We start from the raw sequence: 534,252 nt of genomic DNA, 5'->3' as shown, positions 1-534,252 counted from the left end.
TGAACACCTCATAAATCTCCCTTTGGGAAGCCGGGGCAGCCCCGCTCTCACTCCGGGAAGAAAGCAGGGATTGTTCAGCGCCGGGCTCGGGCTGTGCCAAAATGCAAGCGCTGTGCTGGGGAGCGGCTGGTGCGATGGCAGGGTGGCTCAGGCTGGGAGAAGACCCCTGGTTTCCCCCCCTTCAGACTCTGGGGAACAGTACTTCCAATTTTTATGTTATTTTCAAAAGAAATGATGTGCTGTGTAACAGGCAAATGGAAACGCACAGGTCAAGTCTGCCTCGACCACTCTTCCTACCCATGCAGGTAGTTGAGATGGGTTAAGGAATGTGCCCAAGGACATGTGGGGTCTCAGTGGTGGAGATAAACCCTGAGCCACTACGTCTCAGGCTGGAAGCCTTGTGCTTTAACCAGACCACCCCGCTTTGCCCCTCAGACCAGCTTCGTGCAGCTTTTCTCAGTTTAACCTCACCCAAACATCCTTGACTTCAATACAAAGCCGTGGGCACCTTTCACCACCGACAGCCCGGCTTTGCAGATCTATAAAACATCTGGCCCAGCCAGGAGAGACCCCGTCCTAAATGTCACCGCCCCGGGAAGACGCTTCCTCTCCCTCCACATGGCTCCCGCAAAGGTCGGGGAGCCAGAAGGAAATTTATGGCCTTCCCCTCCTAAAGGACTTCTCCAGATGGGTCTCCAGTGCCGGGATTTTTTTTCCAGGTGAAGGAAGAAAGGAGGAGAAAGGAGCAGAGCAAGGGCACAACTGTAGGTCACATTTTTCTGCTCCCAACAAACCCATCGGAGCGGAGGGGCTGCTCCTCCAGCCCCCGGGGCACCTCCCCGAGGCCACCCGGCACCCGCAGCGGTGCTCGGAGGCCACCAGTGACACAAGTGCAGCTGCCCCACGTCCGGAGCTACGCCCCGACGGGCGAAATTGATGGGGCTGCGGGAAGTCCACCAGGCCGCACGCTGGCCCCGCAGATTGATGGCCCCGGCGACGAGCCGCGCACAATGGCCAAGTTCAGGCTGCGGCGGCCGGGAGCTGAAAGGCGATGGCCATAAATAAGCTGGGGGAAAAGAGGGGAGGCAGAAGGCTGGCAGGGAGGGATAAATAAATGCGCACCCCGTGGTGGGGGGGTGCAGGGAGAGGTGGTGCTGCTGAGGGGGGGACTGGTTTGGGGTGATGCTTCTGGTTCAGAAACACTGAGCTCTTCCCCCACAGTCTTTCACCCAGTTATGAAGGGGCCGCGTCACGCATCCTCCCCCCAAATATGCCAGGGGTCAGTACGGGGGATATTAGGGTTATAATTACACCATTACCGGCACCGTCTGACGCTTCCCCCAAAGACCTTTAAATCCCAGCAGGTTTCTCCACCACCAGCCAACCCTCACCACCTTCCTCAGCCAAAAACACTGACCTTGGGCTGTCTCTCCTCTTCCAGCCATCGGCCACTGATCAACAGGGGACACAGGGGGGAGCAGAGCGCACGGAACTGGACATTTCCCACATTGTCCCCATCTGCTTCCTTCACGCCGCTCACTCTTCCCCACGTTAAATAAGCCCTTTGCATTTTGTTGTGGTCTCCTCTCCCTTTCTCTCCCCTCCACTGTTTTGTCAAGAAAAAAACCTTACCCAAAGAGCTGCCGTGATTTACGGTGCCGTTAACAAATGTCAGAGCTTGGGAGCCGTGTCGGAGCCGCTTGCTGGCAGCCTGCCTGGACAAACATACTAAAAGTCAACCCCGGCATGGATACTTGAGGAATTAGCGTCCGTACAAAGATGCATTAAATACAGGGAGAAAGACGGGGATTTTTTTCTTTATTTATTTTTTTTATTTCTTAAACAAGGGAGGCTTGAAAGGCTCCTCGGGGCTGTTTAACATATGTCACATCGCCCTGCACCTGCCCCGCGGCCCCTCGCTGCCTGTCCTTGTCACTGTGTCCCAAACGAGGACGAGCTGGGTTTTAGGGGGATCCCACAGCTCGGTGCCGAGCCTCTTCTTCACACACGGCTCTGCTACCATTATTTTTGATGTCCCTAGTGCTGTTTTGCCTGCACTTTGTGTGCATTTTCGTGGTTAATCCCTCCTGCAGCAGCTCCTTCTCCGTGGATCTGCCTGGCCGCTCCGTGCCAGGAGAGGCGCGCTCAGCCTCGTCAAGTGTAGCCAGGCGATGTTCTCCATCCCGTGCCAGATTTCCTACAAACCAGGAGCAGAATATAGAAAAATATCATGTCCTAAAATATATAGAAAAAAATAAGTAGCCCCTGGGGTTCTTGGTAGAACAAAACATTTTTTTCCCAAGCAAGCCTATTCCCGTACACGCACGGCTGCACTCCGAGGCTCTGGAAAGGCTGTTATGGGAACTGATGGGCTGTAAATCTCCTGCATTAAAGGGAATGTCCTAACCCACGGTAATTTAGCAACTCGATGTGCTGCCCCAGCAGGCAGCGTTACCTTATTTCACCTCCACGTCCCATCTCCAAAGCACAGCTCCTTGCCCACCTGACAAGCCCCGGCGGCATTGTGGATGGAGGAAGAGCTACTGGAAACCTCCCATGGCTGTTCAGTGGTGCATAAATTGGGGGTGCTTATGAGGGGCTGCCCATCAGCCTGGTCCCTTACCCAAGTGGCTCTCCCAGTATGAAGAGCACCCAGCTGGGAGGAGGAAGGGAAAAAGCAGCATTCTTTTCATGCCACAATAGCCAACAGGCAGGAACAGCTTCAAGGGCTGAGCTTTAGTCTCAGAAAATGGTAAAGGGGAGCAGAAAGAAGAGCCCCTTGGCACAGCCAGCACCCCACCCATAGAGCAAGAAGTCACTTTCCTCACCAAATTCAGGCCATTTCCCACCTTAAATAGAGCCTCTGGTGTGGGGAGGCCACAGGTGAGGCTGCTCAGCACCATTAAGGGTAGTCTCCCTGTACTAACCAGGTTGCTGCAGCAGGATCAGGCCCATAAATGAAATTAATGTGATGGAAACACAACATACATGGGCACGAGTGCCAGATCCCCCTACAGGTCCCTCCTAGGCCCCTAGAACACCAAAGCCTGGCCCTTTCCTCACCAGTGCTGCTGCTCCTGGCATGCTTTGCGTAGCTGAGCCTGCAGCAGGTATGCGGAAATTCCCCGTTTTTTCCATTTGGGATCGCCCTGCTATGAATGCCCCCCCTTTTTCTGCGCTTCAGCCTCCGCGGCACATCATAACCCGGGTTTTTATTAGCCTCTGGCCACTGCAATTCCGGGAAGCTCTAAAAAGCCACTTTGATTCCCAGAGCCTGTTTTTTCTTTGGGAATTAAAATACCTGTCATGGTCACAAAGGCGGCAGTGGAGCTACAGAAAAAGAGGGGGGGGATTAAAGTATTTAGGGGGAATGGCTGGAAGGCGCAGGACCTCCTTGGGCACATGGGGATGAGGCTCAGCAGGGCACAGGTGGCCTCTGGACATGGTGAATGGCCCCATATGGGGGTGACATGGTGGGGATCCATCGGCAGGGCCATGTAAAGCCATATATAAAGAGTTTTGAGTGTTAGGAGGGAGTGCCAATGTCTATTTTAACAGAAATGTGATGCCAATGCTGTGCGCTGTTGGCCCAGGCACCTGACCTGTAGGGACAGCACCTCTCCACGCTGTGTAAGGCCAGCTAGTGCGGGCAGCTCGGCTCTCCGGTGGTGGGAACACATCCCACAGCACTCCGGTCCCCTTCCCCGCAACCGTGGGGACCTTGGGGCCAGGAAACGTCTATATCGGGCCGCTCCCTGGCGGCACGGCGGGCTGCTTCCTGCGCCGCCGGGGCTTCCTCTCCTCCCTCCTCCTGCCCGCTCCCCTTCCAGAGCACCAGGCAGCCACTGGCGGTGACTCACGGGCCCGTTTTTAGCCCGGTGGCAGCCCCGTCTTCCTGCCGCCAGCCGGGAAGCACAGCCCCCCTTGCAGCCACCCCCTTCTCCGGGCTCTTCGTGAAGGGAAAGAAAAGCGAGGGCCTGGCAAGCGAAAAGAAGTGCGGCCAAAACACATGAGCAGGACGGCTTTGTGTGCCAGTGCCCAGGTGCACAAATCCTTAGTGCCATTGGGGGACGTGAAAAATAGGAACAGGGGAGGTGGGGGAAAGGGTGATGCGCAGGGTGCCGTTGGTCTCGTGGATGCACGGAGCCCATCGTGAGCAAGGGATTCGGCCAAGTGGAGAGGGAAAAGGGAAAAAAATTAAAAAGCGAGGCCACACCTTTCCTCAGCTCCATTCCCAGGCACTACAAACCTCCTGGGGCAAGAGCTGTGGGCCTGCAGCTCCCACCAGGCACAGCCGGGGAGCTCCCCTGTGGCAGGCTGCAGCACCATGTGTCGCTCTGTCCATCTGTCCATCTGTCCGTCAGCACTGCATCGGGGCGCTTCCACCTGCCCTTCACCGAGGGTCAGGATTTCTCGTGCGAGCACGGGCAGAGAAAGGCAACGCTGCCCTTAGTGTATCACAAATTCGGGCAGGCAACAGGAAAAATCTTCCGCAGCCTGGGAGGCACCCAGTCAGGATGGAAACAATACTGGCCGCTGTACGCTCAGAGCCCAAACGCTTTTTTTGTGAAAAGTAAAAAGAATGGATGTTTACTCACAGGAAAGCTAAGAACGGAAAAAGTTATCAACTCCATTGTTTGCCGCAAATAATTTTACCTTACCCAGTCATATGGTGAGCTTTTAAAATAAAACAAACCCCAAACCGCTGCTTTTTGTCATTTAATATCACTCGCAGCCCGGCGGGTGCGGGGGCAGCACCACCTCCTGGCCGAGCCCCCCGAGCTGCTCGCGGCTTCTGCGGGAGGACCATGGCCCCACGAGAACCCCCTGGTGCAAAGGACGAGGAGGTGGCACGGGCACGGAGCATCCCATGGCATTTTCATCGTGGGCTGACAAGGGGAGGGAAATGCAATTAGGGGACAAAGGGGGTCACTTGGTGGCCGTGCAATCAAGCATGGGGAGAGGGCAAGAGAATGGGAGCAGGAGATGAGTGGTTTGACTCAAATCCCCCAAAATTTCTCAGAAGCCTGGATTGTTTTTTTTCCAGCAACAGGTGCCTTTTCCTATTTTTATCACATTTATCCCTGGGCTCTGCTGCCTAAAGCAGTTGGTTGACGGCAGGAGCGCTGCACACCCATCAGCGCACGCATGGCTCCCCTCTTGCACATTTGGGCATCAGAAGATGCAGCAGGGGGGGCGCACAAATAGCAGCTGGGTTTGGAAGGAGAGGTGACAAATGGCAGCGCCGCGCTCCCTCGGGAATTATTAACAGCGGGGGAGGCTGAAACCTTGGCTTTGCCCTAGCAGACGGGTCCGGCCGGGAGCGGGGCCCCCAGCGGTGCGCCCTGGCAGGTTTACGAGCACCGTGTCAGGGATAAATCATTGCCAGAGCCACAAGGTCAGGGGACCCCCGGGGCTGGGGGAGGTCTCCTTGCCGTGATGTCCTTGAGCTCCCCGAGCCCACGTTGCTCGCTGCTCATGCACACGAGGGGTTAATGTAACCCACGGTCAGACACACATTGTCGCTCCCAACCAAAGGGACAATGGGGTGGACCCAAAACGCAAGGACCCCTTATGTTGTCCCCCATGTCCTCTCCTTCCTTGCAGACCCTCTGGTGGCTCCAGCAGCAGCTCCAGGTGGCCGCCGCGCCGCGGTGAGTGTTGACCCAGCGCTATCTCGGCTCCCACCTTATCAGGGAAAGGGCCAGCTTCGGCACCGAGCACCTGCCCCATTAATCTTCCCCTGCCCCACGGGCGCAAGGTCTGGTCGGAGGAAAGGACCCATCTGGGGATGGAGAGGCAGGGATGGGGATGAGCTGGTGGCTTCCATGGGTTGGTGCCCAGCATTTCCCAAAGGCTGGTAAGCAAGTGGGACCTGCTCTGGGGTTAGCCAACGTGGCGCAGCCCGGTTCCGGATGCAAATATGCATTGATTTGCCCTTTTCGTCTGCCGTACGAAACCTCCAGTGCCGGCCCCCGCCCGCCCTCCCCGTCGTGTGCAGCCCCTGGCCCAGACGGCGTTTCCCCCTCGCGCAAACTTGTGATCTCCTTTCAGCCACTGCTTTGTGTATGGGCTTTAAAAGGGGGCACTGCGGCTTTAAAGAGATTCCCAGACTTGCCTTTGTGACCGGAGGAGAGGGTGGGGTGGTGGCGGAGGTGGGGACCCAGAAGAATGAAATAAAGAGGAGTACAACAAAAAGAAGTTAAAAGTGTGAGTGACAAGTTTGCGGCAACAGGCTCCAGCCCCTGTGGGGTCGTTTGCGCGGAGAATGGAAACAAATGAACAAATGAGCTGGATTTTCATGCTTGGTGGACGGTGAATGAATAAGCATCTTTTAAAACCCTATCAGGAACTCTTTGGATTGTCATTATAGCTGTGAGGGGCTGGGGGGGGAAGGCAGACTTTTGAGCGCTGGCCATGTGAAAGAATCCCGATTCTTCGCCTTTTCTTCCCCGGCGAGCGCGGCTACGCCAAAACGTGCAGGCGGTGCGGGAGCTGGGAGGAGAGGATCTGCGCAGGAGCATCCCAGCCCCAGGAGCATCCCAGCCCCAGGAGCATCCCAGCCCCAGGAGCATCCCAGCCCCAGGAGCATCCTGGCCTCAGGAGCATCCCAGCCCCGGGAGTGAGCCAGCCAGGCACGGACGGAGCCGGAGGACAGGGGCAGCGTGCGTAAAACCGCCCCCAGAGCACGGAGAGGAGCCTGAGGTCAAAAGTGCTGCCCCGGGGGGGGGGGGGGGGGGTGGAATTCCCCAAGTTTTCTCCCTTCTTGGAGGCGAGGGATGCTATTTGGGAACTGCATGGTCAAAAATCCTCTTGTCCAAGCAGGAGACCTAAACCCAAGGAAACATCGGCTTGTAGCCATGGGGGTCTCCTCCGGCTGCAAAACTAAAAAGGCAAGCACATCTGGCAGCGCGTGGGCCATGTTTCTCCCCAAGCATGTGAGGGCACAAGCCCTGTGGCCACCTGTTTCTGCCAGATCAAAAAGCCCGGAGGCCGCTCATTGCGGCAGCCCTGGCCATAAAGGCAGGGCGCTGGCGCTGGGACAGCCCCGCCAAGAGAAATGAGACCATCATGCACTAAACACAGAGAAAAGATAAATGGAAAAGGAGTCTTTCAGTCTTCATTATCAAGTTTCCATGGGTTTGCCAAAACCATAGCAACCAGTTCAAGCAACGATTAACCTAATAATGTGGAGGCAAAGGGAAAAAAAAAGCATTCAAGCCCCTAAAGAAGTCACTAGTTCTCCAGAGGTAGTAAATCCGACACCCCCCCCCCCCTCCCCGGACATGCAGCCCTGCCGCCAGAAGAGCAGCGGCATCCTGAGCCTCCAGCCAAAAGGCTCTGCAAGGCAGGAAAATCCTAGAATCATTAAGGTTGGAAAAGACCTTCAGGATCATCTGGTCCAACCATCACCCTACCACCAATGTCACCCACTGAACCATGTCCCTAACCCGCGGAAGTGCCTGTTGTCTGGAGGTGCGGAGGTACCTGGAGTCACCTCTTAGGGCTTTGGCAATACCTGCTGCTCGTGGGGCTTTTAGGGCCCTGTCTCCTGACCATATAGCCCCTGAGCTTCCTTTGGGAATTTCTCCCCAAATGTCACTTTTGCAGACAGAAGGGCTGCCCAGTTACCACCTGCAGTCCCGGGACACACGCAGGTGAGACGAAGCGATGTAGGACCACCAAGGAGAGGCACCGACAGCAGAAAACACTACATTATTTCATCCCCCAAACCATCACCTTTTTTCAGGGGATTTTGGGGACGATTTCCACTTTTCCCCTCGCTGTGACCACACACGCAGCCTCTCTCCGCCGCCAACAATACGCAATTGAGCCGGCGAGCGGGGCGGGGGGCAGGAATCCCACCACCTCCCCACGCCGCCTGCTCCCGACCCCCGGGCACATCCCCGCGGGCCGTGGCGGGGCTGCCGCCCACGCGTGGGGTTCCGATCGCCCCCGGCCCCACGGGGCCCGGCCCCTCCTCGGCCGCCTTCAGCACCAGGGAGAGCGCCCGGCCCGCCGGGACAGCGCCCGCCCCGCGCAGCCCCCGCGCAGAGCAGAGCCCCCAATCCCCCCAATCCCCCCCATCCGCACCCCCGCACCCGGGTCCCCGCACCCTCTGCGGTCCCCACCCCACCCCCCCCGTCTCGGAGCTTTTTGATTTTTTTTTCCTTTTTTTTTTTTTTTTTTTTTTTAAGGGGGGGACGCGCGCCGTTGTCTCTCGTACCCAAATTTCTTTTGTCCTACAAATTGCCTCAATTGCGGCTCTTCGCTGCCGGCGAACGGGCTCGGCTGCGGACAATTAGCATCACAACGGGCTCGCGGCCTCGCGGCCCGCTTTGTCTCCCCGGGAGGGGAGGGGGCCCGGCCGTAAATCTGCAGCTACAAATTGAGACCCCGGGAGCCCCCCGTCCCCGTCCCCTGGGGGCTGCGCGGGTGGGGTTTCTCTCCCCACCTCCTGCGTTTCTAACCGCTCCGGCCTCCCCCCGCTCGGGGAGGCTGCTGTCGGGCCGGGCCAGCCCCGAAATGACCCCAGGGCGCTGAAAATCCAGCGGCGAGGGGGTCCCACGGCCCCGCGGGGAAAGGCGCACAGGGGACGGCGCAAGATGCGCAGGTGGGTAGCGGGGGGCGCACGGCCGCAGGGCCCCCCTGAGCCGCCCCTGCCCCCGGTCCCCCAGCCCCCGGCTCCGCGCAAGCCCCCGCAGAGCCCAGCGCAGCCTCCGCTGCGGGCTGCGCGCGATTTTGAAAGCGCTCCTCGGGAAAACAAAACGAAAAACAAGCAAACAAACCCCAAATCGCCGCGTTGCCCAGGTCTGACCGCGACACACTTTATTCCCCTCTCCTTCCGAATGAAAAAGAAGGTGCCCGCGGCCCCCCCTCCCCGGTACAAACAGCCGGACCACCGCTGCCAAAAATACTCTTATATACAAAATATATATTTGTTACGAACTACAATCAATAAATACCGATAGCGACAAATTAATATAATTTACCGTTTCCGAATACAAAACCGTGATTTGGGGCCGCCTGCCCACCGCTCCCGGGCCGGGCCGGGGGGCGCAGGGCTCCCGTGGGTCCCCCCCCGGCGCCCAGCGCGGAAAGTGCGCGGGGAGCCCCCTCCGGCCGCGATTTGGGGCCGGGGGAGGGCAGGAGCGGGGGAAAGCAGCCGCGGGGGGCTCAGAGGAAGGCGGGGAAGGCGGCGGGGGGCGCGGGGGCGGCGGGGCAGGGCGAGCCCCAGGGCCCGGGGGAGGCGGCGGGGGGCGGCGGCGGGGGGGGCTCGGGCAGGCTCTGCTCGGCCAGGCGCAGGCTCTGCGTGAGCGCCCAGATGTAGTTGTGCGCGAAGCGGAGCGTCTCGATCTTGGTGAGCTTGGCGTCGTCGGGGAAGGTGGGCAGGACGCTGCGGAGCGCGTCCAGGGCGGAGTTGAGGTGGTGCATGCGGTTCCTCTCCCGGTCGTTGGCTTTCATCCGCCGGCTGCGCTTCTGCTTGCCCAGCAGCCCCTCGCTGCGCGCCTTCCCGCGGCCCCTCCGCGCCTTCCCCTTCCTGCGCGCAGGGGACGCGCCCCGGCTGCCCGCACCCGCGGGGCCGCCGGCGGCCGGGGAGGAGGCGGCGGGGGCGGCGGCGGGGGGGCCGCCGAAATAGGGCTGCCCTTCGCCCGGGGGGCACTGGCTCTGCGGGGCCATCCTGCAAAGCCAAGCCCCGCGTTAAGGCCGGGGGGAGCCGGCCCCGCGGCCCCCTTTGCGCGGCCCCGGCGGCGGCTTTACCTGCGCGCCCCGGGGGGAGGCTGCGGGGAAGGAGAGGGGCTGCGGTTCCCGTTCTCCCCTGCCGAGCCGAGCCGAGCCGTGCCGTCGAGCGCGGGCAGGACAGGTTGCGCGGCCGGCACACGACTGCCGTTAGGCCCCTATATATAGGGCCGGCAGACAATGGGGATTTCCCGGCCGGGCAGCGTGTGCGCCCCCCCCGCCCGCACCCACCCCTTGGCACGCTTTTATCTTATCAGCCCGCCGGGAGCGTGCCGGGCCCGGCACCGCCCGCCGCCCCGAGCCGGGCCACGAGAGAGCCCCCGACAGCTCCAGGGCGATCCCGGCCCCTCGCCCCCTCTCCTCCTCTCCTCGCCCCCGCAGCTCCGGGGCCGGCCCCGCGCCCCCCGCTGCCCTCCGGGCTCCGAGCGGCAGGGGGGAGGACTGGGGGGGCCTCTCTCCCGCCCCCCCCGCGCTGTCCCCTCGCTCCCACCGGGGAAACGGGGGCCGCGTCCCGACGGGGAAGGGTCCCCCCTCGCTGCCCCCGGCAGCCGGCGCCCCTCCAGCCCTGCGCTCGGGCAGGGCCGGGCGGCCCCACCGCTGGGGCTCGGTGCGCAAAACGTGCCCGGGATTTTTGCGCACCGGCGGCGGCGGGCGGCGGGGACCGGCCCGTGCCCGGCTCCCGTTGCCCCGGCGCTGGGCGGGGGGGCGCGGACGGCGGGGCCGGGGCCCCCCTGCGGAGCCCGGAGCCCCCGCTGGGGGCGGGCAGGGCCGGCGGGGGGGCGCAGCCCCGGCGGGGACGGAGCCCCCTGCTCCCTCCCCAAAGCAGCGCGGCGGCGCCCGCCGGGGGAACGGCGCCGCCGGGAGCGGCCGGGCCGGGCCGAGGAGGGGCTGAGGCGGCTCCCCCGGGCCGGGCCCTGCTCCCCGAGCCCCGGTGCTCGCCCCCCGACCCCCGGTCCCCGTTCCCCGGCCCCCGGCCCAGCGGTGCGCGGTGCCTCTCCGGGAGCGCGGCGCGGCGGCTCCGCTCCCCCCCGGGCGGCGGCGGCGGGCGGGGGAGCGGGGCCGGGGGGCGAAGGGGGGCGAAGGGGGGGGGAGACGACGGCGGCCCGGGCGCCCCTTCTCGAGGGGCGGCGAGGAGGGCAGGGGAGGATGAATAGGAAGGGCCCGGCAGGTTTTTTTGTGCCTGTGCAATTGGATGACAAAAAAATCTGGCGAGCGAGTTTCCAAGCCTCAGACTGCCCACTTCAAACGTCCTTCAAACAAAAGCTGGAGAGGGAAAGAAAGCCCCACCTGGTACCACTGTTTGCTAAAATAATAATAAATAGATTTCGTTTAATAAATAATTACAAGAGATTGTAAAGTGGAGTGCTTTGGGAAGCATTAATCATGGGGCTGGGGGCAGACATCACCTGCTGGCAAACAAGACAACTTTATTGTTAAATCACCTTCCCACTGCCACTTTCCGATAACTCCCTCCTGTTGCCACAATGCCCGGCCGGGTATGTTTACTCATAGTTAGCATAACAAGCACAATATTACCACAAACGTGATAAAAATCTCCGGGGGCACCGCGTCGGGCTCCTGCTCACACCTGTCTGAGCCGCTGCGGCGCGGGGCTGGCACCAAACGGCCCTTCCCGGAGGGGCCCTTCTGGCGTTTACATTGGCCTATTTTATGCTCCTTTATAACAGGTTTACTGCAAGCCCTATCTCCCGGCCCTATTTGTCTTATTTTATTGAAAACATATGGCGACCAGTGGAGCCCCGGCACATCCCTCGCCTGCCAGGCGTTGGAGACGTTTTGCAGAGCCGCGGCCCGGCCGCAGCCCGCCCGCCCGACGGCCTCGGGTCGATCGGCGGAGGAACGGGGCTGGGGGGGCGGCCCGGACCCCCACACCCCCTCGCCCCCTTCCCCGGCCCTCATGGGCACGGCCAGGACCGCTCCGCGCCCCGCAGCCCCGGCCGCGCACTGCCCCGGGGCGCGCCCGCTGCTCCCCTTTCCCTCCTCCTCCTCCTCCTCTTCCTCCTCTTGTCCCGGGGCCGCGGCCCTGCCCGGAGCCCCCGGTGCTCACGGAGCCCCCCAGGGACCCGCAGCCCCTCGCTGCGGCTCCCGGCAGACGCTGGGCAGCCCCCGCGCCCTGGTGCGAGCGCGCTGCCGGCACCCGAGGAGCGCAGATGCCGGGCGCAAGGTGCGCCAGGTGCCCCACTTTGTGAGCGCCGGGGACAAACGAGATTTCTCCCTTCTTCCCCCCCGCGGCCGGCTCCCACGGGGGGAGAGAAAAAGGGGCAAAAAGGAGGAAAAAAAAAAGCAGGAGGAGGGCAGGGAAAACGGCGCCGGGAGCGCGTCCCCGCCGCCCGACGGGGCGCACGGCTGGGGAGAGCGGGGCCCCCCCGGAGCTCAGCCGGGGCCGGGGCAGCAACGAGCCCGCAGCCCCGGAGCCCTGCACGGGCAGAGCTGCAAAGGGAGCTCGGAAAACCCGCAGGCACCGCTCTGACCCTGCCCGAGGAGGAGAAGAGCTGTGAGGGCACGGGGAGAGGAGCGCCGAGGGCTCCGTCTTCGCGTGGCCCTATAACGCAGCCTGCGGGGGCAGGCGGCTTCTGGTGCCCTGCTTTTGGCCAGAACAGAAGTGCAAGCGTTCGTAAACCTGTATTATCTCCGGCTAGGAGGTGGGAAAGGAAAAGAAGTGCCAGGGAAAGGACAGGGAGGGAGCAGACACCAAGCACAAGGCGGTAGGAGAAGGACTGGGGTGGGCGATGCCGACAGGTGCCTGTGCCGCCCCGTTACACAAAGGCATTCGCCCAGGGTTCACCTCCAGTCCCACCTCCCCGGGTGTGCTCCCCTCTGCTTCGTGCTGGGCTGCTGGCCCCGTGCTGCTTCACCACCAGTAAGGGGGCTGCTGCTTCCCCAGCTCCGCGGGGACGGGTCACGCAGCCAGAATGTCTCCCTCGGGTTTTCCAGGCATGCCCAAGCCTCACAACCAGCCCATGACCAGGGTGCTCGGGCTGGCATCGCCCTGAGCAGCACTCCTGTCCCAGGGGGCAAACCCCAGCTTCTGGCACACTGGTGCACAAGGGGGCTGCAAGGGTGCAGGCTGGGACGCTCGTCAACTCTTTGTCCTGCCAGCTGCTCATCAAACACAGGGACAGGGCCCACCTGCTGCCCAAAATGACCCCAGATGAGCTTTCCTCTCCAAGTTGGAGGCTCTGCTGGTCAAACTGGAAGCATTGCAGAAGAAAGCAGAGAAACCAATGCCAAGTGCCAGCCCTGTCTCTCCTCACCCTGCTGCTCAGGACAAAGCCTCTCCTCGCCTCCATCCCAGGTCCAGCAGAACACAAGGCAAGGCCCAGAGAAAAGGGGACGGTTTCTGCCCCAGGCTGTGACGTGTGATGGATCCAGTGAGGACACCGGCAGCTGTAACAGTCCTTGGCAATGCAGTTGTAGCAAGCCAGGATCAAACCTCACACCAAAAAGCCAGGACAGCGAAAGGCCGCGATTTCACAGCAGATAACAGCAGGGAAAGCTCACAACATTCCCTCGCCTGGCTGCACCTGGGTGACATTAGCAATTTGTGTGGCCAGGAGACCCCCCAGCCACGGGGCTCATTGCTGGCCGTGCCTGGCAGCTGGGCTCGGACCAGAGCCAGCCTCAGAGCAGGGGCTGCAGCCCGTGGGATGGGGTCAGGACAGGACTGTGGGCTGCAGAGACCAAGGACGTGGTCCTGCTCCAGTCTTCAGCCCTGGCACGTGGCATTCTCCAACCCACCGATGGCCTTGGGGACCTGGGGGCTGCCTTCCCCCCATGCGCACACGCCTCGGCATCCCAGCAGCATCTTCAGCTGCTGCTTTGACAGCAAAGACATAGGGGAGGTTCTTCTGGGCTGGGTGAAGCTTCCTCGGTTTTATCAGCACCTTTCCAGGAGCAGTTCCCCATTCCCCCCAGGGGACAGAGGTGGGCTCAGGTACCACGGGGCACCCACAGGTGGTGCTCACGGCCACGAGGAGCAGCTCCCAGCCATCACCAGCTTTTGAGGGTCCTAGGATCCAACCCCCCCCCGTGCTCGGTGCAAGGATCCCCTCCCTCCCCCAGCTCTTTCCATCAATCCCCACCATGTTCCCAACATCACTTAAGTTTCTGAAGCAATTTCTTTTTTCTCTTTTTTTTTTGTCCTTTTCTTTCTTTTTTTTTTTAAGCAAACCATCTACCATATGTTCTCCCCTGAAAGGGGTAATTGTTAACAGATCATTAAAACACCGTGGCGAGTGCTCTGAGATTCCTTCCCTCGGTCTTACGCATTATCCCGTCTCTGTCACCCTTTCAATGCGGCTTTGAGGGCTCTGCTTTTCTAACTTCCTTCTCGGGGGAAGAAAAAAAAATAAATGAAAGAGCCACTAAAGTGACCCTCTTCACAGCTCTCCTCCTTTCTTTTCAATGTCTTTTTCGACACCCAACAATAATCGGGGCCGGCGTGCCACTGCCGCGGGGCTGGGGGCTGCAGGGCCGCATCCTGCCCCGTTCGGGGGGCGCCGGGGTTGAAAGGCAGCGCGAGGCACAGCACCACCAGCCTCACCTGTCCCTTCTGGGAAATGGGTCTGCTCGCACCCTGTTTTCATTACGTGGATCAAAAGCTGCCTCCCGTCCATCCCCGTCCCTTTCTCCCCTTGAGTTTGTGGAGCTGGCCCCAGGAGGGCTGCGAGCAGCATCAGCACAGGCAGGTGTGGTCAGTGCCACATTTAGGCTGCTGTTTTACTGCCAGAATGAGCCAGCAAAGCCACGTCCAGCCCTGAAGATGGAGCAAGGCAGGGGACAGAAAGTCATCTTCTGCAGGGGCAGGCTTTGCCGCGGGTCGCACACACCTCACCTGTTACTCCCGATCAGCAAATGACAAGTGGTCGGGGAAGGAGAGGGGACTCTTTCAAGGCAGGACAGGGAAGGGGCAGGACACCGAGTTTCCTGCAGGGATCCAACAGCTGCATTTGCAGGTGGCTCTCAGCCCCGTTACGAGGCACAACTTCAGCCCTTCCAGCTGCAAAGACAGACTTGAGCACAGGACCAGGGGCAGCGTTTTCATCCCGAGTGTGAGAACAGACCGGGGCTGAGCCAGCTGAGGGGCCAGGTTTAATTTTAACAAGTCTGACACCTGCTGACAGCACCGGTGAGGCAGGTGCCCCCTTCCCTCCACGCACAGCCCCCTCCCCAGAAGGGTGCGAGCGTAAATGATGCAGACAAAACCGAAGCAGCCCTGTGTGCCCCCAGCGCAGTCCGGTGAGCTGAGGTACACGGCATGGCAGAACCTGAGATGACAGCGAGGAGCTGGGGGGAAATAGAAATATAGATATTATTTCTTGTGCCATGACAAACCCACACCGCTAGAGGGGGAGCAGCCGGCTTCCTCCTCCCAGCCAGAGCTGCACTAATTGCGTATTTCATCGTGTAACATCACAAAAGCAGCGGTGCTGGTGTTGTGCAGGGCTGTGTCCAGTTGTAACAGCAGCGAGGAGCATGGCCCAGGGCAGGCTGGGGGTCGTCTGCGAGGAGGGGGTCTGCAGGCAGGGAGCGAGTGGGACCAGCCTTCTTCACCCTTTGTAAGCCCGTGGCCTCAGAGAGCCCGGATGGTCTTGATGAGCGGGGTCACTGCAGTTTTCGTGCACAGCCACATGCAGGATGAGACTAGGACAAGCGTGGGCATCTTCAAAAAGAGGATGCTGGCAACCAGGTCAAAAAGTCCCATGCACCTAGTCCACGATTGCCTGGTAAACCCTGCTCTCAAGTACTGTGACAGTGAACGCGGGATGGTCCAAAATTCAGTATGACCCACCAATTTCCATGTCAAAGGAGAGCAGCTCCCTAGCATCCCCCAGTATTGTCCCCATGCCATTTAAATGCCCCAAAATTTAACCCCACAGTTCTGTCACTTCCCACTCTCTTTGTCCTTCAAACATCCACAGCACTTAAAAGACACGAGTAAAATAATAATAATTGTTTTGTCATTCCTTTCTTCCAAATTCAGCAGAGCGCTCCTGTCATCCCAGCCCCGGGTGTTGCTCCCTTCTTGATGTAGACCAGGGCACAGCTCTGCTTCTCCCCATTCCTCAGCTCTTGCTGCTTCCAGACCCCGTGTTCCCAGCCCACTTCCCACAGCAGGCAAATTTGGGCTTCTGCACAGCCCATTCACCCCTTCCTCCCTTCCACCGGCAGCCAGCTTCATCCTTCCACCCTTCACCCTCCTTTTCTTTTCCCTCTTTCTTGCTTTATCCATAAATCCACCCTTAAAAACAGCCTTGCTTCTCACCTTGCCAAGCTGTGTTACGCAGGACAGAGAGCAGAAAAATGTAGCTGCCAAAGGCATGGAGCAGCCAAATCCCCAACCAAACACTAGAGTGTGCTGTGTAGGAAATAACCTCACTGCGCTGCTGGACATGGGGAGCTCCCTCTAACAACCATCAGCTACCGTCATAAACAGCAAAGACTCGTGTTAGTCTTTTTTTGGCACCTGGAAAAGCACAAACCCCCTCAGAAATCCTTGGTGAAGGAAGGAGTCTCTGGTTTCTAAGCTGGAGACAAAAAAAGAAACAGAAAACGTGATGAGGATATTAAGAAAAGCAGAAGACAAGCAGCAAGGAAGGAGTGACACGAGATATTTCTTCTTAGTGGACTATCATAAAAGGATAGATTTACCAAAGCAGGATATAAACCAAAAATGATTTATTCTCATCCTGTTTTTTTGGTTTTAGTTTATGTGAAGGATTCCACCAGTTTGTGCTATGTTTCTCCTGCAGGTCTGGCTGGAAACCCTGCAGAGAAATGCTCAGGGCAAAGCAACAAGAGCAGACCCCAGCGCCCTCGGTGTCGCTGCACGAGGAAGGTAAGGCACAGAACAGAGGTTCAGTGACTTGGTCCGAAGATGTGGGCAGGTCTGCAGCTGAGCCAGGATCCCAGCTCGAGGTATTCCTCCCTCGAGACTCAGTGCCCAACAGACAGGCTCTACTCTGGTAAGAATGTAAAAGTAATTTTAAACAACATCTTTGTGTTTTGTTTTTTTTTTTAAAAAAACTTATATTTTTTATTTTGATATGAAGAATCAAATTCAGAAACATTTCAACACATACAACTTCAAAAAAAAAATCACCTAGTTAAATTACTAATGAAGAAAAATACAGTACATACAAGACTCAAACATCTCATAAATTTATACCAAACCAGATAGCAATAAATTGCATTAAAAGTACATCAAGAATTACCTGATTAATTCCACATTGGCGTTTGCCCCATTATTAAAAGGCACAAAAGACCGAGCAATGAAAGTGTTCAGCGTCACATCCATAATTGTCAGTAAACTGAAATTAGCATAAAAAATTATTCAAGGTGTTTAATATCCACCATTCAGATCAGTAAGAAATCTGTCTTCTGCCTTGCAACAAGTAAGAAAATAAAGTTTGATAGGGCTAACATTTAAATACAACACACCGAGGTACAAAAGCTCTCGATAGAAATCTAGCTTCCGATTTTCCCAGCATGAAGTCGCCCTGACCATGTATCACTCAGCAGTCATTCAGAAAGATTGAATCGCCAACAAGACCGCCTTCGAGCAGGAGCTGTAACAGGGAGCATCGTTCTCACCCTCCAGGACACCAAAATCACTACCCACCGTGGTCACAGTGGGATGGGGCATCACAGAAGGTCGGCGTCTCGAGGGCTCGCAGACAACCGGAGTGCGCTGCCGAGGGGCCTCGCGATAGCTCAGTGCGCACGGAGGGGCAGTAGAAATATTAAGACCACGGGGTAGGGAGAATTCGGACTCTGTTTTTGGTACTACAGTTTCAAAAATACCAAAAAGGAGTTAGAGTTGATTAATTACACCCAGTGTCTGTAATGGCTACAAAGCCAGCACAACCCAGCAGAGGTCAGTCGGCTTCTTCCTCGCTGCACACCGGGCTCCCGCAGTCAGCCGGGGTAGCACATGCAGCAGCCCGAGGCAGCAGACTCGGGTTGGGAACTCTGCCACGTTTCTTCAAAGAGATTTTCGCTCAGCTTATGTTCGCTGATGATGTCTTCCACTCGAGTTATGTAAAGCAAAGACAGCAACACCCCGAGGAACTGCAAAACAAAGGGGCATCTCTGAGCAGGGGATCGCATGCCGCTTGTCTGGGCTTCTACTGCACGACTTTTACAAATCACGCAGACGTACATCAAGTTTATTGGTACACACATGGTGTAAATACTGACAGAACCTCATGTTGATATTCTTCTCATAGGGATTTTGTGTATAGGGGAAAAAAATGAATCATGTTTGTGAATAGCTGATATAGCGAAATATTTACCAGCCCTGTGCCTCGGAGCACTACAAAGTCCCAGAGGACACAGATAGGGTGAGGACTTCAAAACTAACCCCAGCAACCCCCCCGCAAGCTGCAGTGGATCACAGTAATGCTGCTAAATTACTGGATGCCATCTCAGCTTATCAGTTATGCTAAATTTAAATAAAAATTAAAATCAAATGTAGGAAACGGGATTTCACAGACCATGGTGACAAATCAGGCACTCCCGTTACTGGGTAACGCACCGGGCTCTCCTTACCTGGGGTAACAATATGCCGAGCAGAATGCCAGCCATGATGCTGTAGTTGTCTAAAAACCAGATGAGCACTGCGTTTGTGCACCCTCGGACGTATATGATGTGCTGAACACTCAGGCGCTGCAAAGTAACAGAGCAGACACTGAACCAGCAGTTGGCACAGGAGCAAGACACAGTAACACATGGCGCTTCAGAGTTCAGTCACACTGGGTCTGACTCCTCCATGCCTCTTTAAACCTCCTGAGTTTGGTGGAGGCCTCACCAGTGATCCTTTAGGCTGTTCCCTAGCTGTTCCACACCTGACCAAGTTATTAAAAACAAAAAAAGCCATCTTCTTTTGATACTACTTCCCCAAAAGAAATGCATCTGACTCTAATTTTAGACCACATGGAAAGGACAGAAGTCTCCCTTTAGCTTTTAATTCTACTTCTGAGTTGAAAGTACAGCAGTGGAAAAATATAAATTGCAGACAGAGTGCTTTGCAATAGCCTACAGGAAGGTTAGGAACAAGACGATTTAAGATCGAGCCCCGCAGGCTGCCCTGCACTGTGGCCCCAACCCACTCGAGCCTGCAAAGAGCCCTAAGCAGATGAATTGGGTAAAGTTAAGCACATGCTTAAGTGCTTTGTGCACTAGGGGCAGGCTGGAGCGTTTAGGTTTTGGAGGCATAAGTCAATGAATCCAAAGGAAGGCAGGTCGTGCGTGAGGATAACCAAGCGGTAAGCCAAACTACGACCCACCAGGCCGGCACTGCGGGGCACCAGCTCTGCCAAGCTGGGAGTGGGGAGCTGTGGCAGATCACATTACTGACTTCTGCACTTAATCACTCCATAATTAGCCCAACTGAGCCAGGAACCGCTACACTAGAGCCTCTGGGGTAATTTCCGATGGGGAAAACCAAAGAAGGGGGCCACATCCAGACCCAAGGGACGAGCAGCCTGGCTGCCAGCACAGCCCGGGCAGTCCCTTTCCTCTTCCAGGAATAAGTTGTTTCCAAGTATTTTATATCCCAGGAACGGGTACTTATTTGTAGGTCTTTAATCCTAAATCGGCTGCAAGGAAACCAATTTTAGTCATGCCACTGCTGAAAAGCACTGAAGTATCTGTATTTGCTGTACAATTACTGTAAGTGAGTGTGTGAGGTGGGTTGGAAAGAAACATGTCATGCACATCAAACAAGAAATCATGGAAGGTGCAAAGAAGGGAAGACACCACAAATCAAACAAGATATTTTTATATATACCAAAGCTATTCCAGGTAAAATCAGTTCAGCAGCTGCTTTAACTTTTTGGTAAATTCAAGGGTGCAGAAGACAATTTTGTAAGTGACAAAAATGAATCCAGAAAAGCACAAAAAGCACCTTTACCGTCCCGTGGGGGATACGGGTTACTTTACCTCTTTGTCAATTGTTTTGTATCCGCACATGGTGTTGACAATGTCTGTCTGAAAAGAAAGCAACCAATATAAGTACAGCAAAGCAAAAACCCGAAGGTCCCAACCATCCCGGGCTGTGCTGCAGCTCTGAGGCCATCCCGCGAGGTGAGCGTGGTGGGACCGGTGATAATCTGTGCCAAAATCAGCCAGGGGGAAAAGGAAGAAAATGCTCCCTGGGGGAGAACCAAGAGTTTCTCCCAGTGCCCCCAGGGTCAGACTTGGAGCCCTACATGGTTTTGAAGAAATCAGTATTGCTGGCATCTCACGAGGTGTCTGAACCCTATCCATCCAGCAAGAAGTGTGGTGTCAGAAACCAAAGCTAGCTAGGACAGACCTGCAAGCTATCGCTGTTTCCACAGAACGAAGAGCCAGTTTTAATTGTAGGGCTTTAATAACTTCAGACACCATATTAAGAAAGACAGGGATTAAGGCCATCATTCCGTCACGATGACAAGTTTAAACTTGGAAATGCCCTGGACCCAAATAACGTCTGATACTACAAACATTCTGTGAACATTTTACGAGACCAAAGTCTGAATGTTTGCATTCATCGCAGATTACCAAACCATTTTCTGTAGCCTTTTAATATTTTACTTGGGTCCCGAAGCCTAAACAGCCTGCCAAGGCTAAAAGGAAAATACTGTCCTGGACTTGCAAATCAACTAATTTAAAGCCCACTGGCATCAAACAAAGCCAAAAATGAGAATAAGTAAATGAGAATAAGGCAAAGCCAACTCTACTTTACGGCAGTACTCCCCCACAAAATTAAGACAAGATGTAGACATGTTTTGTGTGGGGTTTTTTTGTTGTTTTTTTTTTTTTTTTAAGAACCCAAAAAACCAGGCTTTCCCTTGAACACACAACTGGCAGGCAAACAAGGGTCAGGGCACACCTCAAGAAAACCCCTGCCTATGTCCCAGGTGTGTCCCGAAGGCACGGCGAGGAGCCATTCGTGAATTCCACGGGCCAGCTGTGGAAGCCAAGGTCGGCAGTACCGGGGGCATCGCCGTATTGCAGTGTTTGCTGCCAGAGACTTCCCATTCTCACAACACTTGAGCCTAACATAAACACGCAGGCCATTAGCAAAATATTTGACAACAAAGAACTTCATTGCATCACTGAATTTTAAACATGAGGCTTGCTAGCGAGACATCGTGGCCCAAGAATCTGTGCGCAATGGAGATGAATGCACTAGAAGCAGAAGTTTGTATGCTTCTGGAGACTCATTTTTATCTCAGCTATACTTGTGTAAGTCTTTATTAAAGACTTTGATTTGATAATAAATCCTTCAGATTGCCCCCAAGCATAAGTGTGATCAGAGCCTGGCTCGTCTTGCACAAGGCTTTTAAAAAGGATCAGAATCCAACCCTCCTACATTAACAGGAGTTTTCCATGACTATGAAGCAAATGAGTAATTACAAACCATATCTGTAGTTTTCCAGGACAGAAACCAGACTGTATTTGGAAGTGTTTGTCAAACATATAAGATTTATGCATCATCTTTTCTTTTTTTCTTTTTTTTTTTTTTTTAAGGCAGCTGGCCATACAGCCGTGGTGTTAATGTCACCCTGCCCAATACACACCCGTGCTGCTTACATCTCTCTGACCATGGCACGGCACACCAATGGCTCCGCGGTCCTGCTTCCAGGTGCAGCAAATCTACAAGCCCTAGCACATCGCAGTGTCTTGCTGAAGTCTACCCTTAAACAAGAAATTTCTATGTGGTTTGGGGACTTCTCCGTGCCTCTCAATTAACTTCACTGAGCTTAACAGTTTGCAGACAACTCCCAGCTACTCACTCTGTTACAAAATCCATCGATGTACATAAAATAAGGAACACAAACATACCACAGATGGGACCTAATAATTCCAAAGGTAACTTCAATGCTGCAGCAAGAGCCACGGCTTGTTACGGCACTTACCCTCATGGTACTGCTGCATTTCTACACACATGAATTAACAAAGCGTTTTAAACAAGGCTTCATTTGAGAGATGTGAGATTCAGAAAAGCAAGCCCTGTAGCTGAATCACCACTAAAAAGACAGATTGCTCTTTACTGGTCATCTCTGTCTTCCTTTACCATCAACTGAGGGCAAAATCCTGAGCTCTCCTGCCAGCTCCATGCAGTTGTGGATCAGTGTGTATTATTTTCAGATACACCATTTCTCAAACACCTGAGGCTTAAAACATAACTGTTTAGCTTTGGTTTCTGAGAATAAATCAAAGCTCAGCGCATATTTAAACAGACTCCTTCTGACCCACAAGAACGTGTAAGCTTATGTGATAAACACCTTCATGCTATACACATTTCTCAGCAATACCCAGCCAGATTACTGAGATCACTATTGCATTTTTCTTTCTTTTTTTTTAATTAAACACCCATGCTTGACAATGAAAAGACTGCGCCTAATAGGCAGCGGTGGGCTATCTATCACTAGCTCTCCGTCAAAACGGGTACAGGAGACAAGCTGCCAGGTGTTCCACGTGAAAAGGAGACATGGATTTGCTTCTCCGAGACGTGCCGACGCCAGCAGAGGGCACATTCGGGTGACACCTCTCCTCGCTGCCAACTGCTGGCCCCCAGGGAGATGGAAACTCCAGCCTAATCCCTGCTTGTGCTGCCCTGCCAGCTATTTTACATAGCCCTGGTCCAGCCAAACCACCAGGTCAGAGGATGCTGCCCCCAGGCTCACCTTGTTTCTGACACAGCACGTGTAAGGCACTCCACAGGCCAGTGGTCCTGGTGCCCCACAGCTGTGGTACACGTTTTTTGACCAGTCTCTGTAGTCCTCCCCACCGCAACACTTAAACTGGAGAAACGACACAAAAGACAAAGGAAAAGAGTCAGATCTTAACAGCAGCTCGTCTAATAACTGGAGGGAAAAAAAAAAAAAAGAAATAAGACAGTTTTAAGAGCACCAAGGAACACGGCAGCTACCTAGCAATTCTGTTTTTTCATGAGAAAGGCATACGTAGACGTATAGACATTCTATCATTCTATCATTCTATCATTAATGAAGTGTGGTTATATATGCAAATAAAATATGTAAGAAAGGAAAAATATATTTCTGATCAGATGAAGCAACAAACCTTTAAACCTCCTGAATGTTTTCAGAATCAGCCAAGCTACACGGATTGGTGAAAAGTAAAAAAGGAGTCTGATTCCAAGGAGAAAAGTTGTTTAATAATGTATCTTGTATAAAATCATATCCAAAAGAATGCTTTCATGTTCAGGACAAACAAAAAGGGCAGAAAGAGACCAAATTGGTATCTAAAATTTGTGAGAGTGGCTTGGCCAAGGCCAGCGTAACTCAGCATGGGCAATCAATTCAAGTGCATCTCCAAGTGCTGACCACTACTTTACACCAACCATGAGTGCAGGGAGGGTGCAAGATGCCGGAGGCTCTTGTTCCTAAACAGCACAAATATTGCTCCTGCACCAAAGAAACACAAGTGAAAAGAATTCAGGACATACGTAGCATTCCTCTGTCACTCATCAAGCTATTACACAAGGTGTCAGAGGAAAGCACCTGGTGCTAAGTTCCACCTCCAACCTTTTCCAGGTTGAAAAACTTTCTTTTCAGGTCTGGACATCATTGAAAAATGTTTTTACATTCACTTCAGTTCATCTACAGCTGTAATGCAGTCCTTCAAATTTTTAAGGATTTTGACATTTCTAAATGTCTCTAAAAGACAACAGTGTTGATATAAGGCATTAAAAAAAAATCACCAAAATATTTCAGGTATAATTTAGTTAGTAGAACTGAGAGCTGGCAAAAAAATACCGTAAGTTTACACCAGCTTAATAGAAATGTTCCCTTCCTTTAAAACATTATGTAAACAGCAGCAGTTTATTTAAGCACTAACATTTATATTCGCTGCATATATATAAAATTTTGGGCAGTGCATGGAAACTTTAAAGCATTATGAAGTATTATGACAAAATTTCCTCGGGATGATTTGTTTTTGACAGACTTTCTGTGCTAACTCTGTTTTTTGAAGCAGGCTGCCATCTCCATAACGATGTCATAAAACATACCATTTACTATGTTAAATTTTTGTATTTTTTTTTTATTTGGCGTGGTCACTGGCATCACATGGGCTCTGTAAGCACATTTCTGAACATTTTCTGCTTCTTCTATAGCCTCCAAACTGTAGGTCAGAACTCTTCAGTAAGCCAATAAACATTTCAACACAGCAGTGTGAAAAAAAAAGGCTATGAGTCAACTGCAAGTGCCATTAAGTAATGCTCAGCTGTGCCCAGCACAACTTCTGATTTTTAATTACAGGTATATATGCTTCCATGGGTATTTCTTTTGAATAACCACCTTATTAAAGAGCTTCCTATGTGCCTTTGAGTGAAAATACAATTGACCAGGTTAGAACAGCTTAACTGCCACCCAATTTCTTCTTATCCAGCGCTTCCCGTTAACTAGATGTTGTTGAATGTCTTAGACCAGTCATCAGAAGCACTAAAAACAAGAACTTCAGTGGAATTTAAGCTGAGTTTGTCCAAATCTGGCCATGGGGCCCATATAAGCTTAAACATTTGCAGCATCTGGCCTCGATCATCAGTCACACCTAGCAAGACGAGAGCTGTGCTTTGCCCTCCCTTCTTGCAGTGATTTAGGGAGCTTTGGATGCCAGCTGGGATGATGGAGGAGCCCTGCCCACAGCCACGCCGTAACAGATGACACACAAGACCTTGTCAATATGAATTTGATTACAACATCACTGGAAAAACTTAACGCTGTCGCTGAGGACCCAGCACATCTTGGCACTGCTTGGAACTGGGTTAGTCCCAGGAAAAAAAAAAAAAAACAAGCAAACCTGTTTCTGAACTGAATCCATGATGTTCTTGAAGTCCAAATCATCGTAGTAATTCTCAATTCCTCTTCTAATATTATCGTTCAAAAATTTGATTGTCTAGAAGGCAAAAGTAAAACAAGATTCATCAGTTAGAAATGCTGAAGATTAAGGAACAGGTTTAAGTCCCAAGTTCACCTGACAAGCAGAAAAGGACAGCCTTTTTATTTTTATTTAAATTTTAAAATAAGGTTATCACCTCTGCAATTACAACTAACAAGGTATTTTGCAGGACTGTCCTAACTATCAAAGAATGAACAACAGCAAACATCAGCTACTTATGTGCCACCTTTAATTACCATCCCATTTAGACTCGACATCTTAGGATACGCTTTGTCCTCCCATCAGGCTCAGGAGGAGCAGTGAACAGCCAGCTCAGCTTAAATAAATTATACATCTGCATCACAGCACTGCAACTACTGCTTTAGTTGTAAGGGGCAGAAACATCGACATTACACAATAGTTTTTAGTCCAAATCACAGCTGAAATAAACAAGGGTACCAAATGTACATGAAGAAAAAAGGACAAGCAGGGCCCTATGAAACCCATTTGTAACACATTCAAACAGTGCTTGTGCAGTGTGGCAGACGGGCAAGCTGCACACAAGCACACAAATACCAACAATGTTTCCTTGTAAATACAAGCCACTGAAAGATATTTCTTAGAATAAGCATGACTCAAAGAAAAGAAATAGACTGTCACAGATCTGAGAAGGAAATAGAGAAAGAAATGGAAAAAGACAATGGGACATGTAAAACAATCAGTATTTAAATGGAGGCTCTTAGTGTAAGCATTTATTAAATACTTCCTTCTCCTCCCCATCCTAACCCCAATTTGTCCATTAACCTCATAAACCAAACAAAAAACCCTATCCCCTGCTCATAGCTGCCCTGCTCAGACAGCCAATAATCACGTCAGGAAACCGCTTAACGCGCAGAAAACCAACAATACTCTGTCTGTGTGTGGAAGTCAATAGCTATTCTCCCTCACCCTCTCAGAAATACCACAGTTGGTATTTACTTAATTTTCTGACAACCAAATTCTCTGTGTCCCGTGATGCCCCCTCCTACACTGTTGAGGCTGATCTGCTCCGTTCAGATGAGCCGGGTGCTCCCACCACTACTCACAAGAACTCCTTGTGCCAGGCCAAGGTGAGCACATTGACGCTTTAAAACCCTTCTAACAGAAAAATAGTCTGCTGCTTTCCATTAGAAAAATAAAGGTTTTTATATATATATGGTTATAGTAAGCTTGTAAGCGGTGTGGTCTCCTACAGAAATGAGTTATGTTGCTCATGGACGTGGGCAGGGAAGAGGTGTCCCTTATGCAAGGTAAAACATTTTGGCCAGTAAAAAATAACTTAGTCTCCAAATCCAGCTGGAAACTCCCTGAAAGAGCAATCTGAGACACAGAAGGAAAACTAGAAGAAAGCATGCTGTAATACATTAAAAGCTGGAAAGTCGTTTTGCCTGTAGTTAGTTAACAGATTAAGTTAACAGATTTTCTCCAAATTCTTTAATCTGGAACTAATTTCCAGAACTGATGACCAGTTCCACCCTTCCCTAACCTGACAGGCCCTGAGAAGCCCGTACTTGCCTTCGGGCTCCCATCAGCTAGTGCTCAGGTGACAAATGTAGCTTGTATGTGCTCGGTAGCAAAGCCAGAACTTCACGGAGTGCCAACACTGGCAAGTAAAGTCTCTGTTCATGCTGCTCACCTGGTTTCTGAAGATCAATGCCACAACTCCACCCGTCAGCTCAATCAGCAAACAGAGACCAAGGATGTACATGAACTGCGGGAAAACAACAGCAAGTGAGATCTTAAGCAGAACAAATCACAATTACTCTTTCAATTACTCTCCTTAAAGTCTATAGCATTCAATCGCCAGCATACCTGGCTTTCTGAAAACAAGATGTCTTTAAAGAAAGATAGAATTTGTTGCTGTTCTTATAAAAATTGCTTATGTCACAAGAAAGACTTTTTTCTTCACTTGAGTGATTCTGTATTTTTTTCCCAACTGGCAAACGTTATTTTACTGCTCTGAATGCAATCCAAACCAATAGATGCATTTATCATGCCAAGACACTTCTCCCTGTAAGAGCAGCCTGGTTCATAGCGAAGTATATACCTGAACTGCTACAAAATACACAGAACATTAGGTTTTGACACTTCCAACAAAGATAGCACCTAGCTGTTTTCAGTTTTTGAGTAAAGCAGTGTTTTAAGATAATCCAAACCATTTTATATTAATTTGCCAGTATTAAATCAAAGCCAAATTCTGGCCTTGGTACATTTCAGTGTATCGTTCCAGAAGTGAAGCCAGCAACTTGACTGCAGAGCCTGCAACGTGAACACTTGCTGTGCTCCATGGTAAGAAAAATGGTGTCAGCTAGCTATTTATTTACTTGTGTCCTCTGAAGCCAGGACAGTGTGTAAAACCACATACATACTCCCATATACATTGGCACACAGCCACAACATAGGTATCTGTGGCTACTTATCAAAGCACATCCAACACTTGAATATGAAAAAATACCAAGAAATCCATAGCAACACCATCAAATAACTGAAACGTGCCAGTACTTGAAATGTTTTTCCCATCCAGAGGATTCTCTAGGTATAAAAGATCTGTTATGTGAATTTAGGTCCACTTCCTAACAGCAAAATTCACCAGGAAAGAAGTTTTACGACCTCTGATCTGAAAATAATCTTCAACACTCTTACAGCCTGGTTACTCTCAGGAGGATGAGGTTATTCCCATTCAGTATAATTTAGATGGACACGCAGCAATACCACCGGTGCCCCTGCTGTTCTGCTCACTAACGAGCTCTTTAACGAAGCTGGGTGACTTCTGCTGCAGTCCTCCCTGTTGCAAAACCCTGGGCAGCTGCAGGACTTGTCTGCAGTGCTCGCTCCATCCCAGCGTGCTGTTTTAATGCCTGGCCCATCGATACCTGGAATTGGTGTCATGAATTTACTGGACAGATGGATATCTTGTTGTTTTTTTTCTGCTAAATATGGAATCAGAATGAGAAACAGACATCAGGGACCTCGTTTGTTTAAGTGCCCTACCAGACTTTCCACCACAACACGAACAGAAAATGCTCTCTGCATCAGATGGGGAAACAAAACCAGGCTGAGAATTGAGGAAATCGCTCCCAGCTCAGGACAGACTCTCAGCCATTTCTCTTTCCCGTTGGGGATGACAGCACAACGCCCCTCAGCCAGGTTCCAGCATAATTCCAGAATTCACAATTACCTCTTGCTTTGGCCTAGGTAGCATACCACGAATTTAGCATTTCTTCAGAAATTCACTCTCTCAAGGCACTGGAGATCAGAGCTGTGTCCGTTTCACTTCTCCCTCGGGACAGACCCCTGTCTGAGCCCAAGGGAGGTCCTGTGGTGCCACACAGTTCCCTAACAAGTCCCATTTCTCTGCCTTCCCCCCCTTCACACCCCAGCCGAGGGCAGCCAGACCTCAGCCATCTGATCCACATCGGCCCTGCGGCTTCTCTCTCTGGTGGCTTCCTCTGGGTCGAAAGGAGAAGCTTTTGGAAGAACCACCAGCGACCACAACTAACCTCTGCGCTTTGAGCCTTCCCCGTCCGCCCACCGTACAGGCTCACAGCTTCATGGCTTTAAGGAACTCCCTGCGTTCACAGAGGGAAGTTGCAGTCAGACTCCATGGGCTTTTTGGCTGAGTGGCAGCGCTAATTCCTCCCAGACACAATTCCTCCGCAGCAGGACACGTACTTATGGCATCACCAGACCAGAAACAGAGCGGGTGCCATGGTGCCAGGCTAACGTCAAAGGCTATGTCAACAGGTGAGTTTGCACAACATCCACGGGGACCGATAATAACTCACACTCCTGCTTGTTTTCCATAAAGCCCTTGACAGTCCCAAACCTGCTTTACTCAGAGGCAGGCTCTGACCCCATTGTATCACTGGCCAGATGACACGCTGCTTCTCCCTGATTCAGTTTGCAGCATTTTCAGACGGGGTGCTACCAGTAGCAAACTCCTGGAACAAGCTAGCAACATCCTAGACCTGCTTTTAAACACCAAACAGCTTTTCATATTTTTATCTCACTTTCTGTATGTCTAACAGCAGCTTTCTTATAAGAGCAGGCTTGCTACTTCCATCCAAAGCAGCTGATTACAGACAATCTGGGTTTTACCACCAAAAGGACTACAAAGATATTTTTATAGCACTGTTGCAAGACATCTCAGTGCTGGGATGCCCTCCTCTTCCTCTCATCAGCCCCCATCAGCCTTGCAGACCTCTTGGTCTCCCTCCCCAGCTGCCGCAAGCCTGCAGTCCCCTTCTGTGCACAGACAGCACCCCCTGACAGCTCTGGCTCCATGGTTTAGGTGATGTTTAATCTCTTAATCCTTCCTCTGCCGTTTACTATTTTACCTCCAGCACTCGTCCTGGTTCCCCTACGCAGACACCTCCTGCCTTGACTTCACTCCACTTTCAACAAAGTCACAACTGGATATATTTTAAAGACAGCAAATTAATCATCAAGAGGAATCAAAGCCCACCTATGAAATAAAACATGCCCTAGGAGCACGCTGTCACAAAGCTATGATTCCCCAATCTTCCGAACTTTTGTCTGCTTTGGATGCTATTATTCATCGGTGTCTCAAAGTGGTGATGGGGGACCCATGCAGTAGTGAAAACTGCTTCCTACACGAGATTCTTTGGATCACAAGACATCTACGGACAACAGCCAGGGGACCAAACAAAATTAGAATATTTTTCCGTGCAGCATAGATAGGGTTACAGGTTTAAATTCATGTGGCACTAAAAGGAAAAGCAATAAGCTCTTAATATTATTAAGAAAAACAAACAAAAAAGCACCACTTACCGCTTGAAGAAGGCATAAATTGTCTCTTAAAGAAGCCACTACACCCACTAAAGATACAAAGAACATTATAACGCCCAGAAGTATTAAAATAATTGCTGGGGCTAGAAAGGCACTTTCCAGAGTTTTGTACTTCTGTCTTTCAACTTCTGCATAAATCCCAACTGCAAGGACAAGGGCTCCGATCACCTGGAAGAGAAAAAAAGCAGAATACAGATGTTAAGCTTTTTCCCAATAAACATAGATATGACATTTTACGAGTACACATGAACTTCTGACTACTCACTTCAGAATTAATTATAACCTGTGAAACACTTAAATCAGAAGTTTGAATAATAATAAATAAAAAAAAAACCTCAAAGTCTAAAGCAGAAAAAAGCTGGGTTAGCAGAACCTGGGATTTGTTCATTTCCAAAAAAAAATGTATTTAATAACATATTAACGTTCTGGAATTCAAGCAGTTACGTATGCTTCAATGCGTTTAAAATGCAATTTATTACTCATCTGACATCACATCTATTACTCACACTACCAAATGCCATGGCATTAGTTCTCCTCCTTTGCGTGTCTTTCTTCCCCTGCCTGTGTATGCAGATAGATACACATGCCCCTAAAATGTCATAATTCCTAGCCAGTCTGCAACCAACAGCTCGTAAGTCCCTTTTTTTGCTACCCAGCCCAGCTCCTGGTGTATTTAGGGTCACTAAACACGGCCAGGTGTATCCTGCATCCCCACTCCTCCTGCCATCACGGGAAATGGGCCCAAATAAAGGGAAAAACGGCATGTTTGGGATGAGGTCACCTTCCTGAGCAACTACCGGACAGAGCTGGCAAGCGAAGCAAGAAGCCATGCATTGCGTGTAACAAGTTAAAGGTATTTCAATAAAATAATTATGGCTAAGTCAAAATCATTTGGTATTAATCCCACAGCATGCTGCAAGTTGATTTAAATGATGCTGAATTTGGGGAAAAAAAAAACCAAAAACAAGTCCACAGTACTCAATCCACACTGCAGTGGAAAAACTTCAACTCAAAGAGTCAGGCAAATCCTTGGGGATATCCCACAAAGCCCCGAGCATCAAATCCATCATTTTGGCAATCAGATAAATAACAGTCACCTCTTCTGCCCTGACTTCGCCGCAAGCTCCATGAGCCTGCTCCCCGCACGCAGACAGTCGGTAGTTACACAAGGCTTTTCGATACGACGCAGAAAATCCCAGCCCCAGCTCTAGGCAGACACACAAGTTGCTCAGCTGCAAGATCATGAGCCCAACAGTTGAAATATTTTTTCTTGATTAAGTGTTTTTAAAGAATAAACCCAAAGGGCACTATGTGAGGAATGCCACCAAATTGTCATTTAAAAAAAATCTCAAAAGGGTTTTCACCTATAAAAATAGGTGTATGGGAGTAGTTAAAAAGCAACTTAAAATTTGACACAGCTAAATTCAAAGCAACTCCTCCTCTGACAAATTTAGAAGCTGTAAGATCACGGATGACAGAAGGGAAAACACAGCGGACAAACAGCAGGTACACACATTTACCCTTTATAGGATTTGACCTTTTCTGCTGTAAAACTTAATCGGGTATTACATTACTACACGGTCACTTTGCAGTGTTAGCTAGTATCTTTAAAAAATTGGAACGACTGAGTAATAAATTACAAAATATTATTCAAGCAGAAAACAATATAAACAACTTATCTTGAAATCTTTAAATGTAGAAATATCAGTTGAGGAAGAGTCTCAGAAGCATACAAAAATAATTACAGAATTTAAAACTTGCCAAGTCCCTTTGCTTCACACCGAAACACCACGTTGGTAGTGCTCTGCTGCGATGCAGGCACCCAACAGCAACGCACGGAGAAATTGAAATTAATTCAACTCCGCAGACCTTTGGGACAACAGAAAACTCCGCTAAACCCAGAGACCGACGCAGGTGTTTGATTAAAACTCTAATATTACTACTATTTTTTTTTTAAATGAAAGTAAAACCCCAATACCCTTATGTCCAGACCACCTTTACCTGCTAGGCAAGCAGCAGGGAACACAACGTACAGACAAGCCCACAAACAAACACTACGGCCTCACCAACAAGCCAACCACCTGCAGTCATTACTTCTAAACCTCAAACCAAAAGCAATGGGCACGGAATAACAGGCACAAAAACTGGACGGAAATTATCTGACTTTCAGAAGTGGGTTGTTCCAAGGCTGGCGCTTTCTATGGAAATACCTATTTCTTAGCTGTAGTTTTCTAATCAAAATACTCCGACTAAAGATGATCTATAAGGATTCAGATGTCTGTGAGTAGGAATACAAGACGCATTCACACTTCAAGAGCTTTATACCGAGCCAGAGATGTTTATGTACGTATATCTTCACTCCTGCCATCTGCTTTTGCCCAGACACCCTCCAAGACCACCTCTAGCACATTAAGTGTGCAAAAACTTCAGTCCCGCCTGTTGTTTTCTGCAACCAGCTTGGCAACAAAAAAAAAAAATCCACCCCAAATTCCCCATTTCCTTCTCTCAGTCCCGTTTGCTGCTGTCCTAAGGCTCGAGGCGGACAATGTCACATCCTAGAAAAATCACAGGATTAAAGGTATCTCACGAGCCACGAGGGCTAACGGGCTTCCTTCCCATCACTCCTCTGCTCCCCGCCAAGCTCTGCAGGGCTGCTCGGCGTGTAGACGTCGACGCTTCACCAGGAGAGAAACCCAAAAACTCGGTGTAATACAGCTGCCTCAAGCGATTCTGAAATAAGTTCTGCAAAACGTGACCTGCAGAGAGCAGGAAGGCTTCAAGCTGCATTCATCAGCATCGCTGTTAACCTCTGGGTAAAAGCACCAGCTGACGAGTACAAGACTCAGCTAAAAACTATTACTGGGGGAAAAAAACACATAATTACACAATTAAAATCCTCATTCCTTGCATAAGATTTATGCTTTTATAATGTTGTGGCTTTTAAAGTATTAAATAAAAATCTTTTCACCCTTTACCACACCACTGTGCTAACTCGGTGGGAATTTCACCCCACCGGCGCCGCCTCACCAGGAGTGCTCTCCCTTCCCGTGACCAGAGGTGGAAACACAACTTCTACGTCGGTGGCCACAAACACACCGCCTGTTTACATCCTGCATCCTTCCCAACAGCCCTGAATCCAGCAGCTCAGGCTGCGTCCGCAGGAAAAATCGACTGGCCTTGACTCACGGCCAGCGAGCATCCAGCCCCCTGCAAATACCAGGGGCTTTCCCAGGCACGGAAGTTGCTTTCCCAAGAGGAAAGAAAAGCATTTATTTCCTAGCTGCCGGTTTTAACCCCATCTTTACAGCATTAACTCACCTGCCCCCCCAGCAAGAGCACCCTCTGTTTAAAAGGCTGAATGCTGCTGGCAAAAATTGGGTTCCTGCCCCGTGCCGGGAGAGCACAGGGGTAACACCCAGGTTGTCAACAGGCTCCAGGTGACACAGGCAGGCACCCAGGTGACAATGGCAGGCAGGGCAGCGACGGGCCCGTACCGAAATCAGCCATCCAACATTGTCACACTGACCTGCTTCGGACCCGTGATTTTAGGGAACGCCAGCAGCCACCATGCCGGGGAAACGGAAGCATTCGATTGCAAACGGGGACCTGGACATAGAAAATCCGGAGCAAACGACCGCGAGCAGTAAATGAAATCCTCCTCGCGCTGCTTGAAAGGGGCTTTGTTCCAGGCAGCCGCTCGGCAAAACGTGACAGCGGTGTCCTTTTTGTGCTAGCAGAGGGATTTTTGCATCCCGCCAGCAGCAGCCCCGGGGCCGAAGGGCGGGACGGAGCAGGCAGCGCGCACCTTCCTTCGTGGGGAGCCTGCAAAGCCGGGTTTGAAACCAGCACAGCAAATCTGCCTTCCTTCCCCCAAAATCGCACCCACACAATAACTGAGTAATGCAGGAAGCCTCCGGAGTCGAAAATAAGGGGGTTCCTTTTGTTTGCTTGTTTGTTACGAGAGACAAAAACACCAGAAGGCATCCAGGATCCCCCAGGAGCCTGAGCTACGCCCGAAGCACCTGGCTTTTGGATTTTCATTCATTCCTCAGCTCGCAGCCTTAAAGAGGCACCCGGTGAATCCGAAACCACCCTCCCACGTCTTTAATCTACAAGGCGGAGACAAAAAGAAACCTGCCTGAGCGTCTGGTGCACCGACACAGCCCGGAGCCCCAAAAAGCCCCTTTAAGAGAAAACGCACGGGCTTCACCTGACAACCTGCACGAGCTTCGCAGCATCGTTCCCCCAAAGCTCGGGGGAGGAATCGCCCCTTTACGCTGCCGGCTGAGGGCAGAGGCTTTACTCCTCCATCTCACACAGGGAAGTAGCAGCAACACGCCTGACACCGGTACCCCGGTACCCCCGGCTCACCCAGAAGGCGGTGGAGTAGGCGATGAGGGTGAACTTGAGGCAGAGGTAGGACAGCCGCTGGCAGTAGCGCGCTTGCTCCGCGTCCCCCGTCGCCATCCTCGCAGCACCTGTCGCTGCCGCCCTTCCCTTCCCGTCTCCTCTTTTCCCTTCCCTTCCCTTCCCAGCCTGGCAGGGAGCGGCCCCGCTGCCGCTTCCGCCCCCGGGGACGCGGGGAGCGTGGGCGTGGGACGAGCTGCGTGAACCTCCGAGGGCAAAGGAGAAAATAAAAGCGTCGCGAGCACAAGGAGGCGTCCCCAGAGCGCTCGCCGGCTGGTTTTCCTCTGGTTTTCCCCCCCCCGGCAGGGGCCTTCAGACAGCGCGGACAAAAACACGGCCGTGGGGACGTCCAGCGATGCCTCCGGACTGCTGCTGTCAGCGTTCGCGCTCCGTTTGCCACCGCCGGGGCTTTGGGGAGCCGCCAGGGCTGCGTGTGCTGCGGGGCCAGGCTTGCTTGGGGGCAGTGAAAACACAACCGATTGTTGTTAACGTCTTGAAAAAACAACATCAGCCGCCCCTCATCACTGGCTGACAAGCAGGGGATGCAGAAAAGCTGCCGCGGCGATCCTGTGGTTAGGTGTGCCCCAGGTAAGGAGCAGCAGAACCTATACCTTTCACTACCTGTGACTGCTCATGCACAGACAACACCCACAAACCCCACAGTTGTCAGGGGTATCGCTCATGGTCATGGTCCATCCACGTCCTGCTGACCCGAGGGGGTCAGCGCTGGCGATCAGGCAGTGGCGGTGAAGCACACGAGTCCCTCGCATGCACGGGACTGAGCAGCCCCTTCCCGTCCCACAAAGGGCTGCTTTCCTCGGGAGAAATGCCTCATTCAGCAGCAGCAGACAACTGCCCCAGTCAGTTGGTGTGTCCTGGCAAACGGCATCGAAAAATCGGTGCCTGGTGTCACAGCAGATGAACTGCGGCCACTTTTGTCCTGAAGTTATTTAGTAAGAAGATAGCGTACATAAAGCTGGGTAAGTGGCCAGGCACACATCATTTTCTTAGGTACATACAATAAATCAGCAGTTGTTAAAAAATAAACTTATTTTTAAAGCCTAAAAAACCTTCCTGGGGGTCATTCTGTTATGAGAAGTGCCATTGCTTTTGCATGCAGTGCTGAACTTTTTCCCTTTAGGAAACAAATAATCCAGCCCAGGTCCCCGCCAGCAGCAAAATAGCTCGGCACCTGTTTAGTTTCTGTCAATAACACATAATACAATACTTTTGAGTATTTATCTTCTAAAATATCAACAACTTCAACCTTCGCACAAATTTGCAAATGTCCCTGACACCTACCAACTGCATGCAGTCAGGAAATCTCATCACATGTAGTGTCACTTTGTAAATCATTGACCATCCATCCCTTGTATCTTGTGGGTATCATACCCCCCCGAATATATCCCTGCCACTTACACAATTCCCTTGTTTAACTCAGTCAATAGCTGTAGTTTGACTTTCCTGCCACCTTACCTTGCCTGTCGTGCTCCAGTTTCTGCAAATAAAGTTTCAGAGCACGAGGGGCTGGATGGGGAAGCCGTTTGAAAGGAACATCCATTGTCCTGTTGTTTTCACTCCGTGCTGAGCCAATATGTCAAAGCAGGTTTCTGTTATGAAAGTGTATGAAAATAGCAGAATAATCCTCTTTTGTCTAAATCCCAGGCTTTGTCTAAACAACAAAATGACAAGATTTCTGGACACAACACAGTTTGGCAGTAAGTGGAGGTTCAAGTGAGATGTTCCAAATTGCCTGCAGTGCTGGGGGTCCTCCTTGCCTGCAGGTTCCCCCCCAGCCCGACGAAGCTGAGAGCTGCAGTTTTCCAGGTAAGACCCCGGCATCGCTGACAGCACGGAGGCAGGCTGAGTGTTACAACACCTGCTCCCGAGGCCTGCTCTGGTGGCCCTTTTTTTATCTCACAGTAAGAGCCAGAGTATCTTCCACATCTCCTCCCTCTCCTTCAAGGCCACCGAGTCATTGCAAGCACACACAAGGCACGGTAGGTCCCGCAGGTCTTCAAAAAGCAATGGTCTGCAGAGAGCTTGACCCAGGACATTGGAGATCTGCAGGAAAGGTAAGTGAACCACAGCGAGCCCTGTGCCAGGGAGTGGCAGGAGCGCCCTGAGCATTTCAGGGCTACCAGCAGCCTTTCTGCTGCTTTCTTCCAGCTCACGTCTGGCTGCTACAGCTGCTGTCCAGCTCCATCCTGCCCCACGCCTGTGGTCCTCATGTCCTGGTCTCAGAGCTGTTCGCTGGACAAAAGTCCTTCCTCCCAAAGCTGAGTCCAACGTGCAATATGGTTAAAGCCTCTACCACCTCTTATTTTGTATTATTTTTCCACCAGACCAAATGTACCTTATTCACCCTTCACTGACCTTCCAGACCCACATCTTTTGTTTGCATCTCTCGCCCTTTGCCTGGACCTGGCACCAGTGACTCAGCACAGCAATGTTTGGCCTCCAGCTATCTTGCCCATGGTAAAAACAACAATAAAGCCAGCCAAACCCAAAAGCATGCCTTCAGATAGTCCCTTTCCCTGGTGTATCTCCAAAAACCATTACAGAAGCAGATTTTGCTTGTAGTCACAGGCAAGCATGACTTTCCTGAAGAATTTGGACTCTGCCTTTGTAAAAATTGCTGCAGTGTGTAAGTCAAGAGGCCAACAGACCACGCTTCATAACTGGCCAGGCTCCAGGACAATAACCTCATCGATGCACGACCAGCAACCAAATAAAAGGTGTGGGTGTGTAGAAGTGAAAGCAAGTCCCCAGTAACTTGTATGATGAAATGTTGACCCAAGGGTGGCTGCTCTCAAACGAACACCCAAGTAACAGATCAGATATACAGAGTTCAAAAAAAGGCTGGGGTGACTCCGAGGAAGTGCAGGCACCCTGAGCACCTTCAAATTCATGGTCAGCCCACGGGGATTTTGGTTTCACCTTCAAAACATCAGTAATTTTTTGGTTGAATGCTTGCTAATATTGTGCTTCCTGTAACAAAGGCTGATGAATTACTTTAGCTACCCTCTCAGCTAAACACATGGAGGCTTTTGCTCATATTCTCTGTGAAATTTGAACAGATTTGAGTGAGCTGAAGTAAAAAAAAAATGTGAACACAATTAGCTACTGAATTCATATTGCAAAACAGATGAAAAGCCTTCCTGCACTGTACACAGAAAGTGAAAGGCTCATAAGCTGTTGAACGAGGTATCAGGGGAAGGGCCTGGGACAGGCCATGCTCAGGAAGTGACATTTTTGTACATTTTTGCAGTTTCTGGGTAAGGGAACGAGTTGAATCCTGAAAGCAGGTTTTAATACCTGAAATGCTTTTAGCTTCTAGCAGAGCACGCACGAGCCAGTGCCAAGTACTCTTTAAAATCTCAGCCTCGATGTGTTGCATCTGTTTACGCAGCTTGCTCCAAAGCTGCCAGCGAGCAGGAGAGCTGTGCTCTGAGCAGAGGTGGGGCTGGGGGCTCCCCTTCCAGGTGCACCAGATGTGGGCTTCTCACATACATTTTTCTGCACCACACGTTGGGAAAAGGGGTGCAGGGATCCCAGGGGGAATTGAGCCTTGGTTCCCGCACCCCTTGCTCAGCCCCTCAGCATCACAGGGCTGGGAGCTGAGGTCCCTTTGTGCTAGACAGCAGCTGAAGGTGGGTTTCTGGAGCTCCAGATGAGATCCGGGGTGCCAGCTTCCCCCTGAAGCCTTATTACAAGTCACTGCTCAGGTTTACTGTAACAAATGCCTCTCTCCAGGCAATATTCACCGGCGATGCTTCAGGCACCCACAGGACAAGCTGCTCTGATTGACATAAATCAAATCATAACAAATCTACTAAACAGGGCTGGTTGAGTCACATTATATTGGATATTGGAAGGTCCCCATTAAATGAAATGTATCAAAAGCGCTGATAAGCCACAAACACTTGCAGAGAGCAAGAGCCCTTTGCTCAAATCATGCCGAATGTACTCTGTTTCTTTTTTGCTCCAAGAACACCCATGAAGTCAGGAAGGGTCCTGGAAACCCATGGACAGCAGGACCGGTAAGCCCAGCGAAGCAGCTACCTTTGCATTTAAGCCTACAAACGCTGATACAGCAGCATGTCCATTTCAGAGATGACTTCCAAATAAACAGAGGGAGGAAACGAGTTTTAAGCACCACTTTGCTGCGTTTCATTCGATGTCAAATTGGTTGTTTAGCTTTTGCCTGCAAGAGACTCCACCTCCTTTCAAAGTGCCCTTAAACCCCACAGCAAGTCCATCCCAGAACAGCTCCTGCCTCGGTGCCACTGCAGAGGAGTCGGATACCTGACGCCGTGGAAAACCACTGCGTCAAAAAGGGATTTCCATTGGATCGAAGTTACTTATGGCTTGATACTTCTATTATATTTTCTTGGCCCTAAAAATAAGGTAAAGGAAGAGACTGCCTGTCACTGACCTGGAAAACACCCCCCTTTCTTTTTTTTTTTTGGTGTTTTTTAAAGGAAAAAGGACCTCAAGTGGGAAGAGTTAATCTCTTGGGTTTGTTCTTCAGGCACAGGTTAAATGCCAGGCAAGTTGGAGGCCCTTGCTATCAATCACTTCCTCCTGGAACTGCATCGCCTCACTTGGAAAACAGGAGGAGAGGACATGAGACATGGCATCCCAGTGCCTTTTTAACAGCACTTAAGTCATACGCATGGGGATTCATAACACCAGCACTTACCGCAGGAAAATGAGCAGACACCAGCTGATTTTATTTTCTGCATAGCTGAAGAAAAACCATGAGCACATTTCCCGTTTCAAACACGAGCAACATTTTGCAGGCTGACTCCCTCGAGGACGGCGACAACCAGACGGCAGTAACCCAGTTTACCCAGCCAGGCTGGCAAATCGCTCTGTGGGCTATCACCTACTCCTTCATTGTTATCACCTCCATCGTTGGCAACATCACCGTCATCTGGATCATCCTTGCGCACAGGAGGATGAGGACTGCCACCAATTACTTTATCGTTAATTTGGCTCTTTCGGATTTGCTGATGTCCGCTTTCAACACCATCTTCAATTTTATTTATGCCAGTCACAACGTCTGGTATTTTGGCAAGGAATTCTGCAGGTTTCAGAACTGGTTCCCCATCACCGCAATGTTTGTGAGCATTTACTCCATGACAGCCGTGGCCGCCGAGAGGTAAGAGGCGATTGGGGAAGATAAAGATCTGAGAAGTCTGCTGTAAGCTAGAAAACGTTATTGCAATACTTTTTGCAATTGGCCCCCACTTACCGTGGCAGGTGCCTTATCAGCAAAGTGGGAAGAGTGCTAGACAAATAGGCTATGGGGTTACACACTATTAATGGGAAGAAAGTTAGGCTCTCCTGTCTTATCTCCAGCCTGAGCCATTCCTGAGTCTGTAACAAGTGGTTGAAATTTTATTGTTCCCACGTTCCTGGTCCTAAAATGTTTCCCCATCACCATGCGAGTCCAGTGCAGTGGTAAACCACCAGAAATACTGGGAAGTGGATCAGACATGGCAGTCGGTTTCACCAGTTCACAAGAGTGACCAGTTCCAAGAGGGAGGAAAGTAATTACAGAGACTTTGGCTTCTGAGGTAATCTGGTATTTTCGTAATACCCTCTCACATCCACCAAGTCTCTTTTACTTGAGCTTAAATTTGGGCACTCCGAATGTGCTTCCACCTCACTGCTGAGTAGCACGACGCTGTTTTTCTTTTTACTAGAAAGCGGTCAAAAGTCCATGGGAATTTCCTGCCTTACAGGCCATGACGTGTGAAAGAAATAAGGGAGATTATGCTCCCTTTGAGACTCTCTGCCTGCCTTCCTTCCTTCCATTTCTTCCTCTGTTTGCCCAACTCTGGGAAGGAACATCTGTGTCTTTTCCATCCTATGCCCCTACTGCAACCCCATAGCAAAGGTCTTCCCCCAGTCAGCCAGAAATCAAGCCCTCGCGTTGGCTTTGCAGTTTCCTTCAGCTTTCTTCTGCTTCTTATCAAGCGTGAGTATCTGCACAGGGCTCTTCCAGCTCCCCCAGGAAGGGAGCCAACATCCCTCTGGAGCCATCTGCAAACCTTGCTCCGTGAGTCATCGGGGTCACTTCTGCAACTCCCGCCCCTGCAGGCTGCTTGGTTCACCCTGGCACACCCAGCCAAGGAAGCAAGCGATAGACAAATCAAACGAGATAAACAAACCTAGCTGGCGTAAGAAAGCTTTGCCCTGCACCGCCCACTGAAACTTGCACCCGAAGAAGGGACATGGCCGCGCAGCTTCCAAAGAGCAGAGCAGTGGCTCCTGTAGGCACTGTGAGGATCGCTAGCAAGCCCGGGGAGATGAGCGATGTGCTGATCACCCCACAGTTGTCCAGATGAAAGCAGATCTCTCTTTAGAGGCGACAGCAGCTCAGTTTGAGACTCAAATACTCTTACGCTGTTCCTGGCTTTCAATCAAGGGTTGTTGATAACAGCTGTTTTATACGTGCGGTTTGCCAAAGAATATTAAAAAAAAAAATCCTTTTCAGCCTGTCCCCATGTCTCCCATTTCCCATTTTCCTTGGGGACACTTGGCAAAAGTTTCTATAAAGCCAAAATCTCTTTAGTTGCATGACAAGGATCAGAAAGAAAACTTGGCATCTCCCTGCGAACCATATTTAGCTATTCTTGCTTAACCTTAAAATAGATCCTGACACTGTCTCCTGGAAACTTGCAGCTTCCATTTATTGTTATGAGAACTTGTGTCCTCTTCGGCTCAGTTGTTTAAGTTTAATAAAACGTCTTTTGAACCTGTTTATTGTAAGTCAGGAGGACAAGAGGTGATCGATCTATTAGGCATCTTTGTCTGCTGTAGACAAGGCTCTGTCACAACCGCTCATCATCACGTTTAGGACTACTCTGCTTCCTCATTTGGGGCTGCTGCGTGCTGGAGCAGCTGTTTCCACTGCGCGCAGCACTCCAGGCAGAGAGGTATTATCAGCTCAAGTTTCACACTGCAGATAACAAAATCTCCTAGGCCCTCTTTGGAAGGTTTGCAAGAGCGGTAGGAGCTCAGCGTATTTCGTCCATGCGGGACAAGGACCAGAGAAAGGGTGCCAGCATCTTGGGGTGTCACTTGGAGGGGGCACAAAGCAGGGGACAAAGGCAGCTCTTTTGCACAGCAAGAAGAGTGAGGAGACTTCAGCAGATCTCACCAGTGGCAGCATTTATACCTGGGGCTTGCTGGTCACCGAGAGCTGCAGTGCATGGGTTTGGGCACTTCCCTGGGCAAATATTCGGGAGAACATTTGCCACTTGATTCCTCCCTGAGCAGGTTTGAGCACTGTATAATGAGGATGAGCTAAGGAAAGCGAGGTGACATGAACATTTCATAGCTAAATAAGGCTCTGCTGCTGTGCAGCTCTGGCTTACTTACTGTGCTGCCTGTCCGTGCAGTCACCCTCTGTCCTGCAGCAATGCCTGAGCAGAGCTCTCTCCAAACAGCTTGGCCAGGAGACAGCACAGAATTTGCCACATTTTCGCTGTAAAAACCAGGAGGCAATTGGCATTTTCCACTCTATTTTGCCTTTGTAAACAACCATGACAAGGAGAAGGGAAAGCATGACAAGAAATGCATAATTGATTAAGGACTTGTTATGATACCCTGCGTTTCTACAGAGGGAACATAAAACCAGACAGCGCCCTGGGCTTGCAAGTAATCTAATAGTCAGATGTGCCATGAGGGCTCTGAGCAGGTGCAGGAAGAAAGGGTCAGCCTTTCCCTTAAATCACAAGCACAAGTGCTCCAGCATTTACAGGCAGAGGTGGATGGCACAGGAGTTTTCCACTGCTAAAAATCAGGGGGAAAAATTCCATAGAAAAGGATACTCAAGACTTCAATCTGCTGTTGTCATAACATGGGGTGTAAAACAAGATTGAGATAATTAGCAGGACCGGCACGTTTAGGTCATTTTCTTGAGGAAGGAAGAAGGGCATGGTGTTAAACAGTGCATATCTCCAAACTAACACAGAGTTCACAGCACCAAATTTCAGACCAAATGTACAAAGCATTTTAAAAAGTAATTAAAAAAAAAAGAAATTATCGAAGTAAGGGAAATACTTGCAAAGGACTATATGCACACAGTATAAATGATTGCTTCCTCCTTGCACCAGAAGTATCCATCCAGATGAGATCAATCTATCCTACCTTAAGACTTGAAATTATTCTCTTCAGAAGGGGTTTAGCTCCTTGAACCTGACAGAATAGCTCTACAAATAAATCCCACCATATCAGCTGGTGAGTTTTTACACTTGCTGTATTTGTTGTACAGTTTGCCAATGGAACCGTAAAAGCATTACCCATTTTTCTTGCAGGTATGTGGCTATAATCCATCCCTTCAAGCCCAGGCTTTCTGCTGGAAACACCAGAGTCATCATAGGAATAATTTGGCTGGTGGCATTTGGGCTTGCCTTCCCGCAGTGCTTCTACGCTGAGATCTTGACAGACAACGGAACGACGAAGTGCATCGTCGTCTGGCCAGATGACGTCGGATCGAAGCACCAGCTCACGTAAGAGAAACAAGAAAACTCACGATTCCTGCAAAAGTTAACTATGAAATTAATGTCGTGACCGAACTGTTGGCTACAGACATTACTGGGAGAGAGGGTAGAGGGAGGGGGAGGTTTTTAGGGGAACCACACAGCTGGGGAATATGGGTTTGGGGCAGCCCATCTAAGCTCAGTTTAATGCAGCTGTGGAAAAAGCTACCACATTGTCATGCTCAGGGCGAAGAAGGGTGATACTCCATCCTCCCCTGCTTTGAAAACTGGCCATAAGATCTAGAAAGCCTAGATACAGGGCTTGGTGGATTTAAGAGAAACCAGAGCATAAAGTCTTTAAACAAGCAATAAATCCTGGTTTTAAAGATTTTAGATTCTCCCCCTCCATCAGGCAAAAGGGAGCTGGGTATTTTTAATGCTGAGAAGCCACATAGTTAGCTAAAAATCATGCTGCTGTCTGTGAAAAAAAAAAAAAGAAAAAAAAAAGAGAGGAGCTTGTTTCAAATATCTTAAGGTTTTATAGATCTACTTATCTAGACACACATCTGCACTCCCGAGAGCTCCTAGCCCTCATAGCAATTTCCTCCTGCTTTAAAGCAAGATTGTTCAGAGAGATGAAACAAGCTATACCCTGCATTTAGGGGATCTGCTGTGATTAATCATTATTCAAAGTACATGATACACAGAGCAGCTTGAGAAATCTATCAGGCAAACATTTACACAAAGCAGTAATGGAAGAACGGAGGAAAAGGAACAAATTGATTAACAAAATAGAAACAATTCTTCAAACCAAAACCAAGTGCTAATCTCCCCACATCCATTCTTCGCTGTGAATGCCTTTCCCCAGCTACATGCGCCATGGATGCTTTTCCCTTCAGCACCTCTGGCAGACAGCTGGGCGCCTCCTACGGTTAGTTATTACCCAACTAACTGGTTTTCACACTAATAAGTGCCAAGTTCCAGGAACTCCATGTAAACTTGGCTGATCCATGGCACATTCAGCCCCTGGTTGTCAGTTTTTCCCAGTCCCAAAAAACAGCAAAGAGTAAAAGCAGGTTCACATCCCAGCCCTGCTGGGTCACATACCTCCGAGGGCTCCTTGGTGGTACCTCCGTCCTACGTGCTTGGGAACAAAGTACACCAGGTTCCCATCAACTGAGAAGGAGGGGTAGTAGGAAATCACCTTAAAACCAAGAAACCTTTTGGTAAAGGCTCTGTTCTCACCTGAAAGTGAAAACAATATACTGTGTCTGCATTTGGGGATGAAGCACGCCTATCTTCTTTTATGAGGCAAGCTGGAAAATGCTACATAACCCCTCACCTGCAAAGGTGCATGCTATTTCCTTCAGATGAAAAGCATTAGGTTTATTTCTCCCACAGCCATTCTTTGGGAAGGACTGAAGCAAAGCTTTGGCAGATTACCAATGAAATCGCTGCCTGTTATCTCTGTGGGCCCAGAAAAGTTGGTCCTGAACATGGCAAATAACGGGGCAGGTTCTTTCTGGGATCCTCAGCTGAAGAGCAGCAGCTCCTGAGCACAATAAATCTCGCACATTGACTAGCTCACCCCCCGAACAGCCTCAGACTTGCAGGTTTCAGTAGCTTTCCTAGCAAGGAGGTTGGAAGCAGTGATCTCCAGAAATCATCGTGACTGATGGCTCTGTCGGGATGAACGCCTGCAATACGGAGCACGGAGAAAAAGCCCCATGCAGCCACTCTCGTGACAATCCAAATCCTGAGGAAAAGAAGTATTAAGAGAGGTGGAAAGCAGGCTGACAACAAACACTCCACATCTCACAAACAGAGTATTTTTCTATACTTATTTACTTTATTAAGTGCCTTTTCCAGGGCATTGGCTAGCAATGAAATGCAGCCCCCCCCACATGACAGGGTAGACTTCCCACTTCCAGCACAGCTTTACACTGCTATTTCCTGACTCTGAACCATCACCGCTCCCCTTTCAGTGTCTGTCGGTGGGCTTTAATGTTGCAGAAAGGCTGGGTCCCATGTGGAGAGCCCCAGTGCTGATTCCTACAGTGCTCTGCAATACAGCCGACCCCGGTTGCTAATGCGATGAGTATCTACACAGTGTTGTCCTACTGAGAAAAAACACACGCACCCAGCCTTTTGTGGTCACTGCCAGCAGTGTGTGCCAGAGCCCTCCTGCCTAATCCCAGTTTTTCACACTGTTTATGTAAATGGGACAGCTGCTGTAATGGAATGAGCAGGTTGTTCCCTTCCCATAAATGGTGGTTGCTTAAAAAAATCAAACCCAAGCACAGAGGAACCAGCAGAAGCTCATGGGGTAACAGAGCTCAAGCTCACATAAAGCCAAGGGAGATGGCAGCACTTTCGTCTGGAGCAGAAACCAAGTACCCTGTTGGTGACAAAAGATTTAATTGTGCATGTGCTCACAAATAAAACCAGCCGGCAATAGAAACACAATAATGGCTGTCACTCACTGTGCACGTGCTATAAACTGGCAATGCTCCTTCCTCCCTACCTGCCCTGCTGAGTTCGTGCACTCTGCTAGCAGCCAGCTACATTTGGAAGTCCCGGATCGTTGCTGAATTAAGATTTTGGCACCATTGCATTTGTCAAGTAGTTTTTTGGAATATTCCTTTTGCAAATGTGATTGAAAGGTTCACATTTTTACAGCCACAAGCCTTAGAAGTCTCTTTCCTGAGTGCAGCGGGATAGCAAAGTTCAGGTGGCCGTGGACTGTAACCCTCTGACAAAAGATAAATAGCATTACTCTGTCTTGAAAGAGCAGTGAATCCAGTCCGAGGACTAATCATCACAACGTGGGAGAGATGAGATGAGCTTTTGCTGTTTACAAAAGCCCCTCTAATGATGTTTGTAGGCAAAATTTCTGCTGCTTTACGCTTTGGGGTTGAAGTTAATGGGAGCCATTTTCTGATAGACCCCTTCAAAGGATATACTGACGATGCAAATGTGCCTGTTTTTCTTTTTCAGATACCACATTGCAGTGATCGTGTTGATTTACTTACTGCCTTTAATGGTGATGTTTGTTGCATACAGCATCATAGGAATTACTCTGTGGAGCAGCGCAGTTCCAGGCAACCACATTAATAGAGTCCGCTACGAACATCAAGTCAATGCCAAGAAAAAGGTCAGAGGTGAAACTTAAAAATAATTACCCTAAACGCACCAGCCCTTCTGCCCCCAGCTCCAATAAAGAGCTTGCATTTCATGCAAAATCTTGTGGGATTGGGCATGAAAGGTTGACAAATTATTTTGGCCTGGGAGTAAAGGGGGTAAAGCCAACAAGCATGAAAAAATGGTGATTTACATGCACCAGCCATGCTCCGAGGAGGAAAGGCTCACGTCAGCGGGCCAGGCTGCCCACTTTTAGAGAGTAAAGCAGTACCCAGTGAATCCACATGCCACAGTGATAAACTCTGGACAGGGTGGAGAGGCTTCAGGGTAACAGCAGTTCTCCCATTTCCCTACCAAATCTCCCTGATGGAGCTGCAAACGGTTCCTCTGCAGGAAGCGCACGGCAAAACATTTGTTCTCACTCCCCTCCCTGTTCCCCATTTCCATCACCAGGAGTTCGTTTGCTCAAGCAGCCCAGCTCTACATACCACACACAGCACTTCAGGAGGGCAAAACACACCCAAAACAACAGTGGCATTTTCCATTTCCCCAGCAAGCCCAGACAACTCTACAGAGGCCCAGGGATAACACACTGTGTGTTTCTTCCAGTTTGTGAAGACCATGGTGGTAGTTGTGATCATTTTTGCCGTCTGCTGGCTGCCCTATCACATATACTTCATCCTGGGGAGCTTCAAGGAAGACATCTACCAGCAGAAGTACATTCAGCAGGTGTACCTGGCGATCTTTCTGCTTGCCATGAGTTCAACGATGTACAACCCCATCATATACTGTTGTCTTAACCAGAGGTGAGTAGTGTGCACGCAGAAAATCTCAGTCTGTAAAGGCAGAAACCTCTGGAGGTCAAAGCCACTGTGATTTTCAGCTATGCTCAACAGGCAGAGAAGTGAATTTATATGCTACTAACAACAAAACCTTAAGATTTTCTGCCTCCAAATAAAAAGCAGACAGCAGGCGTGTGATCAGCACGTGGCCACGAGCGAACGGCTGCACGAGCACAACCCTGCCATGCCAAGAGATGTCCCTCTTGCTCTGCACTGAGAACGGGCTGTTCTCCGGACACTGGTGAAGCAAGCCCAGCCTCAGGCTCCCCAGAGCCATTTCCTGCTTCCATTTCAATAGAAACCTTTTATCTCCATGCTCATTCAGAGGTAGAATTACACACTTGCTCTTTCTCTGTGCAGTTAAAGAGATCTTGCCATTTAATTTCTTTTCTTATGCTTACAGGTTTCGTTCAGGCTTCAAGCTAGCATTCCGGTGGTGTCCGTGTATAAAAGCAACTGAGAAAGACAAGCTTAAACTTACATCCCCATCCCTTTATCAGTCGACCCGCAGGAAGTCAAGGAAATCAAGTTTCAACACAGAAACTCACTTCAATGAGGAAGAGAAGACATCATTTACCCCCACCCAGCAAACTCTTTGATTTCTTCTTCTAGTTTTGACTATTGAAATCACAGAACGGTTTGGGTCAGAAGGGACCTTAAAGATCATCTAACTCCAACCCCCTGCCATGGGCAGGGACACCTCCCAGCAGCCCAGGTTGCTCAAAGCCCCATCCAGCCTGGCCTTGAACACTTCCAGGGATGGGACATATTCTAAGACATCATTTAAAGGCAGCAGGTTTGTAGATGTCCTGAGACAGGTCTGTTTCCTAGGGGACTTTTACAGGTGCCATCAGCATCAAAAGCACTCTGACAATAAAACAAGACTTATATCCATGTAGGTCTGAACATCACTCAGCTCTGGATACAAGTTCAGCCCTCCTTTAAACCCATGCTGCAATACAGAAAAGACAAGTTTTGCCCATCAAGTCAAAACAGAAGCAAAACAGACCTCAGGCAGCATTCTACTAATCAGTATTTCCTATTTCCTATTTCCTTCCTGACAGCGAGCTCCTGTTCTCTGTTCCACAAGACACTTCCATCTGGAGAAGAGCTGATGGAACAGAAAGGCTGGGGCTCATCTGGCCCAGTCTGGGCGGACCCTTGGGGTGTGTGGGCAGCTAATTCCTGTGGCTCAGCAGCCTTGAGGTGGATGAGGCTGTGGAGCTGAGCTCCTTTACAACAAAGGCACCCATGCGGAAAAGCCTGCCCTGAATCTTTCCTGAATTCTGGGATTTTCAGGCCTGTGATTTCACCTGCACCATCTCTCATCATTTAGAAGTGAGAAACAGCTCCCTGAAGAGTCATCTTTTCATGGATTTCTATAAGCTTGTACCAACACGATTTATTTTTCCTGTTGAAGTGTGCTCGAACGATTCCTCCACCTGCACATAGATAACTGTGGTACCTCATCCGGGGAGCGAGGCTCTCTGAAGAGCCTTAAGCAGGCTTGGTCACAGGGGCTGCAAGCTCCCGTCACTGGGGAAGGTGCTCAAAAATAGCTGCTGAGCGTAGCTCGTTAACTCCCTAGCTGAGCAGTCATGTTTGCAGCACTACTGCTTGCTTACAGGAGCAGAGGGCCACCCGGGTGTGACACACTGGGGTGGTGCACAGCTGGTGACATCTCAGAGCTCTGCACTTCCGAAGCTGCCTGTACCCCAACCCCAGCAACCCCACCACAGACCCTTCGTGGACCCTTTGTGGTCCCCACCACAGACCCTTCGTTCCCCTTTCCAGACTTACCCCATCTTGTCGTCACTGTTCTTCTCTTCTCAGATACTTAAATAAAGGCTGAAATATGTCATCTTCGAAGCCTGAGACATTATGTGCAGACATGCAGAACAGGACAAGCTGAAATACAAGCCCAATACTTAATGCAATGCAGTATTTAATACTGGTGTGATAAGTAGCACCTTGCAATCACCTTCACCTTTTGTGACAGGTTGGCACATAACATCACAGAGACATACCTTGGCATACAGGAGGCTCCTACAATGTCAACAAGTCCCAGTTATTCCAAATATTCCCCTGTGCTCTGGGAGAACAAAAGCTACAAAGCGTTGCCAGGCTTGACTTCTGCAGTAAATTCAGAACAAAGATTTGTTGCTTAAACAGAAAAAGTGCTCAGGGAAATGATTTTCCCAAGTCTATTTCAGTATAGAAACCAGCAGATACATCTTCCTTCTCCACTTAATCTCCACCACCTTGCTGGCTGCTGTGGGGAACAATTATGTTACACAGAGGCCCAGCAGACTTATCTCACTAATGGGACATGGCAGACGGCACAGGGCTGTGTGCCTTTCTAAAAAATGTTCATAATTTTAAATTGTTCCAGCAGGCAGCTTCTAGCCTCGATGTTATCTGCCCAGCCCTCCTGGCCTATCTGGCCAGCCTGCTCCTCCTGAGAGCGCACCGTAAGGGTGCGGCCAGGGCAGAGGGAGAACAATAACGAACAGGCACTGACAGCCAGCCACCACCAAGTCATCTTCTACAGGGATTCAAAACACTTTGGGAGAGGTGCTTGGTGAGGCACACACCTCTGGGACTCGTGCTTCAAGGAACTGAAGAACACCTGCACAACAAGTTCACTATTTTACATACATAAGCTGTACCTCTCCCACGTGCAGCTGAGGTGACAGTAAGGCATTAAAGCCCTTCTCCAGCAGCTTTCTAATGCAGATCTTTTGGGACCAAACAGGTTTGTCTTGAGCATTCCATCTTCCATCACACCGTAACAGCCAGTTGGATCCCATCTCAGATGCCCAAGTGTCACGGAGGTGCTGACACTGTTTCCCCCGTGCAGCCCCTGACAAGCACCGACGTTTCCTGCTCATGGCATCTCTCTCATTCTGGTGCAGAAAGCAGAGGATGATTTCTCCTGTCTGCAAGCGAAGCTCCACGTCTCCTGAAGGACTCACACTGTGGATCCTGAGAAGTCTGTCTGCTAGAAATAACAACAGTTAAGGAAGTAGGGATGCCCCAAGCCCTCATTGGAAAGAAGAGGCCATGCCATGGCCAACTACATTATTTCCTGTGATATACGAGGTAACAGGAACACCGTGCTCCAGAGTAAACACGTACAATTCTTCATATAAATATAGACTTGATTAAATGCCACGCAGCAGTATAAAGTGTCCAGGTCAGTGATAAATCCCCCCACTGTACAGTTACTCGTGGTCTAAGTACCAGGGAGTCCCTGCAGACTGTAAGGAAAACCATTTGAAGAATCTCATTGTTATAGCAAAGGAACAAACAAAAAGCACAGAGCAGGGTTCAGAAGTTCAGAAACACTTTATTTTGCCTTCTGCTATTATTTTTTTTTAAGAAAACAAAACAAAACAAAGGCTGCTTGTTTTAAACCTATTCAAAAGGCTTCTGAGAGAACCCCCAGAGGAATAAGGAGCAGATGACATTACAACAGTGGTGTGCAAATGGCCTTTTCCCCAGGAAATGTAAGATTTGTGTGTCAATATCGAAGTAATTTCTACAGCTTAACAATTAAGAAGACTATGATTTTATTCACCAAGCCTAAAAGCTTTAAGTAAGACATCTCAGTCATTGCTTGGCTAACACTGAAGACATTTCTCCGGACAATTATAGCTCGTGATTCACTTGCAAGTTTCCTAGGGGTAAGAAGAAGTTTGGAAATGGAAGTCCCACCAGGTCCAGCTGTTTCTCCTCGAGTACATCACCTACGGTCCACAGTAGGAACAGTCATGCTGTTAGAAGCACAAACTCACTGTTTGTTATGAGCTGGATCCAATAAACAACACCACCTCTGCCAGCATCTCCTCACTTCACAGTCACCCCATGACCAAGTTTAACTTGCACTTCACATTCATCCTCTGTCCTGCACCGAGCCTAGCCCACAGATCATAGAACGATTAAGATGCTGAAGAGCTCCAAACTCAGGTCTCCCATACGGCTCACACCACCCCTACGGCAGGCATAAGATTTGCAAAACTTCAGCAACTAAAACGCAATGCATCCCCTGCACCCGTAAACCTTCTCAGCTTCTTCTGCCTCCTATTTGGGGTCAGAGCTGCAGATCAAGGCTGTCAGACTACTCAAGCTGTAACATAAAATGGGTTAGGGGAGAATCACAACTGTAGTGTATGCAGGAAGGGCCTTTATACACAACTCCAACATAGGATGTGCAGACCAGCAGTGCAGGAGCACCTGATGCCGTGCTTCTGCAAGCACCAGCCCTTCGTGCACGTGGCGCTTACAGGCGCTGCTGTGCGTCAGGCTCCTGCAGGAGCACAGCACTCGCAACGTAGCCATCAGAGTATCTGGCAAAGCCTAACATAATCACATTTGCTTTGGTGCAGTGGGCTGAAGTCTCCCTGCACTGCGGTTTCCCCTGCACAACAGGGATGAGACACACGCAGACAAACTACACACACCCTAAGGTTTGGGCGTTGTGAGCTCTGTGCCTCTGCTGAGCCACATTAGGAAAGGCAAGGTATGGTGTCAAACAAAACCCACCCTGTTTGAATCTGACCCCGAACGCCCGGGAATAAAAACACACACACAAAACCCAGGCACCACTGGGATTAAGTTACAGCTCTCCCTGCACAATAGCTCTTCCCAAAGCACTAAGCCAGCAGCCGACAGAATCTCTTCCAGAAAGAACCACTAAACACCAGTTAACGCACATCAAAAAAAGTTTAATATTTTCACAAATATCACGTAACACTAGTATCGGAGCTACTAGTGTACAAAGTAAAAAGACTCTCTACCTTTGCAAAACCAGTTAGGCATGCAATTTTTCAGGTAGACACACACTTAAAGCTGCGATGACTGCTTGCGACTCACATGTTACTTTACAACATTCACTCACAGTGCACCATAATGCATATTGAAATGTTATCAATAGGTAGGGCAATCCAAATCTTAGGGGGTGGAAAGAGGACAGAGAAGAGTAGCCTGCAAATTTCCATCTACTTTCTGCAGGAGAAGAGAGCAGGGAAAACCATGCAGAAATCTCAAATTCATTTTTGGTAGGAGAGCGGGAATTAAATACTGCTGTGGGGTCTCCCTCTTTGCAGAAAGCGGCGTGACTTGCAAATGTTAGTTACCTTTTGCCTTCCTAACTGGTTCTCGATTTAAGTAATGCAACTGCTATGCAAGTATAATAATGGCATCAGCTCGACAGAGGGCAGAATACACCAAGTGTATATGATACGAACCCTGTTGCTGCTTTAGTTCATGGAATAAGCTGGGTCCAATTTTGTCTGTGTGGTTTGTTTAGTTTACGCACCCAGGTCCTCAACATCGAGACCAAACTCAAACCCTCACATCCCCTTCTGGTCATTAACTCTAGCTGAGTGTTTGTGTTTCGAGTGGCTGCTTAACAGTATTAAAGATTAAAGCTTTGCGTGGAAGCAAATACCCATTTAAGGCAAGAGACAGAGGTGTACACATCCAGGTGACACTGTTTGGCTGCAGATCCTGTAGAAGGGCAGCTGCAGTGCCCTGATCTAAACTCATAACAAGAGAAAAAAATATTTTTTATACAACCCCTTAAACAGATGAATACAGCACAGACTGCCTAGGGACCATAAATCTACCCATTTCCCAGGTCTGGAGATTTGGATTACCCCAATCGCCAACCACTGTGTTTTACTCGTTAGGGATTTCTTGCCCAAATGTTACAGGTTTTGCTCGGTAACACAACACTATTCACAAAAGCAATGGGAAATACCAGTGGAACCAGATCCGTGGGACAAGGGCGTTTACTTTAATTTTACCATGACAAAACAGGCATCGAGGAAGCAAGTAAGTCACATTGTCAAGTCCCACTACAGAGTCATGTGCGTGCACAGTGCCGACACACCGCGATTTTTCCACGATTGCTTTAAACGAAACAACAGCAGGTAGATATGCAGGAGGGAACCGTTGCTTCCCTTTCACTAAAAGCTTCAACACCCAGGTTTGGTGGTCAGCGTGCTGGCAGTGCACGTAACAGGGATGCTGCAAAGGTCACACTTGGTACGATGCAACAGCAGCTCTCAACGCACATCAACTGGGGGCAATTTCATCTCAGACAACAACTGATTTTTGACATCTGCAGAAATTATAGACTGATTTTTTCCATGACCTACAGATGGGGAAGGTACCAACAAGGTGAATAAGAAACATGCAGATTGGGGTCCATAAACAGGAGATATTATTAACAGCACACATTCTATCTTGTATCCTATACTTTTTTATGTCATTAGTTGTATTTTTTTTCCCAATAAAGCAGTGAGTTCTGTTTTATTTATTTATTTACCAGTTCAGACTACGCAGTCGCTGCTTTATGAGAAAGTGCTCACAAGACAGAATCAGGGCCGGAATTGTGGAGTTCAGTTCTGCTCGGCATCACGAAGCCTGCATCCCACCGCCGTGATGAGCGCTGCCCCTTTCCCACTGCCGTCTTCCGAAAGCAGGAAGGTCACATCGCACTTGGGTGCCAGGTCTTTGACTGTTTGGTGCATAATCCTCGAAAAGCTGTGAAGGGAAACAATGGCAGTGGGCAAGGGAGGTCTTGCAGCACCTACAGAGCATAGCACCGCCACGGGCCTTTGCAGCGCTCCCCCTTTCACAGCAGAGAGAAATAAAACGCTGGAAACTATGGTGGGTGTGAAGACTGGGAGCAGGGGCAAAGCACTTTCACCCCAGCCCTTTGCTCTCTCTCCATGCGGGGTTAGATGGATCTCTTCTCCCACAGCAAAGTGCAAAAGACGAGATGGTGCATTGGTCATCTTCCTACCTGCCTCCTTCTGTATACACTGGAGACAGGCACTAGTCCTCCCCTCCCTGTGTTGCTAGCTGTTGTAGACTCCTGCCCTCACCTGCCCCTGCTTTGCAGCAGCCCACCTCCTCTGCCTGATGGACAGAAATGTCTGCCCAAGAGGCACCAGGCAAAGAGGCACCAGGCATTCGAGCACTGCTCTGTCACTGCCTTTGCATAGCCAAGAGATCATTTGCCTTCCTGTGTGGCTTCCAACTTGCCCAGCAAGCTGTGTTGCCTTTAGTTTGGCACAGCCCCCTGAATCCTTCATGATCCTCTGATTACCTTTTAGAAAGCCCAACCAGCCCTGATTAAGATCTCTTTTCCCTGGCTCTTATTCTAGCAAGTAAGAGAAATCGGTTTGGAAAGGGACATGCAGCAACACGTTACAGGTCACAGGCAAACAAACACAGAGAAAGGTGAACACTCACTGTGGGTGTAGCTTGTACAGCGTCCCGTCCACACCAACCGTAATCTCCAGGTGCTCTAATCCCCTGTTCTCCCGAATTTTATCTACAACTGCAGCCATGCCAGCCCCGCACAACTGAGCCGCTCGCTTCGACACTGCTCCACACACGGTCTTGACAATGATACTGTCATCACAGGTGCTGTTGAGCCCCAGCTGCTGGAGTATGGTTCGCACCTGAAGCAAAGCTAACCTGTCGCTGCAGGAGCAGAAGAACACAGCGTTTAATTAAAGGCCCTCCTCAGTCGAGCCACCAGCACAACCCCCTCCACATCAAGAGCTGCACCCACACACCCAGGCCACGCAGCCGTCCTTGCTGCTGGTACAAGAGACCAGAGAACGCAAATGCACCCACCCCGACATCATGCTGATGCCAAATTCGGGCAGAGCAGGAGAGGGGCACAGGCAAGCCAGAGGGGCTCTGAGCACAGCTCTGCGTTGCTTCCCCTTCTCTTTTCATACCAAGTGCATTTCAGGAAAGTATTTTTAATGACCGACTTTATTGTGTCCCCCCCCCATAAAGACTCGACAGATTTTAAGATAGCGTCTGAGCAATAAAGACACAAAAATATCCACTAAAGAAGCATACATTCAGCTAGCTCTCATTCAGTTCAACAGTTATAGCTAGGCACACACAACAGGCACAGGAAAACAGCCTGATTTCCAGTGCTTTAAAGAGCCCTTCTGCACAGGTACAGGCTCTCAATGAAACCAAAATCATCTCTGGAGCACTGAGCCATCCTCTCCAGCCATCAGTCCCCTCCAGCAGCATCACCAGATGAGCATTACCACAATATTTCACTCTGAACAGCCTCCCGTGCTCTCTTACCTCTCGATCTGTGAAAGGAACTTGGTTTCAAAGATATGCCTGGTCTTCAACGTCTCTGAAATCTGGCCTCTAAACAGGAACCCCCGCTTGGTGAAGTCGATCAAAATATTGCGGACTATTTCCCCCAGGTACATCCCACTGATCATTTTCTCGTACCTGCAATGGAAGACAGCAGCACAGCTCAGAGGACACAGCTCATACTTGCAAAAGTGGCACTGCAGATGCATATCAACTAGACGTCCTGCCTGCACATGCTGGGGACATGAAATATGCAAAGTGATTTATACAGAATGGCCATTTATTACAAGAATTGGGCAAGAAAAAGCAGTGGAAAACCTTGCGAGTCTGTCTACAAATACCTCACGTACTCCTCACTACCATTTCCCACTAGGTAGGCAGGTGCTGACAATGGCTGCTATTTCTGCCAAAGAGGAGAAATGAAAACCTGTTGCCCGGTTGAAAGTAAGTTTGCTGTGCATCCCTCAGCAACAGCCCTGAGCAGAACCCAGTCTCCACTGCCCAGCGTTTGGGGAGTCCTCTCAAACCCTGGCTGAGGCCTTGAACAGAAAAAGCTCAATGGCCCCATGCAGGAAAATTACAGGAAAAGCACAAGGTACAGGCACTGGGAGTGCAGAGTTTTTAAGGGAGTCCTGTGCTGCAAAGCACCCTGTGGAAATTAAAAATAAATAAATGAATGTGAAGAGGTATGTTCAGCACATTCCCAGGATCACTGACCTGTAAACACGCGAGCCAGGGGCTCGGGGTTGGTTTGTGCTTTTTGGTTAATTCCGGCACCTGGTTCCCAGCAGGGAAATAACAGCCCAAAAGCCACAGGGAGGAACCAGAGTGTTTTGAACCCCTCATGACCTCACTTTGCACACAGAACCCGAGTTTTCTGCTGGCAGGCTTGCCCCAGGCTAGAGAGAGGGATATTTTCCACCTGCAGATCCCTTCCTGGCACGCACCAAGGGGTGCTCAGTGCTGGCACGGGGCAGCCCCATACTGAGAACAGGAGTCTGCTTCACCCCCCTTCCCCTCCAGCACCATTCTGGTTTGAAAGGGGCATTCTGTGGTCCGTGACCAAGCTGTGCCCTCAGCAACGAGAGCTGAACACTTTCTCATTTACTGAAAAGTTCATTCAGCTACGCATCCTTTATTTCACCTCCTGGAGCTCTGAGCAGGGTTTCTGCCCTGGACTGAGCTGAGCCCAGCACACCAGCCACCTGGAAGCAAGCCATGCAGTCCATTTAATACCATGAGCTCTCTCAGGCTTGTACCCAGCAAGCGCCTTCCCTCTCGAGTGCCTAACTTCTTCTGGAATAAATTATTCCCCTTGGCAGTTTCCCCTTCTGCCTTTAGCTGCTTACTCCATGCCAACCCTACCGCTGCATCAGGCTTGCTCAGCGTCCGCCTCTCTGCATCTGTTCGTGCCCTAAACCCTAAAGAGCTTCCCAAGGGAGCTGCCAACCTGCCTGCATCCCCCAGGCTTCCAGGCAGATTTGCTGGAGTCACACAACTTTCTTAATAGCTTCACTGCCCTCGTGTCAAAGCAGAGAAATTATGAAAAATTGCAGTCTGGGCATGCAGCAGCCTCAGCCCAGGAGCGTTGTGCTGGGTCCATCTCCTTGTCAGCTCTTTCTTCATGGGGGCAGGGAAGCACTTGCTCACACAAGAGCTGGGTTCCCGAAATGGGATAATGGGATCCATCCTCCAGGGCCGAGAAAGGCAGGTCCTCTAATGTGGCATGTCATCCAGAATATTGCCTGATGTAAGAGCTGGCTGCAACTGCTTTACAGTGACCAGCTCTGAGCTCCAACCATGCCTGCAGGTCTAGGCTGAAGATTTCAAGAGGCAGAGCCTTTGAACAAAGAGAACTCAGCTAAAAGAGATTAAACTGAGACCAAGAGCGTAGGAATGACAAGCCATCTTAAACCTTTAAGTACAACATGGGATGAGAAAAAGGATATTTTACTAATTTAAATCCTCCTGAAGTTCTCATCAAAAACCCTGTTGCAAACAAGCTCTGGACAGATGTTCAGTGGCCACAACAGCTCTGCCTACCCAAAAGACTGGCAGAGGAATTTGGCTGTAGCTAAATGAACGGCTGCAAAACGGCCAGACAACGATAAAGACATTCATTGCTCATACAGAAGAGAAAGCAGAAAGAGAAGATCATGGATGTTTGTCCTTCGGGAAACTAGAAAAAAAGAAGCAACCAGAGGCACAGAGGAGGGAAATCCCACAGGACAGAAGGGCTGCATTCGTTTTCCACTCTTAATCTCTCCCTTCTGAGAAGGGGAGAATTCCAGTTCTCTCAAAAACATTTGAGGCAGCCTGGCTTATTCTTAGCACAGCATTTATCTCACAGTACCTTTGCTTTCCAGCATTTAGTGAAAAGTCATCAACCGCTTTGTCATATATTGTCCTGATATCGTCCAGGCATCCATTATCCCCGAACGCTCCCCACTCCATGTTCACACACATCCGTCCTTGCTCACCATCCACCATCTCTATGTTTCTCATCTCTTCCATGTAACAGGCATTGCTGCCAGTTCCTGAAAAGAGAAAACAGTGAAATTTCTGTGGTTTTTGTACTTTTTTTTTTTTGAACAAAACAACACTGGCGCAAGAACAACAGTCCTGACAAAACCTTCTGGTGGATCTTGAAGGTGCTTTTTCTGAATGATGAAGTCAATTCCAAAAGTCACAAAGGAAAAAAAACAAAAATATACTTTGATAATCCTAAACTAAGGGAGAATATTAGTGCATTATAGGGAAGCTGTGGCACACTGCCCAGCACGGCTCAGAGCAGCAGAGGCTCATCCAGGCTGGCTGGGCTGAGGGTCCCATGTTACAGGGGGACCAGCAGCATGGCATTTTCAGCACACTGACCTCCAAGTGTTTTTGAACCCAAAACCACAGCAAGCAGCCAGATGAAATCTGAAGTTTCTGTAGTTAGGAGTCACCTTCCACAAAGCCCACAGACCTTCTAAGTTCAGAGGAAAAACTGTTGAAGTGAGAACCTCAGGAAGATTTGAGGCATCAGGCAAAGAAAAACCCGGGGATTTTGCTGGCTAATGGCAGGGCATTTTTTAGTTCTTGTTTGTTTTTTTATGATGCACAAAATTCAGTTTTTTCTATTGTTTCTCAGGGAGGCAGGTAACTTCCACATTAAGATGATGCCATATTTGACTCTGCTAAAAGGGAACCCTAAGGATTGTGGTAATTACCAAGTGCTCCATGGGCACTAAGTCTTAGGAAACAGAGCTTTGTTAGCAAAGAGAGGCAGATTTGCTATTACCTGGGGCACAAGACTTCGTGAAGATGCCTAGGAAACTATCACATGAGTCCTGAATCACAGGTTCTGCACAAATTATACTGGCAAGCGTGTTTTACTTTGTGATCACTAGGTGATATATCGATACAATCTGAGCAAAAGTCGGTCCTCCCACAGTTCTCCCCTGCTGCAGCCAAGCTGAGATTCAGCACAGGGTCTTGGGGAAAAGCCTGGGCTGGCAGACAGAGACCAAGACTTGCAGGAGCAAGGTGGACCAGACCCAGTGTGAACTGTCAGCACTGCCCAGCCTCCAAGTCTCACGGTCCAGAATGAGCTAAAGGCTTCCTGACTATGTGAATGGCCATTAAATACAGCCTGTTAGGCTGACAGACTTTTAGGTATCTCCTGTTGCCAGCAGGGACCCAGCCTCATCTGTGGCAGTTTCCAAAGCATGCAGCAGGGGAGACTCAAAGCATCAGTTCTCCCAGGAGGAGAAGCGGTGCCAAGCAGACAAGACAGCACGATGTGAACTCACCCCTGCAAGAATATTATTCCCTGACAAGCAGCAGCAGGAAAGTTCAACCAGCTCCTTGCACTGCAGAGCAGGACAGCTTGGGAGACCAAGCCATCAGAGCGGCCAAGGCAGTCTCAGCGGGGGAGAGGGAGTTGTTAGAGCCCTGGGGCTTTTGCTCTCCTTATCCCAGATGTACCCAGGCCACCGAATGAGGCAGGGCTGCAGCAGACAGTCAGAGGATGCTATCAGCATCCCAAGGACATGCTGCCCTTCCGGCAGGGAACTCTCACCGAAAGCATGTCAACAAGGGAGCTCACAGACACGGCTCCCTACCCACACTGTGCTGTGCTGACTCATCCTGGACGTTTTCCAACTGTCTGAAGGAGAAATTGGTGGCGTTTCATTTTCCTACAAGTCACTTTGCAACTGAAAATGTTATTTAAGCTCACAGAAGCCTTGTCCCCTTCCTTCTCTTTCTCACCTGGCAAAGCCCAGCAAACTCCTTTCTCTGGAGAGCTCTGAGAATTCACAGCACCCATGCTACAGGGACTGTCAAATCCCAGGCGTAGGTTTTGCAAAGGCATCAGCAGTCACCTGTGGAATTATTTCAGGTGCTTCACTGCTGGGAAGGAAGCTGTTAGCTGCTGCACTTTGTCTATCAGAGCTTTCCATTGCATGCTATTCAAAAATTGTGGCTGTGCATTACAAGTTTATTCTGAGAGACTGCATGCTCAAGGCAAACTGTGGGCCACCTGAACACCCAGGCAGGGAAGCGCTTATGGGTTAAACTAACAAATACTCCAGGAGCTGATAAAACTACCTGACCTCAAGTTTGCTCAATTCCCAAGCAGCACAGCATCTTCGCAGTTAAAACAGGCAGGATTTGTTCAGCATTACAGCCTGTAGACATCTCAAATGATCAAGCACAGAACCAAGCTGCCTGTTGAATTTTGCTCAACTCCTTCACACGGCTTGTTTCTGAAGGTATAGCTGTTAATCTCAAAATCTTCCACTTCTGGACACCCTAGCTCTATTTTTAGGTAAGAACGGGGACGGCTCCATGAGAATACAGACAGGTGTCTGCATGCTGCTTAATTTAAAAAAAAAAAAAGTGCCAAATGAAAAGCATTTCTAACACATACCCACAATGAGTCCAATTTCACAGTTTGGGTCTTCATAAGCACAAGTCATCATCGTGCCCACCGTATCATTCACCACAGCCACCACATCCAAGTCAAACTCCTTTGGAAGAGAAAAATAAAACGGTGAGAACTCTGGGTTTGGAGCCACCCCTAACACCAAAGGGGACACAAAAGGAACACAACAAAGGGTCACTGTCAAAACACACCAAGAACAAACAACTGGAAGTACTGGCCCAGGTTTACCTGTGCAGAAATGAGAAGTTAACGTACCAGCAGGTAGCTAAGGCTCCCTGCATGCTTTACCTACTACAGACTATGGCAGCAGCAGAAGGTATATTCCTGTCTGTTCTCGTTGGCTTAGGCGTACTTAAGAATAGATCTTTCATATAAGCACACAGTAGAGATCTACTGCCATTCTGTATTAGAGCAGTGCAGTAGCAAATACAGCAACATTTACTGATAAAATTCTGTTAAACTTAAGCTCTCCTCAGGCTGTTTTTCTTCCTTTCCTAGAAAGTTTCAATTAAGCTGCTTAAGACTTTTTCAAGAACAAGAGCTGGGGGTGAGGAGGGAACTGTCATTTAGGGTGCACTGAGAAGCCTTCTTACAATCACTACATTGGAAATTCCTGCTTTCTCCATGCTCTAATGCAGTGACAATTGCCACAGGGTTTGAAAAGTGCTTGGAAAGGTCTGCCAAATTTAGCAAATTCAGAAGCCTCTGGGGAAAAAAAAAAAAAAAAAAAAAAAAGGAGTGAAGAAAAAATCTCCAGCATGGCTCATTTTGAGTAGCAATTTCAGTTTGGTGGCTGAACTCTCCCATTTCTGCTGCATACCCTCTAGACCATCCTAATACTGGGTTGTGACTGGGCTACGTGCCAGCACCAGAGCCAGTACAGCCACAAGCCATCAGGGACTGCTGTATCTGGACCTGCTGCAAGACAAACACCTTCTGTGCAGGGCAGGAGGCCCAGCCCGTTTCCTCGAGGCACACTAACCCCACAAGAGGGAGCCAGCCTGACCCATGAGGCCTGTAAACTCTGCAGGGGAGAAAGAAGAGGAAGGAGGAAAAATAATAATAATCACCTCTCTTCTTTTAATTCCTTCTCTAAGCAAATACACCACATCTTCTCCCTCACAGTCTGTAGCCTTGAAGCCTTTTGTCCAGTTGAGGAGGATACCCTAAAAAGAAAGCAAATAGGTTATCACTTTTCTCGATGCACTACAAAATGCCCCAAATCCTATAATCCTCTAAGGAAGCATCACTGAGTAACTTTATCTAATAACTTCCTTGCATCTACACTTGAAATTTAAAATGCTTTAGTGTGTAGTTATACAGAAGACTTTATAAAAAGAAATCTCTATATATATATCTCTGGAATTTGCATCTAAAACTAATCATGCTTAGTCTCCAGATTTCCAAGACAGAAACACTTGCTAATGAGTGAACCATTCTGCATCGTGCCCAAAGACAGAAAATAAAAACAAATAAAAAAAAAAAAAAGGCAAAACTTCAGATACTGTAGTTCAAGACTGGGAAACTTTTTTTTTTTTTTGAAAATGCAGCTCACTAAAAAGCCAGATCACCAGGAGACAGCACTACTGCCTAAACTGTAGCAATGCAACAAACTCAAAAATAAGAAGTGTGAAAGAAAAGATATCTATCTAGAAAGAAAGTGCTAAGTAGACCAGATATTATTAACAGCTGCACAGATGGAATTGGTGAAGATGCATGGCAGTGAAGGAGTTAAACAGGAGAGCCAAGAAAACAAGGATACGCTGACAGGGACATGTTATAGGCTCCGGCAGTTCCTGGTTCATCCACTCCATCCAGCAAAACCAGATCAGCCTGGGACCAGGCGCTGGCAGCAGGGAAGGACAGACCCAGCTTGTGCTTATCACTCACAAAACCAGGGCAGTATCACAGTCCAGCAGGTTTACATGATTGGAAAAAAACATGTTACATTAAAAAGGGCCTATCACCACCACGGAAACTGTAAATGCTCTCATCTGTCACAGCCGCGGACCAACCAGTATTTGCACTGCTACCTTTAAAGGAGCTGTTTATATTACAAGCTGTACTGGTCAGGGTCAGAGCATGAACCCTCCCCTCACACGACCTTCCTGTAAGTGTCGGGTAGGTGATATGAAGGCAGAGAAATACAACCTAGCATAAGCACAAAAGCAGATTTAAAAAATACTAATGAACTTACAGCATCTAGACTGGTCTGCTTGCAAGGGAAGGAAAACGTGAAGCCGAGAGGAAGCCGTGCACCTTTTATTCCCATATAATCCAGGAAGTCAGAAATGCAGGTAACGATGTGATCAAACAGCTTTAAAGAGAAAAGTCATGCGTTTGAAGTTGTACATTACACTGCTCTTAAAAAAGTATTTAAAAAGCAGCAGTGCTGCAGAAGAGAAGCACAGATACTCACCTCTTCTCCCGTTCCCTGCATCACCTCTATAGGAATTGCATAGATCTTGTTGTGCATTTCAACTGTTCTCCTTTTACCACTGCGAATTTTCACCAGCAAAACTCTGAAGTTTGTCCCTCCAAGATCAAGTGCCAGAAAGTCACCGTTCTCTGTAAAAGAATACGTGTATTTAAAGAATCTATGAGGTGAAGATATTAGGTGCTGCTCTAATTATTCCAGACTTTTTTGTTTGTTTGTTTGTTTGCTTTTGTGTTGTTGTTGCTGTTTTGGGTTGGGTTTTTTTTGTTTGTTTAAATCAGTGAGAGAAAGAGGACCCAACAGAACTGCTCTTTGTTTTCACTGCGAGAAAGTATCAGAGTTAGCTGGCCACACTGAAACACAAAGAACTGCCCAGGTTGTGTGGGCTGGGTTCAGGTGGGTTTGGGTCGTTAGCCTAGCTGTGGTCTTCTTCCCCTGGGCCACAGCTTGCTTGCACCCAGAGGCAATGAAATAGGGCTGGAGTGTCTGCCCGGCCCAGAGCTGGGATTTTCTCCTTAGCACAGCTCAGGAGTCTCCCCTTCCTTTACACCAGATCAGCTCTGTACCTGTCCCATCTGGCGTACTGCGGACAAAGGTGGGCAGCATTTTCACTTTGGCAGTCTCGTGACTCTTCTTCTTCAGGCCTGCTTCCATCTCCATCCTCATCCTCTTCTTCACCTGCAGCAGCTGCTCGTGGGTGAGCTTGAACTCAGCCAGCGTCTCGTCGATGAGCCGGTGCTGCTCCGACAGCCGGTACGCCACCGCCGTCACCATCGCCGCCCCCTTCCCGCTGCCGCTCTCCGACAGCAGGAACCGCACGTCCGAGTCAGGCACCAGGCGCCGGGTGGTTTTGTGCAAGCGCCGAGCGTACCTGCAGGGAGAGGCTGCACGTCCACTGTCTGCGTTGCCTCCCCCACGGCCCCCCAAAACCTCACTGACTGACTGCAAGGGGAGCAAGGAGCCTCGCCAGCCTGAGCTATCTATGGCCTCCCAAGCATTAAACTGCCAGGGAAGATCAGCTCTTCCTTACAGCCTCTTTTCCCATAAATTTCTAAGAAAAGTCAGCAAAAAACAGGGCAGAGCACTCAGAGTCTCATCCCCTGAATCTGACCCTAGATGGAAGAAACCCCCTGGCTCTGGCACTGCTCCGATCCCCTCTGAGGGTCCTCAGCCGTCCTTTAGATGGCGTGGGGAAACGGTTCAGAAATAAAAATTGCGCACGTATGTTATCTTAACACACCCCAGACCTGACCATCTAGAACAGTTAGTCAAAATAGTATTCCTGGAAACGGTTTTTGCTTCCCAAATGCTATGTTTTTCCTTAATTAATGAAAATGTTTTTTGTTGATTTTTTTTTTAACAAAATAGTGGCAAACTGAAAATTAAATGCTATGTGGTTTTGTTCTTTCATAGATTTCCCCATAAACAACACTCAGTCCTCCCTGCCAGCCCCAATACCAAGGCAGAATCATAGAAAGGTTTGGGTTGGAAGGGACCTTAAAGACCATCTAATTCCAACCCCCTGCCATGTGCAGGGACCCTTCCCAGCAGCCCAGGCTGCCCAAAGCCCCATCCAGCCTGGCCTTGAACACTGCCTTCTCTACTCCAGGCTGAACAACCCCAACTCCCTCAGCCTGTATTCACAGGAGAGGTGCTCCGGCACTCTGAGCATCTTTGTGGCCTCCTCAGGACTCATTCTAATACTTCTGCGTCCTTCTTGTGCTGGGAGCCCCAGAGCTGAACGCAGATATGTCCTGTACGCTGTGCTGCTGTTTCCCTTCTACACCTAGAGATAAATCCTACAGCTGAGACTGAAAAGTCATTACTACCAGCTATTATTTACTAAATAAAATTAAAATTAAATAAAGCAACTGCTCCCAAACATCTGCAGGTCCCATCAAAGCCAAATCCATGTACACAGATTTATATTTTGTACCAAGAAAGTCTCCTTCCAAGAGGAGACCCTCTGAAAGAACGTGTACTCAGAGACCACCATAGTTTTCACTGGTATCCAATTACTTCAGGGTTTGGGTTGTTTTGTTGTGTTTTTTTTCTGATGTGTGTGTGTGCGCTAACGGCAGGAGCCGGGGGACTCACTGTGGATGCATCTTGTAGAGGGAGCCATCGACCCCCACGGTGGTGCGGAGGCGGCCGACCCCCTTGTTGTCCCGCAGCTGGTTGAGGATGGCGCCCAGCGTGGAGGCCACCAGGTTGGCCGAGCGGAAGGACACGATGGTGCAGACGTGCTGGACCGCCACGCAGTCCTCGTGGGACGGCTCCACCCCCAGGCGGGTTAAGATTTCTTTGGCTTTGTTCAAACCTTCTTTGCTCCTACAAAGAGAGGGCGGTAAAGGAACTCCTTAAAGGGGGGGGAGCTATAAAATGCAGGATTGAGACACATCCAAGCACGAATGCCCCTACATGGGGTTTGAGAAAGGGGTTAGAAAGAAAATTTCTTAGAGATATGGACTGAGAGGCTTTATGAGGTTTAAAACAAAATGCTCTAAATATTCATTCATTCACAGATAGAAATAGCTGTCCATTAAAGCCTGGTGCAAATGTGCCACCGCCAAAATATACCATTTCAGCTACCGTAGCAGCCACACTCTGGCTGGGATTCCTCCATCTGTACTCAGCATCCTGCCTTCTTCACATTCCTTTCCCACTGGGCAACAGGTTTATCATGTCACCAGAAACCTATCAAACAATAATCACATACACTTCTCTCTCCAACAGTTTCAGTTGTGTTAGATGGTAAGATCAAATCTCATACCAAGAGAGGTTCCTGTACCCCAAAAGCACAGGCACAAAGCTTGGGACTGGCCCTGTCCTGCTGTACTGGGGCATCTCCCAGGAGCAGATCCCATGACAGCTCCTTCAGCACACCGCAAGGAAGTCAGCAGTGACTCCTCCAAGCATTTTTACAGACCTGGAAGAATTAAATGCTTTTTAATCACACTGATGCATTAGACTTCAAACAGCCTCTCCTCTCCAGAGCAGGAAGCACCAGCCCCACAATTCAGCACAGACCCGAGCGTGCAGCTAATCCCACTCCCAGGTCTCAGTAAATTAAGCTCAGTGTGAAAAACAAAACCCTGAGCAAGGGTTGCCAAAGTGATTTCATCCTAACGGCCCTCTTTTCAGGCTTTTACAGCCTCCCTGACTTTCTGCCTCTTGCACTCAGTTTTCCCACGTTAGCACCCAGGCTGAGAGCAAAGTTTCTGGCAAAACTTACTCACATACCGCTCAGTAATTTCCAAGACAAAAACGGAAGGTGTTTATCTTGCCATCACTAACTGCACTCCCACACATCTTTTTTTTTTAAGGATTCTTGCATCTTGCCAGCATCAGCCAGAAATTTGAAGTGGCACAGGAACATGCTCCCTAGCTGTAACCAAAGTGCTCTTTGGGGAATGAGGTGGAATTTCAGGTCAACTTTTGCTCTCAATAACTGAATTCTGAAATTGGAAAGCTGGCCCAATCCCCACAGCACGAACTACCCCAGTGATGTGAATTTTAAAACCGCAGGGGGCAGAGCCAGTAAGTGCCGACCGAAAGGGTGATGACACCGTAAGGAACCAACTGGCACATAGCTCAGAGGTCACCACGCAGCGCCCAGCACTGCCTACGAGACTGAATGCTCTGCCTTGTCACACTTGTTTTCTTTCTGCCCAGCAATCCCGTGGATACAGCAAGGAGCAACACAAGTATTTGGTAGGAGGCACTAAGCCAATTCACTCCCACGTTTAGCTGCAGGCTAGCAACTTTTAGGTTTTTGCAAGCAGGGTGAGTGGCAGCACAGTGCGTAGCTTGTGGCTGCAGGGACTGGTAGTGTCTCCCAAAGCAGAGGGAAGGAGAAACCTACCACCTCCCAGCTCACAGTAGCTGGTGGCTTGGAGAAGAGGATGCTGGCTGCCTTCTGGGGATCCCCACATGCTGGATGCACACCCCACGGGTTGGAGCCAGCTACCTCCAATGCAGCACATTCCTCCACAAAGCAAAAAAATAGTGCTGGAAAATTAACAGGCAGAGTCATTTGGAACCCAGGGAGGAGGGGAGAGAGGTACTCACTTTTCTATGGCAGAAACATGCTTTGTCTCAAACTTCCCTTTGGTGAGAAGCTCAGGGGTGATTCTCCCTTCAAAGAGCAGCCCCTCCTTGGCCATCTTCACCAGGATGAGCCTCACCAGCTCCCCCATGTACAGCCCGCTGACCATCTTCTCAAACCTGCAGGAGAGGGCAGCAGCAGTCACCCAAGGGGTCAGGCAGCACCAAGAGACAGAGCCCAGCTTTATGCCTGCCCCAGCACAGGTTAAGTCAAGCTTTCTTGAATTCATAGCTTTCTGCTGAATTCATAACATAAGTGGAGAAGAGAATGGTACACAAAAGCAGCAAGAGTTAATTTTAATTGCCTGGCTCCAGCAAGGGCTACGTTGATAAGCTGTGAACTTAAAGCTGATAGAGTAAAAATCAGTAGCCCTAACTGGGACTGTGGCAACCTTTCCTCTGAAAAAGGCTGCTAAGGGAGAAATTTTGAAGCAACGAGCAAACCATTTGTGGCCTAAAGACTCCAGTCCAAGCTGGGCTGCCTGGTCACCAGGCATGGTGCCTGCACAGGGAACAAGCACTCTCCTCCCAGCAGATGGCAAACTGCAGGCAAAATGAGATTCTGCCTGGACCACGCCACCATCCCCTAGCATCAGTGAGAGCAAATATTTCTCCTGAATCATACCACATGTCAGCAAAAGCCAGAGAGCTCATAAATAACCGCCTCACTCACAGCTGCTTCCCAGGATTTAGGGATCCACGGTCAATCTCTCTGTCGAACTCGGTCCTGATGTCTTCTAGCGAACCATCATCTCCAAAGGCCCCCCACTCCGTGTTAATGCACATCCTGCCCTCATCCCCTTCCACCAGGTCTATGTGCCGCATCTCCTCCATGTAACAGGCGTTGGTGCCAGTGCCTTTAGGGAAAGGACATGAAAGTGCTAAGCAAACAGGCCAGGCAAAGGGAAAAAAGCCACATGCACGCTGCTGCAGCAGTGTGTGTTACCAATGATCAAGCCAACTTCACAACGCTGGTCATCAAAGCCACAGGTCATCATCGTCCCGACGGTGTCATTCACAACAGCCATGATGTCTGCATCGTAGTCCTGGTGGGGGAACAAAACGTTACTTGTACCACATGGCTGCTCTGCAAAACACTGCTGGTGTTTATCACCGCTTTGCTTATACCCACTAATTTCCCAGAACAGGAAACGAATCATTTGTCTGAATACCACAGCTCAACTTTTAAATATCACCTGCTCCATCTGACAGTTCTCTATCCCATAAAGCCAGGGCAGGGAGAGCAGACTTAAGGCACCAGGAAAACCAACAAACGGTTGCAGCGTGACTTCTAGAGGGCAAAGACCTGCTCTCACATACCACCCTTAAGTGGGAAAGAGAAGGGGAATGCATGAAGGAGGGAGGAACTATGTAGTTAGAAGATCATGGAGTAATTTCATGTCATTTTTTGGAGATGAATATAGAAAATAGTCCCGAGATAACAAATTTCTCACAGAATTCACTTAAAGCATTCTGGTTTATTTCAAATTAAGACTTTAATAACAAGTGCATAAGCAAATAATGCAATTAAATAAGCTATCCAAGTGACAAGCAGCCATTCCTTTCTAGAGTCTTCAGTGTTACTCTCCCTGGTACTAAGTCTGATCACAGTCACTGACTACAGTAAAGCTACTTGGTGACAGTAAAACTCAGGCTTACGTAAAAATCCACAGCTACCCAAATTGTGCCGATATTGCTCAGTTTCCAACAAATTTAGATGCTGAGTAATCAACATATCACCTGGTTGGAAGAATCATACTAGCCCAAATTCTTCCCATCTCACGCTCAGTGCCTTCTTATTTGCCTAAATCAGCAACCTGGTCACCTTCATCCTCCATAAAATCAGCAGAGAGAAACTGCAGGGAGCAGCACAGCTCAGTGAGCCTGCAATCCCCCTTCTCTTCTCTCTGCTCCTCTCCTGCTCGCGAGTGAGCCAGCTACACAGCTCAGCTGAGCTCCTGGGGAGAGCCCAGACCACCAGAGGCAGTTTCTCAGGAATGGAAGGTGTAGGTATCACTGAAAAGCTGTGGCACTGACGGGCAGCACTTTCTCAGTGTTTGGAGGGTGATAAAATTGCTGTAGTTGCAAGCACCAAAGCAGAACGTAGTTTTGTGCTACAAGGAAAATCACAGCTTCCCCACAGCAACCCCGCAATCACTCCATTTCCCCAGCAAAGAGCAAAACACCCCATCTTCACGCAAGAAAGCAGATCTGCACCATCACTCACATCCCATGCCCAAGCTGGCGATGTAAATGGTGCTCTCTGGCAAAGAACCACAAGTTTGCTATGACAGAGTTTAAAAAAAATAAATAATGTACAATTTACCCCACGTTTCTTGATGGCCTTGTTAAGCAGCTTCACAACATCTGCTCCCTCCACTCCACTTGCTTTGAAGCGCTTTGTCCAGGTTATCAGAACACCCTGATAAAAAAAGAGAGCAATACTCAATACATTGCCACTATAAGACATTTTTTTTTTTTATTTAAAAATAAGATTTTGTACTCAACATCATCTTCAGGTCTCTTTTCTTGTGTGACCTACCAAAACAAATCTGAAGTGACCGAGTCCTTTATTCTCATTACAGTTACCATGTTTTTCTTTGCTCTTCCTTGCTAGCAAAAAACTTTGTTTATATTTTGTATCTTCAGCCCACTCTTATGCCTTCCACTCCCTGACAGCTTTTCTTGGAAAACCATTTAATCCTGTTGGGCCACAGAAATTAGCTCCATTCATAAAAAGCTGAGTGTGCAGGACTGTCTAAAGGAAAGGGACGTGATTTTTGTACGGCCAGGACTTGCCTGCAATGGCCATCCAGCTGCTGCACATTTGCTGCCTGGAGTGCCAGTTGGCCAGGCTTGTTTCACTGTGAGATAATGCTTATGAGTTAGGGTAAATGGAAATATTGGAAACGTAGCAAGGGTTAAAATGCTTAAATATGTATGTGGGTACCTGTGCTAAAAGCTAAGTGCCAGGATTCAGTGTAAATTTAACATCTAATTGGCTATGTACTTGTATAAAAGGTCTATATGCAAGGCTTAGACAAAAAGTCTAAATATGAAAATAATTTCTATGCTGAAAAGGATGAAGAGAAATAAAACTAAGGCAAGACAACAAGATTTAAAAGTTAAATGAAGAAGAACCTAAGCAAAAAGCAGGTGTGAGATTACACTAAAAAAACTGACACACCATGGATCAAATAGAAAGGAAACCCTGGTATTGAATTCCTTGTCTGCAAACTCCCATTCATAAAGAACCTGTAAATATCTCAATGTAATGACTACATCTGATTTTTTTTCTATTCAGATGATGCCTAGCTCATTCAGAACATTCAGTAAATAAGTCAGTGATACTGAAATAAAGATAAGAGCATTGGCAGCAGTCAACAGGAGAGAAAGGACGACTGGGATCAGCTCAGCTTTTCATACCCACCACATTATTCACACCTATCACAACAGGAGTCTGAGAAGCTAAAAACCAGAGAAGCTGAGGCCTATAGGCACAAGCAGCTGTTGCCCAGGTGTATGTTTGTCCATATCTCAGCTTAAAAATCAACCACTTGTCCTGTGAGTGCTCACCCTCCGGGTCGGGAGGGTCCTTAGCTCCAGAGCTACCCGGAAAAAAAATCTAGTCCACAGAACCCAGAAAACCATCAAGCTCCTAAAATATCATGAAAACTCTCAGAAAACCTTCTTATCATAGGACACCCTTGTCTGTCTCTCTTTCCCTCTCCACTCTACCACCACTTTTCTCTGAGTCTCTTTGGGTGTCCCCAGCCCATCCATGTGTTCCCCTCCGCCCCTGCACCACACGAGCCTTAGTTCATCCATTTCATGCAGCTGAACAAGGGTAACTCAGCTTCACACCTACATCCCCAGCATGGCTCTGCTGGGGTCTTCCCACACCCCACAGCCTGATTGCAAAGCTGCACCAAAATGAACTCATCTCTTCTGAATTAATGCAGGAAAAGGCCCTTCTCTGCTCTGAACCACATTCAAACCCCGAGCTAATAAGCACCCTTGGCTTCAGCTCTCAGCATTGCTCAAGACATATGAAACGCAATAAAAACCATTGCCTCACCTGGCCCTGCTCAGCACAACACCTGGGAGCTGTTGCAGCAGGCTACCTAGAACCCCAGCAGCCAGAAAAGCAGGTAATGCTTTAACTGCACCACCTCTTAGGGCTTAGTGTGGGTTTAACTTCCCTGCATGAATTTGCCTCCCCATTGCCATAGCAATGCTGTCCCAGCGGGCTGCTGAGTCACTGGTGCTGAAATGAGCAAAAGAAGGGAAATATTGGGGCACCCTTGTCACAGTAGCCGCGTCAGTGGTTCCATACCACGCTGGTTATTTGCACGCCTTTGTAAAGGAGTTGCTTCCAGGTGTGCTATTCAATTCCTCTTTGCGCTGAGCACCCAGCTGTTGGCACGGCTCAGCACCACTGCTTGCGAGGAAGACCCTGATCTGGATGAGTGTCCACATTCGGGAAGTTCAGCAAAGTCTGAGCAAATGCTGCTGGACCGGGTCCTTCCCAGTTATACTCCATGGAGAGGAGAAAAAGGCTGTACAGAAGCCAGGCAAAATTGCTGCTGTGTTTACACGGTAAACCATAATACCGGAGAGGTCACGCAGAGGCAGCACAAAACATCAGCTGGCGCTTTGTCATCTGTTAATCAGCTCTTTCAAACAGAAACGTAAATACAAACACCAAGCCTCACAGTGAAATGAGACCTGTCTGGGACGCTGCTTTTATAGCTGTGAGTTAATAACATGGTGGCTCTTCTGCATAGTAAGAAAATCGTGAAATCTTCTTACCTCATCTAGCTTGGATTGTCGGCACGGGAAAGAGAACGTAAACCCAACGGGTAACTTCTTGTCTTTGATTTGTTGTTTCTCCATAAAGTCTCCCAGGCATTCAGCAACATGATCAAAAAGCTGTAAGAAAGGGAAGAGGATAAAACCATCATTAGAGTACAGTCTGGGGGAGAAAAGATTTCAAACTGCATATGAAAACCATACGGGATGTTGAGAAAGGGGAAAATATCTGCTCCAGGTTTTTAAGGAGATTTTAATCACAGACATATGAAAATGCTCTCAGTCACTGTATGTTAACATCTTAATAATTAATAAATTATGAAATATGATGTCATTTTATGCACCTAACTCTGCACTGCATCTTTTACATCCACATCAAAATGCTCTTCCTGAAACAAGCAGCACACGGCTCTCCAGCCTGCCATAACACTTCTACTTAACATTTGATGAGAATCTTTTAGCCTTTCCGTAACAGGAAGGACTATCTTAAAAGAACATTTGGGATCTGGTCCCATGTGAGGCTGAGCGCTTTTACAGTGATGCAGAGAAGATCAATGCCTGCTTCACTCAAGCACTGCTGACACCAGAGAAGTCCGCAGTTGCAAGAGCCACCCAGAAGGACATCGCCTCTCAAATCTATTCCAAAAGCACACAGCAAACAAATAAAATGGAAACCTGGGGGATTTGTCTAAATGCTCTGAGAAACAACCCGAAATGGGAGCATTTTCTGTCTTACCTAAGATGCTGAAGCCTGCAGGCAGCCAGTGCCAGGCTGCGGGTACCAATTCCCACCCAGCAGCCCCTCCTGGCCCTGTCGGACAGGCCAGGGAGTGCGTGGCCCCAAAAGGGAGGGATGCCTTTCACACCAAGCTACTCGGGCAACCCCTCGGGTGGGTTGCAACACTCAAAGCCAAAATCAAGCCCTGGCAATAAAAGCAACAAAAATACACATCTGTATCCACCTATAACAAAAAGCCATATGTGAACTGACCTGCACCCCAAATAGGTATCGAGCCTACTAACAAGTTGCCTCCTGCCCCAGAAGATAACTTCACTTTTTGTTTAACTCCTTGCAAACATTAAATAATTACATAATACTGAAAAATAAAAATCTATCTGCAGTGTTGGCAGGCCAAGGCCATGAAAACTGCCCAGAAGACTGGGGATAATTGGGAGAAAGATATCTGTTGATTACAATTAGCCTTTGCAGCTTCATTAAGAATAATTTAGAGTCTCAGAGATAAGGCAGAGCACTACAGACAATTACAAAAATGACGAGGAATATTTTGCTGTTTGAAGCAGGCCAAGAAGTGCTGTGTGTAACGTGACAATTTAACAAATACCTTTAACGAACTCCTACTCTGAGATCGAATTGAATTAAGCAAAAGCACGGTGGTTTCCCAGGAAAATGTTGCCATTCATTGTCCCGGGCAGATCAAGGCCACTTCCCGGAGCACATGCAGTGCAGCAGCATGGAAAGCAACGCACACTGCGCTGCTGCAACACGATTTTCAGCTGTCCCAACGATGGAGAGAGGAAGAGGAGTTAAAAAAATAACTACAGCGAAATAATAAAATACCACAACTTCTCCAAGAGGAACACAAAACTAACAAGAGGGTATGTCTCTATTATGTTTTCCATCTGAATGTATCTTGCTACATGGTGAAGCTTATTAAACTCCCAGCTGCTACCAGGATTACAGATGATAACCAGGGGCCAACTGCAATCCCCTCAGGAATTCAGAGAGCAGGAAACAGCAACATTGACTGAGGACATTGCTGCACAACCCCTCCCTTACGCAACAAACCACAACCACACAGAGACAGGGCCTGCTTTTCAATTCCGATCACAAAAGATCCCTCAGCGATCCCAAATCACTCACTAAAGTCCATACACTTGCTGGCATTTGCCTGTCGAAAACTCCCCTCTGTGGGCTAGCGCACAGCAAGCAGCACACAGCGACTCGTGCACCGTGCACGGGGAATGCCAGTTACCCATTAGCCACGTTCCTCATGTTACGGTAGCTGGGTCTAGTCAGTAATGTCTGGGCTGGCTGTGCTACTGCTTTCAACGAAGTACAGAAGAAAGGCATTGCTCAAAAGGAGGGGAAAAAAGAAAAAAGAAGAGAGTCATTTATTGATTTTGCTGCCGTCAAGTATAGTATGGTTTTTGCCAAGAAGACTCAAAGATGCATGTGTATGTTCCTGTGCCCACCTTAACACCCAAACCCCACAAACAGGGGACAGCAGAAGCACCATTACAAGGTCCTGCGGAAGACATGAAGCAACACAACCGCCAGACACTGAGCAATACACTACCAGGCTTCATTGCGTCCTCTGGCCCTGGCATTGCCTGCTCAGGTTGGGCCCCAAGAAGTTTCCACAAGGATGCATTGGGCTGGCAGCCAGCAGACTTTGGCAAGCAGCTGAAGATTGGAGCTGAGGCTCAGCCTCCTGAATAGGGAAGACTTTAAGGAGCGAGGAGACCATGGCTTCAGATCAGAACAGCCACAAATCTAAACCCTACCTCCAGCAGTGGCAGAACACAAAAAGCTGAAATCAAGCCTCCTGCTTGCTGCGTTGACACAGAAGAAAGGATTCTTACAAGTTTTAGACCTGCTATTACACTGTGGAAGTCAACAAGAGTTTTGCCCTTGACTTTGACAGGAAACTGTCTTTGACCAGCAAAGGTGTCAGCCTGCACCTGACAGGTGAGGGAAAATCGAAGTGTGAATGCAATGAAGTAGAAAATATCAAAATGAACTGTGCCATTGAGGCATGAGGCCATAAATCGCAATCCCTTCCATAAGCTGATTACATATTAGGCTTTAAGAGTATAATTCAGTGAAGTTAATGACACAGCCTGCTGAAAAACATATTAGTAGCCTACCCTGTGCAGGCAGTTCAGTCCAGTCCAAGTATTCCACTAATCTGGCCCAGAGATTTTGCAGTACCTCACCCACAGGCATCAGGCATAAGCATCAAATCACCACCTGCCTGTGCTCCTCCTGGGCATCTGCCATGTTTTCCTGTGAAGTCTAACATCGAGCGTTTTAGTCGAGGTTGCATATTGTCACAGGACAGCTTCAGACCTGGATGCAGTTCTGATGATGTTCATCTTTTTTTTTTTCCTTTTACTTAAATACTGGGAGCGACTGTACACCAAGGGTCACTGGAAACCTTCCTTGCTTCCCTTCCCATTCAAAAGCCATGAAAAAAGCTATCAGCCTGAGCTCCAGGCTGCTGGTTCCCCGACAACCAAATGGCCTTGGGATATTTAAAAATTAAAATACCAACACAACAACACCCGGGAAAGAATGCAGACATGATGTCTCCTCTCCCAGCTTCTCCTCAGTGTCCTTATCACCTCTCCATCACGTCTCACCCTAAATCAGCCTGCGTGCACTGCCTGGGGCAGACGCTTGCCTCCTGGGTGTGCATGCAGCCCTGTTGTTTGTTGGCCTCCAGCCTCTGACCCCCCCCTTCATGGAGGGGCAGCCCCAGGCTCCAAACTTGCCTCCTTGGCAGCCCACCTGACTTCTCTGCTTCCACCAGTAACAAGCAGTGCAGCTTAGCTCCCCTCCAAAATCTTTCCATGGGAAGGCTGCTGCATGACCTGTCACAAAGCAATAATACTAGGAAAAGTCTTTACAAGAAAGGCGTTTTCTTGCTGCAGTTCAGATATTCCAGCAATGCTTCTTACAAGCCACGATTGCCATCTCAAACGCACCTTTACAAAGGTAGCAGCACTTACTAGATACATACCTTAAGGATGCTGAGGTGACTACAGAAAATATATTAAGGATAGAAATGCTGTTGATTTTTTATTATTTATTATTCTTTTGAAAAAAGCTTTAAGTTTTCTGCAAGTCTCTTGTTATACTTTTAAATAGCATCTTATTCTAGTAAAAAGTGTAAAAACCATGCTTTTTCCAACTATGAAATTACCTATTGTATTACACTGAAACAGAGACAAAACTACCCGTAAAATATTCACTGTAATCTGCTTCCTGATTATAAAAAGAAAATAAATTCTTCCAACTAACACAACTTGAAAACCAAGCAAATGGATTCAAATATTTTCTATTCTTGGAACATAAGGGACCAAAAAAAAAAAAAACACATCATTTCTTCAGCAGAAATTAAGTTGAAGTTGTCCCAAAATGTCTTACCAGCTTCCTGTAATGTTTCTAATGTACTTGTACCTTTCATGAATGCTGAGTTGCTCTGACTGCCAGGACAGGTATTTGGTTGTCAGGGGTTTTTCTGTCCCCCATCTAGTGTTAAAATCGCAGGGCTGGTCTGGCTATCTGCTTACAAAGGCCAAGTTGTTTTTCTGCTCTCCATTCCTATCTCCAGAAAGTAAGTTTACTATAAAAGCCAGAATTCTTATTTCTAGGCCAGTTTTCTCCTAACCACGGCAGAAGTCTCCCACACAGTGACAGCAGAGCTGCAGCACCCAGGAATGCCCTGTTACTTATTTATCCTCAGTACTGACAAAGAGCTGTAGCGGGGTCCATGCATGCTATAGGTGCAACTGTTAAGATGATAAGGTCAATCTTGTGCCCTTTTTCTAAAACAGCAATGTGAAAGCAGCCGATCTTTTGAGAGAAGTCATAAGGAGGAGGCACTTACCCGTGTCCCGCTGCCATGTATGATATCTTCAGGCGTGTTATAGATTTCACTTTCCATTTGTACTGTCTGCTTTTTTTCATGCGACACTTTCACCCGCAGAATGCGAAAGTAAGAACCACCGAGATCCAGAGCAATGAAATCTCCTTTCTCTATGTGGAAGACAAGACACAAGCAATTAAAATGTGTAGGCAACACAAATTTGTGAGAAAATAAGCTCTAAGAAGTACAATGCACAGGCAAATGCACAGTGCTTATAGCAAGCAAGTTCTCAGCTGCAGGGCATCCACGTGAAGTCCTGCACCACTGAAGGAGTTATTTGGAATCTGTTAGCCCTTGTAAGCTCCTGAATACGTCCCCAGGAGCCAGGGAAAAAGTTAGGATACCTGCATCTCCCTCTGTAGTGGAAAGGAATTTGTATTTAAAAGATCTGGAGCCAAATCCACTGTCCCCACTCTGTCACAGACTTCAGGGTGTAATTCAGGTGACAGATGTGTGGGCCAGCTACCTGAGAAATGGCACTCAGTACCCCTGGAGAGCAAGGCAAACAGATTTAACTGAACCACCTCTGCTATCTTGTCTTATCAAAGAGGGAGCAAACAAAGACAGCAATCACTGAAGTCTGTGAAAAGATAATATTTAGGAAAGCAGTGTGCACACCTTATCACACAGCCGTGTACATTCCCGCTGCAGTTAATCACTGAGGCTCTTTGCAAGCATTTGCCTCTGCACACAACATCCCCAGGCTCACTCAGAAGCGAAGCACAGGCATGAGGCGCTTTCTCATCCCAATTTCCTCACCAATTTGCACTTTTCTGCAGAGCCAGAATCGCCCTGCACTGCAGGCAGGGTGAGCTGTGTCCCCCGCTTCCTGCACCACTGCTGCATGTTACCAGTCCCATACCATACACTTAGCCCTTTGGGCTCTTTTTCATTCCTGTTCCAACTTTAAGCTATGACTATATGAAGGCCATTCCCAGCATCATCGGTTTTCCATTTCTAACTAAATGCAATGTGGAAAAACCTCTAGCAGTACCTGTTGACACACCGTGTCACCTCAAACTACAGCTCAGCTCCCGGAGCCTTCTGAGGCCATGCTGCCACCAACAAATCGGGTATGCACCTTACCCACGAGGATTTCCTAATGCAGATTTGCCCCTGAGATTACCATGCTCAACCTCAGGCCCAAACTCCTGAAGCCTGACTCAGTGACCCACTCCTCCTCATTGCCCCATGCACCTCCAGAATCCCCATCCCGCTCAGCACAGCTGAGGAGCTGGAGGGGGTGTCCCTCAGGGCAGGATCTCGAACAGGAACAGACAAAACAGAGGCAAACACTCTGCAAAAGTCTTTGTGGTTTTCCAGTGCTGCAGTGCAATACAGCAAACAAGGCACCAGCGAGGGAGAAACTACGACGAACAACAGCCTGCATACAGAAAATGTAACAAGACAGTGGGAGCCCACAACTCCTACCAAGCTTTGTAATTTTACAATGCAACCTTTTCTTTGTGCTGCTTAAGACAGGGGCAAACTCAGAGGTCCCGACCTAAGATCACACAGAGCTTGTCTACCTGTTTCTTAGCTTTAAATACTGCTTAGCTCCAGTACAAATGTCATGTCAAACATGTATGCAGCCAAACTGCAGACGCTGTTCCCTCATTGGATTTTGCATAACGAATTCAGCTCCTCAGCCTTCACTGGGACAGGGCTGGAAGAAAAGCATTTAGCACAAGTACCTCATTAAGCCGAATACCTGAATACGCGTTCTCATCCTGGAGTATCATTTGTCCAATGTAAACCATTACCTTCGATGAATAATGAAAAATCAACACTGGACCAGATGGCCCTTCTTCAAGCCTAAATGCCCCTCAGTAGTACTTCAAACAAAGAGTGCACTTCAGAAATATCTCCCTGGCAGGAAACTAACAGATTAGCGCGTCTGATTTCCACTGCAGTCAAGCTCATTACAAGGTAAAATTTAGCAAGGAGTTATCCTTCTGCATCAAAAAGAAACAACAATTTTAAACGAAATGTAAAGCTTCCTGTATGCAAAGTAACAGTTTTCTTTCCAAGTATTTTGGGAGCAGTATTTAATCTATACTTTATAAGACAAAGATACAATTGAAACTGCTATAAATTAATTTAGGCAGATCCTTTGGAAGTGTTTTGAAATAGCTTCAAACATTGTTCAAGGCACTCTGGACGAAACTTCGTGGCTTTCATAGACTAAACTCCTCTGAATGAAGCAAAAAGCCCTGCCAACAACAACATCTCCACAGTCGCAAAAAATTATCACTCAAAGGCTCCTTGTTAATGGAGTACACGAGCACAGATCGAAACCAAACAAGAGCATTTTGTCTGACCAGCCAGCTCTCAGAACAACGATCACACTCGAAGGGAAGGGCTTAAGAGGCAGAAATCAGAGAGGGGCCAGAGAAAAGGACGGGGTTTCAGCCCTGGGTGTTTACGGAGGGAGAGCTGAAGGAAGAAATTGTGGTCAGCCAAGAGCCACCCTGGGCACTGCAGCACAGACGCATCCAGAGCCCGCCCGGAGCCTTTGGAGGCAGAGGGATTGAGACGGGGACGCTGTGCCTGCCTTGACGTGGCCAGCACGAGCAGGTGAGTCAGGGAAAGCAACACCATGACACCGCCCACAGCAAATATTCCTCCTCAGTGGGGTCAGAACGTGCCTTTCCCAGGAAAATAACGCAATGCTTCTACTTGTGCTTCCAACAGCTAGCCAAGGAGACGCTCACAACCTGTGTACACAGACGACAAGCCAGTCATACAGAGATTATCTGGGGCAAACCACTGCCTTGCCCTAACTCCGTGCTGCAAACACAGCGAGCCTGTCCCTGCGAGGCTGGTGGTGGCCAAACGGGCACGGAACCAAGAGCTGAGCTCCCTGCGCACAACGCAGGGTGACTTTTTCCAGTAGGTGTGTGGCATGTGATCTGAAAGGAATGCCTCAACATGCTCGGCCGGGGCTGCCCACTGCTCTGGTCCATGCCTGGTCCCAGCAGCGTTAGTGAGCGATCTCTCACACCGCTCCTAGCCAGGCACACATCTCCTTTCCTCGTGCCATATCTCCAAATCTCCCCAGTTTGTACCACGGAACAGCCTGCAAAATTATGCGCCTCACTGCAAGCGGCTCTGATTTTTTAACCTGCAGTGCGTGAGGGACCAGGGGACAGGTTTGTACCCAGCTGAACTCAAGCATGCAGGAAGGAAAACCAGGGATTTCAGAAAAAAGGTTGGGATTTCCCACAAAAGCCGCCTGGCAGCACTTGCACGAGGTCGCCTCACCTGCAGTCCCTTAGAGAAAACCCTGCCTGTGACCCAGCAGTGTGCAGCAGCGAAATGGTTGCCTTTCTCAACTGACTGCAAGTTTCAACACATTTCAACACAACAGCTAGCAGTGCTAATTTAAGGGAAACACAGGGTTCAAGCTTGTTCTCCCTTTAGGCAGAAAATAGCATTTCTATTAAAACGCATAAGGTGGCAAAAAGCAACAGCAAAGCAGAACTATCAAAGATTTCCACCTGCCAGACAGCTCCAACTACTGCAGGCTTCTTTTTCCTTCACCCAATCGCTTCTTGATCTTAACTCAAAAAAGCCTCAAAACATGCAAGAACTGTTCAACAGCTAAAGCAGTGTTATTGCTGCACACAGGGACTTAATTTGTGGAGGCACCAAAATATGGTTAACCAACTCATGCTACACAAGATGGAAACCCAGTGTTAATGCTACACAGTAAGCCCTACTGTACAGCGTTCATAAATATATCTATATACTATACATAGAACTTTGGTTTGTTTGCTTGTTTTGTTTGTTTTTATAAATGCTAAAATAAATACTAGGTGTAATTTTGGTCTCAAACACCAACGCAAGATCTTTTTGGTTTCTGATAGCTCTTCTTGCCACTTTCATCAGTGGTCGCTGAAAAATGAATCCTACATCTGGATGGAAAAAGCTCTGTACACCAGAGCAGCAGCTTGCAAGCCACATGCTGCAGCCTCCTTAAGTTCTGCAAATTTGCCCTAAGACAGTCCCCAAGAAGTAGCCTCAAAAAGCAAAATGATTGCCAGGAAGCTGAAATTCAGCAAGTATGGGTTCGTACTTCCACTGGAAAAACTAAGTAGGAGAAGAGAGGTTGAGTCAAGCAGCAAATGACTAAAAGCCGCTATATTTGTTAGGACTAAATCACATGAACGTGAACTGCATAAATCAGAAATCTTATGCGGAGTACTGATTCTTCACAGGCCAATCTCTGTGTAAGTGTATCGGCTGTTGGTGGCGTGATCGACAGGAACGGCTCTTCTGCTGCCATCAAAGCGGGTTTAACACAAGAATCACAAAATCCTCCAGCTTCTATGGGAACAACCCTGAGCACAGAGGGGAGGTTATCTCCAAAATGTTGTCTGGGCTCACCAGGGAGCAAATTGCTCTTGTTCTCAGTAGTGCTTTGGTGTATTTCTAACAGGTTTTCCCACCCTACTTAATAGGGAAAACAATTTCTCAGACCCTTACCTGAACCATCAGGAATGGACCTCACGAAGGTCGGAAGCATTTTCACTGTGGCCGTGGGGTTAAAGTCTCGGGAGAGGCCGTTCTTCATCTCCCTCCTGAAGCGAGCCATAATGTCGATCAGCGTTTCGTCGGAGAGCCGCATGGCGTAAAGGTATTTATCAATCTGGGGAGAAGGACAAACACCACCACAGGGTGAAAGGCTATCCCGAGGTGCCCAAGCAGAGCTATACCACCCTTTAATTACAAGAATAATGTATAGTCCCTGCTTGGCCCTGGGGCTCTGCCCAAGCCAGCAACCCAGCTGAGCGTTTTGTGCCTTGTCTTTTGATACAAAATCAAGGAAAATGTACACGTTATGACTTACATGGCCTATAAGTCCATCTTGCTGCCTTCCCAAGGCAAGGCCCACTCCCCCATCACTCTGCCTTCTCCTTTCCCCAGAAAGACCTCACCCACAGCCTCACACCTTATCTCCAGCCCTCCTCCCACTTCTCATCTCTCCTGGCTATCTGCGAGCTGAGGAGCTGAAGCTAAAAACGTCTCTTTTTGCACCTTGTCCGAGCGGGGGGCATCGCTGCAATCCCCAGAGGTGCCTCGTATTTAAACCTTTCATCACGAAGGACTCGCCAGAGCAGTTCCAGCTCTGTGCTCCCAGCTGAGCCATGATTTCTGTGTACCAGGCCATTTTCCCTGTCCTGCTCCAAAGCAATCACAGCCAGAGACTCAGGAGAGACAGAACGGCACTGTGGGCAGGTTGTGTCTGTCTCCTCCACACACAACATCAAATTAAAAGGTGTTGACTTCTCCCTCGTGGTTTCCCAGGAAGGAACTTTATCTCCCTGTAAAAAGGAGATGGTTCCAGTTTTACGGTAGTAATACTTTCCATAACATTACACCCGTCTTTATCATCAGGAAGAGCGAGAGATGCTTTGATGGCTTGGAAATACAACTTGGCCTTGCGGGGTTCTTGCTAAATGCACGTCCCACCCCTTTCATGTCAGCTGCCAGTCTACTCTTGCCTTGTCTCATTATCTGCCTTGGAAATTTGGTTCTGCAAACAGTTCAGACCGAAGCCACACCTTTGGGATCACTTCTGCTTGCAGCTTAGTGGGATCAAGAAAATAAAACCCTGCCCATGTCCTCCGTCCTCAGCAAAACTGGAAAAGCCACCTCGTTTTAATGGCCTCGTGGGCTATTCCTGCGCCAAGGCTGTCCTACTCTGGAAGCCTGGAGAGCGCTCACCTCTCCCCTGACACCGCACCCGAACACGGCCGATGCCTCAATAAAACACCCCTCATAAAACCTATGCATGCAAATGTTCCATACACCTGGGACTTTGAGACGGGAAGCGATGAATAATGCCGTGGGTGAGCAGAACGCGGACAATCGAGATGCAATTAGACCCTAAAGCTCCCCATAAAAGCAGCTCCCCGGGAAGCAGTGCCGCACGTAGCCGAGGTGTGCAGCGCAGATAGCCTATCTCCCCGCGGCAGGCGCCCTCGCGCCGTGACCCAGCACTTCCACAGCCGGGGAGGAAGGCGGGCATGGGTGGCACCGCGGGGCGCAGCTCCCCGGCCTCATCCTGACCCGCAGCGACGAGGAGACCCAGGCTAACCCGCGGGGTACCCTGTGGGGTTTGGTGCCATTGCTCGCAGAGGGAGAGCAAGAGAGAGGTCAAGTGCAAGTTGAAGGGGATGGGATGGAGCAGCAGTAAGGCAGGGCAGCGTCCATGTGCCCCACGAACTGGTGAGGTGATCAGTGCAAGGGCACAGCTAAAGGGCAGGAGAGCTGGGACAGCATCCTAGGGTCCTGTCCCGTGCCACCCAGCTGGGCCGAGAGCCCCGGCACAGCCCCAGCGCACGACCGGCTGCTTGAGGAGCCGAAGCCCGGACAGGGCAGAGCCTCTCCGCAGCCCCAGTGGGCGCGGGGATGGGCGCAGGGCTGGCGGCAGGCAGGAAGGTCGCTCGGCTCCGCAGCAAGCCCTGCCGGAGCTTTTTTTAGCCGCGACTGTTTAGCAGTGATGTCAGAGCCTGAGGTTATTCCCTTTTAAAGCGGGGAGGGGGGGCAGACTGGGACTGTTAAGGCTGTCGGCAGCCCACGCTGCCACTCAGAGGCCCGCTTACACAAATCCCCCAGGGAAAGCTACGCTAATGCACTGTTCACAGGCAAACCGTGCAGTGAGAGCACCCCCCTACAACGCCCTACACCCTACATCCTCCCAAAGCCGGGGCTGAAGTGCTTACCCCACCAAAAGCCCTGGTATGAGCACAGATTTGGGGGTTTGTGTGCTCGGGACCAGACGTGCCCACGCTCCCCTCCTCTGCAGCAAGGGGAAATAGGAGGGAGGGCTCTTTTTCCTCCTGTGAAAATACAGCAAGAGCCGTCAGCATGCTTACACACGGGTAAGGGACCCTCCTGCACGCAGGGAGCACCGCCAAGCATCACGCTGAGGCCACCTTCAACGCTGAGACTCACTGGGCAGGGAGGACTGGAGATGAGCACTAAACCTTGGCTTGAAACAAAATCACTCCTGCGTGTTACAGTGTGAAACAAACCCCAAAATAAAGCCCACATGTTATTTTCTCCCAGGCAGGAAAAGCGTCAGCCATTAGGGTGTACAGCTGCAAGGGAAAAGCCAGATCTCAGAGGGACAGCAGGCCCCAGAGGAAAACTGGCAGGGAATGGCCACAGAAACCTGGGCTGGGGGAGATGGAGGCCGGATGGCAGGAGGGAGGATTAATTACATCCCGCTCTGCTCATCAGAAAGCCAATCTCGGCCTTATCCAAAGGGAAGTGGCAGGGACAGAGGCACCTGGCCGGACCCAAAGCCCTGCTGAGCTCCAGAGGCCACAGCCCCGGGGGAGTCGGGTGCCAGCCCTCCCCTGGGGCTGGAGGAAAGCAGGAGCGATTTTGGGCAGGCAGCTGCGTGGGCAAGGAGCAGAAAAGGCTCCTTTATTTAGCTGCCACCTCAGAAGGGCATCGTCCCAGCGTGCTGCTGCGGGAGCGCTCCAAGTGCTCAATCAGTTTTTCCTTTTCCATTTTTTTTTAAACAGACAAAATTTGCAAACCAGTTTTTAAAAATAGGATTTCATAATCCAAACCACACGCATGTAAGTTTTCTTGGTCACATAAGAAAGACTCTTTGTACGCGGGGAAAAGAACCTTTTGGAATTCCAAAATCGCAGAAGCCTCCACGGAAGCTGGGAGTACTTCTGAGTGCATAGCGAAACATGCAGCACTCCTGGCCCTTCCTCAGACACGTGGCTAATTCCTGGGACACTGACAACAGGCGGTGGTATCCAAGAGCAGGGCACTCCCATCACAACCCCAGAAATCATTAGCACCTACTCTCCTGACAGCTTTGCACGAACACCCTTCACTGTGTGAAGGCTTTTGTGCAGAGCTGGTCGCGCTCCGCACACCTTTCAGCATCAGGAATATTCACTGGGAGCCAAAGCGTGTTGAAACATGTAGTTTAGGCACCCTGAAACCGCTTGTGCTTGCTTATGATTTATCAGATTGGTTCCTAAAAAGCCTCTGTAGTGGCAGATGCCGTTTCAGGGTTTTTTAATACCAATTATTTCATTTCACACCTCACTCCATCACATTCTTTTCAAGGTTAATGATTAAAGTGTCACTGCTGATTGCAGGACTCTTTGTTTTTTCCTTCTCTCATCAGGTAGCGCGACAAAAAGGTTTTGTTCCCCTGGCAGGCGGACAGAAAGCAGGCAACACCTAGAGGCTCCCTTCTCCGGTGCCAGCCACTGCAGGTCCAAACCTGTTGGAGCCAACAGGCACTCGCTCAGAGTGCACTTTTATAGCAGCTCTCCTGCACCTGGGCCAGCAGCACAGACACCAGGGACGTCCTGTGGTGCTTGCACCCCCGAGGGCACAGATCAGCTTGTAGAGAAAGCGGGGCCAAGGCTCGGGCCGTGTGAGGTCCTCTGTAACAGCAAGGGTGCTGAGCAACCACCGCTGTGGTCCCTGGAGCTGTCAGGGAAGAGGTGTTCTCAAAACCACCTGGGTAATTTGGAGTAAAGCCATATGAATGTTTATATCGTACCTGGCATCGTGCATTGCCAGCTTGGCTTCTGCACAGTGGGGTCGCGTGAGAGTGCACGGACACGGGGCTTCATGCGGCCTTCAACCCTACGCATCCACCCTGCCCCTTCCTCCTGCTCGCCCATCTTGTAAAATGTCCCAGAAACTGCCAAGTGGGGGAAAAATTCATCTCAAACCTAAGAGAGTGCCTAAAATCCAGCCGGACCAATGTGGAGGCAGCAAACACTATTAAGAGCAAGGGTATCCCAAGGGCCTGAAACCCACCGGCCCCACTGCTCCCCGGGGCAGGGTCCCACTGCGGGAAGGCAGCGCTGAGCATTAGTGGGGTGGGAACAGGGTCATGAGGGAATTTGGGCTTTCAGCCTCAGCACAGCAGAGACCCCTGTAACAAATCCATTCCCGAATTCACCTCGTGGGCACGTGTAACCCTTTCTCATCCCTCCCAAGGCCCGCAGAGGCATCCTCAAGGTGACCTGCACCATGGAGGCTGAGCACGTCACCGCCCAAGGAGCGAGGCAGAGCCCCGTGGGACCAACGCCTCGACCTGCAGCCCCCGGCCGGCTGTGAGCACGTAGCAGCAGAAAGCGAGCGCTGCTCTTCCGGCAGCAGAGAGGAGAGGGAGGGACCTGCACCGGAGCCCCGCACGCACGTACTCCAGCGAGCTGAGACAGAGCAAAATCGCACAAGCAGCATGCTGAGATGGAGCCCAAAGGGCCTTGCGGGGTGGCAGGGAGCGGCGTCAGGGCTGCTGACCCTCCTGCAGGATAGCCAAGTGAGGGGTTCGGCATCCGCTCCAAGAGGATACAGACAGGAAAGGACTCCTCACGTCCTCCAACACCACCAGTCTGCTTTTCTTTAATTGGATTTTATTTCGCTCTCCTAATGAAACCAGATTGCTCTATCAGAAGGCTTTGCAGCGCCCTGGCCAAACAGCTTCTTGTGCCGCCAGACAATAGCGGCCTCGTTGTGCCAAGGCAGCCCACAATAAATAACCCCTGGGAACACCACCGAGTTTCCCCCATGCCTGCAGGCCCCCCCGAGCCCTCCCCTCGCAGCCTTCCTGCTGCTCCTCAGGCAGCGTGCAACCTTACGCTTATCTTGGCTTTCTAAATATAACAGGCACAGCGAGACGGAGAAGGCCTTACCCAGGCACACAAGCCTGGCGCGGGCACAGAACGTCCAAATCCCCCAGAAACAGGAAAATAAGGGGCTGGGGGAAAGGCCGAGCCGCTGCGTGGGGACAGAAGAGGCAGAAATCTGCCTGCAGCTCCTCGCGAGAGCTGCTGGGCGGAAAAGCAGAAGACCAGAACCACCGAAGGAGACGGGGAAGGCAGGGGGTGCTGCTTCGGGTTTTATCCGACAGAGGAAGGGGTGCAGGCGGGCTCTGCAGCAGCTGGAGTGAGCGCTGAGGGGCAGGACATGTCTCCCCCAGGAGCCTGGTGCTGTCTGTGGGGTAAGAAGTACAGCACGGCCCTGCTGGGGTGTCCTCCAAGTATTCTAGGGATGCTTCCTTCGGTGGGTGCTCGCCGCGCACCGAGGCGGTCACGTAGCACCACCGGAGGAGGTGGCCGAGGGGAAGCCTCCGCTTCGTGACGTCAGCCCGGCTCCACCGCGGGGCTCGGTGACATTTGCAATTATTTTCCCAATTTGCATCCCCAGCCCTGGGCTCTCGGCTCCCTGCAGCCCCCCTGTAGGCTCAGCCGGGACCCAACTGCCATGTTTTTATTTACCCCGCGCTCCGCACCCGCTCCTCTGGTCGTGCTGAAGCCAGGGCCGTACCACTGGGGCAGCAGCAGTCACCTAGGGCTAAAGGCAAACTGAAAACACCCACAGAAAAACTTCTTTCTGCTCATCGCTCCCTATAAATTCAGGAGCGGCGGCGATACGGAACCCAAAAGCCAGCTGCAGGCCGTCGCGTTATCCCTGCCACCCCCACGCCGGAGCGATGGATCCCAGGGGCAGGAAGGGACATCCATCCTCTTCATCATCCTCCTCCTCCTCCTCCCCGCCGCCATCCCCATCGCCAGACCCCGCAGCCCCTCGCCCCGCAGCCCCCTGGGGGGCTGCAGACAGGATTTATTCCCACTTCTCTCCCTGCGGGGTCGCTATGGGGACACAAAGCAACGCCAGCAGCAAAATTCACCATTTTTTTAAAAAATGGAATAAATAAGGCTATTCGGCCCGGGGCGGGGGGGCAGCCCGTCCGGCGGGGGGGCTCGATCTACCTTTTTGACCTGATCCTCCTTCAGCTCCGTGAAGTAGTAGGCCAGGAGCTGGGCGGCGATCATCCTGCCGGCTGCACGGGCGGCTCCGCGCACGCAGCGATGCGGCGCCCGGGGATGGCCGCGCCGCCAGCCCAGCGCCTCCCCTTCCTCCCCTCCCTCCTCCTCCTCCTCCTCCTCGTCCTCCTCCGGCTCCGCCCGCAGCCCCGGCCCGGCACGAAGCCCCCGCGGTGCTGGCCCCGGCAGCGGCAGCGAGGAAGAAGAGGAGGAGGAAGGAGGAGGGCAATCCACCGCCCTACCCTGCGGGGCTTTTTACAGCAATCCCACAGACACCGAGGGCTGCTGGAGGCTCCCTGCTGCTCGTTAAGCTCTAGTAGGGAAAGGGAAAAGCAAAATAGATTTTTATTTTTTTTTAAATGCTGAGCTAAAGCTGTTTTCAGAAGCAGCCTCTGCACCCAGAAACCTTTGAGAAAACAGCGGAGCTGACCCAGACATCGTCCTCTGCCCCGCGTGTGGGATCATGGCCAGGGCGCCCCGAGCATCCCCTCGCCACAAACCATGGGACCAGAGCAAGCAGGGCACAGCCTCGGCCCCTTGGGGTTGCTGGGAGACCCCCAGGTGGTCCCCTAAAGAAGGAGAATCTCTTGGACTGCTGTGCATTGAGGGATGCCACCTCCTATCTCCTCCATCAGTGAAATCCCTGCTTCAAGGATGCTGATGGCCGGGATGTGCCGCTGCCGCGTGCGGTCCCCAAGGAGGCGTCCACCGCTGCAAAGCCGCCGAGGGCCTGTGCAGCGATGCGATGCCTCTCTGCAAGCCGAAGGATGGACGTGAGCAGACGCCAAGGTGACACGTGTCAGCGGCCCGCAGGGCTCTCCCCCACGCCCTGTCCTTCCACCGGGACAGGAACGCACACCCATCCAAACGGCGGTGATGCTGGAGGCTTGATTTGCATGGAAATTGTCTGCCAAAGTCCAAGTGATTCAAAACCTGTTCCTTGAGTTTCCGGCTTCCTTTTCAATGCTGCTTTAATTCAATGGTTGCACTGGCAAAACTCACGAGCTTCTTTGGCAGACGTGTCCTCCTTCATGCTGCCCTAGTCAGCGCAGGCCGGCCGGACAGGATTTCCTTCTCCACCCCACCATGTCGGCTTTAGCCCTTTCTCAGTGAGATTTTCATCAAGCGATGGTCCTCTGGCTCGTTTGCTTGCCAAGCTAATGAGCAAACCTGCCTGTGCTCCTGGCGCAGGCCTTGCGCACCTGAAGGCACCCGGGGGCTGCCCTGCTGCTGGCATCGCCCTGCGACCAGGCGCAAAGCTCAGGGGTGGCACAGAAACGTGGAGCTGGGCAGCGTCTTCCCAAGCACGTCCTGCAACATCACCCTTGCACAGGCTGACCAAGCTCCCACTCGGGTGCCATTCACCTTTCAGATACTCTCCTCCTCGTCTGCTGGCTAGAAATTATCTTTAATTCCCAGCCCAGGCTTGCTCCTGTTTTCAATCCATCTGTCATCTGCTAAACCTCGCCTTTCAGCTGAAACTGCTCCCCTAACTCCCTGCTGCTCACTTGCTATAAATACCCGGGAAGGTAACCATACACCTCCCGGCTTTTCCTTCATTAAGTACGACAGAGCTAGCTCTTTTTTCAGCTCCTTTCCCAGAAGACGACCAAGCTGGATCAGCAGCCTTTTTCACATGTGCCCCAGCCTGAATCCATCTCTACCAAATGCGGCAGCTAAAGTCAGGGAAATTGTTCAAGAAAGGGCCAAAACAGCTGTGCTGACATGCACAGTTCTCCAACTGGAAATACACCAACCCCCTGCCCGTTCAGGAGCACAAAACCTGGGGCTGCTGAGGTTAACAGGGCCATGACGATTGCCTCGTACCATCAGCCCTGCTCCCAGGGGACAGCACACCTTTCATCCCCCGCCAAAAATCGCCCTGCTTACAGCCCGGCTTGGCCGGCAGCATGCTGGCTGTCAGACGTCCTCGCCAAAAAGCTGCCCTGCAGCAGCCCAGGTTAAAATTTGCAAACAAGAAGTAAGTCATTTTGTGCACGTGTGCATTTACATCTGCCTTTTGCTCCTGTCCGAGGGCAGCCTGGCACTGCTCGGTTCCTGAACGCCTTACGTTCGTGGTGCTGCCTCTACACAAGGTGTACAGGCTGTCCTCATATCCCCGCCAGCTCCAACACCACCTAAACGCATGAAACATCGCTGCAGGAGCGTCTGCCCACTCAGTTAACACACTTGGATGAGCTCAAGTTCTTTTCAGCTAATCTTTGACCAAATGAAGGCAATTCAAACCGCGCCCTCTCAGCTCTCGAGGAATTTGAATCAGCCAGCTAAACCTGAGAGGTACAAAATATCCAAACTGGCTGGGAATAACAAAGGTCTTAAGAGCGATCAAGGGAAGGACAAATTTATTTTTCTTCACCTACCAATTGAATTCTTCACCTACCTAGAAGTGAATTGAAATCACAAATTTCACAAATCATTACAGTGGCTTTTCTCTCCACTGACCATTTGTATTACATATTTCAAAACTCACCAAGAACACCTAGCTCAGGTTTCCTTTAAGCTATAAAAAGCAATAAAAAAGTTCAAAACGATTACTCTAAAGCCTTCCAAGTTCTGTGCAATGAAAATAAGACCCATACACAATATAAACCCCCAAATAAACTAGAGAATAAAGCATACGCTTAAGCAGGAGGTGGTTCATGTGACAAGAGTCAACAGCAATTAATGGAGACGGCACCATGGTTTAATGAGTATTGCAAACAACGTGGTTTGTCTTCAGCTGTTGAGCGTGGCATTCAGGAAGAAATTAACTCTACACCCTAAACGACATTAGAAAAAAAGCAACAGCCCACCTGAAGCAAAACAAGTGCGCTGTTTGAACATCTAGTATCTTTAACCTGCACCTTGTGAGGGAGGATAGGTGAGCGTGTGGGCAGCTTGCGTGCTGTGACCAGCACTGGGATGCAGGAGCAGGGTAGCTAAATACCCCCATGGACACCCAGCCCCCTTGCAAGCCCTCTTTGCACTGCCAGGCATGCTGGTGTTACTTCTGGGGGGCCAGGAGGAGCTGTGCAGAGGCTGCCTGATGCAACCACGCAGCTCCCTGCCTCTGCATACCGGAGAAAGCCGCCTCCTGCGAGGCTCTTGTACCTCCTTACCATCCAGCCCTGGGTTTTTCCTTCTGCTTTACTGGAAAAGATCAATTCAGCAGCCAATTAATTACCGGCACCTAACGTACGCTGCCAGGCATCCAGCAGGCTAATTTTGAAGTCTACCGTGCCTCAAGACAAATCACTGGAGGCTGAAGGTGACACCTGATGACTTGCAGCTATTTTGATGGTGCTCTAATCTTATTGCCCAGGTTTAGCTGTACCAACTGAAGTCATTCAGAATATCAACTCTCCTGGGTGTTCCCCCCATCCCCCCCTGCATGTTTCTTCATTAAGCGTTTACTGTTCTATATTAGTCTGTGTTCAGATGTGACTCCTAGAGAGTTTTTAATCACGTCCATCGCGTAGCTTTGATGTACACAGCTGCTAAATCATTCCTACTTTTGTAAGGAAAAATTCAAGTGGTAGTTGTGGGGTTTTTTTTGGTTGCTGTTGTTTGCTTAAGTGTCTGAAAAATGATCAATCCACATTTATCCACGTTGCATTTTCCCTTCACGATACTTAAAGCAAAGCGAAAGAGAGCAGCATGTCTAAGAAACAGTAATTTACCAGCTCATAGCAGCACGTCCAACTAACAAGAGGATTTTTTAATCTCCTTTGAAGCTCCCGTTCCTCAGTAGGAGACTATGTGCTAGCATGAAAGGAAGCACTGAGCATTTGTGCTGAACTCGGTGCAGAAGCTACTAAGAAAATCTGAAAGCAGCACAGATATCGATTTACTAATGCATTTAACCTCATTCAGCTGAATTGCTTATGCAATTTCACCTTGCCAGGAGGCATGGCAAGCAGGCACTACCACACAGCCGGCCGGGGGCCAGGATGTTTTATCTCATTTTTCCCCTATTAAGAAACACGATTAGCTAGGAGCACCTTGAGGAGATCTCATTCCACGCATGGGAAAGGCCACGCCACACGTGGATGGAGCAGCAGGCACTCAGAAGGTGTTTTTGATGCTCCTGGTACAGCACATGAGAGCATATTTCCTAGGGATGAGTGCTTCCCCTGGTTAACAAAGGGCCAGAACAGGCTCGGCACGTCTCACCGAACCAGACACCCCAGCCAAGAAAGCGCTGCGGGTTTCACCTGCGCCCAAATATCAGCGAGGCCCTCACGCAGGGACCTGGTGGGACTGCCAGGGCTCTGGCAGGAGAGCCCAGAGAAGACAACCACCTCTGGCCCCGAAAGTAGGATCCCTCTCCTGGCCTTCTGGTGACACAGGCTGAGGACTGCCAGTGCTAACAACTGCCTAATAGTTTGTTTTTCTTTTTAATGTATATTATATGTCATCAAAAAAATAATTTAAGTTCTACTACTTTATTTTAAAAGCTAGCATTTTCCATGCCTAGTAGTGTGTCTGGGCTGTCAGGAAGCATCACTGCGATACACACCCCGCTGTCACTGCCTGCAGCGGCCGCTGGTGGGGAGAACGCACATAGGGGAAAAAAATAAACAAAATAAAAAATAAAAACACTATTTGGGAGGTCTAGCTGATGATTTGTTTTTAAACCTTAATGATGGCAAACTTCATTTAACTGGGATCAAAACAATTACTCCACCTTTAGCTAACCAATACCTCCAAAACCCATGGGCTGCACGAGCTGTTCCACAAAGAACTTCCCTCCCCTGCTCCTCACATTTGTGGTTAACGCCAAGAAACATCTCTCCAGAGTCACACCACCACATGACCTCATCTCCAGCTACCGTGCTACACAGCAGAGCTTCTCTTTGCAGCCGTACGACAAAGATGCTAATAATTTTAAGTGGTTTAGTGTCTGCTTGCGCAGTGTTTCAGCAGAGAAAAGCCAACGCAACGGGAGGGCAAAAACTGCAGCAGAGCGGAAGGGCGGAAGGGAGGACAGGCGGCACTGTTAGTGTCCAAGCCTCCCCTGCTGGCTGGAGATGAAGCGGGACGAGGAGAGGCGTTCCCCTGCTGTAGGGAGAGGAAGAGTTCCTGAGGCAGTGGCAGGAGAGGAGCCCGACTTGGCAGCGAGAGCCGGGCCTCAGCCAAGAGCCACCAAGTCCAGGCCTCTCCAGACACAGCTGTGAATGGGGTGATCCAGCACCCTGCTTCAGTAACACTCAAACAGGGAACTCAGCAAAACTGGGAATTTACCTACAACTAAATGCTCTCTTGTCACTCTTTAATCTCAAAGCCCAAACTCAGAAGCTTTATCACCCCATATTTATATAAATACCAATAGTCTAAATCTCCTATCCTCCAGTATTTTATAATATTTAAGAGGAACTTGAAACCCAAATACCGCCCCGAGATGGATTCCCTCCCCATAGCAGCGTACCTGACAGCTCCACCACAGAGCAGCTGCAAAAGGAAGGCACCATCTCCTTAGTGCTACAGACATCCCCTGCAGAACGGGGATTCACCACAGCAACTTCTCTCTCCCCAGTGTCAAAAGATTACAACGACTTTTACATCTCCACAAAGGAAAGCAACAACCACTCTTAGTTTAACACTTTTTCCATTGAGGTGAAAACTGTTGCACCAAGGAAGCACTTTTACTAGTGCATTGGTACCAAGTCACCACTGCAGACCTTACGTGTATACATACACACACACATACATAGCAGCATTTCAGCAAACACAGTTTATAGGGCAAGAGAAGGGCTGAGTTTCTACGCTGATGAACCTAAAATCAATTAATTGCCATTCCTGACCAGGAGGTGAGCATTTGTTTCATTTCATAGAACATCTCTTGACTCCAGCAAATTGAAATGAGCACAAATGCAGACTTCTGATACACTACTTAATCTCTAATGTTAATAGAAATTTTACAGAAATGACAGTGAAAAATTAAGTATAATACAGAGTTCAAACTGTTTTGAAATTCCAGAAGGCAGGACGTAAGTTTAAAATATTTCCATTCAAATCCTTCATCCAGAGCAGAAGCAGCTCAATTAAAGGATGCCTGCATAACCAGCAATTCACTTAAGTGACAAGGCAGTTATGATTACTTTAATGAAGAAAACACAACCTAACTTATTGTACTACATAGAGCTTTTCTAAATCTGCTTTCAGCTCCTCACAGATCATGGAGGCACTTTGTCAAAAGCTCTAACACACCCTCTGTGCTGGATGACTTATAACAACAAAGCCAACCCTTCATCCTTACAAAAAGCGTGCAGGAAAGGGAAGGGTAAAAATGCAGGTAAACTCTGGCAAGCAGCTGGTTACTGTGCACTGGTATGCACTGTCCCAAGAGGGTTTTAATCACACATTCCAAAAATGTGTCTTAACCATATTGTATCTTTTCTACATCAGCAGTAAAACTGTAATGAAGAGCTTGTATTTTACTGTACAGAGAATAAGATCTGTCCCCCTCTTTTGGCTGTCCACTAATAACCAGTTCAAAACAAAGTGCTACCTCTCAGCCCAGTCTGAGACCAGTTTCCATTAAGTGTACATCTTTCTCCTTGATCCAGCATTTGATCCTAGTGAAAATCAGTTTGCATTGCAAGTCCCAAACCCACACTGGTACAGGTATTAATTGCAGAGACTTCAGGGTTGTGCCTCCTTTTCCAGCAACACCCAATGTAAGAGAGCTCTCCTTCCAGGCCGTGTTAAAACACACACGACAGCAAGCTTGCTCCAATACTGTGTTAAGACACCCACCACCCTTTAGCCCAAAAGGGGTGCAAGGCAGTTACTTACTGGGCACAGCAGGGAGCAGCAGTAGCCGGGCACATCCAGGGCATTCAGCTCCTTCCATGTAGCCATAGCGAGAGCACCTCTTGTCATGTCACATTGTCATCACAGGGGGCTGTCAACAAGAAAGGAGACCTGTAGGTTTCCACATCTGCTCCCCCACGCTCAGGATGCCTATGGACACCCCACAGGCTTGTATATACCTTGCAGACAGGTGCTCTATTCAAAACCCATCCAACAGCTGGGGTACAGCAGATGCAGACCCTTGGTTAGTACACCCCAAGAAACAGGGGAAATGGGGGGCATATGGGTTACAGACAGCAAGGGTGACCCAGAGTAATGGTGGAAATGGGGAACGTGTGGGCAAAACATCGACCCTTGCATGGCACCATGCTATGGCAGAGTCGTCTAATTCCTGCTGCGTACAGGGAAGGAGGGCTTAAGCAAACATTGTGAGACAACACTCAAGTCCTGGTAACAGGACTTATCCTAATCAGAAGAACCTGCCAGGCCTTGAAAATATGAAACTTGCACCAAAAATCAGTACAGGAACACAGTCACACAAGCTGGACTTGCAGTCAAGCGTCATCCAGGAGCAACAGCAGATTTTGAGCTGCGCTGTGGCAATTTGGTATTTTTGGCCAACCTCTTCCATCTGCCTCAGGAGATGCTGGAGGAAGATGTCCACAGCTCCTCCCAGCCTACCTCCATGAGCTGAGGAGCAAGGACCAAGGATTTTGGCTTCTGTGATTTTCCAAGTCTTAATCACAAAACCCGCACTTTTTACCCCAAGCAACTAGGGACCAGGCCGAGAGCTTTCTCCGGAGAGCAGAGGTTGATGTACAAAGCTACCTCCAGTGTAAAACCACAGGGGATGAGGGCGGCATGGCAGGCTCAGCTCCCATATGCCTTGCCCCAGGATGGGCACCCTGTTGGATCCCCACCACCATTTTGGCTGCCAAGGGAAGGGGTGACAGGCCCTGCAGAGAGAATCCACCTGCACCTGCCATGGTCAGCCACGTCTGCAGGCGGATTCCCCTCACCTCCCCAGCTCTCACACAGCTTTTGAGGAGCCAGCGAACTCCCTGTGAGGGTGTTTTCCACCCATGTTCATTTTCAGGGTCCAGCTCCAGCCCTGACCAGCCCCCAGGGCACCCACGAAGCCTTTTTGGGGTCCTCCTCTTCCCACCTCAACCTTTGCTCCCTCAAGCCACCCTGACTCTCACAAGGTATTTGCCAGGTGAACAAGGTGCCAGCGGCGGGGCTGAGGGGACTCTGGGGGAGAGGGCATGGCTGCCCAGCTGATTCCAGAATGTTCCAGCAGCCCCACTGCAAGCCACAGCTGACTCCCTCAGGGGAAAACAAATTGAAGAAATGGCAAATTGAAGAAATACCAAACATCAGAGTAGTGAGGGGAAAAAAAGCGTGAGGAACAGTCCTGCAAGCCCCAAAAAGGAGGGGAAGTCTTGGTGCCAGAGCAGAGACTGACAGCCCATCAGGAGACCACAGTGGGGCCGGTCCTCACACTGGTGATATGTCCATGCTGGGGAAGGCATTTTTAATTTTGTCTTTGGTTCTTACAATCCAAATCTACTTTGATTGGCAATGAATTAACTTAATTTTCCCTCAGTCAAGTCTGTTTTGCCTGTGACACCTGAATTTCTCCCCCTATCTTGATGAGGATGATGGGTGAGAGCAGCAGGATGGGTGTCTGGCAGCCAGCCCGTGGCCAACCCAGCACACCAGGTCAAATACAAACCTCAAAGGGATTCTGGGCTGATGTTTTCATTCTCAGATTTTCACACACACAAAAAAATGATAGACGGGGAAGAAAATTTTCAAAATTCATGTAAGTATAAGAAAGTCCTTATTTTAACTAAATAGGTTTCTCAATCTCTCTGACCCATTCCTGACAGAAACTCAAGAGTCTGGGTTCATGAGATATTGATTCTCCATTGCCTGTCTCTTGTAGCATTTTTTTTTCTTTTTTAGTGTAAAACGAGAAGATGAAATACCCAGAATAAAGTAATAACTTGGTTTTGCAGACAGAGGAATTCATGTCTGGAAAGGAGAAACAGTCTGTGGCTACCGGGCAGCATTTGAGACCCAGAAAATCTTCCTCAGTTGCTCTAACACCTGCCCTCAATATAAGATGCTACTGATTCAGGCCTCCAGCACCAATCTGCAGGGATGCGCATCATGCAGAGGTCAGGAGGTCTCAGGCTTTTCAGTACAGGCCCAGACAACCCCTTCCTTCCCCCTGGATAGCAGTGACACCGCACGTGGCTTAAAAAACAGTTTCCTCGGTGGTGGGACAATCACCCTCCTTGCAGTGCTTTGTCAGCACCCCAAGTACTCAGGGAATTTTTGCCTCTCTGAAGCACTACCTATTCAAAACAACAGGCCTCAACTCAGATTCTTTAAACTTTGATCAGAGCTGGGACAATAAGTCTGGTCAATTTCAAACTGCAAAAGAGAAATTTGCGTAAAAATAAAACTGAGTTTTTCACATACTCTTGGCTTTATCTGGAGAGCAATCTGGACGTTAAGAGACAACCAACAGCACAAACAGGATCCAAAATATACTTAAAGAGCAAAAAGTCCCTCTGCAGCCGAGTGACAATGGTGCTTCATTTGGATCTGCTTTCCAAATACTTACAAAGCATCCCCTTCCAATCACAACATGCCACTTTGAAATGCCAGTACCACTTAGCTCCTGAGTCTATTAGACCATGAAACAATAAATCCAGAGATATAAAAATAACCCAGATACCTACTTTAGCACCCAGTTGAGTTGACAGGTGTTATCCCGATGGCTCCGTGGCAAAAGCATCTTCAGAAATGCCATACCTTGACCTTTGCACAACAGGCGTCATGAAGATGGTCTCCAAAACCCAGTGTCTTCCCAAAAGGTGCTAATATTAACTAGAGCTCTTTGTTTCTTTGCACTCAAGGTTTCTCCCTGTCAGCTTTCTGGCATTTGCCAGCGTGGTGCACGCTTTATTGGGCAGATATTGAGCTGCAAATTCCTTCATACTTCTCTATCCGCAGCATTCTGCAGCTAAAGCGCTAACCGGCCAGCAGATGAAAATGCCACTTACTGCTTATTCCTGCTGCAGTTAGTTGAATTAAAACCTCTTTGTTTGCAAGCTGTAAACAAGTTCTTCTTAATCTTTCAATAAAAAAATGTCAATTATGCTCTCTAACAATGTAACTTCATTGTGATGAAAGAAGGCATTGCTATTGCACTAATCATGATAACATATCAGCTGCTTTTAGAGTCAATTCCTTTTTGTGCAAAACTTAATGACCATGCAATTATTCAAATTTCAGACTAACAGACTAGGCTTTAGACCTACAATGCTGCTCCCTTACTCTGAAAACACACACTTGAAAGCAACAGAAAAGTCTCCAAAGTACGATTTCCAAGCTCAGAACACAAAACACCTTTAAAATTCATTCAGCACAGATGAACTCGGGCCCATATTAAGCACAGCTACTTCACTGGAGAGCCAAGAAAGAAAGCCAAATCTTCGGCACGCTATCGCAGGCGCTTCTCAGGCCCATGGCTTTCATTTGGCTTCACTGGGGGCCGTGTTTATCTCCACCTTCCTCGTCTCTCTCTGGTTTCAGTGCATTTCCTGCAGAATCGCTAGCCGCAGCAGATGTGCCCTTCGGGCATTTCAACTTTTTTTTTTCTCATGCCAGTATTTATCCCATTTGTTTCCAGAATCAGCTGCAGCTCCCAAATCAGCATCTGTAACTTTCCGCTTTGAAGTATTTAGGACATGCCTGCTGGGAAAGCATCTTCCTTCTTTACCTGCTCAGACCCTCACAGACTCTGACTCCGTGCCCTTCCGTCATCCATTTTCTCCTCCTGCAGAGAGCTCCCCACTACAACAAAGTTGTCCATCACCAGCTGCTCTGCTCTGTTAACTGCTTATGTCCCAACAACCGTTCTTGTCATCCTAACCATGCTTTATTTGTGTTTTCATGCAGCTGCAGGCAGACGTGGCTGCTGCCACAGGACCTCAGCTCACCCTGTAAGGTGCCTTTCCCCCACTGCTGAGGGAACGCCTGTGCTAAACGCAGCCCCGCAGGACCCATCCCCTCCATGTCACCCTGCTCTCCAGCTCTCCACAGCAGCAGAGTACAGCGTTTTTTCACTCCCAGGAGGGGCCAAAGACTGCAGCAATGAGGACAACCCTCTATACAGCCTCACGGGAGCAGCCCAAGTCCTACAGCTAACCAGATGGCCCAGCATCACCGTATGGTTGCCCTATAGGAACTGGGACTTCCTGCGGCCTTTCCAGGTGCACAGAAACCTCTGCCAAGCTGAATTTCCAAATAGCAAGAGGCAAATTAAGAAAAACAAAAATAGTAAATTGAATCAACATCACTGGTGTTTTGAGAGCTGAACCCTGGCGTTTTTGAAATGCCCAAGGCGAGGAGCTATGTCGTCCCGCCAAGTCCAAAGGAAACAGACACTAGTACAGTAGCCACCCCACTGCCTCCCTTCCCTTTTTATGCTGCTCACAAAATAATAATAAACTGAGACAGTTGATTTACTTATATCCCTAAATAGTCCTTGTAATTCACTGCTTATAACATATCACATCTTGCATTGCTCTTACCCCTCTTCTCCACTACTGTGACTTACTTTAAGATGTTCCAATCTGCAATAACAAATCTATGGGGAAGCTTTGGCTGTTGCTGTGCCATACTCTTCACACATCTCTCCCTTCTTCTGCAAAGTCTTTATCCTTCCCAACAAAAAGGAGAAAAGAAGATATAGTGGCAGTGAAACCATTTTGGTCTTTCCCCTGCCCATCTCCCCCTTCTGCATTTTTTGTTAAAAACATACAGCTTTATTTTTTATTACTTGGGTTTAACTTAATGCTTTGGGGATAAGAATAGGAATTCTGTTACTTGTTTTAAAAATCAGTCAGGAAAAATAAAGAGTGAAAGGACCTTCTTCCACTCCTGGCAAGCTCCAAATTGCTGAGGCTCACCAGCATTTGGGTCTTCAATTCCTTCACAGTAGACAGCCAGCCTGGAGTCTTTCATCTGTTTTCCTGTAGCACATTCCTTGTGCTAGTGGCAAGGGTTTTCTGGAGGAACCCATGTTTACTGGGTTTCTTACCTATTCTGTCCTCTCTTCATGGCACAGTTTGTACAATCTCTAGAGGTGCCAAGGCCATGTGAGGCCCTCAGACACAAGGCACAGACAATATGTAAGACTGGGTAGGGAAGGGGCTGAAATCCAGAAGACATTATAAAGCACACAACAAGATCAAAGTTATTTCGGCATTTCCTTCTCTGATAAATGTGACCACCATTTTTACAGCACTTTCAATGTGCACCTGCAATGCAATAGGATCAACGAGAGAGAGGAAAACATTAATTAAGCTTTCTGTGTTTTTATACCTTGCTTTATATCCACTGAACGGATGCAGTGCTGGGACAAAGTAGACATCTGATTTCCCTGCCTCCCCAGACAGGCTATCCACACTCACGCATAGGAATAGTTCTGTGATGTTTTCTGTTGTTGTTTTTATTTTGTTTGTGTGTTTTGTTGTTGATGATGGCTGTTTTTTCGTGATGTTGTGTTGTGGGTTTTTGTTGTTGTTTTGTTTTTGACTGACAAGCTACCTACTTGACAAGTCTGGGAAATGCTCTGGATGGGCCCTCAGTGACGGTCCAAGGCAGCGGAGGTCCTTACGAGAAAGACTGTGAGTTTACAAAGCTGGACAACACTCATTGAGTCTCCAAAGTCCCTCCTCCCTCTCCATGCACCACTACACTGACATTGTATCTGAGATCCCAAACAAAAGACAGCTCACTTTACAAATGCAAAGAAACAAATGACAACAATACTTTCGTTTCGGTATTACCTACATTTCAGCCCCTGACTTCTTTACACTGATCTGCTAATCCTATATAATACTGACTTCCCAAGGGAGATTATGCTAATCAGGATTTCTGAAAGATTTACAAATGATCCTATATTTACTTTTGCACTGACAAAGGGTGGATGTCACCAACGAGCTGCTACTGCATTTTCTCTGGATTATGAGTCAAGCACCAGCGCTGTCCAAATCTATAGCCACTGAAATGTCTTTTTAGCAGGAATAACGATATATTTAGGATCACCTTTTCCCCACAGTTGAAAGGGTAACTGCAACCTCATACTGGGAGTTTCTAGAAAGCAAAAGCCTTTATACCTCTACCCAGTTAAAACTTTCCAAATCAAATGTATGACTTGGATCTGAAAAAAGATGTTCATGTCTTCAAGAAGCAACAAAACAAAAATCAGTAAATTCAAGAAGCACCAAACACATTGACTGGAGGGAAAACCCACAGAAGTGAAATATCATCAAGGTACCAAAACACAGTAGAAAAGCACATCTAAGACATTAAACTGGAAGAATCCCATTTTATTTTAAATCAACTACCAATGTTATGTGATCAGTTGTACTATGTGTCTTTCAGAATACGGAATACTGTGTCATATTTAATAGAAGGCCTCTACTTTTATTTTAAAATAGGGCTTTTAACCAAATCGCTACATACCACGTGCATAGAAGGGTTTTGGCTCAGGGGCTTGATATCCATACAAAACAGACTGCAAGTTTGCAACACTCCTTGAGTTTCCACACACCATCGTAATCAGCAACATGAATGCTGCATCATTACCCGGATGGAGAATGTTTTGTCTTAGTGTCAGCTGAAAGCCTGTGTGTTTATAGGATCCCTGGGAAACTACTAGGGATGTTTGTAGCCCCCGTAACTCTCACAGCCCTTCCTTCCTCCATGGCTGCCCAAAAAAAATCCTTTCTCAGCAGCCTCCCCAGCCTGGATGCCATCTCCCTCCCCAGCAGACGTGTTATCAAGTCTGTGTAGCAGCTGCCTGGGTTCACAGCAAACCTACAGAAAAGGCAAGAGCGTGTGTGTGCTGGGCCTTAGGGACTACAACAAGAGCTGTAAGTGCCAGGCACTTTGCGAGCAGAGTTTCAGGTTCATGTGACCAGATTCCACAACACCCACAGATTCACTGGAAAAAAAAATGCAGATGCAAATATATATATATATATATTATTGTTGTGTGGGGTTAATCTACTGCAGAAAAGGGACAGCTGCAACAGAGGTGTAAACTGACTGTGTGAATATTTCCCTAAAAAGACTAAAACAAAAATCCAAAGCAATATAGAATTCCTTTCTAAATTTAAAGCAAGAATCTGCACAAGTGGTTTACCTTGTGTTGTTACTGATATGCATTCCAGTTGTGCAGAGCCGCCTTTAGAACAGAAGCGCGATACATTCTCTGCATCATACTCACGTGTCCATCATGAGGCAAGTCCATGTCACCTCTCTCCAGTTGTACAGGGACATATTTCACCCACAGATGTACTTTTGCAGATTAGCACAATCCACGCCCCCAAAAGGACCCAGAAGTACAAAGCTAGTACAAGATCGCAGAATGCCCAGGGGAAAAACAGCCAGTGCAAAAGCACTATTTCTAGGCTCTGCATAGCCCCAACCCTTGATGTGGTTTTTTTTTTCCTGTACCCAGCTACATATAACTTTGCCTCTGCTACACAGCAAGCAGTTTCCGTGACTCTGTGGACTCTGAAATATAATGAAAAAGGAACATATTAAGCTGCATGGCAGGAGGAGGAAAACATTACACGTGAGTTCACAACTTGTCTCTTCTCCGTTGCTCTGCACAGGGAGCTCAGCATCACGAGGAACTCCTTCAGAAACAAAAATGACTTCCAGCTACTATTTTTTACCCATCCTGTGGCTCCAACACTCGGAGAGCTGTTGACTTATTGCTTGTAAAAACTACAAACCAGGAAAAGTATCTTCAAATTTTACATTTGCCATTGCTAAATTTAAACCTGTTGGCCTTATTACAGATAATTATATAAATCCAGCTGCTTATCCCCTGCACGATAGTTACTTTTGACCTATCTAAGGCTTAAAACACATTTCCTGGCCCCACTTTCTGCTGACAGCCTGAGCAGAAGTAAATAGCCAAGAAGAGAGGATTAAAGGAGATACTGCAATACTCCAGATCTGCTGCTTCTCTGTACTGTATTGTTTCAGTTTACTCTGAGATGGGTAAGTTAGTGGAAGGGCATCTGGTGACACAAGAGCATGTTTTTTTTTCCTGGTGTTTGCAGGCCTTTGGATATGCTATAGCCAAATAAAACAGTTCTTTATCAGTGTAGAGAAAGAGGGATATTTGGCTTCAATTTGACAGGCCCTATCCACAAGCCACCTTTGTAATAACGACAATGCTGCTGAATATTGTCAGACGCAGATTTAAAGCTCCCACTTGCCTGCAGGTTCTTCCCACAACTCAGAAGAGGCACTAGACAGAGAAGCAAAGGCTCACAGCACCACAGATTTATTTACAACAAAGTACAGACAGGCAGAACAACAGGCAACAGAAAATGAAAGTCAAGGATAAACTCCCACATAATGGAAGCTATCCTCCCTCAAACGGGCAAGTAGATAGCTGAGGGAAAACAAAGAGGAGAATTTCAGAAATTCAGGTGATTTTTTTTCCTTTCTACAAAACTATTTTGATGACCCGAAAATGAACAAATTTGTTACTCTCTACGTAGCTCTAACGTGCACATAGCAGACCCTGTAGCTGCTCCTACACCCTCTTTTTCCCCCAGAATCAAAAGAATAGCCACAATCAGAGTCCATCCAGCACTGGTTATGTTTATGTGCATTCACGTGCACTGATGTATTTTGATACAAACTGATATTCTGTAGAATCATATTTCTTTTTCATTACATTCATCTATTAAACATGTCTCCTGTACTCACGGAAGTATTACAATACCGATGTAGCTGGGTGTGGGGGGAAAGCATCACTGATCAAAGCCCATTAACTTATTTTACCTGCAGATTTACTGTAAAACCTGTGATGTCTTTGAACAAACATGTCCACTGGATATGTGCAACACCAGATATCAATGTTCCTTGAGACAGGCCAAGTCAAAACTAAAAAACACACAAATCCTAAGAACCTGGTGATAAATTCTGTTGTGGTACAGTAGCTTAATTAAGCCATTGTAAAAAGACACATTTGGGTTTTTGGTTGGTTGGTTGGTTTGGTTTGGGTTTTTCTGTTTGTCTGACTCTTCCATATGCATTATATTATTATTCCACTGCAGGAAGTACAGAACTGAGTAGATTGCAGTGTGCCGAGACATAACAGTGGGGAGCAGAAACACCTGGTCCAAGTGGTGTCCAAAGGACAAAAATCCACAATCCTGGCTGGTCAAAAACCAGCTGCTCCCTGAAAATCAGGTACCTGGGTACTGGTGTCTGGCAAAGCTATCTTCAATCACCGCTCAGCAAATCTCTAGAGCACACGCCTGGCAGTGCTGAAATGACTTCATTTCTCATTTTTACTTCCGTCCAATATTATGCAATCTTTTTGCTACTGCAGTAATGAGAGCAGCTCCCTTCCCACTCCCATCTTCAGAGAGCATGAATGTCACGTCACACTGAGGTGCCAGTTCCCTCACTGTTTCCTGTAGGACCCTAGAAAAACTGAAGGGAAAGAACATTTTAGAAGTCCCTTTCCAGTCTAAGACTGTTGTATTCATATATTAGCAATGAACAATAACCTCAACCAATATCTTCCACTGATTCTCCATAGCATCCTTTTCCATTTGTTTTTCCCCCTATACAGAAAAAGAGAGAAGTTTCTGTACTCTATCAGATTTTAATTGCTGTATCTCTACTTTAATTTTGTTCAGCAAGATGCCAGACAGGCCTCTTGCCTTCAGAGACCACAGAGGAGGTGCTCATCTCCCAGTTAAACCATCTATTTCAAGGCCTTGCTCACAAAATACCGACCCAGCTCTAAATACTCAACATAGCTTTCCTTCTGGGATACCTAGACATCGCGGAAATCCCTTGAAACACTGAAAAATAAATATTAGAAATGTGAGTTTGCTCAGTACACTAGAGAACAAGAGCCTTCCAGTGATAACTGGACTTTTCTTCACAATTTTCAGTCCTTTGCCTAGGCAAAGGAAATGGCAGGATGCAGGAAAACGTATTAGATCTTTATCCCCTCTCCTTTTTGTCTGCCTCAGAAGAAGGCTGATGCAGCTTGCTACATGTTCTCGCTGGAAATGACCTAACAGCAAAGAGAAGGGGTACCAAGGTACTCACTGCGGATGGAGCTTGTACAAGGTCCCATCTACTCCAACAGTAATTTGCAAGTGCTCCACACCTCGGTTTTCTCTCTTCTTCTCTACAATAGCTGCCAGTCCCGCCCCACAGAGTTGGGCAGCTCTCCTGGAAACAGCTCCACACACTTCTTTCACAATGATGCTGTCTTCACATGTGCTGTCCAGGCCAAGCTGCTGCAGAATTCGACGCACTTGGAGGAGGGCGAGCCGGTCGCTGCGTAAAGGCAAACACAGGCAGCAACAGGGCGTTATGGGAAGCTCTGGCAGGCAGGAACCTTTACAAGCCTTACAGATGAGATTCTGAGGTGATTCACAGGAAGTGGGACCACTGCTCCAGCTCTCATACCCTCCATTTGTTTTAAAGCAAATTCCAGCCTGAACTCAGATCAAAATTTTGCTCATGGCACGCTCTTTGCTATGTTAGACTGTATTTCCAGAAGGCACAAACAATAGTTATTCACCTAACTCCCAAAGTCAAGAGGAAGCTGTGCCAGATCAGCCACCTGACCTTGGTTTTTTTTTGATCTGAAGGCTGAGACATTACCTTCAAAGTTTTTCAATAGTGGGAAGGGTTTCAAACAGCCTGAAAGACTGGTTCGATCATGTACAGGTATTTAGGTAAGCACATATTCATGGGATATTTATATATCACTGACTTTTTTTTTTTTTAAAGTACTATCTTAAGTTCTACAAGAACGACTCCAAGTACAATAATGTTTGATAGCTAAGACATCCAATACAACACAGGTGTGTGAAAATGAAATGATAATTCATTCGGGGTAGGGGGGGGCAAAGAAGGAAGCTATAAATGACTTCTTGAAGGAAAAGCCTCCACATTTTTGCAGAAGATTATTTTCTGGAAGTTCCAGAAGACCTTGAGGACTTAAAACATGTAAATTAATTAATTTTACCTTTCAATCTGAGATAGGAATTTTGTCTCAAATATGCCTCTTTTCCTGAGTGATTCTGAAATCTGTCCTCTGAACAGCAGTCCTTGTTTGGTTAAGTCGATCAGAATTTGCCGCACTATTTCACCTAGGTACATTCCACTGGTCATTTTTTCATACCTGTTATGTTATAAAAGAAAAAAAAATGCTTTTAAATGGGTTGCAAGTTAGCTGTATTTAACAAGTGTACATACACACCTGAGCAGTGTAATAAACTTGAAAAAGCAATAAAAACTTGCAGAGTAAGAGACATCTTTCAACCATCAAAAATCTGTTGCAGTGACTTCACGTGCAAACATTAAATACAACATATTTACTCATGTTAAAAGGTAACAGAACTAGAAAAAAACATAATATTAAACAGAAGATAGTGTTAAAGCCAGAGCTGACAGTGAGATGCAACATTTCTGTTGCGTCTTCCCCATGCATTTGCTGGTGAGTCTTATGTAAAGAGTCAGACCAGTTTATCTTCTGGCATGAGTTGTATTTTACCTTTGAAGGCAGAGGAGTATCCAATCCCCAGCAATCAGCATCAATGAAAAAATACTCTAAGAGGAGAATCTGGTCCCAAAGCAAGTGGAACTGAACAAGAGGCAGGAAAGAACAGAGCAAGACCTACATTTTGCTGGGAAATATTAAGAGCTGCACTGTTTGATAAGTGCCCTAAGGTGGAAATAGTGCTCCAGGAAGAGAAACATTGTACATCTTTGCTTTTTTTGTCAGGATATCTGCATTACTTACTATGCAACAAATGAAATCTATTATTAAAATTTCCTTTCCAATTACTCTCATTAAGTACATTTTACAACTAAGTCAGTGTGTCTCAAAGACTTGCTTAATCAGGCTCCTAGGACCAGAACCATCCCATTTACCTCTGTTTCCCTGCATTTAGCGAGCCTTCATCTACTTGTTTATCATATTTGGTTCTGATGTTGTCAATGCAGCCATTGTCACCAAATCCTCCCCATTCTGTATTAATGCACATTTTTCCTTCGTTCCCTTCCACTATTTCTATGTTTTTCATGTCCTCCATGTAGCACACATTGCTGCCGGTTCCTAGGAGGAAAGAAATAACAAGGCTTCAGCCAGAGGAGCAAAGTAGCAGCTTAACACAAGCAAGATGATTATGGCGATCACCTTAAAAGCTCTCTTTTCCCAGTCCCATATTTCAAAGATCTCTCCAGATCTTACAAAGGCAACCATCAGCCAGTAATGCTTCCCTAAGTGCATGTGCTGTTACGGTATCACAACAGAAATTTTCCCCAGTGGGTTCAGCACAGCATATTCCAAGTGCAGAGGAAAAAGGATTCTGTCATAGGTCAGAAATGACTTTGGCAGCCTTTGGCAGATCATTGCTGCCAGTCTGGTTGCATCACAAATCATCTTCTGCATTAGAGCCTGCTTTCTAAAGCAAATCCTGTCTAGCAGCCAGTCAGGCAGAAACCAAGTCTGAAGTGATTTGGTGAACAGGGTCTCGTTGCTTGCAACACAGGTTACACAAGGCACTATAAAGACCATTTCTGCAAATAAAATGAGATGGCTGGTGCACTTAACCAGCCAGCAGAGTTTATTTTCTAACTGGGGCTTCAGATCTTCTATGCTTAGATGTATTTCTGGATGAAAAGTTGGAGGGACCAATTGGGGGGATCATCGAGAAAGTCCACAAAGAATTCAGGTAAGTTTCAAATTCAGATAAATATTCTTGCTCCAAAGCCTATGAACTAGTTACACAGGTCCTATTTGCTAGAACATTAACACACTTGCTAAAACAAAGACTCATGCTGTATCTACTGTTCCCATATTCTTTTACCAGGCACCATCAGATTCTGAATCTGTTGGACTTCTGATTGTATCTGCTACTGGTGCTATTATATTGTTTGTTGAGTACCATACAAATCTGCCAAGAACCCCGAACAACTAGTAATACCATATATCTACCTCAAATAAAGGACATTGTTTTACGAATTCTATAGCAGGGCGTGAAGCCCAGCACCTGCACACAAACTTTCTTCTTACGGGGTGACTTCAGTATCACTGTACCTGCAATAAGGCCAATCTCACAGTTTGGATCCTCGTATCCGCATGTCATCATTGTCCCAACAGTGTCATTCACCACTGCTACAATGTCCAAGTCAAACTCCTAGAACACAAGTCACAATCATTAGTGGGGTGCTGGAGGAAGAGGGAGCGTGCGTTAACACACCAAAAAGAACAAAGAAGAATAGCTCACATTTCTTCTCCTGATAGCCTCCCTCAGCATATCAACAACATCTTCCCCTTCACAGTCTGTTGCCTTAAAACCTTTTGTCCATCCCACAAGCGTACCCTGAAACAGAAGAGGAAATAAAACAGAAAATGAAGATAGAGAGATCGTACACCCCAAGCGTAAGCCTTTTTCTCTGCTCCTCCACCCCCACCCCCTTTTTTTTTCCTAATAATGTTATTTCCCTGTCTAGCAACAGTAAGTTCTAGCAACAGTAATAGACCAAACACATTGGGTGACGTATTATGGGCCTTGACAGTTGGGTCTCACCCACCTTTCCTGTAGTTTTGGAAAGGATATTGAGTGGTCTCCCCACAAACAGACAAATCTTATTACTAAGCGTACAGATCCCAGTTAACATTAAAGGCTGTCTAGATTGGTCTCTAGATTCAGAGACTATTGTGAAAACCACCAGGACAAAAACTTTTGATAAAACAGTAGTCTCTCGTTTCCCCATGTAGTCTATGTATTTGACTAGAAACAGGCAGCAAAACTTCTTTTTCCCCTTTAGGAAAAGAATAATCAAGAATGATTTCTTCCTGAATTTGATTTTTTTTTTATTCTAATTATTTTTCTTACATCAGATGGCTGGAAAGACAAAGAGATGAGATCTGTCAAAAAGCCATATACATCAGATTAACAAATCCAAGTCAGAGAGGTCTAACTCTTCCAAGCTCTGAACAAGCAAACTCAGTTCTGCTCACTGACATTCACCAAGAAGCAGATAATGTAGTACAGAAGTGACACAGTCAGGGCTGTGCAGCAAAGTTAGGAAAACACCCAGGGATTTTAGCTGAAGTAGTACAAGGAGGAGTCTGTTCTCTCTTGGCATTAAAGGGAGAAGGCAGCATAAGAGATTCCTGGGCTATTAAAAATGTGTGGTCATTCAGCCATCATAAGCTAGCACAGCCTCTTTATGGAGTAAAAGCAAGGAACATCTATCTCTTTTCACATACATTATGTGGAAGTTTTACACACACCCTTGTAAAGTCCTACCTGGGGGAAACATTTAGAAGTGTTTTTACCTGCAATCTCCAAACTAACAAGCCATCCTCCCCCAAAATGATATCAGCTCTTATTTGACCCATTTGCTGTTGCAGTCCTTACCTTGTCAATGCTGGCTTGCCTGCATGGGAAGGAGAAGGTGAAGCCCAGAGGCAGCCGGGCACCTTTAATCCCCATATACTCCAGGAAGTCTGCTATGCACTGGACTATATGGTCAAAGAGCTGGAAGAACAGAAAAAGCATGAAAATCTCACTTGCTCTCCTATTAATTGGGTCTTGACTAAATCAATTAAGTGTTCATTAGAAGTTACCTCTTCCCCTGTCCCTTGCATGATCTCCAAAGGAATGGCAAAGATTTTGTTATACATCTGCACAGATCTCCTCCTCCCGCTTCTAATTTTGACCAGCAGAACTCTGAAATTCGTTCCACCAAGATCAAGGGCAAGGAACTTTCCGCTCTCTGTAAGGGAAGATAAGTATTTCATTTTGGTGCTTTTTGCAGCACATTTCCCAGTCAGAATGCCATAGTCTGCCACACATCTGCAGGAAACTTCATCTGGGCCAACGACAGCACGCTGCCCCATGTGGCATTTATTCTCTCAGTTCGTTAGGCTAGGGGCTAAAGGGCCAGCCAGAAAATGCTGCAGGAAGCATTGATTTGCCAACAGAAATCACCCTGGCATTTGCCAGAATAATTGGCATGTTCTCCCCCAAAAAAAAGACAAGCAGCTTTCATGCACCACCAGGTGTGCAGGAAATAAACTTACCTGTTCCATCTGGTGTCCCACAGACATACGTGGGCAACATCTTCACTGTGGCACTGGCTTGCGTCTCTCTCTTGAGCCCATATTCCAGCTCAGCCCTCATTTTGTTCTTTACTTCTCTGAGGGTGTCCAGGGACAACAGGAACGGTGCGAGAACGGCATCGATTTGCTTGCGCTGAGCAGCCAGCCTGTACGCCACCGCTGTAACCATGGCGGCCCCCTTCGAACTGCCGCTCTGAGAGAGGAGGAACCGAACATCACAGCTGGGGACCAGCCTTCTCACTACCTTGTGCAGACGTTTGGGGTATCTACGGGAACAAAGAGTTTCTGTAGACTCCCGCAAGCATTTCACACGTGGCTTACTTCACCTACACTACACTTCTAATACGAATCCAACACCACGAGTATTGAAGCACAGCCAGAGAAGCACAGAAATTAGGACATGTAAGAAATGTAAGCATAGGTTCAAAAATGAAGAGGAAAAAAAGAAGGAAACAACAAACAGCAAGTGCCCTGGATGCTCAGGAGTCACCTGAGAAACCAATTGCTCTCACCCAGACAGCAGTATTGTGTGTCATGTTGTTCCCATCCCACCGCAAGCTCTAAAGCTCTGAAGCAAACCCAGCTTTGCAACAGCGAGGTCAGTCTGACCCTCCACATCCCACCATACCTCATCCCAACCCTGCAGCAAAACAAGCAGCTCTCCAGAAGCCACACAGACGCAGGTGGAAAATCTTTGCAACATCAATACACAGCTAGCAATTCCCAAACCCTCTTTAGTTACTTACTGGGGGTGAGTTTTATAGAGTCCCCCATCAATCCCGACAGTGGTTCGCAGCCTTAACACCTTTTTGTTCTCTCTCAGGCGGGTCAGTATGGCTGCTAGGGCAGCGGCACAGAGATTGGCCGAGCGGAAGGAAACGATGGTGCAGACGTGCTGGACAGCAATGCAGTCCTCTTCAGAAGGAAACAGGTTCAGCTCAGTAAGAATCTCTTTCGTGTTGCTCAGACCTTCCTTGTATCTACCCCAAAACAAAGGAAAGCATTACCTAATGCAAGGGTATTAAGGCAGCACGTAAGTTAATATCTGCACGCTGGCTCAAACAAATGAGAGAAGACCAGGGCACAACCCATCAGGCACTGTCATAATTGGTTCCCATAAACGAGGAGCGCCTTTCCCATGCTATACCCAAAAGCATTAAGAGGCTACTCCCTGGAGTTCAGTTTTCTGCAAGACATACAAATTGGCTGACCAAGTACAGAACAGGATGAAATATTTAGTCTGTAAGAGAGCACAGCAACAGATGTACAGCTTTACTCAGCACAAGAGAAATTATTCCTGAAGTAACAGCGTGGACCAAGATTCCCCTTTAAAAAAACAGAATCTGTCAGCTTTCCATGCGGTCATCCATTAGGTGACCTACAGCATGCACTACCTCTCTGCAGCCCCAGGATTTGGACAACACAGAAGTTGAAAACTGCAAGAATCCTCCCACATGCTCAGGTCTCCAGAGAGACCTTAAACAGCCTGTCTGTGATGGTTAACAAACCGTTTGCTACTGGGGTATTTTGCTAAAACTTCATCTTCCATCACTTCTGCGTACAGAAGGATCAATTTTTCTCCTAGGAAAAGCAAAACCAAGCTGAACAGCTCAGGATCAATTCCCAGTACCCCCTGATTATGAAGAAATGTTAGTTATCATTGCTGTGCATGTGAAATATTAACAGCCCCTCTCAAAGGGCACGTCTTAGACTCTTACTTTTCCATTGCACACACATGCTTCATTTCGATCTTGTCCTTAGTAAGCAGAGCTGTTGACACTTTCCCATTGAAGAGCAGACCTTCCTTTGTCATTTTTAGAAGAATGAGTCTTAAAAGTTCCCCCAAATACAGGCTACTGATCATCTTCTCAAACCTGGAATGGGAAGCAAGAGGGATTACAGGTGTCCACCAGCTCACCAGAGCCAAGGCAAGTTCAAGTATGTTCTTACGCAGGTCAATCACATTTAAGCATCTACAAAAGGGGTTTGGAAGCTAAGATACCTTCCTGAGGTCCTGAGACCCAACCCCAGCCCCTCAAGATAAGAGAGTGATTAAAAAGACTAGTCAAAAACTTGCAAGCAGCTCAGCCAGTAGAAGCAGTTTTGATGAACCAGGCTTTAAATACGCCCTTTATTTATTTTTCTCCTCCTCTTCCCCTCCGCAGCCTCATGCCAGAAGAACCACCTATTTTTAATGACACACAAGCAACTGCAGCAGCAACCCTTTGGCCTGTGAGGCAGGGAGGTGTATCCACCTTTCCAGGTACCCACCATTCCCAGAGGGGAAAGGTCTGAATATGACGGGACCAGGACCAAGTTGGTTCAGGTTCACTCAAGTGGATTCCTGTTCCAAAGGGACTCCTGGGAAACGCCAGAAATGCACTCGAACTTAGATTGCCAAAGCAAAACATCTGGGGAAATCACTTACAATTGTTTTCCAGGATTCAGAGATCCCAGATCGAGCTCCCGATCAAACTCTGTGCGGAGGTCATCCAAAGCACCATCATCTCCAAAGGCACCCCACTCTGTGTTAATGCACATCCTGCCTTCATCACCTTCCACCAAATCGATGTGCCTCATTTCCTCCATGTAGCATGCATTGGTGCCAGTCCCTAGGCATGATAGAGCCAGTGTGGATAGATTACCCATTTGCCTCAGGTTCCCTTTTTGTTTTAAGCCCACATGTTTGGAAATAAATCAATATATTGTCTTTGAAAGAACATATATAACCTTGTGGTAAGGATGCTAATATCAAGCCACCTGTGTTTGTGAAATAATCATTTAACAGTGAGTGAAAGTACAAGAAATTAATCTAAGGCTTGACTTGTTCAATTATTTTTTCCCCTATCTCAAATGTATTTCTATGTGCCTTTAAAAAGCCGCCACAATGTGTAAAGTGGAAGGGTTGTGGAAAACACAGCTGATCCTATCAGACGTGAGAGGAATTCAGCTTTCTCTGGACGACGGACAGTAGTTTTCTACACAGTCAGCAGAAAAGTTTAGTATGCTGGTCACAACTGAACCCAGACAAAATGGGGACTGTGGCATTTGATGGCAATGTGATCAGCATAAAAACAGCTGCTTTACAGAAGGCAGCCAGGCTTGAAAACCTTACCATTGTTTTTTTTTTTCATTTTCTTCCTGCTCTTTCCTGTACTGGGACACTCCCTTCTACTCCAGATTTGTTAGAATTAAACAAATGAGGAAAAAAAGATGCTTAGTGAACAGAAAAACTTACCAATTATGAGTCCAACTTCACAGTGCGGGTCATCATAGCCGCAAGTCATCATGGTTCCTACAGTGTCATTGACCATGGCCAGAACATCAACGTCGATGTCCTAATAGCATGAGGATGAGGGATTAATAGGAAAAAAAGCCTACAAAGCCTTTGTACTTTACTATTACTTTGAAGGCCTGGTTCAGGAAAGCTCTTCAGTTTGAAGACATGCTACTTCCCTTCGTAACACTATCCCCACAACACTGGAAAGTAAGAAATAACTCAGAATTATCAAGCGCTTCGCCAGACAGGATCTATGGCTGCAGGACTTTTTACCCAATCCATCCTTCTTTACCAGAAAGCAATTCTTATTGGTTTGAATCTTGTGATATACTGGCACTAGTGCATCTGTCCTCACAGGCTGAATTCTGGTAGCTTGCTCATGCTAGGATAATGTCCCACCCCATGAGCAGACCCCATGAAACTGGCAGATTGACAAACCGATCCCAGCAAAATTGACAGAAAATATGTATGTAAAGGCAATTACTCAATACAAGGCCATGCACCCGTGTCACATGCAAGTAAAAAGCCTTTCCATCAGAGGTGTGCAGTTGATTTTCCACCCTGAGGTAACTTGATAAAGTGTGATCAAAGTTACCAACAATTCCTGTAGCACAGATGCCAAGACTAGCAGGGAGCTGGACTTCACCCAGGAAGTCTCAGGTCCATCGTTTCTGCCAACCACAGCAAAACTGACGCAGATAAAGAAGTGAACGGAAATCAAGGATGGATTTTTACCATGCAGGAAAACCTAAGAGCTTCCTTTTTACTGCAAAGATGTCAAGACACAGATTTTCTTCACGTTCCCCTTCCGTGGCTTCAGCTCTGAGGGAGAACTCCCCTCAAAGATGGGGCGGCAGAGAATTGCCTTCAGAGGCCTACAGCCAGATCTACTAGACATACAGCCACATCAGACACTGCAGTCCTTGAAGAAAGTCTTAAACTCCCAAAACAACCCAGTTACACCAAGCACAGATCAGCCACTCAGACTGAGGTATAAAACTTGCCTTGTGCTTCTGGAGGGCCTTGCGCAGCGAGCTGACTACATCTGTGCCCTGCACTCCTCGGACCTTGAAGTGTTTCGTCCAGGCAAGGAGAGCCCCCTGAAAAATAAAAGATCAGTGACCCCAAAGTTCCAGCCTCAGAAGGCAAACCTGCCATAAGGTCTGCGGAGAAGCCCACTATCTCTCTCTGCGCATAAAAATCTGGGCCAAAAGAAGTCACAGAAGATCTCACCCTCAGGTGGGTGCCCGTCAGTACCAGCACAACTAAATAGTTCAGTAATAAAGTCCTAACCCTGTAAATGCATCTCCCTGTGCTTTGTTTAAAGCATGCTTGGCTTTACTGATGTTCATTGCACACTGACAGCATTAAGCACAAAGCACTGGCAGGACTGGCACCCAAGGCTTGATCCCTAGAAATAAAAGAGAAGTTGGAATAAGAGGCCACAAAATATTTGCAACCAGCCCTTCAATCCCCCATATGGCCTTTCAAACAGCTCGGCTACAGGTTTACATTAATTAGCACCAACTGTAGAAAGTACTGAATGAGAGGGATTTAAAAAATCATGCTTTAGGACACAAAAGCATGTGATTTAGTGTCCAGCAGCCTTCACACAAGCACATATGGTTACTATGGAATCAGGTATGGATTAAGCCATAATTTTAGCTGAAAGATCCCATTGCCTTCAGATAAGGAATGAGTCCTTGAATGGTAGCCAGCTGTAGCTGAATGGCAATGGTCATCCACCTCACCTTCTTCAGAGCACTGTGGAAAGCTGACCCCACAAAAAGGCCCCGAGGTAGCACTCCCATGCAATAGCTACCCTGGGTTCTGCCAATAATATTCCTTTTTGCATCTTACCTCTTCCAGTTTGGTCTGTTTGCACGGAAAAGAAAACGTAAAGCCAAGAGGTAACTTCTTATGCTGCAGGTTTTTGGATTCCATGAAGTCTAACAGACAGTCAGCAACGTAATTGAAGAGCTGCAGGAGAAAGGAGAGGACAGAGTCAGGCTTCGACCAGCAGACCCTGGCCCAAGCACGGCACCACCACAGAAGACCCTGCATGGCCTACCTCGGTTCCGCTGCCCTGTATGACCTCCTTTGGTGTGGGGTAAAACTTGCTCTCCAGCTGGCTGCTCTGCTTCCCGTCGTTAAACACCTTCACCTCGAGAGCACGGAACTGGGAGCCACCCAGGTCAACAGCGAGGAAGTCACCCTTCTCTGCAACACGAGTGGGCAGCTGTCAGCGGCGATGGCCACCAAGCACGGCTCAGATGCCATGGTGAGGGCCACGGGCTCTCCTGCCCCACTGTGGCAGGTCCTTATGTCCTTGGGCCTGGGAACACCACCAGGAAGTCTAAGACCTGGCTGTGCCCTGTCCAGAACCCAGGCAAGGGTATCAAGTCCCTCCTGTTAGCTTGATATGTGGCAGCTAATTTCATTTTTATTTCACAGTCTGGCTTTGCCCACCCTGCTCCTCCCATAGCAGCATATTTTCAAGCTGGAGAGGGATGAGCTTCTCAGCAAGAGGTCCAAGGACAGTTCATCCTCACTGCTACAATAAAGCACTTATCTAGCACCCACAGCATGCACATGAAAAGGCCCTTCCCCAAAGGAAAATGCAGCAGAATGTCATAGCCCTGCATGATCTTTGTTCCATGGTACAAGCACCTGACTAAATTTTATCAAATCTGACCCTCAAAGGGAAGGAAGCAGGAAATTCTACCTGTAATACCACAGCTACATACGGCAAAGGTGACGAGGCAAATTGGGTTACTCAGTAAACCGTGATATTAGTCAGACCATTAATCCCTAAATGATTAAAAATGGATGATGCTCCACGCAGGTCATTTCAGGTAGTTACACCGCGGGCAGTGAAAAATCTCAAAGTTCATTGGGAAAAATCCAGCCAAGTTTGAGATGTTTGAACATGCTGGAAGTTTTGTCTGGAAACGAAATAACCAATAAGGAACTCATAGGAAGGGAGCAGAAATAGAAAAAATCGATGCAATGCTTAAAATAGGCGGTATGTCAATAAGTCGTAGCCCGACGTGACACCGCTGTCCGGCCTTGGTACAGAGGAAAGGACAGGAGAGCGTTGTCCAAGGCTGACCTTGAGGGGCACAAAGTTTTGTAACAGCGATGACATTACATGCAGCTTGCCAAGTCCCCTTACCTCAGGGGCTCCCTGCAGCTTCCGGACAGGGTCACTGCCAGGTGAGACCTCAGGACCTGGTGGTCACAGGGGTAACGAGAGCTAAGCTAATATTTCTTTTTCTTTGGGGAAGGCAGAGCTGAAAAGAAGGGTACCCAGTTCCAGCCGGGCAGTTTCTGAGCAGTTTGTTTATAATCTCTCTAGCCATCCCTCATTTCAAGGGACTACCTTCCAAATGTTCTCTTTATGCCATTAAAGCTGTTATTTCTCATTTAATTGTGAGCAAATTACCTTCAGAAGGAATAAATTCCTGTGGAAACGAAGTACAAAGCAAACATTTCTCTTAAGATTTCTGTGTGAATGGCTGTTACACACAGTCCTGACCCAGGCCAGACACAGAGGCCCATACAAATGGGGTTGAGACTTGGTTACACTTGGAGAAAACACTCTAAATTTCTGTCAGCCTGCACTGCTAGGAGCCAGCTGAGCCAGGGGCCTTAGGCACACTTCTCCAAGCATGACAGGCTTGTAGATCCTCACCTCACACCCTCCCAGAGGACACCACTCCACTCTCTACCTCTCTAAGTCTTGGGGCAACTGGAAATGAGGATCTAGCTGCAGTAGCAGAGCAGGCCGTTCGCTGGCAGGCTCTATGCAGAATCAGGTTCTTAGTGCAGAAGGCAAGGAAGGGCAGGAGGGGACCGCTTTTTGGTGCGACAGAGAAAGACAAGAGCACAGAATTTGCTGTCAGAAGACTGGAGGAGCATTCTCACAGCTCTGAGAACACGATGTTGCCTCAACTTTGTGATTTGAGGGGTTTCACTGCAGCATCCTGCCCTCCCGTACCTGGCAGTCCCCCAGGAGCAGCGCCGCTTGCATCCCCCCGGCTGCACTGCAGGGGCTGAGCTGTAGAGGCTGCCCTTGCCATGCTCCTGCATAACGCCTGCACTAGGCATGGCCACAATTGCAATAAGAGGCTGCTTTCTAAGATCTAAGCCCTCAAACACTCAGCACTTGGTCAAAATCCACCTGGTGTGGACAAAAAGGCACCTGCCAGCCCCCCTAAGGCTGTTGTCTCCTCTGCTTACTGAGGGGCAGTAACTCAGCCCTCAGGCTGCCCTGCGCTCTTGCTGTGTGATCCTCGAGCACCAGCAGCAAGCCATCGTTTTCCTAAACCAGCCCCGCTGGGACTGAGCAGGGGGAACTCACCCGAGCCGTCGGGAAGGGAGCGCACAAAGGATGGCAGCATTTTCACCGTTGCTGTGGAATTGGTGTCTCTGCCCAGGCCCTTCGCCATCTCGGCCCGGAAGCGCGCCATCACGTCCAGCAGGACATCGTCGGAGAGACGCATGTGGTACAGGTACCTGTCAACCTGGAGACATGCGAGGTGTCACGAGGGAGGCAGGCAGGCTCCTCGGTGCTCAGCACATGGCTGGGATGGACGCTGCCTTCATGCTGCATGTGCCTGGGAGGCTTCCCTCTTCTCTGCAAGCAGGGAAACTGCAGAACCTTCCTAACCACTCGCACTAGTTTTCTAACCATCAGGGGTGTAGTTTGACATGAGGGATCTGAAAATCCTGAGCTCCAATTGCAGCGATATCCCCGCATGGTTAGTTTGTTCATTCCCTCCCATCTGACAGACATGAGGCTAAACACACCGTGAGGAGACACAAGAATCATTTACACGCATAAGAGACTGAAGGTGAACACACCACCTATGCAAACTGCACCTCTCTGATCCTGTATTCATTTCACTTGTAAACTCAGCATATCTAAATTCCCATAAACAGCAGTGAAAGCAAGCTCTGGAATATCATCACATTTACTCTTAAAAAAACTTAGTTTAGAAAGTGATTAATTTTTGAATTACTGTCAAAAAAACATCTTATTTGATAGATCAGTAACTTCCTGACCTACATAAGCCCACAAGACTCTCTAGATCCTGACAGGCTGTTTTTACACTATTTTTTCCTCCTATTTGTTTAATGAACTAAAACTACAAAGTATCTCAAGCTGGTGAGAATTTGACCTCTCTGAGTCAGGTCCAGAAAATGCCGTCAGTGCCCAAGCGTGTCGGCTACAATCTGAAAACATCTATTCAGCTACTGCTTCGCTCCCCAGCCAATTCACTTGGTTGGCACACCAGGCTGGAGCTCAAAGCCCGTTTCTCACCCCAGCTCTGCCCTCTGTTCCCTGTGATTTTAGGATTACATCGAGAAAACATTTCTGAGTGCAATCAATAACCTTCCTTAGGAGTCTGTAATTCACAGGACACAATAAAATAAAAGCCAACTGAATTTAAAGGGAATCAAAAGCATCTATGCCTGGTAGAGAAGCCAATCGGTGTTTCTATTCGGCTTCATCCGAGCAAAACTTAAGGTCTCCTTCAGGACCACCCACTGCTTGAACTGCTATTTACCTGCAGGGCTGGCTACACGGCTGTAAGGAGGACTACAGCTACACAGCTGCATACAACAGAGGATTCATCCAGCAAAATAAGAACCTGTCACCATTTAAATACCTTTCATTTCCACTGGGGAGACAGACTTTGGTGCTGTATGAACAAATATGATGCAAGCATAGTATTTGTGTGCTCCAAAGAGCTGGACATCCTCTGACGTGAGGCTCAGGGCCAGAGGCAGTGGGCAGGGGAGCCCAGTGTTTCATCAGTCCCATATACATAGGGAGGGCTGAGAGATCACGCACAAACCAGGTCCCACCAGCAACAAGCTGGGGTTTAAGAAATAACACTGTTTAAACAGAGAAGGCAGGCTGGGGATAAACTGGCCTCTTCTGTAACTGACTGGCCACCTACGTTAATGATGCCCAAACTAATTACCTAGTTACTCATTCACAGTCCCATTTTAAACGGATGGTCATTAATGACTCATCTGAGCACGCCAGGACCCTGACAATAATACGGGCGCCTACCTAACACCAAACACATGGGAGAAAGTCAAAATATGAGATGTGACTGTAAGTGGCAGCAGCTGCCTTAGGTACAGCTATAAGACCATTATTTAGATATTTCTCTGTAGCCCCAGTTTGCACAACCATTTGATTTTCTCCAGGGCACCTCAGGGCACCTGCAGGAGGTGCCATCTCCGCCCAGGCACCAGCACTGCCTCCTTGGGCACGCCAGAAGAAGAAAACACGACGACTGGAAACACGCGGCTCTCACGCACTCTCACACAGACTCAAACAACCTTGTCAGATAAGCCCTCAAGGAAAGAAAACTAAACAGTAATAAAAGCGGCTGTGTCCGTGTTTGCAGCTGTCACACGGGAACTCTCTGCCCCCACCAAAGCTGCGTTCTCCACCCTGATCAGCTCCAGCCAGAGGAGGAGACAGCCCTTGCCAAGGAGCTAGATAAGGCACAGCCTGACAGCTCCCTAGCCTGATTTACAGCCAGAGCAAGGGCACACAACAAATCACTGGCTTGCAAATGCAGGAATGGCCTGGCTGTGCAACACCAAAACGTGTTGTACTGCCTCCCCCCAACACGCAAGAACAGTCCTTGCTTTTAAGCGTCTTGCCTAACTCATAGAAATACTGTTTTCACAGCAGAGACAAATAAGCCTGGGCAGCTGAGGAAGGAGGTATTCCCTCTAATCAGAGAGGGATCAACCCTGCTCCATACTGCCTACCGTGGGCTTCCTAAAAGAGACCTCTGAAAAGCACTGTTTCCTTGCCTTCGTGTGGGACTAATTTGCACCTCGCAGAAAGATGCTCTTCTTCTAACAGCTTTGCAGACTCTCTCTGCCCCTCCTCTCCCTCACTTCAGGCAAGCCCTCCCTCGACTGCACTCTGCATGTTGCTCTTAGGAGCCCACTGTCAGAGCACTGCCCCACAAGGTCTCTCCCTTTTTTGGTAAAAAGCAGGAAGGAAAAGCACTGTCCGGACGAGAGATCTTAGATCAGATTCTCACAAGGAAAGGGCACTGGGGCCTCTTTCTGGTCATAGTAAACCATGGGGATAAAAGGGCTGTGACAGTCAGAGACAACTGACTTGAGATACCATGACACGTCTTTGGGATCTCCTCTCCAAGGCAGAATTAGCGAAGAAGCCCCTCTAAAAACGAGAACTCATGTTTAACCAAGGGCATGGAGAAGACAACAGGGTGTTGCTGGCTTTGCTGCGGAGGTGGCACTGCCCACGGGGACCTTGGATCACCTGCACTGCCACGCTGCAGGCAGCCCCACCTCCAGCTGCCGGTAAAACAAGAGGACGGGGCTGGGTGGCGATGGCCACCACGAAGCACCCAGTGTAGGTGCCAGGAAAACAGAGGACCCTCAGGGGACATATCTAGAAACCAGAGGCCCTCTGACCCAAGCAGCTTACAGGTCCCATGAGGTCTTACGATGGAGAGAACAACCCACGGCAGCACAGCCACGAAAGCAAGCTGGGGAAGAGCAACCATTAGGCAGCTCACCCTCGGTACTGACAGGTTCTGACCTGGCTGATTTTCAGCTTTTCCACCTTTAGTTCCACCAACACAAGTTGGAACTGTGCGTTGAATCACAGGAGACCTGGCCTAAAGTCCCCAGGAGCTTCTCCTGCCCCTGCTGCAATGGGAGTGAATCAGGCTCCTACTCAGTTTTAAAGACCCCATCCTTCACACTACTCACAAAGCAACTCAGCACGAAGTTCCTTGCTGCCCTCTGGACTACAGACACCACACCAGATAAAGTTCAAACCTCATTTCTCCTTACCAAAGAGCACTTGCTTCATTACTGGAAAAGAACTTACAACTGTGCAGGGAAAAGCACTAACCAAGACCTTCTTCCACAGTCATCAGATGGTTTGTGGTCCAAATCTTTCTTACCCCATTTGGCCCTATGGCTTTAGTAGATAAAGAGCTGCCTAGTTTGCATTACAGACTTTAGACCCCAGAGAGCCCTTGAAAACAGGAATCTCAGCTACTGCTCCATCTTACGTACCTTTTTTATTTGATCCTCTTTTAGCTTTGTAAAATGGAAAGCTAGCAAGTGGACGGCAAACATTTTCTTGAGGCTGATGGATGTGTCAGTAGTGACAGCTGCTGCTGAGTAACTCCAAAGCGATACGTCTTTATTCACGAAGCTGGAGCTAGAGAAACTTCAGCTGAGGCACTTCCCTCAGGGCGAGACAGTGGCGTTCCTGGGAAATTGAGTCCAGAAATAAATCCATCCAGTGTGATCGGTTCAATGATTAAACTCCTGTCTCTTTGTATCTCCCCCGACATCACCCCGAAGTCCCTCCCCCCCCAGCTCCACGCTTCATTGTGCCAAACGCAGGCACCTGGACTGCTGCCAAGCTGAAGGGGAGAAAAATCGATTTTGTTACTGCTCCCCTTGGGAATTGTTACCACTTTGCCATGGAGTTGCCACACAGCCTGCCTGGCTTCACCCCGCTTCGTACCCCCGGGGGCGGAAAAGCTCACACCAGCACAGCGCAAAGTGCTGCGGGGAATTGGGAAAGTTGGAGAGGATTTTAGGTTTCTTCCCTCTGGTCGGCACTCCCACTTGTGCTCTTCTGCATGAATTAACTCCGCTCTAGTTCCACACAGTGCACCCTTATCTACAGCTAAGCCTCAGCTGCGTAAAGGAGAGAAGAGGCACACACAGACCCCTGCCCCCAGCTGAAATACCTCTTGCGCAATTCCCAGCGGAGGAAGGTTTTGCACAGACTATTCTCCCTTCACCCCTCCTGAAGGCAAAGTTTCAGACCTAGGCAGATCCTCCATGTTGCAAAACTTAGGGAGGGGACAGACTTACCTGGCAGCCAGTGCAGAGAGCAGACTGTGGCACTTGATAGAATACGTGCCTCCGGCTGGCAGCACCCAGTGCCTGCTGCAGGAGCTGCTTCCTTGCCACCAGAGCTGAATCTGACAAAGCCTTCAACTATTACTCACAACGTTTATTCTGAATACACGAGCATATCCCAGATTTCGATATGGATATGGACTAATGAAACATCATCCAAAGAAACTGGGTGAGATGTTGACACAAAGGAGAGAAGAGGAAAAGAAAAAGTCATTCTGAGTAATTAGCACTCACTCCCAGCCTACACCTACAGCCAGTGCATTTTCCCCCAGACACTGTTCAGTGTTTCAGCTGGAACAGAGTACACACTGCACTGGCAGACAACCTACACCCAAAATTTTGCTGAAGATTGCAATTAAAAATTATTTTGATAAACCAGAAAAAACAGCCTCGGGACAGGGGGAGAAGTGGTAGATGGAGAGGTGGGAGGTGCCAACAATGGCAGGAAACAGAAAACTACTACACAGATCCACAGCAGGGCAAAAGTGGACAGTTAGCAGAAAAGGATCTCAGGCTGTCAAGTCATAGCCTAAAATGGACACAACAACCTCATGCTATTGTTAAAAATGTGTGTATATACATAGGACTGATCGGTCATCATATTGAGCTGTATGAACAGGAATACAACTCACAGACACAAAAAACAACAATACTTCAACTCTGCCCAGCACAGTTCTCAGGAATAAAACAGTTCTGGCAGCTTCGAGAAAGTGTGGATCAGAGCAGATAGCTCTGCTGAACATCAGGAGCAGTCATAGGTGACATTTTCTCAGCCTCTGATCACAAGGAAAGACTGAAAGAGCTGAGGGAGGGTAAGAGAACTGCAAACAAATCACACAAAAGCTCCACTTGGAAAGGCTGCGGTCTTTTTTGTTCCTTCTGCCTGCCTTGCATCAGGGATGAGCTCCAGACACAGGAGATCCCACCAGCTCTATGTATTTTCCACTTTTCTAAAACGAGAAAAGCGAGAGTAAAGCAGAGTGGATGAACAGTCCATAAATAGGGCTGGTTCTAAAATTAGGCCTTTGATCTTCAAGAGAAAGGGAGAAAAGAAGAAAAAAAGCCGCGCTACCAGCCAGAAAGCACGGTTCACTTCTCCTGTATTCATCTTTTAATAACTGCTGGCTCGTTAAGTCAGAGACTGACTCCCAGAGGGACTGTCTCTCTCCTCATTGTTTACCCATGCCATCCGAGTCACAACCCCTCTGGCCAGCAAAATTGAAAACATCACCTTTCAAGCTCCATCCCACTCTGATCCAGAGCTCATTGTGACTGTAATACAGTAGATTTGTTCCTCATTCTCTCTTTTCTTTTTTTCTCTAACAGATGCCACTGGAAAAGGGTCTCAAAGATCCACGTTACTGAACTGGCAGCAGGCTCTGTTAAATACCTGTCATGTCACATTCACTGCGCTCATCTCTGGTGCTTCCTAGCTTCAAGAAGGCTGTTGTGTAAGAAAAGACAAGACGTTATCCCATTGCCATGCAGACAGCAGCTCAATGCACTAAGGGCCTGATTCCCAGATATGTGACAGCCATTTTGTACTGGCCAGCAAAGGCGAAATGATCCAGAACAGATGAGCTCCAATTGCCTGCTGCTTGGACGTTTAAGGCACTGTTGGTTGCTTTTTCCCCGTGTTAGAGGGGAAAACTGTTCTGCACCCACTGAATACAAACTCTGCACCCAATACTAGTTACAAATCCTCCCTTCCTCTTTTGCAAGGGCCAATAAGACTTCAAATTTACAACACTCCTCTCTCTCTCTCTTCTTCTGCAGCTCTCCCTCCAAACCCTGTCTCTAGGCACAACTGAGTATCCTGAAGAGGCTGGTGCTCACGTGGCCCATCTGCCTTCCCCAGCCTTGCAGCCAAAACACATGCAGAGAAAAGGAGCTCACAGCTACAATCGGGAAATACAGACATGTATCTGCAAGTTCATCAGTTAAATACACATCATTTACCACTAAAAACAGGGGTCATGTTAATGAGGGCTTTGTTACTGGAGAAATACATCTATCTTCGGTGAGGTATCAGGGGCAGTGGCAATGCCAGTTACTGAGTGGCACCCAGGTTAACGAGGCAGCAGACAAAGCTGCACAAGTCATCAGAAGAAATCACTTCTCATTATAATGTATGCTTCCAACACCAATCCTTAGAGAACACTTCCCCTCCCAGCAGCAGCAGCTTTGACTACCTGATATATCCCCACAAGTTCCTGAAAACCAAAACACAAATGGGTCCCCACATTCTTCCCAAAGGACAGGAGCAAAGCCCTTGGGTACCTGAAATGAAAGTATCCCCCCACAGTGTCACACGTCCCCATGAAGCAATGCCAGCATTTTTAGGCAGGCAAGCTCAGGGGAAAGCAAGCCCTTCAAGAACAAGGAAGGCCACCAGAGAACCTCGATGCTGGAGCGTCCCCAGACCAGCACAGCACATGACAGACGGAGTTTTTCTGCAAAATTAAGGCAGAACACCAGAGGGGAACAATTGGAACATCCACCCCAAGGACAGACAACATTGAGAAGAGATGGAGACAGCACAGACAGAAAAGAGCATATGGGCTTAAGAGTAAGAAGGCTTTTTGTTATTGTTTTAACCAAGCAGCACTTATCATTTTCCATCAGAAGCACAACAATCACACACATTCACACAAAAAAATAAATTGTGAAACTAATAAAACTCCAACCATCTGAAACGTGAATGCCTGAAATTAATCTGGAAATCTGAACACCCGAAACAAAAGTTCTGCAAATGTGATTCCCAAATCAAGAGAACAATGTTGGTATTGTTGTTTGGAAAAACAAAGGCTCAGCACAGACCCATGAGGAAGAGCAGCAGGCCACTCCACTCCCCCCCAAGGGCTTGCTTGCCCAGGACATATTAAAAATGTGCAGCCCGTGTAGCTTTGCACCACACCAGTCCAGATTTTACCACATGGGACCAATCTGGCAGCCCCACCACCAAGAGTCAATGACAACCACACCACTAGCTCAGAAGAAAACTTTCATAAAAAGTCAGCCTGGAAACGCCTGAATAAACTTCAGAGCTCCTAACAGTTACTATGGAGTCACTATGGAAACGAGCACTGAATTAAGCCAAACGCTAATCTGGGCAAAATACAAAAAAGAATGCTTAGAGTCATTTAGCTCCCGGGCTGCAAGGCTTGCTGCTCAAACACAAGACTGGCTCACACCTCCAAGTCCCAGCTCCTCTTTCCTTGCTCAAAAGTACACACTAAGAAGCAGCTTAGCATACAGTTAAAGGGTACGTTCACCAAAACAGTCCAGAAGCAAGGTACAGTAGCAGCAGGAGTCTTCTGTGACTTGGGGGACGGAAGGGAGTCGTCCTTGCAGAAGCATTGTGTGAAGCGGTACCTTGCAGATCCAGCAAGGTGTTCGCAGTCCAAGAGGTAAGTGAGCAAACACAGGCTGTCATAACCGGACTGCAGGCACAACCACCTATATCTTCCCTTTGTCAAGTGCAAAGCAAACAAGATCTCAAGGGATACCACTCAGCCACGTAACCCACCTCTCTCAAGCTCTTCCACGAGCATCAAGGGTTATAAATTTGTAAGGGTTAATCACAAGCTTGTGTTCTGTGCCAGTCACGTTGCATTTAAGCAGAGGCTGTCCTGACTCTGGGAAGGAAAGGAGAATTACTCCTCCCCAAAGCAGAAAATGCCCGACATTCACATGGCCATGGCCACACATACATAGCTGCTTGGTTCTTCTTCAAATGGGGCTTTGCAGAAGGACATGAAAATTTCCCTCCTGACCAGCTCGGCCCTAAAGTCAGCAGAGGACATGAACTAGCAACATTTACGCGCTACCTGCATTTCAGTAAGTAACGGGAAAATTGTGTGTGAAATACCCTGAAACAGCTTTTAAAACTGTGTTCAGACTGCTGCAGACTTGCTTCTGAACAGCAGCTTTAAGGTCTGATGCTAGCAGGAAGCAAAGGGGATTCAGACCTCATTTTCCACCCATGGAGATATGCAGTTGAACATTTTAGAAAGTCAGGTATTTGACAGAGAGAAATTCACCCCAGTTTTCACCAGTATCCCAACATTAAGACAAGCAGCATCTGCAGGCTTGTGAATACCCAACCACACACACAGAGTTGCCACAACATAACTCTCCCCATGCAGTCACAGCAACACGTCCTACCACTGAAATCCCTTTCTGTGAGCACACACAGCAGTTTCAGCAGCCAATTTTTCCACTCCCCAGTATCTCTACTAGGAGCTCAACGGTGTACTTGAAACCTTCTTACACTAAAAATAACTGCAAGGGTGACAGAGCACAGTCGTGTATGAAACTGGCTTAGCCTGGTGTTGCACTGCCTTAAACCTTATTCAGTGACCCTATCAGGTAGAGTTTCCTGAAAACTCAGTTCCAACAAACTAAACCTTCCTCCCGGTGGTATGCACATAGGTTTTCCACTTTAAGGTACGTGGGAATACCGCTGGCACAAGCATCAACCCCTGGCTGTTACTTACTCTACCTAACAGCTTACAGTTTAATTAAATATTTCATATCTCCCATCAAAATCCAGATGTCACAAACAAGCTAAAACATGAAGCAAAAAAAATATGAATTGCAACAGAACAAAATCATTTGTATAAAACTGAATTAGAAAAAAAGAATAAGACATCTGAATTTCTCCAAAATAAATAAATTACACCTATACCTCTAAAATCACCTTCCCCCAAAAAACGATACTACCTTTTTTTTCCCCCAAACATTGCCTGAGTTTGTGTGATAAGCATTTCCTGCAGTAAAGAATACAATATAAAGAGCAAGGACAGACTTAATTACCCTTCGGATGACAGAACTGATATTTATCTCAAAATTCCTGTGACCAGAATTACATAATTCCCAAGGCATTAACACAAATGCTTTTTGCCTCCTTACACATTTTCACAAGACCCAAAGGTTAGGGGCACATGATTCCTGTCATCGTTCTGACCAAATTTCCTGCCAGGTTGTTCATTACCTGTTTGTTATCTGCTTAACTCTGCCCTTTGAGAAGGAATGGAATGAGTAGCTCATTCATCACTAGTGAAATATCTGATGTTTATTACAGGTGAGGATATCTTGCAAGAAGGCAGTGGTTTCCGATTTTCACATTGAACAAGTGTACAGCAGAGTGGTAAAAGCAAAGGCATGGCCTCTGAGCTTACAGAAGTCCGCCTCTCTGAGTGCTTCACATAAGTGGTCACAGGAGGAGAACATCATCAAGGAGCTGCAGCAGCGTAAACATGAAATGCCAAAGTAGTTATTAAAATAGTATTTTATTTTATTAATAAAAACTAAACAGAATTATGACATGGATTCTATTTTTTCTTTTTTCCAGTTTCCTTTGAACTACTCTGATCATCTCTTTTTGAGGCAAGGCCGTATCTACCATTCCTGTGCTGATCCTGCCACTCACTCTCCAGCTGTCTCAGCATCTCTTGTGTTAGAAGTCCTTCACGCAGCAATCTGTTGGCAAGTGATCCACGTCCATGGCTTTTCAAATCCTCCTGCCTCGTAGAAGACCTGTAAGCTTTCAAGCTCCTGGCTCTACTTTCTCCTGGAACCTCCAGCGCAACAGAGAGTGGCTCTGTGGATTTTGCACCACGATGGTCTGAAAACATCCTACTATCTCTTTTAGTCCTTGAAAGAGGAAAGTCTTCTGACACAACTTCTGCCGCTCCAGAAGCAGCACTAGACTGTGAAGCTCGGATCAGCTTTGTGATGTTGCAGACACCAATTTGTATAATGTCGTCTAGTTTTTTCTGAATATTCCTTACAAGGGCAGCATCAGGGAACATATCCATGAAGCGGTAACTGAAGAGAGGTGAAACAAAACAAAATACAATTAAACCTTTACACTAAAGGAATGCTGACTGGGACAAAACTGAGATATACATTATGTAAAGTAAAAAAGAAAAATTATTACGTGTTGCATGAGAAGACCACTATATTTTAAGTGGCACTGCAGCTGCTTCAGTCCAGGATCCCCTTGTTTCTAACTTTCTTTCTCTGTCAGTCACAAACTGTTCTCTGCAGAGCCTGCAGCTTGCTCCCACAACATAGCTACACCAGCATTTGTCAAGATCCTCCAAAGAGCCATCAAATGAGCCCATACTGTACCACATACACACTGGCTGGAAACACACTGCTTTCTAGGACAGCAATTCATAAATATTAGCAGGAAAAAAAAGTGATTCCCAAGCACCAAGTGAATACCTTAACCACAGATAGAGGTCAAAAACATCATGAACAGCTTCGAGGTGTACAAGTTCTTTGATGTTCTTTGGTGGGGCTAGTGGCCATTTGGTGTGCCGACAGAGCCAGTCAAACGTCAGAGGCTCATTTCTGCTGAACTGTCTTGCAAACTGAAAGAAAAAAAAGAGGATTCAGTGAAATATGCAATTAGTCAGGGAAGAACAAATAAATTTACAGCACAGCCATTTCTGTAACCAGTTGCATTATTCAAGCAGTTTATAAACAAACAGGCTATTTACATTCTTGTAACTGACAGAAGGGTAGTTTGTAGTTGAGCAGCTGCACGCTAGCTAAGGCCCACTGCAATCCGCAGAGCACGGAACTGATTGAGAGTCAGTACCACAGTCTACTGTTAGATAATGTTTGCAGGCCAGTTTATTATTAAAGAAACAGCCGCTAGCCAACTCAAAATAATCCCAGTGAACTAAATTCCCTTGAGTCTGTATACATACAATATTCCAGAAAATACCTGCTTTGTTTTACACAGCCCAAATGCCACACATTCTTTTAGTTAATTGCTCAACACAGCAGTCATCTCTCCTTTCCCAGGCCTCATTAACACAATTTGTCCATGGGCCGTGCACAGAGTTAAGCAACAGATGTACAGAGCTATCCAGCAAAACCTAACACTGGAGGCATATGATTTCATCTAGCAGAGCACGCAGACTTGGTCTTTTCTTCTCCTCTTGCTCCTATTCTGTTAATTATCTTTTTTTTTTTTTTTCAGAATCTCCAGGATTGAGAAAATTGTATTAAATGTGTTCCCTGACTTATGAAAGGCACTACTCACAACCCAAACAGATTAATCTGCAGTAACAGCTCTTCTGAAACCTAGATATCTCAGCTCTTTTACTAACAGATAAACAAGACAAAAAAGATTTAAATTTTTAAATGTCAGGAGTACTGATGACTTGGATTAACTAGTTCCTAACTGGCTAATACCAGGGTGGTTTTTTTACCAGGGGCTAAAATTCACATCAACATTTAACAACTGATGTGTCAGCTGCTGAATCTACTATCATGTTACGACCTTCTGCACCTCCACTACGTGGGATCTGAATGCTTAGCATTTCCTTAAGAAGGCAAAATTTATTTTTTTAAACTCTTGAAATCAATCACTCAACTTTCAAAGAAAGTTACTTGCCAGTTTTTAAAAGCTTGAGTCTGGTATCTGTGACATAAGGGCACAACAGCAGTTAAATTTTTAGACTATTTTATTAAAAATATTAACACAATCCCTAAAAAAAAGGGAGAAAGATAATAGTGTCTAACAAAGTAAAAGGCCCAAAAGAAATTATTAGTCCTGAAAAACTGAAATCAGCTGACGGAAAATTCCTCAAAATAATCACTCCAGGAGCACTGACAAAAAGAGTTTATCAAGGCCTGCAAACTGAACTGATGTAATTCTGAGATCAATTTTACAGCACCACTTCTTCTGGGAGTTTAATTCTACATAATTGTATTATAACATCAACAGTCACATTCAGTCCCACATTTCTCTGTCTTGTTGACCACCTAACACCCTGAAACAGTGGAGGCAAACAGTGGAAAACTATTCAAATTCTAATTTAATCTCAAAATGGAATCAGTTCTCAGAAGTGAAGAGCTTCCCCCTTCCAGGTGAAGAATACAATTTTTAAAAAATCTCTAATATATATTTTTTACCTATGAGCATGTTAAGAATGCTCTCAAATGAGGCAATGACAATACCCACAATAAGCAGAGCAGCTAGACAAGTCCCACTGCACCACAACCTGCTCAGTTCAATATAAATTCAACATTTTCTAGGAAACAAACAATAACCGACCTTCAACAACGTGGTACACACAAAGGGCTCTTTTCTATTCAAGGGTGCAGTGCAGAAGACATATCGTGATCGCAAATTTAGTGGAATGTGCTGAATCATATCTGCTAGAAATTTGAAGTCATCAATATTGCAGACAAAGTAAAGCCCATCAACTTGTGAGAGACTCACAAAAATATCCTGTGAAAACATAATCAAATGAAGAGGGTGTTATTACAGGAAAGGGTTGACACATTTTATATTAACAAAACAAAATGATTTGGTGTTTTAAATGCTAGTTATACTGAAAGAACAGTTAAAAATACTAATTCGAACCATAGTAATAAGAAAAAGGTCAGAAGAGCTCCCTCTACTCTTTTAAGAGAATTTTAACTAAATTCTCTGACACAGGATCAGAGGGTAAGACATAAAGCACTATGTTTTATTGAAGCATTTTCAACTGGTCTTTTAAGTATCCAATTTTATGTTCTAAAAACATACGTTTTAGCTTCGAAGAACACTATCACAATAATCAATTATTTCCACGTTTCAAACTTATTCCAGGTTTGTCACTTAGCATGACCCAAAAAGCTAACTTTACAACATAAAATTCAACAATTGAGCTATTTTTATACCAATGCCAGGAGCAGATCTATTTTAGGAAGAAAGAAGTCACAAGATAAATCTGGTGTTGCAATAGAGAAGTTCAAAGAATACCTGAAACTTATCCAAGGTCTGGAGTAATAGGAGATGCCACTGCACATTGCAGGTGGAATTTTTATTGGCCCACAAATCTAGTTTCTCTAATGTAAATCTTTTGAAGATTTTTTTTCTTTAAAAGATCTTTAGAGAAGTACTGAGCTTCTTAATTGGATGTGCAACTGAATACTTAGAGAGATTGATAATGACATTTTCTTTTTTTTTTTTAATAAATCTTGATACTGATAAGCTAGCTCAGAAAAACAGATTTTGAAGATGTGCTGTTACCCTACCAGTCTAATCTTCCAGGAGGTCTCCGAGTGTAATCTTCTATCTCAAGGTTAGAAACTGTGTAATTTGCTATGTAACAGCATCTCAGCAGGGAGCTAAATATGCACTCATATCCCTGAAAGCTGCAGACAAGTTCTCATTGTGCTAAAAACAGTGAAACTGTTTTTTAAATACAGCATTGGAAACTTAATTTCTACTTCAAAAACTTCAGGTGCTTCCAGAAATTCTACCATTCTACCATTCACGTAATGATGAGATCAAGTAGATCCCACAGAATCTGTTTACACCAAGCTCAGCAGACTGTTTTACTGTAAAGTCCGCAGAAGCTCTCAGATATACAGAAACCTGACATGACCAGCTCCGTTTCCCAGCAGTTTTCACACACATTTGTTAAAATTTCAATCTAAGATTTTCAGACGCAGACAAAGTCTACATTTAAAATGGAGGAAAGGTGAAATGAAAAGGATCTTGCATGCTCTTTAACACAAGTACACATATTTACACACTTCAAAGGCTTTCAGGTTTATTATAAAATAGAATAAGTAGGCATTCAAAATGTATTTGCAGTCATGGCTGTGGTAGAAAGAAAAACTGAACTAACACACACAAAGCTGTCTGTTACATTTTTAAAGTACACATTTCTAAGAAAGCAGTGACTATAGGCAAAGCTATAGAAGCTAATATTTTGATTGCTCTTACAATTAGATTGGAAAGAGTGGCATCAGGGAGATGATAAGCAAACATTTCTATCTGCTCAGCAGTAGGATGTAGGCCAGCTGCCTAAAGGGAAAAACAAAGACAACATTTTCCATTAATTCTCAACATTGTTCTTAAGTTAGCGCATCAGATGAAGAATCTAGAAAGATAATATGCCAAAACACCCTACAGAGTCCAGTTTTTCGAGAACACTTATATGGACCTTACAAACTTTTGAGCTTGTAATTCTTAAAAAAGCAGTTTCAATATAACTGAAGGTATTGCAAGCCTCCAAATGAGCCATATATTCAAAATCATCCCAGCATGACAAAAAACATTTTTGTCACTGAGTTGTTCATAGACACAAAGAAAAACGATTTGGGATCAGAAGACTGTAACACGGCTCCAGAGCACATCTGTACACACTGGGAACTGAGGCTCTCACCTTCACAGGGCGCACAGGCTCACTCAGAATCTCCTTCAGCTGCACTAGGTCGTCACGATGCATTGTTGTGACTTCTCCTTGCTTGAAAGATGAGCCATAACGCCCAGCTCTGCCCGCGATTTGTAGAGCCTGAGAGGTTGTAATTAAATCTATTTCCTTCTCCCCCTTCTCATTGATAGTTGGCTTTACTATTGAGTTAAAAATTATTCTTTTTATACACCTGAAATATTTGAGAAAAAAAATAGGAATTGGTTTTGCAAATTATTTCCAATACACAACCACCTACAGAAGAATGAAAGCCATATTTTCAAAGGCTTTTTCTCCTCCATAAATTAAATAATCACAGGTACTACTCAGGAATATATCAAATTCAAAAGGGCAGCATAAGACTACAGGTTAGTAGTTACAAGAATCACCATCCCGACATATTTCAATCCTGTTCTAATAGGGTCCCAGTCCACTCCTCATCATCTGCCTTAGCAGTTGATAGCAATATGACTTCATTGCTTTCAGCAGCATAATACCTCTAAAACTGGACTGAACTTCAAAGAATCATAGAATTATTTAGGTTGGAAAGTGCCTGTAAGATCATCAAGTTCAACCATCATGTAACACTACCAAGTCCACCACTAAACCATGTCTCTTAGTGCCACAACCCCATGTCTCTTAAGTGTCTCCAGAGATGGCAATTCCACTACCAAAAACCACGACTAAACAACCCCACATCCCTCAGTTGCTCCTCGTGTATCGTGTTTTCTAGTCCCTTCACCAGTTTCAGTGTTCTCTGAGCACCTTCCAGCACCCCACCATCCTTCTTGCAGTGAGGGGCCCCACGCTGAGCACAGAGCTCAAGCTGCAGTCTCACCAGTGCCAAGTACAGATGCACAAGCACTTCCCCAGCCCTGCTGGCCATACCATTTCCGATGTGGGCCAGGATGTCACCATCCTTCTTGGCCACCTGGGCACACTGATGGCTCCTGTTGATCAGGCTTTCAACCAGCACCCTCAGGCCCTTTTCTGCAGGGCAACTTTACAGGCACTCTTCCCCCAGGCTGTACCACTGCACGGGGTTGTTGTGACCCAGGTGTGGCACCCGGCATTTCACTTGCTCTACATTTCACAAATGCAAGAGACTGACACTAACAACCCTCTGACCCCCACAAATTAGAAGCACCTTAACAGTGCTTACTATAACAGAATTAGATCAAGTAAGCCATTTAATTTTTAGAATCAGCTTTAGAATTAAAGCTCAGTCCTACCCAATCAAATTCATCAGCAGTTCAGAATTAAAACATAAGTACTGTGGTTTTTTAGCCGTAGCAGATATTTAGCCAATCCAGTCAGACTGGCCGGAAAAAAGTGAGCAAACTAATGCAGGTACCAGATCCCAAAAAATCATACCATAACCTGTCAGAGTACTTACAAATTGAGTCCCATTCCAATTGCATCCGTAGCAACTAAAATTTTGCATGGATCATCAGGATCATTGAACTTCTTTGCCTGTTCAAGTTTTGTTCCTAAAGCAAAAAAGCACAAACACTTCACATAGCAAACTGTTCTTAGAAAATAAATACAGCTTATCACTAAGCTTGATGTCTTTATAATAGATTAAGGAAAAAAAAAGAAAAAAAACCTTTGATTGGTATCAGGCTGTGGTTGAGGGTAGAGGGGCAGGAATTTAAAACCAGACCCAGGGCTGTAGATAGATCTCATTTAATTAAGTCTATCTGAAGAACAATATTAAGTACGTAATAAAAGCTCTGACACCAAGATTATAAAAAACACCATTCAACAGAAGTCTTTATATGGAGAAGCAAAACTAGAAAAACTTCATTTTAAGTTTTTTTCTAGAAAAGCAGAAAAATCAGACTGTTCTCTCAAAAATAAAAGCAAGGAAGCTTTACCTGGTGGCAGACTGCCATAAATGACAGCACACTCTAATCCTCGAGCTTCAACCTGCCGACTGACGGAATAAATGTCGTTCTTACTGAAACAAACGATGCAGTCCCCAGGCCGGAGGTTATCCAAAGATTCTAAGGCATAATCCAACACTGTAAGAGGAGTGAGTCTTTTGTAGTTTCGGACCTAGAATTAAAGGAGTTATCAAAGATAATGTGTTTTTTTAATGACAAATTCCTGTGGAAGATCATCGAGCATGGTTATTGTCACAACTGACTAACACTGAGGGACCTCTCACAGTCCTGGAAGGATAACTACCAGAAAGAAGGTGACATACACCTCATGCAGTTGCATACTTGCAACATTTCCCAGGCTGAGAAATAAAAGGCCTTTTCAAGAAGCAGAGGAACTATACATTTTTACATGTCAACTAGTTTCAAGTGAAGAAATACACAGACTACATAATAGCCATTCTTGTAAGAAATGAGTTTGTTTTCCTTATTTCAGTCACCTTCATGTTGTAACTCTTTCACAGCTGCACAGCCCAGCAAGCAGATATACGTAAAGCTACAGATAATTCACCAAGAAATCATGTAGACTACACTTTCTTAGGACCAAATTTTGTTTTTTAATGCTCTTCAGAAAGGAATCTTTTGAAGACAGCAGAATTCATAACAGGAAGGTTGGGTTTCAGAGATTTTTCAATAGCTTTCTTCTGGAGATGAAAACTCTTCAACAGTTTTCGTCACCATATGGAGAGTAAGCATCAACAGATCAAATAACCTGAGCGAACTGAAGGCATGGTTCCGTCCAGGAAGAAGAGAACAGTAAAGAAAGCCACTGAACAGCTACAGCATGCCCTGAGGGGAAGTCAGCAAAACAATTACCTTTCTTTTAAGCAAAAATAATACCATTATATGAAAAAAAAAAAAAAACACTTTATAACATCTCCTTTGGTTTAGCAAAATGGAGAAACATTTTAACAAGAACTCCTGCAAGAGTAACTTTGATCAGTTGTATCCCAGACAAGAGCCTGCATTTCAGTCTGTTTTCCCAGCAAGAAGGTGATACTCTAGCCATAACTTCGTAGAACTAAAAAGCTTACCTCAACTTCCTCCCCTGTAGTGTACATGAGTTCTGTCACCAAGTCAATAGCAGCAGCTTCTCCACAAACATGGATTTCTTCCGCAGAGAGTCCTGAACAAGACCCAGTGAAACAGAATGAAACAGAGTTCAAAAAGTTACATACTTATATCCAACAGCACTTTGGCTAACATTAACAGTTACCCCAAAATCACATTTTGCTCACTAAACACATCAAGGAGTATACTTCACCTCACATTAAATTATGAATTATCGTCATTAGTCAGAACAACCTACGAACCAAAGTTAATTGCCAACATTAACAAGCTTACCTAGAAGGGCTCTTGTCCAAGCCCACCCTCTAGCAGGATCTCGGATCATCTGAATTTCATCAATCACAGCAACTTCATCTTAAAAACAAGAAAAATATGATGAACCAAGGAAGAGCATCCAGAACAGCAATATTACATACGAAAGAACATCACAAAGGCTTTCAAAAATGTTGCTCAAATCAAGTTAAACCTCTGCCACCAAAAAGCTAAGCTAAGATGGTCCAGGTAATAACTCAGAAATTGCTCAAGTAGGAGTGAAAAGGAATAGCTCTGCTACTTCACAGAGTACCAGCAATAACACCCATAAAGATCCCAGAGATGTGACAAACAACTGTATATACGTACAAGGTGTGTTAGTGCTGCACATTTCAATGGTACAAGCAATATGAGAAGCTTGTCTGGCATCTTCATTGGCATACACACGCTCTTCTCCTGTCACCAAATCACATGGCACGTTCTATGGGAATTCAGAAAACTCATGTTACATTTCCTGAATATAATATAATCCTCTTTCCACAGGGGAAAAAAAAATCAGTTTCTTAAAGTAGCTTCTGAGACAGTATAAAGGAAGCTATCCAGAAAATAACTACTCAGCCTTTTGAGACTTGTGGCCTGTATTTAAGTCCTCTCAGACTGAAGGGCATAATGAAGAGGTAATATCTTTAATGAGATGCCCTCCCCCATTCCTGCAAGAGATAACATCTTACTTAGATGTACTCTTACTTAGAAATTCTCAGACTTAACAATATATAGAGAGAAGTGACAAGAACCTTGTTAAACACTACTATATCTACATACTACGCTGCATTAATGTGTGATGTGCTACAGTAATACCTCACAACAGGTATGGTTCTGTGCAGCTGCAAACACCCTGGTGAAAACCCTTCGGAAAGATGTTGGAAACGATAAAAAAAAAGTAAACAACAACAACAAAAAGTACTAAAGAACACCTCCTCTAGGGACCTGTTATAACAGGGCACTGGCTTTCACCAACTCACCCAATCTGAAATTGCAGAACTTTATTAGATGGCCGAGTTAAACGTATTTAAACACTGAAGCAAAAGGTTGATGGGAGTTAAGCGAGGGTAATTACTTGAGTACAAGCTAAAATAAAGGTCAGGATAAAAGAAGCAATGGTTTTGACACAGAAAAATCTAACAGTACAACCAGGCTAACCGAGGGAGAGAAAAAATACCACAGAACAATGAATGCAGGTTACAAGGATGACAACATGGCATATGCTTTGGAGAAAGTGATGTTCCACTCTGCCTAGAGCAGAAATGACCGCTGGTAACTGACACCACCACAGTTCGCCAAAAGCACCCTTCCAAGTACACTGCTTCACAGCCTCCTTTAGGCAACTACAGCACTTAAACATGCATTCATGAGACTGCTCCAATAGTTAGGAAACAGGTAAGTAATACAACATACTGACAGCAGCATTACTCTTTTGGAAGATCTCATGAGCCAGAAGTTTTAATGGACCACAGTATATTCCAGACTTTGCTGACAAAAATCTCTGGATAGCATGGTATGTTTTTCCACTATTTGTAGGGCCAGCATGGAATATTATCTTTCTCTGAATAGCCCTAGCTTCTGGATACCTGAAACACACAAAAAAAAAATAAATTGTTGAACCTGTATCTGGTGTTCTGGATACTGATTTAGGTGAAATTCCAAATTAGCTTAAATATTTGCATATCAGTAAACTTTCATGTGTGTTAAAAGCAGAAAGATCAAGTTCTTAAATACACCCTATAAGACATGAAGTTCCTGTATCTTATACATTCATCTTACTAACCATACAATGCTTTCTAAGATTGAGATTGAAATTCATAAATGGTGTTCAAAATAACTCTCATTACTATGGTCTCTCTTTGGGTGCACTAACATTTTAATGTTCCAACACACTAATTCCCAGATAGAGCCACAAGTCAGCTTTCTGGAAAGAGAATACCAACTCAGCTACTTTCATAGCTGACATGCTCTTGTTTTCCTTTTAATTGATTGCAAAATATCTTGTAACATAGATGAGAGTTTCTGACAAGTTATTCTAAAAAGAGAGAACTGGAACTGAAAACGTAATGCAAATATCCATCAAAGTTCAAATCCACAGACTCAGAAATTATGTGAGGCTAAGAAAACACCACAATCCCTTAAACTCACTGACCAGTTGGGCGGCAGCCTTAAATCACTGATCTTTCGCAGATCATCCATGCAGTCCAGCATCGGAAAGATCTGCTTGGCATGTCTCAAGAAAAATGGAAAGAGATCATCCACGTGACCTAGAAGACAAGAAAGCTTGAATGCCTGTCCGAAGGCATGCATCTTCATAACAAATTTTGAAAAAAATTAATGGTACTTCCACCACCACTCCAGTAATTATTTCAACAAACAAAGTTCTAAAAATTTTAGAGCTAAAAAGCTCTAAACAAAGTTCAATATCACAATCGCCGAAAGGTAAACTAACACGAGTCATGGGCTCATTAAGCAATGTTCTACAAACACAAAGGAGCATGAAAAAAAAACCTCAGTTCAGTAAATTCACTCTTGCTAATCTTCAAGTCTAGAGAACTTCCAAATAAAATGAGAAGCTACGAAAAAGCTGGGTGAGAAATAGCTTTTTCTGTCCTATGAAGATTTTTGTCTTTTATTGCTGAATTCATTTGTGGCCTTGGAATAAAATAAATGAACTACGTGAAAGATTTTATACAAAACTAATATATAAAGATTTCTTAAATTTCCTAAAGAGGAAGATTTCCTAAAGACTTAAAATCAACACATTTACATTTTAAGACAAAGCTTAAGGACACTGTAACCTTTATATTACCATCATTAAAAACATACGTACAATGCCGAAGTCCTAAAGCTCAAACTATGGAGAAAGGTGTTTGTGTTGTTACCAATTAGCATCACCTCTTGGTTAAGTGTCGTTAATTACAACACACAAAGCAGTAAGCAAGCAAACACCACCTTCTCTATTAGTGCCACACAAAAGCAGAACAGTCAGAGTTGTGTTCCCAAGTTTTTCAAGCCACCTGGGCAGGACAACGCTCTCAAAGTGCCCCCTAGTGCCTACTAAATTTTTGAGAGAGGAATAAATCAAACAGTACGGTTTCCATTTCACCAAGGAACAGATGCTATAAAACAATGGGCTTCTACTTGCTAAGACTTCCACCTCTTTTGTTTCCACTTCAGAAGATTTAAAGACAGAACGCTCTGTAGGATGGGCACAAATGGTTCTGAAGAGGAAGCAGAACGATTTTCAACCTCTTTTACAGCACCGTAGGGGGATCCAACAGGTAGACAGGTAAGTACAGCGGTTAAAAACAAGAAAAAAATGCACATTTTATTTTACAAGCACCCCAGATACTTGCCTGCACCACAGCATATATCATTGAGAATAATATGCAAATCAGCACTCACAGAGCTGGATTCCATGATATATTTCCTAAAGCTTATAAAGGCTTGGTGAAACAGGCGAGCTGCAAAAAGACAATGAAAAAGTCAATGTGAGTAGAATCACGACACCCTTATTTGTAAACACAAAACAAACCACTGAAGTGGTCCATTAAAAACGTGTACCTTTACTTGAGCTATTACAAGCAATTAAGGTTATTTAAACCTAATGACAGAGGCAACCTAACAAGCAGTGCTGTGAGAACTGTAAAAAATCCTGTCTACTAATAACATACCCAAATAAAAACAGAGTTCACATAAAAGAAACTCTTAGAATATTTTCTTACCATCTAATCCATTTTCTGTTCCTAGTCTTTGGATTTCTTTTCTTTTGTAGAACTTATTTAAGCTTTTTAGAACTTCAGCTGCAGAAAAAGAAGAACATTTTTTTAGCTTGCTCAAGACTAAATCACATTCTGCTGACCCCAAAATCATGGCTTATAGTCTCATCGCTTCAGAGTGAGGGCATCTTTGCCATGCTGAACAGACTCAAATGGTTTTTCCCCAAATGAAACACAATCAACAACTGAGGCTGTTGTGGAAAAGGACGATTTTAAGTCTGGGGGTGTTTTTTGTTTGCTTTTTATCAGCACTTATCGGTAAACAGCAAGTTTTAATGTGAAAATTAAATCTGCTTAAACCACTCAATGAAAGCTTTCCTAAACCTGCTGAGAGGCCTTCTTCCCTCTACACTGCTTCTAAGACACACACTCAGAGAAATCATGCAAACCAGATGCGGTGTTCTTTCTATTTCTCAGATAAGATAAAAGAAAACTTATCCGACTTTCCTCATACCTGTCACAAATCAAGAGGTTTGATGTGAACACCTGATTATTATAAAGTTATTAATAAACCCATTCTGTCCCCTGAAAGGCAAGTTCTGTGTTTTAACAAAACTGTGTTTATTATTATAAAATACAGAATTCAGTTTATTAAACGTTAGTCAAATCACAACAGCAGAAATGTCAGCTCCTCATCGATAACAAATCAGGAATTCATACCAATCTAGCACGTATCAGCAGCACCTGGCCATAACCTTATGTTATTCTTAAAATTCGAGTCCAGCAGCCCTGTACTACACACTGCCAGAACTGGTACGTAACGCAGTTTGCCAGCAGAACACCACCACGCGCTGCTCTCCTCGGTTATTACCTGACTATCTGAAAGCTCTGTCACGATGGGGAAAGCTTCCCATGAAATCAACGATAAATCACTGAAAAATTGCCTCTTTTTCTGAAAAGCTATACTCTAGAGTAGAGATAGCCCACTTTGAATAATAAAAATCATCGCTTGGCAAGAATTTGGTGAAGTGCAAAACCAGTGCAGCCAAAGCCAGAAGCACAAGAGCAGTGGTTCCATCCATCCTGCACCTGCATGGGACGGAGTAGTGCAGCAGTCTGTTAGGAACTTATTTCAAATGACAGACTGAAAACTATTTCCGAAGCGTTCACACGGGTAACTAAGCAAGATGAAGGCTGTTATCAGCACGCTTACATTTACTGCACAGACATTTGTATTCTCATCAGGAAATGTTTAGGGCCCTGGAAATCAAAGACATGCTGGAAAACACCGCAGTAAAAGAATGGAAGAGGATGAATTTCTCGAGAAGCCTCCATAAGAAGTTACAACAGTTAACACAACATCAGACATATTTAAATCACAACCTACTGGCCTTACTACAAGATGAAAAGGTCAATGCCAGAACATTTGTTACTATCCAAGGCAACATGACGTTGGGACCATCGTAGCCCACTCAAGGTCACGATCCTTCCTAAGCACGAATACCTTAACAATAAGGCGTATCCAAACAAAACGAAGCTGGCATCGCACTCCAACAACGTGTACAGCCACAGCAGTTTAATCTAACTGCCTGTAGCACTATTTCTAAAACAACTAGTAGCAGGGCACAAACTCAGGAGATGTGTCCTACCTCTACCATTAATTCTCCTTTCTACCAGTCACTTCTGTTTTAAGAAATTCCCCTCTTAACTATTTTCTCAGTCTAGAGCACTATTTTAGCTCTGCTTGAGCTAAAATACTTGAGAATTACACATTTCTTAGCACTATTTTCCAGTTAGACTTGCATTGTCCAACCCAAGTGACGTTGTGCATCTAACTAGTCCATTTGTTCAGGCACCTCCTGGTCCTGATGCACGAATTGCTGACAACAGCTCATCTTTCCCAGCTCACATCTCTTAGCAGCAAGCACACGCACACAGTCCGACAGCTGAAGACACTCGAGGGGCAATCAATGACTGAGCATTTGGGCTCCAAATCAACAACTTTATCAAGAATTCTGACCAGCACAAAGTGCTGGTCTTTCATACAGTAGATTTTTCTGTTCAAATTTATTTTAAAATGGTTAACAGATCCTCTCCATGCCAGGAGGCCCACATCCACACCCCGTGCGTGCTGCCTGCTGACTGGCAGCCAGGTACCAATCTTTCTCCCTCTGTACTGCTGGCGGACCACTTATCTTTGCAACATCCCTGTCTTCTCTTGTTGCTCCTCTTTATACGTCTTTCTTTCGATGCTGCATTTGTGAGCGGCCCAGTTACTCCCTTTCGTCCTCCTATCCAAGTTGAGCATCACAGGTCTTGGTTTTTTGTTTTTAAAACACAGCAGCTCCTTAGATATTTCACTGTAACATGCTCATGTATCACCAGCTCGCTCAACAATTAGCTTTTTTGATGAAGCAGTCAGACAAGGGGTTTAGCAAGCATTGACTTAAATTTTAAATCACTCCATCATATAGTAATATCGTATTGTTTTATCATTTCCATATCACTGCACTTAGGCTTTTTGTAACAAGGATGTCACCATCACACAAACCTATCAGTAACCCTACTGATGTAAAAGCAATGAAAGGCTATTAAACAACATATTCTGGCACAATCTCTGTAAGAGAAGCTCAAAAGCAATGCCCCTTCTACTTGTACCTACTTGATACACCAACATGGAAAGCATACGTCACCACTAATGAGGACATCCTAACGAAGTCGAAGTAAAGCATAAAGATGCAGCTGGGAATGAATTCCCCTACTTGGTGTTAAGCAGCAGGTCTGTTATAAAAGTTTTTGCAGAACTGGCTTTGCAAAAGTTATCCAAAAAGGTGTCTGCTATATTGACAAGGTTTGACTAGCATGAAAGGTATGACCACTGTATCTTTCATCTTGTTAGTTTGTTATTTACTGTAATTATGAAAAGTGTAAGTAACAAAGTTTCTTCACAGGCTGTAGTGAGAGAGCTTGTAAATACTCAGCATACAAATTTTTCGTTACTGAACCTAGGACAGTATTTGACAGTAGAATTTGAGAGTATCTTCATTCAAAATACCACAAAAACACATGCGTGATTTGTTTAAGATCTGGTCAGAATTCTGGAGGAAAACTAGAGGATGAGCATTTATTTCATAAAAAAGAATGGATGATATTTGCTAAGGAAGCTAAGGTTGCAAAACATGAAATCACTGACAGCACCACAGAGGGCACCCTGCAGGCCACTATGCCAGACAAGCACCACAGCAGCCACCTGGCTGGCGTTCCTCACACCTTTAGGTTGCTTGAAAGTTAATTTTCATCTGGGAACACACATAATTTTAGCCAATCTGTTCTCTCTTGAAGTTAAGAGAACACACAGGATCTATATGTATTTTCCCATATCATTTTAGTTGTAACTTTGAAGAAATCCACCATAACTGCTAGTCTAATACAGGTGAAAATGAGTTATGTATGCATAAGATACCGCTGTTCATACTTATTGGCACCTGAGGAATACACTCCTAACTTTAGCCAATACTCACAGACCAGCCTGAAGACAACACAGATTTCTTGCCTTACAGCTGTCCAGGATTTCACTCCTAATTACGTTTTTTACCTGTCAGGCCCAAGTATCCTTTTCTCAAAGGCTCCAAACAAATCAGATCACTTTCCCATGCTTCCTATACCTGCGGTTTATAAAAATAAAATGTCCTCCTAATCAAGTCTTCTGATGGCATATAAACAGACGTTCTTTTACACCCTCAGTGCTTGGCATCGCTGAGCACTGAGAGGAGCAGGAACTTGTTTCTTAGCAAGCCTTTAAGGACAGCATCCTAGCAGAGCTAGGTAAAACGTAACTGTTACTGTGCAGAAGCTGTATAGTTTATGATTCAATAAAACGGTGAAAAAGCATTTCCAAATTGCACTCTGTTTCTTGGGATATAATTATACTGATGGACAAAGAAGTGTAGAGCACCTAAAGGTCAACAACGGGATTTCTTTCCTGTTTCCGCTTACATGATAAAGGATGTATCAGGCACGATGCAGGAGAGGCACCTGATATATAAATATATATACACACCGGATACGCAGAAAGGTGCCCACCCCCCGAGAAGGCCGCTGCTTTGCCTCCCGCAGGCCGCAGCCGCGTGCCCCGGCAGGGCAGCACGCCGCGCCAACGGCTGGCCCCGCACCTGCTCCTCCATCCACCTCGGGGCCTGCTCAGCGCCGCCCCGACGGCTTCGTCCCACCCTCGGCCCCGCGGCCAGACCGACGGACGGACGGACGGACGACGGACAGCCCGCACCCACCCTTGTCGAGGGGCCGCGTGAGCTCGGCGCCCACGTCTTCCTCCGCCGCGTCACCCACGGGCTTTAGCGGCACGGGCACGAAGAGGGACGTGTCGGGGGCCCGCGAGCCGCCGCTGCCGTCCGAGGAGGAGGAGAAGGAGGCCGGGAAGGCGGCGGCGGCGCCATGGCGGAGGGGCAGCGCCCGGCGCCCCGCCAGCCGCAGCAGCGGCCCCGCGCAGCGCCTCATCCGCCTCAAGGGCAGCGCCGCCACCGCCCGCCCCGCGCGTGCGCCGTGCCCCGCGGGGCGCCGAGCCGAGATGGCGGCCGCTCCCCTTCCTGGGCGAGGCGGCCCGCGGCCTCGCTGCTTCCGCCGCCAGGCCCTGCTGAGGGGAGGGGAACACCGGCCGTGAGGCAACGAGACCGAGGTAAAAGTGCCCGTCCTGCCCCAGAGGGGATAGATCTAGGCACACAACGCAAAGGGCTCGTCCCCCCTCACGCAGAAGCCCGCAGCTGCGCTCCTATCTCAGCTGTGACACCCTAGAGAAGAACAGCACCACCAGTTACCTCAGTTACATGGCACAAGTATCCCTGTGAAATACAAATCCTTTTTTAAGATCCTTGCACCACCTGAACCCCTTTTGTACGCACTGATTTTTGTACGCACTGATTTAGCTACCCCAGCTTACTTCTCTCACAGCAGTGCTGTCCTGTCATGAGGCAGAGCTGGGAGAAGTTTCAGCATTCCCATCCGTAACAAAGACAACCCAGATGCTTAGTGAGAATACAGCTATTTTAATAATTGAAAGAGCAGCTCAGTATGTTTCTTGTTTATTATACATGGTTGCACAATCTGAGGCTGGTTAAATACAATCAGTTTTCAAAATCTCTTAGAGTAGTCTCCAGATAACAACATGCAAGTGACCATGAAAATATTTGGCTTTTTACTTTATTCTTTTAAATTTCCATACAGGCACTTACATGAGGGAATTAAATTTGCTCTCAAAGATATTCATATTACGAGAAGTATTCTAGCATAAAGTACACAGAATCTTTGTCTGCTTTATCAAAGTGCCACAGTAATAAAACAGTTCTTACAGAAAAGTAATTCAGTAATTTGCTTACTCATAAAGTAAGGTTACCAATGACACTTGCACTGAAGTTGAGAAGTCTTGGTTTAAAGGCCAAGTGAACTACAAGCGCAAGTAGCCTTCCACACAGCAGGCTTCAGTTTATGCCCAAGCCCCATGTCTGATAACAGACTACATGCTCAACTGTGAGTAGATGAAGGCTAACTTCTTTAAGCTATTTCTTCAAACACTAAATGCATACAAGATGATCAAGACAAACAATTTGCTGTGCTAGACAAGCTTCTAACAGTTTTGAGGCTTGCCTGGCTTGAAAATACCTTTCTAGAAGAGCACAAGAAGCATGTTTACCCTCATCACGGGCTTAGATGGATGAGGAAGAGGTTGTCCTTTGAAGATGTTTTGCCTTTCCTATCAAGACAATGAGGAAAAATTGAAGACAATAGAAGCGTGAAACCAGGAGGAACCACATTTTGTGTATTCGCAAAATAATCAATGTTACTAGAGTTTATTTCATCAACGAGAGAAAGAATTACGTTCAGATACTTTACCCACTTGCCACCCAAAGGTGAAATCATGAGAACATCTCCAAAGTCACTCGTTACCGGGCAATGAACCCCCAACAGTCAGGAGCGACTCAGATGAAAGGCTTAAGGGAGGAATGGCAAAGTCAGAACTTGGGGGGAGAGAGAGCAAAGAAATTCAAAGCTTCTTAGAAACCTTGGTAAGGTGTCTGAAGGCTCCAGTTACAGTCATAGTGCATATACATGCAGCTTGAGTTAAACCCTGTCTAATATAGTGATGAGAAGTCTTAGGACAAGTCCACCATAAACCTTTTTAGTGTGATTTAGTCATTTGCCTTACTGCCATTTCAAAACAAAACAAATGCAAATAAGCAACATCGGAAAAAGACATGCAATAAACAACATGAGAAGGGAAATGCTTTTGTTTTCACTGTATAGGTGATCAGCAAAATCAAATACACCAGCCTACCATGCGTGGAAACAACTAGATTTAAGCTTATGCATATCCAAGTGCATATAACATTACCAAATAAAAGTAAATGTGCAGTATAAAATAGCTTAAGAAAGTTCCAGTGTTTGAGAAAGCACTTTATTTTAAAGGTATATACATACTTGAATGTTTAACTGAAGAATGTTTTAGTAGTATGGTAAATGCAGCACTGCAAGACGAAGGAAGACAGTTGTAATGGGAATTTTGGCCTTCTTTCCCCACAGGCTGCCGCCATCTTTAACCTGCTGAAGCATTGCAAAGTTTTTCGCCTCCTACCAGTTCACATTTCAGGTTGTTCAGCAGATGCTTGTGATTCTGGAGATTCAAATCGCTGGTGAAAGTTTGTTCGTTGTTTCCTCAGCTTCTCAGGCGCTTTTCTCCATAAAATTATTTCCTATTGGAGGAAGCAAACACTTTTGAACCAGCCATTTACCATTAAGCCAGTAGTATCAACTATCATCAGGATAAATTCCTAGATGGAATAGGCAAAGGCTTTTGAAAAACCTCTGGATCCCCATTATTTTCCATATGCACTTTCTGTTATGTAGTTAACAGAAAGATAACAATTTACATATTATCCATCATAGCCATTGTACGCTTCAGTTACCTTCTGTTTCCCACATACATCACCTTGTCTATTCTTTAGAAGAAAAATTCTGATATATGTTGTCACAATCCACATGGCTTCATTCCAGTGACCTTTTTCATTATTTCTTTCCCCTAACAGGTCCTCAACTTTTGTTAGTGTTTCAGTCAATTATCTTGACCTTACTACAGTTTTGAACCTGAGATAATGCTGGGAAGGGACGTTATCTGTAGTAGTTAGAAAAGAGCAAGCACGGAAACGCATCTAACTCATTTTAGCCACAAAGTATATTGTCTGGATATTCACAGTACAAAATTCTTTTATGGCACTGAGCATTATATCCTTGCTGAAATAGTATCTGTCATACCTGCCTCCCTCCAGGACTTCCTTCAGCAAGCTAATATTTTCTATATGGCTTCCAATACATTCAACAGCAAAAACATTTATGCCATACATGAAGCATAGCTGAATATACATTCTAATGTATAGAATATCTAAAGCAGAATGTACAACACCCCAGAATTCTGAGGCAAAATCCCTATAGACCATACCTGTTGTTTAAAGTATCGTCTGTCTTCTTCATCCACAAGCACAAGATTTAAGAAGTACCTCACTGAAAATTTCTTGTTCACATCTCTCATTGTAGGAGTTGGGTCATAGCCTGCTAAGAAGAGTCTGATAGGAATCGATTCACCTTGAAAAGGAAAGTTTCAATTAGTTCCTGAAAACTGGGTAATAATCTCAGAAGCCACGCAAAATAAAGGCACCTTCCCAAGTTCTGTGCCTCTTCTTTCTGCAGGGGAAATGGGAACACCAGACTTCCAATATCTGAGGGAAGAGGACAAGAGTCCTCTCACCAGTAAGTCACTTGCACCTCATTAGGTTTCAGATTATTCAAGAGCTTTCCACACAGTCATCAGAACCAGCTCCCACTAGTAGTAGCAAGCAAGTAGGAGTCTAGATTAAAATTTGATCATCACACTTCGATGAGACCTAAGTTACATTACCTTGTGCTACTGAAGCACCTTCACAGTACTGCTGCCACCTGTGGCATCTACAAGCATTTGCATGTCTGAGTCCCGAAGTTATGCAGTTAACTGCTCAGAGCTGGAATGCTTGTTTAAAAAAAAAAAAACACTGGCAAGCATGAAGTCAGAGGTAGAAGTGTTTTTTGTCAGTAGAAGCATGGTAACCAAGCAAGACAAAAAGAAACTGCATCTTGAACTCTCTACAGCTGATCTACATCACAGAGTCGGGTTTAAACTGAAGTGATAAATTGATCAGTCAGAATTTTCAATGTTAAGTGAAAGAATTGCTACGGTCCCAAGTAAAATTCCTTAAGTTAGTGAAAATACCTGTTTTAAATAGGAAAATCCAGCATTATTACAGCAACCTAAGTAGAAAGGTGTTTTCTCCAATAAAAGTTTACACAAGTCACTCTCATAATCCACATATTTTTAGGCAGTTAACTAAGAATGCTTACCCTTCAAAACAGAATCACAAATATTTACCTTTAACTGGTGCACCATCCATTATTTCATACTTGGCAATGGTTTCAGTCTCTGTTGTGGTACTAGGTCCTGATAAAACAAGTTATCACTCTGAGAACACATGCTTCAGTTTTAAACATATCTACAAAGCTTTATCACAGCAATTTCTAGTCTGCAGCATTTAAATTACATACCACCAGATTATTTTTGTGCCTTTATTTTGTATTCACACAGAGTGAGCAAAGCCAGCTCCTAGACAGAGTAACTACTCTTTACTATCTCCTCCTAGCATTGACACAAAAGAGGCAGTAGCCAGTGCTTCAAGGGAGTCCTCAGTATGCAGGCTTTAAATAAAGGACAAGCATGCAGGGTAAGATTTGTGAAACTGTTCTGTTCCGTGGGCAGTGCTCATAACTGACTCTGCTAGGCCATGACCAGACTAGATACTGGAGGAGTTGCCATCCAGCACAAGAGCCACCTTTCTCCAGTGTCTAGGTTAAAGCACTATCTAGTTTAGCCACAAAGCATGCAATCGAGTAGAGCTCTGTGCTATTCCTCTCTTACTACAGAGGCGTTCTTGAATCTCCACACAAACAACTCACTAAGGCCCCAGCCACTTGGGAAGGAAGTCGTGAGCCACAACCTTACTGCCTTCCTAGTCCCACAGTGTGCAAGCCCAACCTGCAACAATCGAGCTGTTTCTGCCTCAAAGCCCCTAGATGTTTTCATCACATCAGTTTTTGGCTGCCTGAAAATAATACATTTCTAGAGCAGAGGAGAGATTTCATGCCACTCTTTACCAAGCCCACTTCACTAGCTTTACTCTGCAGAGGCAGAGAGGTCTTCAGGATGCATTTTACACCTCTTCCCTTGTTTGTTATCTATCAAAGCCGCTTAAGCTTCTGTATATTTTTTTGCAAAGGTTCCATTTACAATGGTTCAAGTTTGTGAGGCCAGCCTAACATCAAAGCCCCAAAACAATGCCACAGACCTCAAGTATGATAATCGCAGCACAAAATGCAAATGGTAGTCAAACATCAGTGAGGAAGAAGCACATCTTTTGGACTTTGTTTCTCTTACCAATTCCAGTAATCTCCTTTTTGATCAGCTGCAACTCCATGTGCTGAATTTTTATTCTCACTAAGAGGAAATAAATTTTCCCAACAATCACGTCCTTTAAGTGATACCTTTGAAACAACAGAACAAGAGGGGTTCATTAAATAAAAAAAAAAAACTTTTACACCTTCTTCAATCAATTTCTAGAGGCAGTTACCTTATCTGCCCCTTCATTACTCAGACCTCACTTCCCCACCAAGCTAAGTATCTCAGCCACACTGGTGATATTAACACCTTTCTATGACTGCAGTATTGGTAAATGAAGTACTGTAGTTTTATTCGAAAATCATAAATGCAGAAATCAAGTCTTAAGCATCTGCAGTGACCTTCCTATTAGTACTGAAGGCAGAACAGGCAAGAAAGGCCATCATAATTAACCAGACAGCTCAATACCATAATCACTGAAAGTGTCGCTTTACTTTTCAACTCCCTAGTGCCACACTGTTCATCGAGTATTCCGTATCCTACCCTTTTCTACCAATTTACCTGAATGTGTTTCATTCTAAGTTACACTTACTTTGACTTATTGTATTCAAACTCTATATGAAGACAGTCTTCAATGCCCACTTCCATTTTAATGGAGTTGTTTACGTCTGGGTAGGTAGCAAGCTGGTGAACAATCAGATCATATTCTTTCACCATGTCTGACAGTCGTCTCACTATTGTCACTTTTAGAAAATATCTAGGAAGAAAGCCATAAAGGTAACAAGAATTACATAAGCAAACACCTTCATGTTCTGATGTACAGGTCATTCTTTCAAAGACCACAGTGCATTCTCTTTAAAACTGAGCAGAAAGGAAAGACACCAAAATATATGGACTATTTTCATTTGATTGAATTGAAAGAGTTTGATCCACATAAACATCATGTTGTAATATTGAGCAATTCCAAATAACATAGAAGAGGCATTCTCAACACTGTGAAAAAAGTCAAACTAGCTATTTGCTGTTATAAACGTGATTTAAAATCCAAGGAGTGTGGGGGCATTTAGCACAATTGCTAAATTATGAAATATCCAGCAGGACAAGAGGGGAGAGAAGACCTAGCAGTTACAAACCTCAGTCGGACGTTGGCACCAATGTATGATTCATATGGCTTCTCAACCTGCATGAATTCAAAGTCATAGTTTCTGCTCTGGGTCAGTTCTCCAGGTAAGGCAAGTTCCTTCACTAAGTTCACAAATTCGTGAGTATTGCTTTTGTCGTTGAAGAGCTCTACAGTTGAGGAAGAGGAAAGTGGGTTTCAGTGTTTATTTTTAGCAAACAAAACTGTCTCTGATTTGCCAAGAGCAGATGGGAGAAGACAAAAGCAAGTAATTTGATTTGAGCAACACATTTGACCAGATGTTTTATCCAGCTTTTCAAAGTTATCTTCTGTTTTAGCAACTTACAGTAAGGATTCCTAAAGAGCCAATTGCAGTGAAAAAGAACACATACTTGAAGCTTCACTAACATGAAATTTATTTTTTCCCCCCCATTTCTTTAAATGACAGTTTAGCTAGATTTTTCAAGTACTTCTTGCCTTGCATCCTTTGTAAATAGCATAGCTCAGTTTTGGCTTCTGACATTTATTGCTGAAAGGACAAAACTTAAGCAAAGCAAGATTAGCCCATTAAGGACATGCCAGTGATCCCAAACGGTATCCCACAGGCCAACACCACCTATCAAATGGTTTATCATTACCGCTGATGTAAGTTGGTCATTTGAAAACAAGTTCTTAAGACATAAACATAAACACACCAGTATCACACAGCAACCACATTTCCAGTCACCAGACTAGACCACTGTGATTATTATTCATCTGTAGGTCTATGCCATGCAATCCTCACATAGATAAAAAGTTAGAGAAATATAACATCGTCATTAAAAGACTACCCACTTTAGTACATTAAAACAGCTGCTCCACAATTCACACCTAAAAACATCAGGTAAGAACGTAAGTGGCAGTTGAAGTGGTTGTGCACAGACTGAAACATTCCAGAAGAGAATAAACAAACATGAACTTCACAGTTTATCACTGCAAATTTGATAGAAACTTATATGTTCACTACTAACTGCTTATTTTCTGCTACAACCAGAAATAAAAGGCGCGCTTTGTTTGCTATGACAAGTGTTAAAATAACAAAAGGTCTGTTTCCTGTTGTATGTCCACTATTTTTTGTGCCAGTCAGAAAAATACTCTGAAGAGTAGGTTTAAAATATGTTTGTGATGTGCAGCTAGAGCTAGTCTCCATGCAGTGCAGAGAGAAGTCACACTAACAGGATGTTGTTTGTATTAACTATATTAAAACTTGAAAGGATACAAAGAATTATGAACAAGTAAAATAAGCAGTAGCTTAAGCCACTCCTGTGCAACTCCTTGAGAATTTCTAAAATTGTAGCACAAGAGAAAGACCCAGAAAGATATAGAGTTTGATAAACTCCATCAAGTTAAAGTCATTCAGAGAATACAAATCATCCATCAGAGTAGATGAACATGTATATACAACTATTAGAGGACAGACAACAGACTAAACAAAGCTGACATATGGGAGCTCTGTTTTTTCTCCTCGGCTTCTCAACACCTCATTTCCTTTGCACTGCTGTTTCACTCTACCAGCCTGCTTTTATGGCTCCACTGATCAGATCCTCGAAGCATAAAGCAGCAGGTGTCAGAACTCAGTCATACTTGCTGCACAACAGTTCACACGAAGGGTAATGAAGCCTACTGACTGAGCAGAAACAGAGCAATCTGTTAAATGCCAACCAAAAAGTCAATTTTATGAGGTTGAAACTTGAAGGTTTACTTCCAAGGGGGACAACAATGCAAACAGCCCTCTAACAGAGAAAGAAGGTATTTCAGCATCAGCCTCAAGAAGCTGAGGTTACTTGGACTGCTAAGAGGTTAGACACAGCCAAGATTCTTCACAGCTCAAAACAAGATTTGGATACAGTTAAGAGATAATTATGTTTATCATGTCAATACCACATCACCTTGCTAAAAAGCACACAGGTCCTGTGAAGCTTCAACGCTACTTTTTGTTAACAATACAAAATTATAGTTATTGCTTCTCTAAAACAAAGAATTATTTCCAGAAGTGTTTTACTGTAGGCTGTCCCATCATTTCCTTTCTCTCTCTTGTCTTTCAGAGCCAGAATTCAAGACTAGAATTAAGAAGTCTAGCACAATAGGTACACCTGGTATTTTGGCTTGAAACCTTAAACATGGACAAAAGGCACAAGCAGGAAAAAAACTAAGTGCTTTGTTTGTAGACTGAAATACATAAAGCTGAAACAATGTGTATCATGGTTCCCAGTTTAGTTTTCAGAAATCTCTAGTGGTTCTTAATCAAGTTCTTAGCCAGTCAGACAAAATACTTGCCAGCCCAGCTCTCCCTCACATGTACACATCCTCCCTTCCAGTGATTTTCTGACTAGCACAAATTAGTATGTCACTTGTGTTAAAATTAGTAGAATATAATCTTCCTTTGGCACTTGTCATCTACTAACCCGATCAGGTTGCAATGGTTCAGCCAAACTGCCGACAGTCGCATATGCAAAGTTCCACACACCACACCCACCTAACATCCCCTTCGTAGTTTCAAAACTCACCGATCTGTCCTACAAATTCAATTCTAATTCCTTGGTGCTCTAGTCTCTTCCCGTGCTGTTTAAAGGAGATGTTCACCTACAAAGGCAAAAAAAAAAATAGAGCAACAGTTAAAAGTTAATACTTTCACTTAATACATGGTCTTAGTAAAGGCATGTAGCAATTTCCTTTTTAAAAACTGCAAACTCTTCTCAACAGCACTACCTGAGCTTGAAAAGAACCGAGTCAAACAGCTCATTAAAAAATTAAGCATAACCAAGGCCCCACTAAAGCCTTTGAGAAAAATCTAGCCATCCATGAGACTGAACTTAGTGAGCAGCCTTGAAACCTTTGAGCCTCACAATTAGGAATCCAACCCCTAGCTTCAGTAGAGCTCACATAAGCCAGCAGTGACCTCCTTGCCATCTTTGAGAGCAGAGAGCTTCAAAACATTTTGAAGTCCAAAAAAGAACTCCCATTAGATGCATTCCTTTCAAGTCAAGTGCACTCAACTCCTTTCCTCAGCAGAAAGCCAAGTATTAGTTTGAGATAAATCAATGTTTCTGCACTAGGCAGCTACTACCAGAGAAAATCCTGTACCTTAAAATCCAATATATCATTGATATCCGAGTAGAAAGCAAACCACTTGAATGACCTACCTCTGTGATGAAAAGAAGGGAAGAGACAGAGGGAAGCTGCCCTATAAATTACTGTTCTCCCAAACCCCCCGATCCCACTGTGCTGGTGTTAGTCAAAACTCAGGCCTCTCTCAGGACTTGCTGATACAAGCAAGAAGTCATTAGGTCAGTGAACACGTAAAAGCCAGTTCCTTCTGTTCGAGTTTGAGGCTTGTCTTGCAAGAGTTTCACATCCCTGAAAGGATCTTTGTAGAGAAGCAAGCTCTTACTGTGGAAAGATAACTTAAGAGCAGGAAGGTGCCCAGTGACAATCAGTCAGTCAAGACTGAACGAGGTATTTAGAAGTCAGTCCTAGAACCCAATAGCTGGCCCAAGCTTCTTGAAGAAAGAGTGAATCCTAACAGAAATATTCAGAGAATGACTCCAGTAAAACCAGTGATAGCAAGGACTTCTTGTGGGGGAATTCTGAGAGATGAGGAATCCCTCTGGTAATTTTAACTACATCTCCCCACCAAGAACTCCTGTTGACTCAACAGCCAGCTGAACGTAACATGCTGCCCCTCTGATGTAGTTCCAGAAACCACTTCAGGGCATGAAACGTAAGGCTTAGCTTCAGGGTATGCAAAGCAGGTTGGCTGCACCAGCCAAAATTACTCTTACACACATGGGAGTTGTGGATTTCAGAGTTCAAGGGGAAGGGCGGGTCCCGTTTGGAATAACTTTCTTGTCAGAAGCAACGACAGGATTGCACATGGTCGCACAAACAGCTTATTCATAAAAACATGAAGACCAGAAAAGATTATCAGAAACAAACATGAACAAAAAATTGAAAAGGCTCAGTTCTGTCGGCTGCCTGAATAACTATGGTTAAAAAGACCAGATACAGGAAAGTAGTGTTTTCTTTCAGTAACAACACAACCTGAAATGGCCACGCTTGCTTATGTTTGTTCATTTCATTTCCTATATGCATTAGCAATCAGCGCAGTAATTAATAGCCACTCAAAAAAAAAAAGTTACCTTTCCTGAAACAGATTCACCATCATAGAAGAGAAAATGCTTTTCCACTTTACCATCTTCTGTTTTGATTTCTGCCGTTTTTCGTGTTTCAGCATCATTGAGAATAACGTCAATCTCACAAACGGGACTAAAGAAGCCTCCAAGAAAACTCTGGAATGACAAGAATTAGGTGAATTACTTCACAGAGGACACCCCATTTTAAATGCAGTATCTACTTGCAGCTGTGCACCTTATACTGGGGAAAAACACATGTGTTTCCATGAAATTACGAAGCCATTCTGCATTAAAGACCCAAGATATAGCAACAACAAAAGAGAGTTGTTCACTTAGCGAGTAACTGCAATCACAGCAACAAGCAGCAGTTGTACTTACAAAAATGTGACGTTTATTATTAAAGTATGCAGCATAGCTACCATTATTACTACTACATTAAAATGCTAATATTTGTTACTGTCGCAAACACAACTCTGGTTTCTGCCACTGCAACATTTCATCGTATTTACTGTTAAACCAGTGATTTCACTTTGAAAAAATTAATCCCTTCTAACCACACCAAAAAAAAAAAAACTTGTTAACAAATTTATTCCACCTGGGTGAGGATTTGAGCTATTATGCCAAAAAATATGCATTGTTTGATACCCACTATAACTTAATGCATAAACAGCAGTAACACGATGACCAGAAGTAAGAGGACTGATGGAGCAAAGCAAGGTGAGAAGAAACAGCTATCAGGGGAATATTACAGAAGGCCTAAAGGAACCTTCTGGCTGACAAAGTTCAATAAGGAACTTTTATTTGCTGCCTCTTCCTACGCCCTGTAATTCTGTTCAGGAACAAAGAGAGCATTAGCAGGCTCAGGAGACAGCAGCTCTTCACACAATCTACCTTAACTACGCAACCCTGACATCAGATGATTCGCGTGTTCCAAGTCTACCTGTAATTCTGCTCCAGGCACCGATGCGCTGTAAGCTTTAAATGTCTGTCCTCACCTTGCAACAGCATTCTCTGGGCATGAACTTTTGAGCGGTTATCAGACAACAGAGCAGGGAAGATCATTCTTTGACCTTGCACTAACATTTCTTACAAGAAACTGAAAAACACGTTTAGCAGTTCTGTGGGAAACTCAACAAGGTTAGTGTGAAATCCCACATTTTTCCTAGGAATTAGGCACTAATCTGCTTTGACGTACTAAAGCAGACAACACTTTGCTAATTCAGGATAACTTTTCTTTTTTTAAGAACACATTTTGGTTTGAGAAGTTACACTTGGTTCTCAATAAGAGCATCCACTTCAGCTAGTGGATTTTGGTATGCACAAAACAGTCATACTCATTTCACCAATTTAACCTCAAAAAGTGAATAAGCACGCACTCAAGGCGTTCTGGGGACCTCAAGTTTTAACTGTTTGATTAATAACCAAAAAAATCTAAAATACAGTTTAATATGAATGCAGCTGCCTAGCAGTAGGAACACTGAGTAACGTATTGCAAGACATGGTGCAACGTGGAGCTATAAAACAGCAATTCACACAAGACTAAACTGACTTGGGGTTTGTTCAAAAAGCAAGCAGCCCTAATTCCATCCACAAAGATGTACCTAGCTCAGTAACTGAAGCCTGGTCACATACACTTCAGATTCTCTGAAGAAAGCAAAAGCAGTCAAGCAGGTAGGTGGTCAATCCTATAACTGAGCGGTCCTCCAAGTTTCTGCCAAGCACATATGTGCATTCACTGCTCAAACAAGAAATTAGGATGTTGTGTTGCTTTTAAAAAGTGACTGCACATTAGAATTGTTCTTGAATTTGGGTCCTTGGAGAGAGGAACAGAGAAAGAAGAAAACTTCACCAAGAATTCCAGATCATTGGGCTATTTTTATCTGTGACAAGTTATTTTATCATACCCATATTTTTTTTCTTTAGTTCTGTACTTGTTGTCCAGATTAGCCTCATAGTTTTGCCCCAAGCTAAGCAGGGAAGCATACTACCTTTCAGTAAGCATTACACGAGATGTTTACATAGCACCTTCCACATTTTGAAGCCCCTCAAAGCAGCGGGCAGACCTGGCACACCACTTCCGAAGGCTCTGTCCGAGTCTATTTCACCCAAATCCTCAGCAATGAGCCACGACCTCATGTGGAGAGGCCGAGAACACACGGAATAAAGGCACCAGCCGCTGCTATCTCCTCCGCTTGCTACCAAAGATACCGCCGCAGGGCAACTGCGCGCGACGAGAAGTTTATTTTCAGAAGCCGTAATAGGGTTTATTAGCATAATAATGACAGAAGCCGGGTTTTACGGAGCTGGCCAAACGCTGCCCTACGCCTCAGGCTTGGTGCCAAAGGGTGGGCAGAGGCTGTGCTCCTGCGGGCCCGCGGCCACCCCGCCGCGCTGAGGGACCCGAGGGGCCCCCGGGGCAGCCCCAACGAGCCTCTGCGGGCCCCCGCACGCCGCAGAAGCCCTCGGGGCGCCCCCCACCCCTCAGCCCTTCCGCTAAGCAGCCCCCAGCCCTCTCTCGGCCGTTTTTAACCCGTTTTTAACCCGTTGCAGCCCGTTCTCCCCCCGCCCCGCCTGAGGCGGCCCCTGAGGGCCGGCGGTTGGTGCCCCGCGGCCCCGCCCCGCCCCCACTCACCATGGCCGCTGCCCGCCGCCGCCGCCGCGCGCCACCAGCCCCCGGCCCGCGCCCCTGTCATGTGACCCTCCGGGCCGCCACGCCACGCCACGCCCACACTCCGCCCCGCCCCCGGCACGTGACCAGCCCGGCCCGCCCGCGGGGCGGGAAGGGGGCGGCGCATGCGCGGAGTGAAGGGGCGGGAAGGGGCGGCTGTGGTGGGCGGGGGGAGGGGCAGGGGGAGGGGATGGCGTCGCTGAGGGGGGGCGGTGGTTGTGCCGGAACAGACCGGTGTTCAGCCCTAATAAACGCTTTTAATGTAGCAAAACAGCCCAGTATTCAGCCCTAATAAACGCTTTTAATGTAGCAAAACAAGACAGCGTCCAGCCCTAATAAAGACATTTAATGAGTGAAAGCCGTAACAGTTATAAGGCAACGGTTTTTATTGAGCGGTGGTAGGGGATGGTCCTGTCATGGCGGCCAGGGCCTTAGAGGAGCAGAGCCTCCTCTGACAGCTGCAGCCCCAGCTCCGGTGGCAGCTCCGGTCTCCGGGCAGCCCGGGGAGCCGGGATGGCCTCGGCTCCTGACCCCGAGGAAGGCTCCATCTCCGGTGCTGTGTCCAAGCCAGAGCCCGATTCCTCCTCGGAGAGTGGGAAGATGTCACTCAGCTCCTGGTAGCTCTTCATCCTGAAACGCCAGGAAGCAGCGGGTTCATTATAATTCACCATTTCCCTCATTATTCACTAAATATCACGCTCATGGGGCCAGACGAGCCATAGCCCTGCACGTCCATGGCACCGTGCGCACTTACAGGGACGGGTCGGCCATGGGAGGGAGGATCCTGTTGGCGCTGTCGTCAGGCAGGTGGAACCAGGGCCCCTTCTCCTCGATGCAGTTGGGGGACCAGGCGTCGGGCCGGCACCTCACCCTCTTGTACCGCGCCTTCTGCATGGGGGCACCTGTGGGAGCAGCCCACGTTAATCGCCCGCACCCACCAATCCCGACTTGGGTGTTGCGTCGCCAAAATTACCCAAACCCACTGCCTCAGCTCAGTGCCCCCCGGGCCAACGCTGATGAACAAGACCTCCAAAATTACCGGAAGGAGAAAATGGGGATGGAAGCAACAGTACAGCATCTTTCTTTCCAGTTTCGTTTAATTAACTTGTTCTGAAGCCTCCTGGCACATCCTCCTCCTTTTGGCACTCTATGTAATTTTTCTCAGTTTCTTGGGAATATCTGTCTGTAATTACGGCTCTCTATTGCTCCATATATTGCCACAATGTGCTAGATGACTTTCAGCTTCCTCCTACACACTTCTGTCAGAGAAAAAGTCTCTCAGGTAAGATTTCCTGCTGCTTTCGCAGCATATTCCCTTTTCTTATTTATTTCTCTTAGCGTCTTATGAAGGTTTTTTATAACAACAGTGGCAACAAAAGAAACAACCGCAGCTGAATACTTTGTAAATAAGCTTTATACAGAAATCAGGCTCTAAGCTCCGAAAGCTCATCCTCAGAGCAGAAACAGCAGTAGGTGCATAATGAAAGCTTCTCACTGCCATAGCCATAGTTTGCCATAGTTTGGCAAGAAATTATACTACACATGGTTGGTAAGTGCCACTCTCTTGCAAGAAGGGAATCCACAGGGCATTTGTCATCATGAATCAACATTTCCTTTTCGTTGTTTTAGTGCTGCGTGTTGCAATTTTTTCTGTACTGAATAAACCGTTTAATTTCCTCACACTTACGTCCGATTTCGTTTCCTGCCCCCCACAAGTAGACCAGCGGAGTTATGACATGGGGACTGCAATAGGCTTACTCTATAGCTGCCTAATGGAATATCAGGACATAACCGGACCCTTGAGAAAGGGCTGGTTAAAAATATCTATATTGGCATATATTGGATATATGTGTACATAGAGTAGCTTATTTTACAAAGTCTTCTTCTTATACGGGCTGGGTGAGGGACGCAGAAATGTTCCACTAGCAAAAGGCATCTTTTCTTCCAATTCTCCCTTCAGAAAACAAGAAGCTAGCAAAGCAGATTTCCTAAGCAGACCTCATTCCTCCCAGAAGAAGGTCAATTTGAAATATTCTCCCTTAAATTTGGAGGCTGCTTCATTGGCCCACACTGCCTCACCCAGAAAGAGGATTACAGAGAGAACAACCGCTCGGCGTTACCTTGTGCTGTGCATCCCACAAAGAGGATTACACAAACAGCCAGGAAAATCCTCCTGCTACATCTGACTGGGAGCTGCATTTTGGCCGGCATTCCTCCTCTCCCCGCCAGCCTCCGCTGCGGCCTCGCGCTTCAGAAATACAGTGAGGCGAGGAGACCGACTTTTAGACAAGGTTTCCGAAACCTCAAACCCAACCCATAACCTGCGTCACTGCTTCCTGATTGACTGAAGTGAGGCATCTGTGGAAAAGCCCAGTGCTCTGGCCCCCCAGTTCCCCACCGGGCACCGAAATCCCCACTCCGGTTCTGCCCGCAGGCAAAGGCAAACCCACGACAAGCCCACCAGGCACACGGTTCAGGCACGCATCCCTGCCCACTGCTCTTTCCTCCAGCCCACCGTGTTTTTGCATTGGCAGCTTTTTCGTTGGGATTAAACCAGCCAGGCTTGAGTTTAGCCAAGAATAAATCAGGCACGAGAAGGCAATGGCAGTGGTGGGGTTTTTCTTACTCATACCACTCCCCACCAGGTTAACCCAGGCAGAGATGTGGGGGCCAGCATGCTGCCAGCACCTCCCGCAGCACCGCGGCCAGCAGCACAAGCTGTCTGTGGTGAATCTATTTTTATGAGGTGGAAAGTCCACCGGGGCCCCAGCGGTGCTTCTGGTGAGCGGTGACTTTCCCTGTGATGCTCCCTTGGATTCACTGCCCGACAAGGGGCTGAGAATTCTTGCCATTTATTTTGCATTTCCACACATGGTTTTTCCAGCATGGGAAAACCAGGAGACTCTAAGCTAGCAAGTACAGACTTGCGGGCAGCAGTTATTTGTACCGACTTTTTCTCTACTTTGTATTTTTAGCATCAACTCTGTGTTGGTTTTTGTTTTCGTTTTTTTTTTTTTTTTTTTTCTTTTGAGGTGGTGCTCAGCATCAATAGGAAATGGAGCAAACACACGCAGGGTCCCACAGCCCCAGCCCACGGAAGTCGTTCCTGCCATCACACCTCTGACTTTCCGCTGGTCACGGGCTCACGGAACCTTCCCAGGTCCCCCACGGGAGCAGGCCCCGCAGGGCTGTGTCCGTGTGGGCAGGGGAACAGATCACAGCCCCCTGTGCAACAGTGATAACCTTGAAACGTGCCATTGTATGGCTATCGGAGTGTCTTACTGCCGCGGTGCTGAAGCACTGCTGCTGCTTTCAAATCACATGTAAAGCAGATTAAGGGCTTTGCATTTTTCTAAGGCATTAATTTGGGGGCAGGGAGAGAGAGGGGGCTGCTTCTGGCCCCTTGCGCAGACACATGGGACTCTTCCTGATGTGCTCGAAATGCCTGGAAATAGCCCCAAAGCAGAGAAGAAACATCTCAAAATCTCAAGTGATGAACCACTCCTCAGTCATAACTCTCAGGGCTGTTTTATCTCCCAGTTTACCTCAGGAGTGATGAGTAATTTGTAACATCACTACATTGGGACCACACTGTTTGAGTGCCCAGCGTGAGAGCAGCTATACTGCCATTGACAACAGGGGATTTAGGGCAAGAAAATTCCCTCCTGGTGGCCCCGTATCATGCAGGTACAGGGGTGAGGCATTGTCCACCCAGATGGGGGTCCTGATAAAGAAGTTTCTCATTCATAACTGCTCAGAAATCAGATAAACCCCAACTGCTGCGGGGTCACTGCATGCTCAGGGGTTGCTGTTATCTACATAAACATATTACACATCGATGCATTACCTGTAGGTCACTGTGCTGGGGATTGGTGGTACAGAAAGGCTACACTCGTGCTGATCAGCACTGGAAAAGAGGCTAAAGGGAGAAGGATGGCCACAGGCATCACAGCTCGACTGAAGGATGCTTTCTCCCACCAGTTCATGTCCAAACAACCAGCCTTTGGGGGCTGAAAGTAAGAGCATGTCCCACCCCAAAATAACAAAGAGCTGATGAACCCAGGAGGTAAATTTGGGTCCCTTGAGGGGATTTCTAAGTCCAGCCCGGAGCCAGGATGGATCCTCAACCCTGGCTGTGCCTGAGCCCAGCGCCTGGGATGCTGGAGCACAGCAGCCCGCACAGCACACGGCATCCCTCTGCCTCTCGTGCCGTAGCCTCTTGCCTCCAAGGGCAGTATCAGGACCTGGCCCATGAAGATAAGAAAGATTCAGATCTCACAAGAAGTCATTACCGCTCACGTGCGTTGCACAGAAATCTGACGTTTGCTGCCATCTAGATTGCGCAGAAGAGCAGCTCCCTGTTTTTTCCCATGATAAAGGCCAACAGACACCCAGAGAGAAATCGTTGCTCAAAAGCCACAGCTGCACGGGCACCGAGTACTACGGATGGTTCACAGGAAGCTGCCACCAGCTATCTTGGCGCTGTCAAAAACATTGGCTGAAGAACAGGCCCTTCCCTCAGAAGGCAAAAAGCAGCTTTCCCCTGTGGTGCAGGCTGTGGTGCTTCCTGCTTTCACATGCTGAAGCCCAAAGCAGCAGGAGGCTTTCGCTGTAGGAATTAAAATGGGTTCAGGATGGAGATAGATTGAAGTTATACATACTCAAGCAACTGAATGGCCAAACCGTATGGAGACGAAATGAGGAACTTGCGCTGGCCTCAGCCTCCCTTGCGGTCAAGAGTGGCTTTTAGGGCAGTTGAGGACCTCAAACAGGGCTCTGCCAGCCTGGGACTGGATTCATCCCATTTGATGCTTCCAGCAAACGGCGCAGTAGGGTTAGAACAGGCTGATGAGGGTGGTCACACTCAAGAGACCCTCATGCTAGCAGAACTTTGTGCCTTTATGGTGTAGAGAGAGGTGTGCTCTTACTAAAGCCCTAAGTAGCATAGGCAGCTTGGCACCATAAAAAATAAGACAAAGCACATGGAGAAGTTCAGAAAAAGGATCTGAGAGTTATTTGCAAATACAGGAGGTTATGTTGTTCTTTATCATCCCCTCCTCTCCCTGAGCCTGCAGACCACACTAGGCTGGTGGTCATCAGGTCCAACATCACCACTTCTGTCCTCTTGTCTTTATCAGACAGAACCTGATGTCATTTTTGGACCATCAGTGCCTCCATCATGTGGAAAGTCCTGGTTTTCTGGCAGAGGGAGGCTCTGGGCCTACCTGACTGCATCCTCTTGTGGGCTGCTCTGAAGCATCTCCAGAGGCTGCTGGACTCCTCTGGAGACGGGCTCCAGGCGAGCAGTTTCATGGCCAACACTCAGAGCAGCTGGAGAGCCTGTTCGGGAATCACTTTCTCTTCCTCTCCTCCAAGAGGGTTAACTTACAGGAAATTGTCTTGCTAATTCCTTCTTTTTCCCCCCGTATTTCAGATGAGGATCTTGGAGCTCTCTGACGCAAACCCTTGCTGTCCTCTCACAGCGTCCAGTGACTAACATCTCGCTCCAACTTGTCCATCGCAACCTTTCACTCATCACTTATCCAATTCCTTTTTGTTTTGTCAGCAAAGTCTACTAATAGCTCTAACAGCGAAATACTTGCATCACTGCTTGACGTCTCTTACAGTGTCAATGAGCATGTGAGGAGACTTTCAGCGTTTTGTGTGCACCAGATGGGAAAAAACTCAAGCACTAAACACGTGAGCATTGCCACAAAACACCTGAACAATTGTGCTCTTCCAAGCTCAGGCGCTGTGCTGCTGTCAGTCACTTCTCCGAACAAAACTCGATATATTTTAGTGGTTGTAAAACGGGCTGTGTTCAGTATTCCCTCCCTGCACAGTCTCTCTGGTACAACGCTCACATCTTTGGTTGTAAATACCCAACTGTACGCTTTTGGAAAAGGGCAGGCAGGCAAATGGTTCTTGTTAGGAAATCACTGATTGCTCATACATCTCGCTGGGATGAGGAAGAGCGAGACGTGATCAACTAAACTGCAAAATTAAAAAGTGCTAGCAGGCACTTTGAAAGAGTTACTTGGAAGCACATGAGCAAAGTTTTTAAACGGAATTCAGAATCTGCCTTAATTATTCCTGGCAAGCTCTAAAGTAACCTAAAATGTTGCAATTGAGGAGGAAAAAGTTGACAAATGCTGCCAGCCACAAATTTACACACTTGATTTTAACATAACAGTCTTCAGTTCTGTAACTGCAAGGCTGTAAAGGGGTCAGCTCCAGGGATGCCAGCCTAGGTAGGGGTCCTGCTTCACTGGTCTGGTTCTGGGCATTTTATAATGAAAAGTTCCATAGAAAACATCAAAGCAACAGTGATTATCTCAATCTTTTAGAAGAAACACACAAGTAAAGCTCATCTTCACTGAGTGCTGAGCAAAAGGAAAAAAAAGAAAAAAAAAAACTGAAATGCCTAAAGCCATAATTTAAGCAGATCAGTCTTGTATCTCGTTGTCTGATGTTGAGCTTAATCAGGCTCCTGCAATGTTTCCGGACGTGGGGCTGCTGCAGTGATCACACCCAGTGCCAGCTCTGCACCGATACATCGAGGCATCTCTGTCTGCAGATAGAGGAGGAAGTCATCCGCCTTGCCAAGACCACGTAAGACTGTGCCCTTTGGGGTGCGGGGGACCCATGTTCCTGATGGGAAAGGGGAAGCGAGGGCTCACTTCTCATTTCCCCCGGTTTCAGCCGGTTTAAGGGAGGAGAATGGCAAAGGACACGACCGTTCTGCCATTCTCCTCAAGGGAAAAAGGGAAAGAGCCTTCTTCCATAGGCTTTGAGGGTGAGGCAGAAAAAGACAGTGGTTTAATTCTCTGTCCTGAACCATTTAACAAGCTTCCTGATCCACCCACTTTGTAACACGTAAAGCGTCTTAGCTAGTATGAGAATTGAGAGCATTTAAATTAAAACGAAACTGTTTTTAAACAAAACAAATTACCTCTAGTTAGTATTATGCACTGTCTGAAGAAGGACGCTGAGGTTATAGCCTCCACGTTTAGGAGATCTGACACTTGATATGCATTCTGCACAAACATGGGCTTCTTGTAAACCTCACTGCTCCATGCTGGGTAAGGAGAAAAAAACAGTAAAACAACAGAAAGGAGTTTTCAGTAGCAAGATTTTTTTGAGGTACAAAAAAGAATAAAACGCGGTTTAAATGGAGTTCACAGGAATCTAATCTTTAATTAATCTTTGAAATAAATGCCTGACCTCACACATACTTCACAGTTAAAACTCAGCATTCCTGAAGGGAGCTTTGCTGCCTAATCCAACAAGTCCCCTCTTGGCCTCCCTCCCTTTTTTTAAGCTACTACACAATCTAAGTCCATTCTATCGAATAGCTTAACAAATAGGAAATATTCAAAAGGTTTCCATAAGAAAGACATGCCTCAGAATACCATAATATAATGTGTTGCAGTGAGAATCTGGCATGAAATAGTCTCAGGAATAAAATATGTTTAGTTGGTAGTAGTCTTCAACTTTTACTGTAGGAGATGAAGAACAGACATGATTGGTTTCTGGAGCTCTAAATGTAATATATAATGAATATATACACTTACATTATACTGCAGTTTTTAAGACCAGTTGAAGCACTCCTGCACAGGCAAGAGGTGTCCAAACCACAGCACCAACCCCACAAGTTGAAAAAAGTGTGAAAAAAGCCCTGTTCTCTTTTATTTCCAGGCCTTTTTAAGTATTGTCCTGTTCTCCACTGAGCTTTGACCAGAATTTTGGTGAATACAAAGCAAAAGCTGCTAACAAGAGGGGTGCTCCTCTACACACCAACTGCTGCCTAAAAGTGACACAGGGCCCTGCACTCCGCTCTGCTTTTGTACGGTGGGTTAGCCCTTGGTCTGTCTTTCCCTGAATTACAAATAAAGCCAAGTTTGACAAGCCCAGCCTTGCTTTAAAAAATTCACTTGAAGGCCCTCAAGGGTGGAATATTTAAAAATGAGGGGAAAAAATCATAAAAGTCCTTTTTCTACCTAGCTATACAAAGCTAGAAGTAATTAGAAAAACATAACCTTATATTTTAAATTATACGAGTTAGCGGTAAAAATGCACACTGCCTTTAACTGAAATCACACACAAGAACACGCAGTACAGCCCTCTGAGAACCTGTGGGCTGTCCTACTGTCAGGTCAAGGGAAAAACTGAACTGAGGTACTGACAGTGGAAAGAAAACTCTTAAAGGCTGACTAGACAATTAGGAAAACAAACAATGCACACACGCATTCGTACACACGTGCACACACACTCTGTGCATGCATGCAAAATAGATGCTCTAGTTTTGAGCTTTGCTACCTCTCATTTCCAGGACCCATGTGTTGGCCTATTTGCTTGTGGTTAGCAGTCAGCCAGCCTGTTCTGCGCAGCAGTCTGCAAACGAGAGGTTTTTACCACACATACACGATGTACTTTCTTGCTTGCATATGCTCCTCCCTCACCCCCTCTCCAGTTACAAATTTTCTCATTTTCTTGAGGTTTCCATAAGAAACCCATTGTTGGGCTGTTCTCATTTAACGCCCTCCATTTCTGTAAAAATCTTCCCCTCAGCTCGATAACGATAAGACTGCCAGTGTGTGGGGCAGCTTGTTACTGCACACCCTTGTCACTTCACTTTCCCAGAGCTGGCTGACCTCTCTGACCGTTCTCTCTACGTATACGGTTTGATTGCGTGCTCAGCCTATGTTTTATCTACAGCACTGGTTTGTAATCCTTCCACAGACACAAGAAATACAAAGACAAGCTCAGTGCGTGTTTTGGGTCGGAAACATAGCCTGGTTTTCCATGAAGGAGTAAATAGGGGGCTAATTCAGAACGGCGCAAAGGTGATGGTTTGTGTAAGACCAGGAACACAGCCAAATCAGCAGGCCCTTAATGAGAATCAGCTCTAGCACAGAATTTGGCAATCCACAGAATCAAGACAGATATTTGAACAGTGCTCCTGAGGATCTGCAGCAACTTCGGAGAGGTGCCTACCTGCAGCTCTGGCTGAGAAAGCTTCTGACCTTCCTGACCTACACAAGGAGCTGTTTATGGCACCTTAGGCCTTGAAGTTTGGAGCACTATCCAACGGCACCTCTACCCTACCACTTTCCAACAGTTGTACTAAGAACATGGCATCTCCTCCCACCTTGAGCAAAAAAGCCTGCTGCTTTCTTGCTTGTCATTCTGGCGCTTCAAATGCTCATGTATTTTGAGCGATGGCACATGGGGAAACACTTTCACAACCATTTATTTTGGTAAAAGTTGTACCGTGTATCATTATCTTAGTAAGACAAAACAAAACAGAATTCTAAGGACTCTAAAAAAACATTTAGCCAAGCTAGTCCATTTATTGAGCCTCTATCAGTTAGGTTTTAATTAACAGGGAAAGAAAACACTGAGCAACACATAAAATAAATAATGAAAATAAAAGTTCCCTTCATATGGATAAGGTTTTCTGGTGACAAAGGTTAGAAGAGAGAAAAAGTTTTCTAAGTGGAAGAATGTGCCTCAAGTTTCTTCAAAAATTCTTCCTAGAGCAACAGATTCTCTTAGAAGAAACCATTTTTGTACAGCACTACATTTAGACCATATCTCAAAGGAAAAAATAGAAGGAGAAAAGGTTTATATTTACATACCGTACAAGCAATACAAAGCATCATCTGGACATTCACTTTACATTTAAGGTTTAGACCATTAGTGTGGGTGAGCTACTAAACTGGAGTGCTCTATTTTTCATAAAGTTGTGTTACTGCAGGCTCTAGTCGGACTGCCAAACCGTGGACACCTTAGTTTTATTAATCGGCACAGAAACTGTCTGGCAGCACTGGTTTTGACAGAGATCATTTTAATAGTGCACATTTCCTTCAAGGCGAGTATTTATACGAATGGCCCCAGTTTCGCTCTTAGCCTCTCCATTCTTGTTGGAAGAAGACCCACCATCTCCTTACTGAGTTCTAGTTCAGTCTCAACAACACGGACAGCTTCTGGGTGCTTCTCACAATAGTCTATCAGAAATGTGTAATATTCCAATGATGTCTGCATATTTTCCAGTTGCTTTTTGCTATCTGAAGTAATAAGCTTACTATAGAGCCGTGCGATATGAAATTTAGCCACCATTGCAGGGCGAAGAACATCTTCGTCAAGCTCCTCAGGAAACACCTTATCTGGGTTCCTCAAAGAATCTAAGAAGAGTTCATAATACTTGATTGCTAACTGAGCCAAGGAATTAACTTTTTTTATCGTGTGGGAGTCAAGCCCCTCTAACCTGTTACCAATAGTTACCTTTAAATCCATCATCTCGTAATAAGTCTCGGCTAGTTCAAACTGAAGCTGCCTACTAATCAATAGGTAGTACTGTGGGTTCAAGTCTGCGTATATAGGCTCCAGCATGTCTATTCTACGCTTGTGCATTTTGCAGCGTCTCTCATAGTCTTCTTCAAAGAAAGCAAGGACCTTAAACAACGCACTGTGATCCTGAACAATCTCAATATGGTCAGTAACATAACCATCAACCTGGAAGAACTCTTTTGCTTCCTGAACATAGTTCTGACCCACTAAAAAGATCTCTCTGGCTTCCTGAAAATCTAACGGATACACGCTGCTCACTTTCTCTTCCATGGCTAAGACAGAGTCACATATATCACTCGTCCCAAAAAGGACAGCTTTTTTCCTGCCGTTCTCCTTTTCATCTTCCTCTTTTTTCCTTTGGGCTTTAAGTTGCATTTGCCTGAATGAATCCATCTCTCCTATGTCATCCTGAAAACACAAAGCATAGTAATTAAAAGTGCACATGCCTTACAAAGACAGGCTTACACTGGATCATTTTATTTAAGAGTTACCTTTCAAATACAAACTAGCTAGCAGCAAAACACAATAGAAGACACACTTGCATATTAAACCTCATTTTCGCTAACAAAAATATAGATTACAATCTTGATTCTGTAAAAACACAAGACAAAAACAATTTAAGTCTGCCTACTCCGTGTGACAATGTAGTCAAACCAATAAATGTAAAGCCATAAGGCCCTGCTTCTGCAGAACATTTCAGCAAATGCTGAGTTTTAAGCATTTAGCATGAAAAAACCAGCACGCTAAAGTGCTGCGTATTAAGAGGATGTTCTTACTGCCAGCTAACTAAGTGACCTGCCAAAATCAAGCCATGAGCAAATTCAAGAGAGGAGAGGAGTTGGTGAAGTTGCTGTACATGCAGCACACTGATCATGTTAGAGAGCTGATCTCCCATCCATGATTATTTCTAAGTACTGCATTAAAGCCAAAACATGCTACGAAATACCCGCTAGATTTCAAGCAGCTATTATATTATTCAGTGGGCAATTGCTTATCATTTGCTACCAACTATGAACTGACTCCTGCTACGAGCATCAAAATAGACTTGTTCTTTTTAACAATCTATTCTACAGAATAGATTTTGAATTACCTCAAGTAATTTCCGAGCACTCTGCAGAAGATTCAAGCAATACTTAATCCAGCATCTTGCAATTTCAGCTTTTCTCTGTCGAAGGTCCTGCTGGTCTTGCTCATTTTCATCTAGTTAGTGGATATAAACGTGTGAGAACCTTAATACTTGAGCACTCCAGTAGTAACCCCAAATGTTACATGCAAAGAAAACATTACTTGTATTTAATTATTTTTTCTTAGTTGTTGGACAGATACATGTTCACTGCATTAAGTTATTATACAACTCTGTAATCAGCTGGTATGCTTCTACATGCCTACTGAAAACATAACCTCATTTTTTAGTTTAATGATCATATTCAAGAACTCTGACAACTGTGCAGACAGGTAGCTACAGAAGCCCATAAACACCGATGCAGACCTCCTGAATATTTTATAACACATGCTGTTTGAAAACCCCTGGGTTTTTACAGGCTTAAGAGATCTGCATAACCCAGCTCTGACAGCCCTGTTCCCCTGAAACTGAAAGTCTTTTGGACACCATCATTTAAGTACATCCTCAAAGGCAACTGCATAGAATTCTGTATTTTTGAGCAAGAAAAAATACTAAAAACAAATTAATGTACTGTCACTGAACTTCAATTAAATAAAATTCATTTGAGTCTATTCAGGCTATAGTTTATGTGAATTAACAACATGGATGGATTGAAGTGCTAGAATCCTAAATAATTCAAACCATTAGAAGTTAAACAATATAATCACCGTTTAAAGTCAGAGTTAGGAACTCACACTGGGACTTCCCTGAGTACTTGCTCATTCTCCATCAGTTAAGCTCTACTGTTTTGCAGCTTTCATTTGCCCAAGACATGGAACATAAAAAGCTGTGCTGTAGATAAGCAAAGCATAATCCTACAACAGACAACTTATGTTGCGTACTGATGCTATCACATAACCACAGGTCCTTAAAACTGCGGTCAGTTCTTTAGAGGTCTTTTATTGATCTTTGTGCTGAACAGTGAAGTTGTTCCTTTACAAAAATACCCCAAACAACAAGGATGCTATCTACAACTTCAAAAATAGCCATTAATGAGGCTGCAGAATTCAGCAACAACAGGCAGTAAAAGTGCCTTCTGAATTTGGGCTTTTTAAGAGCTGCAGTTTCCTTCCCCCTTTAAAAACTATGCCCAGGAAGCACCTGTTTTGGTTCATTGAATCATCATCCTCTGATGGTTTACAAGCAAAGGTAAGCTGGATTTTAAGTACACATACAGTAACAAGTGGGTGAACTGCCACTATTGAAAGCATATTGTTTTAAATTTCAGTTTTTAATCTTTGTCACCTTTACAGTAAATGCAAGTCTTATCTAACTTTCTGGTATGCTTTCTGAAACATCATCAACAAGCACTTGATTTTATTTTCAAAGGGTTTACTCATAGCTAATCTTAAGCTGCAGTAGTAGCAGCTCTTCAGAGATGTTCCAGTTTATTAACAAAAGAGATTTTTGAAAATTAACACTGGAATATGTTTTGTACATATTTATAGGCTTCACTTTCAATGCACGTATTAATGATGCATAATTCACCATATTTTATTGTTGAACACTTATGTGAACTTACTGTCTTCAGCAGATGGCACCTGGCCGGCTTGGCTAAAGATGACACTGGCTGCTGCTAAACAATGTCGGGACTCCATAAAACATTGCTGAGAGAAACAGAAACGGCAGCATTTATCACTGGAACAAGCAACACAAGCACTGCTCTCAACTTGGTTAGACCCCTCACCTTGGGCAGTACGGAGACAGGAGTGCAAAGCAAATTACAGAACTGAGAGGCTGTCAAGAATATTCCCCTGGATGCTGGAAGAAAAGACAATTTTTCCACACCTACTACTGAATGCAGTATTTTCTAACTATTTTCTGTCTACCACAGCCACAAAAGCAAGCCATTCTTTTAATATTCTTTTTTATATTAGATTGTGAACATTTTCAGACTGCTCTGATCTATGCTACTATCACTCCCTGACATCTTCTGGTGAAGACTGTATCAGACGGCATTAGTCAAAAGGAGCTGGACAAACAAGTCAATACATTAAGTCAGATTTAGACTCCTTTACTTATATTTGCCTTGTTTAATGATTACTCTTGTCAATGCATCAAAACCACATGGAAATGACAAGTTACTTTTCAAATGAGCATTAACTGGTTTATGTATAGAAGTTTTTAAGGATCAGGAAAAAGCACCTGAGTGGTCTGGAACTTAAACATTCCTAAACAAAATGGAAGCATTTCCTAACCGAATAGATTATTCAGAGTCCAGACAGATGTGTGGAAATAACAATTACCATCTTACAGTTAGCCTTAATGTTCACATAGGCTCAGTTCTTAAACACGTGCCAAAGTACAAAGGACAATGATTTATATGGAACATACAACATGCAATACCTCAGCCCTAAGACGTCTTTGTTTTCAGATTCTGTATTGTAAGAGAACAATATAAGAAACAATTTAAGATTAAGCAATTATGACCTAGTGAATTTCACTTACAAGCATCATGTCACATCACTGCTGAGATGTTCATTAACTACAGAGCTTTTCTTGTCTACAGCCCTGTCCATTTTCCCTGTTGTCATCACTAAGCCACAGAAAAGCAAGGCTACTATGGCTTCTTCAGAAAAAAATAACAGCTCTACCATGTCAGAAGACAATCCATGGTTTAGTAAGAGGCCATTTTTAATTTAACAAGGAGCCCTACTCCAAACAGATGTTTAAACAATAGTCTTACTTGCTAGCTACGTTTATGATATAATTACAGCAGAAAAACCACTGTATTACCTTAGAGAGATAGTACTGTGACAGCGTAGCAGCGTTGAGTGCCCATTCCACTGGGTAATAGCCACAGTACTCAAGCTGTCGTTTCAGAGTAGTATGGCAATACTGAGCAGCCTTCTCAGTCATCTCCAGGTGTTGGTAGACTTGGGCCAGATAATACAGCGTATGGGTATAAGCTTTCTCAAATCTGAAAAAAGAAACTCCTTAGATTTCTTCTTTTTCGACTCCCTAAATACACCCTCCTAAGTAAGAAAATAAAAATTAAGAAAATTCGAATATGCTGCTATGCACCCACCTTTTTGATCTTTCTTGGTCTGTGAGTTTTTCTTCTTCTGACATGAAATGTTCACTGGGATCCAGGGGAGGATTTCCATCCTGCAGGAATACACGACCTATTCAGTCAACTACATTTCTCCTACTTTGTGACACAGCGCTCCCTCTTCTGGCTGCAGACTGGTTTACCACTTTTCAATCCTAAATTCAACAGAACTTCACATAATGCATCTACAGCTATCTGAGTGTCACATCTCTGCAGCAGTTCTATATAATTCAAGAAATTTGGGGAGGAAGAAGACCACAATTTCACATAGAATTACACTGTGTTCAGCTTGTAAAATATTTCTGCCTGCATACTTCAAAATAATGCATGCTACCTGCACCAGAAATACTCACCCTGTATTTTTACAGGACTGCAATTGGGTGTCTTTAGATTATATAACAACATAATGGCTTTACATCATGTTTTTAAAGCATCAGTTTAACACTAAGCTTGTCTTCAAGTGTGAAATATTCGTTTGCCCAGCAGCACTAATCGGTAACAAGAAAACATCCTGCAGGAAGTACCGCAAAGAACATTACATGCAGAGCGCTCAGCAGACCTGCTGCAGAGACTGCTCTTGCCACTTTGCAATCACTCCCTTTATTCACAAGCTGCTGAGGCTGTTCACACAAACATAGAAATGAGACAACAGCCAATGTCTTTGGAGGATGAAGCTGCTAAATCTTGATCTAAGACACGACCTACATGCAAGTTTATTAATGAAAATGAGTGAATTATTAGTGAAATACTTCGTTGTTTGTTTTTTAAACCAAAAGCTCTGTCATAATCCTCATATATATTGTGATATGTACAAAGTAATTATTTTCTTCATACAAGAAGAAATGAAAGATATTGCTGAGCACATAAGTATTAACTCTGATTTTATATTTATTTTTGTTCATTCTATGACAGTTTGGGAGATTAAAACAGAGTGGTGATTACACATCTTTCAGCAGTGCTCTGTTCAAGCTTGTCTTAAAAACTGTCAGTAAAGTCAGCATAACTGGTGAGGCAGACAGACTAATACTGCTTATGGCATACGTTTGACTATAATGCCCTACTATGTAAGTGGGAAGTAAATAAACGTTGGGGACAATAACGTGACAAATGATCTGATGTGAGGTTATGACAGTTTTGTACGCATACCCTACCCTTTACCTAACGACATACAGATAGCCAACAAAAAATAACCATTTCAGAAAAGTAAAATGTAAAAACATGAAGTATTTGGCAGCATTGTCTAATCCACTGAAATATGTGGTAGTATCCATTCAATACCATAATCACTGGAGCAAGAGACAAACTTTTAGAGGTGCTGTGGAAGCTAACAATATCATGCTTGGCTGGGTATATCACGGATGAACATCAGGAATTAATTAGAGTGAGGGTCTGTAGAGAGGTACAGTATCTCTAGTTAAACCAACTGATTCAGAGGGTGAAAAACAGAGAGGCTTTTTAATACAAATTGTTTTTTATTCCCTATATCCATTACCTCTTCTCTAAGTGTAGACTACCATGGTTACAAAGGCAGTACTGTGGCAGGAATTAACCCATAAAGAATAACCCATCTTAAAATTTCCATAAGAATAACTTATTCTGTAAACCACATTCATGTAAAACTAATTTAATGCATCTAACTTCTGTCTAACCTGAAACACAGCACACTGCTCCTTTAAGTTCACAAATATTTTTAGCTCACTCAGGAACTCTTCTGTCCCTGAGGCAAGTCACTGTAGGAACAGCTTTGCAAAGCACCTAACAATAGCACAAGGGAGCCTTTGTTGATATACAGCAGAATCCACAACTCAAAAGGTTGTTTAATATGCAAGAGGGGTATAACTGCTCGTAAGATTGTCCTCTTTGAAATGAACTGAACTCCTTGCCTCTATGCAATATTATATTGTGCATGGTCAGACCAAGCCATGCAAACATTGCACTTTATTTCCCTTATCAGACTGAAAGTTTGACATTTCACAGCATTCCCAAAACAAGATTAGGACAATCTTAATTAGAAACCAAATTCTACCTGTCTTCAATGTGGAGTATCACCTCAAAAACCTTTCATTCAGGACCTTTTTTTTTTTTTTTTGAGCAGAACTATTTTCCTGAGTAAACCCATTTTGAAACTAGCAAGTGAGCCTCCTCTGCTAGCAGTACAAACCATCCCACTTCTCAAAAGTATCACAGCAGTGAGTACAAAGCTCAGAAACTCAAGTTCCATTGTATGTTTTTTCCAAGACCAATGAAACTGTAAGTGGTGCATGAAAGTAAGACCTGACAGAATATTAATAAACACAGTACCTCTTTCATGTATTGATTATACAAGGCTTCGGCAGATTCCAAGTAAGTTTGTGCAGTTTTAATTTCATCCCTTTCAGACCACAGGATACCTAGATTGTTCTAAATTTAAAAGGAAGTACAAAATAGTTATTTTCCAATTACATCACACGTTTTATCCAAATAACTTATATATATATATGGGGATGAAGACTGATATTTTAAAATCATATATTTCAAAAGGCAACCCATTTTATCACAAGTTGCTCAAAGAGGAAGGTTCCCGCAGGGGCAAATACATACAAATGTCATCTCACAACGTGTAACTTTCTGTGTTTGGTCTCCTAAATTAGGACTGGTGTGTTCAAATAAAGTTTTTCCTACACAGCATGTTCTACATCTGATTCAAGCATGTTTTAAATCATTCGCTATCATATTAGATATTTGTCATCACAACTTTGTGGAAAAATTTAACAGGGGAAAAAAATGCTAGCAATGAATGCTTGTACACTTTGACAACAAGAAGAGACGAAAGGAACTACTAAGATGTAAAAGCTATGGACTACCACCTTTAGATTTATATTACAGGAAAGTTCATAGTAACATGTTACTGCAGCTGTGAACCTACCTTTTACAAAAATAACACGAAGGTATTAATAACAATCCACATCTACTGTGCTAATTTAATTCCTAGCCAGTGTTGTTACAAACTCCAACAAGACTAAAAAAAAAGACCTTCAAAAAAGCTACTATGCATAGTTGTACACCAGCCTCATGGCCCTTTCATTTCCATTCATTTTATTATTTTTAAAAGAAAGCACCACATAGCATGATGTTTATGAACAGAAACATTTTACCCACAGCTGAGCAGTGGGACTAACCAAATTTAGTTAGACAGAAGTTGCCACATATATCCTTACACAAAAGGACAGAAATTACAGGTAGGACTACAGAAACAGGCCCAGCGAGAAAAAGGAATGCCCCTCCTCTCCAAACAGCACAAGTGCAGTGACGACATAATTTGCAGTACCTAGAACATGTTGATGAATTACAGCCATGGTGACTGCTACTGCGTTCATACCCAGGTTTGGTGGCTTTGTGTTTTTTAATTTAAATACTCAAGTCTTTTACAGCACTTGGGATGGAAAGCTGAGGGCACGCTCATTTAACATGACTGCTCACAGCTGCACGCCTTGCACTAGGTGGCAGGTGATGGCAGCCCTGTCTGCTGTTGGACAGAAATTTTGCTAACAGTATTATCTTCTTCAGTTTTAGGGAGTGAATGTTGTTATTTCTAGACTCTCAAAACGGTGTTTACGTCTTGAATAAAATATAATAGATTAAGAGATAATAGGCAATGCTGAAAAGCAAACAAGTAAGCGATTTTAAGAATAATTTACCTTTTCTGGATACTGCATAACTAAAAGCATCCCCCAACTTGACTTTGACAGCAAGTGAGGGTTAAGGAATCACGGTTAAGGTCTGGACACACTGAAATCTTCCACTAATTTATTCTTGCTCAGGCCTTACGAATTTCTGCTTCCCTATCCTGAGGAGGAGGCTGCTTTGCCAACACCCGACGTCTATCAAGAGAACACACCACTAACACTCGGCACAGCAGCGAGCAAGCTCCAAAGCGAGCAGCGCACCTCCGCACCCCTCATGAACTGCCCTGTCAGGCAAAAAGAAAATGGGCTGTACCCCCATGGGGCTGGAGAGGAGCAGATCCCTCCCAGCGCTCCTCTGCCGAGCTCACAGCACCCAGGGCCCCCTCAGAGCCCCTTCAGGACCCCTGCCCACCTGGGCCTGGATGTAGAGGGAAACGCAGTCTCGGGAGAGGCGGTGCGGCTGGAGGAGCTGCGTGCAGCGCTGCAGGTGCTCCTCGCCGGCCGACAGCTCCTCGGTGTCGGTGTGGTTGACGCCCAGCTCGTACTCCAGCACGGCGCGCCTCACGGCCAGCAGCCGCGCCTCGCCTCCCTCCTCGGCGGCGCTCAGCTGCTGCTTCACCTCCTGCAGCAGCGCCCGGGCACTGTACTTGGAGCGGTACGGCTCGCTCTCCGGGTCCTTGCGCGACTCCACGGCCGACAGGGTGCGGGCGCTGCGGAACTTCTCGCAGGCCGCGGCCCACCAGCCGCCCGCCGCCGCCGCCATCTTGCGGCCCCGTCGCCCGGCCGCGTCACGATCGCGCCGCCGGCCGACGGAGGCCCCGTCCCCTCCCTCCGCCCCCTAAGATGGCGGCCGCCGCCTCAGGCGGGCTCAGACCCGCCGCGCTGACAGGAGGCGATGCCCCGACCTCAGTAAACACACGCAGAAGCGCCACATTTATTATTATTATTCTTTTTTTTACTTTTTTTTTTTTTTTTTAAGTTTTTGGTAAAAACCAGCTCAGTCTCATAGCTGTGGCGGAGATTAACTGGACGACTTGTTGAAGCGCTGTCCCCAGCTCCCACTGTTAAACTTGCCGTTGCGCTTGAAACCGCCGTCCCCGAACCTGGTGGGTGCCCGGCTCGCCTCCTGGGGCAGCTCCTCCAGCTCGGGCAGCTCCTTCGCCACCGTCAGCTGCCAGCGCCGGGTGTCCTGCCACCGCTCCTGCAAACACAGCAGCACCATGTCACATCCGCCACTGCCAGCCCAATGGCGTGCCCGCACCAAATGCACCGGCACCTCCAAGCAAGGCCCAGCCATGCCAAAACAGCTCTGCAGAGCCCCACAGGGACAAGCATCAACCTCGGTCTTCCCAAATCATCTCCATACAGAGCGACAAAGGAACAAGAAGAAGTGAAGTCCACAGTAAACTCTTTTAAGTGCTGCTACTCTCCAATACCCCAGAAAGATCAAAACTCAGAGCAGCCAAAAACATATGACTGTGTTTAATAAAAATCAGGTTATAAGATGAGAACTGAAATGAGTATCTTCTCATTGTAATCCCTCCGCGCAATGTCCTTGTTAAATCATAAACCTGATCTTCCTAAACCACCCAATATTCAATCCTATGTATGACAGTCACCAAATGTTTAACTTCATTAACCCTGGAGGTTTCAAAAACAACATACCTGTATGTGATTCAGTTCGTTAACAGGGATATCAAAGCACACCCCCTATAGGAGAAAAAAATAATTAAAAAATAAGGCATTTGCTTTCCAGAAATATAACCAAGACAGCAAAACTCCAGATAGGCAGCACATGCAACTGAGATACAAATATTTCTATAGTGGTATTCCATTATACTTCATTTCTATACTGGTACATTTTTATCCTGGTACTGTCCCAACCCCTGTAGAAATTGGCCCATGTACAGACACACACATGGACCACCACCACCATCCCTCCTTCCCAAAGGATGGGTTATAACTTACCATCTTCCCCTTAAGGAAGCGCATTGCAGATATTTTGTCATCTACTTCTTCACCAAGCTGTTCTTTTAGCCCTCTCCAGGCGTAACTCATGGTACGCATTTCAATCGAGCACTTTAACACCATGGTCACAAAGCCCTTCAGAAGAAACAAACGAAGAAATACATTTGCAAATACATTTCGTTGGACAGCCTGTAACCCACTAACTATAATGAACTATGCAAGAACCTAAGAGAATCCTAAGGGAGCAGTTTCCCAGAAGTAAAGCAACTAAAAGCCTCTTAAGAAGCTAAAGGTATCTATTTAACCTAGGAGTGCCCATTGATGTGAAAGGGCAATAGCATTTCCGTATTTTAGACAGAAGCACAGACGTTTAAACAATAAATAAAGTTACAGCTGCAAAAGGGTTAAAAAATGATACAAGGAGTACAGTCCAGTCACATGCTATTTCCAAAACAGTATTACTACACAATAAACTGGGCCAAGTTCTCCCCAAATACATCAGGAAAAAGAGGGACTGTACTTTTCACCTGTCAGGATTTCTTTGCTATCAGGTAATTGCACGTTAGATCTGCTTGAAATATGCAGAAATGCAAGATGCTTCCTGAGAAAGGAAAACTTCAACAGCAAGAACCAATCTATCAGCCTGTGACATTTCATTAAGTTCTTTTATATCATCAAAGTCTTCTGTTACTTAGATCTCTAGAGCAATTCTTTTAAGTCTCATTACATGAAAATTTACTAACTGATCTCAAGTTTCTCTCACTGCATGCAGTGTGCCAGTAAGAGCTGAGTTCAGTTAAGGAACAAGAAAAAAACCAGAAGGGGATAACAGCTGTAAGAAACCCTACTGAAAGAGCCTTACAAGAAAATGCCACAGTTGCACTGGACTCAAGTGATCTGTTTATTCACTCTTATTAATGCAGGTATAATGCTATTTACCGCAGTTGAGTTGAGAAACGAGCGCTGCTGTATGGAAGATGCTCCAGAAATATGGGCTAGAGCTGCTGCCAGGGCATCAACCGCTCCTTTTTCCGCTATGAGCTCTCGAGCCGACTGTCTGAAGTAGTCTATTGCAAAAGGAGGAATGGCCTCTATACACCTAGGGCATTGATAAAAAAAAAAAGTAAGGAAAGGTTCCGAAATATCAGTATTCTTAAGGCCATAGCCCAGAATCCACAAGGAAGTGTTGCTAGCAGATCCGAGGATCCCTTGTGTTTACTTCACAAGAGGAACAAACCACTACAATGCCACTGCTGGGCTGGAGCAAGGCACTTTCTGCTCTCAGGGAAAGCTGATCAAATTGGTTAGTTCTGGGAGAAGGAATAAGAATAAGCTGGGAAACTGAGAACAGTTACTTCTCCAATGCTGTTTTTGGTACACCAGCACTTCCCACCACTTTTAAGTACAAGGTGAACCCAACACCATGCCAATCATCTCACTAATGACAAAAATCTGTCAATGAAATTTCCACCAATCATGCAGCAAGTGTAAACAGAGCTGCATGGAATAAAAAGCACAACCCTTGGCAATACGTTGACACTGAAAAACACAGGATGATAGATTACTGATGTTCTAAACACAGGTCAATTTCAGCAAGGATTTAACAGAAGATTATGTTCTATGAAAAGGCTGACATTCAAGCACACAGGTTTATTGATATCATCTTAAGAAAACTAGTCAGTGTCCACATGCAAGCAGCTGACTTTTATGACACAGGGAAAGACACGCTCACATACACGTCTGTTCCTTAAAACTGCATTACCAGCATTGCTGCTGGCATGAACCCCAGATGTCTTTTAAGAACAGGCAGAAAAACTTACTTTTTGGCATCATTACTTGACGCTTTAATTATATCTGTAGCAGAGGGAACACCTATCCGCTTAAACGTAATCCCCTGAAATCAAGAAAACAAATTGCAGTTAAAGGTATTTTCAGCACTCCACCGGTTCAACCCTACCTGAGTCACATTACTAGGACCTCTTTCATTTGTTGTTTATAGCAACAACAGTCTTTACTTAAAAAAAGGTATATCTCAAGCTAGAAGAAAGATTTGAAGTCACTGCCTTGGTTAATCCGGAGCTACTTTCCACCAATTTACAAGCAGATTGTAACAAAAGGCATGGTCTCATTCATGCATTCCTGTCACTGTCTGCCTCCTGCCAGTAACAGAGTACTGCCAGCATGGGAAAACTCATGAGACATTAGAATAAGCTGATACAAAATCATTTATCAACACTTAACAAATACCAGCATTTTAGGCCTATCCACACCCATGCTGGCCTCATGCAGCCCTAAGCAGCCCATGGTTACAAAGTCCAAGAGTACCACTGTCTTCTTAGGACCCGAATCATTTCATTAAGAAGTCTAAAGCAGAACTCACCGCTTTCTGCTCAACCTGTTTCAGAAGGTCTTCTTCTCTTCTCTGATAGAAACAAATACAGATCCCAGTCCGGCCAGCTCGACCCGTGCGTCCAGAACGATGGATGTAGGAATCAACATCCTTTGGAAATTCAGATTAACATGAAAAAAACTTGTATAATTTAAACCACCAACATTTACAAATTATAAGAGAGAAGTGAAGTTAAATTTTAATTCGGAAGCCTAAGGAATGATACATTTCTGTACCCGAACTCGTATTTACATGCTAACCACTGGAGATACTATACCTTGGGTTTAACGAATACTATTGATACACATTTTTAAAAGTAAAAAGCTCCAATGGAGTTTCAAAAGAAAAAGGCTATAGGACTATTTTAGTATTGTTACAAAACTCCATCTAAAGGTGTTCAGAAGGGATTCAGAAATACTGAAACAATGTCAAAAGCTACCATAAGACTTTGCAGAGTAACAGAAAAGCCTAGCTTTTACTTTAATCAGAGCTCAGATATAAAAGCTTAACTAGAAAATTGTAGGGCTGCATGTAAAAAAATCCACTTCACTGGTGAATCAGAACATACATATGGCAAAAAAAAAGGAATTGCCCACTATTCTGCCACAAGAAAACAAACAAACAAACAAACAAGGCAATTTCTTTTTCCCCTAATGACTTACTTTTGGTGGTGAGCACTGTATAACCAGGTCAACTTCAGGAATATCCAAACCACGGGCAGCTACATTGGTTGCAATCAGAACTTCAAACACACCATTTCTAAAGCCCTTTAAGGTAATTTCCCTCTGTTTCTGTGGAATGTCACCATGCAACGACTGGGCATCCTGTCAGTGATACAAACCGTTAAGATGTCATTTATTGAGGAAGTCTAGCCTGCAACATCTAAAGATATTTTGTATATGACATTTTTCAAATACTGGGCAAAACATGCCTTCCCACTGCTGGGAAGAGAGACAGTATTTCCTGGTTGTTCAGCATTAGCTGCATATTTTGCATTGATCTGGTCCTGCATGATTTTAAAGCCGAAGTAATAATCACATAACAGCCACAAGTGTATCTTAAATGCACAGCTCTACTTTTCGACCTGGATTTCAGACATCTTAAAAACACAGAAACAACTCCATTCACGCGGTTCCAACCTCATATTTATTTCAGGTCGTTCAATCCCTGAATATCTGTAACTGCTGCTTTCTGTTGATCCCAGTACCTGTTTGAGAGAAGAATTCAAAGCCAACTCGTTTGCCTCCTTTTTGGTCTCACAGAAGACGATAGTTCGCCCACAGCTTCCACTGTAGACTTGAATGATATCCCCAAGGACTTCTGCTCTCTGAGATGAGCGACACTGTATAGCCAAGTGCTGTTTGGGAAAGAAGCATGATAAGTCAAATTTTAAGTGTTAAATCTTAGCCATGCACAAGACAGACACAATTAATTCAATTGTAGTATGTCTGTACTTCATTTTTTAAATTGCCAAGTACTGTCCTAAGTGAAATCTTTGCTTTAAAAACTCATGTGTCAATCAAGGGAAAAGTCATTCCACGCCCCCCACTTTCCACTTTGGAAAGTCACTGCAGAACCCATCTCACCCAGGCCACATGCTCTCAGGACCCATACTGCTCTGCACCAGACTCACTCACTTCCACAGTGGTGGCAGTCCTCTGGGTCTTCTTGCCAATCAGGTCTACCTGTTCATATTCGTCTTTCATGTATTTCTTTGCAACGTCATACACCCAGCGTGGACAAGTTGCAGAGAACAGCAGCGTCTGAGGTTTGTTCTCAGAACCTGGCAGGAAAGACCACCAATTTCAGTCATCATAGCAGACTCAAACTTGAGATCTGATTAAAAAAATCAATTGAATTCTCTCAAGTTGAGAAATTTACATGTGCAGTAAGTCAACTACAACAATAAATCTTAGAAGAGATTAAAATATTTTTAAAGCCCTTCAGAAACAAAAGGCAAGATGACTGTAATTTGAACTTGACTAAGCTGAATCCTTCACCTCACCTAAAAGAAATGCAAGACTCATCCAGATCTTCAGCTAAAATAGTTTGGACCATGCCTGAAGTCCCTCTCTTACCTGAAAAACTCAGTCCCTCTTTGCCCAGTGTTCCAATACTTACTAGTTGTGGACAGTAGGGCTACATACAAAGGGAGAACAGTGGGCTAAAAAGGACACTGCAAATCATGGGAAAAAATATAAAACCAGATAAACTGCTCTTACGAGGAGTCGTCTAACAAGTGGTATCTTCAAAAAGTTTAACCTACCTCCATAGCTCCACAGGGTCAGACAGGTAGAAACACACATTGCAAAAGAATGCTTTATTATTCCCTGCAATTTACTTTCCAGTTGTGAAGAAAGCTTTAAAGGATGAATTACAACTCTTCTAAAATCTATACATATTTCCTTTTTTAGGAGATTGCTTGTACTCCCTGGCTGTCAGCACAAGGATCAACTAACCCTAAACCCAGACATCTCTTTCAGAATGAGGAAAATTAGGGCTTGGAGCAAAACCTAAAACATCAGTGTTTTTTGTTCCTCCCTTACCCCCTCCCCTCCTTTTTTCCCTCTTTCCTCCCAAAGATGCCATTCCAGCCCATCAGCCGTCTGACACCTTGCTCCGAATCTTATCATTTTCTCTGGGCTTTTATACTAACATCACACAAAGGATTCAACTGGTGGGGCACCACCAGTTTTCAGAATAATATAACTGTGTTTTCTACATTGTCCCCTATTCTTTTCCCAGTATCAGCATTTACCTTTTTTATATGCAAATCCTAAGATTTCTTCTACTTGCTCAGCAAAGCCCATGTCTAACATGTGATCAACTTCATCTAAAACAACATGCTTCACATTGGAAAGGTCCAGCTTGCTATTCTCAATGTGGTCTTTGATCCGCCCAGGAGTTCCCACTAGAATATCAATGCCAATTTTAAGGAGATCAACTGCAAGAAAAAAGACAGAACAACAACTGTGTCAGAATACAGAGACAAAAGCTAAAAAGCCACCAATAAATAGCAAAACTTCTAACCTTAGAATCAAAAAGCTGCACTTTCCTGCAGTATTTGTCTCTGAATAAAAGCACTGTGGCATTATTGCCATATGATGGCATTAGAAACCTCCACAGCTTTATCAAAGAAAAAAAAAAGTTTGCTTTTTTTTTTTTTAGCTAAATTATTTATTTCTTTCACTTCTGACTATGGAAATTTATAGAGCCACCTGCACATACAGTCCTTGAAGAGTCATCCAGTCCTAGTGTATGTCCACTTACAACATACACAAATCCACAATAAAGAAGTAATAAGGAGGATTAGACACTTGCAGACCTATAATCATTTTTAATGATGATTTATTGGAAATAATTCAACTCAGGCTGTGTAAATCCTTTAATAGCAATGTCATGGCTGCCTGAAGTGAAACTCTGACAGGGAAAAAAGCCAGTTTTACTCATGAAATACGTTTGGAGGAAGACAACTCCCACCCATGAGTTTTAGCATTTACTTACACTGTGCTTTATATGGAGTTCCTCCATAAAAACAAGCCACTGACAGTTTCTTTGTGAGATTCTTGAAGTCTCTGGCTACCTGAATGGCCAGTTCCCTTGTTGGAACAAGAACCAACACCTGGAGAAAGAGAAAGAAAATACAAAAATACAGCTGTGCTTGGGAGAGGGCGCAAGGAGAACAGGATTTACTTCACGTCAGACAGGGAAACCACGCTGCAGAACTGCTCTGATTTTTTGCCTGTTGCCCTCCAACTCTTGCCAGTTTGTAATCTGCTTTTTATGCTACACTTGTTGCGAGGTGCCACAGCTCCCTAACACCCCAGTAACATTTTCTGCACCTGGAACTTCACATCACAGCCTCAATGCCATCAAGAGGAAACAACGGAAAGTGTTACAAGATAACCAAGATGTAGAATGGTGATGTTTTTTTCTTAACACCAGATAAAACAGACACTTCGTTAACATTACTGAAGGCAACGATGGCACGGTTCAATGTGAAAGGACAAAAACAGTCACTGAACAATCTGGCATAGCAAGATCTGCTATGATACACAGCATGAAATACTCCAGCCACGTACCCTCCTTCTCCATCTACCTGCCCTCCTCCAGTATCTTTCCTTTTAAGAACAAAGTGATAAATGATTTCATTCATTCCTAGAAATCTTTCAGACATTAGTATTTCAAATCTTACATCAACATCATCTTTAAAATAAAGTAGAAGATGAAATAGGCAATGGATCTGTAGACTGTCACAGCTTTTCAGTCACGAGATAAATGCACGCATCTTATTTGTGTGGGAATAGGGTATCTGGTTACAGATATCTGGTTATCGATTCAATTTCATGCTCAAGTAAAAACATAAATACCCCTTGAATCCATTCAGTTGCATCTCCAGACACAGGGGAAAAATAAAATTATCACCACCAAATTTACAGTAAGAAACAACCTCACTGAGTTCTGAAGAGTCCAACTGACACAACCACTATAGAGGCAGGGGACTGAACCGCAAAGCCACACACCAAATTCCTGAAGACAGGAGTCTGGACATTGTAAGGAACCTCAAATATGAAACGTTTTATCACTGAGATGCTACAAAACCTTAGCCACACTGTAGCTCCTGTTCTGAGGAAAGTGTTCAGTATTAGGAACACAAATAAATGAAAAACAAGTCCACAAAGCATTTACAAAATCACTTTTGAAAACTGCCCTACTCAAAGGTTTTGGTGTTAACCCTTAAGTGGTAAGTTACTTTTGGTGAACGTCCTCTTCTCTCATCTTGCGTGACACTCTGAAGTTTTTCAGTCAGCGGAATAGCAAAAGAAAAGGTTTTCCCGGTTCCCGTCCGAGCTTGAGCAATTAGGTCTTTGCCATCATATATGGGCTGAAAAGTCTTCGCTTGCACAGGGAACAGGTACGTTACACCTCGAGCTGCAAGGTAATCCAAAGAGATTTTGTTAAGTACTGCTGAATCTGCTGCAAACTGGACTAACAATTACGAGCCCTCACACAGAACTAGCCTGAGACACATCCTGTCAAATCCTGCACGCCACGGGAGGTACCAAGTTAGAAGAAATACACATGCACCTGTTTGTTTTCACTCCTACTCTAGATCAAGAAGTATTCCACCCCCAAATGCAAAGGTGAGCAGTCACAATGAAATAAGCTTTCTTTGCGACATTTGGAGCAAGACACCAAGGGAAAAATGTATGTATTAATGTTTTTTTTTCGTGATACAGACCAAGATTTTGTTGTAGCTTGGCTTTGAAGGCAGGGGACGAGATGAAGCTGTTTGTTTTAAGAAAACATTCTAAAAATTCAGAGACATTTTGCAGAATGGAAGCGAAACAATGCACCCCAGTGACACTTCTGAGTAAGGAAAATGTAAGGCAACAACAATAATTTTGTCTGGGGAACAAGAACTATACAACTTCCCAGAAAACAGTAAGAATTATACAGCGCTTACTTCCACAAGAAAGCTAATCTAAAGGACAGATGAAAATGCCCAAAAGTATGAGATCAGAGACAATCTTTTCACAGAAGCCAAAAAGCCCTCGAATACAAAACTACACTACGCTTATTTAAGAACTGATATTACAGAGAACAGATAGGAGCATTGAAGACACACAGTAAATCAAATGATGCTAATAAGAAAAAAAAAACTGTCTATAAAATGTATATGCAGTAATAACCATGCTGTCAAAGAATAACTCTACCTTGAAATAAGTACACTTGAAATTGAACCAAAAAAACTTTAGCAGACTACTATTAACAGCAGGTTCTTTGAACCTACAGTGACTGCTGGGGTGCGTATCCTTACTGCATAATAAACGCAAGATGATTTAAGCTTCATTCTCTGCTCATAAGGATATCAGAGCACAATCCCAACAAACATTTACAGATTTTTTTTTGCCACATTAACTAACCTTTGAGAAGGTTGATGGTGTTTTTGGAAAGAGGAAAATTAGAGAAGGCACCTTCTCTTGCCTCCTCTGTCAGCTCCTAAAAGGATAAAAGAAAACTTATTAGTCCTGAAATACGATCAAATAGCATAACCTACATATCCACACAAGAAAAGCTGTGTATTTGCTTTACTGGCACAATTGTACCAGCTACCTCCTTTCTAAATAAAAGAAATGAAAGCCCTTGAGACGCAGGTACTTCACAAACACAAATGTCATCACTGTAAAGCAGGCAACTCAAATCCAGCCATCCTGTATTAGAAGACAAGGTGACACAGGCTGCACCAGTCACAGGGTACAAGGAATTCATACAAGCAAATCGGGTTTTTAAATCAGCATGAACTCCGTGCAGCCAAACCTTCCTGATCGTTACCTGCAACATGTTCAAAACCATCTATACTGTCATCTCATCCTTAATTCAGATACACCTGCACCATATTTTAAAGTCCCATGGCAAAATAATGGGAACGAACACTCCTTCGGTGTATCAGTGACCCATCACATCATACAGATATGCTCAGCAAGTCACAAAAGAGAAACTACTTGCTATCAGTCTCAACTGGCTCCACTGAAATAATAATCAGGAAACTTTTTGTGAGCAAAATTTATTTGGTATCAGAATTTACTATGTTAAGCAGAAACTTCCCAGTAAACCAAATCTCCTTGGTACACCACACAAATAGCTTCTTAACTCTGCATACCATTAGATAGTTACCTAAAGCTCATTATTCAGTTTCTGCTTCAAAGATCAGAGAGATGACATCATTATACCTATGTACAAAAAGCACCCTGGATTAACTTTTCCATCTTAAACACGAGAGAGAAAACTACATGTTGAAAGACCCATACAGAGGGTAGCAAGCTGCAGTGCCCACTCACACGTGTGTACAGGGCCAAGGGGCTCCACATGCCCCAAATCTGGGCAAGGAGATCTCAAGGAGAGGGAATTAGATAACCGTCCTTTCCCGACTCCCTGCCAAATACTTCTTCACAGAGCCTTCCAGAGAGAAAATGCCATCACAGCACAAAGCAGTGCACATTTCTCAGATGGGATCCGCTTGTGTAATCAGGAAGAAACCCTTGTGCTGTAGGACACAGAATGAGTTGCTACACGAAGACAAGCCAACATGTGCAAGCTGCTTCCTGCTAGCGAGTCTCCTCCGCTGCCGGAGGCTCCAAACAGCTTAGCGTTTGCCACGAGGAGGAACGCACGACATGCAAAGAGCTGCCACGTGCTGGTCCATGCACTGCTGCACCTTACTCACCCACCAGAGCTGGGTGCATCACGCTAGGGGCTCCCTAGGGGCTGCTCTGAGTCTGAGGGGAGCAGCAGCAAATGCTACCTATGGCAGCAGCTCCTACAGGCCTCACACACCATGTCTCCACATGGCACCCAGCACATGTTATTAAGCCAGCCCGTTACCACCAGGACACCGACTGGGTGAGACAAGGGCTCTGCGGGCAGTTACTACCTCTGAGTCACCGTCGTGCTCTCCATCCACCACATCGTTGGACGCGCTCTGAGCTGCCTCGCCATCACTTAAAGCCGAGGAAGACTTGCCCAGCCCCATGGTGCCGCTCTCCTCAGCCACACCGTTGCTTTTCTGCCGCTTCTTCGCCTTCTTGGGCAGGGGGGGCTGCAGGTCGCCATCGCCCAGCCCGCTCTCCTCAAGCTGAGCCTGTTCGCCCTCAGCCTTGCCACGGCGCTTCAGCTTCTCCCGGCGCTTCGGCTTCTTCTCTGTGCTCTCATCCTGAGGAGGGAAATCAGCCGTCGGTCGAACGAGTGACGTACCCTCTGCCCTCAGTGCCCTCCATAAGCCCTCAGCGCCCCCCTTCAACCCTCAGCGCCCCCCCTCAGGCCGGGCTGCACAAAATGGCCGCCCCGGGGCGCCACGTGCGGGCAGCCCCGCTCCCTCCTTCCCTCCCTCTCCTACCTTCGCCTTCCTCCTGCGGCCGCGGCGGAGCGGCTCGGCGTCCGCAGGCGCCTGCGGCTCTCCGGGGCTGGCTGCGGGGCCGGCGGCGGGCATGGCGGCGGGGAGCTCCCCGCACAGCTCGGCGCTGGATCGGGCTCCAGCGGGGCAGCACCAGGAGCCGCGCCCCGCCCCGACGCGCAGGAAGGGAGGCGCCCAGCCCCGGGCGGCCGGGCCGCGGGGCAGCGCCGCCGCCAGCAGCAGCAGCGGGCCCGGCCGGGCCGCGGCCGCCCAGCACAGCCCCCGCCGCCGGCCGCAGCTCGGAGCCGCCGCCCGGTAGGCTGCGGGGAAGCCGAGGCGGGCAGCGCGGCCCCACACGCCGCCCATGCAGCCCCAGCGCCCGGCGCTGCCCGCCCCTTCCGCCCGCACCGCCCGCCGGGACGGGTATAAGGGCGTAATTAAGCACGCTTTCCCTCAGACTACTCCAATTTCTACCGTAAAACCCACAGACAATATGAATTCGTAAAATAATATTTTATTTTTTACTTCTTTTTTTTCGGAAAATGTACAGGTTTGGCCAGCAGTTAAGATCTATACATTATACAGTGAGCCAGGCTAGAGGTTTGAATGCAACAGCCGTACTCTGGAATACAGATTTAGGTGTTACACACAGCTGAAATGGCAAATGAGAAAGAAAGGAAACAACACCTGCATTTTCTTCTTTTTCCCCAAAAACGCACATGATCTTGTTTATGACCAAAGTAGTACTGAAGAAAAGAACTGAATGACATATTTCTCAAAGTGGTACAAACACCCAGGAACAGCCTATTTTAACATATTATAAAATACTGCAGTTCCATTTTGGGATTGTCGAAGTTAACGATCAAAGGCTCTATCGTAACTCCGCTTCTGGCCTCTGCTTCTGAATCTGTTTCTTCCAGAGCCGCCCCGCCGCCCACTCCTGGAGCTAGAGAAGCTTCTGCCATTTCCTCCTCCTCGCTGCGTTTCTTCTAACTCAGGTAATTCATTCGCCACACACAAACGGCACTGTTTTGAGTCTTCCCATTTTCCCTATTGCAACGAAGTCACATATGTCAAGTTATATTCCATAAATACAAATACAGTGTATTTCCTAATTGTTATATTTGCTCAATTGGAAAGCAAGGAAAAATCTGTTAGCAAATACAGGGTATTCAAGTTTGTTTGTCAGTACTAGTTTCAAAACTTTAAGCGTAAAAGCTATAAATATCTGACTACGCCTCAGATACTATACAACAGGATCAAAACCCACTTTATAGATTTACAGAGCAGCCCTTACCAGCAAACTCTTTCCCCGCCTTTCACTTATTAGGAATACCACTATAATTATTACTGATTCAACAGTCCCCACCCTCCCATCCATGATCCCCCCTCTAATCCAGAATTAAAAATTGTTTTAGGAACAAATGCTGTGGCACGAGGATATGGAGATGCACTGAGGGATCTCCACAATACCTGAAGGAAAGACAGGAAGTCCAGGGAATTTTGGCATGGAAATGCTAACTCTGCCAGACAAAAACCTGATCTCAAATTCAGTTTTCTGGGGAGAAAATTCTGGGTGAAAAGCAGGGGGCAGAATGAAAAAAAGGGATCTTTAAGCGAAACATGTTGCCTACAAAGAGCAATTCAGCAGCAATAAGAAGGGGTAGATTGTTCATACCACCATTCGTTTCAGTGGAAATGTTTCAAGCTACAGATTTTTGTAGACGGGAATAGTTTAGGAAAAGGACACTATTTGTTCTGTTACTCTGTTCCTTTATGACCAGCCCTTTTGGCCACTAGAAAAGGCAGGATACAAGCTAGATAACATTTTCAGCCTAACCTAGCCAGTTTCATCTACAGTCTGCTGTTACCAGAAACTCCAGTGAAGTACGTACCTCTATTTCCTTTTGGTCTGCCACAGGAATATCAAAGCAAACACCCTACAAAGAGAAAATAATTTCAGTGGATACAAATCTAGCCTTTGAATCGATTGCAACTAAAAGGAAGTATAACAGAACCTACAGACCTACGTATTAAACCAAAGTTTTACATTTCCAAGTTATTTTTATGTTGACTTAAGATTGCTTCAAAACCTTTGAACATTGAAAGAGTTACATCGGTGTTTCACAAAACACCAATACTTGTAATTCCTTAATGTTTTTCTCAGATATATAACATTTTTCCTCTGCATAGCCAGTACTTCATGGATTTTGTTCTTTAACAAGCTTATCACCCTCTCCACTCCGAACTGTGGTCCATTAGCTTCTGCATTACTCATTTTGTAAATTCTTTCCAATCATAAGTTTTTTCTATGCTATGAATTGTATACATCCAGTACATTGAACATTTAGATTCAGACTAAAGATCTCCTGAAGTTAAAACTATATTACAGGTTAAGTACAATAAACTACATACAGATTTAAGTACATACAGGTTAAGTACAATCCATAATTCATATGTTAAAAAGCAATTCTTTGTCTGAAGGAGCAATTTGACTATCAACAATTACAACTCAGGTAGAAAAAGCCATCCGTAGATCGTGTTCCGTACATTAAGACAGCATTGAATACTAAGTACGCATCAAAAATACATCAAAAAACTAAATACATCAAAAAAAAACTCAGACAGAGATAGTAAAATAATTCACTGGAATTAAGAACTGTCCCCTCAAGGTCAAATTTAAAATTAAGCGTCCTGCCAGGAAACCTTATGAAATTCGTGTATAGGAAACCTGTATGAAATTCGTAAGTCAAGACATGCAGGTTAACTTTTACAAAAAGATGTAATGTAAAAGAGAATACACACAGTACCTAAGATTTTTCTTTTATTTTTTAAATAATTTTAAAACTGTTGCTTAAGTGTAGGTTGCCTCTTGTTTCAGGCTTTCTAGTTTATCATGTCTGGGTATCCTCAGTACTGGCATATAGATGTGCTAGGATTTTGATGATTTGCTGAACTAGATACTGCCAACACCTGCCATTTTTACATCTCTCCCCCCTTCTGGTACTTCCAAAATGCACACAGTCAGCTTCCTTTCATATCAATCTTTATGCTTCTGTTACATAGCAACACAATTTGTACCTTTTACGTGTACTGCTATATCTCTCTGGACATGCACAGTTATACTGAACTATCCTACCTCCTTAACGTATCAGGGGAGCAGAGCCCTAAGCTGCTGAGGTGACCACTAAATAAGATAGAGGCCCATTCCTCTGTCAGAGGATCATGTCTTTATCAGAGTCTGGAATGAGGGAAGAAAAGCCCAACTATCCACTCCACCATAACTTTCTTACAGTAGCAGAAATACAAAGAAAAAAAAAAGCTTACCATTCTTCCCTTGATGAAACACATTCTGTTCACCTTTCTATCAACGTCATCACCAAGCTGTTCTCGTAGTCTCCGCCAAGCATAGCTCATATTGTTTATTTCTTCAGAGCAGCGCAGTATCATTGTAACAAATCCCTAAAGAGTAAGAAATTGGGCATGTTCCATTCAGTCAGAGGAATACGCTTTAGCTCATCTATCAGACATGAGAAACCTGCTAATTTACAGTCTATAAACTACATTTTCAAATGGCTCCCGTTACAGGCGAACATGCATATTTATAGTCCCTATATTCTTAGTTCCCATAAGGAGAATGAGGAGACAATTATTTTAAAAAATAGAGGTATTTTTGTAGTTGTTTCGTTTTTTCTTCAAATTCAGGACAAACATTAAGCTATATATACTTACAGCATCAGAGTTCAGCAGGGAGCGCTGTTCAATGGAAGTAGCACCTGAAATATGTGCTAGAGCTGCAGCTAGAGCATTAACTGGTCCCTTTTCTTGTATTAGCAACTGAGCAGATTCTTTGAAATAATCAATAGCGCTTTGAGGAACAGAATCCAGACATCTAAACAAAACCAAACAAAAAAAATTGCTAGTCAAGGAGAAAAAAATTATATACAGAGGTATCTACTTAGCTTTGGAGCATAAATAGAAATGGCAGTCCAGGACTTTAATTAATAGTGATGAGAAATGGCAATGAACAATGCAAAACAGCCCTTTTGAACTAGAAAGATAGGAAGATAAAATAAAGCTTGAGTTACCTGATAGCATCTTTGCTGGAAGCCTTTATTATATCTGTTGCAGTAGGAACACCAACACGCTTGAATGCAATGCCCTGAAATTCATAAAGCAAAATGCAGATGAAAGTTGCAAACTATAAATAATTCAGTTTTAAAGAAACAGTGTTGGACTCCAATGAAAAAAACATTTAAATCTTAATTTTCTCTTGTGCTTTTTCAAAACCCTACTTTGTTAGTAAAAATTACAAGGTTACAATTACAGGAAAATGGGTAACACAAAAAACATTTATGTACCAGGTCAGTTTAAATAATCTACTGGCCTTAAATGGAAGTGAATAGACCATTTTGATATTTTCCAGCAAAAACGAAGGTCTACAAATTCTAAACAGAATTATAAATCCAAGTAAATCAGACTAAAATTAAAGTATGAGTTATGTTGCCTTTCTAAAGGAAAGCCTAAGTTTTACATGCCTGTGACGAAACCATCTCATCTTAACTGAATACTTAATCAGTGAGAAAACTATCGTATGGAACAGTGCTGGGAAGTAACAGTTATCGATAAAGCTGCACATCGGAAAATTATTGATCACATAAACCAGGGTGAACACTAAATGGAAAACCTGCTAGCTTTCTCCCCAGCCTCCCCTTCTCATTTCCACGGGTACAATCTTACGGCATTTCCTGTAAAAGCGTGGGCAAGTAAAACTGCAGTGCAGTGCCTGCTCCACAGCAGCCTACAACCTAGCCAAACTCTGCAAGGTAACTGAACCTCAACGGGATGCTTTAGATGTTGTACTCTGTCATTGAGCTACACGAACAAAACATGACATGAGGATTTTACATGCTGCCTTAACACATTGCATTTGGGTGCTTGTGAACAGAAAAAAAACTATGGTTTACCGCTTTTTGTTCCACATATCTTAACTGATTTTCTTCTTTTCGTTGATAAAAACAGATACATATCCCAGTCCGGCCAGCTCGACCTGTGCGTCCAGAACGATGGATATAGGACTCCACATCCTTCAAAATAAATAGTCTTATGACTTATCTCATTCACTGCAATTTAATCAACTCATTGCCTTCATATAATTTAGAAGTCATTACCATTAAGCCTGAACAATGCACAGTAATTACAAATGAGGATTAAATTAAAAACCATTTTATCACTTAAGTCAGAAGAGTAAGCTTTCCCATAAATCTCTAAAGAGCATGGTCAGAAAGCCAGAATCACGAGCATGGCTCAACTAGGTCTTGTTTTGTCATTACCACGGAGAACACGAGAAAACATTTTAAGTGTGTACACCTCTAACAATTCCATTCCCTGTCCTACATATCAACTTAAGAGCATGGTTATTGAGATATTAATAGTGAATTCACTGAAATATTAGCTCATTTCTTGTAACTCTTAACTTCAGCCAATGTTCTCACTGCTGGGGTCTCCTCCTCACGTGCCCCTACGTTAATCATTCTTGCAAGACAAAAAGCTTTTTTTTTTTCCCCACTGTTCACTGTTTCCAGATTTGCAACTACCATATACGGCCTTGCAGTGAGACGCTTCATACAGCCTTAAAAGGCAGCATTTTAAGAACCATCTTTACATATTCTAGGGACTGATGCACACTGAAAAATCCTCAAATAAACTACTTTTGTATATCAGGACATTCCTTACCCTCAAACGCAATGCTCATAAACTCTGTGGTGAACACCATCACTTGACAACATTTACTATTTGAAAACAGAACTATATATCATTATTACAACGAGACACCCAACTTACCTTTGGTGGTGAACTTTGTACAACCAGGTCAACTTCAGGGATATCTAAACCACGGGCAGCTACATTGGTTGCAACCAGAACTTTAAAGGCACCGTTTCTAAAACCTTTCAGCGTGATCTCCCTTTGCTTCTGAGGAATGTCACCATGCAATGACTGGCAATCCTGAAAAAAAAAAAAACAGTATTATTATAAGACTGTACCAAAATTCAAAACAGTTCTCCCTTTCATGGTCACTTTTGGTTACAGTATCTTGGTATACAGTACTCACTGTATAGCAAGATACAGAAGAACTAAACTGCCAGTTTATACTTTAGATGTCTCACAATACTTCCTCGGTGCTTCTTACTCAGGTACCTCAAATACCTTTAACAAAGGTAGGAAAACACAACAGCAACATATATCTTACGCCTCCACCTCTAACTACTGTGACCTATGAAAATAACTATGCCCCAGCTTTCCACCCACATCCTCTATGCAAGGCGTAGCTGTTTAAAAGCAAGCCATTTCCAATAATGTTCTCAGGCCTTCCACAGTATTTCTTTAGGTATGTTTTCCAAAATGATGTTGCTTTTTAATCCCTCAGTATATTAATTTCCCCCACTACAAATTAAGGGATTAAAACATAAGTACTCCTTAAAAAAATAAACTGTAGGGTGTTTTTATCTAAACATTCTGAAAGTTCTTCTGTATCACAGCAATAACAAGTGTAAAGACTAAAACATACAGAAATCATTTTTTCTTCCACTTCCTTTCACCTCTTGCCCATAGTTGATTTCCATACTTTCCTCATGTAAACAGTGATTTAAAAAAACAGCAACAAAAATACTAAAACAATCCTACAGACACCACAGAATTCAAAAACTTCTTCACAGTTTTAGATTAATGTCACCCCACAAATGGAAGAGGCATGTATTCTGTTAGTGAGCATCAATATGCAAAACCAGAAACATCTAATAATTTCCTCTCTTACCTGCCAAGATCAGAGCTCTGCATTGCCTATGCAAGATTTGATATCACTAACACCACCAGTAACGCAGGATAAGGCTCCACGCTCAGGTTTACCTGTTAGTGAGGTCATCTAGGGGTGTGGGAGAAACACTCCTGAACACAGTTGTGGCAGATGAAAAAGATTCTGCTTTCCCTAGGAATATAATACTCCACAGCTTTTCTAGACATAAGTTAACCCATCTCCCTAGTGAAACCACACAGAGAAAAAGTAGTTGCTGTGATACCACCATCAAAAAGGAGCATGCAGTGCCAGTGCCACAACATATAAACATTGCACCACTACATCAGCGGGTTATTTTCCACCAGTGCTAGTGTGCTCTAGTGTTCTGCACCACAAACCTCAGGAATAAACTAAAGCTCACTCACAGGACACGGCAGATTGAATTCTTCCTGCGCATACATCTTTAAACTCTTCGTAACAGCTAATAAATACCTTAATGAGACACAGATAGAGCCTCTGGTGTACTACTGCTCTAAACCCTAACTGGGGCCCCCTGACTACACTAATTAACATCAGCATCCTAGCTCAGTAACTGCTATTCCAGTACCATGACCTGTCATCCTAGCAGCTCTTCAAGTTTGTTACCATGTTTTAATCCAAGAGAGACAGTTCTCTCTAAAGAAAAACAAAATAGCTCACAGCTGCTTCATTTAACATCAATGAAAAGATGTTTTTTCTTAAGAAAAAAGAATCCTTTGTAGTCCAGTGTCTGTTAGAGCAGCCTAGTCCTGAAAACTATAATGCTGAGAACTTCCAACCATTTGTTTGTTTTAAGGTTTTGTAATTTTGAAACAATCTGACCACCTGCAAAAGCCCACATCATTCACTTTCAAAGTCTCTCCAAAACTTACTCAGCCTAGGTCTAATACCAATACAGGGTCGATCTATCTGTGTTACCTAATACAAATGATGAAATACCTGTTTGATTGAAGCATTCAGAGCCAGTTCGTTTGCATCCTTTTTGGTCTCACAAAATACAATGGTCCTCCCAAGGCTGCCACTGTAGACCTGAATGACATCTCCAATAACTGCAGCTCTCTGAGACCAGTGGCACGCTATAGCCAAATGCTGTGGAAAAGAATTCCAGTTTTTAGCTTACACAAAACCCACAAGATTCTTTAAAGCATTTGAAATTTGAAAATGCAGAAATACTAAAGTTATACAGTTTCTTGATGGGCAAAACGTTCCCGGAACATGCAAAATCCCTATGGCCCTTACATGTACAACACGATCAGTCTAACATTAAGTGAAATAATTACAGTAAAAAGAAAAAATGACAGTCCACAGATCACTTTTTTAAAGCAAGGAAAAAAACTGGTGATTATAAACTGTGTCTCTAGAGAACAGCTAGAGGTGCAGGATTTTATCAAAGTTATATTAGCTACAATCATACGTCAGATAAAATGAAAACACTGCATTACAAGCTTCTTTTGAGCTCAAGATTAACGTTCTTTGAAAACTGCCATTACAATTATGATGTGCCCAACTGATTCATCAGAGTATCTGTTAAGAGGTACCCTACACCTAAACAAAACACCTTTATCAGGTATAGAGAATTAATTCAGGCTTCTAACATACACCTTGTATTCCTTGCCATGGTATTCACCACACAGCAAGCAAAGGCCTAGCAAGCTGTGATACCCCAGGAAATCTGAAAAAGCCTCCTGTGTACAGAATACCAGAATGTGACTGATGCCTGTAATAATTTAAAGGAGCCAGGCTGATGTTAATGCATGCCTTTAGCTCACAACTCAGAGAGATTTAGACACACTGAATTTCTCTCTGAAAATCAACGTAACTGATAACTGAATTGTCACTCTGCTCTAGATGTCTATAAGGTTACTAGGTGCCATGAGTTTCTAAACCTAGCAAGTTTGAGTAGCTGTATTGTGTCCTACACCTAAAAATTCATTCTAAAAACAAACTTTCAACATCACCCCTGATAAAGTACCTTAGATGGCACCATTTATGTCAACAGATGACCATTTGTGTCAAAAAAGGGAAAGGGATGAGGCCTGAAAACATTGACATTAGACAGGTTACTCACTTCTACTGTTGTAGCAGCCTTCTGAGTTCTTTTCCCAATTAGGTCAATCTGCTCATATTTAGACTTCATGTATTTCTTAGCCACATCATACACCCAATGTGGGCAAGTTGCAGAAAACAGTAGCGTCTGGGGATTGTCTTCAGAATCTTAAAACACAGAAAAACATTTCACAACCTTTATATCTTTTCATTTTACGGATGCATACTAGTTCATTACACACTTACTACAAATATAAGGTCAAATTTCATTATCTAAAATATAGAAGGAAAATCTTTTTTTCATTTCATGCATTACTTACACCAGGGAAAAATACTCTTGAAATTAAAAGTATTTTCAAGATTAGAGAAAAAGGTTACTTTGAACAAAAATACAGTCTCTTTTCAAGCGATTAAAAGGGTAAAAAGCTTCTAATTCCTTTAAACTGGAAAAAGTCCAAGTAAAACTTCTATAGAGGTGTCAGAGAAAGTTATCAGGCTCCTAGGTACTGGATTTTAAGCTTTCCAAAGGTCCTATGAATGATTCCCAGTTACACAACACTTCCTCACATACTACATTCATGGTACGTTTCTTCGAATACACTATTCAGTCTTTTCTAAATAAAGCCACATTACAACTTTCAGAAAAACATTCTTCGATTTTAGCAGACCAAAAGACTCCTTGTATGTCCTACTATTTGTTTAAATATTGAGATTACCTTTCTTGTACGCAACTCGTAAAATGTCTTCCACTTGCTCAGCAAATCCCATGTCCAGCATCTGGTCAACTTCATCAAGGACAACGTGTTTCACCTTGCTAAGGTCTAGCTTGCCATTCTGAAGATGGTCTTTGATTCGACCAGGTGTCCCAACCAAAATGTCGATTCCACTTCTAATGAGATCAACTGATAAACAGGAAAGAGCAGAAGAGGAGTTAACAGTGGACTAACGAGCATTCTATACATTAGAGAGACTTGGTAGCCAAGTAATAATGAAACAACAGCTTCTTAAACCACTCATATGTACTTTCCTAACAAACATAACAAGTGATGAAGAGGAGGAGAAAACCGGGGAAAATAAAAAAATTGGTAAGACAGAAGTTCTGCTGCTCTTCCTGAAGGAAAAAAAGAGATTCATCATCTCTCTTCCTTCTCCTCGTGACTTAAATTACGTAGCAAAGAGCTTGTTTGAACATGCTTGGGAAACAGTTAGATCTTTCCAAGTCGTCTGACTAAGTTAACCAGATTAAGAAAAAAACACTTCTGACTATCTGAATTATTCAATACATTTTTTCCACAAAGTTCTGTTGGAAAAAAAAAGTTATCCCTAATGACATCCTATACACACAATATATGTGTATATATTGACTCTCTATACACACGATATAGTAACCTTGGTTAAAAGTACGTCGGTAGACAAGGAACATTAAGACTGTAACTGAGAGCTATAGTTATTTCCCACCATAAAGAGATATTCTGAGCCACTCACCGAATACCCCACGATTGCCCCCCAGAGCTTGAGCTAAAGGTTGCATTTGGTAAGACCTGAATGCGCTTCTTAAACACGCTAGTCAATTGACATTTCAATTATTAGCCATGTGTCACTTACTCTGTCCATTATATGGAGTTCCTCCATAAAAACAAGCTACTGTGAGCTTTCTCGTTATGTCCTTGAAATCTTTGGCAACCTGGTTTGCCAGCTCTCTTGTTGGAGCAAGAACCAGTACCTAGACAGAAGGATGACAAACAGATGTTCTCTCAACATGGCTTCTACCAAAATACGTTAGACTTTTACCCACCAGCTTAGGTCCAACCACTATACCATTAAAAATAACAACAAAAAAAAGGTTTAAAAGTTATCTAGGCAAAGATTAGGGAAACACACTACTTAAGTTTCTCATGACATCATTAACCTCCTTCAGCACATACTCATGTAGGAATTTTTTTTTTTAAATGAGATAGACAGGAGGTACTTAAATTTTAACTTCAGCTTTTGAACACATCAGATCAGCTACAGATCGTCTTCTACATGTGCATATATTGTGTCAGTACAAGACTGAACAAGTTGGTTAAGCTTTTTAGCTTTTTTTTTTTTGATACTGTTCTCAAACCTGGCAACAGAGTCTTGACAGAAGAACCTTTAAAATCCTTGTCCTGTTATATCTTTCATCATTGACACACGTTATAAAAAAGTAAGAAGTGTACTAGGCTGGATTAAGGCCTGAAATCTTTTCTCTTCTGATATTCCTAACTCCCTTGATGAAAGTTTTTCCTTCTCTGCAAGACTGCACTGAATCTTAAGTCAGCATTCCCAGTCAGACAGCCAACACAATGGCCAGATGCAGATAAAAGAGCTAGTAGTAATTTTGGAGTAAACTTCAGGTAGCCTGAGATGGGTGACAAGACGAATTAAGCTGACAAAAATAAATTCCACTACAAAATGAGGATAGGTGTTGGCCTTTCTAGTTTTGGAAGGTATCATGAGAATTTGGTAAAATAAACATATTTCTGAGAAGAATGCAGACAGCTCATAATCAATCTGCATTCTCTGGAGCAGGATTTTTAACATCTGGTGGTGGTCCTACTTAAAAAATAAGTCTATTTTTAAAATCTCCTGCTATTTATGTGCTTAAAAAAAACATGCTTAAAGCAGACAGCTTTTATTGATCAAAAAAAAGTCGTTATTTTGTTCTAACTTGGGAGAAAAAAAATCACCCAGTGACCAGTGGGCCCAAACAGGTAAGACGGCTGGCCAAAATTACCTAGAGATGCAGTGAACCCCTCTAGTTTTTTCTCTCTGTAAGCAGAAAAAGGAATTGTCGAGTAGATAGAGCTACTGTGCTCTTTAATCTTGATTAGAGGGCATGAGGCATAACAGGATGCAGACAAAGCCCCAGTGAACATAACTTTCAAAGAATCTTTCAAAGGTTGCTAAGAATCTGTGCTAGCTTATCCCTGCACAAACGTGAAGAACTTTTCCAGTGGGCTAACACTCTGAATCACTTGGACAGAAGACAAAAGCAAAACCAGCATTCTAAGTTACCTTTGGTGAACGGCCTCTTTTTCTTTCCTGTGAGTCTGCCTGAAGCTTTTCAATTAAGGGAATAGCAAAAGAGAATGTTTTCCCTGTTCCAGTTCGTGCTTGAGCAATTACATCTTTCCCAGAAAACACTGGGTGGAAGGTCTTCACTTGAACGGGGAACAGGTACGTCACTCCTCGAGCTGTGACAATGTGAACAGACTTCCTCAGCACAATCACATTTAAAGCCTTCTCATGCACATTTCAGAGGTCATCCCAAGCAGAATATCCAACAACTCTACAGTAAGTCAGGACTATATCATCACCTCCACTGCTTCGTGTAACCACAGAGCCATTTTTAACGAGCACCCTAAGACTGCCTCTCTTAATCTCCCCTGCATACACCAGAGAGAGCTAGCTGGGACAGAAGAAGTTACTAGCCTTTAATAGAAGTCTTTAAACACCATGATTTTATTCATGTAACGCTCCCCTCCTGGCTACAAAAATTTCTTATCTTCAAATAAAATGCTAGTCAAAATCAATTCTTCTCTCAATCTCATATTAAGTCATACAACTCATGTCAGAGATGCTAAATATACCTGATTTTCTTTTACTTGCAATGATAGAACTTTTAACCAAAAATTTCTCAACGTTTTTTGAACTTGTATCTGTTATTTCAAGTTCCACTGTAATGGCTGAACCAGGCAAAACTGAACACAGACTTCTCTGTGCTCAAAAATGTATTTAAAGTCAGCATTCAATACGCTTTCTGTGTAACATCGGTGCTTGCATACACACAAGTAAAGCCCACCCCAAAGCTCACTGAGCATATTAAGTGTAAAAACACATGACAGATCATTTACTTCCTGTGACCACATCATGCCAAGAAACTTACCTTGAAGAAGCTCAACAGTCACTTTGGAAATAGGGAAATTAGAGAAAGCACCCTCCTTCTGCTCTTCAGTCATCTCCTGTTGGGTAAACAAGAATTCAAGTAACTTAACATGTGAGTATCAGATGACCATCAGAAAGTTTAGGATATGGGCATGCACACTGGTGTCGTAGACAAAGGTCAATTTTTTGGTAACAATATCACAGCCTTCTTTGTTTTACTTGCTTACTATCGTATTTCAGTTAGACGAAAGTGATCTGTAATTTAAATTAAGGCAGTTTCAAATATAATGGTATAATAATGGAAAATATATAAATTAACTCCAATAGCTTTTAATTACATTTTAAGATTATATTTTAAGCAATTACTGACAGCCAAGCAGAGTAGATTGTAATATAGCTCGCTAGCCAACTTCCCACTTCCCAACTAACACAGCACAGTGATTTACATGTACACCAACCGACCCCCAAAAGAGCAACAAATTGAGGCAGATCATCAAATTCGCCTACTTACTAGTGCATCACTTCAATATACACTATAGCAGCACACTGACTAAAACGTTAAGTGTGCTGAAAAAAAACTACCCATGCCAATGCTGGGTGCTTTGTGAAGCATCAATCATCACAGAAAAAAACGCAAGCAACAGTAAACAACATGGCTAAATAGACTTATAAACAAATCCTAGGAATGAAAATATTTCCCCCAACAAAAAAAGTGAATTATGTCAAGCAATTTTAAAAAGACAGAAATCAAACAGAAATAGTCAGATAAAAATACTACCCCAGGAACGCTTAAAAATACTTACAGAACTGGTCCGATGATACACTGTATTACGCTAAGAAACAACACCTTACAAAGTGATATTTAGCAAGATCATAGATAGAAACAAATTAACATTTAATCCTTCTTTTTCAACGAGCTAAAAAAAATAAATGTTACTTTACCCAAGAAATACCCATACTATCAAAAATAAGTCAATTAAAATGTATTTCTGGCCATGACAGTCACATCTAACAATGCTGAATCACATTAAAGTACCCTCTTGCTGCAGCTCACCAACAGCTGCTAACAGCTACAACAGCACTGGACTACTGAAGTGAGGAAACCATGGCGCGCTGATCTGGAACTTCAGCACTTTCAGAATTTAGAACTTTTGCAAATAACTGACAGCAACGGCAGGCCAAGCAACTTGAAAGTTTACAGCAGACTTCCCATTGATTGAAAGAGGAGGAGGAAAGGAAAAAAAAAAGAAATAACGTGTTCTAAATTTAATCTTGTTGTAGCACAGGAGTTGAAAGCTGACCTGATAACTGTTGGTAAATCAGTTATTACTTTTACCTGCTCTTGGTCGCTGTCACAGTCCCCACTTGATGTTTCGCTGGAATTACGGGGCCGCTTTTTGTGGGCAGATTTAAGGGTGAGGGAAGATAACCTGGCGTTCTCCGGGCTATCTCCTCCGGCATCACCGTTTTGCTTCTCTCTGCTCTTTGCTTTCTTGACTTTCGGCGAATCGAGCTCATCCTCCGACTGCTCGCTCTCATCTGTCTGCGATTTCCTCTTCCGAGCCTTGTCGCGCCGCTTGGCTTTCTTTTCTTTCTTCTCCTTCTGGGGAACGACACTCCCGTGAGTACCAACCCGCGCATCACCCGAGCCGCGGGGAACCGAGGCAGCACGAAGAGACGGCTCACAAACGAGCCGGCTCACAAACGGCCGCTCCCCCGGGGGCTCGCGTAACTCGCCAAAACCCTCCCATAAAAAAAGAAAAAATCCCAAATCCCGCCCCCTCCGCGCATGTGCCGCCGGGAGCCGGCTTCCCGACCGCGGCACACGCGGCGCTGTGGCCGAGGGGGCTTAGGAGGACCCGGGAGCCCCCCCGGGCGGCTGCTCCGGCCGGGCCAAGCCTCGGTGCCCCGGCGGGGGCGGCAGGGCCCGGCTGAGGGGTGGCCCCGAGGCCTCCCGGGGGCCTGGCCGAGGCCACGCCGCCGCGCACGTGGCCGGCACGGCCCAGGGGAGCGCGGGGCTCGGCCCCGGCTCGGAGAACGGCGGCGGGGCCCGGCCTAAGGCCGCCGCCGGCACCGGAGGGCTGAGGGGTGGGGAAGGCCCGGCCCGGCCCGGCCCGGCCCGGCCGCACCGGCTGCGGAACCCCCCCGGAGCCGCTCCCCGGTACCTTGCGCCGCCGCCGGCCGTTGCCCGTGGCCGCCTCGCTCTCCATGGGGCTCTCGGAGCCCGCCTCAGCCCCGCTGCCGGCGCACAGCCGGGTGGCCTCGGGCATCGCCGCTCTGCTCCGCGCCTCGCCGCCGCTCCCCGCCGCCGCCGTGACAGGAACGCGCCCCGCCCCGGAAGCCGCCCGCCGTCCCGGCCGGCGGCAGCCAACCGCCTGCCGCCCCGCCCCGCGGACTACAACTCCCGGCGTGCCTCGGGACAGTTCCCGACAGCCCCAGCCAATGACCGTGCGCCGCACCTCGATCGTGAGGCGGCCGCCATTTTGGGAGTGCTCCTGCCCTACCCAGCTCCGCCGCGGGGGGGGAGGGATTGTGTGAGAGGAAAAAATTAAAAAAAAAAAAAAAAAAAAAGGCAGGGCTCCCGCCGGAGGAGGAGGTTTGTGCTCCACCTCGCAGCCAGGGATATTTCCTCAAAATGAGTCTCCTGTGGGTTCAAGGTCGATAAAAGACCGTGCAGGCTGAAAGCAGCGCAGCCTGCCTTTAGCTACAGGAAGAAAGCAGGAATAAGAAATCAGAAGGAGTCTCAAAGACTTAAGTCCTGTGTACCACATAAAACCACGCACAAGCAAGCCTAGGAGGACTGCCGTGATTTATCCCCAAAACAGTGAGAAAGCTTCAGGATTCAAGCAGTGTTTGTGGTAACAAGGTGCGTGCCCAGCTAGTTTCTTTGCGTTGTTTGCTGACAGGAGATGGAGCCTAAAGCCTGCCACTGTTTCTGGTTGTCCACAAAAAAAGAATTACAGCATCAAACAGTCCTGCATGAGTGGTACTGTCCCGCTAGAGCAACACATACCCTTTCCAGATTAACAACGGGATCTGAGTGAAGTATATCAGTCGTCACTTTTATTAGACATAGGGATGCAAAAACTAAAGATGAGAGCAACAGAAATGTTCATTAGATCTCCACACTTCTAACAAACAGCTCTGATTTAGAGGCAGCCTCTCACTGTGACCAGTCATAGTTACAGTATGGTTGTATTGTTACAAAGAAAAAAGTCTACATAGCTCATTAAAAACCTAATCAAACATTCATGACCACAGTTAGCTGAAGCAAGGAATTTTTTGATGATTGTCCTCCCACTCTGTCCTCCTTTTAGCATTATTATTCTTTTAGGATCTGGCAGGAAGCTTCATCTTCTTTTCAGTCCATCTAAAACAACAGAATTATTAGATGTCAGACCTCATACTCTAAAAATAACCTGAATTGGCTTAGCTTCTGGTACCTCAGATGGCACCAATACAATCAGAATGACCCTTTAAATACTTTTTGCTAAAGAACAACCAAGAGGCTTCAAGTGTCCATGTCCAAATAACATTAAAATTCTGCTTGAGAGAGTGCACAGCCAAAAAGCTGCTTAAGAGGGGAGAAAAAAAAAACAAAACAACACTTTAGAAGAATTTCCTTAAAAATGGTAGTATGTGATTTGTTCCTTTGTGTACAAGTTTCTCAAGGTGACAATACATGTCTAATGAGAACTTGAGTGGTTTAATTGTACTTAAATACCAGTCATTTTAGGTCTTAAGAACATATGATGCTATTAAAAATTGATATGATTTTTTTTCCTCACAGCATTTTATCTTACATTCCTGTCACTTTAGTCAACAGTTTTGTAAGTCTTACCCACATGCAACTATGTGAAATATTGTTTCATACTGGTTCGTTTTGTTTACAAATTTTCAAAAATCCACCTGAAAAAGTTACCTAGTTACAAGCAACACCTACCCTATGAAGGGAAGAGAAACCTCTAGGTCAGGTGGTGGACACATTCTCCAGTCTGTTGTGAGCAATTTTGATGATATTTTGTACTTTAAATTATGATTGAACACCTTCATAAAACACTTTTTATTCTTCATCTACAACTGGGAAAACTCTGGCAATATTGGTAACATTATACGGTATGATCAATAGAAGCTGAGTGTTATTGTTAACAGGACCATATTGAGTTTATCCATCACCATGTTGCTTAACATTTCTGCACTTGTCTACATCTCCTTGTGTAAAGTAGAGCTCATAATATGTTCTTGTCTCATGAAAGCAAAATATAAACAGCAGCATTTGTATAGCAGACTTAGGGAGAAAGTTCACATAAAAAGACATGGTAGAACTATGCATTTTAAGTATTTCTGGGTCATAACACTTATGTTTTTAAAGATAATAACAATTTTATTGTTGGGGAGAGGGATCTATGGTGTACAGCAACCGGTCTACCTAAATCCAATTGTTAATTTGAAGATAAAACAACTAAAATAACACAGTCGCATGTGTTTTCTTACCTTGGGGAGTCAATTCCACTGTCTCCTGTTATGCTGTGGTTTTCTGTCCCCTCTGTGTGATTCTGTCCTGATAGCACAGTACATGCATTCTTAAAAAACAGACCTTTCTTTACCAGAGAGTTTCTTGTTTCTTTGGTTTGTGGGCCCAAAGCACGGCACAACACTACTTCTCCTGTCTCACAGGGGGAGTTCAGCAAAGAGTCATCCTCATTGGTGCTGCAGAAATCGGCTACAGCTGAAGCCTTCACATGTTCAGTAAGGCCAGTTTCATCTTCCTTTCTGTAAACTGTCGGAAGAACCTGACTGCACAAACAACTTTCTACTATAAAATCTGGGTTTTGATGCTTTTTTGAGCCATCAATTGATTCTGCAAAAGCAGCACATCCCTTATATCCGTGGTCTCCAGAACCATGTTTATTTACAGTTGCATTGTATTGTGTTGAACAAATATTAACCTTGGAGTTTTTTAGAGCTGTCCCCATCTTTTGCACAGCTTTATTCCAGTCCCTTGTACCTGAAGATGCACAGCCAGGAACCAAGTGACATGGTTCATTGCATTCAGAATTGTCACCCAGATGCAACAAACTACCAGTGTCACAAGGATGCGCTTTCTGGTACGGAAGATGGCCTTTATCAGTAAATCCTTCACTTTCCACCTTCATTGATCCAGGATGGCTGTCGCAGACATATTTAAATATAAGGTCATTCTTTTTATCAGTCTTCTGTCTGTGTTTCACACCAAATTCTTTTACCCAGCTAACATTGGTTGTATAATGTGAAAGACTGACATTCCGAAACTCATTTGCTGTTTGATCTAATAACTCGCATACAGCGTCAGCTTTGTACCTGCAATGGCTGCCTTTCGGATGTAATGAATGTTTTGCTGCTTCTTTGCACGTACCGTTATCCCCAGCAGAGGAGTGGGGGGATTTTTGAATATCCCCATGATTCCTTTCGACTGTTCCTCTGTGGACGTTGTCTTTAGAAATAACACTCTCCACAAAGTATTTACTTTTATCATCTATCCGCAAAGTACTGCTTTGTGGATAACTACAGTTTTCACTTAAACTGTCCTTCTTTAGTTGGAGAGAGGACCTATTAGCTTGAAGAAATTTGCTTTGCTTAACATTGTCAGCCTGCATTTCAGCAACTGGTTGTTCAGCTTCATATTCAAAGGCTTTTGAGGAGTCCAAGAAAAGTGGCCTTTGCAAACCCCTCTCCTGCTTTTGAGTCCTGGGCTTCAGCTGACTATTAACACGATCTCTGTACCCTTTGGAATAAACGTTGTGTCTCCATGAGAGACCCTGAAAAGGGTTCTTGATCTGTTTTTTATATATGACGTGGGATTCCACTGCTACATCCAGTGGCTGGTGGGTCACGGTAGACAGCGAAACGTTCTCGTCCAGTTTCTGGTTTGGGGATGTTAGCTCAGGCATGTGAGATTTCCTATTGCTTCTGCTAATTTGCTTCTCTTTGTCTGATTTGGTTTTCCTGCTGTGTTTTGCTGTTCTAATTTGTGTCTTTGGAACACGCTCCTTTGAAAGATGCTTTTGCCTGAGGATTAACGCTTCAGCAGAGATACCTTCACTAATACTTTTCTTCCTCTCCTCAAACTTTTGCATTAATTTTGTGTGCTTAATCAAATTATCAACCGTGAGAGTAGGGTTAATACGCTTGATGATTTCATGTTCAATATCACGTGGCATATTATCTAAGTTGTCTTCATCTCGGACTGGCCATTCCTTGGGAGGAAACTGGGCTGAAAAAGTAGAAAACTCCTTCTTCTGTTTCTCTTTTTTGGAAGTACTTCTCCAGAAAAGGCCAAGGCCAAATTTTTTGCATTTCAGTTTCTCTTTGACTGATGTCAGGGATTTGATGGTGTCCCAGGAGTGGTTTTCAGCAGATGCAGAGATCACTTGAGTTTGAATTGAAGGCTTCAACTCACTGCAGCCTTTCTTACCTCCCCTGTTAGCTTCAAGGTTCATTAGTTGCTGGTATCTTTGGTCACTGAGCATATTCTGGTCAGAGAAACAATGGCAGGATCTGTAAAAGGATACTGTAGGAATGTTTTCTTTCGCTGGGTCTGCACAGCTCTCAGCATTTACAAGGTAACTGATGGAAGACAAGGAGCAGCAACTGTCCTCCAGCAGGACTCTTTTATTGTCTTCTGGGGCATCATTTGCAATGAAGTAGGTGTTAGGGGTGACGATGAAGTATCCGTTTTCTGTATGATAGATTTTCCTTTCTTTAATTAGAGCACCAAGGATATTGTATAAGATTTTGTGGGAGGGAACTGCAATGCCTACAACAAAGATACAGATATTTCAAATCAAAAATAAATTTTCAAACGAAATGGGAAATGGTTGAAGAATAACTTGCATGTAACAGACCTGGAAACAACTCAACATGAAATACCCAGTGTATTTAGCTTGCAGGATACAGAAATAAGTTTGCAACTGACCTGTGAATGGGAAATACTCAATTTCAACATGAAAATGTCTGGTACCACGGGACAAAGAGCGGGATTTATTATTTTTTTTAATACATCACCAGCAATTGTGCTTTCACCCAGCCACATCCCCGTAGGGCTCCCCGCAGGACAGGGACAGCCCCAGCTCCGCAGCCAGCGGGCTGCAGCCGGTGACGATCCTTGTGTGTCCCTTCCAGCTCGGATATTCCGTGATCATCAGCCCTGAGCCGGGGAGAGGTGAAGCAGCCAGGAGAGGGCAGCACAGAAACGCCATGCCGCCGAGGTGGCTGCAAGCCTGCCAGGGGCTGAAGGATCAGCAAAACCCTTTTAACTCTCTTAAGGCCATTCCTCGCTGATGGGGGAAGCTCGTTGCTGAGGAAGAAGGTGAAGACAGCGGCGTTTCTGGTGGTCACGGTAGTCTCTTTTGAATAAGTAAGGATGTTCCCTTCGCATCTGTCAGGATATGATTTTTGTGAGACCTTCTGCCAGGTAGAAGCCAAGCCATGTGTTGTTCAAAGCATTTGCCTCTGGGCAGGTTATTTAAGAGCATCTTTTATCCCTCTCTCTCAAGCTTCTGGTAAAGTTTTGTCAGGTGACGATTGCTCCCAAAATTTACCTCACTGACACTAGTCTCAGCTGCTGGTTTTCCCTCAGGTGTCACAGTCCCAGCATCATTAGTCTGGTGACATCTGACCAGCTGCCCCAGATGCTGCTGATCTCCTGCCCACAAGAACAAAGACTTCCAGCAAAGAACAAACATAGCAAGAAAAACATTCTCTCCCTCTACAGACTTGGGGAGTACTGCTTCTGGCTGAGCTGAAAATGCTACCTCGTGGTGTCTCAGTACACATATGGACTGCATCACATTCCTGGCAGCTTTTGGAGCCAGTTTATGGGGCTGCATTAAAAATTTTTCCCAGTAGTGAAAATGCTTACCAGATCAACCTGTAACATTTGCAGAGCTATAAGACTGTGAAGAATCAAATGAGGAAGCTCAGTATGAAACCAGGGAACCTCCTGCAAAGGGCTGTAACGAGCCTTTATGGAGACACACATGCACACCCCTCCTTCAATACTGCAGATTTAAGGGACGTTTTTCAGATTAAAAGAAACTGCAGCATTTAAGGCAAGAGACTACTCCCCCATCAGAAGAGCTCATTAAAGCTCATTTGGTGTAATTAATTTGCTTTCAGGAATTTGACCAACAAACCTGATTTTGCAGGCAGCTCCATTTTGGATACCAGCTACCAGATGTAGCTCCCCTACTGTAGACCCTTTTGCCATCAAAATCAAACGTGTTCCTGGCTTAAAGGAGGATTCAAAGCCTCACTGATCTGGCAGTCTGCTTTATGCTTTTCCGGATCTGGCATCTGAATCCCTCATCTATGCTTTCGGACTCTTGAGAAAGGACATGCCCCCAATGTCCTAACGAACCCAGTTTATTAAAATGTGTAAAAAGGATCATCGTCAAATCAATGTTAGTGATGCTCACAGGCTGATAAGGACTCCATACGTATTTGTGCGTTCTCCCAGCCTGATGGTTTGTAATCTTCCACATTGCCAGTTTTACTTGTGAATATTCATTGATGACTTGCCCAATATCACAAACTCAAGCTTGATGGTACAGTCACTTTTAAAAGGAAGAGGAAACGAACACTTTACCTGGATAACTTTTCACTAACTGCTCCACCAAAGTTTTCTGCGTGACCATCATTTGATCTGCATTCATGTCTGATATGGCACAGCAGATTTCTTCTGCCAGAGGAAGAGACTGTGGCAGTGAGCAAGGATTCATGAGAACAGGGAGCACATCACCTGAAGTCCAGAAGGAAGGAAAAAGACAAAGAAGAGAAGGTAGTTTGAATGGAACAGTGCTTCATTTTTCTATTAGCCACGATTATATGGTGTTGTTTCAGAGCAAGCATCTTATCCTCAACTAATTTTATTTCACAAATTACTCATCAGTGTTTCTCAGAGAACACAAATGGCTCTAAATACTTCGTGTTTTTATAATGAAGGCAGCAGAAGGCTACCTTAGGCATGTCAGTTTGTTTGGTATTAAATTCCAGCTTAAACCTTCATTTAGCTCAGTAAACAGGGAGTCAAAAGAGAGAAGTAAATCTGATGACTGACTTTTTGATGACTGTTTACAAACAAAACCATGCAGAACATGTATTTCTCTGAGTAGCTAATGAAAAAGGTCAGCATCCAACATTCTAAGCACAAAATCTTTTCACCGTATCAGAATACAGGAAGAAGAAAGACCAGCAACAGGCTCTAACACACGAATTTGAACAGAAATGGTAAATTTTCCATTTTTAGACTGGGCTCTAGAACTACAGATTATCTACTGGACTGTACAGAGAACAAAAATGCTTGTAACAACTGACTTAGACTGGTTACAATCATAATTTGTACTTCTTCACCAGTGCACACATTTTTTAGGCTATGTCACCTGGTCACATCTCCTGGTCAGAGACAACAACGCTGTCCCCGCTTTGCACAGCGAAAGCAGAGGCTCGGAGGGGCAAGAGCAAAGCCCTGCTCTCCCAGCAGTGCTGCAGCCTCAGCCCATCCCCTGCCCAGCAGGGCACAGCACACCTCCTGCCAGCAGCTCAACAGTTTCAGTTCTGTTTTCCCTCCCTCTCACAAGGACAGGATAGTGCACTTGGAATGAAGTAGAAAAACCTAAAGTAAAGACTTTTCCTGAAAGCTGGTGACAAAGAATGAAGCAGGGACTTACCTGAGGTCTGTGCATACATTAAGACTATGACCGCATACGCCTCAGACAAAACCAGGCGTTTTTCTGTTGTTCAGGTAGACCCACGATCTGTTCTCACTACCTGGTGGTGTTTCATGTTCTCTTCCCTGGTCTCTGTTGCAGAAAGCCCCTGGGTATGCTCAGCTGCCAGCTCGTTACTTCACAAGGCAAAAGCTAGAGTTAAATGCTAACAGCAATTCTCCCGCTAGTGAGAAGTGACAGCTTCGATTAACCGATGTTCAGGTTTAACTAAACTGCAGTTGGGTAGTCTGTTGGACGACTCTGCAACCTGATATTTATCCTTTTGGCAGAAAACTAGAACACAAACATTTCTCTGAGTAAATGAATTAAGCAACGGCACTTGGAAAAGCTTAAATCGCTCTTGACCTTTGTTTTACAACTGCAGTCAGGTTCAACAAAAAGCTCTCAGAGAAAAATCCTGGCACACAGTTTCCCCAGTGACGTTGCTAGGACACTCCTTGCAGGTGCAGGAAGCATTGCAGGGTTTCTTTTTGTATGGGAAAAGACTGCCAGCATTGAGTAATAACTCTTGTGAACACTGCTGCCTCAGCTCTCTGCTGCAGGCACGCAGAGCTACGGCCAGTTTTACCATTTGTTCCTGTAGAGCACCAAACTGCTAGGGAATAAAACACCAAATGTAATGGAAATGTATTAGTGATCTTTATGAATATTAATTATCATGCCATCGTTGTCCGCATCTGTCTCACAGCCTCAAATCCCACGTCTCTTTCACAGGGAAGCCCTTTCAGGTTAATATTTAAAACAAAGTAGTAAGCAAAAACCAGCTTGATACTAAAGGAAAAAAATATTAGAGTCGCATTTATCACAATGCAAGCCTATTTAAAATGCTCATTGTAGATCAATAGTGCTAACAACAGGAATATTAGACATCATTCCCTCCTGACTTCAAAAGAAAATCTGAAATAGTGAAAGCAAAAAATCAGATCATTGGCAACGCTGCTAGGTAGTTGTGGGAAAAGACCCAGGCAGCAGCCTACACGTGTCCATCAATTTCTTATTAAAAGAAGCTCAGGAAAGTTACTCAGTGTTTGTCCCTGAACAGCCCCAAAACAGCCCCTGCAGAACCCCTGCTCCCCTCCCTGCTCTATGTAAGCTGTCTGATTAGGCTCATCTGCTTGATTGCTTTATAGTTTTTATAAGGACTTGCTTACAGTTACATGCAAGGTACCTGTCAGCCCTCAAGGAACTCAGGGTAACCCTCTTGGTTGTTTAAATACATAGCACAGTTCCTATTTCACACTCCGCAGCTCTTACAGAATCACGTTTACCAGGTAGGCACTTTGCCAGTAGTCACGTATTATTGTCCTTCAGTTTCGTTTACCATTCTATTCAACCGCTGCTTATTACCTGGACACCCGAAACCCAAGAATACCCTTTTAGAGCACATTTCGATCACAGTGTGGGCAAGTCACCTGTAATACAAGCACTGGTGCACAGGAAAAGCCTCCAAACTCAGTGTACAGGAAAGTCTCTGGGTATTCTTGACCTGCACAAAGTGATTTTTTTTGTTCCATGTCTGTAACGTGAGCTTTACCACTTTTCACTGGGTTGTTTAACCAGAAAAATGTGTACAACACAAGTTTTTTCTAGGTAAAAAATAGGCTAGTCCTGAGAAAGCGAACAGAGGTGCATTTTATTGCATGAGAGCTCAATTTACTTCTTAAAAGCTGGGGTAAAGAATTTATATAACAATAAAAGGTTAACAGTAACTAATTAATTCTAGGGAAAAATAAATGCAAATCAGCAATGATCTCCACTACGTGATTCCACTTACATCTGCTGAGACAAAACACCTGGAAATTACATTTAGTAGCTGGAAAAGTCTATCTAGGACTGTATAATTGAGCATAAAATCCCACTTATCCTGTGCCTCTTTGCATGAGAGCCCTAATCTGTTTGATTCGCTTCACTTTCTGCAGAAATGCAAGAGGAAAACTATAAGCAAGTACAGTTCTGCTACAACTCCAAGGCTTCTGCTTTTCTGTAGACTAAAGCGCATCCTGGTCACATTTTATAACATTTTAAAATTAAAGACTAGGAAAAGTTTTGAAGAGGAAGAAAGTTAAAAGGAACATAGAAAGTTTGGTAACTTTTGTAAAATCACTTTTTGAACATTTATGGAGATTTTAACTCGTATTAAAGGATAACATTTCTATGTAGATTCCAAAGGCAGAGTTAAGATTCTTAGATCACTTTCAGTTACAGGTATATAACCAGGAAGCTCCATTTTGGCATAACCGTTGTGTACCAGACCCTCTTTTCAGAAACATCCATTTACTGATGCAAAGAGCAAATAGTTCAACTCCATTAAAAACTGTCAACTCTTGCAACATGTTTAATCTGTTATGGAAACAAGCAGAAGCTCTGAAGAACAGCAGTCTATCTTTCTGTTTATTTTGTACAACTCCCTGAGAGAAACAAAATGACTGTCAGTTAAGGTCACTGACACTTTGTCAGCTGGAGCTGAAGGAGCAGCTGTGCACACTTCAAAATGTCAGGTTTCCGTAACCACTGATTCCTGCAAGGGTACTCCCAAATCACAATTAGGCAACGTCCTCCACTTAGTGCCAGTGGCTGACGTTTACAGATGGAGGATGATGCCGTGCCACAAAAAGAGCACTTTGGGTGTTGAAGATAAGCAGGCAACTTGTTCAGTGCTTGGAAATCTGTTTCACCCACAACAGCTGTCAAAGCAGCCACCTAGCAAACCACATAAACGCATCTGCCTCTGGGTCACCCTCGCTGCTTGCAGCGTAACTGGCAGAGAAACTGAGCTATGAGCAACAGCACTTGACAATTATTTTTCAGTATACTTTAACTCGCTTTTCAGTCAACTCGCATACAGCATTGGATATATCCAGCACAGCTGATAGCAAGGAAGGTCATCGTTAACCATTTCAGCATTCAATGTCTGGCATAAAAGGCAAATTGATTCAAAAGTTTCATTGCAAGGAGATAAAAATAACATAAAACAAAATGGTCCCGGGTAAGCTGCAAAACCATGCAAGTAGCCCACAGAGGCAAGCAGTAGCAGAGGAATAAACAAGTCACTGGCAATGTCTCTGGCTCCTGTAATTGTCTGCAGGTGCTGCCAGCCAGAGCTACAGGATTTCGACACAAGCACATCTTTTCCACTTCGCCTGGTCCAAAAAGTCCCTTCACAACCCTGGCATTTCTCCAGTGAAACCGCTCGGTTTTTTCCTTGCTCCCAGACCTGCTATCTCTTCTGCAGTAAATCTCAGCCCATCCAAATAGCTCTTTAACATCAAAATCTTTGGTCTAAGAAGCGTTACTGGGTGCTGGTTAGGTACTTACCCATAGAGTAAAGGACGCTGTAAAAACATCATCATGCTGTTGTGCATTCCTGTGTCTGTTCACCTAAAGGTCAGCTCTAACTGCTGCAGTATTCCCAAGGCTGACTCTTGTGTGACAGCACATTTCCCAGCACAGAAGGCAGTCACAAAAAGTGTACAACTTAAGGCAACAGGCACGGGAGTAAGATGTAACTACGAGCATGTCCCCCCACCCTGAGTGGGGGACCAAAATTCCCTCCTTTGCACGCCCCCTGGCTTCAGCTCACATTCACCCCAGCCAAGGAAAGTCCCACACTGGTCTTTTAGACTAGCAGCACCCACAGAGCTCTTCAAAAGAGAACATAGCCCTCTGCAGAGTGTTCCAGCAAACCATGAATCAGGGGACAAAACAGCTATTGCATCCCACTTGCTCCCAGGCAACCCTTGGCCAAATCCGACCCACAGCAGAAAAAGCTGCCGGAGAGCTTAGTGCAGTTGTAGCAGCCCTCGGACCCAGGGCACTGGCTTTCAGTGAGGGCAGGAGCCACCAGCACACACACAGGTGGAAGGAAGCAGCTCTCAGATCCTGTTTCAGGCCATATTCCACTGCAGGGAGTGTTGTCATTCAACTGAGAACAAAGCTTTGATGGTATATGAGCAATTCGCACCTGTCTGAGAATCCCATGATGTTGAAGGATGTGCACGGCCACTTTTAGCTTCCTCTCTCCTTAAAAAGAAATACAATTTTAAAGACAAACCTTATGCTAAAAAATAAGCTCCTGCACCTGGGCTGCAATTCCGTGAAAACTGGGTTGCAATTTATGGCCAAAAGGAAAAGGAGAATAGCATGTTTGCCATCACAGGAGGTCTCAGAGGAGTTGTTTGGTCACTGCAGAACTAACAGCAGCAGTTTGGATCTGAGGATATTGGCCCAGAGTTCCCAAACCTTTCCCCGTGACTTTGGCACTATCAAACTCCCTTTCCATACTTCAGTTCGTCTGAATTTCAACCAAAAGGAAATGGTACATGACAAACAGAGCAACTGAGCACCTCCACTCTGTTACAGAAGAATCAATAAATGTCTTTTTCAAGAGCCAGTTGTGGAGAACCCTTGCTGTGAAGGCTGCTGGGTCACACATAGCAAGGTGAAGCCTCCCACGGAAGTTACAAAGATGTGCAGGTGCCTGTGGCATACTGAAGATACAGAACAGTTAATGGGGGAAAAGAAAATGGTGCTGTCCATGAAGTACCTAAGCAAGTGTTCTTTATGGCAGGCTAGCTTTATTGCAATATTTTTAGGGGAACAAGGAAAATATTTAATAATATTAGCATAATTTTCAACCTTGGAAGCTCAGCATATAGCTGGCCATAGAGCACAAGGGAGAAATCCAGTATCGGGGTGGGAGTACTAAAAGGCAACAAATAAAACCTCATTTGGGAGTGATTCATTTGTTTTAGAAAAGCAGAATAAAATTCACAGAGGTTCAGATTATTTCAGTTTAAAAACAAAACCAGCATTTTAGCTTTCAAACAGATTGAGGTTGCTAAACAAACAGCATTTGCAGTTGTGCCACTGCCCAGGAAGCTTTCTGCTTCAGTACAAAGCAGGCTGCTCACAGGGAAGCTGTGAGCTGCCAGCAAACGGACCATGGCTTGCCACTGATGCATCAGTGTAAGATAAAACATACTAAGAAAAAAAAAAAAAAGGTTTATATCATGGATTATTTCCAAGGGTTTCACAGTACTCTCACCAGTGTGGGCAGTTCTGCATATTGAGCTCTCTGTTAGCAGTAAACACGGTGTGAGTCACAGCAATGATGCACAGCACTAGCATCTTTGTTTTAGTTCTCCTGGGAGTGTTTTTATAAAATACAGTAAGGAACTGGCAGAGAGTGGCTCTGGGTGGATGTTGTTTTGGCAACGCAGACACCTACATCTCTCTAACCTAATGGTTTAGAGAAAAAAAAAAAAAGTAAGAAAAACCTCTTGTGAGTATCACAGCAGTTTTAACAGGCTAAAGAAAACCATGCTGCCATCATCCTGGTTTGGGGGGACCTGACAGCAGCCCCTCAAGAAGATGATGGAGCCAAGCTCTGTGCAGCTGTGTATGGTGGGAGGATGAAGGACAGCAGGCATCAGCTGGAACAAGAAGGGTTCAGCCTGACTATAAGGAAACCCTTTTCACCCTTCAGGACAGCCCAGCAGTGGAGCAAGCTGCCCAGAGAGGTTGTGCAGTCTCCAGTCCTGGGGAGTTTTCAAGATGTGACTGGACAAAGCCCTGAGCAACCTGGTCCGACCCCACAGCTGTCCCTGCTTTGAGCAGGAGGTGGAATAGGCTCCCAGGAATGAGGTAACAGTCCAGACATCCAGCTTAATTGGACACTGGTGCCTGTGCCTCCCACAGCGGCTCTCAAGACCCACTTTGACCACCCTGTTTTCTGTAACCCAATGCAACAGCACTTTTGACCTCTGCTAGCTGTGAAGTTTTCTTGGGTTACACCAGGTTAAAGAAAAAAGGGGATGGTTACCCTTACATCACGTCAAAACAGCATCTGAATGGAAAACCTATTGGATTTCTTCTCAACCTTCAAAGAGCCACTGTTTTCATAACCTTTCTTTTGTCACAGCCAAACTCCATCAGTATATGCTTGTTGTTAGAGCTGGTGCTCTCTGGTGGTGACGTGGACACATGCTAAAACAAGAAGGCAGTACAGAAAAGCTAAACTAAATGAAGTCTCTGATTTTGAAACCATATCAATATCTATATCAGACTAATAAATGCAGTTCATTTTATTAACTGTGTGATATTAAAATAATAGCAAGTGAGCTCTTCAAATACCCTCATCCTCACTAAAAGTTAAAATCTGCTGTTGAGGATTCAAAGTGCGAGAATGCAAAAAGACAGCTCGGCACAGCTCAGTCTGTGTTCTTGAATTTTGCTTTCTCACTCAAAAGACGAATAAGTTTATTCTGCTGAAAACTTCTAGCACTGAGAAATACACTGTACGTATGAAGTTCTACACAACTGATCTTATTAGAGGTAATGTTTAGAAAAAACAGAGTCAATTGAAATGAATGGAGTTTACCATATGTAAAAAATACACTCCTGTTCAACGGTGCTTGTTAAATTGTGCAACTAGAGAATATTGAATGAAACAGTGGAAAAATATGCGCACACATGTTTTTGCAGATAACACCTTACAGGAAATTCAACCTGAGCAGACGTGGTAAACCCATCAGGATTTTGAAGAGCTTTGCAGTGCCTTGCTGCTGTGAGTTCAAACAGTAGTTCAAATATAGCAGTTGCGTTCAGTGCAAAACACCGAAAAAAGTCTTTTGTAATACAGGATTGATAACTTACTAAGAACTCGACATGGAAAAGCATGAAACATTCAGAGGTATCACTTCATTTGAAGTCAGTGGTAAGGGCTCAATGCCAGCTAAAATTAGGTGCTAAACGTTACGAAATAATGTGAGATTTACACTGAGAGAATTTATTCAGTAAGCTAAAGATAACAAAAGTAGATAAAAAGTTGTCCTTTGAGAAGTACAAATATTTTATTCCCTTTTTCTATCCCAAAGATGTATTGGGCAGTCACCACTGGAACAACTGCGATATCCAGGAGAACCCAATTACAACAGAATATACAAGTTAGTAAGTTCTGAATCAGAGACCTTACTGAAATTAACTTGAGAATAAAAGTTAAAAATGCAACTAAACTGCTCGTGTTCTGACAGCCTATGTGTAGCAGTGCAAAATAAAACATTTCTGTTCATCCACTCTTTTTAAAGCCTGAAGAAAATAAAAAAGGAACAAACTCAAAAAGAACCCTGAACAGTCCAATGCGAAGCACGACCACATACTGAGAGTTACACTTCACAGAAGCCAACTCCATTGAAGTACAAAACTATTCTGCTTTGACTTGCAAACCTACATCCCCACTGGTGAGGCAGGATGAAAGTCCCTGGAAGAAAGGGGCTCCAGAAGAGAGGAATCCCATGCTCCACATCCCAGCCTCTTGCAGAGCCGCCGTCCTCACCGGGACCAGGTGTTCCCATGGCAAAACAGCATCTGCTGCTCACACAGCTGCAATTTCAGCTGTAGTTTCGTTAGACTCTGCAGCAGAATGATGCTGACACTGACACGAATTGCTGTGAACAAATTCAAGGTACTGAAGTGAAAATAGAGAGACAATCTTTGTCCTCTCTTGTGCTTTTTAGCTCTGAGTGCTTCACTTCTCCCTCAGTTCTGGGGAGTATTTACAGGGGAAGGAGGAGATGTTAGGAGCTATGCTATCAGGTAACTCCATCAAGTTCACAAACAATTGGGTGAGGACTTGTTTTATGTTCTTATCTCATTCCAGTTCACTCAATACCTGCAGCAAAAATGGACAAACCTTAGCACTTGACAGAGAAGCGTTCTGTCCTTTCAACATCAGCGTTCAGTAGGATGTTCTCCAGGTGAGATGCCTGGGTGACCCCAGGAAGGCCCCAGCCTGCATTCTGCAGGCCAGCCCCAGCCTCAGCTCACCTGGGAAGCTGCAGGGCTGGTTTTCGCATTCATAGGGAGTAACTTGCAGCCCTGCAGGGAAGATGCTGGACCAGCAGCAATTTCAGGCCTCTGAAGCTTAAACAAACAAACGAAAAAATCTGAATTTTCTGTTGTCTGCCTCTGCCCGATGGGAACCACAGAAAGGGAACCAGGCAGCTCAGCACATGGAATAACTCTGGGAAGACAGAAACGAGCTGGTTACGACCAGGAGAAGCAAGAAGCTACAGCAATGCGTCCTCTTGGGCTGACACCCCCAGCTTCTCTCTTCAAACGCCCTGGAGTGATGCTCCTCAAACCGAGCGCTGCCAACTGTATCGCAGCTCATACCCGTCCTGCTCCTCTCCAGCACCCCGGGGCTGCCCAGGAAGGGGCATGGGGAGCATTTTGCCCCTCATATGGTTAACAACAGACTGAACAAGCACCGGAGATGGGCCCTCAGGGGTGTTAGCATTGTCACTCAGGCCGCTCAGCTATCAGATCGGGAGGACAAGGGGCTTAAAACTAGCCTCCCTACTTAACCCTCTGAGGGAGAAGAGAATTGCCATGATTTTCCCTCTACCCGCCGAGGGGAAGAATATAACAGCTGGCCCCCCATCCCTGGGAGAAGCGTGCAAACCAGACCCTGGCTCCAGGGCACAGGGGGAGAAAGAAAGTTTTTGGGGATTTACCTGGGAACAAATACAGCAGGGCGGTTTGCGATTCCTGATAAGCTTTTGGGACTGCAGTTTCCCCTTATTTGCTAAATCTTCCAGTGGCTGACATCAGTCAGGGTGTAGTTATTTATAAAGCCAAGATGTTCAACCCCCAGTGCGTTTCTCTAGAGCAAACCTCATTTGAACCACAGGGAAAAGGAGCAAAACTAAGACCAGAGGAACACCACATAGTCTTCTGGTGACCAGCAGGAGCCAGGAAGGTTCCTTGAGTTACAGCAGTGAGGAGGCCTCCTGAATGCTCAGGGCTTGAAAAATAGAGTGCATCGGGGCCTGGAGCATGGCAAGACCCTCACACTAATTCCCAAGGATAATTCTTCACTGAAACATGACTTGGCAAAATTACCACTGCAGTGCTGTGTGCCCCTTACTTCTCGTTTACTGTTCAGCAAACAATGGGTTGTGGATTAAAGAGGAAAAAAGAAAAAAACACCTTAAAATTGTTAGCTGATTTTTCTCATGAGTCTGAAAACTCAGTCTTTACCCTTTTGGTGTACTGTGGACATAGGTAAAGATACTGCAACCAGGTATCTGTGAAAATTCATCAAACAGTAATGTAGTTTGCAGACACTGCTACTGCTATGTGCTGCAGTAAAGGGATGTTTCCTAAGAACCACCTCGGACATTTCTTTGTTCCCTACATCCCAGCCACAAGTCACGGAGCACGAGAAACCCATTCTACTTTACTGCAAGTAACAGCTTGAGAGCAGATAGATTAAAACAAGAAATCTATATAAAATAAAGACTGCTAATGTGATTTTTCAATATTGTCAACTCCTTTAAGAAACAAAACCAAGAAAGCTTTGTCCCTTGGGTTTTAATTGTCTAACTTGTTACTTGCTTTCCTGGAACAAGACACATACAAGGAATGGGAGAAAAGCCTTCCAGAGCAGAACACGGTCATTATCACGAGGGATGGAAGAAAAGACACAGTACATCAGCTTTTACCAGAAAATTACCTAAATAAAGACACTAAAATTGCAAATTAGTTTCAGAAGGGAGGGAGGGAGGGAAGGAATCCCTTCAACATCAAATGTTTGAAAATGGGAAATTCACAAAGAAGCTTCTTCAAAGGCATTCGATAGAAGAAACAGTAAGAGAACTTCAACTTGTTAGAACCCCCTTTGGGTATTACTGCAGCGAGAGATAAAACATTAGGGGAAGTTGTGTAATTCATTTACTGAAATAATTTTCATTTGGATTCAGCCAGCCACACTATGCATGAGAAAAGAGGTTACTGGGAAGCAAGAGGATGAAAAACCAAATTAATTGAGGTCTCTAAATCATTTTCAGGAGACTAGCAAATAACAACATATCAATAGTCACAAGTAAAATAAAACAACTATAGCAAGAGGGAATAACCTCCAACATATTTAGAAGTATGATGTCTTTTTAGATGGAGACCAGTAAGTAAAATGCTGGTCTTGCTTATAACGCCCTACCTGGGTTAACAGTGAAGAGGTCAGTAGGCTACTCACAACCAGGAAAAACAAAGCTCTCGCTGGAGCAAGTGCAGACGGTTACCAGAGTGTCCAGAGAAATTAGACTGCGTGAAGAGATTGAAGAGTCAGAAAACAGGGCTGAAACAGAAAAGAGCTATTCTCTGCAAACTATTAGGAAAGCAGTGTAAATACCAGGAAAGGGGGGGGGGGGGGGGGGGGGAATAAAAATCTATGTGATTTAAGCTAAATCCACAGTTAAGAGAAGCATAAACAGGTTGAGCTGGCCAAGGACAACACAGGCTAGGCACCACAAATGTGCACATTGAAAATTTTGAAAGAGGTCATTCTTAAGTCTTCCAAACGGTGACAAAGTTCAGGCTTTGAGAAAGAATTCAAAACTGCTGTTTCATTTGGACTGCTACTTCTCTTCAACACAAAGCTTCTGTTACCTAATCAGATCCAGTTCTGCCTGAGGTAACATGTACTTCTAACTTTAAAATTCATCCCCTGACACAGAGGATTACCGAGCTACCCTCAGGGAAGCATAACAATAAACCTCTCAAAAACGACAGCTATGAAAATTCCTACCTTTGGAAATCCAACTCAGCCAGGATTCATTTGCACTTCAAGTACCTGGTAGTTACAATGGGGCTGAACAGCTGCAAGTCTTCATTTCAGCATCTTCTACTTGGTCTTTGCCACGTTTCTGGTTTGGCTACTGCTGCTTACAATCCTTTAGTTTGGGGCAAGTGGTTCAGATCAAAAGGGTAATGCAGGCACCTGAGCTGACACAACGCAAGAACTAGGCTACCCATTCATCACTTATCGCGGTGTTTCTTGGTAATTGCAACTTGCTGTCTCCTATAATCACCTTCAGTAGACAACAGTCCTAATTAACTACAACAAAACCACATGGAAAATTGCAAAATGTACAGAAGCTTCACTGGCCAAACCAATGGCTCAAGTAAAAAACGAGGAGCTGTGAGGCAGCGTTTGGTACCAAGAGCAGAAATTTAGTTAATGCAACTGCCACATTTCAGAGAATAATTCAGTGGCACCCTTCCAGTAAGAGCACTCAGTAATCTAGCAGCTGTATTTTCATGTATATTCAAAGCCCTTGATTGCAGCCTGGCCTCATTAGACTGAAAAGGTTACTAGCATAATTAATTGAATATGAGCTAATTGCAGGTACTAAATAGCAATGATAAATAAATACAATTTTCACCAGAATGCTCTTAAAAATACACTTTTTTTCCCCCCAGATTACTTTGTCATTGTTCCTATTGCCAGATATGATAGCATGTTCTCTGTGTATCCCCTGAATGCTAATAAATTAAACAAAAGGGGGAACTGAGACACTTACTGGTGCAATATGCTATCTTCTGCAAAACTCTTATCTAAATTTTTCCTGTGAATAATTACATACTTAAGGTAGCAACCTGAATGTGCCCAAGTCTGATTTCTTCTTAGATCTTCCATCAATTTCACTTTTCCTTATTTTTAGAAAAGCTTTCAAAGACCCCTTTGGAGCTTCTTTTTGGTCAGCATTTCCAGAGGAATGAAGACTAAAAGCAGCTGCTGAGATCAGAGCATCGCCTCCACATTAGGTAACAAAATGCCTTCCCCGCCAGGCAGCCATCACCCCACCGAGCTGCAGCACCCCACGGTGCTGAGCACCCTCCGCCTTTACCTGCTTCAGTGGCAGCACACTCTGTAGCTTTTTTTTTTCCACATAAATCTTTGTGCTGATTCAATCCATAACATCCAGCTTCAGTGTTTTTTTCTAGGCATCATTCTTTGTCTGAAGACATTAATGGTGAATGAAACTGAATGAGTCTTCCACTGGTTATGAATGCACCTTCCAGTTGATTAGAGTATCACTCTCTGGACAGTCACCTCCTCCAAAAACACCACTATCTGCAACAAAACACCTAAACCAGCCTGGTTCCTACCACATTTTCCCTAAATGTTGATTGCCCATGTGCACAACTGCACTGCAACAACTCACCGGGTCACGACCAAGTGGGCTTCAAAGCAGACCGCTGGCAGGTGAGACCTGGTTTGCCTCAGTGTCCATAGCGGGGAAAGGCTGCGGTGGTGATGCCCTGCTTGTTCCTTGCTTTCGCAGCAGCCCAACTGCAGGATTTTTGCCCCCCAGGATTCACGCTGATGCTACTAATCATGAAATGACACAGGCAGAAGTCACCTGCCACAAGAGCATGGTTTGGCACTTCCAGTGGATAGTCTCCGATGGCAGCTGAGGACATGCTGCTCAATCAACCAGCGGCTCCACAAAGTGGAGAGGATCTCACCATCGGGATCACACAGGCAGGCAGCGAAGAAGACAAGCAACAGAGTCAAGAAGAAAGGAAATAAATTCAGTGGCACTGGAGGGCTGCCTGCTCCAGCCCCAGCTGCAGCCACTGCAGTCAGTTCTCCCCTCCGTCCCTGCTGCTCCAGCACGGGGCACTCTTCCTCTGGAAAACCCTACTCTGGGCTGAAGGAAACTGCCTCAATTTTGTACTAAAATCCCACCGAGACAAAAGACTCCCTCCTCATCCCACCGCTGTGTTTTCCTCCCCCAGAATCAGCTCTTGCTATGTCTCAGGTTACGCTTTCATGGAGCAAGGCCCCAGCAAAGGAGGCAACAGAGGCACCCCTGCAAGGGCAGCAGGCCTTGCTCCGCACAGAATTTGGGTTAAACACGCAGTTCGTTCCTGTTGTGCAAAGCTGCACAGTGCATCTTCTCATCTACTGTGGAAAATCCTTACCAGATAAGGTAAGAACACTGCTCACTTTGGAATCTGTGCTCAGGGAGATTTTGTATCGGATTGAGAGGGATTCTGGTGTGTTGTTAACTTGCAGGTCACATTAGAATAGTCTTCAAACCATCTTCACTAGAAAAAGTGCCAAAAATGGACTCATTTTCCTTTTCTTAAACTTCAAGCAAAGTAAGTATCCGAATTAATTAACTGCTCAGAATATCTGCACTGCCATCTCTTTCTTATCAACCCTACTTATTCTGAGCCCCTGCCACCCAAAGTCAACGCTATACAGTTTCTGCTTTTGTCAGTGGCTCAGTTATTATCCAGTGTATAATTCCCACAAGTCCCCCTTTGTGCTGTCCATCATTATATCCCAAATCACAAGACTGAAAATGCTGGCTACGCATTCTTTGCAAGAATATTACTGGATCCCATGGATAACCAGGGGAGCTGTAGACATGCTGCCACCAATATGTCCCCCAGAACTAAAAGTCACCTATTTTTCCTCTCATCAGTACAATGAAAAGATACTTCTTCCTTGCCCCCACTGCTCAACAACAACAGAGGTAATTAGCTTGATTTCAGGAAAGATGCTGCAGCAGAAAACCAAGTCCAATATTGGTAAGCAACTACTCGTTTTCATCCCCTTGGTCACATTATACAAGGCTTCTTTGTATTGGAGATAATGACGACTGTAAGTTTCTCTCTGTAGACAAATGATTTAAGGATACTCTCAACCTGTTTGGAAATCCTTCCCCAGGACTTTGCAACTTGTAACATGAATGTCTTCATTGATACCTTATGTTTGACATAATACACTTAACAAAAGTACATTTGCTTGAATAGCTCTTTGGTAAAACAAGGTATCAGGAGACCAGCTGGAGGCTTGGACTGAATGTGTGGATGTTTTATTAGCACACAGTGACAATTGCCTACTTCTGCTCTGACACTGCGTCTGCATGCATGCAGTGGTCTGTTTTACAGTACGTCAGGTTGGTCTAGGAGACAAGTCTTTTCTGAGACTAACAGCACAAAGTACTTTTATCTCCCACTGTTCATTTCTATGACATGACACGTGGCAGCAATTTCCACTTTTATTTGTAAATCTGCTGGCTACCATCCAGCCCTGCTAAAAAGAGATCAGAAATGAGGGCCAATTGCTCTCCAGCTGTTTCAGCCCTTGCATGACAAAACAGGGAGGTAACTGGATGACCCTCTGTCAGGAAGACCAAAAACCATTAAGTGAAATACAAGGGAAAAACCTAACGCGCACACAGACAAATCCTTTTGTATACCACTGAAAAAGTTGCAAGCAACTAATAAAGCAAACTACTACACTAAAAACAGTTGCCGAAACAGAGTGGGGAGAGTTCAGGCTGAGATTCTCTGTACTGCTCCTCCTCTCCACTCTTCCCTTCTCCCCAGTTTCTTCATGATGAAATGTGAGCAATTCAGCCAACAGGATCCTTTCATTTGTGCCCACAATAGACTGAGGGAAAATAATCAGATATGGAAGGGAAGATTATTATTTCTAAATAGAATAACATCACTGAGGTATTTCAACAATAGGGCAAAATAAGGCTCACATGCCTGAGGCTTTACGTGCTCTGTAAACAGTCTCAGTATAATGGTGAAGCACTGCATGAACTAGAAGAAAAACTCCAGCAGTTTAACCTCATAACCCAGCACCAAAAAAAGCAAATGGCCAACATGGAGCAAACAAATCCACTCAACACCACTACCTTACTCTGTCGTTGTTGAGAAAAGAACACAGAGAACCAGACTGATAGTGGGCTAGATACAGTAGCTTGCAGGATTCCTGAATCACACCTGAAGATACCGGTTCTTACATTCACTGTAGTGTAAATGACCTGAACCTCCATATCTATTAGAATCTACTCGTTAAAGAGAACAACACTTGAAAAAACAGCAGATACAAGAAATCAGAAGTGGCATAGAACTGCAGAGTGTAGCAAGATTTCAAAGCAAATTCAGGTTATCAGGTATCTGGAAATTCAAAAGCAAAGCTCCTAACCACAGCTGAAACACTATGAAACGTACAACCTTCAGTGTTTGGTATGTTCCAAAAATCTAAATTTGTATTCCATATCATAATGTCCTGGTTATGGAGTGGATGAACAAAACATAGTTTTGCTTAAAAGTATTTATATTACTATTAATGTTGTATTAATGTTAAATAAACTGTAATTAATTGCTAATGCGACACATCTAATGAGACACAATACACAGAAACGTAAGTTTGTTGGGAAAACACTGGCAGTTTTGATAGCCAAGTAGAGGTATTTATTATTTATGCTGTTTTTATTGTTGTACTACATGGCAATATACAAGTTCCAGCTGAATTTCTATTTGAACCATTTCTGCTTTCTGGAAATGCATTGACCGTGCTACCTACACATTTTGCAATCGATCACTGGCCATGAGACTCAGTCACTAAAAATGAAATATTTTATATTTTTAAATATAAACTGCACTGAACAAATGCACTCAAGATTTTAAAACCTGACCTGGATACACAAAGATTACAGAAGCAAGAGAAAAAACACATTTTGTGCGCAGTCCTGATAAAATTATCAGTGAAAGTTAACTGTGATACATAAATCCAAACAGATACTCAACACAGTACATAATTCAGCAGAAAGATGGACTGAAAGCCATTATCTCTCCCAAAGCAGTTATTTCAGCCTGAACACTGAACATATATTACGTTCATGGACTCAGCTTTATAAAGTTACATTCTGAAATGACTCAATTGTAAATGCTGGATCTGTGGAAACCCATGGTCACCAGACAGCATTCTAACTTCTGCCCCACAGGCCGAGTGAAAGGACGCAGGGAAAACCAAGCAACAGCTGGGAAGTGATTCTGCAGCAGCGCCCTGGTGCTACGGCCACGATACATCAAGCACTGGTGAGTCAGTAAAACGTGTCTCTGTCATGGTAGAACATGGTAGAACCATGGCAGTGGTGCTGGATGCAGCTCCATTATCTCCCATGCAATACTCAGCTCTCCAGAAAGCTTTGGCAAAAATTCTCTGTTCGTCTTTTTGCCACTGTTGCTATGTAGCACTAAAGCTATGCACCTCTACCTTTTTTATTACCAGATCAAGCAAAGGGGCATTATTAGAGTCTACCCCAATGTAGGTCATGTTGCACACAGATGTATCACGCAGAACTTTCTTCCTATCCTTATTCACGGGCATTCACTGGTCTGAGTATCGTGCTATAAAGGTTCAATTCATTAATTTCATCATCCGAGAGCAATATAAAAGGGGAAAAAAGTCTATAAACAGATTCAGTTCTATTTACTGGCTTGTTATAGCAGTGCTTTCTCTACAGAACAAGGCACTCCTAGATTTGCTACTCTGCATAGAGCCTCTAAAATGATTTTAAAACTACAAACAAATTGTGTGCTTCAACACTGAGAGAGCCAGCAAGACCTTGCTTCAGCTTTTTTAGCAGCCTTTTGTCAACAGCTGATACCCAGGGAAAGGCGTAGCAGTGGAAAGCCCATGAGATGTGAAGTGTGGACATTAAATGCAAAAACACTGTTCATAAATTAAAACTGACAGAAGATTACTTCTCCAAACCCCCATTACTGATACTCTATTAATATTTTTTTTTTTTTTAAGAACTGCTTGCATTCCTAGAATATTACCGAGAAGCTTTAGCTAATGACCGGAAGTGATGCAACATATACAGAACTTTGTGCCATTTGATAAAGTGACTTTACGTGCTGTGAAGTTGTCTGTTCTTCCTCAGATTATTTGTCCTTTGGGAGACTGGTCAAGCCCTGTGTAGGTTGTAAAATTTTTCCTTATTTTTTCCCCTTTATTTTTAACCTTTAATTTTCCTTCCAACATAAATGCAGACTGTACATTGTATTTAAAACACTGGTACATCAAAGCAATACAGAGCAAGGTTACACTAATTCAAGCAATTATTTTTCTTAAATACTATAAAAATCTGTATTACTAGCAATTATGTCACAGGGCCACTCAACTCAAACACAAGATGAGGCCTGCTTTTGTGCCAACTGCTTTCATATCACCTGTTTAAGGTAAAAAAAAAAAAAGAAAAAACACGAAGAGATTCCAACAGAAGTTTCACAGTGAACCTACAAAGTTATCTTGTATTCTAAAATTGATCTCTTGCATGTTCACATGTATAGCTGAAAATTCCTCATGAAAAAAGTTATTTCAAAGTCAGTCTTTTCCTTAATATTTTAAATGGTGCTCAACACATACATGCTGTCAGTCTGTACAAATGTAAAGGTGAAAAATATAATTTGATTACAAAAGAATTTCACTTTACACCATCTGTATACCAGACGATGCTTTTCATAGGATTCATTTATGACCATCCTCACTCACTCTAATGAGATGTTACCTCTTAATTCATAACGCATGCATTTTCTGTGTACTTGTACAGAATAAGTAGTGTTTTTATTTTAACTCCTACTTTAGTGTGAACAGTTAAGGTATTACACAGTGACTCAACTGTGATGAATGAGAGGGAAATTTATGCATGTTATTTTAATGAAGAGACTTCACTTGTCTGGCTTCAAAAGAGCCACGGAAGGAAATGATAAAAGCACCACCTCTGAGACTCTTTTGAGCATCAAGTCAGACATTTTAAGGTGTTTCTCAATAAAGCCATGAGAGCTTTCATGTAGGTTATTCATATTATGGCACTTAGACTCTCCTAACAGGTATTTAGTTACCTAGGACATCTAGGTTAAAAAAAAAAAGTCTGCTAAAATTAACTATTTCTGTCAGACAAGATTCCTTTCCCAACCTTCAAAACCCTTAATTTTCCTGGAAGTTGCACCAAAATACCATTGTTCATGCTTCATCTCATGTAAGTAAGTTGCCTTTGACAAATGATATCACATTAAGTTTTAAGCTTAGATCACTGGTTATCTGTGAACACAAAGGAAAGGCAGTCTTCACCTCTTTCAACAAAAATTGTCCTGCTCCTTCATAATTATAACACGGAATATTGATACTTGTGTATCTATTACTTTGTTGGACTAGAGTATTTGAAGTAATTACACATACTAGGAAAGAAGTCCAAATTTAATTAAAGGTGACTTACAATGGTAGCATTTTGTCCATGTAAGGCATTATTCTGACATCTACTGGCCTGGTATCCAACCATACATATTAATACACTGTACTTGTTAAAAAGGAGCATATATATTAATCCAAAGATAAGAACAATTAAGGAAACACAAATGACATACATTTAAAACAGGCCCATATATTTTCATATAAATCTCACAACTCTACCAGTATTGTGGTAGGTTTCTATTGCTTTCTTAACTCATATGCAACTCTGAACTACTGTATCTCAGGAAGCTTTATTACAAGCAGCTTTTGGAAAATTACAGTTGGAAGGGAAAAGAAAGTTGTGACAAGTAAAAAAAAATCCGAGAAGCTTTTAAAAAAATCTTTACTTGCAAAATTAAGCAGCATGCTATTTTGTGATTTATATTTGAATTTAAAAAGACTAATTAGACAGAAATAAAAATAAAAACCTAAAAATGGCAATTCTATAAATAATGAAAATTTTGATTTCACTAAACTTTAATGAAAAACATTTGGTAATTAAATACTTGCTACTGTTCATTACGTTGATGAACTTTATTAGGGTTAAAACAGTAACAAAGTTCATCCTAAAACATTTTGCAACGCAAAATTATTTTCACTCGAGGAGTGTCTCAAATTGAATGCTAAGAATTACAAGCAATCTTCAGAAGCAGACATTCACATTCATAAAACTTTATACATCTTTTGGAACTAAGATATTTATACTACTAAAATCAAACATGCATCACTTCCCATACACTCTGGTATCATGATTTATATTACATTATGTAACACCGTTCTTCTAAACAGCAGCAGTTTTATCATACGTTCGCTCCATTTTCTTTGGATTTCTGATCTCTATCTTCGCTTTTCACAATATCCTTTAAAGAAAAAGAGGGAGAAGACTGTGAGCGCTGGAAATTTTATTTCTCATGTGAACTATAAAGTACTGCAAGACAAAAATACTGCTTAGCTTTAATTTTTAATACCATAGGAACTAGTATCTTACTCAGTTTAGTTAAACCAATTCCAACATCTTCCTGAAAAACTGATGGAGTAGAAATTAAATGTGACAAACAATTGTAAAAAGAAGCACAAAACCGTCCCCAGAAGCCTCACTTTATAGTCTAGGCTTTTTTTTTTTCCTTTTTAAAAAGCAAATGAAAACAGTTTCTGCAAAATCCATTAAATTATGGTAACATGTAACAGCTCTAACATAAAATACTGATATCGGTCAAAGATGTCTGAAAGCACTGGGCACAGAAGACATTTTCAGTTCTATTTTCAGTTCTAAAGTACTAGACAGAATGAACAAGGATATTTAACTATGGCTATTTAAGTGTGGAAACAGAATTATCCAGCTCCCAGGGATTAGTAGGTCTACAACACAGTGGAATAAATGCAGGACTGTTTAATGATATGGATGGCAGTTAGATGGCTGCAAGTTATTGCCAGTTTAATAAGCTACAGCAATTTATCACTTGTATCACACAAGAGAAAAGGTCACAAACATTTGGCATACTTCTTTGTATGTGTGCTTGAGCTTTTGTAGATGTTATATCGCCTTTTCAAAATACATGTAGACAAAGGAAGCAGCAAGGCACCCTGATAGTACCAGTTTGCCACTGAGTAGCCTTCATAACCTCCACCTACTCAGGATTCCCCCAGCATTCCCAGGGAACATGCAAGTATCTTTCCATACAGGGATGGGGATGCTCTGGAGCACTAGACAGGTTGCTTAAAACTCATTTTACTAGAATACTCCTGATAAATTGAAATACCTATATTCTGCTTTGAAAAATTAATAACTGATCAAACAGAATAATGTATTTGGACAAATGGGGATGGACAAGATCAGGACAGGAAAGCATTACAAAATAAACATCTAACCTGTTTAAGAACACTCTGTATTTCATCCATAACAGTAGCTAAATTTTTGATTGTCTTATTCAGCTGACCCTCAAATTGCAAATTTTTATCATCTGAGATTTTCAAGTTCTCTTGCAGTTGACCAAGGTCCTTTTTGACTTCTTTGAGCTCCGTAGACAGACTTTTGTTAGAATTCTCCAGATGCAGTATGGTCTTCTCATCCTCATCTTAAAGAAAAAAAGTCAGTCACTTCTAACACCTTGTACTTTGCATCCTAATCTTCCATTACATTCCAACACCTAACTATTAATTTTGAAAGAACATTAAAGACTGCATTGCATTACCATTTGATAATACTCTAACTACATTTGAGAGTCTTACATTCAAGTTGAATGAGAAGTCAGAGGATTTCAGCATGGTGACAATGGTATTTCAACTACTGTTGGTGTGCAGGTTCAAAGGGTATGGGAAGTAGAAAATTAAGTTTATAGCATGCGACCATCTAAGCAATCTAGATCACAAATTAGTTTATCTACTAAAAAAGTCTTAGCATCTTGCATCCACGTAAATATCACCTTCAAAGCAATGTCACACCTGTTTTTTCTTCTAGTAACTGAAGCTTTTGTTCTATCTCTGCCCGCACTCTTTCACTCTTCTCCAGCTTCTGTAAGAGGCTCCCAACATCCACCATAGCGCCATTGTATACAATAAGGCCAACGTTCTCTTCTATAGCTTTTGATTCTTGCTTTATTGTAGGTGATGGCAACAGTAATCTGTTTCCTAAATTAGATTAAGTAGTATTAATAAATAATCATTAACATTTTCAGTTGCCTACAGTTCCAGTGACTAATGTTAAAAATTACATTTACATTAATTACATTAGTTTAAAAGCAACACCTCATACTAATTCAAAAGCCACACCTTTAATATGACAGAATTATGATCATAATACGGCCTCTTCATATGTAAGGAAAAAATAAAGTTTAGATTCAGTTTGGCTTGTCTATTCCTCAATTCTCTTCTCCCTCCTTACCCCAATCACAGCCCCCCCAAAAGCTCATGTTGTTTCATGACATTGCTTTATTCTTCTTTTCTGCAGTCATTTGTATTCAAAAAAATCACACTCCGTTCTACTACCTGCAGCACTGATACTCCCGACTGCAGAGCTGCTGTGAACAAGAAGTGTTAACATTAACCTCCTCCTTCCTGTTCCAAGATACTAAGATTCATCCTGTAAAAGCAACAAGGTTTGGAAGCCAGAAATACTGAAAGTTATGAACTGTCCAAGATTTACTTTTCAAAATTGGCAGGTTCTCTGCAGATCTGAACTTGTTACTGTGAGAAAGCAAACATCTCGGGGCTCTTATATCATTCCAGAGAACTGTTTCTGCGCAAAGTTTGTGCTATACAAAAAATACTACCTAACATATCTTCCTGTAGTTCTTCCGATTCTTCTTGGTTTTCCTCATCTTTAGAAGTATCTGTTAGTCTTCTGTAAAAGCAGGATTCTCTAAGTACTACTTTATTAAGGAGCTTCTTGACCTAAAACGCAACCACAGACAAAGTACTGTATTACTTAAACACAGAAATTATACTACCTAAACAAGAATGTTTTAACTTTAAAAACTTACTGAAAGAACTTGCATCGATTTTTGGTTTTTAACATACTGGGGATTAAAATAAAAAAAGAAAAAAATAAACGAGACAAAAGCTACATGTGCAATATGGGCATGTTAAAAAGCCACAAATTTTTACTTTTTCATTCCAAAACAGCTTACAAAGTATCAAATTAGTATTTCCTTGTAAATACAAAATGGCTACATAAAAACCAGAGATAAAGTATATAAGCAGTAGCCTTTAGAAGCTGAACTACATTTCTCCCCTCTATAGCATTCCTGAAATAATGAATAAATACAAAACCTGAGCACGTGATAGGTGTAGTCCAAGAGTGTACAGTATCTCCTCCATGTCCTTCTCCAGAAGGTATCCACAATGACTTTGATCGAAATAAACGAAGGCCATCAGAAGGTCCCTATTAACAGTTACCATTTGTGTTTTGTCCTTCTCCTACAGAAAATTAATTATGGGGTCATTAGGAAGTTAAAAATACCACCTTCTCTTCCTCTACAAAAAAAAAAGTAAACTTTTCAGTTAACCAATGTTTTCTTCTGTTCATTTTATCATCCCTTTCAGTAAAGCCACTAATACAGCTAGCATTTACCTATTGAACTCAGATATAACATTAGCAAGCTATTTAGGACAAATAATCTTTCAATTATGTAGAAGATTTGCAGCACAATGCACAGTAACACCTGGTAGACACAGTTTCTTTTTGTTCAAGCTAATGTCCAAAAGTTTGAAAAATAAGCTAAATAAACAAGTGTAATAGGAAAAATCCCTTCTTTCCTCAAATATTTTATCGAACAGCTGTTTTCAAAACAAAATCTCCATAAACATATAATGAATGAGCATCCAGCTCTCACAGCTAAAGCAGTTCTGCAGTGTTTTCCATTATTTCTGTTCCTACCTCTCCTAATATTCCTTGAAAAAAAAAAAAAAAGAGAATCAGACACTTGTTTTATCCTAGCATTTATAAAGAAAATTCAAGCACAACAAATCTAACCTATGCTGTTCCTTAATCTGAACTATGAAGGCTAGCTATTGGTCTCATGACATATAAAGCATCCATTTTCCTGCAGGGAGATGTAGAAACACAGCTAATGATGGCATCCATTTTCCTGCAGGGAAATGTAAAAAAAATTACATAATGATTCCAGGCTTTACAATTTAAAAGCCAGTTTTTATTAATCAAGCTAAGCTTCTGTTTTTGTTATTTATGAATGCAGCAGCTGAAAGCCATAGATAAAATAATCATCCGGCTCTTAGGTCTGCATACAGCATTAGTCTTCAGACTTTTCAGACAAATCAGTATCAGATTGGTATAAGAAAGTTTTTCCAAGAGATTTCACTCAGCAATCTTTAAAATGAAAATAACGGTAGCTTGTATGCACCTAACCCAAAGCTGACACATGTTCCCTTTTATATATGCATAATGTTTCACTCTAGAAGTGCTGAAGGAAACAAGGAGTGCAAATCGGTCTTACAGTGAAAACAAAGGTAAGCTTTCATTAAGACATCTCTAACAAGGCTCTACGTAGTTGTTAAGAAAGGTATTAATTACTTTATCTTTAGACGACCTCTCTTTGCAATGCCTATTTCCCTCTCTTCTGTCCTCCCGTTTGTTCATTTCCTCTTCATCCCGGTCTATAAGACACAAACAAAATTTAACACACCCACAACAAATGATTTGATAAACATTATCTCAAATATACATGTTCATTAAGAAGTTCACATAAGCCCCCTAACACCTGAAAATATTTCCCTCAAAAAGAAAGAACAAATGACAATTATATGAGTCCTGTTAAATTTGTTGTTTCTCTGATCTGTTTTTAACATAAGACGTTTGTCAATTTTATCCTGTAAATTCTTATTTACCTCACACACAGGATGGAAGACCTGAAAGAAACACTAACGAGGCCAAAATAAGTTGCGCCAACAACATCTATTTAAGTTGTGTGTCAGAAATTACCACAATTCTTGCTAATTAGGCTTGGCAGAGTCTGCATTCAGCTATGGTTATTCCTACCAAAAGCAGTACTGTTTACTCTCAAGTATTTTACAATACATTATAAAAACTGTACCAACTGTATAATTAAAACCCAGTGTTTATACTCATGTGTGAGTGAGATATTAGTGGTGTATATGATCCTCTACTTTAGATCAAAGTTATGGTTCATATCACTTGTTAGATATGAAGCACAAACTGCACTTTTTTTTCTTTAAAGGTAGACAGTACAGTAAACCTAAAGATAAAAAGGAGAAAGAGGAACACGACAACTGCAGGGACATATGGCATGCAGCTCTGTACCTTATGTACAAGTTTTTGGTCACAGAATCACGTGCCAAATTCAGCTTTAAGAAACCGCTCACCTTTCTTGTGAGGAAAGCTTTGAAAAAAAACCTACGTATCACAACATTTATCTAATTTTGCCAACACATTTCTGAGAACCACAAGGTTTCTCCTGTACCTCCATGGTACGTTAGATTGTTCTCACCAACCCTGACTGGGAATGGCACAAGGACAGATTATGGGAAGCGGAAGCACTTTACAGAACAGAGAAGTCCAGGGCACACTCTCCAGGGTCAGGTTATGAGCAGTTAAGGGTCATTTTGGAAATAAGAGATTAGCACCAAGTTTTTTAAGGCTGGTGCAGTACTCTGACAAAAATACAACTGAAAACACTTCTTAGGAAGTGCTGGGACTGCAAGTTCAGAACTACATCTCTAGCAAAAACTCTACCTAAGAGGACAAAACTCCACAAAAGTACAAACCAAAGAGTGTCCAGCTGCCTTACACCTTCCCAAATCTCTGAGCCAGGAAAGACTACTGATGCTCCTAGCAGACAGGAAAGTTAATAGTCCCTTTCCCCACTTACTCAGGCAAACAGAACTCCACCCAAACAGAAATCAACTCCTTAGAGCATCAGGTAAAGAATCCCATACTACATTGCAGCCTAACAAAAACAGGATGACATTTTAGAACTGATGAATAGGAAAAGTTAGGCACTTAAAAGTGGCTTGGTTTTTCAGAGGTGCCGAATACTCACATCTCCTACTGACTTCAATGGGAGTTGCGAGTGGTCTGCATTCTGAAAAAAATAAAACCACTTCTATATGCATGCCTTACTTTGAGTACCGCAGCTACAGTTTATATACAGATGATGTTAATAAAACGCCTAGCAGAAAGACACTTACATTTTAAGTAGATCTGGTCAGAATTACTGAAATAAAATTAGTGTAATAATGCAATTTTAGATTTTCTAGTTCCAGTGCCTCTTCCAGCTTGAAAGAAGCTGGTATATGCAGTGGCAATAAAAAAGTTTATCTGGAAGCCACAAAATTCCTAATTCAAGATACCTTCATCCTCATCTTCAGCATCTTCTGCCTCCATTGGATCATATTCTTCTTGGTTATTGTCATCTTCTGTCTCTTCTTCATCTTTACAATCATCTTTCCTTTTATCTTCCCTCTGTAAAAATTCCTAAAAATTAGTCCATTCAGAACTAAAAAAACAGGAAAGTAAAAACATCACACTAGCACTCACTCAAAATTTCAGTATGCTTACATTTCATAGGATCACAGAATGGTCTGGGTTGGAAGTGACCTTAAAGATCATCTAGTTCCACCCGCCTGCCATGGGCAGGGATGCCACTATGATACTTAGTCACATAAAAACACACACACACAAAACTAAGTGATAAAGATGAATTGGGGAAGGTTTGTTTTTTTTTTTAATATAATACTCAAATACACCAGTCAAATTTTTACATGACTGATTATGATAGAAACACTAGCTGATATATAAGTTAGCTACAGACCTTCTTTTCGTCTCTATCTTCTTTTTTATCTTTATCGTCTCCAGATTTTCTCCTCTTAGGTTTTGGTTCATCATTTTCTTCCTCTTTTTCTTCCTTTTTCTCTTTTCGTTCATCTTTTTTGCCTTTTTTGTCTTTTTTGTCCTCCCTCTCTGGGAGAGAAACCAGTGCTTTGTAAATTCTGACACCAAAATCCCTCTGAAGCATTTCATTGAAGAGTTCTGCAAACAATGAAACCTGCACATAAAAAAGAACAAAAAGAGAACTGAAAATGAGTTTCAAAATGCATATTAAGAATTTGTACACTTATGACTAAAAGAAGCCATCAGGTGTTACCTTACCAAGCTTTCACCGTGTTAGCTTTACGCAGTGTTACACTTCTTAACATTTGTTTTGAATTTGCAAACTTTAAAGAACTTTATACATTCTTCTTTCCTGTACTACAGTAGTTTAGGACCTGCACTAGCTGTGTAAGTTATAAATTCAGCTGAAAATATACGCATTTCTTCTAGATATCACACAGTGACTACATTGCTTTTGAAAACCCTGTACCAAATACTGGACTACTTTTTCTAGATATTGCACAAAGAAATTAACCTATTTTACATTAAGTTTTCTTGTGTCATGCTATCATAACTTGCAGAATTTAAGAATACTGCAGTTAGCATAGAATTAAAAAGAAACAAGAATGACTAACTTTACTAACTATAAACGTTTCTATTCACTTGCTAGGCATTAGCTTTTTCTTCAACGCAATGTTTCAATGCAGAAAGCTCACTAAAAAGTAGCTTTAACATGACAGCACGGCTAAATTACCTCAAAGGAATGTTCTTTATTATCCTCTAATCTGTAGTCCAGAAGAACGCTAAGCGACATGATGCTACAGTCAAACTTCCCACTCTTTGCTGCCCAGTTAGGATGCACAATGATGGCTGGTTCATCAGGCAAGATGTATCGTCTCTCCCGCCGCTGACGTTCCACTTCTTCTTGACGTTTTCTTTCCTCTTCCTAAATAGGCAAAACAAAACAACATGCAGCGTATTCCAAAGTTTCAAAATATTCAAGAGTTTCAGCCTATAAGTTAGTTTTTAGGACTCACTGCTTTGTAGGAAGTGAAGAAAAGCCTAAGGCTGCATAATGCAATGAAGATGACAGAAATTAGACCAGAATTTACAGAATGCATAATGCATCCATTGCCAACACTCATGTAAGAGTGAAGACTGGAAACCTGAGCAACACAAAGCAAGGCATACAGTGTTTAACTACACAGCAACGAGCATCTTCCAACAATTTCATGGTGCTAACTGCAGCATGTTTACTTAACATTGGAAGGAATCCAACTAGTTCACTTCAAGAAATGGTATACAAGCTAGTAAAGGAGTCAATGCTCTGGACACGAATTTTGTTTGTCTGGGTGTTTTTAGAGCTGTACGGGGAAGTCCTACTGTAGTTTATTTCTTACATAGGAACAGTCACGGTTTCTACCATCATCATCCCAAAGATATCCAATACTGCTTCAACAACTGACAGGTAACTACTCACCCAGAAATTTTGGTTAGAAGACATGCAATCTATAGATACAACTGATACAGATTTTTTTTAAAAAATGGGGAGTGGTGATGTTAAAAAAAAAAGGTAAAATACTAAGCAGCTTATTAATTGCCAAGACAGGAATATTAAATTCCTATGAATATCAAAGTCACAGCAGAGATTAAGCTTTCTGAAAAGCAAACACGATCAAACCTGCCTGCTCCTAATCTTAAAAGATAGATTTGGCAAGGAACTCCAAGACAGTCTTCTTCCTCCAAGCTATGTGAGAAGGCAGCAGCTGAAATAATTAGCAAGCACATGGCCCCTGCTGCACCAATAAACAAAATGTTTACACAGACAAAATTAAAACTTCAAATTATCCCATACTGGTTTGCAGGTAGGAATACACAAAAAGGCAGGTTTAAAAGCAAGTATGGAGAGAATGTTTTGTTACATTTATGCCCCTTTTCTGTTGTTGGGCTGTGGTGTTATTGCACAGATCTTGTTCACCCTCATGAAATATCAGACCAGACCAAATAGTACTGAAACTATCAACTGCAAAACTGGGAAACCTGCATGTACAAGAATTTTATCCAAATGTAAAAAGTAAGGTTTCATTATACAGAAAAACAAGAATCCAAGCAAAACATTAGCCATGTGAAGAAATCAGACTGTTTGAGATACCAAAACATTTACAGATCAAAACAAACATTGCGACACAAATCCTTTAAGGCTTGCACATCAATAAAAGTAGCTGCTTAGTTGTGTTGGCTTTTCATATAAGTTTAACAAGTTAAGATCTTGTTAAATGCGCTCACCTGTTCACAAATGAGCATATTTTTGCTGGGGAGGTTGGCTTTTTTTTTTCCTTACACTTAAGGTCCAACATTAATTCAAACACCCTTAACAGAGTTGCACATTTCAGCTGACTTTGCTGATACAGGAATTCAAGCTTGCCAAGATTTCATTCCAATTCAGTAGTTCAAGTTACAGCAGGAGTTCCCAGTAGTCATCTGAGAACTACAAAATCTCAGCAAGGCACCATCCTCTACTTTTTAAACTTAAATATTTATTTAAACAAAATTTTATATATAATTATTTATGTATTTATGTACATTTAATAAGACTTAAACCAAGCATGTCCAAAATCTAACCTCTTTGTCATCTTCAGATTTCCTATCCTCCTCCTCTTCCTCTTCTTTCTCAGACTTCTCTAGCTCCTTTTGCTCTTCTTTTTGTTCCTCTACTTTCAGCTGCTTTGTCAGTCGAGCTATCAACTGAGATTTCAGTCCTTTAGAGCTAAGGGTTCGACTTTCTAATTCTTTGCGAAGGTCATTTACCTGGTAAATAAAAGCTCTGTAAGTTATATCAACCAGCGACATTGCAAAACATATGATTAGCAGAAAAGGTGAAGTAAAAATTAAAGAAAGATCACTGGAAACTCAACTGCATTTTTTGAAGCTGTACTGTATTACGCTAGTATTTACTAGTATAAAACACACTACATTTAAAGTCATGTTCTCCCCAAAGAACTCTCTTTTGAGAGACTTCATAGACGCAGGGAAAAGATTTGGCAGTATAAGGCTATTATTTCTTTTGTGGAAACTTTTTATTACATTTTTTGTACCATTATTACTTTTTTAAACTAACATTAAAGTATTTTAGACCCCACATTTTTAATATAAGTAGATATGACCAGATTACCACAGAACTTTCATTTTCCAGTTAAACAGTATCATATGTGATACACTTTAATTGTACAAAGTTCAAAAGTTCAAAATAGTTTTAATTATCTCTATTCAGCTATTAAAATCATAAGTCACATTCTCATACTGTGATGTCATACATAATATCTACAAAATCAACAAGGAATATAAAACACTACTATTTTTTTCCCCTCAGTTAAGGGAAAGACAGCTGTATTTCAGGTCCTGCTTTAAAAAAGAAAACGTATGATGGAAACAAGTTTAAAAATGTATTACCTTCATCGTTTTGGGATCCAGTTTAGACCAGTGTGTAGGCGTAGAGATCTCTTTAGCTTCTCCATCATCCTTTTCCTCTTCATCCTGACAAATGAAATTTAAAAATTATCATTCAGAAAGCTTGAAAGCATTTTAGTCATTTTTAAAATTCTGTTGCTGATCTGTGCAAGGTCACAACTGTTTCAGACAGTCTTCTCCTAAAGTTATTGTTTAGACAAGTTCACACACACATTCTACCACTTTTTAAATGATCAGTGCCACTCAGCCAATACAAGCCAGATCTGTGGAACACAAAAGGGTGAAAAGCAACACCACAAAGAATATCGGGGTTACAAAGACACTGCTGGTCTCCATTAACCACAGTGTGTGATCTTCCCCCGGATTTTAAATCCCCCAAGTTACTCTTTGTTCAGTCAGACTTTCCCTTATTCCAAGATGTTGATCAGCCACATGGCCTGAAATTCAGATGTTTCAGACTAGTGTTCGTTCAATTTCAAATATCGCAATTACAACTGGCCACAAGAGAGAATTTAGAAATTTTAGAAAATGGCAAAATGTTTAAAGACAGCTATTCATAAACTGCATCTCACTCAACAACTGGTCCCAGATTCCAGCAACTATTTCTACGGTAAAAAATTTTCTGCGCATCATAAGCACAATTTTATTCCATTTGTGATATCCGCATACGCATTTAAAGTTAGTAAACTAGCTGAAATAAAAATAAAAAACAACATTCACTACACTGCTGAAAGCTGGTTTACCAGTCATTGTTACCAGTTATGTTCCTCCTATGTATGTATGTTGTGTAGTATGTGATGTGCATTTTGTGCCTGTGTTCCTGTGCCTGTGAGAAGCAGAAATAGAAAAAGGGATTAGCGTTCAGTGCCTGTTCTCCATCAGCCTCCTTGCGTTCACCCTGAAGCTTCTCGACCAGCTGCTGCTTGTATCCTCGGGAGAGGGTTTCCCACTCTGAGCGGGTGGGAAGGCAATGCCAAACATCCGGGAAAAATAAAACCACTGTCTCCACATGAGCTGGAACTGTACGCCCCTTGTGGGTCTCCTCAGGGCGATGGTAGCGAATCTCTGCAAAACGGTACCTGTCGCAAGGGAAGAAGCATGTTGGAAAAAAAATTCTACAATACATTTTAAAGAGCCTAGATCACTTGTAGCACATCAAGTAAAGAAATTTTGCTGCAAGACCTTGAAGTTTATCTAAAGAAAAAAATTATGGAAGCCATATTTTCTCTTTCGGCACATTTGTAAAAACGTATCACAATTGCAAAGGAAAAAGACTACCAAAATCCCATTTTACATTACTTAGCGCACAAAGGTTTAATGCGCAACTAGGAGGCACTGAAGCACTTCAAATTTAGCTTACAATAGACTTTTCTGATGCTAGTAAAATTGCTCTAAGTGTTAATACAGGACAAAAACTCATCAAGAGAAAATATGGCTATATAACCAACAGCTAATTTATAACGAAAGAACAATGAAATGAAGTTCTCTTGACGATCTTCTCCAGCTATGCACGAAATGAGAAATATATTCAACACACATTCATTAAAAATTACAGCATAACACCAAAATAAGTCCAGAATCTTTAATTAGTCCTTAATGCATTATTCAGCACAGTTGGCACCAATCGAGCTTACTATGAAAACAGAACATCCTTTGAGTAGTTTACCTGTGCTACCAACAGCACTGACAAAGAAAAAGATGTTTCTCTTCTTAATTTTTCATAATAGAAAAGTACTTCTATGGTGTACTTTACGTTGCAGTACAGTACTTACCATTGTGTGCACACACTTAAGTCAATCCCTGTAAGAGCCTTGCAACAACGAATAGCCGTCTTTATCAGCACAGAAGGGTCCTTTTCTGGATCAGGTCCATCCAGTGATGGGGACCAGTGTCCTCCAATAGCCATAGCTTCATCTTTGCCTTTCATACCCACTAAAAACTAGACAAAAAGAGTCTTCTGAATGTTCCCCTGCTAGGGGCAAAAAGTCATCTTCCCAAAGCGTAAAGAATATTTCATAGCACACACACTGAAATCCGTGAGCAAATTGTCACGTTATTTTGAAATCTGAAAATGAAAGTCAGTCAAGAAAGAGTTCAGTTATTTTTTTCCACAGAGTATTTCAGAAATGGAATAGGTTAAAACATCATCACTCATTCTTGTTTGCAAGACTTTCCATCAAGTTTCTTTATTGGTAGAGGCTTGTTCCTTCGCAATTAAAAGCCTTCTAACACAGAAGATAAACACATACTATTTTAAATGGCATCTTAATTCCAATAAACAGCTTTGTAGATATTCCTGCTTAAAAGTGACAAAGGACAGCTACAAAAGATAAGACCGCAACAGCATTATATCTATAAATTCATGCACTCCCATTGGCTTTAAGATGATGGAGTTTAATTGAAAAAGAACAAATGTGTTGTCTTGAAACACCACAGCACTTACAGGTTGTTCAACTTAACAACTGTTCAATTTCGATACAATAGTTACTTAACTGTTGCTTCATTTGTATTCTCGTCACAGCTGAACCCTTAAAAAGTTTTAAGTGCTTGTAAAAAAGAGACTAACAGTTAATTAAATAAATAGGTTTCTCCGAATATCTATAGTTTGAGTAAGCGGAAGAAAGCAGTAAATATGAAAGCAATGAAGATAAAGCTCCATTAAATTGAAGAAGTGAAAAACTAGATCTCTGAAGAGTAAAACTGAAGCCATCGCTTAGCTGCCTTCAAACTCTTCCCTTACCAACAAATATTTGAAAGCTCTATAACCAACCTTCATTGCCAAGAGTATCTGGCAGTGAAGCATATTTACCTTTACAAGTCTAGCAGGATGCTGAAATCCATCACGAAGTTCCTGGGGATCTTCAGCCAGAGCACACGACTTGTGGTAGAGATCCTCCATGCTAGGACTAGCCATCAACATCACCTGGTGTGTAAATGAGATGAGTCTTGTGAAGGCCTCCCAGTATAACTGGTAAACAATGACCACAACTTGCAAACACATACATACCAATACTTCTCTTAATGTCACAAAAAAATGAGAATAAGCTAAAAGGAAATTGCAGAACTGAGGCTTAAAGTGTCTGCCAAGGAGACACTTCACTCCCTCACCATTTGATATGCATGCAATGTGCGATCTTACAAAAAGACAAACCAACTGAAAGCATATAAAAGCAACATGCAGAATTGCTACTCTGCTTCGCATGTTACCGCTATGTACCAAATAGCCAAGAAGCACACTGAGTACATTTCTGGTTCCCGTAACTGACTTCTTCCATTTTGTCACAATCACAAGAGAGCCGGCCGACACTCATCTGCATCTTCTTAACATCCCATTGGCCCTGCCAAATCTAACAAGCTTACTTTATAATCTAAACAGCTTAATATTATGAAACTGGATGCTATTTCTTAAGGTACTGAATATATTTTAAAGATCAACTTTCTGAAACAGAGTTCTTGCTCTGCATCAGTAGAATGAAAAAAAAACAACCACAGTACATCTGATACTTGAGCCGAGGCTTCAGACTTTTTATAGACAGTAAAGTAACTCTTCCAAAAATACAAGGGTTAAAGGCAGTTTTGTTTCTAAATTTATCTTTAACATTAAACACTTCTAGAACAGATTGACTTAGAAATCTCAGACCTATTTTAATGGAAGAGCTAACACACAGAAGGGTTTTAGGAAGATTCTTTTTGACCCTAAGGTCCTTTACATGTCATTATGGCTCCCTGTGCAACGTTTTTTGAGATTCCTATAATCCTGCTCAATCTACTTTCCATCAAATGGTAAAGACTAAAATGAATCTGAAAGGAGTAAGAAAGAAAGCATCACTAAGTGGAAAAGCACCAACTGCCCAGAAAGGATCCATAAAGAAAAACAAGACTCCAGTAACTGTTCAGAGTGAATTGCCTAAGAAATACATTCAGAGATCCTGTGGGAGATGTCTTTCTTTCCTGGGTGCAGAGAATGGAAAATAAATCTCAGTAAAAACAAGACATAGGACAGCTCTAGTAACAGGAAAAACTGAATTTCCATCATGATTCTACCGAGCTCTACCTACCTGCTCTTTACACAAAGGATTAAAATACTGTATTTTGCTCAGATCATTGCAAAAAAAATCAGTTCAGTTATACTCAACCTTTTACTCTATTGGCAAAAAAATCTAATGAAGAGTTGTAACACTGGAAACTATACAAACCTTTGCGCTGTACAGATGATCAGCATCAGGTGGATCAAGGACAGCAGCGTTTTTATCTATAGGATCTACTTCTCTATGCATTACGTAGAAATTACAGTAGTTTCCCAGCTGAAATGGTCTAGACATAGGGAAAGCATCCACCCATGTAAACTGAGCATCAAAGAAATCACTTGGGATATACAAGTTCTGGTAACGCCTCCTCAGCTCCATCATGTCACAGCTACGACTGAAATAAACAACATTATTTGAAAGATGCAGCAATAAAAACGATTAAAAAAAAGCACATCATTAAGAGATACATTCATTGGAAACATCTACTGTATATTTAACAGTGTGTACGTGTGTGTACATGTGTGTATGAATTCAGAGTAACATATTTAAAAGGTCATGTATTAAGGATTACAAACACGTAACTACTTAACATTCTTCTAATTAAGGTGTCTACAAATCAGGGAATATTTATTAAACAGGGCTATAAACACATTTTGCAGTAGCACACAAAACCAACAGAGCCTAGAAAGTTTCATATACAAGGTTCTCAGCCATTACATAGTTGAACTTCCTTTAAAGTTATGATCATCATTTAACATTCACTAAACACGTGTGTGCTAACACTGCTCACAGTAGTTCGTGCCTGCTATTAAAGTGAGATCTTTAAGTAAAAAATTGGTTCTATAAACATACCAGTCCAATGAAAACTTGGAAAACTGAACTGTGTAACGAGGAACAACACGTCGCGGTCTTCGAGGTGACCTCTCCCTCTCTCGTCGAGGCGATCTCTCTCTGGAGCGCTTTCTCTGGGGTGATCTTTCCCGAGACCTACGTCTCTCTCGTTCTCTTTCACGACTTAAAAAAATATGTGGACAAGATATAAATATTTTTGTATGCTGCTAACACATAAAGCTTTCTAGTACAACAGAAGCTAGACTTTTCAGAGATGGCTCGCAGAACAGAAAGGAGAAATTCCTCACCGTTTGTTTCAGTATTCTTTACAAGAGAGACAGATAATACAATTCTCTCATTTCAGACAAAAAAGAACTTTTCACTGACATCTAATGGTAAAAACACTTGTGCGTATCACTGACTCAGTCCGGTGCAAGAAGCTCAGCTCTGTTAGACTAGATTATAATCAAAGCATTCTACAAAGACCTGTTCTCAACAGCGTACCTCCTGTCATCTTTTCGATTCGGCATAGGGTCTCCTCCTCTGTCATTCCTCCCAGAAAACCTGGATGGGGGGTCTAGTCTTCGAGCTGGTTGAGGCTGTGAGACTAGACGAACAGGGGGCTGTAACAAACCACCTGAAACAAAAACATACGGCATCAACACATAACAGGGGGCAATTGCCTACTCTCAGTCACCAAAAACACTGCTTCTTTACAGCTGGTTTCCCTTGTGTACATTTTCTAAAATAATTTGAGTAAGTAAGTCTATTATTAATGTCCTCCCCAAGAAACAAGAGACCTACGCTCTTCTTCACTGATACAAACTGAGACTCAACGATATTAAAAACTGAAATTGGTTTGAAAGCATCTTTTTCACATGGATGATGACCCAAATCTAAGCACATAGAAGTTACCTTAGTAAACAACAAAACCCTCTTTTGGAAAAGTAAAGGTTTTAAGATATATATATATGCTACATGCTCACAGAAATAAAATGTAAAATTTCTTCTTGATTCTATTCACAGGTAAAATAATTAGCTTCTTGTAAAAATTACTCTTATTATCCTGCTGCACTAATTCCCCAAAACATATTTCTGCTGTCTCAAGACAGCACACACTTAAATGACTGTTCGTAAACATGGCAAACATTGCCAAAGACTGATGAACACCTAGGACTAAATTAGATTGTAATAAGCATTTATCCAAAACAGTTCTGCTTAGGTTATCTTCTCGCCTTGCTTTTATTGTGGGTGAGAAGACAATGCCTTAACTGCGTCTTATTGTTATCAAATCTATTACTGATTTGTCAGCCATCCAAAGTTCAATTGACATGACAACAGCCTTTGTTTCAGATTTGTTACATTCACCAATATTTATTCTTGCAAATGTCGACTCGGCTGACTAAATAAAACAAAAACAAATACAGAAATAACGGTTTTAAGAACACCACTATGCAAAACCTAATTTTGTTGAACATTCCAAATTATGAAGAGCTACACTGCAATTATTTCTTTCAGCTCTGCAAATTGTCTGTAAAAGCATCCAAATAAAAACTACGTTGAATTTACTTCCAGATTATGAAATCCTAATAGGAATGACAAGAGTCCACAGGAACACCACTAACCAGGTGATTCTTGAGCTAGTGCAGGCAACGGGCCTTGCATATATCTGCAGAAAAGATGCACGCTAAAACTGAAAAATAATGACCCTGCCCTTCTGCAGGATCCTTTCCTCACTACCTCACCTGTTAATTCAGTCAGACTAGGCACAAAAAGGACTTAGTACACTGAAGGAGCACCTTTCTGCTGTGGCTGCTGCAGCAACGGCTGAGGCTGTGTTTGAAGCAAAGGTGTGATTGAAGCTGCCGATATCTGTGCTTGCAACAAGGACTGTGGCTGCGGCTGGGCCTGAACACCGAATGCTGTCTGCTGCGCAATAGGCTGAAGAACTGCCGGCGGTGTCTTGAGTAACGGCTGAGCCTGTGTCTGGTTCTAACAGCAGAAAAGAAAAAGAGTTGTGAACGAGCTTAAACCAGAAGTAGTCAGTACAAGCAAGACCGGGTAAACTCCATATACCTGATTTGGAAGCGTCTGGATCCTCTGTGCGTTCCATTTGAATGGCATATTAGGATTGTAAGTAGCTTCTACCAAAACTCTGTCACCCACCTGAGGTGTTTTTCCTTTAACAGCACTGCAAACATTACAAAAAATGCATTGAGAGAGCTTTATTTAGCTACAGAAGCTATTTTTGCATTTGCAAGCTATGTTTAAACTTGTGGGAAAGTAAACAAAATTCACTAAAAAAGCTTATAGGAAGAGCATCTACCTTCGGTTTGGAATGCAAAGGAATTTAATACCTGTCTTTGGCCCTAACACAGAAGTTCCCTAAACAATATTGAGGTGAGATAGGCAGGTTGCAAAATACATCCATTTAATCACCCATAAATTCTGCAATTTCATATTACAAGGAGCTTACTACCTTCCACATCTCTTAACTTTGGGTTTTGCATTAAGAAAATTCAAAATTCCACAGAAGGAACTCACATCTACTAACTTAACCACCATCTGATTTTCAGTGTTGACAGAGAAAATGTAACTGCAGGAACTACCAGTGGAGTCACAGAATTATAATGCAGCAATCTAAACCTTTTCTCTAGGGAGGAAATCACAGAACACATCTGCAGACAACTATTTACACCTTACCTAAGTTGAAAAAAGACATCTTCATCCACAAAACCAAAGGTATCATGTAGTTTAGTAACCACCCCAGTGAAGACACGCTGCTTTTGTGGCTGCGTTTGCTGCTGACTTGAGCGGGGTGCTGGATAAGAAACTGTTATCTGGGCTGCTGGTTGAGGAGTAGATAGGCTAAGACTGGTAGGTAGCGCAACAGCTGGCTGTAAGCAAAATAAAACAAACTATAAATCTTATAACCAGCTGACATGCCTGCAAGGAACAGATCTTTTACCCGTGTAGAGAGGAGTTGATAATGTCTCTAAAGCAATTATTCTGAATGGAGTCAGAATGTGGGAGTTTGCTTTTTCTAAAAGGTGATCTTTCTTTGCTATTTTGAATGAAGATTGGCTTTTTCTATCCTTTTCTTTTTTTAAAAAAAGTCCCTTTTCCCCACATATGCACATTTTCTAGAAAAAAATTAAGACTTCCTTATTGTTTACAGGTAACTGATACAGTGGGCTGAAGAGGAGATAAATTCCCAACTCTGCTAGGAAAAAGCTTAGAGATTTCTCCACTTGTATCCCAACTGTACTGTTAAATGAGTTAGTAAGGGTTGAGGCTAACAAGAACCCTTCTCTAACTCCATTTCATGTGCTTGCCTTCTTATTAAATCAGAATAAGGAGGCAAAATCTAAGCTTTACACAGTAAAATAGTGAAATTAAGTCAGCTATTTTTACCTCAATTCTTTTCAAAGCATGTTTTTGTAAGTGAACAGTACGAGAGCAGCTTGCAGTGTGTTGAGTGGTTTCGTGTTTTAAGCTTGTCAAGCTCAGCGAGATTCTTTTTAAACCTCTACATATCAGTATTGCAGTAGTGTTAGCAGAAAGTTAAATTCCTTTTTAAAGGAGATTTTTCTTGTTACTTACTGCAAAACAACTGAACACTTGAAGTTCAAACCAAAAAAAAAGCGCTCAACACACATTTCCTTCAAGATTAAGGAAAAGTGGTTGTCATTCAGTTTTTGAAACCAAGGCTAAGCATATTTTAACATCTGGATAAAATAAACCTGTACCAATAAATCGTCCATTCATATTAGTTCTTTTTACAGATTAAAAAGCTCAAGAAGTCACAAATTTGCCCTCTTGCATTATCTGTGTTTGGGGATGAAGACCAAACAATAAAACCAAACTAACCTGCGTTAAAATGGTCTGCTGAGGTTGCTGCAACTTAAAATAAATAAAGTTATAAATTAATTTTATATGGTTAAGGAAATTGTACAATTTTACCTCCTCTTTACAAGTAAGAGTTTTTTTGTTTAATGTGAGTCAGTTAATAGTCCTTTGGGGTTTGGTCATTTCAGTGGTTTGCATATCTATAAAGTTGTGCTCATTTGTTTAATTTCAAGATTGTGTAATCTAGATTTATTCAGTAAGCAGAAATGCTGTTTTCTTGCAACTAAAAGTTAATAGGAATATCAAAAAAAGTTTTGGCAGCTGGAGAAGCTTATGCCTCTAATTTCCATGTCCTTTCTCAAAATCCTGTAAATTCAAAGACCGTAAAATATGTAAAAGGGAACTTTTTTTGGACAGCATCTTTCCAGCAGTTAAAATACACGGCCCTGATTAGAGCAAAGTTTAGAAGGAATTGTGTACACATGGAATAGCATATAGATTTTTGATTTCTTTTTTGCATGAAGGTAGACAGGCTTCCATTCTGGATACATCTCTCCAAGTTTGTAAACTTCAAGCTCTCTTTCACTACAAAAAAATATTAGTTTAACAACTTCCCATGTAAAGATGATTTTGTAGACAAATCCTACAAGGCACATAACCAACAGTATTTTTAAAATTGTGATGTACGCATTAAGAATCAGACAAACCTGTTGCTGTACACTATAGAGAGTCTGCTGAGGTTGTGAATATTGCTGAAACAGATAAAAGCAAAATATCTCATAAACAGAAAGCATTATTGCCCCCAAAACACCAAATACAAGTTAGCTGCTAAGCATGTTTTAGATAAAAAGTATCCACATTTAACAATACAAAACATAACAAATAGTATCAATATGTACTACTTTTACACCAAATATTCCTCTTTAGACTGGACTCTGAAGCACTCTTCCTTGCTAGAACAGATTTTGTTATGCCTGACACATATAGTATCTAGGGCACAGCATGAAATCATGCAATGCTATCACATTACATATGGTGACTGGAGATACTTGGAACTTGAGATAGTCACCTTAGGTGCAGCAGAACTCCTTTTTCCCCAAAGGCTTTCCATAGCAACTCCATAACCATAATTCCCACACCTTCACTGATTAATACAGCTGACGAGAGCTGTAGGCCTACAATCCCACTGTTTTTTTAAACATGTTTATAAAACAACAGTGAGTATTGCCCACTTGCTTTTCTCTTAGATACTTTTGCTTTATAGGGCCACTGTTTTATATTTTGAAAGTTCCTAAAGACAAGAGCAAACGCTCCTTTTTGTTACCTGCTGTAATGCAGCTGCTGCAGCCGCAGCTTGCTGCTGTAAGGCAGCTGTCTGAGTCAGCTGATAGTTGGTCGGGGTCTGGGTAGTGAGGCCTGCTGCTGCCAGGGCCGTCTGCTGGGTGTATATTGTAGGAGAGGCTCCAAGCAGCGACGGCTGCTGCACGCCAAGAGCAGCTGAAACAAGAACACACACGTAAGCACGAAGAGCAGCTTTAAACAGAGGAACTTTCTCCCAGTTATCCGGGATGCAGTATGTGATGCTTCACTCCTGAAGTAGATAAATCCAATTGAAAAATTCAAGATAAAGGATCCCACCTCACCAGCTTCTTTTCCAATTTTAGAAATAGTACACCACAGCAGAGGCAGAGACATATTTCCTTCTCTCAAGTTGCATAGGAGTTTAAAGCTCCAGTAACTGCCTTCCCTGTCTCCCAACACATACATTCAAGAAAAGATGCAGTGTGCATATTTCAGGTTTTGGATGAGCCTGATGAAGATCCCTGCTCTGTTCTGTAAATCAATCATTTCACTCTGAGCAGCCTTCACTCTAGCAGCAGCTATGAAACTGAGGCCTATGGAACGTGTGCTGCTCTGGAAAGGCACATGGCTTAGTTTCACTCAGTACTGTCTTTGTCCCGGAGTGAGCTGTGTTTTGTAGATGTGGGTGCTGGTAAAGGAGGAACAGCCTCGTAACAACTGGGAGTTTAATTAGTCTGCACATATAAAGGGACCAAGTCAAGCTGTCTCCAGCTCTTACTAGGAAGGCTTTATGCTGCACAAGTCCAGACTGTCTGGAAAGAAAAAATAATGTATTTTATTGTCACATCACCTTTCAATTCACTGCAGAAGACTAAGCATATCATGGGCACCAGCTATCCACATGGTTTGCCTCTTATGCATGTGGTACTTCTGAACAAAGAATGATTAAGCCTTACTTAAGAAACTCTGAGGGACAGAAAACACTACACAATGTAAGTCTCAGTAAAGAACTGCAAACCTATCTGGAAACCTGCTCCATCTTTGGCAGGGGGCTTTCAAGTAAGTTATTTGCAGCTGCACGATCAAGTATCACTTCATCAGGCTATCAGTCTACTTCACATGTTCAAATGAAACTAAAAAGAAACTTGGCGCAGAAGCATGTTGCCAGCAAAAACAGGCCAGCCAGCCACCTTCAGAACTGAAGAACACTCAAGTTGAACAGGGTTCCTTTCTTTTCCAAAGTTATTAAAGACACACAACGAAATTAAGAACAGATTTACTGTAATCTTCCTGTGGAGTTTGTGCTCCACACTATTCTTCCTGATCCTAAACGAAACTGCCACCCCCTGACCCATGGATGCAGTAAGATAGCTTTCTTCTCAGTGAACATCACCATAAAATACACAAACTGTAACCAACACGTTCTGAATGAGGTAATCCCCGCCACCACACTGCTCTTTGCAGCAGAGTGAAGATCTTTAGAACTAAACAAGTTGATGGCACTGATCATCTTACAATTTGGAATGAAAACTGCAAGAACTCTGTAAGCAACTGTGAAAATAACGACCATTGCTATGATCTGGGTCAAATCCTGTCGTATTCCAGGAAGTCATACTATTTTAATAGTGAAATCAAGCATTCTACGGTACAGCAGTATTACAGTATTTCCAGTGTTACGTGAGACTTTTTCCCCTGGAAAATTCCAACATTCACTTTGTTTTTAGAAGCCAAGCAAGCCAAATCTGAGGCTTCTCCCGTGACAGGCCCTCCATCGCCTTGATCCTCTCGCCCACTGCTTCTCCCACCACCAGTTCCAATCTGAAGATGAATTTCTGACCATCCAGCAGCACACTCACCTGGAACCTCAACAGTGCCTTACATAACACGCCTCACACAGAACTTGAAATCTAATCTAAATGCTTTGCTGCTGTATCCTGGGACAGCTTTCACTTTTCCTGGCTGCATTACTTTGCTGGCTCATTCAAGGCAAATAACAAATGCATTAGTCTTTCCTCTTAGCTCTTGATGCTGAACAGAAATTCCTATTAGCGAATTCCACAAGTTCACTTAATGCTATTACCTTTGAATCTGTTTGACTATGCTAGTTGCTGTCACTCAGCCTCATGTTCTATTCTACCCCAGCACAGAGGGATGAAATTGGCAAGCAGTGTCATCAAGCAAGTTTCATGAGCCCTCTCCTACTTTTTGTACCAGAATATCCACAAAAATACTAACATGCTCACTCCCACACCCAGATCTTGGGTTACTCTCCTCTTTGGTTTCTATCCTGACAATTTCCCTTCCAGCATAACCAATAATCCTCCCTTTATGCAATTGCCAGCCCACCCTAAGGCTCTTATCCCATTTTCTCCACTAAGAAAAAACCATATTTTCTACCACTACTGCCACTTTATGAGCACTCAGTATCAACTAGGTACCGTGTCACCTACAAGGCTGTGGATCAGCTTACTAACAATGGGCAAGAAGAAAAGACTGCTGAGATTCCCTTACGGACCAACATATATAGTAACAAGTTTCGCAAAGATGCATCTTTTCCCTACTAATTTGCTATGAAGTATTCCAGGAGTTTAATCTGACTGCCTTTCATCCCTACGTACTCACCTTGTTCAAGCAGGCTCTGATCAAATGGATCAAATAGGCGATTGTGGTTGCATTACTACTAGAGTACAAAACAAAAAACAAAAAACTACCACAGGGTGAGGGGAGAGCACAGTCACAGAGCCAAAAGCTTACCGAGTGGGGAGCTGACACCTGACTGCCAGTTATTACTATTATTATTACTGGCAGCACACATCTACAGCAACAATAGCTTCTTAGAATTTACCACGCAGTACAATGATGGAGACACCCCCCTTCAAAGGCAGCCTAAACAACCTGCACCAAATACCACGCGTCAGTCTGAAAGGGCTCGGATATAGGCTGGAGTCCTAGGCTGCAGCTCAAGCATCCTTCTAGGTCACAGAAATTTCTGTTGCAGCAGACAAATAATAAAAAAATGATAATATTTAACAGTTCCTTTTGCTGCTTCTGAATTCCAGAGGTGATTAATACATATTTATGTATTACAATAAAGGAGATTGTAATTGAAAAAAGGAGATGTAATTGTAAACAATTACAATAATCCAAAGTCCTATCCAGGACTTTGGATGCCTCTCAAAATTCACAGAAATTGACTTAGTTTTTTTCTTCAAGCTTAACACCCTTGCAATATAAACTCCATACAACCTGCTCCAAAAAAAAAATCCCTCAACTGGCACACAATAGAAACTAGTCTCAGTGTATTCACCACAAGACATCTATTTAGAGCACGCCAGCAAACTGTGCATCAGCTGCTATTTCTTAGTGGTTCCCAGATGCACTGCAGGCTTGTCTTCCCCTTACACATTTCTCAGTCATCTCCTAGGGGCCACCAGCAACAATAAGAGCATAGCTGAGCTGGAGGGACTTTTGTTTTCATCAGCTGCACTGTTCTCCACTGTAATGCAATTAGGTCTGGATATGGCAAAGACGACAGTGCTCATCAGCCATAACACAGCGCAGCACAGCTAGGACTTCCCCTTAACTACAGCTCCATGAAAACAGGTTTCACACCGCAAGCAGAAATCTCAGTCTTGAAGAGGGCACACGCTAAGCACTGTGCTACACGCTAAGCACTGTGCTACGAACACAACACATGCTGAGAGGACAGCAAGGTATTTCCCTGCGCAGGCATTTGAGGAATCTGCACATCATCAAGCCAAGCCAAAAGGATAAAGTGCACTTAAAGAAGCAGTCTGTGCTATCTAGGAATTTTATTTTTTTTAATGTTCTAACGCTCAAATTTCTGCAGTAGGTATAATTTATACTTGAACTATGCTTAACGAGCGTAACAGGGACCTCATTCTTTTTTCAGTCATGTGATGCACAAAACCGTGAGACGAGGACTACAGAAACAATTTTGCTATAATGCAAGTAGGAGTCTCTCTTCATACACAGGTATTTGCTGGAACCTGGAATTACCTGTTTCTCTTCTACTACCAGAGGCACAGACAGTAATTAGTAAGCAGCCCCGAAACAATCCCAGGAACCCTTCACTACATGGCACGTAACTCCACAACTACCTTAGAGTAAGGCACCTTAATTAAAAAACCTTAACTCATACAGTGACTTCACCAGGAATGGCCAAGACAGCATTTAAGTCAGCAATATGGTTAAAAAACATCCTGAAATTATTTTTCTGCAGTGATCAAATAGGGCTTTAACATAACAGTCACCACTTTTGACTACAGTTTAGGAAAAAGCTACATAACACGTTGCTTGTGCTATGAAAATCAAGATCTTTCCCCCATACATAAGTACCTTGATGCTTTGGAGAAGGAAGAGATAAAACAGCTGGCATGCATAAATATATTTAACAACTTTTGTCAATCCTCTGAAAATATATCACAATTTGGTATATCTTTTAATCTGATTACGAACACTGAGATATACAAGGGTAAATTTACAGTCTGCACAACTTCTCGAGCTCAGCCACAGGTGAGAAGTCCTACGCGGTCAGCATGCCTCAACACCGACAGCTTCTCTCCCCGTCAGGCAAGCAACCCAGCAGGACAGTCATACCTTCCTGGTGAAAGCTGTGTGAGGGAGGACTGCTCATCTGGAACTCAAGTTCTTCAGCTCTCAGCACACCACGTTTTCCAAAGAGGTTTCCTGTGCTCCCTAGCGTAAGCCAGCTCACCGATAAAGAAAGCAGGGAACCAAGTGTGTACATGGGTACTACGACAGGAGCTGGGCGGCAGAATCCCAGGGCCTGACAGAGGCTGCTGAGAAGGATGTAAGAAGCTAAATGCTTTCAAGTGATACTGGAGAGAAGATACTGCAGTGGGAAGATGGTCACTAGGAACAGGAAAAATGGTGTAAATACTGCAGGAAGAAGGCAAAAGTGCAGAAGTGGTGTCTTTAACAGCTCTTATGTTCACGTCAGGTGCCAGAATAGATGAGCAGCTAAGAATCCCTGGAGACACTGTCCTCATTGAGTAGGTGAAACATCTCTCTACTGATGCCAACTAGTCCTATCCCAATTAAGTTTTGCACTTGGCTTAATTTAAGGAGGCTGAGAAGTAGGCTAACCAAAGGCAGAGCTGGAGGAATAGGAGCAGGGGTCAGACTTCGGGGCGTGCTTCTAGCGCCCCCACCCCATCCACCTCTCTTCCAGGGCTCCCTTCTGGTCCTTGCTCAGCGAGGTCTAAGATGGCTGCCAGCTCCTCCCCTCCAGCAGGTTTTTTGCAGCCTTCCCCCCACACCGGGGCCTGCTGCAGTCCTCAGACCACTCGTGTGCCACCACTTGTGGTGTGCCAGCCTGATGAGAGTGCCCCAGCCCAGGGGCTGCCATCCATCCCGTGGCTGCCCCATGCTGCCACCAAGTCAGGCGGCAGAACCAAGCAAAAATTGGTCTCTGCCATCCTCACCCGCTGTTTAGCAACTTCTTACAGAAGGAGAATGGTACCGCTAGGATGAGGGAAGCGTGAGCTACTCAGAGAAACGGGGAAAACCGCACGGTGGTACAGCAATGGTTTAGGCAGAGAGCTGTGGGGAGGTAACCTGGGAGTGAATGTGGGTGAAGAGAAGGCAAAGGCACGTCGGGGCTGAGTTTTGGGAAATGCCGCGGGTGGGGAGGAGACAGGTCCCTGGGCATATGCCCTCAGACTGGATCCGTGCCCAAAGGACAAACAGGAGATGAGTAAGTTAGGGAAGGAAAACCGAGTCAGGAGAAAGATGTCTGTTTGTTTGTCCAGACACGCACCTCCAAAGCATGGCAGGCATTCCCAACTCCTGCTAGGCGCACAGAAAGTAAAACCTCTGACAAAAGACATGTGACAGCAACTCTCTGTCAAACTAGAGAAAGATTCAGAGGACAACTGCGCAAAACCCAGGCAACTCTATCTTAACTCCTCAAAGCACTGCAGCTTTTTTTTTTTTTTAAGCCCTTCCACTTCAGACACCCTACAACATTTAGGCAACATTTCGCACACAAAAGGAGAAAAAGGCAGGCCAGGACTGGAAAAGGAAGCACCAAAATTCGGCACACAGCAAGCCTCACGTTTCTGGCTCTAAACCTCCAACGCTATAAAACAATGCAAAACAATAAAACGCGGCCGGCTAGATTTTTAAAAACACGAAGCTGCAGCCAAGTAAGAGTTCTCGGGTACGTGGAGAGGCACCCTCTGCCAGCAGCAGGGCGATGCCTTTGGTCACAGGGATCTCTAATTCTAAGTCAGCGTTACAGAGGTGGGTACGTGCACACGCACCCCTCCCCGGGCAGGCAGTACATTTCAGAGCCCCTCGCCGCACGAGCGCGTGCTGTGCGTGAACCAAGGCAAGTTATTCTGCCCGCACCGACTGGGGCTGCCCTGGCGACGGCCGCGGGGCAGCCCTGAGGGCCGCGGTTCTGTGCTCCGTGCCGCTGCACGCGGCCGGCTGCACGCACCCGGGGGCCGGTACCTGGGCACGCCGCTCGCCGCCGCCCCCCGCGCCGTGAGGGGGCCCCGCGGGGGGGCCGGGCCGGGCCGGGCCGGCGGCACTGACCTGGCTGCGACACCGCCGTGGCCGTGAACTGCGTCGCCCAGGGGGGGTTCTTCTGTCCGCCGAACTGCGCCATGGCGGCCGGCACGGCACGGCACGGGCACCGCCTACCTCCTGCGACCTGCCGGGGCAAACGGGCTGCAGCCGGGGGCGCGCACGCCGCCGGGCCGCCCCACAGAGCGCCACGAAAGCCCCCGGGGCCGCCGAGCCCCCTCCCTCCCCCCCGTTCCCTCTTCCTCCTCCCCCTCCCCTTCCTCCCCTCCCCCCCCCCCGGGGCTCCCCGCTCCCCCCGCCGGTACCTGCCCGCCCCGCCGCCATCACGCCCGGCCCTCGCCGCCTCCCGCCCGCCCCCACTGCGCACGCGCCCCCCGGCCCCGCCGGCGGCGCGCGCTGCTGCCGTCACGGCCCGCGCCCGGCCGGCTGAGCAGCGCGCACGCGCGGGGCTGGGTGGGGGTAGGGGGGGCGGGGGGTTGGGCGCGCGGACGGCTCGCCGCGTGCTGGGCCGTTAGGCGCGGGGAGGCGGCCTGCCGCCATATTGGCCCCGGCGCCATCTTGCGGGAGGGTTGTGGCGCTGCTGTCCGGGCAGCGCCGTCACCTCCCGCGGTCGCCCGCCGCCGGCTCTGAGCCTTCTCCCTGCCGCACGGGGGTTGTGTGGCCGCCTTCCGTCCCGGCGGCGGCCCGACGCCTGTCACACCGCCCGGCGGAACCTCGTGGGGGGGAAGGGGCAGCCCCCAGCCTGAGACAAAGCCCCCGGGAGCCGCGAGGCGGCTGCCAAGGGAGGAGTCAAAGCTCGCTGGCGGGTCTTGTGTCCCCAAGCACCCAGAAAATAACGTGGGGCATCGCCTGGGGTGAAGGGGGAGTGGGCTCACCACAGAAAGCGCTTTGAAACAGAAATTGCTGCCAGAAACCATTGCAGTAAGTAGTTCAAGGGCAGCAGGGATGTCTCATCCATCGTTATAAAAGATTCTTCTACCCCTTAAATACTTTATTTTACCGAAGTTCGCTTTGAGGTGAAAACACATGCAGGATATTACTCAGTGTTTAAAGTCAACAGGACACGCTCTGTAAATCAAATTGAGATTTTTGAGGTGTTTTATTTGTTGTCGTTAAAAATAAATTTTAGTGGTGGAATAAAATCTCCTTTAGAGGCAAAAACATCAAGCAGATATTCCTGTAAGGGCAACTTGCAGTGGGCTACATTATGTTATAGAGGGGTAACTAGAAAAAAAGCAGGAAAGTGCCACGTGGTGATAAATTCCTGTCAGCATTTGGTGTTCGATACTATACAAAGACAGAGCTGCCTTGGAACTTTAAAGTACAGTGCAACTTACATGAGGGTTTAGATGTTTTACATTGATAAGGATATTTCTTCATCTTTTAAATTTCTGTGCATTTTATATCTTACTCATGTCTCTTATCTCTCTTATTGGCATAACTACATCAAACTCAGTTTGACAAAGAATCTGTACTCTTTCACCTGAAAGTAGGATTTAGAGGCTAAAAAGGTGACAGAGGTCTCTCCCATGATTGAAATTGAAAGGACAGTGGCAAAAATTTATTGAGGGAGAAAATTGTCAGTAAATGTCAGAATTTTATGAAGTAGCTCTATTCTTCAGTCCTTTGGCCTGGGGCCTTTTTAACCAGACGATGTGTAACTCTTAGTGATGCTCTCAGAAATCCTTACAAGTTTGTAGGAAACCCTTGGGTAGAACATGACTTCATGTACTTCCTCCTTTCCATACATATATTGCTACCATTAGTGGGCAAATGTTGATATCGCCCTTTAAAGAATGCTAATTAATCCTTTTGATTTCTTTAGGTTTCTGTATCTTCAAGATCAGCCATGCTGTTGTGACAAGGACCAGTTAAAATGGAAAACAGTGAAAAAATGTAAGCACTTCTAGTCTTTTTTTTTTTTGTAAACAAACCAAGAAAACACTGTAGGCTTAAGTGAATGTGACATGTTCCATCTTCTTTTCCCCAAGCCCTAAATATCTTTCAATTACATTGGACAATTTCAGCCAGAATTGATAAAGGGGCAGAATTCTGACAGGTATGACATTTCTACAAGTTAGCTTAAAATAATTGGGCAAGTTGAGAAAAAGAGAGAAGTTAGAAGGGAAAAAACAAAAACCATAAACCATATGCAGCCTCTAGCATTCCTGGTGGTAACGGGAATTGTTAAGAACAAGATGGGGATATTGTGGAGAGAAAAGATGACTTGTACATCTTATAATTAAAGAACTTCGTATGTATTTTGGCACAATCAGAACATTTAGCAATGATGAATGGGAAAGAACAAAGAAAATACCTTTGGTATCAGGAAATGCTACATAGTAAAGTCTCACAGTGTGAACAGTATTTCAGAGCTCCGGCCTTTAGTAATCATCTGCCTAGCTTTGTCTGGGAAAGCCATGAAGATGGTCTGTGGCACCATCTATGGTGGTGTACGTGTTCTTTATTATCTAGAGTTTTTCTGGAATGAAAACTACATATATATCCCCTTGGAACAGAGGCTTGTTTGGTACTTAATGAAACACAAATTTCAAAAGGTTTAAAACTTACAGCTTTCCTTTTCAAGGATCTGTGTCTAAAAGAGCTCTCAGAAGCTACACCTCTTTATATGTCACAAAACAGTCAATTGAAATAAAGACATTTACCACTATCACAACAGCAGGCAGCTTTACTGATTCAGCACTGTAGAAAGAACAACTAATACACCAAACAGCATAAATACTGAAGTAGCAAGTAGAAGCATGCTGATTGTGGTAGTGAGTGTAAGCAGAGTACGGATCTGGGAGTGGATGTCGCAGCTCTCTAATGAGTGTACTGGATATTTAAAAAGCAAGTGTATGGCTTGCTTTGGGCTAGAGGCTTTCTCCATTGGCCCAAGGATTATGTAATTGTACTGTTCCTGCATATGGTATACATTTTGCATCCACACTGATGTTGATATTGATCAACATTTGCTATATTGTATTTGCTGTTTGGTGCAGTATCCCACCTTCAACTGAAAAAGAAGAAAGAAAAGTCCTGTAATTCATTTTAGCGATACAAACATTTGCCCTTGGTGAAGCTGACTAATGACTCCAACTTCAGATCCCCAAGGTGTTGAAGAAGCAGAAAAACAATTACATTTGTCATTAAATAAATCTTTACTACCTTCAAAGTGCCCCTGAGGTATTTCATAACAGTGGTTGTATCATAAACTTACCACAGACCAAAGTGTTTGGTGCAGAGGTTTTGCAATCTAGAAGGAATGGCTGGGCATCAGCTGCAAATAATTGTCATTACCTTTAGAAGTAAGTTCCACCTGAAAGCCTTGGAAAGCAGAAGTCCTATTTTTGAAATAAAAAGCAACAAGAAACCCATAACATGTTATCCTTCTTTTGAAAATGTGAGCATGGGTAAGGTTGTTTGTAAGGACATGATAAAAAAAACGTGCTTCAGAGGCACTATCGACAGTACCGCAGACTGCTTCAGTACTACTCTTTAATAAATCACTATATATTATTGACACTATACAGAGAGTTCCATGCTATGAACTCAATGATCCTCATGGGTTCCTTCCAACTCGGGATATTCTATGATTCTGTAATAAATACAGTATGGCTGAACAGCTGTTAAATAGCGTCCCTCATACAAAAAATAAGTACTTATCAACCAATCGTCACTATACAGCAGCATCAGGGATACTGTGATATTTTCCTGCATCATGTAGAACAAAACTAGTTTGAGACACCTTAGGAACAGGCTGTGAAAGAAAAAGATGGAAGGGAATGTGTAAGGCTTATCTTCGGTTGGAGAAACAAACAAACCAACAAAAACCAGCAGAAAGCTTGAACTGTATTCACAGTATGTATTTAGGAGAATTAATTGGGGGGGAAATTATAACCTTCTAATAAACATAATTTTGACAACCTGTACAATTGAGAGGACACAGAAATTACCTGTTTCATACTAAACATGAAGCTACAAGACAGCAAACTAATAATGATAAGTAACAGGCCATATTGTATCTCTCCAGACAACGTAAGACATTTGCCAGTCACAGGGAGGTGGTTATTCCATTCCATTTTGATGATGTAAGAACTCTTGACAGTGAAACATCGTTATATTATGTTTTTTTCTTCATGTTGGAAATACATTTCTATGTATCCTGCTCAATCCCTGAATGAACTTTCTGATACATATGTGTTACTACTGGAACTTGCTCTTTGTACCTCTGGATCACTCACATTTAAACTTATTTTTACCTTTCCAGATATCCAGAAATACCTGATGATAACAATGGTTAAGATAATGGCTTTTTTGATGCTTGAATTACAGGAATCAAGTGCAGAATATAACCTTCTGAGCAGATTAACTATTTTTTTTCTTGCACAAAAAAATTATTGTAGTTTTTCCTTGGGATCTCATATGTACTGATGCTTGACATTTCCCCAAACACGTGATATATTCACTATTGTATGTCTATTATATACTGCTATACAAAGTATTTGACAAAAGTGTTTCTGTACAGGCATTACCCCTCAAAAACAAGGAGGGACATCACAGAGTTAAATCAACCTTATTGGGTTTAGCAGATTGCAGGTAACAAATTTACTTACTTTTTTTAAGTGTCTCAAAGTGAGGAGGAAAAGGCTTTTATGGTCTACTATATTGGGACAAAATGGGTTGAGAATAGACTTCTGACAAAGTATGAATTAGTGTAGATTCTGTAACATAAATAAAACAAATTTTAATTATTTTGAAGCTAAGATGCACCAGAAACACAGGGACTATCACAAACAATTTATTTAACTGGTAAAGTTCACTGTCTAAGGGAATTGGTAGTGATTCAATAAAATAACTTAAGATCATGCTTTTGGGGAGCTCATAGGAGATAATCTTACCTCTTGGTGAAAGTCATCGAGATTTATTGATATTGCCAAAGTAGTTGGAGATCCGAGTCTGAGAAAGGTCCCAATGCTGGAATGTTTTATGCAAGGACTGTACTGAATGATTTGTTTGTAGATTGTAATCTGAACATTTACCATTCTGAGTTTGTTTGTTTTTTTTTTAAAAAAAAGCAGTCTTAAAGTACAGAGAAAGGGCAGCACAATCTGTCCATCCATTAAATACTGATTTTCTACCACATTTCTTGTCTGTAGCATATGGCTGGGAGACTGGATGCACTTGTAACTATTTCCTGAAATTTAATTTACATGTATTTAACAAGAGGCTGGTCCTTCTGCAGTTCAAGTGTGACTCTGTGTACTGGAGGGCTGAGTCCTAGAATATTTCACAGAGCTTGACACAGCTGTTTCAGTTGCTGTTATTACATGCAGAGGTTTGTCCCAGTGAAACTATTTGTGATTCTTGATTCAGCATATTTTTGTACCTTGCATGTTCATGCCACTTAAATCTCCATCTTAAGAATAAAGGTTCTTGCATTTTGAAGGACATGCAGGTGTAATTCCCAGCGCTGTGCAGCACAGCGTAGAGATTCAGAGATTTAACTCGCTGTGGCCCATGCAGGCTGCAACTTATAAGAAGAACAGGGAACATCCTCTGAACTTCTGCGTGCAGTAACAGCCCCAAGGAGTGCCTCCTTCAGTGGAGGGGACAAAGGAGAAAGACTTAGAGGCTCTAGTCAATACGCACTTGCTCAGACAGTAGAAATTACATACAAAGGGAATACTTGCCCATACTCTTTGGGGTGATCTAGAGCCTCTGACACTTGCAAGGCTTGTTGGTGTGCCCTCTGGACAGATAAGCAGTCTGCCTTCCACCCCAACCACATCTCTACATGAGCCACAACCAGTGTAGTGGTTAAGCAGTGGCACACCTGAGCCACTGACAGCCTCTTACCCTCACAGAGCAAGGTAATTTGCAACAGTCCAATAGATCTCACCCTGTAAAATTCATAGCAGCTGTGCCCCAGATGGATCCTCACAAGGCTTTCTGCCTTAGTGGAGGTGAGTTAGAGTCTACCACAGAAGTGCTTGCTTGATGAAGCACGAGATTAATGCCTCATTTTCCTGAAGGGATTCTTCAAGTGGAGGAAGTCAAAGTCATCACTGTGCAAAAAACAAAGTCTCAGTGTAAAGCAAAGCAGTGACAACAAGCTGAACTGTTGACTTGTTATGCCACAGGAGGAGGCAAAGCTCCTACTGTTCTGTGCTGACAAGTAAGGCTAAGTCATGATGTCCCCTGCAGGAATTCCAGGCTAATTCACAAGAGCTAATGGGAGCAGTGTAGCCCAATTTTGTTACATACGAATGGAGACATACATGTGATATCGTGGGGATTATGAGTCATTTTTGGCCATGTGAAAAAAGACATCGCCATTTTCAAGAGTTCAGCTGATAAGAATTTTGTATAACTGGTGTATGTTTTAAAAGCAAAAGAGAATCCAGAAGTAAACAGACTGGACGGGGAATTAGAGGCCACTTTAAGAGTCGTGCTCCATCCAATGGTTTTGGAAATAGCTGGGTTTAAATTTCCACATTTTAAATACGATCTCAGTGTGATTTAGATTGAAAACACAAACATGTATCCCTGGTAATTATTTTATTTTAGACAATCTAGGCTATTTCCTGAACCGAAACACTATTAATTGAAGCACTATCTCATTTTCTTTAAAATTACTTTCGAATTTGATGCTTATGTTGATCTAGAGAATCCACAGACTGTCCTATATAATGATTAATTCCACTTTTGAAGATACAAAGTAACAGTATGCAACAGCATATAACAGCAGCAATCAGTATGAGTATTACCTCGCAGCAATCAAGTCGCAACATAATGCCCTGCCATTCTGTGGGGTTTATGGGGTACTGGACTATTGCAGAACAGTGTAACTGTAGTGGGAAAAAAAAAGTTATCTTTAAGTTTAAACTGTTGTTAGCAATGAATACTGTTTTCAATAGGTATTGTAATTTGAGGTCATAACATCTTAAGAATTAAAACCAACTATACTGTATCAATCTTTTATTACTTGTATAGTTTATATAAGAAGTCTAAATTAGGAGAAAGCACTGAAACCACCTCCAGTCATTGAGCCCTACAAAATAAACCGATATTTGGCAGCCTTTCCGGGATGCCAGGGCTGGTAACTTTCGTTTGGCTTTGTTCCCCCAAGTCTGAGGTGGCTCTGACTGGCAACAGCTTGGGCAGTGGCAATGCCAGGAGGGGACAAGATGCAGTTGGCTGGCAGTACCTGAAAAGTAGCTGGAGACAGTTGCTCCGCATTGATGCCTCTCCATCAACAGTGATGTTCTTGGGTCTGCTCCTCAGTCTCTCAGCACCATTCAAAGCCCACGTGCTTTCCTAGACACCTGTGCTACAGGTTACTGACTAAGATCAAACCGTGGGACGCGTACTGCTCGGAGAATTTGTTAGTACTGTTCAGAGTATGCCTGGGGCAGTCTGGGAGATGTGTTGCTATAAAAGCCCATTAATGATTATCCTCTAAAGGAGCAGCAAATTGCACGGCAGGGTAAAGGCCTTCCTCGTGGATTACTACATGCAGCTCCCAGAGACTAGATGCACCGAATCACATGATGTATTTTATATTGCTAGGGAATTACTGTAGCCCGCGGATAGCAGCATTTTTCTGCCTTCTAGGAGATGCCAGTTATCTGGAAGATTGTTTTAATAGACACTTTTTGCTATTGCATTTACTAGAGAAGGAAAAGAAGCAAATGTGAACATTCAGAGAGTTTTCTTCCTTTTCTTCAGATTATAAAAGCAGGAATTCTCCCTAGTACTGTTGTGCACTCAAATGTCACGTACATAGTAAAGCAGACTAGAGCCAAGGGTGTTTTTGTCTTGAGGAAAATCTGTAAACTCTGAGCTGAAGCAAATATAAACAGGACTTTCTCTATTGGATGGGAATTAAGTCACAGTAAAAGACTCCCATAACCCTCCTCTGCCAGACAAAGCTGGTAGAAAAACAAGGCACTGTACAAGTGTTCACAATCTGTGTTTTCAGTCCGAAGATGAAGTTTAGAATTTTCCAATGGCTTTTCGACTTGTTTTACTGACTATAGGGTACACAATATAAACATAGTATACAGAATCTAAAGAATAATATATTTTTTAGAGTAACTCCTTTCTGTTTTCACATCTTTGCTGAGGTTCTTCACAGTCGCAGAAATGCTGCAAGACTAGCCTAGCTTCAGAACCATTTTTTTTATTGTTGTTGTTTCCCTAAAATGTAAAGCCACGTAATGGTTTTAAATGGTAAATAATAAGTTCTTCTACATTTATGTAATGTTATATGCTGTATTATGAAGGGGGGCCTTAACTTTGCTTTAAGTTTTATCGTATAGGCTCTTCAGGCCTTAATTTTCAATCTTTAGTTACCTCAGTATGAGTTTGTCTGGGTATGTATTGGAAAAACAACTTCTTTTTTCCCCCCGAAACCATTTAACAAGAAGATTCACATGAAAAATGCAGGAAAGAAAAATTAGACGACTAAGTGCAAAATAGAAGTATAAAATTTATTTAAAACCACCCACAAAGTTCTGTGTAATCAGGAATGATACAATTTGTAATAGTCTTTTTAAAAACTCATGACAAGATTTAAAATATATTTTCAATTACAGTATTCATTTAGCCTTATTCAGTTAGGACAATAAAAAAATGAAAGTTTACGTTCTAAACAGATGAGACACACAAGAAAAATAGAACAGAACAGACAATTTCCACAACAACAATTTTTACATGTATGTTTCAATACTAGTATCAACATTTCAATGCATCTTGCTACATAAACATGAAATCATGTACAACAACTGCTTGCACCAAAAAACATAGCTTAATTAGATCTTTCAAGTAACATGCAGTCACAACTCACAAGTCTTCAAGTACTGCTGGTAAGGGTTCCCTTGTCTGCAAAGAAGATTTTAAGGTTCAGTTTCTCAGCTAGTCCAACTCCTCATAGCTCCACCAATCTCATGAAGCTATGCTCAGTTATACTAGGAAAGAATCAGGCCCCAAATATTTTTTGAGAAAAGAAGTAATTTTTATACTTTCTCCTGTAAATACTGTGACATAATGAAGTGCTTTTTCTTTCTGATTTTTTTCTCCCTGTACATCATCTTTTGTTTTTTTTTTTTTAAAGTTATGTTTCAGATCTAAATACAGTAGGTTGGTAACTGGAAATAATCCAAAACCTCAAAGTTGAAAAATAAATATCAAATGCATCCCAAAGAAAGAAAGATAAACAAGGAAAGAGATAGGAAGAAAGAGAAGCAAAGAAAGAAAATAGCCTTTTTTTGGCATACTGTCTATCTTTTTTTAAAGTAGGAAAGAATTCATTAGCCGTATCATTTTAGTACAGCATGTCCTTAAAATTTTATGTTTTTACAATAGCAAATTTTGAATAGCATTTATGACCTGGTACAATACTGTCACATTATGAGGAGCTGTCTCTTTTAAACTGAGCAAATTATTTTAGAATAATTAATTGTTAAAGACTGAAATGTCTTAAGTTTTTGTGTTGGTTAGAACTGGATTTCTTTTAGTTGTATTGGTATATTGGATTTGCTTTTCTTGCCTTCAGCTATTTTTAATTTTGAGGACAAGAGATTCATGAAGTTTAGACACTGCCTTTTGCGTTGCATGGATTACAGTCTGGCATTCACAAAGTTTGTATGAAACCAGTTCTCCTTAGGTTCTGCAGTATCATTGCACTTCAGAAATTTAAGAATGAAAATACAACAATTTTTTCCTCAAATCTTTTTGAAAGACAAACATTTAACTGCAATGTTGTGAGGGTATGGGGGGCGGCACTTGATGTTTACAAAAAGCTTCCATAGGCAGCGAGGGAAGCTTTGCATGACTCAAGCATGCAGGGCAGTGCCAGCAGTTTCACTGCTGAGTATCACCACGGTCAGGGCAGTCAGAAAATGTTGGTTTTTAGCTTCGTCTCTCAAGATCTACCTCAGTGTGGCAACACTGAATGGAGTTCAGTAGATTCTCACAACCCCATTTTATGCAATCAAGTAAAAGGGTTCAAGTAATGATAAAAGCAAGGAAATATTTTAAGAAAAACTACCTACGTTTAGAAACAGCGTTACTGACAACTCCATGAGATTTCTGGCCAGGTCATTATCTTGAGGTACAAATCTACCGCATTCTCCTTGTAGACAAGGTTGGGAAAAGGACAGCCAATAGAAATGAATACTTAAAAAGCCAGTTACAAAACAAGGTGGAGGAATTTCTCTTCAATCTGTATTTCTAAGCTAAGAACAATCTAGGTGTTACTGGCCAGTATGCGCAAAATAGGGTTATCGTTGTACACATCAGTCCTTTGGTAAGAATTGTAATTTATACTAATGATCTTTCATACCGTTATCAGTATAATGGGATGCTCCGAACGATGTAAGCTCAGTGGGCATCCATTCACAGCCCCTTTATCCTTCTAATGGGATGCAAAGGACATCAGTATAAATGAGAATCAGGGCCTTCATTCTTACTTTAAGAAGATTCCCAAACCCTAGACCCTTTTCCATTACAATATAATAAAAATACAGACATACATGTAAAATATTGATCAGATCACAAAACTTTCCACAACAGCATTAAAATGTTCTGTAGCAACAACTGCAATACCGAACATCAAACTAGCAGTTCCCTTGCTCCACTGCAACAGCACTTCTTTGGAATACAGTTCATCTGCTGTAACTGGTAACTCTCTGTAGGTTAGCTGACAAATCTCTCCTCCTTCTTACACATGTAGTTTTTTGAGGTCTACAACCTGTGTCCTCTCATTTTATGAGGAAAGCTGGTAGGGTGTGCAAAGTGTTAAAAACAGCACTGTCACACCAAACAGAGCAAGTCACCTTCACGTAAGTTATTTAGCACCCCAGTCTTGCATTCACTGCAAGTACACTGTTGGAAGATTCTAGCATTTTAATATAACTACGTGTGGAAAATGGCATATATAATGGTCCAGTAGAAAAGAGAAGTTGCTGTTGTAGAAGAATTCAGGATACAGCATCAAGAAGCATCTTATATCTTTAAAAGCTGAAGTTACAAGTATGTGGTTAAGCACTGTAAACAATGTTGGGGTGAACTGGGGAACTGGATTGGAAAAAGGATCCTAAAGTCTTTGCATCTCAGAAAGAGAAAAAACAATGCCAACGCTCCTGTACCCTTTTATAAAAGGCAATTACTATTATTTTCTGCTCAAGCTCAATCAGTTCCACTTGCTGCTACAGAGGAAGAACCCAAAAAATCCATTGTTCCTCTCTTTTTTTCCAAGCAGTCCTGTCAGTTAAGGCATGAACTTACACAAAACTAAGGTTTCTCACAAGGACGAGAACTGATCTCTGCACGGGAATATAACCAGAAGATGTAAAGAAATACTCCTGCTCTTGTAATTATGCAGGGTCTGCAGCATCTGTCATGTCAAAATCTGAGCAGAGCTGGTAGAGTAACTCAAAAGAAAAGAAGGCACTCCACAGAGATGCTAGCAACAGGAGTCTTCAACTGTGAGCAAAGGGTCTTTTGTTTAGCTACTTGCAGACACAAGAACAGAGTGTAACAACTACAGCAAGAGATCTGAGAGTTAACTGGAAAAAAATATTTAAAAAAGTAAGAAAATACTGATGAAGAAAGATAATGAAATGTCCTTCTTTCTTGAAATGAAAAAATATCCAATATTATGGGTTCCATATGAGAGAACATGAATTAAAAAAAAAAAAAGAGAGAAAGAAAGAATGAAAAAATGAGAACTGCCTTATATAGAATAAGAGGTGACAAAGAAACAGATTTTGGGACAGTCACAAAGAGAATAAATTCATGTGATATTCCTGAGATGATGAAGACTGGCTGATCTACATAGAAAGTAGCGACAGCTGTGGGGCGTGTTCACGAGCAGGCTGACATCTCTACTCCTACTGCTGAGCACTGAAGTAGATCTGCAGAGAGACAGGAAGAACTTCTGGAGCAGTTTTAAGTGTTTAAAGCATTCAGCAGCAGGTGAGAATGCGATCTAGTGCCGAGTGTGAAAACAGCTAACTACAACAGATGATCCACAAGGAGACTAAGGAATGAGAAAGCTGCCTGTAGTATTTGGTGTCATCTGTATAGAGCAGAAAGCAACACCTACTCATCGACACTAGTCAAATCTAACGTTCTTCAGAGAGATAACACAGCAGCATGTTGAGAATTAAGTTGGCTTAATTTAGGAAGCAAGTATGTAAAGGACAATATTAAGCAAAAAATTTAGCTCACTCCTCTTTTTTGACATGACCAAAAATGTTTTAACAGGGCAATAATAAAATAACTATTAAATCAATTTTCAAACACTTTAGAAAAAATAAGTGACCTATATGCATACTGGTGCCTGCCTGATCAGGTACTATGATTAGAAATCCTTGCTCTCTGAAAAAAAACTCAAGTATAAATCTCTACATTTTTTGCAGCAACATACTGAAGCACCATTTACACAGCTTGTGAAAACTAAGTATCAGGGAAGTCCAGAAGAAACTAGAGCCAGTTTCTGTACTGTTCTACTGAGTAGCCACATCCTCAGGACTTTTGACACTGGCCACTCTATCTAATTAAAGAAGGACAAAAATGTATCATGGACTTTAAAAAGTTTTTGTATTTAAAATTACATACACCAAAAAGTGTCAGTATAAAGAAGCACCCTAGCAACCACAACACGTGTACATGAGAAGGCTGTTTCTGAAGTCCATTGTACCTTTCACAGCTTTGCCTGTGACTGTCTACAAGAGAGTGACCAACTCTCACCCTCTTCTTTGTTTGTTTTGTTGTTCCTTAAAAAAGCCAATATACTTAGGCAGAGAACAAGGGAAAGATTACTGTCCCCGGAGGAACTGTGGAAACAGCTGAATTTGTACGTGTATCCACAGCTGTGTGACACAATGGCACATCCTTACTGGTTCGAAACAATGCTGTAACGCAGACATTGCAGTGCATTATGACACTGTGGTGTCATAATCATCAATGGAAACTTTCTCTGCAATTTAATTTTACACAAAGATATTTCTCTGCACTTTCTCCTGAAAGTCAGATCACCACCTGATGAAAGTAAGAAAGCCAGACTGTATTTCTACATGTGATTGGACTGTTCCTTGTCTCTAACTAATTATTTAAGATCAGATGACAGAAAGTTTCGTGAGGCACGGCTGGACAGATGCTTTTCACACATGAGAAACACAACACCAACAATTTTATGGAAGATACGTCACAAAGACCTTACTTTGTATACAACTGCTCTTAGGTACAGAAAGTGTGAAGTAGACATGTAATTTAGCTTTTTGTAATATCTGAGGATATGGTTATTTCCTATAGGTTAGAAATAAGGAGACATTTCTTCTCAGAAAGAGTAGTCAGGCATTGGAACAGGTTGCTCAGGAAGTGGTGGTGTCACCATCCCTGGGAGTGTTCAAGGAAAGGTTGGACCTGGTGCTTAGGGACATGGTTTAGTGGGTGATACTGGTGGTAGGGGGATGGTTGGACCAGATGATCTTAAAGGTCTTTTACAACCTTAATGATTCTATGAACTTCTATGAACTAAAAGTTACAGGATTTCCATGGGAAAAAAAAGGGCATAATCATATAGTTATAAATTATAAAGCTGATGACTGATTGATAAATGAGCTAATTTCACAGAGAGAAATTTCATAGGAAGTGAAAGGGCGAGATTCAACCTTACATTTTAAATATAAAGTCATGAAGATGCAGTTTGTTAGCATGTTTCAATTAAAATTTGTCATTGGACAACCTATCAATTAAGAAAAAAAATCACAAAAAAACCTTGCCAACATAAGCCTGAATCAGGTCTGAAGGAGACCTGCTTGTATGCCTGAAACTTGACGTGAAGGTATTATGTCTCTCTACACACCACTAATCACTTCTTGTGCTACAAACAATAAAACCTCTGCACTTAATCAAAAGTACATTGATCCCAAATCTTTCTGTGTATGTCCTTGCAAGACTATTAATTGTGGTATTGTTGCAAGGGTCTGAGTCAGCATGGGCTTTGGTCAACTGTATCCATATCCATCCAGTTAAATATGAAAGTTGCATAAAAGCTTGATAAATGAGCACATTGCAGTCAACAGGGCTGCAGCAATGTAAACAGGACCCAAATTTAACCCACCAAATTTAGTGTAATACTGCAATGATATTAAAAACATCTTAAAAAAAAACACAAATGGTTGTACGTTACAAATAATCTTCAGTATTAACGAATGTGTCATTTACCCATGCTTACAATGAAGCGTTGCTTAAGATACTACGATTATTTCCTGTTATAAGTGTAGAGAGGTGCTGTCAGGTAAGATAAAGACTTTTAACAGCAGTTATTCCTAAGTAAAAGAGTTAGCTTAGAAAGTTCTTACAAAAACCAGAACTGCATACAACTGTTAGAGCTAGAAGGTCACAAGTATTTGTAAGTTCTTTCAAAGCTTTTTGGATCTTGTGACTAAAATATTTATAGAAACAATTTTTGCTACTTTCTGTAATACAAGATAGCCTGTTAGAAACAGTAACATGGAGAAATTCTATGAGTAAAATTCAGTATGTAATTGGGCACAGCTGCAGTAACTCCAAGGGGGACTCAGGGACTCACAGAACTGGCTCCTGCAGAAGGCGCTACATTTTCCTTCCTTCACCGTGAAGGAGGAGCGGTGGTGCCGGACCCAGTGGAGAAAGGGGTGAGAGACATCTCTTCTGGAAAATCAAAGGTGTCCCGTGTTGGGTCATGACAGTTTTTGCTAGAGAACTGGGAAAACTGATCAAAAGACCACCACATCCCACCACCAGCCCATACCTGAATCCATTTTGTTTTTTTTTTCCACTGAGTACAATGCCAGCTGTTGGAAACCAAATAAAATGTGTGGGTCTGACCTAGCCAGCTACCTTAACTTTGGATCCAGTTCCTGATCTGGCCATCCCTGAAGGCCTTTGTTAAGGGATAAAAGCAAACTATGCAAGTGGTGGTGTGGGCTGCAAAGGAAAGCAATACACCCACAGATGTACAAATCTTAAGAGACAACTACTGTTATAAAATGATAGCCTTACTCAAAAAAAACCACATAATTTGTGTACAAGACTGATAAATATTCTGAAATGTTACCATAAATAGCACACAGTTGTAAAAACAGTAAAAGGTTGTATTTTCTTTACCGCAGTACAGCAATAGAAAATATTAGCTTCCCAAATCACAACCTGCCGCGTGCCACAGCAGTAACCAGAAGCGGCCAGCTTACCTGCCTGTTAGGTACACACTGAGAAAGTAGTTATGTTATGAACAGCCAAGGAAAGAGCACCTATTGTATAGACGATATATTTTCTCATATAAGTAATCTTAATAAAGTAGTAACTCTGAGCTTTAGCACCTATCAGTTAATAGCATTACTCTTATGTTAAGATAAAACTTTTCTCTTAAAATTGCCTTTTCAAATAAGGTAGACCTGGACTTGCTGAAAGTCTACTGGTGCAGTCACTGGAGCAGTGACTTGCCAGGGGCTATGTTTGGAGGTATCCTTTCAGATCCACCTTTTAGTTTCTCACTTCTTTGAGGGAAGCTGCTGGTTTTTAAATAGAACATTTTCACCTTGAAGTTTCTAACCACACAGAAGTAAAATCTGGACATTTACAGGGGAAGATTCAAGTGAAACTGATCCACTGTACCGATCTGAACATTTCTAAAGGTAGAGATGGCTCTAACATTACTTTGCGTAGAAAACTTGTTACTCACATGGGAGTGCTGAATGATATTTTCAATTTGTATTACACAACCCAAAGCTATCAGCACTGTCAGTGAAACAAACTCATCTTTTCTGCAAATGATCGATCGTGGTGTTGGACAAGGGTTTTCAGATAGCAAATACATGAATGGAATAGCTAGAGAACGTACAGTACTACTTACTGTATGGACAGCTGGAGTTCTTACTAGTCTTAGGCTCACCAAAAATATACAAGTTTCAAAATGGAAATCTAAGGCACACAAAATACCATAATGATTTGATGTATACTGTATATTACGTAGTCAAGAAGCATAAAACTGCTGGTACAAAATGATGGCATAATATTGTTTTTGTTTTATTATTATTTACAATCCCTTCATATCCTCTATTTGAACTAATATTAAGCTTTGAACTAAGATTTGCAGCATACCCGGTTTTTACAAATTTTACTTAAAATAGGTAAGATACAAAGAATGGGTTCAATTCGGCCATCCTCTGCCATCAAAATTTTGTTAATTTTGACAGGAATCTGTGGAATTGAACCCAAGGTCATTACATAGTGATTGCTATTTCAGACCTTGCTCCCGCAAACACTAGGTGTGTATCCATTTGTACAGGAGAACAGTCTCATTGATCAACGGCCGTATTGAAGTATTTGTAGCACCAACGTCCTAACTGGCACTATGTGTTAAAAATACAATTTATGTACTTTTCGTACCAAAACTGTAGATAGAGCATTTACAGTTCAACTTTTCAAGGAAAAAGCACCTTGTCTAGGTTTTAAATAAAGCAGATCTAGATAATTCATATTCCTCTGTTACAGCACCACTACATTATTATATTATCAAGTATATTATTAGTATATTTTCACACTGGAAAAATCTAACCTCGTTATGCCTATGGATTACCCAGCTGGGGAGGACTCCGAGGCAGAATTAAGGTACAGCTTCGTCTCTGGGGCCTGATCCTGCAGCTCTCAGTCACGACAGGAGTCCTGGCTTGAGCGGTGCTCCTAGCTCTGACTGGGCAGGTATGGCTACGCAGAACTGTTCTCATGGAGGAAGTTGCAGGATGAGGTCAGTCCTTAGCTAACGTTGTCATTTGGTAATTTGTTTAAATAAATAAGGTTAAAAAGGAAATACATAGGAGAGGAGAATCAGAAAGAAGAGTGGGATGCTACAGCATTTAAAAGCAATGGAGTGTCTGTTTTTCCTCTGGTCCAGCGAATACTCATTTCATGATATGTCACTTTTTCAACAAAAATGGAGAACATAAATTTCATATGTTTGGAAGGAAGAATACAACCCTTTCTACATGAAACGTAGAAATCAGTTAAAAATTTACCATGCATTTTTGTAAAAAAAACTGAACTTAGAAAGCTGGTGAACTTTATAGATGGGTTCTTCTTAAGGAAAAATTTGCTGTTAAATATTAGAAATTTCATTCTTTTCCAACACTTCCTTTGTATTTTCCTCAAATTAATATTTTTTGTTTCAGAATAGAATAAGGCAACTCTAGGGGGTATTTTTTATCCCAAAACAATCCTACCCCTGAGGCATTAGGAACATTTGGTTGTCATGTTAACTTATAATGCTCCAAACGAATGAGACTTATGCACTTATTGCTCAAAGAAATCATAACATATGCTGCCTTTAAAAAATAAAAATAAAAATCTTAACTCCCCAATAGCAACGCACATATTGATGTCTCCTAATTTCATGTTTGTACACTTTCTTTCAAATAATAAAATGTTTCCATATTTCATAACTGTTGTTTATATGTAACAAAATCTTCCATGAAAAAGGGCAAGTCTAAAAACAATCACATGCTATTAGCATACATACTGCAGCTGTAACAATATGGAACTCTACACAGCAAGAATAAAATGATTTCTTCTGTAGAGTATGCACAAACCTTAGACAATATGATCCTTATACTATACTATTTCAAGTTAATTTTAAAAATAGAAAGTGCTTTTAAAATATATATTTACAGCTTAAAAACAACTTCCAGCCATCATTGCCAATAACTTCATTTCATACATAATGACAAATCTAGAGAAAAAAAAAATCATTGGTTTTCTAAACGATTTATCTGTAATTTGGACTATATAGCAATGGTTGGAAGTTGTTAAAGCAATGGCACCATGAAGTAATAATTCAGCTTATTTATTTTAACTGTTTGATGTGGTTAAGCACCAAGAGCTGTGTAGAGCTACTACTGTAATAACTTGATTTAACACCATAAAATGTGAACCTGTTAAAATCCCTATAAATGATTTCTGTAGTAAACAGACTTGATTTAAAGCACCAAAATATAAATTCCTAAAGGTAATAAACTGAATGATTTCAATCAAGGTTAATAACCTAAACAAAATCTTTTTTAGAATGTATTAAAACTATACAACTTTTTTTTTTTTTGCTTAAAATGTGCTTGAGCACCACCAAATGTTAAAGTCACAGTTTAAGAAGAAATCCCCCCACATTTTTTTTTTTACCTCAGCCTTAAAATGGTTGAGATGAGCAAATAGTAAACGACACGAGACTTGTTCTTTAACAGCACCTTAAAGAAACACTGTGTAATGCTGCACCAAGAGGAGGCATTCGATACTAAAACCTATGCCCAATGGTTGTAAGGCCCTGCAACTCGTGTAAGGGCATAAGAAGATACTGTTATTACGTTATCTTTAGTTACTGTTAATGCTCTGCGTGATGGAATTTGGTTGAACTCATTGTCTTCGTAAAAAATCTCTCTGTTTTCACTTGTTTGCTTTGTTTTCCTGCTGCTAGAGTTCAGTTCAGTATTCTCTGTTCCTAATCGTTCTGCTTCTTTTTCTTTTTCTTTTGCCCTCTCAGCCATCTTTGCTTCCCACATGGCTAACCCATGTTTTGGCTCATTTAAATTTTTGTGTTGGTAGAAAACTAAGGAAATCCGTGTGGGATGATTGCGGTTGGGTTTTTTAATAGGTGTGGTAGCATGGAGTTCACGTCTTGCACATTCAATTAAGATAGAACCATGAGAAGGTGCCACAGCAACACCGCCAATGTCATCATCCAAAAAATTGTGCTCGCTGTCTGACCACAGTTCCTCAGCTTTTTCTTCAGAATCAGTTGGTTGTCCCAGTGCAGTGTTTTGCTTTTCGTCAGCACAGTCAAAATCACACATCTGTTCTTGAAGGGAGCCACCCTTCTCCATTGGGCACCCGTGGGAACAGTCAGCTTCGTTTCCAACTGCGTCCCTTGCTGGAGAGCTCTGCGGTACTGACAAATCGCAAGAGCTGATCATCTGCGAAGAAGGAGAATTGTCTAACTGAGGCTGACAATTCTGCTTGTCTGGCTGATGTTCAAGTATACTGGGCAGGGGGTCTTTATGGGCTGGGGGGCCTGGAGCAGTGACCTCTGGAAGAATTGGTGGCACACCATTCATCTTATCATTCAGCAAAATTCCAGTATAATCTTTGACCGACACATCAAAGTTCTTACAATTAATATAAGGTGTCACGTGAGGTTGCTTACTACTGCATTCAAAATACCCGTAGGGAACTGAAAAATCTTGTTGAATATTAGTCACTGCTGTTAGGCCAGGCTTATGTGCTAACGATGAATAAGGATGTAAACTATCCACCTTGAAAGGGGGGGAAGCCGTATACTGTTTTAATAAGGAGCAATTTTTAGTAGTGTTTGAAGTATGTTTCATGGCATAGAGGTGGTCGGAAGTCTCCATTTTTATTCCAGGTTTTAAAGCATCTGTTTTGTTCCCTAAAAAAAAATGTACACCAAAGTGTAAGTTACTTTTCCTCAGTTAATAAAACATACCTTTTATGGTATTTTCATACGTGCTTTCTAATATGAAAGATATAAATGATGACTACAGATTATTCAACATGGTAATTTTTAACTTTCTAGGAGTATCTGTATGACAAACTACATACATAATTACCTTGCTGAATTACTGCCTTAATCTTTTCCCGTCAGACTGCTGGTATATAAAACAGAAAGGTATTTCACGGAGGGATGAAAAAGCAGATCAAATAAGCATTCAGTTCCGGTTCAGACAGCCCAGTTCTACACAAGTGCTTCCCAGCAGCTGCCTGACTGCACAGTCCAGCAGGAAGCACTGCGTAAAAGATTTTTAGGTAACTGCCAAAATTTAGTCTGTCTGAAATTAAGCCTGTGAAACAACCAAAATTCTTTATCACCTTACCCCAAATTATGACAGAAGGAAAACGCGTGTTTACAGATCCTGTCCCTTGCAGAAAGTACAATTTGTGCATTAGCAAGTAACTGCTCAGAATTAAAAAAAGTATCTGGCAACATACTCCAGGTAGATTCACACTGCTACATGTGACTTGCTCTGTCTTGCACCTAATTGGCAAACACTAGATATTTCAAGTCTTTTGGGGGATTACTTGTTCAGCTTATGTCAGCTCCCAATTTCTAGTCCTGGCACACTGCAGTTGTGCTCATTTGTAGAACAAAACTGCTCTCTTCTCAAATGACTAGTTCTGGTCACAAGTAAGTTTCATCCAGAGTCCGTAAGAGTAATGGGAGATAATTCCGTTGACTTTGATGGACTTTGCATCATGCCTTAAAACTGCTTTACATCTGTTTGCTGGCAAACTAGTACAACACAGAGTTCTTCCATATTCTCACAGAGGACCGTCTCTGTCAGTGTTGTTTCTTTGTTCCATAAATACACAGAATGTCTAACTGCTTTACCAAATATAGAAGAACTATTCTCTCTTCTATTAATTTAGTAATAGTGATGGATTAAAAAACATTCTTTCAACATGCTTTCAGGAATGAGGAAAAAAAAGCAAAGTGGGATAAACTACAGACACAATACATTTAGCATACAAATACTGAAACTGAGGGGTGACGTAAGGAAACTGCATACATTCTTTTAAGGACCTTTTTATGAAAACAAACTCAAAGCATTCCATTTAATTAAGAAAAAAGCCTACACTGAAATTGTATTTAACAGCATTAAGTTGAAATCAGCATTTTCTATATAGGGTATATCCATGTTAGAGAGATACAAAACTCTGTGTGTTCTGGAAACGTACAGAGGTGCACATTCCTCTGAAATTAATACTGAACAAAAGTCAGGGTCGATGTTTTGATTAGGAGGAAAATATTACAGATGTTAAGAAACAGAAGTAAATTCAAATATATGGGTAGAAGGAAATCAGTAATGGTTCAGATAAAGTGGCATCCCGTCCCGGGGCTACTACCTCCTGTTCAAACAGAGTGCAGCCCCACTGGGATCTGCTGGCTGCAGTACTACTGTGCTGCAGCCAGCCGAGAGACTGGCTCCGGGCTGGTGGTTCGTCTCTGCTTCTATCCAATACAGGCCAAGAGGAATTGCCAGTATTTACAGAGAGAAAAAATAACATTTCCATCTCTAAAGTTTATTTGTCCAGAATAATGGGCTTTATGATGAAACTATATAAAGATGCATTTTTTTCATCTTTAATATGTATTTTGTAACAATTTAAGATTTCAATGGCTCTCAGCATTAGCACAAATGTAAAAATTAACAGTTGTGCTGCGTGGTATTGACAAGAGGTGTGTGACAAATGCACCCTATTTAATATATAGTGTTTCTACAAAACACTTGGCACAATTAGGTATCTAGCCAAGTCATCACGTATGCCTGCTCTACCAAGCAGACCTAAGCTGTCTTCAGCACCATAAAGGTCCTCCTCACCATCATCTCTGCTGCTAGGTAAAAACAGAAGATAGTCCTGTCTTAGCACTTTGCAATTTCCAGCTCTCCATACGATGCAGACATGGCAGGTTAGAGGAGTCTCTCAAGGTTTACGGGCTTTCCAGCTGGGGATACAGTAATGGCTTTGAAATGATGGTCAAAGTCTCTTTCAAAGGAAGATCACGAACAATGGACAATACCCAATAGTCAGCCTTGTGACTCCTTCAAAATCCCCCCAGTCTACTCCAAAGAGTGTTAGCCTCACATGGCCTAAAACCTGACTGAATATACAATGCTTATCTCATCTAATTGCACATTCTCCATATTCTTTTTAGTATTTAAAAAGCAAAACCAATGCTTTAAACTCTTGTCCTCATCAGTAAATTGAGTACATTACAGATACCATTTATCAATATTTTTTTTCCTTTCCAGTAGACATAAGCTAGTATTTTATTCCTGTATTAGTAGAAAATTTAACAGCAGTATCTGACATGCTTAAGGTAGCTGTAGCAGAACTCTCTTTACTCACTGCTTACCTAAAACTATACAGTTGGTATTGTTCTTCTCTCCCCCTAGTAAGTTTCTCTGTACTTTGTTTCCATTACCTATTACACAAACCTTTCTGGTTTTTATGTTTAAATGGTATGAGCAGAGCTGATGGCCACTATTAACGTGAAAGGATACCCATTTAAATAATTGTTTCCTCCAGTTTACTGTCAGGAACGATGGCTACTGGATAGTCTAATTTCAACTCCTCTCTTCCACAGGCCATTTGATTTTGTATTGATGTTGAGTCTTGTAATCTTTGCCAGATTAACATTATTAATTTCTCAGGACTAAAATCATACCTACAACTGGCAAAATTAAAAGAACCAACCAAGGACTGATCCCTTATTACAGCAAAAAGTAGTATGTACAGGTTAATACTATAATTTTCTAAATTCATAATCCATGGATCTTTGTGTTTTTGGCAAGGGGCAGGGCAGCGGCCGTTATGGTGACATTCAGCCATTGCGCTGTGTGACTACAGGAAACACATACAATGTGCATAAATGCTTTGAGTCACTAATCTTGGCCAGCTGCAGCAACGTGCCATCTGCAGATTTGGGCTTACTGTGTTGACAGCTTTATTTGAGTCAGAAAGAACGGCATAAACTCGACATGTTTCACTTGCAGAATCTTGAGGGAATTCCACTATCAAAATCTGCATGATAGAGGCTGAACCTTTACGACAGAAAGAAAATGGCTTTATTCAACTCTTTTAATCTTTGAAAAACTTTCTCACTCTTAAAGAGTATTTCTTCATCACTCTGATTTATTTTTATCAGCAGCTCTTTTAGACTGTATTACCTAATTATTTAAAGTCAAGATCAATTATTTAAGTTGGCTGGTTTATGTAGTTATTTTATTATTCTTGCATGTTTAAGGGAATAATGATAAAGACTTACATTTCCAAAGCATACAGCAAAACTCTGGATAGCATACCATTTGTTAAAGGCATGGCTTTCAAATTCAGAAGCCATGCCTGTTTTTAATGACAAGGTCATGCTCAGGTAGACAGTTCCTAACTATTTCAGTGTTTCAGAACAACTTTACAGTGAGATCAAACAATTTCAGAATTCCTTCCCAAGCCAGAGTCTAATCCTTCCAGGACTTCCAGTCCACCTGAAGCACGATGGAAGTTATTAATCATTGCTTTGGAGTTATTGTTGGACATTGTCCTCAGCCTGAGGAGTCCTTTTATATTTGTTTCAGAGCCTGGACTGTCTCCCAAACTTACATGCAGATTAACTCAATGTCTGTCTAATTTCCTAGTAGTGTAATAATTCTTTTCTTATTTCATCCTGCTATACACAAAGTTTTATTTGTTGCCCTGTCTCATCTGAGAGAAACATGTACTCAGGTTGATGAGTACAAATTACAGATGTGTCAAATAGATTCTCGTTTGCAGTGTTTTTTCTTCCCCAGAACATATCCACATTTAATTTTTGTTCCTCAAGTGAAATCTATCACATGTACCTGGATTTCCCTCATGAATTAACATTCAAAGTTTCAGCAGATGGCTAAATTCCCCCTTTTCTTTCCCAGAGCCAGACAGGCTATGCTTTTTATTTTTCTCCCTTCTAATCACAGAATCTACTCTGTGGCTTCCTCCTCATCTTCCTTCTTTTCTACTTTTCATTACTGAGAAGTCCCAGAGAAGAGTTTTATTGTCCAAAAATACTTGTTCAAAACCTGACCCCAGTCAGGTAAAATAGCACGAATCAAAAGCAACTCCGCACAGCTCAGTCAACTAATGACTCTATGCTGCACAAGCACACATTGTTGCAGAAGACTGAGGCCAGTGCAATCTCCCTGTAATAGAGAAAACATACCTTTTACTTAGCTGCTGTCAGATCCCATCTCTCACACCCTCACCAACAGCATTTCAAAGAATTTGAGAAGTACTGTTTTCTTTGATAAAATCTTGCCCCCCCCCCCCCTTTTTTTGGGGCAAGTCTCTTGCTCTGCTGCAGTATCTGTGTCACTAAGTATTAGAAGGAAATTATCATCAACTCAGATTGTCAGAAAGCCATTGTCTCTCATACAAAGTAGGTAATGGTTCTTGTACTTTAAAATGATATAAAATAATGCCCATTGTTTAAATAAACATTCCTACCATTTCAAGATGTTCTTATTACCATTATTTATCAGAATACAGGAACCTGAAAACATTTCATTGGTGCATTAGCATTACTTACGATTACGAAAACACCACCACAAACTTATTTTTGCGTTATCACCTGTCTTCTTCTGTGCCAAGAGAGAATGCTGACTACACTGTCTTGTTCATTAGCTCCTAAAACGCAGGGTAGGGGAATATGTTATAAAAATGAGTATTAGGGAGCTTTTCCTTCCCCTCAGATGGGTAGGACACAACACAGTGTCAGACAAGACCAGTAGAATTTAATGAGCATCACTCACCTAAACAATGCAACGTGTTGCTCAGATTTTCTGGTGCTTCAGTTTTCAGCTTTACTGGTGTTGAATATTTTTTGTCTATTAATGGCTGCTTTTCAGTTGGGGTCCTCCTTGTGTCAGGTTTCTTTTTCTTTGTGGCTCTAAGAGGCTCAGCTAACATTCGTACTTCTCTGGGAAATGCTGTGAGCACCTGTATGGCTCCGGCTTTTATCTTAGCTTCCAATCCTTCCTCAGTGCCGAATTCATCTGTTTGTGAGATTTTGTAGAGAGGTAACACGTGGAGCTGTTCATCACTTGGAATCACCCCCACTCTCCGGTTATCTTCCTTCGTTAATGTACACACCTGGGAGGAACAGGACCATTTACAAATACAACCAGAACACAAACGTTATTTAAATATTTAAGCATTTATCTTGGACTTCATTGTTTTCTTGTATTTTATAGTCTCAGTGCTATAGGTTTTCAAATGTAGACATCTGACACGTAATTTCTTTGATTTATGGTGATGCAGAAAAATTACTGGTACCTGAAGAATAAGGTGAAGGCATGTGTTTTGGACAGGAAAAATTCAGCTTTGGGCTAGCTCACACTATCCACAAACACATGCCAAACTCATTAAATAGGCTGAGCTCTAAGTATACTGGAAATTCCTAAGTATTTTTTTTTAGTATGTATTTGATGTTCAGGTTCATTTTTAAAGGCTAAATATGAAAAAAACAAACAAACAAACAAAAAAAACATGGATTCAACAAGAAGTTTGTAAGACATGGAACTATTTTTTTGTTGTTGTTGTCTGGCAAATGAAGTTATCTATATTGCTCTGTATTTTCAGTAAATCTCAGCTATAACTCTCTAGTTCTGAATCTACGTATCTATACACACACTTTCTTAAATTAACACCCCTCCCCAACTCTGCCTGCTGTAATGAAGTCACGAGACCCAACAAATATTTAGTTTCTCTCATGCCATTGACCTAGTTTCTCTCATTAAATTATGTGTTGCCAAGAGAAGGCTGGCTAGATCCAGTTTGATAAGAAATGTGAATAAATATCCAAAGTTATTGCAACAGTTTTCTTATTAGTTATTCCAAATCACTGCTGAACCTTCGCAGTACTTATGACTTCCAGCATGTCTAGAGTTCCAGCTGTTATTAATATTAAACCTTCACCTTAAAAGAAGAGCTAAAAACACATGCTTGTTTCCTAGGGACAAAAAAAAACACAGAACAAAACAAAAACCACAGACACACACAAAACATTCTTAAAAACAGAGGGGCAAACCACATCTATCTGGTTTCATTCTGTGCTTTCCAAGGGATGGCGACAGTTTTACACATTTGAGCAAGTGTTCAAATAAACCGCACATTAAGTTTCATTCATTAAATTCACAGGAGAATGCTGTTTTTCACAATATACCACATTACTAGAAAGCCATGCATTAATACCATGGCACAGTTAAGCTTCTATTTCATGGGGAGTTGCTAACTACACACACAAAGGAATCTGAGCACCATCCAAGGAGGAGATGATACTCCCTAAATGAGGGCATTCTCTTTCCATCATTGTGTAGATCGAATTTGATGCATATCACCAGTTAATTCAGTTTTCCAGAATATTGTCACCATGCCTAACATTCTGGGGGAGAATAATAATAATATAATTTAGGAAAAACAAACATTTATTTTGTAGCATAGCTTTCACATAAAAGCATCACAGATTTATTTCCAGAATAATAGAATTACAGAATCACAAACTAAAAATCCTAAATAAATAAGGTGGTGGTTAGGGCTTTATAAATAGCTATATGCAAAGCTTGACAGTTGCAGAGCAGCAAGAGGAGAAAATTTGAGGGGCAGAGACAAAGGAGAAGAGCTTTTCAGGTGGCATTTTAAAAGAATCAAGAGAAGGGGTCTTCAGAAGAAAAGGTGAAAGGGCAAGTAGAAGCTGATGAGTAGCATTTACTGATGTGCTTGCTCCATGCGCACTTACCTCCACTGGGCAGCCTTTGGACTACGGGGAAGATTTAGAAAAAACAAGTTGTTCCATGAGCAGCAAATGACGCCTGGTTTCCTACGGACTTGTCCATCCCCACGCTCCCACGTGCCCAGTCCCAGCACCATCATCCCTGCCCCCGTCACACCTTGCTGCCACCTCCGCTGGGTACCAGCCCGCGGGAAGTGGGGCCCGGCTGAAGCTCAGCGCCTCCCGGTGTGCGTGGATTAACCAGGAGCTGCAGCTGGAGCTGACCTGGGTCTGTCTCCCCCGCTCAGCAGTGGGCTTTCACCAAGCTTAGAACAAGAGGTTAAAGGCTCCAAGACAAGTTTCTGCAGAGTTCAGTGGAATCTGGTTGAAATACGCCAGCAGATTCCAAATTATTCAGGAATGGGAGAGAGGGTAGGACATACACAGAGCACAATTACATAGGGCTCAGCACATCCTCCCCTTCTAAATTAAAAACAAAAACAGAAATAAAATAAGCATGGAGGCACCTAGCTCCTGTTTGTTTTCATTAGACGCTGCATGATTCTCACTAGCTGTTAAAAATATTCTGCCCAACCTCTGTCTGGACCCATACGCTAGTCTGAAAAAAGGTCTAAATCTTGAAGATTCAATCTACAATCTCGCTATTTTGAAAATCAAAACCCTCACCCAATTTACAGTTCTGCATTTCCAGGCATTTAATCAGGTATGTTCATAGAAATCTTATCTTGTACAGTTATTAGATTTATTCTTTCCCATAAAGAGATTTTCTCCTAAAAATTTATTACTTTTAATCATCTTTTCATCTGACTTATAATTAGACAAGGATAGATTAGCTCTATATTTTTGCAATGCTTGACCCAGGGGAAAGCATATGAGCAGACAGAAAAAAAAACAAACAAAAAAAACTCCTATCAGGTGAAAGAGAGCTTAACTGTAGGCAGAATGAGTATTAGACAGTATCACAAGAGCAACATCCTCTTTAAAACAAGGAAGTCAAAGAACTCTTTGGAGGAACTAAAGAAGATAATGGCTGTAGGACTCTGGCAGAACTATGTAGAAGGTATAGTCACCTCCAGTACACAATATATTAAATACTCAAATGAGACAAAAATGAAGAAAATTCTAAATTCTCCAGAAAAAAAAATGAATACCTAAATACCCTTAATACACCTAAAGCCTAAATACCATAACAGAAAAGCTAATATATATTATTTCTCAGGGTCATTGTTCCCCCATAATATATTTCATTATAAAAGGAAGAACCCAACTGCAAGTGGATAACTGAAAAGTTAATGTTACCAGGAAAACAGTTTTAAATTTAGATTTTAAATTTAAATAAATTATGGCCCTACAGATGAGCTGGCAATTTACAGCTGAAGCAGAGTAATCCACCTAATGTGAAACATCCGTTTCAAAAGCCCCTCTAATACTGAAATTTGTGCAAAATATTCCATGAGGAAACTTAAGAATCTGAGTAAAAATGGATGGCATATTTATTGACTACAAGGTTCTTCAAAAATTCAATCCATAGGCACTATTCATAAGCTACAGCTGAGAAGTTAAAAGCAGCATTTTCCATTGGTTGTGATACTGTGTGCAAATGGACCAGAATTAAAACTGAACATGAGAAAATCATAGACTCTGTTAAACCCCACTTACGCAGTGAAACTACATATCCTGCTACACTCTATTTTTTCCAGAACATGCAGCTAAATCATCCAGGATGCTGGAAAGCCAAAAAAAATATTGGCCAGGTGGTTTGTTTAGGTTTCCGTGTGCCTGGTGATCAAAACCATTGCCTATTCTGGGTTTAGTGATGTCATGGTAAAACTTGCATATTCATGAAACATTTCCCCCCCCTTCTTTTCACTGAAACGCACCCATGAACTCAGTGACATGCCCTACACATCTGTAGCCATGCAACTGTGAATGAATTATTCTGGGACACCTTCATCTGCCTTTGGCCTCCTGAACTTCACAAGATGTAGCCTTTCGCACCACGATGTAAGAACAGATGTTTTAAATTCAAGATGCAGCAAAGCAGTCAAACAGCATTTCTAGCCTTGAAGGATGAAATCAGATTTCCTATGCTCATCGTCCCTTTGCAGATGGAACGGAGAGAAGGTGCCACGTGGGACTCCGAGGTGCTATGCCATCATTGTTTATCATTACAAATACAAACGACTTTGCTTTCTTTTCTCTTGCAGCTGAGAAACAGTCCTGTTTTGTTGGCCTGTTATAACCTGAATGCGCTTGCATAAGTCTGCAAGTCCGAGAAGGGAGTCCCAGACATTTTTCCTTTTGACCGCTTGAGGTTCAACTAACAGTGCCTTCTCCTGGATACACCCACCTCAGGTGCTGTTTTCATGCCGCATGCTGTAACATGGGTGCAGTGCACAAACCACTGTCTGGGAACTCACGGATTACTAGTGAACTTCTAGTATTTCTCCATTTTCACAATATAAAGAATAACAAAAATCCTTCCGTTAAGGTGCTGTGGAGTTTATCTTTTTTCTGATTTGCTATAATCTGAACCTCCAGCTTAAGCATCTAAGTACTTCTGTAGCTCACAAAGAAGTTGTGGACATGACCTCAAATGCACTCTTCAAGTATTTGCAGACATATTCTGTCATTTATTGCAAAAGTCTGGACATACATATGCAGTGGTAACTTGATGAGCTGTAACTACAGACATACAGTAAGTTACAGGAAGAGCAGAGGATCTTTAAAAAATATATAAGAAGGAAAAAAATCAGGAACAGTTTGTTGATGGATTGCTTATTGACACTAACTACTTACTTAGTTCTGCTGCCAATAATTTTGCATTGCAGCTGCCCTTGAAGCACAGATGTAAGCATAGATGTACCTTCCTCCCCTTCCTTCCGCAGTGCCTGCTACAGACTGTGCAGCTCCGCCACTGCTCTCTCACCTTCCTGCACCCCAGCAAAAAGGGCAACATGCCCCACACAGTGAGCAGCACCCATATACATGGCACACAGCTAGTAAGGTCATCATTAACCATTTTGTTCTAGCTGTTGTGAAACCCCTTATTTCAGTGATTTAAATGGATTCACACAGGTATTAGGAGTGTGATCCTTTGCAGCTAAGCCATTGAAGAAACAGAAATACTTACATTTCACAGAATCCATTAGTAACTATAAAGCCTTTATTTACATGCTGCTCATTTACAGTCTAGCTTCACATCGACAAGGAACACTGCACCCTAACACTGTGTTGCAACATACAGCAATGGCCCTGAGTACAACATTAGAAGATGACAAAAGAATCAGTAGAAATGGATGGCATATTTATTGACTACAAGGTTCTTCAAAAATTCAATCCATAGGCAGAAATTACTTTTGCTTCTTTCAGACAAACATGTTGGTTTACACCTCTGTAGAAATGCCAAGTGTTTTCATTCTATTACAGAGACAAATAGGTAATATTCACTTTTGTCTTCAGCTTTTCTATCAAAATGCAGTTCTGCAAAATTTTCAGATTTTTATAGCCAGGAAAGGTTTTCAGCAAATCAAATCTCCCATGGTAAATCTTGCTTTTTCTAAATTAAAATGTACTATTCTACCTTGTATCTACAAAAGATGTTTCCAAAACTTTTTTTCCTCCCCTGCTAATAAAAATGACAGTCATTTATTTTCAGAAACACATACAAGTAATTTACTTTATCATCAAAACATGTGTATCTGGAAAAATACAGGAATGCTTTTCTGAAAATCTGGCAGGGACAGAGAAAGGAAATTGTTCTTTGCAGCTGATTAGATACAATATTCTTTTAAATATACAGTAAATTCCCTACTTGTCCTTAAGCTCATTTAGTGCTTTGCTGAACTCATATCTGTGTCTGATTTAAATCATTTTAAAAAAATCTGTTTTTCCTTTAATTCCTGTGCACTGTGCAGTATTTCTTTCATATTTGTGGTGAAAGTGATTCACCAGCAACTGAAGGGAGAAATGAAAATGTGTCACTCACGCCATAACTAGTGGTGATAGAGCTGGCAGCATTTTATAAATACCATCTTGTAAGGTATTTATTTATTTCAACCTTTTTAGTCTAGAGGAACTTCAGATTTTATAAATGAACATTTTGTGTCTGGGTAAGAAGGAAGAGAAGCAATCTTACCAACACCAACGATGTGCAAGATGACGAGTATGTTTTGTACAAATTTTAAAAGTGTAAGTTGTAATTATCATTAAAAAAATCAAATAAAGGAAACGAGAAAAAAGGTAAATTCACTTGCATGCCTTTGAGATTTAAAAAGCTGGGCAAGTCATCCCCACTCTGTTTATTAGCACATTATCAGAAAACAATCATCTATACGAAAACTGACAGTCACCTCAGCTAGGTGACTACTTGCTACTTGCACACACTGCATTTTGCATACAGAATATGTCAAAGGTAAGATGCAAATGCCTCCATCATTGCCAGCAGTGACGTGTAAGAAATGCTAATCTATTTTAAACTAAGTAGGTAGCTGGAGTAGCTTCTGAAACTACATGGGAATACAGGAGGTGACCAGACGGACGGTAGAGTCCCACATGGTAATTTCTTTTTGTGTTCTTACCACTAGTTTTCCTGCTTGTTTAAAAGCCAAACTTAACAACCCTTATTTTGATCATCAACAAGCTGATCTAGATTGAAGAAAGCCCAGCATATCCTATTACCTTGTCTGCAGAACAACAAAACTCTCTGCTTTAGGCTTCCAACGTGCATCACTGTAACTACATATCTAAGCACACTAGACGTACTAGACAGCAACTTACATAAGCCTTCTCGCTGTGGAGGTTGTATATAGATCATTAGGTAACTCTGAACTCCAGTTCACCTTCTTGTTAAATTTTGTTACATAAATTGAGTGTTAATATTTGCCACCTACTTATACACAGCCCTTTGTTTCAAGCATATCGGAATAAACAGATTAAATAAAGAGAATATTAAGTGTGCAACTTGTACTTGTATGAGTGAGCTATCTGATGAAGGTCACATTTAAAGGTGAACTTCTCAGCAGTTGTAGTGATTTTATGTTTTGTAAGACTTATAAAATTTATCACCAAAATAACATCAGATGACTGTAGATAAATACACAATCATAGAACTATTCCCTGGTACATTTCTCAAAAAAAAAAAACCACCACCATCACACACACACACACAAAAAAAAAGAGTTAATCATCCCTCCAGCCAACTGTTGGCCATACATTTATGGCTTTTCCAAGAGGATTACTGTATTCTTTATGGGATCCAGTATGGCTGAATGAGTAGTGGGATCAGTTTCCATTTTGTCTTTACATTAAGAGGCAAAGTAGCACTTAAAATATTACTTTGGGAACACCCAAATTAAGTTTCATTTAAAACTATGTCATGCAGTCTGCCATGAAAAGGAAGTCTCATTTCCAAATTTGGGATCTTTAAAAGGTCTGAATTACCACACTTCAGAAGCTTCGAAGTGACTGTACATACACATGAGCTTACTCATAGTAGCTCACTAATATTTTGCAAAGTATGCTTTCAGCATTTTCTTATAAAATATCTGCATATAAGTAGCATTCAGCATTAGGAAGAAAATATTAGTCTATTCAGGACTGACATTCCTGCTGAATTCTGAGGCCTGCTTCCATACTTCAAAGTAGCAGATATTTACCCAACCTACAAGCACACATTTAACATTAACAACCTTTCCAGTCATTTCTCCTTGACATTACATACAAACACCAGTAAGTATATACTTAAATTCAATGCTTTATTGAATCACAGCAACATAATAATTGAATTCTCATTTTCAAATCTTAAAAAATTCAGTTTATAAGAGGGCAGAGATTTTAGATGCATTTCTTTTTTCTGTATACACACCCTTTGGTTGAGAAATTATTCTCAAGTTTTACCTTCACCGATGTACAAGAATTCATCCTAGTTGTTTAGGAAGTATTTACAATGTTCTAACTACTAAAGAAAAAAACTCATATTTACACAAGCATTGTCAGTTTTATTTCATTTTCTTTTGACTGTGTCCCTCTTCATGACTATGGGTCTCAGTTTCTAAAAGACTACTTAACTGAGTAATTCCCAACTGATTTTCTCACTAGCAAACCAGCAAGGTATTTGGTACAATGACCACATAAAAAAAAAAAATACACACTGACGACTGTGGGTTTTCCTTTCATAATGAGATACTCAGATTTAATTTCAAGGACCGTAACAGGCACCTGACTCCACCACCATGACATCATACAATGTACTTTCTGACTAGTAACTTCACCAATGTGAAGTCTGGTAAGTGCACAGTGCAAGGAGAAAGTGAATTTGATGGGCTGGGGGAGGTAAATTAATAACGAGTTTATTTGTTTAAGCTCTTCTACAGATGTCTGTGCAACTCCTTGATTAGACCATTATTACCTGACTTTGAGCATCGAGCTTCTACTCAGAATAGCTTATCTGTCCCATGGACAATCCTGTCTAAAGGGCTTGTGTGTCTTCAAAGAGTTACGGTATTTTGTAGGAAAGATCACTCACATACCTTTCTTGATTTGCTCTATAACAAGATGAACGTATGTCCTCTGTAGACTAATAATAAATAGATCCAAATAACATGAGAATTTATAAATGGCAACGTGCAATTAATTTCATAATCGTTTAAAAAACTTCACGCAAGTGTACCCACTAAATCGAGAAACATTTTAGGACACAGAGTAATCACAGCAGTAAACAGTACAAAAAAATAAAATCCTATGTACATACCACAGTGCTTCCATTGTGCATGTTATGTGTATCCTTATGGGCATGGGCACAGAAATCTATGCAAGCTGTTACACCAGAGAAAGGCCTACCGTCCTTGGATCCAAGCCGACAGTCTGGGCCCATGTGTTCATTTTCCACCTAAAAATGAAATAAACTACAGGTACTTAGGACTGCAAGTGTGTGATGTAGAATGCCCCGAGCCACAAATGCACTTGTGATTGAATAAATACAGCCAGTAAGAATATCAGAAAGCACCTATTTCCCCACGAAACATATAATACTTATTACTGACTGTCAACAAGATTATCAGCTCAGCCAGGATCAAACTGTCTCTGCAAATAAAGTGTTTTTATTTGTAAGACTTTTATAAATGCACAGCTGGGGGCATAACTTAATCACCAGCTGGAATAAAAAAGATTTTAAAACCAACCACATGAAATAACAAATCGAAGTAAGCTGTGGGATTCGTCACATCTGTGAGATCTCCTGCTTCCACCTGTTAACATACTTTGGGGTTGCATCTCATTTTTAAACAATGCTGCCTTGTTGGAGGTACAGCTACATTAGTTGGCTGTCACAGACCTACCTGGTTCTGGAAAGCTTCAGGAGCAAGCTTTTTATAAACCGGAGCCACATCAGTAGCTAAAGTTTGCAAATTATTTTCAAGAAGTTCCTCCTGCAGAGAAAGACAATGTTTAGAGAGCTGCAATTTACTTTAAATGAATCTAATCCAGTTTAGAGATGTCTGACTCAAGTCAGCAAAGCTAATAAGGTCCACCTCTACCTTATTTTATTAATCTGACGTCTGTACTACTGTCTTTTGTCACTGGACATAAATAAGGCTATTTTTACATTACTAGAATACCAAAAGCAATAAATACAAGTCAACCAAATAGCAACAGAGGATGTGTGCTAAGGCAGAGAAACCCAATACACAAGGAATTTATTTTTGCATCGTTTCCTCCTTCTCATCCACAGCCAATCAAGGAAAGAGGTATGTTCCACAGAAAATAGAGAAATACCATCCAGAAGAAAAAAATTATACCACATTCTGGGTGGAGATGGAAACTCATGTCTTCTTTTAGTGTTTTGTTTATGGGGTCTTAAGTCACAATGATAAATTCCTGCTAAAATATAAACTTTGCAACTTCTTTGTCTTTTAATCTGATGAGTTACTCCTAACAGTATTTAACATTGATTTCAGCTTGCAGGGGGAGAGGTATGTTTCTAAAACTGCAACAGAAACTTTAAGAAGATTTGGTATTTTGTTATTTGGGTGTGAAAAAGTCACAGTACTTCATAGAAATATCTACTAGATTTGGAAGTAATATTCAGCTCCCTGGGGAAAGCCATGGACACATAGTGGGCTTCTGTGGCAGTGTGACATTTAACCTCTTATTTAGAGAAACGCAATCCCTAAATTCTTGCTTTTCCTGAATTGTTGCTTTTCCAGGAAAATCACTAGCAACCTGGGAAAGAAAAGGCGACAGATTCATTCTGGGATTACCTATCTCCTACTTTGTTTTCCTCCAAAGGCCAGGCTTTTGGAGACAACTGCAGCTTCAGTTTTGCACACTGGGTAGTGGCAAAAAACAGCAGCTTGCTTCATTTTGTTCTACAAGAAACACTTGTCGCCATATATTATAAACACTTATGCACATAAATGTAAGTATACTTTCACATTTTTCAATGTGATATTACGAAATGATTTTTAACTTGTACTATAGCCAGTTTATTAACTGTTGATTGCTACCACATGTTCTTCCGAACTGCACTGAAGGTAACGCATCCTTAATTATCTGTCCTATGTACTATTCTTACCTAGGTAAATTACACCCTTAACCTCATCTCACTCCATCCAGGGCCTCAAATGATCAACCAATCCAAATCTTTCTGGACTTCGAACTATCTTCTTTTTAATGTGCTATATCTCCTAGCTTTATGTCATCTGCAAAATCATCAATATCCAGTTAGCTAGAAGAAGTATCTGATAGAAAAATTCATGACAAAACCAAATGTAGAGAAAAAATATTCACCAGTAAGTACTCTTTTTTGAGATGTACTGACAGCCTGCACACACACAGAAGTGCCCAGCCAAGCACCACTGGCACCTAGAGCTGGAGGCTTTTGCACAGCAGCAGCCAAAGGGTGCAAACGCTTCCCTCACAGACAAACACCATAACAGAGCGCCTGTGTGCTCTGCAGCCCTCATCCCCTCCCAGCTGCACTCCCCAAGGAGATTTTAAAACTTCAGCAGAAAAGGGGAAATAAGACTATACGCTTTCAGATCACACATCTAGAAAACATCCCATTACTGGTTAAGTAATCTCGCTCAGACGACTGCTAATATACTGTGGTGGAAAGTATTCTCCTACAAAAACCTGCAGGTTACCTGTTAAATCAACAGGCAACCCAAGACAGCTCTCATTAGTGGGGCACCATTTCTAGATGCCACTATGAACGCCATCGTGCTTGACCGAATGGAGCTCAAGGTGGCCTTTCACAGACACAGGGGAAGCGATGCCACCAACATAGCCTGCAGTCTCATGGAACATGGTGTGATCAGCGGAGAAGAATCTATTTGAGCCGCCTTTTAAGAGATTAAGATGCAGACTAATATTTCATTAGACAGTGCATAAGAAGATTGCCACCTTGCTGATCTCCCAGCTAATGCTACTAAAAGCATTAGAAACCTGCAGAGGAAAAACACGCACAGGATGCTCCATGTGCAACACCAAGCAGGGAAGAACCTAAGTCAGGGTAATAGAAAACGGAAAGGGAGAAAGCGACAAAGAAGGGGAACAGGACTACTAAAACGAATGAACACCCAAACATAGGCAGTTTTCTGTAAATTGAAAATTTATAAAACAAACTCCTTCAAGACATTTTAGACAAGCAGAGATAATTTCAGCTTGTATTGCCTGAAGTCACGTATTCACTGAGAAACAAGGAGAGAGAGGCTGTGTGTGCCCTGGACTGCTTAGGCAGAAGTCCCATTAGCACTTTAAGTGCTAATGAAGTTCGTGAATACCCACAATGCGAGCAGACAGCGCAAGTCAAAGGAGAATGAGGGTTTTGCATTGTGCACATGAGCATAGAATGCGCTTAATCAGGTCTTTTGTGGAAAAAAATAGGACTTGGGAGGAGTATTTAGCTCCAGTGAATAAACTGACATCACTTTTCCAAGACACATTGTGTGCACACACGTGTACACTACACATTAAAAATGCACAACACTTCTACTACTGTCTGGCCTTCAACCAGTGAGGTCTTTTCTGTATCTGGCAGCAGTGGAGTTCAGGAGCTGAGAAAGACTAATGGCAGGATAACCCAGAAGGAGAACTAGGTAACAGACTGCTCTGTATGTGTCTTTTAAAGCATGTCAGATGTGCTAGTGAAGACCTAATTCATTTATCTGGGAGCTCCACAAGGAAAAGGAGTTATAGAGTCAGAGCAAAAGGAACTTTTGAGTTAGCCCAAGTGATCTTTTTGCTGTATGTCCCTCAGGCAGTGGCTATCAGTTTATACCACATTTATTCCTTCATCACAAAATAACTTTGTTTTTTAGAGGTACATTACTTGGCATAATCCATCATCATATTTTCTGCGCTGAGCTTTATGTCACCACAAATGCTCATAATCAGCAATTAAGACTATCAGTTGGATGCATCATATCTTACTGTAATTCATTCCCTTAAGTGTTTCAAAAACATGTTGTCCGAGGAAATAACAGTTTATTCCCGATGTCAGACAGATACCAGGTTGTCTGCTGGTCAGACATCAATGCGAAAGGCATGCAATCCAAGGCACAAACGTTTCTATAACAGGACAAGAGAACTGAATCTGTTGAGGTGCAGTCTTGGTGCTTAGAAAACCCTTTTTCTCTATTTTATAATTACAAAGAATCAACATTTCATATCAAGTTACACAGTGGAGCTAAATATGTTTAAAAAAAACATTTAAGGATAATTTCAGAGTATTTAAGGAGATAATAAGAGAGCACTTTCATGCGGTGGAAAAGTTATAAATGCTACAGCTCCAAAACATTTAGTTGGATGCCCGTATGATAAGCAATGCATACGTATGTGTGGGGGATATCTGCAGATCCCATTTCTAGTTCTGAAAATCATCTAAATAAATAGTTGGAGGAAAAAAAAAACCAACAAAATGAAGTCTTACTTGTTTAGGGTCATCAGTGAGAAGCCTAAATTTCCTGGGGTTTTTGCTTCTTGCAAATTTACATCCATTGAAATACATACTCCATGAACAGCCGAATGAGAATGATGCTCCGCAAGTTTCTGGATCAAGTCCTTGACATGCACAAGTACGACTATGAACAGAAATAAAGACAAGTCACGTCAGCTGATGATGCAGCTTGTTTTTTTTAATTATCAGTGATATTTGCTATTTCTTCTATAATACATAGCAAAATAACACAGTTTAACTGGGTATTTTCTGTTAATATTTGTGTGTAGAGGATTTTTTTCCCCATGAAGACAGTCCCAACTCCCAAAAGTCCCACAAGTTCTACTGCTACAACACTTAGTTATAGCTACGTAAATATATATCCATGCTTCTTTGATTTTGACTTCTCCAACTGGGTAAAATTTTTTGAAGTACAAGAAAATACCACTCCTATTGAGGGTTACCCATAAATACAGTAAATACATCATGTGCAACAATGCCATTATCGTCAAATTGATCCAACTTCTAAAATGGAACAACCCTACTTAGCCTAACCATTTAAGAACATAAGCATTAGATTCAGGTCACTGCACAGCTGTTAGATATTGGTTAAATGTAGGTAACAAAAAATCAGCACAAAGACAGCTCTGCTCCACAGCCTCAGTTTCAATGAGGTTCAATCTCTCGTTTATTTAAAAAGATCGAGTATTTTAATTTTACACCTATGTAGAATTACAGCAACGGTAGCTGAAGAACATGAGGCAGCTGACAGTACTACTACTGCTTCTCTCATTTAATTAATATAATTGAAAACAAAGCACATTTGCAGTTGTCCTGGCCAGACTCGAGATGCTGGGCAGATGTGTACTGCCGGGAAGAGACAGTCCTCAGAAGATCTCTCAAAGGCCTCATGCTGTATACTCATGTGCAGGAGGAAAGGCAGCACACGTTCCTCTCATGACCAGCCAGCTTTGCTCACGAGCACAGTACAAGTCACATCCTGGCAGCTCCTTACCATGCCTGCACACGTAAAGTGTGTGCAAAGACGAGGGAGAAGTTGCCACCCGCCTCCCTGGGCTTTCCTTGCGCAACTGTCCCTTGGAGCCTGGTCTCTAGAAAAAGCCAGGAGCTAAATTTTATACTGAAATGACACCTAGTGGTTTGTAACTTTAAATAAGCTTTTCTGTATTTTTCAGTCACACTACCAGTGAATTCTCATGCTATTTATTACAGAACAACATTCAAAGGGTGACACAACAATCATTTACAATTAAAGTGACATACTCTTCGTTTAATGCACATCTGCGGCTTGTGGGACAGCCGTATTTTCTGAGGCTCTGCGTCAGTTCTTTGTACAGCGTGTCTGCCAGGAGATGAGGGATCCCTTCCCAGGCCAGTATGAGAATCACTATGACGGCGGTTTGACAGTGGTGTCCTGCACGCTGACGTACCAAGCACAGCAACTTTTCCTCATCGCTACTTCTTCGTATCACCTGGAAGAATCATTTTGTTTATTCTCAGATAAAAGTAAGAAACACATAACGTGTTGTTCTTCTGAGACATGTCAGGCCTGGAAGAGAATGAAAAATCGCTGCCTGAAGTGTCCGTCAGCAAGCAGGAGCGGGAAAGCATCACGCAAGTGGTCTCTGATGTAAAACATGATTTCACATTGCTTCTCTATCTGTAGAAATAGCGTATTTTACAGGAGGAATATCCTAGGTGTTCTACACAAACAATGAAGATGGATTAAGAAGAAAATAACCACTAGAAGTGAATAATCATCTCAAAGTAACAGATCCACTGCTAATAGTTACCTTGAAAGTACTACTGAAAATGTACTGCCAAAACCCAGAATGCAGGTACATAAAAGCACACCCCAAAATCAAACAGCCTCGTGTTAAGATGGTTACCACAGTTACACATCAGCATATAAAACGGTTCCTATCTTGGAAAAGAATATTACAAGAAAGTGATGAAAATAAATGTTGTTCTTAGTGAAGGAAGCAAGGAGATTTTTCATAACATATCCCTAAATGACCCACATTACAGTACTTAGCAGAATGCTGATTTTTTTTACTGAACTGTGTGATATACAAAGCATTCTGTCAACTTTATCCATGCAACAACACACCAAAGGCCAACATGATACAGAACACTACAATGGTTTTCAATATACCATGGAATTAAAGGAAAAAAAAAAAAAACAACATATCTTGTTTTTTGGCATAATTTGAAACAAAGCTGCATTGTAAGAGGACCAAAAATGCATTAACACTAGGTAATACTAGAACATAGGCTTTGAAAATATGTTTATCTATTTGTCAAACATGTTTTACCCACCATAGCCTCTATGAGGCTCCAACAAAAGTTCCAAGACTTCAGTGTTAAGCTTCAACAAAGGTATTGGACCTGGACCTCTCAGGCATTAGAGGCCAAATCTTGCTCCTCGGCTCGGTCATACACAGGATGAGGACTGGTGGGTTGCTCTTCTGTGCTCCATGCAGACAGTGAGCCTGTATGTTGTAGACGGGCTCTGCCAGCCCCGCAGCAAACACGCTTGCTCAGAGTGAGCAGCCAGTCATCCTGGCTTTCCACCCAACAACCCCTATCCATTAGCAGAAACCCCACAGCTAAGTTACTAATCATGGACTATAAAAGCAGGAAGGCAACAGTTTCACCTATTCTTTGGATACCCCCAAATGGCTGAATTTTCATGCAGATTCCCTATCAGACTGATGTCAAAGCTTCTTTGTTGCCAGACTTGCAGCTAGCTATCATTAATAATGTGAGCGCTAGCCTGATCAACTGTGAATATCTGAATTATTTGAATTAATTCAAAGTGGGGACCAAAGTACCCTCGCAATTAAACTGCAAATGAAAGGATCTTCATCAGACTAACAGTTTCAGAGCAAATCGGTTCAGGCTGAGAAGAAAGAAGCAAGCTTCAAGTTAGTTTGTGTCAAGGGAGAAAGCATCACCCTTTTAAAGTTGATTACGCAACCTTAAAATCAGCCTTAAATTGAGTGAGAAAACAAGTAACTGCATCTGAGGTACCATTTCTCAAAAGGAGTCTTGGTTGTGACTGACCAACCGGTACAGTATTTTCTGTAAAGAAAGAAAAATAATGCAACTCATTTACATTTGAGTGAGCTTTACAGAAAACCTATTAAGGCTGATACACAATACAGGTTATTCATGTTGGTGTGAGTTTTACATTCCCAAGGCAGCACAGTTCCTTCGAGTCAGAAAGAGGAATTTGATTTTGTTACTCAGAATGAAGGGTGATGTTTTTAATCTCTTTTTTTCTTTCTTGGTTTTCTAGACCTCCTAACTTCAATAAGGAAATCTGGTATCTCTTAGTTTCTCAGTACATCATCAGGTCGCCCTTTGTGAGCACTCAGAGTTATAAACTGGAAATACAGGGTCCAGGAAAAATGACAAATGGACAGGAAGGTAATTCATAGTTTGCTTTGAACAAACATCACACCACCCTGGAGTTAAACCCAGCTGGAATTTGCTTTGTTGTGCAAGCATCAGATATTGCAATATTCTTACTGGACCCCAGAACATTTTACAATCCATTGTCTTGCAGGCCACAAAGGTGGCTAAGGGATTTATCAGTTGCCTGAATTTTATTTCTGCACCTCTTAAGATGTTACATCATATGCTCACATCTGACTACTGCAGCTGCAGTACTCCTGTCCTTTGGTAACTGGGGATAAGGCACTTTTCTCACCTGTCTCAGAAGAGCACAACTCACACCGAAGTAATCACGGATCCTCTGGGCTCACGGCCAGCGGCAGTGCAGGCAGAGCTGGAGCCATACTGCTTTGCCCATGTAAACTGATGGTGCCCGCTCACGGTACAGCTGACTTTCTCAAAGCAGTAATAAGTGGAGACTCTCTTTGCAGTAATAATAAGTTTACAGCAACACAACACTCAGCTTTAATTCACAAAAAAGCACATTTGAGGGAGACAACTGAAAAACTATAGAACAAATCCAGGCAGAAACACCATGTAAATTCCTGATGATTTAACAATTTTTCTCATGAGGAAAATCCCCACTGCACTCCTTGACTTGGTGACTTATTAGTTACATTAACACTCATGTACTTTCATTAATTTCCAGCTTGTCATTTGTTTTTCAGTACCACATTATATCCACTATGTTTCTGAACTCTGTAAGTAGTTACATATTAAGCTAAAGAAAAAATTACCATATCTGCTTTTCTTCCTGAATTTGTGTTTATCTGAGTAACTGGTAAAGCCCAAATTGTGAATACAAGCTGTGTACTGCTTATCAAGATTTGTCTGATACGCTAACAGACCAGATTTCTTACCGTTTGTAGTGGGCCTCGTAAAGTTTTACTTGATTGATCATTTCCTGAATTATTCTTAAATTCGGATATCTCCAATATATTTATTTCCATCCCAGTTTCTGCAGCTTGAAATGACCAGGGATGATTCCAAGACCTCTTAACCCTTAAAGTTCCCCAAACCACAGTGTTTTAACCCACTACTCCCCCCACACACACACACATTGTGGAAAACATCCTGCTTGTTTTAAATTTATGCAACGACAACATCTTAAAGTCATCATTAGAGTAGCATACAAAGCCTCAGCCTACACTCTGAATAACCTTTTGTTCTTTGGGCATGTGCTTGATATAGTGGTCTTTCTCACTAAGGCAAATTGAATTCATGCACTGTCACAGCCACAGAGAATACAATACTAACATAACTTATGAATCAATTCTTCATGCAATGATTTAAAACATATATGGATGTGTTATTGGAAATTTGTAGACTATTCCCAGTGTACTTATTGTTTCCCTATGAAACACTCAGATGCTAGCATTAAGTTAAATATGCAGCAGAGCAAGTCACTTAATGTTTCTCAGACTGTAAACAATGCACAAATCAGCTGGCAAATCTCATCTCCAATAGTTGTTGATACTACCCATGATTTCTGTGATGTAGTTGTTAAAAATGGTAAAGTAAGCAATTAAATACTTCAGTTTGGTTAATTTGGGTCCCTAATGCACTTAAAAGGAATGAGAAAATAATCATTTGTAAACTGGTAAAATTTTAAAGATAGCTTTTTAAGACAGCAAAATAAAAACTTTTCCCTGCAATTATTTTTTCACACCCAAATCCCCACCACCATTTCTCAGTGACTCACACAGACAAATAATATAACAACAGAAAAAACAGACCTGTAGTAAGTTTGTAAAGTATTATATAACACTTAAATGTGGTACGATCATCTTTTTTGCAGGCACATAGGCCCAGATTATCCCTGAGTTCATTTTAGCAAGCAGTAACTGTCATCAGTACTAAGCATCCATCAAAAAATTCCTACATTTACAACAAAATCTGTTTCAGCTGCAACACAGCCCTTCTGGAAAGCCACAGACCTGACAGAGTCCCCTGCAATGCTTGACCTGGGCATGAAGTTCCAGGCAACCTGCTCCTTCACCTGATCACTAACGTAAGCACATCTAGGACAAGAGGAAAAACTGAAGTGGGACAAACACCTCCTGCCTAACAGCTTTCTTATACACATACGTATTTGGACACACAGCAACACAACTATCACCCTTGTAGGTTGCCAGTTTGGGCAGAACGTTTATTTGTTTTTGTCTTTTTCAAAACCTCATTTTGTACATTCCTCCTGCGCTGCAGTCTGGCACCCACCACCATCACTTTGTGCACCATGCCTGTTCTGCATTATTACGGCTCTCCATGTGTTCTTGTTTATGCATGCAACTTAAAAAGACAGCAATTCAACTCATTTCTTTTATTAACTAGTCCAGATATTCTGAAGTGGCAGAATCAGCTAATACAAATAAGCCTTCAGGGTAAGCCACAAACTGCCAGCTAGGACAGAAAGACCCTCAACGGCAATTATGGCAACATACCACAGCCAAACCTCTGATTCTACAAGCCACAAAGGCAGAAATTAACCCAATTTTCCTAACAGAAAATATGAGCCCCGAACTAGATTATTAAAGAAGTGCCATACACTGCGCAATTCACTCCAGCAGTTTAACAAGGCGTTATGGGACAAATAAGAAGCTTCTCAATCCCTCACATACAAGGATACCAAAGAGACAGAGAGGGATAAGAGGACTTCCTGGGATTACTTTACTGCATTCATTTTGCCTTCAACTAAACACTGTAAGGGCAGGACCAGGTCAGAGAAGCTGACTGTCCAGCCTTATCCCAATCCTGGCAGTGGCTACCAGCAGTTGCCTAGGGATGAGTAGTAAGAGAGGCACCTGGACACAGAGATGCTTCTCATCAACTGTTGCTTCACAGCATCCACAGGCAAAGCTTAATTCCAGGTCATGTGGAGGAAAAAACAACCCCTTTTCTTTGTTTTGAGCTCATCTTCCCCAAACACTAGTGCTTTTGGTATAGGATGAGACTGGATAATAATAGATAGCTATTCGTCTCTCCATGCCACAAAGACCAAGAGAAGTGTGCTTTCTCCCTTTCCCACCTGCCAGGCGGAGAAGCCTTCCCTTGTTTTGCTGTGCTTTCCTGAGCTGGGGGACCATAACTGCTGACAGCATTTAAGATTGGCGTGCAGCATGCATTCACACAGAGGCATAATCATACTTCTTGTTTTCTTCATTCTTTCCCAGCAATTCTCACTGGCTTCTTTTGCTGTTTTCATCACTACTGAACACCAAAGCTGATGTCTTACGTGCTTTTATCCCAAGCAGTAACACTCAGACTGGGGTCCATCACTGTATATAAAACTCCACTCTGCTATTTGCATTGCTTCACATTTATCAACAGCAAGACTTATCTAACATTTTACTGGCCATTCATTCTGGACACCAAGTTCTTCCTGTAGGTGATGACAGCTGGCCCTCTTTTCTTTGTTATCCCGAGCAACTCTCATTGGCAACTTGTCACCTCAGTGTTTCCCACTTTTTTCAAATAATTCCTGAATATAATGAACAGCATAGATAAAGTTTACCAACAAAACTTGCTCCAGCTGTCCAAGTGCTTGAGTTCTACTTACTTGAATTATTTCTTTTAGATTGTTGAAGCAACTGTCTCAACCCTTGGCAGGAGCTCTAGAACAAGGAATAATTACACTGTGAATAAAAATTACTTGATGTCCTTAAACATAAGCCAGTCTATCTAAATTAGCACGTACATGACTTATGTAACTTGCTAAGAATCAGACTGCAGAAGCTCAGCACACCAGATGCTGAGTTACCATATGGATGAGAAATTACTTTCATATTTAGGGTAACCAGAATAGTCGTGTGAACTTTGGTACAATATAAACCAGATACTACTAGCAAATAAGTACAAAACTTTAACTGTGAGTTAAATGCAACAAATTACTGGATGAAAATTGAACAGAACTAACCAAAAGGCCCTTTTTAGACTTATTTCATCACCATGTGGTTCCACTGCAGTAACTGTCCAGTCCATTCTGAATTTCTTCAGCAAAATAGCTGTGTCTCCTTTGCAGAGCATCAACAGATGATTTTAAAGTGAGAATGCAGCCTAAGTGCTCACAGTAATTTCCTGAAATAGGCAACTCATTCAGAACAGCTTGCCTCTACATTTTCTAACCTGTAGATTTTGCCTCTGGGGGAAGTTCACCTATTGGAGTCCCTTCTACATACGATGAAATCTTCTGCTAGGATACAATTCTATAATAACCTACACCAGCACAGAGTACAACGCTGCTAAAAACTGCTGCTGTTCTAGTAGGTGAGGCTGTATAACAGAGAAAGCGGGAGAAGTGCTCTTGTTTGCAGCAGAAGAGAGTCTGCCCTGTTTTCCAAATTCACTCCCCATATATACAGGCACAATAAATGACATCAGACTTTTTTCTCACTGCAAAGTGATATATCCTTTTATTTTCAGTATGTCTAAGAGATATTAAAATGCAAATCAATTCCACAACTTCTCTCTTCTCAATAGTACTAGCAGACTACATCAGGTAAGTTAAAACAGAACAGTCACCATCAATAAAGCTATAGCTATTAAGTTACTTATCTAATTTTACAGAAATATCACTGAAGTGTTTCACAAGAATTATCAGCCAACACCACTTCCAAATTGCTACTAGAAGCAGTACTGTACACTTAGAAATGAGTAAACAGCAATACAGATGCTGTTTTTCTATAACCACATAGCCAGTGCTGCAGAAATGAGGCCAAAATTCACGTCTCAACTCCCAGTGCCCTCTTACCCTCTGCAGTCTCACAAACTTCCCCTTCTGTTACATCATATCAATGGTAAACAGTGCTTCATATGATACGGATGACAAACGAGAACCTACACCCCCTGTTTGTTCAGATATTGCTATTTGTTCTGATGTGGTGATAACAGCAACTTAAATGTTTAGTCTTTCATAATACTTAATTTTCTTTATCTTAACGTGGCTTTTTTGTTTGATATTTACTCTAATAGTTGAGTTTGATATTAAAGAAATGAGAATACCTCTGTTTCCTTCAGAAGCCATGTAAAAATTTCTAATCATTTTGAACCTCAAAGCATTGTACCACTTAGAGAACAGCTTGACTTTGGGTATTACAAACATTTTTCATCCAAAATAATCTCCTCTATGTTTAATGGATAAGTGTTCCTGCAAACACTAAAACAGTACGTGTAAGGGGTACCATAGGTATGGAGGCACTAACTTCAATGTGTGTTGACAGATGGCAACAAAGTCCTGCTCTAACATAATGGTGCCCAAAAACATGACTAAAACCCCAGCCAACCACCCCACTGTGCGCCAAAATTCACTTCCTTCTAGACTTCTATGGAGATCATCATCCAGACTGGCTGGATGGCAGCAGCCCGAGAGCTGTGGTCAATGGCTGTGTCCACCCTGCCATTCTCCACCCCGCAGCCAGCTGGGCCGTGCTGTGCCAGACCTGCCCCTCCCACTGCCAAGCAGCGGACAGGGACATAAGCATCTGGGAGTCTGCTCACGGGTGCTTGACCTCCTGGTAGAGCAGTCCTCTGGTTGGTTGGTAATGATCACCTACCCCAAAGCACAGTGCCATGCTCGTTTGCCACCTCCTTTTCTTTAATAAATTACACATCTCTTCTAGCACTAACTTACATGTATATACCCTAGAAGTTGGAGTAACTTCTCACTTTTCTTGCTTTTTCTATTTCCCATCACTTTCTCAAGCAAAGCTAGCAAACTGGAAAAAATAATCATCTCGCATCTGCAGAAGAAATATTTGTTACCAAAACTCATTCAGCACTCAACAAACTGTAGTTTTTAGCATTGAGGCACAAATTCCTAACAGGTCAATGATCTATAAAGTCTCGGTTATAACAGTGAATTATCTAAGTATTACTTTTTGAAAACTTGATGAATTTCAGTGGCTAATATTAAATCCAGGTCTTTAAAAGAAGACTGTCACTTAAATATATTTATATTGTAAAAGTATTTATATGTGCTTCTTTTTTATCTGCTTCCTGTTTTTTTTAATATTTATACAACCTACCGATCTATGACCAACACTAAAAGATCATAAAGCTCCGTCAAGCTATAAACATAAAATCCCAAGAGGTAGAAAGTACAAAACAAAAGTGAAAGAGTTTGACAAAGGCATAAAAATTCCATAATACTAAATTTTTCAACAATTAGGGCTGCCAATAGGATATCAGAATCTGAAGGGTCCACAGATCATCCAGGGGAAAAATAACAAAGCGCTTAGAGAAAATAAGGCCAGAGATGCAAAAACTGCTTCTTCTGTGTTCACAAAAAGGTATTTGGGAAGATTCCCACTTCAGAACACTTCTTTGGAGAAAAACCCTCAGCTGTGTACCTTATCAAGGTAAAGCCCCCCAAAAAGTGGTTATAGGACAACAGGAACCATTGAAAAACATCACTCACTCTCCTCCCCAAAGACAGTAACAATTTGCCACGATCAGGTAACATCCACCCCGGAAACTCAAGGATGAACAACCAAACTGTTACATCTGATAGGCACTGTTCTGGTTTATAATACACCAGTACCAGAAGGCATGAAGATAACTAAGAGTATGGCAGCTTGTAAAATGGGCCTAGGAGAAATCTGGCAATTTAATGATAACGTTGGCCCAGTATCTGTGCAGGGCACATTTGTAGCTCTGAAGGACAGAAGTAGTGATCACACAGATAACCGTGATGCACAGGGTGAAGTCAAATGTTTGTGAAGAGAAGTCACAGCTCGGTCACACTGCAGGTCCTTCTAAGCCACTCAGTAAGGTCCCTTAAAAAAACAAACACCAATGTGTGTTGGGACAAAGGGAAAGACCACCCAGGAATAACTGGTGAGAAGACAAAGGCTGGTATGTCTCTGATGGGAGCTCTGTAGAACTGTGTTCAAGCCTGTGCTCTCCAGCATGTTTGTCAAGGGTAAATAAAAGGATGACAACAGTTGTGGATGACAGCAAGTAATTCAGAGGAGTGAAGACAAGCACAATCTGCAAACAAATGAAGGAGGAGTTCGTACTGCTGAGTGGGCAGTAAAAGTGGCAGATAAAATTCGCCGTAGTGTGCATACTTAATGCACGTGGATAAAACTATTCCGTTTTGAGACAGAGAGGGACTGACTGCAGGTTGGCCATTACCATGCAGAAATGAGAATCTGGCATAATGATAGAAAGCTCTAAGAAAATGCCAAATCACTGCTCTGCGATGGAGTTAAAAAGGAAAAGCAACTGCTAGGAATTACTGGAAATAGAGCACATGGCTGAAAACATTTTGCTTACCAGTTTAATACCAAGCGTAAAAGAAGAGGAAGGAAAGGAAGGAATAAAGGCAACATTTTTATGAAAGACAACTGAGCACAAAGACACTGCCTCCATCCTAGGGAACCTCAGAGCTAGGAATTACTGGAAAGTGAGTGAGTCTTCTGGGGCCCCACTGCCCTGCTCTTACACCTTTCTGCTATCAGGCAGCGCTGGAGACAGGATATCAGCAAGAAGGACCTCTGCCCCAACCTGGCTGTTCTTATCAGTTCTTATCTCCTGTCTTTATTCAGAGCTGGAGCCTTAGAAATTACATTGCATCTCTGAATGAAGACAGACAGCAATGATAGCTTAGCTGATCCAAGCCAACATCCACAGAAACCAGGAGAAGGAACCCAAAGGAAATCGGTGTAATCCAGAAACGTTAAGACCTGAAGCTGCCCTCTGAGGTCAGCGACATCATCTTTGATTTCAGCGCAGCAGGATTATGCCATGAGTGAGGCTACTTACAGATAACAGGTTTATAAACCATTTCACTTAAATGATGTGAGGTAATCTTTATTTCCCATCAGACATACTGAGAACAGAAAAAAAGAGACCACATCAAACAAAGCACTGATGAAACAGTAGGACTGATATGAATCACTGATCACTGGCTGCTTATGGGGGATGCACTGCAACATGATTATATGAATGGGCTAACCCAGGAAGACATACTGGCAATTCGAGTACTGCAAAGCTTTTCTTTTTTTCTTTTTCTTTAACTCGTTACACAGAAACATGAAGAACTTGGACAAAACAAAAATGTCAAAGTAATCCAAACAAAAAAGGAAAGAAGAGTACGTGTACTCCAGCATGCATCACAGAATGGTTATTTTCTAATCATGCAATTAACACCTACACAGATTTTCCAAGTTTATAGCACCCAAAAAATAAGGAGAAAATGTCAGCTTGTTTAGGGAAAAGGAGCCTTTCTCAGTAAGTGTTTAAAACAACATGCACATGTTTGGAGCAACTTAAGTAAAAACAATTTTGGAGGACATCAGTATTATGAAACAGTCATTAACAGAAGACTGTATGGACCCAAGTATTTTACAAAGCCTCCTTTGATCCTAAAATGTATCTAAGGAACTGGTAAAGGACAAATTTAACTCGTGGAAATAGGGAAATTAACTGGGGAAAATAGCTAAATATTATCAATAGATACATTCATTTTTTTTCTCCTCACATTTGCTTCAGCAGAGCTCCATCGTGGTGCTCTTGCCAGCAAGTTTCTCAAGAGCCCTAAGGGCAATAGCTTGTCCATCTGCAAAGCAGGAATGAGTCTGTCCCAACGTACAGTGTACATGAATAAGTGAAAGTCTCTGTGCAGCTGACAGAACCTTGTGACTGCAATTATCAGAGAGCACAGCAAACTTTTTCCATATGCTTTCAAACAAATTTCACAATTACGCTTCTTTGGTCAGAGCCAAAAGCCAAATACGCAGTTTTAAGGATTAAAATTAGTATTGTCAATGAGAAGTTAACTCACACATTAAGAATACCAACCAAAAAAAAGGCAAATTTTATACAAGATGAAGCATCCTGTACAAAGATGACGACTTCGGTGATTTCCTTCCCTCTCTTGTATTAAGCAGTCACACAGTAACAGCAGACTTGGAAAAGCATTCACCCTCTTTTTGTCTGAGCTTACACACAGAAAGCCACCATTGCACAAAACAAGTTTGGAATTTAGTTAAATTAACATTAAAGCTTACTCTTGTAAACACTTTACATATAGCAATGTGACAGTCTAATTGAACAGCAGGTCCACTGTACCTTTACGGAGCCTTTTCTATATGCAGCTGAGTGCTTCCTGGCTGTCATATTGTACACACGTGTTGGACACCTATGGCCACGCAGACACACAATAAAACCTATCATTTCTGTTTTATATAAAAGGCAGCATGTTGATACTGGCAACAGAAAAATCAATTTTAAGAGTTAGCTTTAAATCTCTTCTTCCTTTCAAAGGCTCACAACTTTTTCTAAGATAAGATTTTTAGCTGTGTTAAAATGTAAGGTTTTTGTTTAGCTGAAATGCTAAGAAAAATAATTCCATTCTTTTTGGGTCAGCTGTTTCTGAAATTCGTTTGACCATCTCTATTTCTTGGATGCTTATTTGTTATTATGTATTATCTGAAGCAACACGCACATATGGGAGTCCCTTCTGAATAATAGCTTATGTGCTGAGTATGAAAACCACATTCGGACTGTTCCAAACATGTAAGCAATAAATACACATGCAGTACCGTTCACGTACATTATGTACTATCATCATTTTTGTCGTGTAGTTACCAATGCTAGTCTACCAAGTGTGCAGTTAACTTCATCAGGTTTTCAGTTAAGTCTGAAACTCCTACATACAGCAACAATAAAAAAATATATTTTAACAAACAAATTCTTTTTATTTCCAAAACTTAGTTTACAAGATTTCCAGTCTACTTTTTACCTCCCTTGGTGGTTTCAGCAAAGATTAAGGACAATCAATTATTTCCAAGCTCTTTCCTGGAGCTTGTCTGTTACCTCATTTCCTGGCTCCTATGAAGCAATGTGAGACAAGACTTTGGTGACACTATCACCGTAACATTTACATTTCCAAATAGGGAGTTCAGCACCTCAAAGAGAGGAACAAACTCCATGGTATATGAAACTGAATTTCCTTATCCAGCACATGCTCTTTTCTTCAGATGTTCATAAAATTAAGAAGAGTTTAAAAAAAAAAATACTGTATTGTTTTCCAACTCTCCCAAGCGATCACCCCTTCTTTTCTTTCAAGCTTCCCAATAGCTTACTTTACTAGACACTCCAGCTTCCAGACACTGTCAAGAATTTCTTACCCTTGATTTGGTCATCTCTGCCAGCTCTATTAAGCACTTCTCTTTCTAACTCATGCAAACCACAGCACAGCAAACAGCATCACAGCTTAAGAAGTGTTTTCCTTAGCTTCATCATTCAGGCAGATTTGTAGATAAATGGAAAAACAGACCTTCATTAAAGACCAGATTATATTTAAGCTCAAAGACTATACACATCATTTGATATTTAAAAGCCACACAAAACAATCTTACTGCTGTAACATAAAAACTTACCCACTTGGCAATCGGACACCCCTGAGAGCTTTTTCCTTCCTTTCCTGTATAAACCACTACCTCTATTCTTACAGCGCTTCCTTTTGCTCCATACCTGCATTGAGAAAGTTCATGAGTAAAACTAAAGCCTCCGTAGACCACTTTAAAACAGTAAACACTTTCTACAAGAACAACAACTTTATTTTTTCCTTGCTTTACTAAGAATAGAAGAAAACCAAAATATTTAAGATGTCAAAAAATACTTTTAAATTCAACACCCTACTTGCAAAAGTCATTTTGAAATATCTCATGAAGGAGTAAGCTTCTGCCAAACATTACTTGGAAAGAAAATGTTATCTGCATGCAAATCCTAGTGACCTTTCTGTCCAACTTGCAGCAGGTTGTTTGTATGCATGACACCAGGAAGCGTAATCCTGCCAGCTGGTAATCTTTGTTATCCCTACTGAGTTCAACAGCACCTAAGAGCATACCACTCCTGGTGTAATTGAACCCTAAAACTGCAGGAGCTCAGAAAAGACACACAAATTTGGAACTGGAATGTGAGAGCTTACCTCATGCACAGATGAACAGGAAAAGGCTTTACAAATGAGTAGAGCAAAATCTTAGAAAAACAAAGCAAAACATAGCACCTGATTTCTCCTAGTTGCTCTTGTTTCCTGTTTATACAGTCAAAAATATTGGGTTTTGTACATTTTGTACATTTCCTTACCTGTTCTCCATTATTTCTCTCACAGCAGCAACACTTGGTCCTGTCCCGAGGTGGGTGTAATACGGGCCTTCATCTTTCTCTATAATTTGCTCTGTAAGCAGGTTGAGAAAATTAAGTTTGCACATCCAAATTTTATTTACACTGCTATAAGTAAGCTTAGAAATGGTTTACAGAAACATCTTCCAAATTAAATATGTAAAATCTGCCCCTGAAATGCAATAAATAAGTAGTATGACAGATTTTTCTCCTCAGAGAAATTATTTTATATTTGCTTTCTCCTATTAACCTTCTAGTACTTTTTTTTTCTTGATATTACAGAGAAATCATAATTATATTTTGCATTCTTCAGCAGTTTTCCATTTCAGTACCTGGCACGCATTGACTAAGTTTCCCAACGCCCTTGTGAGTAGGAAAACATTATTAATTCATATTAGACAACGGAGAAATGAGACCAAAAAGTATCAACTGAGTCATATACTACAGATCAGAACACATAATCCAGGCCACTTCACCAGCAGTTTGTTGATTCAGAACATTTAAGCAACGATGAAAAAAGTCTGTCTGTGTACAACCTTAAGTCTCTGAGGTGATTTTTTTTCCCCTCCCAATCTGGTGCTTTGATAGCCTGAAACACAGCATGTCCAACACCATCAGTCAAGCTGTATTTGGAAAGTTCTCAGGACCGAGTTTGATCCAACACCCCACACCACACTGCCAACTACTACATATCTGGCTTTATCACCTCAACTCCAGCTCACCTCTCATCTCTGAGACGAGACACGTCAGAAGCCTTTGACAGGACACCTCAAGGCAAACTCTCCTCAGGAGCATCAGTGACAGCAACAAGACAGCCCACAACTACACCCTGCTGCTCAACTAACAGCATTCAGGCAACAATGAAAATGTATTGGGAATCTTTTGCCCAGCTCATCTCAAACAGAAACTAGTTCTAGACCATAATAATCATGATCTGATATTCTCGGATAAATTTACATGGCATTCAAGGCAGCAATGACAAAACAAGTGAAACAATTCCTTTCCCTCAACTTGAATTTAAACCCTGCAGAATTTACACTGGTCAGTTGCAAGGCCAAAAACACCAAATTTTGCTGGGCTTTGCAGGCCTGAGGAACACCAGGCTAAAGTTACAGAAAGGGAAAAAATAATTTTCTCTGATTCCCTAATGGCAAAATGCTGATCCTTTTTCAACAGCTCAATGGCAAGTACACTTCCTCGCATTAAAGGAAGCAACACAAACACACCCGTCCGAAAGGTACTGGCAGAAGTTAGCCAAAGGACTTACCAACACAGTCACAAGTTGGCAATTCAGATTGTCCTTTTTTTGTAGGCGTATCTATTAGATTTTTCGTAGGAGTATCAAGAAACTTCATAGGTGATTCAAGAAAGCTGCTGAGTGTGTTTTTTACTGGAGAACACCCTGAGTCCCCTGTGCTCGGAGGGTGGTCAGCACCCAAACTCGTTGACGTCAGAACAGTAATTTCACCTGCACACTCCATCGTCCTGAGAGCTTCCGCAGCACCTGGCACCGGAGCCCCACTGCAGGGACCAGGCAGCACCTGCGCCTTTGCATCCCCTTGTTCGGCGGCACCCTGCGGAACATAGGCTCTGTCTTCGCTGCGCGTTTCATTAGCTCTCAGGTTAGACTGATTAAAGGTCTGAGGCAAAGGATGTGCCTGGCTGACATTCACTGCTTGCTGTACCTGAGAATTGCATTTTTCTGTAAACATCTGTATGTTTTCACTTGGTCTGTTCAACGCGGATGCTGTTTTCAGCTGTGAAACAGCCAGAAGATTACGGGAGGGCAGATGACCGTACTGGTTACATGCAACATCATTTTTCAGCGGATCGACGCCTAGTGGGTCACCGGAGCCTGCAGTTTTGATTTGCTCATTCATCACTTCAGAGCCAAACAACCTGTCTTTTTTTTTCTCCTGGGGTACCTCAGGTAAGCACCTATGGAATTTTATCTGTGTTTGTGGGAGAAATAACCGAGGTTTTTCCTGTGATGATAAAGTATTTTGATTCAGTGCTTTATGTACTTTGGTTCTTGGAGATTTTTTTTCAGATGGAGCTATTCTGGAGTCCTGTGGCACGGTTTGACCAAGCTTGTGCAGTTTTGATGATATCCACATGTCCTGTAACTCACTATGTTGGCATGACAGCAACTCTAGCTGGTTTTGATTAATTTGCTGATAGCGTGCTTCTTGAGGCTTTTTTTTGTGTCTTGGTTTCCATGGTACAGCATTGCCTTTTTTATTTGATGATTGTTTTTGCTTTAACAGTAAGGAACTATAATTATGCCTAAAAAATACAGACTCCTTTCTCTGCAACAGATCTTGGTTATGTTTTGGCTGCCTCTCATGTGATATTAGGTTAAGTAGCGACGCCTTTATGTCATTCTTCTGCTCTGGATTTGTCCGGTTTGATTCAATTAATGCTGCGAGTTGAGTTAGTTGTGTAGCTACATCCTCTTCATCCTGGCTGTGAATTCCTCCTTCTTTAATCAAAGAACTCGTTTCCAAGCTCAAATCATTACAGACTGGCTTTTGGTCTAACTGGCCAAGAGCATCCAAGTTGTTACCTGCGTGTTGGACATTATGTGAAGCGTTGCAATACCGCACGAGGGTGACTGGATCATAGTTCTTCTTGGTAGCGTGTCCTGAAAATGATTTTGCATTACATGTTAAATCAGATAAAGTTTTGGTATCTCTTGAGGATAACTGTAATTTATACATCTCACTAGCCAGATTGACAGGTTTATCGTGCGACTCAGAAATTGAACTTTGGCCATTGTATAACACAGCCTTATTAGGGAGCTGCTTCTGTGAGTGAGCACAGTGAGCCAAGAGCTGTTGTTCATTCTGCAAGTAAGTGTCTTTGATTTCTTTTAATGTAGAAGATGTGAAGGAGGATGAAATATCCCTTTTATAACTGTGGAGCAAGTTGGAAGTTGTTTCTTCTGTATGTTCAGTACTTTGAGTTTTAGGTGGTGAAGTTGTTTCCAAAGGGGCTTCAGATAACTGTGTTAAAGCTTCAATAGCTACAACCTGCTCTACAGTTAAATTTCTGTTTTTAATCAGGGACAAGAAAGTTGGCTGGAGTGAAGAGTTCTCATGCTGTGTCTCTGCATTAGGTACTTTAAAGCCATCCTTCTGTACATGTGCTCCCTGTTCAAGCAGCAGAGGACAGCACGAGCTTTCTCGTAGATCCAAAATGGAACCAGTGGGCAACACCGATTTGTCAGAATTCTGGAGGACACTGCAAGCACAGTTTTCCTCTTTCATGAAAAGGTTCCCGTGTTTGTCTGGGTGAACACAGCTAACGCCCGTCGCCAGAGTGTTTACTATGTTATTCAGATTGGTAGCCTTGGTCCATGGGGCATGGGAGTTGCTCGTCACATCTGCCCTTTCCTCTACAGATGCTTTTTTCAGTGAAGCAACTGCTTCTGTTGGTGAATAATGTAAAGTTTTTATGCCATTTTTGATGGTCTGTGCAAATGATTTTTTTGGCTCAGCTAACTGACTGGGAGAGACTGCTCTTTCACCTCCTTCAGCATTTTTCAAGTGTTCATGGCCTGTCACAGTTCCGTGGATATCTCCGTTGACATGGACACCAAAGGATGGCTTCTCATTATGTGCCCACTTCTCTGCTTCTAAGCCTGTCATTCTTTCTTTCTCCTTAGACTGTACATTTTCAAAGGGTTGTGTTTGGTTTGTTTTCACCCTGTATTTTTCACCATGACCACATATACTGCATTCCATGAGTTCTGGTCTGCGGCCATTTACTGGTTTGTTTTCTAAATTTGCCTATGAAATAATAATAAAAAAATTGTTGTAACAGCTGCTCGAAAACATTAAAAATAAGCATAAGATTTACAACAATTAAACCCTACTTTGACAGATACAAGGAATATCTTAATTAAACTCAGGCACAGATGTTGGGGGAAAAAAAAAGTCTTAAAGAAGACCTGCAGCCTAAAAACCTTATTCATATTTACAGCAAGTATTGCCTTACCTCAAGTTGGGAGGTATGCAGAGAATCACAGAACAGCTCGGGATGGAAGGGACCTTAAAGATAATCCAGTTTTAATCCCCCTGCCATAGGCAGGGACACTTCCCGCCAGATCAGGCTGGCAGGAACAAAGCATGTGCATTTGGTAGTGTTGGCAAACTAAAGAAATGAATTAACACATAAAGAACTTCACTATTTAGACTCAAATCTAAGGATTCCTTTTTTTTTTTTTAAACTGAATTTGCATAAGCAGATGAAAGTCTCCCTTGAATTCAAAGCAGGACTGAAATCTAATGGCTTGTGCCTCAGAAAGTTTATAATTATGCTCTTTATAATTATGCTTTCACAGCTACACCACTAAACTGATGCACCACCTGGTTGGATGCATGTAAGAATGGCTGGTTTTCAGGTTAGCTGCACCAACTCCTTCAGAAACAACAAAAGCTGCAGTGAAAAGGCTAACAAGCCAACAACTCTGTCAGCTCATATGGAAGTTACCATGTAAACATTTGGTTGGCTTGTATGTTTAGATGGTAACTTTCAGGTTTCTGAACAGTCCCTCTTGTAATTGAGCTATCACTAGCACTCTTACAGTGAACTCTTAATATTTAGTTTGTTGCAGCCACATAATATCTGTGAAGATGAAGAATGTATCAATGTCAGAATACCATGTCCTGCAGAGGATACTTATATAGGCTTCATTTAAGACAGTATTATGGCTATGAGGTAAGGAGTTACGCAGTTAAAAAAAATAAATAAATTTAAGGCAAGAACTCAGGCAGAGACAGCAATAAAGAGTGAAATCCAAGTTTTATTACCTTAATTAAATTTTATTTCTATTTATATTACATTTTCTTTTAAAAATCAAATTTGCAGTCACAATGGACAGTACTGGTACTTAATCTTATTGTAGTATCTAAGACTTATTTAAATATTCTGTAGCTTTAAGCCCTACTTAGCACAAAAAACAGAACTGCTTTTCAGATTAGACAGAAGCGATGCATCTGGTTAATTAACCATACATTAACCATACACAGAAAATCTTAATAGTTTGCTGAAAATAGCACCCAAATTAAAGTATTTAGTTAAATTTAACGTGTTTTAGTGGCCACAGCCAAAATGCATAGAGTTCTCTGAGAAATGAAGTAAAAATGGAAAATAGATCTACGATTAATCATAACCATCAAGGCAATATTGCCAGCCACCCCCAGGCAAAAGGAGGCATGTGGACCTAACTCCATCTAGAACCCAGTATTCACCTTAAAACTGACTCTTAATTGATGAAAAATCTAACAGGGAATTCATAGCATGCCTTAAACATTACCTGATGCACCAAACTCTCATGGAAATGCTATGTAAAAATATATCCAGCACCTACATATCTAAGCCAAATCTATAGAAATCTCATTAAGAAATAAAGATACCTTTTTTTTTTCCTTTCCTTTTCTTTTTTTTTTTTTTTATTACACACAGGTACTGACTAAGGCAGTGAACCTCAACTCCTCTGGATCCTAGAGGTTTTCCATCAATGACCCAAAGACCTGGGGGGATCACGAAGTAATTTCTAAGGGTTCCACAAAAGTGAATAACACAAAAGTGGATAACCAAGTCTATTGTTAGCAGGGGTAAAGGCTTTAAACAGGCCTCTGCAACTGTACCAGAAAATATTGTAAGGCTCCACCACCAAAGAGTAAAAACCCACAGTTCTATGCCTGTACAAAAGCTGTATTTCAATTACCTAGCTTTCTTCGTCTCAGTTGAACTTCAGAAGGAACTAGGATATGAAATGGCTGGGTTTTCTTCAACAGAAGTATACTTAAGATCTCTATCAGTCCAAACGTCTTGACTACGTAAAATTGCTATTAGAAGCTATTTAATTCAGTGATTAGAAAGTTGAAGAGATAGAAACAAATAGATTAAAATCGTCTACCAGCATTTGCAGGTTTTCAACACAACCACACATTTTTGTATTCCCTTCATTTATAGAGGGTGTCACTGTTTCGTATTCCCTTCATTTATAAAGGGTGTCACTCTCTACATAAAAAAAATAAAGAAATAAATTAACTCTAAGTCTGGAAATCTGAGAGCAATGAGAGGCGGAAGGAAAGAGGAAGGTTCAATCATGATCGTTAGAGACGAGAGGATCTGACAGAGTCCACTGACAATGCTCAAAGCACAAAAACACCATCATATTTCTCTCTCAAATATGCTGCTTCTCACTGAAGTACTTTTATCTGACCAAAAAGCATCAGTGCTCGAAAATACCCAGTACATTCCCCCTTAGAAGAACATAGGTGCAGTGTTGTGTCTACATAAAACCCCAGTGATCTCAGCAGCAAATTGGAATTATTAATAAAATTATTCCGCATATGAAGGGATGCAAGACACGGACTCCTGATGGCTCTTGAACAGGAGACCTTTATTGCCCTTTTTCACTACTACATATACTTTCCCCGTAGCCCCACACGCTGTCCACGTGCCCGAATCTGTCTTACAATTGGTTAGAGACCCTCAGACACGCGCCTTGAGCCAGCCAGCAACTGGCCACTGCCCATAGCTCATCTTTAACACTGGAGCCAATTTACTTTATCTCGACCTTGCTCAAGTTTTTGGTTCTACCGCTTGTTTCCTCATTATCTCTAGTTCAGGGACGTGTGAAACAGCGCAAAGCCACCTGCGAATTCCTTCCCCACACCCATACATCACAATTTCCATTAACATTACTGGAAGCTGCCTACATGCAATGAGGAAAAAAATAAGAACCAGATGAATCATATCACTTGCACTATTTGTTTCATATTTTATTTTTCCATACAAGGAATAGAAGTTACCCTAAAATCTTTCTTCTAAAAAAATCAAATTATCTTCTTTTTGAGTAATACATTGCTTTTTCTCTTTTGTTACTGTACTGCAATGGATCCTAAAAAAAAAAAAAATACCTTTTTCCTCCTTTTACCAGACTTTTCAGTGGCCTTTTCCGTTTAATAGGTAAAGCTACTGTTTCCCAGCATAAAAAGAAGCACAGACATAGTAGCAGGGGCAGAGCTCGTTTGATTCTTCTCCATCTAAACCTGGCAGACCAAAAGCAATAGCTCAGCAAAGCCTTTGCAGCAGAACGACCTAGGAGCAATCTATCTTCCGGGCCTGAATCAAAGCACTCCAAACTACAGGCAAGGATACCACACTTCCAAGCAACAGTCTTAAAATTCATGGAAGCTGAGCACGAAAGACCAATCTGATTGATTTCTAAAGCTTTTACACAAGTGTAATGAAAAGTGGTAGAATAAACTGGATCAATAAAAGTAATTTCCTCTCTTCTTCATTAAGGGAAGCACAGCTGTAGCTGGGGACATAAAACACTAACAAATCTCAAGCTTAGACCCGACAATAGTTAGTACTATTACACGAGGAGCCATAGGAGTATGGTCTGATGTAGCCATTACTAAATTGCTTAAACTCAAACCAGACATCCTATCTTTTTTGTATTTTTTAATTATACACACACACAAAATTCACTCCATGAGGCAATGCTTCCAAGCACACATGAAAAGCCAATCACAGTGAATCATTCCCACAAGAGTCAAAAGGCTGCGTGTAATATTGAGTTTTCTTTCTTCAACACGAGATGCCTCCAAAGTAACGCAAAGGTTTCACCAATTCACAATCAAAATACAATGCCAAGGTGACCCTGAAGACTTTTCCACATTTCCTGTACAATGGCGACCAGAGCACAGGTTTATATTTCGTTTTGTGCCTCTACAGGTGGTAACAACCCATTTTGTACCAAAGGACACAACCAGAAGCAATTACTGCCATGAACCAGTAACAACAGATGATGCCCAGATAAACAACTGATAAAGTGGCTCTCAAGATCCCAAGAAATTAAAAACCAGCTGCACCTGCTCGCTTGTGCCAAAGCCAGGATGACCTGAACAGCAGTTCTTCCAGGGTCACAATGTTCAACATGGCAAAAGGGTGGGTGAGCAAGGAGCACCTGCACTCTGCACCTCTTCTCCACGGCAGTGCTGTGGATCAGGCCAGACCCTGCTACAGCCCCGCGTGCCCCCCAGGTTGGCACAGAGCTGCTAAGCTCAGAGTTCAAGTGCCTTGAGAGGAATTTCCTTCCAGAAAAACGGTTTGGGGCGAAGTAAAAAAAAACAAGAGGCAAACTTGATCTAAAAGAGGTTGGCCATATCCCTTTGTCACCCACAATTCAGGTATTTATAAACATTGATAAGATCCCTCCCCCTCAGTCTTCTTTTCTAAAGGCTGAACAGACACAGGTCCCTCAGCCTTTCCTCATAGGCACATGCTCCAGGCCCCATACCATCTTTGTGGCCCTCTGCTGGACTCTTTCCAGTAGACCCCTGTCTTTTTGTACCGGGGAGCCCAGAACTGGACACAGTACTCCAGGTGAGACTTGACCAGGGCACAGTAGAGGGAGAAGATCACCTCCCTTGACCTGCTGGCCACACTCCTTTTAACGCACCCCAGGATACCATTCCCCTAACACAGGCACCCCAAAGTGGATGTGTTACAGAAAGAAAGAAAAACTGTAACAGTACCTTTTCTGCTACAGAAACCAATATAAACTAGTGTCTTGCTTGACTTGTTTGTTCTACTGATGTTTTGATTTATTCAACCATTTATCTTCAACATTGAAATGGTACACTCAAAGAGACAGCTCTGGAAAATCTAGCACTCAATTAACCCACAGGAGAAAAATGATATGATCAGCAGCAACATGTATTCCCTAATATAACCTTCCCCTAATGTGCTTTAACTCAAATGGAGAGATGAAAGAAACTCGGTCTTTGAATTTATCCATCCTAGCTAATGTCTCCTGTGGTCTACTCATTTATGAAGCCATCACCGTAACATTAACAAAGTCCTGCCTGGCCCGTAACTGTAAATGGGGAATCATCACAGAGTGCTCATAATGGGGTCTCTAGGGAACAGATCACAGCCATGTGTAACATTCTTAGCAATGACCTGTAAGAAAAGTGAATTTAATACTGATAGAAAAATAGCAAAAAAATGAAAAAATCAGACATGATGTTTCCTAAATTGACTGGCAAGGTGGCTGCAAGCAAACCTTTCACTACAGATACCAGTGAAGCTGTGTATCCAACAACGAAGACATCAGACAGTATTTACAAAATGCAGGTTTTAGCTTAGAAAGCAATGACCTTAGGAAGGCCATGACCGTTGTCAACAACCAACTGCACAGTAACTATAGAAACTTCTGTTGCAACTTCATGGCCAGAATGGTTAGTGAGGTTCTCCAGTGCATAAACAACAGTGTAATTAGGAAGACAGATTATTTTATACCCAGTGTTTGGCACTTTTACACCTGCTAGTGGAACAGAGTGTCCGATCCTGGCATCCCCAATTCAAGCAAGACATTTATATGCTGGACGGGGCTTGGAGGACCATGTGAACGACAAAGGATTGAAGTATCTTGAAGTGAAAGCCTCGAGTCCACTTTCTACAATTTACCAAAGAAAAAGAAAATTGAAAGGCCACAAACTATTGCTAAGTCTATGTGGAAAAGAAAGCCAACAACAGAAGGCTCCTTGTTCTAGCAGACAAAAGTATAACAAGACTCAATGACTTTAAGTGAAGGACAGAGAAGTCTGGGCTGCAATTATGGTGCACATTTTTGCAGAGGGACAGAGAAAGTAAAGAATCGTTTAGGCACCTTGTTAGGCATTTCGTTGTCCTTTTCATCCATGGGAATTCTCAAATTCAAGTTCCTTGAGGTATTTTTAAAACATGATGCTTTAACCCAAATAAATTTATTCAGTCGTACGAGCTCTCAGAAAGGTTGCTCAGATCAGAGCAAATGATCACAAAGACCTTGCCCGGCTTTGCCATAAGCAAACCAAACTAACACAAGTTCATGATTTTCACTCAGTTCAGATCTTTCACTAAGGATCTGAACAGCTGCGTAAGGTAATGTTCCAGTTCCTGTGACCTAACCAGGAACACATTCAGCTCCTTATTTAGGGCTCGGTTTAAGTGCCTAACCACCCGTTGTACAACCAATTGTATTCACAAGTTGCTACCTACTGGTATAGCAGTTCTCAGACTGGTAAGGACACATAACCAGTAAGTTAACAACACCACGCAGCCCTGCTGCTGTCCCTCACTCTCAAATTCAGCCACAGGTCCCAAATAGAGCAACAAGTCATGCACTGAGTTGTTTTCAAATTCAAACATCTGTATTGTAGGAGTATTCCAGCCTGGTTTTAAAGCTGACGAGAGGCCACAAGACTAGAAAGAATATCTAACACCCGTTACCAATGGAAAAGCCACTGACAGGTAAGTCAGAGGACCAGCTAAAGGCAATTCAGATAGAAGAACTAGAAATAGTCATGCTGATCAGCCAGGCCACCCAACTACAAGCCACTATTCAGGAGTCTGCATCTATGCCTTGTTTATTCCCATGAAGAAAAAAGCTGGAAGTGGCAAACAATGTTTCTCTTTTACCAGCTAGCACGCTCACAAATTTAAATAAAGCTAACAACAGAATTTACACACACAACTTCCACGTTCTCCTTAGAGGAGTACCAGGCTCACTCACATACTGCAGTAACAGCAACGCTCTGGAGCAACAATGCTACAACAATGGTGTTTGAGTTACAGAATTCAGGCAGAGATCAGCTGCTACAAAAATAGATGCTCTACGTTTTTAAATACTTGGAAACTTTTCCTCTTATTCACAAGTTCAATAAAAGCTTACTTTACAAAACTGAAACAGAGCCAAATTTTACTGAAGAGCACCAATTAAATAATACAACATGGACAACTGATTATTGCAGTCTGCAAAACTATCTCAAATATTTCAGTGCCTACACTACACGCGGCAAGTACAAGTGTTCAGTAAAGCTCTTAATTCAGTAGTAAATACAAATAGTATCAAGAAAACATACCTAGAATATGAACGTGTTTGTTTTGTAATGCTAAAACGTCATTAGAAATATCTAAAGAACAAACCTGTGCATTTGATCTTTATTAATACATGGACGTGTTTTCCTTCCTTCCCACAAACTATGTTACTTCACTGATTATTTTTTAAGGTTTTTGATCAGACATCTGCTACCTTTTCAAGAAGCTCTTCTCTCCTCTAAATTCAACACAGTGGAATGCCCAGCACTGCACTAAAACACATAGTGACAAGCAATATCTACAGTATTAGATATTCAAATCATGTGCAACTCCACCCCCACAAAAAACACCGTAACTGCTAGCATGATTGAGCATGGCCCTGCTTCATCCTGCCTCTGTCTCCAGCACTCCCTGAGCAAGAAGAGGAGCAGCACAATCCTCACAACTGCTCCACCACAGCAGCATGTGAGTTAAAACAAAGCCCTGGAACTCCCCCTTCGCCCTTTTCTCAAAAGCGTCCCTTTCTTCCCTGACATTCTGCGGGTTCGGTTTGGTTGTGGGTGCAAAGAGGAGGATGCTGGTTCTGCTGGGCAAGTAGCACAGGGGTCCTCATAAGGAGGCGGGTGGGAGAGGAAGGGGCGCTACAGCAGGGGAGCTCTACAGGAGCAAGGGAAGAGCAATGCCTCCACGCCCTACTAAGCACCATCAGCACCACAGGAAAAAGTCCACAAGGGACAGGCTTCAACTCCCCCCGAAATGCGCTGAATAAAGTTAAGAGTGATAAAATTACTGGAGTGAAATCTCCAATTTACAAAGGCCTTCTTTGTTAAGACTCCATTCAAAAAACCCATCTACATACAGGTGAAATTTAATGGCAGCGTACAAAGGAAACACAGTTACTCATGTGGAAGTGCTGGAAAGGCTGCACAGAGGGAGGTACGGTACGGAATTACAGCTATTATCATGCCTGCTCACTTCAAGTGAGGTGCACGAGCCTGACAAGAGAAAAAAAAATCCAGTTTGGACACACACTCAGTTTCAAAAAGGTCCTCAATAAACAGGAACATTTTTGAAGTAAATGCTTTTAATTTTGAAGTAAGTTAACTGCAAAGTTACTCCTTTGTTATTTTAGTTTTAAAAATAAAAGCTGGATAATTTGTGTAAGCCACTCCTATGCCAAAAGTAAACTCTCCCTATCGAAAAGAGCAGCAAAAGGCACGGAAGTAGGCACATGCTTCCAACCAGTACTCAAAACAATTTTAATTGGTATTTTCTAAATGAGTATGTTCCAAGGTGAAAATGTCCCTTTAAAAAACACAAAGCTCAAGACCAGTGCTTTCTGGACAGTGTCCTTTCCAACTCCTATTACACCATTCTGCCTTCTTCCTCTGTAAAATTGCACAGCACTGCAATTCCATCCATTGACTTGTTGATATCTTCTTTTAAAAAATGAAGAAAAATAACAAAGTTGAATTACTTCCAGCTACATATTCTGGCAGACATTTTGCACCAAAACCCATATACTCTAAGTTATAATAGATGTTTAAAAATCAGTTAAATTCATGCTCACTTGAAGCATTATCCTGCACATTTCTAGTTGCTTCTGTTAACTCTTGTTAACACACACGAGGTTAAAAGAGTGCATTTTTAATTTTAGCAGCAAAGCAAACAGCATTTTGAAAAGGAATAACAACAGCAGATCTGCCATACTGACTTTATTTCTAAACACTGTTTTTGTTAAGAAACACCATGCTTTCTACACACGGTAGAGAAATACTAAGAGAGTGCTCAAGTCTGTATTTGTAGCTTTGATGGAAATGAGACTCCCACTAGTTCCCAACACAATGTTTAGCAATAAATCAAGTTCTAGATACTGAGTCATCTCTGGCTTCTGGCTTGGATTAAATCAAACTGATTGTAGAGCTTAGCAGACATCTTTCACACTTTTCTGGTGCACGGATTACCATGACAGTGTTTGCGTGTAAACATGCGAACAGAATCGGTCAGAGAACAAAGAATGTGCATGCAGTTATAATGCTCACTTAGCACCGCATATATTATTGGGAATCTCTCTCTTCAGTCGCTCTTTTTTAAAAAAATTTTATGTAAAAAACCCAACTCCATGAATGCAGCAAACATCTGCAGCCATCCAAACAGCAGCCTTGGCTCCACAGAACCTAGCAGGAAGACCATGGAGTGCACTTCTTCAACAGCTGCACCCTGCCTTGTGGGACGTTTCCTTACCAGTGTCACTGCTCAGTGTAATCTCCCTGACAGTATGATGCCGAGTTCAGCTGTCCTGCTCTTCTGAGCTGTGGTTATAAACTTGTGTGTGGCTGAAAATGTTTCCTCACCTTTAAGGGGGAGAGGTGCACTGCACTGCACTGCCCAGATTGAGTGAGAACACTGCTAAGTGGCTAAAAGGAGAATGCTAATAACTAAGTGAAGCAGAGCTTATAACATGTCCTTTGAAATGCAGCAAAATTAATTTTTCAGTATGAATCCCTTCTATCTAGATTTTCCTGCTTAAGTGGGGAAAACATAAATGATAATCTCAAAAAAAAACAAACCAAGAGTATTCCTTCTTTAGTATCTATTTCCACAAACTCACACCAACTGTTCAAGGAACATTTGCTCATTAGAAGAGATGAGTATTTCAGATGTTCTTTCAAAATAAGTATGGAGAACCAAACACAGTAGTTATGGCACAGTGGAATTTCCTAAATGACTCTTAAAATAATGAGAAAGGAGCAGTAAAACACAAACACAGAAAAATGAAAAAATATGAAATGAGAGGTACAATGTAACAGAATGGGTCACTTTTGTTCATAATGTTTCCATCTGTCCAACCTGATTTCTTTCAGCAGGAAAATATTGTGTGTTTTCACCCAATACAGAAGACCTTGGTCCTAAGAAGTATAATTAGGAAGATCACCAACCCTCTGAATAAATCAATGTACATGTATAAAGACTTAGCATGATTGGAGAAATACTAACTCAGCGTATCACTGGAGCAGAGTACTATAAAACAGCCTTTAAGAAAGTTTGCAATCCTCTTAGAAGCAAAATACAATGAAAAATTAATAAATCCTGTTAAAAATTTTGCATGTGTCACTGGTTAGCATCCCTCAACCACTACTGATCATTAAAACAAAGGCTGAGGTTGTAACCCAATAGATACAATACCACTTGGCGAGGCAGTCCCACCAATAAGCCAGGTTAGAGAGTCATATAGCAGAGTGTCATATTTCTAAAATGCCCTTGTAAAGAAGACTATAAATTATATAGCTTTTTGGAAGTTTGCTGCAGCTGACAGAGATGCAACCTAATTTAAATTGACCAACCTGCCTCCCTAAAAACAAAGCTAAACCTCACTAACCCCAAGGCAACCACTTCCATGAGATGCCTTCAGGGGTACCATGCTTTACTTGGTGCACACAAGTGAGCAAACTCATCAAATCCAATTCAGCACCATGAAACAAAGACAAAATACCAGCAAACGGAAAGAACTGTCCCTAAAACCAAAGGGGAAACACCGCAGAATCAATTCAGCAAAAGGAAAAGTCAAAGCAGAAATAAACACAAGCCCAATGACTAACATATGATACCATGCACACACACAAAAACAGACAAGCCTTTTTCCATTTAAGAGCCAAGAAAAAACTGTGCAGAAGGCTTTTTGGAAAGGAGAGGAATGACAGCATCATATTACATAGCAACCTGCTCTGCCATCAAATCAGAAACAGTGGTAAAACCAACTCAAGAGAAAAATCTGAAGACCCTCTATGAACCCCCCCTGTATGCAGACATCTGATACAACACGGCTACCTATGACAAGAAAGACTTCTCATATTTGACAGATGTCATACCAATTACACATCACAAAACTGAGTGACCCTCTTACAAAACGTCCTTATTTTGCACACCCTCTACGTAACCGCACAAAGCGTACGATGAACAAACGCTCAAGTTTTAACTGCACCTTGCCTTATGCTACAAAAGTGGCAGCAGCTAAAATGGGCAATTAAAAGCATATCCATGCCTTAATGAAACACGCTAATTTAGTAGATCAATCTATTTAATGGAAGGAGTACTTGTTAGTGTTTTATAAGCACTATTGCTTAGCATTACATAGCTAAGCATGCAAGGAGGTGGTTTGCACAACTACACCCCTATGAAGACACACACTTGAGGCCAGACATTTGCAAGGCAAGTAACTTATTTGCTCCTTACTTAACTTTTAACTTCACCATGTCTTACAAAATTACAGCTTCTTTCAGTAAGTTTCTGCAATATGTAACAAAGACAAAGGTGCTAAGGAACTGGGATGATTTCAAATGAAATCACGCTACAGACATTCAGCACTTATCACATCTACCGCGTCCCATAACTTCTGAAATTTTTACGTACTGAAACAATGCTAAACTATGTTAAAATCACATTTAGCTGCACTCCATATAAATAGAACAGTTCTACAAATAAGTTTAACAACATAACATTTTTCTCACTTTTATCTTCTTTCTACAGTTGCACCATCCATCCTTCAGCATTTTAGTTTGAAAGAACAGGATTCAGAACTTACTTCTATTCAAAATACTCTAAAGATGAACTGAAAAAGGCAACATGAATTTGCTACCTGTTACTTTTTAAAATTAAAAAACTGGCCATAAAACTGTAGTAAAACTGTACATTGGATAAAATATGAAGCAATATAGTTGGAAAAACAAGTCTTTTGTTATCGTAACAGATAGCCATCTTAAAAATCTTGATGAAATGTTACCACGTGAAACTGAAGGTTCTTCTAAGCTTACAGAATTTTCAGTTTCACTTGAGGTGTTCTAAAGTTTAAAGAAAAAGGAAATCAAAACTACTGCAATTGAGGTATGAAATTTCCAGTTTCATTAATTTGGTTTATATTAGAACAATGACTTCTCACATTCAATTTCACATGCTGTAAAAGCTGGATATTGAAAAACCCAGCCCGTGTTCAATGGCTATCTTTGGAAGGAGATGAAGTAGAAAAAGAGAAAATTAAAGTGAACGTTGGATACAATGGCAAGCAAACTTTGTAGTCTGCAGCGTCCTGCAGAAAGACTCAGCTATGTATACAACATGCTGGAAAGCAGAGGGGGGAGAGAGGAGAGAGGGAGAAAAAAGAAAATGTTCTGGGCTTCAAAATTAGCTAATCTGCTGAAGAGCTGGAAAGCGCTGCTTCCCAGGGTTAACCCTTTGGCCTCCTGGTCGGCATGACAAGGAAAGGCTGCTTAAACCTAGGGGAGAAACATTAAAGCGATCGTCGGTTACCTTAAAAACTCTTTGCTTCCTCCTCTGAGGCCTTTTGTTTTCAGTTAGCACCTAAAAAAACACCAAATCGCACAGTAAGTTGCGGTCACAAAGGCAGCCGGCTCCGCTCTGCCTCCCGAAGTGCACCATCTCGCCAGTACCCCGCACGCCCGCCCCGCGGCACCCCGGAGGGCCGCCGGCGGCTCGACGCGGCCCCGCCGCGGGCCGAGGGGAGAGGCCCCGCCGCCCCCTGGAGCCGGCCTGGCCGCCGCCGCCCCGCATTCCTCACAGCGGCGCCCCCCCGGCGGCCATCTTGCTTCCTGCCGCAGCGCCGCCCTCCCCTCCGGCCGGCGGCGCGGGAGCGAGCGCGGCCCCGCGCGCGCGCGCACCCCCCCTTCTCCTTTCCCCCCTGCTCCCGCCGCGCGCGCCCGGCCCAGCCAATGGGGAGGCGGCGGCCGCCCCGCAGCGCCCCCCCCCGGCGCTGCCCGAACAAAGGGGCTCCTGTGCCGGGGCCGCGGCGGCCGCCCGCAAGACGCGGCCCGGAGCCGCGAGGGGGACGCGGAGCCGGAGTCGGGGGGGGGAGGACACGGGGTGGAGCGGCGCCCACCCGCGCGGCCGCGTGGCTCCGCGAGGGGCTCGCGAGGTCAGGCGAGGACACGGCCCGCGGGCACCCGCACGCACGAGGGAGGGAGGGGGGAGCCCACGCGGGGCGGGAGCGCGCGTGGGCAGGGAAATGGCAGCGGCTGAGGGCGGGCGGGACAAAGGGGCGCACGCAGGCGGCCCCCCCGCTGCCAAAACCCTACAAATAAAGCGGAATCGTGCACGGGGGCTGCCGGACGGCGGGCCGCAGCCCTACGGAGCTCGCCCCAGAACGACTCTAGCCGACACAGCCAGGAGCTGGGAGAGCTCGCCGGTAAAGCAGCATTTTCCATCCGAAACCAAGAAAAAGGGGCAGGCTGGCAAGCTGCCCGCCACCTCTAATTGCAGCATCCTCCTTAAATACGCCTGGGGTTTCGGCAGCACGTCAGAAAAGCCACAAGCAAGCAGGCCTCATTGTTGGGTCCTATTTCCCCGCTCCTCGGATTACAGCTATTAAATGAGACGTCTTGAGACACCTCGGGAAGGCCAGCGAGCTCCGGCTCACCGCTTTCCCCTCGACTCCAGACCCCACAGAGCCCCCACAGCCCCCGCCTCTAACACCCACCTGAGTCCACGCCAAAACAAAACACACACAGCACAACCCCTCCAGGCCCTACGACACAGGCACCTGGGCAAGCCTTGCAGAAAGCAGGCTTTGGAGACACTGTTACATCTGCACAGCCTGCCCCTGCAAAGCCCTTTTCCCCAGAGAACCTAAAAATAAGGCAGGGATCATCACCTCTCTGCCCCACACGCAGCTCTGGAGATCCCCAGGCCCTGCCCTGCAACGCACCCGGGCAACCTGGACGTGTGCCATGACATGACAGCAGCCTGACAGGCTGCTTCCCCAAATGAGGTGGGCTTTTAGTAGCAAACAGCTGAGAAACAGCCTTCAGCAGCTCCTGTGTCAGCTCCGAAAACTGCAGTCTCAGAAAAACAGGAGAAAATGCCCGAGTTCCCCACTGCCGGGCAGCTGGGCTTGTCCAAACGCTCTTTTCTCTGGGGAATGTTCCTGCAATATTCTGCCGTCCCTCTCTGGATGTGCAATGCCAAGCTTTTTTCCCCTGCCTTTCAAAGCTTGCTCACACCTTTTCCTTATCTGGCTGCTCCTTCAGGAACCAGTAAAGGTTTAGGATTTCTTCTTCACCAGCTCCCTGCCAGGCTACCACATCCCGGGTCCCTGAAGGGCAGCATTACCTGTAGCGGCACTGCTGTGCGGGCGCTGCGAGCGGAGCCCACAATGATTTCTCCAGACCTTCTCCTTGCCGCGTCCCTGCAAAACCCATTACCTTCAGCGAGGTAACATACCACTGAGGGTTTATGGGGATGTTATTTTTAAGGGATATTTTTCAAGTCCAATATAGTTTTCAAATCTTTATCTGGATGATGTGTGAATTAATGAAAATAACAGTAACATAACCAATACCAGCTCCAAACATGCAACCGATACTCTCTTTGGGTTGAATGCTTGCGCACACACAGCCGTGTATGTTGGACTATGCATTTCAAACTACATTCACGGATCCTACAAGCCAGGTCTGACTCTCTCTATCCATAAACCCACCCAAGACCTTAAGAAAAAAAACAACACACTGCATTTTGTGCTTTTGTTTGTGTTTTTTTTAAACACCACGCACAGACTTCCAAGCCTTGCACCAGCTCTCCTAGAGCCACCTAACACAGAGCTCTCATCGACTTCCCTGTCTTCGGCACTGTTGAGTCAAAGTGCAAAGAAACGATTCCCTTTAAGGCAAAACATCACTGTTTAAACTGTGATTGTGCAGAGAACATCCATCCCCTCCACCCTCCTCCCAGTGAATCACCTCCAAAAAATGCTTACATTCCACCACCAGGACAGACAGAGCCGCGCAGCTCCTCAAACTAGGAATGAATGCACTGAAGCCAGCCTAATTTCTCTTAATTAGGTTCACTTTCTATACCATGGACAGAGACCTACAGCTGTTTTTCTCCAGCTGCCCTCTATTCAAACCACATCGCTGGCATGAAGTCCCCATTGCTGTGGTCCCAACCCTATCACAGTTTGGGAAAACACAGTGGGATTCCCTTCCGGTGTGGGAAAATCTTATCTAAAGGATGGCTGCTAACAGAGATACTGTTTCCCATTCCTCCGATACCTCCCCCTGTATCTCAACATCTTTAAAGAGCTCTCGTAACATAGGTACGCTGTGGAAATGCTTTTCTCAGAGCAGAGTTTCTACAGAATACAAGAGACCAGACTTGCTTCTAGGAATATCCGAAAAGGCACCAGGTTTCATTCAAATACAATTTTATGAGAAAATACCCGACATGTTCTTAAATGTCAGGAATACTTCATTTCCTCCATGCAGTACTCAAACTTCATACAAAATTTAACGAGAAATGAAGGAGGCCTCTGGTGCAGCTCTAAATGTATTGTACAAAACACAACCAGTTTAATAAAATAAAAGCACACAAGAAGTAAGCTGCCAAAGAAAGGCATATAAACAAGGAATTCCTCAAAGAAAGCAAAAGCAACGTCTAAAGAGGAAAGGGTGAAGGGGCAAGGCTAATCTGCAAGGAGAAGGTCAGGCTGAGCAACAAGAAAAGATGTATGTTTAGCCTGGAAAACAAAGGTTGACAGAAAAACTGGAGTGCTTCCTTTCACTGACCCTGCCAAACTCCTTTTTAAAACACGGCTTTCAAACTGTTTCCTACCTCATCTCCACCAATGCTCTTCCACGAGCTTCTTCAGTCCCACTGGCTAAAGAATAAATACAGAAGGACATCATGGTGCTACTCTCTTGCTGTAACAAGTCAGGATCAGCCTCTGTCACCTTTATTGCTTTATTATAGATCTTAAAGTCATGTTTTAATCGTCCCTTCCCTTTTATTAAAAAGAGTATTTGGAAACAGTTGAGACACAAAAGGATTTTGACTCAACTGTAAGCCAAGCTGTTTAAACCTACTTCCCTGAACATTTTAATTTAAAATACACTTCCCTCGAAGGAGAACATACCATACCCTCACTGCTATGGGACTTGTCTTTCTCCTTGCCTCCTGTGAAGATGGAGCAGACACGTCTGCGAAACCTGGCAAGTACAGGACAGAGCGGTGAAAACAGGAGGTCTCCTGAGATCTCCGCAGCAAACAGGGATTTCTACCTGCTGCACGAACACGCTGTTTTAATGAAGCTGCTGTTGAGAAATGTTTTGCAGGTGCGTTCCCCCCAGTGTGAACTGCTCTGCTCAGAGTGCACGCTGCTGCAGAGACTTGAACCTGAGTTTCCCACATCCCAAGGCAAATGTCCCAGTGACTTAACTACTGGGACGGCATCTCCCCCTCTGCAGCTCAGCCACTATCCAAGCAGACCAACTTCCAGCAGCACACCGAGGCTGGCTCTGCAGCACAGAGGTCAGGGAATTCATTTGGGATGTGGGAAATCGATGTTCAACTCCCTACTTACCTGATTTAAAGCCTGATCTTGAACTGAAATCTCTCAGAAGGTCAGTGCTGTTATCACAGGGGCATACAGACTGTCTTTTCCCCTCCTCTTTGTTCCAAAAGTAATGACCTGGGTTATAAAAGGCTGATGGATCAGAAAAATGAGTAAGAAACACAAGAAAAACAAGTATTTGTGGGGGATATGGTACAAGAGACAACGGGAGAGTGGCAGGAGAAATGAAATGAAAGAAACAGAAGAATAGACAATTAGAAAGTCAGAGAGATGTGAAAGGAGAAAATGCAGCTACAATTTGCTCCTGAAGGTTATGAATTTATTTCTACATGTTGAGTCATTACAAGCAAATTATTCTAACTCCAACTGAAGAGCACACACAGCCTTCCCTCTTTTGCCTGTTATCCTTAGCTATTTTGCAACACACACCCTTTCCCTAATAATTTACAGTCTCCTAAGACTAACATCATTTCCCCCCTCCCCTCTAGAACACAGAGCTAAACCATGCTCACTGCTGATTTTATGCATTTACACAGGAGGAACAAGAATAACCTTAGCTCGCTTTAATCTACCCTTCTATAGATAACAAGAGAAAGTCACAACGCAACTTGCTAGCTCCAACAGAAACCCTAAGTCCTCTAAAGCTGTCCAGTGACCAGCATTTCCCTTCACAGAATTTTAAGATGCATCTCAAGCCTCAAAAGGGGGACTTAATTTGAGACTCCTCGTGCTTACCTCAAGAGGTAGTGTGATCGGCGGTGGTGGCTTTTTCAGTTCTTCACATTTTCTCTTTTTACATATCCGGTGACTGGTTTTGCGTTTCCTGCAACAGCTGCATTCTTCACAATTTGTTTTCCGCAGACAGGGCTCACAGACTCCACAACGCCTTCGTTTCTTTTTCTCTAACATAGGGAGCAGAGTTGAATAAGGAACAGGGTGATCACCAGCTGGATTTGTATGAGAAGATGGCCCTGAGGCCTCAACTGCTTCAGTGCTGTCACTCACGTTGTCCTGAACCAAATTCAAGCTTATTCCAACACTTCCCAGCTGTGATGAATAATCATTATGCTGCAGTCTTGAGTCAGCTGGCAAGTCTGCATTTATGGCTTTTTCTGAGGCAAGAGCAGAGATTTCCGTGCTTGAAGGCAACTCTGAAACAAAACCTTCAGAGAATTGTCCAGAGCTTTCACTGGAGATTTTATCGACTGTGCTTTTTTCTAAATCTGACGATAAAGCGGGGACATAACCTGAATTCAAAATTAATGTCTCTGCATCAATACATTTAACAAGTTGTTCAATATCCTCCACTTCAATATTGCTTAAAGAGGTATCGGAAACTGGTTCACATGCTGTAAATATGATTTGTGAGTCAGATTCTGAAATCTCTCTGGTACAGCTCAAATCTGAATTTGAGTCAAGTTCATTGTGAATGGGTACAAAATCCACAACTAGTTTCATGGGGGATTCTGCAGGCGAGCTTACACCTTCAAGATATAAAAGTGAATTTGATTCAGTGGCAGATAAAGAGTTGGAATTTGAAACAAGGTCTTTATTCTCTGATTCTAAATCCCAGTCTGCCTTTAAGCAGGACTCTGCAAGCAAGCTCGAATCTTCTAAATGTTCTTGTGAGTTAAACTCAGAGGTAACAATGGGTGCAGAACTCGAGTCATGTTCTTCACTAGCTAGCACCAGGTCCGACTCCGTTTCAGTGTGCGGTTCAGCAAGCGGGGCCGACTCTTCAGCTGCTGCTGAACTGAGGTCTGAGGTATCAACAGAACCGGAGTCAGGTTCTTGACTGTTAGGCACCGGGTCGAAGGGAACCTCTACATGCTCCTTCGAGTTTGATTCAGAGGCAGTTATGGAATCAGAAGATGGAAGCGCAAGTGCAGCATCTTCAACAAACGCTTCAACTGAACTATCTGCATTGAGATCAGCGGGCTTCTGCTCACAGGGCAGGTCTTCATGCTGAGATCCCACCTCTAACACTTCAGTATCGCCATCAGTTACCTGACTGCTTGGAACAGCATCACTTGTTTCAGGTACTTCTACCTCCTCTTGACCGGCACATGTGGCAGCAGGCTCTTTGTCTGCGCTGTGTGGAGCATCCTCTACAGGCAGAGGAACTACTGTGTTTTGTGCTGAATCCTGTTCCAACGCTTTTTCACCCGCTTCTACATTTTTTTCTTCTTCTACTGCCAAGGCTTCTTGTTCATGCTTTTCCTTTGTTTCTAGCCTTTTTTGTGCTGCAACTTTCCTAGGTTTTGCAATTATTGGAGCTTGGGAAAATCTACGGGAGAATGATCGGTTACGAAGAGACATTGTAAAGCCATTGAAGTTGAAAGCATCCTGGTTATGAAAGAGGATATTGTCAGCTTTCTCCAAACTCACCCACGGTGTTCCAGACAAGGTTCTGGTGACACTGCTCCTGAGAAGTCTACCTGAAGAGCTCATGATTGGTTTCTTTTCTTGCTGTTTTTTCTTAACATCTTTTTCTTGTGCTGGCTTCTTGCATTTTCCAGAACTAACAGCTTTTGTGGAAGTCTTTGCAGTTTTCTTTCTCACTTGGCTAGATTTCTTTTTGCCCTGGTTAGTTTTCCTTTTGCCTATCTCTTCCTTTTTGGCTAATCTGGAAGGCCTTGCGTGGTGAGCCATGTCTGCGGAGTAGTAGAAATGTTAAGAGGCGAGATGGAAAAAAATCATGAGCTCTTGAGAGAATTTTTCAATAGAAAACTGCACACTCCCATTGCGGCTCTCTGTAGTGATACAGAGTCAACTCTGAAATAGAAAAAGATATAAAATAACATTAATAGAAGCCTAATTAACACAGGAAGCACATATGCTAAAATAATCATTTAAAAATACAGAGGTAGAACTAGACACATTGTTATCGGGTGTGAAGTTCAATCAACACAAAAGCTTTGAAAATATTAGTATACTGCAAAATGGAGAACTTGCCTGAACTCCTAGAACACCAACGAAGAAGTGAGCCAAACTCAAGTGATCATGCAACACCCCATATTTACAATTTTATATCATTTTTAAAAGGATTGAGCTTTCTCAATCTTATTAATGGTTTATTAGCCACTTTCCTTTGGGAAAGAAGAAATAAAATTTACATCCACATATACACTGCGGAGCATAAAACTACCACCCTAAGGACATTTGGGGCAAAGGAACAAAGCTGAGTTTACGTGGTGTATGTGCACACTCATACATCATCCCAAGGCCATCCTTCACACTCCAACAGGCTGCCCACCATGGTACAATCCAGGTAAAAACAGAGAATTAACTACCTCCCTAAACACATCTAGCTTGTAGTGCTGCTCACGGAGGAACTGGACCAGGGAAGAATCTCCTTTCCCAGAGTTATGTCCTGGGATAAAGCACCAGAACACCGTACTACACTGCAAGCCTGGGTCCTGCCTAGCTATACCAAATGTACTATGCAAGCCATCACCTCTGCTTCGCCAGCAGGACTACTACCATATTTGCCATCAACGCAATACCTACCACAAGGTTTATCCTAAGCTTCTGCCCCCAAATATGACTGCAATGCAAAAGCCCCTGAACTCCCCAAATACAACCCAGCCATCTCAGAGGATACAACCAACTCTTCTTGCTCCAGAGCAATTTTCTTCAAGGTGGTTTGTGTTTTTTACAGTTTTAAAGCAATTCTTTTAAGTACACAGTTTTTAAGTACATGCTATTTTAAAATACCTGTGGAAGGCTTTAGAAGTTTTATTTAGCTCTTCAAATAGATCAGATTGGTAGACAAGAGCATCCTAAAAATGGGAGCAGGCAAAGCCAGAGCAAGAGACTCTAGTCTCAGGCAGGAGAGTGCCTTCCCTTTGTCACCATTCCTAGGTGACCAGCAGGGCTCGTAGGCAGAGCCCTGCTGGTGCAGCCCAGCCTACTTAATGTGTAACTGTAATACACCACCCAGGTTTGGCTGGTGCAGGGCACACAGAAAGGCACAGGACGTAAAAGAGCAGGCTCTGTGAGAACAGACCTCATGTAAGCATAAAAGGGTGCAAAAAACTCACAGCAGCATTGCAGTGTGCCAAGATAAGCTCATCAGCCCACCATGGGGCTCGTCTAGCACAGCCAACGTGCATGGCCTCTATGCAGGACCACCGTCTCTGGCTGCCCCCCAAACAGCACGCCAGCAGTAGGCTCATCTCCAGCTTTGCCTCGGCTGGGAGCAGGCTGCCCAGTTAGCACAATACCTGCCAAGGCTACTGCTAACCTTCCCAAACTCTTTTCTATCTAGCAGCTTGCTTAGAGCACTTTGAAGCCCCGTTCTTGTCCATTCAGCAGCAGCAAGCTGAGTGATCCCGTGTACTACAGAACATAAACCTAATGCTTCAAAGGATGTTGCCAAAGACCTAAACAGCTCCAGCAGAAGTGCTCTACAGCAGGTGGGTGAGACACTGAAATAAAATAAATACAAAGCTGAAATTAAGGTAATTTGAGAGGTTTCCTCCCCTTACCCTTTCCTGGAGAGGCATGGGGGAAGGGGAGCATGGCCATCACTTGCCACTCCATGAACCCAGTGTCAAAGAGGCTATCAGCAGCATGTCAACAGGTCTACGAAACTGGTTGTTAGCAGCCTGCAAAAAGCTTCCCAGTTTTCTTGTGGTTTGATGAGACAGGGCTCCTCGCTCCAAAGGATAGCCTGGAGGGCTGCAAAACCAGCTGGAAACAAGCAGCAGGCAGCGCATCTGTAGCCATTAGTGGCTGGTGCTACATAACAGTGGTAGGAGAGGAAATGCGAGCTACTTTCGGAGGCTATAGCCAGGAGAGCAAGAAAGAAAGAAAGCAAACAAGGGCCAGACAGTATGGGAATGTGTGAATCAGGAGGGGACCACAAGAGAGGAAATGAAGCTTTTTCTCTTTATCAGCCCTGAAACAGAAGCAGAATGATGAGAAAACAGATCAGGAATGGAAACAGACTGGATTTCTGAAGATACCAAATGTGTGTTAACACTTTGGTCATACTACTTCTCTACATAAACAGCTGCCACTGCTGCTGTGGAAGTTTTGGAAGCATGATGTCCAAAATCATCAATTAGAAGCTTCATTTATAACTACCTTGTCAATCTTTATTTTTCTTTCAAATTGTATTTATGTGATACGCTTTCACCTGCAACTAGAAATTTCAACACTGTTGCTTCAAGACTGAAGAAGTAAGGCTATCCTGTTACATTTTGGTTCTGGCTTTTGTTTTTAACAGAAACCCACCTGTCTGGCAAGAACATAGAAAAGTAACAATGTCAAAGTGTTGCTGCTTTTCAGAGCCAAAATTAGAGGCTCTGAACACAGAGCGGTTGAAGATCTTTTTCTTGGTAAAGAAAGAATGCTGTTATTTGTAGAAAATTGCCTGGCATTTAAATACTGTGTTAGAGAAGATGAGAAAGGCTGTTAGTATTGTCTTGCTCAGAAATGACAATACAGGAACATACAGAAACCAGCAGCAACTGTATCCATTTTGTTTTGATTTTGTCCCTGGAAATATACAGATCTGAGTAATACATCTCTGAAGGTCTTATTTTTTCCCTTTTCTTTTAATACTGGACTCCAGTTTTATTTGTCTGGGACTGAGCACCTGACCTCTGAGGTGACTGTAAGCTCCTGGGAGAAATGCCTGTCAGCACGAAATCCTCACTTCCACTTAAAGAAACCCCAGAGTATTGATAAGTACTACTCTGCCACAATAATCTTAACTGCTAGATGAAAAATGACATTTTAAAAAGAAAGTTTCTAATAAAACCAAATTACATTCTTACTTTCTTGTTTACATTTCTACATTTAGGACCAAAATATTAGGTCGCTACAAGCTGAGCATTCAAGTTTTGTTTTCTGTTGCACTAAGGAATATTTTACCCTCCCTTTTCCTTTTAAAGGGCTGGCAATGACTCTACGTTGATGCCTGCAGCAGTTGCAAATTGCCTGGCGTCACTTCTTAAGGACAGCCAATACCAACACCACGCTAGTCACATTTCAAAGCAAGAAATATTTCCAAAATATCTATGTCAACTAAAAAGGATTATCAAATATAAACCTCATGGGTCAATACAAGAACTTGTCAGTTTTTCACCACCCTGGAGAGAAACAAACTTACTTCAACGCTCTCCTCTCAATGCCACGTCAGATGGGACCTCCCATGCCCTCCCCAAGAGAAAGGACAGGCGTCCCTATAAAGTGAACCAGGTAATAGGTGCAGGAGGGTTTGCAGGGAACTGCCCTAGATAATAACAGTGCATCCTGAAGCTGCTTGTTACTTGAGCTGACTTATCTCTTTAATTCATGTGCAAAACCGAAAGCTGGTTGTAAGGCCAGTTGCTTAAGTTTTGCTCACAGTAATAAATCTGGAGCAATCCCACTGACTGCTATAATCCTCAACAAATACCACTAAAAAGCTAATCAAGGGCTAAACCTTCTAGTCTCATCTGGGTCAAAATTCCAAACAGCTATAATGAGAATCTTGTCTACAAAGCACTAGGGGGAATTTAACCCCATATTGCTGGAATGCCTCCAGGAAAAAAAAAAAAAAAAAAGAAAAAGAAAAAAAAAGCTTCTCTTATTTACTTTCATTTTCTTTACACAAACTAATATAAAAAAAAATCCTTTTAGAAGTAGTGTTTATCAAGATTCCGTTTCATAACTAAGTGGAAATCTGAAAAAAATTAAAAGATATGTTTTCATAAAATGATGGCAGCCTTTTCATGACATCATGAAAGACAGCAAGTGACCCCTAAAAAAAAAACAACACACAGCTGCATGGGAAAAATCACAGCTAGGAATAGTCAAGCCTGGTTTCACTACAGCCATAATTAACTAATTAAATGCATTTTGTTTCAGTGTTTAGGTGTCTTTTTAAAAGTCACTTGAAATCAGCCTGATGGGGAAACAAGATCCAGAAGCTTTCAGAAAAGCCACTTCAGCAATAATGAACAGGTCCCAAGCAATAAGGATCACCATTTGACTTGGATGTCACACGATCTCTGATCTGCAATTTTGAATTGAGGAGCATCTCATCTTCCAGCTGCAAGTGCTTTAAAGGACGATGCAAGACACACCAGAAAAGACAGAAAGTGGAAAACCTGACCCTCATGCTAGATACAAAATCTTTTTTCAGCCCGTTCAGAATTGTCATATCACCTGGATGTTCCTCCCAGCTGCGCCAAAGTCAACCTGCTTTTCAATCTTGCTCCATTCTCTGCGTCTCCTGACTGCTCTGTACAACACTTTGTATATGAAAAGAAGGGAAATGGGTTAAGAGGAGGGAATTATCTTTAAATCCATCCTCCCCCCCCCCTCCTTAATCCTTGAGCATCCATTTGGTTTTGGTTAAGAAACAGAAATGAAACTTCTCGTCTGCCTTCTCAGGACCATGAATTATTGTACGCAGGCTCTTGTAGAGGCCTCTCCCCTGTCACCCACCACCACACAGCCTCTCAGACCTCTCCTGCAGAACCACCAGTTCAGACAGAGCTGCAGCCTTGCAGGCCTTCTAACAGCACTGTTTGCTATTTTTCTACATTGATGTTCGCCACCTTGCTTTCCAGGATCACGCCACTCCTGAGGTAAACTGGAGTATTTTATCCAGCCATATTAAACTTAGACTTAAGACAATGCTTCCCAGTAGCACAACCACAATCTGGGACAGACGCTGCAGGATGCTGCTTCAGTTTGAGAGCATAACCCTTCTGCTGATGCTCAGCAGCTGGTCAAGCAGCAAGGCCTTCGCCCTGATGTTTGTCCCTCCTGGACCCAGAAGCCTGCCTCTGAGCCTGGAGCAGAACAGGACTGCCACCAGGTCCCACTTCCCCCCTCTGCGCAGGGAGCCAAGGACTGCCCCAAGGCTTGCATTCTAAGTCTCACTGAATTCAGCAGGAGATGTCAAGACCCAGCATTACGCAACATCATGACTTCAGCATACACTTTGGAGCCTGCACAGTGAAGGAAACTAGCAAAGGCACCACAAAAAAGCCCTCCTAGCTTAGGGAAAGCTCTATTAGAACAATTAAAAAAAAAGGAAAAAAGAAAAAAGGCAAGGAACCACACATGCTTAAACCACAAAACTCGATTAAACCTCAAACAACTGGCACCAAAAACCCATTGTGAAGGCTCACACCGCATGCGCAAGCATCACCCCTCCGACCCAGGGAGCAACACGCATTTGCTTTCATCTGTTAAGCACAGCTAAACACTGACCTTAACTTGAAGAAATGCTAAAAAGCAAAAAGATAAGTAATTTCTAAAGGCTTACCAAATGAAAACCTTTTCCAACACAATTCTCCTGGAACTTTGGAATAAAAAAAGCAAACAACCCTCCCTAAACTAATCATATTTCCTCCCAATTCTACATTTATTCTGTTTTAAACAATGATTTTCTTTTTGACAGCACTGGACTCCATTCTCTGAAGATTTTACCTTAAGAAAAAAAACAACCACCCTAACTGAATCACCTTATCTCAAACTCAATTAAAAGAAGGGGGAGGTGGAGGGAAGAACCTTCAGGCAAAGATTAAGCCTGGAAAATTTCAACCTGAAAGGTGTTTTGAAATGTAAGTAACTGAAAACAGAAAGCAGGATGGAAATGCTTAGGCTGGCTTTAACAAGCACGGGTAGTGCACCAGCCATAATAAAACATTATCAGTGGGGATTTTGAATTATTACACAATGAAGAATTCAGTTCTACAGAAATCACAACTATCAGAAAGTTCCTCGGTCTCATCTTGAATTCCTCCCTGATTACCTGCCCTGTGTAAACCAGCCCATCTGGCATAACCCAGCCTTCTCCTTCACAGCCAGGGCCAGCCCGGCTACCTGCCCAGACCCAGAACAAATGCTACGTTTTCTGGATTCAATCCCTACTCTTAATTTGTGTTGACTGACATTAATGAAAACAAGGTGATTACTGTATGGAAGAGCCCACTGCCTCTCCATAAAAGTGCCTTAAAAAGCGTACTGAGCACAGGTGGGAAAAACTACTAGTCAGAAGATTTTTAAATTATTTTCACAGGTTTCTACGCTGGCTGTAAAATTTAAAGAGACACCTTTGCCCTTTAAGCCTGCTTGGTCATACTTGAGATATGTAGCACTGCAAGTGCACGGTTGCTCAGCTTTGCTGTTATAGCATTGATGCCTCTGGAAGAGAGGCTCTCTGGTCAGGTCTGTGCTGGTCGCATTCTGTCGCTCTTTAAAGTCTCTCTGGGGTGCAGGATCAGCTGGGCACACGACAGGCACGACTCCTCAAACTGCTGCTGTGCCTGGTGCCTTCTGCAGATCCTACATGCTCCTGGGGTACACTGAGCTGTACCTTGGCAAGACGAAGCGGTGCTGCCCCCCTGCAGGCTGCCCTGTCCTTTTCCCTCACCCATCCCTCGCAGCGAGCCATGCCATCCCATTCCCTCACCCGTCCCTGCCCCGGGGCTCCCTAAAGAGTACGGCGGGGCCGCCCGGCTCGGGCTCAGCTGCCCAGCGGCACCGGGGGGCTGAGGCCCCCCTGGGCCGGGCCAGGCTTTGCCTCCTTCAGCGAGCGCAGGCGGGCGGACCCGGGGGGGAAGGGAAAGAGGGAAGGGGAGAAGGGAAGGGAAGGAGGGAAGGGGCAGGCCTGGCGCTAGGGGAGGCGGCGGCTCCTCGTGGCCCGCCGGCCCCGCGACCCGCCCGGGGGCGGGCGGTCCCCGCGGGGCTGCAGGGGGCAGACAAAGGGGCCGCCCCCCTGCAAAGCCGGGGGGGGACCGGGGAGGGGGGAACTCGCCCCGGGGCCGCTCCCCTGGGGCCCAGCGCGGAGCGGCAGCTGCTGGCAGCGCTGCACGGCCCCCGCCCGCAGTGGGGGGGGCTGCCGGGCAGGGTCCCTTGCACGGCTCCGTGTCCCTCCGGGGGGGGCTGCAGACGGTTTCGCTGGCCTGGTGGCTTTCTGCAGGCAGGCTCTGGCCGCGGGGGGCAGCAGGAGTGGGCTCGTTGGCTCTGTCGGCGCTCAATAGCCCCCGGGCTGCCCCATCGCCACTCCGGGGCCACCCCCTACCCAACTCCTCAGCGGGCCGAGCAAGAGGAGAGAGGAAGAAGAGGGTGGGGGGGTGTTAAAAATTAAAAGCGTGAGGAAGTAGAGCCCCCCCCCCAACTCCCCCCTCCCCCGGTACGTACCAGGGCTGCGGCGCGGCCAGCCCGCGGCTACCGGCGAGGGGCGACGCTGGCCTGGCTCGGCGCCGGCTCGGCGCGGCTGGGTTCATGGCTCCCGCCTCGCTGCCGGTCCCCGCGGCGCGACGAGCCCAGCGCGGCTGGCGGAGCCCCGGCGGCGAAACGTGCGGGCGGCGGCGGCCCCGGCCGGACCCTCCGGGAGGGAGCGGGGAGGGCAGGGGAGGGGAGGGGGCGGCTCGGCGGGGAGCTCGCCGCACTCAGCCCTCCCGGCAGGCGGCAAAACACGCCCTGGATCCCCGCCGCTGGAGCCGGATCCCCCGGCCGCCCCCCCGCGGCTGGCCCGGCTCGGGGAAGCGGGAGGCACTGAGCCCGCACAGCTCCGGGGCTGAGATGTGTCCCCCCGCAAGAGAGAACCGCTGGGACCCCCCCCAGACACCGTTGCTGCCTCCCGGAGCTGCCTGGTAGTAACCAGGCTGGACCCGCTCGTCCTACCCGAGTCATCAGCACGGCCCAAAGCAGGCCACCAACGCTAGTGTCTCGTCACACTGGAAAACTGATGGTGGAAGGGGATCTCTGAGACTCTACAGCTCAGAAGTACTTTTTGAAAAAAAAGGTTCGTTATTAAGTCTCTGGCTGTTGCACTAGAAAATACTTAAAATGTGAAGCAAGCCATTCAAATGCAAGTCTGCAGGGAGGCTTCTCTGCCCACATCCACTCCTGCAAGGGCGTTTTAACACAAGTGTTTTGCTACCTATTTTAATTCGCGTGAGAAAGGAGAGGCAGCACAGACCTGCACGGCTTATTGTTCCTGCCATCTCCTCCTGGCATCAGTTCAGAACCCGTGGGTGCCCATCACCAGTTTGTACCTCCATCCTCTTCTCTCTTCTTCATTTCCCTGCAGCCAAAAAGGAATATGATCTGGGAACCTTAGCCATGCTCACAGACATCTCAGATATAATGCAGCAAACCCAGCAGCACATACACCTGAAATTAAAGCATTTGCCTGATCCGCTTTCACTGGCTGCTAATTTTAACCCTAGATGGGAGTTCTCTATTCAGGGTGTAGCCATCCCCTCTGAGGGTTTGGGTAGATTACTTTGTGCAGTGCAGGATATCAAGACTTCTGTCATTCTAGTAACCTGCCCAACAAAAAGAAGAGGTAACAAACTTTAATTAGGAAAGAATACATGATTAGAGAAGAACTATTGCTCTCCTAGTGCTGCACATAGCAGAAGTAGAAGGAAATTGGAAGCTGATGATAAAACCCCACATAAGCTAAGAGCATGGTTCCTGGCAAGATGGGAACACATTAGAAAGTGTGGGCTTGAATAAAACAGAAGGAGAAACACATAACCTGGAGGAAAGCAACAAGCACAAGGGAAAAGGCTTGTGGAATAAAAAGTGTAATATAATCAACCAAACACTAACATGTTCAATCACTGCCCCATTAAGAACTCCACTAAAAGCTAAGAAACAAACTAGAATTAACTTTTGGTTGCTTTCATTAACACAGACATACACCTGTGGTCTTTTTCAACACTAACAAATAACCTGGAAGGTGACTAGCACAAGGTGACAATCTTTCCTGACACTGCTAAGATGCTCAGCCTACGAAAACAAAAGCAGAGTGTAAAAGTTCGTAGAAAGAACTCGCAGTAACGACTGGCTGGACAACAAAATGGTGGATGAAATTATTTGACTAAAACGCAAAGCGAGGCACATGGGGAAAACACAGAAATCACAGCCTCTGAATTAGCTAGTATCATTCAAAACAGAGGCCCTGGTACTGTGACAGACAGTTCTGTGAAACTCTTCTGTGTGCTCAGTAGTGTCAGGAGCCATTACAAAAGGAGGAGAAAACAGAACAGGAGACACAGGAGACACCACCATTCCATCATTTAGTCCAATCTATCATTTGCGAAGATCTTGAATATAACACACAGTTCTTGTCCCCACAGCTTGAAAAGTGACAGGCACCACCTAAGAAGGTACAAGGGTGGTAATAGCAGCCAGAAGTACAAGGAGCAACTAAGCACTCCAAGACTTTCACCCTGGAAGAATGGCCAGCTAGATTAAACACCAAATAGTATATTTTAAAAACAAACAACACAAAGTATTAACGAAGAATGGTCACTATTTCAAGCCAATTTATCAAATAAACACATCAGATGATAGCTACTTCCATGCAGTGTATGGTTAAACCATAGAACTCACTGCTACAAAGCACTGTAGATGCTAAAAGTCTTAACAGGTTAAATATTCTTAAAAATTCATGGGAGAAAATTGAATCAAAATCTGCTTAATAGAAGAGTGCTATTTCAGCTGTGCATTACTGGAAGGTAAGAGTATCTTAAGAAAATGGCCCTGTATGCTACTTCAGCCTTCTTCCAGGGATGTGCTACTAGCAACTGCCAGAGGTAGTTTTCAGCTGGTAGACCTTTGGCCTAACACAGCACTACCATCCCTGCATGTTTATCCAAATGAATGTTGGAATTGGCACTTACCTGCAGAACAAATAAAACTGGGCAATGAAGTACTGAAGAATATAATGCAGGAACCCAGAATTAGCTCCACATCATTGTCACCTCTAGCAAAAGTCAGGTCTGCGCTCAGTACCAGAGATCCGTGCAGAGCATCTGCTCGCTGAGGAAGAGGAAGCCAAGCACAATAATGTAAGCGGGGGACAGGAACCATGCTGGCCACTGCCTACCCCACTGAACCCATGCAAGGAAAACAGAACAGGTCTGGTGACAGCAACCAGGTCCAGCCAAGAGTCCTAGGGAACACTGCTGTCAGATGATGAGACATGTCTGAAGATGGACCAAGAAGTCAACAAAGAGATCAGAAACAGTTCTAGGGACCCAACAGGAAAATAAGGCTTGACATAATCCAAGTGAATGGGGGCAGAGTCCATGAAAACTAAAGAAAATCACCTTTTTTTTAAAAAAAAAAAATATATATATATATATATATAACCCAGGGCTGAGCTTAAATAGCAGTCCTGTGTCCTAGGGCAGAGCATTTGGGTAGAGGCCCCAGGTGCAGCTGATCAGGACCATTTAGGCCTATTAGTGCCCTGATGCTGGAAACAGAACTGTTCAGGTATGCTGGCCCAAAATCAGTCCTGCAGAATCATCTGGATCAGACCTCTGATCATCTATCCTCAGTCCAGGCTAGGGAGGGTTAGAGGTCACTGCTGCCAAGCCTGAGTCAAGCCCTCCACAAGCCAAACCCCCTAGGAATTACACCGCAAAGACACCTAAACTGTTCTGTAAGGGAAAGATTGGATCTGTCCTATGTAGACTTCTGGTGCCAGGTGCTTGTAATGGAAATGTGATGCTGAGACATTAGAGCTGGCTTCTTGTGTGATTACAAACCATGGGTTAAAGCATCTACCTTGCAAAGCCTCCCTCCTATTTATTGACTCGGACTCTGGTGAGAAAATGAGGGGCCAGCTCTTAGACGAGCCGTGACCTGGGAAGCTACATGCTGCACCTCTGCGGGGCTACACCTGCGAACCCACCTGAATGCAAGCCAGGCACTGCTAATGTCTTTGTAACACAGATAATCAGATAAATCACCCACAGAATTGTCAGTTGGCAGTATTTGAAAGAGAAGTCTTGAATAATGTGTTTAATGCAGAAACTCTTGAATTCTAATTGTGGTTTTGACAATGACTTCCTCATTTAGTCTTTCTTGGCCCTGGTTCTGGAGATAGTATCTAACTGCCTGATAGGCACTGAAAGTAAGGTAACATTTGGAATCGTACCAAACACAGACAGTTTAAGTGTTAATACTATTTTATAATACTATAATTCCCTCTTCTGCCCCAGTTTTATATAGGTCCATTGCATTTAATCTAAACATTTTTTATCAGACGTTCTTGACCTGTGGCTGACAGACTACACACAGCCTACGGAACAAATCTTCCAAGGACAGCCCCAGCTTGCCACCCTCCTTTCAAAAGGGCAATTTGAGAGCAGACTGTAAACCAAATGGGGCAGTAGTTTGCCCCTATTTCCCATTTTTCTTGGGAAATCTTGGCCCGTACTTCACTACATGACTATGCATGAGCAGTATAATGCACGAGGGCAGACTAACCGTGCTGTGCCTGGCCAATAAACATAGTCTGGCAGTAAACACTATGCCTGGGAAGATACTAGCTAACTTTTCACGCACCAGTCTGGCATTTATGGGTGCTTCAAGTCTGCTGCACTTGTGCAGCAGCCTTATTAAGTGACGCTAGAGTGCGTGAAGTCTGCACCTCTTCCCTGCACTTGAAAGAAAATTATAGGCCAGTTTAAAGAAACTTGGCAGCACTGTGTTTGCAAGCTCAATGACTTTGGAGAATCAAATCTTTCTGTGCCTTAAAGACCTCACTGGCAATACACAGGTAGGGACTATAAGGCTCCTGATTGTACCAACAGGATTTAATGGCCCGGACCAGCCCCACCTGGGCCCTCCCCTGCCCATGGACCCAGCAGCTCTATTTAAGCTCAAGCCTGGGCATCTATTTCTTGTTTGAGCTATGTTATAGGTGTGGCTGTTGCTAGTTCTGGCTTTAGCCTTGTTTCCTCACTGGGCCTTGTTACTAGATAATTTTTAGACTTATCTCTAGTCCTATTTTATCTCCTATTGTTCCCGATGTACTTCTGTTAACAGACCCTGTTACAAAGACCTGTAACAAAGACCTGCTTTGTCTTTCGATGTGTTAAGAGCCTGTTTCTAGCACCTAGCTCTGCTTCTCCTGCTACAGGACTGCACCCTATTGGTGAGGATGCAGCCTGTGCTGTGGGTCAACTTTGGTTCCTGGCTCATTTCACCTTGGGAAGCAGTATCCGTACTGTTATGTGGTGCCAGAGAGCTCAAGATGCAATAGTAGCAAGGTATTAAGACTTCCCTAGATGTTTTCAGTTTGCAAGCCATGTCTTTATGGGAGAAAGAAAAAATAAAGCTTCAAATTCCTGAGTCTTGTGTGTAGAAGCTTAGGACTTATGGTGGCTTTGGATACAGGTTAGGGCAAATGAACAGCTAGACAGATACCACTTCAGGTCAGTAACCTGTAAAGACCAGAAATAAATACAAAGAAGAAAAAAAAACTTACCCTAAAGCCTAGAGGTGTGACGCTTGATGAAAACTTGAATGATTATCTCAAAACAGAGCTAGGCATGCCTGAGCATTTTAAGAGTAATGAAAATAATCTTTCCAGAAACAACTGCCATGAGAACAGTTTACCTAACTGTAGTCTTGATAACTTGTTTAAATCGATAATCGCTTGAAACATCTTAATAAAAACAAGCATCTTTAACAGTGCAACAAAGGTATAAAAATAGAAAGTAATGACATCTATCAACAAAATTACCTACTACCCATTTGAGTTTTTCTTCCACTTTGCAGCTGTTCTCTTGAGTGTCTTGACTTCCATGTCTTCCCCTGTTGTACGGTCAATCTGCCAGGGAAGGCTGACAGTGTCAGGCATGAGTGTAACTTGAGTGACATTAAAAATGCTGATGACTTTTAAGGATGGGTCATAAAAGAGAGTCACCAGAAAAATTCTGCAAAGGGCATAAACATTTCAAGGTAAGAAGATGAAGTCATAGTAGTAAGAATGTTAAGATTTAAAGGTGTAAATAGGGTTTAAAAAGTTTTAGGCTAAACACAAAGTTCACTGCTGAATTTAATTGTGGTAGTGTTTCTCTGAGGAGATGTTCTGTTTAATCTTGCAATACAAGTTTCTTCCTGCTTTTCTAAAAAGTACCCGGTCATGGTGCACACTTCCCTAAATTACAAGGTCTGACAAAGTTTCTTCCTGAAATACCTCACCGCTGTCGAAAATAAGCAACAGGACATTTATGTGGTTATCAAATTTTTCAAGCTGTGAAACTCTAGAAGACTTTCATCTGTCAGAATCATTGCAACACTTGGGTGAAAACAGTAGATAGAAGAAATTGTTTACCATTGGGGCTGTCCAAGCAGTGCGACTGAGCCTCAGTTCCTGAGCAGAATCCCAAAAGAACACAAATTGACTGTGGAAAATTGTATGAACAGTTACTATAAACCTGGGTATTCAAATAACTCATAATAGGATAGTTGATTTTGCATTGGAGACTTCAACAGGGTGACCTGAACAAAAACTATGGATTGCTGGTTTAGTAAATGTTAAAAGGCTTGAGTTGGCTGCTGTAAAGGGTATTTTATATTCTCCCAGCAAGAGAAGTCTCTGCATATCTCTGCTATGTATTTTATTATTGGAAAAAAATGCGTATTAAAACAGCTACACCCCAAATAAGTAATGATCAAACATGTAACCAACTGAGAGCTGAAACAAACTTGTTCTTTAAGCAATGTACTCTGTTAAAGGAAAAAAAAAAAAGTCTGTTGAATGCAGTTTGACACAAGCTGAAAGCAGAATGTTCTGAACACTTGCACCTCAGCTCAATGCATATGGGGCAGAAAGTGCAAGAAATGTGAGTAACTGCAGAAAATGTATTGAAAAGCTGACAGCATTAACTTGCTCGCTGATGTCTGGCTTCGGGTACACTCCTTGCCTGTGATGTGCATTGGCATTCATTGCATGCTGAGCTCCTGTCCTCTAAATGGTTTCTGGTAAGCCCTCTGCAGTGTATTCATCAAAGACGCTGTGGACAGCCTAAGAAGTTGCGCAACACTCCTGATGGCTACAAATACGATGCTGGTTTTGATCGCTCTGATTCCAAGAAAGATAACTTTTTCGTTGCAGCGTCTACCTCCCTTTCTGATGCATTTCGAAACTCGAGCGTGGACGCGCTCAAGAACACGAAGCCACTCTCGCAGACGGACGCTGTTTAAATGCTCGTTGTGCGGCGGGCTCGAAGCGCCGGCCCAGCGGGGCATGGGGCGCGGGCTGCACCCCGCACGACCGGCCTCGCTTCTGCTCTCCTCTGCTGTGCTCCCCCTGGGCGGGACGCGGCCGGCTCTGACGCCATCTGCATGCGCCGCAGCGCGGCCCGGCGGCCGGGGCCCGGCGCGGTGGCGGCCGCGGGGAAGCGCGGGCGGCTCCGGCTCCTCCCCTGCACCGCAGCGGCGGCTGCTCCGAGCCGAACCGAGCCGCCCCCCGGAGCCGAGCCGCAGGCGGCCGTGCCCGCGCTGCCCCATGGCCTCCCCGGCGGCGGCGGGCCCCGGCGCTGCGCTGCCGGCCGGTGCGGGTGCGGCGCGGCGTGACTTCTACTGGCTGCGCTCCTTCATCGCCGGAGGTGGGTCGGGGGCGAGTGCTGCCTGCCCCCAGGAGCTGCGGCGGGAGGTGGCTCCCGTGGCGGTAAGGCTCCGTCCGAGGGGTGCTTCCCTCCGGGAGGTGCGAGGGGAGGGGAGCCCTCCTTCGAGGGCAAAGACTTCGCCCAGCGCTGCGGCTTCAGCGGGTGGCGGCCCTTGTCTGCGGCGGCACGTAGACCTAGCTTAGGCAGTGAGGCTGCTGGGGTTTTGTGGCATGCTTCTAGAGGATGTCCCCTAATTGGGGCCTTCTAGACTTCCTGTGTAAGTTTCCTCTCACCCACTCCGTTTGAAAATGCATTAGGAAATCCTTTATTTAACTGCTGACTTGAAGAACTTTGGCATCCCATGGCTTTTTTTTTCTCCTCTTGGAAAGGTGTCGCAGGGTGTTGTGCCAAAACAACCACTGCACCACTGGATCGAGTGAAGATCTTGCTGCAAGCTCATAACCACCATTACAAACATCTAGGTAAGATGGCTGCGGGCCTAATTTTGTTGTGAAATGCAATGTCTGTCATTTAGGTTTGTTGAGTTATTCAGTGATGAAATGGTGATAAAGGTGCTAATCAGACAGAAGGACATTTACGTTTGGCAGTCACTGTGCCGTATATTGCAAGCATTTAAAAACGAAACCAACCAACCAAACCGCCCTTAAACAAGAGATGTTGAGCCTGTACAATTAAGTTGCAGCACTGGTTGACAAGTTAGAGATTGAGATGTCAGAATAATCCTCCATAAGGCGTAAGAGCTGGGGCTTGATCCTCTTCTTACTGAAGTCAGCAGGAGATTGGTAATCACAGGTTCAAAGCTTGGGATCATTTATGTAAGACCTGTCACTGCTGGTAACTGTTACTGTGTTTACTGCCAGTACCGGCCTGCAGGGCTTGTGGGAGTGGGCACTTCTCAGAGCTTGGTGGTCCTTGCAGAGGGGCTGGTGATACCACGACGGTGACCGCCGAGTCCTTTCAGGCTCATGCACTTACCCTCCTTGACAGCAGCGTGATTGATGGGAATTGAAAATAAAAGTGGACTGGTGCTTTGCAAAAGGTGCTGGTGATCTGCATTCGGCACCTGTGTTACATCATGGTGAGAGAGTCAACTCAATTGTCAGCATGTTCAGAACCGTTCGCTGTGGGGCTGTAACAGTGCCCTCTTGTGCATAATACTTGAGATATTTTGTCATATGGTCTTGAAATATATGTCCTAACTTATGTCCAGAAATTCAGATGGGTGTCCAGAAAAAAATCATCGAGTTAGTTAACATTACATGAAATGAAACTTCAAAATTTTTAACTTAAAGACTAAAGATCATGTTTTTAAGGCTGGAAAAATAAATCTTGCAACAAAATTCAATGGATGTATATTAACTTTGATGTACGAAAAAGGGAAGCACGAAGCATGTGACAGCTTGGTAATGCAATCACATAAGTACGCATTCAAATCTTCACTGTAACAATGGAAAGCTGAAATAATTGGTTTGACTAATATTTTAAATTATTACTTTGGTTTGTACTGTGCCATAGATGGCACTAGATAAGGCAGAGTTAAGACTAGACATAGTTAAGTTTTGTATTCTTCTCCACTTAGAGAGTTAAATACGATTCTGATTGTTAGAAACGTGTCTGACTTGAATGCGTGTCCTTGTTACGTGTAAGCAAAAAAAAGAAAATTATATGGATAGAATACCTGTATGTGTAGAGATCCAGTGGGTGGGTTCATCGCAGTCCTCACTAAATGTTTTTACTGTCCCTGCTTTGTGGAGTTCATGACAGCTGGATCTCAGAGAATGTATTGAAAGAAATAAAAACAGTAACTCAGCATTGCAGGGTAGAGAGAAATTCTAGTCATGGCATAAATATTTTCAGAGGCACATAGTAAGTGCAACCTCTTAAAAATAGATACACTATTGTATTCTTAGAACCCCAGAAGCTAATTAACATTTGTTTAATTTTTAAATGGAAGTTTATCATTTTGTTTTCTGCCTGCAAGTAAGGTAGAGGTGGAAGCTTTACTCAGGTTCACCTCTTCTTAAGTAGTTGCATGTGAAAATTGCTCAACTGTTATGGTTTATTCCTTTAAAGAAAAAAAAAAGGGAAAAATGTCAACTTGATAGCAGTTGTTTATAACTAATAATATGCTTATCCTAAAGCTGTTGGTTTTGCCCTAACTTTATGTGATTTTGCATTATTTACCACCCATCAAAAGGGAGTAGGATTGCTGCTTCTTTGAGACAGGAAGTGTAAAATGTTGAAGTAATGGGAGTCTTAAAGTTGTTTACTTCATTTCCTCAGTAATGGCATTTAATCTCTAATTTAGCATGTAACAACAATAGGTTGTTTGCCCATTATTTTAGATTTGTAAGGTTTTTTGTTGTTATTGTTAATTGACTTTGGAATTGAGTGAAATGCAACTCAACAGGTTTATTTCCTTCTGTTGATAGTCTTAGCTTTTGTGGGTAGCTATTGTCATTTGCAGTAGGATTGGTGGCAGTCCAGGCAAGCATGAGGCTTGAAATATGTGAAAGCAGAAGGAGGTTTGCTGAATATAGGAGGCGAGAAAGTTGGTAAAAACTTAACCTTAAACCTCTTCCTTCTGGCAACATTTTGGCATTAAAAGTGGGTTTTCCACTCTCCATAGTTAAAGGAGCAACACGGTTGGACTTTACTTCTATGCATACTGTCCTATTGTACTTGCTTGAAACTTTTTTTTTTCCAGTGTAATTGTTAAATACCTCTTTTTGCATTGTGGCAGGAGTGTTTTCTACGTTGTGTGCTGTCCCCAGAAAGGAAGGTTACCTTGGGCTGTATAAAGGAAACGGGGCAATGATGATTAGAATCTTTCCATATGGCGCAATTCAGTTTATGGCATTTGACCAATATAAAAAGGTAGTTGAATTTATTTTTTTCTCTTCTTTTATTTTTTCTCTTTTCATCTGGCTGCAGTGAATACAGATTTTTAAGTGATCAAAACTAACACTGAAACTTTCGTTTCTTATTAGTTAATCTGCACATCTTTCATAAAGTTGCTTAATTTTATCCAAATCTACCCATTAAAAATTTCAGGGCAACAGTGAAACTGTTTGCAGTGCTGCTTAAGGAAAAACTCCCAACAATTTTTGTTGCTTTGTATTGTTCAGTGTGTGTGGTTTTTTTTCATATATATATATATATAAAGGTAATTAAAGTCTGCTGCTAGTTATTTTGCTAAAAATATACCTTTGTGAAGAAAGTAGAAACAAAATACAAAACATAACCTTTTTATTCTTTATTATACTTTGTTGGAATTCTTAGTACCTGATGGATGGAATAACTTGAACTTGAAAATCTGTCTGGCTGTATTACTCTTATGTTTGACCTGAGAAATGACTGTCAGTGTCAGGCTGCAGATAAAAATGACCTGGAAGAGAAGATGCATATTTCAGGGGGCCTGTGTGATTTGTGTATTCCTTTCTACTCTAATGCATTTAGTCTTTCATAATAAATCCCCACAGCATGTTTTGGAAATCAGATGTTAGCATGACTATGTTTTTAAGCTTATACATAGTGAAAAATACAATTTTACTGTTAGCAATGAGGAATTTCATAGTTGCAAGGTCAGATTTAGTACCCAGTGAAGTAAATTGCAGGATTTTCACTGAAGACAGCAAGATTCAAATTGTGACTTCCCTCCCAGAAAAGGAAGTTTCAGAAGGCTCACACAAAGAACTAACTGTAATGAGCTTCATATGTTCTTTTTTGTGGTGTAATTATAAATGCTGTTGATCAAAACACTATGCTTGTTTTATATTGTGTTGAACAAAAGAGCACAAGCCATGCTTTATAATGAAATGATTTGTGAATCCACAAATTTCAAGAAACCATTTAATGTCATAGCAGTTTCTTGTATCTGTTATTTGACAACAAACATTCAAGATAGTTGATGGAGCAGTGTGTAAAAGGAGGAAAAAAAATCCCAAAGAAGGAATATATGAAATAATCCCATGAATGATTCTTCATAGGAAAAACTGCCTCTTAAAACTGCTCAGTTCTTTGATGCAAGTCTGAAAACTGTTTTCTAACTTCCTTGAAGGACTTAATGTCATTTAGGAAGTTCTTGTTCAAACAAATGTGTAACTTTCCAATTTTGCTCCCTGTCCTTTGTACTCTGTCATGCGAAAGGGATAGTATTCAGTTTGCCTTGTTTGAACTGGATTAAAGATAACTAAATAAACAATCTAGTGTCCAAAGTAAATAGTACAAATAAGTTCAACTAATCATTCTGCCTTGTTACAAGTATTTTAATACTTGGGTGTTTTTAATAAGAAATTGGTACCAACATAAATTTTCAGAAAACTCCTTTAACAGTAATTAAGTGGTCTGGTTTGAATTTGTAGGGTTGTAAACTTCTTATAAACAGCTACAGGGTTTGCATTAATGTGCCAGTAAATGGTGTGATGTATTTTCTTGTATTTTCTATATACAACTATTGTAAATGTTCCTTATTTTGTAGGTAATAAAGAAGCACCTTGGGATTTCAGGGCATGTGCATCGGTTAATGGCTGGATCCATGGCAGGTATGGTTTTGTACTTGTGTTTCAGACATCCTTTTTGCTGAAAATCTAGTATTTGATTAGAGGATGGTTTATTGTGTTCTCAGGTCAAACTCCTGCAAATTTGTATTAAGCAAAAATACGTGTAAATGGTTATGGTAACAAATAGTTGCCTAGTTAAAACTGTTTGACCGAGAGTATTCTTTAAAATATATTTGTTCCAACACTGAATTCTGTGCTAGGCTGTAAAGCACAGGTTTTATGGTTTTCCTTATGGCTTCTAAATAATGAAAAATGCAGTCTCATCAGGATGGAGAGTAAAGATGCAGGTTTTTGTAGAATTGGCTCATCAGCCTGTCTGCCATTGCTACTAGGTTGAAAATAAGCCTGGAGAAATAGAGGGAAATGCAGCTGCTTAAATGGGTGGATTCTTTGGATTTCCCAGAAATGTTTATATGTTCAACGTGCAGTGTAGGATTGTCATAATACCCCTTACAGCATATATGTTAACGATAAAAATAATCAGTTATCAATTAGTGCAATAACAGTAGGAAAAATAACCACTTTTAACTGCCAGTATATAATATGGTTATACAAGTCCATTTTTCTTTTGCTGGTCATTCAACCGAATGTAGCTAAGAATAAAAACAGGGGAAGGTAAGTAATAGCGGACAGATTTTTAATCGAGGTGTTTTTTCATGTTTTTACATTGTAAAAGAGGCTTAATACAGTCTATTGACAGTCCTTAACTAGTTGCTATGTATTAATATGTAGTTTTTTTTTTTTTTTTTAAAGGATGAGTTATGCTAACTTCAGTTAAACTAGGAAGACTTTATGAAAGCATTTTGGTTTTGCATGCCATCTGAGAAAAGGGAAAGATATGTTCCAGAACTTGGCTGGCTTTTTGTCTAAAAGAAGTGAAAAAAATACATATATATATATATATATATATATAAATATATTATTTTTTCTGGCTTTAACTGCATTAAAAAATATTTTTCCCCAAAATTCTTTATTATTAGTTTTTTCAGGAGTCTTGTCAGAGACCAGGGACCTGACTTGTGAGACACTGTAAAAAACTTTGAATAATCAGTTAACTCTGTCAGTGTTGGACATGCTGAAATTCTTTGTGTAGATAAATTAATAGCATCTGACATAGTTTTAAGCAGCCTTGTAGTTAAATGTTTTGTGTAGTTTGAGTAACAGAAATATGATGAATATATCTGGAAACCCTGATCAAATGAAATGCTTGGCGTGGTGCATTTAAGTACAATACACTCAATAGTCTGGTATTGAGAACCCCAAAACTGAGTAGATGAGCTGGACCTAGGTGTGCAGTGAAATGAGTATAACACACAAGTATGGTAGTAGTGTGACATTTGGGGAGTTCTAATATTTGTTTATTAGGTTGCATTAATATTAGATAAGAGGGGAGGGTTTGTATTGAGCGTGCCAAGAAGATACGGGGAGGAAGGAGGCACAGAGTCTGGAGTGTTAGAAGTTCTCTAGAATTGCAAGCAAAAAGAGAGAAGACTCTTAAAAGCAATTGGCAATATTTCTGGCTTTAACTCCCATGGCTTAGTCTCTTCCTGGCACCAATAAAGGGATATAATCCTCTTTTTTTCTACGTTTAAATGAGTGAAAGAGACAGTGAGCTGCACGCACCTCAATGTTAATGGAGAGGGGTCTTCACAGTTTCCTAGAACATAGTGTTATGCAATTGAAAATGGCTAGCCCTTGGTTCCTATTCCTTTTTGTCCCTTCTGTGCCATCAGACAACACAGCTGTCTGCATTCACTTCAGTGTGTGGTACAGATACTTAAATCTTGCTTATGTCAGTGTTTCCAACATTACTAACAGTCAACAGACCTGAAATCAGCTTCAAAACGGTGGGAACCTTTTGAGTAGCTTTTGTAACTGATAAACGGGATCAAAGGCATATCCACAGGGAAAAGCAAGGCAATGAGGATGGGGGCAGTGGAGTGAGAGAAAAGAAAAACCTATTGTAATGCATGTATTTAAGGAGGTTGAGTTAAAGTTACTGTGGAAACTTCAACTCTGAATTTCCTGGGCCTTGTGTGATTCAAATTTCAGCTGTAACACCTCATTAACAGATAAATGGCTTATAACTTTTTTTTTAAGAAAAGACAGAGCTGGGGAGAGGATTGAGAAATCATAGATGTTAGTGGGGTTTAGGAAACAAAATAACACCTGTATTACAAAATGACTTTGCAAATCTAAATATTTTTCATTTTTCTTACTGACAAATCTGACTTAAAACAGAAATGTGTATTTCCTCCCCTGCCCTTGATTAACTCAAAAAAAAAAAAAAAAGAGCAAAGTGCCGAAATAGACTGGATGTTAACAGAATAAACACAAGTTCTGTGAAACTAATAGAGAAAGAAAGCATGGTGGTGGTTTGTTTGTTTTTACTAAAAGTGATTGGAAAACAGTATGGGGGTAGAAGGGTACTGCTATCTCAATTTTAAATAGTATCTAACTAACAGTTATCTAATTGAGTTAACATTTAAAAAGAATCAGTGCTGTTTACTTCTTCAGGTGCCATTTAGAAAGACATACAATTATGTATTAAAGGCCTAGACATACTAGGACTTGTAAATTATCCAGTTCTTTAACCAGTCTGATGCATGTTCTTTGTCATCAGCTGTGTCTCTCTTTGTATAGTTCCCAAAGCTTGTTTTTTTTTAGAAGATGCCTCCTTGATAAATTAATCTACTTTATGCTAGTGAAGGAGTATGTTTCCTTGCAGGCTGTGACTTGTGTGTATCATTTTCCAAAATGTATATCTCTGAATAACCTGGTAGTACTAATTTAGTCTATGTAGTTTTTGATATAGTACAAAGAGCATGATGTAGAAATCAGATAAAACATGTACATCAGGTATGTTTGCAGTACCTGATCTTTGTATACGTATTTCACTTCGTTCTTGTTTTAGATATGTTTAGTTTTGATTTTCAGAGAAAGAGAGAAAATTATTAAAAATGGAGGAGTAGTAGGGAAATTGGGAGACAGTTCAATACCTATTCAGCTAAACTCATTGTCAACTTCGAAAGCTTGGACGGCCTAATTCTTGTGCTTCGTTTACGCTGAGTCTCAGTAAAAGTCTGTGTAACCCAGTATCTTGTCCCCAAGAGTGGTCAGAGGTGCTTGAAGAAAAATTGGTAAGTGAGAAATGATCTTTCCCTGACAGTTCCTTGACTTCGGTGGGGTAGGTACTTCTGAGTCAGCATTTGCAATGAAAAAGTTGCTGTATTTGAGGAAGTGGTACCTTACAGGAGGGAGGAACTACATCTGCCTTATTATGATTATTTCAGATAAGATGCTGGGATTTGCCATAGGTATCTCTGAACTGGGGAGAGACTTCCAGTTCTGTCCTGTTGAACCAACCTTAGCGGAGATTTCTGTCTCAAGTTAGTTGAAAAAGACGACTTCCTCAGGACAGGGAATCAGTCTTAAGGTGTTGTGGTCCATCTTCTGATAACTCATAGCATTTAGGGAGTAGAGATGAGATTAGTATTCTTGTTGACTTCCCCAAAATGGCTTTCAGTGTCCCAATGCTGCCACCATTCCTCCCAGAAAAGATAGTGTCTCTTCTGACAGAGAAAATCTTAATCCTTTGCCAATATACGTTTTGCTCATATGAACAGTAAGCAGTAACGTGCCTCTCCAAGTTCCTTCAGGAAAGCATATTTTGTGGTTTTATCATCCATTAATGTTGGACATCTTTTTTTTTGTTTTTTGTTTTTTTTCCTGTTTCCAGAATTCATGGCTAGAGGATTTTAAGATAAAGTCAAAAATGGGTCCTATTTAAAACCGTACTACATAGTTTCTTTCAGTCCCCTCTGATTTTTTTTTTCTTGAATTGTGCTGGTTTTGGACTTCTTGTCGACTACTTAGTGCATTCATCAAACTTTGGGTTGGTCTGTTTGCTAGTCTTTGTACAGAGGATATTCCTGGATACTTAGTGCATGAGTGGAATGAGAATGGGGTAAGTTTGCCCATGTTCTGTATTACGATAACTTCCCTGTGAACTCGAAAGCTCTGTAAAAGTTTTGCTCTTTTTTTCCCCCCTTTTTTGAAACTGCTTGAATTCATCCATCTTACAATATGTCTGGATGTCTTGGGCAATCCATTAGGAAAAGGCTGCAGTCTGAGGGATTGCATTTAATAAAGTAGGTCAGTGGAAACAGTTCTAAAATTGCTTTGGTGTTATACAGCTTCCAACTTTTGAACCCTAGGGGTGAGACTGCATCAAAAATCAATGGCAGATGTCTGCTTTTTGTTCAGAGGAATAGTTCAAAATGTCTGAAAGAGGTGTTTTTGTCTTTTAAAATAAAAGCTACAGGAAGACACAAACTTTGCTCTCAGTTGACAGCTGACCAGTGTCAGCTTTTTGGGTAGCCTTCTCATGCTGTTAATTTTTTTTGTCTGTTCCCATCTAACACTGATATTTTATGTCAGATAATTCAGCTAACTGAAGTTGATTTTTGTCTCTCCAGACATAAGTTATAGAGATCTTTGCTGGAACTGACTGACTGTTTTTGCTTGTTTCACTTTCGTCTCTTCCCTCTTGTGGCTTTCTCCTCCTCTTATGGAAGAGGGAGAAAATGATGCACATACAAAAGAGAGATCATTAACAGAGTATTAAAACTTAGGAGGAACTGGCGATTTCCTGCCAGTGTTCCAAAGTGTGCCCATCTTCTGTAGGGTCAATTTTAAGGGTGATCTTTAGATAAAGAAGAGCAGTTGCTAGGAAGCAGAATAGGCTTTTGCTTTCTTCTTCTCCTTTTCCCAGTATTTTTTTTTTTTCAAGAGCCAGTGGTACACCACCAGAAAATAATCTGGTGAGTAAGCAGATTTTAGTAAGCAGTTTTAACCATCCCCTCCAAATAATTTGTCAGAAACTGAGTGGTTTACCTCAAAGCCTAGTGGTAGAAAGGAATTTGTTATTCAGGTAACTGTTATAGAAGTTATTCTTTGTACTGAAGGTCTGTTTCCAAAATGACAAGTTGGTCGGTTATCTACACAGTTTTGAAGTAGGATTTATCCAGTTATGAGCTAAGATTCTTTTCTTTTTAGCATCTTGTTAAGTCTTGAAATAGTTTTTTTGGTCAAAGTTTTAAAACAAGAAGTGCTGGTATAACAGGAACTATAAAAATGCAGTGATGCAACATTGTTCAGTGCTCTTCATTAGTAGGCTCCTGACTTTATTTTAAATGTCGTTAGAATATGTTCAGTATTTTCAGATGCAGTAGGTAAATGCATGTGTCTCCATCCAGTAATCACATTTGAATTCTGACAACTCTTTGGTAATTAAACATATAAATGGTGCTATTTAGTAGGTAACGTAGGATTAGATTTTGTGGTTGCAGTCCAGTAAAGGCCGAGGCACTTGATTAAGCTGATGCTTATGGGCCACGGTGAAGATCGCTCATGTGAATACAGTTAGGCCTGTAAATCTTTGGAGAATCAAGGTGGACGTGCGCAGCTTCAGTGAACATCGAGTATAAATATAAATGCCTTGTGTGTTGCTGAGGTTGCTATTTGCTGATTATAAGTGATACAATTTTAAGTGCTTCTTTAACAAAATAATTTATATATGCTATTATATTCACTGCTACAAATGGAAATTCTAATTTTCAAAATAATCCTAGATCCAGATAAGGTGTAGGTGAGTTTTGTTTGCTTGTTTTGTTTTTGTTTTTAATAAAGGTATTACAGCAGTGATTTGTACTTACCCTCTTGATATGGTTAGAGTTCGTCTGGCATTCCAAGTAAAAGGGGAACACAAGTACATGGGAATTATCCATGCATTCAAGATGATTTACACAAAGGTATTTTTTCTTTTAATCTTCAGTCCTGTCAAAGCAAAATATGCTCCTTAAATTATGTTGCACTGCATTGAAGTAGTGACCTGGTGGAAAATAACATGAGTTCATTGCGTGCACATTGAACTTAATGTAAAAAGTTATCTGGATGCTTCCTTCTACTTCGGCTGCTAAGATGTAGCTAAGGCTTGTATAAGTGGAAGGTAAAAACAAACAGCAGAGAGAAGTTGGTTTTCAAGAACGTATAGTAACGATTCCAAAAAATTTGGGGAGGAGGGATATGTATAATGCAGAAATATCTCCTAGGTTATGATGTTGGATATAGATTCTTCATTTTCCCTTCTTCATTTATGGAGCCAGCAGTTGTCCCCTCAATTCTTCAAGCACAAGAAACGGCACTTGCTGTTAGCTCCTTGTTGCTAAATGATGCTAGTCAGATTGCTGTTGTGCAAATCTGTATGAACAGATGTGTAGCTTAAGACGTTTGTTGTATTTCTTGCCACAAACATCCATGTATTTTTCTTTCAAAGGAAGGTGGTTTTAGTGGGTTCTACAGAGGGCTGATGCCAACTGTTGTAGGAATGGCTCCGTACGCTGGTAAGTTAAAAACAGAACACAGCAATCCTTCACCATTTTTACGTGCTGCTAAATTTGCTTGATATATTCGCACAGCTACTTAATTAGCTTCTGTTAAAATTGAGGATGTTTTACTGAATGGAGAGGGGAGGCCATTGGAAGCATTTGTAGTTTTTTATCTAAATTGATCAATGTGTGTTAAAACATCTTCAGCAGGCAAACCCTAGCTTTCCGGAGACTTGGAGTTGAGAGGCAAAGAGGCAAAGTAGTTGTTCTCTTTCACTTCTGCTTCCCAGTCTTGTCATAAGAAAGCGTGTAGGTTCTCTCTCAAACAGGTAAATCCACGAGAGGGCAGAGGTGGAGGCTTAGAGGCTCTCTGTTGGCTCCATCTCCTGGTGACTTTTGTAAAAATACTTAGCCAAGCTGAAGTAGGTGGCATGAGATGGAGAAACAGCAGAAGTACCTACCTAAACTACACTCACCTCTAGATGATAAGTGTTTTCCAGTTAAATAGATCTTAGGGGGTTACTCTTAACAGCAATTCAGTAATTTAAAAGCTGTGGTCTAGCTTATTTAAAGCATTCTTTTAACATTAATTATAAACGTTAATTTGGACAGAAGTTACTCTAAAACTTAAAGTATTATTTGTCAATTCTATTTCTTTCTGCATAAGAAAACATCTGATAGGATTGGAAAATAGTTTAATTTTGTAATTGCAGCTTTTTGTTTATGACGATGATACATACATCCAATTCTTTGCTCTTTTGTGAAAGTACATAAAATTAAATTTCCTTTTAGGTTTTTCATTTTTTACCTTTGGTACCTTAAAGAGCATTGGACTTGCTCAAGCACCTAACTTGCTTGGACGGCCTTCCTTAGATAATCCCGATGTCTTAGTTTTGAAAACACATGTAAATCTGCTGTGTGGTGGCATAGCTGGAGCAATAGCTCAGACGATATCGTAAGTTTGGGTATTGTTTGTTTTTTGCTATATAGCTGTTTGTTATAGAAAAAGTGTTTTATCTGAGAATGATTTTTTTTATGAGTCTAGTTGGTAGTAAGGATTTTTAATCGGACACACTGCAACTATATTGTTTCACTTAGTAAACATCTATTTAATTCTCAGGGGGGTTAAAGATAAATGCATTGAGTCAATTAAATTCAGACAAAACTAAAATCAGCTGGAATCTTGTGCGGTAAACTATGAAATCTGGACTGTGAACATCATTTGCAGAATTTTATTATTCCAATTTATTTCTAAAATTATGTAACCTGCAAAGCCATAGAATTTACAATATCTTAGACTTTTCTTTTGTTGTTTGGCATTACCTTATTATTACTTTGCCTCTTTTCTTCCATTCTCATGCTGTCCTTGTTATATTTTCTTTTGGCCATAAACCTAGTGAATTTGATAGACCTGTGTGGCATCAAAAATCACTGCATTACAAATGTCACAAATACATTTTCTATTAATCTTTAAACTGTTAATTTTATTTTTGATTCAGGTGTCTTCTCCCTCCAGCGTTTTACAGGCTGTTTTATATTCTCATCTGATCTTCATGTGTCTTCCTTACTCATGCCAAATGGAATACCTTAAAGGATCTGATTTGCTGGTTTTGATTGTGTAGGGAGGTCTCCCTTATTGGAGAACTTTCAGCTGTGTTGAGAATCTAAGCCGGATTCCTGACTCACTGAAAAGGGAGCTTGGAGGTTGCACGTGGACTTCTGTATTCTTTTTGTTTGTTAAAAAAAAAGAAAAAAACACAACACAGTATTCTCATGTAGTCATCACGCATCTGGTTGAACTGCTCTTCAAATATCTCCTCTGTAGATATCCTCTCGATGTAACTCGTAGGCGAATGCAGTTAGGAGCGGTTCTTCCAGATTCTGACAAGTGCCTGTAAGTATTTTCTTTTCACCTTCAGGAACTGAGTTCCGAGATGTCTGAGCAATGTGAAATTCTTAGTTTAATTTTTTTTTTTTTTAAATAAGTTATTGTGGTGTTGATTTCATTATGCTTTTAATCAAATATGTTGTTTCCACACAGTTGGGCAAAAGCTGGGGTTAAAAAAATAAAAATCACATACACTTTATGTTTTTACTAATACTGTGTTTGTATGAATAGATACATATTTCATATTTTAACTCAACTAACTCATCTTTAGTATCCTTAGGATCCCTGAGAGACTGCCTACTTCTCCTGAAATGGGATGTCTCAAGGCATTTCTTTAATGGTGCAGAATCTGTTCCAAAAGTTGATGTTAAATAATATTGTTCTATTTGACCTGCTTTATTGACTTCACTTACAGTAATGTCACATGCACTGATTGTAGTTGGGGTTCCTGCAGGTTTTTTAGTCATATGCTTCAGTCCAATAGAGGTGGAAGTACCATAATATCCTTAAAGTCATACTGTCAATTGTCATCTTGAAAAACATTCTGAGTTTCATATTTCCCTAACAAATTCAACTCCAGGAAAGTTTTATCTTGGTTACTTCACATTTTGTGGAATTGTGTGTATCTGAGTCCTGTGTGAGCCACCTGCTTGGTGTGTGGGATCTTACAAGCAGTAGTCTCAGTGAGCTTTCATAAATACCTTAGAGGTTGCTTACTATGGAAGTTGCTGTTTTGTTTTTCATTAACAGCATAAGTTTTTTGTTTTCTTTGATTATTTTTACTCCAGATACTATTAAAATAAAAATGTGTTACTTGTCCTTGAGCTTTTGCTTCCTGCGTTTGCGAGAACTAACGCTTTTACAATTAGGTTTCCCAGTTTAACAATTGTGTTGTGACTGTGTTTGTAGAGAGCTGTACCCTGAAGTATAGTAGACAAATGTCTTTAGAGGACAGGAGGGTAAAACAAGAAAATTACTGAAATTCTGAGGCACACTGAAGATATTCTCAAAGAGTAATGTCTTTAATAGCTTGGAGTGTTGAGCACCTTACAGGTTTTCACTCGAGGGCTTTGCATTGTAATGTCTTTACTCAGTTTCAATATAGCTATGTGAGGAAAGTCTTTCTCCTTGCATACCTTCTGCAAATTCTGCTTCTAATAAGGTCAAACATTATACTTAACACGCATTAGTGTCTCTCTCTTGAGAGAAAAGAGGTCTTTGCTTGAGGTGAGAAGGCTACACGCACGCAAGATGTATTCTTACAGGGCTGTATTCTGTATTCTTACAGGGCTAAACAAGCTTTGTGTGTAGAACTTTAGGAGGACAGGTATGATCCTGTGCTCAAAGAAAGAGAATGGAATGCAAAACCTAAATACTGACCTTTAATGCAAGAAGTGTGCATTGGGCAAAGTATATTGTTTTTGTTACTTTGTATTTACATTGGTAAGACAGAAATGGTGCTTCTTAACTGCCTCCTGCCAGATAGAAAACAATGTGTGTCCATTCTGGTGTAAAATTTCTCACTATATCTGTTAGGGCAGATTTTTTCAGACTGAAGTGTCTTGAGATGGGATTGCACTGTCCTCTTTCCGATTTCCAGCCTTTGTGTGCAAACGTCTTGCAGAAGCTCAGACTGTCTTCTGAGTCCTGAAAGGACTGTCATATTCTGCTTTATGGAGTCACTTTTTTTTTTTTACGATAGATCTCTTAAGAATCAAGTAAAAGAAGTGTCTTGTGTTTAAGAAAGTGATTTTGCCTGTTGAATGCATATACTCAATACTGATTCAAGTTCTTATTTTTCCAGTACAATGGTGCAGACACTGAAATATGTCTATCAACAACATGGAATACGAAGAGGATTATACCGTGGTCTATCGCTAAATTATATTCGTTGTATTCCTTCCCAGGCAGTGGCTTTTACCACATATGAACTTATGAAACAATTCTTGCACCTCAACTAAATTTTTTGAAGCTTTAAGGTAAAAGTACACTATCAGTCCTCAAGTTATATTGGTGAATAAATTACTTGAAGTTGAATATATGATACTGTGGAACTGCTGTTGTCTGACAATTTTATTTGCCAAAATGTAGTTAATTTTCTGGAATAAAACCAGGAGACAGATCATAATAAGTATTAGTTAGCTATAAGGATTTTTTGCACTTGATCTTGTAGCCTTCATTAGATTAATGTTAAGAATTACACAGTTTTAAAATTACACCCACATTTTATACGGGTTTCAAGCTGTTAGCTATTTAGCTTTATCACCATTCCAGGAGTTATATACATGATTGTATTGCTTTTTAAGCTAATAGTTAGACGTCTGTTCTTCTTTAAAATGACTAAACTAATTTGAATAAAATGTAATGATTTTTATATTCAACTACTTGCCAGCTCTGCAGAAGCTAAACTCAGTAGACCACAACTTTACAATCTTTTCTTTTTTTTTTTCCTTTTGTACAAATTTTCTGTATGGTAAGAACAATGCACATATCTTCAGATAGGTACATATGAAAGTCCTTTCAGACATTTCAATAAATTATGACACAAAGTGTTGAACATTATTTGTAATCTTGCAATTCAGAAAACAGTTTATTTGCATGCATTCTATTCTAAAAAGAAAATGCTCTATCTACACAAAGAAAAGCAGGGGGAACTTGTACAGTGACAAGTGCTAGAAAAGATCTTAAGGCAGTTAGTATGGGCCTAATCTTGCAAAGCATTATGTACCTTTTCTGTGGAGCTTAATGTTCTCAATTTAGTTTATCGAAGGCTGTAAGTATATTATGTACTTGACAGTACTGGCTTTTGTAAACAGGTTTGTCCCTGCCTTAAAACATGGTGACAAACATGAGTGCATGCTGCTGCATTTACTTATTTAGGCATCTGGACCATATTCAACCTCTTGGGGAGGATGTGGGGAGGAATAAATGAAGATTGTATTGGGAATCTGTAGATGTGTGTATGTATTGTTTCTAAAGTATGATATGCAATAGACTATTACATTTTTCTCCTCCTACAATTCCTTTTGTAGAAGGAATTGTTTTCCCCATTGGTTAATATATAATTTGCATTGGTACTTTTGATTTTATTCACTTGATTCAGGAAACTGTAAAGCATTTGCTTTAAGTGATGTAAATTATTTATTTATTGTAAATATTTTAGCAGTGTCCTTTAAGAATTGGTAATGGTTTTGTTAAATGAACTGGTTGATGATACAATGAATTTGCTTAATTTTGACAAATTTGACAAGCTGGATTTTGAGTTATATATCCCAAATCAACTTTTATGGCTCATTTTTTTCCCAGTTTTCTTAAAAGTATATATTTCTTTGATATTTAACAATACAGTTATGGACAGAGAACAAGATGTATTTGAATTTATTTTATTAAAAATTTTGAAGTAATATTTGTGTGATTTTGTGTGTTGCAGGAAAAAAAAAAAAGTTTCTGAAATTGCCTGAATGTTTCTCCTTGTAGTTAAACCTGCATAAAATTGTCATTCTTAATTAAAAGAGACAACAATTAAGATTTTTGGTCTGATTTTTAGTTTGACTTGCAGGAACACTAACCAATATTGCAGTGAATTTTTATTTCTAAAAGTCCTTACCAGAGAGTTAAATCCATTGTGTGTGTATTATGAAAAATGTGTGCCATTTTTTTCCTGTATTGTTCTACTGTGTGAGCAAAATAGCTGTCTTGTTTGTCCGTCAGTTCTGAGACTCAAGTGACAGCTCTTTTCCAGGTTAATACTGCAGTGTTTAAAGAGTTTTACGTCTTAACTCTAGTTAAAAGAAAGAAGCTGAGGAACTTGAATAGGTTTGCATTTATGTCATGAAGAGTTAAGCAGCTATGCAAAATAAAGCAGAATCCAGAATATTTCCTCTTGGGAGGAAAAGAGCTGTAAAAAGTGTCCCCAGAATAAGTGAGGAGGATATTGAACATGAAAAATTAGACCTATTGGATGAATCAGTGCTGTATCCTCAGCATTAGTTTTCAAAATAAAATTTAAAAGTGCACTAATAATTCTATTTTAAAGCATTACAATACTTGAGAAAAGTGTATGAAATGAAAAAAAGTGCTAGAACAGAGGAGACTTGTTTCTAATCTTTCGAGTAGATATACCTAACTTCTTCTGAAAGTGTTATTATAAAAGGTATTTCTTAAACAGAATGTTATAAATGACTGAGTCCCAAATAGGATTGCAATCAAAGTTTACAATTTATTAAACGAATAGAGGCAAGCAAACAGCGCTGGGTGCGCTGGGAATCTGCTCCACCAAGATGCACACCCATTACGTAAGGCGGCTGGCTTTTATGCCCCTAGGCTAATACATATTCATTATTACTTCTAGAAGAGACAGGGTTATTATAATTGGTTTTCGGAATCCGAAGCCCTCCCAGGGGTGCCTATCAGTCTCTGGTGGTCTCTTGGGGGTTGTTTGTGCTGAAGGCTCATGGTCTTCCTCCTTCAATCATCCTTCAGCTCCCCCTTCCTCCTTATTTGGTAGTCTCTTGGCCGGATGTCAGAAACTACTGCACATCCCCTGCAGTAGTCAGCAGTTTTTCTCTAAAAATCCCTTTGTTCTCTTATCACCTAAACCCGGGCCTCAATGTTAACCCTTCAAATCCCTTAGTGACATGAATTGCTAGACCATTCCTTACAAGAACACAATTTATTTTGAATACCTCAGTACTGTATTTCATATATCTGACTGGCTGTATTTCCCAGGGTAGTCCACTTTACCACACGACTTTGAAGCGTAGATTTTATGCGTTTAAAATGCTAATAAATAGACACATAGTTAAATACATTCTGTGTATGTAGGCCATTAAAATGGAAGAGTTTTTCATTACTTTTCATTAGGCCCAAATTTTTCATTTGTCAAAATGCTGGATTTGAGTTCATCAATTTAAATTGTCTCTACTGTAGAAGGTGAGGTAATTTATTTTTAAACTACCCTTCTGCCACTGGTTTTCTAAATTTACTGGTTTGTCAGCAATTTAACCTCAAGGAACATGGTGATCATTAACATATGGTTTTATTTTCAAACTATTCTAGTTCTTCAAATGTATCAGAGCATAACAATTGGAAATGTGTTTGAGTACTTCCTTTCTAGAAACTTTAGAAGTTATTATAAATCGGTGTATGAGTGAGTGTGTTGGTTCTTTCCTGATTTAATTGCTTCTAAATAATTTTTAAAGGCTTTCTGAATGTGGAGAAGATGTGTTAGAAAACATTTTTGACAATGCCAAGATTAGTTTAGTTTTTCTGTTTATTTGGTGGCATAGATAGTTATCCCAAGTGACAACTTTATTGAATGAAGAGGCCTCAGTATCTTTTTTTAACCACATTTCCTTAAAATCCTAATCATAATAGTCTCATAACTGCTAGTGCTACCCAATGAAGTACTTACCTTCTGTGAAGAATTGGTTATGTAGTCTTGGATAATACTTTTAAAACTCTGTTAACCAAGCTATTTCAGATACTCTTTGATATAAAAGTAGGAAAAGAAGCCTCACCATTTTAGGACTCCTTCAGGTCAACATCCCATGCAGGTTTATCCATAGTAGTTCCTGAAAATCACAGTCTGAGAGCTTGTTTTCAGTGGGCAAACACTATCTTTAAAATAAACCCCGTACTTCAACTCCATTTTCTTATAATGGAAATTTCTGCCTGCTGTAACTAAGGCATTTATACATGAATGATGGTGACATTTGCAGTTGTTAGACAGAAAAGTTTGCATGTATTTGAATCTTCTTTTTCCAATGATAATTTTCAATCTCTCTTCGCATTGTTTATTCTCTAGTGTATGTGAAAGGGAGAAGCAACATAAAAGAGTCTCCAGAACCCAAGGCTATCAAATGTATGAAGTAAAAGTTGCTGTAAAAGTAATGTTTTAATACCATTCCGAATTATGTGCCTGTGCATTTAATAGTATGGACATATTAACTATTCTACTACAGATAAGCTTCTATTAGTGGTTGTGCAATGGAAAGCTATATAATGTAGTCTTTACATGTATGTCAGGGTTATACCAAAGAACACGGGCTCACTTTAGTACGATCTTACCTTTCAAAATTCAGGCTTGGATCCTCCTGCTAGGATGCCTGACCACTTGCCAAATCTGTCTTTGAAGGACTGGAGGGTGATATAGTTTCCCAATGTTCAGCTACACTGAAGAGATGCAAGACCAAATTGCGATTACATCGCATTTATGACATTTTAATGACAGAATGCTCATATTGATGTGTCAAGAGTAGATCTAATACCTGCGTCCTTCAGTCCTAGCGGTCTTGCAAACGAAAAAAAGAAGTCTGCCTGTCAGTGACGCCCGTGCCACCTCGGAGCCCCTTGGTGTGGCTGCCTGTCCAGCAGTGACCGGTACTGGCGGGTTGTTCTCACAGAAAAAGTTCAACGCCCGGGTTGAGGTTCGCCCATAGGCACTGGGGGAGAGAAAAGCACCTCGAAATTCACTTTGAGCCACCGCCTGGGTGTTAGCATTCATGAAGACACATAATCCACAAAGTGATTATATGAAGGTGCTTTACTAGGCGCCAGAAGTTAGGGGCATGCCTGCCCAAATCTAACTTTGTCTGATTTGTTCACTCGGTTCTCTTTTATCTCCTAAAATATTACATATGCGTTAGGTGTCACAACACATCTATGCATATTCATTTCCTAGCTCCGCCTAGCCCCGCTTCATATGCTAATTATAATCAGTCCTTCTGCGCTTGCGTATTATTCTCTGGTGGTCGTCCGGGTGGTCGTCGGGATGAAGTAAGATGTCTTCATCAGAGTTGAATTTTTTAACCTTTTCTTCTTACGCATGATCTCTGAGCCCTTGGTCTCAGTCCAAACCGCAAGGCTGGTTTGATCCAGTTCCTGGGGTCCGAGAGGCCCCAGTTATCCAGATGTCTTGCAAATTGGGCATTCTTTTAGTCCTCCTCCTTATTCCTCATCATGAATCGGTGCATTCTCTCATGCTATCCTTGCACATCAATTTTGTATCTTCCAAGCGCAGCCCCAGAACAGTACATCGCAAATATAACACATATTAAGCAATATTGTATATTTCATCTGCTATTACCAACACGGGTGCCGGAGGAGCGGGCAGCAGCGGGGCTGACGATGAGGGGACGGCGATGACCGTTGGGCTCCCTCACAGCGCAGCCCCACCCCCAACGGCCGGGGGCCGCCGCGCGCCGCTTCGCGCCTTCAAGCCTCCTCTGTGAGGCGGCGTATCCCATTGGCTGCGCGGCTTCCTTCCCACCAATGGCCGGCTTGGGGGCGGGGCTTCTTGGAGGCGGGCGGGGCGGGCTCGGTAGCGGCGGCATTTTGTGAGGCGCGGGGTGGGGAGCGGACCCTTCGCGCTGTCCCTCATCAGCCGCTGTCACTGCGCCGCGGGGCTCAGGCGGGCCGAGCTGCGGGGGCTCCCCTCATGGCCGAAAGGTAGCAGCCGGCCGGGGCACAGCGCCTCTGGGACGGGAGGTTTGAAATTGGAAGCGCGGGCGGCTGACTGGAATAACGAACCGCCGCGGGAGGCGGCCCCGCAGGAGCTTTCTCACAAGCTCAGGGTTTGAAGCGCAGTTGGAGTTAGCTTTGGGATGAGTGCGAGTGTTTAGACAACAAATGGAAGCAATAGCTGCAATAAATAAAGAGCAGCTTATGTGCTATGTATGTTCATTAAAGCTCCTATAGTATTTATCTTCTTCCTTATGCTTCATATGTCTAAATAGTGTTTTTTCATCCTCTTTCAAAGAAATAATTTGGAAACGTTATTAGGAATTTCCTATACTCTATCTGTATAAAACTCAAAAAGCATGCTGTAGTTACCTGTCTATATACATGCACATTTTAGAAGCTTGAAGGGGGTTGAAGTTGGATTTATGCTTGAAGCTTGTTCTCCTCTTGTGTGTGGGTTAGCTCTTTTCTTCTTAAGTAGTCTAATGTCTTTGTATTCACAAATTGTTATTTCAGTTTTCAGAAGAAAGTGACTGACTCCTGTAATGCAATACTTAAGAATGGGTTGAACAACAGATACCGTGTGTTGGAGGTCAGCGTAAAGCAGAGGAATGGAAATGACTCTGAGAAGCACCTGACGGTTACCTCATCTCAGTCACTGGAAGATACAGAGTTGTGCATCCTTAGGAACGGCTGGTAAGCAACACAGGAATGTAGACATCTGAAAGGAGCATGAAATATTGTATTATTAGCTCAATTTTCTTTGTGTTGCCTTAGAGGAGAGTTTTACTGTCTTGAAAATGATTAGAAATGTTGAAACAACCTTTATCTAATGTTGAATTGTTGCCAAGTTAGTGTAATGGGTGTTTGTCTTGAGAAAACTGATGATATTTAACTTGTAATGAGTGGATATTGCTACCGTAAAGTTCTAGTTTGTTCAGTCTTGTTTTCATGTGAAGAAGTAGCAAGTTTAATCAGGCTATTTAGTTTCAGGTAGAAGTGTTCTTCTGAACAATAAAGCCTCACTGTACGTATGAATGTACTATGTCTGTAAAACACGGGGTTTTGAACCATCTGGTAAAATCTTAAGTTGAGCTGTAAAGTATTTAAAGTAGGACTCAATGAGGATTCTATTTTAGGTGTTTGTGCATTCTGTGGTATGTTGTAGAGGAAAGGACTAGTTTAGTCTTTTGAAACACATGGAAATGCACGTGCAGTTTGCTTCTGAAAATGGAAAGCACTGTTTTAAATTTTGTGTGCAAGTCTGGAAGATAGAAAAGGGAAAACAAAGTCTAGGAAGACTTTAGAAGACAAAATATAGAACATCTTAACCCTGAAACTTGTCAGTCAATGAAAATATTTTAAAATTATTATTATTAATAAAATATTTTGAAATTTTGCTGATCTTTTGAAAAAAGTTTAATAGAAAGGTTGCGGTTACGTAATTAAAAAGTGTAGCATGCTAGTATAAAATACAACAATACTGAAATGACTCAAAGCATGGATCTGGAGTGACTTGAAGTATGTTGAATCTGATATGTTAATGTATAATTTCTTATGTGTGGTGTCCTTTGTTTGCAAATGTTGGTTTTTTTGATGTATTACTTTATAGGGAGTCTGTTCCAGTTGTTCCAGGAGACATTGTTCATTTAGAAGGGGACTGTAGTTCTGGTACGTGGATAATAGATGAACAGTTTGGATACCTCATTCTTTACCCAGATCTGCTGCTTTCTGGCACTACGATATCAAACAGCATTCGTTGTGTAAGAAGAGCAGTGCTGAGTGAAAAGTTTAGGGTAAGTGTGAATTGTGGAGCATCCAATGTTTTATTGGGCTAATGTTTCACTGAAACTGTTAGTTTAGCTCAATGTTAATTAAAACTGTTAGTTGAGATGCTGTTCTGTAAAATTGTATTGACCTTCGTGATGTTTGGATTACTTGTGGTTTGCGTTTCTTTTATTTTTTCAGAGGTTTTCAGTTGAAATAATCTTGTGTTCTTAATACAGGTAGTGGGGACAAAAATGTTCTCTCCCCCCACCTCCAGATTCTGGCAACTTCTTTGATGCTTTTTTGGTTTTTAGACATGCATTTTGTGCATATGAATCTCTTCTGAGGGATGTGCCTCTTGTTGGCTGTGTGAAAACATAATGTAACCTCATTTGGCCAAGTTAAAAGCTTCTGGAAAATCAGTAAGTTTAGCCAGTTCACCCTGTGAGAAGAGTTCTTTAGCTCATGATCTAGCTGGAATATACCTATACTGGAATTAGGGTTGGTGTGGGCTAATTCTGGAATCTGAATCCAGGTACTGGAACTTGGAGAGAGGAAAGGTTTCTTGTGCTAGTGTCCTTACTTATATGTGGATGGCAGAGAAGCAACAGCTGCCCAGTTTCAGCTGAGGAAAAATTCCAGACATGGTGAAAATATAAATGTAAGTGGGCAAGGGAGCTGCAATGCAGTGGTGAACAGCCTGGCTGGGAGACTATGGCTGGAACAAGAAATTAAAGTACAGGAGATTAAGTCTGTGCAAAGAGATGGTGATAGGAGGACTCTGTAAGAGGAGTAATGGGATCAACTATTTGTTTGGAAGGGGCAATGCAAAGGGTCCTGATTGCAGGATAACACCACTCTCCAGTTAGGAGTGGAACACACAACTGCCAGGTCTGTGAAAGAGATCAGTAAGTACAAAACATTACTGATTAGTTTTCCAGTTGTTTCCTGGGGGCTTATGTAGAGGCCATAATTTACTGCTACGAGTCTACGGAACCCATCCTGGAATGGGTTAGATGGGTTTGAGCCATTCTGGTATTGCTTGGACTAATTTAATGTGAGTTGGTAAAACAGTGTGAAATTGCTTAATGTGTGCATAATGCAAAAATAATATTTGTAAGATCGTAAAGACAGTTGCACTAGGAAATGCTGCTGTTAATACTGTTCATGAGCAAAACTTGCTCACAATTCATTTTAATCTGTGCCTTTGTTCCTCACCTGTCAATCACATAAGGATTTTATCTTAATGCCGGGTTTGGAATAAAAATGAGAGAGAAAGCAGTAGGAGAGACCCATTTCATTATGTCTGTATTCACAGTCAAGTTTGAACAGATTAATTAGTGAGATGAAAGATAGAATGGTTTTGCAATTATTAAATAAGTGACATCCATCATGTGCAGCAAATAAACAGAAATTTTGTAGAGAAGTTACATGAAGTTAGCATAAATCTTGATGTTTGTTATATAATTTCTGTTCTAGGGCTCTGAGTCTGGATCACACCAAATGCTTGTTGGTACAATTCTTCATGAAATTTTCCAGCAATCAGTAACAAATAACCTGTCACCTGAAAAAGTAAAAGAACTAGCAAATAAAATTGTATACGGACAAAAGTATCTCAGAGAAATGTAAGTAGCATTGCAGATATCTGTTTTTGTTTGGAAGACTGGATAGGAATTCTTGAACTAGCAGATAAATTTCTACTTCAAAAAATGTGTTACTACTATCAGGAGAATGTTCTACCAAATGACCTTGCTTAATAAAACTTAGGAGTCTTTTAATGAGATATTTCACTGTTCCATAATGTAGTTTAATATACCCGTCCTGCTGAACTACCTCTATAGATGTAAATTATGCTTCTGAAGAAACTCCAGCACTGTGCTTGTGTGGGTGTTTTTGCCTGTAACATTTTATTTCTCGGCATTTCTGAAAGCTGAATTAAATTTGATGAGCATAATTAGTGTTGATACTTGGGAAAAGAAATGGTGCTTGGTCACCAACAAGTTTCTGAGATGTTTGATATATTCTTCATCGGGTTATTTAATGTCTCTGATGTTAGAGGACCTTTTAATTTATTTTCTCCGCAAGTCTGATGGAAATGCTAGCTGGATGAATAGTAGTCTTCATATTTCTGTCAGAAATGATGAGACGAGTGGCTGTCAGTTTTAAGGGATCCACTGCAGACTTGACTAAAATTGAATTCAAGTCACACAAATCCAATTATCTCTAGAACATTACAAATCACATACTGGGGAAAGTGTCAGCCTTGGAAGAAATGAAAAATAAAATTAGAACAAGATTTATTACTCTGGTTCTGATATGAAGGTGACTGTTTTGGATTGTGATTTCCTCAAGGCATGTGTGTCACACTGGGCTTCCATGTTTGAAACTGTTCATTTCAATTGGTCTTTGCATACGTAAGTTACTATTTGTTGGGATTGGAAAGTATGTTACATAAAAGCCTGATGTTTGCAGCCATTTGCACTTGTTTTGTGAAACTTGCTTTATTTCTCTGGTGCTGTAAAATAATGACATTATTTCCAGTGGATGCCAGCACTGAATTGTATAATGCCACATGATTGGGTTCTGTTTAATGAGGCTTCTGCTTTCTTGCATGTTTGTAACTGTAGCAACTGAAGATTGTGATTCTTCCCCATTTAAAATGGCCTGAAGTGTAGCTGGTGCTCAGCTGTAGTTTTATGGATTAATCAGTTGAGGTGAACATTAATGAATCTGTTGTCTGTTTTATAGATGGTTCTTGAAACTTGACAGTTATTTCCAGTAATGTTAGTAATTCAGTGTCAGAGGCAAAGCTAATATTTCTAACTCCTTAATGTAAATGGCTTTATTTTTTAGGTATCACTTAAATCTGAAACAAGCAGAAGTAATGCAGGAAATAGAAGAATACTTGCCATCATTTTTTAAATGGACAGAAGACTTTATGCACAATCCAGCTAACCAAAATAAAATGCAACTAAAACTGTAAGAAGAAATTTAAAGCCATTTAAAATTGTGTATCTTGTTTGGTTTGCTTTAATTTTTAGAAGAACACTTCTTATGCAAGTCTGTTCAGTGGTAAGGAGTTAATTCATCACCTCGGTGCCTAAATAGGTAATCTTGAGCTGCACATTTAGCTGCAATTATGAATACTGGGAAAGATATAAAGGACCTTTATAGGACTGAGGGAGAAGTTAGATATAATCACAGTGGTCTTAACATTTTTGTAAACAATGTGTTACAAAGTAGATATTTTAGTAATTAGGAGAGCAAGCATACTTGATCAACTGACTAAGCCTGAAGTTATGAATGTGTAAGACTGAAAACTAGAATATTAGAACTTATTGAAATAAAACTCCTCAGTAAGATAAGGTTGTCAGTGAAGCAATGTTTTGACGCAGCTGTTGCTGAGCTCTTCTTGTCTGACTTCTTGTTGTCAATGGTAACAGACATAAGGTGCTCAAGTTTCAGAGAAATGGCAGGTCAGGAAGGTGGCATAAAGTAAAAATGTATATGCTACCTTCCAGTGCATATATCACTAATCCTTTTGTAGAAATGAAATGTTTTTAGAGTATGTTGATTCAGAAAAGACCAAACACTGTTAAAAAAAAAAAACATTCAAAATTCTATTTTATCTTTTGAAGTTTAGGTGAGTAGCAAAACTACACGCAAACCTGCAATTTAAATTAACTTTCTGATATACTTTCTCTGTTAATGGGAAAATGGCTTCTGTGAGACTTAATATACATTATTTCTAAAGTGGGTGCCTGTTATAACACATTTTAATATTAAAGTATTAAGAACTAAGGGAATTTCTTAACTTCTGACTTCATTTATTTTTTTCTTAGGTCAAGTGGTGATAAAACTGGAGATTTCTCTTCGAAGATAGAAATTGTAGAGATCTTAGACATTGAAGAGAATATCTGGTCTCCCAGGTTTGGATTGAAGGGAAAGATTGATGTTACAGCCAAGGTGAAAATCCATCGTCAGTCTGGAGTACAGTCTAAGATAATGCCATTAGAGCTCAAGTCTGGCAAGGAATCTAACTCTATAGAGCACAGGAGTCAGGTACAAAAAAAAAAGTAATTTGATTCTCAGTGGCCATAAGTAATTTCTTGTTTTATTAAAATGACTTATTTTGTCTTAATGAATGCAAAGTATTTTGTGTGTGGTATAACCAGGATTTGTGGATGGCTGATCCTGGAATGCAAAAAGTTGCAGATATAAAATGAAATTTTGAGTGAGAATATTTACCACTTTCAAATGCCTTTGTCTTTTATCCTGAAGAAAAGCAAAGATCTCTTAATACATCCATGTATTAGCTTGAGGCAGATTGCCTTAAAAATCAGCATCGTACATCCTGGCAGATAGCTGGTCAGTGATCTAGAGGTAGTAGCAATGTACAAGCTTTTGTTAGGAAAGATGCCTTTTAATTGAAATATTTCATGAGGTGCTTACTACTTTCTAGATTCTTTGTGATAGCAATGGCTGCTTAAATAAATTTTGGAAATACTAAATTCATCCTTTTTTTGTAACACACTATAAAAGTTATATATAATGTTTGCAGGTTATTCTGTATACCTTGTTGAATTTAGAAAGGAGAGTAGATCCTGAAGCTGGATTTCTTCTTTATCTTAAAACTGGTACTATGTACCCTGTTTCTGGGACTCGCATGGATAAAAGAGGTAAAGCTGTTCCCTTGCCTTGGAAACCATACTTAACTATCATAATTAAAACTAAGCATTCTAGTAATAGTTAAACACATCAAGACTTTCTCTTATGGACGTATCTGTACAGATACGTACAGATGTACTGCGTGTCATATTTTTACGTATTCCAATAAGCTTACATTAAAGACTTAAATGTTTTGTTAATACATTAGGACTTTGCTATATGAGTACCTATGCGTTAGCTAAGTGTAGTGCCTGGTTACTTTTCAGTTAAGAATGAATGAAAATAAAACTTAAACTGTCTACTTAGTTTGTTCTTTTTTTTGGGCAGAATTAATGAAGCTAAGAAACCAGGTGGCCTTCTACTTAATGCACAGTACATATAAATCTGCTGTGGGAAGACAGCAGTCACAGCTCGCTGCTTTGCCTCCTGTAATTGATGACAGTCAAGCCTGTAAATACTGTTCTCAAATGCACAATTGTTTCCTATATAGCAGGTAAAAAAAAAAATAGTTTGACTCTCTTTTTTGAATAAGCTTTAAATGCTTTTAAATGATGCTGTAATTTGATTTTTGTGATTGACAGTTTATTATTTTTTGTAATTCTTGCATCCTGAAATAACATTCTGTTGAATCCTGCACAATGCATATAGTCTGTCTGATCTGGCAGAGACTTGAACATCTTTGCTCAGGTGCACTTTCAGCAGGACAAAATCTGAGAGAAGTCTCAACAAATCACTTGATGAAGACAACAGATTTCTACTATATTTAATAATAATTAGGTTAAAAAACTATATCCTTTCAACTTTTTGAAGTGGGCAGTCTTATGAGGCAGTAGGGCTGAGTTGTGACTGGGCAACAAGGAATGGTACGTCAATACTACTGTAATCAGTGGTGTTATTACGTCTCCCATTAAAAGACATCGTGAGCAAATACATGAGCAAATAAATTTTAACATAAAGTTACCGAGTTGGTTATAAAAGTATTACAAAGCTTAATGGTGGCTTTGTGTGTTTTTCTTGTCACAGTAAAAAAAAGAACAAATTTTATGCTGAAGAGATCAAGTGGGTTTTAAAAGAACAGGAGAACTTTAGGGGAGATCTTGTTTTTAAAGCTGTAGGGATAAAAGTGTTGAGGGAACTAGCTTTGTGGGTATATGCTATGTTTTTGTACAGTAATTTTAATGAAATATTACTTGTAATATTTGGCTGTTAAAGCATTACATTATTCCTAATTGAGAAGTGATCTTAACTTCTGAACTAACCTTTTTCTCTTTGACTGCATTTCTGTATGCATGATTTAAGTATGTCTATAGATACATAGTTCTGAGATGAATCCACTTGAAGTATGGTTTTTATATTAACTGTTAAATCTCATTTGCTTAACTAAATCTCAGTATAGTATTCATACCGTACTAAAAAAAGGTGTGAAAGATCAAATATCTAAATGTATTCTAATGTATTCACAGTCAAAACTGTGTAAACTACCTTTGAAATATCTTTACTTTGTCTTTAACTTACTGTCCTTAATTCAAAATCATAGAGGTCATGTAAAGTTATTAATGAGATTGTTCATATGAACGAAGGATATATTCAACCCCATTTCAATGATGATAGACTAATTTAAATGGTGTGTTTTTCAGTGATTAAATGTAGATTGGCATTACCTACACAGAGACTTGGAAGAAAAAGATAAAAGTTGATTCTTTCCTGTGTTTGGTTCTACTCCTAGGGCTGTAGAAGAAAAGATTGCTAGTATTTCTTTTCCTCCTGCCATGGTATCAATTATTGAAAAAGAGACCCAGCACCTGAAACCCTCCCATTTGGAGTATTTTAGTCTGTGGTATCTAATGTTAACTTTGGAGCTGCAAACCGGAGAGGGTAAAAAGGGGTATAAAAATATATGGATGATACCTTCTTTGGAAAGGTAAGATGAATTTCTAACCTGGTACAAATGATCCTCCCCTTCAGTAATTGGGAGTGGAGCACTGTGAACTTGTAGTTTTCCCTACAAGGAAACTAGATGTTCTCCATTGCTTGTAGAAATAGTCAAATATGCTTTTTGCAAGGTAGTTTTTTGTGAGATGTGACCTAATGAAGGCATTAGCTTACTACATTCATAGGTTTTGTATTTTCAATAGGAGATTTTTGGTTTTAATTCATACACAGGAAAAGTAAATTAATTGCAGCCTCAACCTTCAGAAGCAGAAGTTGTAGAATTTTGTGTTGTTTTAGTCTCTGAGGGTTGACACTGAGCGTTGACTGTGAGTCCAGCTCATTGCACCAGTTTCCTGAGGGTTTATTTGATAAAGAATCATCTGTTTGGGGCCGTACTCATAGACATGCCTAAGAACATGGACAAAAACCTGTCTAAGGGCTTTTGCTGGCTGAAGTGGCATGCTATTTTACACTGCCTAATCTAGCAGCTGCGGAAAAATTTGCTGTTTTTGGGCCCATTTCAGTGTGTCTGTAGAAGGGAAGTGTCATTGTGTTGTTTAAGGTGAAGCAAGAAACTCAAACAAATATTAAACACTTCAGTGAAGTGCATCCATTCATTTCAGTGTTCAGTTTTGAATAGGAAGTTATAGATAACTTTAGATACCACAGTCTTTTCTTGAAACAAGTACGAGGGGTTTTACATATTTCTACAATCCTTTTCTTGTCAGAGTGGCTATTGTAAAGTGTCTGTTTAATCGTTTGTTTGTTTCTTCTTACATAATCTCACTTACCAAGGGGATTTTATATTAAAATATTTTTTTGTAATATCTTCACAGAGAGAAGGCTGGAGATTGTGTTGGAAATATGATCAGAATTGATCAAGTGCAGGAAATTTCCGAAGGACAGTATCTGCATTCTTTCCAACGTAAAAATGGTGCAATACCTGGAGCAAACCTCTTGGCTGGTGATAGAGTGGTTGTGAGTGGAGAGGAAAATGGGTTACTTGGTTTGGCTACTGGCTATGTTAGAGAAATCAGTGCAACAAAAGTCTCCTGTTTGTTGGGCAGGTAATAGAACAAAAGGAAAAACAGCTGTTTGAAGGCATTGTGATAGGGGCTTCAGGAGGGGTACTTCCAGGCCTCGAGGCAGCTCTCACATGGTCTGACTCGGGCCTGGGGAAGTACACCCCTGAAAATCTTGTCTTGATTGAAAATGTCTGACCTTGATTAGTGACTATGCCTATATATTTAGCTAGGTTGACTGATTAAGAACATGTTTGCAAACTCAATTTACGTACTTCTCCAACATGAGACTATATGGATACTGTGATTGTTGCTGTTAAAGGTAACTTTCATTATTCAGACTAAACTACCTTTAAATTTGGCTCTGATTGTATTTTGTTTGCATCAGTTAGTAGTGTTTCTTCTAGCTATTGCTTTACTCTGTGACCTCTGGGAGCTTAATGCTTAGTAATAAGTCTTTCATCATCAACATGCTGCTTGTAAACAGAATTAACTTGTCCATGTTACTGTTATCCTCCAGGAATTTATCAAAGCTCCCCAAGGATACCATGTTTAGGCTGGATCACGAAGAAGGAGATTTTGGTACAGGGGTCCCCTTTGAAAACCTTTCCAAATTGATGAAAGATTCCCCAGTCAGGTATGAAGAATCAAATTCATTTCCCACTTTGAAGGTTTTGGGGTAGTTTCTCAGTAGGCAACTCTTAATTCTTGTTTTTTCCATCCACAGTGAAAAGCTCCGCAACTTGATTATTGACTTCTACAAACCACGTTTTATTCAGCATTTGAGCTCAGTTCTTCCTGCAGAAGCAAAGGAAACTGTTGCAAATATTTTAAAGGGTATAAAATCTTTCTAAATCCTTCCCCTCACTCCCCCAATCTTTTGTTTAGTAGCATAAGTCTATTGCCAGAGCACTTACCACACTAAATACAAGTTTGTTTTTTTCCTAGATCAGGGCCTAGTAGTAGTTTTCTGCTTAAAAATAAGACAAGTTCTAACATTATATGTCTTTCTGTGATTAAAATAGTTAGAAATTGCTTGAAAGACATGACCAGATGTTTGCTTAGAATTTCACTTTACTTTTGTTACTTCCTGCAGCTTGCTGTTTGCTCTCTTAACTTTACAAACTCAGGAACTGAAAAGACTCTTGGGATAGGGGAAGTGGACTTTTAGAGTGGAAGGAGATGGGCTTTCATGTAAGCACTCACTTGCATAAGACCTCTTGCTGACTTGGCTGTGCTGTAATATGCAAAGCTTTGTGGCACTCTTGGTTGTTTTTTGTTTTTTTCAAACAAACTTTGTATGTGGTAGTGTCATGTATTCAGTGAAAATGTTTCATTGCCTCTGACAGATTTGTCTGTGAAAGCAGAAATTTAATTGATTTGTCTTAAAACAAATAAAACTCTGAATACAAACTTTCTGAAGACTAAAAGATGTCTTGTTGCTTTGAGGTCTGCTTCAAATAAGAATTTGCCCAGCCTCCTAGCCAACTGCTGAAAGAATAGGAAATGAGAGGAAGGCATATATTCTGAAACTTAAGAATGACAGATTAACAGGTACTGGAAGACAGAGTAACAGTTCCTTCCCGTACTTGCGAGCCATATGTGTTCTTTACAGTAAGGCACTGATAATTCTAGATGCTTCTTGTTTTTTTGCTTGAGCTTTGCCTAGTCCAAGGCACTGAAATATACTGCTCATCTGCATCAGACAGGGAAAAATAGCTCTGGTTTCTTGCTTCTTTTAAAAAAGATTATGCAATCTCTGCAATTCACTTCCCTTTGCTGTTAGTCCTGTGTTTGAACATGAAAGTGGGTATGATAAAATAGAAATGTCCATACAAGATATCATATGGAAGTGGTCATTTAGTATATTAGAAAAAAGGCATAAAAGGCCTACAAAGAAAAATGTCTTCCATTTTTAGGACTGTAGTGCAGACCCTGTACTACTTGTTTATGTATATTATAATGTTGAACATTATAATGTACTTTATAATGTTGAACTTCATCAGAACGTGCAGACTTGCCCTAATATTCCCTTAAAGAGTTTAAGGGGAGGCAGAAACTGTACTTTTGCTTTATTATGTTAGCAAATGTAATGATTAGGAAGGACAGACACTTCATTGTTATTTTAATTCTTTAAAGGTCTGAATAAGCCTCAAAAACAGGCAATGAAACAAGTGTTGCTTTCGAAGGACTACACGCTTATTGTGGGTATGCCCGGAACTGGAAAAACTACTACAATATGTGCTCTGGTAAGATCCTGTGCCTAGATTTTGAATTTTTTATGACACTTGGAGGAGAGTATTAAACACTTTATAAAGCATACTTTTCTAAAGTGATTGTCATGATTAGTGTACTGCTATTTGCATAATTCCAAATAAGAAAATTGATTTCTTTTATTGAAGAACCTTTATTTGGTACAACTAAAAATTTGTTTTTGTGCACTTCTGCTTTTGTGGAAGTATGTGGAAGGGAAGAAATTCAAGAGTAATATTTAGTCTTGGACATTTTAATGTTGAATTCTTTGGCCCCAAATGTCAGCAAGCCCTCCAATCCTGACTCACGGCTCAAAAAAGGACTCCTTGGAGAAGTCTGTAACTTGCCTGTGTTTAAATTATATAAATGTGTGGTGCTGAAGCATGTGTAGACTGTTAGCCAGCTCCTCTGGCTAGTGGTTCTCGCTCTGGGGATGGACTGTGGGGGCATACTGGATTCAGGCTGTAGGTTGAGTGAGTTCTTGACAGCTGGAAGTGAGATGTCACTATTGTTTCATCTTTCCTAATTGGGTATTCTGCTCTTGTTCCTCCCCTGCTGTGTGAGATCTGATGGGGAGAGAGGAGGACAGAGCAAGCAGCTGCTGCTATCAGATCAGCTCATTCTACTGAATCTGATGTAGTTAAATTGTCAGATAAATTGTCCCTTCTTACAGTAGGGATGTTCTTTGGTGTGCTGCCTTTTTAGTGCAGTTGGCAAGTCTGAATGGAGGTTATTTCTGTTTTGCAGCATATGTTATACATGTGCTGTTTAGGAGGAACATCACATCTCTTGTCTGTGTCCCTTTGATAACAGCTAGGTAGCAGATTTGGCCAGGACGAATGATATAAATGAAGTCATACTTGCTCTTGGTTTCCTCTGAAACTTACTGTTCCCCCTAGGCAAACTTGGGATTGCTGGTTCTTGTATATAAGCTAACAACTTTGTCTTTTCTTTCCCTTTGCCACTTGTTAGGTGAGAATTCTCTCTGCTTGTGGCTTCAGTGTTCTTCTGACTAGTTTTACACACACTGCTGTGGACAATATTCTGCTGAAGCTAGCCAAATTCAAAGTAGGCTTCTTGCGTTTGGGACGAGCTCAGAAGGTTCATCCAGATATACGGAAATTTACAGAAGAAGAAATTTGCAGGTCCAAGTCAATTAACTCTGTAACAGATTTGGAAGAGCTCTATAACAGTCAGGTGAGAAAAGTGTTTTTGCTAGCCCTGTGAAATATTCAGGATAATTGTTAGTATTCTGTTTGTTCAGATACTGCAGAGAAAGAACCTATCCCAAGTTTGTGTTACTGGTTTGAGAAGCCTGAGCTGAAGAAGATACTCAATTTCTGCCTCATTGCAATTTCATTATAGCCAATGATGACCAACATTAGTAATCTAAAAGCCAAAAAGCATTTTTTCTGCTTAAATAGCTACATATAATAACACGTATGTATTATACATGTAATTACATATAATAATTCCCAGAGGCTCCAGTCCCTCTCACTTGTGCTGGTTGTGGTGTTTGTAGAATCAGGGGACGGGGAAGAAGAAAAATTGTGCTGTGGAGCTGATCTCATCAAACACTAATTTTTGATTGAAAGATCAGTGCTGCTCTGTGTGTTAATGCAAAGGACCATGCCATGAACTGGGGAAACAGTGGGTGGCAGCTTTAAATTAAATTCATTGAAAGAATGAAGTGTCATGGTATTTGGAATAAATGCCATATTGCAAAACCTATCACTTTGCTGTTGATAGGCGTTGCAGGAAGATTATTGAAGTCGTAACAGAAGTGTTGTAACATTTCATATTTAGTCACTTCAGATTGCATTGGGAGCACAGAGATGGGAAGAACTTATCATAGAATCATTTAGGTTGGAAAAGACCTCTAAGATCACCTAGTCCAACCTTTATATTCTTCTGAAGCACAGCAAGAATATGTAATGCATTGTGACTACTTAAAAGTCCTATAAATGGGCAAATAAATACAAAGCTGAACTTTCAGCTGTTGTTTTATTGTCTATGTGAAAGCTTAAAAAAAGGGGGGAGAAGGGGAGAAAAATATGCTCCTACTTTTCTAAGGTAGTCATTTTAACACACTCTGGGAATTGTGTATGCACAGAACTTGGTATTATCCTGAGCACGTCAGGAATGAGTTATTTACCAAGTCCTATTCTAAAGCTGATTTTTGTTTGTCATTTGTTGTTGATGCAAAATTTTAGGAATATGAGGCCAATATGTATGCAAAGAGTGAACTGCTCTGATCTCAAGGATTAAAGGTTTTTCTTTTTTCTTTTTAGTTAATTAAAAATAATTTTCTTCTAATCTAAAAATGTACTGTTAAAGTGTGTGAGATGTCTCTTATTTTTACTGTCTCAATTTTCAGCCAGTGGTAGCAACAGCTTGCATGGGAGTACATCACCCCATCTTTGCTCAGAAGCAGTTTGATTTCTGTATAGTTGATGAAGCTTCCCAAATAAGCCAGCCCATCTGTTTGGGCCCACTATTCTGCTCCAAAAGGTTTGTGCTAGTAGGGGATCATCAGCAGCTGCCTCCGCTTGTACAGAATTCAGAAGCAAGGTAAGATAAAATGCTGCTGGACAGATATTAGTGATATGAATTCTGGGAAGTCTCTTGCGATGTGTGGCCTGACGCATTTTTGTGACTTTTCTATCAGAGATCTTGGTATGAGCGAAAGCTTATTTAAAAGGCTGGAGCAAAACCAGAACGCTGTTGTCCAGTTAACTGTGCAATACAGAATGAACAGGTATTTGTAACTTGTTATAGTAGGGTTTTCACTGTGGGATTGAAATTGCAGGATTTAAAATTTCTTCTCTTTTAAATCTTTAGTAAAATTATGTCACTGAGTAACATGCTAGTGTATGAAGGCAAACTGGAATGTGGATCAGAGAAGGTGTCAAATGCCACTGTTAACTTGCCAAACCTAAAGAAGTTGAAACTGGAACTTGCAGATGCTTCAAAAACATGGTTGAAAGAAGTACTTGAGCCAGACAAACCTGTGTGTTTTCTGAACACTGAGAAGGTAAAGTTCATTATGTTCTTCTTTCAAAATTGCATTTTTGATGCAAGTTTTCAATACAGCCAGCACATAAGAATTCATACAACTTAGGCAGGGTAAAGTGTATAGCTTTAAAAATGGTTTCTTGCTTTATATATAAACTGCAATGTGTAAAGATGATGTTAAGAGTTGATCAATTGGAGTGGTAGAGCTGCTGCTGGAAATATTGCAGCTGAAAAGTTTAATTCAGGCAGTGTTGCAGATAATGCTACGTGTGATATAGACTTTGTTCGTATGTAGAGAATGCAGCTGTAAGTGTGCAGCCCTACTGTGTCCTTGCAACCACAGACTGTTGTCATTTCCAGTGGCTGAGGATCAGTGGTGTCTAAGCTGTGCACCAGTGGCAGGAATAATTTTAACTCTATTAAATTTTGTGGACATTTTGAACTGGGAGGAGTAAGTTGCTTCAGATGTGTGTTTTAATAGAGACTGAAATGATTGCAGGAAAAATGAAACTCTAGAATCAATAAGAATTAGGCAATGAAACTGAGGTAAAATGAAGAAGAGTTTATTAATCTTTTTCCAAATATATTTTATACTAATATGCACTCACAGTCTCGTATTTGGAGACACTGTAGTTGGTGACTGGATTATAATGATTTGAGCCTAACAGCTTTGATGTTGATTCCTCTTGACACTACCTTTTGCCAATAACTGCTGACCCTGGAAAGAACTCCCCAGTCAGTCTTTGTGTGCTCTCAAGCATGTTTTCTGACCCTTTCATAGAAAAGTTAACAGTTGGTCATAGGGAAGATGCTTGTCACAGTAGGAAACTGGCTGATATTCTGTTTGTCCGTTAATCTGACCAAAATTGGTCATGTGAAAACTGGATCTGCTGTTCCATTTTAATTTTTTGCTTTGCTAGAAAACCCATCTCAAGTATATATAGCTGTTGTGTTTGTAGAACCAGCAGGAAAGTTTCTCTTTCCAAAATATTTTTGGTTTTGTTGAGGCTTTAGGCTCTGATGTCACATCTTTTTCAACTTGCTGTAAAAATTCCACTACGGTAGTTTATCAAACAAACCAAAAGAACCACCCACAAAAAAGTCTGTTTTTTATATGGTATATTATGTGAACTGTGAAATCAGATGATTGAGCCTTGACAGTTTCCTGAGGTGCCTTGCAATTACTAGAAATTTACTACTATTTGAAAGTGCTATTACTAGCAACTCATCTTTGTAGAGTGTTTCAACCACTTTGCAGATGCTGTGTTCTGAGGTTACTTTATGGTATAGGTTGTTATACTCTGTCAAATTTAGCTTTTACCCTTTACCCTTTTTTATTAAAACTTAATATAAAAATGGTATGATATGATGAGTTAAGGATCAGAATACAGTGTGTGATTGTAGACACTCATTATTTTCTGCTTGTATTTCTAAAGGTCCCAGCACCAGAACACGCAGAAAAAGGTGGTGTATATAATGTGACAGAAGCCAAACTTGTGTTCTTCCTTACATCCTTATTTATTAAGGTACATTTTACTTAATTACATTGCTCAAGAGGGACAGCTTTATAATGAATTCTACATTGCTGTAGAAGCTCCAACCACATGTACAGGAGGGATGACCTTAAGGATAAATTCAATGTTAGCTGCGTGTCACTATAGTGAGGGATCTGAGGTCTGCATTCAGTTCCCTGTTCCTTGCCTGGTTGCAGCTAGGCTGCATAAAAGCTGGATGACAATTTCTTTGAGATGATTTTTTTTTTGCAAGGGAGGGGAAAGGATTTGCCCTTGTTCCTTGTTTCAGCTAGTAAACTTCAGGGGTAATACAGAGTAATTAAGAGTAATGAACGTTCACCTTGCAGTCTGAGGAAGAAAGGAAGATGAGGATTTTGATATCTGTCTTTGCGCTAGGTTTAAGACAAAGCTTGGGGTCTTGCAATAATTAGTATTTTCTTTAGTTAACGCCAATTATACCTAGAGTTCCACTGACTTTTTAGTGTAGAGACGATAGCTTGCAGCACTATTTAAATATATAGATTAGCCCTGTTGAGGCTCTTCTGACTGTAAAGAATATCCCAGGCTAACTGCAGTGACAGTTTTTTTTTTTCCTTCTGTTTTCTTCATTTAGGCTGGTTGTAAGCCTTCAGACATAGGTGTGATATCACCATACAGACATCAGTTAAAAATAATCACTGATTTGATGGCAAGACTGAAGGAGAACAGAGTGGAAGTCAACACTATAGACAAGTACCAAGGAAGAGACAAAAGTATCATAATTGTATCTTTTGTTAGGAACAGTAATGAAGAAAATGTGAGTTGGTTGTACTAACTTGACTTTCAATCTGGGTAAAATTCACCCACAACCTTGAAGTTTTTGACACACTTTGACAACTAAATTATCTACATTAAATTCTACATCTTAGGTAGGAAAACTAATAGCAAATTTTGTTTAACAGCTTGGCACCCTCCTGAAGGATTGGAGACGTCTTAATGTTGCTATCACAAGAGCCAAGCACAAACTAGTTATGGTGGGCTGCATTCCATCCCTGCGTCGCTACCCTCCTTTGGAGAAGCTACTGTGCCACTTGCAGTCTGAGGCAATGATATCCTTTTTCTCAAAACTGTTTTGTGAAAAGGGGAAGGTAAGATGGGACTTGTTGGGATGGGGGTAAGGTTGGGAAGACCTCTGATCATTTAGGTCATAGCTGTAACGTTGGTTGACAGCACAGCACAGAATGTGTCAATTAAATGTACCAAAAATACACTTTGAGATAAAGCTAATAGGTGGATCTAGAACCTTTGCTCTATCTTCAAAAGTAGAAATAAGTCCATGGTGATTTGCAATTTAACTTTGACATAACTAAACTATTAATTTTTTTTGCAGTTTTTGTTGATCATCTTAGTTTCTTGGCATCTTAATGTCAGTGTGATTTGTTTTCCTCTGGAAGAACCATGTATTTAAATACAGGTTGAGAGAATGGTTCAGGAATAAGGTTGCTAGATGGGAAAGCAGTATGACTTTCATATGATTTTTTTTGTTCTCTCCAGCATTGTACCAAGTTTGTTCTAGTTATGGCTCCTTACATTTCCTATTTAAATGGGAAGGTTGAAAAGCTCTTAGTAGATGCTTTATTTTTTTTAAGCATCAATCACTACATACTCGTTTTTTTGTGTGTGAAAGCAATACCTTATTGAAATGTTTGAGAACTACTTCCTTAACTTGCTACATCTTCAATCTTCCAGCTGGGGCTTATGAGAGTATCCACAAATGTAACATTTTGTGATTATGAAGACTGTTTTAAAGACATCTCTCATCTATTTTCTTCTATTGCTGCTGAATGTAAATCACTGCTTAGTAGGGTGTGAGTGCTGATGTGCACTGTTCAGTCTGAATGAAGCCAAAACTGAAATGACATTCAATTATTTTGAATGGTTCCTTTCAGTAAAAGTAACAATACACATTTCTTTCTTTAGTAAGCTGAGTATGCTGGTCATTTTAGTACCAGTGTATTTGCAACAAATGAGGAATATGAAGTCTTCTGTTCCTTCAGCTACTGGTTGGCTATTTCTATATTCACTTTTATCTTGATGAACAGTTTTCTGTATAAGTGAATGGAGAAAAACTTGAAAAGAGAGGAGTAAACCAGTGCTGCATTGAGTCAGTTTTCTGGGCTCAGTTTGGTTTTAAACACTCTGAAATGTAGCTGACATACAGTTAATCCCATTGTTAGCATTCCTAATAAACTGTTGTGCAGTTCGGGGGGATGTGTTCTTTCAAAGTCTCGTGTTCTTTCCCTTTTTAAAATACTGATCTCTTATATTTATATACATGCTGTAATTAATCTCTCATATGAGGATCCCTTGGGGACTTGTCTAATCCCTTGATTTTACGTACATCTGGGAGGAATGTGATACTGATTCACTTAACTCCTTTTTATGGACTAATACATTTCACAGGTGAACCTGCTGAAGTGAAATGCTGCCTAGCTGAAGATTGTCATAAAACTCCTGCTGGTTTCAGTCTTTGATCTATAGTCTTTTCATACAAAATGAATTCCCAAGAAACAAAACTAGAGTTGCAGCTTGATGGCTAAGGTGTTAACATGTGCTTTTAATGATATCCTGTTCAATACAAAATATCTTTTACTTAAGTCTAGTTTAGTTTCCTTATGCTACCTCATATGCTAGAGTATTTCTGAAACGTTTCTTCCAGAGATCATTGGTGGAAATGTCAATTTTTCTTAAAAATCTTGAGTGTTTATTTTCTCTTGGATCAATGTCAGGTAGTTGTGTGTATATAGTTGCAGACACATTTCTAGATGTGAGATGTGGATATCTATGTACTTTTTTAAACCACTCCCTAACTTTTGTAATGTTTGAAATAATAAATTTTGATGTTGGTTTCATTCCCATTGTTCGCTTTACATAATTTTGAGCATTTTGAACAGTGCAGGAATACTTGGAATACATGACAGGAATACTTGGAATACATGACAGGAATACTTGGAATACATGACAGGATCTCTTCAGGTTACATGCTTCTTCAGCAACTCTGCAGGTTTGGGTTTTTCAAAAGATATAGTTTAACTGCCACCCCAGTTACTTTTTGCTTATTACAGTTGTAAGTTGAGGATACTGTATTCTTGTTCAAATAGTTGTTCTTTCTGTGGTTAGGGTATGTATACAAAAGACTTAAGATGTAGCTTTTTTCTTCCACTGAACTATTGTCATCCCTCCACCAACATGCATGGGAAAGAAGCATGAGAACAAGCCTCTATTTCCCTTATCTGGTTCTACGATGCATCTGTTCTTGATGCATGGTAAAAATCATATTACAAGTGAAACGATGTTTTGGTCTGGTAGTCTCATACTTAAGCTGCGCTTTTACATTCTAATGAGTATCAAAATTCTAATGAGTATCAAAAGCAACTCTTAGAAACAGTGATTCTTCTTTCTTTTCCACGTGCTTTGCCTTGAAAACTGGGCTTTCTGCTGGCATGCCAATTGCCATCTATTTCACTCAAACGTCAAAAACCTTATAGCTGGGACATTTTTATTCGGAAAGCGAACACGAGCGGCGCCACCGCAGCAGCTCTGTCGGGCCTATCGCGATGGGAGGTTGGGGGCGGGTCCTCCCGCAGCCGGGGACGCCGTGTGGCGGCGGGGCGGGCCGGGCTCACGCAGCGGCGGGGCGGGCGGAGTGGCGGGGCCCGAAGGGAGCGGCCGGGGCGGCGGCGGCTCCTCCTCTTCGGCCATGGGTGAGCGGCGGCGGGGCCGGGCTGGGCCGCTCGGGGGGCGCTGAGGTGCTCGGGCCGGGGGCAGCGGGGGGCGGCGGGCGCCGCGCCTCAGCGAGCACAAAATGGCCGCCGCGGGCAGGGGGGCGCAGAGGCACGGCTGCCGGCGGGTGCTCTGTCAGGGGCCGGTGCTCTCCCGTCCCCGGGGAGGCAGAAACCGGCCGGGAACGGCTGCGGGTGGGCTCCGGGGAGAGGAGGAAGTGGTTTCTGGCGGCTGTGGGCAGGCACGGCGACACCTCGCTTCAGCCTGTGACTGCACGTTTTTATTATTTTCGCAAATCGTTAGCTGGTGGTTCTAAAGCAGTACGAGCCTTGGTGGTGAGGCTGGGGAAACGGGCGCTGCCTTCAAATAGGCCCTTCAGCTGCTGTTGTTTTGGGTTGAGAAAAGCCCTTTTTGCCACGTCCTACGGCGGGGCAGTCTGCCTCATCTCGTCCCTGAGCAGCAGCTGTCAGAAAGCACACCGTGTAGAATCCCAAGTCGTGTTTTAAGAAGCAGGTGAAGGAAAATAGTTCAATGCAAGCAGATGGCATTTTAAAACAGACCTAAAATTTGGTGTTCCTGCATTAGAAGGGCCAGGCAGGAGGGCTGATGATTAAAAGGACAGTGGGTGTGGAACTCTGCTTGGGGGCAGGATCAGCTCGAAAGTCAAAATCAGGTCGCTTGCAAAAGGAATTTGTAAGATGCCTTTGAGCAGATGGACCAAATGCGTGGCAAGGGGGAGCTGTCCACCTGAAGCAAGCAAGGCTTTTGCTACGATGAAGTTTGAATTTAGCACTGTCAGTACCACACCTAATAAAAAAAAAAAGCAGGAAATTTGACATGACATGACCTACGCAGAAATGCTCGGGTTGTTGCGAGCCTGCGCCTGTTGCAGAAGGGGTATGGATGCTGCTCTTCCTAGGGCTGGCAGTCAAGAGACAAACAAGCGAGCAGTGACTGCTAACTGGGGGAATCCTTGTCACAACACTGTCGCTAGTTGTCTGCTGTGTCTGCCACCATATCTTAATATTTTCTGTCGAAGTGCTGGTAAATTGAGAGAATGTAAAACTGATTTTTAAGGTTATCTTGGGTATATCACCTCAGTAAATTGTTTTTTTCCTGGAAAATTGAGATAGGTTAGGCTATATAGTAATATGGTACTTTGGCATTTGATGGGCAGTCATGAATATAGAAAATTAGAATGCAGCTTTCTAAGTTTCTAATATCTAATACCTAAATACCTAGAGCTGTGCTGCGTAAGAAATCAGCCAAATGATTTCATTGCTGTTTGAGGAATCCATCGAGGAATTGTGTCTTAGAAAGATATTTTTTTTTGTACACTGCTACATGCTTTCTGATATCCAGAGAGACAAGGATACTGACGCCAAGATCTGCAGAAGAAGAGGTTTGGGTTGTCTCAGACACAAATCTATAAGCATATTTTGACATCTGTGTCTCAATGTTTAAACAGGTGTTCTTCATTTGTTTGCTTTTTTTGTTAGATTTAATTGCAAATAACATAAACCAGTAAATCATCAACTTTTTTCTTTGCAAGTTCCTTTGATCATGGTGAATAAACAGAGGGTTGCTTTGTCTCGTTTCACTTTGGCAAAATAAAAGGTGGCCTGAATGCATGAAATGCTTAATTACAAATGAAATTAACTGAGAATCTCCTGAACACTCTGGTTTCAGTAGCTGGAGCTCTACAAAGAGGAACCTTGTCCATTCTGTCAGATTAGAACAATTTTAAAAAGCTGTGGGAATTTTACTGCCAAGGTTTAATCTCCAAATGTAAATTTTGTGGTGTGCGATTTGTAAAGTGTACCAAGAACATTTTTAAGTGGAACTTAAAGCGGAACCTTTATTTCTTAAATTTTCCTGTGTAGAAATTAATTTGTAGTTATATGATAAACTTAAATACTAATTTTTCAGGAAAAAAAACAACACACAAATGTGCATATGTAATGTCTTCGTGAAATCACTCCAGATTTACTCACTGAGACTATGTGCAGACTAAAAAGGAAAACAAATGCTTCTGTCATTGGAAATTAGGGCTGCGGTGGAAGATGGTTATATATAGAAGAGAAATATCATGTCTCTTTGTCATTAGCGTATTATACTATAATACACCAAGTAGATGTTGGCATCAGTAGGAATGCTGCTTTGATGTCATGATAAGGGCACTGATTGCTGTTGTGCAGCTGAGTATTTCAGGACAGCAGTGATACCTGTGTTAATTTGCAGTTACTGATCGTTACTGGGAAGTACTGAGACAAGAAAGTAATGGAGAACTGACATTCCTGGCCTCATTTTTTCATTCACCTACTAAAACAATCTGTAAGGGCATTTGTTTTGGACTGTATGCTTTTCCATAATGTGGCTTATAGCTCTTACTAAATTATTTCTTGGAATTTATCTAGTTTAAGATAAGCATTCCTTTGAACAAGGCAGCCAAGAACCATTTTAATATTTTGCATCTTTTCTAAAACTTGAACCATAACTTTTTGTTTTCTTTCTTGTCTTAGCTGTAAAAGACCCTACAGCAGTAGAAAGAGCAAATTTACTGAACATGGCTAAATTAAGTATCAAAGGACTCATTGAATCAGCTTTGAGCTTTGGCCGCACTCTGGATTCTGACTACCCTCCTTTGCAGCAGTTCTTTGTTGTCATGGAACACTGCCTGAAGCATGGCCTTAAAGGTGTGGTAATTATGCTAGGTGCATCTTTCACTTCCCAAACATGCAGTTTTTCTTCCTTTCTTTCTTGAATGAGATGAAAACAAAGTGGTTTATGTTGCCTTAAGAAGAGAATGAAGTATGAGTCGTCAACTATTATAATCAATACTGTTATTAATACTTTACAACATATATTTCTACATCTGCCAACTTTTTGTTTTGTAAACCGTTTGTTGTAAGTGATCCAAGGATTCCACAACTGTATCTATGTATGTAGCTTGTATTTCTAGCTAGTCATACTTTTTGTTACTATTTAGTTCTAGCATCAGCAATAATTCTATGTTCATGGCAAAGTAATTTGTGAGAGGGCTTTGGACACTGGTGAACTGACTAGCTGTTTTGAAGGAAGCCAGTCTAGTGTTTAAATGAACTCAGTTACATTTTTCTTCCCCTAGTAAGAAAATCCTTTCTAAGCTACAATAAAACCATCTGGGGTCCTCTGGAACTTGTGGAGAAATTATATCCAGAAGCTGAGGAAATAGCAGCAAGTGTCAGAGATTTGCCTGGCCTCAAGTAAGTTGTATTGGTAAAATATAACAAGAAGATACAAAATCTGATCTACAGATGTCTCATGATTTCATTTGGCACTAATCAAGCCTTTGAACACTAGCACACGATATTGGGGGAGAGCACAGGTGGTTCTTGGTAGCTACTTGAAAAATTTTACTGTAAAAAGTGGGATTTTTGTGTTCTTTTCTCACAGGGATATTAGAAAAGTCTTCTAAGTGGTAGATAAAAACAGTAGAAAAAGAAATGGGTTGTGTATTGCAGTCTGAAGTCTAGAACTGCGAAGAACACATGCTTCTAGTCAGCAAAAGCTGTATAAAAACAGAAGGTACCATACTGAAGAGGAATGTGTTGGGCAGTTCTTTGGATTTTTGTAGGAATATTCTCCAGTACAGCATCCTTCTCTAATGTGAATTTATGCTGTAGACTACAATCTCCTTCCATCTCTCTGCACTCCACTTTTGTGTTTAGCTTTATAATTGACCACATATTAAATTCTGAAAGGGTTTGGTTACATTGTCATTGGTTGTATGGCAGCATAAGAGTTATAATTTATAGCCATAGACCTCATATAAAGCAGATAGGTATATATATTATTATTTACTCTTGTATCAGGCTTGATGAAATAATACTCTTTGCTAAGTGTGTTGCACTTTCTATCTTGATATAGCATATAGGTGTGTGTTTGTGTGGTATTTTTTCTTTTTTTTTGGGGGGGGGGATAGGGTTGTTTTTATTCTGTTTTGGCTTGGTTTCCTGTTTTCGTTTTTATTTTTTCTTCCACATACGTGCTTATCACTTAGCATGCAAGCACTAGAAGAGGAGGATGTGAAGTTTCAGGTTTAATTTGTTAGATATTAATGTTTGCTGATTACATACATGTTCATTTTCTCTGAATTGTCTCCAAGATACCACAGAATTTGTAAAATGTATGAGCTCAAGTTAGAATTCACTATGTTTTGAGAACAGGATTGGGAAGGCAAACTTGCATGGCAAATTGTAGTGGACATTCAGTAACTTTTCTCACAATTCCTCTAAAGTCTTTATAAGTGAGCTGGAGAAAGGAATCTGAATTGTTGCAGACATTTTACTTCAGCTAGAAACTGGACTTTCAAGGTCATTGTTTACGATCATCACTGTCAGGTTAGGAAGCAGGTATTTACAGGAAAAAGCACTGCTCTTAAAAATTCTTTCCATTTGGCTAGCCATGCATTGTGTGAAAACAAAGTACAACGGTGTGTAGAAAGTTGCATGTTTTTACCCTCTTGAGCTAAACAGCTAATTTTACTGGCAGGCTCCTTTGCTTTTTCTACTGTTCTTTCCAGGGTCTGCTCACACATCTGGCTGAGTCAATGAAAAATTTTCTTGTACTATCCCAAAGCTTGGAGTCAAAGCCTAGAAATCATATCTGTACAGACTGTGTTGCTCAATCATTTAAAATAACCTTTCAGAAATCTCAGTTGCTCTACCAGTATACTGATAAGATAGTTAAGAAAATAAACTAATTGCTATATTGTTGATTTTGAATTGCTTGTCTTCTCCATCCCCTTTGTCCAGAACACCACTGGGCCGTGCCCGGGCCTGGTTACGGTTGGCACTAATGCAGAAGAAAATGGCTGACTATCTTCGCTGTTTAATCATTCAGAGAGATCTTCTCAGGTAAACAATTAAGCAAATTCTGTTTAGAACTTTTTTTATGGGTTTAATCTCCTGAAAAAAATACTGTCTTGTATTTACTACTTTTTAATGTATCTTTAACATAGAATGGCATAGTTTCTGGCCTGTGGGCTGATTTCTTCCAGTCCTTGGGGCAGAGGGGCCAAACGCTGTCCACTCATCATGAGAGGGCCAGCTGATGGATGAAGAGATGATATTTCTCCAAATCATGGTAGAGGGGCCTTCTGCAGTGTACCTGCTGTTCTTTCGTTGGTGAGGGTGGTGGGGTCCTACTGCGTTCCTCAGCCATCCAGAATATGGACTAGAAAATTCTGTACAGGAGGTTAATTCACCCTTACCACGTGCATGGTTTTCTACCAAGCAGCCATTGCGTGAAGGGCTATTGCTTTGAATTGGATTTGCTTTCACAATTCTAAAACTGGCATTGCTCCCTTCTGTCATAAGGTCTGCTTTGTGGTGGGGTAGATGAAGCACAAAGGGAAAAAGGACTTACCATCTTATTTTCAAATCTATAACCTGTAAATATTTTGAAGAGCTGTTATTTCTCGTAGATGATGCTGGTGTGTGAGGATGACACTGTTGGTCAACAGTTGTGGACTTTTCCACGGAAAGAACAGTTTCTTTCATAAAGGCTAAAACTTTATTTAAAAAAATACAAGGAGGAGGAAGTAAATGTTGATATTCTGTGGCTTAGTGCAGTATTTTTCTTTTAAAAACCCTTTCATAATTTCAGCCCTTTCCATATTTCTTATACCCATTTACTCACTTGAAATTAAAGAAACCAAGTAAGAGCGTCTTTATTAAAGTCCAGAGCTTTTTTTTCACTAGATAAATTTTCTATCAGAAGTGGCTCAAAGCAAGTGTACAGGAAAAAAGCCTTTTTTAAGGTAAGATAAGTCTTACCCCCATCTTGTGTACCATAATCTTGCAGCTTAGATTTCTGGAGCCAAGGGTAGTATCTATGTTTTTATTAGCCTCTGAGACAAATTGTGCACTTCCTGCTTTTAAATATTAATGAAGCCAAAATATGGGCAGACTTTTTTGTCGTTAAGAATGTTGGAGTAAGGTTAGAATAAGAGAAACAATTCAAATTTAGATGTCACTTACTGTTAATTTATTGCACCTACATATACTGAATGTACCAATTTAGACAATCTTTTTATTTAACAGTGAGTTTTATGAGTATCATGCGCTAATGATGGAGGAAGAAGGAGCAGTTATCGTTGGATTGTTAGTTGGGTTGAATGTAATAGACGCTAACCTGTGTGTGAAGGGCGAAGACCTAGATTCACAAGTAAGTCAATAGAGGTAAAGTAACAAACATGCACTCTGAAGATTTTGTGTACAATGAATTTCATTATTATAGAGCTGTGACTTGTTAGAAATCTTTCTAGATAGTTTAGGGTGTGATCTAGGTTCTGGATCAGTGGGGATGTTGCATTAACCTCAATATCGGTTGAATCAGACCTTTGCATGGTGATAATGATCAGAGTGCAAAGGTGAAGTTTTATGGCTTGGTGTCAAATGGATGCAGCAGTAGCAATGGTAGAGTTCTTCCCATTTTAATTGCATAAATCAGCTTCTTTCTTTGAGTATAGTTCCACTTTCACATTATCCCATTCGATTCATTTATTGTTGTTCTGGAACACAATAGGAGGAATGTGACTTGAAAAAAAGATAAAATGCTTCACACAGTGTAATAAAAGACTTTACAAGAGTGCGACTGCTTTCAATCTGAAACAAGACTGGTATCAGTAGAGCAGCACTGCGTGCTTTGCAAACTGTGTTGACTTTGAACTCTGAGCTTTTCCAAGAAAATCTTGATGAAATCTTTTTAAAGGCATAGGCACAAGTATTTATAAGTATATGTAAGATGTGTTCAGCCCTGATTGTTTTTGTCCAGATTGTTTGTGGAAAAAATCATAATTGTTTAAGTGATTGTTACTGTATTTCAGCATATGTTTGATGAAAAGCAATTTTTATATTAAAGAAAAGCTGTAGCTAATTGGTTTTGTGTGCTCTTGAATCATAGAGTTAACTTGTCTTCAGCATTCCTGCCAGTTAATATCTAATGGTTTAGACACTGATAGTGACTAACAGAAGACACAACATTGAAAAGCATGTAATTCTAGAAACCTTATCAAAATGCTTTCCCCAGTACTGAGAATTACACGTGTGTATTATAAATTACAAAACAACTATTGCTAGCTGCACTTTTGTTATCTAGATCACTTGCTGGATTTGTTCTATGAGGGGGGAGAAAACTTGATTTGAGAAGGTGATAGTGGCTGCTCTGGGGAGGTTCTACAGTAATTCTGTTTATGAAGAGCAGTGTGAATAAGGCGTCTTCCTCAGAAAAGCCAAAAGCAGCAAGTTGTATTGAGCAGAAAGAGACTTCTGAAGGATTATGGGAGTCACATCCAGGAGGATGATTTTGGTATTTGAGAAGAATCCTCTTCAATGGAGAAATGTGTGTATGCACATACAGAGGATTAAAGCAGAGTACATTTTATAGAGATGGCATTTTGCCTTTTTGTAAAGGGAGAATATTTTACTTTAATAAGCAAAATACATTTAAATGAAAGCTTTTGGAAGAGGGACCTTTTCTAAAGGTGAGGAAAGAACAAATAGAAGACCGTGATAGGAAGTGTGCAGGAGACCACTGTACAAACCAAGGAAATGTTAGACTTAGCAAGTTATCTGTATTCAAAAGCTAAAGGGAGCTCAAGAAAGAAGCAGTGGATCAGAGAAGTGGAAATAATTTTATAAAGAGGCTGCCAGAGACCAGAAACAATTGGTTTTGGTAAAATAAATGGTTTAAGTTCGCTTGTAGGGGTTCATGAATAGAGTGGAAAGCAGAACTCAAGGTAATGTTATTCATGGTGTATATGATTGAATTACGATTGAACAGAAAGTATATGAATTGGATTCAGGTTTAGCAAGGTATAAAAATATGAATGGACAGTTGAGTGTGCACACCTGGGAGTCAGCAAGCATGGAGAGGTAGTGCTGTTTGGCAAGGAATTTTGAAAAGCTAAACATAGGAGAAACGACAGTTTTGGGAGTTGTGCTGCAAAAAGAAATGGCGTGAAATGCTATAGACAAATTAATCTTAAGTCTCGTCAATCAGTGATAGGGTTCAGTAGTGTCTGATAGTCTCCCAGAAAAAAATCTTGCTACGAACTCTTGGCAAAGCTCCATCAGATGTAAGAAATCATCTTTTCTGAACTTGACTGAAGGGTGTTTGTTTCACGATGTGTTGTTTATTTTGTTTCAAAGGTAACATCGTTTTTAACAAACACATGAGACTAGGCTTTTGTTTTGTTCTGTTTAAAATATTACTGTTCAATTTTTTGAGCTTCACTTAAACACACTGAAACTGGACTAGCCTTTGGACGTTGATGTAGCTGAGGTTTTAATAAATGGAGACAAGACCATGAATGACAACAGCAGTTACTTGCATGATATGAAACTGCATACGTTTGCTTTCCCTTAGGTTGGGGTGATCGATTTCTCCATGTATTTAAAGAGTGATGACGACATTGGGGGAAAGGAGAGGTATGTCCTCACACCAAATGCCTCAGTTTTTGCATATCAACAAATGTTTTCTTGATTGGTGCCCTGTTCTTTGTAGAAACACAGCTCCCTGAAGATGAAATTTTCTGATCTCACAGTCTTGACAAGGATGGCACGCTACTTTGGTCTGTGTTACTAGTTGGCTGTCAGAATATTTGCACCATGTAGCCAGCCTAAGCAACATCACCTGCTGCATTTACCTGATGAACAGTATTGAAGGGTTGCAAGGTGCCAGTGTTAAAGAACCTGCTAAGCTTTTAGCCCTCAGCTTGTGATTTAGTCAGTATATCAAAGAACCAGAGATATGGCAGTGTAAATAAACATCCTTTTTCTTTTGAGACTGTATATATTTTTACATTCCATGTATAGAAATTGTTTGCAGTTAAAGCATTGGGTCTTTTGTCTCTCACTGTTGTCACAACATATAAGTTACTGACTTCATGACTGTGAGACAAAGTTGCTTCATTTTATTTTTTTAAGCACACAATGTGGACATTTGCATATGATAATTCATTACAGCATTTTGATACAGCTCACTTTATTATGTTCTTGCTTTAGAAATGTTCAGATTGCTGCAATTTTGGACCAAAAGAATTATGTTGAAGAACTAAACAGACAACTGAAGTAAGTATTGTTTTGAAGTATGCATGTCAGTCCAGGCTTAAAGGTAAAACACCTCTATTTCCATTTCTAGCACAGCTCTGGGAGAGAGAACCTCAGGGAAATGGGTGAAAATTCTTCATGCTTAAACTGGGGATGCAGTGAAGTCGGAAAGGAGTCTACATTTTCTGGAGAGATTGAGGGGAGGAAATCTTAATTTTCATGCTTTTGTTTTTGATAAACATAACCTTTAGAGAAATGAAAATCATGAGGGCAAAACTGATCGAGGTACTTGGGGGTCATAACATCATAGGGTTCATAGCATCATAGGATTTATCTGGATACACAGTCGGAAGTACAATTTTAAGTGCAATCTGTTTTAATAATAATTTTTGAAAAATTTTACTGTTCTGGATGTGTCCACATGGTTTTGTTTCTTACCTTTCATAATATAGTTTGCAGTTTTAATAACTAGGACCAAAACTGAATAGATTCATTGCTGTTGGAAACTATTGTATAGGTCATGGTTCTTGTAGAACCAAAGTTTGCAGGAAAGCAGACTTAGCTGCTAATATCCCATGGTGCTTGAAGAAAGTCAGTGCTGTGAGGTGCTTTTTGCTTTCCCATTTCCCCTTAGATTGTAAAATACATTGATGTCTTCTACCTTGCCATTCTTAATGAATTGGTGGCTTCTAAGGACACCATACTAGAAATAGGTGGAAAAGTAAATAGTTTTACAGAATAGAGATTTTTTCAGTGCATAAAGGGCAGCCTAAAAACGTGCTTACAGCAGAAATGGGCAGCTGGGTAATGGCAAGGTGCTGGTCAAAGGGTGTAGTTGGATTTTTAAAAACAAAAACCAGACAAACAGAAAGGAATAAAATTCTGATGCGTCTTGTTAGTGAAGTCAATAAGCAGCAAGAAAGAGGGAGCCTGAGGATAATATCTCAAAAAATGCAGAGAAGCCAATGATTTTATACAAATAAATGAATTTTGGAGGAAGAGAATTTAGAGAATGGTTTTCATTACATGGGACTGGGGGAAAGCAAGATGATGATTACAAATCGCCTTTTAAGGGAACTTGTTAAACATTTGGATATGATATAACCTGTAAGGATAAAGGAAAGGGAGGAATGTAAAATCACATCCAAAAATGAGTTTAAGTGACAAGGATGACGTTGGGAGTTGGGAAGCAGTATATAAACATTCAACAAAGGAGACTAATGTTCTTATATTTAGGAAAACCTCAAATAATGGGAGAAGACCTTGTAGCACTTGTTAATGGTTAATCACTCTACCTTGCTTTAAAGCTTTCGAGCTTGGTTGAATGAGTTTGTATGTAATTTTGAATAATGCTTTCTTTCTTTTTCTCTCTCAGTAGCACAGTTAGCAGTCTACATGCAAGAGTTGATTCATTAGAGAAATCAAATACTAAACTGATTGAAGAGGTATTATTTTTTAGTAATACATAATACATATTATTTGCACTCACTATATTTATCAATATATTTAACTTCTTTTAGTCTACATCAGTTCTTTATAATACGTTCAGATGCTTTTAATTTGGCTTGTAGAAAAGGTGTAGTAGCTGCGGGGATTTACAGTCAGCTTGCTTCAGTAGCATGCAGCATCAGTAAAGGAGTTCTATGGAACATCAAAATTTCCCGCTTCGGACAAAAACAGAAAAGAAGCCTTTCTTAATGCCAGCTGTCAGGACAATTTTGTGCTGGTGACTAGTCCATAACAGATGACACCAGTTGCTACATAGAGACAGGGAGTAGTTCAGCGAGCAATTTCTGTTACTGTTCTCAGCTTTAGCCGAATGTTTCTTTCTTGCTTATTCACCATATGCTTATATACAGGTTTTTGGTCTGCCTAGCTCTGGTTTTGTATTTATATCTTATATTTTCAGTTATTTCTGTTGCTTTGCTAGATTCCAATATATGTTGCTTTTTAAGAGAGAGCACAATTATTTTTTAACCCAAACTGATTGAAAAATAGTTAATAGAGTAGAAAATTTAAATGTCCAAATTCAGTGACTGAAGAGGTAGCTAGCTTGCTGTGGGTATTGATGTATCCACAGAGAGGAAAACACTTTTTCTGAGTGCTAATTCTCAGTTTTCTGGTTCCTTTGCAAACCTTCACTTCAAGGTGTCCACCTGTTTTGATCAGCTGGTTTATATTTCTGTCATGGAGGTATGTAGTATAGGGCCCAGTTGTAATGTTTTCCTCTTTTGTGTGTGTGTTCTCACCACGTGGGAGAACTTTTCTTATGTAAATTGCTCCATATGATATATTAAGATGAGCAAAAGAGTCAAATTGGATATATTTGAATGCAAATAGAAAGAAAAATGCAGGTTGAGAAAAGGGGACTTGAGGGTCTCTGCGTCATAACGAAGCAATGGAAAGAAAGCATGTTCTTCTTTACCAGACATGAAATAATGAAGTATCTTGGATACATATGGTGTTGTGTAATAAAAGTTGCACATTACTAAATAAGAGACCTTTATGTTTTCTTTAGGAATCCTTTATTTCATAGACTGCAAGAGTAGGGCAGAGAATGTCTAGGTCTTGCATTCATCAGAACATTTATTTGTTGTTTTTTTTACTCACAAACATAGTTACTCTATTTTTTCCTTTTTTTTTTTTTTTCAGTTAGCAATAGCCAAAAACAATATAATTAAACTTCAGGAAGAAAACCATCAATTAAGGAGTGAAAATACTCTGATTTTAATGAAAACACAGCATCATCTAGAGGTACGTCATAGCGTGGTTCATTGTCATTCGACTGTGTTTACATTGCAACTTGAAGTAAGCAGTGCCTGGCCAAACTTAAAACAGCTCTTTTGGGGAAAGAATCTATTAGATCTTGGAAGCTTTATTATGGCAAAAATATGTTGAAATTATAGGTCACTAGGTTGTTTTATAAATGTTTTTTCTTTTTTTCTTTAAACTGTAAGCTACCTCTTAAGGGCATTTAGTACTGTTATCTGAAAATCTCGCCAAGGTAGTGTGTGTTTTAGTTGGTGAACAGTCTATTCTGATCTGTCTCATTATAAGAATGTTACATCATTTGGAATACTTGTGTATACAATTGCTAAATGTTTTTTAAGCTGTAATTTGTAACTCCTTACATAACTTCCTACACAGGATAATAAGTACACTTCATTTACAGGAAAACAAGTAAAAGCACAGATTAGACAGATATTTGGATTGTTCAGTGTTGAAACAGTGATGTTTCGGAATGATGTTCTGAAGGAGTACTGTACTGGAGTACGGCTTAGTTTGCTCTTTTACTCAGTTCTCGTAAAAGTGATGACCACGTAGCAGAAACAAGCTGCTTTCCTGTTCCTACTGTGCTTGGGGATTATGCTGTTAATTGCTAAACTTGTAATGAAAAAAGATTCTGCATATCTTTGTAGGTAACTAAAGTGGATGTTGAAGCAGAACTTCAGACATACAAACACTCCAGGCAGGGTTTAGATGAAATGTACAATGAAGCACGTAGACAGCTTCGAGAAGAATCACAGCTTCGACAAGTGAGTACACTTTTCTAGGAGTACACAGCATTTCTAGAAGAGATTATACTTGAGAAGAGTCTGAAATTATTTCTAGTTTTGCTTTTGCTCAGGTTAAACACTGACTTTAATCGAGTGTTGTTTCTCTAACTGCATGTAATAAAAAGGTTTTCTAAAAGAGCAATTTGTACATTAGCAGTTCTGTAACAATGTTGCTAAAGCATAGTAAAGAAAATACAAGTTCTTTGAAAAAAATTTAGATAAATTGTTAGTAGTACTGTATGCTTTGTGTATGCATGCTAGGTATTTCTTGCAAAACTAGAAATTCTGTAGTTCTATTTTTGTAATTAATACTTAGTCAACTCTATAAGAAATAATGCTTCCAGTATTGAAATGAGTTGTCTTCTCTAAGCTTTTTAAAGCATAAGGCACTAAGCACGTGACTGTAATGTTTAGGTAGTGGGTCAGCAAAACTCAGCAAAGTTACAGAGGGGCAGAATCTCTGACGTGGTGAAATATAGTACTGCATCTCTGTTAGAGTTAGCTTCGTACTTTTTCAAAACGTAGATAAAACGTTGCATAATTGTTTAAAGGTTCTGTGTGGCATTGCGTTGGTGTGATTTTTGTGTGATTTGTAGGATATGGAGAATGAGCTAGTAGTTCAAGTTAGCATGAAACATGAGATAGAACTTGCCATGAAGTTACTGGAGAAGGACATCCATGAGAAGCAGGATACACTCATAGGCCTTCGACAGCAGCTTGATGAAGTTAAAGCGATTAACATGGAAATGTACCAAAAGCTGCAGGTAAAGTCTGCTCTCTGGTGAAATGATTTTGACAGAAGTAAGAAAGATATATTACCATTTTCTTTAGATACTGCTATTTCCTTAATTTTTAGTTTCTTTCCACTATATAGGTCAGCGTGCTTTTATAGAATGTTACTGATGCAAACATGATTTCACACAAAGTGAAGTTTAAGGAAGTCACTTAATTTTATTGGGATTATAGAATAATGGAGCATGAGAATAGGAGCATGAGAATAAGAGCATGGCCTTGTAACATCTTATGTGAAATATCTAGCGGTATTCATGCTTCTTGGCCTGTGCTGTATAAAAACCAAGAGAACTATAAAAGGTACAGGCACATGGTGAGGAGTTAGAGGAAATGAGATGTGAGCATTCAAAGTTGGGCATGGCATTTGAAAAGAAGGTTCATTGGAGAAAGCTAATTACAGCTTTTTTAAATCTGTTAACAAATAAAGAAAATCTGTAACAGTGCAATGCTAAAAAAAAAAGTCTTTGTGAGAATACGGATCTCAGAGACCCAAAATACATTTAACAAAACACCAGGGAAGTTTAGTATTAAATTATTTATGCACTAAGTAAGTTTTATTTATGGAAGGAATTATCAAAAACAGCACAAGAAACCAGTCAGATCTGACAGAATGAGGGGAAAAAAATAGTGTGCTGCTGAGAGTTAAGTGAGATGAAGGACAAAGGATTCTACTCTTCTGCTTCCAACTGTCAGGAAACTGGACCAGAAAATGAGAAATATAAACAGAGCTAGGAAGAAAAATAAGAAGGGAATGTTATTCATTATGTTAGGATTTGTAGGTTTTTGTTTTTCTTTTAGAGATGTACTTCTGGGGACCGTAACACAAATTTCACTTAATGACATTCAGACCCACTTTCTGGACAATGAAATGAGTCAAGCAGTTTAATCATGCTGAATTTCCTGTTCAGGGGCCAGTTTATAGTGTTGATCTGTATAGCAAGGATAATGTTCTCCCTTGCATTTAGATCTTCAAGCTGAGATTGTGATAGCTGTGCAAGCAATCAAAATTGTAAAATGTGCTAGTAAAATTCGCCAAGTATTTTTAGGCACATATGGTAAAGTCTGATAGTGTGAGAACTTCAGTGATTTCCAGGCCGAAGCATCTTAGTTCTTGACTGGTTAGGACCTAGTGAGCTACTGAAAAATACGGTCAATGAATTTAAGTTGACTTGCAAAATGATGAACTAAGAAAGGAAACCAAATAAAAAATACATACTTTCTAAATAGCATCTACACTTGTAAAGTACAAAACTACATGTTTTTAGGCATGAAATTTTGTCTAAGTACTTTGTCAAGTACATTTTTTAGATGGGAATGTTTAAAAAGAATCCAAATATGAAGTCATTCTAACATTTATTCCCTTCAGATGTTGAAGAGAAAAACTCCATGGGGTAACAGTGTGCAATACATACCTACTTCAGTTTTACCCTTTTTTATAACACAGGTCTCTGAAGATGCTATGAAAGAAAAGAATGAAATAATTGGTCGCTTAGAGGATAAGACCAATCAAATTAATGCAACTATGAAACAACTAGAACAAAGGTACAGGTCTATCTTTATTTTTCTTCATTCATTTCTCCATCCCCTTACATTTACTTCATTCTCACGCAGTTGCCACTGAAACGTAACTTTCAACTAGAAAATTGAAGACAGTTTCTGAAACTCTAACTACTGCTTTACTGTTTGTTTGTTTTTTCTTTTTAACAAATACACTTATTTAAAATACAAACTTAATCTTTCATTTTTCTTCGTCCACTATCTTTCTTCTGGTCCTATGTTTTTGTGCTGACACCAAAAGCTGTTCTTTCAGCTGTTTCAAAATTTGGATTCATATTACCCTTTTTCCCCCCCCAAATGAATGAAATGCAATAGAAAGCAAAGCATTAATATTGCTTATACTTAAGCGTGGGCTTAATATAAACATTTAATGCCTTCATGGATCACTGCTGAATTTGCTGAAGCTCTTAAAATTATTGTCAGTTGCTTTAGAACTACCATTATTCTAGCCATGTAATGAGTGTTTTCACTGAAAGCTTGAAAAGTGAAAGACTAAAATTCCAGTGTACAAACTTCCGTTATGGTTAGATTGCATGTGTAACATAACATTAAAATGTGATGCATATGTTTAATTTAATGGCCTATATGCAACATTGGTCTTTTTAATTGTAGAATATAACACATCCATAAACATTGTCATGTTGGTGTTTGACATGTCTTTTTTTCATTTAAATCTGATTATAAAAAACATGGTTATGTATTTTAAAAATTAGTGACATGAATATTCTTTTATTGACATCCTTTTTCCTCTTTTTTCTTTTTCTTTTTATCCTTTATCCCAATTTTTGTTTTTACTGTTTTGCTGCCTTCATCTGTCTTTGATTTTTGTCCACTGCATTCATGAAGTGACAAAGATCTGTTAACTCAAACTAGGACTATTGCAATGTCATTCGTCAAATGTGCCAGCCATGAAGCTCAGCACCAGTATAAACTTGTCAAAGATATATCATTCTGAAAGCTCCTCCTGATCTGTTGTGTTTAAATAATTACTGATAAAATACAACTTAAGCATTGTAAAATAACAATTTTACATATAAAGTGGTATTAGAAATCCTGCACTATAACTGATCATAGCTGGGTTCTGTTTTGTTTTCTGAAAGAACATCATCTCTGATCTCACTTTGCCCCTCTTTGAAAAAAAAAGAGAGAGAAAATAAACTATTGCACTATTATTAAGCAAATGTAAGCTAGTTTTCTAATGCTATTTAATCATTTTTAATTGTGAAAGTTTATTTTAAAAGGTTAGCTATCTTCATTTTGACTGTACGTATTTATGACATTTGTTGCTAATCTAGCCATTTTTCCTGTTGTTTGCAGTACTAAAAGATTTAAAAAGTAGCCCTTCTGACTAATATTTCCCTTCTCCCCTGCTTATTTCTTTCACTTTTAGGCTGTATTTATCCCAAAAGCATGCTCTCTGATGGTTTTTTTTGTTTGTAATTAGCACTGTTTTCTTGAACAGCATGAGCAGGAGATTTGGGGAAGTGCTGTTTCAGAATAGTATGTTTAAAAAAGGGGGGACGTGTAAAAATATATGTTGAGTACGTACAGTTGACGAATTTGAGGGTTTGGGGATAAAACAGCTAAAGCACAATTCCATTCTGCTGATATGACGAAGGGTAAAGCATTTTCCCAGAGGTACATTGTGTTTGGAGCCTGGACTTAGGCAGGGTTCCAGAAAGGGAGGGCAGCCTGCTCCAGCACATTTTGTAGCTGTAGCTCCTGCCGAGGATAGCTACAGTGGAAGCTGTAGCAGTAGATAGGATTTACATTTCAGGCACAGATCCTGAACTTGTCTAACTTGTTTTTAAGCTGAGTTTCTTTCAGGTCGTTGTAATCCTAACCTGTGGCTTTGCCCAGCCCCTTTTCCCTCTCTCCACCCGTCACTAGGCAGTCTTTACAAATCATATCTCTGCTTTGAGTTGCTGCTTGCCTGCACTGCTGAAATAAGGGAGTTTTAGCTGCTGACTGCCCTTCGTGCTCTTCTCGCTGTTTCCCCTGAAGTGTGGAAGGGGAGTTGACTGGGAAAAGAATCAGCAGGAGGGAATGTGTTTGCAGAAGTGGGGGCAAGACACCATAATTCAAGAAGGATTTCTTACTTTGTGATTATATATCTTATTCCTTGGTTTGGAACCAGCAAGAGCCTTTAAAGTGAGCTGGCTACTAAAAAACAAAAAAAAATAATAAAATCTTCCATCCTTGAAGAAAACCCAAAACAGAAACAATGAAGAAACCCAAAACAGAAACAATGAAGAAACAAGGTAGACCATAGCAGAAATGGGAGCATTAACAATCTCATAGTCAATTAATGTGAACAAGTATCTGCCTCAGTATCATCTGAATCTCAAATCCTGCTGTGAACTCAGTCAAACTCAGCATTTGTCTGAATGACAGCTGTGCTGTTGGCCTTGGTGCTAGTCTAGAGGATGGTGCTGTAGCCTGGGTTGGCTAGCATGTTTCTTGGGTTACAAGCTGCCTTTCTACCTTGGCTGTGGAAACTGCATGGCAGTTTAATTGGTAATTTAGAGAGGGTTTTAACTTGCCATGTCTTTTCCTGTCTTGTGTAACTTGATTCAGTCTTTTGCCCAGTAAATTGACCCTGCTTTTTCCAAGTATTCTCCGTTCCACGCATCTGCTTTGGCCCCTTTGTGCACTACCTCTGCAAATGTGACAGGGAACACACTTACAACAACTGGTATAGTTGAGTGAGATAGTACATACTTCAGAAAGTATTTTAGTTCCAGTCTTTTATCACTTGTTTACTGGTAGCTTTTGGAAATTCCCACTGGTGCAACTTCATCAGTGGAAGCACAAATGTAGACGTATTGCTGACTTAATTTCTTTTTAACTGGGAGATGAGAGTTACTCTTCATTCAGCTAGGGAATTGTCAAATCAAGCACAGCAAGAGAGTTATCACAGATTTCTCCCACCTCTTAGCTGAGCTGGCACTTGAAACATGTTTGTTAAACCAGACACAGCGGGTGGGGGCATTCAGTGGTATTTTACAGGCCTTTTTACTCTCCTGCCTTTTCAACAAGACAGGTGTAGCCACAATAGCACAAGTTCCATCTCGACACCTTTATTTTTGTTACATTACATCCATCTGTTTTTTGGACTTGCAGAGGTGGTCAAGCAGAGAGGAACCACAAGGAGCTAATGGATTCCAAGGGGAGCTGTAGCTGAAGCAGAAACAAACCCCTAGAATTCAGAAAGGAAAGATTAAATTCAAAAGAACAACAATCCCTCCCTTCATGATTAATCAGTTTTATTTATTTTGTCTGTAGTATGGAGCTATTTAAACCACTGTAAGAATGTATTATTTTTAATACAGATTATTTAAGTTAATTACTAATGTGATGTAGTTGAGATCATTCTCTAAATGTAGTAGGACCTGTCAGGGTGTGTCTCGTATTAGGCTAGTTAAGTGTTTTGCTGTCTGATTGCAATGCTCTGTATTCAGCCTTATGCTTGAATTGTTTTAAGCTGCTTTTGCACAACACATGTTCTGCCCTCTCTTAATGGGTGATTAGTACAAGCCAAGTACTTTTACAGGGTTTATTTTAAAAAAGATGAGAAAAAAGGAAAAAAAAAGCTTCTAAAAATAACACAGGAACATATACTAGAGAAAAAAAAACATAAAGGTATATGCTTCAATTCTAAAATGTATCATCATGCTTTGTCATCTGTTATTGATGAGCATAAAATAAAAAAAAATGATTACTTACAGTGATCACTCTCTTACTGTATGAAAAACAGGAGCTAGTTCTCTAGGCATTGTATGGATTTCTCGTTTGAGTTTGTGAGTTTCCCCCAAGCTTTGTTTTTATTTAGAGATGTTTCTATTTCCCCATTTTTCTTTTATTTGTCTTCTTCACCCTCTACACCCTAGTTCTAGCTTCAGTTTTACCCAAAGTTGATTTGAATTACACCAGATTGCAGCAAGCAGAGAAGGCTCAAGTGGAGGCTGAGAATGAGGATGAGAAACTTAAACAGGAATATGTGAATAAATCTGAAAGTCTACAGAAAGAATTCTCCCAGAAGGAGAAACAGCTGTAAGTATATCTGTCCTGTTTGGAAAAGTATATAGCCATAAACCTTCTGCAGTGCAGCATGTCTCCTGTGTTAATGCAGGCTGGTGGTTGATAAATGGTTTTGAACAGAATGTAAATACTAAAGATGGTAATGTTAGGTACTGGCAAGGTGACAGAAAATACTCCATTCCAGGGAAGTCAGGCTACCTTTGGGCACCTCTGAAATGGCGTGCAGCTCAAAAGGAGGAGAAAGAACAGAAGTATTTTTTGGCTAAAGGTGCTGGCATAATTCATTAGGAAATTATCATAAGCAGGGGAAAACACACAGTGTAGTAGAAGTAATCCACACTTTTAACAAACCCCACAAGTATGTAATAGTGTAAACTTAAACAGAAATGGCATAATAGTACAATTGATCAGGCTTATGAATAAGGTAAAAGCCTTTAAAATGGATTAATTTACCACTCTGCATGAGAAGAAACCCACAGGAATCAAAAATACTAAAATGCAACATAAAGGCCAACCCTCTACCCTTTCTCCTGTTAAATTTTTCAGTGCTAATCTAAATAAATATCTAACGTAAAAGGTCCCTGTAGGGGCAGGTGTTTTCTCTGTTGGAAAATAACAAGTAAACTATTTAAGATAGTTGCAGATCTGTGACACGAGGATTGGAGCTTAAATATTAGTGAATTCCAATCTGATTACCAGCCCACCCTGCCTCTCGTACAACTCTGAATGTTAATAAACTTGTTTAACTGTCATGACAAATGTTCACTTTACTACCACAGTCATCTTTGCAGATTTTGGGCAAAAGAACATTTCAGACCCCAACCTTAGAATTCTGCAATTCTGAAACCTCAAGGTCATGCTCACTTCTGATCTTTTCCAACCAGATGCTGAGGTAGTGTCCCAAATGTAAGTCTTTCCTTTAAAAATGATTTTGGTTTTAAAACAGGGAAATTAATGTGGATACAGGTTTTTCCATCAAAAAACCTTGCATGACTACTCTCAGGTTTTTTTTCCTCTTCTGGTGTGTTGGCAAGATTTAGATGTAGAAGGTTGGGCAGTGTGCTTCTGTCCTTTGTTTTCTGTGACATTCTAATCACCAACTCTTCCACAAAACTGATAACAAAACTCCAGCTAGAGTGGATCTTCCATCAGATTAACCCCAGTGCCAATAACTGGCCTCCTATTAAACTAATAGGATTTAGATCCCTCTTTATGTTGAACCTCAGCCATGTAGGAAGCTCAGTTAAAATAGCACTTTAAAGTCCTTCCTTCTTTAGTCTTAATTCAGTTCAAATCTCCATAAACCTTATTCTAAACAAGAAGATTAACACCTGAAGATACAATATTAAATAACTTCTGTGAGCACACTTCTGTGAGCACCAGAGATGTATGTAAACATTCTCTGTATCACCAATGGCAGTGTGGTTTGTTTATTTTAGAAACAAGGTACGTAAAGTTAAGGGAGGGCATTCCCTTATGCATGTCTTAATAAATGCCTTAGAAGGTTGTGGTTAATCTTCTCTTGCTCATTTATTGGACAGCTCTTCAAAACAATGCCATAGTCTTGATCCTTTTAAATGCATTTCTTTTTAAAAACACTTTCTAAGTGACAGTGTTTTGTTTATTATGAGGTCTAAAATGTTTTGATAGTGCCGCACTATTTCTGTTTTAAAAAACATATCAGCTGTTTATTATGGTAATAAGATATTGCACCCAGAAATAAACTCATTTTTGTTTTATAAGTGATACTGTTGTGCTCAGTGATTGTTTTCTTCTGTTTGTTTGTTTGGTTTGCATATTCTAGGCTTCAACTGGAAACTGATTTGAAGATAGAAAAGGAGTGGCGGCAAACCCTAGAGGATGATCTTCAAAAGGAAAAAGAAACTATATCTCATCTACGAATAGAAACTCAAGAAATAGTTAACCTTAAAAAAGTAAATTCTGCAATATAACTTCAGTAGTAATTTAGAAACTGACTGCAAAGTTAATTATGAATTTAGGCATGGTATTTCTAAGGATTTCTGCAAGTAGATAGGAGAGATTAGACTAATATATTCTCACAGATTGATTAAGAAAAAAATTGGAAACATTGGTTTTCTTTTTACTCCCCATTTATTCTTCAGATCAGAACCCCCTCCTTTGAATAAGGAAAAATGAAATTCTCATTTTCCTTTCTTAGTTTTATTGAACACTGTCTTCTTATGATACGCCAGAAAGTGCTTTAGGTTCTCTCTGACTTGGTACATGGCTATATAGTGTTGTTGATCTCTGCAATAAATTGTATTTATTTCCTGGAGAGGACTGAAGAAGCAAAAATGCTTCAACTCTTAGGGTCTAAGAATTTAATCTTGAATTGTTGCTGTTTGAATTGGACTTAGAAATCTTTATAGAGAGCATATCATGAGCTGATATGAATCATCAATTCATTTACTTTTCTCAGTAAGATCAGCTTGGGTTAGGAGCAGTTTTCTAGCCATTAGGCACATACATCTATATTTGCTAGGCTTTAGGCATATACATCTATATTGTGTGAATATTTTTTTTTCTTTTTTTAAGGAGTTCCTTAAACTTCAGGAAAAAAACAGGCAACTGAAAAGGATATGTCAAGACCAAGAAGCTGCTCTCCAAGAACTGGCATCCAAGCTGAGCGAGTAATTTAATTATTCATGATGATTTCATTTGTCATGTTAACTTGGATTAAGAAAAATAATAGGATGGTGGTCATGTGAAGTTCAATGTATAAGACAAGATTACCTAACCAGTTATCAGGAAGAAATAATGTCCAGTTAGTTGAAGTCTGTTTATTTTTGACTTGTGGTCTAACTGTGACCTCATATGCAATTGTGCACAGTGCTCTCATAAGGAAAATCCTAGGTAAAAAGGGTATGGGGAGTAGGAGGAGTTTTTCATTGAAAGTGGCTGACAAGTTTGCATATCTTATCTTTCCTAAAGAAGAACCCAAGCAGAATCACAGAATCCCCCAGGTTGGAAGAGACCTCCAAGATCACCTAGTCCAACCTCTGCCCTAACACTAACAAGTCCTCCACTAAACCAGATCACTAAGCTCTACATCTAAACGTCTGTTAAAGACCTCCAGGGATGGTGACTCCACCACTTCCCTGGGCAGCCCATTCCAATGCCTAACAACCCTTTCAGTAATGAAGTTCTTCCTAATATCCAACTCAAACCTCCCCTGGCGCAACTTTAGCCCATTCCCCCCCCAAAAAGAAGCTCCCACACAACCCCTGAGAATCAGCAAGAGCTGTTTATTGCCAGGACATCTTGCAGGCAAGCCTGCGGGATGTCCGTGGTGTTTGGTGGCTCCGAGCTAATGCTTGCGATGGAGCCTGAGCAACGGGGCAACTGAGTAGGGGGCTCGCCGGGCACTCCTGCGATGCTGTTGGTGCTCAGTGGTGCTGCCTGTATGTGTCTGTGGGCTGGGCGCCAGAGGTCCCTTGGGCACTGGTGTCTCTTGTGACGCTGGCGCTATCCCTCCGCCCACGACACATCTCCTTCTGCTCAGGTGCATTCCTTCTTGGTGCTTCACAGGACGGCATCGCTGTCCTCGCACACCAAGGAGGCCTGCTGCTCGCCTTGCTCTTGTAGTCTTCCTCCTGCCGCACAAGCTGGCAGTCAGAGGGCCTAGATGCTCAGCGAATGCTGGGCCAGCTGCAGGGGGCCTGTTTTATAGGGCCCGCAGCAAAGGCGGGGCAGTGGTGGCCACTGTGACCTCAGCAAGCCTCTGCGATGGAGTGGCCCACGCGTGGCCAAAGGCGGCTGTGTTGGGAGCGGCCTGGAAGATGCCCTCACGTGGACAAGGAGGAGGGGTGGGGGGCTGAGGGCCCCTTTTCTGGGACTAGCTTCCCTGGGCCATTTGGCTTGCCAGAGAGAAAGGCTGCCCCTCGGCCACAGGGACTGCCCTGCACCTCCCATCCTGTGCCCTGGGTTTATTTTTAACACTGCTTTTTAGGCAATTTCATTCTATTCTTTACGGAAAAGAACAGAAGCAAGGTGCAACTGCAGCCCTAATTCCCATGTGTGCTTTGTGCTCCGAGTGAAGAACTTCTTCCTCATGTCACATCTAAAAGCTCTGGCCTTAACAAGATAGTGCTCACCTTTTTTATGAGGTTGCATGCTCATAGATTCCTTTATTTGAAGAGATGAAGGTTCTCTGTATGACAATTGTAGAGCATTGTTTATTGCAACATCTTCAGAGTATGTAAAAGATGAACTTATCAGAACCCCTTCAGACTACAATGAGCAATAAGCTCTGAGCACAGTTGTTATCCTCCTCCAGTGTTGTTAAAGTTTCATTTAATGATGTGTCTTCTGAATTGTTTTGCCATGACTAGTGTGGGTTTTCGTGCCCTGTGTAAAAACTTATTGTGTATATTGTAGTTTAGACAATTCTGAGTGGGTTGGCACTGGATTGCTGGGGGAAGGTTGGTTTTCCCAGCATGACAGTCCAGAAATTTGAATTCCTGGTTCATACCAATGCCATGTGCTAGCTTTAGGTATTTGCCCAGAGCTACACTGGTACAAATTTCTTTTATCCATATAATCCCAAACATATCTGCAGCCATTCAAAGGATTCTGAGCTCTTTGGAGAGAGCTTGTTGTCTTTGTGTAGTACTTAGGACAGCATCTCCTAGATGCTGCTGTAATATGAAATATTAAGTAGAAGTTCAGAGTACTCTGCTTAAAAGTTGTTAAATACCTACACCTTTTAAAGTTGTTGGGAAGTAACTGACAAAAGTTTGAAATAGCAATATCTTTACTTTTTAGATCAAAGCTGAAAATAGAAGATATAAAGGAAGCCAACAAAGCATTGCAGGTTGGTAGGATTTGGAGGAAAGATACTTTTTTCCCACTGTCCCCATTGAACTGTTTTGCAAGCATGAGAAGGCTCCTCTCCAGCAGCAGCTCTACAGAAGACACTCATTGTATGATATCCTCCACTGGGACAGAAGCACAGATTCTCTGTAGCCTTAGGGAAAGAAAATATTCAGTTGTTTCTGATTTTTATTGTTTGACATAAAAGTATGCATTTTGACACTTCTTGCAATAGTACACCCTTTTTATCGTACAGTGTATCTGGGAAAAAATATGTAGCCAACTGAGCTTAAATTATGTGCTACTTGTCAGCAATCACTAAATACTTGATCATCCAAAAGCCACTAAAAATATGATTTGTAACATTGAATGATTGGTAACTTCCTTAAAACTTGCTCAGGGAGCGCTTGAGAGCAGCGGTTGTGTTTACACACACTGGATCACGTGGTGTGTGACCTTAGGTATTCTTTCAGTCCAGGTAAAGGTGTGCGAAGTGGTTTTGCCAAACACACTACTGTTTTTATGAATTGGTTTAGACAGAAGGAAATGAACAGCTCTTGATACTGGTTTTTTTTTGTTTTTTTTTTTTTTGCTCCCCAGCATCTTGACTGTTCCTCTGTGACAGACAAGGAAATAGGCTTCAGCTTTGAGACTTGGATAGCTTTCTGCTTTTCCCATCTCAGATGTTGACCATCTTTACTGCCCCAAGCATGTTCTCTTTGCACCTGTTCCCTTTCTCTTAGCAGTGTTTTGGAGCAGACTTATTCTGCATTAATGTCTCTGTGACATTAGAGTGGTGTCAGGGTATTAAGCAATTCAGGCAGTAAACGCTACTCCTATTGATTTGTTCTGTCCTTTGAAACCCAAAGTTTATCGGATACACATATTTATGATCTTTTTTTTTTCTTTTTTTCTCCAGGGCCAGGTTTGGTTGAAGGACAAAGAGGCTACACATTGCAAGTTATGTGAAAAGGAATTTTCCCTTTCCAAAAGGAAGGTAAAACTAAAACAATTTCTTCCAACTTTTTAACATGTATTATGAGAAATGTGTTAGCTATCTTAGAGATGCAGTGTGAAATGTCAACCTTCAGACGAACGTGTAGATATTTTCTGAGATGGCTTTCTAATTCTTTGATATGTGTAACACAGTCAGGCCCTGCTATCAAAAGAAACGCTGCCTTTGGGTGAAGTGTCACAGAGGACCATACTTAAAATTATTCAACCTACTTTGTGGAATCATCATCTCAAGTGCTTGTCAGCTGTGGCACTGTTAAAATTTGACACGTGCAAGTCATCTTATTGCATTTTTATATAATAAACTTAAAAGGTTATGAATTCATTGTGGTTTGAAAGTGGTGTTAATTTCCAAGCTTTATTAATGTATGCAGAAATTTTTATTTTACTTATTTTTTTTATGTTAAATCTCATGAGCTGCTTGACAGAATTGTCCACTCATGCTTATATTATATTTTTATTTGGCAAAGTATGTTAGTTCATGTTATTCTTGGGATTGAAAAAAATCTGCAAAGTTTAGAAATTTGGTCTGTATAGGATTACATCATAGATTGCGATTTAGATGAATTGTCTTTTGAAAACTGATTCCATGCTTGGACCAAAGAATTGGAACGAATCACAGCTGAGATTGCTCTGTATATGTGGTTTATTGGTATCCAATTACAAAGTATATTTCCACGGTAATTTTTTATTTTTTTTTCTTCACAAACACTTCTCCCTTCTCCCCATTATTTAGCATCACTGTAGAAACTGTGGTGAGATCTTCTGCAATGCCTGTTCGGACAATGAACTGCCTCTGCCTTCTTCGCCGAAGCCTGTTCGTGTCTGTGATTCCTGCCATGCAATACTTATACAGAGGTGCTCTTCTAATGTGCCCTAAGATCCTTTTACAAGTAATTTATCACCTTTTGGTATTTAGCTAATTCTGTAAAACTGTACCAGCTACAGAATGTACAGCACTGTTTCTGGAGTTTCAGGTAAGCAGTCTGAAGTTGCATTTTCCAAGCACCATAGAGGAATTTGTTGGCTGCTTCCTGTTCATACAAATAGAGAAAATGGGACCCAAACATGGAAAACGTGTTAAAACCGAACATGTTAAAAATACAGATCACAATGTTAGTCTAAGAGATTACTTGTAAGCTTTTCTGGAGGAAGGAGGGCAGTTTATACAGGAGACTCAGTGTTAATATGTATTTGATAAGTATCTTAGTCATTTTGATCTTGAAAAAGGTGATATATTTACCTGCTTTTACAGGCTAGTCTGCAACAAGTCCAACCTAATTCTGCTGCACAATTTGCCTGCAGTATGCTGTTGTGAAGTAAAACTCTGCAATAGATAGTTTTAAATTGTATTTTAAAATAAGTAATGAAATTAATGCAGGTGGTCCAGTAAGTTATTGCCAAATATCGTATTTGTTTGCTTCCCCTCAATTCTCAAGATTTGATGCATCAAAGAATATTGCACTGACAGCTCTGTTCTTTGGAGTCACAGGTGCAGAAGATTTTATCAGACAGGTGAGAAACAGCGCCTTTAGGTACTGGAAGAAAGGAGATGCATTTTGCGAAATTATTTTGTAAAATGAACTATTAATTTGGCATATCTGTGTTTTCATGGAGAGATGTGCATCCCAGTTGTTTTGCTCTATGTTGTCTGTAGCTTCAAATGAGTATCTGCATTGTTTTCATGTAAGTCATACTTAGCTCTAGAAGCAGCATGAATTTGCTGCCAAGAGACACTAGGATTAAACACTGCAGCCCGTGTCCTTTGTGCGGTGCCTGTGTTGACAGGAAGGTTATTTCTGATTTTGTCACCATCCTTCTCAAATTTCCAGTTTGTTTCTAAACCGGTCTTTCTTTTCTTCAAGACAGCTTTTGAGTGTTACTAGGTCTGACACATCTCTCACTCCTCTAATTGTTATCCCATGGTAATTTCTACTGGAATGTAAATCTTTATTCTTCTAGTGGCCAAATAAGAATACATCCTTCTGGGTTGTATTTAGTATTGGCCTCACTTTGATGTCACTGCACTAGAATCACACCCTCTTCCCTTCAGCTCTTCGTGTGACTGGATCCAGCTGTGGAATCTCTGCTCAGTACTGAGGAGCAGTCGGCAGAATTATCAACTCCCTGGTTCTTTCATCCATGGGCCTGTTATATTCCTACTAACAGGAGCATGGAGGCTTAGAAACAGGTCTTTTAGTCATTCTTCTACTTTGTTTAGCTTAGCTGTGTCTTTTAAGGGCAGGCATTTAGCTAATATTCTAAGAGCTATCCTGTTAATTTTGACACATCAATGTAGTTGCTTATGTAGCTTTTGTAAAGAAGTGTTTTTAAAATTACCCAGCATAACTTTTTGTAAAATGCAAAACAAATATTTGTAAATCTGTAAATAGCTTTTGGAAAAAATAAATTTAATTGATCTGCAACTTAATCATGGGAGCAATGTCATATTAAAACTTGCAATTCAGAATATTTTGAGCATTTTATTGATGTGATCAAGTTGCTTAGAATGTCTTTGCACATGTTGGACAGTGGGGAGCTACCCTACTGATTACTTAAAGTGCTGCTCACTTGTCTCCTGAAAGTACTCTGATCTGAGGATGTTTTCAGGTGGGTTTTTATTCCTCTGCAATTTAAATACCAAGTTCCTTGAAAGGTTCGGTACTGAGTGCTGCTCTTGTTACAGGATGAAGCATTAGGGGGGACGGGGTAGTCGTAAGGCATTCACTGTCTCATACAGCAGAATTTCATTCAAGACTCACATTCCGTGTACCTTTTGTAACTTACACTTCAAACTCCTTTGAATAACTAAGTAACTGCCCCTGCTCTCCCAAAGGTAAGTCTTAAACCAGTGTTCGTGTGTTTCTTCTCAGAAAATAGAATGCAGAGCATACTTGATTGAGGAAAAGGTTAGAGCTGATGCTATTTTACAGTATTCAGACGCTATGCTTTTAGGAAAATCTTTAAGTAGACGTACTTTACCTGACTCTTAAGATATATTGTCCTGGCACTGGATTAATTTTTGTCCTGACCTTTGTTACCTTAGTTTTACAAGGCATACAAACCTCAGTAACTGACCAAGAACCCCCTACTTACATTGTGAGTGCCAAGTTAAAAACAGAGCCCTGCACCATCCCTGGTATAATGATTTCAAGCCATCTTTCCTCCCCTTCCTATCCCAAAGTATTTCACTAGTTGGAGAACTTCCTATGGCAAATGCCCCTTTCGGCTATTACTTCCAGTCACTTGGACACAAGCACACACTCTCTAGTGAAATAAACTCCATTCTACTCTCTCCCACAGTAAGACATTTATTACATATATAACACAGTACTAGCAAAACAGGTGACAAACTTTCAATACCCAAGATCACATTTGACATCTTAAGGGAGGCATTGAGGACAAAGCAGTTAGTTTGGGAGATCACACTGGCTCAGAATAAATACCTCGTTACACATCAGGTATGTTAAGTGTCTTCAAACAATTGTTTCTTACACATCTTACATGTCACAAATGCACAAAAAACTTTTCAATGTGTTTGGGATTGTGTCACTTAACAAATATTGGGCTTACAGTTGTCATTTTAGAGACCTGGCTTCTAACAAGCTCATCCATAAAATGGGTTGCCAAGTTTTGAACAAATACAGACAAATCAGCTATGTGCACTAAAGGAAAAAAAGCTCAATGGTGTTGAAATACAAGTTTGATGAAAGAAACTTATATATATCTTGCTTCAAAATCCCCCACTCTTCCTAAAAACACCCAAAAACAGTTTGTGAAGAAAAAAAGCTAAGCTAACTTGAAATGAACTAGTATTTGACCTATTTCATGTTAGCTGAAAGCTGTGCTAGTGTTTTAGTTTGATTAGCAACTCATTTGCAAGTTAAACATGTGAAATGCAGCACCTGGAGTTCTACAGCAAAGCACAGGACTACTGTAGCTTGGTGTTGTGGATGCATACAACTTGGGAACTAAGCATTTATGCAACTGTGCATTTGAAAAGCACAGTAGATTCTGATAGTACAAGGAAGGAAGCTGGAACTATGACTTTTAGCCTCCACAGCTTTAGCTTAATGCCATGTTGAGAAATTATTACATACAACTTATCAAAAGGATTTAGGAAAGATTGTTACCAAATAAACTAGTCTATTAATCTACCTTCTTCCCCTTAAACAAGTGAATTTTTCAAACTCATTCACTACACCAAGATTACATAGAACTCAGTGTTCATAGGAGTTACAGTACAACCACCTTTATTGAACCATAGTACAACATCTTAAACCGACTGTTTCCTGAATATGTAATACATCCTTAGGAGTAACTAGTATAAAAAGTATCAACATCAGTGGTTTGAATATAAAAATTTATTTAAAGTCAGAGTATGCAACAAATAAAACCTACAGAAAACAGATTTTCCCATCACAATCTGTTGCTTACCAAATAATATTGTGAAAACACATTCCTTCAGTCATTATAAAGTTCTTAAAATACAAAAGAAATTAAATTTTGTAAGAAAGTCTAGTAGACCAGAGACTGTTTCTTCCAGGATATTACGCAGAAGCAAGGCTATCCTTCAATACATTCCACGCCATCCTCCTCCACCCATACTGCCTTGCCCATAGTATCCTCCACTATTTCCACTGCCACGACCTGCAAACAATTGACACAAGGTCACGTATACATACCTTAAAAAAAGAAAAGAATGTGATGGGTAATACAAAACTGTTCAGCACCAACTTAAGTTATACTAGAACAACAATACTTCAATGCTATTTTTCTAAACAAGCATTTGCTGCAGTAGCCAAAGGTATAAAAAACCAAAACGTGTGATTAATAATTGAAGTTAAACCAATGCCCTCCCTTCCCTTTCTCCCAGCACATCCTACAGCACCCAGAACCCACCCTTCCAGATCATGTCAGAAGACAGATGTAGCAACACAGAAAATAAATTTAAAACAGAACATCTACTTACTGTATCCGCCCAAGCCATCAGGAGTTCCGTACCCGCCGCTGTAATTGCTACCCATGCCCATTCTACCAACAGAGCCGTAACCTTGATCTGAAAAGCAGAATGTGCACTGTTACACGCTGGGAACCACACTACGTTTGGCAAAACGAGCTCAATCTGGAATTGATGCATACCCATGCCATCTCTGCCATAGCCTCCCATTCCAGATCCACCTCCAGCAGTTGAATTCAGGAATAGTTCAATATATCGATGTTCTGCAGGAAATCAATATGTTGTATTTTGATTCAGAAAACAGAAAGATTCAAAGAAAAAAATCCACCCTGTAGAATTAGTTGGAAGTCCACAGGATTTTTTTTTTTTAAAATGACCAATTAGTCGTTATTCTGATAAACAGCAAAAAAATACCACGATGTGTGTATTTAATGCAGTGTAACTTTAGTTATATTGAGTTTAAACCCTTACATTCAATTTACCTATATATACCATACCAAAGCCTGGTCAACGAAAACCTCATTTGAACACAACACTCACGCATGTGATTCTTATCCTTTGACATAGCAGCTACTGCATCCTCATGTGTTACAAATTCCACATCTGCCTCTCCTGTAGCTCGTCCATCTGCCCCAATATCAATGTGAACTCTTATAGGATTCAATGGCGAGAAAAACTAAGAATAAAAACAAAAAAAAGTCACAAATTTAGAATTTAAGCCAGGTACATTTTTTGCTGTCCCAGGGATTACAGCACTAAGCACTATCTAATGATTTTGTGTGGTAGAATGAGACAAATTTAATTACTCATTTCCAGAGCATTACTTACAATCCCTTTTATACAACTTGAAGAACTCCAGCCACAGATCTTAAGTAGCTCTCTTTAAAAACAGAGATACAAACCAAAATACCTGTCCACACACATCTCTTTAAGCAATATGTTCTAATAAGATGCTACTCTGGAAAAGGAAAGTCATGACTTAATTTTCAAAGAAGCAGAGCCAAATAAAGATCCTGAAGTAGGGACATGTTTATGGAATAACAACAAAAAGCTGTTAATCAGATTTCTCTTCCTTCCCACAGAAGTCATCAAAAAGATGCAATGGTGTATCTGACCAACTGCCCTTTTAATGGACAGTATGTGCAAATGAACTTTTAGGATAACTATTCATGTACTATTCATCACGCTTTCAACCCTTGTTCTCGAAGAGTCCTTAGACTGAAGGAAACAACCAAACTGATGTTACAACTCAATTTCAAAATACAGGAGAAAAAAACCGAGCACAACCTGCTGGAGATCCACATATATGCTATACAACTAATAAAGAAGGTGCCCCCCTGTACAGAGCCTATGGTTAAACCAGGCCCACCGTCCCATTAACACTTCTCTCCCTGAAATCGCAATAGACATCCACACTGACTCAAGATTCCCAAAATCCTGCATGTGTCCCTCTATCTGCCACCCTGATGTCTTACGGGTAAACGTGATACTTCCCCCTACTAACACAGCTCCCTACTGTTTTCCCACTTTGTCCATCCTAAAACAAGTTTCACGTCAACATACAAACCATCATCAAAGTTTCACATTTACTATCACTGTATCTTCAGTTAAACTTAAGCTTCTGAAAGTCTTAGACTGAAGATACTGATTGCAACAACTGTATCCATCTTTTAAGGAAATGAAAAAACCAGAAAAGTACAGGAATTAATGTTAAAAATGATCTGACTTCTTTAGTAACCTTACCACAGACATTACCTTTATAAAAGCTCGTTTGTTGTGAAGTTCTGCAGAACTTGCATAAATAACCATGACTTCAGGTAGCAGATGTGTTAGAGTTATCAATCACTCACTGGAGAACCGTAAATTAGTTTGGAATAGGGAAGACAAGAACATGTAAACTCTTGGTGTTAAAAAAGTCATTTTTTCCTACTGTACTTACATTAGCAATGTCATTTTCTGTTGCTCGAAAAGGCAATCCTCTCATGTGAACAAAATGACCACCACCATGGAAACCTGAACCTGCATCTCCAGCCCCACCATACCCATGTCCTCCCATGCCTAGAAAAACACAACCAAGAAAAAACACACCTGTAAGTACATCATGAAAAGCAAGAGAAGTGATTACTATTTTTTTTCTGAAATTGCTGACTTTAGGCTATTGAAGAGGTTTACAATTCTAGTGTATCAACCTCAACACTTATCTGTGTATTATTTCCCAGAGGTTCCTCAACTCCCCTTTCCTAAGTAACCTTCCTTCTTTACAAAACAATTTAATACAGAAATCCACTACTTCTGTCTTGAAAATACTATGTCTTACAAGTCAAAGATAAAAAATCTTTTTAAACAGTATTTTTTTTTTACCTCTCCCATCTCTCATTCTGTCATCATAGCCATCATTTCCATAGCCATAGTTATTATAGCCACCATAATCATCAAAGCCACCATACCCTGTACAAGTGACATAAAGAAAAAGAACGATTACATTGTTACTGAAAACTCCAAGTGATGCAAAAGAATCATTTTTTCAGTCTTTGGGCACCAAGATATCTGTGTTTGCCCCAACAGGCTGTTAAAACTGTATTTTTGAACAGCGTTCAAGTGCAGAATCCCTTTTATACCATAAAAAGACCGAAACATGCAAACAAAATATCCAATTCTAATGAAAATAAAGTTTTCAAATATTTTCCATTACTCTTAAATAGAAAGCTGCATTTTTTGATATATTACAAGTAAAATTTCTTTTTAGAGAAGTGCATCAAACCTAATAGGAAGCTACTGCCATTTCGTTATTTCTTGACAAATATGTCAGAAACATGAAACTGACAACAGAACCTCTATCATTAGGTAAACATACCACCGTCATATCCACCACCTCCTCGACGCATTCTGTCATACATACTTCCACGCCCAGCTCCATAATAACCCCCTCTTCCTCCTAATGGTCTATCATATGGTCCAGGTCGCTGTTGTCCCATCATTCTTCTTGGCAGGTCACAGAATCCTCTGATTTCACTCTTACTACTTTTGAAGATTTCAATATATCTGAATAAGAGAGGATTTTCAAGGTACAAGTAAGAATACATGCGTAAGCTCTCAGAATATTATAAAAGGCCATACTACGTTTTCTACAACTAGGTGTTCAATCCAATAAAAATGACTAAAGATACCACACAACTTAATTTTCTCCTCAAAACCGTAAGAATCTTTAGCGTATCAAAGAAAAACTTAACAATAGCAAAAATTACTGTGTGAAAATTCTAGCTGTGCAAATTAAGCATAGAACATGTCTTTCCAGTATGAGAAAGATACTGGTGAAAAACAATGTCTGGCTATAGTAGCACTTAGCACAAATTACCCTACACATGACACAAATGACTGAAACAATTTTCTGAGTTTAGCAAGCTACATACACAGAGTAATACTGTCTCCCCCACCCCCCAAATCTACCGTATTTCCCCAGTTAACTTAGAATCAGTTACAAAAAAAATCTTTAAAATAGCCAGTTCCATATTATGATCCCCAACCCCCCCAAAAGCATTACTGACCCACAACCCCCAAAAAATAAAAATTTAAACACCATCCCAAACTCTCCATCCCCACCTGTGCCCTATTCTTTCCTTGTGTTTCCCCAGAGCATTTTCTGCTATCTCCTTTGAAGCAAACTGCACGAAGGCCTCCCCTGTGCTTCTCCCCTGGTAGTCCAGCGTCAATGTTATCCCATTTGGCACGATTTCCAACCCTTTAACCCAAGGACAAATAACCCCATCAAGGGGAACAGTGTTAAAGGCTGAAACATTCCCATCTGCAGCAAATACTTTAAGCATATCTAAACAACAACAACGAAAAAAAAAAAAGTTTCCCCCATCACCCAACAATACAAGCCAACGATCTTTCATTAAACATTTATGGATTTAGCCATACTTGTTTTCTGTTTTACTTATGCAAAAATACAACCACCTAGGTTACATGAAGAAAACAGAGCTACCAATCAAGCAATTTAACTGCTCCAAATGCTAACATATAGATTATCTCAATATGCATAATACATTTACCACCTCGACAAAAATAGATACATACTCGGCTTTACTACATCTACAGTTATTTGTACTGTAATTACAAGATATAAATCTTAAAGTAATCTAATCTGGCACAAACCCTCCCCTCCACCCCATTAATGGGCATTACAAATTAAAGTGTTCAAAACATTGTGTAAAACATACAAGAAAAGTCAGTCTCTATACTTTGACTATACTAGAGATACCTTGGAAAAACTGAACAATCTCTTCTTTGCTGCATCCAAATGGCAGGCCTCGAAGTCGTACCACCGTTCCATCGTTAGTTGTATCATTTGGCCCATTGTGTTTTCCACTCCAGTCCATTTTTATTTAAGTTAAACACTACCAAGAAAAAAAAAAAAAGTTTTTTTAGATTCCATATGTACCCAAGTCTGCCCCGCAAACCTCAAAGGAAATCAAGTAGTTTTCCTCCTGTAAACTAGTATTAAGTATTATTATGGACGATAAACTTTATTCCCGTTACGCATTTAAATTTTACTTTGTCCTATCTTAAGCACACACACATCTGAAAACATCCCCAAGTCTGATAGGGAAAACCGCACGTAGGGAGTGCGGTACGTGGGCTGCAGCAGCACTAGTTATTTACTCAGAGAGCTCCCCGCGTTAATCCTGGAAGCTTTTGTTTTTTAAAGCCTGGCACTCGGAGGGGCAGGAACCACGCAACGGCTGCGGCGTGGAAACACAAGCCTTTCCTTTGTCTGCGAACCGAGCGCCACGGGCCACGCTCTCGGCCCCTTTTTGTGTGTGCGCTTCCCCCCTCCCCTCCCCAGCCACACAGGCAGGGCTTTATTTCGAATTCAAGGAGCCCGGGTTGGCGCCGCGGGATCACCTTGAGAGGCAGGGGGAGGCGGCCGTCCCCGCGCCGAGCCCCCCCCGGCGGCAGGTGCCTGCACGCCGCCCCCGGCTGAAGGAGGGGGGGACCCGAGGAGCGCCCCAAGCCCACCGCAACGCCGCGACCGGGCTGCGAGCGGCCCCGTCCTGCCGCCGGCCTCCTCCCGCAGCGCCGGCCCCGCCGCCCGCTCCCTCCCCGGCGCCATTTAGCGCGCCTCCCCGGAGCCCCCTCACGGCCGCCCCTTCCCCCTCGCCTCCCTTCTTCCCCTCGCCGTCCCCCCGGCACCTCTCAGCCCCGGCGAGGCGCCTCAGCCTCCCCTCAGCCGCCGCCGAGCCCCCGGGGAGCCGCCGCCCGCCCGCCGCAGGGCCGCTGCCGCCCTCCGCCTCAGCTCCGCAAAATGGCGGCCGCGCCGGGGACGAGGCGCCGCCGAGCACCGCCCCCTCCCCCCCTCCGCCTCCCTCAGCCCCTTCCCGGCCGCGGCGAAGGGGGGAGGGCCCTGCCGGCCCCGGGGGCGCTGCTGCCGCCGCCCCCTCCCCGGGCGGCCCCGGCGGGCTCCGCTGAGGCGAGCCCTGCCCTCCCGCCGCCAACCACCGCTCACCGGCAGCCGCTCGCACAGCCCTCGCACGCGCCCCCGGCAGCGGCAGCTCCGTCCCGCCGGGCAGGAAGCTCCTCCTCGCTCCCGACCGGCCGCCGGACTCCGAAGCGACGCAAGCAGCCGAGGCGCGACGGCGTCCCGAGCGCGCAACTATCGCGACAGCGGCACCGCGCTCCCCTCAGCCCCGCCCGAGCGGCACATGGGCATGCGCGGCCGGCAGCGAGAAGCGGCAACAGCGCAGGCGCGGCGCGGCGGGTGGGGAGGGGAGCGCCCGCTCGTTCCTCTCCCGAGGGCGGCTGAGGGGCGCCGGGGCGCATGCGCGCTGCGCTGGGCGGGCTCGGCGGAGGCTTGGCGCCAAGAAGTCTCTCAGAGAGGGGCGCGTGCGCCCCTAACGGTCGCCCCCTAACGGTCGCCGCTAACGGCTGCGCGGCCGTCGCCTCAGCGCGGGTATCGCCTCACGCAGGCATCGCCTCACGCAGGCGGCCGTGTCCCGTCGGGTTCTCGGGCGTGTGTCCCTCCCACCGTGGGTTAGGGAGGCAGGACGCCACACAGAGGTTAAAATCTGCCGTCATGAATCAAAACCGCCGTTGGGCGCCCTCTATGTGCTCGGAAGTGACGAGCAGCGCCCCGCTGGTTCCTCCTGGCGGTAGGGAAACATTAACTTCAGAGCTGGGCTCCCTTCAGGGGGTAGAACGGGTTAGAAAGCACCGAGGAAATCAGCGTAAAGCTAAATAGGCGCAAGCAGCAATGCAGATTCCTATTTTTACGGTTGATGCTTTTACAAACCGGCCGTTTTGTGGAAACCCTGCGGCAGTTTGTCTGCTCGAAAATGTAAGTTTAAAAGAAAAAAAGTCAATGTAAGTTGAAAAAAAAAGTGTATGAGGGGCTGCAGTGGTTTTTACCACTCCTGACTTGAGTGCTCGGTACTGAATAACAGAATCAATACTCAATAATTTTCTTGTTGACTGAAGTTTTGTTATTCGTTTCTTTGCTTTTCCTGTGGAAGAAAAGTGTGTGTGAGGGGAACCTGTAGGACTGGATCTGGGTCACTGAACGTGCTGGGCTCAGCTTTTGCCAGGTCTAAGCAGCCAGCTTGCAGTACTTCAGAGCAGCCTGGTAGTTCTGTGGCGTTCAACAGCAGTCGTTCTCTTCACGAAGATGTTCTGAACAAATGGTTCAAGTTGATATGCTGTTGACAAGTTCTACCAAAACCTAGTTACTAAATAAGAGTAGAAATTTATACACCTTGTATTTTTGTGTGGTATCACTTGTTCAAATTTTAAGTATAAAAATATAAATAGTCAGTGGAAGTACCTTATTTTGACCACATGAATCCTGCCTAAATCTTTGTAATCCTGTCTAGATCTTGTACCATATAGCATACTTAACCAGCTCAGCTAAAATTGTGATAGAGAGTATCTTACTTCAGAGGCATTGTAGCCCTCTGATATCTAACTGCTCCCTCTCAGGACTAACTTAACTTAAAGTTAAAAGCTTCTAATTGCATTTTTGTATTAATTTTACTTTATTACATCAATGTATTAAGAGGGCAATTTGCATGTCGCCTTTGGCATGCTGAAGTTTTAACTTTTTTTTACAGTACAAAGGGCTAGGGGCTTTAGTGTCATATTAAAGCTGATGTTCTAATAGTTTTATTCTAAGCTCCAAAAACATATGGTGCAGGTAACAGCAATGTTTCTGTTCCCTTCAAAGGCTCAGCAGATGCTTTACAAAAACTGTTGCGAGTGAAGCAAGAATGGCAAAGCAAACTCTTTCTGTGTTTCAGAAGTGCCACAGGATGGCAGTATTTCAATAGAATTCTAATATTAATAAAAAGTTTTCTTGGTCAGTGTTCTGGTTTGGTATCTTTGGAGTAATTAATAGCAAGAATTATTTTCCTGGAATAAAGGAGACACTATTGGTACTGTAAAAGGTTAGGATGTTGTTTCATTGTATAGAATTAACTCTTCAAGGACAGGTCTATTGTGCCCATTGGTAATTGTTTCATATCTATAATGTGGGATCATTGGTTTAAAGGATTAAAATTATTAAGGGAAATAGGTAAAGTTAGCAGGGCAAAATTCAACCCGCCAGAGTTCGGACTTGTTCAGGTCCACTTAGTACATCATCGTTTGTACTTTGAAGACCAAATGCTTATACCTGGCCAGTCTGCATAATTGTGGGGAAAGAACAATGGAACAAGGGTTAAGTGAAATTTCATACTGTCACTACAGCTCATGTGTCCCAGTATCAATGTTCACTGGTTTAAACCTGCAGGCAGTTAGAGCAGAATGTAGTGAGCCCAGCATTTTTGTTTTTTTTTCAGTTTATCTCTTCTCAGCTTCTACTGACTTAGCATGTTATTCCTGTTGTTCAAAGAGCAATATTGAAGGTACAGCAGTAAGTGCTGATAAGCTGCCTTGGCCATTGCCCTAGCCGTTACTACATACCCTTTGCTGACATTGATTTTTCAGAGTTACAGAAGGAGGTTTTAGTTATTTTTTGATTGTTATTTTTTGATTGTTCATAATTACTTCAGTGTGACTTTCATCATAATTAAGAAAAAAGATGTACTCATTAAATGGCTGAGTTTAATATTTTTGTAACTTTATTCTTCCTATAGTTCAAGGATTTGTGAACTTACAGAATATATACTGGAAATGCCTGTGTACAGTGACTGAACTAGTTAACCTATTTTATGCTGAAAAGCTTTTTTTTTTTTTTACTGTCAAAGTAAAAAATGAATTAAAGTAAAAAATTGAACTAAAAATGAATCTGCTTTATTACAATAAAAATTGGGATGACTGCATTTGTTTGACAGAGTTTGATTTTGCTTTTTATGGCCTGCTTTTAAATGGATTTGTCACTTCATTGTTAGGACTTGGATGAAGGTTTGCACCAAAAAATCGCAACAGAAATGAATCTTTCTGAAACTGCCTTCATCAGAAAACTGCACCCTACAGATGACTTTACTAAAAGTGAGTGGTTCTGTTTAAGCACCAATATTGCTTTCAAAAGAATAAGAATATACTGTGGGTTCATTTATAAGGAATAAGCTAATTTGTAAGACAGCAAAAGCAAAATCTTGGAGTTGGGTTGCATCTTACAATAATAATATTAAGCTTTTTGCACATGGATTCTTTAAAGTACTTGTTTTGCATATCAAATTCATTTTATAATATGCAAACATTCATAAATTAGAACATTTGTATTAGTATCTTTCACTAAGTAAGCAAGTTGTATACAGAAAATCTGAAAGTGCTATGCAAAGATCCTTCAATTAATACTTCTACTAATTATCTCTTGAGATAATTCTATTATACAGCCAGGAAAAGAGAGGCAGAGCTTATTCTGTATGCACAGGACTGCAGAGTGAGCAGAATCTGGCTTGGCTGTTCAGGAAATCATCACCAGGGTAACTGTAAGCTGTTCTTTGAGTTTGCACGAAGTCTTAGAAACTGTCTGTGGAGCCAGTACTGGAAAAAACAGGTTTCCAGCAAAAACAAGGAATCTGGAATTGCACAAACAAACACTTTAGGCTGCTTATTTGGTCAGTTTGAGTGGATGGAATTCACTCTTCTTCTTTGGTAGGGCTTGTATATGTGAGGGGTGAGGAAATGGGTAGATGCTGAAAAAGGCAGAAAATATCAGACAAACACAGAGCCCAATCGGAATTGCTTTGTGGATTAGTTTTCAGATGAATCAGTTTGCTGATTCTACTCACTTTGCAGCTGTGTTATCCTGAAGATAGATTTCAGATTAAGGTACTGTGTTAGTATCTAGTTATCTTTGATTTTTTGATTTTTTTAACAACCAATTGAAATCAAATTTTTAGTGAAATAAATGGTTAGAATACATTAGTCTTTTACCATTGTTAACTGGTAGTTTAAACAAAATAATTCATAACTGATCTAGCTGAGGTATAGATTCCATTATACCAGCAAAACTCTTTACTGGTTCATTGTGTTTTATTCATGGGGAAAAATCTTGTTTCACACTTGTAAGCAAGGAGCTTCTCTGCTCTGCAAATTCTTTGTCGTTATAACAAAGTAGCTTTCCTCTGTTCGTAGACTCAAGTTGTAGTCCTGGCTCAAAAGCAATGGCTATTCCAAAAATTAGTACAAAATAGATTCCTAAAAGGGTGTTTGAGACTGAGACTGATTATAACATGCATTTTGACTTAAATGTTCTTACTCTGTATAAAGTTTTTGAAATAAATTGAAGAGGAAAAAATCCTCTTCCACTAAATAACAAACTTTATTTTTAAGGTTCTTGCTTTGGACTCAGATGGTTCACTCCAGCCAATGAAGTTCCTCTGTGTGGTCATGCTACACTTGCCTCAGCTGCTGTTTTGTTTCACATACAAAGTATGTTTACAAGCTATTCATTTTATAATTTTTCATTAAAATTTGTTTCTAATTAAGAAAATCTCGATTATTTTCTACAACAAAAGCGGTTAAATCTTCAGAACATTTAGAGAACAAATGTGGAGATACCTTCAGTATTTTTGTTTATCAACTGCTCTGTAATTGTAAGGTTGTAGTCTGATGTCTGCATTTAGGATTCTGATGTCCTGCCATCACTCTTGTTAAAGACTAGTGCTAAATATGCAAATGCCATCTCGGAGAGGTACAGTAGAGTTTGATGAATAGGGAATATCTCTGTTTCTGATAAAAGGAAATTCCCATTTATTCTAGGTACATACAGGAAAGACATACTGGCAGTTGCTGTATTCATTAGCCTCAGCAGCTTATTTACTAAGTTAGCTGGGAATTTTTTCCTGGAATACAGGTTTACTGCAGCTATTAGGTTTTTAGCTGTATAACTAACTTTTTTGAATGTACTAGGCTAAAAGCTATAATAATTTAGATTTAAATTCTTATGCTTGACAACGTTGCAATATTATGTCTCTCTAGAAAATACAAATTCAGTTCTTACTTTTGTTACTCTGAGTGGGGAATTAAAAACGAGACGAGAGAAAGATCATATTGTCCTGGACTTACCGCTTTACTCAACCTACCCACAGGTGAGTCAAAATTTTATTTATAAAAGGCTTTCAAGGAAAGCCTGTGTTTATGTTTGCATGGGTGTATGTATATCTACCTATCTGTAGCCGGATAGCTGTATAGCATACATGTTCTATCTTTTACAGTTTTTCTTTCTTTTTTTTTGCTTTAGGCACTTGAGGAAGTAGGAGAGTTAATAAAGGTAAGTAGAGAGATGTGCTCTTAGAAATACATTTAAATTAGCTATCCTTATTTTTATATATTAAAATGGCTGAATAGTGACAACATCACGTTGCTTGAGGTACTTCATAGAAATTCATAAAACCTGAAAACTCCTGAGTCTTGCAATTCAAGAAATGGAATTCTCCAAAATGCTGCAGTGAACCTTTTTGTCTTCCACTGCCGGTGCTTGGCATGTATTTCAGTGTATGTGTGTGAGGGCACTCTGGTGTCCTTGCCCTGTTCATAGTTCCCGGATTTCTTTCCAAGTTGACAAGCTCTTGGCACCTGCCCATATCCATTCATGCACTTAGTGAATTTAATTTTCTTGCATGTGTGTTCTCAAGGGCTGCGTCAAAGACCTTGCATGAGCCCTATTCTAGCAGAGAATTTGTCTGAGGAATATTTTAAGGAGATATTTTATATTCAGATGACTCTGTTTTTCTTTGTTCCTTTAACTCTTTTTGCCAGGCAGCTGTTGGTGACATGATCGTTCAAGATCTCCGTTATTCTCCTGACACAAAGAAGCTCCTGGTCCGCCTCAGTGATGCTTATGAAAGGTTTGTGATACTTTTTTGAAGCAAGCATGTAGAAATTGATTCCTTTCGTTTAACCACTCTTCTTTATAGGCTAGGCTCACTTATATTTCTTTTACAAAAGATTAAAAACTCTAATTTAAACTCTCATGTTAAATAATTCTGTAATCTTCCCATGTGAGCTTACAGAACCAGCAAAGCTAAACAAGATCAATCTGAAACCTATCTTCAAGAAAGGGAGATGTAGGAAGCACTTTTAACATTGTTTTTTTCCCCATCCCTCTGAGTCAAAAGTGGTCCAGGAACCTAGCAAGAAATTGGGAGTCTAGCTTCACAACTGAAGAACTATTAGTTGTAGAGCTGTAGAGGTCTGCATAGTGAGAGAAGACACATCGACAGAATGCCATGGATTCACATGCCTAATTGACTGTAATCTGCTTACACATTCTTTACAGCATCATAAGTAGCTTTACAGAGGAAATTCCAATTCAATTGATTTCAAAGCATTTGTTAATCTCAGAGACCTGAATTTCATTGTTGAGTATGATTTGTGTGTGTGTATATATATATATCTATCTATACGTATATGTATATATATATATTGTCCAAGCCTGAATTCTTTAATCAGGTCAAATTGCAATTGTTTTTACTTAAAATTTGGCCAAACTACTGTTTATAGAGTGAGGTAATGGGGAGATTAAAAAAAAATTCAGCTGAATACTCAGTATTTTTACTCTTTCAAGACTTCAGTTTTTAGGGAGGTATCTGCAGCTTCATAGAGGCTGAGAGAAATGAGACTATTGTAGAGTGCTTTACAATTCTCTGAAGATCTGAATAGTATTAGTTGTTTCCTTTTTCTGGAAGCAGGTGGAGTGCTTACACTTTGCATTTTGTAGTGGTGAAATATTTTGTCCAGTGATGGAAAAATAGAAATGAAAGTGTACATTTCTAGAGCTTTTTTTTTTTTCTGGGCATTTTATTTCTGTTTTCAGAAATAAGAAATACATGGCTTGGCCTTTTTTCTCTGCTTACTAGGAGTGTAGTATATTCAGGGTAGTCTTATATCGAAAGACATTGGGAGAACAATGCTAGGAATCCTTTGCTCCAACACTTCGTTGTGGCTGTTTTGAGAGTGTAGAGAAGACAGTTTTGTAGCTTTCTGATGCTTTTCAATACTTGAACTCATGTGAAATGAAGTTTTAAAATACTCTATAATTAAATTCAAGGTCTGTGTTGGAAAAACTGCAAGTGAACGCTCAACAATTTCTGTCAGCGGAAAAGACTGGAAAGGTGAAAGGACTCATACTCACTCTTAAGGGAAACTGCAGTGGAAAAGATAAAGGACATGATTTTCATTCCAGATATTTTGCACCTTGGTATGGAGTTCTGGAAGACCCTGTTACAGGTGTGTATTTGCATGATAGATGAATTATTCTTGTTTCAATTCAGTTAAAACGTTCTTATTAAACTTCATTAATTAGTACTTTAGAGTCTCTCTTATAAATTACTGCTTTCTATGGACAGCAGGAAAACTTTGACTGATGCCAAACTCATTCAGAAAAAATCAGCTTCCTGCTGTCAGGAAGCCAGGTCAGATGTTCCTGCCTCTTTTTTTTCAGATCTTTTCCCTGAAGTATTACAATTACAGAAAAGCAGCAGAGTGCTTTGGTATTGAGCAAGTACTGCAGAAGTTCATATCCACTTCTTTCAGTGTTGTTTATTCTTTTTGTGCTTCAGCTGAAAGCACTTCCTGGTTTAAGAACATTTTATTGTGTGTATTCTCAGTGCTGCAAGTTGTAAGAACTTAGCTAGGTATATTTTTAGAGGCAGAGACACTAGTTCAAAGTCTTCCTTTGATGTTCTGCTCCGTAGATGTGATAATATTTGCTGCGGAATGATTGAAGTAATATTATTTGCTTAGGTACCCCTTAATCACAGGTTAATTACTAGTGTGATGAGAACTCAGTCAGAAATACTCATTAAGTGTTTTGCTAAATAGAAGCAGGTCTTTATTGGAATAACGATAGTTATTCTGCTCTTCTAGCAGAAAGGTTTGCAAGTAAATACAGGCCATGTTTCAGTTATTAAACTTGCAGTCCTGCTTTCCTGTTAAACCAGGGGCAGAGTGGTGGATGTATCTGATCCCAGAGCTCGTTCCTTAAGATTTGTGAGAAGATTATTATTATTCTTATGTAGGAAAAGCTACATGTTCCCTGAATCTCTGTGATTCTTCTAGGCTTGTAGCTCACAGTTGCTTGTCTTGCATTTGCAATCGCCCTTTCTTTTATAGAAACAAATCTCTTCATTATACTGCTGAATTGTACTTTTAAGTGTTATGACTTTGTATTATCTTTCTTCTGTGAGAATTTCTTAGTTGTTACATGTCCTGGTGTCCCAGAGGCCTGATAATTATAGTTAGTTCACAGTTGGGTTTCCAGCAGAGTGTCTTTGTCCCTAGCAGCTAATGTATACTGAAGCAGCATGTCCAGTTAAAAATCCAATAAGTCATTCTACATTTTTAAGCCATCTGCCACTCAGGAAACAATGAGTTGGTCTACCAGAGGCTGTAGTGAGACCTTAAAAGACCACCATGAGTTACATCCTGATACTTAGTGTTCAAGACTGAAAAAACCCCAGAGGTTTGCTTGTGAAAACTGTTAAGAGAGGGAATTCTTTCTTTTTTGCACATTGACTTCTATCCACCTATTCTTAAAAAAAAAAAAAATAAATCCAAGAATCCAAGATCTATTTTTTTTTGGGGGGGGGGGGGGGTAGCTGTTTGTGTTTAATTGAATAAGATTATGTTTAGATGAATAGTATTATTAAGCTTAATATTTTGAGATTCCATTGTTAGGAAAATTCACTTGTTTACCAAAAGTGAATACTTTGGCTCAAGTGTTTTAATCTGTAGTATCTGTTATTCCTACCAATTGAGCCTCGTTTTGAAGCCCTTAGGCAAAATTTCCAGTGAAGTCAGAGGATGAGGAAGTAATACTGCTTGATCATAAATAAGTGAAATGCCAAAGCTTCAGGTTCTGTCTGCTCTGCAGACTCCTAGGCATTTTTACTCTTAAGTGCACACAGGTGCCCCTTGATTTGTATATGGTATTTACATTTTGAATCAGTGCTCACTACAGCTCACAGTAGTGATTCTAATGTAATTCTGTACTTTATGTTCTAATTTCTTTTCAGGATCTGCCCATGCTGTTTTAAGCAGCTACTGGTCAGAGCAGCTGGGGAAGACAGAAATGCTTGGTAAGAGGGACTGTTTTCTTGGAAAGCTGTCCATTTATTTAAAAGCTACCAGCTTTAAAATAAATAAAATTATAACCCCAAAATATAGTAATAACTCCCTATCCATTTTCCTATCATGAGTAGAATAATGTATAATAATTTTGTGTGAGATAATCTTTAAAAAATTGCTTTGTTTCCTGCCTACTAACGTGACACATCATGTTTGCATAGAATCTGAAGTGTCAGTTCTGGATCCTAACTCTCGTTAGTTTTTGATCTCAGCTTCTGTATTTTAGCTGTCATGACCTTTCATCATGGCTGAAGCTTGGTAAACTTTAGATGATATCCTAGTAGTCCTCTGTCTCTCTCAGTGGGTGGCGATGACTGCGTTAGAAATACTATTTTTTTGTGCACTTAGCAACAATTGGTAATATTTAGTCTAATCAGAGAATGGACCCTTGTTTGTAAAAGTAAATGCTTTTCCAAACAGCCACCTTGAATATAAGCCTTCCTATATTTAGCCAAATGAATCTCAGAGTGGACTTTTTCTGAGTGATAATCTCTTTAAAGGATCTGTTAGCCCTCCATAGCTTGGCATGATAATCCACAGTGACTGAGACCTTCTCCATCATGGATTGAGGGAAACGTTTATCAGTCTGTTCCAAGGTCATGTTTGCATTTACATCATACAGATCTGTGATAATTATCATAAAGTTGAGGAAAAAAATATTTTCTGAAGAACAACTGTCTTTGGTATTGCATCTTTATGGACTGGCTGTTTCTCATAAGATTTGATGTTTTCAGTCTTTAATGTCAGGTGCTGAAAGTCTTCCTTCACACCTGTCAACAGTGTTGCTCTAAACAATCAGACACAAATTCTGTCTGTATTTTTATATGGTACTTTCTACTTTTATGTTTTCATTTGTTTCATCTGTGCCATGCTGTTTCCTCTTTCAGAGAAACTATCTCAAGCAGCAAAGGCAATTTATACTATAATCTACTCTCCTAGTATTTTTAGTGGGGAAAAAACCAGTCCCATCTTCCCATAGGCTAGATTTTTTCATATTTCATGCGTATATGAAAAATACTTTAGTACAGGTGAAAATAAATTGCCACTGGAAAGTCTTCTTATGAATAATAAAGCAAGTATATATTAAGCTTTTTCACATTATTACCACAAAAGAAAGTGTGTGTGTATATTATATATTTAAATAAAAATAAAATCAGTAGTGGCAGTAATCAGTAGTAGCAGCAGTAAATAATATTGCAGCAAATATATATATTTGTCTTACAGGTTACTAAAAACATCACTAGTAAAGTAGCAAATGTATTTGTGGTTGATTACTTATATACACAAACTGTTACTGATAGCAAGCAAGTACAAATTCCATTTGTAATTTTGTTATTTGTAAAAGATAACTTATCACCAAAAATTTATAAATAAGAGCATATTTTGACTCTTTAGGAACTTTCACAACAGCTTTTGTAATATCTGGTATTTTTTATTGCAAGAATTACGGCTTTCTTCCAAATGAAAGATCTGTTGGTTCCAAAATAGATTAGATATGAAATGGTATAAAAACGAAGAACATTACATGTATTGTCAGTTCTCTCTGAGTTTTGGGACCTCTAGGAGGAGGTCAGCTACATCTCTGCTGAAGTATCAGACATAATATCCTGTGTCTAGGTTCTCTTCTATTTTTATTAGACCAAACTGTCAAACACTGACAACTCCCATCAAATACAAAGAGAATTTTCAATTCTTTTTTACAAGGTAAAATGCTTTAATCAGTTTTCCTGGAGGTATGTAAATATTCTTGTGTTTAAGTTGTGTTAAATGAGAATTCACTATCAGTCCTTACCTTTTTTCATTTGAAGAGTCCCCGAAATATATTTTAAATAAAAATAACCTGTCGTATCAGGTGTTAGATTTTAATTGCTAATGAATACAATATTTACAGTATTTAGCAACTGTCACTGTATCCAGTCTTTCAAGTAGCTTTATGATATTTATAAACCTACATGAGCAATATGATATATCCAGACAAATTACAGGACTTTCCAAATTATTTTAAAGAGAAGGGGCCTGATCCAGGGCAGTTTTTTTTTTGTATTTGGTAAAGCTAGAGGAGTCTTTTCTGTACCTCTTTATTTCAACTAACTAAATTATTTTATTGTGTGGTTCCTGTTGTTGCCTCTAACTTCTGTGATTCCTTTCCAATACAGAACAGGTCTATAAATTTTAGTTGGGAGATTTTTTGGGGAGTGGGGTGGGGGGCAACGGACCTTACTTCAATTGTAAGATCATCCTTTAGAAACGTTTGCCAGAATTTCTTTCAACATAAGGTCCTGTCTGTTAGCTTTTTAGTCTCCTCGCAATTTTTGAATAAGTTGCCTCATAAGGTGGAATAAACGTGTATTTATTTTTCTGCTGATTTGAAGTCTCGTGAAGTGAAGAGTTCTGCACAGTTACAGTCACAGCTTTCATCTTTCCCAGTTAATCTCAGCATACAGATTGATGGAATTCACTGCTTTTAGTTTTAGTAGATGTTCTCTTTTCCTAGGACTACATTAGATTTATACAGAAGTGTGACATTTCTGCCAAAGTGGTTCCCTCCATCAGTCAGTAGATTTGTCCACTTTCTTTTTTTAGAGAAGATTTCTTAGAGATATTAACTTCATTTAAGTGATACCTAGAAGAGGCCTAGGAACAAATGCTTTTTCAACAGTCCTTTTGTAGGGATCAGAATTTTGGCCAAAATACTGGTGATTTCTAAAAACAAATATCTTTTCAAGAATGGCACTTGTTGCTGATTTGATGTCTTTATCAGGACATCACAAAGAAAATCCATTAGTCCTCAAATTTTGTAACCATTGGTCATTTAGATGCACCTACTCTAAGAAGTTCCTCAAAACAATAGGTTAACATTGGCACGAAGTCACTGGCCTCCTTCTGAAGACAGTGGTGCAGATCAGCATGCTAAAGTTCAGTCTGTGTACATACTCTTGAAATTTTCCCCTCTCTCAGGTGAATCATAAAAGAATTTAAGGCATTGAATTCAGCTGTGATATATTATTTCTACAGATCAGAATGTACGTGTTTGTATTTATACTGGGAATAGTGTGTGTAGTATGAGAAATTCCTGGCAAATCCACACATGGAAGGATGTGCAACAACTGCATGATCCAGAAAGTGAGTGTGCACATCAGAGATGCTTGAATCTCTCTGAAGACATTGCTATTAAATAAAATCATCTAGTCAATGAAATATTCCATGCAGGTCTGTTTCCTTTCAGACACAGTGTGAAATATCATTGTTTCTGTGTGAGAGAAAGAAAAGATAAAGTACCATTTATATACAGGCTTGCATAAAATCTTTGTCTTTTTTTCCTTGTATTTTGGAGGTTTCTTTGAAAGTAAAATAAAATGGACCAGTATCAAAATAGCCTCAGTAATCTTGCCATGAAACATACAGCACTAGTTCCACATTTAAAGAAAGAAAAACAAAAACCAGGCAACCTCTGAAGATATGAAATAATTTAGCTCTTTTCTTTAACTGTGCTATCACAAAGAGGTGGGGAGGGTTTAGCTGTGTAACCACACTTGGCAATAACAGTTTATCAAATTTATCATGGTATGGAATATTCTAATTGAAGTTATTAGTCCATAAATAGGTATTGTTCTGATAAGTTAAAAATGATAGCCAGTAGTTCTATAAATAAAGACCAGAAGGTATCAGTAGCAATTATTATAGAGCTCCTGTTCTTACCGGTTTTGGAGCCTTGGGAATCTGATATCCTGGTGTAAGTAAGAGCTTTCTTGTCAGCTGTGGCTGAGAAACCGTCTTAAAGCATACGGTGTATGTGCCATCTGTTGGAGATCCTGCACTCTGCCAGGAACTAAATGCAGTCTCTACCCAATTACAAATTGAGGAATTGTGAGGAAAAGGTTGTTTGCTTTGAGAAACCTTTGTAGTTGGAATTTCATTGAGTAGGGAGACTGTGAACATCAGTGGCTTGTCTCGTCCGTTTACAGCCTTTTACAAAAACAAAACGGTATGAAACTCTAACCTTTGCAAGATGACTTCTTAACGAGAGCATTTGCTGATCAAGTAATTATGCAGCTAAAATTGGACTACTGAAACAAGACTACGGACTCAACATGCTAGCTAAGCATTATCTTCCCACCTGAATATGACTTAAACAGTTTCAGCAAAAATGGAGCTTTGTGATTATTCATGGGTGGAAAGGTATTCTCTGTAAACTTTATCTGGCTGTATTAAGTGATATTTTCAGGATTATATAAATCAATATCTGTTCCTGTCTACGTAAAAATTTGTTCTCAGTTTGTGACAGCTGAAGCAGTGTCTATGTTTCTTCGTAGACTTTTCCCACTAGTTACTTCATGTTTATTTACCCTTTAACCCAAAACATGCTTTGAACCTTGTATCTAATTGTAGTTCAGTACTAGAAAAGTGGTTCTCTATTCTTGTACAGATAAGTGTTCTTCCTTCTTGCTTATGGAAACTGTCTATTCCATGAATGCGTGCATTCAAGACATACCTAAATATGCAAAAGAAACTTAGTTGGCTACACCACAGCAAACCATCCTTCATTGCTTAGTACTACTTACATAGTACTTAGTACTACTACATAGTACTTCTGTCACATTCTGTATGTGTCAAGTTCTTGTCTGAGATAGACCCTCAGCTAATCTTCATCTGTAAAGACAATTCATCCAGGTTGTCTCTGGTGCAGTGACTGACCTGATGCTGCTTGCTTTCTGGAGACAGAGGTATCATTAGCCTGAATTTTCATGCATTTAAAAAAATAATTTTTATTATATACTATAATTTTAACTCTGAATTCTTGTTTCTATTTAGCTTTTCAGTGTTCTCGCCGTGGAGGAGAGTTGAAGATTTCACTGCGTAATGATGGAAGAGTTGAAATTACGGGGCAATTTGCTATTGTGTTGAAAGGAAACTTGACTTTATGAAGAAACTGATACTAACAGTTTCATCTCTCACACCTTCATATTATTCCTATTGTGTTGATTATATCTTAGTTCTAGACACTGAATCACCATGGTCATCAAAAATCTTTGATTACTTACTGTCTGCCTTTAGAAGGTACTTGAAAACGCTCACTTCTAATCTTCAAGAACCCTGGTATTGTTTTCTTCACTTTCATCTGATGACTTCATGTGTGCACTAATCTCAGAAACTGTCCAAGGACAGCTCTCTTGTTTTTCTGCTCTAAAATGATTATTTTATTTGTTTCCGAATTCCATGTTTTAAAAGCCATTTCTGCCTCCTGGATTGATCTGTAAACTTACCTGATGGATAAAACAATCAAACTTTTTCCGTATTCAGTTATTCTCCTTAAAATCTGACTGTCATCCTTCCAAGAAAAAAATCCTCTCTGCCACATCTTGAGATGTTCCTCATGTTTGTTAATTTACTTGAATTAAAATATGAAGCAAATATAAAAGGCTTAAAAATATGCTTTATGGTTCTCTTTTATGAACAGTATCTTCCAAAGACAAATGGTGTTGCAGTGGCTAATAGTACTGCTGCTTAGTCAATAGTTTAAAGTTTTAACAGAAAGATTTAAGAGATTGACATAGTGATACACTTAAAAGTAGCTGAAATTTTAAAGAAAGAAAACTTTATTGGTTACTGTAATATTTACTTTTCAAAGACTGAAGATTTGCTCCTAAATTAGAAGTTTCTTCTGTAATGTTCTTCATAGAGCATACTGCTTCAGATGTCACTTTTTCCATTTGTGTTCTTATTTTTCTCAGGATTTATTAATAATTAAATTAACTATTAATATTAAAAATTATTTATTAATAAGTAACTGTTTTAGTTACTTTAGCTAAAATCTGTTTTCCATTCCAAATCACTTTTATCCTAAACTGAATTAGTTCTTCTTCTTTGTGATCTTTCAGGATAACCGATTTTAAATTCAAAGGCATTGTCATACTGTGGAAACAGCTGGGTATATATGCAGTCCTTTATAAATGATAAGGAACTTAGTTGTGCCAAATTACCATCTTTCCAGCTATCTTGAATTTTATCACAACTTGTAATTTACATTTTACTTAAGCCCAAGCAGCTGAAGGCAAGTAACAGTGTGAGAATCCTAGGATTCATTTAAAATAAAAGTTTCTGGTTCTTGTAGCTGCTCAGCTACATATTGAAAATGTGATTTAAATGTACCTCAAAGATTTAGAGTAAGGCGGCAAGCGGATTTCCAAGTTCAAATGCATGTTCTGTATTCAGTTTTGCCTGAAGATCAGGGATGTGATGTTTGATTTACAAACATGGAATCATCATGTGCAAGACACAGGAATGACGGCAGTTCAGCAGCAATGTTGCGATGGCATATTTTGCAGTCACCTTTACCTTGCCTTCTCGTAAAGAAAAATGATCACTTTCCAGGTAGTGACTTGGATTCACTTGAGGAGCAATACTGGAAACTTGTTTTCCTGCTGGCTTGTGCAAAGAGTGAATCTCATAATCTGAGGTGCTTTGAAAACACCCCAGCACTTTAGGAATATAAATGAACTAAAGAAACAATTACTGTTCACATGTCTGCATTTAATAAATATTAATTTTACTTATTTATTACCCAGGGGGACTACTAACGAACCAAGCCATGTAAATTTTAGTTATATCTGCTATCTAAATTTCCTGACCAAACCAGTATACTTGTGGCTTGATGCTTTTTTTTTCTTTTTATACTTTGCTGCTACTTAGTCTTTCTTTGTGTTAAGGGTAGAAAAATCACCAGAGCTCAGGTGGGATACTATGCAGTAATGTGCTTGTAATCAACAGATTAGTTAATCAGCCATGATTTATTAATGATGAATTAATTATACCTGATTGTGCAGTTCTGCTGCCTAAATGGAGCTTTAAAGGAGTTATTTTATTAATCATCATTGTGCTAATTGCAGACACTTACAGAAGGATCACTAATTAAACATGCAACCATATGCAAAATAAGCAAGGCTGCTGAGAGTGGCAAGAAAAAAGAGCATTGATTTTCCGAGTAGCAACTTTATGTTAATATTGTGTAGTTGACCTGGTGATCCTAATTACTCACTGAGACTTATTTTAATACATTGCATATTTTCAGTGAACAGTAAAGGAAATCAGTTGGAAATCAGTAGTAAATTTTGTCTGTCTTTTCTAATGCAAAAAATAGGTTGTGTGCACTTCCAAAATTATTTTGAATTTGTGTGCCCTTCTCTCCCATTTTCATTCAAAGGTTTTACCTGGTAGTTCTACTAGCTGTATATAGTTAACGAAACATAACTAACTTAACTTTGAACAAAGTCCTGAATGCTACTTGATAGTTGCTAAGTTACTGTGGCACCACATCAAACGTCCATTACACTTGAAATGAGAACTGTGACTCAAAATTGCATGAGTTTAACATCAAAAAGTGAGAAATACAATGATGTTTAAGTTAATTACCTAAATTAACTAATTTAAGCTAAATTAAGCATGGAAAATGCAGAAAGGAAATAGTACGTAAAGGTAGGTTTCCGTGAAGAAAATTGATCTTCAGCTTAAGCAGTACAGGTTTTATGTCCTTGTAATTCTAAAAACAATGTTTGAAGGCTATAAAATTTCGTGCAGATGTCGTCATCATGGACTTCCCTCTTTTTTAATTCAAGTTTTATAATATTAATGCAGTTATCAATATAAAATTTAGGAATGTTATGTTTTTCCAAGAAAATATTTAGCTTTAGTGTAAGCTTAGTGTAATTTTGATTAAATTAAAATGTTGAGTCAAAAGTTAAGTGAAGGTAGTAAATGGGAGGCTGGAAAAATGCAGTGTCTCTTTGTTTAGTGTTTCGGCTACCCAAGTTTACAGAACTCTTTCATGCTGCTTTCTTAAGTAAGATTGTAGCATAGGGATGCATTGAAGCAAGCACAAATGCTTCAAAGGGAAGATACAATTCTGGAAATTCCTGTGTGCTTAAGTATTATTTACCATGAGAGTGTCTGACAGAAAACCATTACAAGTCACTGCAAGTTTTGTGTAAATACCTGGCTGTATCCAGCAGCCAAGACATGAAAATTTAAGTGCACTTCTGCACTTCTTTGGTGTCTGCCTTTGCAGAGACAAAGCTCACGTAGGAGCCCAAAAAAAGTACATAACCTAGAGGAAGGAAGCAAAATAAGTTACAAAAATAAAAACTGAGCAATAGAAATCATTAAGTCTGTTGCTATAGAAATGAATGTGTAAGTAAAAAGGAAGAAAGGGAAATGGGAAGGCATTTTTGTTTATAGTAAGCCATCTAATGGATATGCTTAAAGGATTCCTGAGAATATTTTGCATTTCTTCTGTGTTACCTAGATGAGAATAGACTGCATATATCGAAAAGCTTCCAAAATTGGAAAAATTTTCAAAAATTTGAAATAAATATTTCACAAATACATACACTTGGAGGTCATAGACAGGAGCCATGTTTTCCATAAGGGACAGGAAGGAAAATTAGCAACAGAAGAGGCAGTTATTTCTGGGAAATGAAAGATTTCTTTGTTTCTATATTCATCATAGTGACAGGGAAACATGCCAGAAATGAAGGGAAACTTCCTGGGAGAAAAAAAGAAAAATAAAATAAAGGGTGATGCCAGATCAAGTAAAAATTAAATTAGTTTAATTAAAAACTGAGAAATTCCCAAAAGAATCAGATTGAGTCTGATGTCTGGAATTTTTATTTATTCTTGCAGAAGAGTAGATCTGTCTTTAAAATTATTACTAGTCCTATACAAAAAGACAGAACAAGAAATTTTTTCAATTCCTGAGTCACTCTCCAACTTTTCTTCCCTAAAAGTTATTGCAAACCATAAGTAAAAAGTTACAAAAGAATGGGAGAAATGGTACAACAGAAAATGTCATTATAACAGATAGTTTAAATGTGTAAGAAAATTTGGCTAGAGGTCAGTTTTGACCTAAGATGTTTAGTTCACACTTAGTAAGCAGAATACTAAAACATTGAATTATAAACATTTCTAACTTTGTTGGTTTCTTTAGTGAGAGATTCGGTTTGACTGCTGTGGTTTTGCCTTACTTAAGGGCAAAAGAGGACAGTACCTGGTTATAATGTCATATAAGCAAAAATTTTATTCGCTTTCCTCTGTTCTGTGACTTCTTTGTTACACCTCCAAACCAAGAAACCACTAGCCCATATGTTATTTTTGTCCTATTAAAAATTAAAGGGTGGATAAAATACATTAAGCAAACCCAAGAAAATTCTCAAGAACACTTCAAAAATTACGAAGAAAAAGAAATTTGTAGGGTACGGAGTAAGTGGGTTTGTGAGGTGGCAGAAAATACGTATTGCCTGCATAGAGACTAACGTGTGAGCAGAGTTAAAACTTAATGGGCATATCCTCAGTTTTGTCACTAGCTGAAGTTAACGATGCTCTAACAGTTTGGATGCTCAGGGAATGTAGGTTGAGAGATACTAGGCTAGAGAAGAGGTTAAGTAGATTATAGCAGAGCTGGATCAGTGTCTGAGGTACGAGGAAGCCAAGAACGTGAATTTGAATCCAAACGTGTTCTCTGCTGATGCTTTGCAAATCGCTTTTTGGATCCAGACCAAAGGGGGTATTACTTGAATGCCAATCCAGCCAAGCTCAATTCAGGTGGGAAATTACAGCTGGAATTCTTGGATTTTTATTTTGTTACAGAAGGGCTCCTTTCTCCATAAATATTTATGGCTATAAATACAAATACATTATAATCTTTATGATATTTTCAGTCACCCATATTCAGAAAGAAATGACAAATTTCTGAACAAAACCATTCTGTTTTAAAACCAGCCTTTTGGGCTTCAGTATGTTTATGTGTAGTAACTTTCTGAAGACACGATTGATTGATACAGGCATTTAATATCTCAGCTTCCATTCTTTCCATGTTCTTAAGGGGTATGCTAACTACAGCTTTCAGAGACTTCGGCAGTTAATAACATCAATAGACAAAGTACCCTCTTAATATCCGACTGCATGCATTTTCTCAATAAAGTTACAATTTCAGCAGAAAAAAAAACACGTAGATTAAAAGGAAACACCTGCTCCTGTAAATTACTCTGCTGCAGGTACCAACCCAGGAGACTCTGCAGATGGCTCTGTGTTTGCAAACCTGACCTCAACACCCCTTCATCAATCTCTGGCTGATTGATTCTCTCTGAAGTAGAGCACACCATATCCCAAGGTACTAGAAGACACCTTTGAATTAGTCCCAGTCAGAATACCAATTAGTTGATGCTTTTGTTTCATTTCAGAAGTTCTTAACAAAGGATTTAATTGTCTTATCAAGCACTAGCACTGACTGAAATGCAGTACAGTCAGGCAGTTCTAGGAAGAATTACAAATGTACTTCAGGAGGTGTAACCTTTGCTACATTTCCCTGATAACTAGGAGTGTGGGTTAAACTGTGCTATGCCCTAGGATTATGAGGTAGAGAAAAAGAAGGCAAAATCTTGACCTGTAAAATGGTTCAAAATGACTTCATCTCCTGCCAGCTGAGAAAAAATAAAAGAGTTCATGAAGTCTCTATATTCATTTTCTTTTCTCAACTGTTTCCAGTCATCTTACTTCTCGTATTGAGACCTGACACTGATCATACCGGTCTTTTCTTAATAGAGACAAACTTTCTCATGTCATCCAGCGTGTGCCTATGCAGAAGCCATATACAATATATTGAGTCTAATCTAATTAATTCATCCTTTTTCTTTACAGAAGAATTCATTAAAATCCTTTCTGGAAAATAAAATAATCCTTCTGATAAAAATAGATACCTGCTTGTGTTCCTATTTTGTCACCCATCCAATGCAAAACTCAGAAAGACACCAAGTGATGGTTGCAGTGACATGTTCTGAGCTTCCGTGATATCAGTAAAATATTTGGATTTGTTTCTTTTCATTGATCAATTTGAATTTTACACCTTTGTTCTATGAATGACTGATTTGCATTGAATGGCTTAAAGAAGGTATGTGCTTTCCCTATAGAAAAAGATACAGAGAGTAAGGGAATTTGCATATGGTTTGCCAGAATTCTTTGTAGTTTCAGACTCTTCAGATTTCTGTCTTGGATTATTAGGTAATTTTGGTAAGTGCATTTCATAGATGCGTAGGTGTAAGACCATTATCTAATCTGTTGACCTGAATTCATATCACAGACAGTAATATTCCACAAAGTAATCTATGCACCAAAGTCAATACTTTATGAGTTGGGTATAGTAGAAAGACATCCAAATTTAATATAAAAACGTAAGTTTATGAAGAATCTATTCTATTTCTTAGTAAAAAGTCTAGGAAATGTCTGTGTTTTCTGTTGAAAATATATTTCATGTTTCCAGTTCATGGTTCTTGAACTTTGTGCTCCAGGTATTGGATCATGTTGTTTTTTCTGTTAGATTAAGTAGCTATTGCTGTAAAGTTTACATTCCCAACATTTTGATGTTGTAGAACTTGGGCTGAAAATTCTCCTGGTGTTTGATTCTAAAAGCATCACTGATTTTTTTAACTGATAGGACTTTTATTCACTGCATATTTTTCAGCCAGTCTGGATTACAAAAGTATAGTTGTTACCATGCTCAGATGTTTTGTGAGCTATAAGGAAAAACAATGTAATACTTACCTTTTTGATTCTGTATATGAATCAAAAAGTATATGAAGAAGACCAATTGCAATAGAAAAACATAGCTGGCTTACTACATTTTTTGCATCAGGAATTAAAGCCTGTGAGTAGGTGATGACACGTGCAATTAAATAAACAAGATTGTCATTTATTTTCTACATTTAAAAGCACATCTGTTTAACAGGAGTAGCCGAATAATTAATTAATTAATTGAAATTTTTACCACAACATTAACAAAGGCTGAGCAAACTTCCTGAACCTCAGGTTTGGATCATTCAAGAGAAAATGCCAGTAAAATCTGATACAATGCTGTCACTTGAGATTCTTAGTATCTCTAAATAAGGAACGAAGAGAAACAACTAGCTTCATGGGAGAACAATAAAACATATAAGAAGCTTTTTGATACTGAATACTCAATCCTTGTTCTATATACATTGGATGAAGTGATTTTTTTGCTTTTCTTCTATTTGGGTTTTATCAATTTTTGTTCTCTTGTACCTCATGGGAAACATTGTCCTTTGTGCATTCTAAATCCAGCATTATATATGACCAATCACTACGTTAAGTGTTCCTTTATTCACAGCCAGCTCTAGTACTAGCTTTTAGAATATATCTGTCACATCTAATTCATTAGAGTTTGGAAATGTGACACTTGGGAGATTTGAAAATCTGAAACATCACATGTTACTATGTGCCTAAATAGAACGTCTTAATCTTTCAGGATTGCATTTCTTTTGATGGAAAAACCTCTGTGGCGTCCTGCTGTCCATTTGGACAAAAGAGCAGATGTGTTATATGTGTGTATGCTGTGTGCTCATCTGTCTAGGGCAGGATGCAAAACAATATAGCTACCGAAGTTCCTAGTTAAGTTGGAAGGCATTAAGTGCAACATCAGGCCTTATAGTTAATAGTGTAAATTTTACTTAAATTGAATGTGGATTACTTAATTTTCATAACAGCTTAATTATAAAGTCAGAATGTAATGGTAAAGTACCATCAAAAATGAAGATGTGTGTATATATGTTTGTGTGAATATACAAAAGTAAGTGTGTATATATGTATACAACAATCTGTTTTAATGTTTCCTTTTCTTTTATCTCTGTTTATGATCCTTGCCATCTCTCAGAAAGTTTCAAATTTCAGCAAGGAAAGATAATCTTATTATCATATTTTTAATTTTTTTTTTAAATAAGTAAAAATATGCATATGGAAAATAGAAAGACTTAACACGTGCCCTCCCAGAAAAGATGAATGCTATTCTTTCATTAAATCAGTCACTGTCTGGTTCACACTAAAATCATTATGAACTGAGGTCCTAGATGGCCAAGTCTTACAGCTATTTTTAACTTGGCACATTCGTCTAGTCCTGTTAACTACAGTGGTATTACATAAACATGTAAGGTTAAGCATATATGTAAAATTAGTATATGGAACATCTAATGAGAATTCTCATCTTCTTTACTAACAGGCTTTTTGAAGGACAATATTTAACGTTCTAAAACATATTATGGAGTATTTAGATGATAACTACTATACAGTAGTAAAAGAAAAGTTCAATTTGCAGTAGAGTATTTTAAAATATAGTATAGCCTTATAGACACAAAATGATGCCATGAGAGAGGATTTTTAATTTAGAAAAATGATATACATCAAAAGCATTTGATCCATTGTTCAAATATTTTAGTTAATTTTTAAAATACTTTTGACTCATTGAAAATGTCACTTAGCTAACAATTTTTACAAATATACTCTGAAATGAGTGAATTCTTCTATTTCCTTTTTATGAAGCAGCATTTGACAGTTTAGGTCCTTGAAAATGTTATTGAAAATACTGTAACTTCTTATTTGTATGTATGTCTTTGAATGGCAATATTTATTTTTTGTATTTTTTTCAGGGTGAAAGTTGAAAGTTAAGAATACTTCCACATAAATACGTGGACTGTGTGGCTCTTACCCCAGAAATGCTGTTGTGAAATATTCTGAAAGCTGATGGTAAGTACATTTACGTAGCAGTTTTCTAAGTATATGAAGTGAAGGGTAATAGACAAAAGTCTCATTTATTTAACAGCTTTGACCCATTAGGGGCTTTTAAATCATGCACCACTGACTTCAGGGTTGGTGTTGTCAAGCTACTTACAGATCCAAGTTAAATCAGGCATTTCATATTTTTGCCCTCATTCTCTTTTGTTTACCAGCAGGAGACAAGGTATTTAATTAGTTTTGGGGCATTTATAATCTCCCCTGGGCCAGCTCCAGCCACAATGCTGGACGCCACTTCTGAGTTAATTTCAGTCAGACCAGCCCCTCCGGTACAACATATGGGTAACCTATAAGCCTTTAGCAAAAGTTGCAACTGAACTATTAGAGGGGTGGGACCTCCCTGCTGGGAAAATACAGTGCAACAAAGCCAAAAGAGGCCAGCATCACCAGTGGAGGTCAAGGCAACACTTAGACCAAACAGCATCTGGCAAACTGTGCCAAGTAGAAATCAATGAGAAGCAGGGCAGTGGGTAGTAATTTTATGCCTGTTTGCACAAGAAAATAGCTCCTCCTGAACTGAAAAAATAATAATAAAAAATTATGAAAAGCTTGCACCATCTTTTGTCATCACCCTCTCCACTGTTGCTTTATATATTTTTATTCCAGTCAGTAGACTGAATGGTACAATTTATACATATTTTGGGCAGACAACATTAGTCACAGCATTAGTTATGTTTCTGAAGATGAAGAGTTTTGAGTGTCTTCTTCCGACTTGGCTAGGTACCCAATGTATAACTGCAATTCATTTCCAAAGTGCATTACATTCTCTTCTTCATATTACGGTAAGTCAAAGATTTTGAAAAGGAAAAAATAAGAAAATTCCGTATACTATAAACTGTAGATCCCAGCCACTGTAAATTGGTGCAGCTCAGCCCACCTGAATCCTTCCTTTACTCTTCATCATCTTTTATTCTCACATTCTGTTCCTGCCTATATCTCTCCTTCTATCTCACCTTATGGCTCTAATTTTTCTCCATTGTCTTTCTTTGCTTTTTCTCTTTCCCTGAAATTCCAAATGCTGGTGTTTATCTTAAATAATATAAATTGACTGCCATTGAATTCAGTGGGATTACTCAAAGCTTTAAACATACTCAAGTCTTTACAAGTTCATGACACAAGACTTCATATTTTACCCCTCATAGACCTTCGTGCTGGTGCACTGTTCTGATTCTCAGGGCAGGGATAATTCTCCACATTTTCTAGTTGTTAAGATCCCTTGTCAAGAAGTATTTATATTTTCAAAAAATTCAACGCTTATTTTCATACTTTTCCTGCACATTAATTCTTTTTGAGTGAAGCATGTTGCAGATTGTAAAGCTTTTATGGTATAGAAATGACGCACTAATAGCATTTCATAAATAGATTGATGATGCTGTAACACCCACTTACAGGTCTCATTAGTGTTCCGTGGTTATAGGTGCAGGGGAGATGTCAACTTTGGTCTGAGGGATCATGATGCTTCTTGATACAGAAAAGAATAGACTGTAGACAATGACTTTTCACTGCAGGAAAAAAATATAGACAAAATGAATGCTCCATCACTTTGCTGGACAGAATAATAAGCAGAATGTAGAGAGCATTATTGGTCCTGTCCCATGGGGGGCTGCTGTATGAGAAAAAAAAGAACTCGTGAGAAGTCAAGTGGACTAGCTTTTGGCATCCAGAGAGAGAAATGGTGCTTCTACTCTTAGAGACTGCTACTTTGTGACACTTATAAATTACATAGAAAAGTTTTAACAAAATAGCTAAAATGCTGGAAGTATTTTTTTGGTTCTGCCTTTGAAGTATGTCAAGCTATTTGCCTGACCAAAATAAGTATGTGCATGCAGTTTGTTCGTTCGTTTTTAAATAGGAATTTTTCTGCTGATGTATCTGGGAAACTCGCATGGGAGCACATTCTTACACTGCTGTGTTTTAATACCGTGAAGAACCTTTTATAACTTCCTTTTTCTATTCCTCTTTCTTCCCTCAATAGTAAACAGAAAACTCCACTAGTGTAACAGCTGTCTCTTCCATGGCTGTGATAAAATAAGTTAATTGACAATGCAGAGTCTATAGTAGTGTTTGAGCAGCTTTAGTTTTCTCAGCAAGATAATCCCAACATGTTAAGAGAAAAAGGTATATGAGAAAAAAACAAGTTGTCTTTTCACGCATTGATAATTAATCATTTTCAGTAGCTAGCTTGAGAAAGCCCTAATGCCACACAGCTGTAAGAACCTGCTACTGCATTGTCTGCAACATATAGTTAGCATTGTTACCTATGGACTTGTGAAAGCTGGAAATCACTGCTCTCAGCAAAGTCCAAGTAAAATGCATTGTTACTGATTAGCAAGTCAGTTGGATATAGGCATATTGGAATTGGAAATTATAGTATTTAGCATTTTAGGTAAAGGTGTGCACATATTATTTAGGATGAATATTGATAAACGTAATATGCTGAAAAAAAAGTATAGGTACTTCTGGGGAAGTCATTTCATTCCAGGATGAAATTCTGAACTGTCTGTCAGCATAGTTAGTTACCTGCTCAGTTTCTCTGTTTAGGAATTCTTACAGCTTTTGTTCTGAATTCCAAATCAAAAATCAATTTTAAGGGCTAATTTGTTAATGATCTTGGTATTCTTTGTCTAATTAGAAAAAAAAGAAAGAAAAGAACAACTAAAACTCTTTTTTTTTTTTTTTTAACAGTAATTATTTGCAATAAGATCAATGTACTTTTTATGGCATAGGAAATAGGTAATGTAGGAATTCCAGGATAATATAGCAGTCATATGCATTATGCATATGAGTACCATTACATGATTCAGATGTGCAAATCTAATAGCTTTTCTGTGGTCCTAAAAGGAAGATCCTGCCTGCCCTTCTACTGTTCTCAGCCAGGTGGTCCCACAAACACACCAAGACCTACTTGACTGACTACATGGTGAACTGATTCAACTTACTAACCCAGCAGAAAATCAATCCTTAAGAAATTTTTCTGATGGGTATGAGAGAGAAATGGCTTACTGTGTAGTCATGTAAGCATCAGAATGTGCAGAGGGAGAGTATAACCACAACTTCCTGTTGGACAGTCTCAAGCTGTTAGATCAGCTCAGCTGTTGAGCCTGACTGTACTCTGCACTGCCTGGTTGACTGAGATGGCTCTAATTTCTTCAGTCTCTGACTAAATTTATGTAAACTCGCAGTATCCACAGTTATGTTGCAGAAAGATTGACAAATTACTACTTATTGTGTGGAAAGATATCTTCTTGCCTTTGTTTTGAACCTCATTATAATTAACATCATTTGATGCACTTCAGCTCTATATTAGAGGAAGGAATGGAGAGCTGATTCTTAAGCACCCTCTCAATACAGCTCTTAGTTTTGCCAACATCTCTCATATCTCCCCTTTGCAGTCTCTTTTCCAGTCTAAGGAGTCCGTTCGCATTGAGTTGTCCCTTCTATGAAATCCATTCCATACCTTTGATCACCTGGAGCACTCTTCTCTTGATCATCCTTGCTTGCTGTTTAGAAGATCCCTTTCTTTGATTTTTCATAATTTTGTTAAACCAGTCAGAAATTTTCATCTTTGGACATCTGCCTCAGGCTGAATTGGTTGAAAAGTTTGACTGAATTGTAGCAGTTTTCACTGATATTGTAAGTTGACCTCTTTGTTTATATTAGTGGAATAAAAGGGCATAGACTATTATTTTGTCTCTTACCATGACATATATCACACCTAAAGTAGTGAAGCTGTAGAGCAGCATACCTCTGTAAAGTCTGTGCCTACAGTTTCTGCTGTCTCTGCTTCCATGCAGCCACGTGGTACTGCCACTTCCTTTGCACTGAATCAAATGATTGTGTGATTTTCATTTAAATCAATTCAGCAAACGTTCGTGGTAGAGAGCTGTACTGCAATGTAAGAAAGAGTATGTTTTCCACAGAGTAGGCCTGGGGAACTGACTCACCCTACAGCTGCACGATAGCTTACCTTGCCAGTGTTTGGGAGTAAGCAAGACACTAGGGATAGGAAAGGAGTAAGAGTACCCGTTTTAGTAAAAGCCCAAAGTTTCAGCATGCAAGATGTAACATCAAATCACACCCTCTGCTAAGATGAGATGATGCTTTATCTTTGTTGTTTGAGATGGTGTGACCATAACTTTTGATTGAGGAACACCTTGAGCTCATTTTCCTGTTAAGTTTTGGTTCATCCATTCTATTTAACAAGCTTAGTATTTTTTGTTTTGTTTTCTTTGTAACATTGGTATTGCTGCAATGTCAGGGCTCTCATTAAATTTATTTACGTTTATACGCTTTTGAAAATAGGCAAATAAATCCAAGTTCACATATGCTGGTTCATCGCTTGCTGAGCTTTGGTGCCACCATATCTGCAGAATCCATTTGTAATCTGTCAAAGGTTTTTCGTTGTTGTTGCTTTAGCAGTACACAGTGTTGCAATATCCTACTAAGTTTATTTTCATGAGGTGTATAATTATATATATATATGTATGTAATAGTAATCATTATTCAATATATAATATAGGTGGGAAACAGGTTCAAAACATGTTCCTCTGCTGCCATGATAAATGAGCTCCTTCTCTATTTTTATGGTTTTTTTTTTTTTTTTTTTTTTCTGAGGTTTTTAATCCCCCAGTTGTATAAGCATGCTTTAAAACAAAGTTATATTAAAAGACTGCTCTGTGTAGGATCACCTGAAGGGAAGCTACTTAAGTAAGATAGTGTGGCATAGAAAAGGGTGAATATCAAGGAGAAATGACTAAATTGAGAAGAAACAATAGTTGGAGGGTAGTATGGTAAGTAGACCGATAAGTGTAGCTGGTAGACTTTCTTGTTGAACTATTGAAGGAAAAGCTCACCCCAGAGAGTATTTAGAGAAAAATGAAATGTTGTAAGAACATGTATAAAAAGGTGCACACTACGATGTTGGGAAGCACTAGGAGAAACTATTGTAAACTCATCTTACTGCTGTAGATTGCTATTCAACTTCCCAATATGAATTAGTGTCTAAATTTTCCTTTAGCATACAACATTCACTTCAGATTTGTTCTGTTTGACAATAGTCCTACAGCTGTGATAGGGGAAACAATGTAAATATAACCAAGGAAGGAAAATACATTATTCCCTACACCACAGATTGCTAGCCTGTCTTGTGAGCCGAGTCGAATATTACTAGAGACTGAGCCCTTAAGGATAGTCGCATTTTGGTAGTTACCCACCTGCTATTAATTAAGCAGCATACGGCATGCTAGTCTTTCAGCTTTTCTCTGAATAAACTACCTTTGAAGATCCTACAGTTGTAAGAAATCTCAATGAGGCTTTTAGAAAGGATGTACCTGAAATGAAATTGTGAGATCTGGCTAAAAGGAAGAGGTAAGATTCTTGCTTTGATGTATTGTTTGTATATGCTGTTTTAGTACAACTAGAGGAGAGAGGGTGTTCAGGAAATAGATTTTAACCAGAAATGTTACTCTCACTTCATTTCAAAATTAGTAGTTAGCCAGAGTCATTCCCCTACAAAAGCAATTAAATTGTGTTTTTCATAGTAATACAGGTGGAGGATATCAAGTTCCTCTTAAAGGGTGCAGCATGAGTTACTAACTTGGATATCTAGCAGAAAACTTTTAATGTTTTTCTGTATCTAGTCCTAAATTCTGAACCTAGTTCATTTCTCAATGGACTGAAACTATCCCTTGTTTTCCTAGTATCAGTGGTGACTTAAAGGTGATATAATAATTTGGTTTATGAAAGAAAAATCATTCTTACCTGCCTCTCTTGTTTTTCTCTGACGAAAAACACAACATTTTGATTTAAAATATCATTTTGGAATTAAAATGTGCATCAAGAATAATGCTGCTAGGGTCACGGAGCAGCTCTAAATTTGTATTTGCATAGTAAGAGATTCAGAGATTGAAATCTGAGTGAGCAGAACTTCTTCCTGGTGATTTTAATGTTTCTTCTGGCTTTAAATTACATTATGACAGAACAAAATAAGAGTAGAAGGGAAATTCTTGAGAAATCATAGATGTATGGTAGAGATGAAACTAGCATAAACGGGGATGCAGACATTTTTTAGTACCACACGCAGCAATATATCACACTAGAACATATTATTAGTTTTCTGCAAACTGATATAAATATCTTGAGAATTGTTTGAAAGATAATTTAAAATAATAAGATCTCGGAGAAATTATTAAAAATAAATGGAAGAGGGAGTAGAATTACATAAGTAATACTCAAGACAAGATGAAATATTGAGAAAAACAAACCAGGTGATGGAAACCTGGGAAAATTTCACTGATAGCCTTTCTATTATTGACTGAGCAATAAAGCAGTTTGTTTTCTAGCTTGAGATGATGTATTTTCATATAGCTAATGGACTATGCAAATGAATTAAATTAATTGGTGTGGATAAGACCCTAAAAATCAATTTTCTGTGGAAAAAAATAGCCTTTTCATATAAGCATAAGTGTTTTTCCTTGTGCACATCATCAAATAAAAGCAATTATATTCTCAAATAAATTTATTTCTCTATTAGAAAGCAGAAACTTTAAAAAAAAAAAAAAGTGTCACAAAAAACAGGCATTTTGACCTGCCAAGAAATAATTTTTAGCCTCACTTGTAAGTCATAAAATCCTGTTAGGGGGTCTTTGTAAATCCAGATGAACTTAGGCCCTTATCCTGTGATTTTTATACTAAGTCATATAAAGTGAAATTACACTTTGTTCAGGAAGAGAGATAAATCACAGCTTCTCTCAGGAGGTTATACCAATGTGTTAGTCAAAGCATGATAATCGTGGTGAATCAGATAGAAAGGGGGAAAAATAACAGTATATTTTATTCCACTAATGAATAGTAAAATAGTGAACGACAGTAAAGTTTTTAGGAGCTGTGATTTTCAGTATATTTGAAGTCTTTGTAATTCATACTTGCAGGACATTAAATTAGAAATGCTTTTTGTATTTCTGGTATGAAGTTAACAGCACTGTTTTAACACTGATTTATTACTAGTCTGAATTGAGTAATAGCTATCCCATGAGAATGCACAATATTGATTAACTTAATAAAGGCCTTAATTTTATTTTATTCTTCTACATTAAAAATCCCTTGAATTTATTTGTGCGTAATAGGTTGCAATACTAAAATATGCTGCAGCAATAGCATGAAGATCAGACTTGTATTTTTTTTCTGCTGCACATGCATTACTTCCCATGAAGAGTCTTCAGAAAAATAAATACTTAGTAAGTTCTAATTGCTGATCTTTCTGCAAGAGACATAGGGTTATGCAGTTTTCTGACAGATGCTGTTATTAACTCTCACACGCACTTAAGTAAACAGAAATTGTCATTCAGAAAGTAATGTTTTAATGTGTGGTAGTATTTTTTTATGTTTGGGAGAACATCTGTCAATGCACACAAATAGGAATGTTGAACATTACCATGAAATGTGATAAAGTTGTGCTACTTTAAAAATTGAAGATGTGTCATACATTTTGATAATGGAATAATGGAGACTCCCTACCCCAACTATCATCTCTGTTCAAGACCATTAGGATTCAGAATATTAAGAGCAGAGCAACTGGGCGTAACAGCCCACGTTCAACATCTGTCATGCTGGAGTCCATTAGTGTTCAATTGCATCCTATTGTTTTTGGATTATTCAACCTCATTTCATTGTCATTGCTTCTGCTAGGGATTAATCAGCTGTTTACAACCACACCAAGTTTTAGAGTCATAATGAAAACAATTGAGCCATAGTTCTAAATAAATATACAGTATTCAGCCTCTAATGAAAAAAATAAGTAATTTATGAATGCTGGTAACAGTTTAATTAAGTTTGAAATCAATACAGATAATAAATCTGTGTGTGACAGGTTTTTTTGTTTTTTTTTTTTAACCTTCTGTGTTTATCATAACATGATCATATGATGTTTCCTTGTAGGTTCATGTAGATTATGGTTTTAATAGTATAAGTACAGTAAAACAGAGATGTTTTGATTATACTGTGTGCGTGAATGGTTCCTTCACTATCGGTACAGTTAATAGCAGAAATGGTCTCTTACCAGCAAGCAGATTCTTTTTTTCACATCTTTTATTCTCCTTACCTACTTAAGGATATTCCTAAGAAACATTTTATGTTTAAAACCACATAAATATGCATGTGTAGTTTATGCACAGTACATTAAAAAGGACAGTTTTCAGACTATTTGTATGCATATGTGTTTTTGCATGTCTATATCACAACCTCTCCAAATACTTTTACAATTATTCTTAGATAAATCCATAGCTACATTTTAACTGTTTAAATATTTTCTAAATTATTTTCATAACATCACTGACATGGAAATATATAATCCCAGTTTTTCTCAAGATACTGCTCTCTGCAATGGAGTGTACTTGAATCCTAAAGGGTTTCTGATAATTTCAGTCTTCTTTCAGCACTGTATAGTACAACACAGTAGTATTCTCTGCCATCTATCACCAAGCTAATTTCTCCTCTATTTCATTAGAATGATTATTTTTTTTAGCCCTAATACTATCTAACTAGAATTTTCAAATAGGTTAATGTATGAATACTGCAATGCACAGTGAGAGGTTTTTTTTTTCCTGAGTTGCAACAGATTATCCATTGAAAGAATCTTTTGCTTAACTGCCTAGAGTCTTGTGGGGCCAGCCAGACACTGCTCCAGATGGCAAGTTGTTAGGGCTGGACAGAATGGCTTTGGAAGACTTCTCAACAGATGAAGGCTGTAATGTTCGGGTTTTACTGTTTTTTTTTTCCGTGTAGTTCCCAGGGTGGGAAGGTACTGGGATAGAAGCAGAGTGCCGCCCGCCCACCTGCTACCACCTGTTTAGCTTTTGCAGTTTCTATAAAGCCTCTTCTTGTCTGTAAGACATGATCATTGCTTACCGGCAGGAGTCAAGAAAGGAGAGATTTTTGTTACGAAGTTATGTCTTCAGATTGCAACAGTTCATCATTTCAAAATACTCTCCTACGCTGAATCAGAACTTTTTTCATTCAGAATGGCCATTGGAAGTGATGTGTTTTTAATTCAGTAAGATCCTTGGATTAAAAGGACTGTCTTCTTCAGTAACTCATATTTTGAGAATGGAGATTTCTTTGTTTTCTATCTCTCTGAGTTCACAGAAATGAAAAGAATGAAAGCATAAGGCATTGAAAACTCTTTATTCTTTCATTAAGCAATAAGAAGCAATTTTCAGACACTTCCGGAAGAGCCAGAAGACCTTTTGTTTTGTTATTCTTTGATGCTAAGAAAAATATCTCCTCATTGCTGTTTGGAAGAAGACTCGAGAGGTACACAGGCTAGTCATAGGAGTGCCTTCCACTACCACTGTTCAGGTGCTTCATTTTTAAAAAGTTTTTTTTTGTGTGTGTGTGTTTGTGAAGCTACAACTGTAAATCAAATATGAAAACCTGTAAATCCAGTAATTTGGATTCAGGTGTAGAATCAGACAGCCAGTGTGGAAGTGGACCAGGCTGTGTTGTGAAGTGCAGTTCAGAAAGGATGGAGAACGCTGCCAAGAGAAGATTGGCTGCCAATGCGAGGGAGAGAAGACGGATGCAAGGACTGAACACAGCCTTTGATCGTTTGAGAAAGGTGGTTCCACAGTGGGGTCAGGATAAGAAGCTCTCCAAGTACGAGACCCTTCAGATGGCTTTGAGTTATATCATGGCTCTAACAAGAATACTTGCTGAAGCAGAAAGATACAGTACTGAAAGAGAATGGATAAGACTTCACTGTGAACACTTTCATCCAGAGAGCTACCACCATTATACGGGACAAAAAATGGCAACGGACAGTGATCCTTACGCACAGCGAATATTCAGCTATCACCCTGATCACTTTCAAATAGCTAATTAGAACTTATTATGAACTAAGAATATGCAGCAGGCCAGATGTGTAATTTAATAATTAGCAAGAGTTAATCTGCTTGAATAAGGTAATATTGGCATTATAATAGCTCATTTGTGTTTGCATCTTACACTACTTTGACAAAATAAATTTGCTTTGAGAACTTTAAATCAATATACATTTAAGAAGATTGAATTTATTTAATGCTGATGGAAAGCGTAGTTTTAGTTCAGCATCTTTCAGGCAGTTGCTTGCTAGTTCATTTGACTCCTTTAAATAATGCTTTTTCTTTGTTAATCATGATTCATGACAGTATTTTCTACCAGTCACAGGACAAATTGACCCATGGTGTGACTGTATAGAATAACACTAGAAATGAATTTAATTCCATGTTTTATTTTTGCATCAGCTTTAAAGTAATTCTTTGTTTTACTTTCATATAAATGGCTCCCATGGGAAAAGTTTTATAATGTATTGGAGTTCTAGTCCTCAGAGAACTAACTTTCTTAAACTTTGTAAGTTTGACATATGGGTTCCAAAGTTGCGTAGGTTTGCTTTAATCCAACTTATGTTGTATCTTGTATGCTCGAAAAAGAGCTAGTTGCAAGTCATGAAAAGAATGGTTTTATTTTTAGTGGATGTAAAAGCACATATTATTATATACTGCAGTGAATGCTCGTGTGAAAACAATCTAAATTTCTAGATTTTTGTAGAGTTTGTGTTTGCATTTTATTTTTTAATTTTATGTTATCTGGAAACAGTAACAGATTTTTTAAGTCATAAATAAAGTGTTTTCTATGATATGTCCTCACATGCTACCTTAAATCCCTACTCTAGGAATTACTTACTAGTGGCTTCCTTGCCCTGAATGTTCTATTGCTTCCATCACAGTCCCGGCAGAAAAATGAACTAGCAAATGATGTTTGCTTACCCAGTTTTACAGTAGGAAGTGTGTTTCCTGTACCCTCTGAAAAACAGCCTTTGAAGATGAGTTTGGTTTAAAGGCATAGAGCATTCTTGCAAAGCAGTTGAGTTAATTTCATCCCTGCTGATGCCCTGAATTGTCTTTTGTTTGTTTGCTTACTCCTTCTGCTTTGGAAGATAGAGGGATCTGGGCAGAAAGGGCAGAAGAGGAAAGGAGTTGGGAAGGTTAAAAAATGAGAAGGAGCAGGACAGCTGGAGAAGCAGATGTGTTTGTAGCAGGATGTAGAGTCCACAAAAGTTTGACTGCAGATGCCTGTTGTGATGGCAGCAGACTGTGAAGCTGAAGGGTACTTCTGCTGGTGCTGCTGATGGGAGTTTCCAGAAACAAGCCCCTTGCTAGTGTTAGCCATGTGGGAGGAGAAAAGGAGCTGCTGTCTCAGAACAGCTGTTAGTGGATTTCCAGCAGGGAAGGCTGGCAGGTTCCCTGCTGGCTGCTGCCGTATCTTATATTTTAGAATTCTTTCAAATGACAAATGAATAGCTTTGATAGAAGCTATTTTCAACAACTGAGCATCTTTCAATGAAAAACAAAAGCAGCAATAAGAACTAAGCTCTGTTTTGGGGGAGGGTGACTCTGCCACAGGAACAGTTACATACAAAGACCTGACCTTATCATTTGCCTTCTCTCAGAACTGCCATTGATATTTTGCCCTTGCTCACTGCCCTGCAGACATTTCCAAAGCCAGGAGTCGGACTGTCTCTGGAGTGAAAGCTGCTGGGACAGACTTTCAGGTCTAGGTTAAGCAAATATAGAAGAGGCAACATATATTCTGAGCAACTTTCTCCCTTAAACACTGGTATTCTGGTGTGTTTTTTAATATATATTTTAGCCTTTCTAAATGTGGTAGTAAGTAGTGGTAATTTTTAAAATGTGGACTTTTTCTTATTATGAATTACATTAGCTCTTTATTGGCACATAGAAAGTGTCCTTTGGCTCTGTGCATGTGGATTCAAACTTTTGGGAATTTGATGTTGTGTTCACTGATTTCTTTGCAGAAATTTATAGAGAGAGACAATAGAATTAATTGTTGTCCATCACATACCCAAATTAATACAGTTGGAATTTCACTTACTGTTAAGTGTTCAGTTTATGTACATAATCAATACAATCCTCAAATAATTAAATGATGTGCCATCTTGTACTACTTTATTAGCTGTAAACTTTGGGCAGAAATTGTATCACTTGCACTATTTGCACAGCAGTGGGTTTTTCCTCCTGAAGCAGGAATACAATGCAAATAAATCATGCAAGACTCAGCTTAGTGAAAGATAGCTTTCTTAACCCTATATGGCAAGGATAACACAATATAAAAATATACATACCAGAGTAGGATAGAAGAACAGTACCAATGTGTTTCTGCACTACTGGCAAGTAATTTGATTTTGTGGGATGTGACTGCAGTTTATATGTAAGTTATGTAAAAGTATGTGACAAACCTCTCTCATCCAGTTTTGTTTCTTCCATGCAGCATTGTAATTTACTGTCTACTGATAGTGGTCTGATGATAGAAATAATTACAATAATAATGGTTTAGTATGCAGTGAGTGATTAAGTGGTAGTAAGCTCACATGAAGAGCAGCAAACTAACATAAAAGTTCAAAAATGTGTGGTCATATTACCTAAAATTGTTAAGAATTGAAACCAAAGCCCTAAAGAGCACTGTGAACACTTTGTAGATCAAGTCATTGCATCAGTCTCTGTTGAATAGTATGATCCCCATTCTCTTAGATTTGGTTGTTCTAGGGAGAGTTGAATGCTTTATTCTCTTTAACTGAGGTGCAATCTATTAATAGTAATTAGTAATGCTGTTAGTAACTGAAATGTGCTTTTACGTAACGGTGCAGTATTTTTGTTTCTTGGGATAGTGCGGTGTTAAGCTGAAAGTTAGGCTTTCTAATTTACTACAGCACTTACGGCAGCAGAGTAAGTTCTTTATAGTGTGTAGATAGCTGTCTCTCTATTGATTATCTGTCAAAGCTTTTAGGGAGGTGTAATGGGGGCAGGGAGAAATTTAATTATTCAAAATTATTTTTGAAGGCAATGTGAATAGCAGATATTCTCCACGCTGGTTTGGACTCCTCAAACTCAAGAACTATTTGGGAAGTCATTTGTTTCTTTTCCTAGCTTTCCTTTACAAATACTTTAGTGAGACTGTGAAAGGTAAACTTGACCATTTAGCTTGGGTTTGATTGTTGCTCCAGTAGATTTGTTCCCCACTGGCTGTTTGATGCTCCTCAGATAAGAGCAGTGACCCTTTTTCTGTACTAGACTTTTAATAATACAGACATTTGAAGCCCCTTCCACTTAGATAATTTTTTGCTTCCAGTAGGTCTCCAAATGAAAGAAAAATGTAGATGGGCAGAGCTTGGTGTGTTCTTAGAGGCTGAGTTTTGTCTGCTCATAGATTTCTGTCCCACTATACAGCAGTGCAAACCTAAGATACTTCTACTTTTAATATCAGTACATAGCAATTCTAGAATCACATTGTGAATACACTGAAGATGAGAAATGCTTGCTTCATTAAATATTTGCTGCATGCTAAAGACATACGTGTCTTTAGTGACATACTATTGAAATTCAGTGCACAGTTCTAATGAACTGTCTGTAGGAAACTAACCTGTGTTCTTCTAGAAGGTTCAGACCGCATTCCAGGGTTTTCTCTTTGAACTAGTTATAGGTGCTCTTCTACAATTCTTTGAATCGTGTCACCCTGTTTTATCAAGGTGGCCAAAGTTATTTTTGAACTCAAACTGGAGTGACATTTTTAACAGCAGTGACTTTTCAGTGCTGGAAATGGAACTAGGGTAGCATGTTCCCCAAATGTATGTTAGTAACTAAAAATCACTGGTTTATTTGTAACTATTGAGGTTACCAGTGGATATGTATTAGCTAATCTTATAACTTTAATTTATTCCCGCTTTTTAAGATTCTTTTTTCTATCTCCCCATTTATAAGGAGCAGTCCATCTTGTACTATACACACATATGAGGTAAAGCTCAGTTCTTGACTGGAATTCCTAAATGGTGCTGCAGTACACGTTATGAAAAATAAAAATGTTGCTAACCTTAGTTACAGTCTTATAAAGTCAATGACATCGCAACATGGAGAAGCATGAGTATTGTTAGATTGTTTAAATATTTAGCTAAGTTTCCAATACCTTGTTAAGTAGAACATCCTTGGTGAAATCTTCATTGAAGTCCCTATTGCAATTCACTAGGCAAAAATGGCAATTAAACAATTCCTATCATATTTTTATATTCCAAAATATGCTTCTGCCTTATGATAATGTTCACCCTTGCACTTAGGTTTCCATCTATTTTGCTTAAGCAATACGGATGCAGTTTTCTGTAATTTAAGATTGGATTTATCTAGATTTTACAGATTCAATAAGAATCTTCAGAATAAGATAAGAATCTTCTTTTTGCTCTACTTATGTTCAGCTGTTGTATCTCTCCAGATATCCAGACAGAAAAACAAATGTACTGAAAATAAAGACATGTTTATTCATTGGAGAAACAGTCCTCTGCATAGATGTAACAGACACTGATTTCACCCATTACTTGTGCATTTAAAAAAATAAATATGTTCTTCTTTAATTAAATTTCAAGAAGATATTGCTTTGAAAAAAAGCAAACCCCCTGTATATTAAAATGTATTTTCTACCAAATAATACATTTTAGTATTTTGAATATTAATATTTTTCTAATTTGCAATTCAGTTTTCATTTCTACAGAATTAATCATGCAAAGTATATTTTAACTTTCATAGGATTTGGTCAAGATGTCTGCATATGTAACTCCAAAGAATAAAGAGAAGTTCATGCTTGAGTGGCTTCCCATAGTCCACAGTGCATAGTCAGTTTTTCAAAATTTCAAAATGTCTTCATTCTTTTTCCATTTCTTAAAAAAAAGTCACATGGTGCTAAGGGATTATATAATCCTGAAGAGTCTGTTTCTGAACATAATTTCACACTGATATAAATAGAGAACTCCACTTAAATTCGTAGCACGTATGGCCCAAGATTTCTTTGTATTATGCAATAAATGGTTCTTTATAGTAGACTTGAAATATAAAGGCATTAATAAAAGCAGCTTTTGCTGCTCAGGGGAAATGATAACATGTTGCAGCTGCTTTAGCTCATGGAACTGTAGCTGAGCTGAAATGGTCTTAAGAACATTGTCTCTGACCTAACAGATATAGATGTACCTAAAAATCAAGCCATGCAGGAATAGAGAAACATGGTTAAATGGGAAAACAAAATCAAGACCAGCAAATGTAATAGAACACTTCCTTTTTTTCCCCTGTTGTTTTCTATGTCAGGGTTATAAGATCCAGCTTCCTTGAAGTGTTCATTTTGCATCTGCTGCTCATTTAAAATGCATTCCAAAGTCTGATAATGGACCCTTATACAAAGAATATGCATAATCATTCAAGTTGAAGACAATTATCAGGAAGAGTGAAATTTGGTGTGGTTTGTGTCCTTGGTTGGCCTTCATTCAATTTTCACTTATTAAGTATTGGATATACCGCTAAGGGTTGAGAAAGTAAGTTCTGTATAACATTATCCAGTGCCTACAGCACAAAGAAACTTCTGGGAGCTTTGGTTTATTCCCAGTAACTGGGTATTTCAGGGAGTGTTGAGTGGGGGTTGGATGACCAGTGTGGCAGACAGATTGTACAAGAAATTTTGAGACACCATGGACTTCAGGTATGACAGTCTGTAAGAACTATATACCCAAACATAGATTTGGGGGACTAATTCTACTAGATGCTGATAATCTGACAAGTCTGTTGACCTTTAAAACATGCAAATTGTCCAAAAGACTCCTTGGCTTTTGCTCTGGTTGCCCTGAGAAAACTTGATGGAGGGGCTGCAGTTATCACATAAAGAAAACATAATTTAAAACAAGCAAACTGATATTAAGAAAAAAAATAGCAACTGCATCTCACAACTATATGCTAGAATCATGTCTAGGATATCTCTAACTTGATGGGTACTGTATGATTTTCTTCTAAAAAATGTAAAGTCCAATTCCATTAATGTCATCGGCTGTCAAAGCCAAGTTCTGAAGAAACTTCGGGTCTTGTTCCACACTTTCTCAATTATTTGAACACATCAAGGACACACTCTTGTATGCAACTCTGAAGCATTTATTTAAGTTCAGGTGAGATGAAGGGAAGTACATTACTAAACAGTCAGGCGTTTGTTTATTTTTTCCATTTATATGCATTTAAAATGTCCTTTAAAACTGATATTAACATTTTTCTTTCCCATAGAGAATAACTTTGGATCAAAAAAATAAAAAATATCAACTTTAATCAAGAAAAACTTATAAAATAGAATTTTAAGGCTCAAAGTGAACATCTATGTATTGGAAATAGTAAGGCAATTAACAGTGAATCACTTCTTCAATATTTAATAACTAAAGTGTTTCATTAGATCTTGCTAATCATTTTGTACGAAGACATTTTCCAGAAACTAATGCTTTTTTACCATTGTAGCAGTAAGAACGTGGTTCTTATAGGAATTCTCATTCCAGATTTATTTCTTTGCAGTATCTATCATTACTGTAAACAGTTGGAATTGGCAATTGTTTACATGTTAAATAAAAGACTGCAGACTTGGCTTTTTGTATTCTGAAGTGTGCTCTCCTCTTCTCATGTTAGTGTACGTGAGGCATTCAGAAGGTATGCTCCACCTTCCATATGGAAGCAAATGATCTCAATCCAGGTGTTTTAAGGCAAGAAGTCTGTCAGTTCAATGCAGACTGCTCTATGATGCTGCTGAGGACAGGGTCTGTACCAAGGTGGACCAAAATTTTAAAGCCAAAATAATACTTTAGCCTTCTAGAATTACAACACAGAAATTGTGATTTCTGATATGGTTTGAAATATATGGTGCCTCTGGTCATATACAAAACCAGGACTAGAACAGATCAAGACATTAAATAAACCTACAAGATTCTGAATCAGAAAATGACCTGTTATTGAAAGTTTACAAAAATAAGCATTTCTATATCTTATTGATATAATGTTATGCTTCACATTGTGGTGTTTTACTGGATTTGTGGAAGATGATAGCTAACTATGACTTCAGTAAAGGCTCTAACATTGATTCTTGTTGTTGTAGTAGCCTGCCCTGAATAAGAGAATTAAATACCATGTTAGCGTGAAGTGTGAAATCAGCTATTCAATTGAACAAAACAATGAAAAGACAAGCTGTTCAGGAAGAGAGCACAACTATGTAGTCTCTAGTGCGTCTTGACACAGTATGATACCTTCATGGCACATGAACTCAAACATCAAGTTTTGTGAAAACTCAGTGTTGTCTCTTCTGCTTACACAAGTGATTTTTCCCCTTGGCTTTTCCATCAGTCAACAAAAGCATCATTCGTGCATCTTCTTTGTGATGAGCACATCAGTATTACTAATTAACAGCATTTACATCCATTCACATAAGCTTCCTTTACACACTTATTTTATGGGCTCAGTATATGCAGAAGAGAAATGTGTTGTAGCAGTTAATGAGCAAAAATTAATGACTACAGACCATTTGGGACCAGATACTGATTTTGTTTGTGTCAGATGCACTGAAAGTAATTCTACTGACTTATGCATTACATGGGGAGGTATGGTAGATAAAGTTTTGATCTTTTTGTTAGTAAATACCGTCATGAAGATAACGTTATAGTTCAGCTGACAGATTCTGGTCACCCACTCTCTGTAGCCTATTTCTCAATGGGACTTCTGGGGCCTCTTGTTGAATGACTAAGGATTAATCCTTCTTATACAGATTTTTGGGAAAAGTCTTTCAGTAGTAGCTTTTTGTCTTTCCCACCTCCAAAAACAAATGTGTGTGCATTTTAAAAAATTGTGTACCATTTAACTTCCAGCTTGTCTGTTCAGGTTATAATGATGTAAGGCAGGAGATATTTCAATGAAATCATTGAAAAAATCTCTCTGTGCACATTGTCCTTTGATTTGTACCAAGTTCTTGGGCATGTTGTCTGATGTTATAAAATGTGAGAATCACTGCTAACATCAGTAATATTAACAAGTATGATTCTAGCACTGGTAGCCAGGTATTTGCTAGTAATAAGTACTACTATTCCTTTCTTTTATACTGTGTAAAGAAATCAGGTATCAAGACTAGTGGAATATATCACAGTGAAAAAGGAGAAGCTCGTGCTTCTTAGTTTCTACTCAGTCAGTAACTTAATCTATACAGGATATTCAGACAGGCAGTGGAAAGTAAAAGAATTTAGGAAGTATAGGATGATTTAGGTTGGAAGGAACCACAGGAAGTCATCTGGTCCAACCCCTTACTTAAAGCCAGGCAAGGGGGCCACAGTGGAGTGCTAGACAGGAAAACAGCTCAACTGAGCCTATACTAGGTGGAAAGCCTGATGAACAATATCCGGTTTTGAATACTTTGGATCAAAATTCACTTTTCAGTTCTGTCATGAAGTAATGGGAAGACCAGGGCTGTAGATGGTGGTTGAACATTACCTTTTGTGTCTTAATTTCCTCTCTTCCCACTTCCCAACAGCACTGGATTAAGTAAGCAAAAACTAAAAACTTCCCTTGTATTATTTTCTCAAGAGAAGTTACTGACATGGGAAACTTTAAATTTTGGGTTGCCCAAATTTGACTCACTCTAGGTTTAGCTTTCGAATCCCTAAGCCATCCTAGAAACAAACGGATTGGAGGAACAATGGGTTCTCTATCCTGGAGACCCACAATTTGTCTTAAATTGGGCATCCCATAACTGATGTCACTTTAATCAGTGTATCACTTTTAATAGCTAGTAGTTTTATTTTGTTTGCCAGGGAGGAGATGCAACATCAGCAACAACTGGCATTTCTGCTTTCCCACTGAAGTCACTGTACCTTGTTTTGTCGTTCAGGATAGGAGTATATCTTAGCTTCCTGGTCTGCTCAGTCTGGGCTGAATCACTTGAGATTTCTAGCAAAGGCACTGAAGTTGTAATGGTGGTTTTGTGATATGGTCTCCACTCAGACAGGAAGTGGAACACTACTATAAACTCACTTCCCCTGAACCCTTAGGGGGCCAACAGTTAGTGACATCAAAAGCTGTTTTTGTAGGAAACCAAGGGGTGAGAGGCTTTCTCTTTCTCAGTCTCTGGCTACTTCTAGTGTTGGTTTGCTCTCAAGATAACTCCCCTTTTTTTTCTTTGCATTTGCAATTTTTAAGTTACAATAAGTATTGAAAAAAATCCAAATGAGATCTAAAATGATAGTATCTGTTAATTTTTCATCTCTGAGACTTTGATCAGGACTTTGTTGTATACACTTCAGCCATGTTGAAAGCAGGAAGCAAGAACTGCTTGAAAACAATGTCTAAAGAAGAGAGATAGCAATAACATAAAGGTGCAAGAAACCATCTTAGATATTCCCAGATTCTAAGTGCTGTACAACTGTATAGATGCTAAATGAATTTAAATCAGTTGTTGTGTTCTTAGCACCTTCTGTTGCACCTTCATTAAATTGCCTTATTTGCTATTATTAGATACAGTAGGGCTTTTTAGCTCTTTGTACATAACTGTTGCTTGAATTCATAACTTTTTGTGTATTAACGGAATTTTCTCTGTCTTAATAGTAGACACCACGCTTGTGATTGTTTCCTAAATGATGGTGAAATCATTTAATTCTATTGGATCATAATTCCTTTCCAGTTAGTTAAAAAGCAAGCTAGCTGGTAGATACTTTTCTTTCAGTCACATTAAAAATGAGGAGAAAGAGATTGATATTTGCAAACCCTGAAGATAAAAGTTTGATATAATCTGTGTTTAAAGGCAGAGAATCACTATCAATGTAAAGAAAAAATATGAAGCACATCTGGAAAATACTTTCAGCTATGAGTTCTACAGAACATGCTTCAGACTACAGGAAGTTTAGTTTCCTATGTTAGAGTCCTAGGCACGTGTCCTGTACCTTACTTTATGAATCATTACACCATGAGTACACAGTTCATGGAGTACACACACACACAAATATAAATATATAGGGTACGCAGCTGTACCTACATGAAATGCTCTACTTATCTAGTCTTGAGTCCAACAATTCTAAAATTATCTGGCATAATCATATATAAAAATGAGTTACATCTTTTCCCTTTTACTTGTGCTTTGTGATTTTTTGGCATTTTTTTAGAATTACATTCAAAGTCATGTTGTTTACCCTCATTCTGGATTGTTGTTACTGTAGTGTTGATATTTTCACTGGTAGTTTTCCAGCTAAACATCATCAATCCTTAACATGGCTTGCTACAACACAGTAGCTTTAATTCAAGCAGAAGTGGTATTGGCTTTTAAGTGCTGAAAACTATGTTTACTATGTAATTCTTAGCAAACTACACAGTACTGAATTTATTGCACAACACTCCATACCACAATTATCCTGCAGTAAAATACTATGCAAAAGTCTTGTATATGTTACTTGCAAAATTCGCAGCAGCAGTACACTTAATTACAAACAGGTTGCTTGTAAACCTTGGCATCTTGACTTGTACCTCTTTATTTTTTTTTCACAGTTGTTCTAGTATTTCTGCAGGTGTAACTGGAACCATTGTTTGCTTATATCTTTCAAAGTTCTTCACTTTCCACCACCTTTTGAGTTGAGGATGAAAACAACATAGGGCTTTCAGTAGTTGGAAAGGCAGAAAAAATCTCGAGTCCTTGACCAGTAAGGTTTGCATACCGACCACCACCAGCTCGAAGCTTTATTGGCTGTGCAATTTGATGGTGCCACTGAGCTGAAGCAACAAAAACAGAATAGACCACGTAAACATCTAATTAAGTTAAAAATGAAACAACAGAAGCCAATGTACACAAATGAAAAGTTGTTTCCAACATCCTTGAAGAGAGCACAGCATTTTGTTTCCTGTTTTAGGGTCTGTTCCTTCAAATATTATCATCCATATAATTTATGAGATGAGTGTTTTTATTGCAGTATTGATGGAATTCCATCCCTGTACAATTCAATGGCAACACTTACATGGATTTCAGTAAGTCCAAAATTTAATCATTTAATCTTCGGAGCCTTCTCCAAAGCTCTTGCAATTAACAGAAAAGACATACTGTAGTGTTAACAGAGATGAACAAATGGAACATAACTCTGATTTTGTACTATTCCACCCTCTGGAGGGCTTTTTTTTCCCTCCTTTTTTCTTTTTCTTTTTTTTTTTTTAAATAAGTGATTATGGTTTTGATTTTTCTATACTATTTACAATTAGTAATGTTTCTGAGTTTTTTTATAATATACTGAATGAAATGTAATTATATTAACACTTATAGAATCCAAAGTTAACTATTTAATAATTTAGAAGTAAGATGCAACATGTTCCCATATAAAAAAGTACTATTACAATTTTGTGAGAACATTTGGCTATTACATGATAATTAACGGCTATAATTCTTAAAATATTTTACAAAGGGGAAATGAGTAGTATCTTAACCTTTATTTATCCATACAAAACCTCCAGGTCTGCATTCAAAATTGACAGGTATAGAATCACAGAATGGTTTGGGTTGGGAGGGACCTTTAAAGCTCTTCTAATTCCAACCCCACTAGTAATTAAAACAAAAAAGTACAAGTTCAGGCTACGATAGTCTGAGAATAGTTTAGTGTGGGAGACATATAATCTGCATATTAAGCATTGATAGGAAATGTTTATTATCTTTTCATGCTGAATATTGACCCTGTCTTACTGGAAATTTTTGAAAAAGAGCCTCTTTTTTTTTTTTTTTTATTTCTTTTTTTTACCACCCCCAACATGTTTACATTTGAGCCATGCTCTCATTACTGTAGTTTTTTCTTTACGTATGGAATCACAAATTTAAGACCAAACTTTCACTCCCCACTCATTTGAAATTGCACAAAGAAAAGTGGTTTCTGTTACTCCCTTTGGTGTACAAGACTTGCAGACTCTTTAGAAAATAAGTATTGAATCAGGAAACATTTCTTATTTCCCTTCATTTTCTGGCTTGTAGCTTGCATCCTTCGTATGAAAATTTAATGTCCGTCTTGCCACATTTAGACACCTAAGGAATTATTTCTCATTTTGTGTATTCTGGTTTGAATCAGCCTCTCACCAGCCCTGTCTTGAACATTACATTTCTGTTGTCTATATCACCACAAGGTGGCAGAAAACTGACAGAGATGTGTGGGTGACTTGTGGTTATCCCTGATATTAAGTGTTTTTTGTTGTTGTTGTTGTTTAAGTGAGAAATACAAGGTTGAAAACTAATTTTTCCCTTTCAGGGTATGGATATAACCCCATAGTTTGTGCCATGGTTTTTTAATTATTTTTATTTTTTTTAATTATTGCTTAAGTAATCAAAGTATTCTCTCTTTTTTGGGGGGTCTAGATAAATTGCCTTAACTATTACATACATGCTGCATAGATAAAGAGAAATTAAATGACATGCCATAGTTCTTGAACTAAGCTTGGGCCTTCTGAGTCCTGAACCAACACATTATCCTCTCAGTTAGCTTGCATTAGATAGGCAGAGTTTGCATCACACGTGTTGCCTGGAAGAAGGGGTCTATTTTCTGGTGTGCAATGTATTGTTCCATCTCAGGTCAGTGCTGTAGCACTGCTGTGTGTGTGTCAGAGGGAACGGAGTTAAGGTTCAATATGAATACGTATTCATTGTATGTTTACATGTTTAGGGAGGTGGAAAGCGGAAAACAGGAGTGGAGAATACTGTGCAAAACTCCTCTATTTTTTTCTCTTTACCCAACTCTAAACTGATGTGGGAGAGCTAATCTAGTTGTTAAACGGTATCATTCTGCCTCCTCCTGGTGGCCACATTAAAATGAAATCATGTGGTGACTCTGTAATGTCTTATCCATTGCAAAACTGGCAGTTTAAGAACTAAGAATTGGATGAGGGCTGGGACCTGTCAAAGAAAATACTGGTTTGTTTTACTGACTAGTCGATACCTACCGTATATGTCAAGTCTAGCAGTACAAGAGACAATACCAGCTTCATTTTTTGCAGACAAGGTATACCAGCCCGCATCGGCTTTCTTGGCAGGCTGAATCAGAAGGCAGACATACCCGGTTGTATCTTGGTGCATGCTGGGAAAAGAAGTGTTTTCGAGTTAGAATTTCTCAAGAGCACGTCAACTTTGAGATTTTACAGTATGTACGTTCACTATGAAACAAATACACCATAACTTCTATTCTCAAAGAGGTAGCAGACCAAGACCTTTATACTCAATAGGCTTCCTTTCAGTATGGCCCCAGCCAATGATCTGAGTTGCTGAAATCTATTCTTGATCCTCTCAGCTGTGCAAAGCCATGGCGTGACACTGTAAGCTGAACTTTTGTTCTGTATGTGTTAATATTGCAATTGCTTACCGAAGTCCAATGTACTAAACCTGTGCAAAGCTGCTGCAGGGTGTTTTGTCCTGGTTCAGAAGCTGGAAGAATAATATTTGTACAAACTTGTGGTATTTTTCACAACAGTAATCAGAGCCAGTCAGAAGCTTTCTCATGGCACCCATTTGTTTCAGGCATGAGAAAAATGCCTGAGTGGCAAAATCATGAAGATTCATTTGGACAACATTGTAAATGAAACCTGTTTCATTGTTCCCTCCTCTTCCTTTGCTTTTCAGCAATCCAAGGCTTTCTGGCCACAAGTCGCAGGAAAAACTATTCAGTAGTTTATCAGAGAACTGAGGCTCCTCTGTTCTCTAGGCTGTAGCTGGTTGTTTTTATCAACCCAAGCGTTTCCCTCACTAAAAAGAAACAAGTGGGAGATGAGCACATCAGAATACTTGGAGTTGCAGGATGTTCTGAAAATTGACATTTTGCTTCCACACGAACTGGAATGAAACATCAAACCACAAAATTTCAGGTCAAGAGGACATTTTGTGCTCCTAAATAAAAAAGGGAACATTCAGCCTTTGCTATCTGCAGTACGTAATTTGCCTTACGCTGGTGACACAGAAATGTAGAAGCTCATGCATGTCCATATCATGATACAGAAAACATCTCTTGGTCTCCTTCCCAGCAGGAAAATAATAGGTGAGATAGGGAAAAGCAAGGAAAATGCTCATTGCACAAATGGATCTGTGTGGAGCCAGTTGAAGACTTGGGTTTAGACATTCCTGCAAGGGGCAGGACTTTATTAAGTAAAGTTTCCATTCATAGCAAGTGCTGCTGCTGAGCCAGTTTTCTTTACAGGTAGGCTTCAGTGTATGCATGTGAAAATGGCGCTTTTTGAAGTTGATAGCAGAGAGCCAATGACTGCATCAGATCAATAGTTGGAGCCAAGTAAAGTAAAATATTAAAAATCAGATTTATATGAAGGTATAAACCTCAAAACAAAACACGCTTTTTTATTAATCAGAGTCACATACACTATTTCATCAGTTTTTCTTTTTCAAAAAATAAAAAATAGTGTTGTATTTGAATGGAAGAGCTGAATCCAATAAATGTTGCATTTTATAAGCAAAGTATTTGCCTGTGCTTGTGACCAAACTTTATCTGCCTCTATATCTGATGTGCTAAGCTCTCTGTTATCCCATGCTCTGTGGCATTCAGAATCATCTTCTAACTGTTCTGAGTTTGAACTGTTTGAATTCATCTTTAGTTAGAGCTAAACGGTGGGGAAAAAAATGTTTAAAGAGAGAACAAGCTGCTAAAACACACGAAAAATACCATAACGGTATCTTTGATTACAAGATGTTTATCAGGCATGTGACCTGAAAGGTTTATTTCTGTTCTCTGAAGCAGTGGCATGTTATGTTCCATGCCTTTATTCTGAACCGCTCTTGTTCACCTGACAGTGAAGCCAGCATTTTAAAACTTTATGCAGAAGAAATAAATAGTTTTAAGAACACCACCTGTATTAATTGCACAGCTTTTCAGTGAAACAATTGGTCCAGCTGCAAGAAATTCCTAGTATGGATATGACGGTACAGTACCTCATCCTCTCTCTGTTTGATGGGATGGTTTCATTATCCTTCTTCCAGTAAAATACAGGGGGTGGCATTCCCACAACCCTGCACTCTAATCTGACCGGGTACCCTTCTGGAACACCACAGTTCTGAAGCTTCTCCAAAAACATGGGCGCTTTTTTTACTTCCTTTGCTGGAAAAAGAAGAAGAAGGATTGAATACCAGCTATTTTTTTCTTTGTTTGTCATTGAACAATAGGGAAGAATGCAAACAAAAATGATTCTTGTGATATCAAAATAGGTTGTAAATTTTTTATGAGATATTGGAAGGAAAGTGAAATGCCGTGATGCAGCCCCTATAAGAGAACATATAGCAAATAGTATGTATTGAAGAATGCATGCATATATGTATGCATGGGTGTAAACCTACTACCATAGCAGGAAATTAATGCCAGATCAGTGGATTTCAACAGCTTGCATCTTGCAGGACTTTAATAAAGAACAGTATTCATATTTGTATTTATTTTGTTCAAAAATACTTTTTTTTAAATCAATTAAATTGGAACTGGCATCTAGGAGACCTCAGCATATTTTATGAATTCAAACCCTACGAATTCCAGGGAGAGAATTAAGGATATAATTTTGCCAAGACAAGAGAAATAGCGTGATGATGATTCAGAATTCTTAAAGGCCTCTGCTAGTAACAGGACTGCACCTCTCAGCTGAGCACCGGGTCCATTTCTCTCCATCAAATGAGTGTTATAGCCATTGAACTATAACTGCTATCAGTGAATTAACTACTTATACCTGTCTGTAGGAAAACTAAGTGAGATATTTCTGGAGAAATGCATGTAAATAACTACAGCACTCTGACTAGTTTTTGAATGATTCTTACCTACAACAGTCAGCTCCAGAGTAAATGAATTTTGTCCTGCTCTATTAGTGGCAAGGCAAGTATAAGTTCCAGCATCATTTTGTGAGAGAGGATCAATGAGCAGAGAGTGAACTCCAGTCTCTCTGACCAGCATCTTGTGGGTGCCATCTGGTAATACAGGTTTGCCGTTCAGAAGCCATGTCAAGTCTGGCGTTGGTAACCCACTCACCTAACAGAGAGTGAAACAGCCAGAGGCAAATGTCAAACTGACAACTGGATTTTAGTAAATTCATAGGTAAGCCTTTCTTCAGATATCATCTGAATAATGTCAGCTTCTGGGTTGTTTATTTTACTGATTAGTTCTAAAAATGATCAAAACAGAAAACAAATACCAAGAGAAACAAATATATGAAATGCTTACATTTTTCTTAGTCAGAAAGGACAAAGCTTGATTACATAATTAGATTCACAGAAGGCTTCTAATAATCTGCCTTTTTTTTTTGTGATGATTATAAATCAAAACTACTCAGTTTAACAGACATTTAAAAAAGCGTTCTATACAAATGACTTTGTATTTCAGAAATTTTGATGAAGAATTATATAGTTCTTTGTAGCTTTTACACTTATATGCTTTATCACAAGATACATATTTTATAGAAAGGTTATTAGACTATTATACTCTTAAAGATCTTTCCAGTAGATAGAAGTACTTACTCATCTCCAAAATATTCCTTTCCAAACACTATTCTACAAACCAGAGAAAGAGGGAAGTGAAACTTGCCTTAACAAAGAGCTGCTTTCTTCCAGGTTTGCGTAATACCAGACATGCTCTAAGACTTCTCAAGCTCTGCTAGGACAGCAGAGCTAAGAATAGTCAAATTCTTTGGCATGCTCCCTAGCAAACTTTATGTTGTAAATTAAGTAGTAATCAATCTTACTCATCTTCAGGGAAGCATTTACATCTGCTCCAAAGCTTCTACTCTGTTCAGGGTAGGAGACATTCTGGAGCATCGAAGAGGTCAGTGTCAGCACTACCACCTTTCTGTCTGTACTACTGGGACATAGAACAGCTACCAAAATACATCAGAGAACGTCAGTTTCTTAATGCTGTTCAATAACTGGAAGCTCACTATGTGTGTGCTCTAATTTCTGACAACTCTGTATTTGGGATTTGAATCTATAAATTGGGATTCTTCAGCATGTGTGTGTGTTAGGGAAGCATAAAATGAGCTAGGCTCTATTCCTTCTTTTTAGGGAGTATTAATCTTCAGTAATTCAGTCCAATACAATGGAAATGCTAGTTTGAACAGAATAGAACATGCTAATTCTCTCATGATTTTGAGCTATTATGGATTAAGTTCAAGAATCTGATAGTACAGCAGGAAGACCTGTCATTCCCAGATGAACTTTTGGAGTTTGGACTGGTGAGGACATGGTGAATGTATTTAGTGATTTGAACAACCCCGTAAGTGAGCCTTCTATTTTTGGGGTTGTATTCTTTGTGTTCTTCGTGCCATACAGCATGTGTTGTACAGAAGTCCCCTGAATCCACTCAGAAAGAATGGCAATAAGCAATAATTTTTAAAAATGAAGCAATAAAACTTCAACAGAAAGTGTTCATGCAAGCAATAAAAACACGAAAACACCTACCAATACACAGATATGAATAGAGAGAAGAACAGAGGAAACTGTTAATACCTTACAATCCAATCTGCAAAGTCGCCCTTCGTGTGCTACCATATCACCTGGAGCCTGTAGAAAATAGGGCCTGAAAAAGCGTTCTTGAACTGCTTCTCTGTCTCCCTCTGGTACCCGGGATCGTGTTCTGCAAGACAAAAATTCCATATGTGTGTTTGGAAGCCAAATTATTTTATTTTTTTTAATGCTGAGTAAAGAATGAAATTGCAGAAAAGTAGGAACAGATAGTTTGAGCTAAATAAAAGGGTAGAAAGAAATCCACTGATTTACATTGTAATTTACATTGTAATTATTCTATGATTCTATGATTTAATTGTATATTTTCCATTTAGATTGTCAAATGAACTATATCAGGTAGTATCATTGGATTCCCAAGATGACCTTTATTTCTTTTTGCTTTTTTTTTTTTGGCTGAATTTTATCATGCTAATCCATTCCTTTCCTCTAACTCTACTAAAACAAGTGAAATAATACTTTACATTTAAACTTCCCTGCATCTAAAGATAACTTTCAAAAACATTACACTCTAGAATCGACTTGTTGGGAGGTATGTGCTGCTGTTATTTCCATTTAATGGTTGAGAACTGAAGTGGAGAGTATGCTGAAGTATAGCAGCCAGTTATTTTGAATACATTCAATAAGAAGCATAAGGAGGGTGTGAAGGGTTTTTTTTCCTTTTACCTGTGAGGTTGAATTGTTGATATTCGGCCCCGAACAGGGATACTCTGAACCATCAGGTGGCCTGAACAACTGACTCTTCCCTGCAGATCACAATGGAAACAGAATTAGTAGTTGGTTAATAGTTCATTTAACTGTAAAGTATAAATATTTAACATCTACAATGCACTAGGATTTGGTTTTGTTATGTAAGTGAACTAAGTGTAACTACTTTTTAGAAGCAATTTCTTTTAGTGTGTAGTGGAGTGCAGGTGAGGCAGGCGTTTCTTTGGGTGTCTAGAGCAGTGTTTCTCAAATTCTTCAAGGCTGTGTCAATGCTTTTTGCAGCAGCGCTATATAAACCGGCTTAGTGTCTGTCCTTGCTTGTTCATTCCTGCTACTGTGTCTCCACAGGTATTGTCTGCTGCTGTATTTGTATTAGCATAGTTGTTGTTTGTGCTACCACATGGAAACTGAGTATTTGGCTGAAGTATAATTCAGAAAAAAAGTGAAAATTTCAGCTGGAAAACTTGCCTGATCTAGTTGACTGTATAACTAAATAAACAGCTAAGCTAGCACATAGAGTGAAGAGGAGTGACTAGGGGACAAGACTACTTGCAGATGCACATTTTTTGCAGGCTAGATAAAGAATAATTGTGTTTGTTAATGCTTTCAAATTTGATGTACCTATTGGTTTCCCTTTGCTCTATTCTTCCTGCCTGAAATATGATGTCTGCCTTGTCATTATATCTCAAAAGATAGCTGTCTACAACAGGCAGGGTTTCAGAAAATCGGGCAGGGGTTACTCATGTGAAAAGAATATCCTTAATGATTGTGACTGAGATGAGTAAGAACAGGGGAGTAATTTCACCATTCTGCACTATATTTCCCTCTCCCATCCTCTGAAGCATCTGATCTTTGATACGGTCACCACTCAAGGTTGGACTAGGTGGCCTGATCTTTGTTACTATTGACACATATTATACAGAGACAAAAAAAAAAAGCTTTTTTTTTTTATAGAGGAAAATAAAACGCCTTACTTGTGGGTTTGCAGCCATAATGGTATAGTTTCCATCATCATCATTAGTAGAAGTTTCAATATGTAAAGAACATGTTCCATCTCCCTCTCTGCTCATTTTGAAACGTGAGTTTTTCTTTGAAATCTGCTTGCCATCCTTGAACCAATATACCTGATCAGAAAGAAGAAGTGACTTACTCTTGCTCTGTAATCAAATAGCAACTATAAAAATGTAGGTAAGAACACAACAGAAGTTAACAAGTTGCTTGTATAAATTTTAGAATACCATAAAATTTACAGATGGTTTACAAAGTGAAATTGAATGATTCCAGGCTGAGCTGAGAAAACAATATGTCTCCTTTGCACAGCTGAAATTGTCAGGTTCTGTTTTCTTGGCTGTAGAAATTTATTGGTTATCTCAGACCAACTCTCATCTTTCTGAGAAGTTAATTTTGTTTTGTTTTGTTAGGACTTTCTGTTTTTCTTAGTCAGGTGGTTGTGATGCAGTCCATACAGTACAGCAAGGCCTGATAACATCCTCAATAGCAAGTATTGTTACTTGCGCAAGTTGGGGGAAATAATTTGTTTTAAAGCTCTCTCCACAGAATTATGTTCTTCAGAATGTGACTTGCCATAGGGCTGTATAGGAAATAGCAGGTAGTTCATTTTTATTCCTCCGCAGCTAACAGTGAGAATGACCTACCTTGGGAACAGGTATTCCAACAATTTTGCAAGTGAATGTGATAGGAGATCCTTCCATTACCCGGAAATGCTTGAGTCTCTTATCAAAGATGGGTGCTATGTATTTGCCTGTAGGGATTTCCTCATGTTGCACTTCATCATCTGATTCATCCACCGGGGTGCGTTCAAGGCGAAATTCTATTTCGTTCATCAGCCTCTGCTCAAAGCTTGAAATCCTGTATTCCTGCAGAGTGAGAGAGGCACGACTCAGAGCTAGATGAGTCATGTTCTATGGTATTTGCAGTCATTTGCACTTTTAGACTAATGCTAAAATGAGTGAAAATAAAAAAACCTATGCAAACTAGGACTTACTGAAACAGTCTGAATTTGGTCTGCAGGAACAGATTCTCACTGCATATGAAGTTTGCACAATTTTACTAATGAAACTGAATGCCTTGAAAGGCAGCAAAAAAAAATATCAAAAAAGTGAAACACAAGCGCATTAAAACCCTTAGAAGATTTAATAGATGGAAAACTATTATATCCCTGCATAAACGACCATTTCCATATAACATGATGTTATTAGGAGCCTCCTCCATAATGCCCTAATGTCAGGTAGAAGCGTCTCATTACTTAGCTGAGCACTGTTCTGCATGAAGATGCCTTTTGTCAAGACCAAGAAACATTTGACCAGATGTTTCCTGCTGTAACATGTGAAACTTCATGCCAACAGCCAGCTTCAGGTTTTGACACCAAACCTGTATTTATCCTGTGCATGCTAAAGCAATACAGATACACCTGAATAGCTGCAGGAATATCTTACTCAAGTAATTAAAAATTACTTGTGGAGAAGTTACTACCATGTGTAGGCCTTTAGCAATAACCACATTCTTTTTTTTAGACCTGGTTTTGTGCAGTTTGTGAGTCCAGAGCTTGCATTCTGGCTTCTATTGTCTGACCACTGACATTTCTGAGAGCAGGCTTCTGTTTTCTTCTATTCCCACAGCAAGCACAGATTTTCAGAATCTCACATTATGCTGTCAGATATTGCTGTTATGATGGTGGTTTTTTTTTCTTTGTTAAAGAATTGATTAAAGAATCATCAAAAATTCCAAATTATGAGAAGTATATCCCTGATTATTTAGCCACTCCATCATACTTGTGATTGTGCTTTTGACCAATAGTTCCCAAGTATTAAGAAGCAAAAGTAGAGAAACATCACAAAATGTTAGCTAAAGATGTCTTTGAATTCTTCAGGAGTCCGTGGAGACAGAAGTGCCCAAAGGTTGAGAGGTTGCAGGGGAGTTCTGAGGAGATGGGGTCTAGGGCTCAGCATGAGAAATGGAAAGGATTAACATGACAGCCACAAAGCCTAAGTAAAAAAGTTGAAAAATGCTGCGGTGGAATAAATGCTCTAATAATATCCATCTTTGGTATTGTAATGGTAGATGTTGTTTAACACTCTCAATCTAAAATCTTTTTTTTGGGGGGGGATTGTTGTAAGGTCTGCTCTACTAATGTTAGCTATGGTAGGAAAAGACAGATAGTTCAGGGTAGGGAAGAAAGTACTTTATGAAAGAACTGTTTTTGCTGGAAACTGAGCCCTCCTTCCACTCATCCCAGTTTCTCTGATGCTGCAGGGCTGTTCCTTCCACACAGCTTTGGAGCACTGCCTGTAATTGCCGTGTAACAGCGTTCACAGGGAGCTCCGGTTGCTGGATCCCACCTTCAAGATACCTTCCTTGCCCATAACACTCTCTCTCCACTCTGACAGGGGACAGGCTGTCGCTGATACTCTCTTCAAATATACCACTGCGAGTACAGCTTTGCTAAGAGGGAACTTTAGAGCTTGCACATCTCTAGAAGTGTGCAAGACATGCACCAAAGGGGGAGAGTCGGCCACTAGATGGAACCGTCCACTTTCCTTGTCGGCTTTTGTTCGCTCTGGGGGCTGGCCAGCAGCTGATGATCAGCAAGCAGCCTTATAAAGTTTCATCCTGTTGAGCTTTTTTTGTTTCTCACAGCATGTCTCAGCAAATCACTTTAATAGATCAAATTCTGATATCAGTTAAGCCAGTGTAAAACCGGAGATTCTCTGATTTCTAACCAACCAGTGCTTGTAGTGGTTACACTGGTTATAGTGTCCTAAGGGGAAAGTTAAGCAATCAGTCTTTTAGCCTTGATGTTGAGAAAAGTTGTGTGTGTTTTTAGGAAGAATCAAGTAAAAATCTGGGAGTATCTGCTTTAAGAAATATCCCTGTCACCAAAAGGTACTGCAGTCATATTTTGTTTCTAGAATCTGCCATAAATTAAGGAATTCAAACATAAATGATTTGTGGTGACCGATGTACTGAAGAACATATTTGTAGTTTGGTTGTTCTTCCACTTCTTTGAAAGCTTTTAATAGATTCCTTCTTGTTGTTTTAGATAGTTCTTGACAGCAGAAAGCAAAATCTGTGGCAAAAAATTGCACCTGCTCAGAAAGGATTATCTCGAATCTCTGAGTTTTCCAATAGGACCTGACTATACTATATATAATTCACCTTAGAATTAAATTATTTTCAGTGATTTCACATATTGTGTGGCCTTTGGAAATGTGGAGGCTAATTAAGGACTAATTAAGCTAGGGGTAATCTCTTCCTCTCCCTTCCTTTCATTCATTTAATGAATCGTAATGTAATAAAAGGTCAGGACAGTATAGCAAATATGGTACAGATTCTCATTTCTGCCTGCCTAAACATGTTACTGCTTTTTGTGTAAGGAACTTCTCAAAAATAATGTAATTATTTTTGTATATTGGTCCTATAACAGCATATTATAAAGTTAAATACACTGCTTTGCATGTATGTTTCTCATTTGTCATATCTGAGCACTTTTTAGCAGTTATTCCCTTTGTGAAGATAAGCCATTTTTCAAGTGTTTACAGGGCAACAGAGCTGATGGAAAGAGTAGGTGAGGTGACCCACAACTTCATTACCTCAAAAACTAGATACAGTAAATCCATGACAGCTTTATACTCCAGAAGGGCAACTCTGAACTCAGATGAGAATAAAATGAATGCAATAGTCTAGAAGATGACTAAAAAAGCAGTAGTCTAGAAGACTAAAAAGTGGAAGAGGGCTTTTGCAAAAATCAGTTCCTTTTAGTTGTTAAGTACAACCTAATTAAGAACAAAGGTAGAAAAAGCAAAGGGCCTGTCTTCTCTCACATAGAAAACAAAGATGCAAAATCAAGAAGAGAGCAGATCAGTTATTTACTGCCCTGTGAGCCTTACCAACAATTAACATCGTTATTTTATAGCAGTACACAAATCTGCCACTAGACCATCTTAGTTGTGTACAGTTGTGTACAGCTGGATTGAGCTTAATACGTGTTAGAAAATATTGAAGTTAGGTTTCCCATAGCCTAGAAGTGTTGCCTGTGTGTTGTGTTTATACTTTAATCTTAGCCCTTTAAATGTGATTAGTGTGCATATATATGTTTAAGTTTACACACAAATCAGCAAAACTAAATTAACATTGTTATAAAAATTGTTATAAAAATTCTAACACCAACTTTCATAGATTGAAGGTGTTATACCACACTTCTTATGAAAAACAGAAATCTCTGAAATAAGGGGAAATACATAGTCATAGAATATAATCTTGGAGATTTTGCTTGGTTGGTAGATTTCTTTCTAGGCTTAGCAAGAACAGAAAATATTTGTTAATATGGCTTTCTGAAGAACTGTTTTTATCACGTAAGCCATAAAACTGTTTCTGAATGTAATTACATAAGTGGAGTAGGGCAAAGTGTTTGTGGTTGTGTTTCAGACAAGTATTTCGTAAAGTGTCACACAAAGAACAAGTCAATTTGATTGCTGGGTATGATGTTAAAACTAGGCTGGAGTTCAGCACACTGAGGAGACTAAGGCAAAGAGTACAAAGGTTCAAGCTCTGTTTCTGGGTAAAAACTGTAGGGGGCCAGCTGCATTTTGGCAACTTTTCTGGAACATGATATTTTTACAGACTAGAAGCCATGGAAATTACCACAATCATAAAGGTTAGAGGAACTTTAGTTGAGTGTTGATTCTCATATACCATATAAAAACATTATTCTGATCACCACTCATTGCCAACTCCAGACAAGTTTCCCAGTTTAATCCCAGTGTTGTAACTTCTACTAGATTGGCTATTTGGCAGAGTTATTCCAAATCCAGTTAGCAGTTTATCTAAGAAACTGACATATATTTCATCTCAGTGTCTATTTCTAAGCTGTAACACTCCTTGGCTTTAAAGTCTGATCTAGGCTACTCTGACTGAAGTCTTCTGTTTAGTTTGGGTTCTTTTCTCTCTACCCCCACACCACTCCTCCGGCAATCAGGATAAAAATACAACAGATCCAATGTGCATGCTTTTCTTGCTTTTCTTCATATATCATGTCCCATGCAGAGATAGCAGGGAAGTAACTTATTTCTTGCAAATGAATTATTTTGGGTCTCTTACATAGCATAAGGCCTGAATATCATGCTACCAATATGTAAATATCAAGCCCCTGAAGAGACTAGGAAGTCAGTTGTGGTACACAATAGATGATACTCAAAATACTATTCAGCTCAAAGTGACTGAGCAAGAGGAAAACAGAAGAGAAAAGAAATGAAGTTTGTATCTCTAACTCCCATAAACTTAGCTGGAGTGAATGGCTCAGGAGTGTATGCAACAGCATGAGGAGCTCAGGTTTCCTCTCCTAGGCGGTGAGTTCTGCAAGCCAGGATCCTTACCAGAAGAAAACTTATTTGTACTTTGTTGTTTAGATCTAGGTTTTGAGAAGACATCTGCAAGTGACGGTTCAATGATTCATTACTATGATTATTGAGAATTTATACCTATAAATACTAAGATCTTCTAACTTGTCTTGGATGGGTTCTTAAATCTCTTTCATTTCTAGTTCAGAGCAAACTTCCATGAGGACTCCTTGGGGTTTAATTCCCATCTGTAGTTCAAAATTATCTACATTTGCTGACTTCGGGATATGATATGAAGCTTGTCTTCGAGCAAGCTTTATGGAGTGGTTGAATTAAGTGTAATTATTGTGCTCTGGGGAATAGGCTTATTGATTCTTGGGACCTTTCTGAGGCTGACTTAGTACAGGAACTGCAAGAAGATGATTGTGTTTTATCACTGTTGAGGTATTAGTGATGATGTGGCCTGTGTGGTGAGTTGGGTTCTGCAGATGGCTCTACAGACCATGGTCTTTAATGTTCTAAAAGCTTTTGGACAAACCCTGCATTTCTTCTGCTCTCAAATTTATTGTACAGTATATACTAGCAAAAGTAAAGAATATTCATTTGAGGGCTGTGAATAATGGCATCATTTTCTAAACAGCTGTGGTTTTTCTCTTTGTCCTAAAAATAAGGCAGTGACCATGCTGCTATCTGGGTCTTCCATAAGACACAACCAATGAGCATTACCACATGCTATTCTTCACAGTAAATGACACAGATATATGGGCACAATTTATAATTCTTATTGAAAAAGGTCGTTAAACAGGCCTAGGTACTTCTTCCCTTCTTTTATTATTACATAGTTAATTGCTTTAATTTTGTTACTGCACAGGATTTTGAGGTTTAATTACCTCAATTTTCTGTTTGATATTATTTGTATAGCAAAGATTTAAGGGAATAATTCCTTTAGTTTCTAAGATTTGCCCGTAAAGCATAATTTTGTCTATTTATAGTCCCATTGATGTGAAGCCTGTTAATGTTTTCAACTAGAAATTTAGAATAATCACTTTGCATTACAAATTTATATATTTATTCCTTAGATTCTATGTCTGTCCTTTTCTTCCCACACTTACTTTTGCTTCTACGTGGCATATTCTGAATGAAAGTTATGAAGATATATTACTTGCAGGGAAGGTGAGAGGCCTGATGGACTGGATAGACAGACTTGGGGAAGTGGAAACGTGCTCTCTGTTCATCAAAGAGTGCAGTGACCTGGACATTCACTCAGCTTATGAGACTTGGATGCTGTGTCTCACAGGATTTCAAATTCAGTCTCCAAGAGGAAGCTCTAAGCTCCATTCTAATACAGCATTGTGGAGGTGGAGATGAGAGGGAAGTTCTGTCTTTGTTCTCTTTCTCTGAGTGTAAATAGTTAAACATCCACTAGAGCAAGGACAGGGACCTAGGTGTTTGTCCTAGTTCCTAGGCAGAAGAGTGGATTCTCCTTTTTTCTCAACCTGTCCCTACCTCTTTTCTCCAGCACAAAGTGGAAGAAAGAATTCTAACAGCTTCCTCAGACAACCATAATCATTAGAGCTGAAATGCTCTCTGAAAAAAAGTCCTGCTAAAGGAGGGCCTGTTCCATGCTGCCTCAAATTCTTATTTTTTATTCACTGAGCTGGAGAAGGCAAGAGAGGGACTCATGTCTCCTGGTCAGAGAGCCGTTCTGAAATGTGGAATTTCCAGATTTCTGTGCTGCTGCTAAAGAACAGTTAATGATCTGTGCAAGCTGGGACAGTACCAACCATTCACTGTACCTGCTGGCACGGAGTCATGTGGTCCTTCTGGGAGTTAAGAGTTGTACGTTGGACTGTCTTGAGGCTAAGGAAGGAAATGGGTTAAGTGTTCTCCCATATCTTGGGATTTGTCCTAACCTCTTCCTGCAATTGGATAAACCAACCCTCATTTAGTGTATCATCTCTTTGAAAGAACCGAGCAAATCTGACTTTAAGACATTTGGAATAACTGAACCACATTTTTTCCAGCACTTCCAGTGGTGATGAAATTTCACCTGGCAATCTAACATACTACCATCTGCATAAATGACAGGTATGGTATTATTTCTGGTAAAAATAACAGTTTGTTATTACATGTGCTTGATCAAAAGTGAAGCTAGAATCTTAGCAAAATTTTATCTGTATTTCTATCAAAACTGCATGATTATCATAGCTGTAGAAGACTGAAGGCTAATGTGTTCTGTTCTCTGCAACAGCAAAATCACCAACTGCATTCTGATTCTAGATTTCTGTATTGTTGGTGATGAATGATGTACTGGATGAAACAGGAGGAGTACATCTGGATTATTAGATACCATGCTGAGTGCATAATGCTGACACACAGGAAAATCTTGTAAGCTAAACACTTATCATATGGAAGTCAATGATAATAATAAATAGTACACCAGGATATAAGTCTATCATATTAATTACTGCACTTTATATAGTAATATTAATCAATACCAGTACTTTAAGGTATAGATTGTCATTTACAGCTTTTATTTTGGATGATCCCTACATGTTCTACAGATACTGTAAATGAGACCAAGTGCTGCAATTGAAATATGGGATAACAGTAAGGAAAATGCTATGGAACACATTTTATGAGAGGGAATTTTTGAAATAGTATGTAAAAAATGCAAGGAAGCCAACACTTCAGGATTCTTATTGGATGCTGTGCTCCATTCACTATGCAGTGATCTCATATAGAGGAGAGTTGCGTTTGTATTTATGAGAAAGTGAGTAAGAGGCTTTTTCCTCCCATTATAATAAACAATTTAATGCAAATGTGCAATATATAGGATGAATATGTCTCATTTTAAAATTTGTGTGAACTACAAGAAGAAAAAACAGGACAAAATCTGCAGGTGTGAATCCACCTCTACAACGTATGACTCTCATGACGTTGATTGTTTTATAAATGGCAAAGCTATAAGAATTCTGAAAAGTATTATGCATTGCCGAGTCTCTTTAAATAATGCTTCTTAAATAATTCACTGCTTTCACTGAGGAGAAAACTCAGACTTGAACGTTTTCAGTGTTTTAAGGATTTTGGAATCAAGATTTAGGTTTGGCGTCATACAAAATAGTAAATAAGTATATAAATAACTTTTGCTGTCAGCTGATAACTTTGACGCTGGTGGTGATCATTGTTTCTAAAGGGGTTATCATGCAGTCGAAAGACTGGTTGGTATTTCACAATAGCTCTCTAAATAGTTTGTCTTACTACCATAGCAAGTACAAATCGTAACACTTGTGATTCATCTGCAAAACATACTGCTTTGCCAGTTGTTTTACTCAAAAGTGCTGTGGCAGTATGATCTGTCAGAAGGAAGGGTCAAGAGCAAAATTTAAAAAACAGGTATTACACTGCAGTTGTCCACAGAGAGTAATTTATTCCAGAAATCCCATGGCTTTTTGCTTATCTTTGCATGTTCTATGTCAGAAGGGCCAACAAATGTGAAAAGTTCCCTTATTGATGACAGATCAGGATAAACCATTATTTGCTGTGTTAAGCATGAGCTGGCAGGATGATGATGGAGGGCTCCATGGTCAAGGTGAGAGCAGAATAATCGCCTGCAGGCAGAACAGCTATCTAGCAGTCCTTAGGGCACCTTACAAGGGTGGACGAACCTGTCTTACAGTGATTTTAACCTCAAAATATTTTTGATTCCTTCTTTAATTTTGTAAACACTGCCCAGACTCATGGATTTATTGATTCCAGTTAAGAATGAACTGGTATGTTTTAACTTCAGCTTTGTAAAAGGCTTGTTGTTTTCCTAAATTCTAATAATGACAGCCCTAAACTTAATGTCTGCCAGTAACAGCTACAAAAACTTCTTTGTTAAGTACTTTCCTAACAACTTCCTGACAATTCATATATATCAGGAGATTTGGAAAAACGTTTAATGCTAAAAAATGAAAAATGTATTTTAGTTCAATCAAAGTGAAAGCAGAAACCTTTTCGTTACAGTTTGATTACCTTTCTCCTTAGTTTGGGTTAGGAATGTACAGTGTCTGAATGTGTGTGTGTGCAGTGAGTTGAGCAGCTTGTAAAGTAAAAGATGAAATCCTGTGTGCAGGACGTTACATGAGAAGAAAAAAGTTTTGCATTCCTACCATTCTCTAATTGAGATTATCAGAAATGAAAATTGCTACACAGTCACAGAGCAAAACCTCTACAGCTGCATCCCCTTGGACTTCCTATTTAAAGCTCCAGTTTGCTATTCCAAAACAGTACTTACCACAAACGCTTACTCTGCAGAGTAGTGTAGCTGCTCAACCATGCAAACACTTTTTGTGCCACAAGTCATAACACATGACTTGTTCACAAGTGAAATTTATTTTAATGACACTTGTTTTTCTTACCTGCTGACTACTTTGTTGATTAATGTCCTCTCTGAAATGTAGTTTTCTTTCCAGGTCCTTTACAAGTGCAGCTTTATTTTCCCGAATAGAATCATCTGTTGCTAATGGCAGAGGCTTCAGATTTTTCTTTGTTAATCCCTGGGTTGAGCTATTAAAAGAAAATTCTCACACTAACATGCAGCAACCAGTACAGATATTTATATATACAGTCACCTTAGATATAATATGTTAAGCTTCAGTTGTCTGGATGAACTTATTATTTATTTATGTAGAAGCCAAAGCACAATACAGGATTTGTTTTTTTTGGTACTGTTTTTATGATGCATCCCATTCCCATTAATGCCATCAGGAATTAAAGATGCACATCTTAAAGAGAATAAGCATTATAATACTGTAATAAAATTCTAAGTTCCGTTTATACTTATCCTAGAATAATGATGTTGCAATGGATGCTGAAGAGATGTGCAAAGGTATTACTGTAGGTGTACAATTAGTGCATTTTATTGTATCAGGCAATAATTTAGAAAGTTAATGCAATTTCTTACTGATCTTTATCTTACAACTTCAGTGATTACTTATTCTTCCTATAATCCTTCATTTTTCTCACTCTTTTATGACACCTAACATCAACATCTCTCTTTGTTTATAGATTTAGTGTGTTTTATTTTAGCAGGTTTTGAGAATAGTTTTTAAATAATGTCAGGGGACTGCACAAGTGTGTTGCTGAAACACAACAGCCACACAATATTAGAGAGAGTGCAGTGTTCCAGTAGCTTTCCAGTAGTTGGGATCCTAATAACAGGGGTCTGGGTAAAAGGCATAACTGACTGTTGCTGTGCAAGATACCTGCCTTGTGATACCAGCAAGATACCAGCTCCAAGTCTCAGCACAATATGCTCTGGTTATGTGAGAACTCAGCTCACAGGGGAATGGTGAAATGTAAAAAACAGTATTTAACTGCCCTAGCTGGTAGGCATAGTGTAAGGATTTATTTGATAATACCTTCATAATGGTTTATTTGGTATGACAGTTAGAAAAAGTGAAGCACCTTGCGAACATTAAGTGTTATTAGTGCAAATTAATTGGGCATGAGCATTTGTGCACCAGCTCTGAATGGGAGGAAGGGTAGTGAATGTGCAGTTGCATTTGATTTGTGCTTTCTGGTGCAACTTTATGGAAGCAGGATGAAGGCTTGAGTTGGGTATAGTTAAAACCTTCACTGTGAATCTGCTTTATTTTATAAGGCCTGCCCATGATGCCAGGGCCTTGAAGTACCCCAGGCATGTGCCACAGGGTAGCTGTGATTACCTGCCTGTGCTGGGCAATCAGGAAGTCTGGGAGCAGAGGTGCAATTATGGATCAAAGGCAGGATTTCCCTGCCAGAGTGGTGAATGCTCTGTATGCAGGGACACTTTCTCTGTCACAGTTACAGGTCAGTGGATGTACTATCAGCAAGGTAAATAGGAGCTTGGGACCTACTGGTGGCTATCACTACTTTGAAGTGTACCATCGGTAAAAGGGGGAAATATTTCTTACTTTGTGCAGAATTTGGAGTTCTGCAGATAAAGAGTTTTATCAATCTACTGGTGCTAGCCATGCTAACACAAGTTTCAGTGTCTGCAAAAGGGATATTAATTTCAAGTCTTCTAGTGAAAAGGGAACTCATAAGGCCACAACCTTTCTAGTACATCATCGTCCTGATTTGCTTGTGTGGTGGTAGCCATTTTGTCACAGAAATCATTCTGGCTGTGAATTAAAATATTTCTGTGCAAGCCATTAACTCTCTTGAGATTTTCTAGGAGACTTTAAATACAGAAAGTATTGCAGCCAGAAAAATACCTTTCCACAAGTTATTTCTTCAATTTATCTGGCCTAAGAAATAACATATTATGAGGTACGATAGGTAAGAAAGTTTTTATAGCTCATATAGGCAGAAGGGCTTTTAGGCAAATAGTCCTTTATAGCTCATACAGGCAGATGGAGTGGCTTATCCTGCGAGCTCATGATGAAATCTCTTTTCTCCCACTAGAACAGTTCTGTGAATCTCTGACTGAGACCCCACATTCTTGTCTGTATCTGTTTGGAAACTCCCATTTCTCTATCCTGAATTTATCGTACCCTTAAGAGAGAAGATAAATAAAATGCATAACCTTAACCTTTATCTTTTTTTTTTTTTTTTTTTTTTTTTTAATAGAAGCAATTCTCTCTTCCTTTCTTAACTGGATGTAAAGATGAAGTGACCACAATATATGAGTTACTCACTTTTCTATTATATGAATGACTTGCGTTTCAGGAAAATCTCCACTGAACATTTGCACAAAAATACATCTTAGTTTCCTTTACAAGTATTTCATGTCCCTGCTTCTGCACATACAGTTCATACTACTTACGTGACTGGTGTACTTTTGGGCAGCCCCATAGCATTGGTTGATGGTGCAGAAGGAAGTGAAGGAAGAACAGCGCTAAGGAAAGCTACTGGATTTGGAATTCGGCCAGTTGGGGAGACAGGAGTAGGAGTCACACTCTGTGGCTGAAATTGTTTTACACTGGATGTAGACGGTGTTAACGGAGGCACCGTGGATTCTTTTGGGCTTGGTAGAGACTGATCACTTTTGCTTGTAAATGCTCCTGATGGCCTTGATGGTGTAGGTGGAGGATTTGCCGTGATATTTTCCTTGTTATTTGTTCTTTGAGTTCCTTGAGAGACGCTGCTGTAAATTGTCACCGAGGAGCTAGAAGAGGAAATGGTAGGCGGTGGGGTCTGTGATGGTAGGAACTGCTTAGGTCGGGTATAGTTGAATGCTTGTGAAGCAGAGGCTTTGCTTTGTTTGTACGTGGTTGAGGTGGATTGTTGATTGAATGAAGTAGCAGAATTCAATAAAGCTCTGTTGAATGACAGCTCTCTTGTAGACGTCTGATGCACAAGCTGTTGTTCGAGCAAGACTTGGTTGTGGAGCTGTTTTAACTGGGTCTGATCACTGCACACAAAACAAACAAGATTGGTCATGAGCCTGGTTGAAGCCCTGAACATGCTGGCTGATTATGTTTCTGTATGTGAATTGCGAGAGAAAAGACCTATGTCCTGTGATAGAGTAAGAGGCAGGGAAAGCTGCTAAATGACATATTCTCTAACATTATGAGAAGAGCATAGTATTAGTTGGCTACAAAAATAAACTTTTCCTTCCTCTGCCCTTCCTTGGAAGAGTCATGATAAAAGCTTTTTGACTGAAAATTATTTGATTGAAGATAATTCTTGCATTTTAACACATAAAAAATAAATAAAAATCTTACTTGAAGATATTTAAGGGATAACATTGTCAAGTTCTGCTCTATGTCACCTTAGTACATCTCTACTTGTGTAATAAAGAGTAGGACTGGATTTGTCAAAATGAGAATTTGCAAGCCAGAGTGCAGTTATTCACCTTCTGTTAAAGTGAGCTCTGAAACCAGCATTCTGGCTGATAGAACTTGGCAATAATCCACCAAAAGAGACACCACCAATGTAGTTTAGGTGGCATTGACATTTAGTGACAGGTAATAGTGCATCTTTCAGAGAGTATTTGCACCTCATGCAATTGTTATTTCTTAGATGCTCTCTATTGTATGTGTCTTCAGAGCTTTTTTACTTTGCAATTAAGAAAAACTATTTTACATTGTCAAGTGGTATATTTTGTTATTGCATGTATGAAAATACAGGCTAGCTTTTCTCCTTATGAAAACAGAAACGACGTAGAGGATTTGGAAAATTATCATGTAATAAACTGTCCAATATTAAATAAATATAATCAAAAAGTTAAAAATGTAGAAGTGGAAACACAATGGTACTGATAAACCAAATACAAGAAGTTAAGTGAATTTATTTAAAGGAATTACTCTTTCTATAATTTACTAAACAAAAATCACATTAAAGGTAGATTAAGTTAGCAATTTCAAGCTTTTGAAAATTACAGAGTTAGAGAATTAGAAGTTGTGCAATCCTGATTTTATCTCCTTCATATGCATCTGCACAATAATGCACTCCTGTGTAACATTTTGTAGATTGAGAGAAATCCTGGTTTATGCAAGCAGTGATGCGAGCTGTGGGCAACTTAAAGTCTGCTTCTACTCATCCCTTAAATATAGCTTTAAAAGGCAATAGGGCTGTGCGTCTGGGCTTCAAAAATAAATAAATAAATAAAAGCAACACTGCTCCAAGTTCTTCCTCTCCTACATGGTATGCAAGTTCTGTTCTCTCGCTTGTAATGTTTGTCCTATGAAATTACATCCCTGCTTAAGGAAATCAGTGAATTATTTTATAAAAGTCCTTCCTGAACCTTTAGTTAAAGCTGCTGCCTATTTAAGAAGTGAAATGAAGGACTCTGTGTGCTTTTTGTTAAACTAGATTTTAGAGGTTCCAAAAATACTGAAAGGATATTTCTTAATAAACTGCAGTATGCATTCCAGAAATCATTCTGTAAGAAAATTACACTATTCCTTAAACTTTCCCCTTGGACTCATAGTGCACTAATCATGCAGGTGCTCTTTAGTTTATGTGGTTTCACATTATCAAACACTTGCAAGTATTTTTTCTGTTTTAGGAGGAATTATGTTTGTGAGACATAAAATCATGAGGCATGGCCTTTGGGACTACAGTTGTTAGCCCATACTATGTGCAAGACGAGTACGTCTGCTTTTGGCAAAACTGCATAATGAGAATTGAATGAGATATATTGGAAGAACCTGCTTTTATTTTGCCTGCACAAAAGCAATGTTGTTCATCTGTTATTTGCAGTAGAAGAAGTTGTGGAATTAAATAAAATTTAAAAGGGAAAATACTTTCCTTTGGAGCACGCATTTCTCAAGAGCGATATACAGAAAAAAATCTCTATCTCTTTAGAAAGTGCTTTCTAAGGCTTAGTTGGTTAATTAGGCCAGCACCGTGTGATACTGTCTTTTTGTTCCGTGTTTGCATTTTTGTCTCTAGTGCTACAGTGTCCTGGTCTACGAATAGACATGTGATAAAGCAGATACAAAATAATAGCAATCATGCTCCTGAGACTTAGAATACCTTTTACTTACAGCTTTGGTTTAGCCAGTACTGGGGGGGGTTCCTTGGATGGTGATGTTGGCTCTGGTACTTTCACTGGCTGTCCATTTATCCTGTCCTGGAAATAGTTGGGTCTGGTTTGGTTTGTAGTGCCGAGTCCATCCTCTGGTGGTGACTCACTTTCCTTGTCGTCTTCAGGCAGCTTGAAGTGCACACGGAGACCTATCTTGGAACTCGATCTGGGTTCATTGTGGTTCACAAGAACACCTTCAAGTTTAGGTTTGGGAGGTTGATTTACACGTTGGGAAGGAATATGTGGAGGAGACTGATGTTCAGCAGCAACTGAGTTGATTGAGCTCATTGTGTGAAGGGCAGCAGCATTACTACTGTCTTCAGATGCTGAAATAACAAATATCAAACCTTTGATGATACATAAATACCATAAATTATAGTGAAATGAAATCAGAAAAGATACAGTTGGAAAAACTCTCTCTAATGTCCTGGCCAGCTGTTGGAATGAGTAATTTCACTTCATTTGTTCACCAACAAACTCCCTTAACAAAGGAATATTGTAAAAAGGGAAAGGTGGGAGGAACAGCCACAGCCCTGGTTTGGAAGATCCAGTAGTGGTCTACAACTATGAATTCCACCAGCATCTTTGCAGTACAAACTTTCTTTTCAGAGAGCTCTCAAACTTTTTAGTTGTTCAGAGCACTGCCAGGACTTGAGCTGAATTGGAGTCCCCAGCGTGCTATGCTTTTATGTACTGGTTCTTCACTCACCTACCTCCTTAGTGCCTTGGTAGCATAAATCACATAGGCAGTATGAAAGAATCTGTTTTGGGGGTTCCTCCTTTGGGTTCTGCGCTGAAGTTTTATTAAAGAGCGAAGTAGACAGTCCATGGAGATTCCAAAAATGGCTATTGCCCAACTCTTGAAGTCAGCAAGAGTCTTGTTTTAGGAAGGGCTGTGTGGGATTCATTCCCTAACGCTGCTTGTTGCTTCATGTTTCTAACTGGGGAAAGATACTTTGAAAAGACACAGCAATCTGTATGTTTGATAAGCAGCCTGGCCCGCACAGCACATCAGCCTTCCCTGCTTGTATTTACTAGCCAGCAAAGGACTCAAACAATCTCTTACCTTTGACAGTTAGACGAGCTATACTAGATACTGTGCCATATTTATTGCTTGCAGTACAGGTGAAACTGCCAGAGTCTTCTGAAAATACTTCAGCAATAACCAGAGTACAAATTTCCTCTGCAAAGCATCAGAGCAGTATTATTACTTGAAATGAGCACACATTGAACAAACACACAAAGCCTTGACTACTGTAGGGGACGTTTCCTTAAGGTTTTCCACCTTTCTCAGTTTGATTTTATTTTCATCTGTATTATCAGTTTTGGCAGCCTTTGTGTGCAGCAGCTGTTATGAGCATTGTGTGCAGCAACTGGTACCCTCTGTGCTCCAGCATGCCCAACAAAAGTGAAGAACAGGTGGCAGCAGTGTTTGGAAAACATTAGAGAATGTCCTCCTAATCACATGAAGTACAGACTTTCTCTATGAAGAACTTCATATTGAATCTGGAGAAATAAAAGGCACTCTGTACTCACAAGTCCCTAATATATGTATATAATAATTATATATATATATGTATAATATATATATATATCTTTGCAGATTGAAAGGTTAGTTATAATTAACTGGGAATAATTCAAGTAGAGACAGTGTAAGGTGAAGAAATGCAAAATACATCCTTTTAGGCCAACATTTTTAAAAAATACTACTACAGATCAGCAGATAGATGGGATCATGCTAATTGTGCTTATAGGAAGTTGCCTTTTCTCTTTGCAAAGACGACTCATGTGGGCATGAAAAAATGTTAGTGCAAAATTGTAGTAACAGAAATGAAATTCTGTCTTGAAAAGTCAGTCTGGGGTTATGACATTCCTCCCCAGTCTGTGCCTGATGTCCAGGCAGCAGTACCAGCTGATAAATACCTGTGGTGATAGGATTTTACAACTTTTTTTGGTCAGGTAGCTGGAATGGGGAGGGAGGGTAACATCTAAAGGGTACTGAAACATGGGCTGATAACATTTCTTCAGTTAATAGCCAGTGACTGTTTTGCTACCATTTTGCAAGAAACTTCCTAAAAAAATCGCAGGATTAATATTTTATGAGAGTTCTTATAGAAGACCATACAACATTTAAACGTAATTGTTTCGTGTCATCACTGTGGAGAATCTAGTAGCAACAAAGAGATTATTTGCTAACAACCATAGGAGAATCATAGTTTATTATAGTAGTAGGATTATAGAACTAGTTTAAGGCATTAGAGTATCTAGTTTATAGTACTTGGATTTGCCAACCACTGCATGCGTGGAAATCCAAATTCCTTCTGAATGAGCAGCAGGTGATGAGGCAGTGACAACTGCACCCGACTGATTACCCTCTGAAAACTGCTTCACATTACTCAGCAGTGATGCCACTGGACACTAAAGGAACGGCATCGGTGGGTTCTGGTAGAAGCTCCACCTATTCATTCCTAAGTCTAAGAGACAGACATTGCAGAGAGGGGGAAAATCCTATAGATTTTGCAAGAGTCTCTTTCAAGATACTTTTTGGGGTAAAAAGTTTTTAATATGACAATGAGAAAAGTTACAGAAGTCCATATTTCATAAAAATTGATACTCCTTTGGTAATTTTCTGTCTAAAGAGGGGCTGCTTTATTTTTTGATAGTGAAGAGCATAACGGAGAGGGTGATTATCTCATGGAGAAGTAATCAAAATCTATGAGGCTCCTTTGCTCCAATCAAGCAGAGTAGCCTGTGTTCTCCTCTGACTGTTGAAATTAACAAATCCAGCCACTTTTATAGGATTTGCTGATATCAGGGGTGGAACACCTGATGTGATACTCTCATATTACACTGGTAGGGAGCAGAGGGAATGGCTGACATGGCTAAACATCTGATGCAATGTTCCCTAACCGGTGAACTAGATAAAAATAGCTCAGTCCTGCATCATCTGGTGTACTTCTGAACTTCAGATATAGGGAACCCTCATACGTTAATTTTGTTAATCTTCAGCTTAGTAAAAAGTTAACAGATCCTGAGTTAGAACTGGAACAAAGCAGAATGGAAACATTATTTTCTTGAAGTGATAAAATTCATTTAAGTTACATGTTTGTGGAACATTCTACCATTCTAGAAATGCCTCTCACTAGTAACTACAGAACATGGGGAAATTAAAAATTGCCTTAATTAAACTGTGGAGTTTAAATAATTGATATTTTTTGAGGTTAAACCACCATATTTGTATAAACAAAAAAAAAAGATGAACTTTTTGATGATCCTCACCTGGTTCGGCCATAGATCGTGGTTCTAAAGGAAAGAAAAGCAGAATTAGCAGATGGAATATGTTTACTTTTGCTTTTTTTTTTTTTTCTTGAACACTAACTATAAAGCTTGATCTTCTCTATATGTTAGGATACTCCCTTTGATGCAGTTTTCTGTTTAAAGGGTAGTAGAGACACCCAAGCATTGTGCTCAATGGTATGTCAAATCCACTGAACATTATGGACACCTTTGACCACTTATAAAGAGGAAATAAATTCTTCAAGGAGTTTTCTGCAATCTTAGTATTACTTTACTGTGTATTTAAGACAATTTCTGAAACTATTCCACACATGAAATCAAGTTATGATAAAAAATATCTTTCATTTAGGTTTGATTTAGTGTGATATTTAAGGAATTTCTACTGAGTTTTAGCAATTTTAGCTGTCCAGTGGCAGGAAAACCACAGACATTTCAACTGCATTAGAAAAGGGAAGTGAAAGTATGTTTTCAACCCTTCATGTATCATGTGCACACATGTATATGTGAGCATGCAAGAGTCATGCTATAATGTAACATGTATAAATCCAGTTACTTTTGTGGAGAAGTAAGCAATCACTGTCCATAAGTACTAGTATAAGTGTGCTTCATAAGCACAGTCACTTAAGTAAAAGATGGGGCACTTGAAAGGCGATGGAACTCTACATAAATGGTGCAGAAAGAAAAATAATCAGCAGAAGTAAGACTAAATTAGAAAAGGACATTGCAGTGACAATGGGATCAAAGCAGAAGGCAAAACAATACAACAGTCTGGGGAATCTCAGACACATACTACCTCTGAGTATGCTGTTCAATTCATCTCCAGTTTTGGCTTCTGTGACCCAGATTTATTGCTGTAAATAAGGCTCATATAGTTCTTACCATTCTAATAAGAAACTCAAAGTGTTGCTATATTAGCAGTTTTGTTGCTTGCCTATATTTTATATTTGCAACATTTCCACACAAGAAACTTACTTTTCTGTAGTATCCGAAAATCTGGAGAATCTTCTATCAGTGTTCCTTCTCTGTACCATTCAACCTTTGGGGACGGAGCTCCTTTCACCCGACATTCAAATACTACGAGCTGCCCCTCAGAAGCTGAGATGTCCTGTAACATCTAATAGAGAAAATGTATAAATGCAATCAGTAAATGCTTTATTGATCTGGAAGTAATATTGATTTCAGTAAGATTTCATAAAGTCACTCGAGTGCTTGAATGCCTTAAGAAAGACATTTTTCCCTTTCATAGCTAGAAAGTTTTAATTATCTCTCTACACAATTAATTGGCCTCTTTCCTTATGAAATATGTCATGAAACAAGTTACCTTTGTAAATACAGGAGCAGCAACTATAGGTCTTCCATCCAATCCTTGCAAATAGTTAGTGGGGCTTTGAGCCTGTGGGTTGCAAAACATCACATGGTATTTGAGTGAATATAGGATATTTTTCCACATACAGGAGAAACATGGTACATCCCTTATGTGCTAATTAAGTACTTTGAAAACTGAAAGGCTCAGGTACCCCCATTCTTGGCTGTTAAATGGAGAGAGCTTCCTGTAAATATTTTACTCTAGATTAACTAATATCTGGGACTGAAGAGTGAAAAATATACTGGGTTTAAAAAGCATTGCTATTACAGAACTATAGACTAAAGAATCATTCAGGTGCTGTATACTAGACACAAAGAAAGTATGGGTTCTGAACGGACATGGATACCTGGCTTTGTGTCAGATTGCAAGGCAAATCATTGTATGATCATCTGAGTGAGTGTAAAATGTGCTTTCTGCTCATGGAATGACACAAAAGAGATTTTGGTTGGTGAAGTCTAGAGCAAAATATTAAATGCAGTGAATAAAAGTTGCTCCATTGCTGACTACTGGAAAACTTTCTTATATAACTTGGTTAATAGAGTTTTTCTCTTTAGTCAAAATAGAAGTTGCTCCAGAACAGTAGAACTAGTGATTTGGTATCTCAGGAGAACACAGGCAAATTCTATAGATGTTGTCTTACAAGTCAAGAAGCTTGAAAGTGGTAATAAGCTTCTGAGATAGCTATCAAATTTGACTTAGGCAACCTCTGTCAAAAAGTATTACAAAGGCTTAGTTCTTTTCTCTTTGCAGTCAAAAGTAAACCTGCATTACTTCATCTATTCAGTATCTGTTTGCTGGTTACCACCTTAGTCTAGGCTGTAAACGTAAAGGCAGTATAAAGGGAATTTAACATTTCAGTTTTATTTTTAAGAAAATGTCGCTATTCTTTCCTATTAAGAAAGAATTCACAGTTATGATTATTCTGATACTTTGCAACAAACAGGTCTATAAATGCATGCTAACATTAATCAGAAATCCTTTAGTATGGATACTAAAATGATAGTATGGTAAATAAACATAACTACATATAAAGTAAACAGAGCCGTGAAATGATTTAGCTGGAAGTAACTTTCATTAAAAGAAAATTATCTGAAGTGGGTTCTGTAGGAGAGGGTGAGGAGAAAGGTATAGGCTGCCACTATTGAAGTGAGCGAGTCAGTCTGCAATGTAAGACGCCAGTGAGTTGACTTACGCATCCAAGTGCCCTTCATGGCATGCAGCGTCTGACCTGCTGGAGCACACAGACTCCCGCCGCTGGCCGAGCTAGCAGCAGCTGCTCCTTCTGCTCATTGCTGCAGAGATGCCTGTAACCCGGGGATGAAAGCTTCCCTTCCCTCTGCCAGGTGCTAAAGGTTAGCTGGCAGGCAGGACATCTCTTCTGCATATGCAATTACTGTGTGGCTGTAAGGTTCAGAGCTGAAGTACAACAGCAAAGTAAAAACTAGAAAATGTTGGGATTCTGAGTCACAAGCTGTAGAAGAAACCATTTTAAGTGCTTTCTTTTCATTCTTGAAATATAACACATCATCCCCGCTACCTGAGTAACTGGCGTAGACACAGGCTGGACAGGTACAGACACAGGCTGAACCACAGCTGATGGTGCCTTGGAGGTTTCTTGGTGCTTAGTTGCAGCTCTAGTAGTAGGAGATGCTGCCTTCAGGGAGGTGTCACCTGGCTTTGCATTGCTGTGAAATATTAACCAAAAAGAAGTTCTCGTAACTGGAAGTTAGAGCTATACGTGTGTCCTCTAGTTACATCTGTCACAGCTACGTGCCAACCCCAGCCTCGCTTCTGGGATTGAATTCTAATTAGTTTAACCTGATATGTACTACCAAGTAAACTTTGATTTGTAAGAATCAGCCTGCATATCTTGCCACTGTAAGCTCTCTTATCTAGTTCAGTTATACCAAATGCAATAAAATGGCCTGGGTTAACCCAGCTGTGGCTTGAAAGGTGTTGCTATCAGCTGTGAGCAGCATGAGAGGGCAATGCTAGTTTCTCCTGTACTGTTCCTTGTGTTTGTATGCAGATTGGAGCTCACAGGATAGTAAAAATACCATGGTCCACGGTATTGTATAAAAAAAAAATGGTATTAGTGTCTTAAAATGAAATTTGTCATGAATATAACCGTCACTAATAAATAATGGGAAAAAAAGTGCATAATGGGGAAAAAATGGGGAAAGAGTGCATAACTCTATCTAATTCAAATTTGCACTTTATAAAGCACTGGTTGCATTTGGGATTGAATTAATGCATGCAAAGGAGCTCAAACAAAACAGTGACTTATGCCCATCAATTCAGTTTACTCCAGTTCCTATGTATTAATTTCCATGTCTTAAGTCTGAATAATCTGTGTATAGCTGTCTTCTGTCAAAGACTTTATGACGTACTGGATTTTCTTGAGAGAAATTTTACTACAGTTTTTCCAAGTCAGACACTTAATTGACCATTTAACTTGTATGTAGTCAAATACCATGTTTTAGTAGATTTATTTTAGTATTTTAATGTAGCATATTTCTTTGTATGTTTATATTTAATAAGTTTCAGTGCTTAAGCTGAAGTTTGTTGTTCCATATTATTTGTAAAACGAACAAAAAAAACACCAACAACCCAAAGAATCCAAACAAACCCCAAACAAAAGCCAACATTTTGCAAGCTGCAAAATATTAATGGAAATAGAAATGTCTACACTTGTGGTTTTTTTAGCTATAAGAAATAAGGAAGATAAAACATCTTAAACTTACTGATCCATTTCGTCTTTGATGGTTTCACCTTCAGAGTCAGAAGAAGAGACTCCTATGAAAACCCAAAAAGAAAAAAAAAACACAAAACAGTGAAGTGGTTTTTGGAGAATTTTATCTAAGAATCATATTTATCATCTTTATTAAGATTTCCTCTAGAGCATTGGAAGGATGCTGTATAAGGATATTTATTATAAAGCTATGCCAAAACAAGAGATCCCATTGCAATGGAAGTGAATCTTCCTGTTCATTACAGACTGTAATCACAGAACTGCTCGTGACATAAGGCAGATTTAGGATGACGTGCAATTCAAATGAGGAAAATAGCATCCACGAGTGAACGCATACCTGAGCGCTCCTCAGGTTCTCTTTAAAATGCCACTAGTATGATTTAATCTTTAATTGCTGTTGTGGATCAGATAGAGCTTCTTTTCTCAGACACCTGATACTAACATTTTTAAAAAGGGGGGGATAAAAGGAGAGAGACACCTGGAATCATAGTTATTTTTCATAAGCTAGAGCCTCGTAACACAGTTTGGAGAAGACATCAGCTAGGTTTACTAACAGCTGTCTTCCTGAGACATTTTACACTTCTGATTCAGCCTTCACTACTTTTGGAATTTGCATTTTCTCTGCAGTTTCTGCCAGTGAGCATCTCCACAAGCCATGGCTTCCATCCAACATTGTCTGAGTTAGGTAAAAGCAGGCCTTGGCCCCAGTCTCAAGAACTTGTAAAGCCCTGCCAAGCACAGACATCTCCCATTAATGCCAGGGGCAGTGCTGATACTAAAAAAGGATTCGTCCTTTCACTGTCAGATTAGAGATGTGAACAAAGTATAACAGTAGAGCAGAAGTAGCCTTGTATGAAGTGTGGTAGGTGCTTTAATTTATGAATGGTCACGCTGTTGTCAGTGACGTTACACATAGTGTGATATTTCTCTGCCTGAGAAATTAAAAAAGACAAAAGGAGAAAAAAAAGATTCTATGTGTTTATATTAAATTTGTAATCCTGTTAACACAGTGACGAATGCAATCTAAAACCTTACCAAAAACAGTGTTAAACCTTACCATAAACAGTGTTAAAAAATTTGACATATAAAACTCTCTTAAGCCAAGTACGATATATTAGATAGCATAAGGAGAAAGAAAATAGACTTAAATCTGCAGGTATATATTTTGTTTTATTTACAGCATCTATTCTGCAAGTAAAAGATCAAATTGCTGATATGTACCTATTCATTTCAGTTACAAGGTTCAAGGTCCCAGTAATGGGTTAAGATCAAGCTACTTTTAAATTTCTCTGGTGGAAAAAGACCAGCTCTGACAAGATATTCCATCTATAATAAAGACTCTAGGGAAAAGGGTCTAATAAGAATTAGACACAAAGTTGAGGTTTCTTTTATTTATATAGAGTAACCACAGGCAAAAAATATAGGTGGCATCAGAATTTCAGTATTTTTCAACTTTGTTCTTGCAATCAGATAGATAAAATCTATGGGAAGCAACACATTAAAATGATATGTAAAGAGCAGTCACTTTTGTGAAGGTATTATACAGAGAAATAATAAAATTGTTAGTAGTGACTGAAACAGTTGACTTCCTGCTATGTATTTTTTTGTGACAAACCTAATAAGTAGGTAACATACACAATATATAATTGCATCTTAATCCTGTGTTACTAGTTTCAGCCACCAATTTCTGCAACAATTCTAACATTACCTTCTATGTAAATCTCCGCAGAGGTGGAGTCTGTTCCATAGATGTTTGAAGCAAAGCACGAGTAACGTCCTGTATCCTCCTCAAAAGCTTCAACAATAACCAATGAGTGTCGATCACCTGTCTGGGTAATTTGAATGTCTGGTGAGTTTTCAAGCTCCTTCCCTTCACAGTACCACCTGCAAGGTAAAAAAAAATATGGTTTGTCAGTGCAAGCAACTTGACAGCTAGAATGACAATGCTGGAAATCTTTCTGATGATAAAATGGGTAGTTTTTTGCCTGAAGGTTCCAACAGAATATTGCAGGCAAGTTGAATAATCAGTCATATGAGTAAAAATATTTATGGTTTTCACAGTATGGCAAATAATAGAACTCTTTTCTTTGCAGTATTTAAAACTTATTGACTAGTTTATGTAAGTGACTCTAGCACATACATTTCTTGCTACACAGATTTCAATAGTAGAGTGGAAGAAAAGGGAGCTATGAGTTTGAAATGCTATCGGTCTAGCACTGAATTTCTCTTGAGGTACATTCAGATCTGTGTTGTGGCTTAAAGCGTCGCAAAAACAAACAAAAAACTAAATAAACAAATTTCCCTCAAACTTGTGATTCCAAAGTTCATGTTGATTCAGAATGTGACTAAAATACACTGTAATATTAACCTTTGTTTTTTCATATATTTGAGAAAATCTTCTTTTAACAAAAGAGTGCATAAATGTATCATAAGGAAAGAGAAGTGATCTATTACAATATTCTATATTGTAATAAGCACTTCCTTACGGAGCAATGGCTAGTGAGAGCTGGACCTTGAATTCTTTTCTGCATGGTATTTCTGTGTTTCTCTTTCAAACCCAGCTACATATCGAAGTATGTTTTGGGCCCTTTAGAGACTTCACACTGTTATCTAAGATGCTCCTAAGCGCTCTCAGTTCCCTCTGTGTTCGGAAGGGTGGTGTTAGCAGAAAATGCAGGACTCTAAACAAAAGTAAAAGCAGCACGTGAAAGGACAGCTCCTTAGGATGTGTTAATGACAGCAACCATCAGCTCAACCTATTTATTGGTAGGGGAGAGCAGTCGTGAATGCTATTGCTTGTTCATATGGAAAATACAGAACAGAAAGAAAACTGCAGGTGGGTTTGCAGTACCAGACGCAAATTTAATTGGACAGTGTAGGTTTTATAGAGAAGGTGTAGTACTATGTATAGAAATCCAGTGTGGGTTAGTACGTAGAAATACTTATGTTTTCAGATAACTAGCTAAATTTAAAAAGCCAAACTGCAGTGTTGCCTTCTTCACTGTGATTTTTCTCATAAATACAAATGGGTATAAAACTTGAACAAAAAAAATTGTGTTTGCTGTTCATTGTTGCTTTTTAACTGAGTATGGTTGATTAATGCATTTTGTGTATATGTATATGGGGGCTATCATGCTGGTAACATTTTTTAATTTAATTGATTTTTAAAAATGAATAATATTTTTATCCATCTGGATATGGTAACTTGGTAAAAGTATCTGTTAGGTTCTGGGTGCATACAAATCCTATCAAAGCAATGGGAAATGTACTTACCATTATATGTTAGAGCAAGTAGAATTAATTGAGGAAAGGCTAAGGGTAGGCTTTTGATTATTAAATTGTAATAATTCTTATTTCCTAGCTCATACTATAAGGTACTTTGATACATTTCCATCTTACATCATTTAGAAGAACATTAATGAGTAAATTTGTTTAACCATTCAGTTATATTAACCTCTTGGAAACACAACTTTTTACAGTAGTTTATGATACAAATCAAGCATGAAGAAAACCCCAAATGAATATGACGGGGGAAAAAAAAAAAGGTAATATAATAGCTCATGTCACAGAAAACCAGAATTCCAGAATTTGATAGAAGCATGATGTAAAATTGAAAAAGGAGTCTCAAAAGGACAATGAGGTATAAAGGAGTACAGAACTGCAACTTAAATGCTCTTTACATGGCTAAGAAGTGAACTGTGTACTATTTGTGCACCATCAATCCTGGCTGTCCAACATGGCTTTCTTAAAGTAGACAGGGTGTTCCCCACTCTACCTCAAATTGCACACTAGTGTAATCTTTGGCTGTACAGTCAACTGACTTGAGTGTATAGCCTGGAAACCATACAGGTCAGCCTGATATGGAGGGAAGCTCCTTCACTGTAGAATGAATCATAGTGCATAACACAATTTCCCCTTTTAGAAAGGCAACTCTTTGTAGCTAGAGACGTAGAATTTAAGTCTTGGTTTGTGTCTACGTCTCCTTGCTATCCTCTTCTACAAGTCTCCATTGTAATGTAATTGAAAATGGGTCTCACAAAACAATTTTTAAGAAATTAACATTTCCAACTGAAGTAGACAGGCATGTAGTAAATATGATGTTAAAAGAGAATGCCAGTAGGCTGTAAAATGCCACAGCTCTCTTTTGTGACATTTCAGAGCTGAAGTACAGATTTGCAGCAGTAAAATACATCCACATCCCTCTTGCAGGGTTTTACCAAAGAGAAATTGGCATTGTTTTATATGGAGAACTTCACAATACAGTGTAAACACCACTGCGCGTATAAACCAAACCCATACAGCGTACAGCACCTTTGGAAATAATAGGGAGCAATGACATCAGCACATATCCTAGGATGCCAGGTGAGATGGCACATGTAGCAAGATAAATAAGAACTTACTGGGTGTTTGTTCTGGCTCAGACTAAAGTCCACCTAGCCCAGAATGCTTTGACAGTGGCCAAAACCAGACATTTATGGAAGAGTATAAAAACAGAGCAAGTATATACGTATCTATATATTATATATCGATATATTTCTCCAGAATATTTAACGATTTGCCAGATATCTTTTTTCACACCTTTTTATCACACCCATCTGAAGGTGTGAAGGAAGATTAAAATAGTTTTAAAAAGGCAAAATCACCGGTCTTAAAACAATTGTTTACAAACTACCTGTCTTTTAAACAATTTCTCTATCATAGTACCATTACCATTATTTTCTATAAGATTAGATTGTATGGTTCTTTGCTAACATTTCATTTGAAAATAGTGCTTTTTATTTGTGTTATTACATAATCCTATCAATTGCTCAGATATATATGTATTTATTTTGAAAGAGTTGTTTTCCACTTCTATTCAAAGCACATTTCCTTTAAAAATAATTCTTTCTTCAGACGGAACCATTCCGTTCACATTTCCTCATAGTTCAGTCAAGAACTTTCAGATCCTCTAATGTAAACCTCTTCAAACAGAAGAAACAGCTACATTTATTTTAGACTGGAATATTTTCCCCACTAATAGTTAGGTACAGCTTGCTTTTTGACTGGCTCCCCAGAAGTGCACATTTTCTTTTCTTTGCTGTTCAGTGATGTTTTTTAGTAGTTCCAAGGGAAAAATATAGTAATGTGCACTACAGGGTTGATTGAAAAGATCCTTTGAAATTGATTAGTGCCATTTTTAGGTTCAAGAACAGGAAATTATATAGGATTCCTGTGATCCTAAGGGATCTATATACTTATTCTATATAAAATATGGTTTCTTCTTCTGTCGTTTTCAAGATTTGCAATTGGTGCTAATTGGCAATGTTCGCATTTTCAGGAGAGAAAATGGTTGTGTGATTCATCACAGTTGTGTGACTGCAATCACATATGGGTATTTGAATGTACAAGTCGTCTTTTAGGAGGGTAATTCATGTAGGCAACTGTATACTTTGGGAGCTGAGTCATGTCACTTACTAATGTCTTTTTATATACTTACCTCATGCTTCTTCCTTATAATGTAGTCTTGTTTTAGCATGTTAAACAGATATAAAAAACTATCAAAAAGAATACCCTTGTTCTCAAATTTGATCTTATTTTCAGCGGTATCTTTCAGAACATTGCAATAGCTTATGTAGTACAATAACATTATATTTTGTGTCGACTCAAATGCGGTTCCTCAGTCAGGTGACAAATAAAGCAAGACCCATTACACAAAATGTTGTGATATAATCATCAATAAGATATAAGAACTCCGTGTTCCTACTGATCAACTTTTCCAAGTAGCCTGTTGTGTTCGTGTAGAGATGTCTGTACTGCATCCCCGTGTGAGGCAAATTTTAAATTCCTATAAGCAAAATTGCACGCATCAAGTAAACTACTTCTTCCAGTTATTTTAGTAGTATATGAGTAGTATATTCCTTTAATAGACTTAAACAGACGATGAAGCAGGATTGCTTTTTCTTTTTGCAGTTATTTTTACCTTTGACTAGTCCAAAATTTGCAACATAAATGATTTAAAATTTCAGGAGTAAACTTCTGTTTTAAACCTGGGTTTAGTTCTCTACACAGCGTGTTCTTTCAACACTATTTTTGTCATAACGTTAAATTATTTTGATATTAAGCCAAGAAAAGAGTGTGCTAAATATATGTTATTTCTTTGCAATGCTTACAGGTGAAAAAATTCTCTCTTGTAGAATTAAGCTTTGGGTAAATCTTTGGCATTGCCATATTAGTCCTTGCTTGTTAACATTTTATTTTATTCTTACCTTCAAAACGTTGTACGTGGTAGCAATGAAATGTCAGTTACAAGGGGAGTTCAAACATTGAGATACGTGGCATGGTTGCAGTAGCAATATTCTCTGTCACTGACATTTCATTCCTGCCATGAATTGTAATGATAGCTTCATCATACAAGGCAGGTTCACATTAAGCACAAGCAGTGTCATCCACTGTGCCAAATGCATCCGAGGTATTAATCCATTGACTTGATCGGAGTTGCATGTTAAGAGAAGTTTGGCTCTAGGCTTTGAGCACTAAAACAGATAAATGTCTTCATTTGGCAGCTGGGGGGGGGAAGCTTAATCAATCTTACGTGACTTTAAAGTCCAAAAATCTGTGATTAGTTGCAGATCTAGTCTTCTTAAACAAAGCAGCACTAAAATGCACTTTTTAGGCTTTGTATGCCTATGTTAAAGAATGCTTTCATGGAAACCTTATGACATAGAGCCTGTTTTTAGAACATTAAATCCTCATGACACTTCCAGGATGGCTGTGTATGCTACGCAATGTGATTCATAAGTAAAATTAACCTAGGAGTGATGTGCCAAGCAGTTTGGAAAAATGCAGACACCTCTGAACTTGAGGGAATAAGGAGTGCTCTCCTCACGGAGATGAGTGAGTATCATACCTATCATTACTCATACAGAAACAGAGCTTTAGAAGGAAGCATGGGAAGGAGGTCAACAAAACCTTTAACACTTTGCAGGTATACGACGCACATATCTTAAATGCTTATTTCTTACCTTTCTTACCCTTATAGTCAGAGTGAAGTAACGTATTGATAATTGTAGTAGTGCTCTTTGAATGTGAGCTGATGTTTGAGCTAGCTACAGGCCCTTGTACTACAGTGCCAATCTTTGTTCGTCTCTTCTATGTCACTGCATTCAACTGATGATACTGAAAAAGGGTAACATTTCACTCAAACTTCTTTATAGATCGATAGGCTGAACCACCTTCCTCTAACATGTGGGCTTACTACATTAAGGCTGAGTTATTTTAAAAGCAGTTGGATGGGCCTATCTGTATTCATCCGGCCAGGTTTTAGCTTTCCATGTACTGATACTTTAATCAGTTCCCATTTTCTTCTCTTGTTCCTCCATCCAATTATCTGTCCCTCAATGAGCTCTCATATAGACCAGATACACTCACCAAGTCTGTAAATTATACTGCTTTATCATCACCAATGGTATTTGACTCTGATCCATCATTAAAGTCATTTACAGCATTGTTTACAGCATCCATTTTGTTCTGTACTGTCTTGCTTTCAAACATGGTATCTGACTGTTCATCATATTTTCCAGACCTGTCCATTCCCGTGATCAGTTTATTTCTAAGTCTCCTGTCTCTAACATCCTCCCTTATAATCCACATTACATCAGTTTAACCACCTGATTACTCCTTATGGTGACCAAGAAATGACGTTACGGAGCTTGTCGGATCTTGTTCTTGTTTAACAATGCTCTGGGTTCCCACAGTACTACTACATCGTAAGTGTATATATTACCAGCATTATGAGTAACTTGGGATTCATTTCTGTGATTAGGAAGTCCAGGGTAAGTCACAAGACACAGGCAAACATGAATTAGCACACAAGTGCCTGAGGGATGCTTGTTTATTTGTGGGCATTCACATAGGTTGAGGGAAGAAGAAATCGTGTCTCAAAGCCAGCCAGCATTAAACTTTCTTTTGCTGGTTGCCACCTTACTAATGATTCCTTTCCTGGGACTACTGATTTTTGTATCTGTCTTGCTTGGCTGTTAGGATTCTTCTCTCCTTGGACAGTTCCATAGATGCTGAACTAACTCACCATAAACCTCAGAAAACTGTTACCCTAAAAGAAGGGCAGTTGCCAGTTGTGAGCCCAGTCCTGGACACAGTTCCACTACTATGGCTAACAAGATGCTTTCTTCAGTATTCTGGAAGCTCTACGCAGCAGATCAAAGACGAGCACAATTTTTACCAAAAAAGCCTGTGTTCTCAGAGTTCCCATAGTTAATGGGGTACATAACCTTGAATATGTTATATTTTCTGGTTCCCTCTTCCTGTAGCAGTGACTATAAAGGCCAGATCACTGGAAGCACATGAATATGTATCATTCATGCAAATGGATTTTTTACACCCTTTCTTAGGATGTAAAAACTCATACACATTGGTGGAGTTAAAAGAATCTTGGATGAACAGGACAAAAATCTTGATACCAAACAATGATCAGGAAACTGTTCAGGCAGCTAACATTCCCAGCTTTCTCCCAGCTGACAGCATGTACATACACACGCATGCACACAAACACAAGGGGAGAGTTTACACGGGCACCCTTGTGATTTATTTGTTAGTTTGAATTGTGAAACTGCAAGCCAACCCTGATCTTTCTCTTGAGCTTGACTGCTTGGGGCTGAATTTCTATGGGACTTCTTTCTACCTTTCTGGGCTTACATTGGCCTTAGGGTATTAGCATGTGAGTGAATAATTACTAAGTAACCTCTCTCTTCTGTCATGCACTCAAATCCTTATGCCCTAACAGGCTGCAGTGAATGCAAGGTACCTTCTGTCATTTAAATCAGGGTAAGAGCATGCACTGGAGCAGGTAATGCAACTGGCAGATAGATGCCTTGTAACCTGTTTGTGTGCTCACGCCCCTACAGAGGCATTCCCTCCCTTCTGGACTTCTGTGTTAGCTCTTCTAAGCCCCTAGTCTTGTTACAAGCATGAGCCGGTAAACCAAATGGGCATTTCTGATGGAGCAGTACAGTGCCTGACAGCAGTGTGCTATTGGAAAAGTCTGACGGATACCTATTCTATGAAAGTTTAACAGCTCCTGTATTAACTGTTGTGCACTTAGATTGTTTTATTATTAACAAAAAAATCAAATATTGAGACAGAAATTTCAGTGGAAAAGCTTCAGTTTTGATGGTATAAAAATAGACCCAAGTTACAACGATACCCATCACCCCATTCTGTGGGATCAAACAGTCCCTGAATTGGGTGCATAGGCATCCTGGCCATCCATGGATACTCCATGGGATGAGTCATTGTTCTTGGGTTCTCCGATTTGCCCTTGTGAGGCTTCAGTGACTTTATACTGTCAGCTTCTAATTCAGATACTTGTTAAACACCTAAACTTAGATGGCATGAATACCTTTTGAATTTCATGTATGTGTCAAAGGCATGGGTATGACATGCTTTTAAAAGGATGATGTAGTGGCCTTCTGGAGAAATACATATTATTAATACTGTGCACCAGATTAATTGTCTATAAATAAGCAAGGTGGTGTTCACCTTTTCTAAGTACAAAGAAAGCCAGACTGAGTTTGTGTACAGGTCTATCTATATAAGAGAAAATTATTTTATTTGTTCTCTTTGTATTGTAAATTATGAGTGATGGGAGAAGAAAAATAAATGGTTTCTCATGTCCAGGGATCCTAGTGGCATTTTTAATATCAAAAAGATTTATCAAGGCAAATGCCTGGACAAATAAGTCTCAGAGCCTTTATAATCAAGAGATTTATAATTCAGAGAGGGGTGTTAGTACCTGGGGAATGATGATATTTCCTGTTTGTTTTCTGTCAAAAAAGGCAAATTTCTGGCACTGTTTCATTCTTTGATCAGACTCCTGTATGAATTTAAGGGCTGAACACAATACAGCATTTATGACGCGAACTCCATCAAAGGAGTCTGTCAAAATTGTTCATTATAGCAGTGAGTTTGGACATGAAGCATAGTAGAAAGCATATTCTTCCCAAACAAGGTATTTCTCTAGCTTCAGCACAGATACCTCTTTTAAAAATAAAAATTTAGTCCTTCGCATTCTCGTCATGGGCAAGAGACCCTAAGTGGCACCATGGGTCAAAGTCTTGTTAGGGACTGAGAACCTACATGACAATAATGAATGCACTAGTAGGGCAAAATGGTCTGGCAGTCATAGTTCAGGGATCCTATAAACTGGATATCTTCTCGTCTTCATGACAAGATTGCCTGTAACTGATGACAGGCCACAAGAAGAGGATTTATTTGTAGATCCTTGTTCCTATGTACTTAAAATTGTGTTGTAAAAGCTTCTTCCTTCTGAAAAATAGTAGTTGGTGTGTCAGAAATCCAAGGGAGCAGAAGACAAAGATTCTTTACCACAGAAATCTTTGGAGCTTCCATACTTGGATGTTGAAATATTTTTCATTTAATGATGGTGCCTGTTAGTTTGGTGAGAAAGATGATAAAAGGTGTTGACTGCAGTAAAAGGGGCAGTAGTGCTGTACCCAGCATTGTCTTAAGTATAGAAGGAAGAGAAGGACCAACAATTGGAAAAAGAGTACCGTCTGTGAAACTCAGAGTCCCTTAACGGGATGCTGAGGACACAAACAGCTCTTTTCAACATTTAGAAAAGTAACACAGCTCTAAAAGGCCTATAGGATAAGCTTCCATCTAGACTTAAGGAAATCTATTTATGATACTGCAGATATTAGGATGAAGATATGTATAGTACTTCTCTAGAATAGCAAATAGGATAAAATTTTCCTTCCTAATGGATTGGTATAGTCCCAGCAAAGTAAATATAATTCCCACTGTCAGTGAGAGGGAAATTTGGCTAATTAGCTCTATGAGAACAGATTTGGATTTAGAAAGACTGCTGAGATTAATAATTTCTAAGATAAATTTAAAGCTTATAATGTTTCTTATTTCATTGATGTTATTGACAAATAAAGCATAGCCCTTTCACATTGCCTTTCATCTTCGGTGATCTTGGTAAATGTTACCTCTTTAACCTTCAAAATTCTTGTAGATACAGGTGAAAACTTAATCACCAGTTGACATCACACAACATGAGTAAGTGTCAGTTAATAACATTGTCTTCTACTTGGTAAAACAGAACTGATCTTTGTAAGTTTGTGGCAGAATCATTGTCAGAATCTGCATTAGAACTGAGCTGTTTGTGGTTATTTGTATAATAACTTAGATGAACTACTTTCTTTTCTGTTCATTAATGGATGTCTTGATTTATAGGGATCTATGTTCACTCGTCTGAAATACCTTCAGACATTGGCCTGAGGTTTCACGGTCAACAGTGGTTTTAGCCAGTTTATACAATCAGACTTGGTTTCCATAAAATTTCTCACTAAGAAGTTATCAGTTTCTTGTAATTACAGAAATGCAGTATTTATAAACAGTACTCTAAAGTTCAAAGAAAATAGTGTGCCCCAAAATGTGTTGTCATAAAATATAAATTAGCTTTTTTATGATTTAACGAAAGCGTTTGTTTGCCTTAATTTTGATAACCAAGATTAAGGGATTTCTGCTGCAGATTACAGAAATATATGCATTAAAATATCTGGAGAGAGTAAGGCATACACCTACTGTTACAGAAATATGAAATGACAAGTGCAGAATATGTTTACCTGACTTCAGGTGCTGGGATTCCTACCACAATGCAGTCCAACTGCACTTTGGTTCCTTCAGGAACTTCCCTGCTCTTCAGTTTTTGAGTGAAGCGTGGTGGCTGTCCAATGGGCTCATCAGAATATACAGATGCAGATTCTGACTCTGTTTTCAGTTCTGCATTTGTCAATTGATTGATAGATTCCAGGTTTGCTGCTGGTTGATCATCTAGTTTTTCAAATGCTTTCTCTGCTTTATTTTCCAGGTCTTGAGGCAGTGGAATGGAAAGCCTTTCTCTGTTTTCTGTTGTACTAGAGAGGCTAGAGCTACCTTTTTGAGCAGATTTATTCTTAGAATCGATTTTGCTCCTGTAGTTTTTGCATGTTCGGGGTCTTATTCTTTCAGAGTTGTGAGCTTTGAAAAGTGAAGAGAGCTCTTCAATAAAATCTGCTGCCTTGTTCAGGAATTCCTTTTTTGATTCTGATTCGGAGGGAAGGTGTTGTTTCTTTAGGTCTTGAGAGCTCCCTTTGGAGCCTTTTGTATCTCTGACATGGTCCTGACAAAAGTTTGTGTGCAGGCCATTGTCTGATGTTTTCAGAGCTGTAGAGTGGGCCATTTGTCTGTTTTTTCCTTTGTTTTTCAGTTGATCCGAGGGATAATGTGAATGTGTCTGAAGCTCATCCTGTTTAGTTTCGAGTGGATTCTGATCAATAGCTTGTCTTGCCAGGTTTACACTTTCATTTAGCTCTTCTTGGCTCAAAAAGGCAGAGAGATCTGGAAGGTCATCTTGGGTGGCTATCTCATCTGAATCACCACAAGTGTTGCCATAAAGGAAATTATGAGAAGTGGACTCTGATCTGCTTCTTTCACTGTTCCCTCGATGTTTAGTTTCAGCTAAATAACTTTCTCTCAGAAGCTGAGATATTGAAGTTGAGGACTCTAAGCTGTCGTCTTGCATGCTGCCAATAGAAAGGACAAATAGGACCACACCTTATCAATAGCAGATTTGTTGATTGCACAGAATTACAGGCTTCTGAAAAGCAGAACACAACATTTTCAAAGTGCATCTGGTTCCTGAATATTAACTTGCAAGTATGGCCTCATTTTAAAGGCCTGCTTCTGTACATACTGCCAGATACTATTGCTTTTGCTCAGTGAAATCCATCTTTTATAACTTTCTACCATTGGTAGCCTTGTATTGCTAAAGCAACTGCAAGTATGGTAATTTATACTCTGGTCCAGGCAAAACTTCAACTGCAGAGCTATTATCTGAGCTTCAGTGTCAAATCTTTATCACTGCTGATCTGTGAGCTAAGAAACAACCTCATCAGATAGATTAAATGCTGGGTATTTCAAGGACTGAAAGTTGTGGGGGAATAACAGTACTTTTAAATTAAGTAAATTTAGATTGAAAGGCACTGAAGTAGTAAGAAAATGAACCCTCAAAAGCATTTGAGGGATGAGGGGAGGAAGGCAAAGGGGAGAGAAGAAAAAATATAGTCTATAATGACAATTTTTCATTTAAAATTCTTAAAGATACTGCATTTTAGGAAACAATAATGATGTTAAATGCACTATAGCTTCTTAAATTAAGCATTATTTCTAATAAGCTATCTATTTAAAGTAAGTAAATTAGAGAATTATGTCATTATTCAATACAAACATCATTTGTACTACAGGTCTTTCAAAGTCATTCTCTTAGGTCATCCTGATTCTGAAAAAATGTATCACAGATGAGAAGACAATATCAGAAAGCCCATTTTTAACCTGATAAGTGAAGCTGTCATCCCTTCTGATAAGTAGGTCAGTACTTCTGTTTATTATTCTCCCTTTTTATTTACACAAGAGCTAATATGAATGTAGAGCAATTCAAACATCCTATTAGTGTGCTAATCTTGGAGCGGCTTAAATATGAAGACAAAGAAGACAAATACTGTTCACAACTACAGAGCTGATACCTCACAGATACTGAAAAAGGTGCATGATTATTTACTGACTCTCAGAATATGCAGTGCATGGTATCTGTCTTGAAGCTCTTCATTTATGGCCTGGCAAGTCTTGGTGTGGTGGTTTCAAATATTCCTACCCCAAAGTGTCTGCTTTGTCACACTGCAGAAGGTTCTGTTCCTGTCGTGGCATCAAGAGAAGGGAACATGCATGCCCTTGCCTCAGCCATTTCCATTCATAGCCTTATGTAACAGCCAAAAGTGCCAGTGAAAGAAAAGTTAAAAAGGTATCTCTGCTGTGAAAGGCTTTCTGCTCTGCTAGAGGGACAGTTGTCCCTGGAAAAGGGCTAGTAAAAAGTAAATGAGGCAGTAATATCTTGTACTGCTGCAGCGTTTCTTCCAGGAATGTGAGAGACAGCCCTTCTTCTATATTTACAGAAAGGAAGGCTTCCATTTAAACTTTTTATATTCTGCACTGAATGAGCTATCATATCCTCACGTGCATTTTGAGGCCTAAACCCCTCTGTCTGATGCACAATATGTTCTATTTCCCATGTAAATATTTAACATTTTAGAGGCATTGATTTCATTGTTTTATTTTGGTAATATGAAACAAACAAGCTAAGTAAGACAACAAAAGCACCCAAACAAAATACTGATAAGTTTGTGCCTGTAGGAAAAATGACAAATAAAATATCATATAAGTTATATACTTCTAAACAGCCAATTTAGTCCCCAGTGCAAATTACAGCTGTAAAGCACCACCTGCCTCACTCCTGCAACTGAGCCAGGATTTTCAATACTGATCGAATTCCTGCTGTTAAATTATCTGGCACAGTGATTCAGTGAAGCTGTAGCGCAAAAGAGAACATTGATTTGGGAAGCCCACATGAGATAATGCTGTAAGCTGTTTCATGATTGGACAGTGTATGTAACACAACCTCTTAAGAGAACAAAGAGGTCTCCCTAAGGCATAAAGTTCCTGCTCTATGGATACCACTTTTGCTTGCTCAGCTTTTACTTCTTAAACAGCTGTGCAACCTTACTGTAGCTGAATGCATTTAAGAGATTATATTATCTTGTTTATGTGCTGCTAGCACACTCTGTACAGTAAAGGTCACAGCTAAATCTACAGTTTCAGCTCTGAAGAGTTTAAATGTGTTCTGACATAAGGAATTACAGCCTGGGAGAGAAACTTTGCACATGAATGAATGTGTTTAGATGGGCAGAATAGCTTTATAATTCTAGTTTGCAAAAAAGTATAGTGAATAAGCCACTGTCTGATAGCCAAAGGAGGAAAAATAGATGCAAATTAATGCAAAATAACAAAGCCAGGGGTGCTTATAGCGGATGAAAATCTAAGATGATAGAGGAAATTAAAGTGGCCAAATCAAAACTTCCTTGCATTGATGGTTCATTTTGGCTAGCTGTAATGCAGTTGGATAAAGCATCTCCTGTTCAGATGACCAGGCTGGACAGTGTAGCCATACATGGAAGACCAAAACCCATTTGTTTGTCACAGTCCTGAGTGAACATGTACGAGGCAAATGGACAAATGACTGGTTCAACCCTGCCTCTGCCCTTCCAAGGAGATTTGAGCAAGTGCAAGTGGGAGAAATCAAACAGTTCTGCAGGAGAGGAGCTGGAACAGCTTCCTTCCTTGTGTCCATCACAGAGCAGAAGGAGTAGAAAAAAGCAGAGTGCTCCTTCAGGTGTTGGGAAGCAAGGTACTGATGAGAATAAATCTGAAGCCAAATTCCTCGTCCTTAGAGAGCCTTCAGTTTTCTTTAGAGCTCACCCAGGGTCAGAATGTTATATCTAACTCTTCTCTATTTTCAGCTAGTGTAGAAGATAACTTTTAATTATATTTTTAGTGAGGGAAAAGATGAGTACTAGTCAAATGTAGCACTTCGAGGCAGTGCATGGCTACCAAAGTTTTAAGATATTTTGAATGATGTGATATTTCTAATTAAATGGAAATGCTGAGTTCCAGCAAATGTTGCTGTGAGGCTGCCAGACATTCCACTTATAAGCAACCCTTGCAAGATGCTTTTTTTTTTTTTTTTTTTTTCCCCTGCAAGGAGTTATTCTCTCAAGTAGTATAGAGGGCTGATGACTGAGGGAAGCACTGGGTAGGCTGAAGCCATCCAGATTTCACAGTCAAGGGAGATCAGCTTTGTTTCAAATGAGCCAAGCATACAGCCTGACAAGGTCTGTGGACTAGACAATAATAAGTCTGAATTCAATATATTTTCTAAAATATCTGTTGAGACCAGCTTTCCAGTGAGCAAAAAAGATCACCAGAAGGAAAACTATGCTATTACAGGTTTGATTAATGACAAATGATATTCGTTCAGGCTTTATATAGTGAAAATAGGAATCTAGGCTTTCAAAATCAAGACCTGGGCTTGAGCGCAGTCTTTCTCTTTGCCTGACTTTCTGGATTGTTTAGATTGTGTTGTAGAATTGGCCTTAATATGCCTCGAGCCTTTCCTTTAATTTCTTCAGATTGGGACTTTGGAACAGAAGTGTCTTTGTGGCCACAAAGAAACCATCCCACGCTCACCCAGTGTGCGCTGGCACAGAAGGCTGGGAGCTAGCAAAGTATGCTCTAACTGCAGGTATCTCTGTTGAGCTGTAAGGAGTAAGCAGTAAGAAGACAAACTCTAGCAAAAACATATCCATGGTGTCAGTGGAAGCACCAAGAATTTTGCAGACCAGAAAAATCTCTCTCTTAATAATAAACCAGTGTCAAGGAGAGGAACTGTAATGCTAGTTATGAATACTAGCTCTAAACTGATGCTGTTTAGGACTGAGAGGGGAATGACAGTCTTGAATCTCCAGTCTTGACAGTTTGTTACTTCCAGCACCAAAAAGTGCACTGAGGGCAGCCTCTTTTGCTTTCCCAGGACACTAACAGTAGTGACCCTGGGCACCTATTATCTTGAGAGGCACCAGAGGATGTCATGAACAAAACTGACTGCATGTACTTCTTCAGTCCACTAATTGTGTTTTCTTGAGCAAACTAACTGCACAAGTTTTCTGATTTTTCAAGACCCTGTCTCTATGGCAGTGTTCTCTTATTAGCCAAGCAATCTTTAAGATAAAATATACACAGAGGTAGAATTAGATTCCAAAGATTGTTTAGGCAGTGCCTTGACATGAAAATCATTATATGGAGGGCAGAAAAATCACTTCAGCAAGCTTGTGCAGCGTGCTGCTGTATCCTTTAATTTCCTATTGCTGAGTCATCACTGAAAGAATCTGATCTTTTTCCTAAGAAAACATCAGTAATGAAATCTCAGCAAAACCAAAGGGATTCACAGGTTTATTTGAGTGCAGGTCCTCTGTTCTCTTTGTTAGAGACAGCTTTGACTGCTTAGTGCCCTAAAGATGTTCTTTTCAAACAGTCCTTCACTTAACCATAATAAAGAGGCTATCTGCAAATAGCAGATTTAATGCAAAAAGCATTTAAAAGTCTTCTTTGGCCTTCACTTGTACTTAAACATGAATAGTTTTAGTCAGCACTTGTTGCTTCTATCTGGCTTTCCAAGCTACCATTTCTTTGAGACTGCTGTTGTATGAAACCCCAGCATCAGAACAGCTAGCAAACTGCTGCTGCTTTCTTTGCGTGGTGGCATCCTGTGGGCTTTACACATCAAATGTGCTGTATGTCCAGCACCTCTGCATGGAAACTAGAAAGTTTAAGAGATCTTAGAGGCTATATCCTTTTCCAATTAATTTAATTGCAAATAAATTGCATTTACCCATCTGCTGTTAACACTAACAGTTACATAGGTGTTTCAGCTGTAGGATCGCAGCTATGAAAAACAAGAGGTGACACAAGCAGTCTGTCTCCCACACGTTTAAAGATCACAATCACATTCTTATGTGCTTGCAGGAATTCTCACTTGGCAGTTGCCATTGTCACCGTTTCCGGTTACTGCCTGTTGACGTGCTGTTGCTGCTGGAGGACAGACTTTGAGACTCCAGAAGTATGAAAGGTTAGGCTTGGAGCAGAGGTTGTGGTTAGGGGTTTGAGTGTAAGGTATTTTTAATAATTTTACCTAGAAAGCTCTGTACAAGAACGTGATTTACTTTTTTGTTTTAGACACATTAGTAGGTTCGAATTCCATTCCTTGTAATGAATCAAGAAAGCCAGGTAGCTAAACTCCCATTTCCAAGTAATGTAATTAAATAATGGAAAATGAGGAGAGAGCCTCAGAGCCCCAGGGTATAACAGCTTCTGATGGAAATAAAATCCCTTTAAGAACAAGTAGGCTAAAGGTTATGTCCATGTTTAGGAAATGTCCTACTTCTTCATGTGTATATTTCAAGATAATCTTTTCAATATTCTAAGTATAGTTTTAATTTTCTTCCATTTAACCCATTTAATAATTTCCAGATCTTAAAGCTGCCGTTTGATTACAAATCTAAAAGAGGCTGGTAGCTTTTTATTGCTTGCTGTAACATTATTTTGTTAATAGTGAAAAGACTGGTGGTGGTGTTTTAAATATCTTCAAATATTGCTGCTCTTGGCTTTAACGTATGTATCTACCATTTAAGAGATTTTTAATTGTTGTTATAACTGATGTATGGCTACTACTGCTTCTGTTCAGATAAATAAGTAGCGTCAGACCCTTTTCTGTAAATAAAACTTCGGATACTCCAGCTTCTCCCTTAGATATGTTGCAGTGTAAATCTAGAGTAACTTCCCTTACACTGCCCAGGATTTACCTGAAGCAACTGTGGACAGAATTACTAAGCCCAGCCTTGCAGGCCCTCTATCTGTAAATGCCAAACAGGTAATTTTTTCAAGTAGTTCTCAGGTAACACGCAAAGTTTTCCTTGATGAACACAAATCTTAAACATTGAAAAGTGTGACCTATGTACAACAAAAGGAAAGAAAGAAGGAAAAAAATAACTATAGAACATCCAATATTTAGAATTTGGGGGAAATTTCATTATTTTTAATAGATCTTTAATGTATTGGGAGTTGGATAATGCCTTATTTTTTGAATACTTGTGATAACGGGTTGGGGTTCTAACTGGTAAAACAAATTTTAAATTCCTTTTAAACTGAAATTGCTATCTTGATTTTCATAGAAAAAAAGGAATATAGGATTGAATTATTATCTATATACAGTTACGCATCATCTACATTAAACAATATTATGTTGAAGTAATAAATAATTTCAATGGGAAAATAATTTCATATAATTTGCCATGTGATTTTTTTAATGAACATGATGTAAATAATTTCAAATCAAATACAGGTGATTTGAAGCAGGCAATATTTAAGAGTCTAGATTTCTGTAGCAGAGGATCTATCTTGGCATTTTTGTAGTGATGTTGGTCTCCTTTAACACAGCTCTTCTCTTGTTGGGAGATATTCACTGTTTCACTCATAGGCATTTGAATGTTACTCAGAATGTTCAGATGTTAGAGCATTAATAGCGCCTATTTTGCTTTAAGAAACTTCTGATGAGCCTTAAGAGCACCTGTTTTGCAAGCAAATAGTGCTAGAAATATGAGATGTGAAATGTGTTCTTCATTACCACTGTATTTTGTCCCTAATGTCGCTTCCCTTTCCTACTGACAGCATAATTGTACAGCCCACAAAAGGAAAAAAAAATTGAATTTATCATCTCAGAAATGGGATGGGATAAATCCTGTTTCCAAATAATTGCAGAAGACACTCAAATAGGCCTTTGTGCACTTGGAGTCATGCCCTTGAATACTTAGTCACCTGGCCTGTGACCTCAGGGTTGTAGTAGTGGGCACCCTAAACAGTCTAAGATATCCAGCTCTTCTTCAAGAAAAAAGCCCCTTAACAGATCTTAAACTTTTTCAACATTTCTTTCAGACTGTCATAAGAAAAAGACCATTTTTTTTACTCTGATCACAAAAATTCTCTTTATATGTTCATAATTAATATTGTCCGATAGTAGTTCTCAAAAAAAAAAAGAACTTAGATCCTTTCTTACCCATATCTTAAGTTGTCTTTGCTCCTTAGTGAATCTCCCTGTAGTTCAGGGTTAAACAATATCTTTAAGAAACTCCAAAATAAATTTAATCTGATTTTTAAATTAGAAAGTGAAAAAGGAAAAGACATGACAGCAGTCTTTGAGAACTGCCTGGGATGCTTCTCTGTCCTCCTTTCCTGTTGGTCTGTGAAGGCTGGGACACAGATGTTAGGGCAAGCTCTGAGTGTAGCACTTCAAGTGCTGGTAATGTAGGACAAGTTTTATTAATTTAAGTAAAGTATGCAAGCCAGGTTCCTTCAGGAATTGCCCATGTGAGAAAGAGTCTATAAGAAAGGTCCAAAAACATACAGCACAAGTCCACAGTTTGGTGATGGATGTGCACACAGAAGTCCACAAAACTAAACTAAAACTAACAGGCAACAATATTCTTTTTTTCCTAGTCCAAACACAGGCATACTGTGCAATCCTTTCATGGCTGAAACTACAAATCCACTTTCATGGACAGTGACCCAATTGATTTAAACTAGGTCATTTCTGTTAGTCCTGCTAGCAGTACGTGTGAGCAGTGCAGAAATCCACAAATGCCTGAGGCTGAGGACTATTCCAAAGTTTTATTTTGGGACAACTTAGCTCTGTGACAAAAAGAGGTTTGAGTATTGCATGGCCTTGCTGTAGACTGACAAATTACAAGACTGCACAAGGTAGTTGTAATAAGAATTTGCATGACTTACATGCTGAACAGCTTTCTCTGTTCTACCCATGCGTGTAAACAGCACTGATGTCAAAGGAATTGTGCACGTGTATCTGAAGACCACTGCTTGTGTAGCCAGACTGAACAAGCACAAGCCAGACAAAGGGAATCCCTGAAAATCAATGGTATGCAAACTAAATGGTATTTGCACGTCCGCATTTCCACTTCTACATTTTGTCTGGTAATTTCAAACGTATGGGCTGTTTTGGTTTTAAAGTGAGATTAAGTTTTCACATAAATATTTGTTCCTAGTGAAAAAGCGAACTTGAGTCTTGAATTAGACACAAAAGAAATCTGGCTTGTATTTTTTTCCATAAGTTTCTTTTTTCCAGTTGTACCTTTCTTTTTTCATACTCTTATAGTATATTTTTTATCTTCTCCTATGTTTTTTTTATGCTTTTTCACAAATCTTCCCTAAGAACATTGTAACATAAAAACTTTCACTTTTGAATCATATATATAAGTTATGATGTTTAAATGAGATTTAAGTTAGGTGAAATAATTTGCCTATCCTCATAGTACTAAACAAGTATAGAAAAAATCCCTTGGATTTTTTTTGCAATCCCTGGATTGCAGTATTTGTTCATAAATAAGTATAGAAAATTAAACTAACATAGATAGATAGATAATCAGTAACTTAGATTGTGATTTAGATTGCATTGTCCAATTGCTGTTATGGTACAAGGTAAATTTTTAACAAACCATCTTAATGCTCATTTAACAAACCATCTTAATGCTAATTTATTTACAAATATACCCAGACTGCTAATTCTTGGCAGGTGTTGATAAGAAACATTCCTTCAGTAGCACAGCAAGACATATTGTAAAATCTCTAAAGAATGCACAGGAATAGCAAATCAGCACAGAACACACAGTTCTTTGTCTCTGATAGTCTGTCAAGTATAAAAACTAACCCCTCTATTGATTATAAATTATTTCTGATATGTAAATATCATTCTGCTCAGCTACGGAAACTAAAAGCTTCCTATTACTGTTTAATTTTGTTAGACATTTCTGAAAGAAGAAGAGAGAGAGAAAGGGAGAGAAAGAGAGAGAGAAAGAGAGGAAGAAATATTCTGACCTTAGGAACAGGAGGTGCAGGAGAGGGAGAAGAGCAATGTTGAAGTTTACGAAATTGTTCCATTAACATTTGCTGATTTTGTTTCCACTCTTAAACTCTAGAGCATCTTCCCAAATGTAAACCCCATGACCAAAACAAAACTGTTGATAAAGTAACCAGTGTCTTCAGGTCTTCAGCATGATTCGTATAATGTTCTGTTGACGTAAACTCAAGAGCTACTATATTCTCTTGTCAATTGTTGGCATATTATTTTGTAAAACTTAAGATGGGCTTCTGATTACTGCTTAATGTTGCAATATATTGAGCCAAACATTTGCTACTGACAGTCAAATACTTTTCTGAGAGAGAGAAAGAGAGCGGGAGAGATAGTGAGAGCTCAAGGGAGAGAGCTATGCCCTTCTAGCAGGACTGTTTCTGCAGCTGTTGTGCACATTAATCCAGACAGCAGATCTCCCAGCACTAAATATAGCCAGTGGGGTCATTTTACACGACAAAATAAATAAATAAATAAAGAGAAAGTATTTAACTATGGGGTCATGTTAAATTAGGTTTGATTTTGCTTAAGAAGGAAATCCAAATTATGGCATATTGGTTTAAGACTGAACACCAGAAAGTAAATAGTTCAGAAAGTGAAGGAAGGGCCAGAAGGCTGAAAGAAGATTACAGTCCCAGCAGTGAACTTTTCAGGTCATTACTATCTTCTGTTGATTCTTTGGAGGAGTCAGACTGGCTCCGAGGGATTTTGAGAACTCCCCCCCAATGCTATTCAAGCCCTTTATAGTGCTGCAGAACATTTTTTCTTTTTCACTGTAATACACACGCCTCAGCCTAATTTAAGTCAGTCAGTTTTATAATGATTTGTTCCCTGTATACGTCTTATCAGCAATAATTAGCTTTCAAAGATACATGCTCATCAACCCCTCTGCACCTGTGCTGCAAAATTAAAATGTAGACCAGTCTAAAGTTGAAGCATTACCTTTTTTAGTTCTTCCAGGTGTTGCTGCCCAACTCTGGCACTTAGTAGCGATGACAATTATCCAGAAATGTGAGATTAAAGTTAAGGAAGCGAGGGAATTCTTCCAGTCCTCAGGAACAGGAACAGCTAGGAGTCCATACAGTGAAGGAAGTTAACCTTCGTTATTATGAGGATGGCTGTAAGAAGCTGGACAACCTGTCACCACCGGGGCAATAGCATTTGTCAGTTTGCAGGTCCCAAGTTATTTTGAGCAGCGTAAACCATGTGCCTGCGGAGCATTCCACCTCATTGGACAGGAGAGTATCGAGCACAGGGAATCCACTGCTCTGACAGCACCTATGGGCACTGAGTGCCTTCTCCTCACCATGAAACAGCCCCTATAGATGCTTATGTGGGGTTTGCTGATGCGTCCAAGAGGCGCTGTAGTGGCATCTTGTCAGCCGGTTTACACTTCAGCCTTTTAGAATTATTTGTCACTGCTGTTGTCTTTACATTTTGATCAGAACTTGAAGAAACTGGGAAACCCATTAGTGAGTAATAATGTAAAAGTTTTGCAAATCCAAATGCAAATGCAGCAAACGTGATTTAATAGTAGAATATTCCTGACTTCTTCAAATGTTTGATTTAATAAACACATACAGCAATTATGCAGAAATCCTTAAGGATGGCCTGTGACTACAAATTCTCAAGAAGCTGGAAGTTCTAAACTTGTTATTGAGTGCACAGGAATAAATGCTTGGGGGAAAAGCAATTAAAAGTGGCAAATGAAACCTGGCTATAAATAGACCTGAGATATGAATAATTTAAAAATATTTTAACCAGTACACGGAGAAAACCTGTTATTACATAAAGAATAATTTATAAAACTGAGCGACTAGATAAAACCTTGAGTGACTAAAACCTACAATATCACATTGAAAATGTTGAGACTAGATTTTCTTTTCTACTCAACCTAGACACCAGCAACAACAACAAAATCTGAAATTCTAAATGGTACAGCTTACCAAAAATGCTTCTTGATTGTTGATATTTTATTAAAAATGCTCATCACAGTTCCAGTTTTAAAATATTAGTAAAATGATACATGTATATTATGGGGAGTTGATACATAGCCCTTCCCACAGCTAATGATGTGATTGGCCTTTTTACCTTCTCCCAATTCTCTTGAGTGTTATCACGTGAGCTCCTTTGCTAGGAAAGACATTCTCCTGGAGGATGCAGGTGCAGAAAGATATTTTATGAAGCATAACAGGAAAAATCAGAGGTGTAATGGCAGATCTCTTCTGAAAAATTGTGTGGCGGACTGGAAGTGGTTTTCTTTTCTCTCTCTCTTTTTGTAAATATAATTGTCAGAATAGCTTGTGAACATCATTTTATGACGTGGTTTCTTCAGTGATCTGGAAGTTGTATGGTGAAGTCAGACCTTCTTCTGGGAACAGGGTAGGCATTTTATGGGTTGAGTGATGTCTAATATTACTTTATTACCTGGATCAGAGATCTAATGTATTCTTTATAATGTCTGTAACAGTAGATGTGAGCCATACAGTACTGACAGGAACTGCATATTGATATTGTACCACACACTACTGTGGCTTGTACATTACAGTATCTGTAGATGAAAGCTACAAAGTCTGAAGCATGAAAATATACATCTGATAAAATAACTGTAAATCCAAGTGGACTCCTGCTGAGATATAATTATTGCAAAACATGCGGAGCTGTGAGCTGCTGTTTGTGCATGATAGGCAAAATTAAGCAAACCAAAGTAAGTATTCAGTATGATCCAAAAAAATATGCAAAACTTTTCCACTTTGAAGGACTTTTATATAAGATGCTAGAAAAGTAAAATCATTTAACAATCTGTGCAACAGATGAACAAAGAGTTATGCAGAAAGTACAGCGCTGAGAAACCATAAAGGTTATGAGCCTTTCCTGTGACTAACACACTGACCATACTAACAGCAGCTGGTACAAGGACAAAACTTTCAGGAACCATGAGAAGTCCAAGCACACATGGTAAATATGCAGTTCACTGCAGAACCATCATCTTGATGGAGCAACGTCAGAGAAATTCAGATTCACTAGTTTGCAAATAACAGAGTCCATGAAAATACTGTTGTACCTCTGTGACTACTTTTAGAAGGCAATCAACTGAGACCTTTGACTGCAGAACACTAAAAAGTTGTACTGTGGCCCTTCAAGATATTGACTTCCAGCTTTATGTTCTCCTGTCTTTGCTGGCTGACAGAAGGGAATATCTACCTCTCTAGCATAAGGCTTATCATCCACCTAGCATATAGCATGCATTTTCCTAATTAGTTTGTAAAAAAAAATATCTGATTCAAGCTACCTCAAGTTCACAGTTACACATGTACAACACTTTATTTTGGCTTTAGAGGTTAGTGCTGGAAATAGTGCTGACAGCTGCAGGTTGGCAGTAAGCTTTGGGACATAAGTTACAGGGCATCCCTGATTAGTTTGATACTTTTCACAGAAGCTGGTGATGAAAAGCAGCTGGACAAACTTCAAAATTGTCTTCTGAGCAGGAATACTGCCTTAGAACAAAAGGCATAAAACTGAGTGCTGCTGACATTTAGGGCTGGAACCAGGAAGAGGACAGAGGCAGGACCAGAAGACCAGGAGCCAGCTGACGCTGACCGTGCAGACGGAGGCCAGACTGAGCCTTGGGCTGGCCAAGAAGGAGGAAAAACTGCAACAAGCGGAACATTAGCAGTGCAGCTCATAGGAAAAAGGGTATCCGTGCCACAGGGAAAAAATTGCTGGCGACATTTTAACAGCTGATTTGTGAAGTGACTCTGATTTTAATTAAGCTCAACTGGACTAGACCAAGCCACTTTCAGGTCAGCTCCAGTCAGTTTACACACAGCAGCTGTCTGTGTGCTTGTGGGGAGACCAAAGCAGCGAGAGTTTCTGCTGTTACTCTTCAAGATCAAGTATGTAAAATGGTACCATATCTCGGGTGATGCCTCATAACTCATTCAACCATTATAACTTGATCTAAATTCTTAGCGAAAATTTAAACTTATCAACAATGTAATTGTGTACTGTGGACACAGCAGTGAAGAAACACTTGCAGAATCAGAAGATGCTGAAGTCACAAAGAGACCTCAAAAGCACAAGTCACAGAGCATGCCACAATCATGCTTCCTTCTGGAGCTGGTCAATCACTGTGACTTCCTCACCTAGCAGTGTCTATAGTAATGAAAACTCATTCTAATGTCCTCTTGTCTTTGTTATGCCATTATTTCAGAGAATATAACAGAGCTCAGTGGGTTTATTCTAAGGTGTTAGAAAGTGCCATCAGTGTCCATAGGAAGAAGAATTTTAATGTTTTACAGCTCACCAATCTCTTGGCTTAGTTTTTAAACCAATAAGGACCGGAAGGAATTGCATTATCATTAAAGATATGGGCAATGATGTGCATGTAACAGGTTGTGATTTTGTACTCAAAGTGTTGGCCGCTGGGCAAATGCAGATTGTTTTTGCCATGTCCACCTCTGCAAGAGACAGGCAAGAGTGCTGAGGCAGATCCAGAGATAGTTGCTATAGTCTACATATCACATTGGCAAAAAGAAAAGAAAATGATGGTCCAGTGCTGCTTCTACATTGCAAAGAGCAAGTGAACTCTGTAATTCAAGCAACAATGACCAATTTCCTTGCTCTAAAAGGACACCTGAGTACGCCTTGACTATATATAATTGTGAAGAAGGTCTGCATTTTCTGAGAATTACAGTGAAGATCCTCCAGGAGCTTTGTGTGGAAACCAGGAATTGATACACGAATGGTAGAAATGACAAATCTGTTTGGATTGTCAGCAAACTCATGTCTCATAGCCTCTCTGAGGCTGGCTGACAAAGAGGTTTACATCCAAAGGGCTCCAGCTATTAGCAAAAAAAGGTGATACCAGATATGTCACTGTAGCTTCTTGCCATGCTGTCACAAACGGGTTCGTAAAAGTATGCATTTTAATATTCTGATTCTTGCTATTAAGCTGATAAAGGAGGTATGCTACACAATACCAATTTGCTGTTGATTTAGAAGAACATAATATGTGCTTCTGAAAATCAAATACTTACTGCCTGTAGATATAATTATAGGTTTTACATGCACTTTATCAAAGCCCAGTTTACAAAAGAAAAGACATTCAAAAAAACCTGTGGTATTATACTGATTGTTATACTTCTGCTGTGAAATTTCATACGTAAGAAAAAGTTTAGAGAAAAGACACAAAAAACACCTTTTGCATAGAAGTTTTATTGTATTTCTTCTGAGTGATGCCTGGGAAACACCCAATGGACAATACAGCAGCAGACTGTATGAACGTGCAATAGCAGCCATAGTCATTGTGTGACATTCAGAGCAGGAAGACAGTGTTTATACAGCTATCTTACAAACAAAACACTTTACCTATTGCTGGTTTTATTCCTATAAAGTCTATATCAGATCTACCTAGACTGTTATAAATGTCTTAATCTGTAGCATGTAAGTTAATGGTAGCTGTAATCATAAAATGCATGCAGTTTGATGGTATTTCCCATGATTCTATTAAACCATACTGTTATCTACTTTTCACAAACAGATACTTATAAAAGATTAGTATTGAATTAATTTTAAGATTCACGCTTTCACAGAGGTTTAAAAATGTATCCTCTTTGGTACAAAAACAAACAAAGGAATTTTGTGTGTGTATTTTAGAAGCTAAGAAACGAATGGAATTAATTAGCATAGGGTGTGCTACTAAACCAGTATGACATGTACCATAGAAGTGGATAATGAGAAGCTTGGTAAGCACAGATAGGATGACTAATTGAAATATGAGAGGGCAGTATCTTTTTCTTGCCCTGTGTTACTTTGTATGTTTTTGTGTTTGCCCAGGAATACATTATTGTTGTTGTCAGTTGGTATGACTTTGTTTAAAAATCAATCACAGGAACTGAAGGGATACCTAGAAGTCAGCATGATTAAAAGCACGAAAACTTAGAAGGAGCGTCCAAACTCTGACCTACTTTAATATAGTAATCTACATTAATTATGACCATTAGCATAAGGCAGTTGTTTCCAAAGGTAAGGGGTTTATGTTTTGTAGTTAAGGGTGAAGGAAACTTGTTAACCTAAAGTTAAATTCTCAAAGTTAGATATTGAGAATATTGCCAGGAACCACATAAATGCCTTGCAGGATCATAAATTGTGCAGTGAAATTTCAAAAAAGGAAAAAATAACTATTCAGCAAATCAGTAAGTAGAGCTAGCATAACTAATCCAGCCAAACATTGTGATATTAAAGGTAAGAAAAAAAATCTCAGTTTTTGCATCCCTGTGTACAGAACTACTATTATATTTAAAGGTTCAGTAAATTGAACAGCATCAACCCTCTTTCTCTTTTAGGTCGTAAACTATACTGAATTAGATTAAGGCCACTGTTCTTTTGGTAAGTAAAGTGTTAAAAGCAATTTTCTGGATGCTTCTGGTAAGGCTGGTTCAATAGTGATTTGCAAACCTTGTGTAAGACAATATCAGTTGGATGTTTTCTATTCATATCGTTATGCAGTGCATCTCTTAGCAGAAGCCTGCCAGGTATTCTGTGATTCTAACTCAGATTCTAATTTTAGAAGTGGAGACATATCAGAAAGATGAAAGAAATGGTAGCTCTTTTCTGTAGAAGGCTCAAATAATAACATTGAAACATTCCCTCAGTTCCTGTTCCTTTTTCACCCTAAACAAGCTTTATCATTTAACAGGACAGCACTCATGTGAGGATTGCCTGAGTGTTACGACTGAATTTTCCAGTTGTGGAATTATTCAGGTGAAATATACAGGTAATTTATGGGGCCTGATGTGTTTCCACTGAGATTAGTTATTGTTCTGTCACTGACATCAATGAGAGAGGAGTCAGACTTTTCCAAAGAGTTAGTTATAGCCACAACAATGAAAGCAGTCTTTCGGTCATCCACACAGAACCACAGTCTCTTGTGCTGTCTTCTTCCAGTTTCATCCAATGTTCCACGTATTTGTGTTTTTTTTTTTTTTAATGAATAAATAAATAAAAAATACCAGTATTTTGCTTTGATACAAAGGAAATGGTATATCTGAAAAATGTTATCAATATTTCTATAAAATAGTAGAGATAATCCTCAGAACAAGAAATAATTTGTGCTATGGATAGCAGTTGTAAAAGGGGATTTGTAACATACCTTTTTTGTAAAAAAAGCTTTTGCACAATTTTGAAAGTGTCTCTTTAAGTTGGATTCCCTGCCTTGAAAAAATGAAGGACACTGAGTCTTTACTTCAAATTATGATCTTTTCTGTCTTGTGCTGTGTTATCCTTTGTACAATACTAACCTTTGTAATATTAGCCTTTAAAATAAGCTGGTCAACTTGCAAAGATATCTGTCAGAGAAAACAGTTAACAAAAGTATTCATGTTTTACTATTCCCTGTATAGTTAATATTTTACTAGGTTCTCTTAGATTGTTCCATTCAAACTTATTTATTTATCTATTTATAAAGTCAGGATATCTCAGCATTCCACAAGCACCTGGATTCTTTAATTTGCTAGCATTCAAATTTTAAAGCGGATCACGTATGGTTCAAACATAAAGTGCATGAGCTCTATCTGGAAGTGCTCACTAGGCTGAGTAGGATCTCCTTGAAGTTACCATCATCTCGGGGTGCAGGCTTTAGCTCACGTCAGCCTTCCTTCTGGGACAGGGTCAGTGCTACCAGACTTAATGAGTTGTAAAGCATACAGCAAGTACTGATATATAAAGGCTGACAGTTGTTCAACAAAGCAAAAGTTTGATGCAACCTGTTATATAAGATTGCTTTTAAAAATCAGAAAAAAATCAAACAGAAAAGCTGGAGATAATACTGATGAGGGCTTCTCTCTATAAAATCCAGTGACTTGGGGGATACAATGTCTGGCAATCAACAGAAATGTGGATTAGAAGTAAACGGATTAAAATTTATAACCCAGAAACTGGGCTTAATTACTGAACAAAATATCAAGGGGATATGCTGTTCAATTCATGACTTTCTTTGGGCAAGTGAAGCAGGAGGAAGCTTGATTTGGGTTAGATACCAAAAAACAGCTTGACTGCAAGGTGTGAGATTTACAGTCAGGGTTACTACTCCCAGCATGCTCAGACTACAGGATCTTACCTGATACTATAGGATTTCACTAGTCTGAAACAGACAATAGAAGGGGATCTGACAATGCCAGTTTACTGTCTTCACCTAATATGGGGCACTATGTACTTTGTAAAATCTGCATTCCTACTGTGACCCTCTTCATCCCTTTGTTCTTTTATTTCCTCACTTTATTTCTTGTCTTTCATGCCTTTCTTTTTTTTTTTCAATAAGAACCATTGAACCACTTGAACGATAAGAACCACTTGTCTGGCTTACCAGAGACTTACTTTGCCATGTTGTTTCAGGCCTCCAACTAAGAGAGCAGCTGTTGGCACCATCTCAAGTCTGATGCTGGTACAGGTTTGCCAGATCTTTGTGTAGCCGATGCAGTGATGGACTGGACACGTTTTCCTCAGATTACGTGTAAGAGATGGCACTAAGCCAAACACTGTGTTCTGACTTTTGCTGAACTTTTCTGGGTTCGTTCTCCCTCTTTTTGTAGCATGGCTAATTTGTTCTTCAGATAAGACATGATTAGACCTAGCAGCTACAAATCTATCCATTTCTGTTAGCTTCTTTACCTTTCTTTAGAATATAAATATCCAAAGTATCTAAAAAGGTTGTTTATAGCCACAATTAATACCAACTGAACAGATTGTCACTTGAAATGATAAAAATAGTGGAGGTATTTTGTTACCTAGTCTGAAGGAAAAGGAGATAAGGGACAGTTACTGAAGGGAAAGCCATATTATAAACTTCATATTTTGAGTATTTGAACTTTTTCTCCTTCTGTATTGTAATAAAAGTTTTAAAAATAATTTTCATGGTAGTTATTTCTATGGTTGATACTAAGCAGATGTGACATCTACAGTGTCTGCCTTTGTTAACTGCTTATTGTTCTCCAGTGACAGGGTCATACATGTGAATGCCTTTTGATTTTGGGTTGAGATTAACACAACAATGCATTAAAGGCTGTATTTTTAAAATTGGATTAAGAGTCAGGCTAGTGAGTTGCATTTTGTAACCCCATAGTCTCTATTTCTAACTGCACATTTGTCAAACAATGTTTTACAGTGCAGTCCTTATAACTTAAATGGCATCGCACATCTAGAAATTCTGAAAGCAGAATTTTGTCCAGGCTACTTACAAAGAAATTCCAAAATCCTAAAGGAACTGAGAGACTTCACTGAGAGTCCATAAATGCTTCTAACAAAAAAAGAGCAAAATAAGCCTTGCTATTATTTGTGGGAACCCAGTTAATGTGAGTTGCATGGCAATGAAGAAAATGTACTCAGAATTTTTTGCCTTCTGTCCGAACTAGCAATGTATATATATACCATTTATATAAAATACAAGGATATTCAGTATCTTTTTTCTAATTAGGTGTAGTGGCTTTCCAGTATATTTCTTTGTTTTATGCTAGAGGCCTTGAGGCCTACTGCAAATTAAATACAAGAAGGCCAGGTAGAGCCCTCTACCAGTGGGCTGAGGCAGCTCAGCCTAACTGTAGTGTAGATTAGGACCTTCAGAATTTTAGAGGGACCAAAACCAGAATCAGTGGCTGGTATTTTGAGCACCAGAGGCTTCGGCACCTGTTATAGGCAACAGAACTTTAGAGGAAATCAGCTCTAGATGTTTAACAGGATAAAACATTCACTAACTTGGATGCCAAAATTAGATTTCATCAGATAGACCCCTAATTAGAATGTCCTAGCTAAAGGCTCATTGCTAGAAGAGAGTAAGGAGAGGGCACTCACAGATAGTCCACGTTTTTAAAATACTTTCTAGAGACCTCTTGCTTCCCAAGCACATTCCAGTGAGGGTTTCAGTGGTTTATCAGCAGTGTTTATGGTAGTCCGTGGGGTCACTGGCTCCCCAGGTAGGTAGGCCTGGGTTAAACACTCTGGAGAACAGCAACGTGATTGTTCAGTGAGGTGGCTAGAGGAACTAACTGAAGCAGAGGGTTTGACAAGCATAAATTAGGTAGCAGGAGAACACAGTTTGATAACAATTTGCTAAACTATGGTAGAAGGAAACTCCATGGAAAGGAAAGACTGTGTGTAGTGTTTTACCACGGTGCAACAGGATGAACTGAGAAACAGTCCTGTCTGAAGGTCTACAGCTGGGGAAGAGATTCTATATCTATGCTTACGTGGAATCTGTGATCAAGACACATGGTGGCAGCAGAAAAGCTTGGCAGTAAATCAATTAGTGGCCCATGGGCTAGGAGCGTGGTGTTTTCTGGTGTCAGCTGGGGAGATGAGCACAAGCTACTGTTATTTGTCCACTTGTGTATAGCATTTAAAAGCATTCACTCTGTCCTGCCATCTGCTTGTACAGACAAACAGAAACAATTTCTGTAGAAGTTCTAAGGCTTCTAAAGTTTTCCTCCTTTATATTAAAACAGTGCCATTTTTAAATGAAAATGGAACTAGGATATCATTCCCATGCTCTGAATCTCATTGGGTGACTGCTATGAGAAATAGTTAATATTTTACCAGCACTTTGGTGTGTCACCTTATTACACTTGCTTGAGATCAGTTTACCAGCCCCTCCCAATTATTCTGGCACTCTTTCCCTTATGCTGCCTCATCTGTCTGGAACTCTTTCCCTCAGGCCACTGAGTCACCTTCCCACTTTAAATGTTGCTTTCTTCATTGTAATTTTAAACTGACTGGCATTATAACATCATTTGTGAAAATTTATATTAAGATGCACTGCAAAAGTCGTATCTGTAGATATTAATGAAGCTTCAGAAAAAGATTTCCTTGGGATACAATGTTACTGACAATTTAAAAAGAATATACGTATGTAGTCTAAACACAAGCAAACTCATAATGTACAGATATGAGAATTCAAGTCATTTGATAGTAGCAGCATATTAAACACCAGTAAAATCTGAATGACTCTGTCTAGCTAAAGAACAAGAGCTATTCAGGTAATGCAAGCTCACTTACCAAAGTAAAGATCACTACTGAGAAAATTACTTCAGTACAGCAATAGAGTGAGATATTGGCTATTCTGTCCATACAGAATGCAAATTGTTGTGCAATTGTTGTGCAAATTGTTAACTGGTCCGAATGTGATTTTTTCATAAGTATTTAAGACAGAGAATGAGAGAAAGAGCAATATACTTTTCCTATTATGAAACTAATACCTCTAACTCATTTCAAAGAAATCACCTGGTAATCAAAAATGGTTATGACCATTTTCCCAGGCCACATTTAATCCAGTGGTTCTGCTCATGCAGTTGTCTGTTTCTAGAACAGTCTAGACTCCAAACAGTCAAATATCAATTTAGCCAGTAGAAGGAGTCAAAAGATATATCACCGGATTGAAAATATATTCTGATCTGATAAACCATGTGTATTACAAGCCAAGTTTAGACCAACTGGTACATCTGTGACATATAGTAATGCCATGTGCTATCACACAAGTTATAAAAAGGAATTTTCTTTCCGCCTAGTGTGCCTTTGAAAATGCTTTTTTAAATGTCTCACTTCTTTTTGCTTTAGAAAGAATACTGGAAAACTTCAAATTGATGCTGGTAAAGAAAATGCAAATATTATGGTAAGTATTTTTCATTTAATAAAATTAGTAAAGGCTTTTTAAAGCACAAAAATGTTTATGATATGCTTAATTGATGGTATGGGGCTGTGAATGTATTAATGTTTGAAATAAATTTTAGATACAATGCTCTTAAAGTATATGCTTAATGTTAAATAAGGAAAATATAGTGAATTGACAAAATGTATTTTGTAAAGAAATATTTAGTGGTTTGAAAATTCAAAGACAACCTATGAAGAACAAGCCTACATCTTCATTAAATAGTTAAAACCACATACTTCAAATTTTTGTACATATTTGTTGAAAAGCTCAGGGATTGCCTGTGCAGATCCAGTTGTGTATTCACATTTGGGGTGTTTATATAACCTGATATTTTCCAAGATTTTGACATTTAGGTGACTAGAGGCAGTCACCTGAATCTGTGAATCTTCACCATTTTTTGAAAATCAAGGTACACCTTTTGAAGAGACTTTAGAAAGTCTCAACCATGCTTATAACACACAGGTATCATATATGAAAACTGTTTCTACTGTATACAGGAGATTTATTTTGTTGTGTATTGAGCTGTTAAATAGAATTTAAGGTGTTGGAGTGGATAGAGAAGTGTAAGTGGTGAGTGGAGCAGGAAGGTGAGCCAAAACCGCTGATACTATGTTGTCATGGTTGGAACTGATGCGAAATGAATTTTGGTTTGCTGACTGCTCTGCATTAAAAGGAGTATAAACACATATATGTTCGTACTTTGCATCCTCAGTTGTGGTTTTGTACTCAGTTTTGTACTCGGTGATGTAAATCCATTCAAGGCTCAACTAGGTTAAATTGGCATTATTTCCATTGACTTCCACTGAGAAACAATTTACCCATCTGAGGTTTTGACCTACAGGAAAGGGCAGCAGGGAAAATTACAGCTTTGATTACTGGCCAGGGAAGGCCAAGAGAAAGAACTCAGTGGGAAGAACTTCCAGAGTTTTCCCAGCTTTAGTCAAGATAATAAAGTTTAAAAATCTAAGAACCAACTAATATTTTGATTCCCAAGAATAAGGCTAATAATAATAATAAGAAGAATAGTCTCTACCTTGCAAATATGGCTACTTCCTGTGCCCTTCCATGGGCTCCCTTTGATTATGTTCATGAAACTCTTAAGAAGGGATAACAGTGCTCCAAACAGTATTGTTTTCTTTCCTGAATTTGAAAAGCTTAAGAAAGTGTTTATGTATTTCCTATGTTATATTCTTCCTAATCCTGAAATACTTGCTGTCCACTCATGTTGAGCAACAGAAAGCCTTCAGTTCTTTTGCAGAGAAATGAAAATCTCTCCGGTCTAGATCCTGAGACGCAGGATTTGTTGCAGCCAAATGTTTACATCAGAAAATATGTGACAATTAATATATTATTGGCTTCAGGTTTTATTCTTTTTATGTTGATTACTGTATGTCCAAAGAAATTATGGCAGAGGCAAGCAATAGTCTTTGAATCTTTGATTTGAAACTTTTTATTTTACAAATATTTTTAAAAAATGCATTTCCTGAAATATAGCTATAAAGATAACTTTATTTGCTAATTTATTGAGCTTCTGAGTTTCCATTGAAATTATGTAAATGTACATATTCAAAAAAATTAATTGTGTTGTCAAATGGTATTTCTTTTAACTTGTGGTCTTGTTAGAAAACATCAGGAAAATTAATATTATAACTCTTTGTTTTATTGTTAATGGGGCAAATAGTAAGTTCTGTATCCAGCCAAAATTAGCTGTAAAATGAATGGCACATAGGAACAGCTGTAAAAGCATAGACTTCAGATTTTTATGTATTGCTATTAAATTTTCTAAACTAAATCTTAGCCATCAGATAAAAAGTTTGACCTGAAAGTTTGACCATAAGTTTTGACCTGAAAACACTGTAATCCAGAATCCTAGATTCTTAAGAGATCATTGCTGATATAACTCACTGGAAATTATGACTAGTTGTAGTGGTTATAAAAAAAACGCTTCTCAGGTCATGGCTATTACAATTCTGCAGGGAAGCCAGAAGGGATTATTAGAGTTATAAACAGACTGTTTTAATGCTTATGGTTATTATACACTTGGAAGATAACCCAAGCAGGTTTATAATGGTGATGAACTATTTAGAGGCTCAAATTTGAACAAGAGGCCAGGAAAAAAATATAAAGATCACATGTCATTCGTTTCTCAGGAAAAGTGATTTTTAATCCTAATACCGTTTACTACAAAACAACCACTTGGTCATCAGGTCAAATAAGCATTAATTACTATATATTAATTTCATTCATTTTATTTAAAAAAGTTATACTGAAAACAATTTGTTTTGTAATATTTATACTGTTTGTTAAAGAGTGTTCAGCTGTCTGAGTCTGCCTCAAGCTTATCAGCAATTATAGTATTGTAATACTGTTTGTATTGAATTGTTTGTATTTACAAAAGTTTTACCATATTGGGCACAATATTTTTAACAAGTCTACAAGCTAAAAGTTCTACAAGTTTACAAGCTAAAAAATATTGTGGAAGTGTTTTGTGATGAAATTGGAGTTTCAAGCTGACTCCTGCTGGCAATCTGTATGGTTTTGGGTGTCTCCACTGGGGTGTATGGAAGCTGCTATGTCTCAGTTTCATGGAAATGCTGTCTTTTCCTAAGAGGGTCTCAGGAATAATCTCTCTTGAATCTCCATAGATCCAAGCCCTAGGATTACTCAAATTTATGTCTATGTATGTTTAAGGGTCATTTTTTCTGCTCTAGAACCCTGCAGAAGCTGGAAGTAACCCTGTATTGTTCTTTTATGAAAGTTAAGGAAATACTTTTGTAAATAAGTATTACTTACTTACTTTCCCCCCCATTCAACACATGTTAAGTGGGGACTATCTAGTACTCCTCAAACAATCATTTCTCTTTGGGATCAATGATCATATTTAGTGGTGTCCTAGTGGCTTGTTGACATTAATGACAGGAAAGTCTTCATCAGTCAGACATGGGTGATTAATCACTGATACCACCCTCCTTATCCAAGAAAAAAATGACAGCTAAATGCAATGGAGGTTTGGCACAGGTGGCTGCTCAACTGTTTCTGCTTGAAAATGATATATAGTTGCTTTGGCCTCCCCTTACAAGTGTGAAGTTTTAAATTGAAGCCATTTTTTTGATGCTGACAGACCAAATAAACAAAGAAACAGTCTTCTAAAAACATTGTCCTAAGATTTTGTGGAGAGAAATAAGAGTCTCTAAATCACTCATTAAAAATCAAAAACAAAATTGTCAGCATTTTGCACAAGTCCAATGTCATCAAATAGAAACAAAAGATCACTAGTCTGCAGCAATTTTCCTTCCTAAATGGTAGCTTATTAAGTATCAGGATGCAAGATCTCCAGAAACATGAACAGCCATTAAGTTTATCTACATATGAATTATGCACAGGGAAGCAGTAGTGATCCCATTTTTTCACATAGTTATGAGGATTTGATTGCTCATCTTATGCAATTTACTTTGCTTCTCTCTCCAAAATGATGTGAAAATTTTTGGAACTCTTCTATTCCAGTAGTAAGGTTGAGACTTACTTCATAGGAAATTCAGAGTTAAGTTCTCCCAAGGACTCCAATCTCTGACTGCTCACATATAATTTCTGTGCAGCCCTTTAACAACCTCTGCAAGAAAAATCTAATTTTCCACCTGTCCAAGAATCTTCATTCACTATGAATATTTAATCCGTGTTTTGAACAGAGATTTCCTACGCTGTAGTTGATACAAGTGGCACAGGTTCTCTACCATTTTGGCACCACATTTCAGTCCATGCTATACCAAATATCAGTTGCTAACTGCACCAAAATAGATCTTAAAGTATCATGCCCCTCTGGGTTTCAGTAGTACATGTGAAATCATGAGTCTTATCCTGAACTAAATCATGAAAACTGCAAAGAGTACTGTCCAACCACCTTTACCAAACATAAATATCTGTTACGAAACAGTCCCATATTATTGAAAGCAAACTCCCAACAGAAGCAGCAGCATGTAATTTGAACATACTGGTCACAGGTTATGCCTCAGAGTTAATTATTTTATTCCCATTTATTCTTCTTATTCTACCATGGGAATAGAGAAAACAGCACATCCTGACAATCATGTAGGCACAGGGCCACAGGCTACTGCACTGAGCTGGTGGCTGAATCCTCTGCTTCCTAGAGACACATGCTGTGTCCTGCTCTCCTAGCAATTGGCCCTAACATCCATTCGATGTTTTGCCCGTTGTGCCCTCTGATACTCAAATCAAAAATTAAAGTTTTTTTTTTTTCTTATTTGCAAATTTCTTGCTGGTCCACAACCTTTTCCTTTACTCTTGCACCCAGACACATCCATGCATATCTTCCCTCTGCCTTTATGTTTGTTTTTTTTTTTTTCTCAAATCTTACTCCTTGTAAAGCCTAAGAAATGGGGTAGAAAGAGAGCTGAATGTCTGGAAAAATTCATTCTGGCTCAACAGAAAGAGGGGGCTTTATCGTGGTATTTCTGGTTCCCATACCAGTACTACTTTTTTCTTCCATTCCCAGTTCTATTCCATTAACAAGCTTCATTCTGTGAATTGAGTGCCAGTCCCCCCCCAACACATACACCCCTCTTAAGAAAAAAGACCACCTGTATTGTTTTCACCATTAGTTGTTCCCTCTGCTGTTTCCCAAGTCCCCTGAGAGAACAGATCCTCCCCCCTCCCTTCCATTTGCATGGTCACCTTTCTTCTTTCACAACCAGGTCACCCTGTGGTTGGGATAAGAAAGGACACTAAACAATCCAACATGGAAATTTGCAAAGAAGCCAAGAGTGCTCACCATGAAGTGCGGGGACCTGCCTGTGTGTGAGCCTCAGCTCTGGTCCTCTCCTGTGCCTCTTTGTTCTCCTCAGTGCAGGCTGCTACCTTTCTGCTTGCTCTTTACGAAATAGTAAGAAGGCTAATTTTAGGGTGCTTCATCATCCTGCCGTGCAAAGACACAGTGTCATGTCAGAATCAGCAGCATGTGGCACCACTTGGAGCTGCTATTTTATAAGCTGAGGTTCAGTGTGTTCTCAAATTGGTCTCTGCAGGGCAGAACTGGCTCAATTGTTGATCTTGTATTTCTGGAGGAGTACACCTTAAAAATCAAAGTTTGGTATTTCAGCCTGACCAAATGCCCAGTTTAATGACATGGGAGTCGGTGACTCAGCATCCAATACTTAAACAAACAAACAAAAAGATTACAGGGGAATTTCCTGGTGTGCAGTTAGTACCTAGCCTGCCATTCTATTCTTATATAATAGAAAAATTCATGTAATAGTATGAAACACCAGAGCAATAGGAGGAGAACGTGTCCCATGCAGGAAAGGGCTGCACTCCTAGCCCTCTGCGTGGGATGCTCGAAAATGTTCAGCATCTTCAGCCCCAACCTGCAGGCGACCAGGCATTTGTGCGGCTTTTGCCACACTGCCAGGAAAGGGGGTAGTTGCTCCAAGTACCAGCTGCTCTTTGTGTGGGCTTGGGGATATTGGATCCACGCAGAAGTTTGTGAGCACAAGAGCTGCATACCTAATGCAAAGGTCAGGTTATTCCCTTCATTGTAGTCTTCCTGTCCAGCATTCACGGTTGTCCTTCGCTGCTTTTCCATTTTCTTCACATCTGTCATTCTGTGAATAGCATTCTTTTGGCTGTTTTAGCTATTTTGTGGCCTGAGGGGTTGAAGGGAATGAGGTGTTGCAGCCTTTTGTTCTTGCTTATCTTATTTGAAGGTATGACTCCTGTGCTTCTAATGAGAAGCTCCCTTAATTAGATGCCTCAGGTTAGACACAGAACTTGCAGTATTTTATATTTAGTATTTACTGATTTACATTCACAGTACAAAAACTGTTCATTTTTTTTCACTACACTGCCATCAGTTAATAAAAAATTGGTAAGCGCATGTAAATTTGAGCTCACTAGAATCACTACAATGTGTAGGGTGGGCAGAGCAAGAACTAAAATATGCTCAGCTATAAAGTAGCAGAGCGTATAAAATGCGTACGTGTGAGTTATGTCTGCCTACATAGGCGCACATTCATTAATTCGCTAACACCCAAATATTGATCTTGTGAAAAATGTAAGGATAAAATGGAAAACTGAAACAGCATAAAAATGTCTGTGCATACCTTATTTGTAAGGCTATTTGCATGCTAAAGCCCAAAGCCTTTCCTTTGTCTTAATCAAGAATACTCTATACACAAAGGCTTCTCACAAATGTTAGCAGTTTCTCACAGCAAAATGCTGACATCTCTAATTTCATGTTATCAGCTGTTCTGGACACACATTTCTATTTTCCATAGACTGTGACATATCAGAGTATAAAACAAAGGGGTTAGAAATGAGGAATTACTGTATAAAAACTATATACTGAGTGTTGCCAGGAGAAAATGGAGGCAGAGAGCAGAGTCCATCTCTGTATTCACCATAAAGAGGTTTTATTCCACAACACAGTAGTCTAAAAAATATGTAGATTAACCGAATTATGCCAGTATTAAAACACAAGGTATATATTAGGTAACATTCCATATGTTTTTTATTTTTATGTTGTCTGAATATGTGATTAGCTGGGGTACAAATTAAAAAACCAATCAGTCTGACAGCAATCAGCAGGCAGTAACCAAGCATTGCTATTTTAATAATGGCAGGACAACTGAAAAGAGTTTCCTGTTTGTTATGACCATCAGTAAGAAGTCCTCTATGCTAAGGCACTTCGGAGAAATAAATCACTTCCCTGAAGTTGACTAAATATACACTTCTTGTTTTCACTGGATTTTGCATCACTGCCAAATCCTGTTTTTCTTTTTTTTTTTTTTTTAATGTAAGTACTAGAACGGACATCAGGAATGGTGAGGTGCAGGCACGCTTACCCACGGTTCTCTTGACCGCTGGCACTGCACAACCACAGTTTGGCAGAATTGGTTGTACTGAGCAGCAGGGAGTTCAAGCAGTGATGGGCACTCCCTTTGCCTTGCCCCTGCATTTATATCTTTAGCCCCCCCCGAAGGAAGGGGCTTTCTCAAGGCATTAAGATAAGCAGGATATGGCTCATCTGGCACAGAAAAAAAAATTCTCAAGCTGGGTAGTAAGTGGAATAAAAATACATTTTATAATTCATTTAAAGAGTCATATTTGAGTTATTTTACTTGCATTAATGTGATTTAGGAACTAAAAAAAAATATTTTAAATAAAATAGCAATTCTGTTACACAAGGAAGGTGAGATTTGTAGGATAACATTGTATATTGTTTCATGCTTTATATGTTTCTTATTTAATATATTTTATTTAATGTGTTAGGCCAGTTATCAAAATAATTTTCTACATAATAATTGCACTGGGCATATTAATGTTATCTTCAAGTACATGGACATATCCCCACATGCTGGTCAGAGGACACATTGCACAATGAATGACTTAATATTTAAAACCTCCTTCACAGTGTAATTATTCACAGTTACTGTCCTGATGGACAAGGCTCTCAGACACAGTTTGATTTTTGGGTTGTCCTGTGTGGAGCCAGGAGGTGGACTCAGTGATCCTTGCAGGTTCCTTCCAACTCAGGATATTCTGTGACATAAAAAAAAAAAGGAAGCGTAGAAGATAATGAATAAAATCTTTTCCTGTGTTTGCTATGTATAACAGCTGCTGCTAACTTTCTAATCTTGCAAGCAGAATGGAGAGACAAATTGCTTGCATCCCTCCTTTAAACAGCAAGGCTGCATAATTGCTACCCTGAAAAGTGCTGCATCACTTAGGCTTTGTCAGCCATGCAGCTATGTCATTTTCTCTACTTATGAATTTAACAGTTCTGCACAGGGATCTTTACTGATAAATTAGAACCACAAGTCCCGTGGAGTCTTAACTACGCAGGTACACAAAGGAACATTTCATGGCTAGACCAAGACATCTGATTTGAAAGAAGCAAACAAACCGTTTCCATTAGAGAGCAAAATGCTACCAACCATATCGCCTTTCTTAACGTAGTCTGTGAGAGCACTTACTGTGAGGTATGGCTGGTCCTAGCCCTTTTTACTTGCTGAGCTACGTACCCGCGGCTCACAGAACTGCTACAGGGAGGCTGCCGAGTAAGGAGCCTGCACCCGGATTCTCAGTCAGCCCCCTTACACGAAGGGCAGAGGGTTTTCCTTCCAGCACAAAACAGAATCCTAGGAAAACGAAACAAAAGCCTAAAAGATGCCTCTGCTGCGTTAACGCGTATGCTGCTGCACTGGACATACACGCTTAGTGCACACCAGCGTTTTAACGTGTCTGCCTTGCCCTGACGCCCAGAGAAGCCGGCACCCCTCAGCCACCCGCCTTCACTCCTGCTTGTGAGATGCGG

At 41.5% G+C, this 534,252-nt stretch overlaps 19 protein-coding genes and 6 long non-coding RNA genes across 70 annotated transcripts; 9 read left to right on the top strand and 16 right to left on the bottom strand.

The window, feature by feature from the left end:
• Positions 1 to 1,772: 1,772 nt before the first annotated feature.
• LOC310902440 lies at positions 1,773 to 2,817 on the bottom strand. The gene is made up of 2 exons (XR_014586730.1): positions 2,624 to 2,817; positions 1,773 to 2,197 (listed from the first exon to the last, which is right to left on the bottom strand). It is a non-coding gene; the product is annotated as an uncharacterized lncRNA (long non-coding RNA).
• A 5,409-nt stretch (positions 2,818 to 8,226) lies between these two features.
• NEUROG3 (neurogenin 3) lies at positions 8,227 to 10,360 on the bottom strand. The gene is made up of 2 exons (XM_083843354.1): positions 9,763 to 10,360; positions 8,227 to 9,682 (listed from the first exon to the last, which is right to left on the bottom strand). The coding sequence occupies exon 2, from the start codon at positions 9,679 to 9,681 to the stop codon at positions 9,178 to 9,180; it is 504 nt and encodes a 167-aa protein (XP_083699480.1). The 5' UTR covers position 9,682; positions 9,763 to 10,360; the 3' UTR covers positions 8,227 to 9,177.
• A 6,399-nt stretch (positions 10,361 to 16,759) lies between these two features.
• On the bottom strand, positions 16,760 to 34,039 carry TSPAN15 (tetraspanin 15). 2 transcript variants are annotated; one of them, XM_083845491.1, is made up of 8 exons: positions 33,871 to 34,039; positions 29,482 to 29,667; positions 26,327 to 26,401; positions 24,574 to 24,669; positions 22,437 to 22,553; positions 19,705 to 19,752; positions 18,313 to 18,429; positions 16,760 to 17,832 (listed from the first exon to the last, which is right to left on the bottom strand). In XM_083845491.1, exons 1-8 carry the CDS (start codon positions 33,964 to 33,966, stop codon positions 17,680 to 17,682), a joined length of 888 nt encoding a protein of 295 aa, XP_083701617.1. In that variant the 5' UTR covers positions 33,967 to 34,039; the 3' UTR covers positions 16,760 to 17,679. The 2 variants fall into 2 exon arrangements, with proteins under 2 accessions (XP_083701617.1, XP_083701616.1); XM_083845490.1 differs by lacking the exon at positions 33,871 to 34,039 and adding an exon at positions 30,597 to 30,758.
• Positions 33,711 to 38,602, top strand: LOC310903003. Its single transcript, XR_014587220.1, has 3 exons — positions 33,711 to 33,915; positions 34,035 to 34,886; positions 35,572 to 38,602. It is a non-coding gene; the product is annotated as an uncharacterized lncRNA (long non-coding RNA).
• Positions 38,603 to 38,612: 10 nt separating this feature from the next.
• TACR2 (tachykinin receptor 2) lies at positions 38,613 to 52,656 on the top strand. Its single transcript, XM_083845472.1, has 5 exons — positions 38,613 to 39,073; positions 42,240 to 42,434; positions 45,402 to 45,558; positions 46,155 to 46,351; positions 46,791 to 52,656. The coding sequence occupies exons 1-5, from the start codon at positions 38,670 to 38,672 to the stop codon at positions 46,984 to 46,986; spliced, it is 1,149 nt and encodes a 382-aa protein (XP_083701598.1). The 5' UTR covers positions 38,613 to 38,669; the 3' UTR covers positions 46,987 to 52,656.
• LOC310902979 (hexokinase-1) lies at positions 51,094 to 120,830 on the bottom strand. 6 transcript variants are annotated; one of them, XM_083845445.1, is made up of 26 exons: positions 119,737 to 120,322; positions 116,006 to 116,168; positions 113,714 to 113,862; positions 113,503 to 113,622; positions 112,647 to 112,742; positions 111,601 to 111,700; positions 110,791 to 110,974; positions 110,081 to 110,236; positions 109,109 to 109,342; positions 108,324 to 108,628; positions 107,868 to 108,016; positions 70,822 to 70,941; positions 68,336 to 68,431; positions 66,956 to 67,055; positions 66,683 to 66,866; positions 65,974 to 66,129; positions 64,000 to 64,233; positions 62,469 to 62,773; positions 61,885 to 62,033; positions 61,663 to 61,782; positions 60,536 to 60,631; positions 59,451 to 59,550; positions 56,889 to 57,072; positions 54,518 to 54,673; positions 53,654 to 53,887; positions 51,094 to 52,939 (listed from the first exon to the last, which is right to left on the bottom strand). In XM_083845445.1, the coding sequence occupies exons 1-26, from the start codon at positions 119,797 to 119,799 to the stop codon at positions 52,795 to 52,797; spliced, it is 4,098 nt and encodes a 1,365-aa protein (XP_083701571.1). In that variant the 5' UTR covers positions 119,800 to 120,322; the 3' UTR covers positions 51,094 to 52,794. The 6 variants fall into 6 exon arrangements, with proteins under 6 accessions (XP_083701571.1, XP_083701566.1, XP_083701569.1 ...); XM_083845443.1 differs by lacking the exons at positions 51,094 to 52,939; positions 53,654 to 53,887; positions 54,518 to 54,673; ... (10 more) ...; positions 68,336 to 68,431; positions 70,822 to 70,941 and adding exons at positions 101,513 to 102,691; positions 103,322 to 103,555; positions 104,253 to 104,408; ... (3 more) ...; positions 107,659 to 107,778; positions 120,553 to 120,830 and having other exon boundaries at positions 119,737 to 119,935; XM_083845444.1 differs by lacking the exons at positions 51,094 to 52,939; positions 53,654 to 53,887; positions 54,518 to 54,673; ... (10 more) ...; positions 68,336 to 68,431; positions 70,822 to 70,941 and adding exons at positions 101,513 to 102,691; positions 103,322 to 103,555; positions 104,253 to 104,408; ... (3 more) ...; positions 107,659 to 107,778; positions 120,426 to 120,440 and having other exon boundaries at positions 119,737 to 119,935.
• Positions 120,831 to 125,877: 5,047 nt separating this feature from the next.
• On the bottom strand, positions 125,878 to 142,422 carry SUPV3L1 (Suv3 like RNA helicase). The gene is made up of 15 exons (XM_083845457.1): positions 142,131 to 142,422; positions 137,848 to 137,925; positions 137,479 to 137,586; positions 136,272 to 136,386; positions 135,537 to 135,705; positions 134,447 to 134,558; positions 134,102 to 134,179; positions 133,792 to 133,883; positions 132,692 to 132,872; positions 132,211 to 132,304; positions 130,788 to 131,007; positions 130,346 to 130,426; positions 128,681 to 128,857; positions 126,835 to 126,983; positions 125,878 to 126,432 (listed from the first exon to the last, which is right to left on the bottom strand). Exons 1-15 carry the CDS (start codon positions 142,354 to 142,356, stop codon positions 125,937 to 125,939), a joined length of 2,376 nt encoding a protein of 791 aa, XP_083701583.1. The 5' UTR covers positions 142,357 to 142,422; the 3' UTR covers positions 125,878 to 125,936.
• Positions 142,423 to 142,885: 463 nt separating this feature from the next.
• On the bottom strand, positions 142,886 to 155,405 carry VPS26A (VPS26 retromer complex component A). The gene is made up of 9 exons (XM_083845486.1): positions 155,250 to 155,405; positions 152,624 to 152,773; positions 150,992 to 151,067; positions 148,459 to 148,615; positions 147,918 to 148,082; positions 147,365 to 147,471; positions 146,306 to 146,374; positions 145,346 to 145,488; positions 142,886 to 144,602 (listed from the first exon to the last, which is right to left on the bottom strand). The coding sequence occupies exons 1-9, from the start codon at positions 155,250 to 155,252 to the stop codon at positions 144,489 to 144,491; spliced, it is 984 nt and encodes a 327-aa protein (XP_083701612.1). The 5' UTR covers positions 155,253 to 155,405; the 3' UTR covers positions 142,886 to 144,488.
• A 248-nt stretch (positions 155,406 to 155,653) lies between these two features.
• SRGN (serglycin) lies at positions 155,654 to 157,567 on the bottom strand. Its single transcript, XM_083845499.1, has 3 exons — positions 157,406 to 157,567; positions 156,040 to 156,187; positions 155,654 to 155,915 (listed from the first exon to the last, which is right to left on the bottom strand). Exons 1-3 carry the CDS (start codon positions 157,494 to 157,496, stop codon positions 155,717 to 155,719), a joined length of 438 nt encoding a protein of 145 aa, XP_083701625.1. The 5' UTR covers positions 157,497 to 157,567; the 3' UTR covers positions 155,654 to 155,716.
• Positions 157,568 to 164,520: 6,953 nt separating this feature from the next.
• Positions 164,521 to 174,317, bottom strand: KIFBP (kinesin family binding protein). Its single transcript, XM_083845468.1, has 7 exons — positions 173,930 to 174,317; positions 172,154 to 172,252; positions 169,829 to 169,908; positions 169,537 to 169,720; positions 168,323 to 168,407; positions 166,729 to 166,838; positions 164,521 to 166,046 (listed from the first exon to the last, which is right to left on the bottom strand). Exons 1-7 carry the CDS (start codon positions 174,278 to 174,280, stop codon positions 165,168 to 165,170), a joined length of 1,788 nt encoding a protein of 595 aa, XP_083701594.1. The 5' UTR covers positions 174,281 to 174,317; the 3' UTR covers positions 164,521 to 165,167.
• A 133-nt stretch (positions 174,318 to 174,450) lies between these two features.
• LOC310902982 (nucleolar RNA helicase 2-like) lies at positions 174,451 to 186,149 on the bottom strand. The gene is made up of 15 exons (XM_083845453.1): positions 185,772 to 186,149; positions 185,310 to 185,588; positions 183,802 to 183,877; positions 182,628 to 182,806; positions 181,379 to 181,496; positions 180,633 to 180,818; positions 179,512 to 179,657; positions 179,082 to 179,231; positions 178,537 to 178,698; positions 177,866 to 177,985; positions 177,306 to 177,379; positions 176,425 to 176,584; positions 175,486 to 175,620; positions 175,183 to 175,227; positions 174,451 to 174,718 (listed from the first exon to the last, which is right to left on the bottom strand). Exons 1-15 carry the CDS (start codon positions 186,132 to 186,134, stop codon positions 174,539 to 174,541), a joined length of 2,373 nt encoding a protein of 790 aa, XP_083701579.1. The 5' UTR covers positions 186,135 to 186,149; the 3' UTR covers positions 174,451 to 174,538.
• Positions 186,150 to 186,266: 117 nt separating this feature from the next.
• Positions 186,267 to 200,905, bottom strand: LOC310902984 (nucleolar RNA helicase 2-like). Of its 2 annotated transcripts, none has more exons than XM_083845455.1 (15): positions 200,721 to 200,905; positions 199,892 to 200,158; positions 198,557 to 198,632; positions 197,686 to 197,864; positions 196,252 to 196,369; positions 195,363 to 195,548; positions 194,669 to 194,814; positions 193,540 to 193,689; positions 191,613 to 191,774; positions 190,736 to 190,855; positions 189,857 to 189,930; positions 189,501 to 189,660; positions 189,096 to 189,230; positions 187,664 to 187,708; positions 186,267 to 186,818 (listed from the first exon to the last, which is right to left on the bottom strand). In XM_083845455.1, the coding sequence occupies exons 1-15, from the start codon at positions 200,823 to 200,825 to the stop codon at positions 186,624 to 186,626; spliced, it is 2,118 nt and encodes a 705-aa protein (XP_083701581.1). In that variant the 5' UTR covers positions 200,826 to 200,905; the 3' UTR covers positions 186,267 to 186,623. The 2 variants fall into 2 exon arrangements, with proteins under 2 accessions (XP_083701581.1, XP_083701582.1); XM_083845456.1 differs by having other exon boundaries at positions 199,892 to 200,155; positions 200,721 to 200,899.
• A 691-nt stretch (positions 200,906 to 201,596) lies between these two features.
• On the bottom strand, positions 201,597 to 220,769 carry STOX1 (storkhead box 1). Of its 7 annotated transcripts, none has more exons than XM_083845451.1 (5): positions 220,328 to 220,769; positions 220,010 to 220,250; positions 207,182 to 207,334; positions 203,050 to 205,351; positions 201,597 to 201,925 (listed from the first exon to the last, which is right to left on the bottom strand). In XM_083845451.1, the coding sequence occupies exons 3-5, from the start codon at positions 207,312 to 207,314 to the stop codon at positions 201,886 to 201,888; spliced, it is 2,475 nt and encodes an 824-aa protein (XP_083701577.1). In that variant the 5' UTR covers positions 207,315 to 207,334; positions 220,010 to 220,250; positions 220,328 to 220,769; the 3' UTR covers positions 201,597 to 201,885. The 7 variants fall into 7 exon arrangements, with proteins under 7 accessions (XP_083701577.1, XP_083701576.1, XP_083701572.1 ...); XM_083845450.1 differs by lacking the exons at positions 220,010 to 220,250; positions 220,328 to 220,769 and adding exons at positions 218,320 to 218,423; positions 218,908 to 219,918; XM_083845446.1 differs by lacking the exons at positions 220,010 to 220,250; positions 220,328 to 220,769 and adding exons at positions 212,284 to 212,342; positions 218,769 to 218,815.
• A 194-nt stretch (positions 220,770 to 220,963) lies between these two features.
• On the top strand, positions 220,964 to 224,861 carry LOC310903008. Its single transcript, XR_014587226.1, has 2 exons — positions 220,964 to 221,098; positions 221,185 to 224,861. It is a non-coding gene; the product is annotated as an uncharacterized lncRNA (long non-coding RNA).
• A 1,303-nt stretch (positions 224,862 to 226,164) lies between these two features.
• On the bottom strand, positions 226,165 to 254,055 carry CCAR1 (cell division cycle and apoptosis regulator 1). 4 transcript variants are annotated; one of them, XM_083845429.1, is made up of 26 exons: positions 253,920 to 254,055; positions 253,624 to 253,741; positions 247,061 to 247,233; positions 246,444 to 246,488; positions 245,758 to 245,790; positions 244,591 to 244,784; positions 243,964 to 244,078; positions 243,687 to 243,879; positions 242,392 to 242,524; positions 241,909 to 242,070; positions 241,225 to 241,450; positions 239,838 to 239,951; positions 238,801 to 238,967; positions 237,897 to 238,107; positions 237,011 to 237,094; positions 236,183 to 236,368; positions 234,315 to 234,506; positions 233,502 to 233,735; positions 233,041 to 233,152; positions 232,731 to 232,772; positions 231,245 to 231,327; positions 229,984 to 230,130; positions 229,485 to 229,605; positions 228,658 to 228,843; positions 228,085 to 228,290; positions 226,165 to 227,075 (listed from the first exon to the last, which is right to left on the bottom strand). In XM_083845429.1, the coding sequence occupies exons 2-26, from the start codon at positions 253,694 to 253,696 to the stop codon at positions 227,016 to 227,018; spliced, it is 3,492 nt and encodes a 1,163-aa protein (XP_083701555.1). In that variant the 5' UTR covers positions 253,697 to 253,741; positions 253,920 to 254,055; the 3' UTR covers positions 226,165 to 227,015. The 4 variants fall into 4 exon arrangements, with proteins under 4 accessions (XP_083701555.1, XP_083701556.1, XP_083701558.1 ...); XM_083845430.1 differs by having other exon boundaries at positions 245,758 to 245,784; XM_083845432.1 differs by lacking the exon at positions 232,731 to 232,772.
• Positions 254,056 to 254,094: 39 nt separating this feature from the next.
• Positions 254,095 to 286,179, top strand: LOC310903002. The gene is made up of 3 exons (XR_014587219.1): positions 254,095 to 254,535; positions 255,440 to 255,510; positions 281,884 to 286,179. It is a non-coding gene; the product is annotated as an uncharacterized lncRNA (long non-coding RNA).
• Positions 262,089 to 338,648, bottom strand: TET1 (tet methylcytosine dioxygenase 1). 6 transcript variants are annotated; one of them, XR_014587168.1, is made up of 14 exons: positions 335,929 to 336,641; positions 326,512 to 328,551; positions 321,726 to 321,776; positions 306,802 to 309,325; positions 305,499 to 305,589; positions 304,790 to 304,883; positions 292,212 to 292,420; positions 290,922 to 291,072; positions 287,329 to 287,418; positions 286,743 to 286,880; positions 278,013 to 278,352; positions 277,832 to 277,887; positions 275,049 to 275,173; positions 272,959 to 273,097 (listed from the first exon to the last, which is right to left on the bottom strand). XR_014587168.1 is itself a non-coding variant. In XM_083845397.1 (13 exons), the coding sequence occupies exons 3-13, from the start codon at positions 328,426 to 328,428 to the stop codon at positions 271,956 to 271,958; spliced, it is 6,747 nt and encodes a 2,248-aa protein (XP_083701523.1). In that variant the 5' UTR covers positions 328,429 to 328,551; positions 336,713 to 336,817; positions 338,427 to 338,648; the 3' UTR covers positions 262,089 to 271,955. The 6 variants fall into 6 exon arrangements, 5 of the variants coding, with proteins under 5 accessions (XP_083701523.1, XP_083701522.1, XP_083701524.1 ...); XM_083845397.1 differs by lacking the exons at positions 275,049 to 275,173; positions 277,832 to 277,887; positions 335,929 to 336,641 and adding exons at positions 336,713 to 336,817; positions 338,427 to 338,648 and having other exon boundaries at positions 262,089 to 273,097; XM_083845399.1 differs by lacking the exon at positions 275,049 to 275,173 and having other exon boundaries at positions 272,955 to 273,097; positions 277,790 to 277,887.
• Positions 338,649 to 340,445: 1,797 nt separating this feature from the next.
• On the top strand, positions 340,446 to 359,420 carry SLC25A16 (solute carrier family 25 member 16). 4 transcript variants are annotated; one of them, XR_014587191.1, is made up of 9 exons: positions 340,446 to 343,154; positions 343,544 to 343,636; positions 345,919 to 346,052; positions 347,656 to 347,719; positions 353,429 to 353,550; positions 354,075 to 354,141; positions 354,919 to 355,081; positions 355,626 to 356,020; positions 357,819 to 359,420. XR_014587191.1 is itself a non-coding variant. In XM_083845469.1 (9 exons), exons 1-9 carry the CDS (start codon positions 342,596 to 342,598, stop codon positions 357,973 to 357,975), a joined length of 1,428 nt encoding a protein of 475 aa, XP_083701595.1. In that variant the 5' UTR covers positions 341,275 to 342,595; the 3' UTR covers positions 357,976 to 359,420. The 4 variants fall into 4 exon arrangements, 3 of the variants coding, with proteins under 3 accessions (XP_083701595.1, XP_083701597.1, XP_083701596.1); XM_083845469.1 differs by having other exon boundaries at positions 341,275 to 343,154; positions 355,952 to 356,020; XM_083845471.1 differs by having other exon boundaries at positions 343,018 to 343,216; positions 355,952 to 356,020.
• Positions 358,407 to 363,152, bottom strand: LOC310903006. The gene is made up of 2 exons (XR_014587223.1): positions 362,084 to 363,152; positions 358,407 to 361,587 (listed from the first exon to the last, which is right to left on the bottom strand). It is a non-coding gene; the product is annotated as an uncharacterized lncRNA (long non-coding RNA).
• On the top strand, positions 363,152 to 382,537 carry DNA2 (DNA replication helicase/nuclease 2). The gene is made up of 21 exons (XM_083845439.1): positions 363,152 to 363,463; positions 363,992 to 364,171; positions 365,088 to 365,271; positions 366,722 to 366,867; positions 368,096 to 368,221; positions 369,085 to 369,304; positions 369,804 to 369,921; positions 370,238 to 370,403; positions 371,637 to 371,831; positions 372,679 to 372,909; positions 373,385 to 373,501; positions 373,592 to 373,701; positions 375,004 to 375,113; positions 376,090 to 376,314; positions 377,495 to 377,688; positions 377,786 to 377,875; positions 377,959 to 378,151; positions 379,569 to 379,658; positions 380,260 to 380,442; positions 380,588 to 380,736; positions 381,361 to 382,537. The coding sequence occupies exons 1-21, from the start codon at positions 363,453 to 363,455 to the stop codon at positions 381,413 to 381,415; spliced, it is 3,093 nt and encodes a 1,030-aa protein (XP_083701565.1). The 5' UTR covers positions 363,152 to 363,452; the 3' UTR covers positions 381,416 to 382,537.
• Positions 380,750 to 410,728, top strand: RUFY2 (RUN and FYVE domain containing 2). 8 transcript variants are annotated; one of them, XM_083845461.1, is made up of 18 exons: positions 380,750 to 380,773; positions 385,931 to 386,104; positions 386,536 to 386,653; positions 388,205 to 388,306; positions 389,495 to 389,618; positions 391,821 to 391,882; positions 392,459 to 392,524; positions 393,879 to 393,948; positions 395,156 to 395,257; positions 395,923 to 396,039; positions 396,657 to 396,824; positions 398,297 to 398,394; positions 402,343 to 402,462; positions 404,255 to 404,384; positions 405,007 to 405,101; positions 407,236 to 407,284; positions 408,203 to 408,280; positions 409,034 to 410,728. In XM_083845461.1, exons 2-18 carry the CDS (start codon positions 385,975 to 385,977, stop codon positions 409,175 to 409,177), a joined length of 1,773 nt encoding a protein of 590 aa, XP_083701587.1. In that variant the 5' UTR covers positions 380,750 to 380,773; positions 385,931 to 385,974; the 3' UTR covers positions 409,178 to 410,728. The 8 variants fall into 8 exon arrangements, 7 of the variants coding, with proteins under 7 accessions (XP_083701587.1, XP_083701585.1, XP_083701584.1 ...); XM_083845459.1 differs by lacking the exon at positions 380,750 to 380,773 and adding an exon at positions 382,582 to 382,689 and having other exon boundaries at positions 393,882 to 393,948; XM_083845458.1 differs by lacking the exon at positions 380,750 to 380,773 and adding an exon at positions 382,582 to 382,689.
• Positions 410,729 to 411,592: 864 nt separating this feature from the next.
• On the bottom strand, positions 411,593 to 418,904 carry HNRNPH3 (heterogeneous nuclear ribonucleoprotein H3). 13 transcript variants are annotated; one of them, XM_083845481.1, is made up of 10 exons: positions 418,764 to 418,904; positions 417,519 to 417,654; positions 416,858 to 416,996; positions 416,112 to 416,299; positions 415,619 to 415,705; positions 415,197 to 415,315; positions 413,798 to 413,933; positions 413,440 to 413,520; positions 413,270 to 413,356; positions 411,593 to 412,982 (listed from the first exon to the last, which is right to left on the bottom strand). In XM_083845481.1, exons 2-10 carry the CDS (start codon positions 417,634 to 417,636, stop codon positions 412,969 to 412,971), a joined length of 969 nt encoding a protein of 322 aa, XP_083701607.1. In that variant the 5' UTR covers positions 417,637 to 417,654; positions 418,764 to 418,904; the 3' UTR covers positions 411,593 to 412,968. The 13 variants fall into 13 exon arrangements, with proteins under 13 accessions (XP_083701607.1, XP_083701599.1, XP_083701605.1 ...); XM_083845473.1 differs by having other exon boundaries at positions 411,593 to 412,947; XM_083845479.1 differs by having other exon boundaries at positions 411,593 to 412,947; positions 416,157 to 416,299.
• Positions 418,905 to 419,451: 547 nt separating this feature from the next.
• Positions 419,452 to 433,254, top strand: PBLD (phenazine biosynthesis like protein domain containing). The gene is made up of 9 exons (XM_083845492.1): positions 419,452 to 419,591; positions 421,639 to 421,738; positions 423,029 to 423,127; positions 423,677 to 423,786; positions 423,939 to 423,968; positions 424,457 to 424,545; positions 425,748 to 425,926; positions 427,714 to 427,776; positions 432,638 to 433,254. The coding sequence occupies exons 1-9, from the start codon at positions 419,508 to 419,510 to the stop codon at positions 432,748 to 432,750; spliced, it is 867 nt and encodes a 288-aa protein (XP_083701618.1). The 5' UTR covers positions 419,452 to 419,507; the 3' UTR covers positions 432,751 to 433,254.
• Positions 433,255 to 439,719: 6,465 nt separating this feature from the next.
• Positions 439,720 to 530,720, top strand: LOC310903007. Of its 2 annotated transcripts, XR_014587224.1 has the most exons (6): positions 439,720 to 440,456; positions 441,310 to 441,406; positions 494,534 to 494,653; positions 520,929 to 521,006; positions 522,623 to 522,740; positions 525,833 to 530,720. It is a non-coding gene; the product is annotated as an uncharacterized lncRNA (long non-coding RNA). The 2 variants fall into 2 exon arrangements; XR_014587225.1 differs by lacking the exons at positions 494,534 to 494,653; positions 520,929 to 521,006; positions 522,623 to 522,740; positions 525,833 to 530,720 and adding an exon at positions 450,365 to 450,878.
• Positions 457,438 to 520,917, bottom strand: MYPN (myopalladin). Of its 2 annotated transcripts, none has more exons than XM_083845401.1 (19): positions 504,450 to 520,917; positions 494,513 to 494,688; positions 492,797 to 492,848; positions 491,590 to 491,737; positions 490,008 to 490,079; positions 489,659 to 489,800; positions 488,669 to 488,692; positions 486,456 to 486,572; positions 485,349 to 485,715; positions 482,681 to 483,268; positions 480,291 to 480,438; positions 471,187 to 471,408; positions 470,506 to 470,655; positions 469,490 to 469,569; positions 468,809 to 468,935; positions 467,132 to 467,339; positions 466,265 to 466,430; positions 464,278 to 464,411; positions 457,438 to 462,081 (listed from the first exon to the last, which is right to left on the bottom strand). In XM_083845401.1, the coding sequence occupies exons 1-19, from the start codon at positions 505,385 to 505,387 to the stop codon at positions 461,912 to 461,914; spliced, it is 4,029 nt and encodes a 1,342-aa protein (XP_083701527.1). In that variant the 5' UTR covers positions 505,388 to 520,917; the 3' UTR covers positions 457,438 to 461,911. The 2 variants fall into 2 exon arrangements, with proteins under 2 accessions (XP_083701527.1, XP_083701528.1); XM_083845402.1 differs by lacking the exon at positions 504,450 to 520,917 and adding an exon at positions 494,945 to 504,436.
• Positions 530,721 to 534,252: the final 3,532 nt, after the last annotated feature.

This window comes from Anser anser (genome assembly GCF_964211835.1).
Source record: "Anser anser genome assembly, chromosome: 7".
Lineage (NCBI taxonomy): Eukaryota > Metazoa > Chordata > Aves > Anseriformes > Anatidae > Anser > Anser anser.
The sequence above is the reverse complement of the archived record's forward strand: the minus strand, read 5'-3'. Positions and strand labels throughout refer to the sequence as shown.

Excerpts from the sequence above, each read along its gene's own strand:
- TET1 (XM_083845397.1), bottom strand. The coding sequence starts at position 328,428 with ATGGCTCACCACGCAAGGCCTTCCAGATTAGCCAAAAAGGAAGAGATA. Across the intron at positions 304,884-305,498 it reads AGAGAAATAATGGAGAACAG|GTATGGAGCAAAAGGAAGCG; the intron begins GTAAGGAAATGT and ends TTCTCAATGCAG. Across the intron at positions 286,881-287,328 it reads CTGAAGCTTTCCAGAACCAG|GTGGAAAATGAACACATGGG; the intron begins GTAGGTCTGTGA and ends TTTCATTTTTAG.
- SLC25A16 (XM_083845469.1), top strand. The coding sequence starts at position 342,596 with ATGGCTACAAATACGATGCTGGTTTTGATCGCTCTGATTCCAAGAAAG. Across the intron at positions 354,142-354,918 it reads AGGAATGGCTCCGTACGCTG|GTTTTTCATTTTTTACCTTT; the intron begins GTAAGTTAAAAA and ends ATTTCCTTTTAG. Across the intron at positions 355,082-355,951 it reads GCAATAGCTCAGACGATATC|ATATCCTCTCGATGTAACTC; the intron begins GTAAGTTTGGGT and ends TCTCCTCTGTAG.
- RUFY2 (XM_083845458.1), top strand. The coding sequence starts at position 382,644 with ATGACAGGATCTCTTCAGGTTACATGCTTCTTCAGCAACTCTGCAG. Across the intron at positions 388,307-389,494 it reads ATTCAGAGAGATCTTCTCAG|TGAGTTTTATGAGTATCATG; the intron begins GTAAACAATTAA and ends TTTATTTAACAG. Across the intron at positions 407,285-408,202 it reads AAGCCAACAAAGCATTGCAG|GGCCAGGTTTGGTTGAAGGA; the intron begins GTTGGTAGGATT and ends TTTTTTCTCCAG.
- NEUROG3 (XM_083843354.1), bottom strand. The coding sequence starts at position 9,681 with ATGGCCCCGCAGAGCCAGTGCCCCCCGGGCGAAGGGCAGCCCTATTTC.
- KIFBP (XM_083845468.1), bottom strand. The coding sequence starts at position 174,280 with ATGGCGGCGGCGGCGGGCGGCTGGTGGGCCGCGGCCTGCGAGAAGTTC. Across the intron at positions 166,839-168,322 it reads GGTGCCATCTGCTGAAGACA|ATGAAAATGAGCAAGACCAG; the intron begins GTAAGTTCACAT and ends TCCACTAACTAG. Across the intron at positions 166,047-166,728 it reads GTGCTCGGAAATTACTTGAG|GATGACATAGGAGAGATGGA; the intron begins GTAATTCAAAAT and ends TTGTGTTTTCAG.
- HNRNPH3 (XM_083845473.1), bottom strand. The coding sequence starts at position 417,636 with ATGGACTGGAGTGGAAAACACAATGGGCCAAATGATACAACTAACGAT. Across the intron at positions 416,997-417,518 it reads GATTGTTCAGTTTTTCCAAG|GGTTGGAAATCGTGCCAAAT; the intron begins GTATCTCTAGTA and ends CTTGGGTTAAAG. Across the intron at positions 413,934-415,196 it reads CAGAAAATGACATTGCTAAT|TTTTTCTCGCCATTGAATCC; the intron begins GTAAGTACAGTA and ends TTTTATTCTTAG.
- TSPAN15 (XM_083845490.1), bottom strand. The coding sequence starts at position 30,743 with ATGATCTTGCAGCTGAGCAACTTGTGTGTCTGCCTAGAGCTGGGGCTG. Across the intron at positions 24,670-26,326 it reads CATTGATCTTCAGAAACCAG|ACAATCAAATTTTTGAACGA; the intron begins GTGAGCAGCATG and ends TTTGCCTTCTAG. Across the intron at positions 22,554-24,573 it reads TGGATTCAGTTCAGAAACAG|TTTAAGTGTTGCGGTGGGGA; the intron begins GTTTGCTTGTTT and ends TCGTTTCTCCAG.
- CCAR1 (XM_083845429.1), bottom strand. The coding sequence starts at position 253,696 with ATGGCGCAGTTCGGCGGACAGAAGAACCCCCCCTGGGCGACGCAGTTC. Across the intron at positions 246,489-247,060 it reads CAGCAGCTGCATTACAGCAG|CAATATTCACAACCTCAGCA; the intron begins GTAACAAAAAGG and ends TATCTGTTTCAG. Across the intron at positions 228,291-228,657 it reads GTTACTAGAAGAAAAAACAG|ATGAGGATGAGAAGACCATA; the intron begins GTGTGACATTGC and ends TTTTTCTTTAAG.
- TACR2 (XM_083845472.1), top strand. The coding sequence starts at position 38,670 with ATGAGCACATTTCCCGTTTCAAACACGAGCAACATTTTGCAGGCTGAC. Across the intron at positions 42,435-45,401 it reads GGATCGAAGCACCAGCTCAC|ATACCACATTGCAGTGATCG; the intron begins GTAAGAGAAACA and ends TTTCTTTTTCAG. Across the intron at positions 45,559-46,154 it reads AAGTCAATGCCAAGAAAAAG|TTTGTGAAGACCATGGTGGT; the intron begins GTCAGAGGTGAA and ends TGTTTCTTCCAG.
- DNA2 (XM_083845439.1), top strand. Across the intron at positions 365,272-366,721 it reads TGCTGAGTGAAAAGTTTAGG|GGCTCTGAGTCTGGATCACA; the intron begins GTAAGTGTGAAT and ends TTTCTGTTCTAG. Across the intron at positions 373,502-373,591 it reads ATGAAAGATTCCCCAGTCAG|TGAAAAGCTCCGCAACTTGA; the intron begins GTATGAAGAATC and ends TTCCATCCACAG.
- LOC310902979 (XM_083845445.1), bottom strand. The coding sequence starts at position 119,799 with ATGTTTGCCGTCCACTTGCTAGCTTTCCATTTTACAAAGCTAAAAGAG. Across the intron at positions 66,867-66,955 it reads TGAAGTTGGCTTGATCATTG|GCACTGGCACCAACGCCTGT; the intron begins GTAACACACACT and ends CTTTCCCTAAAG. Across the intron at positions 59,551-60,535 it reads AAGGAATTAAAAGAAGAGAG|GAGTTTGACTTGGATGTGGT; the intron begins GTGATTATTATT and ends TCTCTTCCAAAG.
- SUPV3L1 (XM_083845457.1), bottom strand. The coding sequence starts at position 142,356 with ATGAGGCGCTGCGCGGGGCCGCTGCTGCGGCTGGCGGGGCGCCGGGCG. Across the intron at positions 135,706-136,271 it reads TTAAGGCTGCCGCCCAACTG|GTATCCAGAAGCTAGGGCTA; the intron begins GTCAGTGAGTTT and ends TGTGTGTTTCAG. Across the intron at positions 132,873-133,791 it reads CTACAGGGGAGGAAGTTGAG|GTCCGAAACTACAAAAGACT; the intron begins GTAAGCTTTTTA and ends CTTTAATTCTAG.
- STOX1 (XM_083845446.1), bottom strand. The coding sequence starts at position 218,800 with ATGTTACCTCAGGCAGAACTGGATCTGATTAG. Across the intron at positions 205,352-207,181 it reads GTTAGTGAAAAGTTATCCAG|GCATTGCAGTTCCCTCCCAC; the intron begins GTAAAGTGTTCG and ends TCTTTGTTGTAG. Across the intron at positions 201,926-203,049 it reads AGTGGAATTGACTCCCCAAG|ATGGACTGAAAAGAAGATGA; the intron begins GTAAGAAAACAC and ends CTGTTGTTTTAG.
- LOC310902984 (XM_083845455.1), bottom strand. The coding sequence starts at position 200,825 with ATGCCCGAGGCCACCCGGCTGTGCGCCGGCAGCGGGGCTGAGGCGGGC. Across the intron at positions 200,159-200,720 it reads ACGGCCGGCGGCGGCGCAAG|AAGGAGAAGAAAGAAAAGAA; the intron begins GTACCGGGGAGC and ends GTCGTTCCCCAG. Across the intron at positions 189,231-189,500 it reads CCCTGCTGAACTCTGATGCT|GGATTTGTTACAATGATACT; the intron begins GTAAGTATATAT and ends CTTACTCTTTAG.
- LOC310902982 (XM_083845453.1), bottom strand. The coding sequence starts at position 186,134 with ATGGGCGGCGTGTGGGGCCGCGCTGCCCGCCTCGGCTTCCCCGCAGCC. Across the intron at positions 183,878-185,309 it reads AGCACGACGGTGACTCAGAG|GAGCTGACAGAGGAGGCAAG; the intron begins GTAGTAACTGCC and ends TTATCCTTTTAG. Across the intron at positions 176,585-177,305 it reads TCAAGTAATGATGCCAAAAA|GTGTATAGAGGCCATTCCTC; the intron begins GTAAGTTTTTCT and ends TCAATGCCCTAG.
- MYPN (XM_083845401.1), bottom strand. The coding sequence starts at position 505,387 with ATGCAAGACGACAGCTTAGAGTCCTCAACTTCAATATCTCAGCTTCTG. Across the intron at positions 468,936-469,489 it reads TCAACAATTCAACCTCACAG|AACACGATCCCGGGTACCAG; the intron begins GTAAAAGGAAAA and ends TTTGTCTTGCAG. Across the intron at positions 464,412-466,264 it reads TCAAACAGAGAGAGGATGAG|CATGCACCAAGATACAACCG; the intron begins GTACTGTACCGT and ends TTCTTTTCCCAG.
- SRGN (XM_083845499.1), bottom strand. The coding sequence starts at position 157,496 with ATGCCGGCCAAAATGCAGCTCCCAGTCAGATGTAGCAGGAGGATTTTC. Across the intron at positions 156,188-157,405 it reads TGTGGGATGCACAGCACAAG|GTGCCCCCATGCAGAAGGCG; the intron begins GTAACGCCGAGC and ends CTGCTCCCACAG. Across the intron at positions 155,916-156,039 it reads CCCATGGCCGACCCGTCCCT|GATGAAGAGCTACCAGGAGC; the intron begins GTAAGTGCGCAC and ends CTGGCGTTTCAG.
- PBLD (XM_083845492.1), top strand. The coding sequence starts at position 419,508 with ATGCAGATTCCTATTTTTACGGTTGATGCTTTTACAAACCGGCCGTTT. Across the intron at positions 423,969-424,456 it reads AAGTAGGAGAGTTAATAAAG|GCAGCTGTTGGTGACATGAT; the intron begins GTAAGTAGAGAG and ends TCTTTTTGCCAG. Across the intron at positions 427,777-432,637 it reads GGGGAAGACAGAAATGCTTG|CTTTTCAGTGTTCTCGCCGT; the intron begins GTAAGAGGGACT and ends GTTTCTATTTAG.
- VPS26A (XM_083845486.1), bottom strand. Across the intron at positions 151,068-152,623 it reads GTGAATCTGTTTCAGGAAAG|GTGAACATCTCCTTTAAACA; the intron begins GTAACTTTTTTT and ends TTGCCTTTGTAG. Across the intron at positions 145,489-146,305 it reads GGATGGTGCACCAGTTAAAG|GTGAATCGATTCCTATCAGA; the intron begins GTAAATATTTGT and ends TTCCTTTTCAAG.